Source organism: Amblyomma americanum, chromosome 5 (genome assembly GCF_052857255.1).
Source record: "Amblyomma americanum isolate KBUSLIRL-KWMA chromosome 5, ASM5285725v1, whole genome shotgun sequence".
Taxonomy (NCBI): Eukaryota; Metazoa; Arthropoda; class Arachnida; order Ixodida; family Ixodidae; genus Amblyomma; species Amblyomma americanum.
In genome coordinates this window covers 204,236,956-204,724,275 of record NC_135501.1, presented here as the reverse complement: position 1 = coordinate 204,724,275, position 487,320 = coordinate 204,236,956, and the positions used below count along the sequence as shown (strand labels likewise).

Here is a 487,320-nt window from a genome sequence, read left to right as displayed (position 1 = left end):
TCGCATGAGGTATATAGTAAATTGGTAATGTTTGTTTTGACTACGCAAGGTTTTTTTGCATCAAACTATTGATGCAAAGGCATTTTTATATTTTGTTTCTACTGAAATGCAACTGCACATTGGCGGGATTTGAACTTGAGCTCAGCAGGAGGATGCCTTACTGCCCATGGCAGGTCACGCTGTCCCGTCATTTGGTATGGCATCACCACATATGGTGTGCGTTTTTGATTAATTTCAACAAAATCAGGCAAGTGCACCGTAGCCAAATGTGGTATAAAAAATTGTTGCCGAATTTCACTTCTGTGTGAAATTTGTGGCAGCACGTGCCACCACCGCAAGTCCGTTACCGCTTACCGTGCTGCAAGTGTGCACAGGCTGATTGGCCCCGGCGCTGCACGCGTGCTCGCAGTTCAGCACACAGGGCAGTGTGTGCATTTGCACTAACGTCGTGCAGTAGCGGTGGCGGTACCTGCTATGCTACAAGTCTCTATCAGCACAAGCGAGCACATGTCGTTGGATCCAATGCCATGCTACACGATGTGTTAAGGAGCGGCTGATGATAACAAGCTAATCTAAAATGATTTCGCACCCATATTAACCAACGCCCAGCGACAATAACGTTAGTCCAAACCATGCGCTCGAGCATATGTGTGTTAAGTCTGCAGGTGGCAGTACCTGATCTGTACTACCACTGAATATCATGCCTGGCTTATTTGCACTTAAAGTAAAACCTAGAGCATACTCTTCATCTCCACAAATATTAACCAGAGGCTGTAAGTTTCCTGCAGACTATCAGCTAATAATGCAATATCGTCCGCAAACATTAAATCTGGGAGTCGTTGCTCTACGACCATTCTGCCTGATTAGTGTGAGAAGTTATAGCCTGTTGTAATTGTTTGGTTTGTGCTGACCAGCGAAGGCAGCCGCACGCCCCCCTATGGGCTCCGTGCGCTGGTATGGTGGCGCCAGCATGGATGGATGGATACGGCTGAACCCTTTACATCGGGCGGTGGCTCAAGCCACCTAGCCATGTCTTGTGAAATTTTACTCCTGTCTTGCTTTTAGCCACCAATCAGATAACCTTCGCTTGGTTACTTCTAACCTCTTAAAATCCACTTTCCCTTCACTATCCCTAAACCCCAATGCCTTGGGTAAGTCAGCCCCGCTGCCTTCCACTGTAGGGTGAAGCGACCACATCGCCAGCGCCGCCTCGTGGCACTCGCCGCGTTAACCGGACGCTCAGTCACGGCCGGTCTCTCGAAGGGGGAGCGCGCGCGCCCTCCTCGAGACTGGCCCTGCGCCTTCCTCCATGCCCGATGCGTTCGCGCCAGTCCGGCCCCATTGCAGACGCGCACTGACCGCGATGCCATTCTAAGTCAACGCCTGCTTCTCTGCTGATTTCAACGCATTGAAACCCTTGACGCCACCAATGCTGCATTTCGTTTCAATTGCTTTCAGGTTGGGCTGATCACCGATTCCGAGCAACCATGATTGTGTTTCAGTCCCGGCGGCACTGCAATATCTGGCAGCGCAGTTGAGCTTATTGAGATTAATTAAATACCTTTACAGTTTGAGAAACAAGGCTCTGACCCAAATAATGAAATCAGCTATGTAATTTACATCCACTGTGACATCGACTATGTTAATGGTCGGCTATAAATGCGAAAAACACAACCTTACTACACATATATATCAGATGATAGTGCTCTACATCCTTCAGGATCGACACTTCTTTACTTTGTGTATTCCTCTCAGAGAAGCATAGCTCTAAGCATACAAAAAGACGATGGGTTTCTTGCTAAGTATCTTCCACGGGACTTTAATTTCAGGAATTTCATGAAGACACCAAATACATGAATTATTTTGGTCGTATTTCTCTTTTGGTAAATACTTAACTATAGAAAGGCCGCCGCGGTGGCTCAGTGGTTATGGTGCTCAGGTGCTGACCCAAATGACTCGTGTTCGATCCTGGTTGCGGCGGTCGCATTTCGGTGAAGGCAAAATTCTAGAGGCCCGCGTACTGCGCGATGTCAGTGCACGTTAAAGAACCCCAAAAGGTTGCAATTGTCTGGAACCTCCTACTATGGCGCCTCTTATAGTCTTCCTTGCATTGGGACGATAAACCTAATTAAAATCAAGATTAATTCCCAAAATTAAGGGTTTAGTGATGTTGTGAAATCCAAGAAATATATATAGAGAGAAATTTGAACCACTCTATTTTTCTTTTTATTCGTCTAGAACAGGATTTGAGATCTCATAAATGTAACAAATATAGAAAATTTTAAAGCACTGAAGGAAATAAAATGATGCAAATAAATACACAAAAGCTTAGGTGAAAAAATGTGAAAAACGACATAAGCACTCTCAGAAGTACGATGTCGCTCCCACTGCATACACACACGCACGAAAAAAAAAAACTAGAAACAAAATTGACGCGCTGAACCACAGATGAGCATAACAAACGAAGACCTAAACTTCAGATGCTAGCTCCAAGAACTTCACCGTAGACCATGTCCTGTGACTGACTGAGCGAATTCCTTCCCTCTACATAAAGACATCAAGCAGCTCCTACCAATGATGTCACGTTCGAAACACCCCAGTCGGTGTAAACCCTTCCCCAGTTCACTCTCATGAATTTAATTCCACAGTGCACTCATTTCCAGCATACCCTCTGTGCATGAGCTAGCATGCACGATGTCCAAGAAAAGCGTTTAAATATATTCGGTACCTTGACTGCAGTGTTTTTATAGCTGTTATGACATTGGGTAAACACAGCAGTAGGTAGAGCACCCATAATTATCCAAGTTTGTTTTCGCCTTCGGACGAAACACCTCACCGCTCGCCCCGCTCACTGCAAACTGAACCAGACAGCTGCGTTGGCTGCGTCCGCCTTTCGCCACCGCTGTTAACCAGGTGGCGCCACTCGCGCGCGCCAAACTGCAGCGCACGGAGCCCATTGGCCTGAGTTCCTATCGTTCATGCTTCTCTCCCTCTTCTGTAACCCTCTCAGTACGAGAGGGTATATAATCGCGGTTCTGGGCAATAAACGTTGTTGTTCACTGCCGACCATTGTTCGAGATGCTGCGCGGTTCGCGCTGACTTTACTACAGTGGCGACGAGTGCGGAAACTACCCATGCGGTAAAAGTTGAAGCCGACAGCCTGTCGCAACTTGAAGCACCGACGAGAACTATGACCAGCCTGCAGCTCCCGACCTTCGACGACACGTCAGATAAGTGGAAAGCGTACCTTATAAGGGCAGAAGCATATTTTGAAGCCAATGCTATTACTGACTCAAAGCAGCAGCGAGCCTTGCTTGTGGCAGCACTCAGCACGCAGACGGTGCAAGTGTTAGCGGGACGGATTGCACCCCGGACACCGAATTCCCTCACCTATGATGAAGCAGTCGCAGCTTTAAACAGCTACTACGACCCGAAGCGTCACGAGATAGCGGAGAGCTATAAATTTTTCACCCGTTGCCAGCAAGAGGGTGAGGCAGTGCGCGCATTTCTGGTCGAAATACGGCGCATAGCAGACGGCTGCAACTTTGGGAGTGCGCTAGACCGAATGCTGCGGGATAGAATTGTTTGCGGTGTACGCTCAACTAACCTACGCAAGCAGTTACTGGCGAAGAAAGACTTGACGCTGGAGGAGGCCGAAGCGCTGGCAATAGCAGCAGAAACAGCCGAGAACGATGCAAACGATATCAGTGGAGCACCACCAACGGTGCTAAGAATGCAAGCCAGTCATCGCTCTTCGTCGCGAGATACCAGCGGGGCAGCGCAAGAGTGCGGACGATGTGGAAGCACGAAGCACGATGATAACGCCTGCCGCTGGGCTAACGCACGGTGTTTCCGCTGCAGGCAACGTGGTCATTTGGCGAAGAAATGCTACAGGGCGAGAACAGATGAAAATGCTGCTAGGCGAACCGCGAGTGTCAAGACACTGACAGTTGAAACCGCGTCTAGAAACGAGAACAAGGATGAGGCACACATCTGGACGCTAATTTCTGGTAGGAAAAACGGCCTGGAACCACCGTTACGCCGCACATTTCGGTGGGGGGAAATAGATCTAGACATGGAAGTGGACACAGGATCCCCGGTGTGCGTCATATCACGGAACGTTTACAACCGACACAGAGCGCAGTGGCCACGCTTGAAATCGCCGCATGTGAAGTTGTCATGTTACGCGGGACAACTGCCGGTGCTTGGCGAACTTGAACTTCCGGTGCAATTCAAGAACGTGTCTGTAACCTGTCCACTCGTGGTGCTTGACTGTTCAGGACCGAGTCTATGCGGCCGCGATCTGATTGCGGCACTTGGCAAGACGGGTGTTACGATGGAAGAACTCACTGCGCCGGATTCGACAACAGGAAACACGCCGAGTGACCACATGGTGAACAGACTGCTCGCTGAGTATAAGGATGTTTTTTCGATAGACCAGGGGCTCATCAAGGGACCGCCAGCCAGCCTAAAACTAAAGGAAACGGCGACACCGAAATTCTGTAAGGCCAGATCACTTCCTTACGCTTTCCGTGATAAGGTCTCTCGTGAAATTGATCGGTTATTGTCCCTTGGTGTCTTATCTCCTGTGCAACATTCAGAATGGGCTACGCCCATCGTAGTTGTCTTGAAGAAAGATGGCACCGTAAGAATATGCGGAGACTTCAAAGTCACGCTTAACCCTGCCTGTGATATCGAGCATTACCCTCTTCCAGTGATCGAGGACATGTTCGCAAACTTAAATGGAGGTGAATACTTTAGCACCTTGGATTTGAAGGACGCGTACAACCAAGTGCCCCTTGACGAAGCGTCACGCGGACTTTGTATCATTAACACACATCGCGGACTTTGTCGTTACAACAGACTCCCGTTTGGTATAGCTTCTGCCCCAGCTATATTTCAAAGGAAGATGGACGCTGTACTCGGCGGGCTACCAGGCGTCCAAGCTTACCTTGACGACGTGTTAGTGTCAGAAGGCAAAGGGGACAAGGAAGCGCGGCTCAAGAAAGTGTTGGAACGATTCCGAGAGCATGGTGTCAAGCTTAGGGCCGACAAATGCAAGTTCCGGCAGCCTTCAGTGACTTACCTCGGGCATCGTATCGATCGGCAAGGCCTACACCCTATGGAAAAGAACGTAGACGCCATCATGCAAGCCCCGCGCCCGAGTAACGTGAGCGAGCTACGTTCGTTCCTTGGTATGCTCACGTACTACGCACGGTTTCTGCCGAATATGTCGACTGTGCTCAGCCCGTTATATCGGCTCATGGAAAAAGGAAGCCGTTGGGAGTGGCTACAGCCGCAGCAGTTGGCGTTCGAGCGAGCTAAACAAAGCCTCAAAAATGCACAAATTCTCGTGCATTTTGATCCTAACAAGGAGCTGAAACTAGAGTGTGACGCATCTCCGTATGGTGTGGGCGCAGTGCTGTTTCATTCGATAGGAAATGAGCACAGGCCAATTGGGTTCCGTTCCAGAACACTTACAAAAGCAGAACAAAACTACTCGCAGCTGGAGCGAGAAGCACTAGCCCTCATCTTTGGCGTTTCTCGCTTTCGTTACTATCTTCTAGGTCGGCAGTTTACCCTGGTGACCGACCATCAACCACTGCTGGGACTGCTCAGACCTGACCGCCAGACGCCACCGATGGCTGCCGCGCGAATTCAACGGTGGGCGCTATTCTTGGGTGGCTACCAGTACAAGCTACAGTACGTGCCAGGGAAACAGCTGCTGACAGCAGATGCCCTCAGCAGGCTACCAGCGCCGACTATGGAACCGGGGACCGATGGTGAACCGCCGGAATATGTCCTTTCATTGGAATCCCTGGAAGAAGGTATAGTGACGACGCACGAATTGCTGGAGCTGACGGCCAAGGACCCGATGTTAGCCAGTGTCACGCACTTCATTTTGCATGGATGGCCTCAAACCACTAAAGGAATGGCGCCAGACTTGTTGCCGTTTTTTGATCGTAAGCTGGAGCTATCGTTGGCTCACCGTCTGATCTACTGGGGCAACAGAGTGGTGATACCGCGGAAAGCGCGGGAACGGATGCTGCAGCTGCTACATGAAACGCATCAGGGCTCCTCGTCAATGAAATCAGTCGCGCGGTCATTATTTTGGTGGCCAGGCCTGGACAGGGACATTCAAAACTTGTCTGCGCAGTGCCGCAACTGCGTGCAAAGCCTGCCAATGCCTACGGCAGCCCCACCAGTGAGTTGGCCAAAGACAGCGGTCCGGTGGTCTCGTATACACATCGATTTTGCAGGCCCGTTAGCAGGCAAGATGATACTAATAGTGGTTGATGCCCACACGAAGTGGATTGAAGCAGTACCCTTGCAGCACGCAAATACAGCTAGTACAATCCGATGCTTAAGGAGCATGTTTTGCCGGTTTGGCGTGCCACGCACAATCGTGTCCGATAATGGCACACAATTCACAAGTCAAGAATTCGCCACTTTCATATCGAAAAACAATATCGTGCACCTGCGCACTGCGCCTTTCCATCCCCAATCTAACGGAGCAGCAGAAAGAGCGGTTCGGACCGTGAAGGACGGGTTGCGGAAAATGGGAGACGGACAGCTGGAAGATAACCTCATGCGGTTGTTATTCAATTACAGGCGGACCGCCCAAAGAGAAGGAAGGTCACCTTCCGAGATGCTTCTCGGCTATCAGCTGCGTTCCCGACTAGACACATGTCTCCCACCCAGAGCTGTGGACTCGTCGTCGGACGCTCACGACTGGACCATCTCGCCAGGCAGCAGCGTATACGTGCGAAATTACGGCACCGGCAAAAGATGGGTGCCTGGGAGGGTACAGACCACTTCGGGGGCGAGAATGGTAACAGTGAACACGCCAACCGGAGCAGTGCAGCGCCACGTCGACCAAGTCCGCCGTCGTCAAGAGTTTACGCCAGGGACTGCGTCTGTAGAGGCCACTGCAAGAGCGCAGTTAGAAGGCGGTCCTGACCAGGTGACCAGTGCGGATCTGTCACCTGTGCATACGCCCAGTACCACTGGGTCGGAACAAGAACAAAGCCCTCAGCCGCTAGCAGCCGACCAGAGTGAAGTACCATCTCCAGCAATCACGGAGCGTCCAGTGGTTCCGGCGGGATTGACTGACCCCCTGCAGCCCACGCTCAGACGATCGACCAGAATAAGAAAACCGGTACAGCGGTTTCACTTTTAAGGGAGGAGAAATGTTGTAATTGTTTGGTTTGTGCTGACCAGCGAAGGCAGCCGCACGCCCCCCTATTGGCCTGAGTTCCTATCGTTCATGCTTCTCTCCCTCTTCTGTAACCCTCTCAGTACGAGAGGGTATATAATCGCGGTTCTGGGCAATAAACGTTGTTGTTCACTGCCGACCATTGTTCGAGATGCTGCGCGGTTCGCGCTGACTTTACTACATAGCCTATAGGCTATTCCTGTTGCCTGCTATCCTTATTTATCTCATAAATTTATTTAAAAATACTGTAGCCCTCAATTGAGGGCCATAACAAGAGAAAAATTGTCAAAAAATTTAAAAAAACAAGAATTTCATGCTCTGACAATAGACCATTACAAAACATGGTCAAAGCATCAACATGGACAGAGCAACGATTAAAAAAACATGGGTGAAAGCAACAGTGGAGATACGAGAAATTCTTCTCTCATTGCCTATTGTACAATTCCAAAAAACGTTTGAAACTCTGATATTTTGTGCTGCTACAGCACAGTCCGGAAGGCAATTTCATAAATTCATACAAGACAGAAAAAAGAGTTCTGGAAGTCACCTAGGCATGCATTATTATGCTGCATTGTGTCACTGTATCTGGTTCAAATGCGTACTGCATTTTAGAGGAGGATGAATACACGTTTCTTTGTTGATTTATTTTATCCCTAGTTATCTGATAATTTTAACAATTTCAGTCATTGTTTTTCTCGTCGTGCTTCTGACAGCTCCAGATCGCAACATTTCAGCATCTCTGGTACGGAGTCAGCTCTCCGATAATATGAACAAACAAAATGCACCGTGGTTCTCTGTATTTTTTAATAAGTGTCTCATATAGAGTGTCTCATATAAGGCTCCAGACAGAGGAGCTCTGCTCCAAAACTGCGAATAAATGTCTTGTATGCAATTAGTTCCAAATTCTTCAGTGCATGCTGCATTTTTTTTTTCTAAAAAAAGTTTTCAATATGCTTCAAAGCAGACCTCTTCCACGTGGGTTTGCTAGCATGGATCATGACGAATAATCACTCCTAAATACTTAAAGCTACGCACATTCGACGAAAAATTTTCCCCAGTTTTATAGTCAGAGGAAAGTTTTGTTCTTGTGTTATGAGCAAACTGATTAATTCTGAACAATTAATTTCCATCTCCCACTCAATGCACCTATCTCAAAAGCCTTGCCGACACTGGTTAATTTCATCACGTGTAATGACCACTCTGGAGTGAAACGATCGTCAACGAAAAGTTTATTTTTCAGGCGATTCAAGAAAATTAGTAATAAAATTGATATCAATCAAAAACAATAACAGTCCCTACAATGACCCGATATATTTCTTCTAGAGAATTCAGCATGCAGTTCCCAATATGGATGGGCTGTATACGATCGCTCTAATAGGCTGCAATCCAGTTCACAATGTCTGAATCAATACCTGCATTCCGAAGGTTCATTATGAACGGACAATTCTGCCTACATCCTTTGTGTGACTCAAGTGTTGTCGTGCTCCTTGTCCTGTGCCGTGCAATTTATGCCCTATATATATATATATATATATATATATATATATATATATATATATATATATATATATATATATATATATATATATATATATATATATATATATATATATATATATATATCGCTTAAATTGCTGAAGTATTCATATTATCTCATGACCAATACAAGGCATTGCATTACTTTGCCGATACCTTCATCTACTCCGCAGGAGCTCTGTATTTTTTTCTTATGCAGGGACAAGTTGGTTTTGTTTCTTAGGTTTAACGTCTTGTAGTGGCCCAACAGGGACGCCATACGTGGTGGAGGGCTCGGGATAATTTCGACCACGTGGGGTTCCTTGAAAGCGTCGCACAGTACACGGGCATCTAGCATTTCGTCTCCATTGAAATGCAACTGGCACAACTACTCGTTATCAAACGTCGCTTGGTTCTGCTCACGTGATAACAGCTATATAGTCGGTATATGTTAGGTCACTTGGAGCACAAATGTGGTGGCAACCACTTTGGGGTGCTTTTTTTTTTTGTGCGGCACATGCATGATCTTCGTCAGCTGGCCGGTGTGCTATATTTTTTTCGTTTGCAGTTGTTCATTCCAGACTACCTTTTTTCATGTATTCTTTGCGGTGGTGGGCATGCACGCTCTCCACCGTTTTTTTAGGGTTTGACTTGTGTTCTTTTTTCTTGTATTTTGTTCCTTTCTGCATCCCTCTTTTTCATGTTTTCGTAACTTCGTTCTTACTATTTCATTTTACAAGGAGGCGCAGTGACGCACCTCTTTGCGTTCTTCACTGAGTGTGTCGCTCCTGCAAGTTCGGTAGCGCGTCCCCTTCGTGTCGAAGCACATTTATAATTCAATGTCTTTATAATATTCTTGCTTCGGTCGTTTTCTCATAATGCAGCCCGTACTCATTATGCCCGTACCATATGGGCTACCTTTATGGCAAGTGAGTTTGTGCCACGCTGTCCTTATGGCTGCAGTTCGTTCGTTTAATTTTTTGTCTTCACGAGAAGCAGTGCACAGAGGCATATCATGCATAGTCGAAATTCGGCTCCCCCCTTCCCAATTGCCACCCTGCCTTGAAAATCCTGATGCCCTCCATGCTTTTGACGCGTTTGTCTTCTTGCAATCTTCCCTCATATATATATATATATATATTAGACACATGGGTTATAAACTTCCTGTCTTCTGCTCACCCACATCACTGCTCTCTTTCAGCTTCTGCAAATATTAACCAGTTCGCCTGCCTGGGTATTCCACGTGTACAGGCTCTTTCGCACTTGTAAGGAAACCAGGAGCGTTGCCACCGCGTTTTGAGAACCGCTGCTGCTAAGATCCCGCGAGAATGGGCTGCACCTGCCGCATTCCTGGAATTATTGCACATGCGCATTTGCCGCCGATCCTTGCCAGCTGTCGGCAGCAGCGCTTTGCGAAGCGCGGTGGTCACGCGCTCCCGGTTTCCCTTTAGGCATGAAACAGCTTGCACATCCTGCAGCAGCAGGAGCGGAAGCAACAAGCCTGCAATATTGTAATGCGAAAGCATTATATATCTGCGCTCATCGGCAATGATACCTGGCGCTGTCGTCCAGACGAAATGGTCCGAAAACTCCAATGATGTCATCAGCACAACTGCCACAGCAGCCATGCGAAAGCCAGCACAGGCCTTAATGTCATTCATACAGACCCAATGGCACCTTTACATCAAAGGCCTATGTGGTGAAGGCTTAATTAGGTCCAAGGCATTTAGGGTAAATACCTTTAGAGGCACACACCTTTGGCCTAAAGGACTTCAACGTAAAGGTCTGCAAGCTAAAGGCCTGAGATATAGTACTAGTTACTAACTAGTAAGCAACTATAGTTAAATAGCAGACCATGACGAGACACCTATGCTTTCGCATTCACAGCACGTACGTGGTCTTAAGTGCCCTGCGTAATTTATTCTGTCCTGTGGTGAGTGAAGAAGATGGAATCAAAAAATTGCAAATGGTTGGCCAGAGAGCTATTGAAGGACTAAGGCACGGCTAAGCGTGGAATATCATGCAGCACGTCACTCGATTGTTAGTGCACACAAATGGAAGTTGACTGAGATTGTGAGAGGTCTTTAGAGCGAAAGCTCTGCTGCTCCCGTTCTTCAAGGTCATGTCACTATGCAAAATGACCCTGGGAGGCATGGAGCACGAAATCAAAAAATAATAAAATTAAAAATGAAACAAAATAAAACATTAAAAAGAAACAAAAATAGAAACGTAACCCTAATAAAAATCTAAGAACCTGAATAAAACTAAAGAATTGCTTAAAAGTAGCTTTCGCTCTGCATTGACGGCGGAATTGTGCCCGAATGAATTGTGTTTTCTGTTTTCTGCCTTCGCTTCAGTCGAATCAAATGAGATCATGACATGGCAGCTAGATTAAAAATTAGTTACTCCAACAACTGCCCTGACCCGCATTGCACGGCTTTATCGAAGCTTTTTTGAACTGCGATCGCTTTGATTGTGGAGTTCACTGTTGAAGTGTGTACGAGCGAGCGAGCTACGCTATAGTGAATATCCTCGAAGCGTTGTTTTTCGAATGGCACCTTTTGTCCAATATCATCTGAGCCTTAACGCCGCCAAGAGGAAGTGGAACGACATGCGCTGTGGGTGTGGATATTTAGCGTTTACTTATGTTAGAAACAGACGTGCGGTCTAGGTCTCATATGGACCATTGGTGGTGTAATGCTTTCATGATATATTCTACCTTCAAAGGCGAGTTTGCATGTGCAATCGGTTGTGCTGTTCAGGATGTAGTTGTCCACTTGTCTTAATTTTTATATTTAGTGGAGGAAAGCTTGTGAACTCTTTCAAAGTGACTCTGCCTCGAGTCCATCACAGACTAACGTTGAAATGGTCCAACAGGCATTATTCATGGCATTCACCTGTGCTTGAGCGTAGATTGGCGAGTCTTATGACCCAGTTGCGTACTATTACACAGTTGTCATCAAAATATTTTTGATGGATGAATTGCCTGCTTTGACGGCAACTACTGAAGTCTTTAAACCACTGCTTCGCGCAAAGCTGCAGCACTGCGTGGCTCACTAGAATGATGCTCGTCTGGATAATTGCAATCTTTCTTCAGCACATGCAATAACGGCAGATAAGAGAGCACTGGGTTGAGTCGTGTAATTGTCATTCATAAAAAGCCTGTACTACTGCTGTAAATAAAGTAAGATTTGGTATGGCACAACCTTATCAGAAAAAAAACAGCGTGAATTTTCAAAAATAATTTAAAACGAACGCGCAACTGTCAACTCGTCAGCACGTGGCACGCCGTATATACATAAGCGTAGCAGCTTTCGTCGAACGTTGTAAATGCTCCGGGTCGCTCGCGCGTCCCTGCATGACGGATCCCTTTTACTTGACCACGTTACAAAATTAAATTTCAACCTGCCAGTTTTCCACGCTTATTCGACGGCCGTGATGACGGCCTTCAGCATGTTTGCGACTGTGTTTAACGCAGATCCTGGCTTGCATACTCAAATATTATGCACGCAGATATGACGTATTGAAGAGAGCTGGCGTTACTGTGCCAATTGGTAGACTCGTAACAACCCTGTCGGAACAAATACGTTCAGCACTGGGCTCAACACGAAAGCTAGACCTGCTCCGCGGGCGGCATGAACAGTGTAGGCTGAAATTCTCGGTCGGCTGTTGCACCCATAAGCACAACACAAACTCGACATCGCCGCAACATTGTAAACGTCGTCAGAGCTGGCGAAACGCTTCCCGCCAAAACTCCGTCGCACAAAAACACGAAGCGGTAACTCTTTCTTCCCCGCCGCGGTGGCTCAGTGGACAGGGCGCTCGGCTACTGATTCGGAGTACCCGGGTTCGAACACGACCCCGGCGGCCGCGTTTCGATGGAGGCGAAACGCAAAGGCGCCCGTGTGCTGTGCGATGTCAGTGCACGTTAAACGTCCCCAGGTGGTCGAAGTTATTCCGGAGTCCTTCACTACGGCACCTCTTCCTTCCTTTCTTCTCTCAGTCCCTCCTTTATCCCTTCCCTTACGGCGCGGTTCGGGTGTCCACCGATATATGTGAGACAGATACTGCGCCATTTCCTTTCCCCCAAAACCAATCTTCATTTTGAATACCCGCGAATGGCGCCGGCGTCTTGTGCGGAGTAAAAAAGCGCGCGTTAACACGTGACCACGGCGCCTCGACCAATTGGAGTATCGGATCTCTCGGGGCGAGGCAGGCGAGCGGGAACGCAGCAAAGTTCGAATGAAGTCATTGCTTTTGGTACATTCAGGGCATTCAGTTCGCGGAAGTGACGCGCGCTGCAAGTTCTAGTCACGTGCTCTAGCACTCTACTTCTGCAGCGCTGGGGGAGAAGGCTGAGAGAGTGCAGTCGTCTGCTTCCACGGATGCGTTAACTGAATATGCACGTAGGTTGTAGTTCTAGAACGCTATACATATATGTAGTGAGCGTTGCCGGACTGCATGGACGCCGTCGCAAACACATCATCTGTGACGAAGGTCCACGCGCTGCTCAGCGCCTCGGCGCACGCATTTCTTTTTTTAGAATTTTGTTTTCATTTGCATTTCTTTTCGAAGAGCAACCGCTCCGCTCCAGTAGAAGCGGTTTATTGAAAGAAAAACAAAAAAGGAAAAAAAGCATGTTGCTGGCCGCGGCAGTCTTAAGCACCAGAGGTGCAGCTGGCAGAAATTAAGGGGGCAGGGTGCGAACAGCGAGGAGAAATGCAGTGGGCAGCGATAGCGAGAAATGTTAGGCAAGAGAGCTGTACAAAATACGAAAGCTAAACAAGTTTTTGCCGCTCACGCGCCAGAGTCAAGGCACTGTTCGAAACATAACCGCGCGCGAGTGACCACTGCCTATACTTACACAACATAAAATACACTGTATACAGAGCCACGCGCACGTACCGCCCTGTCGATAATTGACACTTTTTGCATACCGTGTAACGCGTTACCGTTGCCATTATCGAAGTACCGGGAGCCCGTCCACCGCCAGTGAGCACGCGCTGATTGGTCCCGATGCTGCGGGCGCGCGCGCGGCTGCCGGGTACCTGGCGCCATCTGGAGCTGTCAAGGCGATTTGCGCATGCGCATTGGCTGCGCGCAGGCTCCCGGTAACAATAACACTGTATGCTAAATGTGTCTAATTAATCGCGCGCCGGGCACATTGCACAAGCGGCCTGGCTGGGCCGCATATTGTCCGAAGTACCACACGCGAGCACTACCTGACGAAGAGCAAGCAGGACGTCAAGCCCACCTCCCAATGGGCACTGAAACTTCATTGGACGTCCGCAGGACGTCTAAGGAAGTCGCAGTGCCCATTGGGCTGCTTATTGAATGCGCAGAGGCTCACCATTCTTCTGCCATTAGTGTGCGCACTGCAGCGCCGTCACAAGAGTGCTCTGAGGCTGAACGTAATGATGCCCAGCGCCCTGTACGCTGCGAGCATCTCACGATGCGGCTCTGAGAAAATGGTTCTCCATTGTAACAAATGAACTGTAGCGCGACCAAGACGAACACAAGACAGAGGCACACAGGACTAGCGCTAAACTTCATCTAACTTTATTCACTGGCAGCGCAGCAAATATAAAGGAAAAAAAAACCGATCACGTGCAAATACCAGGTCACACACCACTATCAACAGAACCGTTCAAGATATGCCACCTCCGATATGCACCGCAATCACTGCACGCGTCGCTGAGCGGAAGTCTGCGGCGCACCCGTATTTCCCCAGCCACACGCAGCCGACGCGCATTTGAATGATCATCGCGCGCTGGAGGCGCGGTAATGAGCGCGCGCAGACGACGCGTAGATGCGCTCGCCTTGCGCTGCACATGTGCACTCGAACCCATGCACATGTGCATGGGTTCGAGTGTTGTTGACGGGGCTGACCGTGGAACACCACGCAGACATCCTCCAGGGCGAGTGGAACGTCGTTAGAAGGAAGCTGATGTGCGGCGGCAGCGACATCGTCGACCTCCTCGTTGCCTCCGATGCCGCAGAGGCAATTAACGGGCACCCACCGCGCACAAATACTGCATCCGCGCAATCTCGTAATCTCTGACTATCGCGGTTTTTGGCTGCGCTGATTGCGCCGCAAGCTGCGCGCGCGATCTGCAATGACAGTTCTTTTCATCTCGATAGATATATCCTTGCTTGGCAGTCAGTTGATGCCTTCGAAGCCATTCGCGGTGAACGCGGCATCTTTATTGTAGCGGGTGCTTTAGAAGCTGACTAGACGACGCAACCACAATGTCGACAAGGGACATGCAGCCGTGATTATTCGCATGCACGAACTTTTTAGACTCTACGAGCGCTCAGTTCTGAAAGTTATGTTGATGTACGCGAGGTCCCGCTGGAGGCCTACTACGCCTATAGCGAGATGGTGCATGTCCCGTGCGCATGTTTCCTTGCTCCTTTAAATTCAACAAATGTCTTCTAAGAATCTATTCTTCAGATGCCGTTGACACTATAGCGCCCGCCAAGGCGGGGCGCAGTGCTGGTAACGGCCGAAGCTACGAAATCCAGGCGCGGCGCACTGGCGACCATTTTTTAATTTATTCAGTTATTTTGGTTCTGCTTCAGAGGCTTCGTAGACTCATTTATATGTACGATCGAAATACGTAAAGTGCGGCCTGTAGTACTACTGCAATAAAAACGACCCCCCCGCACTCCGCTTGCTGCAAAGGCCATAACGAGTCAGCGAAAGAAGTGAAATATATATATATATATCATGGCACACGTCTCAAACGTCTTCACCCTGCGAACAAGATTACCAGCACAGCGGGGTCGGCCGGAGCGCCACATTTTCTTCCTTGCTGTAAGTATGTTTCGAAACATGGTGCTACATATTTCACGACGCAGCATATTGTGATACTGCACCCAGAGCCTGACTGCATCCCGAAGAATGGGATATCAGCTGGTGGCGCCACTCTGCGGCACTGCCTGCTCTGCCCTTCGCCCGAGAGCAGCATTCTCATTGGCTCTAGATCTGCGCACGGCACCGATTAGGCGAGTACAAATCAGATACGCATTGCACACGACGGTATACGGCGGTCCGAAAGCCTGCTATAAAAGTCGCGGCGCGCTATTTGCAAGCACACTGAGCGGAAGTCAGCTTCGCGCGAAGACAGCGGAAAGAAGACTAACCCCTTCTCCAAGGACCATGGATCACGCCTGCAAGTGTGGAGGTGAGTTACAAATATCTACCTCTGCTCTGGAAGTATATAGATATAATACCACCGAGGCCTCTTGTACCACCAAGACAGGTTCTTGCGTGCTCGAATGAATTTTTGAGCTGGTCTTTTTCGCGGTGTATACTCAATTTATGCATGGGTCGTTCCTAACTGTCGCCCTGCTAGAACGCAAACTATCCCGGCAACCTGTGGCGCCATTTTTTTTTCTTAGGCAGGGAATTTTGAGGGCTCAGTCGAACGCGCCTCTTGCCACGAATGAGAAAAAAATCATAGCCCTGTAATTGCGCAGTGCACCTGTTATGGGCGACAGACTTTATTGGCTCGATTTAAGGAGCAGCATATTTACGGCAATAATACTTCACCGAGTTAGTGAGCTGCAGAGACACCGAGTGACTTCTTTCGCAAAATCGTATGCTATTCGTTTGCGAGTGCCCAGGCTGACTTGTGTCCGGGAAAATACGGTGCACTGTGCAATATCGTCGCACCACTGCTCATGCCTGCCGCTCGTGTACTGCTGATGGGAGCAGCGTACACTTTGAGGTGTTACCGTGCAATGTCCGTATACAGCAGTCGGGCTGTGCTCACAATATAGTGACCGAACGCTCCGCGAGTGCTACCTTGGACGATTAACAGCTGGACGCCCCCCTCCAGCTGTAGTGTACGTAGTGTTGTGCGCGTGTTTTTATCCCTTTTTTATGAACATATCACTCGCGCAACCCCTATATATTTATTATTGTGTAAATAGATTTTGCGTACATTACCTTCCCCCTAACCTGTTTCATTTCATTTCTCCCTTCTGCCTGCTATCCTTTATTTCAGCTGCCCCAGCTCAGGTGCTTCAATATCGACGGCAGATGCCGGGGCTAGCATAAAAATCTTTTCCTTCCTTTTTATTATTATTTTTAATAAAACCACTTACTACTACTACTGTGCTAACAACTTTCCATTGACCCTCCGGGCCGCGACAGCTACGCAGTATATAGATATCCAACTGCTGGATCCAGTGTCTTTTGTCGAGGTTGCATGCTCACCTTTACCTCAAAATTACACGCCTACATTGTTGAACCCATTTTAAATTCATGGCCACGTATACGCATCTGACTGCTTTCCCGCAGACCCCAAGTGCACCTGCACCGCGCAGAGCGAGTGCCAGTGCGCCACCGGCGGATGCCCCTGCGACAAGTGCAGGAAGTAAAGGGCCTTCCCGGAAAGGAATGGAGGTGAGCAGCACACGTGCGGTTTGTTTATTCCAGCGTGACGAGGGTTCGCCTTCAACAACTATATGCGGCAGATGGTGCCTCTCTCGATATCTGTCGCACCTGCCGTATTCGCCGAGAGGTGGTGTTCTGCGCTGCAGTTACTATACTTCATACTTTTCTTAAAGGACTTCACCCTATAGTGGAGAGCAGCGGGGCTGATTTATCCAAGGCATTGGAGTTTAAGGACAGTGAAGGGAAAGTAGATTTTAGGCGGGTAGAAGTAACCAAGCAAAGGTTATCTGATTGGTAGCTAAAATCAAGACAAGAGTAAAATTTCACAAGTCGTGGCTAGATAGCTTGAACCACCATCCGATTTAAAGGGTTCAGCCTCAGCCATCCATCCATCCGTCCGTCCGTCCGTCCGTCCATACTATATTTTCGAAATAGTCAGACGAGCTGCAGTCTGTTTTTTGACGAAGATTGTAATTTCTGCCTATATGGAGACATTAGACGGCACTAACTCTAATGGTATGTTTGTCCCGGCTTCCCTTGACCATCAACTCTTACAAAAATTTCTATAGGTAAACTTCTGTCTAAAAGTCTATGGACTCTCTATATACTAACCCTAGAGAACAGTCTGTATAGGCAACACAAATACTATACACAGTCTATGGACAATCCATAGATTTATGGACATACAGTTTTAGTAGACTTTTGTCTATACACAGTCTATAGACTAAGAATAGATAAAAAGAAATATCTATAGGAGGTATATAGAGTCTATAAGAAGTCGATAGACCATTTTTGTAAGAGAAGACAAGCGTCTTATACTCCTTATACGTATATACTTGCTTTTAACCTTTGCTCAACCGGCCCCAACTCTTGTTGCAATTCTTTCATGCGTGGTATACACACCAAATGCTCCCTGCATGTGCTGCACGGTCAAATGTTCTTGTAGGCAGCAGCTGATTGTGATGTACCCTTATCAATTTGCCTTCATACCCAGCTGTTTATATGTGCTTTTGCTCAATGTCTACTTGTGTGCGACGTAACAGCGGCTTTCTCAGCCTTCTGTATGCAGCTCCCTTCTTGTGTATTATCTGCGTTCTGACTGGCCGTCACTTTGTTTTGTTTGCACTTATAAGCACGAAGCCTGCATCCCAGAGAGGCAGTACCGAATCGCAATATGAACAGCGCTACTGTAACAGTAAACGTTTTCTTTTCCTCGTGGAGTCTGCTGCATGTGCGTACGTCTCTCTTACATTCCAGTGCCCAGGCTGCGCCATGCCTTCACCCACGGACTCTTTGGTGCAAGATGTACCACACCGCAAGCGCGGAGGTCACCGAAGAATATATATGAAGCATAAATTCAAAGACGTTTCGGAACCTCGTACGAGGTTCCGAAACGTCTTTGAATTTCATGACATGGTCAGTGACCGCATTTCTTTTTCTTTATAAATGCCCAATAAACTGAGACTTGAATTAGGCTTTGTCCTCCTTTCTTTTTATAGACAATCCGCACACGCGCTCGCACGCTGGCACCGAACTTCGCCATTTGCGCTGGATAAAATTAATTGGCACGACACACCATTACGCACATGAGCGTATAGCACTTTATGTATTTTCGTGTGGAGCTTCGCTGGTGAACGGTATACAGGACCTCTTTCGCCCTATTGAGGATCCGCTAAATTTAGAAAAAAAAAAATCAGTGCACAGCGCAAGAATGATGTTAGCTAGCACAATGACTTCCTGCACCTACCGAACTGTGATATTGCCAACTGTTGTGCCACCCCACATAGAAGGGAGGGATGGGGGGGAGGTCGCGTGGTTTCTCTTCCCTTTCCGGATGTGTAACTGCGCAGTATGACACGGAGATCGAGAGGCGCTTGGGGCAAACACGTCGCCCGGAGAAAAGTATTCCGCGAATGTTTGCGGTAAAATTGGTTAATATCGTCGTCGTTTCGTGCCTTAATTATCTTGAACACTGCTTGAAATTGCAGCGCTCGATGGGCGCTCTTTTCGGTTCTCGTGACGAAAGTTTTATGGTCTATGGGGGTTTAACGTCCCAAATCGACTTAGGCTGTGAGGGACGCCGTAGTTGAGGGCTCCTGAAATTTCGGCCACCTGGGGTTCTTTAACGTGCACTGACATCGCACAGTACCCGGGCCCCTAGAATTTCGTCTCCATCGAAATGCGAAAGCCGCGACCGGGATCGAACCCGCGTCTTTCGGGTCAGCAGCCGAGCGCCATAACCCCTGAGCCGCCGCGGCGATTGAAAGTTTAAACAGTGCAAAATCTCCATGGGCGCATTGTGACGTATTAGTATCTTAATAGTTTTCTCCATCTCGCGTGCTCGTTACGGGTGTCACTTTGGGCAAGTTGGTGTCACCTAGCGAAGAGTTATATACACTCTGGAGAGGGACGGCACAGCGAAGAGCGTACATGCATCTCTCGCCCCTGCCTCTTCTGCGCTACATCTCTTCGGTACGTTTATACGGGTCTGGTCTTTCGGGAGTCACTCGGTTCTGGTCAGGTGACAACAACGTAGGATCTGCGTCATGGCTACGCGTGTCCTTGCGGTCTCTGGGCGCCGTAGTTTTGATTTGCTTTCTTTGTTTCTTTCCGGCGGCAGAGTGGGATATGCACACAGAGTACATGTAGCCCGGAACACTTGAGCGGCAGCTGCGCGCTCGCGCTTGTTCGTGTATATTTACTATTTTATTTTTGCGTTTACAGGAAGGAAAGGGAGGAGGGGAGTAACGCGTGCCCTCGAGCTCGCTCTGCGCAAGCGCGGCATCTCTGCTAGCTGCACGCGCACTCTAGCTGCACGCGCACTCTGCTCGCTTGTTGCTCTTCGCGCGGGCGACATACCAGTGTATACTTACACGCAGAACACCGAGGCGGGCCAACTGGTTAACGTTCGCAGAAACTGAAAGAGCGCAAAAGACGTGGACGTACGAGCAGGAGACAAGTGCGCTTACTAGCAAAGGACTACATTCCGCATGTGCCAAATGTGGGGGAAGGCGGTGGAGAGAAAAAATAAAAGATAGAAAGCAGGTAGGGCGCCAGGGTTTTCGGAGCAGGGTGGCGCGGAGAAGAAGGGGAGGCGGGGATCCGAATTTCTTGTGCGCATGATATGACTCGTGGGCACTTCCCTTACAAAAATTTCTTGAGACAGTCTATAGACTGGCCGTAGACTTCTGCCTATAAAGTCTGTAGTCTCTCTATAGACAAACCCTAGAGAACCATCTATAGGCAATGCAAATCCTATAGACAGTCTATAGACAATCTGTAGATTTATGACCATAGACTTTTAGTACAGTTTTGTCTATAGACTATGAATAAACAAAAAGAAATACCTATAGGAAGGTAATAGATACTATAAGAAGTTTATAGACTTCCTGTAGACCATTTTCGTAAGGGTTCTCGTGAAGACAATTTTATGAACAAAATGGACAAGCGCTACCTATAGTCTGGAGCGACCCCTACAGTGAAGAGCTCGAAGGGGTGCGCCTGCAAGTGAAATAAAATAGTAACAACCAAATAAAGGAAACACGAAAAGAGAAGGGAGAAGAAAGGAACAAAATACAAGCAAAAAAGAAGACAAGTCAGACCATAGCGAAAGGGCGGAGTGCGTGCGTGTTTACGCAGAGAAAACACCGAAATGGGGATGTTGGAATTAACAGAGTGAAAACGAAAAAAAAAAACCACCCCAGGCAGATGGCGGAGGGCATGCGTCAACCCCCCCGCCCAGGAAAAAAAGAAAAGACTGCACCCCAGCATGAATGCGACCGTTCGCGTGTGCGCGACGCGACCAAATGTCACAACTGCTATCGCGTGACAAGAACCAAGCGACGTCCGATAAACGAGATCCCTACGTTGACGGCGTAAATAGAGAGCTCCTATTTTGAGCATACTTAAAGGTGAAACTATCGGTCATGAGAAAATGCAATAACTAAAAGAACTTTAGAGAGATAATAGAGTACAAACTGCATGGCAAGAGATATCTTTGGACACCTGAACCACGCCGTAAGGGAAGGAATGAAGGAGGGAGTGAAAGAAGAAAGGAAGAAAAGACGGCTATAGGGTGCCGCAGTGGAGGTCTCCGGAATAATTTCGACCACCTGGGGATCCTTAACGTGCACTGACATCGCACAGCACACGGGCGCCTTAGCGTTTTTCCTCCATAAAAACGCAGCCGCCGCGGTCGGGTTCGAACCCGGGAACTCCGGATCAGTAGTCGAGCGCCCTAACCACTGAGCCACCGCGGCGGGGGAGAGATAAAGGGCTCGACAACCATTGAGGTGAACAAAGGATTCGAGCAGGATTGCCCGTTATCACCGTTGCTGTTCACGATTTTTTTTTATTTATTTCATATGATAAATATGGAATGAAGGCGACAAGAAAACTATATAGGTTATAACCTCGTTGGTTGAGCAGCGGCTCCCTGATTTTATGTTTGAAAACGATATTGTGTTATTAATTATCTGATAGCCAGGGAGACTTAGACTCTGCTTAATATTTGTGGAGACGAAGAGGGCGTTCCAGGCTTTACTTTCCGCGCAGATATGCCAGGCTTGATGATATTCAACGATACCACAGATTAGGTATACCACCACCTGCAGACTTAGCACAAGCGCTCGAGCGTTGATCGATGGGCGCGACACCATTTCAGCCATCCGTTATCGTCAGCCGCTGTAAACACGTCGTGCAGCATGGTCTCTGACAAACCTGGCCGTGATCTCAATAAGTTCTCTTTAAATTCTGCTGCCAAGCCTGTGCCTAACTAAAAAACATTAAAAAAACCCTTATAGGTTGTTGCGAAGTAGCTCCAGATGTCTTCCGTCAGGTTGAAAACGGAAGAACTTCGTGTCTCCGAGACGAATTACCAAGAGACACTCCAGAACACGTCCTCATCGCACGAACGCCTATCCAACGACCACTTGGGGGGTTTTCAGGCAAACTACTCAACGGTGCTGAAAAGAGTAGCCTAGTAAAGAAATAAAAGTCGCACGGGTCGCGGGACGTGTTGACAACTCAGCCTATAGGCGGCGCGATCATCTACCAACACGCGAAGTGGCCAGTGGGACTACAGCCGGGTTTCGAAGCTGTTTCCCCGACTAGCATGACCAAAGAGCTGGGTTTTGGTTGGCTCCATGGGTAAATGCAAAGCGCTAGCTCACCCATAGTGTGCGCAATGACATCTTCCGCCGCGCCCTTCAAGTCTCAGCACTTTTCCGCATGCGCCGAGCTTACCTCCGAACCCAATTAACACCTAGAAGAAAAAAAACTCAATATTCCGGAAATGGCTTGAAGCATTGCTGCGGACATCTGCCAAGCCATCCTTGGACACCGCGGGTACACGTGTCCAATGCGTTCATATATATAAAAAAGAAACTAAATTATTTCTACTCTACACACAGTCAAGGTCATAATTAACAAATGGCATAGGGAGAATACAGAAAGTTTTAACAGACATTATCGCCTTTCCGGTACGTGGCAGGGGACGTCTGGCCGCAGTTCGGAGTTTCAGTTCGACAGAAAGGCACGTGATCCATGAGCCACCGTCTGACGTACGTTCGTATGGTTGGGGCTGCGGGAGCTTCTAGGCCACTTGCATAGTTTCGGTTTTAAGCGCCAAAAGAACCTCAATACTTAGCGCCGTAGGCTCGGGCAGTACCCCGTTTCTTTAAATCGAGAAACGCATATGGGTGTTACTAATAACCAGCTAGAAATCCTTTATTGCAATGACGACATGGCTAACTGTAAATGTTATATTAACATGGATACTTGGCTCTACTCCAAGCGCGGTGAGTGGCAGATCAGCTGAGCAAGTCTAGTACAAATAAAGGTTGCATTACCTCCAAAACACCACAGACACTATCGCAAATTTATCAAGTACGCTTAGAATTTCAGTATCTTTATGGCTATATGACTGCCTTACGCAAGCTCTTCGGACAACTAAATAAACAAATCGAAAGGAAGCTAGCGTGAACTACGTCCCATTTTGTTAGCGCGTTTTTCGCTCTTTGTGGAAATACGTGAGGGAGCCAGCTGCGGCATAGCGCATTGTGCGCTTGTGTGTCCCCCTGGACGCCAAGAGACGAACCAAAAAGTCCACAGTTGTGGCTCTGATGCTCGTTCTTTCGCTTTTTTTACAAACTGTTGTTCGGTGTAACAAATTAAGACATTCTAGATGGATTGAAACATAGGTGCGATTAATGTTCAGAGCCATTGTGGAGCCCAGACTTTGCATCACGTCCACCTTTCAGTTCGAGTGCATTCGCAGCGTGAGCGTCTCAGTAGGCACTTTTTGCCGACGCCCGCGCGATGCATGTGACCATGCAGGTAAGCCAGACCAGGAACGGCAGCACGAAGAAGACCACGGGCACGATCAACGCGAGGCGTTCCTCGAGGCTGTAAGGCCGCGTCCTGTGGCGATGCCGTCGCGGCCCCGTCCCTTGCGAGTCGTTTACAAACTTCAACTCAATCCAGGTCACATCTCCCTGCAGCGTCTGCACGGCCACCAGCTCAGCCATGGAAGCGTCAATGTGCCGGCTTCTGACCGGCTGCTGCTGCTTGGACGACGACCCACCGGTGCGGTTACTGCCGTTGTTAGACTGCGACGAGAGGACGACCTGCATGAGCTTGCCGACGTCCAACAAGTGTAGCCGCTGCTTGTGGCTGCTGCTGCTGCTGCTGGCATTGACCTTGGCTTTCCTGCCGCCGCTGTTGACAGCGCTTTCGACGCTCTGGAGGGCAGTGATGGGCCATCCACCGCCGTCGCCTCCGGGCGGCCTAGCGCGCTTGTGGACCTCGCGTCGGCTTCGAGGGTTCGCGTGCAGGCACAGACAGATGGAGGGTGCCAGAAGAAGCAGCAGGAGCGTTGCCTGAGGGAGCCGTACCTTCATGATGGACATACAGTCTCTTGGCGAAACTCCACAGCGTCCTCGTAAAAAGGTGCTCTCCGCTGCTTTTTCCACTACCACACTGGCTTCACCATGTTGCGGACAGGCTGCTTGCCAGTCGGTGGCTAGGGCGCCGCGTCGACATCCTTGTGACCCCCGGCGGCCGTAGGCGCTGATGTGGGCAGGCCGTGCTTTGAAATAGTGATGATGGTGACGATGACGATGACATTTCAATTGCCCCGCTTAGGAGAAAGAAGCTAGAGTATGGGTGTACCGCGAGGACCAGGGATGCCATGAAGACTAATGAATAGAGCGGACGGGCATCTTATTTATTGGGAAGGGGGAGGGGTGCAGTGATCATTGCATTAAGGCATGGAAAACACATTCATGCGATCTTTACCACGTTTTTCATCGCTGACGCATGTCTGCTGCACTACAAGAATTTGAGACGGAAAGAAATAGCTTCCTCTTCTTCTGGTGGCAGGTATCACTGCGGCGGCTAATTGGTTATAAGGTGCTTGGCTACTGCCAGCTGAGGGACCTAAGTCCCGGCCGCGGCGGCCACGTTTCGATGGAGGAGAAACGCATAAAGTCCATGTGCTTTGCGATGTCCGCGCACATTAAAAAACCCCAGGTGATCTAAATTAATCCGGAGCACTCCACTATGGCGTCCCTTTTGGTTTCCAAAGATGTAATAGATATAGCAGCAGCGCAGACGTTTGATATAATGCTCACGCATGATGTCGTTCAAAATATCAACGAGCCTACTGGCGTGCAAGCCTCGCCATCTTCCATGTTAGACCTAGTTTTCATAAACTGTGATTTTTCTGTACATAACTTATTAATTGAGCAAGGCCTTTCAGACCATCATACGTATAGTAGGTGTTACGTTACCCCTTGCCAAAAATACTCCTCGCAATAAAAATGTGTCATTGATGCCCATCGTTGATGCCCTGAGGCAATAAATTTCGCTTTAAAAAATGTGAGTGACTTGCGCACTTTGAAAGATTTCTCTAGGGCTGATGATACTTCAGTTAGAGATTATATGGAAACTTATTTATCCAATTTCAATTAAAGTGATGATATCAGCAAGTTATGGGCGCGGTTAATTGAGATGTGCCGATATTGTTTAAATGCCTTTGGGCCACACAAGCGAGAAAAAAAGTGCATAAACGCACGCCTCGGATGACGACGAAGATCATTCACCTCGCGCGAAAAATAAAACGAGCAAAAAATTTACCGCCAGTCTAGTCGCACCTAAATGTTAAAAAATAATCTTGAGTGCATTATACATGATTCAAAAGACTACTACTTTAACGCGATGTTACCTAGGCTTTTGAATAATGACCTCAGTAAATTTTGGAATTACCTGAGACATAGCAAGGCGTGTGTTGCAGAAATATCAGTTGATATAAACGTCGTTACAGTTTCGGAAGATATTGCGCAAACATCCAATGCATATTTTCACAGTGTAGTCTCTGAAACAAATTTAGGAGTTAGGCGAAACGGAGTACATTTTCAACAGTGAGCAGTTGACTTTATTGTATTTAGATCGTGAAAATCCTCAAAAAGACAAGGACACAAATATACGGACACACAGTGCGCTTACTTCTAATTGAATTGTACTTCATGCGTGGTAGCAATAATGCATTTTAATGCCTTGTTTAACGAAACATATTAAAGCGTCTGGTGGTGTTTAAATTATTATGCACCATAAGCTTTGGGATGCAGTCCTGCTCCTCGTGAACATGTAGTACAAGCATGCGGCATTAGTCGTACGTGATTCCTATGGTTTACCTACGGATACAGAAGAGGGGGTAGTGAGTCTTGTTTTGCTTGCATTTTTCTTTTCTGGTCTTCAAGGTGCAGTATGGAAGTAAGGGCGTGCATGTATTTTTTACTGTTTGTGATGTACATTTCCGATGGCGAAGTGATTCAATCAGGGCCAAGACCAAAGTGACCTTCACCGCGCTGCGACATGAAGGCCAAGCAGTAACAAAACGGTGTCTGAACGTGGCCGATGTTTGAGGGGTCTGAGCGACAGGCAGCGTTCACGAAAGTCTCGGGTGTCCGCCGCATAGCGTATAAAAAGAGGCCCGGCCGTTACTCGCGGCAGTCCGCTCCCCGGGGGTAGAACCGCAGTCGAGCATTCCCGGCGCTCCAAGCCGCCGGCGACACCGAATACCCTTCGACAACCCGCTTGCTGTTCCGGAAGGACCATCACCATCGAGAACCGCTTCGTGTCGTGATGAATGGACATGGGTAAGCCTCCGGTCACTGTATGCTTGTTTTCAACTTCCCTTCAATTTAAACTTTTCGCTTTATTTTATTATATATACATGTCTTATTTAATAGGAATCGCTTGTGTGTAATCTGTATGTACTCCAGCAGCAAAGTGTAAGTACTACCTCCCTGCCACCCTGGGAGGTGGCATGCAGTTAATGGTTGATCTCGAGAGACTTGATCACCAAATGAACGCTGCGGCCTATACTATTGCTGCAGTACCGCATGTCAGCCACAACGCTGTCGGCGCTAATGCATTCAGGCCACATATCTCTCTCACCACCGCCACATGTATCAAATCACCAATGAGGCGCCCGCATATCCAGGGAGCCAGTTATGCGCGCTTGCTCTCCTCAAAGTACTTAGTACTCTGTTAGCAGCTACTTCGTATTCAATGACTAAATGCCGCGGTTGACTTGCCTCTCGTGTGTTTTCCTGAGAATATCTTTGCTGTTGTTACCTGACTTCTCGTCTCTGTCTCATTCATGGCGCTGAACATTCACCGGTTAACGCTGGGCTACAAACTCCACTCCCTTTTGCCTTGGTTTGGGAAGGTGTCTCGCATTTATCTGGGGTCGAGACAGACACACCGTGCGCATGCGCGTATTCGTGGACGCCAGCAAACGAGCAAAAAAGTGCTCCACACAGTGCTTCTGCACCTCAATCATTCGCATTTTTAGTGAGCGTTAACTGGGAAAATAAATTAAACATTCTTGATGGAATTAAACTTAGGTGCGGACTACTCTACACAATATGCCATTGCGGAGCCGTGGCTGCAGGCATCTACACAGTCAGTCGTAGAAGTCACGGCCAAATTATCATACTCACTCGAGTATTTACAGTCCCGGCTTCAACCACGTTCCTGCTACGAAGCACACGCACGCCACGACACACTCGTCGGCTATAGGGTGTGCGGCCTGCGTGCGTCTCAGTACTAGTAGGGACTTCTGGTCGACGCGCGGGCGATGCACATGATCATGCAGGTGAGCCAGACGAGGAACGGCAGCACGAAGAACACGGGCACGATCAACGCGAGGCGTTCCTCGAGGCTGTAAGGTCGCGTCCTGTGGCGATGCCGTCGCGGCCCCGTCCCTTGCGAGTCGTTCACAAACTTCACCTCAATCCAGGACACGTCACCCTGCAAGGTCTGCACGGCCACGAGCTCGGCCATGGAGGCGCCGATGCCCTGGCTTCCGACAGGCTGCTGCTTGGACGACGATCCACCGGTGCGGTCACTGCCGTTGTTGGACTGCGACGACAGGACGACCTGCAGGAGCTTGCCGACGCCCACCAAATGCGGCCGCTGCTTGTGGCTGCTGCTGCTGCTGCTGGCGTTGACTTTGGCTTTGCTGCCGCCGCTGTTGAAAGCGCTGTCGATGCTCTGGAGGGCAGTGATGGGCCGTCCATCGTCGTCGCCTCCGGGTGGCCTAGCGCGCTTGTGGACCTCGCGTCGGCTTCGAGGGTTCGCGTGCAGGCACAGACAGATGGAGGGTGCCAGAAGAAGCAGCAGGAGCGTTGCCTGAGGGAGCCGTACCTTCATGATGGACACACAGTCTCTTGGCGAAACTGCACAGCGTCGTCCTCGTAAGAAGGTGCTCTCCGCTGCTTTTTCCACTATACCACACTGGCGTCTTATGTTTGGGCGCTGCTGGACAGGCGGACAGACTGGCCGCCGCGTCGATGTGTGCTCGTGTTGTTGTTGTTGTCAGCCTATCAAAATATGGCACATACCGTGATCTCCGGTCTTATGAGTTCACGAGGAAGAGGCCGTGCTTTTCTTCCTCCATGTTTAAGGGCTGATGATGATGATGCTGCCATTCCCCTTTGTACAACGTTGCTTTGAACCGCATAACTATACCGTGCTTGTACGACGTCTATAATAACGATGCTGATCGCGATGACTGCAGGCTGTAAACAAGTGTATGGGGGCTAAGGCCTCGTCAGGCTTCCGAGCCTTTAGCCTTACGCCACCCGCACGAATTAACTGTATTAATTCCTGCAACTTGAATAAAGTTACTTACATTTAAATTTACACTCTTGGGAAGGACTTGTGCGCCTTTACCAGGCAAAATGTATCGCATTAACACTGGCTAAACTAAGCAGGAAAGGTTCTATAATGACTAGCGCGGTGCAGACAGCCATCTTGTCTTGCTACTCACATTCAAGCGTTTCTTGTCCGTCCGAGATTGTAAGATGGCGGTCGGAAATATCAGGTCAGCAAGGTGTGACCCCCGTCACGTGACCGAAAGGCCGTCACGGCGGCCGGTTTACCCTTATGCATGGCATTCCGCTATATATGTACCGTCTGAGCGGCTGCCAAGACTGGTACCACTTGGGGTCGTCAGTGGTGACGAAATTGTGGCCCACCCGTTTGGCGCAGAGGGCTCCGAGTGGTGGCACTCCTGCACCGTGAACCAGCGCACTCCTGCACCGTGCATCGCGGTAAAAGAATTTAGCACATCACTGCGACCTAATGCTTGGCAGGTGAAAAGCGCCTGCTTCACATGTACCTGTCAGTACGAAAGATAAAGCATAACTGTGCCAAGCTGGTGCTCGCCATGTGCATGAAGCCGTAGAAGGAGGAATAAAGTTTATTTACTAGAAAAAGAAACGCGGCTCTTACTTCCCGTGGAGGGCTCCTAAATGTCCAGGAGCTCTATAAGGCTCGCAGAAGTATAGTCCCCAGCGTTGTACTCAACTTCTGCATGCCCGCACGACGAACCGCTTCGGCGTGGTGTAGGAGGTGCTGCTTTAGAAGGTAGCTGGCTCCCAGTTTTTGCAACCTTTCTATATTCCTGGGGGCGTATTCTGTAAGGATCCATTTTCATCCCAGTTGGTCTGGCGTCGGTGTGACGGATGCATCAGACGAAAGCAGCCAGCGGCCAATCACGAAAGTCACAAGGTAGAGGGTGCCCACGTCGGCGATCGCATTCGCCTCACACCGCACACGCACCGTCTCACCATTGGCTGCGATATGCAGCCAAGGTCCAGTCGCTAACCAGCCAGTGGATACGGTCGCTTCCCATGCACGGCCGGACGCTTGAAAGCCACGGCTATACGTCACCGAAGAGGAGTGACCAATGTCACAGGACCGAATAAATCAGAAATAGATAATGTATTTTCACATAATACGTCTCCTGATTACTTCTGAATAAAGGTTGACGCGAGCTATATATATATATATATATATATATATATATATATATATATATATATATATATATATATATATATATATATGCTCCCGAGCAAAGCAATGACTATTCGTGTTTTCTCCAATTTGTATCTATTCTCGAGCAGTCACACACAAGCACGCCTTCCTCGGGACTCTTCAGGCGACCATATCTGCGTCTTATTTAGTCGCTGGACCAGTGCGGCTTATTTTGAGGCACAGAAAATTAAATACCACTGTTAACTGTTTCGCTAAGAATGATGGGAAGGAGGTTGCTTTGCGAGCGCAACCCGAAATTAAGATACGCCGTACTTTGGGACACAGTGGGTTAAGCATTACAGCCGCTACATGCAGCGTGTCTATTCATTTGACTAATTCCAGCAACTGGCGTGCGTGGCAAAAGGGTTGCCTCAGATGGCATGATCTGTCAGCGAGAAATGTTCCAAATTAATGCGTGTGTTGTATTCAGCGGTGGAAAATTATTTCAATGCAGGTCTGCATTTAAAGTACTCCTCCTGCTCAAGGATGTCGGAAGGTATATAACGAAATTGTCAGCTTAAATTATATGCGAACCATGAACGGTACGGGAAATCGACGTGAGCCATACGAAAGGTATCATCGAACGCTTGCCAATGGCATGAATTTCGTTTATTTGCAAACTTGCGGCAGTCAGGGCCCGGCCCAGCGCATTTTTAGTAGGCCTGCCGAGCTTGATCGAGGTTGGTTACACCCTCCCTGTTCTATAATCCGTACAAGTACATTAACAAGGTTGCACATTCCTATGGTGCGTCGCATGCTGTGCGCGTGCGTACTCGTGGACTCCAGCTGAAGGACCAAAAAGTTATCCGGCGATGCCCTTTGGTGCTCGTTCTATCATATTTTTCAGTGAATGTTATACGGTGTGCAACAAATTAGACGTTCTTAATGGGACCAAACAGTTGCAAACCACAGTATATAACGCAGAGCCATTTCGGAGCCCAGAGTTTGCACCAGTAGAGTTAGCCGCACAACTGTCCTCACGCACACGAACTTTTCGAGTACCGCGGCTTCTTCCATACTTCCACTACAAAACATTCGTATGCGACGGCACAATCGCAAGCTCGAATTTAACCAGCGCGTACGTCTCAGTAGACACTTTTTGCCGACGCACGCCCGATGCACGTGACCATGCAGGCAAGCCAGACGAGGAACGGCAGCGCGAAAAAGACCAAGGGCACGATCAACATAAGACGCTCCTCGAGGCTATAAGGTCGCGTCCTGTGGCGGTGCCGTCGTGGTCCCGTTCCTTGCGAGTCGTTCACAAACTTTGCCTCGATCCAGGACACGTCACCCTGCAGCGTCTGCAGGGCCACCAGCTCAGCCATGGACGCGCCGATGTTCCCGCTTTCGACCAGCTGCTGCTGCTGCTTCGACGACGACCCGCCGGTGCGGTCACTGCCGTTGTTGGACTGCGACGAGAGGACGACCTGCAGGAGCTTGCCGACGTCCACCAAATGCGGCCGCTGCTTGTGGCTGCTGCTGCTGCTGGCGTTGGCCTTGGCTTTGCTGCCGCCGCTGTCTGCGCTTTGGAGGTCGTCGCCTCCGGGTGGTCTTGCGCGTTTGTGGACCTCGCGCTGCCTTCGAAGGTTCACTTGGAGACACATGCAGACAGAAGGTGCCAGAAGCATCAGCAGGAGCGTTGCCTGAGGGACCCGTGTCGCCATATTGGGCATCCTGTCCCTTGATGAAAATCCACGCCGCAACCAAGACAGGAGTTCACTGCTGCATTTTCCACTGCCTAATTTGCTTGAGCATGTTGCAGAAATGCTGCTGGACTGGCGGTGGCCACGGCGACTAGTCGACGAGCTCGCGACCTCCGGCCAGATGCGCTGATGTGCGACAGGCCGTGCTTTGATAGCGTCTGGAGCCATGATGATGGTGATGATTGTAATGAAGAGGTTTCAGTCGCCCCGTTTGGAGGAGTGGGGGTTGTCACGACGAAACGGAGTGGACTGCCATGAAGTATACTAAGGAAACAAACATGATAATGAGTAGCACATAGATCTGACGGCCATCTTTATTTTCCTTGGCTATGTTTATTGCCTCATGCCTTCTTTTTCTTCTAGTTACAGCCATCTTGTTGTTTTTCTCGCGGTAAAAAGAACACGAGAGCTGCCGTCTGGTTGCTCTCCATTTTAGATCCTCGTCTTGCGTCATGTGCTTTTATTTTGGCAATAGCCATGAGCCAACTAGTCCGGCAGTTTGCTTATTATCTCAGTATTTGATTATTATCTCATATCTCCATTTCCTCTGCTGTCAGTTGAAAAATAATCCGCGAGGTCGAATCGTGTTCGCGTCGGCACGTGTACTGTCCGAGAACACCGCATGGTCCATGGCGGTCGGTTAGAGCTTGCCGCCAACCCTGACTAAACCCTTTTCTGAGAATGCTTCACGCTCTGCGATTTTGTAAACCTTTCTGTGAAGTGAAAAGTACTCAGGACCCGAAAAAAAAACTTTAATTCCCCCTTCCCCTTTGTACAGTCGGGGCCAAAAATCTCTGACCCTCCTCTACGCACCGGTGGTCATATACCCAGCAATTCTGCACAAAAGCATTTTTGAGCTGCAGTAAACCATTTATGAACGAAATTTTTTCCATATAATGTAAGATTTCACTATAACAATCAATATAGCTACAGATCACCCGACGGCAGTCGAGAGAGAGAGAGAAAACTTTTATTTCTTTCCAAGAGGTTCGCGGGGATGAAGACTTCCTGGTCGTCTTGCTTGGGTGCTGGCGACTTGAGTCTTCAAGCAAGAGTGGGCCCTCAGTCCAGGGCTCCACTGAGTTGTGCCGCTTCAGTTGCGTGCTTTACCAAGGCCCTCTGGACCTCAAGCTCGCTGCTGAAGAGACAGCTCTCCCATTGCTCCGCACTCGGTGTTTGTTGATTGTGGAATGCTATGTTTCTCTTGCATTCCCAGGTGATGTGATAGAGTGTGGGCGTACTGCCGCACCAGGGGCAGTCTGGTCTGAATTGCGTTGGTGATATCTTGTTGTATGTGTGTAGGTTAGGGAAGGTGTTCGTCTGTAGCCTACGCCATCCTACAGCCTCTTCCCTATTTAGTGCTTTGTGTGGTGATGGATATCTCTTTCTGATTCCCCTATATAGTTGTAGGGTCTCTGTGTAGCCCCCCTCGCATATGAGTAGCCGTGACTCCGAGACGATCGATAAGCCTGCTCGGTAAGTGAGCCCTCGAGCTAGACTGTCCGCCCTTTCGTTTCCTGCTACGCCTGCGTGGGCTGGCACCCAGATTATATGTTGTATGGGTATTCTTTCAGCTGAGGCTGCCGCCTCGCTGATTATTCTGAGGGCAGTGCCGCTGATATTGCCCTTCGTATAGTTTCTGCATGTTTCTTTCGAGTCCGTTAGGATATTTAGGGAGCGACCTTTTCTGTAGCCTTCGGCTATCGCTAGCGCGACGGCAATTTCTTCGGCCTCTGCTATCCCTGACACCCCTACTGAAGCGCAGGTGATAGTTTCCCCTGTACCGTTGACCACCGCTACCGCGGCTGTGCGTTTCTCTGCTCTTGCGTACATAGAAGCGTCTGTGTATAGTGTGCTTTCGGATTGGCCTAGCCTTCTGTTTATCTGTTCGGCCCTGGCTCTCCGCCTTTCTTCGTGTAGGTTGGGATCCATATTTTTAGGTAAGGGTCCCACGTTGAAAGTTCTTCTGAGGTCGTCTGGAACTTCTGTGTATCTGTCAGCCAGACCACTTGCGTTCCGACCTAGCCTTTTTAGGAGCGCCCTTCCTGTGGGGGAGCCCCTGAGCCTCGTCAATTGCGCACCCATTTGAGCCTCTGCTAGCTCGTCAAAGGTGTTGCTGACTCCGAGCTGGAGTAATTTTTCATTTGACGTGTTCCTGGGTAGGTGCAGAGCGATCTTGTAGGCCTTCCTTAGTATACAGTCGGCTTGCTCTCTTTCCGCTTTTGTTGTTGCGTGGTAGGGCAGCGAGTATGTGACCCTGCTGACGATTAGGCTGTTTACGAGTCTTAGGGTGTCGTCTTCCTTCATTCCGTATCTTCTTTGGGATACTCGGCTGATCATTCTTCCTACTTGTTCCGTGGCTTTCCTGAGCAGGGTGATGGTGTGGCTGCATTTGCGGCTACTCTGTAGCCACATGCCCAGAATGCGGATTATGTTTTTCTCCGGGATCGGTTGTCCCTCGAGGACGACGTCCAGTGGGGCTTGGGTAGGGTGTCTCCCTATTCTGATGAGCTCCGATTTTTCGGTCGAGCATTTCAGGCCCCTCTCCTTCACGTAGTCTTCTACGCAGGTGGCGGCTTCCTGTAGTCGGTCTTGTTTTTCTCCTAGCGATCCTTGGGTGATCCACACGGTTATGTCGTCGGCGTACATGGCGTGTTTGATACCCGGGATCTCTTTGAGCTTTCTTGCCAGTCTTAGCATTGACATGTTGAAGAGCACCGGCGATATGACTGAGCCTTGGGGTGTTCCTTTGCAGGGTGTGGCGAAGACGTCACTTCGCAGCTCGGCTAGCCCTACGGTCGCTGTTCGGTTGCTTAGGAAGGCCCTGATGTAGTTATGGGCTCTCCTTCCGCAGTTCGTGTCGTTTATGCCTTCCATGATGGCGGCGTGGCTTACGTTGTCAAAGGCTCCTTTGATGTCGAGGGCCATGACAACGTTTTCTCCGCTTCTCGGCATTTTTTCAAGTACTTCCTCCTTTAGCTGGAGGAGTACGTCTTGCGTGGACAGGTGGGCTCGAAACCCGTACATGCTATCAGGGTAGAGTTGGTTTCTCTCCAGGTGTGACTGAATTCTCTTCGTTATTATTCGTTCGTACATCTTGCCTAGGCACGATGTGAGGGATATCGGCCTGAGGTTTTCCACTTGTAGTTTTTTACCGGGCTTCGGAATCATCACCACGACCGCGTGTTTCCATTCGGCGGGTACTGTTCCTTCCTGCCATAGTTTATTGAGGTACGCGGTGAGCTGGTCAATAGCTCCGTCGCTTAAGTTTCTGATCAGTGAATTGCGGATTCTGTCTGCTCCTGCTGCCGTGTTTCTTGTTGCCGACCTGATCGCATCGACCACCTCTTCCCTGGTTATGGGCCTGTCCATGACGGGGTTCTCTTCGCCTTGATATTCCTCTTTGTAACACTCGACCTGGTCGTTGCCGTAGCATTTGACCCGGACCTCCTCCAGTAGTTGTTTATCTGTACCGGTGTATTGGTGCACCAGCCTTCGTATTGCTTTGCCGCTCTCCGACTTGTTTTTGCTTGGGTCCATGAGGGACTTGAGGATCTGCCACGTTCTGGCCGTGCTCAGGGTGCCGTTCAGCGCGTTGCTAAACTGCTGCCATCCTTGTCTGGCCAGCTGCGTCGCGTACTCCTCCGCCTGCTTGGTGATTTCAGCTATCTTGGTCTTGAGCTTCCTGTTCAGCTTTTGTCTTTTCCACCGTGCGGTGAGTCCGCGTCTCGCCTCCCATAGCTTGAGGAGTCGCTTATCCACCTCCGGGGCGTGTTCGGTTCGGTCCACTTCTTTGGTGTAGAGTTCCTGGACCTCCTTGAGCTGTTGGCTCCACTCCCCCACAGATACAATGTCGCCTCCTTGCATCTGTCTACAGTGGGCCCTGAAGGCGTCCCAGTCGACGAGACGGGTCTTGCCTATTTTTCGTTTTGTGTCTTCGGCTGTGATGCTGGTTTTCAGTATATAGTGGTCGCTTCCTAGGTTTTCGAGTAGGTTTTCCCACTCGACCTGTCTGGCGCCCCTCACAAAAGTCAGGTCGGGGCAAGTGTCTGGGCTGACGCTGTTACCCTGTCTGGTTGGTTGGGTTTCGTCAGTTAGGAGACCGCAATCCGTTTGCTCTGCAGCGTCGCTGATTGTTCTTCCTTTTTTATCGTCTTTGCTGTAACCCCATTTTGGGTGCTTGGCGTTGAAATCGCCTGCTATTATTAGGGTGTTGTTGCCCGCTAGTTTTCTAGCCTCTGTAAAAAGCCTGCTAAAGTCCCCATCCTTCTGCTTAGGCGGGCTGTATAGGTTGATAATAAAGGTGCTCTTGGATTGTGCTTTCTTTTTAGGTATAATCTCTGTGATCGTGTGGTCGATCCGAGTGTCCGTTATTTCGTCGTGTGCTGTGGCTACCAATTTCTTGCTTACGAGGGTCGCCGTACGGCGAGCTTCCTGACACGTATAGCCCCTCAGCGAAGGTGTGCAGTTGGTTTCCTGTAATATAATTACGTCTGGCGGGGTTCCTTTGGCATAAATGTACTGCTGCAGGAGGCCTTGTTTTTGCCTGTACCCCCTGCAGTTCCATTGCCATATCTCTAATTGTTGGAGGCGTTCTGTCATGATGGTGTACTAGGGTTGGAGTTGAGGGTTTCCGCGCCGAACCTGCGTTCGTTATATAGGCGTTCTCTAGCGTCGTTAGTCGTTCTCTGCGCGTTCTGATTCTTAATGTGTGTTCTAACGTTTTGCTCTAGAAGGGCAAATTTCTGCTGCATAAATTGCATCTGCTCTTGCGTCTGTTTCTGCATGTTCATTATGAGAGCCTCGAGCTGCCCATCTTGTGGCTGTGTTGCTTCCACCATTGGGGGTGGTGGGGTCTGAGTTTTGGGCTGTGTCTGCCCTGTCCTGATTTCGCGGAGTTCTTTAAGGACCTCGCTCAGCTGCTTTCTGAGTTGGCCTAGTTCCTGTCTGAGGGCTTTGTTCTCTTCCATTAACTGTTTCTCGCGAGTGGATTGTGTGTTTGTGTTTGAGTGCGGAGCAAAGAGCGTTTTGGGAGGGCCGTCTCCCCAGCTCACCTTGACACCGCCGGTCTTCTTTTTCTTCTGTTGCTCTTGTCCTTGCTTCTGCTCCTGTTGCTGTTGTCCCAGGGGCGGGAAGGACTCGTCCCGCTCGGATCCTCGACTCCGGCTCCGGTTGCGGCTGCGTCCGCGGCTGCCGCTGCGCCCGGATTCCTGGCTCTCGTCTCGGAACCACCGCGGCCTTCTTCTGCGGCTGCGGTCCCGGCTCTTGCGTTGCTGCTGCAGGGGGCCCCACCGCAGCTCGCACGCTGATTTGAGTCGTTGTTTGCAGTCCCTCGTGCCCGTGATGTGGTCGCCGTCACACACTAGGCACTTGGGTGTACACTGGTGGTCCGTCGTTGGGTTCTGAAGTCCGCATTGTCTGCAGACCTTGGCGTTCGGGTTTGGGCAGACGTCCATGCGATGCCCCTGTTGGCCGCAGGTGTAGCATACCTGCCTTGTTGGCCTGTACGGGTGGCACCGGTATTCGCTGCTGTGGTAGATGACAAACTTCGGAAGAGTAGGGCCGTCGAAAGTGATGAGGGCCGTGCTTGAATTTCCAAGCATTCTTGCCGTTATGACTCTGACGCCCTGGGTGCGAAGTCGTATGTGGGCCTTGAGTTCCTCGGATGTGGTTTTCGGTGCTGGGCCGTGAATAACTCCCCGTAGCGTTCCCTCCGGGGCCGCCGCGTGTGTGTTCACTGCAAAGCTTTTGCCTCCAAAGTTGATCTGCCTGATGTGCAGAACCTTCTTGGCTGCGTCTTCGTTAGCTGTGCTCACGATTATGATGTTCGAGCCGTGGCGAAGTCGGACGAGAAGATCTTCTTCCTTGCATCCTCTTCCGGTGGCCGCAACCACCGCTTCCACCACTTTGTATTGCGGTAGATCCTTGACTGCGAGTCCCCTCGGCCGGAGGACTATCTTGATGTCGTCTTTCGGGAGAGGAGGCAGTCGCAGCCTCGGCCCTCCCTCCCATTGTTTCTTCTCCGGTGCGCCAGCTGCGCTTCTTCCCGCTTCGTCGGAAGATGGCGACCTTCCTGCGCCGTTTCCCGCCAAAATTTGCGGTTTGTCGCCGCCATTTTGGCGTCTCTTCGATTTCTTTGACTGGACGACCGCCCAGCCTTCTGCTTTGTCTGCGTCCATTCCGTTAACTTGTGGCCGTTGTAGAGTCGATGGGGTGCTGCATCCCGGCAGTCGAACTTTTTTTTCTATTAACGTTATTGCTATTGTCAAAAGCATTCCCCACTGATTTTCTATGGGAGTCTTAAATCAAACATGACCTATTATCAAAAGTGAGCTGCGCCAGGACTAAATATTTTACGCACACTTTAGCAGAGTTTCTAAAGACTGATCCGTAGAAATTTTGGCGGCACTTGAGTAAACCCAAAGATGCACCTATTAAATAAAAGTTAGCGACACGAAACACGATTGTCAGGGACGCTGCCGAAATAGCTGAGAATTTTAATCAGTATTTCTACGAGGCGTTCTCAGAATTAGATGAATATGAAATAAAAGCAGCGGCTGCACCAAAGGATAGCAATGAAGTAACTCGTGAGGGTGTCCTGGCGATGCTCTTGAAACTGGACACTAAAAAATCCGCTGGACCCGATGGTCTTCTGAATGTATTTTTGAGGCGATATGCAGAACAAATAGCAGGTTGCCTCACAGACATCTTTAAACTGTCATTAGCAAGTGGAAAAATTCCTTCAGATTGGAAAATAGCACGCGTGGTTCCCGTAGATAAAAAAGGTGATCGATTGTCAGTTTCAAATTATCGGCCTCCATAACATGCAGTTGCTGTAAGATGTTCGAGCATATTGTGGCCGGCTACCTGCGAAAGTTCCTGAGTGATCATAATCTTTTTCTGATAATCAGCACGGGTTTAGGCAGGGGTTATCCACAGTTACTCAGACTGTTTTGTCTGTGCACGAATTTGCGCGGGTGCTTGATATGTCAGGGCAAACAGACGTGGTTTTCTTTGATTTCAGCAAGGCCTTTGATAAGGTGCCACATGGCAAACTTATCTATAAGATGGAATGTATGGGTGTGCATTTTTTAATCATTCGATGGATTCAGGCCTACCTTACAAACAGACGACAATATGTAGAAATTAATAAGACCACTTCTAGTGTTGTTAGTGTGCACTCAAGAGTTCCCCTCGGAAGTGTGATTGGACCATTATTGTTTTTAATATACGTCAATGATTTAGTTACGGTTGTTCCTGAAGATGTATCTGTTAAGTTATTCGCAGACGACTGTGTTGTGTTTAAACAAATTTCATCCGAACATGACCACAGCTCTGAACAAAAAGCAGTTTTTGCCAGTAAAGAATGGTGTCTGAAATGAGCTATGGAACTTAATAGTTAAGAAACTGTTCCCTTGCGTATAACTTGAAAAAAAGTCTGCCAGTTTGCTTCCTTACCTTCTTCGCAATGTGATTTTGGAAGTTGAGAAATAGAAATATTTAGGTGTAACACTTGACAATAAGTTAAAATGGTCGGCACACATTACTAATATTTCTACAGCTGCATTACGAAAGCTGTGGATTTTACGAAGAAAGCTAAAACTGTTCCAGCACATATAAAAAAAATTGGCTCACGAAACTTGTGTGCGGTCTTTACTTGAATATGCTTCAGTAGTGCGGCACCCATACACGAAAAAAGACAATTACCCTTGAAAAAGTCCTTAGGAAAGCGGTTAGGTTTATATACGGAAAATACAAAAGGGAAGATTCTCCCTCGCAGTTAATGATCTCAAATAACATTCATACACTAGAAACCCGCAGAAATATTAATAGGTTGATATTCTTGTTCAATAGTTTAACAGGAAAAAATAAACTCAAGTTTCCAGAGTGCATTAAGCGTCCTCTAGTGAGAAGGACTCTGGGCGTTCATGAGCATTCCCTTGCTCCCCTTTTCGCCAAAACTAACTGTTTTAAATACAGTTTTTTCCCTAGAACAGTGCAAGTTTGGAATTCGTTACCGGCATCTGTTTTTTTTCCTCATAAAATTTTTGTGATGCGTTACATCATCTATTTACCTGCTAGTAATGTTTATATGTATGTTTTGTATCCGTGTGCTGCTAATATTGTATAATTTTATTCTTTTGGTTATGTAACAATGTAAATTCATGCCTGCTTGGGCCAAGCAGTGACCTGCAGTATTCTGAAATAAATAAATATAAATAAATAAATAAAGCATGCAAGACATTGGGCAAGTGCATCGGATTTCACCACCACAAATGAAATTTCAGCGAAGTGGACATGAACGTCAACCTTCTTTATTAGTACTTCTTGCAAAGTTGGAAAGCCAGTGCCTTTCTCCTAGACATACTTGTCGTAGCTCCTCCCTGCAGAGAGCGGAAAGCGTGGTCAGCGCCTCTTTTCGCATTAGTATTAATTCTTGTGCGCATTCCCTCTATAAGCGATGTACCGAGTGTAAATACGCGCAACAATATCAGTCGGCAATACCCACGGCGTTGGTTGTTTAAACCATACTTTGCTCCGATCAACTTGGCATCAAGTTTATGCATTGATGTTCAAATGCAATAAATGTTTTGCGTTGATGGTTTTTTTTTTTGCTTCTTCTCGGTGATAGTTCAGTGAAGGAACTGCTAATGTAACTATCAATATCCCCCGTACCCAGTGTAATTCAAAGCAGGAACATTCTAGCTGTGCGTACACAGTAAGGCTCGGTTCTTGCTTATCAGGTATATTGTCTACTATTATTTCACTTTTACCAAGCAAGGTGACTGATCATGAGCTGTACGTACAAACTGTTCTTTCAAACTTGCAGGAACTGAGAAAAATGTGCATGGCACTCAGTCGAAACCCTGGAGATTTGAGGCAGGCGGGGCGTTTGCTCATTGCTGCCACTGATATATTTTGTTACTCCTGTTGGATAGGAAGCTGTATACCGCAACTTGGGACAGGACTTAGGCAGAGACGTAGACAGTACGAGCGGCAAGCAACGAGGCTGACGCAGAAGCCACACTGATAATAACACAGGAAAGAGCCCAATGTAGGAGAAATAAAGTTCAACAGGATGAAGTTCGTTACTCCTGTACATGTTCCATGAAAATTCTTGAAACCAAAAATTTATACATGAAAATTTTGGGGCTGTACATGTGCGCACAATCTGGCGTCAGATAATTCCCTTTTAAGGGACCCGTTACGCAATAGTTTTATGATATTTCGTTTCGCCTAGCAATGTATTCGAGAAATCAGAAGGACGATTTCATTCAACATAAGTAATAACCAGACAGTCTGAGATGCCCATTCAGTGCTCGTTCAATATATATAGCGCCGGAAAACTCCCGCGTCTTACATGGCTGTTGGCAAAGTGCTGCGCTTATTTCCCTCTGAAAGACAAACTGTAACACTTCCTTTTCTGTCACATGCAGTATCTCGTCGCATAAACGACTACCAAGTCGTCGAACGGGTCCTTATATACTGACCTCCGAGCCCGTCAGAAGTGTGCCAAGCTTGTAGTATGCCAAGCTTGTCTATTGTTTTCATTCAGAACTGCCACTTACTGATAAAGTGGCTGGTTCACTGATTGTTTTATTTAGAGCTTGATCGATCAAAAGCACCTAAAAGTGTCGAACAGTCTGACAAGCAAGGAGAATAGGGGAATGTAGGGAGTCAAGAGCTTTTGTACTCCTCTGTTGGAGAAAATGAAAAATTGACTGATTAGTTTATTGATTGACTATTTGATTAACTGAATGGCTGATTGAATGACCGATTGATTTATTGACTAAATGTCCGATTAATTTATTGACTAACTTACTGACTGACTCATTTATTGGCTTGCTGGTTGATTTATTGATTGATTAACTGATTGGTTGATTGGTCTAGTGATTGGCTGACTGACTGGTTGATGGGCTATCTGAATGAATGGCTGACTGTTCGGCTGACTGGTTGATCCAATCATCGACTGACTGACTGACTGACCGACCGACCGACCGACCGACCGACCGACCGACCGACCGACCGACCGACCGACCGACCGACCGACCGACCGACCGACCGACCGACCGACCGACCGACCGACCGACCGACTGACTGATTCGAGCTTGTCCAGCTTTTGACAGAGAGTCTGAGAAGTGGAGAAACGGGCCTATCAAGTGTTGGAATGGCCTTCCGGATTTCATTGCTACCATACGGGACCCGTTAATATTCAAAAACGAATTGACCACCTTTATGCATCCATGACACAGTATACATAAATTGTGTTCGCAATGTGTACGTTGAATCGATGCAGTGCCGCTATTCGTTTACTGTTGTTTTTTTTTCTGAGTGAATGTAATACGTTTTTTCTTTCATGTACGTTTTAATAATTGTTAGCAGTCCAACGCATTTAATATTGTTTACTTTTGTACTTTTTCACATTGTATCATCTTTTGTCCGCAAAATGTTGTAACCCATCCCCTCAGACAATGTTCCAAGTGTGGAACCTGTGAGGTATTTGTGTAAATATTCCATCCTGGCAATATTTTCGCGGCTATACTCCTCTGCACCGGGCCTTAATTCTGCACGGAACTCTCGCGTGTGTCGCTGTGCGAGCCACTCACGGACGTCGCAGGCGCTGCGGCACTCGGCGAGCGTGTCGAAGCGATTGGCGTTGCCGAAGCGGCCGTTGTAGTGGAACTGGCGGCACTTTCCCGAGCGCCGGTCCCAGTAGAAGCGCTTGATGCCGAACTCGCAGTAGCCAGGGTGGCTGCGGAACGAGCAGTAGCGGGGCACCGCAGCCGAGCCACCTGCGCATGCGCGGCGTCACGTGACTCGGTGACCTTTCATACTCCTCATATGGCATAACGCTGCGTATAACTGGCGCAGGTCAGTGAGAGAGGCCTTGCTGTGGGGACAGCAGCTTTGGTAATCCCCGCTCAGCAGACGACCCGGAGATTCATTTTAGGACACAGTTACACTTCAACCGCTGCAGAGCTTGCGGGCCTTCGGGAAGCGATTCGCCACATCTGCGGTGAACCGCCTCTGGAGGGGTGCATTTTCACAGACTCTAACCCTGCGCTACAAATTTTGGGATGCTGAATTCCTAAGCCACACCGCCTACCAGGCTCTGGCTCTTGATATCACTAGACTCATGTCATCTGCTCAGGAAAAAGGCCACCGTATAGTGTTCCAGTAGATCCCTGTACACGGCGGACTCGATGGAAATGAGACCGCCGACGCTGAAGCAAGGAGCGCATTCAGCAGTGTCCTGCGCACAGCTGTGCCGTTCTCTAGACCGGTCACCACTTGTATCCTTTCGGAATCTGTGAGGATCTATGAGGTTTGGTTAGAGAAATATGTGCGGGGGGATATAGAAGTCTACAAGCGGTGCATGGTCATGTCATGAAATGTAATCATACGATATCTCGCCGTATGCAGGACGGGCGACACCACATTGCAGTCCACGAATCCTCGGGCATAATATCCACAGTAACCTTATCGTTACCCCTCTCCCTGAAAACATGCACCCAGAGTATCATGTCGCTCGCCGCAAGGACAGGGCTGTCTCTGCACAAAAAAAGTATTTAACAAATCGGACAGCGGTCTACGTCGACGCTGCCGAATACTCTGATCGCGATGCTTTTTCGCTCGCGGTTGTAAACTACTGTGGACGGCCGTTGGTTGCGCGCTTTATTCCCGTCAGATCGTCTGAAGAGGCCGAGGAGGGGGCCATAGCCTTGGCGATGGTCTCCCCCTCTGCAAAAACCATCTTCAGCGACTCTAAATCTGCGATTCATAATTTCGCCAAAGGCCAAGTCTCCCTATCGCCCTATCTCTCCTCCACTCCCCCAACCTCCAACTCCGCCCGATCCAATTGATTTGGATCCCTGCGCACTCATCCCATCCAGGGAACGAGGCGGCCCACAATCATGCGGCTCAGGTGGCCGCCGATATGTGAGACATATACTGCGCCATTTCCTTTCCTCCAAAACCAACCAACCAACCTCCATCGAAACGCGGCTGCCGCGGCCGGGTTCAAACCCGGGTACTCTGGATCAGTAGCCGATCGCCCTACTCATCATCATCATCATCATCATCATCAGCCTGACTACACCCACTGCAGGGCAAAGGCCTCTCCCATGTCTCTCCAATTAACCCTGTCCTTTGCCAGCTGCGCCCACCCTATGCATGCAAGCTTCTGAATCTCATCCGCCCACCTAACCTTCTGCCGCCCCCTCCTAATTTCGACCACCAGGAGATCTTTAACGTGCACTGACATCGCACAGCACACAGGCCTTTTGCGTTTAGCCTCCATCGAAACGCTACCGCCGCGGATCGGGTTCGAGCCCGGGCACTCCGGCTCAGTAGCCGAGCGCCCTATTATAACCACTGAGCCAACGCGGTAGGTGCTTTTTTTGTTCAGAAAACTGTTGTGCAGTATAGTTTACAAAAGAATAAGGAAAATCGTATATATCTCTGCTCACCTATATACATAACCAAAAACAAGACAGCTAGGAGTACATGTGTGCCCTTCTTCATGATGGCAACGGTGCAGGCGTACGCTACTTAGACGTATATGTTCAGATGAAATTTCAGTGAATGCGCACAATTCTTGTTCAAGTAGATTTTAAAGCATACGCACCTGCGTTTAACTTGAAACTCCCAAGGGTCGAGTCCAGGTTTTTAAAAAGATTGTGTCTCTACACAGGTGCATTTTAATTGTTAGGCACGGGTAGAATCAGTTTCTGAAAGCTTTCACGCTCGTGTGAGTTCCACAATGCGACCTGTATATTTGTGAATAAAGGCTTCGTTATAATGGTTGGTCCTGGCTTCCCCGCATTCAATATCCGTTCTATGTAGCGTTTGATTAGCCACGGCTTTCTGGGTAGCATGCATGTTCTTCAAAAGCCACTGCGATTGAGATCTGCACGTGTAAGCTAGCTGAGCTCAGAGGGAGTTAGCAAATATGAATGTCTTCATGTCAGCGCATATGTTCTTTGACAAAACAGTGGCAAATCACGCGCGCCACACAGGTGGTTAAATGGATGGACCTTGCTGCTATTAAGGGAAAATGACTCAGATATTGAGTTCGATTATTTCTGGGCAGTATATGAACAGCGCAGCTACACTGAAGTCGCTGGCAAAAAGAAAAAGTTTAAAGAACAAAAAAAAAATCATGCGGTCCGTTTTACTATACTCGTACGCACCACAATCTAACGGGTGGTAGCTTGCCAGAAGCCATGAGTAGTATGCAATAATGGAGCGCCCATGACATCATACTCCATCAATTAACTCAGGCTTGTTTACAGAGTGTAAGTGGAGCACAGATCTGTTATGTACTTGATTAACACACACGTCCGTGCGCGCCCGTGTAATACAGGCCACGTGTCACTTGGCCAAAGGCTGCGCACTAGATCAAATCGCTGCAACCTCGGCCACGCGACTAATGACTGAAAGTCAGTGGAATATCGCTAGCTTGTGAGAGTGTCTTCAGAGAGCTGTGAATAATATTGCGAAACCACGGACGCATTTTACAGTAACTGTATTTTTCCACATCCAAATTTCCCGCGCTATTTCACATGAGTCATTACTAGCCCATATCCAGTCTACGATCTTAGTCATTAAAAAAAAACAACTTCTACAGCCATATTTTGAGCTACGCTATAAGTTTTTTCTGCTGTTTAAGATAGGGTAGAAAATAGAATTACTTTTAAGTGTTGATACCATCTGTCTACCACAGATCCAATCCGATCCAAAATCGAAATCAATATAGAGAGATGGCGGCGAGCGTATTGTCGTCGTTGTTTTGAAGCCAGTCTCTCTCGCTGAAAGTTCGCGTGGATCCTCTGCGAATTGCAGTAAAGGAGCTATGGGTTCTTCCAAGAAACACAAGGACAAGGACCGTGAAAGGGACAAAGAAAAGAGCAAGGAAAAGAAAAAGTCGCGTCGTTCGCGCTCCAAATCGAGGGAGCGCGATGGCACCAAGGAGAAACACCGACACCGCGACCGAAAGCGCGCCCGCGCGCCCGCCGACGATGAGGAGCAGCCCGTAGAGAAGGTCCGGGTCAAAGAGGAACGCGATGTCTCGCCTCGGGTCAAGCAAGAGCAGAGCGGATCCGAGAGTGAGTGCCTGAGTGACTGGCCGCAGTGTCCGTTATTTCCGGATATAAGAGCTGCCTGTGTGAACACCGCGTTTATATTGTCTCAACAAATAGTTTCCGGTTAGTTTCCTGAGAAGCTGCTTCTTGAAAGGCCAAACTTAGCACCCGTTCAGGAAACGAGTGAACATTAGAATCCTGCAGATGGGCAAGTACTTGTGGAAGGAATGCCAGTTGTCAAAGCCTTGCTGCACGTTCGACAGCATTAAGTTATGGCTATATGCACGATTTGTGCACGAAAGCTGGAAGTAGCTGCGGTCAGCGTACGGTGCCCATAGCATCGCTCTTCGTGCTAACTGCTCCCTCCGCACACATTCTTTTCAACAGGTGTCAAGATCTTGCACTCTTTCTCTCAAGTACCTGCTACAAAACGTTTGTCAGGAGGTGCTTTTTTTTTTTCAAGTTTTACAAATATAGGTACTGCCATGTAGTCACCACTGCTCCATAATCGAAGAACTTGCCTGTACATTTTATGAGTAGGGCAGAGTGTGTATATGTTGTCACAGTAGGCAGTGTAGCTAAAACTCTAAGCTAACATGGTCATGACATCGAGTGCTCTAATTTTAGCATCAGTGTGTGCTGAATCGGTTGTTTCTGGATTGTCCACATCGTCCGTGCACATCACTTGTTTTAGTAGTGTTTGACGGTAACCAACTCTGAAGTTCTAGCACACTTACTATGCGTCATATTTTTCTTCAGGTGACAGCGGAAACCAAGAGAGGTCTTCCCTCAGCATTGAGGAAACCAAGTAAGTGGCTTATTTTGGTTTTGACACTACCAACTGTTCCTGACAGGGTTGCGTACCATATCGTCCTTGTCATTTTCTTTTTTTCCTCCTGCCAGCAAGCTACGAGCGAAACTCGGACTGAAGCCACTACAAGTAGATGGAGGTGGAATACCAGGTAAGGTTTCTCACTTCTTTCTTCCTTTGGGTACCGCAGCAGTGGCCTAGTGGTCCAAGCATCTGCCTCTCATGCGGGAGGTGCGGGGTTCGATCCCCAGTGCGCCGGTTGTCCACCGTTGATACAGTGCGTGCAAGCTTCCCCTGACCTGATGCTCGGCTTAAACAGGGTGAAATGCTTAGGAAATGGGTCCTTGACCCCACCTTGAGAAAAACGAAAATACCTTGTGCCATGGCGCTCTTTGGCCACAGATGCCCTTGCGCCTTAAAGAAAATCACTGTCACTGTTTCTTCCTTTGCAACTCTGTTCGCCATGTGGTGAGTGCAAATATGTGAGTCATTAAAAGTTGGGCTGAGTGTTTGAGTCTGTTGCAGTTCAGACTGCCAAGAACGTAGGATACGAACAGCCATGGCACTGCTGAATGTATTATTGGGTTTTTTTTTTCTTTATTTATTGCTACTGTCCTGAAACCAAAATCACAGAAAGAAATGTCTCACAGCAGTGTTGCAGTTCTGTTCCGTCTGTCATTAATTACATTAAAACAATTACATTCCTGTTTTGTGCAGTTGTGATCCATTAATTTTTGTTTGTTGTTTCTGCGTATGTGCTTTTCAGTTGTTTTATTTTGGTTTCAGTTCATTACTGGTAGCTTTTTGTGATTGACATCATTATTACCTGTCACAGTAACTGTTTTATTATTTCCCTATTACTGTCTACCTATGTACTATTCATCTATTATGTTTCTATTCTTTACGCTGCTGCCTTGTAATGGTCTCTTGGGCCTCGTCAAGCTTTTGTGTAGCTTTTAGCCCAAGAGACCATCCAGTTGTCTTCTGGAAATAAAGAAATTATATAATTATTATTATTTCAGCTGTTTTTCATTTGTCTTTGTTTTTGCAGAATCTGGTTTAGGTTTCTGTGAGGCTTGTGCATGAAAATGTGTCTGTGTTGCCAGGTCTTGGAGATGTGCCGCCCGGCGATGCCAATGAAGAGGAAGGCGAGAAGCGGAAAGAGGTGTTTGTCAAGACGGAGAACATGCAGGAAAAAGTGCAAGCACAGAAGCTGAGAGAGAAGATTACTGCTAGTCGGGAGAAGAGGAAAATTACTGAAAAGTACAGGTGAGTGTAATCACCCACATTCAAGTATGGCTTGTATAGCATGTGGTGGAGCATGTTCTTGCTGTTTCAGGGGGAGGCTCCCATGTTAGTTGAGCTGCTGTTTATCACAGCTGGACCACAGTAATTTTCTGATTTGAGGAACAAGCTGTGATTCATCTGTTGAGAGCTGTGCAACCAAGTACTTTCACCACATAATGAAATTATTGCACTTAAAGGGCAACCCCAGTGAATTTTCCAACATTTTAAATTAGTAATTATCGCACGACATTCCATAGAGTCCCCTATCTCTGGCACAAAAAAACGCTTTTCGAAATAACAAGTAGAACAATTTTAAAACAGCAAGAATAGCAAACCAAAACCTGGATCGTGGGCAGGGATGATGCTGGTTGATACAGCGATAATGTCACAGATGTTATTGAAAAAACACTTGTGTGCATATCGAATGGCTTAAGTAAGAACTGGAAATGACTACTCCTTTCATAAAGTGCCTAAGATGCCTTAATACAAGCCTCAAAATTTGCTTTTCATGCATGGAGTGGACAGTAACATGTGAATAATATTTCTGACCTCAGAAACAGTGTGTTGCTCGCAGAAATCACCTGATCTGAAGCCACAGTAACGGCAAACATTAAAATTGATGTGTGCAAGAATGAATTGGCTGCCGAACTTGGTAAAAATGGTCCAGACGGGAAGGAAAACCTGCTGTAAAAGTTTCATTGGAACACGTTTGTCTCGAAAAACCCCTTGAGTTGCCCGTTAAGAAAAATGTACTACTCATTTTCACTTCACTAAATTGAGGTTTAACTACAATGCCTTACCTTCGCTGCATGGCACAGTTTGGTTATTTTTTATGTGTAGATTTTGTCATTAATTTACTTTTCATCTTGTGCCTTGTGTTGTATTTTCTTTCTGATAGATTACATTAAAGGAGGATAGACATTGAATTTTGATTGTGTTTTCTTCTTTATAACATTGCGTAAGACATTTGTATCTATGGATCACCGTGTTGTGTTCACCTAGACCAGTAAATAATTTATAACCTAAATGTGTATAGTAGACTTGAAATTTCAGTCGCATGTCGTCTGCTTTGTAATGGTACGTAAGACATCTCTATAGGTGGATCACCATGTGGCATTTGCCTATGGCTGCTAAATAATTTACAGTTCAGTTTCTCCCTTCACCTGTGCTTGTTTAGGTTTCAACAGCCAACAATAGCTATGACGCCAATGGTCAGCTAAGGCCATGTGAGGCTTGAAAAAAATTGCAGTATAGTCGCCTGATTTCTTCATGCATTCTGGCTTTTTAGCATTGTAGTGAATTAAAATGATGAAGCAACAATTATATTGGAGTATTTTTCTTGCCTCATGTAACTTATACTGACTATCGACTTCATAGCCATCACTCAGCTGTTGAAACAGAAAGAGGTGAAAAATTCAATTGAAAGTTAGTTAACGCTTGTAAGCGAATATCATGTGGTGATCCATGTGCACTAATTTCTTGCACATCATTACAAAGAGGACAGTACTGAATCCAAAATTTGGTGTCTAAACGTGGAGGCTAACGAAAAGAGTTCAGCTTAAGTTAAGGACAACGCAGCGAGCCATGGAAAGAAAAATGATAGGTGTAACGTTAAGAGATCGGAAGCGGGCAGAGTGGGTGAGGGAGCAAACACGGGTTAATGACATCCTAGTAGAAATCAAGAGAAAGAAATGGGCTTGGGCAGGGCATGTAATGCGAAGGCAAGATAACCGCTGGTCCTTAAGGGTAACGGAGTGGATTCCAAGAGAAAGTAAGCGTAGCAGGGGGCGGCAGAAGGTTAGGTGGGCGGATGAGATTGAGAAGTTTGCAGGCAAAGGGTGGATGCAGCTGGCAAAGGATAGGGTTAATTGGAGAGACATGGGAGAGGCCATTGCCCTGCAGTGGGTGTAGTAATGCTGATGATGATGATGATGAAACTTATTCAATGCTTCCTGTCATGCTGCTTTGGTTCCGGTTTCAATAGCTGAGCAATGGCTGTGATGGCAAGGTTAAGTAGATAATGTGAAGAATAAAAACTGCTATATGATCGCTGCTTACAGTGAATTAACAATCTTGCTGTTTTTGATGCCTCACGTAACCTATACTGAACCGTAACGGCATAGCGAGAGAAAGAATTTAGTTATAATTGTTTAGATGTTGGAGGTGAATACGACATGGTGATCCATGTACACTAATGTCTTACATAACATTACAAAGAAGAAAACACACGGGCAAAAATTTGGTGCCTACTCGCAATGTCCTTAGCTCCCGTGTTCAATCTGGTGACCTCATGTCATACATGGGCAGAGCTGGGCCTTGTGCTTTACAGCCAAACACGGTAGGCTTAAAAACACCTTGACAGAGAAAGTACGGGCAGCTCTGATGCTTGCACGTAGCCAATCCATGGTAGTGAAAACTTTCACTCCGTAGCAAATGATGTGACTTGCGCACGGTCAGCAGCTGCTCTCCGCCTTCAGTTAATCATCGAATTCTGGCTTTCTGTGCTCCATTGTGGTTCATTATATCTTCTTAGTTGAATGGGCCAGTAAATGGCAGCGCCATACTGTTGCCTACCAACCTCAACGTTTCAATACTAAAATTCTGGTATGCTGCACATAGAACAACACGATAGCTAGGCGGGCGAGTTGTTGATACATTTTTAAAAATAACAGCATGGAAAACGGGGACTTCAAGAGTAGAAAACACAGGACAAGTGCTTGTCCTGTGTTTTTTACCCTTGAACTCCCCGTTTTCCGTGCTGTTGTTTTTAAAAACATAGAGCAAACAGCAGTACCCTCTTCTAGACAGCCGCCTTGGATTTTGTCATGCCACCTATAGATCGTGAACATTGCACATACTCCTTTAAATCAGTGCTGGAGTCATACTTTTAGCCAAAATGGCAAATGTCAGCGTCCAGGCCTGTTTTTAATTGAGCACGTTGTTTTGTTCAATAGCCACAATGGTTGGGAGCAAAAATGTTAAGACCTTCAGCTTGTTGTTAGTGCGCGGTGTTGTGCGATACCCAGAGCGTGTCTCTTTCCAGAGAGGTCAAGAGCTTGGGTGACGTGGCTGAAGAAGACGATGATGCTCTGGCATGGGTCAGAAAAAGCCGCAAGCTCCAGGAAGAGAAAGAAAAGGCTGAAAAGAGGGTGAGCAGGTCTTCAGCTGGCGACATTGAATGGCTCTTTTTCTATTTTCTCAAACTTTACCAAGTTCTGATCATGGTTGGAGCTTGTTTTGCACAATGCACGTGTATGAGAATGAATGCAAGTCAGATGGCAACATGTTGACTGCACTGTAGTACATGGCTAATGTTCATCTTCAAAACGGCGGGACCATCACCACTGTTTATTTTGAACTACCACTAAAAAAGGGGGCGGGATTCATCTCTTAATATTGCTTATATTTCGTCACACAGTATGTTTTGCTGATATTTTAGACAGCATTAGATACAAGGCTATTGCTTAATGTAAAAGCTTCTAAGTAATAAGCCTTGTGACCTTTGTGGCTTGGAAAAATGGAATGAAAAGCTGAACGTATAAACATGCAATAAAGCAAGCCAAATAGATAGATCTCAGTGCTGCAAAAACGTGGGTCCAGAATGGCTTATTCTTTCATGACAGATGTGTGGTTAAATATTCTTTCTGTGCTTTACTAAGCTTTGCCTAGTGTTGTGCTTGGCTAGGCCACTGATTTATAATGTTCACAGTGGACCGGATGTGATCTTGAATTTAATGGGCATTTGCTGTAGTCTGCACTTTGACATTCACATTGAAATTTGATTCAAATGCAGAATTATAAGTTTTAGTAATTGAGCATCTGTCTTTGTTGTTACTGTAGGCTAAGCTTTTAGAGGAAATGGATGAAGAATTTGGTGTTGGAAAGCTTGTGGAAGAAGAGCTGAGACCAGCAAAGGTAAGTTTGGTTGTTTCTTTATCAATGTTGAACGTGTTCGAACTAAGTGCTTACATTCTCTTCTTCTGTAGGAGTACTCAGCCAAGCACCTCAAAGGTCTTGAAGTTCTTCATGGTGTAGACCGTTTCAAGGAAGGCCAGACGGTCATTTTGACACTGAAGGATCAAGGTAACTGTGGAAGCATCTTTACTGCGAGAGTTTCTCACTGAATAAGGGACAGCCAACAACACAATGTTGCTTGCTGGCACCTACGAATCATGAAGAAGCGTTCAGCTGATAAATGCTCATTTCGTGTTCTTTAGGCGTCCTGGACGAAGGTGGGGATGTGCTTGAAAATGTCAACCTGGTAGACACTGAGAGGGCTGAGCGAAATGTGGAAAACCGCAAGGGCAAGCCAGGCTACCAGCCTTATGATGACTCCGAAGTTGATGAGTTTGGAATTGTGAGTATCCAGTACTTGTGTTTGGTGCTCACAAAGTTGTTTGTGTTCTGTAACAAAGTACAACATTTTAAATTCTCCTTTTATTGCATTAGCACTTATAGTGACCATTCCCTGCCTTTAGCCGGTACGTATGTGTTTGTCTGTTTGTCTGAAGCCTGCTTTGTGGCAGGCTGACCACCTGCCCTGGTATGTATATATATGTATACACCTGGCAGGTTGCCCATTTGCCATTGCCCAAACTTTCCACCATGGCAAGTGGCAGTTCAGTTAATGATTGTTCTTGAGATGTTCGTCATGAAGTAAAACCTGGGTCTCACAAGCCCTATTGATGGCAGCACCTGCCATCACAGGGCAGTGGCGCATCGCGTAACTGCTGCACCATTGTGCCTGGAGGGGTATGAGGACTCGCAAAGATTTGTGAATGTAAAGTAGAGAATGACGAATTCTGCATACATAAGCATTAGCCCATTATCGCTATCTGAACGATTTCCATCCGTGAACAGTGGATCTGAACAACGGAACCAAAGGGCAAGTGCATCCTTGAAATAAATGAGTAGCAACTTGTAGTTGACCACGCAGTTATGCCTTCGAGCTAGTCAGTTTATCTTGCTGAAGTCGTTATTGTTGTCATTGTTAATTTCAATTTTTTTTTTGGTTCTCTTGAACATAATAGCTTTTAAGTTGTACCCATGTGTTGCTGAACATTTTGCTTATTTTTTCTGGCCTCACTCACCTCCTTTCTTTTGTTTAGGTGAAGAAGAAATCTCTTTTGTACAAGTACGACGAAGAAATTGAAGGTGTCAAGCGGGACAAGTTCTGCATTGGTAAGTTCATATGGGTTCTTGAGCTCCATTCTTCTGTCTCCTTTGCTGAGGTTACGAACATGGTGGCTTGTTCACATTCTAGGTGCGGGTCCCACGGAGGCAGATAAGGAACGTGAACTGGAGATGGTGCGAATGAAGCTCAAGCAAAAACAGATGGTATGTACTTATGCATTTTGATCGTCCTACATGGTACCAGACAAATGTTGGCTTAGTTTCAATTGTCGATGACCTGTCTGGAGAAACTCTGAAGTGAATATGAAAATTATTTAACATGTACAGAATGTACATTGCTGCATAGTGAATTGTTGTAATGCATCAGTGATTGTCTGAATCCCTCAAGTAGTGGTACTGATGGCACGATCATGATTGGGATGATCATATGTACAATCTATTTTTTGTGTGATTGGTCCCATTGTCACACATAAAATAAAGTGTAGGCTTTGAATGTAAATGTTTAGTGGCATTGGAAGAAAGTGTGACATTTGTTGAAAGCTGCTGAGATTTCCACTTATAATAAAAAAACGGTATAATTTTTTTTACATTGCACTGCTGCTCCTGCAAGTATAGACAAATGTGTTGAATGCTGAAGACGTAAAGTTATACACTTCTTTTTTCTCTCTGCAGCCTTTCACGCGTTTGAAAATCTTTCGTTTGGTTTTGCTTTGTGTGTTGTAAGACAGAGTCCTTTTTTTTTTTTTGCCTGAGAAGTAATTGCATTTGTTAGTTTTCTTGCTTTACACTTTTTACTGTTATCTTTCTATTAAGACATTTTATTATATTTTATTTATTTATTCGTACATTCAGTAGAGTCTCGGATGTTACGGTCATGGTTGATACAAATCTGAGGATGATACGAATTTGTAAAATTCCCTGGCTGGAGTGCACTGTGTGCAATATGCAGAATTTCAGATGTTCTAAACACTCTCCCACACCACTACAGATGACATGAAAACGCGAGCCGCGATCGCACCCTTTAGCGCTAAGTGTTGCCTGCATATCGCTGACGCCACAATCGCCAGTTGCGCAGTGCGCGCTGGCACATTGGCAATATCGTAAATTAGCTTGGGTAGCGCGCCGCCCGTACATTACTGACGTCGTGATTGTTGGCGCGCATGATACGCATCCGCGCTGTGAGCAGTGGCGTGTGACTATAAATAAATCTTGTCAGGGGTAGACAGATTAACGTGAATGCATTTCCTGTGCTTCTGCATACGGATTTTCTCACTTTGGCAGATGCGACCTTCGGGTGATACGCATATCTTTTGCAGCCCGATGAGATTTGCATAATTGTGAATACACGGTACCTGCCAGCGCCTGGAGGGATTATTACATGGGGGAGGATAATGAATATATAATGCTACAGAACAGTGTATTAACAGAACAATATAACAGAAAAGAAGAACAACAGTCAACGACAGCAAACACAAAAGAGGACAACTGCACATCATATCTCACACTAGATAATTCCAGATCGGCACTCGAATGCCTCATGGCGGCTTAGTGGCGTTGATGTTTGGGTGCTGGTCGCGACAGCTCGGAGTTGAATCATGGCGGCCGTATTTAATCCAGAGCCTTTCACTACCGCATCCCTCATATGCCATATGTTGCTTTGGGACATTAAACCCATCAGGCCAGATTGGCACTCGGCAACTTGTTAATGTAGTCGATTCTAATCGTTTGTGAGAAAAAATAATTCACATTGGAATGTGCTGGTTTTTCATTTCGCTTCCTTTATCTCTCACCCATGGCCATGTCTACTTGACGTGAAATGTGGGAGAAGCAAATAGGTTTTTTTGCTCTTTTTTTGTTTTGCAGTGACAAAATTTACAAAGCATCTCTAACTGAAAGTGCTTTTAAATTGTACTTAATAGGCCCTATCTCAGCAGTACTCTTATTTTTGGTAACTCTGTGAAGTTGTAACCTCAATATACAAATTAAGCAGCACAGTTCTGCACCCGTTCTAGCGTGTTTAACAAATTTGAAGTTCATGGGCTCTAACCAACACATCCATGTTCTAGTATTGGCCTAATGTAAATGTAATGTGAAGGCTACTTTTTGGTTTATTTCAGTGAAGACACAAAATTTACATCTGCATTGATCTTACTGAGAATGCTTTCATTTGTGCCATTTACGTATTATCGTAACTGAAGTTAACAGTAAGTTGCCTTTTGATTGATTTTCTAGGATAGCCTGGTTATGCCTGCTCCTCAGCTTGCTACTGAGTACTTCACTCCTGATGAGATGGTATGTTTTCTTGCTTCGCCTTCTGAGCCTATTGTTCTTTGTTGAATGCATTGGTTACATTGTGGTGTTGATTAAACTGTCTCTGCTGCAATGTAAGCATTTAGTTCAGAATTCTATAGAACTTGTGTCCTGAAAGCTGTAGCTGTCTCTGTTCTCTTAAATATTTCTTTTTGCTGGCATCTTGATTAAGTGGAACTGAATAGTATGTGACAGTGTGTGGTTATTGTAACAGAAATGTGTTTTCCTCTTAATATTTGCAAGCGTAGGAGCAGTCGGAGAGGAAGTGTTCGGAAAATGAAAAGTAATTGCTTCATGACATTATATGTTTCTGAAGAAACGAAATCGACACAAGCAGGTTTTTGCATCGGCTTGATTTTTAAACTATGATGCGCATCTAACAGGAAGGGTTGATGACCTGAAATTGGGTCACAGGTTTAAATTGTTAAATGATCAAAATACGCACACCTGCTCAACCATTTGAAGTGTGTACTTGCACATGTCTGTTGTGTGTTAATGAGAGTTTGCATGAATCTCATGCGTCGCTGCATTTGTCTCTTTTTGCAGACAAAGTTCAAGAAACCCAAGAAGAAAGTGAGGAAAGTGCGGAAGCGCGACGCTTTTAGTGTAGATGACCTCGCTCCACTACCAGGCCATGGAGATGACAAGAGGGACCATGGATCAAGGTAGTAATACATTATTGTCTTCTGTGCCACTGTATACTTTTTTTTTCTCCTTGGATAGGTTCTACATTGTTGCTCTAGCTTTCGGTTTTCGTGTAACTGACAAAGTTCTGCTTGCGGCTTGGCCAAGGTGCCAGCTGAAATGGGCGGGTGTGCTCGCATTGTTCAAACATTATTCTAGTCGTGGATGATTAAACGTTGCATGCCTTCTGGCCTATGCTGGACAAAAAGCAAGTTCCCTGCTGTGCAAGAGATTTTAATTGTTGAGCAGATATGGCCATTATAAAGCAGCTGCTTATTTAGCATTAGTATTGGTATTCATGTCAGAGCAGGTAGTTAGCTGATGCTGTGTCAAATCTGAAGGCAGACTACAGGCTTATTTAATAGAATACTATATGCTCGTGACGTTTATATGTGAACAATAGTGCTGCATCCTTAGACAGGTTTTCAGTGCTACTTCTACTATCAAGAAGCATAGCTTACCATCATAGAACACCTCTTAGAATTTCGTAGTTGTACAGAGTTGTACAGCCAGCATTGTAGGGACTCTGGGGATGGTAACATCTGGTCTGGAAGTTTTGCAGGCAGTGTATTATTGTTTTGAACTATTCAGTGCTCTTTAGTGGGTCTTAAAGAAAAACTGAAGTGGTTCTTTGAGTGTGTTGTTCAGCTAGTTGGCTGTAGTAGTCTTGACGGCAGAGTAGGTATGAACCATCTGTTGTCACATATGGCTTGGATGGTCATGATAACAGGCTTTATCATATTTTGCATGTTTAATATATCAGTGATGACCATGAAAAATTGTTACAAAGTTTTCATCTCTGTTATTTTATTCGAAGTGTTATTTTTGTCTCATTGCCAACTGTTTATTCCTTGCCCTTCTTACCGTTCTTGCTTTTGCTCTTATATTTGTATTATGTGGCCACACGTGCTTAGGCTGATGCATTTGCCTACAGTACTGTGACAGAGCTAAATCTTTTAGGCGATTGGACTAGGCCGCACTGAATGTTGTACTTATCTGTTGTTTGCAGGCGGCGACCCGAGAACAACTTTACCGAGCCTGTCTTTGTAAATCCTCAAAGCCAGCACTTTTTCGAGGACGCTGCAAAACCTCCCGAGGAGGAAGGTGAGCAAACCTGCAAGAGCTGCATGTGAAGGAGGGAAGCTTTAACGTCATCTTGTAGAAGTGTGCGGTTGATTTAATGGTCTAGTTGGGTTGAATTGAGCCCAAATGTTCTGAAAAGACACGGCTGTGGTATCTGGGTTTAATACGAAATAAGGGCATGAGTGCAAACGGATATCCTCCAAAACATGTTAGACTGTTTGCATGTGCTAGTAAAAGATAATGTGTTCAGCTGAGCAACATGCAAGCAAGTGAAGAGATAATGACCACAATTCAGTCGTCATAACAGCAGCGATAATGCAAAAAATGTTATTGAACAGTACTGTATGCATGTTCAGGCTTTGGTAAATTATATGCCATCATAGTACATTGCTGAAAAAGTGAACCAGTTATTCTCTTATGAAATTGCATATACAGTAGGCGACGCGTAATTCGGACTCCAATAATTCGGACCTCGATGAGGCACCGTCAGTCACCTCATAGAAGCACATACATATTCGCAACGGATATTTTGGACTTCAAAAGTCCGAAAGTTCGATTTTTCGGACTAATTTCAGTCGCCTGCGGGCCTAAATCGTCCATCTTATCGGCTTTTCGCTGGCACAAACGGCGCCATCTTGGAGTGAGGTGGATTTACGCTGCAATTGGATTGGCTTGACATACTTTCGGTACCTCATTGTTGCCAGTAGAGGTCCTTGCGACTTCTGACACTTTGAGGTGGCAGACGGATTGTCATCACCGTCAACTTGCTTTTGTCGCCGACGTTGTCGCGGGCAGTTATTGCTTGTCCCATACTTTGAAAATTGGTTGTTGGGGGAAGCAAATTGTACAGAAGCCATCTCACATCTCGGCGGGAAGGGATAAAGAAGGGACTGAGAGAAGAAAGGAAGAAAGAAGTGCAGTAATAGAGGGCTCCGGAATAATTTCGACCACCTGGGGGCCTTTACGTGCACTGGCATCGCACAGCACACGGGCGCCTTTGCGTTTCACCTCCATAAACGCGGCCACCGCGGTCGGGTTCCAACCCGGGTACTCCGGATCAGTAGCCGAGCGCCCTAACCACTGAGCCACCGCGACGGGTCTCATACGTTGGCCATTCGCAGTTTCGTCACTTGGGTTTCTCTGACCGCATCGACCAAGTGGCGCTCAGTCTTCACGAAGTTACATCCGTTCGCCATTTTGTGATTGCGTCCGGCGGTACGACCGCTTTGAGTGTAAAGTGCCTCATCTTTACTTTGCATGTGTTTAACGAGCGGTGTGGTGCACACTCGGGTTGTGGACAACATGGCCTCGCCGGGTCCTTCAAAGAAGCGTGGAAAGTATTCCAACTAAATGCGGTGACCTTGCTGTCTAGCATGTACAGTGAAAGCGCAACTTTGGCGCACATACAGGCGCAAATCGTCGCCAGCAAGAGAGGTTTGCTGCGAGGTAAAATCAGTGACATTTTTAAGCCGATTTCATCCCAATAAAGTGATTTTTTTGTACTTCACGGATTTTTCGGACTGTTCGATTATTTGGGCCATTTTTCGAGTCCCTTCGAGTCCGAAAAATCGGTCGGCGACTGTATCTCAGGCTGGGACAGTAGAATCCCATCCACTTATATTCGCCTAATTTGAACTTCTGGCTTATTCGAACTGGCGCTGTGGCCCAGTCATCATCGCGTGTACTAGGGAAGCCTAATCGAGCTCCCTTTTATTTGAACTCCTAGATCGAACAATTTTTTTAGTGGGCAGTACTGTTTTGTGAATGCCATAGTGAGGTCCCTGAAATGCGAAGCGCAGTTGGGGTGTACAGTGTGTTTATGCTTTGGCGCCCCTTCTTGCGTTAGATGTGATTGGACCTGATGAAGACTTGACTGGCGTGGCTGTTGAAGATGATGATGCTGAGCAATCTTTGGAAGCTGCGCTAACCAAAGCGCGGCGACTGCGTCGGGCTGAGGGCAGCTCCTTCCAGAAGGTGGGTTATGCAGACTAGTTAATGTTGTTATATTCTTGTTATAGTGTTGCATTGTGGTGTTATATTCATCTGCAGCTGATATAACTAGGAAGCACTTAGGATTGGTGTCCGCCTAAGTACAGTTGTAGGGCTGCTACCAATCAAATCTTTACAATTCTTTTTTGGTTTTAAATTGTAGTTGACGGAAAGTTTGTCGCAGTCGGGGGACTGGAGCTACTATACTAAACTGGGACATTTGGTTTTGACTGCTGTTCTTGCTGAGCTGGTGAGGATGGCCATGTAATGGCAGAGCGAGACTGTGTTGGTAGACAACTTCAAGCAGCTGGTTGTTTTAATGTCTCTCCTTAGTGTTAGGAATAATTAGTATGATGAACTGCGGTTGTAAAGAAAAAAAGCTGCACAAACTTCCAGATTTCCTGAATCATTATAAGAGATTTGAAATTTTGTTAGATACAAACAGTATTGTAAAGATTATTCAAATTTATATACTGGGTGGCTGCTCAGGTCTGTGAATGCTTCATTCTTTGTTTCTCACCACAGATAGCTGAGTCTGCTAGACTGGCTCGCGACCAAGGAGAGGGTGAAGGCAACGCAGACTCTTCAAAAGCAATTGTGCTGAACTCTACGGCAGAATTCTGCCGAACTCTTGGTGACATCCCAACGTATGGCATGTCTGGAAACCGTGACGAAGAAGCCGAGGAACTTATGGCACGTGACCCAGATTTATATCCTTCCTTTCTTGTAATCCATGGTACTGGCTCATGAGGATAATGTGCTAAATGTGTGATCTTAATGTAGACTGTGACAGCTGTCATGGAATGTTGTTGCTTGTTGACCAGTACTTACTGTTCTTTTTTTTTCAGGACATGGACATAGAGGAGGAAGCTGAAGATCAGGCTGAACCGGATGCGGCAAATCGTGGTACTTGGAACGAGGTTGACATTGAAGAAAAACCCGTGGAGATCAAGGTTCTGCATTTTGTTCCCATCATTGATCTGTTTTCCATTAGTTTCTACAGAAAGAGAAAGTATTCATGTGGGGGAAACAGGAAAGTGCATGCACCAATATTCTTTAGCGTGGTTTCGTGACACGTACAATAGAACCCAGCTGTTATGGTTTTTGTGGGACTGTGGAAAAAAGAAACGCACCGCCATGGGAAAGGAGTAGCTGAATACTGTTAATGAAAAAATTGTACATCATTATCCACAGTTTATTCCTTCTAAGCGCAACATGCGTCCCTGGAATTTGCAAATGTTTTTGGCTCTCGCGATCATTTGCTTAAGCACGTCCGGCGATGGTTCTTCGTCTGGCTGAGTAGCTGTTGATGGAAAGGAGTCAGCAGCCGGGAGGGAGCGTGTGCTGACTGGGTGAAGTTGTGGAACACATATGCTTTTGCGCCGTTTTTGTAGTGAAGGTGTAATTCTGCACAACCCTCGTCTACTGCAATCTAAAAAGTTGACTCTATAAGCCACGCGCGAAAATAGAAGAGCAGATGACGTAAACAACAGCCTCAGAGTAAGCACGAGCAAACGCACATTGAACAGTGCTGCCTGCGCAGATTTTTCTGCTATGGCATAGTTTCGTTTTGCGCCTTAAGTCAGTTCCACTCATGTTGCAGCGGCTATAGAACTGCATGAACAAGCACTATAGTTATTAATTCATGCTGTCCATAAGTGGGCAGAAAATCGACGTTGGTGCAGCGTGCCGAAAGGTGCTGAACACGGTGCCGGTCACTGATAGAACGTAGAGTCTCGGTTTGGCCAACTTGCAGTCGCTTTTCTGTGAATGCTAACCGCAGGCTGTCAAAATGCCGGCATGGGGCATAAACAACTATCGCGAAATGGCATTCTCGAAGTGCCATGTGGGAACGCTGCCACAATTGCAATATAACAGTGGAGTTTGTATTGCATGGTTGTCTATGGGAGCTAAAGCGGGACTTGCTTACGAAAATGTAGTAATTGGGAAAATGCAGTAGCCGGGAATGTAACAGCGAAGTTCTACTGTATTTCATGTTTTTGCTACGATTCCTACGTGAGGTTGCCAGTGCAGAGGCTTGTGGCTCTCAAGCTATCAGTCTGGCAGCTTTTTTGAGGTCTCTAACATCATGCAATCGTAATGCACATTGTCACGAATACTACAGCGGCCAATTACTAGTGCAGCTTCATGTGCAATGGGCTTGGAGCTCTTGTATATTGAGCTCTGTGTTCTCAGAGTATTGGGCGTGAGGACATACCATGTCTTGGCAGCACCTGCATGGTGCTGATAGGGGGATCATGTGTGTCGTTCTCCTGCTTGCAGTGTGTCTCAGGCCATTTACTTTTCATATCTATGGCTTTGAGGTCCTGTTTACAGTCCATCCAAGGCAGTAAACCGACTTTTTTCGGTAACTAAGCACCTCACTGAGTGAACAGGGTGTTGCAGATTGACATGGTAAGTTTATACACCGCTAAAATGGTGCAGTGTCTAGCATTTCCCAGCCACAATTCCGCTCATATGCATGTTGTTGTGGATAGCACTGGAGCTGCTACGCCACTAGTGAAAAGTGAATGGTCACGAGGTCAGTAAACCTTGGTGAAAAAAGAATTTCTGTATGGCGCATACGGTGCTGTGCAATATGCCAAGCCATATCAATGCAGTACAAATCAAATGTGGGCCGGTCGGTTTTGATTTGTGCCACCAGATGCGGCGCCGCTCAATTGCTCCCTTGAATTATTCTAGAATAAATAAGCTGGGAAGTGTGGATGATACCAGGTCTTGGAGGAAACAGAACAATCTTTAAATGCTTAAACAGTGGCGGTGTGTTTCAACCATTTCCATTGGCATCAGCTGCTACTTATTAAGAAGTTTAGCGACAACTCCAAGAATGAAATCTTGCTCTCTGAAATGCTTGCTGCCACACACGACAGTGTGAAAAAGCGTTTTTGCCAATTCTGAGCTTAAATACCAGATTCTCGCAGCTCCCCACCTTTAAAATCGAAATTGTTGAGCTTGTACTGAACCATGTCGCACACATCTGGCTTTGAGGGACCAATCAACCACTGTGACAGAAGCATAAGTAATGTGCATGTTATTAACAGCGTGAAGACAGGACGAACAGATAGGTATACAACCCATAAGCGATTGTGTTGTGTATTATACCTGTTTGTCCAGTCTTCGTGCTCTACCAGAATGATTATGAACGAGTAAGCCCAACTCACCACCATAGTTCTGAAAGAGCGTGCCACTGTTACCATGACACATGGCCACAGTGTGCAATGCAGGAGCTCGCTAAGAGAGAAAATTGTAACACGACCGATGTCTTTTACTCAAATTCTTTCTGGCGCCCTCTGCTCCTGTAGCAAGAGGAATCACACAATCCCCCCTTGGAGCACAAGATAGACTATACTCCGCGACAGTTTTTCTTGGCAGTGAACTAAACACGACAAGGGTGAAGCATCCTTGAATACACCGCTCCACCAAATAGTATGGGTGCATTATGGTGCGCCTGGCCACCTGGTGTGCTGCTCTCTGTGGCACGTTCATCCGGTCGCTGGGGCAGCTGTCGCCGTGTATGGAGACTTGTAACTGGACATGCCTAGCTAATTCGTTCTATAAATTGATCAAGAAAACTTCTTTTCCTTGGCTTTCAACATTGAAAGTTGGAAGTTCAGCTATAAATATTCCTGAAATAACAAATATTAACTATATACTATGCTTTAAGAGAAAATCAGTAACTGCAAGCAGGGACTAAATTCTGCTGTGTAGGATGAGAGGGCATACTGTGGCTTCGCAGCTTCCACTCAATGGCAGAAAAAGCTGTCGTGGAGTGTAGCGCCATTCGCTTCAGTGGTGGAGCTCGCATTGAATAGGCGAATGAATGTTTTTGTTCCTCTCATCTTACTGTTTGTGTCAGGATCGGGAAAAAGAGCCCATTCTAGAAGAGGAACCTGACCTTTCGGTTGGTGTCTCGGGTGCCCTGAAGCTGGCAGTAAAGAAAGGTGAGGCATTTGTAGAGCTGACGCTTACTTGTTTGTGTGATTCGTACCCGACTCATCCCACCTTTAAAAGGGTTTCGGTGAGAGTTGTGGAAATAATGGAACCTTGTAGTTCTTATAGCACACAAAGAACCGGACATACGAAAAGAGGGAGGAGTACGCAGCTTTGACTCACAACTGAATTTTACAACTGGTACTATTAAACCAAGCAGGCAATGCTGGCATTGAACCAAGGAAAGCAGGAATATATGCAACAAAAATCGATGCAGAAAAAAAATTCAAAAAAAGTTAAAGGAATAAGTGCAGTCTTTAACATTAAACATTTTTTCCCATTGTTTATTTTTGTTTATTTTTTTCTTCCCAAACTAATCTATGTCTGAAAAGAGTTGGGTAAAGCACAAGCATGGACATAAATTGTTTATGGTGTCAATTACATTACCTAAGCTTTGTTCATACAAATGCTCTCCGTGCCATCTGCATGGCAGAGGCACACCTTGGTATCACCTCAAGTACTTCTAGCACCGTGATATGAAGTACCTAACAGCTGTGCAATAAAACTGTGGTTGGCTACTGCAGCCCTGAAGGGAATTGAAAACAACAGGTGGAACACGACACCTGCAAAAATTCTTGTTACCTTACTTTTGGATCATCCTCGTATTATACGTAGAAGGCAGACCATGTTGCACAAGCTGAAGTCAGCCATCAAACAACTGGTGGTAGCAGGTAACCAGAGTAATTGTAAAAACAAAGTTTCCTTTTTAGTTATTTGTTAGTTGTTTTTCTGTTACTCTAATTCAGGCTAGCTAGGTCCAGAAATAGTAAGCCCATTTCACTGTTGTTGATGTGTCCTAGTATAATGTTACAACAGAAGTGGGGCACATTTCTGTTAATCTAAAGTTCACCTTACTGTAGGTGATATGGACTGAATTGATTGATGCAGAGCATCATGCCCATAAAACATTTTAAGGTGCTCATTAGTTATTCTGTAAAGCTCCAAAAATGTACCTTTGAAACATACACTGGCAGACATTTCCTGTTGAGCACAATGCTCAACTGGAAACATTTGCCTGTTTGCATGAATCTCCATGCTTAATGGCAACAAACTATGCTTCTTAGACTGCACATTACAGTCGCTTGGTGAGCGGTACCACATCTGCCATGATTGCTCTGGTAGTGTTGTTTACGAGATGAGCTGTTTGTACAGGCTACATCGAAACGGCAGAGAAGCAAGCTATTACACCCAAGAAGCACAGTGCCCTGAATGCGCAGTCATACACCATCGAGGAAAAGTTCTAGTGAGTACCCGAAATTTTTTTTTGTGCATTTGTGTCTTCAGACTAATTAAATAGCAGGCATGTTTACTGCTGGAGAAATCGTTAAATGTGCTAGACAGTTTCACAAGTATGCTGGCAGTATGGAGAAAGGTGGCCTTTCAGTACCATCAGCAATGAATGAAACACAATTAAGAGAACTGAAGTGCCTACACAAAAGCCCCAACATATTAGGAAATACAAGTGAGGCTGATTAACACTTCTGTAGGGCAGTCTTTGTGCATTTGAAGTGAAATTGCCCTCAGCTTGTATTGAAGTTTTCCCCGCTGAGAGCTTCTCATTTTGCTGTTCATGGTTCAGTTGTCTTGTTTGTGTGCCATTTTCTGCTGACAGTACTACCAGCTCCAACTTGTTGCAAAGCTATCTTGCTGGGGTGTAAGATAGTATTCGCTTTCAAAGCTGCATCCAAGCTGTAGGCTGCACGAAAAAAATCTAGTGTCTTGGATTTTAAAATGGGCATACAGTATACTAGATGAAACAAGCACTGACTAGCCACCGACGACCTTCCACCAGTATTCTTGTTATGATTGGGTTTTCCTATTAACTTCACAGAAATTCCGTATGTGCAGCAGGTTTTGTCATTGATGTGTGCGGGTCTTTCTGTCAATTTTTTTGTGGAATATATTTCGTGCCTTTAGCCTGCTGGGCAAGAGCACGCAGGGTATGTCTGTTAACAGTGTTTCAATGATATGTCAGTCTGCATCTTGTGCATTCTTTCCTCCAGTGCTTCATTTTTTTCTGTGTCATGTCTGCTGCTCCTCTATTGCCTATAGATTATTACTGTGTACTTCTGCAAATAACCTGCAATAGTTGCTAGCCAGTACTTTGTTTGACCTTACATCCTCTGTAGCCCGGTGTGTGCACTGCTATATGTGGGCGCAGCAATGACACCGCTCATTTAGCACCTGAAGCACCTAGCTTATGGTAGGCAAGCTTTCTGCAGCTTCATGAAGGAGATAATCCTGCGAGCATGCCAGCTTTGGCTGGTGGAAATGTTTTCAGGTTGCAAGTGTAGGTCTTTCTTTAAACTACAACTTCAGCATTCGTGTGCACAGCAGTGAGGTGATAGTATTAGTTTGTATTTTTACGTTATGTGAAAATTAAGAAGGGATGATAGTGGAAGTGACTCATCTAAGCAGCATTTTTACTTTGGTACTCAAGTAAGAATAATATTGAGCCTTGACAGCATAAAGTTGGTGTAGAGCAAAAATGAAAGGCAGAGATTTTTATTTTGTAAGTGCCCCAAATGATGTAATTTTGGTGTATATTTTTGTAGTGTTGGAAAAATCTTCAAGCCCTTGATTTCACTAAAGCCTCAAGGATATAAAGGCATACATAAATGTTGTGCCTTTGTTGGTCACTGTAGTACTTCCTTCTCAAATGGATTTTTTTTATTTGGACATCAGTGATTTTTCATGTCAGAGAACCTTATGAGAAAGTTTTTTAAACCATACTCAAAATGGAGAAAAAGAATTGGATATGCTGGAGAGCTGAATAATGTGGTTGTAGTTTAGAAATACATAGAATGCCCACTTGAATCAGGGGAAACTGCCCATTAGCAGCAAACCATAAATAAGGAAAGAGGAAGCAAGCAATTACATTCCTTTTGAAATGAGGTTCCATAGCGGAAAACAAATTCTTTCAATTTGTCATGTCAATTACCCACTAGCGCTCAGCATTTCTTTTGAAATCAGTTTTCAAACAGCACTGCACTGTGGGATGTCATGGCTGATATGCAGAATTTAGTGGGTGGGAAGACAGGTTAAGTCCAGTGGTGAGGACATGTAAGTAAGGCTGTAGTAGAGTGTGTCGCTGTCTGACCCATATGACATTCCCACTCATTCAATGACTCCTCAAGAAAGTTAAAATCTGGGTCCACTGTTTTTCTTGTCAGGTGCAGAATTTCAAGTGCCTCTGGAATATTTAATTTTAGTACATCTTTGAAATTGAGGAAAGGAAATGATGCACTCACTGTCTCACTTATCTTGGTGAACACCTCAACCATGCCATAAGGGAAGGGTTAAAGGAGGGAGTGAAAGAAGAAAGGAAGAAAGAAGTGCCGGAATAATTTCACCACCTGGGGATCTTTTCGTGCACTGACATCGCACAGCACACGGGCGCCTATTGCATTTCGTCTCCATCGAAACGCGGCCGCCGCGGTCGGGTTCGCACCCGGGTACTCCGGATCAGTAGCCGAGCGCCTTAACCACTGAGCCACCGCGGCGGGTACATTCTTAATGCATGGCCCTTTTCAGTGTTGCAGTTTCATGCCTGCAGTTCTATTAGACGTGGTTTTTCTAAAAAATACCTTGTAAATGTGGTAGAGCTCGTCTAAACATACATTTTGGTAGCTTACTCGACGGGTCTAGGATTTTGCACTATCGGTATGCAGCTCGAGATTCGAATATCCGGCCTAATTCAGCGCTATTTTTATTTGTCTAATGTAGTGCTCAGTGCAGTATGGACATCTTATCCCTGTCCTCATTGCCGAGAACGAGAGAAATGCATAAAACCCTCAGCATGTGGCGGAACGGTGCGCGTAGCGATATACATAGCGGACAGGAAAACCGCAAAAAAAAAGATTTAAAAAAAATGAGGTTAAGTGCCGCGAAGTAAGCGGCTGTGCCTTAACCATATGTGTTGTGAGGCCCAGGGGCCGTTCCGTCCTTATCAAGGGGAGTGCTAACCGTCTCTCCTTTTATACAACACAAATTATGTGAAAACGCCCGATGCATATATATCCACTGCGCGTCGGCCCTCATTTAGCATGACCACTTTCATAAACACCAAAAGTAACGGTCAATGGCTTAAACTGAGCGGGCTCTGTGCACTAATTCTTATTTTGTTGACTGCTGCCCATTTGTCTTTTACTTCAAATTCGCATCGTGCGTTTGTTTCGCATAAAAAGTCGGAATTTGGGTTCTCTGCTGAGAGGCCCATCCGCGTGAACTCACCACAGCAGACGCTCGGAGGCCCGTTCGCGTGAACTCGCCAGGCATGTCGAGCCGCGATTGTGATACGTGGAAAATCGCCCACGGTGATAGTGTGCAGTGGCTTGTCACCATAAGTGTCTAGGGATCTTTTAGAATTATTTCCAACTACAAAATACTAGTTTGAATCATATCGATGGGCGACCCACATCAAGAGGACTAAGTGCGTTTCCGAGCATAAACTGACGCGCCATCGTACTGCGTCGTTTGTCTTGACTATGAGTTCGTGTCCTTGCGGCTATTTGATTCATTGACGACTTAATTGACTAATTACGTAATGAACAAATTTGTATTTTAATTGGAGGTGTTTACCCGCCGCGGTGGCTCAGTGGTTAGGGCGCTCGACTACTGATCCGGAGTTCCCGGGTTCGAACCCGACCGCGGCGGCTGCGTTTTTATGGAGGAAAAACGCTAAGGCGCCCGTGTGCTGTGCGATGTCAGTGCACGTTAAAGATCCCCAGGTGGTCGAAATTATTCCGGAGCCCTCCACTACGGACCTATTTGTTCCTCACTTCTTTCACTCCCTCCTTTATCCCTTCCCTTACGGCGCGGTTCAGGTGTCCAACGATATATGAGACAGATACTGTGCCATTTCCTTTCCACCAAAAACCAATTATTATTGGAGGTGCGTGTGCATTTCCTGTTTTCTGTATGGGTACCCCCCTCAAGATAGATTTGACAGCGCAATTTCGAATGTAATCTAGAATTTGCCGAGAATTTTTTTTTGTTTTCAGTCGTCCCGCCAAAAATAAAGCGCGAGTTTTGAATTTTAGAAAACAAGGTGTGCGGCAACTCAAGGTCACGGCTCTCGCTTTGACGTGCGCTCTTCACCAGAGACGCTAATGTCGCGTTCCATTGTCGTTTTTAACTAAAGGCATGACGCTGTTTTCCCGTCCACTACCTCCTTCCTTTCACTATCCAATCAGCGATGACGACAAGGCGAGTCGGCGAGAGCGTTACTCGGGCCCCGTGTCAGACTTCAAGGAGAAGGATGCGTACAAGCCGGACGTGAAGCTGGAGTACATTGACGATGGCGGACGACTGCTCAATGCCAAGGAGGCGTTCCGCTACCTGTCCCACAAATTCCACGGCAAGGGCTCAGGAAAGAACAAGGTCGACAAGCGTGCCAAGAAGCTTGACCAGCATGCGGTATGGCTCTCGTGGCAGAAAAGCCTGATCTGCTGTCTCCTGTTTCTTCCAATCCGAGTTATTTTTTCATAGCCCCAGCTTACAAACTTTATTTTGAATTCTTTAAAGATTTTTTTTTTCCTGTCCCAGTCCTCATTTGTTGACCACCTCCTGTTGAGGAACTCCTTGTAGCAGATCATAGGCTGTCATTTTGCCAGTGCTAATACATCCTTAAGCTTGAGTTAGATCACTCCTACTGTCTAGTTTTAATGTTTGAATGGAGAACGTAGCTTTAAGACAACAATAAAAAAGGCGAGGCCACAACGCGCGGCCTGTCCTGACTACTACTATCTAGTAACAAAGGCGAGGCCACAACGAGGGGCCTGTCCTGACTACTACTATCTAGTAACTGCTATCTAGTTACTTATTTGTGTTTTAGGTTGTATTCCACTTAGTTCCTGAACTTCTCTGTGTGTGTGGGCAGCACTTAACATCCATTCTTTACCAGTTGTGGCAAAGTAAGGACAAGTGGGAAGGCTGCTGCTTTCCTTTTTCATGGGCTTTCATTCTTGACCACTTGTAATGGAGTAAGGACTGTTTTGGTCGTTTCATTTCTTGAGACCTAATTTTACATTTTCTGTGTTATTTTTTTGGTACCTTATTCAGCCATTAAATTTTCAAAGCTTTTTGCTTGGAAAAGCTATTAGCTAAATGTTTTTTTTTTTTTACGTTGATGCCTCCCACAGAAACTGAAGCAGATGAGCTCGACTGACACTCCTCTCAGCACACTGAAGTTGCTTCAAGAGAAACAGAAGGAACTGCAGAGCCCATACATCCTGCTGAGTGGAGGCTCAAAAGCACTCAACCAGTGAGTCACGTCTTATATGCATGGTCGATGTTTTTGACTTAATTTGCCATGCGTAAATAATGCGAATGTTTTCCTTTCTTTTTCAGGAGCTCGCTAATGAAGCCTAAGTAACACCTTGCATCACTTCCTCCTGCACTGTGTAAATAAAGCCCCTCAGACATGGGAAATTTCTGTGTAATCAAATAAACACGGGACGTGTTGTATTCGAGTTGAAACTGGTGAATAGTGACTGTCGCCTGTTGCTGTGATGTCCTTGCTGGTCTTTGATGCATCATTAGCACAACATGCAAGATAAGATTCACTATGCAATTCTTTAGAATTACTCATTAAAGGTCAACTCGGGTAGGTGGGGGGGGTGTGCAAAAAACCAGTTTCAAAATACCAAGCTGAAGCATTTAAGAAAGAGCAAAAACCAGGAAACAGAAACTGGGTTTCGACCAATTGACGGCATTACGACGAACTGTTCTATGACGCCACGGTTACCGTCACAAAACATATCGTGTGCACATTGATTGGCGAAACTGGCGGCTATGAGAGCTTAGGTCACTATTTGTCGAAAATGACCGAAAGCCAGCTCAGAATTTTGTCCTTCAGCAAACGCTGAGCGAGTAACGATGGCCGTGCGTCCAGTTAAGTCACACGTAGAAGGTTGCCTGTAGAAATTTCTGATTGAGGCGACGAAATGGGAAATTTTAAAATTCGTTTTCTCAGCAACAAAACACCGCCCGCTGCAAAATTTGCCTCCCCCCCCCTCCCCCGCTTGCAATAATGCATTCGGGCGGTGCAAGACTGTAATAAGATCACACAAGCCACTGATGGCATGCAGCAGTCCTCTTTCAAGCCTGAAATGGCAGTACTGTGCTGGTGAAGGTTCAGTAACTGGATATTCTGGACAGCGACGTCTGGGCGTTTTAAGTGCTCGAGTGTCAGCAGGAAGAGACGAATGGCATGGGTGTTTTCTCAAAAAGTTTTGGCAGGTCGCTTATTGCACTTCGTTCGACTCTGCTTAATTGACCAAGTTTGCAGCTCTTAAGGCCAGATTCCGAAGCTGACCCGCCACAGCTGACAGTGGCGGCTTGCGATACAACGTCATTTTTGCCCGCGATAAATATGGCTGCTGCTCTTGAACCAACGGCTCCCAGAACGCACGGTGACGAGCACCTTAGCCTCCTCACGACAGTGACTCCAACGAACCTGCAGAAGTGCCACTGCCGACAGGGCCAATGTCCTCCTCTGCTGTGTCTCAACTGTTGTTGGCACGGAGTCCTCTACCTCACCTAAGACACCCACAATTTGCCTAGAATGCTGGCTGGCTTTTACAGAAATATGCCTTCGTTGCTTGTCATGCCAACAAATGTTGCACGAGCTTCAATTTCCCACATTCTCGGTTCTTAAGAGTCTGGAGGGAGCAGAAAGTTTAAGCAATGGCATACGTACCGCCGAAGGCACCGAAAAGGTATGTGTAGTTGCTTTAATAGACACCTCTAGCATACCGTGCACAGCGCTACCGTTAGCGTAGAGTCGTACAGTTAGCGCTACCGGAGTACCGGAAGCCCGCCCACCGCCAATGCACATGCTCAAATCGCCTTGACGGCGCCAGATGGCGCCCAGTACCCGGCAGCTGTAGGGCAGCGCTGGCATCGAGGCACCCTAGGCAGCTGCGTGCGCGCCTGCAGCAACGGTACCAATCGGCGGGTGCTCCGGTAACGGTAGCACGTTATGCTATAGGTGTCTGATGTCTAATACTTGCAGCGTATTTGCCAAATCCCACACCACGGAAAAATGGCATTGGACGGAACCGGAAGAAACTGATAACGGTTCGTTTAGCTTCGTGGACGTAGCGCGAAACTTAAAACGTATTTGCCAATGTGCACCAAACTACCAAAAGCACGGTACAACGGCGCCGAGGAGAACCAGGCGGAACTGAAAGCTTTCCTTAGAAGTTTCGAGAACGAAGATTGCTTCCGCCGCTTGCCACTATGCTGCCATTCTGGTGAGTACTACCCGTATGGGAAACAAACTTACCTCTTAAGGCTCCTTTGGAAAGTTGCGCGAAACTTGTGCCGCTGCCGTCGATTCCGCTACTACCAACGGTCGTGCGACTGCCGCGGCTGCTGGGCACGGATTCCACTTGCTAATGCATAAGAAGAAAAAAAACGATTTCCTCTTATTTGTCTATCTATTTGGATGCAATAAAATAAGCATGCCATGGTATAATAGTTTCATATAATAGGAATACAAACACCAGTTGGAAAAAGGCGGTAGAAATTATTCCAGAGCCCTCCACTAGTATGGCACCCCTTCCTTCTTTCACTCCCTCCTCTATTCCTTTACGGCGCGGTTCAGGTGTCCACCGAGATATGTGAGACAGTTACTGCGCCATTTCCTTTTCTGAAAAACCATAATAATAATAATAATTGGTTTTTGGGGAAAGGAAATGGCGCAATATCTGTCTCATGTATCGTTGGACACCTGAACCGCGCTGTAAGGGAAGGGATAAAAAAAGGAGTGAAGGAAGAAAGAGGTGCCGCAGTGGAGGGCTCCGGAATAATTTCGACCACCTGGGGATCTTTAACGTGCACTGACATCGCACAGCACACGGGCGCCTTAGCGTTTTTCCTCCATAAAAACGCAGCCGCCGCGGTCGGGTTCGAACCCGGGAACTCCGGAACAGTAGTCGAGCGCCCTAACCACTGAGCCAGTTTTCACCAATTTTCAATTTTTTTTTTCAATGCGCGCAAAGTGAGCTTAAATGGCGCTGGTGCGGCCTGCAACCACTGCCGCGCGTTTTAATAGCAGATGCGAAGAGCTGCTCGAGAATGCCGGAACCCGCGCTTTGTTGAAAAAGCGAAACAAGCGGACACGCAGCAGACATCGTGGCATTATGACAGCCGCGAACATCTCCAACGGCAGCTGTGCTGGTCAGACGAGCATGACGATTGTGAACAGCCTCATCAATGCCGAAAACAACCCTAGCTGTGGTGGACGTTCTCCAGACGTCCGCTGTCGTACGTTTGTCGAACCTGCGGTGGATGTCCAAGCTGAGCTCTGGACGTCCGGATCTTGACTGAACGTCCGTCGGACGTTGTGTGCCGTCTGGGATTTTGTGGTTCAGCGCTTCGTTTTCATTGATGTTTTGTGCGCTTTGTGGGAATGTAGCAATCCGCCTACGAAATCTGTTCATTTGAGATCCGAAGCATCCCAAGCTGCAATAACTGCACTGCAACGAATATAGTCGCCGAAAAGACTGCGCTGGTACTTAACTGTTTAATGTTTAAAATCGTATTCATCATCATCAGCCAGACTTTGCCCACTACAGGACAAACGGACAAAGGCCACTCCCATATCTCTGCAATTAACCCTGCCCTGTGCCATCTGCATCCATCTTTGTCCCCGCAAACTCCTTTATTCCATCCGAACCCCTACCTTACTGCCGCCCCCTGCTCCGCTTGCCTTCTCTTGGTATCCAACCGTTACCCTTAACGACCATCGGTTATCTCGCTATCTTGACCATCGGATATCTTGGCGGTTTTTGAAATGTAATTATATAACTCAGCTAATTATTAAATCAGGCGGAACGAAACAAATACTGACTGATACGTTGCATAACTCCTAACAAAATTAACTTGATTCTAGTTCGGAAAAACGCTTTGGTTTTAAAAAAAACTATCTGTTTTAGCTGGGACACCCTGTATATAGGAGCCACCTGCCTCAAAAACGATGGCACATACCCACGGTGGGGGATTGGCCAGGGTTTGGTGCAGATCTAAACAGGAGAAAATTCATCCAGACTTATATCAAGTGGCTGATAAATATAAATAGTGGAATCTGTGAATATATATAACGAATTTTAGGAGATCTTGACGAAATAGGAATGAAAATCGAGAAAACAAATCGGAAATAAATACCTTTTAAAGGAATAGCCATAAATAAATTAATTTTGAGAGAAAAGTTCTGCAGCAAATCCGGCGTCGTCAGTGTCGTCGTCGTCAGCGTTGTAAGCGAAGAAGTAGGCAGCCCACATGCCACCTAGCGTCAAGTGACCTTGTGACGTCATCACAACCTGCCCACCGGATTGCTAGCAAACTACTCACCGTGGCAGGTGGTGGCTAAATTAATTATTAATGCGAAAGCATTATATGGTTATGTCGCGTCAGCAAAAAGTATCCGCGAATTTTGTCCGCTCGATTATGTCGTTCTGTGGAGATAAATGTTCCAAAGCTTGTGTTAGGTAGTGCGTGAGTAGATCTTGAAATGGGAAAGTTTGGTTGATGAATTGTAATTAGTTAATTAATTAAACTGGATCATTGAAAATAAATTCTGTGTTTGAAGCAGGTTTGTGTGATTGATTCGATGAAAAACCATGTAAATGCGTGAGACGGCTTACTTAGTACATGTAAAAAACGGAAATAACAAAATAAAAATAATGAATTGAAAAAATTAAAAAAATAAAAAGGCAAAAATTTCAAATAAGAAAAATGGAGGGAGAAAGAGGGAGAGGCTTTCGCATTCCCGCTTTCAAGCAGATTTAAGTGCAATCCTGTAATTTTTGGTCGAGAGATCGCTCGGGAAGAGTAACCAGGGTGTTACAAACCCCGCCGGTAGCTGTGTTTGAAGCAGCCACATGCCGTGGCAGTGGCGCATCGCTTAACCGCTGCACCATTGCGCCAGGAGTGGTATCTGAAGACTTCCAGTGGTCTTTGAATGTAAACGAGAGAAGGACCAATTCTACGTGTATCGGTATATGTACGCGCAGAAATTAGGCGACAGAGAAAGTGCTAGTGCCTGCGCGGGAGGGATATATCTCTAACGCTACCGCATTGCGTTCTTAAGGAAAGGTTAAGCGTTACGTGATGGTGAAAGAAAGAACAGAATCTGTGTCTTTTAAGTAATACGAAATGAGGATGCCAGGGCCAGGCCGCTGAAGGGACCAAAAACGTTCGCCTTATATAACTCTTCAGGCGGAGCTGAAGTGTCTCCTCAAATGTATTTTTTTTTTTTCATTTTTAGGAAGGGGGCCCGGGGGGGGGGGGGGGGTGTAGTGCAAGAGGGCATCATCACTGCACTTGCCACATTTTCATGACTGTTCGTTTATCTATTTCTTCAAATACCCCTGAAGGCCCTCCGGAAGAGGGTATTACATAGGGGTTTGGCACACGAAACAAATGCAGCAAAAAAATCGACAATATACGCGGACACCAATATCTGAACTAAGATAAAGGTTCGGGTAAAATCAATTTAGCACGTAATTAGAAAAAATCGTGAAAATTCAGAAACCTGGGATTTTGAATACTATAAAAGCCATACAAAAAGGGAAAAAAAATTGAAGAACGAAATCATAAGGACGGCAGAGGTCAGGCACGTATACAAAGCGGGGCCCGAGGCCCCCCCTCCCCGTGAGATAGCAGAAATTACTTTGGGCCCCTCCCGAAAAAAATTCCTGTCTACGTGCCTCGCAAAGGTATTAGAGGAACACAAAATAAAGCTAGTGATTAACCCAAGAAAGTACATTTTAACAGTGTACATAGACGTCGAATAGTAATATAAGTGCGCAGCATTTGTTGAAATTAATCGTTTACGGTGTTGCCGCGGCCACGAACCAAGCAGAGAAGAAGAGGAAGAAGAAAGCGGCGCGCTTCTGCATTCGTGGCTTCTCGCGCTCTGCCAACGGTCGCTTCGTACTCCGCTCTGCTCAGCCATGGTCCACGCACCGGTGCTTCTGCTGCTTGCAGTGTGCGTCCTCACTTGCCAAGGTAGGTGAGCGGCTTTCGCACGTGCGATTTACCGAGTGTTACAGCACTTCGCAGCCGCCCAGTTGAAGGTTCGGCCTACACAGAATTCGTTCGATGTCAGCTCAGTGTTCATTTCTTGGACGATACCACTGTGCTGGCAGCCGGCAAAATAGCTCGAAGTGATCTTTTCCGGCATGCAGTTTGAACCCATTGGCTGATTACGGTCACGTCAAGGCACAAGCCAATGAAACAGCACTACCAGAATCTCAGAGAATGCTACCTAATTCCTAAAGGCGACACACTCCCAGGGGAAACGAATATTTATTTGTCCTGTTTTCTTTTTCCGTTTATAAAAACAAAAATTCCTTTTCGTGGGGGGGGGGGTGAGCTGAGGGAGCGTTCATGTCACGTGACTACAGCGAGCCAATCAATCAACATTGCCGACAGCCTAACCCGACAGCTATTCTGACGACTGACGGCACAGTAGCCACTCCCTTGTTTTCACCCCAAGAGTGCTTGTAATCGGAGAGCCGCTGTCGAGCGGAGAAGCCACCTGCCATCATGGATACCTTCCGCTCTAGCCTCACAGCGGGCACGTATGTGCATACTCCTTAAAGTGCAACCATTGGCAGCTTAGGAAGAAGAGGGAGCTGAAAGACAAAAAAAATCATTTAAAGTAATCTTGTATGCATGCCGCTGAAATGCTGTTATTTGAGACCTCCTCGAATAGTTTGCCTCTCAAGCTCTACAGTGGGATCTCCTAGGCAATTAAGGTCTTCAGTTTAATCGTAAAGAGATGGCAGTTTCATATCGGGGGGCGTAAGTATACATCTATCTGAAGCAACTAAGGTAGTCGCGAACACGTTTTCGTTCCTGCGTTTTTTTTTTCTTTTTTGTGCACACCCCGAAAAGGCCCCCCGTGTGCAACCAATCTAATCTATCGCTGGTAACGTCACATCAGCAAGCCACGATTCTGAGTGCACTGGAGTAGTATCTTGTGTGCCAGTCTGTGCGAGAGCTTTTTGAATGCTGCTCCATGACGCCAGCGTGTAAACTAAGCATGAAGAGTTATTACAATGGTTTTGCAGCATTGACCAACTTCTCGCAACTCTTCGTGGTGTTGCATCACAGAGCACTTCAGCCAAATAGAGTAGGGGAGCAAATAGAACTACTTCATAGAGTGGCATGACACGTGTGGCGTGCTGTTCTGTACCACTGCAGAAGTGCGTGACGTAACGCGTTGCAACACTGGAAGTGCTATCCTCCGTGCTCAGGAGCTCGTCGTGCGGCAAAGCGTTCGTCGGACAGCGGGTACGATGGCCAACCCCTGGGCAGCTTGGACGCCGGCGTTCACGGCGTCCACGGGAAAGTTTACGCGGCCACGGCAGACACGCTGGTGCTGCGGGACTTCAGCTACGACGGACGCGAGCCCGGTACTTGTGCCATTATCATCATCATCACTCTGACTGCGTCCTCTGCGGGACAAAGGCCTCTCTCGTGTGCCTCCAAATAGCCTTGCCTTGCGCCTTCTGCGGCCACCTATCCCCACAGACCTCCTGACCTCATCCACCCCCATGACTCAATACCGCCATGTGCTAACACCCGTGATATAAACGCTTGTCCTCTCACGGAAGCTACTCCACTACTCTTAGGGACCATGAGTTGTCCTGCCTTCGCACCACATGCCCTGCCCATATTTTCTTGATTTCAACTATAGTTACCACTAACTCGTGTTTGTTCCCTGACCCACTCCCCTCTCTTATTGTCTCTATATCTGACATACAATGAGGGTGGATACATGTAATGTCCCCCTATGACGACGTGCGATTGACTTGTGTTGGCCCTGTCATTCGGCATGAAGGATGCCTGCGGATGCAGACTTGGGGAAGCGATTGTTAGGTAGACAGGCACGGAACTCAGCCATGGTGTCGCGCGTGACGATAGGATTTATGTTTTTTGAGCACTTTACAAATACTTTAAAGAATTGTCCGCGACAGGCCACGTCGATTTTGGTTAGCTTCCAAAGTTGATGTCCAGATATTTCACAATGCTAACCAGAGTCTGGGCTTAAGTTCATGTAGAGAGGCGGACGATATTCTCTGGCGTTAAACACGGTAGAAAACCCCCTGGGCAAAATGCGATATTTGACTGATGGTGCCATTCTTTTTTCAATTTCCAGACGCCTACATTATCGTCGGCACAGGACACAAGCCAAACGGAAAAGGCGTGGTGTTGACGAATTATTACAGCAAGTAGGCACTCATATACTTGCTATAAAAAAAATTGTGAGGCGATTCCTTTGAGGCAAGCTCAACTTTGCGAGGTCGTACATTGGCTAATGTTGAACAGGGGTAGTCGTGCAGAGGTGTCTTTACGTGCAATGGGGTCTAGGAGCGGTGAAGAGAGACGCACGAAGGAAACCACCTTGCGACGCTGGCTTTAGCAATGCGTCGCCTATAATGTGCGTGAATTTTAACTGGAGCTTACGGAACACTCTATTGTATTTAAAGATTGGACGGGTTGCCGCCGTTTTGAAGAGAATGGCGGTGTAGCGTAGCCTCTGAGATCCGCGAGAAAACGGTTTCGACGCACGCATTTCGCTTGCGAAATCGGCCGCTAGTGGCGACACCTGTATCACATTTTATTTTTGCTCTTTTCTAGCTTGTAAAAGCGCAGTTTTCGATGAAAGTGGCCTCTTTGTGATTAAAACGCTGTGCCGCATTGATGCAGGTCCAACTCAATATGTCCTTAGAGTTCCTTTAAAGCCATTTTCCGGCTCTTTGTTGAATCCTAAAATAAGAACGATTCAAAGCACGAGGGTGCATTTAAAAAACAAACACTCGTTATTTGGTTTTATTAACGCGACCCTATATCGGAACATCATCTGAGACCCGTTTTTTCGAAACGGTGCGCTTTCTGTGTTTTTGCGTTCTGCTTGAACGCGGGCCCGTATTGTTGAATTTTCCGCCTTATCCGCGCCAATTGTATGGAGCCGCAAATGCGGAGGTGTTGGTCGCGTGACTATTGAGCTCGCCCGATTTTCCTGCTACGTCATCACGGCGGAAACAGCACTTGCTGTTGCATTATTTTCGAAAATTGAATATTTCACAACTCTGGCTATAAATGCTTACGATTAGTATTTAAGCGTTCGAAACCAGAGGCTGCAGTAAGGTGGATTGCTGAGCTAGTTGGTGCATGATCACTTAAAACCAGCAGCAGAGAAGAAACAGACACAAAACACACGGACGTGGACGAGGCTGGTTTTAGGTGATCAGATGACTGTGGATGAATTAAAGGTGATGGGAGCTTGTAAGCACCGAGGCGGCGATGGCGGTAGCGTTTATCGTTTTCTGAGGCCAAAGAGCGCGCCCAATTTATGCCATGTTCATCTGGACATGTCCGCTTTGTGGTCACTTCCGGAATGCGGACCCCTTGTCACAAAATCGGCTTAAAGACAACCAGGGACGTTTCGCTTATATGCTTCGTGCACGCTGCTTTGCAGAGCTCCTAGTTAATTTTGAGCACCACGAGTTGAATCGTTAAGGGACTCTGAGGGCGAACTGAAGTCAGCCTGTTTCGATAGGGTACCCCGTTTTAATCACTAAGAGACGCCTCGATGAAAACTGAGCTTTTAAGCTAGAAAAGACGAAAAAGCGAACTGCATGAAAGCAAAACTTCGCGGCAGGGCGTTAATACTATGGAGCCGAAGAAGAACCTTTTGTCTTTCAGGAGCAAACAGCTGAAGGCCTCTGCCCACGAGAGAATGCTGCTCAGGCTGCCAGCTGGCAAGAAGATTACCGACTTCAAGTGGCTCAGTGTGTACTCCAGGAAAGCCAAGGTAAGCCAACCGAATCAGTTTGGAACCTTCGCCTGTCGTTGCCGCGAGCATCCTACCGGGTCCTTTCCTGTCCGGTCAATGAGGCCATGAAGCGTCCAGCCACGTGACCTCAGCGGCGTGCCTCAGTACAGTGGCGAGAGCAGGTTGCCATGGTAACTTTATCCATGGGCAACACCCTCGTTCCGTGGCTATGGGGGCGCTGCTTTCGCAAGCGTGAATAAATGAGTAGCGGAGTATAGGATTCGATTTGAACGGAACTTCAAGCGTTGAATACTGCAAATCAGATGTCTCCCTCTTGATGTACAGGAAGAAAAAAATATTTTGGGCCCCTTTGAATATACCGGAAGAGACGGAACCAGCTGTACACTGTACTGTACAAGCCTAGTGTTCAAAGTTTACCGAAATGAAGTGAAGCTCTCTCGTCTACACAAACCATAGCCCTCCCTGCACTGGTGACCTCTTATCGTAACCCTATACATGAAGCGTGTGCTGTTTAGATGTTCCTTTTTCTTAGGAAACAACCGAGAATTCCTATAGCGTCAGGCCTGAGCCGTGAGGCAAAGCAGCCATCCTCGTTTTACTACTGTGGTATGCAGGGACCACGGGCTCGGGTGGCAGGAGTGCATCGCCGCTGACGGGGAATGTGCTTAAAAAATTATTTGTCTCTGATACAGAAAAAACTCCAGACTTTCATTTGAATGTAACATCTTTGAGTTTCATTGCGTAATAAAAAAGATATATGGCTGAAAAGGCGGAACGTATTGAATATGTCTTGTGCGTACATAAAAGGCAAAAACTGCACGTGTACTTTGCGAACGCAGAAAAGCTTTGCGCACGTGGACATCCCGGCCGACTTGGACTACCCGCGGTCAGCGACAGTGGCTACCAGGATCGGTGGCAAGCACGCCAACGCCACGGCCGTCATCGTCAAGGACAAGAAGAGCCTGCTGCTGGTGAAATTCAATTACGACGGCTGGGGGCCAGGTTCGTCCAAACACGTGTCTCGCGCTGCCCGCGTATGCTTAGCGGATACATCAGCTCGTGGGCATTTCTCGCAATGCAGACACTTTTTGACCTCGTTTACGGAACTCGTCCCGGAGTATATTTGCTTTACACACGTGACATTGAGCTTGGTGTATCCACCAAGTTTTGTCAGTGCCATGTCATTCTTTTTATATAGGGAGTTCTTAAAAACTTTAAAATCTGAAGGTGTCAATGATGTTCGATCTATATGTATGAAGGAAAACAGACGTGGTGTACCGCGCGCGCGCGCGCGCACGCACGCACGCACGCACGCACGCACGCACGCACGCACGCACGCACGCACGCACACACACACACACACACACACACACACACACACACACACACACACACACACACACACACACACACACACACACACACACACACACACACACACACACACACACACACACACACACACACACACACACACACACACACACACACACACACACACACACACACACACACACACACAGTTTGTGAAAAGTTATGAATGGTGGAGTATGATAATACATTCCGGCGCAGTGCAGAATTGCACTATAGGGAAGGGAGGAAAGACTGGTGGATAAAATCTGCAAATGGAGGTGTATGTTCAGAAACGAAACAGAAGATGCACTGGGCCAGAGTGAAGCGTTCTAGGCTTTCCTCCAATCGATGCTTGTGTTGAAGATGCGAAAGGTCTGCAATCCTTTTAGTTAGATCTTAATTTTACATCAGCTCGTGACAACGTGAGAACAGTAAAAGCGCAGCTTTTGCCGTCATTTGTTGTTTTTTCTATTAATAATGAATAAATAATGATTCGCAAGAAATAATACGTAGCTATTTAAATTGCACGCGGTTTGAAGCTCCACTCCTTACGACGTGCATCTTTTTTCCTCTTCCAGATGCCTACTTCATGGCTGGGAAAGGGGACCGTCCGGGACCCAAGGGGACCAAGGTTCCGGACGAGAAGGGAATGTGCGTGCCATCGAATGTCTTCCAATCGCTGCCCAGAGGAGAGATATGCAGCGTACCGTATTTGTCGAATGTAGCCAGCCAAAGGGGTTTGTTTTTCAGCTGTGAGTTTTGTCCTTACATTTAGAGACATATCGGTCTCTAGGGGAAGGCTCCAGTGCACGGCACAGAAGCAAACCCCGTTGCCTGGTACTTTGGTAAAGACAGTATGCACATAAGCGATGGAAGCTGCAGGGTAATTGCATTCGCCGTGAAATGAGAGCACCCACATCTTTTTAGCGGGCTTCGTCTTAATTCTATAGATCTCGGTCAGATCAGCTCGCTATATGTCTGTATCACAAGATCGCTATCACTAGGTATTGTCACTAATCAGGAGTGACAAGATAAGGTCAGAAGAGGATCGTAATACATCTTATTCTGCTGAGATGATCGGATGATGATACAAGATAACGATCTGATAAGAAGACAAGGGAATGGAAAGAGGTGCTGGTTATGACATTCATGACTGAAGCCAACAGTCACCGAAACCAAAGAGCATAGGGGATGTCTTTTTTTTCATCAATGGGAGATAAATAAAAGCGAATGAAAAAAACCACAAGCCGTCGGTGGGGTCCGAACCCATGACCTCCGACCTCGGAGGTTGTGCGGATAGGTGTCTATGTAATAAACATTAGGTGATGGAGTAAATTCGCGCACTTTATCAGAGGGTTTTAGCATGGCGGGGAACGACTATTGAGGGCGGATACCTTACCAGCCAGTTTGAAGTGGGAAGTATACGCGCTCCCTCCCGGCCGTGCGGGCCAGTGATCTGGCAACGAAAACAAGCTGAGCGTTATGAGGTCAAGAATAGCTCGAAATAGAGAAGAAACGCAACGCTGACGACATCGTCACCAAGACTGAGAAGAGCGGTCCGCTCTTGTTGCACTCAGAGCGGATATCTGGTCTTCTTTGATGGAGTAACAGAATTTTGGCCAACGAAGCCTGGTTGGAATACGAGGGCGGGGCATCCCGTATAGAGTGACGAACGAAGTCATCGGCATGTAGGTCGAGACGGTTGCCGCAAGGGAGATGTGACTAAACATCGCTAGTAGTGGATTTGATTCACCGCCTGATGGTGATGATACTGGGGCGCCTGACAGCGTCCCCTGGAGAACAAACGTCTCTCTCCCTGGATATATTATTCTTACTTGATACTTGAATTTATAAGAGCACCGATAACTGGATTTACGCCCTTGATTTTTAAACACCTGTTTCGTCTTTTTCCCGCAGAATCCGGAAGGTGAAGAAGAGCGCCAGCAAAAACGTGCGACTGTCCCTTCCGGGCAGCATCACCGTGGACGACATCGACTGGTTCTCGCTGTACTGCGCAAACTGCACGGAGCCCCTGATGGAGATAAGGATGCCCAAGAATCTCAACGTGCCTCCCAGCGCCCAGTCACTCAGGAGAAAGGTGAGGACCGGAGGGTATTCCCCCTTGGGACTGGCTGTACTTTCCCGCAATGATCCACCCCAGGACGTTTGGGGGCGAAGAAATACTTAAACGACGCTCAGCCTAAACCATTAAGCGCTGTTCTCTTTCATAGGTTCATCAATATCGGGGAGTCCTCATACTACTACTTGCGCAGTTGCACACAGCGGTTAAGCAATGCGCCCCTGCCCTGGCCGGTGACTATTTCAAACGCAGCCACCGGTAGGGCTTGTGAGAGAAAGGTTACACGTCCCGAGTTCCCGTATGGCTCATTTTAACGCGATAGCGTTAAAGGCCCCGCTCTCCAGAAAATTCGGCGTCGGCATTGTCGGCATCGACGCTGTGAGCGAAAAATCACGAGCATGACTCTGGTAGGTGGTGCCCAGAGAGCAACCTAGGAGGCAGGTGGGCCGCCTGCATAGGTCATGTGACCTTGCGACGTCTTCACAACCTGCACCCGGATATTTAGCAAACTGCCCAACGTGGCAGGTGGCAGTTAGATTAATGACTGGTCGCTCGGGAAGGGCAACATGGGCGGACCACCAGTGGCAGCACCTGCCATAGTAGGGCAGTGGCGCATCGCTTAACCTCTGCACCACTGCGCCAGGAGTGGTATGAGGACTACCAAGAATATATGAATGTAAAGTAGAGAATGTCCTTCTGCATATGTGGGAGTTAACCCATTATGCTATCACGTCATACCCTTGAGGCGTGACTTAAGTGTCCCCTCCATTCTTTGCGCAGATAGTTCTTCGGGAGGCTGTCATCTCTCGATCAATGAGCTGATGGGCACGTGACAACTGTATTCAATTTATTTTAATTAGTTCCATAGGCAGGTTTCCCATAACCGAGTAGGTGGACACATCTCGGTGGACACCTCAACTGCGCCGTGAGGGAAGGGAGGAAGGTGGCAATGAAAGAAGAAAGAAGATGCTAGGCTTAGGTTTATGGGAAGTCCCAAAGCGGCTTAGGCTACGAGGGACGTCGTAGTGAAGGGCTCCGGAAATTTCGATCACCTGGGGCTCTTTAACGTGCACTGGCATCGCACAGTACACTGGCCTCTAGAATTTCGTCACCATCGAAATTCGACCGCCGCGGCCGGGATCGAACCCGCGTCTTTCGGGCCAGCCGCCGAGCGCCATAACCACTCAGCCACCGCGGCGGTGCCGTAGTGGAGGGCTCCGGAATAATTTTGACCACCTGAGGATCTTTAACGTACGTTGACATCGCACAGCACTCGGGCACCTTTTCTGTTTCACCTTTTTTATTTATTTATTTCCTCAAGGGTCCAAAAAGGACATTACATGAGCCCAGCGAAACGCGGCTGCCACGGCAGGCCCGGCGCCATTGACATCAATGTGTGCAGACACAACAAAAACGGAACCTTACAGGCTAATCCGGGCTACGCCTATTGCTCTGCTACTGCATGCCGTAGGGTATTCTTTTATGCTTCAGGTATACCATTTCCTTGAGCTCCTCTTAACGGAGCTTCCATAGGGGTTCATGTATTATTTGACGCTGTCATCTGCGCTTCTAATTAATACATCTCCTGTTATCCAGGTGGTGAGCTGAGCTAGCCATAAGGACAATGGCCCGTTTCACAATATTTAATGGCGACTGTGCAGGTGCACAGTGTGAGTGCAGGTGCAAAGCAAGAGTATTTATTTCCTTACCCTCAGGGCTCGAGGGCATTACAGAGGGGAGTGGGTTACATACGAAAGTTAAACACAGAACTACAACAGTAAATATACATATAAATCTAAATATAAATGAGGCGCACAAATAAAGGCTACATCAAAACAATAACTCAAATTAATAGCAAATAGCACATTATAAAAAATGAAAAAAAGGTAAGCATACAAAGGATAACAATAACTTTAGCAAACATGAAAAAAATTTACGAGATATGACGCTCAAAAAGCAGCAACATGCGCTTGCAGAACAACCATTAAAAAAAATTGGCTGGATCAGGAAATGAACTAGAAACAAACAAAAACGACAGTGATGCAATTTCTTTGGTTTATGACAGCAGCAGGTTAATTAATGCAGACTTGAACGCAAAATTATCAGAAATTTGCACAATAGATGCGGGAATATGACTCCATCTTACTGACTTATACCGATACCGGGGATGAATGAGTTGTAAAAATGGTCGGTTTGGCATGGTAATACCAACCGTATAGACTGGATTTTGCACCGTTGTACACCTGAGTGTAAGGACAGAGTGAGACCGGACAAGGGAAAGTCAAAATGCGATTTGATGATATATGTTACGCATCAAAAGTCGCACCGTTCGGCGATTTAGGCGCGTTCTTCGTTTGATTGTGTGCGTGCGGGTTTTGTGAACAATTAAAAGCCGTAGCGCATGCTTGTGTTTCAGTCTTTTCCTCCTTTCTTCGCCATGCATGCCAGCCGAAAAAAAGCAGGAGGATGGTACACCAGGCCACCCTGGACAACTGCGAGACCATCGTCCCAGATAAAATACAAGTGGCTTGGGCTATCAAAGGAGACACCATCACCATCGAGCTGAAGGCTGATGCGAGTGAGTCCGGCTCGTCATTGCGTCTCTGACGTCACACGAGAGTGTGTGCAGCGGTTCCGCATCGGTGCCACGCGTGTGTTAACCCTTACAAAAATGGCCTATAGAAAGTCTATGGGCTTCTTATAGACTCCACTGCCTTGCTATAGATATTTGTTTTTGTCTATTCATAGTATATAAGCTGTCTAGACAAGTCTACTAAAATTGTATGGCCATAAATCCATAGATTGTCTGGAGGCTGTCTATAGGATTTGTATCGCCTGTAGACTGTTCTCTAGGGTTTGTTCATAGAGAGTCTATAGACTTTATAGACAAAAGTCTATGAACAGTCTATAGACTGTCTAAAAATTTTTATAAGTGTTGAGCGCACCGGTGGTGCGCTTCGTACAATATCGTGCATAATGAAACAGCAGCTGATGGGTCTAATAGCCGTGCCACACGGACAAATTTAATGCCATTAATTGCTTACTATACCTTTAGTTTCAATTGCATTCGCGCGGTGCCACACGCCGATATTTATTTATTTTACAAGTAATGCCAGTCTTGTTACCTGGCCTTAGGGAAGAGTGGGCATTTAAAACAGCAAAAAAAAAGCAAAACAAGATATCAGGCACTGAAGTAGAAACAGAAAACTGCTTCTATCGGAACGGTTCGGCGGGGGAGAGGCCGGAGTCATGGTTTATAATCAAGTGCGCAGATGAATGACGAAACTGTTGGGCAATCACCACTATTGGCGGGCAGTGCGTTCCATTCGGAAACGGTGCGCGGGAATAAAAATTCTCAAATGCGTTGGTCTTGCATCTCTAACCTCTTTGGCGTGATACGAGCGTGTGCAGCGGTATTTAGCCAGCATTACCCTGACTGCCATTCGCGACCTACTGAGTTCGCCACAACTCATGCGCCCGAGCAATGTACACTCTCGCCCCCCTTCTACACGCATGCAACTTTGTTATTAACAACTTTCTATCTCCAGTAGCAAATGGCTTATTCTTAACTTTCATTCAGATCAGGCATCTTTACTGCATTTTTGATGCGAAGGGCGCTGCTTTTACCAGCACTTCGGACAGATACTCTCAGCTTGTGTGCTGACAGGCGAGTTTACGGCTACTTTTTCGATCTGTCAAGCAAAAACAGCGGCAGTTTCTTCAAAATAATTTTACATTACATTTGAACGACTGTGCCGAGATATTGTGATCGTTAGCACTGTTTATGTTCCGGTAAAATTTTGACTTCCTTGGATACGCATCTTCATCGTGACTTTCGTATAATGGCATTAAATATGGACGTGTAGCACCAATTCCGAAAATAATGACATTAACAAACATAAGGCCTTAACTGCCACTTCATGCGTGCGTGCGGCACGGGACAACGCGTAGAGCATGCAATACAGTCCGTATTTTCTGCTGGTGCTCCTAAACAGTATCGAAATCCCACAACGCCCCGGAATATTTATTCATTCCCTCCAGTCACGAATGACTTTCCACAGTGTGCAATGATAAAAATTTCATATTTTGTAGCGAAATCTACATTGGCCACGAACTCGCAGTTGCGCCGTGCTCGCATTCCCACCGTGGTCGCACCGCACCACGTGACCAACCACGTGACTGGCCACGTGACCAACACGTGACAAACCACGTGACAACAACTAGCCAGGCAACCAGACTAACCTTGACTATATTTGGATGTATATAGAGTCCTCACTTACCAAGATCGTGGATGAACACAATTTTTAGGGTCTCAAAAGCGCCTTAACTTTTGTTCTGAAGTCGTCGTGTGTACAAATCAGCGCACGTTTTTAAAACGGTCGTGACTGTAAGACAAGGAAACGAAAACAAACTCGCCAGAGTGGCACCAAAGCTACGGCAAAACGCGGATGCTTCCATCGTGAAAGCATTTTTTTTTATTGCGTTCATTTCGCACACGTTACTTGCGACGGCTCTACATGCCTCATCGTGACGGTTTTCAAGTAGGAGCTTCAGCCATAGACTCCAACAATAACTGATGGGCACGTTGGTCTGACATGATTTCCAGTGAAACAGCGCAACGGCACAAGGCCAGAGGACAAGAAAGGACGATACACAGCGCTGACTAACAACAGAATGTTTTATTCAGTGAGCCATGCTTATAAAGGCGCTAGGGACACTGAAAAAACAGAAAAACAGAAAAAAACACACACAGAACCGTGACAGATATCCCTCCAACCAGGCACGTATATGATAACACAAGGCTAACACGTGTGTGCAAAAATTCATGTTCTTTCTGCAAGATAGCGACAGAAGGGGTGCTTACGCACCTCTGACCCATCTTCAAGATCACAGACGCTTCGATAAGTTCTCTAGTCAGCTGACACAAAGATCAGCTGACTAGAGAACTTATCGAAGCGTCTGTGATCTTGAAGATGGGTCAGAGGTGCGTAAGCACCCCTTCTGTCGCTATCTTGCAGAAAGAACATGAATTTTTGCACACGTGTTAGCCTTGTGTTATCATATACGTGCCTGGTTGGAGGGATACCTGTCATGGTTCTGTGTGTGTGTTTTTTTCTGTTTTTCTGTTTTTTCAGTGTCCCTAGCGCCTTTATAAGCATGGCTCACTGAATAAAACATTCTGTTGTTAGTCAGCGCTGTGTATCGTCCTTTCTTGTCCTCTGGCCTTGTGCCGTTGCGCTGTTTCACTGGAAATCATAGACTCCAGCTGCAGCCAAGGCGAAGGCGAACTGACATATCGCACCCCCGAGGGCTGTGCAATATGCCAGTTCCTGCCTTCTTTTACCCGGGAGATCCTCCATCGTCCTATACCCTCACGGCGCAGTTCAAGCGTCCAAGCGGAGTGAGGCAGTTACTGCGTCTCACGTTTCGTAGCAAAAAAAACTACAGGGACTCTTAATTACATTGCGCTTCGGGGGTGCGATAGCTTCACAATCAGCGAATTTTATACCAGACCGCAACTCCTCGTTTTTTTTCCCCCCGTAGTGAGGCTGCTGTATGCGGCTTTGCATGCAGAGAGAGGGGGCGGGGAGGAAGCTAGCTAGTGTGCAGGTTGAGCGTCACGTGACCCGATGACGTCATAACCGTCTCGACCAATCAGCGAATTTTATGACGAATCACAGCGCAAGGCTTCTTTCCGAATTGTATGACAGCCGATGCACGACACCTGCTTTTTTACGCGACGAGATTTCTAATGCTACCTCATTAAAACATTCGCATTCCGTGTGTAGTTTCGTTGTTTTCCGTCACGCGGAGCTGGCGTGCCTTGTCTGGCGCAGTGCCCGGCATGTGGACTGCGTTTGGAATCAGCGGAAAACCGGACCGGAGCGCGATGGAGGGCGCCGACGTGGCCGTGGTCTTCATCGACCCGAAGAACAGCAAGGTGTCCGTCCTCGACCACTACATCACGGCAAAGTCTCAGGTTGGCACGTGTTACGCATCTGCCTTCTTCAGCGGCGCAATACAACCCGCCCATCGGAATAAGGCTGGAATCGCGGTGTGTAGATACCTGTCGCGCCACCTGCGAGTGGCCGTTGAGAGCCACGGGAACGGTTCGGCTCGCTGAAGCGCTTTCTCTTAGCTCGCGCGCTCACTCAGCTCGACGGTTGGTGTCCCATTCAAGGAATGTTCCCCTTTTACAACAGGAGATCTACTCCACGGCGTACAACTTCCGATTTCGATGTGGACGGAACAGCGACCTTCAACGCCTCACAAGGAACTGCATGGTGGTGTGGCCGAAGCTATGGCAGTATGACCACGTGACTATACGACTATGGCCGTTGGGTACCTGACCTTGACCTTTTACCTTGACCATTGACCTTGACCGTTGACCGTGACCGTTGAATGTGCTGGTATGTCCCAAGCTGTGGTAATATGACCACGTGATCATATGACTGTTACCATTGGGTACCTGACCTTGACATTTGATTTGAGACAGTGGAGGCCATGCTTAACCGAGCTTTTGCTCGTATAACTAGGCTAAAGCCAGGTTAAACCCCAGCGATTTTTTTTTCCGGCTTTCGTTATTGTCATTACCTGTAGGAGGATGAGGAGGAAAGGTCAAATGAGGAGGGCACTGAGAAAGAGAAAGCGCTTCAGAGGAGGAAGTTACAAGAGGCGAAAATAGGTAGACACGAAATTTCGGGCGCAAATAAACGACATGATTTGTTTCGTGGGCGAAACTTGCCGTCTAGCAAGTTTTAGTCGCAAGCGTTGGTTGGAACATAATTTCGCATGGTTTTGAAGATTGTCAGAGGTGCCGGTCGGCATTTCAACCCACTTAAAGTGACGTCACGGTGCACTTGTCCCAAATACGCTGAAGTCATCGAATCCAGTGTTTCTTCGCATGAAGCGCTTGCCGGCGATACCGACGTCATTAGGAATGTGGTAGTCCATGTTGGCTGGTCGTCCGTGACGTCAAGGTACGCTAACCTCAGCGCTGGTGCCGATCGAGACCGTAACTGCCGGTACAAAATTGTTTGCAGATAATTATTAACGCTCATTGTTACTCGAGCTCATTTTTGTGATTACTCAGCCCGTAGGATTCTTACAAGGAAAAAAAAACGGACACTCAAATATTTGTGCCTCTGCCCCTCTAAAATGTTTCGTGGGACGTCACGGGCTCATCCTGTAAGAGAATGAGGGAATCTGCAAGGAGCAAGGCGGGGTGACATGCAGTGAAAGCGCCCTGAAGAACAAGGAGCAGAAGGAAAAGCACGTCAGCGCAGGCGAAAGAAAAGGTTTGTATACTCGCAGATTGCGTGACTATTCACGCGTGTGATTAGTTGAAATACTTGCGCCCAGGTTGGCGCAATGGGTGAAAAGAGGTGCATGCAATGCTGAGCCGGTCAAGCGCATTTGCGAGAAAGCGTAATCGCAGAGCAATATTTTTCAGGAAAATCCCGTCTTAGATTAGATCCAAATGGAATCTTCACGAGATTTGAGGGAATTTAAGAATACGCTTGCAAAAAAGGGAATTTTTTGGGGGCTACAGGTATCTCAGTCTGGCTCGGTAAGTAACTGCTGGTAATGTACTTACGCCATTGTTGCTTATGCGGACGTTTAGGTTGCCTGCCAAACAAACAGAACGGAAACAAGGCGGCTTCTCTCGCGCTCTCCTACATGTTAAAGGGGCCATGACAGCCAATATCTGAGCACAAACCACTTGCAGCATTTTATTCCCCATAGTTCCAACTTAAACAGCTCGAAATTTGAGTTCATTCAGTACGGTAGGTATTTTTAAAATGACATTTTTCCGTTTCTTTTGAAAACAGCAAGCTGGTCTAGAAACCTCCGATCTCTGATGTCACAATGGCATACCTTCCCCTCGTCGTCTGCTCATCGTTGTTGGCTGTGTTGAGGTGCTTGCAAACAATCCGCGGTTGGTGGTCGCTCGGAATTTTTTATTTCTTCGTTTAGCCAAACTCATTTTCATTTCTTTCTTTTCGGACGTCTTCAACACATATATCGTTCGTGAGCCTAGCGATCTAAGGCAGAAAGCTGGGCTAGTTGGTGTTTAGATAGAGAGGACACAGTAGTAGCGCTAAGTAACAGGGACGAAAGGAGAGATGACACTACAAGCGCTAGTGTACTAGCGCTTGTGTTGTATTTTTTTCTTTTCGTCCCTGCTATTTAGCGCTACTACTATGTCCTGAGCTTAGTGAGCTTGGGTTTGTTCGTTGCCTCCGTCTTGAGATAGACGAGCAAGCCGAAATCGGTTGTCTCGTGCTGTGTTATTAAAGCATATACACTTCGAAGCACATTATTCGTACGTCATGGGAGTGGTATCCTTTTAGCGGCCGAGTGAAAAGGGCCCCGTCCCACGTCTGCCTTCGCCGATGTGCGCCGCCAACGGCGAAGTGGTGGCGTTGGCGACTACTGAGTTCTTGTCCGCTACTCCGTCGACTCAATAATTGAATAGGACAAATTGCCGGGCTAGTTGGTAATGATCCATTCTTGTTGACAGCGCGTTAAAGCACAGGGACAGAAGAAACACAGAGGACGACGTCACAGGCGTCACATCAGCGCCTGTGACGTCGTCCTCTGTGTTTCTTCTGTCCCTGTGCTTTAACGCGCTGTCAACAAGAATCAATAATTGAACTCAAGTTAGCATAAGCCAGCAGTAGAGTAAAACTTGCGGCACAAAAGGTGCAGAGAAAACTCGAATGCGGCGGCTTCCTTGTTGCATACATGCTTGAGAAGCTGTTAGTGCGCGCGTGTTACCTGCCAGTTAAGGTTTTTGAGGAAAGGAAGTGGCGCAGTGACTGTCTCTCATATCGGCGGACACCTGAACCGCGCCGTAAGGTAAGTGATAAAGGAGGGAGTGAAAGAAGAAAGGAAGAAAGAGGTGCGGTAGCGAAGGGCTCCGGAATAATTTCGACCACCTGACATCGCACAGAACACGGGTGCGTTTTTTGCGTTTCGCCTACATCGAAACGCTGCCGCCGCGGTCGGGTTCGAACCCGGGTACTCCGGATCATTATCCAAGCGCCCTAACCACGGAGCCACCGCCGCGGGTGGACCATGAAAATGAAACCGGCGTACATTGTGCAATTTGGCATTGACGATGAAAATGTCGAAGACGCGCATAGCTGGCTCCCAGGGTCAGTGGACATCTCAATCGCGCTTTCAGATACGCGGTGGTGGTGTCCACCTGCAGAAAACTATGCATTCGCACAATATTTCGTGTTGAGCAATGCTAAACCGCCAGTCATTTTTTTGCATTAAAAGTGACGTGTAGCTTCACTAGCGCTCTCTTCGAGCATTGGCACCGTATAATAGCACTGCAATGGGAAGCATCCAGACGGATGTCTCGCAGCGAACCGCGGAAGTTTACGGAGATGAAATCAAACTGAAATTGGTTGTTGGGGAAAGAAAATAGCACAGTATCTGTCTCATATCTCGGCGGACACCTGACAGAAGTGTTTTGCTTGAACCGAAGTGTCGCTCCGTTATGCGAAGTGTTTTTCCTCGGAAGGTCGCTGTTTTGTCCTTGTGTAGTTGGGGTGTGAGCTTGTCAAGCTGCCCCTAAGACACTTTATAAGGCGAAAGCGTTACTTGCCTCATGAGTCCGCACGAAGTGTCCGCCTCACCTCTGAATCCAATGGCGTCATCAATAAAATGAAAAATAAAACAGAATAAAAGCAAAAAACACTAAAAATGAGTAACAATTGAATTCCATTAAATCATCACTTGACCTCACTTCCTTAGCTCTCAGACGAAAAGTTGCGCGCCTTTGCTTGTTCCATAAGTTATACTTCAATTTCCTCTATCTCCGTGGTTCCCTCATATCTCCTCCCTTTCGTACATCGCGCCGCCTTTTTAATTCAAATAGCGTCCAACGACTTCATGGCTCCACCAATGCTTTCAACAAGTCCTTCTTTCCGACCGCAATTGAAGAATGGAACCTTCTGCCCGACTCACTAACAAATGTGCACGATGCGACAAGGTTTAAGGCGATGTTGTTAGATCACCTGGGTTGACATGTTTTTTTGTTTTTTTTCCCTAACCTCTCGCCGACGTGTGTGGTGCTTGTGGCCTAAAGGCATTTTTTACATGCACCGTTCTAACTATTCGCGTTCCTTGCTTCTCTTTATGTTCCTATATTGCATTGTTATATTTTTGTGACCTTTGTTTTTCCACATCAACCTTGTATACGCTCCCCCCTTATGTAATACCCCGACAGGGGCCTTTAAGGGACAATAAATGATGATGGTGATGATAAATGATGATGATGATGATAAATGATGATGATGATGATGAAATGGGAAAATGAAAATAAGAATAAAACAAAAATATAAACAAAAACAAACAATCAAAGATAGGAAAATGAAAAATAAAAACAAATCAAAATTAAATATAAAAAACTGCGTCTACTGCCGTCGTGAAAAAAAAATCTTGTTCTAGAATGTTCCATGCTTTCGCATTCCTGCATGTAAGCTGACTTAAGTGCCCTCAGAATTTTTCCTCGCACTTCCTCAAATCCTTCAGAACATGATATAAATGAAATGAAATGATTTGAAATGTGCGAATGTCCTCCGGAGCTCATAAAGTATTTTCACAGAATGAAAGAGCTATAATTGTCTCGAAGAAATTACGTCAGTTTCACGACTGTCTGTTTTCATACTTGCGAACTGAAGCGATGCCCTCACTTAAGGGCACTTATTAAGAACCTTTGCTCAAACACATCGCTCCCTGCCGCCCAAAAGGAGGTCCCTTCATTTACGTTCAGTGGAATCAACGACACACACCTGGTTTGCGTGAGATTCGGGTCACTGGTGACCATGCATAGCTCCGCTTGAATTACACAAACGAAGAAAATGAACATTTTCCAACTCCATCTGGTTGTAGAGAGAGTGCATTGGCAGTTGTACTCTTCGCTCCTTAGGCAATCTGAACGGCGTAAACTGCTGCTATAGAGAGTACAGTATACTCTATCTGATAGAGCGCCAGTTCTTAAGCGTACATACGAGTGGTGTGGTACGGTTTTGTGCAGTGCTCTGGTACCGATGGCGTGTGCACGGACAAGGAAATTGGCGGCAAGGATGATCTGACGCTCAAGAAGTCGACCTACACTGACGGAGTGGTGACGGTCGTCTACGAGCGCAAGTTACAGACCGGTATAACAAGCTTGCTCCTCTCTCTCTCTGTGCGCACAGGTTGTTCCACGGATAAAGCCAACTACCAGTTGTTCGGAACAGTGTTCTCTTGCCGTGAACATAATTTCTCTCATGGCTAAGATGTAGTCATTAGATAACTACTAACCTACATTGTCCATCAGAAATTTCTAGAAAGTGCTGAGGCCGACCCGAATAGTCATTCTTGGATTATTTATTTATTGAGGAGATAACTACACCGCAACTAGGGCCGTATAATGGGCCGGGGGTGGGTGAAGTGTAAACATGTGGCAAGACAACTTTCATAAAATTAAGGAAAAATTATGAAACGTGAAATACACAGCAGAAGAACAGAAGGTTATGACCTATGGCTCTATGATGTTCACTGTACCATGTGCTCAGAGAACACGTTAACAACTTTTGGGAGGAATTATAAAGTATTCGAGACAAGCTTAATACGCTCATAATTCACAGTAAAGTTTGCAATCTCTAGGGTGGCGCTGGCGAAGAATCTGGTGAACAGGTGACAGCCGTGATGTTCGGACGCGTGTTTCGGCGCTCTGAGGATTGCACGTGGCGGCCGGTTAGCAAACGGACTGACGACAGCAGGAGCAACATGACGGCGTCAAATAGATGAATACTTTCCTTTAATATTAAGCAGTTAGTTGTATCCAGGTGTAGGTTTGGGTGGGGTAGGGGTCAGAGGTGTTGCGCACGTTCGTGTGATAGTCATTTTGTTTGTGTGTTAGTTATTACAGAAAGCTAGTTACTACTTTGCAGGTAGCAGAATTCATCGAAACACGTGTTGGCGCGTAAGGTTTTAACCTATACATATTCTGAGCATTTTGTGGTAGCAGTAATCGAGTGGTGATAAGACGGCAACGAAAATGCAGGTTATATGCAGAGACTGTCGGGTGTTCGTGGCCTTGGCCGAAGCGGTAGAAGAGGCGGAAGCAGCAGATTTTGTGCTAGTGCTGCGTGTTGATTGCTCGTCCGGACAGGGTACACTCAGAAAATGGATTCTGGAAAAAGTGTCTCCGGAAAAAACTTCCCCATTTAAGAAAAAATGTCCTCTATAACGGGAGCCTGCTTCCACCTCGCATGCTGGACGGGGTGGGGTGTTCAGTCCGCAGTGCCGCCGGGTGCCCACAGGGTACCCAGCGGTTTTCTAATAGGCACAAGCTTATCCCTAGCCTGGTGCTCAGCTTATCTTACGTTACTTATAGTACCGACGTGCAGTGTGCTCTAAACTGTGTACTAAACCCCTTCAAGCCAACAATGTTCTAAGTGTGCAACCTGTGAAGTACTAAAATAAATAAATAGATGTGTGTCATAACGAGCACCTCATTTCCCCACCTTTGTATACGCAGCAGAGATAAACAGAAGTCATTGCTCCGAGTTTCAACTGAATACGCAGGTAGCAAGTTTTTTTTGCCATCTTCTTTTTTTCCCTCGGGAATGATTGATTATCCCAGCGTATTTGCCTGAAAGGCAAACATTCCTCGAATTGTATACATCTTTGGTCGAGGCATTTCCGTTGTCGCTTTCATTTCTGTAATGATGTCCTGGTACCCCAGGATGCCCCGTAGTGTTCTGGAAAGATGTAGAAAAACTGAAAGGCAACAGCCGTAACCGTAACGAGCAAAAAACGGAGGATTGCCCAGCATATTGATCAAAACTGGGAACATAAGCACACCAGAAGAAATGACCACAGCGCTGCGTCACCACAGAAGCGAACAGAAGAAACAAAAGCCGCATAATAATTGACAATTCCCCAGGCAGCACATGCCATCGGCCCGATATTGTAAACACGTTGGCGATCCGTGGTCCTACGGTGGCCCGTTCTTGCGAATGCGTGACCAATAATGGCGATTCGATTCGAGAACACGTCCTTTAATGGCCCGGCTAGGCTCTTTATTCCCCAACATTGGCATACCCTGGTGAACAACAATCTACGATAGCCAGCCAGAAGCAATGGCCCGCCAATATCGCGTACTACTTGGCATTCGATGGCGAATATCGTCCGGGCAGTTGCGATAGTTAGCCAGTGGTATGCATCATGGCAGTCGTTGGTCGATGTTGTCATGCCAATTTTTATGGTACAGGTTGGTCAATATTGCCCTGGAAGTTGGGATGGCTTCCCAACAATGTATACAAACTGGTCCTGGCTGCCCGATGTTGCCCCACCGGTGGCGACGGATAGCCAGTGTAGCTCACATCTTGTGATGTGTTGGTCAATATTGTCCCACCAGTAACGATCGCTTGTAAGAAATGTGTATATCCTGGCATATGTTGTTCAACATTGTCCTGCCTGTTGCGACTGGCCGCCGAAATTGCATACATCCCCGCATACCGTGGTCAATATTCTCGCAGCAATTTTGATGGCTCGTCGGCATTGGTCATGGTACTACTTGGCCTCTACGTATGATGCCGCGCGAGCCAAGTATTATAGTCTACTTCATAAATCGTGCAAACAAGATTTTGCTGAGGCCGCAGTGCCCAAAAATTAAGAGAGAAAAAAATACAGCTGGAAATGCACCTTTGAATTTTGTCCATATAGCGGTGAGAGCCATCTGCCGCAGCACAGGTAACGGGCCAATATTGCAAATGGATGGTTTTACACTGGTCCAGTATTGTTCCAGCCTTTGCCAACAATTTCCAATATTGGGCCGATTACCAGTGCTGCTTGGGCTCGGACTGCTAGCTGCAGTAGCAGGTATCCGCTATGCTGTGGCTGTGCCGGCATTTGCATATATCACATATTTTGTAGGTTACTCACAACCCGATGGGCAGGGTGTGATACATCACAAGTTCTTTCGACCTCTCTCGACCAATCGGCGAGTTTCGTCTCGGACATCGGCTGGCTTTTGCTATGGCAACTCTAATGTTATTGCATTCAAAACTTTCAAATCTGACTCTTCTTGGATCCAGGTGCAGTCTTTCTCAAAAGTATACAGTCCAAGGGGTCTGCTTGTGAGCCCTGCCGCGCGGCTCTTCTTTCATACTCAGGGACCCTAAACTCACGAAAGCTGGAGAAACCTAAGTTCTCAACCCTCCCAATCTTAGGACTATCATATGTGCCTGAGAGCCCCGCTACAAGGCTTGGAAGCGATCCCCTTGGGCTGTACATTTTTGTCAAAGACTGTGCGTCTCATCATCGTACTCATTACAGCGGGAGGACATCCGTCGGTTTCATTTGTATAGGGACCTCTTTCAGGGTCATCCTTGGTACGGGTTTGACATGAGTGCATCCGCGGTATGACGTTATTACGGAGGTGCTGGTACGCGTACGCCCTAGCTAAAGCTCCTTAAACTGCTACTGCGCAGGTGACAACAGGGACAAGGACATCCCGGCTTCAGGCGAAATAGCCGTCGTAGCGGCCCAGGGTCCGGTAAACCTGAACCAGCCGACCTTGGTGCTGTACCACACCATGGTGGTCACCAGGCGTGAGTATGGCTTGAAAATTCAATTCGGCAGAGCCGCGAGATCAGTGCCGGATTCCACAACTTGGCACTGCCAGTGTTTTTAGTTTCAAGTTCGGACTGTGCAAATATGTCTGCTGGAGGGACACGTCATGCGTTCCGAGGAGTTCGTCGCTAGTTTTTCTTCGTCGGCTGCGAGACGATGAACCATGGCGCTGATTAAAAGAAACGAAAGAAATAATGTGAAATAAAGAGAGAAACAGAAAGGAAGCCTCGCCAGCGTGCCATTTAACTCTCGAACAAAGACTGGGTGGACGTCCAGATGCGCTTGCTTTGCGAAGCGCTTGGTTTAGGTTCTCTGGTGCTTACATATTCAGGACGTCCCATTACGCGGGTCAAGTGTTCAAAATGAGTCTGGTAAATGGTGTGATAGTTTCGGTTTCAACAAACGAAAGATGACAGGGACACCAGAGATGCTTTATTCAGTGCGAGGCATAAAAATAAGCTGCAATATAACCGCTGACACGTGGTTTATTGTCCTTCCAGCTCTCGCATCGGACTGGCATAATTGATATTGTGAATTTATTTCACTTATCAGCGATTATATTGCAGTTTTTTTCATGCCCCACGTAACCTAAAGCCACCTTCGACGGCACAGCTGTTGTTCGTTTGATGAAACCAAAGCAGCATAAAAGAAGAAATCAATTTAGCCTGTTTAGCTGCCGCAGGTTAATATCAGGTGGTGATCCATCTATTCTCATGTCTTATGTATCATTGCAAAGAAGAAATCATGCTACTTATGTTAGGTGCTTGAATTCCTTTAAGGAGGAGCCGTTGTAAAATAGAAGTTTGAACCACTGTCGATACGCAAAAAATTTCAATTCAACAACGTATATATAGTGTAACGAGAAACCACAAGTGGCGCAGTTTGGGTTGCGGCGGCAGGAAAAAGTATCCGCTTCTCCGATTTTGGCGGTGGACGCTGTAGCAGCTAGATTGCTTATTCGCACGTTAGTGGATGGACAACGCAGTCGTTGGAAAACTTTAGTTTTTTTTCGCTAGCCCAAGTGAACTTGAACAGAAAGTAAATCGATGATTTCAAGTTCCGGATTTGAAATTGGAAACGGATTTTGAGGGAAGGAAAAGGCGCAGTAATTGTCTTAGATATCTCGGCGGACACCTGAGCCGCACCGTAAGGGAAGGAATGAAGGAGGGAGTGAAAGAAGAAAGGAAGAAAAGACGGCTATACGGTGCCGTAGTGGAGGGCTCCGGAATAATTTCGACCACCTGGGGATCTTTAACGTGCACTGACATAGCACAGCACACAGGCGCCTTAGCGTTTCGCCTCCTTCGAAACGCGGCCTCCGCGTTCTGGTTCGAACCCGGGAACTCCGGATCAGTAGCCGAGCGCTCTAACCACTGAGCCACCGCGGCGGGTTCCAGATTGAGCAGCGTTCGCATTAAGCAAGTTAGAATTAACGAGGTTCCACTGTATGCTGCTACAAGCGGGTGGAATGCCTTTGGAGCGTGCAGGTTTTTTTTTTCTGTGTTTGACTTTTTCTATTGTCCGCATCAACAGCGAATGAACTTGCCCTTCAAAGTGCAGAAAGAACTTTGCTGCGCTTCAGACCCGCATGATGCAGCGGCCGTTTGCCGCCTGCGCAGAACCAGTCCTGCTGACGTTTAGCAGGCCGGCGGCGCGCAACTGTCCGCCGTTCAGCCGCGAGCCAAAACTGCCCGACAACGTGGACATGAAGGAAGTGGGCGGCCGCGACATCTTCAAGAAGGAGAATGTCGACACCTTCCGTGTTCGCATAGGGCCTACAGCGGGCAGGCACGGCTACGAGAGGATCACCGGTAAGTGCAACTAGAAATAAGGTCACATCCTGTAGCTTTCGGCTCTCGTTTGTAATACTAACGTCTTAGGGCCGTTGTACGATCGTTTCGGAGCGCCTTCCGCCTCGTCCGTTTCGGGAGCGGTCCGCCAGTTTTCGGCCGCCAGGCGGACGTGAGGCGGAAAGGTGTTGTACGATCACTTTGGCGCTTGCGAGCGAGGCGGATGGTCCCAGCATGCCGATTGGCGCGCCGGGCATATCCGTCTGTCCAATAGCCTTCTCCGGCTGGTGGCAACCTAGCCGGCGCGAGCGCACCGCCAGCATCGCTCCACGCGCCGAAACGGGCTCCCGCATCCCAAGGGGCAGATCGGTATGCGCCCGACTACCTTCTCCCTTGCCTCCTTTCCTGCCCCCCTCTCCAAACCCCGATATCCCTGCACACTGCGCTCCCCCGCCCTGCAGGCAAATAATCGTGTTCATAGGCAGTCACAAACAAATGAAGGCAGCATATGAACATGCAAATGTGCATGGATTACATCTCTTGAAGGCTTCGATAATGCCTCATCAAATAAACTAATGCAGCTGATAGCATTAAGCGCTGCTGCTCAACAACTGCTCGGCACTGACAAAATGTTGGCAAACAGGCCTCCAACAAAAGCATAGAGACAGCTTAATTCACTTTGGTACCTTTGTTTGACGTGTGGCACACACACACACACATACAAAATGACGGTGCCCCCGAACTGACATTTGCACTGCGCACCGATTTTTTTCACACAGGCTACATAATTCCGCTGGCACACTGTCTCAACCTGCGCACCCATGATCATAAAACGTACCACTGTATCGTGCACCAAGACGCACAAGACTGGCGACGCTGCTGTTGTCGCAGCAGAAAACACTGCGACGGCCGTGCAGCCAAGATCGTGTCAAGTCGCACACGCAGCAGTTTGTTATGTAGCAGAAACAACGTCGTGGGCTCGCCTCGGTCACGATCACTGCAGCCATCGCAACGGAAGCGACCAGCTGCACAGCTCCAAGTTCATTTCAACATTCAAAAAACGGCGGGCGTCGCGAGTTTTTCGCAGATGAACATATCGCTGACTTGACGGGAAAGCACTCGCACCGACCATAATCACTTTCACTACGCGGACACTTGTCGCTATGCTGTGAAACTTGCGCACGCACAGGAAAATAACTCGCAGCAGAAATTCAAAACGCTTGCCACAACCACAAACAGCTCGAAATAAACACTTCGTGACACCGCCATTGCACAGGTCTTGCGTCGGTTTGCAGAGCCGCAGCAGGAATTACAAACGCATGCAAAAACCAAAAACAGCTCGAAATAAACACTTCGTGACACCGCCACTGCACAGGTTTGCATCGGTTTGAAGAGGCGCTCTGTCAACTCCGTCAACGTAGATGATTACAGAATTCAACTAGTGGAACTATCGCTCGCCACTGCTGAACGCGGCGAAGTTTGTAGTCGCTCTGAACACTGGTAATATCAAGATGTGTACAATATAATATGCTTCGCGACATCGCTGCCACTGCCCAGGCCGCGCTCCCCAGTTCAGTCGACGGATGGCCATCTTGCCCCGGCAGGGCAGAACCGAGGCGGAGGGAGGAGGGGCTCGGACGTCACTGACGTCACGGGAAAAGCAGCCAATAGCTGCAATCCGGTCCCCGGCCGGATGCGCTCGTCCGCCAGAAAGTTGAAGTTCACCAACTTTCCATCCGTTCGCCGAACGAGGCGGATCCGCCAGCTCCGCTCGCGAAACGGACGAGGCGGAAGGCGCTCCGAAACGATCGTACAACGGCCCTTAGCTGCAAGACGGCTTGAATTTGGACCTGTTGACGCGGCAACATTTTGTAAGAGCGAAGTGCGCGACACTTGTGTTGTCTGCCTTGTGCTCGGCCTCAGTCGCCTTGTCATTCATTATTCACATCAACTTTCATTATCACCTACTGGCTGCTGTGAAATGGTGCATAGATCGGCACCCTTCAGGAAGGGTGCATCACATGAAAGTTTAGGGAGTGCGCATCATTCCAGGGCTTTTGATTCACCCATTCCAACGTGCATTCGTAGAGGTGTTATGGAAAAACAGTAGGGTGCAACCATTACGGTGCACCCTTCCTTAATGCGCCCTTTTTTAGCACCCCATAGGTGGCAATGGGTGTTCGTCTGGCGACAAGCTGATTTGCATTCTTATGGGTGCGAAATTTCTTGGTGTTCGCAGGACGTGTGTATAGGAACCATTTGGGAAGGGTTACACAGGCCGTACCCCTTGGCGAAGCATGCATTTTTCACGAGCGCTCTGTGAGCCATTCGCGACAAGCGCGCAATAAAAAATGAATATACCGGCAATGGCCCTATTCCTTTCGAGCCGCCAGGTGTGTTACGCTCAGCGATACATCAGCGATGTCCATGATGTCAAGGCGCAAGAAATATAGTTCTAAAAGCCGTCACTACGCGGCGAAACACCACCGCATAACAGTTCTTTTTAAAAACTATCACCGAAGACAAGCGCCATTCAAGTTTGGTTGCTCGATTATAGGGCTATATACTTTTGGCTATGTTGGTGCTAATCCGTACAAAAAAAGCACTTATTGGCGAGAAAATTGAATTTGATAATTTTTCTCGATGCTGGATTCAGACTGGTGACGTCAATATGAAAAAGGACTAGCTTAACATCGTTTGGAAGTGGATGGCGGTATAGCTTAGGTTAATGAATCAGCGCATAAAAAATCTCTCTTGACGCACACTTTAAACGCGAGAAAGCCTGTACGGGAGGTGAAAGGGAGTATAGCTGTCCTCTATAGTGACCTCCTATTTAGGGGCTGGCTATGCTGCCCAAGTTCCGTGGTAGATTTTTATCACTAAATATGCGAAATGCTTACTCTTGACAACTGAGGCATATTCCCATAGCAAAAATTATTTACTTGATGCAGTTAGCATGGGAGGAGGGTCTTAATGAACCCACCCTGAGTAGAAGAAAAATACCTTGTGGCGTGGTGCTCTTAGGCCACAAATGCCCTTGCGCAATAAAAATCCATCATCATCATCAGGAGTCTTTCAAACGCGGCACCGGAGGTCTTGAGGTCAGCAAGTAGGGGACATAAAAACGCGGGTAAAATTATCGAGACTTCTAGAACTTCGCTGTGTTTTGTTACCAACCATTACTATTCTGTGCTTTTAGAATATCCTGCCCTTAAAAGGGAGCGTGCTAGAGGACAGTTCACTCCCTTTTACCTTCATACAAGCTCATTCTTGTTTCGAATGCACCCCAGTTTGCCTGCGAGTATGGCCAGCTATGGTGACGCCTAATTTCATATTCTATTCCAACCTTTTCCGGTTATAAAAGCACCATATTCAGTATAACCGCTATAGCAAGTTGTAATCTATATTGATACAGGCGAACTTCAATTTGTCCTCGGTCTCCCTTTAATAGCAAATCGCAGGCTTAGTCCGAAAGACTCGCTTAGTTAGAAAGACTCGTTCTATGCGGAGTAGTAGTAAGTGGTTTATTAAAATAATGATAAAAAGGAAGGATAAGATTTTTGCCAGCCCCGGCATCCGCCATCGATAAAGAAGCACCTGAGCTGGGGCAGCGGAAATCAAGAATAGCAGGCAGAATGGAGAAATGAAAGACGAGAGGGTACAGGTAGAAAGGATAGGGGGAGAGGTAATAGACACAAAAACAATTTACACAATAATAAATATGTACAGGTTGCACGCGTGATTAGTTCATGATGAACGCTGTGAGCATTATTTTGTCGGCAGCCTTCACAACGCTTCATGGTCCCTTTAACGCGGTGTGCAGGTGGGGCCGGCTGGGGCCTAGCCTTTTGGATAAACAAGGAGCTGATCCCCGTGCTGCACGTGGAGAGGGGGAAGTCGTACACGTTCATTGTGGAAACCGGCTCCGATGAGACGAGGCCCGCCGAGTACCACCCTTTTTACATCACCGACAGCAGCAAGGGTGGTGCGTCAAAAGAAGATCCCGCCTCGCTAGGCAAGAAGGTGAGTGGCCTGCGGGCGGGTTTTGATAACATGTGGCTGCATGGCCCTCTGTTTACACTGTGTTCACATTTTGCCCATACAAATTTTTTTAGACAGTCTATAGACTTTCCACGGACGTTTTTACAGCCTGTCTATAGGCAAGACCTATAATATGTTATATATATATATATATATATATATATATATATATATATATATATATATATATATATATATATATATATATATATATATATATATATATATATATATATGAGAACGGACAGGCTCTGTCCGAAACGTCGACTCAAAATAAATCTATGGCTAAATGAAGCGTTTTCACTTTGAATTTTTGCCTCTAGCAACCAAATAAGTTTATATATATATATATATATATATATATATATATATATATATATATATATATATATATATATATATATATATATATATATATAATTAAATGGGATTAAATATAAAGCAGAAGAAAAACAACCATGCCGCCGGTGGGGTCCGAACCCACGACCTCTCAATTTCGCGTGCGGTGCTCTACCAACTGCGCTGCGGCGACGGCTGTCCAACCTGCTGCTGTCGGGGTATTCATGTTTTTGCGTGTAAGCGAACCTTCAGAGCGTTCACCAGCGATATACCTATATATGACCGTACACTTTCATAGACTTTTGTAAATAGAGTGTCTCTATACCAACGCCATGTTTACAAAGAGGGAGTTCAGGGCAGTCCGATTCACCCGGGGGTGAAAAGTAGGCTTAGCGCCCTTAGGAATACATGGAAGAAAAAGCTTTAAAAACAGCAGTTTTCCTATTTCACAGTGCACCTATAATGTCCACTTTGTGAAGAACAACCAAGTTCATCCTTTAGAACACTCTGAAAGTATGAAGCGTCATATCTAATGCGATGCATTTTTAGCACCACGTTATACGTACGAATACGGGTAATTACGGGGCGGGACATATCCCCCAAGAAATGGCAGTGCCTTAACTTAGCTAACCCTGGAATTCAGCTAAAACCAAGCACGCTTGATAAGCGTCTGACGCTCGTCCATGGCAGCTCCGCTACAGGCTCGCGACAACTGCTCTATATATATATCCTCACGGCCACGTGGCTATGACGTGGTATCACGTGGTCTTACGACACCCCCATCGGATGTTCTTAAGGTCAAAGGTCAATCCAAAGGTCATCTAATGTAAGAAGTCAAAGTTTAAGAGGTCAGAAATCAATGGTCAACTAAAGATCGTGGATCAAGGTCAGGGGTCAGGGGTTCGACACCATAACTGTACCACATATTGTCATATACGGCTAACGTGGTCGAGCTGAAGGTCGTTCAAGGTCATTCTTCGGCCTACGCGACGACTGCTTTACCTAGCGTAGTGAAGCTTTCCGCTTCAAGAGGTGCTGTATACCGGCTGCGTGTTTCCCCGAATCGCGCAAGCTTCTCGTGCAGTCCGACATGCTGCTGCGTGCGCTGCATTTCCTCACTAACAGAGTCGTTCAAACTATACAGCCTAGACAGAATTACCCGAAAAATGAATGTGGATTAGCCCAGCTAATCCAATATATACAAAGCGAAAGCGAGATTGAGGTCTCCACTGACCCACGGAGCCGGTTGTGCGCCTTTCCTTTCATGAAAATGAACGGCCTTCGCAAAGTTGACAACCCCAATGAACTCTATGAACAACGTCGGCTCACTTATTTTCTTTTGGTTTTTGAGGAAAGGAAATGGCACAGTAACCGTCTCACATACCTCGGTGGACACCCGAACCGCGCCGTAAAGGAAGGGATAAAGGAGGGAGGGAAAGAGAAATAATAATGATAATAATAATTGGTTTTGGGGGAAAGGAAATGGCGCAGTATCTGTCTCATATATCGTTGGACACCTGAACCGCGCCGTAAGGGAAGGGATAAGGAGGGAGTGAAAGAAGAAAGGAAGAAAGAGGTGCCGTAGTGGAGGGCTCCGGAATAATTTCGACCACCTGGGGATCTTTAATGCACTGACATCGCACAGCACACGGGCGCCTTAGCGTTTTTCCTCCATCGAAACATGGCCGTCGTGGTCGGGTTCGAACATTGTCAACGCCAATGAACACAGTGAACGCTGACACCTTTCGCTTTGTATATCCTGGATTAGCTGAGCTAATCTGCATTAATTTTTCCTACAGGTTCTGGTTCGTTTATCATGCTGTTTCAGGGCTATCTTTTATGTAGACCTTGATGTCGTTTGAACTCAGCCGTATTTGTGGGGGTACACAGTGTGTGCGGCAGAAATGTCAGAGAATACACGAGAAGCTTGCACGATTCGGGGAAACGCCCAACGAACATAGCGCCTTTTGAAGGCATGTCCGGCTTCACGTGACAAATTGAACGCCTAGCCAAAAGGCAGCGTTTCTTAGACGTCGCGTACGCGCCTCGGCTGCTGGCGTCGCGGGAGGCGAAACACCGACGCTTGGAGCGAGGTGACGCAAGGAGACACAGATATCTGGCAAGGCGACGCCTAAAATACCTCGTATGTGGGGGTTGTTGGGGGCTACTGACTATATCCGCGCACTGGCGGCGACTTCCGTATTAATCCGCGCCTCTGCGACGGCAGCAGCGGATGACTCTTAGCCACCTAATCCCCTTGCAATGGTCGCCCTCACCGCTGAAGAGGACGGTTACCTACGGAGAGGGGATAATTGATCTGCTTTATCCTCTATCTCTCCACATCTCCGCCTGGAGGCGCCAGTTCTAATGCCCTCATGTGCTTGGTCGCCCTCTACAGCAGGCGCCGAGCGACAGCGCCTGTAGGCGAGACGCTGACGCGACGCCGAAGAAACGCTGCATTGTGGTTCAACCTTTATCGTGGCGTTTTAACAAGACAGGTTCAAAATGGCGTAGCATATTTCGTCACGCTCTTTTTCAAAGCACTCGCCAAGTGGCGACAAACAGCCGCCTCCATGGGCGCTCTGTGAAACGCGAAAAAAAACTCAGGGGGCACTTTAGCGATCTCTAGCGCGTAACAAAAATTGGAGGACGCTTAAGCTTCGCCTTTGAGTGGAACGTGACAGCGTGTTGCAGCACTGCCAGGGAGTCCACGGAACACCATCGCCCGTTCGGCACGACGCCTTGCCCGTTAGACAAATCGCTCTGCTACTACGGCTACGGTGTATGGTGTAATGGACGCGCGGAGCGGCAAACCACGTAGAAGCGCTGCCAGGCGCCTTGCCGAAACGCGCGGGACTCAAGTTGTAGTTCGTCGGCACATCGTTCTCGACAAACCCGATGCCACGAACGCCAGCATAGTTTCCGCGCCGAACGAACGGGCAGCAAGCCGGAAGCTTCGTGGTCAACGCGCTTTGGATGTGCGCTGCGTTGTTCGCCGCTCACCGCGTGATTACTGCATGCCCGCACGGCCCCACTGCGCCCGAACGAGAGATATGTCAGATGCGCCACTTCCATTCCTTAAAATCAATTTTCATTTTATTTTCCTATACTTACGGCGCGGCTAGCGTGTCCACAGAGAGATGTGAGGCAGGCCTGACTTCCTTTCCTTAAAACCAATTTTCATTTTATTTTCTTTCCCTTGCGGCGCGGTCCGGGTTTTCCACCGAAATATGTGACTGGCATCCCTTCCTTTGCCCCGCCGCGGTGGCTCAGTGGTTAGGGCGCTCGACGACTGATCCGGAGTTTCCGGGTTCGAACCCGACCGCGGCGGCTGCGTTTTTATGGAGGAAAAACGCTAAGGCGCCCGTGTGCTGTGCGATGTCAGTGCACGTTAAAGATCCCCAGGTGGTCGAAATTATTCCGGAGCCCTCCAATACGGCACCTCTCTCTTCCTTTCTTCTTTCACCCCCTCCTTTACCCTTCCCTTACGGCGCGGTTCAGGTGTCCAACGATATATGAGACAGATACTGCGCCATTTCCTTTCCCCCAAAACCAATTATTATTATTATTATCCCTTCCTTTCCTTGCGCTGCCGTCGCGCGCTATCTGTTGGGGCAGTGGTGTACATTGGGAGGAGGAGGAGGGATTTTTCGCTCACGGCCGACGCCGACGACACCAGCTTTTCTTCGACTCGAGTTCCTTAATGCTGTCGAGTTAAAAGCCTTTCTGCGCCCACTTTGGCTTCTTTTAATGTTTATTATTTTGAAATTATCGTTTTGTTTTTTACAGTTTTGTTTAGCCAACATATTTTTTAATCTTAGCTTTTTATTATTTTTATTTCTTTTTCATTTTGATTTAGCTGTTTGTTTTTATTTTCGTTTCTTAAGCTTTTCATTTATTTATTTTTATTTTATTTACGTATCTATTTACTAATTAACGACTAATTATCACCCATTACATAGCAATTACTAAGAGTATATGGATTATAGCAGTTATGCCAATGATGACGTCCTAGTGTGACAGATTTCGCGGGCGGACGGACGGCCAACGATGAGCCATTAAAGGCTTTCGCCTTAAACATTTGTCGAAGTTTTCCTTACATTTGTGTCCATGGGCCGCGCTCCTGTCTCGTGCCCCCAGCCGGTAATCGCCCCCACTCGTACATAAAGTGGTGTTAAAAAATAATATGGATTAGCCCAGCCAATCCAGGATATACAAAGCGAAAAGCGAGATTGAGGTCTCCACTGACCCACGGAGCCGGCTGTGCGCCTTTCCTTTCATGAAAATGAAGTGAGTTTGCAAAGTTGTCAACGCCAATGAACTCTATGACGCCGTCGGCTCACTTGTTTTGTTTGGTTTTTGAGGAAAGGAAATGGCACAGCAACCGTCTCACATATATCGGTGGAAACCCGAACCGCGCCGTAAAGGAAGGGATAAAGGAGGGAGGGAAAGAAGAAAGAGAAAACTGAAAATTGGAAGTTGGATTTTGAAGAAAGGCGGGGCGCTGCGCAGCGGCGGAACACCTGTGGCTCGGTGGTACTAGTGGCGCATGCGCAGTTGTGGCTAGGGAGCGAGAGAGAGAGAGACAGCGGAGAAAGGTCAGTCGACGGAGTCGGCGGCGGCCACCTGCGCCGTGTTTGACGTCACTCGTTCTCCGACATACGCCGGCTCGCGCGAAGCGCGGTGTTGACTAGCGTAGTGAAGCTTTTCGCTTCAAAATACATCGCCCTCGAAATGACGCTTCATACTTCCAGAATCTGTTCTAGGCTGAACTTGGTTGTTCTTCACGAAGGGACGACATCATAGAAGCACTAAGCAATAAAAAGAAAACTGCTTTTCAAAGCTTCTGCTTCCGCGTATGTCTATGGGCGCTAAGTCTACTTTTCACCCCAAGTTTTACCCCAGTCGTCCCAGCCGGCGCAAGCAGCTCCACTGAATCTTGCTTACGTCACAGATTGGTGTTAGGCTATAGACTATATGAATAGACAAAAGGAAATATATATAGGAAAACTACAGCGCTTATAAGAAGTAGATAGAAAGACTGTAGACTATTTTTATAAAGGCGATGTGATGAGGTTCGCTGTTTTTTTTCTCCGCAGGGCAACATGCTGTACGCAGGGGTCGTTCTCGACTCTAACGGCCAGGTTGACTTAACAAAAGGTGAGAATTCACCACCCTATAAGAGCGACCATCGCAAGCGCTGTCCAGCCTGTGTCTCCTGTGGTGTTTGCGCATATAGCGTCCACAATTCTTTGCGTACCTAACCCACCATTTCAAAGAAAAGACAAAATAAACAGGCAACGCCAGCATTTGGCTTCCTCCAACCTCTGAGGCAATCTTAGTATGTGCCTTCCACTTGCACCTCGGCGCAGGCGGAGTGGGACGGCTGTGCACTTACAAGGAAGGGATCAAGTTCGACAAGGCCAAGACAGGGAAGGAGTACAAAGAAAAGCTCACAGAGGAGTGCAAACCCGGCGATCCATCGAACTTCACATGGACTCCTGACAGGAACACGCCCAACTTGGTCTACTATCAGGTACGACACGTATGCAGCAGCCACTGGAGTACGCGGCGCAGCAGTGGTCGCTTTTGCAGGCGTGATACAGCTGACTCACGCCAGTGCCAAGTCGTCGGATAATTCGTACTTGAGGCAGGCACGTAGCCAGGATGGTTTCTCGTGTGTGTGTGGGGGGGGGGGGTGGAAGGGGGCGACCCAAGGATATTTTTTTTAATTGTGTAGGGGGGGGGGGGGGGGGAGGGGCATCTGTACTAGTACAGACGGGAAGAACGTCCAGTGGTTGCCTTAGAGGCGCGTAAACCTGAAAAGCGGAATGAAATAAAGTGCATCTCACATGTGCGCCTGTGAGATACACCTCTCCTTCTTTTCGTTCAACAAAAAAGCCAGATCAAATGGAGTCTCCCAGGAAAGAAACGCGGGAAGCACATCGCCAAGAACAAGTAAACCGCAAGCGAAAATGCAAAATAAATTTTTTAGTGTTTTGTTGAATTCCCCGTGAAAGATTTAGAAAGCTATATCTGCGGAATAACTCGTATTGCTCTTTGGGAAGTTGTCTAACAATGTTTGGCCGCGGGTACCGTTAAACCGCGTTGAGCGCAGGACGCTGCGGTCCTAGACGTACTACGCCCAGCGTGAAATGTTAGAAAACACCTACATAAGCGCAGCAGAGAAGCGCCTGCGTCGGGCGTCTCGACTGGTAGATTCTAGTTGTCTAAAGGTCTAGACGACACACAGTGCGCTGACTGACAACTGAACTTGTATAGGAAAAGCGATGCAAGGAAGGGGGGGGGGGGGGGGGGGGGAGATGGCAGAGATTTGCCGGGCGGCAGAGGAGGGCTGTAAAACATTCCCTCTCGAGGAGTTCCTGCGGACTCCGCGTCCCATCGGAGTGCATGTGAATATTAGAACATTATACGAGGTCAATAACTTTAAAAATTTTGGGGAATTGATTGTGAAACATAGAACGTTGAAAAGATCTCACTGAGGCCTTTCCAACGGCAGTACCTTGAGATTTGGAAAGAACCATCGAAAGAAGAGGCATAGAAATAATGAGAAAAGCAAAAACATTCCACCGTTTTTTAGCTGAGAGAATATCAGTCAGTTTCATGTCCTAAGTTCGATGTCATTTACTTTAAAAAGCCCCGTATCTGTCTCTTTCAGCCCGCGACTCTGACGTGCTAATGAACTTTAGTGATCCGATTAATGGTCCCTTCCAAGCCGCGGCCGTAACAAACACTGTAACAGCAGCCCAGTGTTCACCAAGGTTAACGTGGCGGCGCTTAATAAGTGAGTGAGTGAGTGAGTGAGTGAGTGAGTGAGTGAGTGAGTGAGTGAGCGTGCGTGCGTGCGTGCGTGCGTGCGTGCGTGCGTGCGTGCGTGCGTGTGTGTGTGTGTGTGTGTGTGTGTGTGTGTGTGTGTGTGTGTGTGTGTGTGTGTGTGTGTGTGTGCGTGTGCGTGTGCGTGTGTGTGTGTGTGTGTGTGTGTCGAGGGGCGGGGTTGGTTATGGCGCTTAATGGACTACAGACATCTAATTTTATTGCATTTTATCTTCTTTGAAACGATTCATTAGACATTAGAATACACGGATCACCGCGTGGTATTCGCCTATGACTACTAAATAATTTGTAATTGAATTTCTTCTCATGCTGTTTCGGTTTCATCAACTGAACGATGGATGTGACGTGCGGTTGAAATTTAGGTCACATTACGCACAGAAGAACTGCAAAATAAATGCTGATGCTTAGTTTTAACTGAGTATATACACCACGTAAACCTGCCCGCTTCAAGAGATATATTTACAAAACACGGTGTTATTGTCCTATCGTCCGCTTACATTAAACCGGGTAGCTGCTGCTCTACGACCGTTCCACATATGTACCATAGATAGAACCTAGATTGTCTTGTTGTAGCCTTCTTTCTATATTAATTATATAGATCTTGAACAGCAGTGGTGATAGAGGACAACCCTGCCGCAATCCTTACCATACCTCGACAGTTGTGGTACTTCTTATCCTTTCCCATGTAATTACACCTTTATTATATCGGTACATTTCCAGTAGCAAATCAATTATTTCATGACCAATGCCTTCATCTTTTAGTAGGTTTCACAGGTATTCTTTGCGTTGTCGTACGCACCGTTTGCGTGCAGGAAGACTATAACAGAGTCCTGTTTTCCGTTCTACGATTTGTATGCATTGGGTAATCATGAACAGGCTATCATTAAGAGCTTACCGCTTCTGAACCCGTTCTGAAATTCTCCTAGTATCTACTTTCTAGCCTGAAAATGAAAATTGGTTTTGGGGGAACGGAAAATGGCTCAGTATCTGTCTCACATCTCGGCGGACACCTGAACCGCGCCGTGAGGGAAGTGATAAAGGAGGGATTGAGAGAAGGAAAGGAAGAAAGGTGCCGTAGCGGTGGGCTCCGGAATAATTTCGACCACCTGGGGATCTTTAACGTGCACTAATATCGCACAGCACACGGGTGCCTTTGCGTTTCGATCCATCGAAACGCGGCCGCCGCGGTCAGGTTTGAACCCGTGTACACCGGCTCAGTAGACGAGCGCCCTAACCACTGAGCCACCGCGGCGGGTATCCATGCCTGCATTTTTTACTTCCCCGCTTGCATTGCCAGCTTGTATGTAACAGATGTTATCGTAATCAGTCAGAAGGATTTTATGTTCGTCCTATTTCCTTTCCCTTTAAAATCAAATTTATCCTACTCTGTCACCAGCTGTCCGGAAGCTGCTAATCTGTTATGAATGCTTCTAGTAATTTTAAAAACCTTTCCTTGTTGCTTGGACCAAGTTCGTTAATATGCGTGAGTGGAATTTCTTGAAACCCTGCAGTTGTGCATTTGGGAACCTTTGGGCCGCCTCATTACAGTTAAGATTGGTCATATCTAAGCTTCTTTGTGTTATGCTGTCCTGTGCTGCTTCTCTATTCAGAGATTACCCTATCGTCGCTTCCAAAATGACTCGGCTCTAACTGATGTAATGTATTTCACAGCGTCGACTCCCCCTAAACATTTTCTCTCAGAATTTTGAATCCGTTGCTGCTTCCTTTGATTCTTCTTTATCCACACGGATTGTATGCTTCCAGAATTTCCTTGTCCCATCGCAAACTTCAGTCATCCGGCGACCAGCGGTCTGCTTCATTTAAACCTGGACAAGGATCTGTACTTCCAGTTTGTTTTGTCGATAAGATTTCCGTTTTCTGCCTATTTCCTCTTGAGTCCTAATAAATATGCCCTATAGACTGTCCATAGACTTCTTGTAGTCTATAGACTGTCTATGGACAAAAGTCTACTAAAAGTGTATGACCATAAATCTATAGATTGTGTATAGACTGTCTATAGAATGCCCATTGCCTGCAGACTAGACTATGAGATTTGTCTATAAAACGTCTATAGACTTCATAGACAAAAGTCTATAGGCGGTCTATAGACTGTGTAAAGATATTTTTGTAAGGGAGAAAGCTGCGCCACCTTTGTCATTCCGTGTTTTTTCAACGTCACCCGTCGTTGCTCGACGGCCTCCTTAATTTCCTTATTGCACCAGGTTCGTGGCGTTCTGTCCAAATTTTCGACGGTTTTCCACTTATTTTCGTACTTTTGAATCGTTGTAATTTATTATAATCCCACTTTTCCGTTGGGCGCATCTCTACTGCTTCATCAACGCATGCTGCTATTTGGATTAGTTGCGCAGTGGAACAGCAGCGCCACCTAGGAACTGCAGGCTGCTTATGAGAGATGCTTTTGGGTTGCAGTTAGGCTGATGATGATGATTAATCTATTCATCATCATCAGCCTGACTACACCCAATTGCAGGGCAAATTCCTCTCCCATATCTCTCCAATTAACCCAGTCCTTTGCCAGCTGCGCCCACCCTATGCCTGCAGGCTTCTTAACCTCATCCGCCCACCTAACCTTCTGCCGCCCCCTGCTACGCTTGCTTTCTCTTGGAATCCACTCCGTTACCTTTAAGGACCAGCGGTTATGTTGCCTTCGCATTACATGCCCTGCCCAAGCCCACTCCTTCCTCTTGATTTCGACTAGGATGTCGTTAACCCGCGTTTGTTCCCTCACCCACTCTGCCCGCTTCCTGTTTCTTAACGTTGCACCTATCATTTTTCTGTCCATGTCTCGCTGCGCTGTCCTTAACTTAACCAGGGCAGCTGTAATTTCGCCTCGCCGATTTCTCTTCGCATTGCCATACATTGCAGTGCTTCACCCACAACTACCTCGGGTGGAAGATCATGGTGACCAACGCGGGTGAAGTGGACAGACCATCGGATCCTGTTGTTACGAAGAAGCCAAAGAGACCCACGCGACCGAAGCCACCACCGCCACCGCCGCCGCCGCCTCCGCCACCACCTCCTGCGCCAGCGCCAGCGCCAAGCTCGGGCACGGGGGGGTCGTCGAGTACCACCAGTCAGGTGCCGCTGACTCCCTTGCTTCTTCCGCCGCTGCTTTTGCTCGCCTCGGGGCCGAGGCGCCACCCACTGGAGTGAACACCTCGAACGGACCATCCTGTCTGAGCATGGGCGCTTTAGCCAACGGTGCGGTGTGGCTGGTTGAGCTGTGCCTTGTAAGTCTAGCGAGTGCGAGCAGCGGAAGTAGCGCGCAATAAATGCTACGGTGCTGTGGCGTTATGTCATCGCATGGTGTGTATGCCGCTGTGTGTAGCAGGTTGCGACATTTTTTAACTGATTATGATGATGATGATGATGATGATTGCCTTGTATGGCGCAACGCCGTCTAATTAACGGTGGTGAGCGGCAAGCACCAATTTAAATGACCGAATCACGTTTCTGAGAATGTAAGGATATATAGGTACATATGTCGAAAGAAAGCTGCAACAACTCAGTTCAATGCACAGATGCGGTTTCTACAACAGTGTGTACAAGGTGGCTATGACGTATATTCAAGCGTATATGCTATGTATAATATGAACATGTACGAAGCTCTCGTGCTGTAAAAGGGCTGTCTTCCGGACTGAGCTGCTCTTTAACTAGAAGTGAATGCAGGCATCCGAAAAGGGGTGCAATAAATGGTGCTTTGACGTCGTATGATGAGTGTGTGTGTGATTTCGTGCGCTAAGGCGTACGTTGTGTCTAGTATTAAGGTCCAGGAAGCACTAGATACAGGAAGCGCATTGCGGCTTGCTCCGCGCTGATTCTTCTTCTTCTTCATCTTTATCTTCATCTTCTTCACCTTCATCTTCATCTTCTTCTTCATCTTCATCTTCTTCTTCAACTTCTTCATCTTCTTCATCTTCTTCTTCTTCATCTTCTTCTTCATCTTCTTCTTCATCTTCTTCATCTTCTTCATCTTCATCTTCTTCATCTTCATCTTCTTCTTCATCATCTTCTTCATCTTCTTCTTCTTCATCTTCTTCTTCATCTTCTTCTTCATCATCTTCTTCTTCTTCATCTTCTTCATCTTCTTCTTCTTCTTCACTTCATCTTCTTCTTCATCTTCATCTTCTTCTTCTTCATCTTCTTCTTCTTCATCTTCTTCTTCATCTTCTTCTTCTTCATCTTCATCTTCATCTTCTTCTTCTTCTTCATCTTCTTCTTCATCTTCATTTTCATCTTCTTCTTCATCTTCATCTTCTTCACCCCAGGTACATGGCACATACCCACGCGGGGGGATTGGCCATGGAAGATGACAAAATTGTAGCACCAATCGTGAATTTTGAAAAATCAATGAATAAAAACAACAGAACAATATTGACAGTTAAATAACAGACAGCATTTTGGTGAAAAGAGAAGAGCTCATACAACTTTAAAAGGATTAGCACATCAACCTACTAGTTGCAATTATGTAATCGTGGAGAAACCCACAAATAGAACCCAATGCAAATCCCTTGGCGTTCGCACCAAACGATAATAATACTGGCAAAGATAAAGGGAGCCCTAACCTGGAGAGAGGGACCTCCAGGTAAATCTTTCTCTGAAGTGCGAACCTTGGGCAATAGAGGAGAAAATGGTCTAAAGATTCAACTTTCCCACATGCGTCACATAGGTTCGTCGTTGTCAACCCACACCTGCATAGATATAAATTCAAACTTGGAATCCTGCACCGCAACCGCGTCATTGATACCTAACACAGCCTGGATTTACACGAACGGACGTTCCAATTATATGCTAAGTGCTGATAGTCAGTGGTATTTAGTAAGGGATCTCGTAACCTGGCTGATATACGTAGGAACCGCTGAAACCTGGAAATCGCCAGCTGGCTGAAATTCGGGACGGGATGTGTCACTGACCCGTCAAGAGCCGACCTTGCTAAGTAATCAGCCACCTCATTTGAATGAATACCTGCACGGCCAGGGACCCAGACAAAACGGACCACCTTCAAAGTGCATGGGACAAAAAATCGCAGGATACGACTCAAAAAATCTTCTTGCGAAGTGTCAAGGGAGACTAACACTGACAAACAATCAGCGAGAATAATAACATGAGACACATGGCATGGAATTTTGTGAAGGGCCATTCCAAGAGCCAAAAATTCCGCAAAGAATATAGGAATATAATCTGGGATGCGGATGGAATAGCTCCATGCCAAATCCTGCGAGAAGATGCCAACTGCAGCTTTTTGGCGGTTGACGAAGGCATCGGTAGCAAGCACCGTATGATGGGGGCATTTCTCTATGTGATCCGAGAGAATACCATTTAAAATGTTTGCTGGCATGTGTTTCGCATGAGATGGGAAGATGTGGTCGAAATGGAATTCCACTGCTGCCGGCGTGTCATCAACCCACTGCAAAGAACTGAGATCAACGCCAATCGGTGTTAAAAGGTTCTGCGTTAACATAATTTGTGGCATTTGATACCGTGGCCAATGATGAGAAAAGAATAAAGCCGGCTGAGACACAAAAATAGGAGTACTGACATCAGTCACTGGGTCCATCGACCTGAGGAAAGTTCGCACCGTGAGTATTTGAAAACGGGAAGTTAGATCAGGGATACGGGCTTCCAGATAAAGCAGGGCGTTTGAAACTGATTTTGGGAGACCAAGGCATAGGCGGAGAGCGCGCCTTTCCAGTAAGATTAAGGGCTGAATCTTGTAGCTTGCGCTATCAGAGAACAGAATGCAACCAAATCCAAGTATAGGTCTTACGTAGGCTTTGTATAGTAACAATAACGTGTCGCGGCGCATCCCAAACTTTTTATTGGCGATTCTTGTCAGCCGGCCTAGAGCGCGTTCTCCTTTAAACACATTGCTCTTTATATGAAGGCTTCAATCTAATGCTGGGTGATAAGTAACACCTAGATATTTTACGGATTCCACTTGTGGAATCTGGAGAGAGCGATGGACTAATGAAATGTGCAAAGGCCTGTCTGGAGGAAATACCAAAACGCCGCATTTGTCTACATTCAGGGATAAATTAATGATCTGCAACCGTACTCCAAGAGCATCCAGATATCCCTGCAGAATCTGGTAAAGGGAATGAATATCCCTGGGCGAGGCGAAAAAAGCTATGCCATCTGCATACACAAAAACTGTTATAGCAGGACGAATGGTGATGCCACTGACCAAAATATTAAAAAGCACCGATCCTTGCGGCACAGCTCTTGATTGATATGTATTAGAACATAGGGTTCCCTCAGCGCAATAAAAGTATCTGTCCTTCAGAAATTCAGATATCCACGCATAAATGTAGGTTGGAGGATGTAACTGAGCAAGTCTGTTAAGTAAAATAGCATGTTCTACACTGTCATAGGCCTTTGCTACATCAAGAGTGACCAAAGCTGAAACTTCCCTTCTGCGTAGAGAGAGCCGGATTCTGCTCTCTAGATCCACATGCGCGGACTATATAGAGCATCCACGACGAAAGCCAATCTGAGCCGAGCTGAGACCGTTGACATCATGAACATGTTTTGTGAGGCGACTGTGCACTATTCTTTCTAATAATTTGACTAAATTTGAAGTCAGCGCAATTGGTCGAATATTATCTATGACGTATCTTTTTCCTGCATCTTTCACCAATAAAATAATTTTCGCTGTCTTCCAAATGCTTGGAATCCATGCATTTTCCAACGATGCATTGACCATATCTAAGAGGTCGCTTGTAAAATCCTGGTATAAAATTTTAATCATACCGACAGTGACACCATCTGGTCCAGGAGCTGCAGGATGCAACATTGCCAGGACCGAGAGGAGCTCTCATGCGTCAATCTCAGTATAATCCGAAGAGGGTGAAATTGTGCACAAAGGGACGTTTCTCTGCGTCTGGAAGCGTAACGCCAATCCCTAAGCAATACGCTCCAGAGTTTCTTGAGCCTTTTGTGGTGATAACACTGTTGAACTACTGAGGAGAGAGACTGCAGAACTCTTGTTATGTGCCATGAATCTATACAGGGCCTTCCGATTACGAGGATTTGAAAGATAAGTGTTTAAATTTTGGTTATACTCCTCCTTGGCTTTTGCAGTTGTTCTTTTGAAAGATGCAGAAAGGATTTGTAATTTAACCAGTTAGCTGAACTCTGGTTGCAGGATAGCCTCTTCCATGCCGCTTTTCTGCGACGAAAGGCCTTCTCACATTCTTCTGTCCACCATGGAGACGGCTGTTTATTAGAGACTGCTGCGGGCACAACGAATATTGAGTGGTCTACTGCATTTTGCAAAACTGAAACAGTCTGCTGAGCTCTGTCATCCCGGCTTGTACTAACTATAGAGGCATATGAGGCGGACATCAGATTTTTATAAATATTGTGGTTGACAAATTTATGGGTTACACAACTAGTTTTGAGCGGAGATAACCGGATAGTGAATGTTATATGAAGGTGATCACTAGATGTACCCGAATCCTCTGTCGGCCAATCTGTCACCTCTAGCCTACCTGCTGATAATTCAAGTCAATGGCGAGCAACCTCTCGCATAAAGGTTATTTCTCTAGAATTGCAGCAGCGTACAGCATTTGCAGACAGCCACGACCAGAGAAGCTGGCCGCAGGAATCAGTACGACTTCCTCAGTCACTATGGTGAGAATTAAAATCTCCTGCGATGACTGCACTGCTTGTGCCAGTCACCAAGCTGTCTAAACAGTCTGTCACGTGTACACCTAAAGTAATATAGACATTAGCAATTGTAATATCGGCACAATGCGGAAATGAAATTTTGATCGCTAAAAGCTCACAGTCAGGGAGAAGAATTTTCTTAGAGATAATGCCTGATGACATAAATGTTTAGATAGCATGGTTACCAATCCACCTCCCCTGCCAACACTTCGATCTCACCTGAAAACTCGAAAGTTTCTCATTGAAAATGATTTATAAGGTGATAACCAAATTTCTTGTAAAAGCACAATATCAGGTTTATGTTTGTGAATAAGTACTTCTAGATGTGGAAGAGAAGACAATACGGATCGGCAATTCCATTGTAACACTTTGAGACCAGCCATTATTATTTGACCAATTAGAGGCAGAAACCGCCTCTTTAAGGATATCAGCATGGGGAAGAAGTTTGGGTGGTCCTTTTTTAGCTTTCATCTGTGGAGAACTAGAATTAGATGGTGACGAGGAAGCACGGCGCTTCTGCGTAGAGCGCGACATGCACTGCTAAGAACAGAGTGTTAGCTGGGACCTGGGGAGCATCAGGAAGTGATGTCGAGCGGCCAGCACTAGCTGCACAAGTTGAAACAGATGCAGGCGTTGTTGCCAGGACGGATGTTGATGGTGACACAGATTGAACTGCAACAAAGTGAGCCAACGCCTCCGAAAAAGTGTTTAGCATTCGCTCAATCGCAGCGCATTCGCAGCGGCAATCGACTACGTTCACAAGGAAGTCGCCAGTGTCGCCGTAAGGAATTCTGCCCTCTACGGAAGCAGAGGAAAATGCGGTTGCTCTTGAACTAGCCGAATGCAACCCAAGAGAATCCCTAGCAATCATCTTTGACTCGCAGCTAGACGGCCTGTCAGAAGTTCCTGAAAGGCAGAAGCGGCAAGAAAGCCCACCGCGTTCTAAGCCAAGGCAGCTCAAGCCACACTCCATCGTGTGGACACCGGCACACGCCGGCCTGGCCATGAACCACGCAGCGGACTGCATCGCACGAGGACATACTAACCGAGCGACGGCTGATGCTTTGGGACTCGAGCCAGTTACCCAGACGTACGGCGACATCCTGGAACTATCTAAAGAGCAGTGTGTAGGTTGGAGACAGCTCCAAGCAAACAGATATTCGTGCCCATTATCCTCAATAAGATACGGCACACTACATACAGGCCCGCATGTCCACGGTGCGGAGAGATAGCCATGCTCTATCACACCACATGGGGATGCCAACAAAGCCCAGCAGTTCCAGTCATACAAAATTTCATGCCGGAGCAGTGGGAGGCAGAACCATCCAGCTGGGAACCCGGAGGTCAGCTTTCACTGGTCGAACGGGCCCAAGCTGCTGCCGTAGCCGCCGTAGGAGTCTTGGGCTAGCGACTCCGCCCATGAAGACTCTCAAGACCCTATAGGAGCATTGATTAAACGTTTTCTTTCTCTCTCTCTCAGCAGAGGCTAACCGAAAGGGCAATAGCGGCTGCAAGACCCAACTGACTCCCCGGGGAACGGTCACCAACTTGTTGTTGTTATTTGCCTCACAAAATGGCACATGCCCACAATGGGGATTGGCCAAAACCAGGCGGCGACTACTTGCGACCGTGTGCTGTGCGATGTCAGTGTGGTATTGTATTCTGTAGTTATGTTTGTATAAACTAGGTGGCGCTAGGCATGCGCCCTATCTGGTCAGCTGACTCGCACATCTGTATATATATTCATCATTGAACTGGAATAAAAGAGGGAGTTGGTCGAAGTATGTACGTGGCGGGTGCTTGACGTGGTGGTGCTCCGGCAGCTCCGGGCAGTCGGACCGGGCAGTTCCCCAACGGTACGGGATACAACAGTTGGCGACGAGTGGTGAAGTAACCGAACGCGGAAGCAATGAGCCTGCATCAACCGCCCGAGTTCCTGCCGACGCCCGGGAAGCCCGCCATTCCTTGGACGCAGTGGCACCGCCTTTTCAAGAACTATCTCCTGGCGTCCGGGAGCGACGCTCACCCACCTGCGCGCCGTAAAGCTTTACTGCTACACTGTTTGGGTGTGGAAGGCCAACGCTTGTACTACGCGTTGCCGGAGGAGAAATCGTCGACGCCGCCTACAGAAGGAAAGGAAGGAAGCGGTACGAGCGACGAGTACGATGCAGCGGTGGCTACGTTGGACGCTTACTTCACTTCTAAAACGAACGTCGTCGTGGAGCGGCATCGGTTCGGACAACGCACCCAACTGCCCGGGGAGACTGCAACAGCGTTCGTCACGGCGTTGCGTGAGCTGGCATTAAGTTGCGACTTCGGTAAGCAGGCTGACGATTTTATTCGTGACCAACTTGTAGCGAAAACGTGCAACCCTGTTCTTCGGGAACGCTTACTGCTTGAAGGCACTTCGCTCACTCTTGAACGCGCACTGGCTATTGCAAACAGTATCGAAGAAGCCACGAAATACTCACTTGAGCTGCAGTCATCGGCTGCGAGCGTTCAAAAGGTCGAAAAACATCGGATGCCATGCCGCTCAGAAACGCAGTTACCGCGTTCGCAGCAGCCGAAGTCCTGTTTCCGTTGCGGGTCTTCAGGGCATCTTGCAGATTCCAAGACATGCAAGGCGCGGGGTAAAACTTGCAGCAAATGTGGCAAACGAGGACATTTTCAGCGTGTCTGTAGAAGCGGCATGCCTGACGAAAGGGCCCTTGCTGTCCGAGAAGTCGACACCTGCAGTGCATCCGGCGATCTCAACGTGTTGCTTCTCGACCGGCAGTGCAAAGGAGGGATACACACAGAAGTCTTCGTACAAGATGTTCCTATACGTTTCCTCGTAGACACGGGTTCTGCTGTCTCCATTCTGTCGAACGCCACGTATTCAAGGTTGAAACGCTTCCCTTTGCAGCCAACATCAGCGTCACTCTACGATTTCTCTCGCCGCAGAATAACCATCGAGGGGTGTTTCACGGCGCCAGTCATCTTCCAGGATCGGCAGGCCGACATTCTCTTCTACGTCGTCAAGGACGGTACTGACATTCTCGGCATCGACGCTGTCGAAACGCTGCGTCTGCAAATCAACGGTACGTCATTGCAATGCACCCATATTACGCAAGCGCCAGAAGGCCTTGACCGTGAACTGTTTTGCCAGTTTCCGCACTTGTTTGATGGCAAGTTAGGGCTTGCAACAAATTTTGTCCATAAGGTCAAGATAAGAGAAGGAATCACGCCTGTTGTTGCTAAGTTGCGGCGTTTGCCATTTTCAATGCGAGACCGAGTACGCGAAGAGCTGCAGCGCCTTGAGCAAGAAGATGTCATAGAAAAGATTGACACGTCTGAATGGGTGTCTCCAATCGTAGTAGTAGCAAAGAAAAACGGCAAGATAAGAATTTGTGTCGATCTGCGCGAACCAAACAAAGCGATTGTCGTTGACAAATTTCCACTGCCGCACACGGAAGAAATATTGCACAAACTTCATGGCGCAAATTACTTTTCAAAGATTGATTTAGCAGCTGCATATCACCAAGTTCTGCTAAGCCCTGAAAGCAGGGAACTGACTACCTTCATAACCGATAGTGGACTGTACAGATTCAAGCGCGTCTGTTTCGGTCTTGCATCAGCACCGTCTGCGTTTCAGAAAATGATGGCCACTATTTTGCAGAACTGCAAAAACACTTTGTGCTACATAGATGATGTCATTGTGTACGGAAGCACACGTGAAGAGCACTTCAAGAATTTGAAACAAGTTTTGCACTTGATTGCAAAGGCTGGATTGAAGTTGAATGACAAATGCATTTTTAATGTGCAAGAAGTCGACTTCCTTGGTCACAGGATCAGTCACAAGGGAATACGCCCTTTACAAAGTAACATTGACGCCATCAAGGCTGTGCCAGCCCCAACAAATGTCGGTACTCTGCGCTCATTCTTGGGCATGGTAGGCTACTACGCCAAATTTATACCTGACTATGCGGTGGTTGTCGAGCCTCTTCGAGAGTTGCTACGTAAGAATGCCACATTCACATGGAACCCTGCAAGACAAGCTTGTTTCGAGCAACTGAAATGTTCCCTGGCCACAAGATGTTTACAGCTATTTAATCCTGCGGGTGACATTATTGTCACTACGGATGCCTCATCCATTGGCTTGGGAGCAGTGTTGCAACAGACAAGGAATGATGAACTGGTGACGATTGCTTTTGCTTCTCGCAGGCTTACTTCACAGGAACAGAAGTATTCTGTAGGGGAATTGGAAGCCCTTGCTTGCTTGTGGGCATGCGAATATTGGAGAGTGTACCTTTGGGGTCGTTCATTCATATTACGCACCGATCACCAGGCTCTGGTCACACTCCTTAGTACAAAGGGAGTAGGTCGCCGACCGTTCCGGATTGCGAGGTGGCACGCCAGGCTGTTGGCATACAACTTCACGATTGAATTTCACAAGGGTGACAAGAATACTGTTGCTGATGCTCTTTCAAGGATGCCCCTTCCAGGTCGTGTGGAGGAAGAGGAAGAAGAGACTGTTTGTGTTGTCTCAACATGCATTACTCATGAAGAGTTTGTCATTGAAACGATGCAGGACCCGTTGCTGCAGCAGGTTATAAAGTGGGTGACATCGGCATGGCCCGCAGTGAAGATGTTGCCTGCCGAAGCAGTTCCGTTCTACCGGGTGCAAACTGAGCTCTCAGTCGTTGGAGACCTCCTGCTTCGTGGTGACAAATTTGTAGTACCTTCGTCCCTCGTAGCACGGCTTCTTGACGCAGCCCACGAGTCTCATCCGGGAATAACGAGGACAAAGCAGCGACTACGTGAGCAATACTGGTGGCCTGCTATGTGCAAGCAAGTAGAACAATTCATTGCATCCTGCGCGGTATGCCAATCTGTTGACAAGTCTGCAAAACCCGTGACACCACCTCTGCAGCCAGTTGCATTCCCATCTGCACCATGGCAGAAGCTAGGCATCGATGTTGTGGGCCCTTTTTCCGAAGTGCCGGCAGATTGCCGTTTTGCCATTACAGCCATCGATTACTACAGCAAGTGGCCTGAGGTTTGTTTCTCAGCAAGGGTGACAACTGCAACAGTCATCTCCTTTCTGCGAAGCATCTTCAGCAGGGAAGGATATCCAGACGAGATTGTGAGTGATCATGGTGCTCAGTTTACAGCCTTGGAGTTTGACAGTTTCCTCAAAGAACGTGGCATCGCTCATACGTATTCGGCAGTCTATCATCCGCAAGCTAACGGGCAGGTAGAGAGGTTTAATCGAGTACTCAAAGAGTACGTTCAAGTCTGCGCACAAGAACATCGGCCTTTGAAGGAAGCTATCACCGAATACCTGGGAGTCTACCGTTTCACACCGCATGCGACCACAGGAGTGAAGCCTTCCGTCCTTCTTCACGGCCGTCATCCCAGAACAAAGCTTGATCTTGTAGGAGCGCCAGGTAAAGAGTTTTTTCAAGATCCGCAGGCAGCGATGAAGTCCATCCACAGCAGAGTAGCACAAAGGCAACAAGCAAGTAAGACTTACACTGACCGTCGACGAGCTGCAAAGTACTCTCCATTAACAACAGGTCAACCGGTGAGAGTCAAGTTGCCTGGTCACGTGCCTAAGGGCGCTCTGAGCTATTCGAGTCCATTCACCATTGTGGACCAATGTGGTCAAGATACCTACAAGCTCAATGATGGCCGCACATGGAATCGGAGTCGGCTGGTACCTTGCCCCCAACCAGTTCCACCACCTACAGTTCCGAAAAGTTGTTCGCCTGAATCAGCAAAACCACTTGGCGAACCACAGCAGGAGAACCACGACCCACCCCAGCAGCCATCTGTTCAGACGCCAGTTGAAAGGGACGTTCCAGGACTGAGGCATTCGACGAGACAAAGAAGACCACCAGTGTGGTTTAAAGACTATGAAAGACATTGAGTGTTTATTGTGTTTTTCCAGTGTTAGTTGCTAACTCTTTTGAGGGGGAATAATGTGGTATTGTATTCTGTAGTTATGTTTGTATAAACTAGGTGGCGCTAGGCATGCGCCCTATCTGGTCAGCTGACTCGCACATCTGTATATATATTCATCATTGAACTGGAATAAAAGAGGGAGTTGGTCGAAGTATGTACGTGGCGGGTGCTTGACGTGGTGGTGCTCCGGCTGCTCCGGGCAGTCGGACCGGGCAGTTCCCCAACGGTACGGGATACAACAGTCAGTGCACGTTAAAGATCCCCAGGTGTTCGAAATTATTCTGGAGCCCTCCACTACGGCACCTCTTCCTTCCTTTCTTCTTTCACTCACTCCTTTATCCCTTCCCTTACGGCGCGGTTCAGGTGTCCAACGATATACGAGACAGATACTGTGCCGTTTTCCGTTCCCCCAAAACCAATTAATATTATTATTAATTGCATGCGGCAAACATAGGATGACCTATGTAGGATGACCTCAGTTTTCGTGACAGAGGGGGTTGCAGGTATTTAGGGGGCCTAACAAGCTGAAATTTAACCACCAACTTTAGCTCCAATTAAATATTTATTTCCTCCATCATCATCATAGACAGAGGTCATCTTCAATCATCGGAGGTCATCTTCATCGTCTTCCGTTCAATGATCGCAAAGGGACAGGATACATATTAGAGATGATATATCAGCGTGGACGCGATAACCACTCGGCAGCCGTAGCGGATGCCTCGGAGCGTCCGTCTCATATTCGAGAGGTGCACTGGATGCCGGTGGGCTGCCCCGTTGTCTTCAGCTGGTGGCCGGCTGCCCGGTGCCCGGTGGAAGGCTCTGCGGACGTCGCCGACTCCTCAGTTTTGAGCAGCGAGCTAATGACAGTTGACGCTCTAAAATGAAATTTTGTGACAGGAATAAGCGATCAGGCACCCGGTCTAAATGATCAGAGGGCACACATGCCTCGTACAATGGCTGTCGCCGACGTCATCATGATCATCAGCATCACCTCGAAGGCTCACAGTCATGGTTCGGGATCACAAGACGCTGGCAGCGCTGTTACTGTTCGTGGCCCTTTGCTTGCCGCTCGCTCGCCAAGGTGCGTTCCTTCCTGTGTCCCTGTGTCTATAGACTTCTTATAGACTATATTGCCTTCCTATAGATATTTATTTTTGTCTGGTTATAGTGTATAGACTGTCTGTATACATGTCTATTAAAAGTGCACGGCCATAAATGACTATCTATAGGATTTGTATTACCTATAGATTATTCTCTGTGGTTTGTCTAGAGAAAGTCTATAGACTTAATAGACAGAAGTTTAGGGACAGTCTATAGACAGTCTAAAGAAATTTTTTAAGGGCGCAGGCGGCAGCGACAGCATCACCCAGGCGCTCTCGCATTGCACGCGACTGTCATGGCAGGAGAATCGCGAACTTAGCGAGGCGGAATGTAGTCGTGTGTGTTCCAGCTCAGAAGGATGTGGTCAGGAAAGAAATGGCGGCGTTGCAGGCGCTGCCTTTCCGCTGGGCGTTTCCCGAAAAGCAAGGAGATTTCGTGCAGAAAAATGGAAACCCCGGTGAAGAAGCAAAATCGAAGAAGTATACCAGGCTTCGCGTGTGGCAATAACAGCAAATACCAATGCCTCTTAAAAAAGTCTAACTCATCCTTTGCTAACTGTACGAAAGCCTGAATAACAAAGTGATCGGCGTTTTGTGCAATCGGAAAAGTTTCCGTTGTTACGTGGGAGCTGTGATTCATGCATACCTCATAAGGATATAGGAGCAGTATAAAAATGAGGCGCACAACTACAGCAGTTATGATGACAGCTTAAATGTGAATTAGGTGCAAGTTTTAACGAACCAGAATGTTCTTTCTAGGAGACGTTGACAAATCGTCCTGTTCGGTTAGTGCAGCCCCGATAAATTTTTTTTCCAAAAAGACGTTAGGAAGTCTGCTAATTATTTCAACACGGCACTGATTGAAACGGGTGGTGTGCTCGACAAGGCACATGTTAATTCGTCTTCCGCCGCTCTTGCCTCTTCTTTGGACGTACCCAGGGGCATTTTCGAGCTTTGCTTTCAGTAGAGGGACAACGTCGATGCCATACTTTTCAAGACGATGAAGCGTGCGTGCGAGTATATACAGAACGTCGCTGACATTTCCGAACTTGTTGGGCGGGAAAGCGGAGTATTCGGGAATTTTAGGCGTACTTGTGTTTTATTAGTGCGAGAGCATTAGGTAGGTCATGACGGCGAAAACTGTCCGGCGTACGGCGGCCTGCGTCGGCGGTATCTGTATGAAGCCTACACCTGCCAACCATGGCAGGTGGAAGTTGGCGTTTATGGGGAGTGCCCGCTCTACACCTGCCACCTGCTATAACACTGACTAGATTGAAAAACCGGCTATAATCACACAACGGCCACAATGACCAGCTCTAATGGCACACCGGTTATAGCAAACTGGTATGGACATGTACTTCAGTGACAGGTGATAAGGACTGGATTCTAGTGGCGATAGCTGCTTAGTGAAGTTACAAGTACCGGTTGTAGTCTTAGTCATACAGTTCGTGCTCCAGGCTGCAAAACACAGCACAAATTAGGAAGAGAAGCTAGAGAAGAATTCTCTAAGATTTCCTCCGCGTCAATCCAATTGATCGCCCCTCTTCTTTTTTTTTTCCGAAGATGTGCCGGCTGTAAAACTGACCTAAATTGCAGTAGACTTGTCTATCAACTTGTGCCTGAATGCTATGGAACATCGACCTCTTGATGTTATGAGCGAAGTGCGCAGTAGCTGTGAATAACGATGAACTTCGTTTCAGCAATCGGTGGGGTATATTTGTTCATATTACAAAATATATAGCGCAGAAAACGGGGACTTTAGGGTAGAAAACACAGGACAAGCGCTGACTCTCAACTCAACGAATGGCTCCACGAATTTAGTTGATCATTGCTGAGATTGTAAATCATGTTTTCCTGCCTTGTATTACAGTGACATATTGTGCAAACACCCCGATCAATTGACCAGAGAAATCGTAGAAGCATATAAGTTGAGAAAAAAATCTAGATTGTGTGTCAGCAAACCATCCCTGCTCCTGCGTGACAGTGAGGTTGCCTATCTTGATCCAACATAGTGCACCTGCCTTGTGGTTTTAATGTTTGATTGTTGCCTGTTCGCTCATATTTGCCTGTTTGCTGTGATTAAACTTTAGTTGAGAGTCAGCGCTTGTCCTGTGTTTTCTACCCTAAAGTCCCCGTTTTCCGCGCTGTATATTTTGTAATATGTACCACCCACTCGCCCGCCTTGCTATCGTATTGATATTTGTTCAGTATTTCCGAGACTCGTTTTACCACTTCTCCGCTTTTATGGCGACGTGGAAAACCTGTAGGTCTATGAATCTGGCGCTTGCATTTAGTCTGTTGTCCAACGATATATGAGACAGATAATGCGCCATTCCCTTTCCCCAAAAAACAATTATTATTATTATTTCGTCTGTAATATCGCGCCTGCAGAGATCGACGTTTTACTCAGCAGGACTGATCAGGGCTTCATTTTGGGCACTGGATACTTGGTCGGGTGCATCTTTCACTTTGTGGGCGACTGCTTCGTGTTCGTAGAAATCGGGAAAGAGACCCTACGGGCGACGCCTTTGAAGCGATCAGATATCTAAATCACGGCTAACTTCCGCCGCCTGTAAGCACTGCATGCTACAGTTTTCGCACCTCGAACTGACCTTTATCACGACGCGTGCTCCCTTTATGGGTAAGCCACAGACCTGTCAAGCCCTTTTGAATTTAAATTCCGCACGCACCCTGAGGTCGTAAAGAACGGCTTCACCACGTCGTGATTGCTTTCGACTCGTCACCGTCGCTCGTGCATTCGTTCTGTTCCCTAAATAGTTTTTACGCAGGCTTTGAACTTCTGCGGTCTCCGGGATTCTCTTCTGTGCACCGCACCCGCTGCGCTTTGAGCGGCGTCGCGAAAGCTGCAGTGAAGTCAGCCTCTTGTTAGCTCGCCTGTTGTCGGCGTGCACTGTCTGCGTCCACTTGTTCATCAGTCCGCCCTCCCGTAGAAGCGTATCATTCGTCATTCATATCGCTATCAGCCATGCAGCGTCCGCAGTCGTTCTGGACGACGCGTCGTCGTCGGTTCGTGTGCAGGCGTGCGGGCCGAGCCGTACGGCAAGTTCATCGGGCGCCTTTGGATGCCCGAGCACTGCATATCGGGTGCGGTGTACGTGGCCAGCGAGAGTGCCTTCTATCTGGTCGACTTCAGCTACGACGGCAGAGGGACCGGTGAGTGTCAATTTCAATCAATCAATCAATCAATCAATCAATCAATCAATCAATCAATTAATCAATCAATCCCGTTAAGTGCACTCTCTCAGCGAACGGATCAAGCTGGGGATTTCTGCTTCGATTTACTAGGACGCTTGCGAGGACGAGGTTAAAGCCGGATAAAGTTTCAATGCACAACTATCAATGTAAAATTACTAGCGTCCTCAGAAATGCTGACAAATGAAGGAGTTAATAACAGCGGACTAACTGTTCTTTCCGGCGCATATCAGACGCGAACAGGGCGCCAAGATACTCGCGTTTAGCAACCCTGAGCAGATTCGTATTGTTGGCAGTTAGTGCTGTGTGTTCGTAATTTATGTTCTTCCTGCGCGAAACAGAGCGTACTTTATTTTCTCAGTATTAAGAGTTAGCCTATATTGCTGTTAAACCTCTGCGAAACTTCCCCAAGTTCTTCATTATTTTACATTTTAGTTCCTCTAAATTATCCCTTTTAAAAAATAATGCTGTGTCATCGGCATATATTATAGCTTTAAAATATTTCAGCGTTGATGGAATATCATCAATATACAGGAGAAAAAAAACAGCGGCCCGAGCACTTGTGACGACATAACTCATGTCTTTTTTTTTTGCGCATGCTTCCTGCTTTGTTTTCTGCCTCTATTCTTCAAATATACGTGCCTTCCCGAACTACAGAGTGCCGATTTTATTGTGCTTGAGAGGTTTATTTTGTTACCAGAAATTTGCGAAGATCGGGGAACCAACTTGCTGGTCCCAAAAGTGTGGCCATTTGTAGCGCAGAAAAGTGTACAGTGATTTGCCAGGGAAGTTCTAATTTGTTGTTTTTTCGATATCAACAATACTTGAGTAAAGTCTAACTAACTGATATCCTTGTTAAGCAATCCGCCACCTACACGTACTTAAGTTGGGGTTAACAGTTCTTTTGAGCAAGCAATTAACGTGTTGATTTGAAACGCGCCAGCTGAATGTAATAAGGGAGTAATTACTCATTGGCATCCACCCCAGCCCAGCCATACGGCTACAAAGGAAAGCTATACAGCTTCCTCAGAAACTTCGCAGCTAAAGAGAAATTCGTCGTGGTCCGGGGTTCGAGCCCGGGACCACCGCTTTGCCGGAGCAGTCGCTCTACCAACTGAGCTAACCGGGACGGCAAGCTTATGGTAGAGTGAGAGCGAATTGATCAATTACAAATTTACACATTTGTAAATTATTACAAGTTTATTATTAGAAGTTTATTACAAATTATAATTATAAAAGCCGCCGCGGTGGCTGAATGGTTATGGCGCTCGGCTGCTGGCCCGAAATACGCGGGTCCGATCCCGGCCGTGGCGGTCGAATTTCGATGGAGGAGAAATTCTAGAGGCCCGTGTACTGTGTGATGTCAGTGCACGTTAAAGAACCCCAGGTGGTCGAAATTCCCGGAGCCCTTCACTACGGCGTCTCTCATAGCCTGAGTCGCTTTGGGACGTTAAGGGCCCATAAACCCATAAACCCAAACCCTAATTATTAATTAATCAGTTATTACAAATCTACGCGACTTTGGGGGATTCCCCTGAACATTTTTGACCAACCAGCTGAATGCGGCCGTCTTTCTCAGTAGCCGCCGTATTCGGTGGCGTCCTATACAAAGGGGAAGTTTCTTGGTATAGTCCCGAAATGAAGATTCACAGATCCTGATAGATATCTTGCTCAATTTAAACCACGATCCCGTTTAATTCTTGCAAAACAATGCGCCACCCGACAGCACCCACGTAGAAATAGTTATTGGAGAGAGGTTTGTTGTCGTTGGGTGCTTATTTATCCCCTTTGGGTGCAGGGGCTTTCTTCTGGGCTGGCGACACCAGCACTCCTGACGGCCGCGGCGAAGCACTGCCCGACGAGAACGGCACGTGAGTTCCGTGGAAGCTTCGAAGCGATACTGGTGTTTCGTGTAGGAGTGAAAGTTTAATAGCGGTGGTGCAAGAATAGCAGCAGTTGTAGTAGTTACTAGTAGTATCACTACATAAATAGTGGCAGTAGCAGCCGCCGTAAAAGTAGTATTAGTATTAGCAGTACTTGTAGCAGCAGAAATCGAAGGAGAAAGATGTGTAATAGCAATGTAGTAATAGCAGAAGCAGCGGAAATTGTAGTTTTGTTGGTTTTTACGTCGTATGAGCAACCAATGCCACCGTTTGCAACAGTGTGCAAAGTACGTCTATTCTTGGGCTGAAAGGTGCCATAACCTTTAAAATATTAGGCTCAAGAGTTAAAAACCTTCGCTTTTTTCGAGTACTCAGAGACGTACGAAGAATATAGGAGCAACGGGTATGCTCGCTTAGTAGAACCAGAGTCCTTCAATGCTTTTTTTCATTGAAGGACTCTGGTAGAACCGAGAAAAATGCGTTTGCAGCACCAGCTGTTAAGGCCATGCTTCCGTTCATGCGCCGTCGTTGTCGGCGTGACACAGCAGATGAAACTCATCGCGTTGACTGGTCAGAATGAATTGACGTTTCGCATTATGTAATGAATACGCACCACGCTGATTATTCAGAATGAATTGACGTCACGCATGCTGCCTCACAGTCATCCTGGCTACGCGCCACGCTGATTGGGCCAAACAGAATAACGTCAGTCGTGACGTCACGAGAAATTCAGTGGAGCTTTTAATTAGCCCTGGCACTAGTGCGAGTGTAGTGGCATAAACGCAACATACATTCTACGCCCCCACCCAGAGCTATTGAAAACTCCGATTGCAATAAGCATTTCTCTCCCCCTCGGGTTTCGCAGAAGTTCGCATTACCAGATGGTAAACTCCGACGAATTTTTCCATCGCATCTATCTTCTTAGATGACAAAAAAAAAGATTTAGTGTGACCAGCTGTTCACAGTTGTCAAATTAGTGTAATAGCAATAGTCTTACTGATTGTAACAGTAGCTGTAGTGTTCGTATAGTAGTAGTCGTTTTAGTAGTTGTAATAGTAATAGCAGTAGTTGTGGGAGCAGCTGTCATCACTGGTGGTGAATGGTAGCAGTATATTAGTCGACACAACTGAAGTCTGCTGTGAAGCTCCGCCATATTCAAAGCCATCGCGCAAAATTCCTCCGCGACAAAAAGAACACCGCTGTTGAAGCTTTTCTTGTGACCTCAGCAAGAATCGAACCACCGTACAAAAATATAAGCTAAGAATTTGGTTGCCTCTGGCTTGTTTGATTTAACAAGCTGATTTTGTCTTCTGTTATTATTGGTGAGCAGAGCAATATAGCAAGCCGCCGACTATCGCTGTTTTTTCAAGTTGTATCCCACTACAGTAGCAGTAGTAAGGATTTCAACACCGTCACCACTCCTGCATAACGCGCTTACTTTTTGACGAATGACAACGAAAAGGAGGCTTGCCGAGTGTGGATGGGGACGCCACGTGGCGCCGTCTCGACACCAGGAGTGCTTCGTCAGATGGCACCTCCATGTAAGGTTCGGAACACGAAGAGGGGGGGTCTCTTACTTTTGCTCGCGATATTACTGCCTTCCCCGGTCATGTGACTAAGGTACGCCAGCGGTCTGTCGGCCACAACGCAGCCAATATTTACAATGCCCGAGAATCGGCGGGGAGGTCCGGGACATCTTAACAGTCTTTGTGCGGCAATTTTTGCGTCATCCTGCAAGGCTGACCACGCCCATTTACTAACGCCACCTCCACAGTTACCCCCGTCTCTTTGCAGTTATCGACCACTCGCCAGATACGACAAAAAGACGATTATCATCAGGCTTGAGAACAGCAAGACGATACGCGACTACCGCTACCTGGCCGTGTACTGCCCGCAGTCTTCGGTGAGTTGGAATGATACGCGGTTTACATGCCTGTCAGACTGCGGCCAGGCGCCGGTAATACAACAGAAGTTGGGTTAAACGTCTCATACTCTAGAAAAAAGAACTTTTACGAAGTGCATTCGCACATTTCAAACTTACCATCAATGGAGCTGCAGATTCTTTCGTCACGCCAATATTGCCAGGTAGTGGTGACGGCTGTCCGGCGGGCAGGAAGGCAGAGAAAAGGGTTCCAAGCAACACTGGTTATTGGGCAGACTTGCGCGCGCAAAGAACTGAATCACTCGGCGGGGGCGAAAGCAACAAGCGTGCTCGGCGGTCGTCGAACAGAATGCCTGCAGTTCTTGGCTGCGCTCAGTTTAAAGCTGGCTAGGAACTTTCGAGATAACGAACCAAAAGCAACTACAACAATCTACAAAAATGTGCAAGCAGTTGCGCGTGGCCAGGATCAATCGAGATAAGTCCGGTCGCATCTCGCGTCACAAAAAAAAAATGATAAAGCCGCCTGAGGGCGGCTTTGAGCGTGAATGAACAAGCAGTGCAGAGATGCGCGGCAGTGTCTGGAGCATTAATAACACGGGACCACTTGATTAGAACTACACATAATTTGATGAAATCTGCGGTCTCCTTCGATCTATGATTTATGGGGGTTAAATATCCCAAAGCGACTAAGGCTATGAGGAACGCCGTAGTGGAGGGCTCCGGAAATTTCGACGGCACCTGGGGTTATTTAACGTGCACTGACATCGCACAGTACGCGGGCCTCTAGAATTTCACCTCCATCGAAGTTAGGCCGCCGCGGCCGGGATCGAAACCGCGTCTTTCGGGTCAGCAGCCGAACGCCATAACCACTGAGCCACCGCGGCGGTTCCCTTCGATTTCGAGCTATCAATAGTTGACTGAATAAATGCTCGCTGTTTGATAGAAGAATAATGCAGGTCTAAATACTCCGCGCTTATCTATCGTTGCATCGCCTTGTCACTTGATTTGAGAATGTTGTGGAGCGACCCCGGATGCATTGTTTGTGCAGACGACGAGATCATTTTCTGGTCACAGCCTTGGCATCTTGATATTAACTAGTAAAGTGAACTGCCGTACAGGCTGGTCTGTTGCTGACGTTAAAGGAGCCAGCGGAAAGTACAGGCAGGGCGAGAAAAAAGGCGTGACGCACCGATACTGAACTTGAAATCAGAAACTACCTTGCTTTTTCTTTGTCATCATGAAAAGCACAGCACTTGCAGGCACAAAGGCGACATCGCGACCCACACATTGAACTTGTATGTGCGTCGGTGTGTGTGTCGTCCTCGTCTTAGTGTCTTCGTCTGCAAGTGCTGTAGTTTCCCCAACACTATACGCAGATATACATGTCCCTGGTGTAGGGATATTCCTACATTCACAAGCATATTGGAGTCCTGGACTGATGACCCCACCCACCATACGCTCCGGTCTCCTTTTTTGCTATAAAATTTTAGTCTATCTTTCCATGATGACTGAAAGAAATCGGTGAGCCCTGCAACAAACCCTGCTCAGCATTTCAGCTGGTTTCTTATTTGTCATCTTGGTATTCTGTAGGTGTGTATAACGCGGATCTTAAGGCGACTCAGTGACAGGAAAAGACTGCGCGCTGTTGTCTGCTTTCAGGACGCGAGCTTTCTAGGCGGCGTAATGAAACGATGCCAGGAAACAAAACGTAGTTTTCATGCCTCTCGCAGCAACCACATCAGGTTCTATGACTGCTCGATCGACTCTATTGTTCTGAGCATCATGCTAGTGGGCGGCCGCAGGGTGAGAATTTCTTAAAGGGACGCTGAGGACCAACTGAAGTTGTTCCTGCATCGATAGATTATCTCCGTCTAACGAAAAATACGGTATACTTTAACTGAAAACACAGCTTTTATAAGCTAGGTGACAAGTTGCGCAGCGGGAAGCGACACACGCATGAAGATGGCACACAGAACGCCAACTTTCAAATTTATTACAGGAATGACAAGCCGCAGATATATACGAACTTTTCACGAAAGAACAAACCGACAAAAATAAACACGCACAGAAGCCAGGAATGATCAGGGGAAAACAATGACTCCGCACATAAGCACCGACGTGAATGAAAAATATCAGTTCTCAATCAACACTCGTGAAAGAACTCCCTTGAACTGCACCGACAGTCTAAGGAGGGAAGTGACGACAGGGGTACAAAGTCAGCAAAGGCTTGTTTCATTCTCTTTTCTATCTGGCTTCTGCCCGATTTCGGCGACTTCAGCACAATGTTCCACGGCCGGACTCGAGTGGGCGCGTGCTATGCTCCGCACCGACCGGGCGTGCGGCAATTTTGCAGCAGACGACGGCGCTGTCGGGCCATGACGTCACTCATCATCATCATCATCAGCCTGACTACACCCACTGCAGGGCAAAGGCCTCTCCCATGTCCCTCCAATTAACCCTGTACTTTACCAGCTGCGGCCACCCTATCCCCTGGAAACTTCCTAATCTCATCTGCCCACCTAACTATCTGCCGCCCCCTGCTACGCTTGCCTTCTCTTGGAATCCACTCCGTTACCCTTAAGGACCAGCGGTTGTCTTGCCCTTGCATCACATGCCCTGCCCAAGCCCGTTTCTTCCTCCTGATTTCGACTAGGATGTCATTAATACGCATTTGTTCCCTCACCCACTCTGCCCGCTTCCGGTCTCTTAACGTCTTCAACATGGCCGTCGCTTCCAGGGGGGAGGGCTTAAAGCCGATAACTTTTAACTGCTTTTTCTAGCTAAAATGCGCGCTTAGAGCCCTAGCTCTTTTTTAAATGGGCATAACAACGCCGTGGCTATTACCTGCAACGTAAATCCACGATGTTTGTTGACCATGTCAGGAAAACGTGATGCTGCTGTTGTGCTTAGTGCCTCTTCAAAAGGGGAACGGGGCGGGATGAATAGTTGCGCGCTGCGTGCGTCCGCTCTGGATTTGAAGAAATGAAGAAGTCCGTCCAGGCTACGGAACTGGCCGTGCTTGCTCTGCTCTTGCAGACGATCCTCGCGCACGTCAAGATCCCGGCCGGCCTGGACTACCCGAAGCCGGCGATTGTGGCCACCCATGTCTCTGGCGCCCACAACACCAGCGTCAAGGCCATCGTGGTGGAAGACAAGAAAACTCTGGTGCTCAGAAGTTTCTACTACGATGCTTCGGCCTCAGGTTCGAGTCCTTCAGCCTGAATAATTAAGGGACTTTGTTGTCGATACACTACTGCGCTCGACATAAGGCAGTACCTACAGCTTGTGTGGCTATAGCTTGAAGTCTGGTTAGTTGGACAGATAGCATGGCGAGTTGGTATAGCGCGTATACATTGCGGAACGGCAGTGTAAAGGACAAAATCGCAGAAGTAGACAGCACGTATTCTGTGTCTACTCTGTGTGTGTCGCCTTGTACGGTGCAGTTCCAAGACTGACCAGTTCTCTGGACCTCGCAGTTGTACCCTGTGTACCTCGTATCTGTACCGTAGACATTACAGTTGTACATCACTGGCTCATTACTGGCGCACTGCAATTGTACGTTGCTGACAGGTATTCTTGGTATGTGTCCTAGTGTACATTTTTGAAAAAAAAAACTATCTGTGTTTCAGTGCGGTGGCGCCAGAATGTCAGGGAATGTTAAAGGAAACTCACGCCGCTTACATGAACTCTATGTTTGATGCAACTTATCTTGCTGTTTCCTTCACATATTCAGATGCGTATTTCCTCGTCGGAAAAGAGGGCGCGTCTGCAGGACGACGAGGGGCCATCGTACAGAAGCGAACAATAATAAGGTGAGTTTATGTTAAGTGCTTTTTTTCGGAAAGGGGGGGGGGGGCAGTTATAATACAACAGCATTAGAAGCCCCATTGGGCCACAATGCTTCGTCGATCAGAAAAGTCACCCCTTGGCTGGAGGAAAGCGGCGTCACTTGACCGAATTGGAGGGAAGTGATGTCCCCAGACGAGAGCACTCATTGGGTAAAAAGAAGTGACCTCACTTCCGGTGAAGGCACCAACCGCTGCTAACGCTACCGGATTACCAACACACAATGGAATTAGGTGTCCCTACGAATTTTTCCCCTCTACTTTTTGCGTTTATTTCGGCCATAATGAATTACCTCCTACGTGTACACTTGTGGCGTTGCTGTGAATGTCCTTGTTAAACCAAGCGGAGTTAAGCCAAATGTTGCACTTCATAGACTGACCTAACCACGAGCATTACCAGACCTGCCACGTCTTGATGTGATGGACACAGTCACGATGTGATCGACACAGCTTTATATAAATGGCTTCTTTTCGACGTCTTTTGACTCGCACTGGCCTCCGCACTCCTTAGCCCGAACCGCAAAGTTCGAACACTGTTCCCATGGCATGCGAAATGGGATATGAACTTTTGAGAATAACTGTACACTGAGTGAAAACAAATTTCTGTCTCTTCTCGCAGGACCGGAAGGCCGAAAGAATATACGAATGCACACTTGAGCCTCACCCTGCCGGGCAACGCCACTGTGGACGACATCGACTGGTTTTCAGTCCACTGCGCAAACTGCGCGAAGCCCCTCATCTACGTCCGCATCCCGAAAAACCTAAACGTTCCTCCTGGCTCTGTATGGTCGCCCAGAAAGAAGGCGAGCACAATACAGGCATTTTACACGCATTTTTTAAGCATTTTGCAGGCAGGTACTGGCTATGAAGTTAGAATTTCTTGTTGGACTGCATGGTTAGGTGCACAAACCGGCATTGGAAAAAAAATTAGGAACACCCACCGCGGTGGGTAGTCCTCTTTTCGGCGCAATCCTATTCTGAGGACGAGATCGCTGATTCAGCCTTACTTCTCTCATCGGCGTCGGCCGCGTTGTGGGAAAAACTACAGCGACGCTTAAGTCATCTTAAGAGTGGAATGCGATACCATTATATTTCACTCTTGTTGCGGCTTCTATTGCAAGCATACACGCCGGCAATTGCGCTGAGGAGGACTGCAGAAGACCCACGAAAGATAGCAATCGCTGTACATGGGAGTTGCCCTTGGATAAAGCTGTCGCAGTATGGTCATGACTGGAAATTGGTGCATGTTCCTGCCGGTGACACAGATGTTGCTATAGTTTGGTCTGCGTCATGGGAATAACGGGGACCCGGCAGATTGCACTCTCGAGAATGGGCTTCCATCTGTTACCGCGTGTTCCAGGCAGGCCTATGGGTGTGCTCGTATAGTTTCAACGGAATAGTACAGCCGTAAGGAGAGAGCGAAAAGTCTGGGAGCACTTTAGAAGCGATGTCAGGACGTCTGTGTCGTCAAGCCCCAGCTGCCATGTTCTGCACTTCTTGCTTTGTCGTATTTGTCCCGCTGGTATCTGTTCACGTTCCTTTGGCTTAAACTCCCTTTCACATTCTTTGTTTTTTTTTCGTGCCTCAGTCGAGACTAGGCTTCCTAAGCCTGCAGAAGGTGCCGGATGACCCGTCGCAGTTCCTCAACTGCGAAGCAATCATCGCCGACAAGATCCAGGTGGGCTGGCACCTGGAGGCGGACACCATCACCTTCCACGTGCGGGCCCGAGCCAGTGAGTCTGGCGGACGCCGGCCCACGGGCTCGGACATTTATCCGCGTAGCGCCGCAGACCATGTGTTCACAGTCATACAACGCGCAAAATGGAAAGGCACATACGGAGACACAGCGAGACGTGAAGCCCACTTCCCCCAAACAAAGACAAATAGAAACCCCGCGAAAAATCTGCGTGCGTTAGACTTATATCCTGCACTCATTGAATAGATAGAGTTTTCTAACGCGTGCTCGCTGATCATCGCCGTATTCCACACTGGACCTGCGCGTGTAATAAGAGCATCAAATTCAGTAAGCGTTACAAGAGAAATATGCGTAACAATTTTAATAAGCGAAACAAGCGTAACAGAAGTGGTAGGCGCTACAAGCGTAATAAGCGAAGTACTCTTTGTAACAAGGGGGGGCCTTCTCTTCCGTCTCGTGCACACACAGTGCCCGGAACGTGGACGGCCTTCGGCGTCAGCGGCGCCCCAGAAAAGAGCATGATGGAGGGCGCTGACGTGGCCGTGTTATTCATCAAAGCACCCGACAACCAGGTCAACGTGGTCGACTTCCACCTAACGGCCAAGGCGCAGGTGCGATACGGTGCTCAGGGGCCCACCAGTTTCTCTTAGCAACTCCCTGAACTATACAGACATCGTCCATCCAACTCTAGCAAGGGGCCACGTGGGCCTCAGGATCGGGCACTGCCGGAACTTCTCAAAGAAAGAGGCATTTTCCTTTTTCCTTAAGTTGTCACACGTTTTATTAGCGGAAATGAAAAAAAAAACATCCCCAACGCTCACCCTTTCTAGTGTTAAACACTAACCCTTTCAGCGGGAACTTTCAGCGCCATCTTGTGCTAAGACAACTAAACCGGATGGGGCGGTGTGACGCGTGCTCCGGTGCTAAAATGTCCTAGGAACAGCTCTCGCTGTACAACAATCCCAACCGACGGTTCACCTTCGCTTCCGCAGTCGCTGCTCGCGTCTGGCGCATTGACGACGATGGAGAGAGTTTTAGCATAGCGAAGAGGTACTGCTATAGGCGTATGCCGAATCAGCCGAATGCCAGCCGCGCACGCGCAGTGGCATGTGAGCAACCCCATCTGTAGCATACCCGTGCTATTGCGGTGGCCTCAAGAGGGCAGTGCGCGCAGCAGTCGACGTTCCCAAAGCCGTGTGCTTTGATGTTTCCAGCGCATTTTGCTGACGCTGCGTGTCTGTGACTGAAAACACATAGGTTCACTGCTAGTTGTTTTTTTATTTTCTAAGGCGTACACTAGGTATAAACAGGTTCTACTCTCCCTCTGTCCTTTCTGATTTAATTTCCCATATTTTTCTCTCCCTCATTCCTCTGCCCGAACCTTTTTATGTATTCCTGCTCATGTTTTTTCTCTTCTTTACTATTATTGGTTTCATAAAATCACTACCACCACCGTCGTGACCACCGCCACGCTTAGTAATCCGGCGATAAGAGGTGAACAAGTCACCGCTCATGGGATATCGATGGAAAAACTGCGGAATGTATGACGTATGCTATTAAGTCGGAGGTGGCGTCGTGGAGCAGCAATGAAATTTTTAGTCTGAGTACCACACAGGGTGCCAACCCACTTACGTTGAGTACAGAGGTGACTTTAAATCTATACACTAATATATGCTGCGGGCGCAGTGCTCCGGATCCAGTGGCGTGTGCCCGGACACCGTGCAGGGCGGCACCGATGACCTGACGCTCAAGAAGGGCAGCTACGCTAACGGCATCCTCGAGGCCGTCTATTCCCGCAAGCTGACCACTGGTACGCAACTCCCTTCAGCGGGTCACGAATACCATGCACGCTGTGTATAGCGAGCGCCTTGTCTAAGGTACACCGGGCGGAAAAAAAAGAAAAACGCACAGGGTGGTTACGCTTGTTTTAACGCGAATTTAGAGTACAGCTTCTAGTTGTGCAGCTATCATGCATAGCTATAGCAGTTTTGTTTTTCATGACATACGCTTACCTTGGACGTCACTTCCACTGTTCGGCTGCTGAAATCGGAACCGAAACAGCATGAGAGGAGAAATTAAATTTAAAATTATTCAGAAGTCGTAGGCGAATACCACGTGGTGATCCACGTTCAATAAAGTTTTTAGCGTCACTACAAAGAACAAAACACGCAGCCAGCAATTTTGTGTCTGGACTCCTTTAAGGTCAGCCGGTCAGTTCACAGGGAGAGGGAAGGATGGGAAGGCGAAGTCCGAACGGAACGAAGAACCTTGACCTCTCACGCCACCTGAATATATACCGCCAAAAGACATGGACTGCGAGAGCTCGCTGAAATGAGTTGGGTATCGAATATTCGTATCTGGTTTTTATGAGCAGGATGAAGCCCAGACTATTTGCTGCTGGACCTTTGATCCATCAGGCTGGCTTTTTTGGTGCGAAAGCACTTATTCACTAGCAATCCAGAAAAAGACGATGGGTCTCTGAAGCCTTGACCATTGAACCTCGACCTTTGAGATGAAATTACTTGGATAAGGAGTGGCTAGGGAAGGGTCACGTGGTACGAAAGTTTAAAATAAATTGTTTTTGAGGACGATGTAAGGCAATGTCTATGCAGGAGTCACGTGAATTCGAAGGACAAGTTAAGGCAATAGTCAAGCCAATTCAAAACCAAGCGCTTTCGCATGCCATACTCGGTTTAACGGCGTTAAAACTGTTACTTTTTTCTCAGTTCACGTGTTTTTATTTTGTGTGACCCGGCGTGGCTCCGTTTAGCAAGATAGCGCGTGCCCGAGTAAGCAAGCACCCACCTGCATTCGTGTAGTAAGCGGTCTCTCTAGAACGTGAACAAAAATCAGACAGCGTAGCGTGCAATGTTCTTCGAATCGACATTTCCTCTTCGCAACGAATAACACTAGGGTTCGGATAACATATCTACCCCCTATTTCTCTTCCATCATTCTTCGTCTCTGAAAACTGGCTCGAGCGATGCAAGCTATGCCCTCCCTCTTCCTTGGATCCTCCTGCTGCGTGGTGGACTTAAAAATGGCGGAGTTGAATTGGAAGAACGGAACTGAACGGAACGGATTGGAAGAGCGGTTCTGATGCAAGAAGCGGGGTTCTTGGCTTATTCTGAAGCTTGACCTGCTTTGGCGCAGCTGACAGCAAAGACAAGCCAATACCGGCAACGGGCCGGGTGGCTGTAGTTGCGGCCCAGGGCCCCACCAACAAAGACCAGCCGGAAACCGTGCTCTACCATACAATGATATACACCAGCGGTAAGTGCCTGCTGTGAAATATAGGGAGGAAAGAGGGGGGGGGGGGGGGGGGGTGCATAGTTTCGAACCCTGTGATGCTCAGACTTGGAGTGAACCTAACTTGACGGATAAAAACCAAAGATCTGCAGTTATCTCTGGTCTTCCGAATTAGGCTCACCTCCGCCTTCATAGAAGTTTATACTGACATTCTTCTAACACGTATCAATATATTTTGCACCTGTCCACGAAAACTGAATGATTGGTTCAAGAGAACAGCCAAGACAACGTTAATAATATTTCTGTACAACCGCTTTATCGCAACAGTGGCTAAAAAATCGAATGATAATGTGCACATATAACAGTGATGCCCGCACAGTTATGTGAAAGAAACCATAAGCTCTACAACTAATGTTGCATACTGTTGCTACAACAAACATCGGCAAACGTCTCTCTATACGCACCTGAAAGACAGTCACAGAAAATGTATTGTCTACATTAGGTAAGGAAATCGAGCAATTAAATAATCGTCGCAAGAATAAATTTGAAAGGTAGAATATCTGTGACAAGGAAAGGCCACTAGAACTTAGGTCACGAAAAAAGGTGTATTCGGATTTCTTTTTGCTCGACATGAAGCCTAGATGATCACATTGCAAAAACTTTTTATAGCCACTGTACATTTCCTTCACGAACAGTGAAAAAAGTGCAGCATAAGCCGAACGCCGCAAATAATAAACAAAGTTACCGGCGTTGCGCGAGTGAATGCTCGCATCTGTTTTGATAGCCACTTTTATACTTTTTTTCTTAGCCGCCGCGATGGCTGAGTGGTTATGGCGCTCGGATACTGATCGGAAAGACGCGGGTTCGAACCCGGCTGCGGCGGTGGCATTTCGATGCAGGCGAAATGCTAGAGGCCCGTGTACTGTGCGATGTCAGTGCGCGCTAAAGAATCCGAGGTGGTCGAAATTATCTTGAGCCTTCCACTACGGCGCAGTGACAGGGGCCTCAAGCGTGAACTTCCGAGCCGTCTAACTACGGTAACAAGGACAGGAACTCTCCATTAACCTGTTCTCAGTCAATGGCATTATATAAAAAGGGTTTTTGCAAAAATAATCTATGCTTTATTTCTTCCGTGCTAAGAGCCATCTTTATTGGTGTTTCACTTATAGCAAAAGCTATTTACCCCGTGGACCTCCTTTTTTTTCTATCTTCGTATGTTCCTATTGGTTTATTTGAACCACCATGCACCAAATGGCACAACACTCTACACGCATGCGTTATTTGCGCTGCCGATAACCAAATTGCGCCGAAATGTCAATCTGCACGCCTGCTTCTAATGCTAGCATTATCCATTCTCATCGGATGCCTCCTATAGTTGGCCCTGGGTTTCCGTTACGGTAACCCAGGAACCCACTCCATTACGCTATGTTAACCTTGGGGTATAATAGTGTGCATTCTAAGAGAACGCAAAAGTAGCAGGCGGCGGCGGAGGTTTAGGAGGAGGAGGGGATTACGATTGTAAACATTTTATTCAGTAAAGAGCTGTTATTTTCTTTTATTTTACCTGAAAAAACGCTTTTGAGCATCTCTCAGTTGCCGCTTGTGCCTTGGCCAATCACCCGCAATGGGTACGCGCCATTAACTTCTTGAGGACAACAACAACAGCTTTGCGCCCACCGAAATGGGAAGGGCCCTTGGTCCAGGGCTCCCATGGCCTTAGCTCTTTGCTGTGCCGGTGAACCAAGTGTCTTTGGTCTTCTAGGCTTGAGTTGGACATCGCTGCCTCCCGCTCCTTAGCTATAGTGTTCAGGATTTTCGGGCCTGCCTGCATGGTGATACAGTGTGGGGCGTACCCCGCCTAGATTCAGGTGGACGGGCGAGATTAGAAGGCTTACGGTCATAGGGAACTGCATCTGGCGCAGAACAAGCTTGGTTGACTGGAGACCGGGAGGAAATCATATTACTTGCGCGTCTCTTGTTCCCTCTCTTGTAAACGATGGCGGTGACGCTGGTTAGCTTCAAGATCTTTGTGCTGTGCCTTCTAGAGAAAAACGGAACGGCGCCTCCGAGACATGTTACTGCGTACCGCACGCTGCCGCAGCGCCCGTGCTGCTGCAGTTCGACCGGAGCCCCAAGCGCGAGTGTCCGGCGATGGCTGGACACGGGGCTCCACCGCCACCGCCCTCTGGGGGTCCAAAGTTGTTCGGCGGCCGCGACCTCTTCAAGAAGTACAACATCGACACGTTCACAGCCCGCATCGGACCCACGGCGGGCGTCAACGGCTACGAGAAGATCACCGGTACGTGTGCGCGTAGTAGTATAATAGTAGCAAGTGGTTTATTAATGAAATAAAACGGGAGTAAGAGATGTTGCTAGCTGCGGCATCTGCCATCGAAACCTGAAGCACCTGAGCTGCCACTAGAAATAAAAGGGATAAAGCGAAGACGATGATCATTATGGATTTTTATGGCGCAAGGGCTTCTATGGCCAAAGAGCGCCATGGCACAATATATTTTCGACTTCTCAAGGTGGGGTCAAAGACCCAGTTCCCAAGCATTTCACCCTAAATAAGCCGGGCACCATGACTAGGGGAAAGCTTGTACCCACTGTATCACCGGTCGGTACCCAGTGGCACAGGGGATCGAACCCTGCACCTCCCGCATACGAGGCGGATGCTCAAGCATTTGGCCACCGCTGCGGTTTATAAAGAGAAGGCAGTAAGGCGGAAATAAAGGGGAGCGATAGTAAGAAAGAATAGGGGATGGAAGGATATGGAAGCAAAAACCACACACAAAAATAATGCCGCACCCGCCACGTACATTCCCTAAGGGATAACACAGACCGCGGGCGGGCACTTTTGCCGTAAGTCCACGCACGTAGGTCCACAAGCGAAGTTTGCCCCTTCGCATTCTGCTTCAATCTGGTGCGATTCCAAGGTGATCACTTTTGGCTGACCTTGCTGGGAATTAAAAGTTCTAACACTGTTGATATTACAGCGAGACCTATTAACGCCATGTTTCTAGTTTATGTGGTGTCCTTTTTGTTGGCGTTGTAACATACCGAGTGCAATGCGGCACGCTGGCTGATCGGAGTGGAGCGACGTCACGCATGACATTATGAAAAAGCGATGCGCTCACTGGCTAGAATCCCAAAGCGTTGATTGGCCCGAACGATCAGTCATGAGGTCACGAGTTCCCCCTCTCCCTCCTTTTACCCTTCTACTTCGCTGCGTTTCTCCCACAGGTCGCCCGCCCTAATCGCAAATTAACCTGTCCATGCGGCGCCTGGCGGAGAAGGCAAAAAACGAAATATGAAGGTCCAGGTATAGCAGATACCTGTCGCGAGCCTAACCACGAGCCTAGCACAGCGCTAATGGAACCGCGAAAAAGAAAAAAAACGAACAATAGAGCAGTTCTGCATTTTTCCGCACAGTCTGTCAGCTCAGTGATGCAATATTGTTTCATAAAATTCCTTCGTGCTGTAATGATCAGCGCCTAAAATATTATATGCATTTCTAATCTGATCTGGAAGAAAGAGGTTCGCCAACAGTGGCTATCGGTTTTTGGCATCTTACGTGAGGAGAATTGTTTTTTCCCTCCGCCCAAAACTAACCGCGAATCGGTCACTGCCGGTCCTACCACAAATGTGCACAAAAATGTGGTGCTCTTTGTGTTCGTAACTCCAAAAAAAAAAAAACTTCGGGAACACTTAACGCCAGTTAACGGTGAAATGCGGTAGCGTTAGAGGTTCTCATTCTTTCTACTTCGGTGTTTCTGTGTCTCTTTCCTGCTACTCTTCTTCCTTTCGTAGACAGCTTGTGATGACGTCACCAGGTCACGCGACCTGTCTCGACCAATCAGCGAATTATTTGACACACGCCACCGTTTTTGCGGAATGTGGACTCAAATGCTCTCATATTCGTGTGGTGTGCAACGAGGCTTGATTCATGTTCAGGCGGAGCCGGGTGGGGCATCGCCTGGTGGATCAACGAGGAGCTCATCCCCATCCTCCACGTGGAGCGGGGAAAGACGTACAAGTTCATCGTGGAAGGCGGCACGGACCCGAGCCTGCCGTCCAAGTACCACCCCTTCTACATCACTGACAGCAGCACGGGCGGCGGCTCAAAGGAAGAGGCCGCGAAACTCGGCAAGCCGGTACGCCATGTGTATCTCCCTCTATGGCAAAAAGCAATAGAAGCGCAACAGGGGCTAGTTTTTTGGGGTAAATGCGCTGCCACCCCCATAAGTATCTGAAAAGACAAACCATTACTCCCTTAGAGAGAAGTTACAAAGGGATGCCAGCCGAAATAAGTTTCCGCGCGGAGCAACCGTTCGTCTTGGGGATTAAGTCATTGGGGCTATCCGTCCCCTTTAACCCGGGTTTTGCTCAGAGTGCCTGTGGGAAGCAGCTCTTCACGGGAGTGTCAAATAATTTGTCCGTTATCAGATGGAACGTGCACGTACGTGGAAAGAAAATAAACAGAACGTGAAAGGCACCGTCCAATGCGGCACGACATCCTGTCGCATTGTGTGTTGCGTATGTAGCGATTCTTCCTTTTTAAGAGCGATAGCTCTTACTCATAATTAAAAACCTTGCGGAGAATAACACAGGACGGGAGGGAGAAACACGCACACACACACACACACGAAGTTTTTAATTACGTCGCTACACCAACTGGCCCAACGTTCTACCCTATTAAGCTCTCACTCACCACGTTAGGAGATTTCGTGGGGTCTGCCACACCACCCTTAGATAACAGCGCCATCTGTGGCAGCTACTGCTCATCACTTTTCGAGGTTTCGTGGGGTTTCACTATCACCGCGATATCACAGCGCCGTCTGTGGCAGAAACTAGAAAACAGCACATTTCGTTTCGAGACTTGTCGCGCCGTCTACAATACATACATTCGTTCCGATATATATATATATATATATATATATATATATATATATATATATATATATATATATATATATATATATATATATATATATATATATATATATATATATATATATATATATATATATATATATAAGGCTGGTCCTCCAGCCGAAACGTAGTGAATTAAATCCTGTTATGTTTCTTCAATTTTTGGTGATTTTATATTATATTGACCAAATCAGCTGCCAGAAATATATATATATATATATATATATATATATATATATATATATATATATATATATATATATATATATATATATATATATATATATATATATATATATATATATATATATCAACAAGGGGCACTCATCCGGGGACAGGTACCGAATTTGGTAGGCAAATAAAGCCCTACGGGTTGTCGTATAGAAATAAAACCACAATTCGATAATAAACATTGAATACATGCAATTAGTAAATGAAGCGTTACCATTTTGCACCGCAAGCCGAATTATAGGTCCACCTTGATCCCCCAAACGAAGCAAGTTCCGTTTGGGAAGCATCCTGAGGGGGCGCAACCTGTTGGCGCAACTCGACAACGGGTAGACGTGTATCGTAATTTCTCTGATAGATGACACTAGTCGTCAATTGGTCCGCTAGGTGGGAAAATTGCTTTACTTTTCCGAACCGCTTAGGGTTTTCTTCACTGGCCCCGCTAGATGCGGAAAGTCTTTCGTTTTACGCACGGCAAATAATGCTACCGCTCGTTATTTCGTCTTCCAGACAGTGGCGGCGTTTTTTGTCCTTCCGGTGATGGGTTCTCACACACAACACGCACAGAATCTCTTCTGCCAACTGCAGGTCGAAAGGAATCTGTGCAATCAAGAAGTTAAGGGACATTATGCACTCGTACACAATGCGTCTTGGTCTTGACTCCGCTTCGAAACCCTGCGGAGCGCATTTGCTCTTCTATAGAACAACATATATAGAGGCTTGACCGTAAAGGGGTCCATGAAACGGTTTGCACAGAGAGCAATAAAAGCGAAAGACTGATGCAGATTGCAAAGGAAAGAATTTCTTGGCCAGTTGGTTGACGATTAAAGCAATAAAAACGCTGTGTCTTTCTGGCCGTTTTGTTTTTCATTTCTTTGATGGGTGTTGAAATATTTATTATTCGGCTGCAAAAATATCAGGTGGTTCAGGTGTCCGCCGATATGTGAGACAGATACTGCGCCATTTCCTTTACCCAAAAACCAATTTTCAATTTTCAGTTTCGCAAACGAAGGTGCCTTTCATTCAACCAACTTTTTTTTTCACACCAGGGTCACCAGCTGTACGCTGGAGTGGTCCTGGACTCCCAAAACAAGCCAAACGTGTCCAAAGGTAAGCATGCATGCCGTTTAGGGGGACATTCATAATTTTGTTATTTAGGAAAAGTTAAGGAGGGATGATCCGTGAAGGTCAACATCGCACTTGCACCGTTAGAGGCACACTGTGGTCGAGTAAAAGTTGGTCTTTATCGATACAGTACGGCGTTCTAATCGCAGAGACTTGTCGCGCCAAAACGGAGCTTTCATAGGATAGAAAAGATTAAAAAACGAGATACAGATGTCGCCACCACCGGCCAGTTTCGCGAGTAAAATGCCTGCGCCCACACCGATTTCTCGGTTTGTATTCCCGAGGATAGGCTACACAGCCATTCACTTCAAGACGATGGCAACCAAAACTTTTCGCTGTAGGCGTGATGAGTTTTGATCGAGTGGCAGAAGTTTAAACACAACTTTATCGGCGATAAATGCATCATTGGCAAACGTCAACACAGCCGCAGACAGTACCAGAGAATCAATTCTTACTGAGAGAGAGAGAGAAATAACTTTAATTTGCACCCGTGAGAACTGGCGGGGGAGAAGGCTTTAACCTAAACCCCCCTTCATTCCCCTAACCGTCGGCCGGAATCTCTAAAAACTAAACAGATAATTCGATTGACGCGGCAGAGTATGCATTAGCATTAGTGTTCCCCCGCACGAAGCAGCCGCTGCCGGGCATAGACCGTGCGAGCGGCTGACGTTGCACAGTCAGTAAATCACCGTGTGACTCCCTCGCTATACTCTCCCGATCCAAACCAGCAATCACAGTGTGACACATCGTGCCGCCTCTGCACAAACCCCACCCGCCACCTGTCTCTCCCTACGTCCTCTTCCCTCTTGTAAAAGTGGAAGGGGATCTCTCTCTCTCCACTTCGTCACCTGCCAACCGAGGCTTCAAACGGACAGATTTGTCTGACAAGGGGGTTTTGCTAGTCCTTCGTCTTGTGTCCCGTTCGTGTTGCGCTGTGAGCGAAAATGAACACTTACCAACTCGCCCAAATTTCCGCCTTGCTTTAATGCTAACTCCTTAATAACTGGATGTAGTGGTCCTCAGTGGAGCTTGAAGGGTTAACAGCGCGCTGCGCTCCACAGAGCACCAAATTCTCGCCAATCCCCCACCGTGGGTACGTGCCATTCTTTTAGAGGCAACAACGGCAGCAACAACCAATAGGCAGCGCTTTCCCCAACACCGATTCAACTGAACTTTTTCTCTCATCGTGCTCTATCCTTTCTTCTCTCTTCTGCGGATAAAGTTTGGTTTATGGTTACCGAAAGCGACTCAATCTATAGAGAGGCGACGTAGTCAAGGGCTCCGGATAATTTCGACCACCTGGGGTACTTTACCGTGCACTGACATCGCACAGATACACGGGCCTGTATAATTTCGCCTCCATCGAAATTCAGCCGCCGCGGCCGGGACCGAACCCGCGTCTTTCTGGTCAGCTGCCGAGCGTCATAACCACTGAGCCACCACTGCAGCCTAAATTTTATATTAGAGTATCTCTGGTGGAACTATTGATGTCTATGGCTTGTCAAATGTTAGGCAGTATACGCGAGGCACTGATATATGTCCCTGCAAACAGTCGTGGAGTTTTTCGTCCTTCTACGGGCCTAAACATTGATAGCGAAAATTGTGGCGATAGCTCTACACAGGCAATACAGAGGAACTCTTTGTTCCTTGAGCCATTTCCTAGGCCTTTAATGACCTCACTCCAGCCTTCGACATTTCCTTTCCGGGCGAACAAGTGACAGCTATGGGGCATAAGGTGTTTTGTTTCTGGGCTATGCTATGCGACTCGTTGCATATCACCAGCGTTTCAAATCTCTTGAAGGTGAGAACAATTCTCGTCCTTGTCCCTATAGATACGATGTTTAGGACTGCAAGTGCAGCTACAAGAACCCCGCTACGCGGCTTAGAAGCAAATGGAGAAGGCTCTTTAATTCCAATACAGAGGCTGCTCATCGTTTTGACGAGAATAGCATATCAGATCACTTATCTTACCGTGTGCGTAAGTGAAGCCTGCCTTTACGCGATGCAACCCAGGAACGGGTCGCTACTGCAAGTGGGAGGAGGACCTTGCCACCAGCGATAACGCCCAGACGTGGGAGGAGTACAAGAAGACACTGAAGCTCGAATGTGAGCCCGGACAGTCGGGAGAGTTCACCTGGACTCCCGACCAGAACACGCCCAACCTCGTCTACTACCAGGTGTGCAGCGTAGCGTATAGGCGTTGCCGACCGCGCCTATTATGTCACCGCGCAGCTACCTTTGTTAAGCCAATGTAACGTTAAAACACATTTCTTAATTTTATTGCACCACTATTTTATGCATATAATTTCTATAGACCCATAATAAGTCGACAATCGATCACAGTTAAACTTCGTAGCCTTGTCCTCACTATTGTTTAAAAAAGAGTGCAGTGTAAATTGAAAAGAGTATTCGCTCCACCAACACCCTAGAAAAAAGCGCAATTGCGTGAAGGAAATTGAAACACCCCTTTTCATCTCAAAAGGGCGTTAAATCGAGATTTCCGTGTGTGCTGGTGGAGACTCCTGCAGGTGTTGCTGAACACCGCAGGCAGGAAATCGCCCACCCAGTCACCCCTAGAAGCCAATAAAACATCCAAATTGTGAGAGTTCAAGCCTACATGCACTCTTTCGTTTCTTATTTTCGGTTCAAGCGCTCTTTTCATTTCATCATTTATATCCCGTCTCTGCGTCAGTATACAGTTTTAGTGTAGCTGAACAGTCGTGCGGTAAATACGGTAATGCGTTGCCGTTGCAAGGCTTGCCAGCCACATAGTCATACCAGGCAATTCTGGACATAAGCGTTTTTGAGCAGGAAACCATTTATGAATGCAATTTTTCATACAATGTAAGATTTCAGTATAACAATCAATATATCCGCAGATCACCCGATGGCAGTCTTAATTGTAATTTTTTTTCTATTCACGGTCTTGCTGTCGTCAAAAGCTTTCCCCGTTGGTTTTCTAGGGCAGTCTTAACTGTTTGATGCGATCAATGGAAACACTTTAAAAGAAATATTTTGCTACATATTAGAAGAATGGACCATTACCTTCAATTTTTCCATAACAATGTCTTACAATTTTCCAATTTTCAAAATTTTTGCCCGAGAAAGCTGGACTTAATGCAGTACAGTAGCAGTTGCCGTAGTTACCGTGTTTACCGTACGGTGGGGCTAGAACTCTCGATTACCGGCCGAATATGTGGCTACAGTCAGCCTTTTCAACAATTGTTTTCTAAGGCCGCCCATCCTAAAAGAACTCCTTCATTCAAAAGGTGAGAAAAGGAAACAAATGGCTATGATAATCGGTTTTTCGATTCTCTGAAGTAAGTGTTTATGAAGAGATATCGGAACGACGCATGAACGTGACGTGCGACTAAATATCGTAAGGTGCGGCAAGCTTTTGCGCTTGTCTGCATGCTCGACACAACGGCCGAAATTAACCAGTCGCTTCTGTTGCCTTTGCGACGCTTATATAGAGGGTAATGTTTTTTCTATCTTTTTCTGTATTGATCTTGTAAGATTGGTTGCAAGTCATTAAGAGGATGCAAGAGGTCGGTTGAGGTGACGAATGTTTCCGCTACGTTGAGGCCTGTGTCATCAAGTTTGCATGCACAGTATGCCGCAACATTTCTCGTGCGGGTCTATCTGCGCAATTATCACGTGACGTTGTCGATTTCGCCTTACTGCCGCACGCAGTGTTTCACCCACAATTACCTCGGCTGGAAGATCTCGGTGACCAACCCAGGCGAGGAGGACAAGCCGCTCGGCGAGGTGTCCAGCGAAGACGAGGCCAAGGGCATGGCAGCAAGAGGCTCCTCAATGTCTCCGCTGCTCCTGCTGTTTGGGTGCCTCCTCACAGTGATGCCCTGAACCCCGGCCTTATACATGCCTGTTCAGTTTGGGGGGCTTGTTTTGTTTGCAATTCTACGGTGCGTTTCTGTTAGGTTTTTTTTTTTCGCGGCCAGCCACCTTCTTGGTAGTCACGTATGAACCGAAGGAGGTCTGAACACGGCACATATTGTTTAGTTGTGAAGCCGCGGAGCTTTGGCAAATGCTGTCAAATATGCTTAAAAGTGATAGTTTCGAGTTTGTCTGGGGGAGAAAATGTACGAACAGCGATTGACACGATTCTAGGGTGAAATAAATGTGAATGGTCCACGTCGAAGAGTGCGACACGCCCTTGTTTGGTGCTGTTCGGGTAGCACAAAATATTAGAATAACGTTATGAATTGTTTTCTAAGCTGCATTAATGCACTACATGTGCATTGTAACCTTACGTTAGTGTTAAAAATTAGCAAATAACGTCATGTGTTATATCTGAAACGCAAAGCTAATATTCAGAGTAAACAGCATGCTCGTTTGAGCATGCTCATGGCATTCTCAAAATTTATTTACATTGTTACCAGGTGCCACCGACTTCTATGCGAGGCCCTATGCAAGGGTAGGCTTTGAAAAGTAGTTTGAAAGTTAAACAATTTTTTAGTGCTAGAAATCAACGAAAGACGTTAAAAACAAATAAACATGGACTCTGGACTCTGGATTCTGACTGGTCGCTCGCATGTGAAATGCTGCGGCGAACTACCATCTGCAGTACCCTTTCATTGAGAATACGCGACAGGTGATAACCGTGCGGAATAAACTTACCAGAGAGCGAATCGTGTGTTTGACCAATTTATTCCTGCAATATATACACTGTCCTAGAAAAATAACTTCCACTTGCCAGGGTGGCAGGGTGGGCGCACTGCCTATCCAGTATGCGGAACGCAGGGTGGCAGGGTGGGCGCACTGCCTATCGAGTATGCGGAACGCACTCAACGTTACAGACGCCAAGTCGCGTCTAGTTGCCCGATATACCACAGCTTTCGCTCTCTAACCAGGTTTAGCAGTAGTTGAACCGCAGCTAATTTTTTTTTTCTTAGCCAGCTCACTAATTTTTTTAATTGGTTTTTTTTGGGGGGGAAAGGAAATGGCGCAGTATCTGTCTCATATATCGTTGGACACCTGAACCGCGCCGTTAGGGAAGGGATAAGGGAGGGAGTGAAAGAAGAAAGGAAGAAGGAGGTGCCGTAGTGGAGGGCTCCGGAATAATTTCGACCACCTGGGGATCTTTAACGTGCACTGACATCGCACAGCACACGGGCGCCTTAGCGTTTTTCCTCCATAAAAACGCAGCCGCCGCGGTCGGGTTCGAACCCGGGAACTCCGGATCAGTAGTCGAGCGCCCTAACCACTGAGCCACCGCGGCGGGTTCACTAATTTTACGTTTCCTTTTTATATTAATTGTAACCCAGTAACAGCCACCGCTGAGAGTATCAGGGAGTAGAAAAAGGCTGATTTTTACCTAAAGAACCCATTGACAGGTATTACTGTCTCCGTCAGACGCCCGGTAAAATGAAATTTGTTAACGCTTTCGCTTCCTTTGTCATTCCTTATGTAATATTTAAAATCAGGAAAAGTTCAAAATTTGATCCACCATTCGAAATCAGTTTCATTCTAAAAACTATCCGTTTCAACTTTCGAAGCCAGCATTAACTTTACGGCAAGACAAAGAATAGCTGCAAAGTAGTGCCGGCCTGTCACCTGACGCCGTTGGATAACAATGTAGTTGCCGTTACATGCTGTCCATTGCAGCTCCTTGACTCACCTAGTTTTCCTTATCGGCGTGGTCGTTGACGTACATTGCGTTATAGTTAGTTCGCCGATATCGCTTTCTTGGTCGCGAACGATTGAACCTCTATCAGTAGCTCCGCTGATTATGGGATGTCGCGTCTTGTTGCAACTTCGACCTTATCCTGCCGGCTGCGTAGCCAACCACATAGGCCACATAGGCGCCGGCTTGAGTACGTCGTCCATGCGGTGAATATTCTTTCGATCGCCAGTACTTCTTGCATGCCATATTCACCATTGCCCCGGAGATACGCCAAGCCTATACCATACAAAGGTCCGCCTGTACGACAGAGGTACTTTCGATTCTATCAATAACCAACTGCACGCTTTATTTTTTAATTTTTGAAACACGTTTTCATGACTGATCTCTCGATGATAAATGGTTTGCTTTCAAAGCTAAAATGGCCGAACTAATGATGGAATTTATTCCTATCATAACATTATTTGCCGCTCGTCATAAGCCATGGTACTGTAAGGCTTTAAAACGCTCGAAAGCAAGAAAAATACCTTTCTCGCGAGGTCATCATCCTCAGCCTGATTGCATCAGCCGCTGCAGGACAAAGGCCTCTCCCATGTCTCTCCAATTAATCCTTTCTTTTGACAGCTGCGGCCACATATCCACGCAGACTCCTTTATCACATCCGCCCACCTAACTTTTTGACGCCCCCTGCCACGGTTGCCTTCTCTTGGAATGCACTCCGTTACCCTTAAGGACCATCGGATATATCTTGACTTCGCATTACATGGCCTGCCCAAGCCTATTTCGACTAGGGTATCATTAACCCGCGCTTATTCCTTGACCCAATTTTCCCTCTTCCAGTCTCTTTACGTCAGTTATCATTTTTATTTCGATAGCTCTCTGTGTTGCCTTCAATTTAATTTGAACCCTTTTCGTCAGCCTCCATGTTTCTGCCTCATAGGTGAGCACCGGCAAGATACAGCTGTTATATACTTTTTTCTTGAGGGATATTGGTGAACTGATATTCATGAACTGAGACAACCTGCCAAATGCGCTTCACCCCATTCTTATTATTATAGTAATTTCAATGTCGTGTTCCGGACCTGTGGTCATTATCTACCCTGAGTAGACTTACCATAAGTAGACGTAAGTAGACGCTTACAGCGCACGCTACCAATTGTAAACTGCTGTTACATTGCGAGACTATTGAAAATCTATTTGGTTTTCTGCATATCAATTATTAAAACCTGTCCAAGTCATTGATCATGCTTTACAATTCATGCCCTGAGTGACTTAGCAAGGCAATATCATCAGCGAATCGCAAGTTACTAAGGTATTCTCCATTAACTCTTATCCCCAACTGTTCCCAATCCAGGCTTCTGAATGTTTCGTGTAAACATTCGGGGAATAGCTTTGGAGAGATCATCTCTGCCTGCCTGACGCCCTTCCTTATTGGAATTTTATTGCTGACTTTATGGAAAACTATGGTGGCTGTGCAGCCGTTACAGATATCTTCCAGTATTTTTACATAAAGCTCATCTAGACCCCGATTTCTTAATACCTGATTGAGTGCAGAGGTTTAGAGTGAGTCAAATGCTTTCTCGAAATTTATGAATTCTATATATAGGTGCTGGTTATAATCTGCTAACTTCTCTATCGCCTGAATGATAGCGTGAGTAAGGTCTGCTGTCAAAAAGCCTGCCTGATCATTTGGTTGACTGAAGCCTAAGGTTGTTTTGTAGCGTGAGCTACACTGGCCGAGGTTGAGCAGTTTCGCGTGGCTCCTGGAGCAGTTTCGCGTGGCTCCTCGCATGCGCGAGTGCGCGAGGAACAGTGACGTCACACGGCGCACAGCTGGCCTAGCCGGTCATAGCAGCGGCAGACGCACTGGTGCCGTTGCGTGTGCAGCTGTGCGCCTCCGTTGCGCAGTAGCCAAGTCTGACGCTGTGCCGGAGCCGCTTGACAGCAGCCTCATTTTGTGCGCATGCGCAGAGGTATCAGTGGGGGTATACATATAGCGGGGCGTTTGCCAGTGCCATGGAGAAGGAGAGCGAAATTGCTGCTCAGCACGTATATCCTGGAATAGCCGAGCTAAGCCACAGCTAGTTTTTTACTCTATTAGAGATTACCTTGGTAAATACCTTGTAGGCAATTCGGACAGTAAGCTGACCGCGGTCTCTAATTTTAGTCCATGACGTCTCCTTTCTTACGGATTAAGATGATGTTAGCCTTCTTCCTAGCCTCCGTTACGCTCGAGGCTATAAGGCATTGCGTATACAGGGCGCCTAGTTTTTCAAACACAGTCTCCCTACAGTCCTTCAAACTGCAGTGACCTGATCCTTAAGGCCCAGCTGCTTTTCTCTTTGCATTGATCCTAATGCTTTCTTTACTTCCTCTTTCGCTACTGGTGGGATGTTCCATAGCTGGGCTCTAAAGTCTGTCTCATTAACGTCCTGATTATATTGGATGCTGTATAGATTTCTGTAGAACTCTTCAGCTACTCGTTACACGTGCGCGCGGCGTTACCGCTATCGCGTCGCGTAAACTTCTGCCAATTTCTTTACCGACGCGGAGAATAGAGACAGAGCACTACAGCGGAGCTAGAGACACCACGCTTCTATTCCGGAAGGTAATAAGCAAGTAGTCTTGTCTTCCGTTGGCAGATGGCGGGACCGCTCAACGCGCCCGCGCTTTGCTGAGCTTTGACGCTCGGGAACTGGGGCTGCTACGACGGCGATTTTCCCTTTCTACCTCGCAAACCAGGCAAGTAGCGATGCTAGACCCACCATTAAATGTGCCATCATCTGTCAGGCAACAACAACAAATACGACACTTTAGCGAGATTGGAGAGCGAACGAGTGATGCCAGGATAAATAGTTTCCAGCTGTTCCTGATTAAATGCGCTGTTTACTTATCACTAAAAACAGTCACGTACCGGGGCGTGCCGAACACGCATGCATGGTCGACATTTTTCATCTTGTCATAAAAACTTCTATCAACGCCCGTTTCTTGATGCGGCGGATGTGGGCGTTAGCTGGTTGTGTGAAATGCTGAACCGATTTTAGCGAAGGGCATTATCCGATATCACACCTCGGTCTATTTGCGCGCCTCCAGTCGTTGCTGTGCGTCGCAAGCACGAACTTCGAGGTCGTGGCGAGCCTCGCGTTCCCAATCCGTGCCTCGTCGCCTTTTTCTTGCGTTGCCCGCTTTGGCACCATTTCGACAACGGTACTAACGGTACCACGGTACTCACGGCGCCCCGACTGCCATGGTTGCCATACTAAAAGCTGTCTGTTGCCAGACCCGACGCGGCACAGTCCGCTGCTTCTCAGTGTCGGCAGACAAAAATTTGTCTCTCTTATCCTCTTTTTTTTTTTTTTCCCTCCGGCCGGACGCCCTTCCTCTCTCCCGCGGGGACGCTGCTCCTCCAGCAACGTTGTCGGAGCGGCCGTCGCCCTTTACAACAGGCTAAAAACATCATAAAACAAATCCACGGTTGCGCGGTAAACCACTTGTTTTGTTTGTCTAATTTTTTTTATTGGTCAGATCCCATCCTTGTGTGATCGCCCGTTCAAAAGGGTAAGGCCATATCGCCATGGTGAAGTTGTGTCCGTGCCTTTTACGCTGCAAGCCAATAACGTGGTTATGGACGGGTTGTTATGAGCCTTTTTGTGCTTGCCGTTGCTTGCAGTGCTTGCCGTTTATACGCATCGCGTCCCAACCTCAGGTTTCTCCACGACGCCGTTCGCGCGTCAGTCATGGCAGTGCTTTCATCTCGACTGTCCCGGATGGAACGAGAGGTGCCGGAAGTGGTTCCATATTTGCACGATTCCTCCCACAACTTGAAGAAGGTGGCTAATGGGTTTAACGTTCCGATTGTCCTTTCAGCCCCCAGAGAAGCTTCCTTAGCTGAGCAGTCGCATCACTTAATTGCGATAATGGAAAGCAATCGAAGCAAGATAAGCGTTTTGTCGACAATGTCGTGTACGAGATCCCCCTCTCCTGCGGTAAATCGTACATCGGCCAGACGGTACGATGTGTGAATGAGCGAGTCAGGGTGCACGCAAAAGATCTTGCTAATAATGAACTCAAGCACCTTGTGGACCACTGCATTGCTCGCACCGATTGCACACCGCGTTTCCGTTGCGTTAGAATCCTAGGCAGAAGTACTGAGACAAAAAAAAAGCGGCTCGCGGAACATTGGAAGCTTATTTTATCAGAAAAGCGAAACAAAATTGGGTCAGTGATACTTCCCTTGCTCTCTGCGATAGGGAGATAAATTATTTTTCACCCCTCATGTGTTAAATTTCTGCATGCTCGTTTCCAGATCCCTTGTAAGGTGGCGTCTGTGCAGGTCAGTGAACACAAAGGATATACTTTGATCTTTCCTTCAATAAGCGCCCTTGTTTCGTCTTGTGTGTTCCTTTCTTTTGTCTGGTGTGTGTTTTGCGCTAAATGAGATTAATAGAATGGCTGAAAAGCAACAAGCCCATCAGGTAATTCTGAAACTACGAAACGCCACGCCACAAGGAAAATTAAGGTTAATTCACTTTCCTTTTCTGTGTAGCCGTATCGCTGCGCTTGCGTGGATGCTAATCACTCCCTTATTACAAATCTGCTGCACAGTGGGGGGATCCCTTAAACACATTGGAACCAACGCCATTTCCGCTAAGAGATTTTAACCAATGCGACCTCACCCTGCCATCTTAAACTTCCTGGTTATCCCACTTGGCAGAGCGACTGCCCCAGATAGGCGGTGGCCTTAGGTTCGAACCAGGACGTATTTTCTTCAACTGCGAAGCTCCTGTGAAAACTGTATAGTTCTTTGTAGGCCTATTGCTGCGCTTTGATGGATGCTGATGTTTAATTACTCCCTTATACTTAATAACCTGTAGCTGAGGATCGGCACAACTTGTAGAACGCCTCCCGTATCGATAAATGTTTCCATCCACGCCCTTGCGCATGTGCTGGCGGCAGCCTCAGCATGACGGCTGCATTTTGCTCAAGCAAGATAGGCTGTCTCATGCTTACTGCATGGCCATCTGAGGTGCATATTTCATACCCATAATCATATCGCAGCATCCACCCTGCCGTAGCGACGTTTGCCACTGTGAATATTTGGTCGCTCGGACAGCGTGTCGTTTTGCGGCGCGAATTGTTTTGTTTTTGTTTATTTGCAGGTGCCCACAGACTAAAACCAATCTATAAAGATGGACGAACGGAAGCACCACCGCAGGTTGCTCCAGCTCTTGCGTCAAGGGGAACTTCCAACGAGGGACACCAGCGACTATTTCAGCAAGCTAGCGATCCAGATGCACCGCCCGTGTTCGTCTGGAGGGCCGCAAGAATGTTGGATGTGTTTCAAGTTACCTTCATGGAATATCGTATTGAATCCGCTGGGCTTGAACCTGTCCGAAACGGAACCTGGAAAGCTTACGCTGGCCACTTTCAAGCCACATAACCTAGAAAGTATACTTGACCCGGAGTCCCCTTATGCCTCTTGCTCTCTCTTCTTCATGACCTGGCTTCCCAGGAAGCACCGGTGCATCCACTTCCTCGTTGTGGACCGCGACGTGCCCAGCGTCACGCCACCTATACAAGAACTGCTGACGGAGACCAAATTCGGGGCAGGAACCCGCTGTCATCTGCGGCACATAACGTGGGCAACACCCTGTGAGAACTGGCAAGCGCTCGGGTTCTTCCAGGCGGCCGACTCTCTAGAAAAGCTTGACGTGTCTTTCGCTGCAGACGTGAGCGCTGTTCCCGCCCAAGTTTCCCATCTTCTGCAGCAGTCGGCTGGGTGTCTGAATGCATTGAAGCTCTGTATTCCGCTAAAGCGTCACTTTGCTTCCCTGTACACCACCCCAGAACCATGTCCTCCCCTGTCGGAGTTGGACGCCACGGCAGCGTGCACTGAGTGCGTGCCGACAGTCGTTGCGAAACTACTTTCGTCAGGCCTGAGTGCGCTGCGCAAGCTGACACTCTTCTTCCCGAAGAACTGGTGCAGCCATAATGACTTCATTCAGGCTGTGCGTTCGCACAAACAACTGAGAGAAGTGCACTTAGTCAGCGAGTGGTCCGAGGCGTTCGCCGTTGCCTGCGAAGCCCTGCGAGGCCACGCTGGCGTCAGGCGTCTCGCCCTGGCCGCGCCGTTTGCGGAGCGAGAGATGCCGCTTCCAGCGGCAAGCGTGGCTCCCCTGCTGTACGAAAACGTTGCGCTGGTAGAGTTAAAGCTCAGAAACTTTGTGGTGACGAGAAGAGATTCGGAGGTTATCTTCTGGGCTCTCGAACAGAACCGGACGCTCAGATATCTCGACATTCTCGGTATCCCCGTGGACTACGCAGTAGCCGAGGGCATGGTCAGTGCCCTCAGGAAGAATGATTCCCTGAAGCGTTTGAGACTGGAGCGCATAGAAGGCAGCGCTCAGGAAAGGTGGGATTTCCTTTTTCGAATTAGGCTTGCTTTTGACTTTCGCGTCTTAGTTTTTACCGCGTCTGAAAAATTGGCACGAGCTATGGAACAGCTATCACGTAGCATTACTCGAATGCGAGCACGATGACGCTCGAGAAGCATCTTCCAGACACCCCAGCCTGGTCATCATAGTTATGAGATAGCATAAGTGGCTCGTCGGCCCGTGTGGCGTTGACTCGGGTCACACTCGATGAGTGGTGGCAATCATGCCATGCATGGTTACGATGGTGTTTGACTATAGACATGAGATTTGATATATGGCCGTTTGTTCTCGTGACAAATACTAAGCAGAACGTTCAGTTGGATGAGTTGGTACAGATGCATTCTTGTCAAACAGCGCTTGTCCTGTGCCCTTGTTCTAGTGCGTCGTATAGTTCGCGCTGTTTTACAAGAATATACTTACTAATTGTCAGTGATTAATTAGCTTAATACCGCTGTGTCGTGTTTATCGCGACTGCGTATGTGTGTGTGATGTGTGTTGTGAGGTCATGTCATCACTCGCCATGACTGAGCGTCACATGCCGTCACATATCACGTGACTTCACCAAACCGGAGTTGAAGACCGGGAGTGACATCACCGAATCGGAAGTGTTCGGGCAACGCCTCGACGGGCTCTCTGCTATCACGCAACCCAGGCTGAGAATTGTCTAGGCGTCCACTAATTTTTTTTCAGGCAAGGAACTTCCGCTCGCACTGTTGTTTGTACTCGATTTATCCGTGCCCATCTTTTACACTATTCTCATTTCTTCACTTCCTCATTTATGTCCCTCCCTACTTTGCTTTTATGATGTGTTCGATAAACCTTCTGATTTTCTTGGTGCTGAGGACACTGATGAGGTTTATGACAATAACAAGCGCGGCATAAAACGTGTGCACTGCAGTCGTTATTGTGATTTTATCGGGTGAAATCCAAGAACTGTTTCGTTTTTATGAAGTAGCTGAGCTGGGAAGCCTATCATTCTACTGGTCATGTACATGCTGCGGTGTTTTATCAGCATGAAAAGGCCTGTAAAGTTAATGGCAATGGTTGTGTGGTCGTTTGATGTTCCCGGAGTTGACTTGCATTATTGTCGGTTGCGCGCAAAGAATTTTCGTTTAGGGCGAGCTTTTTGGTTAGGGTGCTGCTAATGTTTTGTGCACCTGTATCTCTCGATAAGCGTGGAAGTGCGCTCTATGCGACTAACGACGTTAGTCATTTCGTGGTTTAATACGTGTTATAATTAATTCATTCATTATTTTTCAAAGCACAGATGTAATTACATGCAGACACTCAAGGATCTTTAGCCAGAGGCTAGTCGTGGATCCCAAAATTAATACAAGTAAGTCTACTGACGACTCAGGAAGAAAAAATATACATATTTTTGAGTGCAGAATGAAACAAATGTGATATAAAACATCATTATGCGAACTGAAACACTATTATGCGGCAAACATATTACCAAGGAAGAAAGAAAGGTCATTCTACATTCAGGCTGCCACGTTCAATGGATTAAGAGTAATATGATAACAGAATTAATCAGAATATATTAACAGTAATTAATCATGAGTGCCGTTGTTCATTTTCCGCTCTCTTTCTTTCCCCTGCTAAAACAAGAGTCGCCTTTGCCTCGTTGCTGGGATCCATCGGCTGCACCAGTCGTGTGGAGATGCTCGACTGGCACTGCGACGACCTGGTGGCCGTGTCGACGCCGCTACTGGCAGCTACATCGGCAGTGCCCAAGGATGTTCTGATAGAGATAAACTGCATCCGCGCGCCGGGTGTATCAGTGCTCCTCGGGGCCCTCGCAGGGCCCGGCGGTGCTCCAGTACGCCAGCTGGGGCTGCAGCTGTACCGCCAATGGATGGACGAAACGCGAGACGCAATCTGCTCCGTCCTGGACTCCAACGCTTCCATCCAGGCACTGGAAATCATCGAAGACACCTGCGACGAGGAGTTCCCGGGTGTCTACCGCAGTCTTCTGGACATGTCCGACGTCTTGTGCCGGAGTTCTCGACTAGCTCAGCTAAGCGTTCTCAACGCGGAGCAACTGGACGACGCCTACGCGAAGTGGCTCGGGCCGATACTGGAGAGGAACGAGAGCATCGTGGAGGTCGCACTGTGCCAAAAGAGCGTCAGGTACTTTCCCGAGGACACGTTCGAGACGCTGGCCGAAGCTTTTCTTCGAAACAGGTTTGTCGTGGACGTCAGGATCGAATGCGTGTACCAGGATTCCAAGGAGTACGGCATCTCCAGGGCGATGACCCGCAACCGGACGCTGTTGAACGACGCGGCGCGCTTCGTGCTGGGGACGAACGAGTCGCCGAGGTGCGCCCGAGCGTGTGAGCTGCTCGCCACGAAGCACTCTCTCCTCAAACTGCTCCGGAGGGTGACAGGGAAGAGAGAAGCCGAGGCCCGTGGCGTCATTCGGGCCGCCCTCGGGCGCATCGGCGAGCGGTTTCTGGTCTTCGCCGGTGTGGTCAAGAACTCCGTGTCATGCGGGCCGGCGCACGTCACGCAAGTTGACGCTCTCAACGGGGACTGCTGGCGGGCCATCGGACGCTACCTGAAGCTCTCCGACGTGGTGGGAGGACCATAATACCAAGACTAATTCATCAAAAAATGCGTGGATACGCGGCATCCATTTCACGATAACCACCTACATCGTGTCGTGGAGAAGGCTCGCGAAGAACATACCTCTTTTTACTGAGTGCGTGTCATTTCTCAGTAATCCTTATAATAGTAAAATAAAATGTTGGCTCTGTTAGTTATCAATCTTCCTTCATTAATTGCCTGCTGTTTACTTTTCTCAATATCGTGCGTAGAAATCAACCAATTCGCCCATCTTCGCACTGTGTGTTGAAATTTATTTCTCCGATATCACTTCCTGGTCATCTGGCCCGCACACTACTTGCCTAGGAGCGAAACCTAACGTAATCGTGGTTACTATTCCCATTTATCCACTGGTGGTTACGAGGAAACTAAAACGTTGATGGAAGGACTGTGCTCTGTGCTATAGTATTTCATGATAGCTGTAACAGTTGGGCATCCGCGTACAGGTGAAGCGCTCAGTGCAGAATTTTGTAGTAATGGCTGGCTATGAAGCGAAAAAGGTACGTGATATTTTCATCCTGCTCATTTGAACGAGCCCACGTTTTACAATAGCTTTGAGGCTCTTCTTTCTACGCTATGTGGAAGCAGTGCGCACTGAGACATTCTTCATACCTGGTGTCCCGCGGCTCGCGTTTCGCTTCTGAAAATAGTTTTTCGCGCCTCTCACCCAGTGATTTTTGATGCACCCCAAACTTCTTTTTCAAGCTCAAGTCCAGCAATTTCGGACAAAATTTTGAGAATTGAAAAAATTGTACGATACTTTTGTGAAAATACTGAATGTAATGGTATCTTATTTTGATACTTAACAAAATCTTTCTTCTAAAATGTTTCCATCCAATGGGCAACGCTTTTGACGATAGCAAGAACGTTAATATATATAAAAAAAAATTCAAGACTGCCGCCGGGTGATCTGCGGATATATTGATACCTACAGTGAAATCTTATATTATATGAAAAAAAAATTGCGTTCATAAATGGTTTCTCGCTCAGAAATGCTTTTGTCCAGAATTGTTGGATATGAGTATCGTTTTTTCCTGCCAATACTCTTCTCCGTAATTTTTCTGTTAATAATGACCTTTCCTGGAAGGCACTTTAGAGTAAGCGGTGTCTCCTTCGTATGTAACAAGGGGAAGTTCATTGGTTTACCTGCTGATAATGTTAACCAGGTATACCTTTGTCATAAGTAACTAAGTGTCTTAGGTCATGCGGTCGAGGTGCTGGTGCACTATATACGAGCTTGCTTATACTAGCGCTGTCAGCGCTCGTATGTGTCTTTTCTTTTCTACGTCCCCTTTTATGCTCTCCATGGTTTCTTTCACAACGTTCAGTCACCAACTCGCCCAGGAGCGTACATTTAAAAAAGAATTCCTTGGAGGCACTTAGATATCTCGTAACTGCGGGAAGGCGAAAGCCGTTTGCAATTTTTACCCAAATTATAGATCCTTCGGTGACCTTAAGGTCACGTGACCTTAAGATCACGTGACATCACAACATCAGGTGATCTAGGTGGCGATGTAACGGGCGGACGGTCACCGCGAGTATGAGCCATTAAAGGGTATCGCCTTAAAAACGTTAAAATCAACCAGCAGTGGTAAAGTTTAACAGGGTGAAGTTCTGGGCCAATTGGTCCGACATTTTGAAGAAGAAAAGGAACCGCGACCCGGGCGACTTCGGGCAGGACTTACCGCTTGTGCCGGTAACTTCCCTACTCTAAAGTAGGTTCAGCCTCAAGTCGCGGTTCCGTTCTCTTTTGCGGCAGTGAGATTTCAGTTGGTGTGAAAAAGCTTCAGTGTCTTTGATTTTAATTAATCCAGAGAACTTTATTGCGGCGTGTCTATAGCGAGGTGCTTTGGTGCGTAGAGAATAATAATAATAATTGGTTTTTGGTGGAAAGGAAACGGCGCAGTATCTGTCCCATATATCGTTGGACACCCGAACCGCGCCGCAAGGGAAGAGATAAAGGAGGGAGTGAAAGAAGAGAGGAACAAATAGGTCCGCAGTGGAGGGCTCCGGAATAATTTCGACCACCTGGGGATCTTTAACGTGCACTGACATCGCACAGCACACGGGCGCCTTAGCGTTTTTCCTCCATAAAAACGCAGCCGCCGCGGTCGGGTTCGAACCCGGGAACTTCGGATCAGTAGTCGAGCGCCCTAACCACTGAGCCACCGCGGCGGGGCCGTAGAGAAATGCAGTGATTGATTTAAACTAAGCAGAACTGACATAAAAGAACAGTTACGCAGATTTAATGCAGTGCTTCGCGAGAGAGGGTCCGTTCAGACTGGTTTCTGTCGTCACGGACACCGATGAAGTATCCATCCGTGAACTCCCGCGCTCACGGATTACTTGTGATGACTTTTGTTGTTATTGCTATAGAACTGAGCTCAACTAACATGTGCTTGCGGTGTAAAATTCGCTGTGGGTTGGTGCACAGGCTACAAATAAAGAGATGAAAACCTAAGCTTGCAGGTGTTTTAAAACATCGCTGGAAGTATGCCTGCGGTATTCTTCACATTTTCCCGTTTTTATTTTCGAAATTCAAGATTACCGGTTGCACCCAAAAGCGGTCGTGAATCCTATGGAATCATTTGCCAACGCCCTCAGGCCTGGCCCACATATTTCCCTCCCCCCACCTGCCTTCCCACCGCAGCTTTCACACGCATTGTGCGATCCGTGCCAGATTCCATCGTCCGTCCTCCCACTTCCTTGTTGCGTTTCGATGCTCTTGCGATAGCATGGACGCTCGTTTTACTTGTTTCTGGGCCCGCCCAGCTGGACAGCCTATTTATTTATTTCTCTACTCGATGCTGTTTTATTTATTTATTTATTTATTTATTTATTTATTTATTTATTTAATACTGCAGAGTCGGTTTGACTCCAAGCAGGGGTGAGCGCAAAATATGACAATGAAATACCATAAAATACAAATACACTTCATACACATGATAGCTGCGTCTGCATCTTACAGGTGCAGACACCTGCTTTTACACCTTTTCATTTTTACATTTTTTATGTGCTTTTACATCTCCGCCTTGTTATCTCGCAGTTGCGTTGTCTTGCCCGCTTGCTTGTTCGTTGGGAAGCACTTCGCGCCGCGTCGTTAAGAGAGCGCGAAGCGCGAGAGCTGCTTCATCTCCGTCCCACATCTGGGCCACACACCACTGCCACTCTTTCCCTTTCCTCTCCATCCTCCTCGCCCTCTCTTTTGACAATTAGTCACGCTCCAACAGCGTCGTGGCATGGCGCACGTTCATTGTTCGGCCCAACCAGACGTCTGCGGCCGCGACGACCACGCCGGGTTCCGGCGTCGTTTTTGACGGGCCAGTCTGGTATAACCGAACGCCGTGTCCCTGCTTTGTGCCGGGCCATTGTCCTCACGTGCCTGCGAGTGTGTCCGCTGCCGTATACGAGGAGGAGTTCATTAGCCGTAACCGTTGGAAGCGGCGGCTTATTATACGGTCCCTTTGTTGTCCACGCTCGCCGACAACGCTCCTGTTCGTTGCTCTGATACCCGTTGTTTTGTAGAAGGCGTTGGTGACCCCCTGAAAGGTCCGAAGTGACATACCGATTGTTTGTGTTCACCGCGGTGGCCTCAGGCGCGTAAGGCGCTCTGATGTCGAGTACATAAGGTGTTGCGGGCTGCAAAGCAACAAAGCAAAGAAGGGGACAGTCGAAATTCGTCGGAGATCTAGCCCTCAAACACACCTCCTTTCTGACTGGAGTAGTCCTTGATGTAGTTTGCACGCTGTATGACTTACAACGCCCTGTTAATGGTCGGAGCTGACTATATATAGAGCAGTTGGGGCCCCGACGGCACTGATAAGGAAATTTAACTGCGAATCCGGGAAACAGGGTGCTCTGAAGAGTCCCCGTGTGTTTCATGCTGTGCATCCATACGCATTCATTTGCTGTGAGGCACGAACAGTAGTGCGCTGACTAACGCCTTGTTTAGGCCTCGCTGAACACGAATGTGTATTCTTACCTTTTGGCTTCTTCGGTCCCGAATTATCTCTGCTGGCCTGTGAGACACACGCGTAATAGAGTGCCGCGAATAAGTCGTGGCAGGTGATCGGGATTAAGAGAATATTGACGAGAATCGAATAGAGTTATTGGTCCGTAAGCTAACTCCGAACCGTTGAGGGGTGCAGCGGCAGTGATAGTGAAAAGCGCGAAACGAGCGAAAAAGGCAGTCGTGCAGTATAGTCCAGTTTCAGTCGTGAAAATATGTGCCCGTATACGATAGAAAGCCTATATGTCGTCGCATTTGCGTAAACCACTTTTTCGACCTAGAACCAAACCACAGTCAGAATCACAGCTATGTATGCTGATGAAAACTTCATAATTCTTATAAGTACGAGTGGAAATACTATTATTTTGCTTCTTAAAAAAAGTATTAAATTTTCGGTTGCTGCTTTTGAGGGCAGCTGCTACGAAACCGCGCGACATCCAAGATAAGCGCCGCATCATCTTCCGTGCTTCAGCCAATTGGTGAGCTCGCTTTGAGGGATCAGACTCACGGGGCTTCAAAGTTGGAAAATATGCCGTTGATGCGTAGCCGGAAAGTCGGCGGCCTGGTCCAGCAATGCCGATCAAGCTACGTTGCGCGCGGCGTTCGGGCTGCAAAAGAACCAGCCGCAAGTGGTGACATCTCGGTTTTCAGAGCCAAAGAACGTCGGCTTCATCACCACCATCATCAGCAAAGTTGAGTCCTTATCGGTGACCTCCAACTATTCCTGTTCACCTCTCGCCGTGCACCATGGCTTCGTTGTTCGAGCAACTTTCCGGGGCACTTCGCTTCTCCCTGACTATCCTATAGTCCGCCCGCGCTCCCATTATCCCTTCGGTATACGGTCGAGATTTTCATGAGCCTTCTCTGCTGCGTTGCCTCCTGTCGGGTTAAATGCGTGTGTATTCTGCGTTGTAACCTTTTCTTTCTTCAATTACACAGCAAGAGCTGCATATGCGACTTTCTCCTTCGTAAACAGTGTCGACGTCTTCGTTATCTCCTGTCAATTCAATTCAACTCAATACGATTCACCACCGAATTGAACTCTATCCCCTGCTAGCAAGTGAGGATGTTGTCCATGCACACATGGGCCATAGGCGGTCACGTGATGCCTGTGATCATGTGGTGCTGACAGCCAAGAGGTACAGCTATCACCCTCTGAATTCGTAGTCCTGGGACTCAGAGGAAAAAGTTTTCGGGATATCACTTTTGTTCTTGTTAATTCGGCCGTCTTCGTGTTCGTCTTGATCCTCCATTCAGAGAAAAGAGGGGCATGCACATATTCCCTGTACCCCCCCCCCCCCCCCTTTGTCCTTGCCCTTCCCTGGAACTGCAGGATCACGATGGCTTTAAAGGTGCACTAAGAATGCCCGGAACGTGCAGATAGAATTCCCGCGGTAAAAAGACGAGTTCGGATTCCTCTTTAGCGCACCTTTAAAGGGACACTGAGGACAACACCATCCATTTATTGTTCTTGAGCAAAAATTGCTTCTTTGGCTCTTTCTGGCTGTGCTGACCTCTGTCCGGCCGGAAAAGAAGCAGATATCGCCGAGAAAATTATACTTGAAAGTCTTCCCGCCACTGGATTCGAACTCGTGACGTCCTTACCGATGAGGACGGGTTGCCGTCGGTTTGATGTGAAAGGCAATGCATAGAGTATAGTCTCTGCGGCAGATCTCCCTTGTCATTTTATTCGGGTAGCGCATGTCACGAGACGGACACACGAGCTGGTGAATGCACAGTCCAATGTTTATGAAAAAAAAAATGTCGCATTAAACGAAGGAGCCGAAAGAAAAAAAAACTAGGAATGCTTTTCAGGCCGCTAAGAGGTGCTCGGAGGACGGTCTGCCGTACGTCTCCGGGAAAGCTTGTGTTTCTTAAACACCGGACAGAAAATTATGTAGAATAAATAACATAGAATAAAATGTGTTGCGTACTGCGAGATAGCCGGAGCTGAGCTGTGGAAAGGTAACAGCACCGAAGTACGAGGTGCAGGGCGGATACAGCAACTCACATCATTACGATTCGTGACTCGTTAGCAGTATTTATATCAACGGACTTTCTCTGACCACAGTCGAGTACCTCGGCGGTCGTTCGCCGAAGCGAGCCGACTCCTGGTCGAACTCGATGTGGCGGAACCCGGCGTGACCGTCCGGCGACCGTCTGTGGCCCGGCTCTTTGGTGCCGTCGTGCTGGTGCCGGCAGGCGCTGTGCAACTCTGCGGCGAGGCTATTGGTGCTGGCGTACCTCCTCGGCACGCCGTTCTTGGGCTTGTGGTGGCAAGGCGGCGACAGCGGCCTCTGCTTATTATCCGGCCGCGGCTGCTGCTTCTCGGGGTTCTGCAGGCGGCTGCAGCTGATGGCGCTGACGCGGCTGTAGCCGCACTCTTCCTCCCCCATCGCCTCCTTGGGCTCAAACGCCGGGTTCACGTAGGCGGCGGCGGCGTACCGGGACCCGTAGGTCGGCCGGGGATCCCGGGCGATGTTCCGTTGACTCTCCTTTTTACTGGAACAACGAGAGTATAAGAGAAGGGCCAGCAGATGTGAGAAACGCTTTGAAGACTCCGAGTAAATTAATAATAACAATAATTGGTTTTGCGAGAAAAGAAATGGCGCACTATCTGTCTCGCATACCTCGGTGGACACCTGAGCCGCGCCGTGCAGGAAGGGATAAAGGAGGGACTAAGAGAAGAAAGGAAGAAAGAGGTGCCGTAGTGGAGGGCTCCGGAATAATTTCGACCACCTGGGGATCTTTAAGCTGCATTGACATCGCAGAACACACGGGCGCCTTTTGCATTTTGCCTCCATCGAAACTGCAGACTTTGTTTTTGTTTGCACACTTCATCATCATCACCACCATGCTCACAACGTCCACTCCAGGACAAGGACATATCCCATTGACCTTTAGCTAAACTTTCTTAAGGGTAACAGTGTGCAAAAGACGGAGTCGAAAGAGGAAGCACATGACGCCTAGTTATCTGTGAATAAACTTCAGTTGTAAGTCAGCGCTCTTCCTGTGCTCCCTCCTTCATATTTGCCGAGAATGTATAACCAATGCTTCCGTTTAGCAATTATATTTAACTAAGCCTGTCCTTTGCCTACTGCAGCCACTTTATCTCTTCCTAATTTAGTCTGTTCACATAACCTCTCTGCCGCTCCCTGCTTCGTTTACTTTGTCGTGGAACCCACTCCGTCAACCTGGCTCTGTTTCCTCTGGCTCTTGCCCCTTCCCTCCGCGCACATTCTTTTAACGCTGCATGTTTCTTTTTTGTTTCTTGTGTCAGAAGCTGCGAAAATTCATAGTGATTCCCATTTTGCTACTGTACTTGTGCAGATCAGAAAAGGAAGGTTCAGTGGTTAGAGCACTCGGCTATACTGAGCGGGACCGATTTCAATTCCAGCCGCGTTTAGGTGGAGGCGAAACGCAAAAGGCACCCGTGTGCTGTGCGATGTCAGCGCACGTTAAACAACTCCAGGCGGTGTAAGTAATCCGGAGCCCCCACTAGGCCTCCCTCATAGACCATATGTGTCACTTCAGGGCAATGAACCCCACAATTCACTATTTATAACTGGAAACTCTCAGACCTTTCATCCTCCCGTAGGGGACGAGAACAGGTAGAGGTAGTTGTGGTAAATATAGCAGAGAGAGCCTACTACCACTACCAGGTTCACTGATCACAACCATCGATCACATGACCGCAGGCTGCACATTCCCATTTGACAGGAGGTGGGCATGTCAATGCTATACCCTTATTTTGTCACAAGTTCTAACGAAGTGATGGTGTTTGAGTTTTGCTGCAACTACAAATTCCGGCTATAGGCTTCTAAAAGCCCCCCCCCCCCCCCAGTTCCAGCTGTCATAGATGCTTAAGGGAGATGCCAAGGTAGATGTGACCGTGAGGATCCAGACACAGTGCTTTACTTGCAACGTACACTCCCCGTCAGGGGTCTTCAGGCCACAGGGTTTGCTTTCATCCGTGCATAGTGGAGCATTCAATACAGCCGTCAAGCTGCGAAATCACGTTAGGTGCCTTTCATGGCCCTGTACGTTTCAATGTGCCGCGAGTGCTCCACTATCCGGATCAGAGCAGACCGTGGGGGCCGAGTACTTTTGATCGAGACTGTACCTGTTTCCATCCTCTGCGGGGTACTGGTCGGGCAGCGATTTGAGGATGCGACAGGCGAGCGCCGGCAGCAGCAGCAGGAGGGCGCCGAAGGCGATGAGCGAGACGCCCACCAGGAAGGCGTAGAAGGCGCACACGGTGCCGGCCACCAGACAGAGCAGCCCCGGCACCACCAGTCCCAGCACGGTCTGCCGACCTACGGGGTCCGCCACCCTGGCGCCGTCCTTGCGCGTGACGTCACGGCAGACGTCGGCGAGCGACGTCTATGGAGCCGTGACGTCAGACTTCTGCCTCCTGGGTGGGGCCCTCGGCTTCAGCACCTGCGTCCGGGAAGGTTGAGGTGTCCACCGCGAGTCAGTTACTGTGCTTTTCTTTTCCTCTTAACAACACACAACAGAGTCAGCTCATTTTGGTTCTGCAAGACTGTCGAAGAACAGGCACCGTTTGTTGCCAAAGTAAGAAAGGCAGTCGCGAAAATTGAGCACGTGATGTGTCCCTAACGGTCACCTTGTTAACGGAGCTCATCTGAATGCACAGCGATCTGCGCTTTTTAAGGCGGACTACGAAACCACCCTTAAGAGGTAGAATGTGGCAATATTCATTGCGTCGAAAAATGGCGCATTGTAAAACTTTATATGAAATTGGGAAAGTTGACTGAGCACTGAGCAACTAACAATTCAAGACACATTGGCTGCTAATTAGCCACTGGATAAACAGGGAAACTTTCTTATATACTAGATTGTTCATGAGAATGGCCCTATTGGAGGTCATCAGTCACTATGCAAATGGTCACTGACGACCGACCTGACTGTGTTTAGGGCTATTTATCTTTCCCAAGCCAAAGGAGGTGGCGCAGTGAGCGGACGTAACGGCGGAAAGAAAAGAGCTGGCGATACTCGGATCTCCCTTGACGCTGTTGTGAAAATGTATCATCATACATAGGCGGATGGATCTACAGAAGCTTCACGCACGATTATTGTGAGTTCGTTTCTCGCCGCCCTGCCCACTGCGGCGCCATGAAACAATGGTAAACTAAACAAAGCAGAAACACGAAGTGCAGACCACCCGTATACGATGGTCAGGGCCGAAGTCACTCCGCACGCGGCCGCGTGCACAACTCGATCTACCGCAGTGTGTTCTCTGTCCCGGCTCAGAACGCATACATGCGGGCAGAGAGAGACCGCCCACAGCCAGACACGCAGATAAGCTCAGCGTGCTGCCACTCGTCAGTGTCCATAGCGGGGGCAGGCACAGCTCGTACGCCTCCGCGAGCGAAGCGGCCGCTTTGTTCGCCACTGCTCCGCACACAATGCGACGTCGGCCTGACCGCTGCCGCTGAACGCGGGCCACTTCATTTGAATGTGTGTGCGCGCAGCTCCCGGGCTCGTGCGCTCGCATCCAGTGCAACGTCCCTTGCTCGCCCGTTGAGCTCGAAGAGGAGGGGATGCGCGCGACCATGGCGGCTCTTTTATTTTTTTGACGAGGTGCACAATGACCGTTGTCGTCGACGGCGCTGGCCCCCGACGCGCTGTCGCTCCCGTTTTGTACTTGCCGCGCTCAGTTGATATTTCTTTCCTTTTTGTTGTTGTTGTTGTTGCTTGTTGGTGTCACTGCACGTCCTTGTCGCCGTCAGCAGAATAGGAAGGGACAACATTGGTGCACCTGCCCGCTGGTCTGCTTAATGGCCGGCACGCGAGCTCTATCTAGATGAAGCGCTGCCTCTCTGACAAATCCGTGGTACGCTGTGGAAGCTTACGAGGGTCACCGAGGCCACAACTATAGTGCGCCGCAGAAAGTATGCGCCTTGCCTTGGCAGCTCTTGCAATGGCTGTTTGGTAACGGGACAAAGAGTACCAAAGAGCAGCTTGGCCTCAAGCAGCGCTTTTGTGCTTCTGTTTTAACGAGCTGACGCCGTAATCGCGATGAAGAGACGCTACGAATTGGAACAGGCTGACAGGCGCGGTCTCCTGATTGGGTGACTGTAATCCCTTGTTAGCTGCGCGAGAGAGTAGAGGTGTGTGCCCGAACGTGCCATGCTTAGGGCTAGTATGCGGTCGTCGCCTTCCAAGCAGCATTTGAGAGCCGAGCACGCTGAACTAAGCTTCTTTTTTCATGGCGAACGTACGTATACAGTCGTTATATGAGCATAATAAATGCATAGTACTTACTGGGTGCATGCACTCGTACACACATAATTGTGCATTCTTCACTTGCTGTAATGTTTCTTTAAAGCATTTCGACTCTCAGTCAGCTCCTTCTTTCATCTTACATTTCTAGTTCGTTCTAATGCACTGCAAACTTAGGCTCGCACCGCAGAATGCGTGCAGAACAGATTATAACTAATATTGCCAGTAATGGAGTGGTATGTGTAGATTAATCTGCCAAATGTGCGCATTGACTATGAGAGACGCCGTAGTGGGATTTCAACCACCTGTGGTTATTTAACGTGCACAGACATCCCACAGCACACGGGCGATTTGGCATTACGCCTACATCGAAATGCGGCCGCTTCGGCCGAGATTCGATCCCGCTGCAGGCATATTGCCAATCACAATAATATACGTGATGGTCTTTAAGTCAAAAAGTGTCCAGACATTGAGGAACCTGTGACATGCTACTAAGCCGAAGGCACAAACCCATCCCTTGTTTCTGGCTATCAAATTGGCTCGAGCACTGCTATTATAATAATGTGTTCTTCTATTGCTACCACTTGTTATCTGAAGTTTGAGTGTAATGAAGACGCTCCTAGAATGGCCCGCACTTTGAAAGGCTCCTGATGTACCGTCCGCAGAGCTGTAGCCTCGCTTTAACCTGTGCCTGATAGCTCATCTTCGCTGTTCAATATTCATATGCCTGCCGCACCTCGGACTGTCACTGGCCGCCAAGGACGCGAGGCATCAGAATCGCTCGGAATCGTTGCCTTAATTGTCCGTGCTGGGGCCACGTGCTCGGCGCCATCCGGGAAAAACGCACGTAGCTCACCTTTTGCCTTGCATAATCTTCCCCCCCTACACCGGATGCATGCTCGCTCCGCGCCGTTTATGTCATCTGGCTGTTCTGGCACCGCACACATTCGCACTGCTGCTGCTACACGGCGCCTGAGGATGCCGCGAGGAAAGGACGCGTGCGGGGCCTGCTCCGCCACCGTCGCTTACAGCCAGGAGTTTGTCGTACGCTGCGGCAAGTGCCTGAGGCAGTTCCACTGCGAGTGCGTCGGCATCAAGAACGAGGACTTGGACCTGGTCGTTGTGAACGGAGTGAGCACGTTCAAGTGCTTCGCCTGCACGAGGCGTCATGACCCGGAGAGGGCTGCTGTCCTGGGCAAGGAGATGTCCTCAGGTACCGGTGTGGGCGTGGCCCGCGGTGGGAACCAGCCAGACACACCACCCTCCGAGGACACCCTCGACCTCCGCCAACTGGTACGCCTCCTTTGTCAGAAAGTGGACGGTATAGCCACCGACGTGCGCTCACTGAAGATCGAAAGCGAATCTCTTCGTGAAGACATTGCTAGGGACATTGAACAGCGGCGGTCTGTCCCTAGCGACGTCAGCTTCGACGGTTCCTTTATTGGACAGCGACAAGGGAACCCATCTTCTGACGACCTCGATGATGCCTGTTCAGCGACGCGACGTCAAAACGCGTCTTGCGACGACCTGGACGACTTGCGTCAGGCAGCCGTACTTCTACGTCGTGACGTCGAGGCGCTAACCACAGACGTACGCCTTCTGAAGGGCGAAAGTGATTTCTTCCGAGTGCACCTCGCCGGTGCCACACAGCTGTTAGGAACCATCTGTCTCGGCCCGGACAAAAGAGCCGGCCCGTGTCCGTTCGCGCAGGCGCCGAAGACTTACGCGGACGCATTGCGAGCCAACGCCCGCCATTGTGTTCGAGATGTGGTCGAGGACGCTTCCAGTGAAGAGGCGTGGAACCGGGCGGCCGTTTCGGCTCTGGCTGAGGATGCTAGCAGCAGCAGCACAGCCACTGATCCCTGTCGAAGTGTTTCGCCCTCCACCTCCGGCATGCGGAAGCGCCTGCCTCCACGTCACCTTGAACCTGTCGTGCTTTCTTCGACCACGCTGACCTCTCCGAAACAGAGGCCCGCTGGTGGTCTCTCCGTGGCCCGCCGTAGTCGCAGGCCGCCACCGTCCATGGGAACTTGCGCCGACAGTACTCTGTCGGCCGCTCCCAAGCAGTACAGGCGTCGGGCGCTGTTCGTTTCCCGTCTGCATCCGTCAACCACTGGCAAGAGCGTCTCTGAGTTCGTCGATGGGGTGACAGGGGGCGCCTACCCTTGTGTGTGCACAAGACTGCCGTCGAAGTACGACAGTTACACTTCGTTTCACGTGTCGGTGAGCGAGAAGGACTTTGAAGGGCTTCTACGCGCCGAGCTGTGGCCCGCGGGTTGCCTGTTCCGGCCGTTCCGAGGCGTGCTGAAGCGCGGCTGCGTTGGTTCCTCCGCTGAATAGATTGCGGATGCCGAGAAGTCGCCAGGAGCTTCCCATTTGAACCTTTGAGCCTCTAGGCACTTGCTATCTCGATGTCATTTCCTCGATGTACTTAACTTGGCTGCGGCGAATGTTTAGTTTGCCGAGGAGGTAATTGCCAACAAGCACTAGGTATGCTAAGTAAGTGCTAAGATTTTGCGCGCATAACTTGTTGACGGAGCTGTTTTCATCTCAGAGATATCCTTTGCTTTGTTCCTTGATCAAACAATTTTGTGCATAGTTTCGGGTTCCATTTTTTCAGTGGTAGATAATAAAATATTAAAATTTACACACCATCTGCGGCACTGCTTTACGCCTGTGACTGTTTTGGGTGCCTTGTCTATCGCGTAAGCAAAACTATCGGGTGAGAACGCGCTCAATCCTGGATGAATTACACGACACTTAAAAAGATGTATACATAACATTTCATTGTTTGCGTGCAAAGAAGACGGGTAACGAGAAAGGCAGATTGTTTCATGAAAAAGTCATGTCTCGCTTCAAATATTCGGCGCATAACTTGTGCCGACCCAGGCTGTATTCGTTATAGAGCTGCTGTAGCCTTAATAGTCTAAGCTATGTCTTTCACCGTGGTCTAAGCCGAGCTCAGTACTCAGGAACCATGCTGCAGCAGCTGCGTTAGTAAAAAAATTTTGTCACTGCACTTCAGTGTGTTTCAGAAGCATGCACAATACTCAGTGTAAACCTATATACAACATGGCATGAATGCATTCAACGCGTGCGGAGATTAGTTTTCTTAATTTCATTCAGAGAAGATAATCAGTTGAAACCATTGTGGCGCCTAATTCTATTTATTGTTGAAAATAATTGGCGCTCTACGATCTCGTTCTGTGTATAACTCCTCTATCTTAGCTTACTCCGCTAGGCCGCGTACGGGAAGCCGTGGTCTCCTTTTGACGTCAAAGCCTCGTAAAGAGGACGACCCGACCATGCAGTGCTCACTCACTGAGCCAGCGGGTATATAGGAGACTGGTATTCGAGGAGGCATTTGTTATCCAAAGTTATGAGCACCAGATTGCAACAAGTTTTCTTTCATTGTCCCTGACTTCTCGGAGTCCCTTGGAATGCATGACTTCTTTTTTTATTGCACAGCCTTCGTCAAAACGGCAACTCTCTTAGAATGTTGCTTTCCTTCCCTTACAGAAATTTCTTTAGACAGCCTATAGACTGTCCATATACCTCTGTCTATAATGTCTATAGACTGTCTATAGACGAATCCTAGAGGATAGTCAAGAGGCTATGCAAATCCTATAAGCAGTGTATAAGACAATCTCTGTATTTATGGCCATTCACATTTAGAAGACTTTTTTCTATAGACAGTCTCATAGACTATGAATAGACATAAAGAAATATCTGTAAGAACGCAATAGAGTTTATAAGAAGTCTACAGACTGTCCATAGAACATTTTTATAAGTGTTCCACTCTAGCTGTATTGAGTTCTCCGTGGTCTTTACTACTTGCTTATTCTGTGCCTATTTTCTGAGCTGCGGTTGCCGCTTCATCCCGGAGCTCTTGATACTGATGTAAACACTGTACTTCAATTAATTTCGTGGAATCCCAACTTCAAGAAGGCATTCTGTAAGCATGCTCTTTTCGAACTTTTTGTTAGCTTAAATGTTGTTTCACACCCGTAAATGTAATTCGCTTTGAAGAGGTTCGGGTGTCTCTGCACTAAAATATCCGGCCCTGTCTACAGACGATTATCCAACTCTTCGATGCGGATGCGCGCGCAAGATAGCCTTGATGGGACTTCAAGCAAAGCGACGGCAGTCGCACCCGGATAATGAGGCCAGCGTGTGTGTAGCGACGCTATAATGACAGTCATGACAGTGCAAATGCAGTGTGAAGGCCGTGTGCTAATGATCGGCAACTTTTTTTTTTTCTGTGTGCTTATTATCAGTCAGGCGAAGACAACACAAACAGAAGGCCTGTTTCGTCCTTACGCAAGTTCCACGTGGTGCACCACTTTTATCGCATCTTCCCTTGAAGATGTTTGAATCAAGAGTTTAAACTGCTGACATACATACGCGGTTTACAATCGGGAAGTAGCCGGATTATTTTTTAGAGATAATTAAAATGGAAAGTACGAGGAGAGATGCCTTTCCGCAATAATCATTGTGCGTGCTTCAATGGCATTTTCTGAGGCACCTATCCTTCTATGCCAAGCCTAGGGAAATATTCTTGAATGGTCTTGCTCTACCCCTGTTTATTCTTCGTTAAGATATCAGTGACCACTACGTCAACACCGACGGAAGTTGTCACTGCAAAGCTTACGTACACTGTCATTACTTTAGCAGAGCCACTTTTACGAGACCAACACCTTATCGTTGTCCTATCGTCTTGCAATTAGACGCAGTGGATGCTGGGAAAAATTTTTGCTGAAGCTGATATACATCAATGCCAGCACTGATGTTGCTGGCGGTGCTATATCATAGAAGTTAACGAGAGTGTCTTGATAAGCGGTGTTTGATAATCTTATTTGCCAACTTAGTGAAACTGAATAAACTTGGAACCGTTTTACAAACGCTGCTGAAGTAGTGAACAGCTGACATCTCCTTAGAAGTTGTACAGCTCATACTCCTTAAAGTTTAACTTGTAACATTTCCAGGGTTCGCGGTCACGCCATGTCTGAGGCCCAGAAACAAACTCACCTGCACAGTTCGATCATCCAGTTAGTTACCTCCGGCGCATTTTGACGAACGTGTCATCTACGCGACGGCACAGATGGCCAAGCTCTGTCGCATCTTCGTGGGCTTTTCCAGAGGCCGTCGCAAGCACATCCTTCGGCACAACCATACGCTGAAGCTCCGGGAAAGTTCACTGATCGCAACTTCCAGTGGGTACTCCAGGAGGATGCACGTATGTATGTTTTACCGGAAGGCGATGACGTCTGACACTACCAAACAAGGCGTCCGCAGAGAAGACGTCTCGCCTAGCATCCGCATAAAACCAGAGGATACAGGCGCGATGCTTGAGCGATCCCAGCCTGGACGCCTTGCGCAAGTGTGACTCCTGATGTCGTCGTCCGAATAGCATGCGCGGCGCGCAATTGAATGAGGCGCCTCTGCTGGCGGACGCCCGAGACGCGGGGAGGACCCCGCCTTCTTTCGCTCCGCTCGGCCTGGTACGCACAACGCAGCCAAAGCTGTACGCGAGCGCGCGCACGCTGCCAGCCGAGCGTGACGCTAGCCTAGTCGCTGCTGCGCCGCCCGGACTCGTGCATTCATCCTCCACCCTCCCGTCGTTCGGTCGCTAGTCGTCGTCCAGTTTCGGGCGTCGTCCGCCAGGGAGAGGGACGATGCATTGTCGCTCCCGTTCCCTCTCGGTGCGGAACGCGCGGCCAGCGCAACCTAGCGACACCACCGGATATCCTTCCTCCTCCCGTTGGTGGGCCGCCACGCGTTACACTTGTCGCTTCAGTGTTTGTCGCTTTTCTGGATGCAGTGTGTGACTCCCCTTTTGTTTAGACTGCGTGTCCGCGAGGGTCTTGTCTTGATCCTCCTGCAAGAGACAGCGCTGTAGCTTCCGGCCTGCCCTCCAGCTCTTCCTCTCTTCCTCACCTGACCCCCCCTCCGGCCACCTCGTAGTATTGTTCGGCCCGGTATAACGCTCAAGTCTTCGGCAAAGGAAGGACAATTTGTTGTAGCGCTGGTACGTAGTACGTGCCCTGCTCCGCTTTGAAAACCATCTCGCCCCTCGGCCCCTCCTCTCCCGGCTCTACTACGGCGTGGTTTCTACGACGCTGTCTCCCTCGCTGTCTTTCCTCGACGTCGCGTATTTTTGTTGTTTTTTTGGTACTGTGGGTGTTTTCGTTCGAGAGCGTGTTTTTGTTGTTGTTTTTTTTTCTTTTTACCCGCCTTTATAGTTGCTTACCTGCTTGCGTTCTTCGGAGGCACAGAGCGTGACGACAACGGCGACGTTGGGATACGCTTCCGAAAGGCGGTGTTCTTTTCCTCTCCCCTCGCCCGCTCTTTTTCTTCCTCCTCTTCCTCTCGACGCTTTTCAGCCACTTAAGTCGTTGCGCGCCCGGTCGGCGAAAATTTTGCCGCATTTTACTCCTCGCGCGCAGGTTTATACACTGTCGTCGCCGTGCTCATTGTGCGGGACGTTATTCAGCTCACTAACGAGCTCGTTCATGTTCCACTTGAAGTGCACAAAAGGTAACCTTATTTTCGAGACAGCGTAAGCATTCTCCCTGCATTGTTGATAACGTCTGTTTTATTTATGGGAACCGTAAGCTCTCCTTTTTCAATGCTTTGGGTAGCTGCGGAAAAATTTCAGAAGCGTTTTCAGCAATTGCTTTGGTTGAGCTTAATATAAGGCCAGAATGTTACTATTTTTAATGCCGTATTTTTGCTTCCTGAAATGGAGAGAGGATGATGGGGAGGGGTGTTATCGTCTTTACAGACGTAACTTCAAATAAATAGTCAAACATGAGGGGTACTGGAAATCAAGACGAAGGACAAAGAACAGATACACACAGCACAGGTTTCGCGCTGCCCCTCATGCAATGAATCGCCGTTGCCGAATTGCCCAAGTTTCCACCCTTGTCAAATAGTCAAGCTTTAAATAACAGCGCAGTCAGCCTGCAAACAGACCTCGCTGTTTCTTCGGGAGCCATTCGCGTTTGTATGTACTCTTGTATTTTAAGGGTGTTGGAAGAAAAATATAACCTGAAAGTGAGAGGTATCCATTATATTGTTTTTGGCTTAAGGCTGTTTGATGGTGGTTGTGATAGAGGCACTTGTTATAGCAAGTAGCGAATTTACACTTTTGAAACTCTCATCTACATCCATAACCCAAAAACGCCGAATTGTCAAAAATTGTTCGAAAGTAAATTAACCCATCACCCTGCAAAGTTCTGCTGTTATGCTTTAGCTTTGTGACAACAGGCATTTCAAAAGCTGTGAAGTCTTCAATGTCAAGATGAAAGACGTCTTCAATAGTCTTTGATGTCAAAAGCTCCAGTGTCAAGAGTAAAAACAGATCAGCACCCCGTTTCTCGAGTTGCTGAAATGCAACTATCTTTGAGGACATAGGAGAGGGTTTATTAAACCCCCTCGGAGCAACTATTCAAACCATAATCGTTAGTCTCCTGATGCGACCCGCACAACAGTATTCGCGCATCGCCGATTCGCTGTAATATAAGCGAGGAGATGGTTTGCACTGGCCCGATAAGAAACAACAGTTCTAGTTCACCGACACGTTGGGTGCTGAACAGTGAGTGGCAGTTCCAAATGCAACCTCTGACCGCAGTACTGGCCTGGAGGGCCGTGATGGTCGAGCAGTGGGCTAGTTAGGCCGCGTGTCTTCACCTGCCGCGGCCGGACGACGCGTGAATGAGAGAGCGAACATGGATGACCGCGTCCGCAACCCGCTTTGTCTCTCAGGACAATGGTTCTTCAAAGGGACGACTGCGGAGCTGCCGGGGTGACAAGTTCTTGCGTAACTTTTATTCCGCACCTATATTGACCTTGGTGGCCTGACGTCTTCAGCGTGACTATTAGAACAGTCTGTCTTACTGCGCTCTGTAATCAACTACCGCTGATTACCAAGGGCTTTTGCGCAGCGGCCATAACGCATGCGCAGAAGACACTTCGACCTCTTTGTTGGCTAGCCGAAGCTTTCTGCCTCTACCTTCGTCACCCCTCTGCGGTTGTTCAAATGACCAGGACAAGAGGAATGGCGATCTGTAATTACTTGCTACGCACCGAAAGACGATGATAATGATGATTATGTCCTAAGGCTTAATGGCACATACCCATGGCGGGGGATTGGCCAGGGTGCATTGCGGAAACAAATGCACTCATATGGACACCGAAAGACGATGCTCGAGCGTCTCCATCTTTTTTTTTTCTTTCTTCGTACGCTAGCCCATTCTGGCCGGGAGCTCAGTCAGCCACTTTGGAAGAGGCTTCATCTTTTTGAAGGGTGGACAACGTAAGGTCCGCATTCACTGTTCGCTTTTTGTCGCATTCACCCCCATTGACGGAAAACGAGGAGCCATGACGAGCCGTGACTGGTTTTTGCGAACAGCTTTTCATGCTTCTCCCGCCTTACCACCGCCGGCTTGAAGGAGTCAGAGCACGAACGCCTTCGCTTTGTCATAACCCACGTTCATAGCCTCCCTAGAAGCGCAGTAAAGTCGATAAATACACGCCAACGAGAATGACAACAAAAAACGATGGTTGAATTTTCCGGATATCACTGTTTTAAATCCGATCTTGACATACCACTGTTCACTGTGCTGAATATTCGGTACAGCGAATATTCGGCCCGGCCATTCTTAAGTTGGTTATTCGAAAAGCTTAAATGTTGAAAAAAACCCGTAAAGTGAACATCGGAGGCCTTATTATCCTCCATCCTTCCTGGGATACCATCATATATTTGCTGTTCTCATTCTTGTCTGCGATTTCTCGTGTATGTATGTATGTATGTATGTATGTATGTATGTATGTATGTATGTATGTATGTATGTATGTATGTATGTATGTATGTATGTATGTATGTATGTATGTATGTATGTATGTATGTATGTATGTATGTATGTATGTATGTATGTATGTATGTATGTATGTATGTATGTATGTATGTATGTATGTATGTATGTATGTATGGTTTATGGTTATGGGGATTTAACGTCCTAAAGCGACTCAGGCTGTGAGAGACGCCGTAGTGAAGGGCTCCGGAAATTTCGACCACCTGGGGTTCTTTAACGTGCACTGACATCGCACAGTACACCGGCCCCTAGAATTTCACCTCCATCGAAACCGGCATCGAACCCGCGCCTTTCGGGCCAGCAGCCGAGCGCCATAACCACTTATCCACCGCGGCGGCTGTATGTATGTATGTATGTATGTGTGTGTGTGTGTGTGTGTGTGTGTGTGTGTGTGTGTGTGTGTGTGTGTGTGTGTGTGTGTGTGTGTGTGTGTGTGTGTGTGTGTGTGTGTGTGTGTGTGTGTGTGTGTGTGTGTGTGTGTGTGTGTGTGTGTGTGTGTGTGTGTGTGTGTGTGTGTGCGCGCACCCGTGCGTATGTGTGCATGCATTTTTGCTTAAATTCGTTTCTTTCTCGCTTCCTCGGAATGTACGTAAGGCACGAAAACCGCAGCGACGTTTACCCGGTCACGGACTCCCCAGGATGATGCCGGCGGCATTCCCACCAGGGCGATCAGACACGCTCCGCTAATGGACCGAGCTCGGGTCACAGCGGGCTCTTTCCGGGACTGCGTGTGCGCACGATTCCAGCATCGAGCGTTTATGGTCGGCCGATCGCCGCGGCAGGACCTGGAACAACGCTTACCTCACAGGATTATCGCCACTGTGACCCACTGCGCTCAAGACTCCCATCGCTTGGCATGCGTGGCTGAAAGAAAAAATTAATCCTACCGGAAGCCTCCTTGCTTCTCGGCCTCCACCCTTGGGTCACGAACGGCTAAACCATTACAGGGAGGTCACTATGTTGTGTCGGTCCTTGTAACCAAGGGAGATACATATCCAACTTGCTAGAAACTTCTTAATAGATGCTACACGCGACACGCGCACAAGAGGTTTGAAATTAGTTAACACCCGCCTAAGCGGTATGCGGCTGACAACGGTTATAGCGTAACACAGTGGTGTTACGCAGGGTTAGTCGTAAGCTTAACACAGTGCGGTTAATCGTAAACGAATTCAAACCGGCGGCATGTGTCATTTGCCTTGACTATCGTGAACAAAAACTCGACAAATTCGTACATGGCGACAGCTTGGAGCTGGGCCAGTTGATGCGAGATCATCAGCTTGTCATCAACAACGCAGGAGACTGGATGTAGGGACAGACTCGTGCACATAGTCGCACGTTCGTGTCACGTGAGTTCTGTTAACGTGACATCTTTTAACTTGATGTCGTCAGTATGTTTCTCGTTAATTGTATGGGAACCGTTTGTGCCTGTTTTGATACAGTATAGCGCTTTGACAGTGAACCACTGCATGCTCACCTCGTAAATTCTCTCATGACTGTACAGTCGGGGACAAAAGTCTCTGGACCATGTGTTCCTCAAACGAAGCCGATATCTCTGCTAATGTCAGCCGGCTGGAGACTACGCTTGTTGAGGTGGAAGGGAAAATTTTGGTTCTTCCTTCTGTACAAGTGTGGTCTACAGCCGCCGGCTAATAGCAGATATATCGCCTTCATTTCAGGAACAAGTGGTCCACAGACTTTTGCCTCCGACTGAATAAAGCTAGAAGCTGCGATGCAAAGAAAGAAGAGCCAGGCGGAGACGGGCCCTAGAGGTGGGGGGGGGGGGGGGGAGGGGGGGGGGTATTCGGGGTTGTGCTCTGTTTCTTTAACCTCTTTGCCTCAATCTCGTTATTTTAAACAGTTCGGTTATTTTCAGTGACTGCGCTCAGGAGTGCAGAATTCGCGGGGTCGGCTGAACCACTTTCAGTCACGCGACGCGAATCTCGGCTCCGCGGCATGCACCGAATCGCTCCGTGCGTGAGCCGCATCAGCGCTCCTCAGTCACGTGACACTGGGTCCGCGCACCGTAGCAGCTGCGGTTCGTTCCGTCGGGAAGTTCAACCACTCCTACGGGAAGATGCTGCGATAGGGGTCAGCTGTGTTGATGTCCAGCTGTAGAACAGACAGCGAAGCTGCGCAGGTAAGGGAACAGTTCTGTGATGGCCTCCAGGCACTGTCTTTTCGGCTGTCGACCAGTGCGGAACTGGGAAATAATAAGAAGAGCATTGCTTGCTCAAAAAATGCGATGCACAATTAATGCGAAAAAAACATAGTGCTATTTCTCTTTCAACGTGACACTGAGCGAAGATTCAGCTTTTTCGTCCGCATCAAACAGGTACGCAGTCTGTTTCCTAAGAGGAGCAGTGATGAAACTCCCATACAGTTTTATGCAGCCCTTATTACGGCCAATTAGCACCATGGGGCTGCTGACTAGCTTCCACCTGAATACTAAGTCACTGCAATTGAAAACTAGCGATAAAAAAAAATAATAGCAGGGATGCAGCAAAGACAAAAAGAAGAATGGCGCTCCCTAGCGTATACAAGCACGTCTGGAAGCCAACAAAGAGCCAGCTCATAGCATGCGTAGTGGGGCTGGCTGCTCTTTTTTCGTCTCGTGCATCGTTTCTTAGAGCATCCGATACCATGCTGGTGCTTCTAGCTTTCAGAGAATGCTATACGTCTCGGCTACTGATGAAGGTCCGATGCAGCGCTGTACTTGCATGAACTGTCAGCGCTGAAGAATGAGATGACAGGAACAAGCGGGAATAGCAATAGACATCCCTATATTACTCGAAAAAAAAAGTGCACACAAAAGCGAGCTGATTTTTTTATGTACTCTTGCGGTGTTCATTACGAGAAACACAAAGTGATCACCAGATAGCTCTCAACCAAATGAAGTAGTAACCTAAATGTATTATTCAGAATGCACGTAAGATCCACTGCAAAGGAGCGGATTCCATGGAAACCATTAACAAGCAAGGAATGCATAAACATTTGTTGACTTGAAGTAGTAAGGCAGCCTATGGAGGCCATAAAGAAATAAGGAAATTTAATGTATAGCTAGAATGGGAAATGCTTCGACCAATAAAATTGTGGAACGTAGGCGTTAATGCGCTAAGTATTTGAATTTTATATCGGCATAACTTCAGAAATTCTCCAGTGGACTGTGCCTTAAACAGTCCTGGGAAGGAAAAGCCACATTCAAGAACCGCACAGAGTATTTACGCCAAGGCAGCTCGCAGTGAGCAACACTGTATACTTAAACGTTTGGCACCCGAAAGAGATGTATGAGTGTTCCGTCGATAGACAAAGACAGAAAAACTATAAATTATAATCGATTACATAATCGGCTCTAAGCAGTAATTGTTCTCCAACTAAGTGAATGAAAGTCATCCACTCACCGCAGACATGGACATCCCAGCTCTTCAAGAACAGTGATGGGTATTTCTCAGTGCTAAATTAAACGTATATAGTGGTCGTTATTGGATATTTCTAACCCCTGTTCACTTCACATAATAGCTTTCCATACTAAACACATCAAAGTCTTTTTTTTTCACAACCTGCTCTTGACTCTGCAGACGGAACTGCAGAGCTCTGTACACGCCAAATGGGGCAACTCTTGCAACGCACCGTGCCACTGCAAAACATTGATGGTCAAGAATCCATACCAACGTGTCCATCAAGTACGACCGCGCGCACGTCCGTAGTGCTTGTAGCTTAGTTATTTTACGTATATCAACGATTATCGTTTCCACACTTGCCGAAAATCAGATGTGACAATATTTCTTCTTTGTCTCAAAACTAAATACGCAGCATTTTGCGGCCAGTGTCAGTCAACGTGCTCAGGGCGATGAGTTCTCTATTCTGGCGCGTTAACTGCAGTTGCACTTCTTTAAATATAAGTTTTTTTCCTCGCTTTTTAGTTTAGAAACAAAGTTATCATTCTGCACGCGAAGGCCCGTTCAAGTGTTCAAGCATCCAGTATGGAGAAGTAGTAAAAGGTGAATGTTGTGCATTTTTATCTGCTTTAAACACTGCGGACTTCGGGCTACGCAGCTTGCTGTGCAAGTAATACGCATTTCGCGTCTGTACCAGCATGAAATTCAGTGTTATACAGCGTGCTGGTATGTCTTCAATACATGAACATCAGAATGCACAGCGACTCGCATATTGTAGAACGACGCATCGCAAAATTATTCTAACAACTCGATTTACAACATGTACGATTGTGCGTGCGCTTGGAATTAGGGAATTTCGCCGGTGTCCTTTCTGTACGAACTTGAGGCAGCATGCAAAGCTTGGTTGACATGCACGCTAGCATGGATTCTGTATTCTGCAGTCGCTTCGTCCAACCACTCTTAATTGAGACCACACTACACCCTGGACACATCGTGTTGACAGAGACAAAACTGTTAGTAAAATCGCTTCCAGCCGCAACAAGGGAGGTAATCTATGTTCTACTCTCATTTCTTGCACCTGGACCTCATAGAGGGCTCCTAGCTTCAAAGCAAGAATAGATGTACAGTACCAATACCATTTGTCTAGAAAGCTGCTTTCTAATACTGAAATTCGTCGACCCGCCTCGCAGATGCCTCGGCGTAAAACCCTGTTGTGAGCCTGCTCCAAAAATCCAATCCGACAGACATGCGACGCTTATTTTGAAGAGTATATGTCCCACCAGGACAGATCATCGGCCAAATATTGGAATACGTTGGTCAGAACCGGCCCTAAGAAAAAACCAACATTTACCAACATATATCCAATATTGGGCTGATTGCCTGTGCTGCTAGGGCAAACCTTGGCATGACCGGCGTTACGAATGCTACACCCTCCGTGCGATTCCAGACACGTGGCTTTAGGGGGATACCTCGTCTTTTCGTGTGTCCTACTAAAGAATATCAGCTACGAGGAAGGTTGAGCAAGACTTGAAGAGGAGTCCCGTTGTCCGGACGCTCCGGACGACACACTGTCCTCGCGGTCCGCAGACGAGTCCTCGTCACTGACACTAACTGTGACGAGGCGCGGCACCTTGACTTCTCGGACCGAACCTTTCTTCTGCAGTGGCTTCGGAAACAGGTTCATGGCGTCCACCTCTTGCGGCTTGCACAGGAGCGTGATGACGCCGGCGGCCGTCTGAACGGCCAGTGACGTCCACGGCGCCTGGTCCTTCGCTGCCCTGGTTGGCCTTTTGGAAGGTCCCGAAGACGTCCGTCGGAGCTTCGGCATTTCTTCAGCAGCACGAGTCCGGCTGTTTTCGGCCGCTGAGGAGGAACCTTGTTTCGTATCCTGGCTCACGGAGCCGGCCTTTTCCTTGCTTGGCTTTGTGTTTGACCTCGAAGTGTCCTGCTGCGGTTGAGTCAGGTTTGTCGATGATCGAGACGAAGTCATGGACCTTGTCCTGCATGCGATTACATGGAGCACGTCAAAAAGGTTTCATGACCGTTCCGATTTTGCCAGCGTTCGCAAACAGAAGACCGGTTCGGTTTCTGCCGTCGCACGACTGAGTTAGCTGCGTCCTGTCGTTGAAATGTATGCACTTAATTGTAAGAACCACGCAAAACAAAAATCACAAAAATCACAGGAGCACCTAATTCCACTGTGTGTCAGCAATGGGATAGTATCAGCAGCTGTTATTGCCTTTTGCGGAAGTGACTTTACTTTCTTCTAGCCTATAAGCGAATTTTATGGCTGACGAGCCATTTTGGCCTATGGGGCTTCTCATGCGATCGCTTCAAAATGTGGACGCTTGGTTCAGCCATTCTGTGCGCGTCAGGAAAGCAGGCTCAAACCAGCCTCACATTTGTTGGGGCTGAGACGCACCGCTCTTTTTGGTCTTTTACAGTAGCCTTTTTTCCCACGGTTTTCTTCTGCGTGTTTACTGGTATGCTCATTTACGAGGAACATAAACCACCCTGTGAAATAATCGATACTTCTCGTAGTATACCCCTTTGCAAGGAACATATATCATCAGGTGTAGTAATTTGTGCCTCTTTCCCACACCTACCTTGCTGCATGCCTCTAAAGCAGGGCATGTTGTAAGGGCAAGGCAGAGTGTTCATACACTCGTTGCGTTTATATATGGTGATGCATATTTGTTTTGTGCCGTGCGAAGATAATGCCACTACTTTTTCCAAACAAACGCAAGATACCTACATCTAGGCTGTGCAGAACATTTTTTCCCTCACCTGATCAGCAAGTTCTGTGAGGTCGTCGCCTCCTTCTTGCGGGTCGTGGCTCCCGGAGCACTAGTGGCGGCAGCTTGTTGCTGCAGCTGCTGCTGCTGCGCCGCAGCTCGAATGCGATGGAACCGCGTGTAATTCTCGTTGCTAAGATCCGAGATGGGCGGCCGGGCAGCGGGCGGTTCGTACAGCTGGACGGCCATCGTTGGCACCCTGGAATCGGTTCCCGCGACCGTAGGCTTGACGCTGCAAGTGTGAGTCGGCAAGTATTACTCTTCTGTAGAGACGTACAGTTGAAAGTTCTTTCCAACTGAGGGCGGATTTCGTATATATGTCTTAAATGAAAGATAACCGCGAAATCTGTAAAAAGGTCAAGTATCAGGCCAGAAGTCGGACCTCTGGATTCTGAGAGCTGGTATCTGCTGCAGCTGAAGCTGCTGGACCCTGGCCACCGCCGGTGCTATCGGGCGCTCCTTGAAGGGTGAAGCGTTGGGACTCTGACCCTGGACCGTCCTCAGGGACCTGGTCGGCGAAGACTTGGCCGAAGAGGAGGACGACAGGGAAGCGACCGCCTCGTCGCCGGACAGACTGCCGCGATGCATGACGGCCGACTTGCTCCGGTGGAATGTGGTATGCTCGAAGCTCACGCCTCGGACGAGCGACGGGCCGGATTTCTGCCTCGGTGATTGGTTCCCTCGGGACCTGCCGCCGCTGCCCCCGGGTAAGGACCGGGCGCTGGCGCTGCTGGCTGCAGCTTCATCGGGGTTGGCGCCAACGTTGAAGCGGACGATCTGCGCAATCGAAGGCATATAAAAGCTGCATACACACTGTCCATTTCGTTTACAATAATGCGTGAGGCATCGAAAATTGTCGAAAGTCTCATAACAAAACGCGACTTCAAAACTCGGCTTGGTAAAGCTTGCCCTTACTTGCAAACTCCTTGTTTCCACCAACTAGGCCTGCAACAAGGTCTGCTTAGACACGCCTCCTTCTGACTGACCTGCGGCGACGTGTTCTTGGGAAGGTCCTCGGTGCGGAGCACCGCCGACCGTGCCCGGTGGAACTTGCACGTCGCAGACGTTGGTGGCGTTGCCTCCGTCTTCGCAGCGTCCGGCGACCCGCCGTTCGTCAGCTCGGTTTCAGAGGCGCGGCTTCCCTCGGGTTCGGTGGCCGCGTCCCTTGACGAGCCGGGTCCTCCTCGAAGCACTGCACTCCGGGTCCGATGCAGCTGCACAGTCCTGTACGACGATCCCAACCAGGGCGAAGGAAGAGTGGTAAGAGGCCACACTCCCAATAGCTTGCTCTTCAGAACGTAACTCCTCCATGGTAACCCTTTACCACGCCGTGACATTTGATGTAATAATTGCCCTCCGTGTCTCCTAGTGCATGCACCTGATTTTTTTTCCCATGCCTACTTTCCTCTGAGTCAGAAGAAAGGCAAAGACAGGTTTTCCTCAGTTACGAAGCAGCCAATCAAAACGTTAGAGATCACTGCGGCTACCCGCATTGGAGGAATACGAAAGAATTGACGCTTCTTCGACACTCGTCGCCTCTCTTTGCCCCTCTTTGAGTCCATTGACGTTTGCTTCTAATAAATTAACTAATTATTCTATGCCAATCAATCTTTTTGTTTGATTAATCATCACACATAAAGCGCATTTCAATCCATTTTAAACTTTATTTCCACTTCTTTGCCTATTTTCCCACTATTTTGCCGTCGACAGCTGTTTTCCCGCGCACTACCTATATCGACGTCCGCGCTATTTCGGCATTTTATGACATTATTGGCTCTAATTATTTAAATAATCATACTATTGACATCAAATTTTTTGCGCATCATCCTCACATTGTCTTCTATCGATCACGACCATTGCTTTGATGCTACCTCTTCTGAGGACGTCACAATGGCTGAGGACAGGTTTTGGTGACACGCTTTGGTGGCACGACCTCGTCGACATAGCCTAAAAATGCTTTCGCATTAATGAGCTGCACCTGACGACGGTCGACGTCTGTGTCCAAAACACCACTTCTGATCAGACAGTCGAGAAGGTTAGCAAGGAGGCGTACGTGTCGGTAGGCGAGCTTCTCGCCTGGCATGTGCACCGAGGCGAGGAAGTCCTTCTGCTGTCGCCCGTTGAGGATGAGTTGTCGTCCTGAAGCGGAGCGGCGGCGGCGGCGACGACAGCAGCGCCACTAGCCGCCTCTTCCTGGACCACTTCCGGCGGAAACGCGAAAGCGATGTTCCCGGAAGTGGAGACTGCGGCGCTGCCGTTGCCGTCTTCCTCAATGACCACTTCCGGGGGCTGGCCCTCGGACTTTGTGCTGCCGGTCCGAGAAGACCGGCCATTTTCCTTGTGACCTGCGCGTGCGTGTGGCAGGTGCATCAAGTGGGGCTTGCAAACAACTTTTTAAAGAGTTCGTTGACCATTCCTTAAAAAGCGTGCGGCCAGTGGTCCAACTTATTTTCCTTAAACCAGATAAACAGTGTCTCTAGCAGGGTGATCTCGTCTACGAACAACAAATATCCCTTGGAACGTTGCCGGTTAAGTCGTTAATGTGTTGCAAGAAAACAACAGAACAGAGCGCACTGTTTCGTGGCACGCTGCTAATAGGTCGTTGGAAAAGGAGGAAGCTTATTGTTAGCTTGCACAAACTATTACCGACTAAAGAGAAAGTTTTATCTAATTGAAACGTGGAAGTTAAGGCTTAATGGTCGTGCAAGTCTTAATTGCAGGACTTTGTTTGGGGTTTTAGTACGTTAACATCAACCTTAGTGCGAATTCGGTTACGAAAAAGCAATACAGGGAGGCCCTTACAGTGCATGACTATACCTGATATTCGTGTCGCTATTTAGATAATCAAATAGGTAAAAGATAATCCTCTCTTTGGTGTCTGCATTCCCGGTTATTCGTTTGTTACGGGCGAGCCTCAGACAAGTAAATTTACCAGCTTGCCTAATGCATACCTTATTAATGTGAAAGCATTTTTAGGCTATGTGCCGTGTTTCGTGTCCGCAAAACTTAATTACGCCGTTCTGTTAAGGTAAATTTTCAACACTTTGAGTGATTGTGTTTGATGCTGCGTGATGAGACCTTGCTGTGGGAAAAATTTGGTTGATGAGCTATAATCAATTCAATAATTAAACATGAAAATTACACTTAAACGTCACAATAGCCACGGACGTCGACATAACACCTGGACGTCACCCGATGACGTCATGGAACGCGTACTAGCATCGTGGAAAAAATTAAAATAGAAACAAAAAGAATGAAAATTAACAAAAATAAAAATGAAACGAAAATTTCAAAGGTGAAAAATGGAGAGAGAAAGAGGGGAAAGGGAAAGGCTTTCGCATTTCCGCTCTTAAGCAGACGACATGAGTGCAATCCTGTTACGGACAGTGTTTCCTGGAGGACTTGCATGCAAGGCTGCAGAGCATGTATGCTGCACATTTTGACATGCCTACCCTTGAAGTCTATGCAGAGGCCGAAGAGGAACTCGGCGGGCACGAACACGAGCACGAGGCCGGCGCCGGCCAGCGAGAGGCCCAGCCGGTGGTTCACGTACAGGCTGCTCATGCCGGCGAAGAAGAGCACGATGCCCAGCACCATCTTGATGGTGATGGAGTTGCGCAGCACTCGGGAGAAGCCGCCGCCCAGCAGGCGGCTGGGACGGGTCTGCAGCACCAGCATGGCCGGAGCTGCATGGTGGGAAAGAGAGGGGCAGTGAGGTCAGGATAGGTGCACACGCGCTGCAGTCCAGCCGCAATAGGTGCACGCACATGCATGGGCAGCAATTCTCTCGGAAATGGTGAAGACGCGCAGCTAGCGGGTCTCCAGAAATAGGTGCACTTGTCCAGCAGTTCGGCCGCAAAAATGCATCCACGAAGTTTTGCGGACAAAACTCCGTTCTTGAGCAAAACATGTGTTCCGGCTAACCGGTGTGTTAAAAAAAAAGGCTGTGAAGGTCGGCGCTAACTGAATAACACATTCACACAAAAAGAACTAGGGATGAGCTCACAGGCCTCACGGCATACTCTCGCTTCACGCTTTTTATGTGATCTCTACTTCGCAAAACTTAACTGGCTTAATGAAAACTCCAAAAATATGCCAACGCATCTGCTAAAACATGGCGCGTCAGGAAGATGAGACGTGCAGCATATCATCTGCTATTGGACAAAGAGACCTACATACTAAACAGGAAATTATGCTTGCGAAACAGAAAATAGGGCGGCTTGAAAGCATGAAAAATCTTTTATTCCGGAATCACTTAAGAAGTTTTGGCATTGTGAGGAGAACTGCGTTACAAAAAAAGTATAAAACAAAGGGTTGACGATTATTTCCAAGCTTGCATATCCGCAATTTTCACAAATGCTTTTCACGTTGTTCTCAAGTGCAAGGCGTAGATAGACTGTGTGCTTTTAGTAAGGCTATAGTCACATGTTTAAGCTGTCTACCGCCGAAGAAATCAAACTGCGGTAAGCCCTGAAATGGCAAACATATAGAGCGGAAAATCGAAAACCATCTGTCCGTAACTGCGTTATTGACCGGTGGTAAACCATCTCAGTCGATAAAAGCGCCCTGCAGGGGAGTGTGGTTCGGGTCCTCAGGAGTGAGACGATCTGTCAAGATACCGGCTAATGTTTGACACGCAACCATCTCAATTTATCAAGCTCTCCGCTTCAAAGATTGCCAACCACTACTTTTCGTCCTGCCACGTGACTGCGCTGTGGACGAGAAACCACTCAGTCACCCGTAGCGACCGGCGGTTAACGAAACCTATCTACATCCGAGCGTTGGAAGAGTTCTTTATATTGACTGTTCCGTCTAGGATAATTGCTGGGCGGGGCTGGGAAACCAAATTACGTGCGTCTCAAGAAACAAAAGACTGCAACCTTGTCACGAGATTCTATAGAGAAAAAAAAGTAGAAGACTCAATGACGCGTGTCATTTTCGTGTAAGTTTCCTAACTCATGTGACACAGGTCGTTGAACAAGCAAAAAAAGTTCTCAGCATTTCATGGGCTTAAGTCCACCGAGGCACCGAGCAGCACGGTATAAAGTAGCGAGGACTCTCCCCTGCGCCTCTATTGTGAGGTATGCAAATTAACTCCGAGGAACAATACAGTAAAGGGCAGTTCCGATTGCCCTCCCGTGCCCCTCCTACTTTGACAAGCTGAGACAAATCGCATCGCCATCAGGTTCCTCTTTCTTTCCCTCTTTTTGTTTGCAAATTCACCCATTGTTATCTCTCCAGTGTATTCTATAGGCAGGTTGGTCCAACCTTCTTCAAGGAGAATAATTAACGAGCGTAATTTAAAGATCCTTTCGAAGTTTGGCCACTGTTCCTTCGGAGAGTTTCGCGGCAGTGTAAAAACTCGTTGGCTGAAAACTGCACAGCGGTGATTAATGGCGGGCGCGATAAAAGCGAGTCATTCCGGTCAGTCTCTTTTTCGTGTCACTTGAGTGGCCGGACTCGGAGGTAACGAAGCGGCGGCATATCTTTACTCTGAAAAGAAGCCATTAGCCAAAGGAAGAAATCTCCGAGAAAGCCCCGATTCTTTCGTACGTGCTCCCGGACATGTCTAGGCGACGAAGCTTCTTGCAGCTGCAAATAAGTATAATAAATAAACAGAGGGAGGATTTATGAGCAACTTTCTAAGGTTTAATCGCTTTCCTTCTCTCTCTCTCTGCATGACGAAGGTCCGATTGGGTGGAGGGAGGGTGGTCCCGATACAGAAGGCACTTCCTGGTTCTCTTAGCGATGAACCACCCGTACGTCATAGCTTGACCTAAATTAAGATCCAAAAGAAGCGAGATATTCGTGTGCACTCCCCCCACATGAGGAAGGAACACCATGAAATTATGGAATACCTAAAAGCCTCTCGCTGCTCAAAAAAGACATGTCAAGAACAACACGCACGATGCAAACAGCTCACGTCGAACAATGTTTTGTGGTGGATATGACATCCCAAATACATTTTAACCAACTTCTTTCGCCATTCGAGAAAGTAAAATTCTCAAATTTCTGGATGATTCGCGGTACAACCAAATTTTTACGAAATATTTCGAGTTGTGAAACCAAGGGAGAATTGGGTTTTGCCCGTAACGAAGAGGCCCTGCATGTGAGGCGGGAGGCAACCCTTACACCGATGGTCTATAGACAGTCTATAGGCTTCTTATAGACTCTATTGTCTTCCTTTAGATATTTCTCTTTGTCGACCCATAGTCTATAGACTGTCTATAGAAAAAATATCTACTAAAACTGTATGGCCATAAATCTATAGATTGTCTATAGACTGTCTATATGATTTGTATTGCATATAGACTGTTCTCTAGAGTGTCTATAGATAGGCAATAGACTTTATGGACAGAAGTCTATGGACGGTCTATAGACTGTCTAAAAATTTTTTTATAGGAAGTTTTCCTCCTTTTTTCCTCCCTCCGGAAGAAGCATGTCTTGAAGCCATATCGCCCAACTTGCTCATTCTGTTTTTCCCTCCCTATTGCCTTCCCGTTTTTTTTTTGTTTCCCTCTTTTCCCGCTTGGCCGCCGTCTGCCTACAACCCGGACGTCGGCGCTTCGCGCAGTTGTTCTTGCCGTTCCCTTCGTTCGATCTAAGTGGCTGAGACAGAAGAGCTGTCGTTACTACATCAAGAGGAAAAGGAAAGACAAAACGAAGAGTTAGAAAAGAGTGGAGAGAGGGAGAGACACTGGGGCTCTGTGACATCTTTACGACCGTCTTCCGCCGGCCCCTTTCCTGGCGTAGGCGCTGTGTTCCCACGCGATCGTTCCCTGTGATTAGGTGCAGCAGTGCCGGATGCGCAAGCCTCATCTTTACTACATCCAATCGCTTCAATGAGATCCAAACATCTCTGCGTTAACCGCTCAGTATATGAGTTCGCGAAGTGCGTGGGTATGCCAGGGAGAGTTATCAAAGAAGGGCCAAGAGCTGCCATAGTTTAAAGCCTCCCGAGAGTTATGGTTGTCTTGTGTTCTATGAATGATACCTGCTAGTCGGATACAAATCAAGAACGAGGCGGCTTTTCCCTGTCAAAGGACCCCCTTCCAACCAATGGCGTCGGCCGATTCTCATCACCCTGCTAGCGTGACATTTAACGGAGCGGCAGATGGATGTCCCCTCCCTCTATGGACAGGGATAGCCTCCTCTTTACATTGTCACGCCGCTCCCTGCATTTTCATACTAACAGATTTATGGCAATCAACCGACGCCATTAGCTGGAAGGGAGGTCCTTTGACGTGATAAAGGTGCCTGGTTCTTGAGTTGTATCCGACTATAGTCGCGCGAATTTTCTACCTCGTTGTCTGTTCAGTGGTATGTGGGTGGTTAAGATGCAGGCGGAATCAGTCTTATATTAATCATTTGGGCAACTGCTCCACCTCTGTCTTTGAGGTAATAATGCTTACAGAAACTTGGCTTCATTCAGAGTGTGATAATATCACTGATGACAGGTACAATACATTTTGTCTGAATCGAACTCGGAAAGGTGGTGGCGGTCTGTTGTTGCACGTAAAAAAATGTATCGAGTGTGATGTGCTTGATCAGTTTTCTATTGTTTCCGATGATGTAGAGTGCCTTGCTGCAATAAGTCAAAGGTATCTTATAGTTGTCATGTATCGTCCTCCTAATGGAGTAGTTGACTCTTTTCTTCGTCACCTTGAAGACATCCTAAACTATGCAAGCAATAACAACCTCAACTTGTTTTTGGGTGGTGATTTCAATATTGATCTGATGACTAAATCCAACACTCAGCAGTGCTTACAAACCTTACTCCTATCACACTCCTGCCACAATGTGATCAAAGACGCTACACGTATAACAACAACGTCGTGTACCTTATTGGATGTCTTTGTCACAAACATCCCTGAACACGAAGTTTTTGGTGGCGTTATCACGTCCGGCATAAGTGACCACTTGCCTATTTTCTTACTCGCTAAAAATGCGCTAAGGAAACATGCGGACGGAGCCAATGTAATTAAAGCATTTCAAGAAATTAATGAAAAAACTTTGAACACATTTCGCACAAACCTTTCTGCGGTAAACTGGGAACCAGTGTATAGCTCCTCGAGCGCCGATGGTGCTTATGAACTTTTTTTGAGATTGTTTATTGATGCATACTCAAGTTCATTTCCAATGAAAACATGCAAAAAAAGAAGAAAAATTCGAAAACCTTGGATCAATAACGATTGTTTGAAATTAATAAGAAAAAAAGAAAAGCTATTTACTAGGTTCTTAAACACTCGCAATCTGAAAGACTGGGAAATTTTTAAAAGGCATAGAAACAAAACTAATGCTAAGCTGCAAAAGGCAAAACAGGTTTATTTATGTAACTACTTTGAAGTTGGTAGTGCCCCAAAAGCTGAACATATGTGGAAAAAAATTAATGTGCTGCTAAATAGAGTTCCCGTAAAGGAAAATATTAATGAAATCATATTAAACAATAAAGTCATTAAGGGAGCGATGCTAGCAGAGGAATTTAATACCTTTTTTCTAAACTTGGTCACCAGCACACATTCCTCGGAGGCAATAAATGGAATGATTAGAAACCCACAAAGTTTTTACATTGACCCTACAAGCGAGACTGAGGTCTGTGCTGTGTACCATTCATTGAAAAACAGCTTTGCTTGTGATATTGATAATATCCAGATCAAACCAGTAAAATATGCACTAGACCTCATTTTGTCGCCGCTCACATACTTGTACAATATTTGCCTCTCAACAGGCACTTTCCCCAGGAAGATGCAAATCGCTAAGGTAGTCCCTATATTTAAAAAAGGGGACAAAAATAATCTGACAAACTATCGGCCAATTTCCATCCTGCCAGTCTTCTCAAAAGGTCTAGAAAAACTCATCCACATACGAATTACCAAGTTTGCCACTAAACATAATTTAATTAATCCCAATCAGTTTGGCTTTAGAAAAGGAATGTCCACAGAATATGCTCTTTTGGCTCAAAAAGAAATAATTTTGAAAGCAATCGAAGAAAAATATGTAATTGCAGGTGTATATATAGACTTTTCGAAGGCATTCGATAGCATAAACCATGTTACTTTGTTAAAAAAAACTGGAAGTATATGGAATACGTGGAATACCTCTCGACCTCTTAAAGTCTTACCTCGAAAACAGAATGCAGTGCGTTTCCATACAGGAAATTCTATCCTCTTGCCAGCCAATAAAAGCAGGTGTCCCCCAAGGCAGCATACTTGGTCCCCTATTATTTAACTTGTACACAAATGATATTACGTGCATTAGTAGCAACGCAGAATACGTAACATATGCAGACGACACGACAATATTTTTTCGCAGTCGTTCCTATCATTCTCTTCAATCCGAAATAAACAGCACTCTGGAAAAACTGACCACCTGGAGCGAAATAAACTCTTTACAGATTAATGCTAATAAAACAAAGGCCATTATTTTCACTACCAGACAAGCAGCCAGCGCTCCAGAGATGACGTTCACTTTAGGCGACGCAGATGTAGAAATCGTAGATTCTGTAAAATGTCTTGGTGTCCACTTTCACAAAAATATGTCCTGGGACACGCACATTGACCACGTTACCACACAGATAGCAAAAGCTGCTGGGGTCATAACTAAATATAAATCGTTCTTACCGACGGCCGTTAAATTACACATTTACAATTCACTTTTCCTTTCACATATTAACTACTGTCTCTTAGTGTGGGGTAAAACAACACTTGGTAATTTAAATCGCATACATGTCCTACAGAAAAGAGCGATCCGCAGCATAGCAAATGTTCATTATCGTGAACATACATCCGAACTTTTCACTAAATTTGACATTCTTTCCATCCATCATATGTACTCATTCTACCTTGCAAAGCGATATAAGCATGACTCGCTTGAAATTCTCCGTACACTTGCTAACTTGACCCCTCAAACACGACACTACAATACACGCACTAATCTAATTTGGAAAATTCCTTACTCACGCTTAAGACTATCTGAACAAATGCTCCGTCATGCCCTACCGACCCTATTAAACCACCTTCATTGTCAAGGAATTAACATAAGCACCATTACCAACAATATGCTTAAGTCCTTTGTAACGCGACAGTGAGCGTGTATGAAATTGTTGTTGTATTTTAGAAATTCTCTTGTAGAATTGGTGTGCTACCGTGGCTGCATTCCTTGTACATACTGACCTTTATTTGTGGCTCTAAAATGAGTATATTATTTTTGTATTGCATATTACACATACTGACTTTTAAACTTTCTAATGTATAAAGATGTACGTTTCTTAATGTTCCACTGTATATGCCTCATAAATAGGGGGCCCGAAGCTCGTCAAGTGGAAACTTCCACTTTTTCTTCGAGCCCTCCTCGTCCTCCGCTAATCTTTTTGTGAGGAAGAAATAAAATTATTGATTGATTGATTGATTGATTGATTGATTGATTGATTGATTGAAAGCGGCAGCACAGCCTTGATCAAAAGTCCTCAGGCCACATGGCTTGCTCTTCAACTGTGTAGTAGTGCAGACCATGAGATGGAAATCTATTTAACGTGAAGAGAAACTTGTCCTCACCTTTGAATACCTATTTGCTTTTTAGAGTTTTGTGACTGCTCCGCTATGCGGCGCGAAAAAAAGACCATGTCATGAGAACATTTGACCAAGGGTGTACGTTTTAGTCAAACCGAAACTATAGCTAGTAGTCACGGAAGTGACATCGAAATGTTCGTCAAAACTGTTTTTGAGCTTTTCATAAAAGTCGCTGTTAGATTTACACGTGCCGTTTTAAACCACCGAAGCGTAGAATAGACTGCTCCTGAAGATTTTCATAAAAATCACTACAGTAAGGTCATCATCATCATCAGCCTGACTACAGCCACTGCAGGGCAAAGGCCTCTCTCATATCTCTCCACTCTCCAATTAACCCTGTCCTTTGCCAGCTGCATCCACCCTTTGCCTGAAAACTTCTTAATCTCATCCGCCCATCTAACCTTCTGCCGCCCCCTGCTACGCTTGCCTTCTCTTGGAATCCACTCCGTTACCCTTAAGGACCAGCGGTTATCTTGCCTTCGCATCACATGCCCTGCCCAAGCCCATTTCTTTATCTTGATTTCGACCAGGTTGTTATTAACCCGCGTTTGTTCCCTCACCCACTCTGCCGGCTTCCAGTCTCTCAACTTTAGGTTGCAGCAACGCAACAGTAAGGTACAACTTAAGAAAAAAACAGCAGTTAGAAATAGCGGGCCATGGTCCGAGGCGTCCTGTATTATTATGCTGACCAATCGCAACATCAACAGGTTAATACAGCGCGAAGGAATAAGGCCACGAATAAGAACACACAACACAAGACTGGCGCTGTGTTATAGGTACTTTTTCGTGTCCTCTTTCCTTCTCGCTGGATTATTCCGTTCATATCAATGTACTAACTAGCCCAAACCAAAATCCTTTTTTAATCTCAAGAGACAACGAAATCAGTTTTATATGTTTGCCTATATCAAACAAGCCAGGGGTACCAAACTTCTTGAGCTTATAATTTCGTCTGGCGGTTAGCTTTTTGTTCAAGTAACAAGAGAAGCTTCAACAGAAGACTAATTCTCGTCCCGGAGGACTTCTGTGTGGCGGTTACTGCAGGCTAGTTGTATCCGACTATAGAAGCACCCGATAGCACACCATGCTGACCGGGTCTGAAAACAGTCATGAGAGGAAGCGGAAATTTTCTTAAGCAAAGCTAATTCAAAAAGCTTGCACGTAGCACAGAAGGTGTATACTGGACGGTAGAACATTCCAAGTGTTGCCTAATATAAGAACAGACAAAACACGCAGTTATAAACATATAGAGAATATTTATTTGCAGTCGGAAATGAATTCTTCAAACATTTATTAAATATCAAATTTGGAATTTAAACAAAGCAGAACAAAAATACTGCATGGTTAGTCTATGGCATCAGGAATACGAACAGCGCCAAAAAACAACGATGTTTTCATAATGGTAATTTATCGTATTTTCGTAATACGCCCCTGAATGCTTCGCGCCCACAATGTGCTGGGGGCTGCAAGCGGGGATTTTCCGTCGCCCACGTCGGAGATTCGAACTCCTGAGCTCAGCTCCCGACTGGGCGGGCGCCTCGCGCGTTGGACCCCGCTGCACGCAACTGCGGCAGCGACGGAAGTTATGGTCTCTCTTCTCCCTCTGTCTCCGATTGGGTCGTTGCACGGCGCGGCACCAGCGAAGCGTCGTCGACACATCCGCCCACGCGCACAAAGCTGTCTCGGTCTCAGAGCAGTGCAGAGGAGTTCGGCGCGCCATCTCTAGTACAGATTGCGTGTCGCGACCGGCTGACCACACAGCAAGTGATCGAATCTGCGGCGTGGGTGGCGGCAGTAAATGAGCGATATAAAAAATATATATCCAGAACAGAGTCTTGCAGGGATCACGCGGCAATGTGAAGCATTTTCCGTCATCGTACCGCGAGAAACTCTTGCCACTGATAGAAACACTTCCGTATACAGCAAAGTTACAATGGCGTTTTTTTTTATGATCTTATAGTTTCCTCTTCGCAGACAACCATGATTCAGGAAAAACCCTGAAATTTGTTTAATATTCATGGTAGCGAGCCCGAGCCAGCATCCGGAGACAACTGTAGCGGCATATCATGGGTACAGGCGCCCCCCGACCTGGCAACCGGTTTGTTCAGGGGGTGTAGTGCTGGGAGAGGCCCCTATGCCCTACGGGGACGTACCCTGTTCGGAACAGCCACCTGTAAAGGTGGTCGATGTATGTTACTGTGCCGTCTTGTAGTTGTCTCTGTGCCGTCTAACTGCTATATGTTAACCCTCCCCCATGGCGGCATAGGTGATGCCCAGGCCATCAATGGCGGGCATCTACCTGCCATTGATTGATTGATTGATTGATTGATTGATTGATTGATTGATTGATTGAATGATTGATTGATTGTGGAGAAAAAAATGTGGTTAGTATTTGCCCGTGGCAGTGAATGAGACTGTGGTCGGGAGCTTTGTATTTTAGTCACTACACACAAACCTTTTGTACCCAAAGGATTTGCTGCGTACAATGCAACAACTACGCATAGCATTGAGGACAGAGAAGCCCGAGAGACGAAGGAAAACTGTACGCAGGTCGAAGCTAGGAAACACTAATTTTAGGCGTAATCAACGAAGCCTGGCAAAACTCTTACGAAACTATCAGGCCCAAGAAAGGACCTATACTTGCCACAAAACGCGTTAAACAGTAACTGTTACGGCGCTGAAGCATCCGGCGATGTATTAAACGGGGAACTGGCACGCGCATTACACTTCCTCACACATTTCACCCAGGGCCCAACTACAACGCAATTCATTCGCACATAGGGGGCGCAAGGCGGGCTAACAGCGAAGGAGGGCCGTAAGCTCCACCTAGCCCCGGTTGACTGTCGCAGACCGCTTAGACCAACGGCACAGGAACTGCGTGTCACTCTCTTTGGGCTTGACTTGACTTGATCAAAGGCACCTTCTTTTTTTCGGAGATGCGTTCGTTTTTACAGCGAAAGCTCTATTTCGAGATCAAAACTGCAAAAGCCGGGCCATCGCTGAAACCTTGACTTTGACCTTGAATAAGTAAAGAAATAAATAAATAATTACCGCGACTAGGATTCGAACCCGCGGCGCCGCGAACAGATCAGCTTCGCTGGCTACTGATCAGCACTGGCGACGTGCTGAAGTCGGCAATAAAGAAAAAAAAAATGTGCCATCGCCACAGACCATCACGGCTCGTGTTAAACTGAAACACACTTTCGCACTGTGCATTGCACATTGTCGTCTTCATCACCTTCCCTCTGCGGCGCGAACAGATAAGATAAACTTAACCTCGATCAGATCTTAATCCGAGTATAATATCGTCGCCAGATGTGCCGACGACACAGCAAAGCAAAATCATGAGTCAACCAGGATAAGCAAGCATACTTTAGCACGTCTACTCGGTTTAACTATGTTAAAACCCTACCATTTGTTAGGGACTCCTTTCTTTTAACTTTTGTAATGAAGGAGCTCCTCTTTTTAAAAGGGCTCCGCCAACCGCTTTTTACCAAAGTGTAATCCTCAAAAGGACTCCGCTCCGACAAAAGGCGGTTGGTGGGCGGCATCTGAGCTTCCCTAACTGTATCCGATGTTCGCTGGCTTCACTCCCAAGTGCGCATGCGCGTTGCGGGGAGGTGACCCAAGCAGCGGCAGAGACGTCCTTTCACACTTCCTCGCACATTGCCGAGTTCCGGCCTCAATCCAGTTTCTACGCCTACCGCAGCACGGCTCATTGTGCCTGGCCATTTTCGGCCTGCTAGAAAGGCATTTCTCTCCCCCTTTTCCGCCAACGTCTCTGCAGTCAGAGTAAACCTTGAAAACTAAATAAACGCAATAGGCGTGAAAACAAACACCGAACAGCCTGGAGAATTTCCTTACGGGTTGGGCGGACAGCGGAAATGGCGTAGCTGCTGCTTCGCCTTGCTGCGTTGGGTATTTTCTTCAGATGCCCCTTTTCAGAGTTCCTATAGTTACTATCTTCTTTTCGTTTTCTTGCCTTATTCGGTCGTTCTTTGATGCAGTCCCTACCGGATGTTGCTAGGGTGTATTCTGCGTGGGCGTTTCAAAGCCTGTGAACTGCCCCTGCTCTTTGCAAGCAAGCTCTCGTCCAGTCTTTTTTAATGATCTCTCCTGTGACCTATGCAAGATCTACGCATACTGCAGCTCGAGTCTAGAATGCATATGTAAAAATTTGTTACAAACAAAAAGAAACAAACAAGCAGCTCTCGTTCATGTCTCCTGAGCAACGTCCAGATCAAGGATGTCTAAAGATCCATGCAGCATTTGATGATCCTAGAGCGCTTTATAATGGTCTAGAAGGCGTGATTTGAAAAGGCGTAAACGTTTTCACTGGTTTACTTTCCTTTCAACGAAGAAATAAGCACAAGGTACATTCGAAAAAAGAAAAAAAAACACTTCGGGAAGAGCGTATACGCACATAAAAGCGGGACATTTGATCCGTATATGTCACTGCTGTTGTGGCGGTAATTTCTTGTTTCCGGTACCCACCTTGATTACGAAGTTGATGAAGACGACGTCGGGCAATGCACAGCGCGAGAGGCCTGATCGGTGGCGGTGACAGCATAGTGATCTCGTGCAGTGCATAGGCAGCGAATCTACCTGCTGCGCCGCCGCGGTTTCGAGACCCAGTCGCGGCAGTATTTCTTTCATTAGAGGCTTCGCGTCCCCCTAAAAATTATTGAGTTGATATGGGTCCCGGCTCACTCGGGGAACCCCGATAAAGAAGCGGCACGCATCAAAGCTCGAGTATTCGTCAGCCGAGCAGGAGACGCGGTAGTTACTGAGAGTTTCTCAAACGACGGCCTAGCATCATATCACGACATTACTAATCATTTTAAACCAGAAAGGACGATCTTTCCTCCTCCAGATAAAACCTTAGATAAGGAGCAGGAGACCACCTGGAGGCGACACCAGACGCGATCCTTAATGACTCCTTACTTACTATCAAAATTCTAACCAGGTGATTACGACCCGTAATGTACACTATGTGGCGGAATAGCCACTTACGATCACGTGAATATTGAAGAGCTGTAAAAAGGAGCCGCCACCGGAATCTCTAATAAAAGTTCCTACTCTCGAGCAATAGGAGGCCGTGTTGGCCGGCTCAGACCTCGGTGTTCAAACCGCGGTCATTGAATGGGCTACTCAGGTCGCTGTCAGCCGCGGACTGGTAGCCACCTAGCAGGGATCACCTGCATTTTGCCTTCCAACGAAATAAATGTTTTGCAATCCAATCCCTTTTGATTTTTCGGGCAGGCGGCTAATAGTGTTTGCGCACTAAAAATCGTGGCCTCTACACTACGGCACATTTCCTCTGAAGATGTTCCGACAAGACGTCCTGGACGGTGATCATCTTCAGTTCATTGTCTATAGTGCGTTCAAACTGTTTGGGACAAAGCTTCACTTGGTGGTGGGGAAGTGCATGATTACCGTATATAATAATCAGCCTTTCATGAAATTCATACTTTTTTTATTTTGTAAAGAATTTAGTCACGAAATTAAGTTCGAAGTTCCTTGCTTTCTTTCTAGCGTACATTTTACTGTACTTGCCGTCCCAAGGCTTACAGTTTTAATAGGACTGAACTGCTTGTGTGTTCATGACTGGAAGCGCTTCAATATGCACAGGCAAGCTGGGCTCTCTACCAATAGCGGAATATACAGGGGTAAACGATTTACCCCCCCCCCCCCCCCTAGTGCATTATCTGCCGTACGACATACATAGCCATGCACTGCAAAGAAAGAGAGGGGTGGGGGTGGAGAGAGAGTGCTGCGCTAGCCACCGCACCGGTTGCAGCTGACCCTATGACGCCGTTGCAATCTTGCAAGTCCCGCGGTAAATCCATTCTCTATTGGCAGTCTCTGCAATGGTGGTATTAGCAGCACATAAACAGGCTTGCTTGCAAATCAGCAGGCTCAAATGCCGCTAAGCATGCACCAGTTTCTTGAAGTTTAGCTTTTTTATATCGTCCTCCTCCCCCCCCCCCCCCCCCCATCCTGCCGACCCTGCGTGACTACTCCCCTCTCGCGGCTATGTTCTTCTCAAATTCGAGTGCCTTCTACGGGGCAGTCACCGAGCACCTGTAGCTCCATGTCCTCACATTTTCTTTAGCGCCTCTGCGATATTCGGGATAGCCTTTCCTCTACCCCCCTTTTCCTAATTCGTTCATTTTATTTTTCTCTGGGACTCTATCTGCATTGCATTACTGGGGAAGGACCCTTACGTCTACCCTCCGAAAGACCCATCTGAAAGGCTTCCTTCACTCCAGCCAATCTGCTTCCTTTTCTTCCTCTGTTATTCTCTACAACGACGAGTGTCCAGTGACGCGAACAGAGTCCTTTATAATGGGCCCTGCGTTTCGGGATATTCTTCTGTCCCGTCCCCCCCCCTTTCCCTTTTTTTTTTAACCTACACCGTTATTCGATTTCATGCGTATACGCCGCTGTTTTTGTGATCTCGGGCGAACAGAGCGCACATCCAATGTCCAATGTCTTTCGAGGGCCCCCGCGGCTCATCGCATTTTAAGAGCGACACTTGTTCCCCATTCGGGAGTCGGAAGGTCGCTGTGTCAGCTTTTTAATGCCCTATCTTGTTTTCTTCCGGCTTATATTCCCTTACCCCCGCCTTTCTTTTCCTTCCTTTATTGCTTTTCGTACTTCCAGCACTCGCGACGCCTCCAACCTCGCTCGACGAGATGATCTCGCATTCGAGTAGAAACGGGAGCGACCTGTTGGTTCAAGTGACACTTGTATGTCGCCGACAAGCTGTGCTTGAGCATGTATTCATTTTCTTCTTTTGGAGAAGGAGGAGGAACAAACTTTTATTTGTTATATAACAAAAAAGGGAGGGGTTAGAGATAAGATTTAGACAGGCGCATGGGCCCTCTCGACGGTTCTATAGGTGGCCTGAAGTCCATGCTTCTTGGCGACCTCCAGAAAGCTGCAACGCGCTTGCAAGTGCTTACACTTGAAGACAAGGTGCGTTGATTGCGAGTAGAACGTTTGAAATTCAGGGATGATCCTTTATATTTAAGCCTATAAGAATCAGAAATTTATTGTTTGTAGTCTATGGTTTTAAATTAGTTGTTTTATAAGGAGGGACCACAGAAGTCAGCGCAGGATCTGTGCGAGGGCTTCGTAAGTTAGACGAAGTGAATAAACCGGAAGTTATTCTTACACAGCTGTACAAAGGGAGTGCAAAAAAATCACAGGGACTCCTAGTTACATCATGTGTTGCCATTGCGTTAGCATTAGAAGCTGGTGATGCCTTTTGCCGGAAGTGATGCCCTTTGCCGGATCTCCCTTCCCCTCCCAGCCTATTTAGCTACTTCCTACGACACATTTTTTTTTTCTCGACGAGGTTTCGCGGTGTTTCGCAAGTTATGTCAAAAAAGGGTAAGGGGGCTACAAATATTTTATGCAGTTTGTGAAAAGTTAGGCAATTTAAAAACGATGCGAAAAATTCAAAATCAATAAGAAAATGGTGCTTACCTTTACCTTTATAGGTAGTGCACATCATGCAATCCCCAATCCCCATTCTTTCCCTCATCCCTCCTCCCCAGTGCAGGGTAGCCAACCGGGACACCCTTCTGGTTAACATACCTGCCTTTCCTCTGCCTCTTTATCTCTCTCTTGCATCATGCACTGATTGCTTCTTGCATGGCAAATGCTGCTTCGTTTTTTTGTGTTTGTGCTTTATTTGCACGCATATAATTTGTCAGTGGTCCTAGATGACTCATTTCGAGCTACCCTTGTGATGATAATTTTGTTTATTTGCAATAGAGCAGACGTTTGGGCAGGTTGGTGTAGTCCTGAATCTGCACCAACTTACGCAAATGTCTGCTCTACTGAAGTTAATTTCTCGTAGAGTGGGCTCCTCTTTTTGTTACAACCAGAGAGCACTCTGTGTTTAAGCTCAACAAGAAAAGAAAAAAAAAGAACTCGTGCCAAATGAAGCTGAGTAAAATATTGATTTGATATAATTTGACTTGATGGCACCGAGAGGGATACAGCACGCCCGCAGACCAAAGTTTTTGTTGGGTGCGATGGCGTGCATCTAATCTTTTCCTCTCATTTTTTTTCTTTCTGCTCTCCCTTCCCTGTCTGCACGGAGCAGTGGTAGCATTGGAGCCAGTCGACAGGCCCGTACTCTTTCCTCTTTTTTTTCCCCCTACGGTCACTTACTGCTACTGCTAGGAGGGCGGCTGGTAGTGCAATGGAAAGACAGATGTGACCTGATATTATTGTGGTATATATGAGGTGGCTGTGGCTGGCGTAGCTAGGAGTGTGATAATTTGAGAACATTGGAAGGAGCATTTTCTGTGCAGTGGATGTAATCTGGTTGACGACGACGATGATCATGATTATTATGGCGGTGGCGGTGGTGTGAGCAGTGAACATAATTTTGTTCATGATAATGATGATGACTTTTTATGACTTTATGGGGGTTTAACGCCCCAAAGCGACTCAGGCTATGAGGGACGCCGAAGTGAAGGGCTCCAGAAACTTCAACCACCTGTGGTTCTTTAACGTGCACTGAAATCGCACAGCACACAATGATGATGGTTAATGTAATGGTGATGAAACATAATTTGAGTGAACGCAGGAACACAGCAAGGCGCTGTCGTTAGCACTGCGGATCTCTGCTACGTCCTGGCGTAATGGCATCGTAAGGCAGGAGTATAGCATGCGCAGTACGTGCAGCAGTAACGATGCCAGCGCTGTCCTGAAGGAGCCGCCCCTTGCACGATGTCTTCCTCGTGCCGGCGCTGGCCGCTCGGCGGACCGTGGTGCGGTGCGCTGCATGCACCGACCGTGCGTGCGTGTACACCAACCACCACCACCGTCGCCAGAGGGCGGGGCCGGCAGATGTCTGCCACTTGGCGCCGTTTCAAGGACCGTTTTTCCTCGGCAATCCTCGGCCCCCTCCCTGTCGCGCGGCTTTCCATTTTTCTCCCTCGTGCCTTGCGCGGCGGCATTGCGCGGTATCGATCCCTTGTGCGCGCGACGCGAGAGGCGCTATCCGGACCCCCGCTTAGCCGCCCCCCTCCCCCCGCTCTTCTGCTGCCTCTGCCCGTGTCTTGCTTTTTCGGGATAGACGCGTGGAATCGCTCCGAGGCGTTAAGACCAGTGCACGGCTAGGGAGTCTGCACAAGAACGTTTCGTGGCGTTTAACACACTTTCAACAGCCATCTGAATACCTCTACTGAAGGCCAAAAAACGTTTTGGAACCGGGCACATTCGACCTCATCTTCGCGCCCTTCGTTCTTAACTCCCTAATATTTCCTCCTTTCCCTTTTATACCTTTTGTATCCCTTCCCAGTTCAAAGTAATCACTCGTTAAACTGACCGCCTTTCATTCCTCGATTTCTTTCTTCTATAACCCCCCCCCCCCCCCCTATTCTGATAGCTTTTTACAATTCACACTTCTCGTTTGCAATTCAATCATTCCCACGAAGTTCCAATTCTTCCCAGAGAGCAGTGATAATACAACGAATTTGTGGCTTGTTTTACGAACGGAATCTATAAAATATCCACAACAAAAGTGACACCTTTTGCAATTATGCCTTGTTTTGTGCTGCATCACCTGTAACATCGTGTACTGAACCGTTTTTCTACTTTTCACATAATAGTGCCGCTTAGCCCCACTGCACCTTATTGCCTTGTGGCTCAAGTCCTCTTCTACTGCTGCATAATCTTTCAGCCACTTCCTTCTGTTATGCCCTTTCAAACGCTGAGCGCCGCGCTGGTCTTCCGTCAGTTCGCGTAGCGACGAGTCATTTTGGAAGAGTGAAAATTCTGTCTAGCACCTCGGCAGACACACAGCGTAAATGTTGCCGGACGCGTTCAGCGAACGAAACAAATGTCGAGCCAGGGCACAGCAATCAGAAAGCGTACTAGCTCGGTTCATTTTATACGGGAAATGACGTCGGACGCACAAAGAGGTCACGCTGACCTGTGTGCATCCGACGTCACTGCGCGTGCAAAATGAACAGAGCGTCGTCAAGACCTCCAACACTATTCAGCGTTATGGAGACATCGCACTCGTATATATATACACCGTAGCACATGCATGACAGATGGTCCCATCAGTGGATACTGCAACACTATAATCACTTTAATAATAATTGGTTTTTGGGGGAAAGGAAATGGCGCAGTATCTGTCTCATATATCGTTGGACACCCGAACCGCGCCGTAAGGGAAGGGTAAAGGAGGGAGTGAAAGAAGAAAGGAAGAAGAGGTGCCGTTGTGGAGGGCTCCGGAATAATTTCGACCACCTGGGGATCTTTAACGTGCACTGACATCGCACAGCACACGGGCGCCTTAGCGTTTTGCCTCCATAAAAACGCAGCCGCCGCGATCGGGTTCGAACCCGGGAACTCCGGATCGGTAGTCGAGCGCCCTAACCACTGAGCCACCGCGGCGGGGCAATCACTTTAAAATCACATTTGGACCTAAGTATGTCCATGCAACCGTGAACCGCATCGAAAGAGGTATGAAGTCAGTTAGCGATGCATGTTTACAGTTTTAATTAGCAAATTCCGAGACCGTTTGACTTGCAAAAGCGTCATGTCTCTGGGTGCGCCGACCTCTGTCTATGCTTTTCACTCATTGTTGGCGAAGAACCCAATATGATTCGATGTTGAATTTATTTATTTATTTATTTATTGTCAGACTGATTGATTGATTAATTTGAGTAACCTGTTGGATCAATCAGTTTATTCAACATAGAATCATATTGGGTTCTTCGCCAACATATGTCGGCGCACCCAGAAACAAGGCGCTTTAAATAGAGCATAATCAACGCCCTAAATGCCAGATTAAGTAATTAATTAATTTATCGATTGATCGGCTGATTGACACCGGCCAACTGACACATAACTATAAGACAGCGGTTTGGATGAACTGGCGAGACCAAGTGAACGTAACAGGACAAAATCTGATTGGCACGCATGTCAGGACAACTTCACTCATTGAATGTTGTATACGAGAAGCTTTTCTGTCTTGCTTGCCGGTTTAGCGCTCTTTCTATTGCAGAGATGCATGAACACACGAACGCATGCATATAAGAGCCCAAATCGCACGTGTCGCCCCCTGCGCAATATCCACCACGGCGCAAATGCGTGCTGGGCGCGGTTTCTGTCGCCGCCCTGCATGGGTGATCCAACGAGGCGATATGTGCTTGGCCGCCGACGACGCAAGCGCGCAGTCCTATTCAGGCACGCACATCCTGTTGCCTATATTTCCCCATCGCGCTGGCTTGCATAACAGCCGGGCAAATTGTGTTTACATCGAGCGGCCCCGAGACACTTTCCCTTCCAAAAGATGCCCGCCCGTCGCGCATACGCTTATGCCAATGAGATGGGTTTCACTCAGCTGCCACCTATATGCGTATTATTTTTTTTTCCTCTACTGTATAGAAGCCTTGCTCGAACCTTTCCCGCGATAGTCGTTGTTCTTTCTTTCTTTCTTTCCTTCTTTCTTTCTTTCCTTCTTTCTTTCTTTTTTCTTTCTTTCTTTACTTTTCCTCCCGTTCCGTCACTGCGTCCCCTGCATCGACTGCTCAGCGCCACTTGCAGCACGTCGTAATCGCAGCGTCTCTCCGACCCTTTTCTGAATTTGAATTTCGTACGTAAAGAGGTACATGACCGCTTATGCAAGCGAAACATTTGCGTTCAGTTTTGTCACGAACATCTTCGTAAAGGGTGCGACAGAAATCCCGGTCATCATTCACTATGCGCGCCTCGAAGTATGGGGTACTAAGCGGAAGATTTAAGGCTGGGCGTCGTATTAACAAGCAGAAGCCGCCTTCCGTCCGGTTTCCCACCCACCACCCTGACGCTTGGCGCCCCCTCTGGGCACACACACGCACCTCCCTACGTGCGACAGGATTCTTGGAACGCGGAAAACGAGGAAACAGAGGAACACCCGTTACACAAAAGAAAACTATGCATAAAAACTCGCTTCGTCAACAAAGAAAAGAGCTTCTAGTCTTTTCTTCTCTTGTAAACAAAGCAACACTTGTTTTTTTTTCTCATTTCTGGAAAAATTAATAGCCTCTAACTGCCAAGCCTGTCGAGGATAATAAGAATAATAATAATTGGTTTTTGGGGAAAGGAAATGGCGCAGTATCTGTCTCATATATCGTTGGACACCTGAACCGCGCCGTTAGGTAGGGGATAAAGGTGGGAGTGAAAGAAGAAAGGGGTGCCGTAGTGGAGGGCTCCGGAATGATTTCGACCACCTGGGGATCTTTAACGTGCACTGACATCGCACAGCACACGGGCGCCTTAGCGTTTTTCCTCCATAAAAACGCAGCCGCCGCGGTCGGGTTCGAACCCGGGAACTCCGGATCAGTAGCCGAGCGCCCTAACCACTGAGCCACCGCGGCGGGTCGAGGATAGAGAAGAAAGTGCAATTGCATCCGAATGCTGTCCTGCGCTGCATTTGGAACACACGCGTCTTGAGATCTACTTCATCTTGGCACATTTCTACTTCTTCCAGCGCCATCGCCCTAAATCACATCAGAAGAGAGCAAGCTATGTACAGTACTCACGGATTGAAATAGGACATTCGGAGCGCTAGCCTTGCAGTGCCACGCAGGCATGTGGTAAGCCACAGGCCGGCTCATTGGCTACTGGAAGGAACAATTCTGCTTTGTAGATGTTCTCCCTCTCGCGCCATACCACAATGCACCACCTTGGTTCCATGAGCGTCTACGGGCGGCGCTCCATGAAGCGACGGCCACGCGCTCCGAATGTCCTATTTCAATCCGTGAGTACTGTACGTGGGGGGACACGAAAGAACCGCACACGTCAAAACAGCATGCGTCAAAACAGCGCAGAAACAAAACAGCACAGGGGAAAAACGGCACAGCGACAAAACAGCACAGGGAAAAACGGCACAGCGACAAAACAGCGTATTTTCCGAATGTTTCCGATATTTTTGAAAAAAAAAAACTTGTTTTTGGCTGAAGCTGAAACTACTGGATAGCTCATTTAGGTGCGTACAACCTATACGAAGCAAGTTTATCGACCACATGTCAACATCGTTGCGTCTATTCTCGCTTGATTATAGTGTTTACTAAATCGCGCTTCTTGTCTTCGATGGAGGCTAGCAGGAGTGCCCATTTGTTGTCTGGTGCGTGCGATGGCATGTACTACTCTCTTCCTTAGCATGTTGTTAGGCCTGGTCAATCGTGCAACAATTTTATGTTAAGAGGAAGATGTGCTATTTTAATTTTTTATTTAGAAAGAATAAGACTTTGTCAGTCAGCTTTTCAATGAGCATGTCACCAAGTTAGTTTGTTAGTTACGTAGCTGCGTGATTACTTAGACTGTCAGTTAGTTAATAAGTTAGTCAGCTAGGGAGTCGGTCGGTCAGTTAGCTAGCCCATGTTCGCACTTCGTCACAATCCTAACTGTATCGAAAAAAGGGTGCGGAAGGTGCATGCCAGCAACGAAGCGTTATCTGACACGTAAATCCGCCACTCACTCAATCAGAAGGGGCCCTTCTTTAGAAAGCAATGAATTCTATGCGATAATAAAAATAAAGTCAGACAAAGTAAAAATAGATATAGAATTAAAAACGCCGAAAAGCCAGAACCGCTAGCCTTCGGGGAGGCATAGCATACATAGTTTGGTGTTTGTTGCGGGTCTAAAAGAAAAAAGGAAACAAAACTGGTACGCACGTACTGAACAAGCATCTCAGCAGAGTTGTTTATCGTTTATCGCACACAGTGACACCTATTTTGCATTCAGTGTGCCTACTGTATGGGAGAGAACGTTGCGCCATTTGTGTGTCGTGGACGCTTCTCTCGGCTCTGAAAATGTGCATTTGTTTTTAAAAATTTCCGCTCTCATTTTTTTCTCCCCGCTTTCAAATCAGCGTATTAAGCTGAAGCTTCGGCCACGTCCATTCGAGCGCCGCGCATGCCACTTGATCAGCCTGTCTGCTCACAGGGGCCAGTGTGAAAAAATGTGACGACTGAAGCGGAGCAAAAAATCTGAGATGGGAGCAGAACGCGACGACCACATAGGTCACTGAATAATATATACGCGCAAAAAGAAATTCGCAGTGTAAGTGCTATCCGTCACGAACTTGGAGGCTGCTCAAAAAGCACTGAACCGAAACGGCGCGCACTCAAAACAAGCCATTCAGCATAACAGTCAGACTGGCAAAAAAATGGCGGTGGTTTAGCTCTGCTTAAACCTGGAGTGACGCAATAGCTACAGCTGGCCGAGTGGAACTTGGTCACGTGACCAACCACGTGATCAGCCACGGCCCCGAGCCGCCGGCAGCTGCTCCGCACCCCGTGACCAACCACGTGACAACGTGGCGGCGCAGCCACAGGGTGGTGGCGCAGCCTAGTGTTCCTGTATATAGTGTTCCTGTATAGTGTTCCTGTACAGGAACACTAGCGCAGCCACCGCCACGGCGCCGCCACGCTGAAGGCTCGAAATCGAAATGCTACCGTAATGTAGCTATCGATACAAAATTAAGTGTAATAGTTTTTTTGTAGCGATAGCTACATTATGGTAGCATTTCGAGCCTTCAGCGTGGCGGCGCCGCCACGCTGTCACGTGGTTGGTCACGTGGTTCGGAGCAGCTGCCGGCGCCGTGGCTGATCACGTGGTTCTTCACTTGGTTGGTCACGTGACCAAGTTCCACTCGGCCAGCTGTAGCTATCGCGCCACTCCAGGTTTAACCAGAGCTATACCACGGCCAATTTTTTTTACCTTTTCATGAATGGCGCTAATGTGTTAAATCATCTCTGAGTAACGCTGATGTTGCTGTGCGAAAACACTCCCATTTGTGGGTAGAGAAGGGAAGGGAAATGAGGGGCTCGTTAGGAAATACATACGAACAAAGCTAACAGTTACTGAAACCAAGAAAACCATAAGAGAGTTATTTTTTTAATTTGTGGTGCTGATCAATTCTAAATTAGCAGTGTAATCATTATGTTGTTGAAAGGTAATTTATTAGAAAGAGAACAAAAAGCAACCATATGCCGCCCATGGGATGTGGCAAGTAGTTGTTTTTTCTTCTTGGTGGCATGTGGTTGTTGTTTTTTTTGTGCGTACTAATCAGTTATATTTCAGCCATAAAATGATTACACTGCTAATTTCCTATTGGTCAGCATCCCAACTAGTTAAAATAGAAACAATTCTCAATGCTTTCCTTAATTTCGGTGACTGTTGGCTTCCTTGATATTCCTTTGTTTTTGTATTTTAGGGAATATATGTCTTTTTTATCTTTTATGTAAGTGTGAGTTGTATACAACGGGAAAAAATGTGACTTAATGAATAAAAACTTATGGGATACTCTTACCTTTGCTCCTATATTATTTTACTTCCGAGAGGCAACCTTCACTTGCTCATCTTGCATCGTACGCTCGGGAACTTCGTCTGAAAAAGTTCCTTTGGACCGAAATCGTAACTAAGGAGGGTGCGGACTTGGTTGTGGCTCAACTCCGTGCCGTGCAAATATGGAAGTGAGCGAAGCCCAACCGCTTCGAGCATGGCTGCTGAGCGACATTTCCACGAGCTTACTTCTACATTGTTTCAGAGCAGAAAAAGAAAGGGGTATACAATTTATTATTTTTATCACCTAGAAGATGCGCCTGTATGCACGAAAGCGCGTGTAAGGCTTCTGAAAGCAGCGATTTCTATGAATTCATCGTCTCTGCTTCTTAGTGGATTACCGCTCAAATAAATTAAATAAAACGGAAGAAAAATATGTTGCCGGCCGCGGAAATTGCTTTATAATATCTTAAGCACGAGAGCTGCGGCCGGCTGGATTAAAAGAGACAGAAAATAGTTTTTTTTTTTTCGGAAGGGGATAGCGAGGTGAAGTACACAGAGGAGCTATAACGAGAAAGGACAAGGAATAGCTATGTATCCAGTCATAGACAAAAGTTTACGGGATGCGGTTTTTACGAAAAGGTATTCCTCCGTGCGTTTTCTCGCTAGGTACTCAGTTGTTATTTGTTCCAGAGGATGGATGACGCATTTCCTCACATTCTTCTGTGCGTTTCATTGAGTTGTTCTGCCTGACTGCGCAGAATTTTTTTTCGCGGTGCTACATCTCGTAAATTTTTATCCACGACTTTATACTATTTACAGATATACAAGCATAAACAATGAGTGCCATCCTTCTAGATTTTTCATGTAATCTTGATAGCGAGGGGATCAGCTTTTCAGTTCGAGTTTCACTTCGTATTTCCCGCTACCATTTCCTTCCCTATCTTGAAACGAAAAGAAAGAAAAAATAAAAGAATGCCCTTTATTAAAGTCAGGCAGTCTTAGCTACATGCGTACCATTCTTCTAGCGCGCCTCCAAAATAAGATCCCAAGTTCAAGTATGCTCAATCCACCACGCGATCGTAGTCTCCCCCCCCCCCCCCCCCTCTTTGTCAAAGGAGAAACGCAGGTCAAGGACCCCACTGCCTCTTTCTCCTCTCTCTCTCAATCAATCTAACTCTTGCTCTTTATTTTTCGCATTTACACAAGCGTGAGCTTCTTTATCATGGGTAGAATGTGAAAAATGTGTTGTCGCTCACACACACACGCACTCACAAATGCAAACACTGACACACACTGTCACGCGACATGACACATAGGAAACACATAGAAACAAAGTATATAGCGTGCGAAATTTCACGCGGAAAGCCCGTAAGCGACTCGGGGCGATAACGGGCAGATTCTATGAAGCAGAGAAAACTGTGAACCGGTGGCGCTGTTTATAGTCGAATTGTATTCAAGACGCAGGCCACTTATCTACGTTATCTCGCTCGTGTTTTGTATACATGTGATAAATACATATGTACGGCGGGACGATCGGCGAACGTCTTTGTCCTTCCGGCGTTCACAAATGTCTCGGGGGGGGGGGGGGGGGGGGGGGGAACAAATTGCTCCGCACAGCAACGAAGAACGACGCATACAAAAGTCTGAAAGCGATGGCTTGTCCCATCTCGGGAAGGAACAAACATGTATTACCCGCCAACGCCCGCCGCATTGGCCAGTGTGTGTATACAAGTGCTTCACAGTTGTCTCGGACCTAAATCTTCCCCGATGACAGTTCCTTTCAACGTTGCTTCTTCCCCTTCTTTCCTTTTTTTTTCCTCTTTATAACGGGCAATGCATACGACCCTTGCCCATTATACTTGGCGTCTCAGCGCTTTGTTTTATGCCCTCTAGCGCAAGGGTATGAATGATGGAGAAGAGCTTCGCGAGGAACTTCCGACTACGTCACATATGTTTGCGCTTCACATCAACCGTTCAGGCACCACCCAGCACTCACCCTTCCGAAAAGTGAGCTGTCTGCAAACGGTTCGTGCATCACGTAGTCAAACAATGACATAGCTCGAACCGCCCCCCCCCCCCCCCCCCCCCCCGCTTCGTCCCGCGCCACTCTCGATCGCCCTACCCTAAAGAATTAGCAATGCAGCTGTGTGGAGGCTGCAGCCGGCGTCTACCAAATAGTTTGGGGCTACTAAATAGCTCCCGTCCTGTGTTTCTTTGTGATGTGTTCTATTCCGTTCTTTCGTGCTGCCCTCTAATGTTTCAGATATGAACCAACTAGCCCAAACTCAAATTGTGGTCCTAAAAACACTGAAAAATAATAATAAGCACCGCCGACGCATATATTCAAGGGAAGACAACTGTAGGGGTATAGTGTGCTGACTGGGACATATTTTTCTTGTCTCTGTTTTTTTTTAGTCCCAATATAATCTATCCAGGGACATACTGTGGTTTTTGGGGAGATACTTTGCTATCTCCCTAAAAACCACGCCGGCATAATTGGTGAAGCCCGAGCTATAGAGCCGCCAATAAGGGATCGAGCGTCTCCTGATTCCAAGGCGCCATTGTACTGGCCAATCAGAACCTCTTTCAAAGTCATGCAGCGTCGTTTTGCCAGCCGCCGCTTGAGTCGGTCGACTGAGATTCGAATTCAAACATACGAGGATCCCGAAACTCTGTTCGCAATTGGTCAGCCCTTTGCAGTGTTTAATCATAAGCACAGACGAATCTTCCTGAAAACTATAAAATCCAAAAGAGCAAACTGCATACAGTGTATATACTCAGTAGCTAGGTCGGTGCCATTTTGTGCTGATTCGTTTGACTGAAGCGCCGTATACCAACAACCGTATCTACCTAAAACCGCGCAATGTTGGAGACTGTGCAAATGAATTCAACTAATCATGGCTATAACTCAATTCACACGCACAAGATCGGCTCGTGATCGGCCGGCACCCGTGCACTAGCCAGTCAGAATTGCATCATACGCGGCGGTTTAGGCGCCAGCCACGAAGAAGTGCTCTAGCGCGCGAATTCTACTCCTGATTGTCTGACAATGAAGGGGGCTTCCACAGAGCTGCATCGTATTAATGATACCGAATATGCAGACGACCATGCACCACGGTATAGCTTGTTCGTTCGCTTGATTCTCGTTTTTTTTCTCGCTTCAATTCTCCTGGGGAAAGCGAAGCAACGATCAGAAGGCTCTGTTGAAAACGCTTCACTCTGTTATCTATGAAGTGTAGCTAACATGGTGCATAAATAACAATGCATGATGACCTTCTGCCATTAAGCTCCTTTATGCTAGCTGCAGCGAACAACTGCTTTAATGCATCGGTTGCCAGAAATACTTACGTTCTAATGCTAATAGAGTTTCACGGCACTCTCATTTGGAGCTCTGTATACCCACAGAAGTAAAAGCAGCACGAAATTTTTCCGGTTCCGGGAAGCGCTTCTTGTCCAGTGGAAAATCAGTATAATTGGACAAATTTCCACCTTTGACTTGCTGTTATCCTTAGTGAAATTGGTATACGGATGTTAGAATGTGTGTAATAGTTTTAACGCAGTAGCATTAACGCGACAGGGTTAAAACTAAACACAGACTCCGGCGTCGGCATCGTTGCGCGTGGCCGAAAAATCCATGAAGAATCCCCAGAGAGCAACATCGGTGGCAGGTGGGCCACCTATGTCACGTGACCTTGTGACGTCATCAGAGCCTGCCGACCGGATTGTCAGCAAATTTCCCACCGTGGCAGGTGGCAGTTAAATTAATTATTGGTCGCAAGAGATTGCTCGGGAAGAGCAGCAACTTATGACCCACCGGTTGCAGCACCTGCCATCGCAGGGCAGTGGCGCATCACTTAACCGCTGCACCATTACGCCAGGAGTAGTATGAGAACTCCCAGGGATCTATGAATGCTAAGTAGTAAATGACCAATTCTGCACATATGGGCATTAAAGCTATCGCATTAAAGCTACTCTTAAGGCGGATCTTAAGTGCGCACTACAAGTTTGTATTTTCTTCTGTATTATTTTGGTACTTCGCTCAGTTGGTTCGGCTACGAGCCAGCGCAGTGATGCTATGGGACCAAACAAGTTTCGCGTAGCATGAAGATGAGTGTGTCCGTCTTCGCTGGGCGGCAATCTTGTGTGTGCCCCGTCGACATGTCAGCCGTCAATTTCTTATTTTGCGCATATCCTCCCTACTCGAAGCTTGTTTCGATCGCCAGCCCTTACGACGCACTCGTCCCAATTCACTTGATAGCGCCGTTGTTTCCTGTTCGACACTCGCTTTGTTTAACAACTGGTTTCCGGTGTCGTTTCTCATTGTGTTTTTTTCTTTGTATGCTTTCTTTGTGCGCTTCACAGGCGTTAGCGAGACGCATCTGTATGGTGGCTTGCCCGCCATTGTCTTCGATCGTAGATAGGGGAACACGCGTTCGTTACAAACCGTATAGTATTACCGCCGGCATAAGTGGAAGATAGCCAGCAGACGTTGACAAAATTGGCATGGTTAGGTTAGGAAATGTGCACGTAGAAGAGTGGGTGAAGTGGCGCAGAACGGTGGACCAGTCTACCACAGGACCGGAATATTTGACCTGCGCCCACCCCTCTATTCACGCGGCAACTATAGAAGAGATTCTTCTTGTGGAGTTGACATCGTTCGGATTTTCATGATGATGATTATGATGATTATTATTACAATGAAAACCTATGGGGATGCTTAAGTCACCTTAAGAGTGGAGTGCCATAGCATTAGCTTTCGCATTTGTGACAGCTTAATTCTGCAACTTCTGTGTGTGTGTTTCGTCAGTTGATTTGTAATTGACTGTCCATCAACTTTCCTATTCGGACCGCTAGCTGCTGTAGCACGTATCAGGTATCCTGCGACGATTCTCTATCTAGGTTGCTCTCTATAAACTAGGTTGCTAACAACCCGGTGGGCAGGTTGTTATGACGTCACAAGGGCACGTGACCTCTCTCGCCCGATCTGCATATTTCTCTTCGGACATCGGCTGTGTTTTGGTGTGCAGACAACTATAATGCCATCGCATTAAAAATGCAAATTAGTGCGCTGTATGCCATGCTCCGCAAATTAGTTATCTTCCATCACTCGCCTCTAGATTTCTGCACGTGTATATCTTTTTTGTCTGTGAAATCGTGAAATAACCTAGGCGGAACTTTTTGACCTCAGTGACGTAGTACTGTCTTTCTAAGCTTTTGAACCACCTGGGTGCGCTGAGCACCAGGCATAGAGGCACCCGTGCGCTCACCTGAAAAGCCGCGGTCGGCTCCGGGCAGGCAACACACTATATATGTTAGAACTTAGCACCACCTATTAGGATTACCTCAGCTGTTCCTCAGCTGCAAGGTTTCGCTTCTTATTGACAAGAAGATTCAATTACTCTTGCCACTTACGCTATTCTTCGCGCCCCCCCCCCCCCCCTGCCCCCTTTCCCTCTGCACGGTCCGGAGCAAGGCCTGAAGGATGATCAAATGACGATGACAACGGTAATGATTATGATAATAATAAGAATAGTAATAACCCGAGAGAGAATTATCGGAGACCGATGTACAACGAACGCGATCAACAATATTGCTCGTCGCAACAAGCGCGCCGAAAAAAAAAAAATGAACGCCACCAGCACTCCCTTTCGACGCCGCGAAGGCCTCTCGCAAGCGGACATTGACTAATCCGACGACCGACGACGTGTGTACGGTTGATCATCTGAACAAGCTCCGTCCTTTTCTGTCTTCTTGCCTCGTAATCTCTCCGAGTGCCAAATTCAGCCAACGGAGGCTGTTTTCGTTATGCAATCGGCGGCGCGCGTTCAGACTTGAAAGGTCGCTGCTTCGACCCGCTCGCCTGTAGCCGCTAACTCGCAGCGAATGCGAGGGAAGCGCGCTGTTGCTGAGGGGATTGAGAAGCGGTATAAATATCCGCCCTGCGGAGCTTGCACCCTTTGGCGACCCCCCCTCTGCAGGATTTAATTTTTGTTGTCTTCACGCCCCGTATACTCTCCGCACTGCACTATGGAGTACGTGGGTGCGTGCCGTGTTAATCAAGGTGTACACATTTCGATTTCTCCAAATTTCCCAACTTTTGCAGTGTGTTTTCTTTCGACTTACGCTGCTGTTTATACAAGGAACCAATGATTATCGCTGTCATGACTCGAAGTTGCCCTCACCATCATTCATATCCTATAGGGGTTTTTTGAACGTGTCCTTTACGCCGACAGGCGCAAAGATAATAAAAGTGAATTTTTATGGCGATAGTGCAGTTATAGCCAAAGAGCACCAAGAACAGATCAAGCTCGAAAGATCGTCCTCAGAGTTGTACGCGTAACGCAAGGCCCGCTTTTTTTTTTAATAAGAAAGCATGGCTGGGGCAGAGAAAATTTATTTCTCCTTCAATGCTATAGCAGGGCACTGTTCTTTCGTAGCCTTTTAGTCTTTTCTAGGTTTTTCTTTCTAATGTGCTTGAAACTATATGAGTGCAAAAAGGTGTATATACAGGTATCATCTGAAGGGTCAAACAACAACAGTAAGGACATATTTGCTTTGGTGGTTTTGCAATGAAGTCCTATTTCAACAGCTCATTCTAATTCAATAGTACTACAAAGGACGGTGGTGTAAAAGGGTTCTGCCCGAAGCATTTGTTGGCGTCCAAAAGGTCGTGGCCATTAGCCCTTGAAAAGTAATCATCTCGCCCTAATTTGGCTAAAGTCCTGACGGGCAGGCCTCAGAAAAACTGTGAATGCTGTATATTCCAAAAGCAGTCTAAGACTGAACGGACTAAAAAGACGCAACATCATTCATACTTGGACACAAAATTATCCAATTACCCCATTCCTTGCCCATGAGGACGTTCGTATACACCCTGGCCAATCCCCCGCCGTCGGTATGTGCCATTAAGCCTGAGGTCATCATCGTGATCATCATTATACCAGTCCAGTGGGTTCGTTACATCCTGTAGTATAGCAAAATCGGAAGAAAAAAAAAGAGATAGTTATGCCCAAGATACGACAAAGCGTTTCGTTGTTTTGTTGTAACGAGAGACTTTGCTGTAGTGTCGCAGTATTTTTTTTTTGCAGTATTATTCTGCAGGTATGTCGCTACGGCAAGGAACTGCACAATGCCACAGAAAATTCTTTTGTTGTTATATAAATTCATGGCCGAGAACACTGCAACAATATTGTGGGAACAGAAAATTAACCTTTTTGTTTCTCAATAGGGGGGACTTTAATTTCCAATTAAAGTGGAGAGTGCCGAGAAGAAATTCTAACCCGTCGCGTTTTCTAAGATCAGCAACAGGAGTTGTCAAGCAGCAAAGAAGCAATACGCCGACGGCATATTGCGAGTGAGGCCATCACCAGCATGAAAAACGCCGAGTCTAATTCGTCGAGATTGATTCCGGTCCCGTTTCTGTTGGATATATCATTCTCTAAATGGATTCTCTGTGCTGTGATGAAGACATATGCTCCCCTGTGGGCCTCCCTCCTCAAACTTTCTTACCAGTTTTCTAGAAAAGCAGCGCTGAACAGACGAGGACAGAGACGAGGCGACAAGGACCCGTCCTTGTCGCCTCGTCTCTGTCCTCGTCTGTTCAGCGCTGCTTTTCTAGAAAACTATGTACCAACACGCCCAACTCGCCGCATTAACCAATTTCTTACCAGTGTTTTCTTCCTGCCTTTTCCAAAACGAGGCAAGTGAAACAGACGTTGCTTACAATTCACGGGCTTCGGCTATTTGAGTTGATAGCATTAGTTACAAGAGCTGCTAGAGACAAATGACAGCAAAGAAAACGACACGAAACTGCATGCGCCGGGTGCCCTGATTGACCTCGCGTTCTCAGTAAGTGTGTTGTCTTTCACGCTGCTCAGTTACTTAGTAGCAAGCTTTGAGTCTTCCAGAGAATACAAATTAGCCAGGATATACAAATATACAACTTGGCTACACTAATTAGTTATTAATACTAGTGCAATTCTTATTAATTACATTAGCAGGAACTATTCGGCCCCTCTATGTCGGTCATTCCTCGGAGTAATTGTCCATACGAATAATTTAAGTGTACTTATGCCAAGATCATTCCTCTTCCCTCCACATCTTCTCCCTCTGCCCGGCGTACCCTCCCCTGCGCGGCCTAGAGGACCTCAAGACCTGGGAGGACTGGGAGACCCTGCTGCGCTCGGAGGACACGGCCGTGCAGACAATCGCCACCGGCCGGGCTGCCAGTGTTATGGACCTTAGGGACAAACACTTGAGTGCAGTGGGGTCGTGCGGAGACCCAGGGGCGTGCGCCGACTTCCTCTCCAATAATAAAGTTTCTCTCTCTCTTCTATTTAAATTCTATTCTGTCATGAATAACTTCGCCGTTCAGCATCAGCTGAAGTGATGCCAGACAGCCGCTGTCGTCTGGATATGACAGTTGCCCAATACACAGGATAATGATAAGAGGGTATGATATGAGGACCCTTGTTTATATTCTATTATATTTATATTTTTTATATTCTATATTCTAGAATATAAAAAGGGTCCTCATATCATACCCGCTTATCATATAGTGTACACTAGCATATAATGAGGATTATGGCAGCGCAGCTAAGCGACGGGAGCAATTTAAAGAGCACGCAGAGAGCGCTGGTTTCTTACTGAAAGAATGCTCGAACTCTACTTCAAGTACTAAATGAGAGAACAAGGAACAACAATACTAGTAGAATAAGAGACTTCTGGCATGCATGGTGTGAGCAGCCGGGCGTTTTACCCTATCGCCGTACTGTCGTATACTATAACCGTATACTGCCTAGCCAGAGGCGAGACCCGCACGGTAGTAAAAATGCCAAACGAGGCTCATTTTTCATTTCGCTCATTGTTCCGCGACTACAGCGTGCAGGACGTTGTTTACGAGGATGAATCGAGCCGGTTGTGCGGTATATTATGTACTCACGCATTTTGGCGCTTCTCTCGAGGTCCTTCTCGGCAACGAAGGCGACGCCGACGACGGCGGCAGAGAAGTTCGGGCGGCAGCGACAGCACTACTCCGGGAACGGTGTCCGGGGCCAGGACGCGCGGTCCCAGCGACAGAGGGTTCCCTACACCCCGCCTGTTCGGCGCGGCACATAGCTCCTCGGATCGAGGGCTCGGGGCTCCGAACCACGGGGCCGCGGTCCGTGCGGCCGCGTTTTTTTTTCTTCAAAACGCCAGGGCTTCTAAGCGGGTAGGACGTCTCCCGAAGTTCCGAGGCTGTGTGTGGAGCCCCGACGCTGTCGCTGTAGGAACACCCGCGTTCGCGGTCACAGAGCCTTTTCTTCCTTTTTAAACCCCTCGCTCCCTGAAGTGACGAAAGCCGGCAGTTATCGCCACGCGGGTTCTTCGATCTTTCCCACTGCCTGGAAGTTCACATGCACGGACACTCGTGCACGCACGCACAGACGCACGGAGTCAGCTGCGGAACGCGTGTACGGTCCGAGGCGAAGCACCGCTGGAACTAAAACGACGGCCGAAGGAAGGCTCCCCTATACGCCACGAGCGAAGCGACGGCCGTTACAGGACCGATATTCGAAATGACCAAAAGAATCCTGCAGCAGACGTCGCATCGAGCAGAGGGACGGCGGAGAACGGCGGAAAAAAAAATAAGTGGGCGATAAAAAGAAGAGGCGGTGATCGTCCCGCGGAGACGTCCCGTCTCGGGATTGCGCACCCCGGCTGGAGGAGCGCGCGTGCCCCTTCTCTTCTCTCTCGCGCTCCCGTTGTTCCCGTTCCCCCCGGCGCCTTCCCTACCCTCCCAACACTTCCCTTCTCCACCACTGCTTTCCGGTGGTTCTCCTCCCTAATTTTCCTTCCCTCCTCCTCCTCCTCAGCCATTCTCCGCTCCCCATCTTCCCGAGAAAAAAAAAAAGCTTGATCCGACACTCTCTCCTCTATTTCCCTCGCGGCACGCGTCTCCTTCTGTCATTCCCCTCGTTCTTCTGTCTTTCCTGCGGTGCGCGCCGGGTTTCGAGACACCACGGCTGGTCGCCAGGGGAAGACGCGGTACAAGTGACGGCTGCAGTGAGCCACGTGACTTGTGCGTGCAGTCTAAACATGGCGGTGTGCGCAGAGTTGTCCGGTCTACGGACAGAAACCTTCTGTAATTATACCAGCGCTAATGAACGATGTCATTTGCGAAATTGTGTGTTCGAAATCCGGGATATGCCTGAAGGCTCTTTTTTGCAGACGACCAGATGGAGTCGCCGCCTGTAGACGTCGGCATAGAGTTAACATACTGACGCCAATGAACATCGGTGCCACCTATCGATGTCTCTCCACAACTCATCGGCCAGTGTTCTCATAAGTTTATCTAAATGCTATGGGTGGCGCCACAATCGCTCCGTTGGACCAAAAATCAGCGTGCCGAATTTCGAAGCATGGAATATGTGGAGGTTCGCAAGCGGCCGTTAATTTCGGAAGAGTTTCTTACAGTCTACCGTGCTACTCTGGGTCATGTGCGCTTTCTTCAAGGGGCGGCTACACTTTATCGCTTTTAGAACTGTGTAGAGTCTCTTCGCTGAGCCTAAACGGATGCGCTATTCTAAAAACGAGTTGTGGCCAGAACTTGCTACTGGGCTAGTTGGTAACTCATTCTTTGAAAATTGGATGTAGCGCTATTAGGAAGTCCACAGACAGGACGACACGACAATGAAGAACGCTACTAACAAAATGGAAATGTACAGCGCAAATACAGACACGAGCGCTCGTGTGTTCCATGTCATTCTTTCTTGTGTCCTTGTCTGTATTTGCGCTGTACATTTCCATTATGAATCACCAACATGCCCAGTCTGCCACCTTAGCTACTAACAACTGTTTTTTTGCTGCCTTTGCAGAAGAAAGCTATGCAATTGTAACAAAAAACAAAAGTGCCGAAGTTAAACATTGGGCCGTGAGAGAAAAACGTAATTGGAAGTTTATGTCCTAAAAACCTGTCACATTCTTGTTGCACTCCGCGCTAGACGAGAGGACCGCGCCCCCTATGCTCCGCGCGCTGAGGAGCGATGGAACTTCCCAAGTCGGTGATAATTCTAGATGGCGCTACGCTAGCCAGTACCGCTTTAACCAAGTGGTCGGACCTTCCTATCTGCAATGGCGTGTCTGAGTTCGCAAATAAATGCCTCATAACTCGGGTCACTGTACTAAATTCCTAAGATACCTTTGTCTCACCGTGTTCCTGTGTTCAGCACATTCTTAATTTTCTGCTGTGACTTGTAACTGGCATTGGATAGCCAGTTAGATGCTATAATGGTTTTATCTGGAAGTTGTGTATTTTTCGAAGTGCGCACATCCCTGTAAAAACCCCGGTTGGGGCTGACAGTATCTGGAAATAAAAAAAAAATAAGCATGCCAGAAATACTGACCTTCTTCGATTGAAACCGAATTTAAAAAAAAATTAATTCGGCGCACTTTTATCGGTGTTTTTTGGTTTTAACCGAAAAGTCCAACCCTAGCTATATGCAACGAGAAATCGTATGGGATGTAAACCATAAACCAAACCATGACACCACCAGGAACGCTGTACGACAAACGGTTGCTCACAGTTCTGGTACGAATGTAGTCGGGAAAACTAGCGCCACATGGAGGTCTGCCAGTGGGGTACATAGACTAATGAACATGCATATGAATGATTGGTTTGATTTATGCAGGTTTAACGTCCCAAAGCGACTCAGGTTATGAGGGACGCCGTAGTGAAGGGCTCCGGAAATTTCGCCCACCTGGTGTTCTTTAACATGCACTGACATCGCACAGTACACGGGCCTCTACAATTTCGCCTCCATCGAAATTCGACCGCCACGGCCGGGATCGAACCCACGTCTTTCGTGTCAGCAGCCGAGACCAATAATCACTTCGCCAGCGCGGCGGCTCTCCCTCTTCCTCTAAAGGAACTCTGGGGACACGTAATCCATTACGTGTGGGGAATGCGATAGTATTCCTTTTGCCAAATTTTATGACAGTACAACGCCAGATTTTTTCGCTGTCTGTTCGGGGTGATGCAGGTGGAGAGAGCGGGCGTGAGGGAGTGAGAGGCGGCGGGGGGGGGGGGGGGGGGGGGAAGGTTGGTGGTGGCACGTCATGTCACTTGATAACGCCATGCTTGTCTCGACCAATTAGCGAATTTTATTACAGACCGCAACGCCTGATATTTTCCGTGATAAAGCTTCTGTTTTCGGCGATGCAGGGGGAGAGAGGGGCGGGGAGGAGCTGGCAAGTGCGGCAGATGGCACATCACGTGATCTGGTTACGTCATAACTGTGTAGACAGTCAGCTAATATTACGACAGTCCACAACTTCGGCTCGACCAGTCAGCGAATTTTATGACATACCACAGCGCTTTTTTTTTTCGGGTGAAGAGAGGGGGGCGGGATAGAGATATGACATGTATGGGCAGGTGACGCATCACGTGACCTGATAACGTCATAAGTGCCTCGACCAATCAGCGAATGTTATGACAGACTTCAACGCTGTGCTTCTTCTGTGATGAAGCTTCTAATGCCACGGCATAGGGAAAGCTGGCGCCGACGTCTGTATCAGTTTCTTGTGGCACCTTCAATAAACTTGCACAGGAAATGCCCTAAACAAATGTGGTGCTGTAGGAAGAAAGCGGAGTCATATGTCAGTACGCAGCCGTAATCATCTCGTGTGGGTCGGGCCCCAACCAATAGGCGTGTGTCGAAGTGGACATGTTCCTTTCGAGGGCAATTCCAGCATACAGGACCCAGGGGTCATATTTCGATGGAAGTGAAATACTGGAACTCCAGTTTACTGAGTTTTTGAGTGCATATCAGAGGACACTGTGCCAGATGGTCGAAATTAACTCGGAGCTGTCCTGCACGACGTATCTTCGCACGTAAAAAATCCATTGAACAGCATATAATCAACCAGCATGAGACCTCCCGAATTTATTTTGCCCATTCGCATAGATATCATGAATGATGACTTGATGCTCTTTTAATCTGGACGAGTTGTAGTGCATGTAGCTATACTTATCATTGACCAGTCGACGATCAGTAAAATGAAAGGACTTTTAAAAAGCGTCTGCTCGGCGGACTGCTGCTTCAGTCAGCGCTCGCAACTGCAAACCGCCTGTTTTTGGATGGATTGGGTAAGGCTGAACCCTTTAAATCGGGCGGTGGCTGAAGACACCTAGCCATGACTTATGAAATTTTATTCTTGTCTTGATTTTAGCCACCAATCAGATAACCTTCTCTTGGTTACTTCTACCCGCTTAAAATCTACTTTCCCTTCACTGTCCTTAAACCCCAATGCCTTGGATAAATCAGCCCCGCTGCTTTCCACTGTAGTGTAATGATGGATGGATGGATGGAAGGTAGGAGCGTCCCCTTTGAAACGGGGCAGTGGTAGTTGCCACCATGCTCAGTTTTTTCCCTTTATTTTTGTTTAACTCTGCTGTAAGCTGTTAATAAAATTCGCCATTTCCTTTAAAATACGGCTTCCTACACTTTAAAACTTATGTCACCTCTCTGCTTTTGAGCCAAAAATCCTCCAATCGCTTTTTGCTAATTTCCACCACAGATTTCTTTTTACATGACTATTGTTATCTCTAAACGTGCACTGACATCGCACAGCACAAACGCTAAGGCACCCGTGTGCTGTGCGATGTCAGTGCACGTTAAAGATCCCCAGGTGGCCGTAATTAATCCGGAGCCCTCCACTACGGCACCTCTTTCTTCCTTTGTTCTTTCACTCCCTCCTTTATCCCTTCCCTTACGGCGCGGTTCAGGTGTCCAACGATATATGAGACAGATACTGCGCCATTTCCTTTCCCCCAAAACCAAGTATTATTATTATTATTATTATTATTATTATTATTATTATTATTATTATTATTATTATTATTATAAACCCTAAGACCTCAGGAAGACTGACTGTGCCTGCATCGACAACGGGATGGATACCATCACATTTTAGAATGAGGTGTTCTATTGTTCCTACAGATTTACCACACACAGCACATGTGTCATCTTCTTTGTTAAATTTATTTTTGTAGCTGCGCGTTCTAAGACACCCTGGCCTAGCTTCAAAGAGGAGGGAACTGCCTCTTGAGTTATCATAAAACGTTTCCTTCCTGATCTGCCTTTTCCAGCATCGTTATAGTTCTACACTATGCTTCTTTTCCATTGAATCTATCCAATTTTTACCTTCGACGTTTTTAACCTGTCGTTTAATGCTCTTTCTTTCTCCTTCCTCGTCTCTGGCAAACTTACTGGCCAGCTTTCTAGTTCGTAGTGTCAACGCTCTTTCTCTAAAGGTATTTAAATACCTTAGCTGCCCACCTGTCATCGTCCAATTTCCTCAGGCGTTATTCGTATAGTACTTTACTCTGAGCTTCCCGTGCTTCGAACGCTCATTATGAAAAAACCTGGCGCTATCAAACGACGACACAGAGGGGACAACAGGGCAGAAAGTTGAGCTAGTTGGTACACATTCATTATGAAAAAACCTGGCGCTATCAAACGACGACACAGCCCATATCTCCCTGTACTGCCTCGTTTGTGGTTTTCCCGTGGGCGCCTAGTGCTAATCTTCCAACAGTTCTCTGATTTACTTCTAATCGTGACTGAACTTCAGCCCTTAAGCATAGAATCACCTTCCCGAAAGTAAGCCCCGGCGCCATTATTCCTTTCCAAATACCTCTGAGGACTTCATACCTGTTGTACCTTCACAATGCCCTACGTTTCATTATCCCGGCATCTCTTCGCCCTTTTGCTATAAGAGACTGTTCGTGCTTTTCCGTGTAAATATGCCCTTTGTTTACCCATACCCCGAGATATTTGTATTCGGCTACTCGGGGTATTTCATGGCCTTGTATTGTAAGCTCCTGATCAGTTGTACCGTTGAAAACCATCACGGAAAATTATAATGCCTTTGAAAGGTAACGCCATCTAGTGGAGATCAGTGGAGAACACCTTTAAGACAACTATGCAGAATTTTGTTGCTTTTTAATAATATTGCGCTTTACATACGCAAAGCGTAGCATTGTAATTTGTAAATGCTTGCTCAATAAAACAAAAGAAGTTTTATTTTGACATAAATTGTTACAGTAGTGATGTAATGTAAAAGTTTTGCACTGTTACGAACAAAAAGGTGTCACACTGATCACAAACTTCTAAATTAAAAGTTTTTGAATTAGAATATAAGTTTTTAAAAAACATAAATTATTATTTTTAATTTTATACATATAGTAACTATTGCTAAGTGGTTTATTTTTGCTATTAAAAAAATAAAGCCTAAAGTGTTTCTTGTACTTGTGTTGCACTGGTGTAGGTGGTGCAGTGTTTTCAAACAAACTTTTGTGCACCCACGCTATTTTTGCGACACTTCCGGAAGTTCCGGTTTGTTGTGCTAGCCGACATGGCGAACGGTTGTGTTGTCGAAGCTGGCCTGCTTTTGCCGCAGAACCGCGAAATGTAGATCCGTTCGCGCTTAATCGCCCCTACAATTTTTTCTCCATTCCTCTGCAGTGTGTAGACCATCTCTACAGTGCGACATGGCGACCAAGAAAAAGGCTCTTGAACTTCGCCGTAGCACAGCGGCGCAGTTTTTTATGGACGAAGAACAACAAGTCGAACAGAAGTCCACCACCGATCGGGTTATTACATTTCTCACTTACTTCACATGCCATTCAAGTTCGATCAGGGGTCTATGGACTGGAGCCTCGCATTATTACATATGCGCTTTGATGAGGACATGTTGCTTAACACATTATTTACACCAGCCAGCTTCGCAGGCGCTCGTGTGTACAGTTGCGCGGTTAGCGTGTCGAATTTGACACCAATGGTTCAGGATGAAAAGCAGAAAATTGGGCTATCGAAAACTGACGTAGTACTGTTTTGGATGTCGCGCTGTAATTGAGCGCACACCCTTCTTGTTCAAGGTGAAAAACGTAGCGCAAAGAAACGAGGACACAGAAAGACGGACAACACACGGCGCTTGTGTGTGTTGTGTTGTCCGTCTTTCTGTGTCCTCGTTTCTTTGCGCTACGTTTTTCACCTTGAAGTTATGAACCAACAAGCCCAAGCATATACCCTTCTTGTACCGTTACATTACGAAAGTCCCTTTTGTAGCTTCACTTTCAGCTGACGTCGCAAATCAAGTGCCGTGCGAGTTTGTTTAATCGTTCAGGAAGTGCCGCGCTTTCATCTGCGGACAACTCGAAAGAGTCATGTTCGCGCGATGTATATGGAATCTATATTAAAAGCGTCAGGACTACTCGACCGATGAATGCTGAGAACCTCGCGCGGCTGTCGCGTGGTAAATTTACTCGGTTTAATTAGATTGTCAGCGCGCTGGTGCATCGTGAAATCTCGTGGATTCCCCCTTTCAGGTTGTCGAATTGATCAACCATTCTGCGTTGCACCAAAGCATTAAAGATCATCAGAAAGTAAACAACCTGCGTCAAGTCCTGGAGCTCATCGTGTTCAAAGAGCCGGACCTCCTCGACAACTTTCTCGATGTGAGTGTTTTCAAATTTTCCTTGGTGCTTGGCGGAACGACAGAGTAGATTCGTAGGCAGGCACAGGTGCTTGCGCTCACTCGTTTTTTGGTGTGCGAGGTTCATTTGTACTAAGTGTTTGGAAGAACAAGTAGTCGAGAAGCTTCATGATGTCCACTGTCATCCTTCTGTCTTTCAAGTGGTGGTTTTCACACTTCCGTGTGGTCACTACCACCACTTGCACAACAAAAAAGTGTGGGATATCTTTAACAAAGTCTGCGACAAACGTTCCTCATAAAGGTTCAGCATTCACCAGTGTGCCAGTATCATAGTGATGTCGAAGGCTGCCAAACCGAAGAACATATGTGCAGCATGTAGCCTGATAAAATGTAGTTCCTCAATACAGTTCTTGTTCCACACTCATACAAAGCATTAAAATTGGATACTGTAAGTGAAGCAAATGTGATTGCAATAACTGGTACCATTCCTTCTGTTTGTAACTTCCAGGAAATGCTTGCATTCCAAAATGACAGGTCCTCAGAGGTCCGAAAGTTCATTGTTGGTTTTATAGAGGAGGCATGGTAAGTCTGTCGTTTACTACCTTAGTGGTTTTTAAAAAATTGGTAGATGTTGTCACTCATTACTATTGTAACAAATTTTTTCAGCAAAAGAGATCCTGATATCTTCCCAAAGGTCTTGGCCAATCTTCGCATGATGTTTCGTGATGAAGCTGTTGCAGTGCAAAAGAGAGTTATCCAGGCCACAACTCAGCTGTACAAAGTATGCTGCGTTTTTGAACTGACTTATGTCGTGCCTCACTGACATGTATAACAGTAGAATTTGTGCAATGCTAGCACCTATAGTTTTGCAGATATCGCACTGAAATTTGTCAGTAGTTAAAGCAGCTGAACATTTTTTTTTACTGGAAGCGCATTTTTTGCAGTGCTGCTGGCAGAGGACCTCGAAGCGGCCTCACTGCAGTACAATTGTGTGTCTTTGTAGAATTACACTAATTAAAATGGAAAGGTAAATATTACTGCTAAGAATAACTATGTCATGATAGTTACTATAATTGAGTACAACTCAAGAACGAAGGAGCCAATGCCCTCCAAAGGAAGCTGTCCAGTCAGTGACATCGCTATTAATCCCCTTGGACTTGTTAGCATGAAATCTAGGGGATGTGGAAGAGGAAAACCGTTTTAGCCACGGCTTAATCGGATTACCCACCGCGGCATGAAAATCGGTCGTCGCCTTTGACTGGAGGGCATCCTTTGAAAGGCATCTACTGCTTCGTTTTTGAGTTGTATTCACCTATATACATTTACGTCTAAATATTTATATTCATTTTGTGTATTTAATGCAAACATATAGGAACTAGGAATGTTTACAACATACACTAGCAGAATTCGTGTTCTTTGCCCCTGTATGGTTTGCGCCGCACAGTCAGGACGAGCATAGTAGATCATCTGGCATGAACTTGACTTCTGTGACTGAGATGTTAATATACTTTGGTGAAAAAGCTGTCGCGCAGTTATTTGAAGGAATACCATGCTTATTATCTGCCAGGTGGCGCTCAGGTGGATATGCCAAGCTAAGGAGGTTGATGATCTCATGGAAACCTCTTGGGAGTACATTCGAAGCCTCAAGAATGACATTGTGGCTCTTTTAGATTGCGATAATGATGGGTGAGCCTTTACTCTCTCATTTGATTGAGAATTTGTTTGGCTGAATTCTTAATTCAGATTTGTGTGTGAATGGAGAGGAACAAATAAAGACAGACAAAGTGCACGTTACATCTTACAGTAGACAACTGCATCTTTGATGCATTCTCGATTTTACCTGATAATGTGTTGAGTTGTGGGGTGAAATCTAAGTAAGATTTAATGACAAGATAATTTGTTTGTGTGAAAATGACTTTCTTACTTTGAGAAGTGAAAAATTTCTGGTGAGCATGTTTAAAAGGCGTTTTTCTCATCTCAAGGTCACTTACTACTATTTTCATTGCTTCAGTAATTTTTTTCATGGCATTTTCATCTTGTTGAGCAGTTAGTATTCGAAATTTGCGCGGACGAACATAATTGTGCATGACGTCACCTATGTGAGGCAGTGCTGTGCCATTAGCAAAATAAGATGTCATGTTATGAACATCCTCTAGGTGTCGGTGCTTTCAAACATGTTACAATGTGGAATCTGTTCGGACGTTTGCGCTAGTTGGTGAATGATCATGATGGAAACCTGTGCAAAAAAGAACAAAACGCGAAGGCAAGAGGGGAGACACCACCACTGTGCTTGTGGTCTCTCCCCTCTTGCCTTTGTGTTTTGTTCTTTTTTGCGCTGGTTTCCATCATGATCGTGGGTGATTTACTTGCAGGGAGGCCTCGACCCCTTTTACTTGTGTCCATGCTCCACCAGCCGGGTTTTTGTGCAACTTTTATTATGAACACTGCAACTTCTTTTCTTCTGACTTACGTAGTCCGGGTTGTGCCGGAAAATTCTGCTAGTACCATGCTGTTTATTGGAAACCTTTAAAAAAAAAAACAGCAGAAGTGCATCTTGGCACCCATTCCTGCCTTTTGCACATGCAAATATTTTAAAAAAGAAGGCAATTTTTTTTTCATGCTGTCATTTGTCATCTCCATTTCAGTATCCGCACTCACACAATCAAGTTTATGGAAATGCTAGTCATCCTGCAAACATACCCGGTGAGTGTTTCACCATCAACTAAATGTGTGCTCAAAAAAACTGCCTTGATGTCACCGCCACAATTTGCTTGTGAAAATGGGTGGCATTGGTGGTGACACCTGTATTAAATTTTTTTAACCCTTTCTGGCTTATAAAAGCTCAGTTTTCAGTGAAAGTGTGTTCTTTTACACCTGTCTAGGTGTATTTCACACACTTGCAACAGGAATTATTTCATATCCTTTTTCTCTTTTGGCAATTACTTGAAATGCAGGATGGTGACAGTCCAAAGAAGGCTGCAAATGATTTCGCTTTGGACGATGTGCCGTTGACACTGAAGTTCATTAAGCCACGCAAGCTGGAGGAAGAAGCGAAGCAGGTCTTCGATGCACTTGTTGTCTTTCACGGTACACCACACATCTCAAGGTAATCTTTTAGATCATCTCAGAACACTCTATGGGCAGTTATGAATTTGGTTTAGGCTTTTTGCTGTCTAACTTGAGGCGTGCATTCGATAGTACTAACCGTATCAGTGTTAGTGACATGCCTAGTGAGAAATTAGCAAACTACTCATTAAGATGAGTGCCTCCACACACAGCATATGGTTGTTACCAAAAAACTGTCAGCTGCTAGTGACGATTCTCTTGTGTTCGCACATTCTGGGTGCATGCCGTGGAACTTCACAAACCGTGGTAGTCTGATTAAAGTTTTGCTCTGGAGTATTGTCATTACCTTACTACTTGCAAATGCGTTTCACCATTCAAGTGCAGTGTGCAGTGCTGACAGTAATGATTTAATAGCTTTTGCCATTTGCTATTTTAGAGGAGAATCTGAAGTGTAAGCCTTCTGTGAGCATTGTATATGTTGAACTTATCATAACCCTCTTCTCCGTGTGCGCTTTTTTCTTTTCACTTATTCAGCATCAACTTGATGACGTGCATGCAAGCTCTAGTGCTTATTGCAAAGCACCGGTCAGAGTTCATGTCAAGGGTCATCCAGGCACTGGAATCCCTTCATGGTGAGTGGAATCTGTGCACTGAGAACTTCTGCCACCAAACCCACACTTTCAGGATTAAAATCGTGCAGTCATTAACACCTTCTCTATTGTAAATAAGATATACTGACTTGTGCAAGGTGCATTGATATATCTGGACAGGGTTTCGTTTTTCATGGATTAAAACACAGAGTACAAACAAGGGGGAAGGCTGAAAAATTAGACTTACTGGCTGACTGTGCATTGCACTTAATAACTTGAGAAGACAGCAGTTGTTTTGATTAGTAGCATTTTGCTTGTTTTTATTTAGCATTGTGTTGGTCATGATTACGGTCATGTGAAAGAAGGAAAAGGGCCAGTAATTTTGTTACAACTGTTGGTAAAATTGCCCTTGCAAGGAAAGTAGTAATAGGCTTCCAACCCTGTGATTTTAAAATGCAACCCCATTTAATCCCATGCTATACAGCATGTTGCAACAGTGTATTGACTTTGTCTAGGTTAGTGTAGTCTAGACCTAGCTGTAGGTCACTGATGTTTTTGCCGACTTTCAGCTAATCTTCCTCCGACTTTGGCCAAGTCCCAAGTGAGCAGCGTACGAAAGCACCTCAAGGTATGAACATCTTTTTGTTACTCTGACAGAAATACTATCATTTTAACGTTGTCTCTTAGAGATTCCATGCTTAATGCCAAACAGTTGTGGGTAATGTTTTCTATTTTAATGTTGACTAACTGAAGGGTCTAGGCAAAAGCGGGTCTGACTGGTATCCTCTATGCTTTTTGTGCACAGCTCCAGCTCCTAATCCTCATGAAGCACCCGGCCGCAGTTGACTATCACACCCAGATCAGCACTCTTCTCACTGACTTGGGGGCGACACCACAGGAGGTATGGTGCCTGTTGTCTACTATAAAACATACTTATAAAATATAATACTCTGTAAAAAAGCATCTCGTACCAGAATGTAGTCTGCCTTGTGCCACTTGTACTTATCTTAGTTGTACTATTTTTTTTAATTTTGCCTTTTAAAATGTATTTAGATCATCATCATATCTGCTTGCTTTGTGTGTGAAGCCACACACTGGTTCAGCATTCACAATGGCAGCATGTAGAGATGTGTCATTAAATGAAGTGGCACGCATCAAAAACACGATTTCAGTTCAACCAAGTTTAAGCTTGAGACAGGAAACAATAGCGCCTTCAAAGGCGAACGTGACGGAACAGTGACGCACGACAGGCGCTCATTGTCTTTGAAGGCACTATTGTTTCCCATCTCAAGTGGTATGCACCATCTAGCCCAAATGGTAGCTTTTCTAAACCAGTTTAAGTTGTTTTGCTTCAGCTGTGGGGATTAACTGCTCTGTTGCCTCAGTAGAGTTTGTCCACTTCGATCGTCTGCGCCTTGATACAAAGTCGTGTGAATATGTCTGTACATATCTTGTTGGCATCTTGTATATTAGAACTCATTTAACATGTTCACTGCGTCATGGATCACCGATAGGCCATGTTGTGTATTTATGCTATGCGGCTACAAATATTGTCACGCAATGAAGCCTTGGGACAACTCAGATTTTAATGTGATAACAATAAGAGGCTAGTGTCGCAGAAAAGCTGGCATCGTCAGCATCTGTTGTTGGTATCAGCTTTGGCATTATTGATTATGAGTGAAAAATTCCACGAAAAATTTCCTGAAAAGCAACCTAGGTGCAGGTGACCCACCTTGGTCATGTGACCTTGTGGCGTCATCGCAGCCTGCCCACCGGATTGTGAGCAAACTGCCAACCGTGCCAGGTGGCAGCTAAATTGATAATCGGTTGCGAGAGGTTGCTCGGGAAGAGCAGCAGCCTGGGTCTCGCATACCCCACCAGTGGCAGCACCTGCCATCGTAGGGCAGTGGCGCATTGCTTAACTGCTGTACCACTGCGCCAAGAGCGGTATGAGGACTCCCAAGGAACTATGAATGTTAAGTATAGAATGACCAATTCCACATAACGCTGTTGCATCATACTGTTCAGGCGAAGTTTAAGTTTGCCTTCCAATTTTTTCAAACAGCTGTCGAAACGCACACATGCAAAGCTGCTATTGCCATGTGTTGGTGGTGCAAGGAAACTGTCTTAGTCAGTGGCTCACTGATGGGTCATGCCACACCCAAGGAAATTTAAGGATGGCCCAGCGGATGCAAAGGGATCAGGACTCCAAAAATCAGTGCTGCAGTGGACTTATCAGTATTATAATTATTCAGCAGCCGTAAGCGTCATTTGAAAGGTATTTTTTGGAATAATATGGTGAGCACATTATCATCAATGGAAAGATGCGTTTCTCGGCAGAGTAGTAAATAATTTCAAGAGCTTAAATGGAGGACCTTTGAAGACGGAGTGAGTTTTAGATAAGCATGTCGAGACATGCTCGCTGCACTGAATTTTGCTTCAAAAATTATTAATTTTTAATTCATTCTGTTCGGCATGGCTATGGTGTTGCAGATATCAAGGAGCATGCCCAAACCTGAGGAGCTTAAGAAGCGGGCACGTCTTATTGAGGAGGGCACGGTAGCTGCAGCTGGAAATTCGGTGGCTCCGCCGAGTGTCAAGCGTATCAAACTTGAGGTGAGCCTTTTCTTCCTTTATTCTCTAGTGTACCTGTGTTTCATAGATTGCACCGCATTTGTGTGCTTGGCTGCTGTTGGGTAACTTTGATCTTGCCATATGGTTAAATGATTGCATGTTATGCAAGAACTAGATTGAAATTAGTATGACAATTTGTTGAGCTGTGTTGCATTCACTGTATCTTAGTTTGAAATTAAGTGCAAGTTTTTTTTAGATTTAAGTTCAGTGTCTGAATAGCGAGAGCTCTTATGATATCTGTCTAGTATACCCTGTAGCTCCGGTAATATAAATGCTGACTAATTATTGAAAATGTTGCAGCATAGCATGCACATCATCAAGTAGTAATTGCCTCGGTTTATTCTCACCATACCCTTGTGCCAGGTGCTTCAAACTTTAACTGGTGTTTTGTCTCGTCTCTGAGCGGCTTGTTTCCATTGAAGGCTGAAGAAGAAGAGGAAGAAAAGGAAGAGGAAGACACCGCCTTGCCCATATCAAAGGCAGCTACAAACACAGCCATTGACATCACCGCTGAAGATTTGGTGCCGCGTCTGACGACTGTGAATGTCACAGACATAGTTCTTGTGAGCATGGTGAGTGGTTGCGTCATTGCTCTGAGTGAAAAGTTTGTCTTTATCTGCCACTGCATCTCCCCGTGTCGCCGAGATGAATCGTATTTATGCTACAGCGACCTCTACCACCATACTCACAACCTTCTAGGAGAACCCAACTTTTCGATGACCTTTTGGGCCATGCACACAAGAGGCAGAGAATGCGGCGGCAGTGAACGTAGAGAAAGCACTCAAAGAGCGGAGTGGAGTTAGGAAAGGAAAGGAAAGAAGGGTGAACAGGCACAGGACTGGACAGCACGAAATGCGTTGCAGCATTAGAATAGCAATGACAGCAGCTGCTGTTGCTGCTTGAGAGACTGCGTGCGTTAGTGCGTTCGATGTTGTCAACGCTTGAAAATGCCAGGATCGTGACTCCTTAGTAGTGTGGGCTTGTCTTTAAACTCGCAGAAATGCTAAACAGCCTAGGTTTGCAGTCGAATAATTGGTGCCCCTGGGGGTACAGTAGACTTCTTCAGTTGCCCCCTTGAATTTATTTTATTGTTCACTCACTGTGACATTGACTGCCAAATGACTGTTTAACTCCACTGGTAACTTTGTGCAGGCATGTAGTATACTGAACTGTGTGTAGTCACTTACATTTCATTCCTCTCTTTAGCTTTCGCTGCCAGAAACAATGCCAGCACACTTCCAAGCATCGTACACTCCTATCGCCGTGGCTGGCACGGAGACCCAAATCAAGCATTTGGCAAGGCTTATCTCGACACAGATGACTGCAGCAGGCCTTGGGAAGGGAGTCGAGGAGATGATGGTCAAGGCCAAGGTGAGAGCGTTGGCATAAAAAAAAAAAAATGTGCATTAATAAACGTACACTTGAAAGAAAGTGCAGGTAATTCTAAAATAGCCAGACATTTAAATTATTTTCTTCTCTTTGAAATGCCAATTCTTGTCTGTGTATTAATGTGTGCTTAGTTGATCATGATATCAATGAACCAGATAGAACCAGATAGGGGGGGGGGGGGGGAATGGTTAGGAAGGGAGGGAGTGAAAGAAGAAAGGAAGAATTAGGTGCCGTAGTGGAGGTCATGGAATAATTTCGATCACCTGGGGATCTTTAACCTGCACTGATATCGCTCAGCACAGGGGTGCCTTTTGCGTTTCGCCTCCATCAAAACATGGCCGTCGTGGTCGGGTTCGAACCCGGGTACTCCGGCTCAGTAGCCGAATGCCCTAACCGCTGAGCCACCGCGGCGGGCCGTGCCATGGTCCAGCACCCTTTTCTTTCTTTGCTGTTACACCGCAGATAATGTTCAGACATTTGCATTACTTACTCGTAATTGTCCTGTTGTTTATTTTATTTTCTAGCTATAAACAGTTTAGCACGGCACTACAACACAACTGCTAACATGCTGCGACTGGTCTTCTGTTTGTTTACTTTTTTTAATTTTTAGGAGCAACAACAGCAAGACGAAGAGTCGATGCAGATAGAGGAAGCAGCGCAGCCGAAGCAGACAATTCAGACTCTCCTAGGTAGGCCACGTTTGGCATTCTATTCACTCTCAAAACTTTGCGTCATAGGAGAAGTTTTGCAAGCTGGTGATGTTAGCAGTGGATATACTGATAAATGTTGCTGTGAAGCATTGTTGTGTTTGTTTCTCATTTCCTTTGTTTTTGGGACTCCAATCAGGCACTAAGCAAAGACCAAAAATAAAGTAATGCTACAGAGCTTTGCAGCAGTGTGTTCAAAGTTTTTTTTTGTGTTTGTGTGCTTTGAAATAGTGTTTAAGAACATCCTCAGGTGCGACCATGATCAGCCCTAATCTTGCACTGCTCTGCTGCATTAAAAAATGCAGTCAGCTGCTGTAAAACATTTCTAAAGCTCACAATAAGTGTTGCAAGTTCAGCTTGTTGCAGTGCTTGTAGCACTTTCTGCACATTTTGGCGTATGATAATTTATTATAGTGATATCACTGCAGCAAATGCTTTTGCATCGTTTAAGAAAGACCTCATCTCAATTTTTTAGCTGCGAGGTAAACAAAAAAAAAGAAACAAGTGGTTTGAGAATTCGTGAACACTGTTGACCTTTTGCCAAGTAGTGCTGTGCTGCCAAAATGACACATCACAGAACAAAATGCACTTGTTAAAAGCGAAACAAATCACTTTTAACAAGTGTTTTGTGAATAGATACCAGCACATTTCACATTTGTTTGTCAGAAGTTTTTTTTGCAATTTGTTTCTAGTTTTTCTTCTCGCATGTATTTGTAGGTGGTACGACGACAGATATCAAGAAGAAAGAGGCAAAGAACACGGTCCTTTTCCCCACTGGCTTCGAGGTAGTTTTTATTTTTTGCTTATATTCTTGTGCTTTTATGTTCTTTTTCTTGCCTTGGCTGAAAGTGTTTTTCAAAGGCATGCTTTATGAGCATTTTTTTTAGCTTTTCTCTTTTCTTTCTTTAACTTATCTTCACTGTCAGGCAAAGAGCCGAAGGCCCCGACAGATGAACTTGTTGGACATCACAAGGCCTCTGACGGAGGAAGAAACCACACAGATGCTTGTCTTTACAGTCCGGAGAATTCTTGTTGTTGGTCGTGATTCGAGTAGGTGCATGGCATTGGCTTGCATTACCGTATTTTTCCGCCGCCCCTCTAGCATATTTCTGCTTGCTTACCACGTTTTATTTTTCTTACAGAGGCACACAATACCAGCATATCACCGGTAAGCTGGTTTCTTGTCTGCTGTTCATGAATAAGTCAGGTCTTGCAATAATGCAAGAGAAAATAGTTGCTGCACACGCACAGCTGCTGGACCTTCAAAATATGGTTACTGTGTCTTGTACTGCGCGCATTTATTTTCATTGCTGTGTCAGTTTTGAATTTGTTAAGAAGGGTCTTGCGCGTTCTTTTTTCAATTTGAAAAGAGAGTGGCCCTCGGTGTTAACATGACTGCTTTTGGAATATGTACCTCCATAATTCATCGCTGAAAAATCTGTATCGCCTTGCATTTTGCCATGACAAGAATTATGATAAGAACAACCAGTAATGGGAATTATGTGTAGAAGGAGGCTGAGACCTAATGAAATGGTCATTTTCATATGGAGGTGTTTTGTGCCTAATCTGGTGTTTTTGTTTAAAAGATGCTACATTTGGTTACAGTAAAGTGGAAGTAAGGTTTTTGGCTTTCACTTATTGATCTGGGAGCATTCTTTTCAATGTTGTTTCTCTTAGTCATATTTAATTAAGGCTAGCCAACTAACATTAGAATTGCTGGCGAGAAGTGAAAGGCTTGTATCGGAAAGTTTAGAAACTGCTGGTAACTTCATCTATGTAACAGCAGCTTTGTTCTGAACATTTCAGTTCGCACTCGGACCAATGTTTGCGAAACTTATTTTCGCTACTGGGGGGGTGCCTGTTTTAAATGTTGTCTACCTTGCGGCACACACGTGCTGGTTGTCGGCACAGCATGCTCCGATTGGTGTAGCTACAGCAGTCGCTGTAAACGCAGTCTTTTTCACCTTCAGAGTTTTTAGGGCTTTCACGAGGCCGTCGAAGGCACATTTAATCTTTCACTATGGCTTAGTGGGTATGAGCTCAAGGATGCAGACTCGAATCCCGTCATCGATGGCCGTAATTTGATGGAGACAAAATGCAAAAACGTCTGTGGGCTGTGCAGTGTCAGAGTGCGTTAATTAAGGAACCATAGGAAGCCAAAATTAATCCAGAGCCCTCAACTACGGTGCAGCTCTGGGACATTGAAATCATGATGCCACGTATCTATTATGAAAGCCCATTTAGAATTAAGATGCGACTTTGCAGGTTGTGCTGTTCGGTGCTTGCTTCGTGGAAACGGAGTACTCCTGGTGCACTAAGTGACTGCCAGCGGTACTGCTGGAATTTTAGTCTTACTAACATGGTTGAACGTGGTTCTTAACTTGTTTGCACTTCTGCTGTACTAATTAACGTATGTAACATTTGCTTTAAAGGTCTAACCTTAACGTTGCACTTTAGGACCTTGTTCTGTATTTTTCTCATAGGCTTGTTATGCCCACTGTTAATAAAGATGAACGTTGAAGTGCAGCAATGTAGTAATAGTAAATCTTGGCTCTTGTCGTGCGGAACGCCCTGTTAAAATTATTAGCTTTCAATCTTAACACATGTTTTGTGGGCTTGATTACATTTAATTTGACTTGTCACCTGGTTTGTGTTACTTTGCTCTTTAGGTCCAAGTCAAGATTCTTGCTGGCCTTGCTACACAGTTTGGAGGAGAAATCAGTGCCAGTAAGTTAAGCCCCCTCCTTTGCGTGCATTGAAACCCGCATCAAGTGGACTTGAGTGTGCATGAACATTTGAGTCACTGAAATATCCATTCGAGCTGTTAATTTAGTGTGGAGCTGGTTTATGAAACACAGGCTCTTGAATTTTGTTGTTATGAGAAAGTTTAGTTCCCAGCTTTATACCACTGAGTATATAATGCATATTTTATTTATGAACTGTATCTTCCATATGAATCTGAGTTCCTAATTTGTTTTTTGTTTTTTGTGGACTTGCAGAAAAATGAAAATTAAGAAAAAGATTAGAAAAGATTCTGTAGCTTTTATTCATCCCAGGATGAAGAAATGACATCAGGAATAATAACTGGTTCTACAGAATTCACCCTTCAAAGCAGAAACTTTATGCATTGGGTAGCTGAGCGACAGAAAAGCAGCGATTGACACAGCAACATTTCTTTTTGCATGCTACAGAGGAGCACGAAGTTGCATGCTGCTATGAGTTCATGCTTAGTTTACTGGGATGCTGCGATGCAGTGGCATATTTGCAGTCAGCTTTCTGCACTTGGGAATCGCAGTGTAAGACACTTCGGTTCTTTATACATAGAATGGTGTGTGGTCTCTTCTTCCGCAGTGTTGAAGGAGTACATCTTGGAAGACCTGCGCGCCCATGTCGACATTGCCCTGGCCTGGCTGTATGAGGAGTATGCGCAGTTGCAGGGCTTTCTGCAAGGGGGTGCCGTGGGCCCGATGGAGAAGAGCGCCAGCAGTGACTCGTACGTCCACTGCCTCAACGGCCTGCTCATGGACATCTTGCACAAGTGTGAGCCGCGGGACCGAGACGCGTGAGTTTTGTTGGCTGCTCCTTATGACACTTACAAAGGGCTCTTCTTAGCCTAGCTCAGGTGTTCTCAAAGGGACACTGAGGACGAGAAGAAGTTGGCCTGCATTGATAAGCTACCGCATTCTGATCGCAAAAAAGACCGTTTGAGCTCAAAACAGGGCCATTATAAGCTAAAAAATACTAGAAAATACAAAAAATCTAAACAAATTACAGGTGTCACCATGACCGACCAATTTTGGAAGTAAAATGCATGCGTCAACAGTTTAGATTGGCTGGTGGGAAGATTTTTAAATCCAATTCTTTAGCCAATAAGTGTGTCTTTTGCTGCCGAACATACATCAGCATAGCCAGAAAGAAGCTGTAGGCTGTAGTAATTACAAGTGTTTTACATCAATGAGGCTACACATTTGAGGCTTGAAGAAAGGTTGCTTTTGATGACTTTGTCAGACCTATACAGGGCTGTTCTAACTTTTGGTCCCATTCATTGCATTGGACTGCCACGTCAAATTAGCACTGAAAGAAAATGGGCCATTCCAGAAATTGGTTGCACTGCACCTGGTTCCACTATTCTATGTAATCAGTTGGTATACTGCGGACTGTTTCCAAAACTAATCATGCCAGAATACAACCTATGTTCAACCGTTTAGCACTCTAGATCATGGGCTCTGTACCCACAGGTGAACTGGGCACATGTTGAATGCAGCGTGGAGATGTAGCACATGTGAGCAAAAATTTCAGCGCACCTTTAATATATCCAGGGCCATCTATACATGCAGTTAATGCTTCTCTTTATGAGACAGACGCTGAAGCAAGAAACAAAGAAGTTTTGTATATTTGATACAGCTTCTCCTAGTGCTGTGTAAATCCTTTTCTTTCTCTTTTTCTTTTTTTTCAGATTGTTCAGCCGCTTCTTCTTGGAGATACCATCCATCACATCAGATGCGCTCATAATCCTGAAGCAGTACTGCCAGAACGAGGTAAGGAGAAGCACTGTACATCCATCCGTGTTCTTTGGCATGAACGGATGCCATTTGTCGAGCAAGCCATATTGGAGCACATATAATTGCAGGTTGTTGGGATGGTAATGTATGTGCAAAAACATTTCAGAAGTGTCGGGGAAATTCAACGTGTGGTAAAAGTGTTTAATACCTACAGTGTACTGGTCTGTACTGAGCAGAAACGTTGGGTAATTTAACTTGTTAAGGGCACTGTGTTGCATTAACTCGGTCACAGACTAGGCCATGGCTCGTGTTATGTTTAGTCTTAAGCCTCATTTCAAATTCATCGCATGGTATTTTGGTCTTCTAGTTGTCTTGGTAAATCCACATGTTACACTGAGGGATGCCAGCTATCATGTGTGAGAAAATTTGTTCTGGAAACCAGCAAGGCACTAGAATGTTAACTCTCAGGTGCAGGTGGAAGCAAACAACCAGGCTGTACTATTTCACTTCACTAGAGTAGAGCAGTTTTCCTTCTGTGTAATGAGTATCACTGCACAACTTGTGAAATGTGTTTTCATCTGAAATTTATTCAGTCGGTGATCAGTTAAGGCTTTCCTTCGGGTTACCACATTCCCAGGTGACAGTGACCAATGGCTTGTCAATCCTGCGGTCTTTGGTGGACTACCGACCTCCGGGTCAGCTGGAGTACCTGCAGAAACTGCTTGAACTGACAGTATCACCAATCCAGGAAGTGCGTCTCCAATCTGCCAAGCACGCCAAGCAGCTCCATGAGCGTGGCAACTTCCGGCCTATCATCGAGGTAAAAACCCATATCTTCCTTTCTTCAGAGTGTTTATTTTTTCTTTTTCGGCCATGAAACTCTCAGTTGTGGCACCTTGCATGTTTCAAGAAGCGGATTGTTTTAGGCAAAATTGAACACCTGAGTAAACAAGAGAAATCTATAGAGGATAAGGCTGGCTTTAGAACAGCAGCCATTAAAGCTGGCACCTTATATATTGTACGAATGAGCTGCAGTGAAATTCAGCTGAGTATTTCTATCAGCAATATACAGTAAACGCTCGTCAAATCAGAAATCCAAATAACTCGAACTACAGTCGCCGACCGATTTTTCAGACTCGGCGGGACCCAGAAAATGGCTCGAATAATCGAACAGTCCAAAAAATTCATGAACTTAAAAAAAAAAACTTTTGTGCAAAAAAGCCAGCTTTCAAAATCGCAAAATTCGCCTCTCACCATGTTTCATTCTTAAGCGATTATATTAGACTGTATCTGAGCCATAGTCATGCTTTCGTCTTGTCCGCACCAGCTCACGTCACGCTACCAGACAGTGTGACGCGGCTGCCAACAAAGTCATGCCGCAGGCGATTCACGCGTTGCACGAAGCAAGAACAGCCGGTTTACATGGGCAGCGGTGCACGCGAAGACTGAGAGGTAGCCCACGGGAAGACTGCTCGCGCCTCCGAATGCACTCCCCCCCATTCCCGCATCTGCTGTCCCGCTGTTTCGTTTTCAATGTATTGATGCACTTCTTATAGGCCATCGGGATGGCGTTGAAGAACAAATTCAAGCCTATCCAAGGCAGTCTAATTCACTCCGTCAGCACCTGCTGACTCCCTTTAAATCCAAGATGGCGCCTTTCACAGCAGCAAAGAACAGGCTGGCTGTGACAGTGATGCTCACTTGCATCTATATTCAGCCGAAATAACACACTTTCATTTGAAGAACGATCTCCTGCACAGTATTGTTGGCACCTATTTTAGTCCGAAAAATCGGAACTTTTGGACCCCACACAGTCCGAAATATCAGTTGTGAAAATATACAACCTCCTCACATGTGACAGGGCCGCCTATGATAGGCATGATGTGGTAGCGCTAGAGCTCCATGTGTTGCACTGTGAAGGATGCGAGATGCCCTTACGATTCAGGAGCACTTCTGCTTCGCCACTTCCAACAGTAGTCATTATGCATGCAATAAAGCATTGATGGAAACATGGAATTTCAACCGTCATTGCTGCGCTGTTCTCAGCTAAAAAGCAGACGCCCTTTGCCCAGATTTTCATCGAATGAATTTGCCATGATGCAAGCAATTCTTGGCAGTTTTTCCTGGCTTTGTCGATAATTCGAACATTTTTCCGGTACTTGCAGTTTGAAGTAACGAGCTTTTACTGTACAACATTGCCATCGGAAATAACAGAGCTATATTTCTTTACTTAGTGCCAGGTGGTGCTTATTTACCAACTGCACATATATTCTTCTTACACATCCTCTTAATGATGCATAGGCAAGTTTTTTTAATGTTTTTAAATTCTCATTTGAATTGTTTTGTCGGCCGCACGTTTGGAGCGTGGTCTTGTGTCATGATTGGCCCAGGAGTTTTTTTTTTTTTTTTTTCGAGACGATGCCAAGGTTATATTTTGTAAAAAGGCCAGATTAGCCTTTTGTGGTTGTGCCTTGGGAGTCTAGAGTTAAAAACCTTTTTTCTATTTTTAAGACCTTTGTTCTTGGCTCTTCCCTGAAGTTGGTTTGTAAAAAACTACTGGTTTACAAGCTTAAAGGAGCAAAGAAGTGTTTTTAGTGCCTTAAAGCAGCCACCAGAAGGCATAACTGACATGAATTGTTGGCACCATTGCATAGGCAAAGCACTCCCTGGCGGCCAGACCTTTCTCTCATTTGTCCTCAATGTAGAAAGGCGGGCTGTTGGCCTTGGTAAATAGAAGAGGTAGTATAGGGCTTGTTGTACGAGAAAGCAGACTTGTTAGAGTAGAAAGGTGGTCTAGTTGGTCCTTTTTTGCTTGTCCTTCGTGTGTCTCCTTCTTACGTCCCATCTAATTATGCACTGAAAAAATGCCTTCGAAATGCCCTCTGAACCACATTGGCAGGACTTCGCCTTGATGTACCTGAGGTATCTTCTAGAACCTGCACCACCACAGCACTTGTTCCACAGCTGTCCAGGTGAGTTTTTCGGTCCATATCCACACTAGAATATACGTGCTTGCTTCTTGAAGACATTGCAGCATGTTCGTTTTGTTTAGCAAATAAATTTTGTCAGGCATTTGCGCTCGTTACAGTCTGTGTGTGACGGACGTGCTTGTGGTACGGCTGTGAACTAGCATTTAAGGAACCCTGAGGGCAAGTTGCAGTTCGTCCTTATCGATAAAACTAAATGGCATAGGTATCGGCAAGACTGGACGTTATTCACAAGTGAACTGCAGTGATGTTAATACAGTTCTTTTTTTTTGCAAGAGATCTTCGAGTCTAACTTACGCTGCTGTTTACTCTGAAACGGTGATCATGGAGCCCTTTTCTTATTGAAATCACAAGATTGAATTCAGTAGAGGGAAACAAAAAAAAATGTTTTATTTTTAAATTCAGTTTTCTCAGCAATAAATATGTCATTTACTAGGAACAAACGTCAACAGAGCCACAAAAACCCAGGCAATCGATTTTTACTAAAACAAAAATTTGGTTATCTTATCTTCAGTGTCCCTTTAATGTGTGACCTCTAACATTTATGACCAGCAAGAAACAACACAGTGTTATTTTTACTTTCATAGCAGTGCAAGCTGTTGTGTTAAGTTCGACTTGCCAGGTTTTTTTTTTTTACTTCGTTTTTGTGTGGTGAAACCCAGCATCATGTTAAGCTGTGGGCAGGCCGACAAGTGGTATGATACAGTTATTCTATTTTTTTTTATATATTTCTTGTTCACAAATGTGTACCTTAAGTTTTGCTCTATTCTTGTTTCCCAAAAACTCTCACTTTGGCTGTGATAACAACTTATTGATGAACTCGCCATAATATTGTGCGTATTCTCCATGGGTTTCCACCAAGTACACCAGTGTGCTGAGATAATGGTACACATCAAAGAACCCTGGGTGGACAAAATTAAGCATGGCCCATGTACCGCAGTGTTGCTTTGACATCTCCACTGCTGAATCAGCTATTCAATCAGCCAATTTGTTTAGAAGTTCCACACCACAGCATCTGTTTGTACCTGATGGGATGTAGCTATGTGGCTGGCTTACTGGGCTCATTTACATCGAGCTGTGCTATTTTGAAACAATATCAAATTCAAAATAAATGAAAGCTGCTTCTCAGGTCTCCTGTTGAAAAAAACTATCACAGGAGGATGAGACAGCAGGAAGGCAGAAGTGAAAAGTGTGCTCACTATCATCGGCAGAGATTGCGTGGAACAAGCCCACCACCACATATGTGTAAACTTATTTCTGTTTGGGCGCTGCTAGCTCGTGCTGTGGCTGTTGAATTGGCTCACGTTTCCTTTCGGTATCATTCCATTTGATTCATGTCAGCTGAAGTGCCCGATGCTTCACTTTCAAGTTTTGGTCTGTGCGCAGTTTGGATGGAGGACCAGACCAAGATCTGTATGCAACTGTACATAAACCTTCTGCCCGTCAACCACAAGCTCATCCACGAGTGAGTATCTCCACCCATGCGTCTGTGCAATGCTCTGGTCACTTGAACTCAAGTTGTTATAGACTCCCATATGGTCCCGTATACTTTGCATGGGTGAAGCAAGTTGTAAAGTTTGGTCCTTCAGTTTGCTAGTTGCTTGACTAAAAAATCAAGCTTACATTTAGTTAAAGCAGTATTTTTTTGCCTCCTTTCTTGTACTCAAAAATGCTTGTGACACCCCTCCACATCTGTTTAGTGCTCAACTGCCTGGGCCATATTCTGGAATGGTCACTTTGGTGGCACTTTCTGATTCCACGTCACTAAATGCATCGCCTCGTTCCATTGGTGTTGGCTTGAAATTGTCATGTTTCATGTTCAGCACATCAAAGGCAGTTCTTTGTATGGCGAGGGTGGCACACAGTCACTGACTGTGTGCCAGACACTGCCAGTAATAGTTTGCCAGTTTGTAGTGGCCAACTTGGCTGACAATGCTTTTTATTTCTTTGTTTTTTCCATGTAGCCTTGCGGTTGTCTACGTTGGTGCCATTGCTGAAATCAAGAGGACCATTCTGCGTGGCCTTGAAGGACCGGTACAGTTTTTTTTTGTTGACTGTCGTTTCTGTCCTTCAGCGATTAACTTAGGTGTCCAAACTTTTTTGTGCCATGTGTGCTGACCAGTGTTCTAGTTGTCTTCCTTTCATTATATTGTTCTTTGTTTTCCTGTCATAATGTTATCATGTGAGCATTCTTGTTTTGCACATGTAAATGCAGGTCAAAGGCATGGGCATGTCATCTCCCGAGTTACTGCTCCTGGTGGAGAATTGCCCGAAAGGAGCTGAGACTCTCGTCACTCGCATCATCCACATTCTCACTGACAAAAGTGAGGCTACACAAATTTTTATATATCCTATTTATTATACCCACATTTTATTCTCACTGCCTGGATATCTGATTGGCAACGTACTCAAGGGAACAGCACATAGTTCATTTCATATATTCAAGTGCTAGTGATGAATGCTGTGAAATTAGGCAGTGCTAATCTAATTACTTTTAAGCTAACTTTTTAAAACATATCAGGAGTACTGAACATACTTTTTATTGGTGAAAAAGAAATATATTGTTTGTATGTTAGTTGTGAACGTTATACCGTTTACTGCTTCTATTTTTCAGCTCCACCATCATCTGAATTAGTTGCCAGGGTCAGAGACCTTTACCACAAGCGTGTGTCCGATGTGCGGTTCCTCATTCCAGTGCTGAATGGTCTTTCTAAGGTACGGTTTTGTTTGGTACCTGTGACGTGAAATAGATCTTCTTGCATCGTGCTATATTTCGCTAGAATCGGCTTGTGTTAGACAGTTGTTTGAAGAAGTGGCTAAAAATGACATGAGAGGAATATTCATCTGTCCTTTGTTGAGGAACCTCTATCAGCTTGCTGGGATGTGTGCTTACTTGGGAAAAAAATGTGATTATTTACCTTTCTGCAAGCCCCATTTGTTTAAGAAACTAATTTACCGGGCAGCACCAAATGTGGTATGCATTGGTGGCTTATTTTGAGAAAGAGTAGTGAGGTATTAAAGGAGTAAGGGGGTGGGGACTAGCATAGCATCATATGTCTTAGAGCTTGCTGTGCAATGTCAGGACTCTCATTAGCTCAAACTTCAAGGGACCAGTGACTTTTATTTGAATTATCAGAAGTGGGCCTTACTTAATGTGATTGAAGACTCTGTGTGATTTGCTGCATAGATATCTATGCAAATAGTTATAAGCATTAACCCAAAGTAAACTATTGGTGAAAGGCTGTGATATCTTTACTTAGCCAGCAGTGTCTAACTGGTTCTAGCTGGTCGTGTGGTTAAAAAAAAAAGTTATACCTATTTTGCACTTGTTTCCCGGTGGAATAAACGCATGTAAATTTGGATTGCATGGAACTGGGAAGAATGCCGAAATTATCAAAAGTTGAATTATCAAATTGCCCCTAAAAACATTGCCAAAAATCGCCTTGCATTATAGCAAATTTAATAGGTGAAAAATGGGCAGTGGTCGTGTGCTTCTGGCTAGTAGCGGTGGGGGGGGGGGGCACTGATCAGAACAATGATTTTTTGTAGTTCTGTCAATGCACACTGTCGGGAGTGCTAAAGCAGAAACATTCCAAAATGACAAGGGCTTTCGCGGCCTTTTTCAAGATGTGACATGGTATTGTGTAGCCTCTCACAAGTGGCGGCTGCATCCATGTGAGGATTTCACATCACAAAAATCATGCAGCTCATAATGCATGCGCAGTTTTAACAGTTTTAACATACGAGAAGAACCATGGGGATGGAACCAAAAGGAACTCACATAAGTGCCAGAAAGGCAAGATGCCTTCTAAAAAGAAAAAAAATTTTGAATGAAACAAAAGTGGGAGTTTTCAGAGTTTGATTTATCACAGGTCTACTGTGTAATGTCAGTTGAGCAAGTGTGGTACAAATATGAATGGCTAGCTGAATAAATTGTGAGCAGGTGGAGCCTCATGTCCTTGTTTAATGTTTACAGAAAGAAGTCATAGCAGCCCTACCCAAGCTCATCAAGCTCAACCCCATTGTTGTGAAGGAAGTTTTCAACCGGCTCCTCGGAAGCCATGGTACAGAACATCTTCCTTTCTCTCTTTTTGTTTTTATTCCTTCTTTCGTTACACACGTGCAACGTCATGGGCCGTGCTTGCGCAGTGTTGCTTTCTTGGAACTAATGGTGCTTTTGTGTCGATTTTCTACAGCCCGTCCAGCAAGATACCGTAAGGAATCCCTGTCATATGACAGGTGGTTAGCTATGTTAGCAAAGCCAGGACAACTTGAAGTCAGGGGGAAATTTGTGCATGCTTTTATGCCGCTCCTCTCTTCCTGTTTCCAGTGGAGTCGGCATCCAACTTCACAAGCCCAGTGTCTCCTGCTGAGCTGCTTGTGGCCCTGCATAACATTGATCCTTCCAAGTGCGATGTCAAAACAGTCATCAAAGGTGTGCCTTTTCTGTTCAAATTTGTTAACTGGAAATCAAAGCCTGGTGTAATCGCCGAGACAGCTTTCATCTTAACTCCCAGCACGTTGTAGATTTAAGTGTGCATGTGCAGAGGTACCTTACAGAAATGACGTTGTTGACATCTTTGCTTTTGGTGTTGTTTTTCATTTTGGTCACAGTACTGTGTCTCGTCACAACAGCACAGCCACAAATTCATATTGCATACCGTATAAACGCATGTAAGGGCGGCACCCGCGTATGGGCCGCACCCAAACTTTCCACACGACCCACGCAGCAATAGCCTTCGAAATGCACACGCCGTGGCCTCCGAGATCACGAGATCAGCTCTGGCTGTGAGCAATGGCGCGCTTGATCGCGGAGGCGACACATGGGCACAGGAGCTTCCAGGTGTGGCCCATGGATGGCGCTAGAGGCCGGGCTCATTATCATCATCGTCAACTTTTTCCTCCACCGTGAGCTCCCACCAGCTCTCGGTCTGTGCACCGCACTCAAGCGAGAGATTGTGCAGGAACGCTTCTATGACAACTCCCTTGTCAGTGCACTACTCTTCGAGGCTCAAGCGAGGGTGCTGCGCACGAAGTGGCAAGCCCGGATTACCGGCCAGGTCAATGCGGACATCACGTGCACAATATGTGGGCAGGAAGAAGATACGATCGAACATGTTGTTCTGTTATGTCGACCACTCCACCCTTGCCATCTGAGTGGATGTACCGTTCCGCAAGCGCTAGGTTTCGACTCAGGTCAGCCGACAGAGGGCAGAGCGACCGATAGCGCGGTGAACGAGCAAGAAGCCATATCTAAGGCCAGGGCGGTCAAAACAACAGAACGCTGCCTTGAAAATTGGAATAGGCTCAAATGATAGGTGGTGGTGACGACACGGCAGCACAGACTTTGGTGTAACGTTTGCCCGTTATAAAGGGATAAGCCCCAAAATCCAATTCAATACAATCCGTTTTGTGGCTGTCAAAGGCATGGGATTTGTGGTTCACCATAATTGTGGCTTTCGTGTGCTGCCGCCGAGTGTTGTAGTTTTAGCAGTTTTAGCAGTTTTAGCACGATGGGCAAGCACCTTAATAGCTACACACGGCAAGCGTGCAGCGGGCAGGAAATTTGACGTGGCCGAGAAGTGCGTCCGACAGTGGTGGAACCAAAAAGGGTGCATTGAGGAACACAAGCTGCAAAAAGTGCGCTTTTCGAGGCAAGCCGTGCAAGTTTCCCGAACTGGAAGAAGAGCTGCTCAACGGCTACACGTTGACAGTGGACGTGCCACACGACTTCTTGTGGAATGAGCGTACACCAGAGCAACCAGAGCACAGCTAGGGTGGCTAGAACTTTTTAGCGCAGCACCAGCTCGGAGTCAGAATACACTATGAGTAGTGATTGAATGTAGAATAAATGCCGCTGATTTCGTAATTGGTGTGCTTTTACTTAAAAAAGAAAAAGACTTTTTTTTAGAAAATCGCGTGTATGGGTCACACCCCATATCTGGAAAAAAAAGTGCGGCCCTTACACGCATTTATACGGTAGTTATCATTAGCTGCCTGGTTGCACTCACAATGTGCGAGAGGACGTCAAGAGAGGACGTCAAAAATTACTCATGGTCACCATTGGGAAGTGAATGGCAGTGTACCCTAGCCTTCGTGGCTCTGTGGAGGAAATTGCCTTTACTTCACCACCAAAATTTGCTTGTGAAAATGGTCAGTGTTGGAGACCCCAGCATTTCTATTTGTTTTTTACTTTTACAATTATAACGGCTCCGTTTTGAATGAAGGTAGTCTCTTTGTCATTAAAATGCAGTGATCTGTCAATACAGGCCACCTTCAGTAATGTCCTCCGTATCCGTTTAATTGTGTGGACACTTCAAATTTTCATCTAATGTATGCGACGTGAAATTCATGGTGCTTCATTATCTGGTGGTCTCTTGAGTAGTCGTTGAGAATCGCCGTTGCCATCCTTTTCAGCGACATCTCTCTGCTTTGCGGAGAAGCATGTCTACACGCAAGAGGTCCTGGCCGTGGTGATGCAGCAGCTGATGGAGCAGAGCCCCCTACCCACACTGCTCATGCGAACGGTCATCCAGTCACTGAGCCTTTACCCAAAGCTCATGGGCTTCGTCATGAACATCCTGCAACGGCTGATCATCAAGCAGGTGCGCTATGTGCTCTTTTTATACAGTAAAAGCTCGTTAATTCGAACCCCGATTATTTAAAAAATCCGGATAATTCGAACTGCTGACACAGTCCCGGCCAATGCCCATATAAGTTTGTGGCTTCTCATGCTTGCTAATTCAGACGCTACGGATCTCGCACCAGTTGAATCAAACGGGCTCCTGCAAGGAGGCCGTGTCTAGGTATGACCGGCACGGCACACAGTCGTCCAAATAGCCCTACTCAAGGCTGAATTCCATGCAGCAGAGTCAATCAATATCAGTATTTTATTTCTTCGTCAGGAAAAGATTAACGGAGGACGAGGAGGGCTCTAAGAAAAAGTGGAAGTTTCCACTTGATGAGCTTCGAGCCCGGTACCTCCGACAAGCTTGTGCACCTCCGACGTGTGCACAATGGCAGGCATGATGACAAATAGACGGCTCCGTCTCCAAAGCCATAACACTTAGTTTTGGTTTCATTTTCCTGAGCTTGCGACAGCCCACAGCAGCCAGTCAGTTGAGCCGAGCTGCGCACAAGTTCAGGCGCTGATTGGTGTGTCTCGCTAGTCTTTTTCTACCTCCATTTTTTTTTCCCTCGCATCGGCGCTGCTGAGCGTTTCCATCCACATGTTTCTTCCGTTCATCGAGTGTGCTGAAACTGCATGCTCATTGCGTGCCGTTCACAGTTTGTGGGGTGAAGCCTCCCCACACACGGCGCTGCCACTTGTGAGATGTGCGACGTAGTAGCGGTGGGAGCTCCATCAATAAAAATGGTCATTGTCATGCCGTTGTCCTCTCAAAAGTAAATATCCATTGTCCAGTCATTCACCAAATAAATTTACTGTGATGCAAGTGGTACTTGTGGTTCTTGTTAGTTTTTTTCAGTGTCATGCGATAATTCGAACATTTTTTCTGGTCCCTTGAGGTACAATTTAACGTGCTTTTACTGTACAATGGACTGTTGTCATCTGACACTGTTAATTCAAACTTCAGGTGTATTTCAGTATAAGGTTTGGTCCTGGGAACATCAACCGTGTTAAAATTGATCCACCATGCGATTTGAATGAATTAATCAATCTCCTTCAGTTATCGAGAATCAACTGTTCTTGCTTTTTGTGGGAAGGCACTACTCCACGGGGTCTATCCAGCTCATCGAGTTTGTGTGAGGCTTGACCTTCAGGGACACCTTGGCCATACAATGAATAAATAAAATAAATAAATATTGCCACGGCTTGGATTTGAACCCGCAGCGGCGCGAACAGATCGGCTTCGCTGGCCACTGCACGAGGGCACTATGCTATCACCGCAAAAGATCACGCCTTGTGTTGAACTGCAACACACACTCGCACTGTGCATTGCACATCATCATCTTCATCAACCAATACTACTATCAAACTAACATACACATTCTCGTGCTCTGCATTGCACATTGTCGTCTTCATCAGCTAATACTACTATCAATCTAATATCGCCAGATGTGCCGATGACCCAGCAAAGCAAAACCATGAGCCAGCCATGCTAAGCACATGCTTTTGCACATCTGCTCAGTATAGCTACATTAAAACCCTACCACGTTTTTTGATAGCTTTGCGTGCCATGGGCTGTTGCTGATGGTCCAGTGCCTGCACAGCTTCCACTTGCTTTAGAAAGTTTTATTTTCTTTTCCACATGTGGCATTACCTACCAGTTGTCTTGTACTCATGTCAATAGGGAGTTTTTCATTGTACCATACTTTTTTTGCATACTGCTGATGCAGGTGTGGAAGCAGAAGAAGGTGTGGGAGGGCTTCATCAAGTGCTGCCAGCGCACCAAGCCTCAGTCACTGCAGGTGCTGCTGCAGCTGCCCGCTGAGCAGCTGCGCAATGTGTTCCAGGTCAGCCCCGACCTGCAGCAGCCCCTGGTGCAGCATGTCAGCGCTTTTACCGACCACCAGGTATGAGTTTTATACAGACCGCTTCCTAGAGTTGTCAAAAATGACATCCATCTTGGATGCATAATAGTTTAATGGTAGTCCAACACACGTAGCATGCCATAATTTCTCGTGTATTTTGGGTCCTCGCGTACTTTGCACACACCCGATTCATTGCCTGGGTATATAAAAAAAATTTTTTATTCGCATATTTTATGCTCGTTGCTGTGCCATACCACCAGCATACATGCACGGTGCATGCAAGGCAAGCTTGGGAAGACTGGCGCTTCCACTAAAGTTGTTAATTCATTTGTAAATTGGTTCAGAAAAAAATGTTCGAATTGCGCGCTGTTTACCCAGCTTGCTCATGCTGGAGGTTGCATTCTCGGATCAACAGTTGTAAGGGCAAACTCCTAGTAATCTCCAGCACATGCCAGAATCCAAAAGTACTGAACTATATTCGCTGCTCGGTTTGCCACCACTCAGCTAGGCCGCACATGAGGATGCCATTTGATCGCCTTTTATCTCCCATTTGCCTCCAATTGCCAGTTCTGCAATTGTGTTGCTGAGCACGTTGCTTTGAGCTGCGCATGCACCGTTTTGCCATCCAGCGGGAAACTGCACACCAAAGGCGGGGGGGGGGGGGGGGGGGGGGGGGGCGAGTCAGCTTTTGGAGCTAACATTTTTTTCTTTTTGCCAGTAAAGGGTATGAGTTTATGGGGTTCGACATATCGGCTGCAATACGTATACGGTATAATATTGCGTGTTATGACCTTCGTAGGAGTTTTTTTAGGAGGTGTTTGCAAAATCTCATAATTGGCGAGCCCTTTTTTGTAGGCTTAATTTAAAGAAAAAGTGCATAAATTACACAGTTAAATGCTGTATTCAAAATTACCAAATATAATTGGAATCGACATGTGCCTCAGCACGAATGAATGGCTGGGTGAGGCAGATACTGCTTGCTATTATTCTTGTGTTTGGAGCATTATGTTACTGTGTAAACTTGTGAAATCATGTTATGGGTTTGTAGCAAGGAACTGCCAAAATTGTCACATGTTGAGTGACCTGCTTGACTAATCAGCCGTGTTCTCTATCTCATAAGTGAACATTTCATTCATAGCATCATTTTATGTTGTTTATGCAAGCCGAATTCCTGCATTTCCAGCCACAAACTGTTCGCTTCAATTTGAAAAATTTGCTTCAGTTTGGAACTATTCTAACAAGACAACTATTTGCCTAATATTCACTATTCGCACATGCCTAATATTTACTTATTGTGGCTCTCTGGCGCAGCTGTTCGAACATGATGTGTTCCAACATGTTGTATGAATTTTTCCTTTTGCCTTTAAATTCACATCCCCTTTTCAGAGAGCACACATACCCGAGTCGATCTTGGAGGTTCTCAACTTAAATCGACCAAAGGCAGACGATGTAAGTGGTGTTCTGGTTTCTCATTTCTTTCTGAGCTGAAGCAAAGTTGCTTTGTGCACTCATCTAGCAGCCAGTCAAGAGAGTCAAAAGAGTTTATTTACAGAAGTGGTGTAGTCATTGCACCCTTTTCCCCTATGCATAACCTTTGCGATAAATGTAAATAAATAAATAAAAGGAAATATGAAGTTGAGAACTTGCCATTGCAGCAAATGTTTGCTAGCACTGCAGGTTACTGACGCTAGCTTCACTGAGGGTAGTGAATGATGGCATAACAGTGATCGATGGTATGTAGCGAATGGTGACGCATACACCACACGGCACATGATTGCATGCGAGCTCGCATTTCTGTCCTTGGAAAGACTGCGAGCAAAATATCTATATTTCCTTTGATAAATGCTTGCTAGCAGGCACTACATGCTGCCTTAACTCAGCTGGTTTTTCTGTGTTAGCAGTACAGGGGTTTGTGCTTAATCAAGTCAGTTTCTTTGTCTTGAGCAGTTAAACAGACTTAACCATCTGAAAACTGATTTCTAAATCTTTGTCTTGTGCTGCTTCTAATGCGGCAGGGTAACGTTAACTTTGGATGTCTTGCTAAAAACAGAAGTATCTGTTTTGCTACTATTATGTCCAGTGTGCATGTGTGTAGGCATCTGGTTAATTTAGACTGATGCCTGCTAATGTATGCTTATTAGTTTGGGCTCTTTGGTTTTTACAAATAGTGTGCAGTACATGCATGGTAGAACTTGGATTTCGGATTTCTGTTCTCGAAACCCCGTAATTTCGTTATTTTTTTGTGTGTGTTACAATTTAATTGATTGCATGACAGAATACTAGAGCATGCTTTTTGTGGTTTTTGTTTCATTTTTCTTCCTCAGAAGTCAAAGTCGTCAGAAAAAGACGTGAGTATTGACAAAGCACAACCAATAAATAAAAGGACTAGTAAGCTTAATACTTACAACTAGTAAGCTTAATTTGAAAGAACAGTAGCTCTTGTTGTTTGATATTGAAAAGAAAAAGTTAACAACCTTGGTAATTACTTGTTTCATTGATATGCAGGAAGTTTACGTTTGTTGCTGTTTTGAAAATGATCTGACTGTAGATAAGGTAGCATCCGTTAACTTTACAGCCATTGGCTTTACTCCTTATTCGGCACCCTTAATCAGGATTTACGCAGTATCTTGCACCTGTCTTTGTTTAGTTTGCATCATGTGTTGTTGTATTGGGAAAAAGATAGTTAAATATGGTGCTTAAAGACAAGTTAAAATTCCATATCTTTAAATTATTTATTTTATTACCCCAATGGCTTATGTGGGCTATATTGCCACGTAGTGGTGACGGCAGTCGAAGCAGCGATGAAGACGGACGAAAGGGTCTTCTAAAAGAAAACTGTTTATTGGGTTGATTTGCACCCAAAATGGACTGAATCACTCGGCGGCGGCGAAGTGACAAGCGTGCTCGGCGGTCGTCGAACAGAATGCCCGCCGCTGTCGGCCGTGCTCAATTTAAAGCTGATAGCGAACTTTCGAGATAAAGCGTGCAAAGTTGCTAGAATATTCCGGAACAATGTAGAATCAGCGCTGCCAGACTGCGATCAATCGAGATAAATCTAATCGCGTCTTGCGTCGCAAACAAGGCGATAAAGATGTGTGGCGGCAGATTTGAAAAACGAACACTGCAAATATTCACGGCAATATATATATTACGGCAATGAATAAAATCCATCAGTTGCAAAATGACCAATGAGAAATTTGCAGTTGTTAACAAGTTACAAGTTATTCCAGCTTACAAATGCAGGAAACAGAGTATTCATAAGCCGAACATGCACAGGTAAGGCTTAGTGAACAAGCTGGAAAAAGAGCATTACGTTAATAAAAAGCCAACTTCACCGTTATTTACTGTAATTGAAATATGTTGAAAGTTCTGCTCGAATGTTCTATTTGAATTAAGCGCCATTGGCTGTTTACGGTTTATTATGCAGGTATTATACTGAGTGCCGGCATTTAAGGCATTTGCTCTCTGTTAAGGATACTGCATTCTTATCTGCATCTACTGTAACTTGATGCGCGGATGCTTTGAGTGCAACTCATCTGCATGTGCCATTCTTCTTTTGCATGTTGCAGCTTGTTGCCATTACACACAGTGCCCAGATGAAACTGCACGGATGTATGTTTCTGCATGATGCATCCTCGATGCTTTAGTGGCAACACACCCAAACAAGTTGATTCACATTGTTGCATTAATGCTACTCACACTCAAGGTTATCTGCTCATCACATAAAGGTTGCCACCCAAACATTCAACACTTCTGTTCCTGTTTAAACTGCTCCGCTTCTGTTCACTACATGTCACTTGCTTGGATGTACAGTAAAACCTTGTTGATAGTTCCCGGTTCATACGATTTCTCGGTTCGTACGCTCAAAATCACAGACATTAAAAATGTCCCACTATATTTTTCCCGGTTAATACGTTCCCGAAAAACACGATTTCCCGGCTACTACGTTTAAAATTTTGACAAATTGTCGTCGTATAATACGTTTATTGACCAACCGCACATGTGCAAACATACGAGAGGGCACGCGACACGTTTTTTGTGGCAGTCACCCGCTGCGTTGGCTTCTGTGCAGTGCCTCGATGCGACGAGGCGAAGCACCATTACCAAAAAGAAAAAAATAACGGCGCGCTAGCATTTGCGACGGCCGTTTCTGCTGGGACACGATATGAAGAGGAGAAACGCTGAGGTTTCTTCGCGGTGCATAAGGGAAAGGAGGCGAAGCTTGTACGAACTACAGCGATGCGCTTATACACGAACGGGCCCGGTCTGGGAAACGCAGCTTAAAGAGCACGAACACTGCGAAAAATCAGCCGCCGCGGTCGCTTTCCCACGGTACTTGGATGCAAAGAGGCGAAGCATCCAAAATTGACAAGGAAGAGGTTTTAGTCACTTTCATCACTGCCGTCGACGTACCGGATGCGTTACGAATTTCCTTCCGCGCTAAAGACAGCGCGAACGCGAACTGGATTCAGCGAGCGCTGGAATAGGATCTGTTCAGCTCTTGTGGCAAGAAATGCCAATCGACATTTTTATAGAGTGAAATTGTCAGTAAATGTCTTTTTACCTCTTTCAACAGTTACATTTCTCAAAATCAGACGGTTTGGATGATACTTTTCTCGGGTAATAACTTTTTACCGCAATTTAAAAAAAACATATCAACGAGGTTTTTACTGTATTTGGAAAGGGCTATCTTAATGCTGAGCACCAGGCAATATTTTTTAAGGTAGTTGAGCACATTTTCCAAGGCAGAGAGAGCACTTGTGCTGCACCTCTTTTTCATGTGCCACCTGGCAACACCAGTATTGTGAGCATGCAGTCAAAATCTGTACTGCGGTTAACGTTTTTTTTTTCCCTTTACATGACTTGCACGTCACGTTATGCTTTCACGTAGCCCCCTTGAAGCAGTGTTTATATTTCAAAGCATTATTCTTTTGTTTGAACTTGAAGTTGAATCTAGTTTTTTATAGGTTACCGTTGATGTTTGGTGTGGGAGGTACCTTTTAGCTTTCTAGTGCCAAGTGTGGAGCTTGCAGTAAAAGCACCTGCGCAGAGCAAGTACTAGCATACTACTTATGGCCATCTGAGGTCACAGTCACAAAAGAGAAATAGTAAAGAATGCATTGCACAGTGGCAAAGATAGGACAGCAACAGATTGACATTTTCTCAGACAAATACTAATGCCCTGCCTATTCTCATGCAAACAACCATACTTTTCTTATTTTTCTTTCCCAAACACAGAAAGATTCTAGCAAGGCTGTAAGTATGCTTGCATGACAGTGGGTTGCCCTCTTGGTTTTGGTTATTCCTCTGCATGCCACTGAAAGTTGTCATTTTTACTAACACCTTGTTTTGCAGTTACAAGGACTTTCTGGGTGTGGTCTGTGAAACTGAAAACTCCTTTTGAGTGCTCTTTTCATGTTTTTGGGGTAAAAAAAAACCATTGGCAGAAAAGCTTTTGCATTTTGAGGGGAGACACGATGTCTGCTTTCAGAGTTTCGGGATCTCTCTTTTCTTTCTATTTTGTAAGTAAGTGTGATGTCGGGAGCCACTGGTTAATTTAAGAAAATCGCAGTATGCTGAATGTACCCGCAGAAGACAAGAACGGTTAATCGCTTACTAATTGCATTGCACTCACTTCTGTATCAAAACGTTTGACACTGACTCAAAGCTATAAGCAGTGTTAAAGCTACTGCATTCGTCTTGCCCGTGACTTATCGCAGCTAACGAAAACTTCTTACTAACAGAGTTGCATTTTGTCTTGTGCTTCTTCCCTCCCCTTCTTCTTCCGTTTGCAGATTGCCCTTAAAATAAAAGTTAGTATGCCTGTTCTTTCTTACCAAACACTAGCTTTGGCATTTTGGTGCCAGTTGTTCTGCTCTGGATATGTAATTGAGCACTGATCCCACCTGTTTCTTTTATTTTTTTCTTTCTCCTTCTCTCGCACACACATCTGACTGTAGAGAGACCAATCTAGAGATTCTAGGGACTCTTCGAGGGACTACAGCAGTGGCCGGTCTGAGAGAGACAGCTGGCGGTCATCTTCGAGCAACACTAAAATAAGGTTGTCAACAGTGGAAGACAATGTGGGGTCTCAAGACCACGACGCGTAAGCCTTGGTGAGTTTGCTCATGGCCTGTGGTTGACCTCATGTCATTGTGCTGTAGATTTATTTCCCTAGTTAGAATTCCGTCCTGGTTCGAGTAGTTAGATAAGCTTTGAAAAAAGTAGAAAGTAGTCTTATTCTCCCTGCATTAATAAATTTTCATGGCCCAGTGCAACACTGAGGGTGCCATAGTGGAAGGCTCCAGATTAGTTATGGCCACATGGGGTTCTTTAATATTCATATGTTAAACGGGCTCTGAAGCACCTTTTGAGGAGAGTACATAACTCGTTCAGTCAGTACACTTTGTTTTCATGAACATCTGAGCCAGAAAATACCTACACTTCTACACGTAGCAGAGAGCCCGCTATAGCGCGCAAAAGTTGACAAGCTCTTTCCGGTGACTTTTTCATACTCTCGCCCTCCTCCGTCTCACACGCCTGCATATTTCAGTTAAGAGGTGGCTATGGGTTAGATTCTTTCAGACGTCACGCAGCTACCATGGCCGTGGCCAGTCAGCTGCGTTGTTCTGGTGGGTAAGGAAGCTCTGCCCTCCGGGGAATTCCCACACGCATCGGCAGCCGGTGGTGGGGCCAGCAGAAGACATTGAAATTCAAAGTGTGACTGCAGATAAATCGGTTTTTTACAAGCACACTTAAAAATCCTTGCTGAAGGATATTCATTGAGTGGTGTCCTTTAACATCGCAGGCATACAGCAAATTTATTGAGAGCCCCTTTCTGAGCTCCTTTAAAGGAATGCCGACACCAAATTTTGCTTCTGCGTTTTCTTGTAGTGGTGCGATTTGTGGTCATTCAGGCTCTTGAGGCGGTGGCAAAGTAGCAATTCTAGTGCAGTTTTTTGATGCGATGGAGGCGAAATTCTAGAGGCCCATGTGCTGTGCGATGTCAGTGCACGTTAAAGTACACCAGGTGATCAAAATTTCCAGAGCCTATCAATACGGTGGTCCTCATAGCCTGAGTAGCTTTGGAATGTTGAACCCCCTTAAGGCAAACTATGGTTTATGGGGGTTTAACGTCCCAAAGCGACTCAGGCTATGAGTTTGGTTTATGGGGGTTCAACGCCCCAAAGTGACTCAGGCTATGAGGACCACCGTAGTGAAAGTTTCTGGAAATTTTGATCGCCTGAGGTTCTTTAACATGCACCGACATCACACAGTACACGGGCCTGTAGAATTTTGGAATTTTGGTGAAACCAAAAAGGTGCCTGTGTGCATGCTAAAGATCCCCAGGTGAGCAAAATTATTCCGGAGCCCTCCACTACAGCACATCTTTCTCCTTTTTTCTTTCCCTCTCACCTTTTTCCCTTCACTCTGTGGGCTATGAAGGTGCCCGCCAAGAGTGAGACAGTTACTGTGCCATTTCCTTTCCTCAAACTGCTCATTGCAGGTCATTACAAACTAGAAAATATGTAACCAAGAACTGGTTGTCTATACTCCTCTTGAGCACATTGATATATGCCTGACTGCATAAAAATAGCACAGTTAAGCATGGCTAAACGTGGATTATTATTCACATCACTGAGGTGTCCGTCATATCTGCTGACTGTGTGATAGGGGCCACATGCATTATCAAGACCTGCTACATGGATTGTAGGTAGCAGTCTTATTAGGAGGGGGGGGGGGAAGAGGCTCTTAAGATAAAAATTTTATTAATGAAGTCATAATTATGGAATCTTTAGAAAAGATATTCTTGCATGCTGATTGAAGATAATTGGGGGTGTGCTAATATTAAAATTTTTGTAACATGAATCAAATATCAGTTCAGTATGAAAAAGTATTTCAGGAAATGATAAGTAGGCAAATTCTATCACTTTTTTTTTCAAAAATAGTATATGGTCTTTTGCAACTGAGATAAACAAAACTAGACTGACTTAGCACCATTAAAGAAAAAAAATGCGATGGGCTCAGAAATGTATGCTATTTGATTAGCCAGCATGCCAAAAATGCAAAATTGCAATGAAGCCTTATTGGCCGTGAAAGCGACCACCAGCATGAGCGAGCTGGTTAAACAGCGTGCAGTTCATCCCCTTGCCACTCGCACCATTCGCAGCTGCACACGGAGACGTGGTTGCACTGATCTTCCCAAGCCTGCCTCGCTTGCACCCACATGTATGCTGGTGGTCTGCCGCAGCAGGGAACATAAAATATACTAGTAAAAGTTTTTTCATAAAAATATGCCTAATAAATAAGGGGTGCGCAAATTATGCAAAGGCACAAATTACAAGAGTACGGTAATAATGGTAAGTCACAAGGCTTGTTTTACACAAAATTGATTGCATGTTTAGAATCGGCACACAATAGTATGCTTCATTATTGCAACTTCATTAATAAAAATTTGTTTCTTAGACCCTCTTCCCCCTTAAAATAATGTTAGAATTCTGGGTACAAAGCTGATAAAGTGCAGGAAGGGCACTACAGTGCCCTTTTTGTTTAGTTTTTGTTTTGTTTTTACAAAAGCGTGCACTCTTATGCTCCCATTGGAACATGTTTTGTCTGCGTCTCCTTTTGCTGCCATAAAGAAAAGCGCGTCCTTTTTTGTGTTTAACTGAGAACAAATAGAGGGAGGCTTGCAAATTTTCACTTATGTTTCTTTTCTTTTTTCAGGATGGAATCCGTGTTAATTGTGAATGTAATAATAGTAAAAAAATAAAAGTGTGTTGATAAGATGGCACATGTTGCTGGATAGCAAGCTGTAAGTGCTTCTTTGTGCGAAACACCTGAATGACCCTGTGTGCTATGTTTTAATGACCCTGCAGTTGCTTCAGCAAAGGAAAACACTTCACACACGTGTGCATGTACATATATACTTTAATGTGGACTCCACAACACCAACAGACACTTTGCTGTCCAACAAGCTGCTGAGCTACTATACAGAAAAGCATTAATTACATCATATAAAGAAAATTATCTGTACAATAATAATTTCATACATGCCCACGCTGTCTTCACTAGCTCTGTCGTCACCACTAGATGGATGTTAGATGCTGGTGCTGCTTACACAACCTGCAGATTTCTTAATCATATGCAAGAGACAAAAGCACCTTATCAGGCTGTTGCATCTGGCTCTGCACCTTTAATGCAAAGCAGCTGGTTCATTAATTTAGTGTTACGGCAGCAAGTATGTGTGGCAGTCTTAATGTGGACACGACGCATAACAGATTAGAAGCCCGGGTCCCAGTCTGTCTCTTGAGGCACCTGTTTTATGGTGTAGCAGATGAGAACATCACCGTGCTCAAACCGAACACTCGCATCTTGAAACATGAGTCCGCACTCGACGTCTTTCTTGGTGGAGTCCACTTCATTCTTGAGATGCCTCATGGATGCCAGCCGCCCTTAGAGAAGACGAAAGCAAAGCTATGATGTTTCTCTTGTACTTGTAATCTAAACAGCACAGCTTAGACAATAGTGCTTAAACGGAAACTGCACCACTTTTTGAGAATTCCACAATATTCAATTTTTTCAAATCTACTATATAGGCTGTAACTAAAGCATGGCAAGTTTTTTCCCTAGCAATTAAAATGGTGACGCAATCGGCGATTAAATTTTAGGCTTCTCCTCACAGCATGGGAGGAGTGCGGAGAAGCTTGATGTATCATCACGGACGGGTAAGATTTCAAAATTCCACTGCCGTCAACCACACCCTGCAATGCAACGCTCAGTTGGTCTTGCCTTCAGTGGCATTGGTTTTCTTTTTTCAAAGCATTGAAAATGTTCCGGTACCATAGACGACATCATCATGTGCCCTCACAATTGATGAGGTGCACTGTGGAGAAGCTTGAAGGTCATCATGATTTTAATCGGCGATTACGTCACCATTTCATACGCTAGCCCAAAATGACCTCGCATGCTTGCAAGTTTCATACATTCGACCTCTTTAAACTCGTTGAATTCTAAAACCTCTGCAGTTGTCCTTTAATGTCCGCAAATAAAGAGTACTGGTACCACACCACAACTAGCTTGAAAATGACGAAAGGGGTTAGTGCTTCCTACAGATCGTGCAGTTATGTTAGCACACAATAGCAACTGTGGTGAGCTAGCCAGGGGTTACAGCTGAGTTGATGACTCCTGCAAAAACACTGCAACACTGTGGTTTTCTCCAAATGAACACAAGCTTGCTTCCAATTGTTCTGCCCAGATGAAAATGTAAAGAAAAGGCAGGCACATTGTCGGAAAAGCTGGCCGCTTACCACTGTGTACGGTCTTCTCGCCTCGAACTACTTTGTAGAGCGCATTCTTGCGCAGTATGCCCTTGGTGCACTTGCAGCCTGCCACCGGGATCTTCTTTCTGCCTTCGGTGACCAGGAATTCCTGCTGCACAAGAGCTTCTCCTGAGAGGAAAAAAAGAAATGAACATGGCAGAGGTCTTGCTACCAGTGCTTCACACTCCATCTGAAGCCAAATGTCATTTAGGAAATTTACAAAAAAAAAATGTCATTAAAGGTGCCCCCCCCCCCCCCCCCCCCACACACACACACACACACACACCATGCATCACATACACTAGGTACCCCATGCACACCGTGCCACAGTGAACACCTCGATAGTACACTCCTTCACCTGTGCTCTCCTTACTCTTACAGTTAGTTGCTCTATGACGTAACAGCGCAGCATTTACGGAAAAAGTCTTTCAAGGAAACATTGTAAGGCGCCCGCAGCATCCAAGGCACTTCTCATAACCGAAAAAGGCGAAACTTCAGTTTTCCTACTGAAACACATTAGAACTCAGAAATGTATTTAATAAATAAACGCTGCACGTTAGTTCCAGCGCCCTTGGGTGGCATTTTTGCCAACCAGCAACAACGGCAACAAAAAAAAACGAACAAGCATTGATGTCTGCCATGTTCATGTTGCTGACTTGTGTCCACATCGCTAAACAGCATACACAAACAAAAAACAGTAACATGATTGGTTTTGCATGTGTGCCTCCATTTCTGATTAATTTATGTTAGGATTTTATGGACCATATGGGCCCTTTACATTTGACAATTATAGTCAAGTGAATTGGGAGACTGCCGCAAGTACTGAAGTCTGCTGTGTAGGTTACGCTTTCGGGACTTCGTGTCAAGCACGCCCACACAAAACTGCAGCAGCCCTAGCGGTCGCGTCACAAACCACCGAGCGAGGACACCACAGACTGCCATAACACCCCTATTCCTGGTCACGCAGTCTGCTAGTTGAGCTCTGGGACTAATATTGCTCATTGCAATCCAGGCCGGAAGAAGCCAAAGTGATGCTGACCATGAACCTCTTCCACATCAAGAAGTGGTAACCGTTTGCCGAGTTCCTTCTTGATGTCATCTATCAGGTGGTAGATGACGTTATAAGTGCGTATGTCGACATCTCCTTCCTCCGCTGCTTCTTTTGCTGCGCCCAGGACAGGCACGTGAAAGGCATAGACGATGCCTGGAAAAGTGGAAAATCTATATATAGAAACGCATTATTGAAATGTTTTGTGGCAGATTTATTGCAGTAATGTTCCATGCCGTAACCGAAAATTCCTTCGAATAGACCCAGAATTCTCAATCTCGGGCACTTTTTCCTGTAGCAGCTTGAAAACTCCATCAATTTGAAGAAAAGAAGAGACAATATTGGTTCTCAAAATTCTTTTTTGCCAAATTTTAACCCTCAAATTCTCCGAAAAAGGAAAAATTCCCTGAATTGAGCATTATTGGTTCCTTGTTCAATACTTGTCAAGTGGCAGAGGTGGCTTGAGTCTTCAGTGTGGTTTATTATTTCAGATGTTTCAGTGCAGCAGCACTAATCTGCATTCTCGCAAAAACCAGGTGTCTGAAGCCAGTTGTCTTTTTTTTTCTGCCATGCAAATCTGCATAACTACACAATAAGAGGCTTTACGTCTTTACCAAATAACGTTACATTTTCAATGCAATTACTACAATTAATGTGACAATGACAATTTATGATAAGTGAAATCAGCATTTCAGCTTGCCTTCTTCAAGGAGACAGTTCCATTTAATATAGTCGAAACTGCAAGCTTGCTTGTTATGGTGAAGCATCAAAAACATTTGAATGGCATATATTGGAGTTTCTTTGAAAGAATTTCTTAAATTTTGCACAAGGTAACTTCTCACGTGGTGAACATTCACCATGGCATTGCAATGTGCCAAGCAGGGTACGTAGTTCTTCGTTACCATTGAAGGGTTGCGCCAGCTCCACATCGGATTCCGACACGGGACCTACTCCATAGTGAATGATGTCTAGACGGCAGTTTTGGTGTGAGTGGTAAGTGTCGAGTAGATCCAAAACAGCTTCCACAGAGCCGTCAACATCTCCTATGGAGGGAGCCAATAAGAACTTGTCAGTTTTTGAGCAGTGAACAGGTACCTTGCCTCCAAACAAGTGCTCAAAGTTGGGTGCATGTATAGAATAATAAAAGGTATTCAAACGGGAGTCCAATACTAACACAAAAGTATTGAGTGGTAGTCGATATTATGTATCGACCACGGAATGTTGCCAGGCCAGTTGGTACATTATTTCGACAAAACTGTGCAAAAGACGGGACCGAGAATAGGGGACACACACAGCAATGTGTGTGTCTCCAATGTAGTTTACCAGTCAACCTGGTTGCCCAATTCAACGGGTTCAAAAATAAAATGGTCCAATACCAATGCAAAATGTGACTTATTTGTAATGGTAACCAATAAATATGGTCAATATGCCACAGCAATACACATATGCCTGAAGGCCTCATCTTGCATGCAGATGAGTTATGACAGTCCATCTGCACTGCATGTCATAGCACATAACACAATGAAATTAAGTAGGTCGAGCACTGCTATATTTTATCATCTATCTGACAAGCTCTTGATTCTGTACAACCTGCAAGAATGCATCTGTATTTGTGCCAAGAACAAAAATTAAAGGTTGCAAATCATGTGGATTGTTGGAGTCTGCCGCACCTTTGACAACGATGGGCAGACAAGGAGTGTCGTCGACAGTAAACTCCTTTTGGCGGTTGGTGAGACGCTTGCGCTTTTTACGAAGACCCATGGCTCGCCGCTGCTCGAGCTCTGACCGGTATTGCTCCAAATGCTGCTGCACCTTCTGTTGAATTGCTTTGTACTCTTCCACGTCTTTCTCTGCCCTCACCCGGGACTCCCGCCACTCGACGACCTGATGCGCACGTTTCTGCGAGAAATTTCAGCTCAAGGTCAGTTGAGCTGTGAGCAGTTTACTACAGTCTGAATTAGCTTGTTCTTTGGCTATATAGATAGCACATTCACTGCATGGGCCTACATGGATCCACTTTCTAAACTCTCTGGCTGATTCATAAAAATTTTGCTTCCATGTTTTTCCTAGTCTGTTTCAACTACCTTTTTGTAGTAACGTAGCTGGAGGATGCATGAGAATATTTAAAATTTTTGAATATCGAATCAAATATTCTATTCGATTCTCCAAATGAATCAAATAGTGCATATTCAAAATTATTCAGAAATGTCCAGAAGTTCTTGAATAAGTTTCGAATAACCGACATAAAGCTCGAATTGGGCACGTCGTAGTTTTCTTCAGAGTATTTCAGAAATGGGGACCACCTCTACGTCGCGCAGCATGCTGCCGCAATTGGTCTGCATTTTAGTGCCACAACGCGCTCCATTCGTGCGGCAACGTTCATGATGCCTCCAAGACTGGGTGACACGGCAGGGTTCAGCCATGCTCAGCTAACCCTGCCTTCATGCCCGATATCTGAGGCCACTGCTCACCTCTTGTCCCTCCCATCAACTAAGATGTGGGGCTAGTTTGTGCGCCGGCATCGTCAGCAGAAAAAAATTTTTTGAGGCACATAAAATGACGGTCACAGATTTAATATACAGACTTCTTTGTAGTTTCCCACAAATATTTGTTTTGTACGAATATTCCCACAAGTAGTGAATAATCATGCAGATATTCTATTCATATTCGATTCTATTCATATTCGGTTTGGTTTTTTCATTACTCGTTCCGTTTTTAGCCACACTATTCGTATTCAGTTCGGTACTGAAGCTAGATTATTCACTTTTGATTAGATTTCGAAAAGCACTATTTTCACACCTGTAGACACGGCTAATGGAGCACTTTGGGGCAGCAAGTAAAAACAAAATAGTCACCTCAGATTCAACTTCAATGATGACGTCGCCGGCAGATGGAAGTGACTTCCAGCCAATCACCTGAACTGGCGTTCCAGGCGGTGCGTTCTGTACTGGCTTACCCCACTCATCAAACATGCCACGCACCTTTGAAGAGAGGAACGAATATGCTGTCACATTGATTAAAAATGCTAGGTAACAAGGGCCATCATCTAACCCGAGAAGAAGCAGCCTGGGAAATAGCTTACCTTTGCCCACGACTGTCCTGCCACTAAGTACGCTCCCTTCCTTAACGTTCCACGCTGCACTAGAGCTGTGGACAGCTTCCTGGAAATGTTTGTCTCATAAATGACAACAATCACCCATAAAATTAATGGAAAAATAGATGCTTAGGATAAAAATATATTAAGTAATACTACCTCAGGCCGCAGAGTGTGAAAACACATAGGGAACTCTGCACTGTGTTACAATGCACTAGAGTCTGCAATGGCCTGCAGTCACTTGCATGCTGCTGGCATCTAGTGGCTGGAGGGAGAACTGTTATACAAAGCGGTTTGTATTTTGCGCAACAAGATGCTGCCTCTGCCTGTAACTCCATTAGAAGACATTACATTACCTCATTTTATGACAATATCCTGTCGCATGCTCACATATGCCAAGAGAAACTTTCCATCCCATACATTCTTGCTCCAAGACTGACTTGGAGCAATACAATCATCTGCACAACCTGCCTTTTTTGTGCAAAAGCACTACTTTTCAGCAGCAAAGCTGAAAAACTCGGGTTGTGTGTGTGTCAAGCCTCAACCTTTGATTTTTTACCTTGAACTTAACCTTGATCTTGCATGTGGTTGCGTTTGAAGCAGTGTTGGATCAAGCGTTTTTGCACATCCTACTCGGTTTAACTATGTTAAAACTAGCATTTTTTTCCTTTCTCCTACCCTAAAAATATTTAACCAAATGCCATATAGCTAGCCTTAGTGAAATCATTTATGTACACTAGGCACAATGCTTCTCTTCATGCATTCTAAATCATTCCTTTACCCTCGATGTTGGTCTGTCGTGGATTCGATGACCACACCTTCAACAAGGCCCTTGGGGTCCGCCTTGATCTCCATGAGTGCAGCTTGAGTCATAATAGTTTCAACTAACTTGTCCAAGTTTGTGCCCTGTGCAGTTAACATGGGAAGTTAAAGGTGAACCATTTTGTTTAGCTTCCAATTCTTTGCCCTACGAACAACAAAGATGTGCAAGTTTTCCACTGCAGAGACATTTTCAGCTACGGGCTAAGTTCTCATTCTGGTGTTTCCATGGTACTGATAAATTAGAAATTCAAGTTGCAACTTCAGCGCTAGTAATGCAAAAAACTAGCCACAGCCTCAGTAGTGCAAGTGTGTGAAGTAGTGCCTATATATGAAACTTGGTTCATCTCTGCACCTTCTGTTCCTCAAAATATTTGGTAAACAAAATAAATGACAGAAGATTTTTCGTACCGATAAAGGAACTGTCATATTTGTTCACCCAAAATCAGGTTCATCAAAAACAAGCTCACAAATTCAAAATCAACACTACAATTCAATTAAAAGTTCTTGGCATGTAAGCTATTTTTGGTTTCCCCTGTGCAACAGACCTTCAACGCTGAGATGCACACATACTGTGTGTCTCCTCCTTCATCGTCCATTTGTATTCCGTATGCCATCAAGCCCCTTTTAACATGTTCCTGTGAAGGAAAAAAAGGCACAATAATGTGCACTCGCACACCCAAAAAGTGGCACATCAGAGCTGTTTTCTCAGTAGGTACCTGTAGCAAGAATTACTTACAATGTCAACTCCAGGCTTGTCTACCTTGTTAATGGCAACAATTATTGGCACTGGAATAGAACACAAGAAGTAGCTCTGACATGGTGCATTGGCACCACACGTGTTTTTGAGCACTTATCAAGTGTTTATCATAAAATAATGCATGACCGCTGCCTGACATAACAAAACAGTTCAGGATTTCAGTAGTTGTATAGTCATTAATTAGCAGAAATTAGTAAGCACTTCCTGTAAAAAGAAAGCAGAATGTTTGTTAAACATATAGCACAGAAACAATTTGTAATTGATATTTTAGCTGAAGTGGCAACAGTACTCACTGCTAAAGCTAAGCTCATACTTCAGGCCAAGCGACAAGGCATAGCCATAAAGACGCAAATTTTGGCTCAAGAATAGCTTTCAGCAGTTTCAAACAAGCTGTTGTATTTACTTTAAAATGGGAAGAGGAAGCAAATTCCTGGTGCGAGTACCATTGGCTTCACGAGCGTATCGAATAGATTCGACCGTCTGCTCCATCACACCATCGTCAGCAGCAACGACTAAGATGACGATATCCGTTGCCATGGCTCCCCTTTCACGCATTGCCGAGAAAGCTGCGTGCCCGGGTGTGTCCAGGAATGTGATGCTCTCTTTGCTTGGCAGCTTCACTGAAAGTACAAGCGACACTTTTCTGCAGCACACTATGCTGACTTAGCCGCATTTGAACTCCAGACACAAAATTTAGGGGAAAAAAAGCACCTTCCGTGCACCGAGAAGAGTGGTACAGCTGATTCCATCTAGAGCAATCATGTAAAGACACAAAAGCAGAAGTTAGCTCTGGTTACACTCCTGCAGGTGCAATGCAATTCGTAATTTTGTTAATCACAGAGGATTCAGACAAATTGCAACAGCCTTTGTGAGCCCCTTCAAAATCTCAAATGATATTCCGTTCAATGCACCAGCAAGCGCTTATGCCACTGATGAGCCGGTATGCTCTTGGAGTGCTGGTATGGGAGCGGTTATCTTTTTATTATGCCAAGAGTGCACGTCAGTTTTTTTTCTCTCTCACTTCGGATCCCATTCATCATTTTTTAACCCCCCCAGCGGACTTGGACGAGCCAGGCTTGTCATAAGCTGAATGTCATTTCTGGCTTATGACAAGTCCAGCTTGTCGCACGTTTTCTAACATTCCGTGTCTAGTTTAAGGTGAACAGGATCATCCAAAGCATTTTTTTGGCTTGCAACAGACAGCAGCACAGGTACTAAATGACCATCTTGGTACCATCAAAAAAAAAAATGTGTGCATTAAGGGGTTAACCTGTAAAACAGACCAATTTAGGCCTGACAGTCCCTGAAGTACTTACAGAAGGGTGCTGTTCCCAAAGTCCCAGAAAGTTAAGGCTCCTAATCACATTCACACATTCTTTTATTCAGCGCTCATGCCATCTTTGTTCATTCAATAACCAGCAATACTATTGCTTTACATTCAGAGTGAATGAAGGTTTTCACTAGTTTGCAGTCTAGCGATAAAAGATTATCCCAGTGCAACAAATTGAAACAAAAGGGGGTCGTATTTTTAGAACAAACATGACCTGTTTGGAAGACAAGACCGGTCACAAAATTGCAAGCACCAAACTAATGTCAGCCTTGCCTTCCATACAATCTTTCTATAGCAATCCTTCGAATCGCTATATAGTTGCTGTAGAACTGTGATTGCAATTTTTTGGCCTGCCACAAATTCTGAAAGTGCTTGTCAGCAAACGAACACTTTGGTAATGGTTCAAACTAATGAACATAATTTTTTTCCAACCCATGAGCAGATATCATGCCACCCACCAGTGAAGGCACCAATGTGTTGCGTGATGCCACCAAACTCTTGGTCAACCACATTGGTATCGCGTAGCGAATCCAGAAGTGTCGTCTTTCCGTGATCCACGTGTCCCATGATAGTAATGACTGGTGGCCGTGGCACAAGCATGCTTGGGTCAGGGGGTGGCCTAAAGAATAACCGAAAATACCAAGCTTAGCGGAATACAAGCTTTATTTTTTTTTCCTTTTATGCAAATTTGAAGCAGAAGTAGTGTGAATGAATAGAGCAAATCCAAGGACAAACAAAGATACAAGTCGGCACAGAAACCATTTCACACCTTCTGCCTGCATCTTGAAATTCCTTTTTTGGTGATGGTTGCTCTGGAGGAGCCACAATCTGACCTCGATAGCCGAGTCTCTTGAGGATCTTGAGGAGAATGTCTATGTCATCAATTCCTAAAATGAAAGAATAGACAACAATGGCACCAAGAGAGCGCTCACAGTGCTGCTGATAACAGGAGAAAGGAAAATTCATGGTCGGTGGCAGAGTACTGGTCTCTCGCACACTCACCACAGTCATCATGGTCATACTGTGCAGCATTCTCGACGTAGAGAATCGCCTCATAGATGTCATCTGAAAGACAAAGTACGATGAACATCAAAGATGTGGATTGTTCCTTTTTCTTTAACAACACTGGAATGGTGATAGCACGTCAATCATTTTACCTATTGGTCGCTGCACCACATTGGCAAGCTCGGCAAGAGTTATGTTTTTCCAAACTTGGAAGACAGGACTCTTGGGCTTCGTCTTCGATGGCACCTGGGACAAATGAAGGTGGAATATAGCATACCAGAAATTGCCATTCACTGAGCAACAAAGGATCAGTTTTCCAACAAGAAGAGCTACTGATTTCCACTGAATATTGTGTGGAACATGCAAGGCACTTGCGTAATACTAAGTGCAACAGAGGCCTGTTTGTTTGCACAGAGCTAACGACACAGAAGTGTCCTACACTAACAGCATCGTGCTTCTGCACGCTGCATGGATAAGGATCAACACTTTAAATCAGGCGGTAGCTCACGTTACCTAGCCTTAACTTGTAATATATTTCGTACTTAAACTGGAGACTGAGAACGCTCCTCTTTGCCTTTAGCATTAGCCATTCCACGACCTCCTTCAGAGTGCGGATGATATTTCACTCTTGCCTTGAATTTAGCCGCCAATCAGATAACCTTTGCTTGGTTACTCCTACCCGTCTAAAGTTTATTTTTCCTCCACTGTCCTTCAAATCTAAAGCTTTGAATAAATCAGCCTAGTTGCTTTCAAATGTAGGATGAAGCCCTTTACAGAACAGTATGAAGTATCCAGCCATTTCTTCCTCCTCTCCACGCACAGTGCACAACGTGTCTATCTCTTAATGGTACTTGACTCTATAGGTATGTCTTTGTCCACAGAACTGCCATCCTGACCTCGAACAGCAAAGAGCTTCCCCTAGCATTATAAGATTTTTTTTTTTTTGGCAATTTCCTGCCTGAGCGTTCTTTATGATCCCAGTGCTGATTTCGCCTGAATCCCTTTCTTCCACAGACCCGTCTCTGTTCCTTTGAGTTTTTTCTTAACCCATAATTTGTGCGTTTTGTGTTAACATTTTTCAAGTACTTGAAAGCTTTCCTAAGAGCCCACTGCTTTAGCACGCAGGAATGCTTGTTAGGAAAGTCTTGTGGCTTTTTTATTTTATTCGAACCACCCTTGTTGTACTTGTTCTTAAAATTCGAAACAACCTCCGTGCAAGTGCGGGGGGGGGGGGGGGGAGGGGGGGGAGGGGCGTGGGCGTGCTTTCGTTATTTAGAGCAGTCAGAACTGCGCGGCCGGCCTGCATCGTTCGCGCGTTCCCTTTCAGATTACTTTCGCCTGTAACGTTTCAAACAGAAAAAAGCTACAGCTCACGCAAGACATTTTTTGGTCAACTTTTTAACATCTTACACATTCTAAATGTGTAGCAGACGAAATCAAGCACGTACGCAATGCAGAGTACACTTACGAACGGCTTCTCCATTTTCTTCGCCCAGCGCCAGTGAGACGTGCTGAATAAACGTGACCCGCACAACGAACAGCCATGGCTGCTTTTGTGCTCGTCGGGGTAGTTCACAGCCAACACACGCACCGCGTCGCAAACGCTTGTAGACCGCAATCTGCAAAGAAGTTCATTCAATGATTAAGCACCGTGAAGGTTACCGAACTTGGACACAGAATCAGTCAGTACGAAAACGTGACAACAAAGAATCAGGCAACTAGAAATTACTGAAAACACGGGGCGGTCCAAGTTTGTGTGTCATATAAAGCAAACGAAAAATCCGATCGTCTCACGAGACAAAAACACAGACCGAAAGCTCCGGAGATGCCTCACAGCAGTAACTCCTATGGACGCCGCCATTAATCTAGCCATGCATGTCGATTTAGCGCAGCGTCGTTTTCGTACTGTGCTAAACAGTGTAAATAAAGTTTAGTATTAATAATAAAAATAATGTGAGTGTTTTTAACTCAACAACTTTTTATTGTTGTTGGTTGCGGAAAGACATTTTATTTTTAAGTACTTTTTATACGATAAAGCGCGGCTAAACCAACGTTGGCTAAACTGTGTCATTGCCATGTGGTTTGTGTTTTGGTCGCGCTTCGCGGCAGGGCACTTCTCATGAAATTTTGAATGTAAATTTAGAGAACAAAATTAGAGCGCTCTTACCATGGGGGTTACAGAGATAAACTCCTGTCTCAATCACCTGCACAAACTTTTTGTTTGTACAGCAAGCGGCGAGGAAAACCTTCAAGTGAGAATCCGGGTATGTGTATGTAGCGAAGTGCTCAAACGAAGCGCTCGTTTTGACACAAGCTCTTGATTAGCTGGAAAATAGCGGCTGCGGTAAATTTCTTGTGGTTTTGCTCTGACAGACGCTCGCATATCAACTTGTCGCAGACGATCATCAACGAAACGGCAAAGCAGCCCAAGCTGAACCTTGTGTCGCTGCCACTTTCGTCGCTTCTTGTGGAGATTCTGGAGCATATCACAGACCAAGTATGTTATTGAAGAAATGCGGTTTTGTGCGCAGTGTTTGAGGAAATGGTGGAAAGATGAAAAGTTTGAGTGTCTCGTTCTTGAACGTCGCCAAATTCGAGATCTCATAGATCCTTTCATTGCGCCGTTTATAAGCGTTCGCGGTGCGTGGGTCTATACGACTGACAGCACAAATACTACCTCTGATTGAAAGCCCAGAGGGGCATACATAACGACAGTAAATTTAAGGTCCTATAAAAAAAAATCAGCTGCGGTTTAACTACTGCTGAACCTGGTTAGAGCTATGGTTTATCGGGTAAAAAGAAAAAAAAAACATTGGAACCAATTGGACATTCCAACTGGTTCTAATTGGATAATCCAATTGGAACCAATCGGTTCCAGCTGGGTTTTGAGCTACCCGACCAATTGGACCCAACTGGACCAATCAATCGGGCCCATTACGCCAGGCAGTTACTGCACCCATGCAGTAATATTAAGAAAATAGAACTCACAGTTAAGTTTCGCAAAATACGCAGTGTGAGAAATATTGCTACAATTTAACATATTAATATGCAAAAGGAAAACTGATTTGTGAGAACTGCAGGGAGACACTGTCTGGTGCCAATGAATATTTTTACTGCAGAATTGAAATTAGCATTCTTTTATGGAAATCAAAGCCAACAGACACGCATGCATCACACACGAGAAACACTACACATTCAGACTCTAGTAGCATTTATTAGCTCAATATGTACAGTACTCACGGATTGAAATAGGACATTCGGAGCGCGTGGCCGTCGCTTCATGGAGCGCCGCCCGTAGACGCTCATGGAACCAAGGTGGTGCATTGTGGTATGGCGTGAGAGGGAGAACATCTACAAAGCAGAATTGTTCCTTCCAGTAGCCAATCAGCCGGCCTGTGGTTTACCACATGCCTGCGTGGCACTGCAAGGCTAGCGCTCCGAATGTCCTATTTCAATCCGTGAGTACTGTACATCCAGAGAACACAGTTCTGCTCCAACTTATATACCCCATTTATGAGGCTCTCATTCTGGGGCTAGGGGCACTTGCCCACTGAGTGCAGTTATTTAATTTAATTTTTCACACAGTGGTGGTGGAGATGATGAATACAATTTAGTAGGTTAAGCTGCTGATAGCTCTTATTACAAGAACCAGATTAGTTCTGCCTTGTATATCAAATATGCAAACATTCATATGAATACAGTGGGTGCAGCTGGGCAGACCGATTGAATGCAATGGGTAAGACCAAACTAGCTGGAATCCCAGTTGGTCCATTTGGTTAGTCCACTTAGACTGTCCAATTGGAGCACCATTCCAATTGGAACCAGTTTGAAATCCAGTTGGCTCCAATGGTTTTTTTTTTATCGGGGCGGCTTGGTGTCTGTGAGGTTGAGTGCGTTCCGCACAGTGTATAGGCAGCGCGCCCACCCTGGCAGATGGCAGCTATGTTAATGGTTGATCACAAGAGGTTGGTCACCTAATGAACGCTGCGGCCTATTGCTGCAGTGCCGTGTGTCTGCCACAAAGTTGTCAGTGCTAATGCATACAGCCTACATCTCTCTCTCTCACCGCCGCCGTGCCACCATGTACCTCAGAGTGCAATTGAGGCGTCCACTCACCCAGGGAGCCAGTTATGCCCCCTTCCTTTCCTCAGAAATCGTCCGAGTCTAGAACATTGCCAACACCAATGCCAATGAACACAATGAACGCAAGCGCTCGGTTTCGGCGGCGGCGGCTGAGTGACGTCATAGCTGTCACGTGGTTCAAGGTCAGTTCAAGGTCAAACTTGCGCATATGGCGAAGAAGCCACGGAAGGGAGTAGTAAAGCTTTTGCTTTAAAAGCATTTAGTGCTCACCTACATATGCATGAAGTGAACGGCATACCAGCGGACAAAAGTGAACGGAACACATTACGCTCATCTAATTCTGTATTGAACACTTTTCCTAGCTCAGATTAGGAGGCATGAAGTTCAGGCATAAGCGTGTGAGTTATAATGCCACTTATGTGCATTGCTATAAATACATCAATTAATTTGGCCAGTGGCTTGGGCAGTATCTGTGTTCTTCATTCACCTGGCCGTGAAAGCTAAAGCAGGTGTAACAGGATTTACAGTTTTTTTTTTATCATGGTACTTGCTTCATTGCAGGGTGCAAAACCGGACACACTTCTGCTCGCCGGGACATGTGTTGTTCGCCTGCTTTGCCGTTTCCTAACCCCAAGAGCTGCTTCTGATGCCCTGCAACAGCTCTTGCTCGTATCTTCATGTCCGACATCATGGAAGTCACAGCGTGGTGCATTCCTGCCATCACCAGAGCCTGTGGCACACACCTCAGACAGCTTGAGTCATCCTACTTTCTACCACCTTTGCCTCATCCACGGTGCACTGAGTACCGGCACGGACTCCCATTTTCTCCTAACGTGCCAAAGTGACGACACTGCTCCTCCCTTGATCATACACATCTTAAGGCCTCTCATCTACCTCGTGCTTGATGACACTGTCTCGCGGTACCACACTGTGAGCACTCTGCTTCTGTGGTTCAGAACACTAGAGCACTTGCAGAGGGAGCCAGAAGCAGTAGAAGATAGCGCCACAATTGCTACGCACTCTTTGACAGAAAGCTTGTTCACGCCTGAATCGAGTGAGACTGCACTCGTTCTCTCCGCAGTTGATGCCAACTGGGAGTCGTCCGTGAATGGCGTGTCTGAACTTACCAAGAAAGTGTACCAGTCTCTTGTCCATGTGACTTTCCCCAGCCGCTTGGCCGAAAATGATTGCGAGAAGTTTGGAATAAATGGACGGGATGTTTTGCCAAGATTTCATCAATTTCTACTGGAGAAGGCAATGCGACTGGACTGGAAAGCAAAACCCAAGCTCCTGAGTCTTGCGTGCTTAATGCAGTTTGTACCATTTGAGATGGTGAGTATTTCTTTTCTTAGTGAGCTGCTCGTCTGGTAGGCAAGGTTGTCACATCAGTTTCAGTGTGCACCTTCTCAGTCCTGTACACTTCTGTCCTTATGCTGAATGTCTACTTAGCTAACTCTCAACTGAACTGCTGTCATGTATAATGTATACCTGTGAAGTTCTTCATGTGGGTGCTCTGTTCGTCACATACTCGTTCTAGCCCAAGATTAACTTACAATATAATTTTTTCTGGCCAAAATGCTTGTGCACTTTTCTCAAATTATTCTAATAAACAATTCAGCTAGGATGTAGGATGATGCTTTCAAGTAGACGACTCCTGTACACTACAAAATTCTCTTGAAGACGAATCGTCCTACCACTCACTGTCGCCTGTCCCAGATATTATCTTTTGTGTGTGAAGGTTCATCCTTTAAACAGCTTGCTTTGTGTCATCTGGCTGCACGCTACCACTGCAACTTGACACTGTCATCAGTATCTCATTGCATGTCTCGAACAGTGTAATAAAGATGTACCAAGTGTACCATGTACCAAGGTTAGTAAAAGTGTAACAGTCTTTTTATGTAACTTTGAAGCCTCAAAAACATTTTTGTCGAAATTTTGGAGGTACCTTCCAGAGAGAGTTTTGGTCACATTAGTAATATAACTTCTGCAAACATGATGGAAGAACAGTGCCATCCAAAAAGCTTTTAGCAAGTTGTAGAGTGAAGCCATGAGGCGTAGGATGCCTTACACATGTTTACATATGATTGTCACTTACAGTTCATGTGCATTCAAAATATGCTATTAATCCAGAAAAACTTCACCTTGGTAAATATTTTGTGTTGTTTTCAACACCATAATTGAATAAGTACCTTCAACAATTCAGTGAGCTTTCCTGTTGCATAAATAGTTACTGCATCATCTTGTTTTCCTTTCAGTGTTTGAAAATAGATGCCAATTTTGCTAAGCACTGCATTCATTGCTTGTTGGCCAATCACCTCGTGTCAGCGACAGTGGATGTCTACAAAGCATCACTGACATTTGGGTAGTTCCGGCACCTCTGCCTTTCACTTTCTGTTTGCTAAGGCTGAACACACTAAGGTATCATCCCACCTTGTGTATGGATATGTTACCTGAGTTTATAAAAGAAAAAGCTATGTTGTGAAAAGAAAAAAAAATGTTTTTTTGTCAGCGTGTAGAAACCACCAACATTCTGACATTCTGCTCTACTTATGTAGCAGGCTCGGAAGAAAAAAGGAAATACAAAAAAAAAGTGCAGAAAATGAGGAAATGGAAGTGTGTACAAGAAATAACGAGGTCATGGAGTGTAAGCTTTGAAGGCTAGGGTTTTTGCTTTGCATGCACTTTCAAATTCCTTGTTCTTTGATGAACCAGCACAAAAGGACAGCGGACAAGTAGAAGAAAGATGACTTGTCCTTCTTGTCCACTGTCCTTCAGCTCCACCATACTATATGTCCTTCTGTGCTGGTTCATCAAAGATCATGAAAGACCAACTAGCCCAACAGCAAGTGTTAGTCAAATTCCTTGTGTAACACAAAATTGTGGCAGCATGTTTGATACTTAATAATTATCGTCATTTTTCTTTTGTCTTCTGCCAGTAGGTAAATCTCAAGATTTAGTGTTGTCTTTCTTTTGCAGTTCAGCTCAAATGGCAAGCAAAGAAATATGGTCTGAATACTGGAAAACGCCTATTATTGATATCATAAAGGCCGATGATGGGTTAGTATTTGTCCCCAATTTTGTCCATTGTGGAACATCACACTAGACAATCTAGCTGCTCCTGCAAGCCTCCCTTCAGGTTATTCATGTTGGCAGTGTTCAGAAGTAACATTCAGAGGCAACCATATTTACAGTCTAGCATAATCTGGTTTAGAGTTCTTTTCTATAAATGGTCAAATTAGTAATAAGCTATATGCAAATAACATTGTGCAACGATGCAGCTTTTTCTTATGTAAAGACTTTTTTTTAATTTGAACGACTGCTTAGCTCATTTTATCAGGCTAGCTTTGGAAAGAGGTGCCCCCAGCTGATGTTAAGGGAGGCTTCCCACAAGTGCTAAAATGAGCAGTTATAAGCTTGAAATGAACAGGGTTTAATTGGCTATGAATACATACCACGCTTATAGAAATCAGAACACAAGCAAAAATAATAGGCCTAATATGTGACTGCATACGTAGATAAAAAGTCTTAATAGGCTAATTAGAACATATTCCTTATGACAATAAAAATATAGATTGAATTAAATTTTTTCGTTAATTAGTTTCTGCTGAGAGATCCCTAAGTGTCTGTCATGCGTTGCACCTACCGGTTGACTATAGAAAACAGCTGACACAGAGCATGCAGTTTTTTAATGAATTAGAACCCCGATGTCACAAGAATCTGCATGTCCGAAGCCTGGGTTGGCTGGTGGCAAAATGGAGGGAGTGAAAAAACCCTCCACTTGCACAGGAGGGGGCATACAGAGGTGGTGGGGAGGGGGGTACGCATGTCACACATTGGCAAGCAGATTGGATCCAAACTCCACCTGTTCACATAATCTCAACCCAGCAGTGGCTGCTCTGTCTAAGGGAGAACACTAAGGCTAACGCATACTCTGCCGCATCAGTCGCATTGACCGTCTATACCTTTTTACTTTTAACACATCTGACATTTTGATTCAGTTTATACTAGAGGTGTTAATCATTGTTGCACTTTATTTCACTGCTGCTGTTTGTTTCCAGAACGTGTCTGCAGAACATGACAACTCACTTGCTTCCCTGGACACTCAAGAATGTGTCGTGCAGCTTAGAAGAGCTTGCGAAAAGCTTTGAGACGTGCAAGACCGATGAAGTGTCTCTGTCTTTTCTTGTCACTCTGGGTCGCATTGCTATGCAAGTAGGGCTTGCATCGAAGGTGTTGGAGGCAAGTTTGTTATTTATTACAGCTAGCTGCTTTTACATTTGATGAGGCTAAAGGAATATCGCAATGCCAATGATCCTCGATGCTAGTTTATTGAGCACCTCATGTGTATGTGGCTATTTACAGGATTTTTGTCTTATTATTATTGCTACCTTTCTGTTGATGAGTGTTATTCATATTAATGCAGTGCATATCATTTGGTCTTCAATGGCAGTGTCTGCATTTTTTACATGAGTTCCTGATTTCACTTTCAAGAAGGTGTTATTCATGCGCTGCTAATGAAAGAACCAGGTTGTCAACAGTTTAGTGGTTCAGATGCTATGGTTGAAACTGTAGTTTGTACATATGTTATATCATCAGGAAAAAATGAAGAAAAAAAGTTTTTTTTTCTTACACCAGGACTTAGTATGTCAGAGCATTTCTTCGAATGTTTTGACACCCTTACGGACATATTATTTTTTTCCAAAAGGGTCATTTAGTGCCAATGCTCCCATCTGTTGGCAAAACAAAAAAATGCTTTGGACTAGCCCCACTCACCTTAAACCGGACATAGAGTGTGAGAAAACACGTGACCAGGTGGACTTGTCATGAGCCATAAATGATGCCTGGCTTGTCCTCAAGTCCGCTAGGTGGTTAAAAGGAAACTGAGGATAAAGTAAACTTGGCCTCTATCTATAGATTACCACTTTCTAATGACAAAAACGGTAGTTTCACCAAAAATGAAGCCTTTATAAGCTAGAAGAGGTCGAAAAATGAAATGCAGCTTTTTTTGCAAGTGAACTGTAGTTCATCAAGACAACTTTTTGTGCATGGATCCCCAACGTTAGCCTACATTGATGTTCACTTCCAAATTACGAGTCCAGGTTTTTTTTTTTCCCTTAACGTGACGAGTTTGAATTGAGTGGCACAAAAACATTTTGTTTCAATCATTCCGGCAGTGAATGTGTCTTTGCTGCTGAACAAGCATCTGCATAGCTAGAACGAGCCACAGAATTGATTTTCAGCTAGAACAAAAGTTAAATGGAGGGGTCCTCTGTGTCTCTTAAATATTAATGTTCTTGGCCTTTATGATGATAGTGATTTTTAATGGCGCAAGGGCATCTGCGGCCAAATATCGCCATGGCACAAGCCTATTTTCGTTTGCTCAAGGTGGGGTCACAGACCCATTTCCCAAACATTTCACCCTGTTTAAGCTGAGCACCATTTGTTCTTGGCCTTTAGACGGCCATTCTAAACATATTTGAACTATGTTGCCATGTTTGTTTCTTCAGCTTTATTACATTATTTTGAAGCGTTACAAGTAAAATCTTAAAAAGTGTTGATGCTGTTTGTCTCCTTGACACTTCAATTCATCTAATGCTTAGCGATAGTGTTTAGCACTTTTACATTGGGCGTTTGCAGTGAGCATTGTTTTTTTTTATGCTTAGTTAATTTCTTCTTCATGCAGGACTCGCTGCTGGTGCAGTGTCTTGTACACCAGTCTAATGGGATACGGATAGAAGCATTCAGCCTATGTTGCTCATCGTACATACATCGTCCAGGTGTGATACCGATTTTGCCTTTGAGTTTTGTGTGAAATTATTTAAAATTGAAAGTAGTGTTGCTCTTGGTATGATTGTCCAATTAGTCAGCAGACAGGTGCAGCAGGCACACACACTTCAGTGGTGCTTCTAAAATGAGTACAACCATAGAAACCCCACCAAATGTGTTTTGCAGGTCCTTTATGTAGGCTTCGGCAGAGTAGGAGAAATCTCCTCGAACGCCACCAACAACTCGGCATCAAACGCGAGCATTCCACAGAAAGTTCATTGGCATTGCAAGGAATGCTCATCGGCGTGGTGCCGAACGCACAGATCTCAATGCGCAGATGCGTCAAGTAGGACCTGCTGTTACATTTTCTACTGGTGTGCGGTATATTAAAAAAAAGCGCATTTGGAGTGAAACGTAGCAGCCAAATACAGCGTGTGAAAAAAATTGTGCATCTTTATCTGCCACTTTATTATTATTGCTTGTAAGCACAGAATGTTTCTCTAGAATTTGCGAGGCTTTGTGACTCGCAATCGATCGTTCTGCACTTGCAGAACGCCCGAAACTCCTTGCGATGTCTCTCCGTCAGCCTGAACAGCTGTTTGTGGAGGGGAGGCAGCAGTGAAGAGGGAGTGTGCGGAGCAGGCGAAGTTGCGGCACGCGTGGTTTTGTGCGCTGTTTCACAGCGGGCGCTTTAATACTGTACAATCCTCATCAGTTGAAATCTAGAAATTACATCGTTTAAGCTGCAGACCATAAGAAAAAAAACTGACGACAGAAACAAAAAGCAAAGGAGCAAACCGCACAATAGCATCTGTGACAGTGCTGCCCACGTGCCGACTTCCATGGCATAGTTTTGTTTTGCTGCTTTTGGTCGTTTGCATTTGCATCACAGCGGCAATGGAACTGCACCAACAGCTGCATCGAAATTCATGCTGCCCATAAGCGTGCATGGAGCTGGCGCAGCATGACGAAAGCTGCCGAACAGGGTGGCTGTCAAACGCCAATGGAGGGCAGAGTCCCGCTTTGGGCGCCAAAATGTAGGCTATCAAAATGCAGGCCCGGGCTACAGCACTACTGTGAGGTGACATTCACGATGTGTCATCCGGGAACGCTGTCACGATTGCGATGTAGCAGCTGAGTTTGTATTGCATGGGTTCTTATGGGAGGTTGAGTGGGACTGGTGCAAGAAAGCGTGGCACAAAGGCATCTGTGGCCAGAGAGCACCATAGAACAATGTGTTTTTCTCCATTCAAGGTGTGTCTAAGACCTTTTTCCCAGGCATTTCATCCTAAATAAGCCTAGCACTGGGCCACGGGAAAGCTTGTAGACATTATATCACTGGTGGGTGCCTGGCTGCACTGGGATTCGAACCCCGCACCTCCCGCATGCAAGGCAGATGCTCAAACCACTAGGTTATTGCTACGATCGTTGGTTACTATTTATTTGTTGCTTAGTACAAGCAATGCTTGATCAGATCAACATTTGGTGACTTTGCACAGAATTTTCTTGAACTGGTGGCAATGTTGTTATGACAAAGAGCTGGCCTCTCCTTCAACTTGCTGACTTAGTAGTGGAAATGCACATTCAGCTGCAAAATAAACTGGAATTTTTTGTGATAGGAAAAAAAAACATTTTTTCCAGACGTGTTCGAAAAGCTAGTTGAGCTGAAGGACCTTTGATATTTTTTTGTGCCGTTTATGACAGCTGTTTATTTGTGAACAGATTCAGACAACCAACCCTAGACTGTGTACGTCTGAAATGTGACAGTTGCTGTTTTTGTCTCCAGGAACGACTGAGACTGACCTTCCACGCATACTGCAATTCACAAGGGCCAACCTGAATGTAGATGACTCCTGGTTTCGATCAAGGCTCATGGTGCAGCTGGAGAATGTCTTTGTGGCTCTGCGAGAGTGCATGGTGTCAGAATTCAGTAAAGCAACACGACAGAAACGCAAACACGAGGATGCCAGGGCCCCGGGCAACCATGATGCCTCAGCATTTTGTAAGTTTGCATTTGCACTAGCCGTTGCATCGCTTTCAGGGCCAGGTTAGTATGGTCTCCCTGGCCAAACAAAATTGGCATTTGGCAGCTATGTTTTGTTTGTTTGTTTGTTCGTTTGTTTTCTGTGTTGTCAGCCTTTTCAAGGCCACTACAGGTGTTAGAAAAGAAGAACAGTAAGATATCACTTGATTGCTGTACTTGTCTCTCATGGCTGAAATCAATGGGAAGTGGGTCATTACCCCATTTATGCACAATCTGACCCCTTCCTGCCCCAAAAGAAAAAAAAATTAAAATTGAAAATTGGTTTTTTGAGGAAAGGAAATGGCGCAGTAGTTGACTCCTATATCTCAGCGGACACCCGAATGGCACCTAAGGAAGGGATAAAGGAGGGAGTGAAAGAATAAAGAAAGAGGTGCAGCAGTGGAGGGCTCCAGAATAATTTAGACCACCTGGGGATCTTTAACCTGCACTGACATTGCACAGCACATGGGCACCTTTTGCGTTTCTCCATGGAATTACAGCTGTGGTCGTAAGCGGGGTACTCCTTCAGGGCTCAGCAGAAGAGTGCCTTAACCACTGAGACACTGTGGCAGGTCAAAAAAAAAAAAAGTCACAAAAAAAACAATAAAACGAAGTTACATAAAAATAAAAATAAATAACAAGCACAAGTTGACACGGCTGTTGATGCCATATGAGATATGGAAATGAAACAAGGCAATCAACAGATACTGAGAGGTCTTAGAACAGGAACTCTGAAGAAAAATAGTCTAACAGTAACTGTTTAAAATTTTAAAAATTGCATAAGAAGCAAATTAAAAAAAAATTTAAACAGTTATTATACTATTTCGCTTCAGAGTTCCTGTTCAGAGTCCTCTTATTACTGGTTTATTGCCTTGTTTCATATCCATATCTCGTGTTGTCAACAACTGTGTCAACTTGTGCTTGCTATTCATTTTTATTATTATGTAACTTATATTTATTGTTTTTTATGGCCCGTTATTACCATCTGTCCTCCCCCTTATGAATGCCCCTGCGGTGCCCTTAAAGGGGCCCCGAAACACATTTTCAGTGCATTGTTTTGCCTGTTGGTTGCATAGAATGAGTTATAGTGATGCTATTAGCATCGGTCGTACCGCATATACTGTGATTTTTAATATTTTAATTAGCTCGCAAAAACAAATTCGTGGTGCTGACGGTGTCACCATACAGTGGCGGTTTTCAGCAGCGGACATGACATCACTTTGTGCGAGCTTGATGATTGGACAAAGAGTAAATATACTGCAAATTGCGTTAATAACTAGAGGTACGTTTTGTCAAGTTTTTGTGTTTTATATTACAATTACAAAACCAACTTGTCTGCCCTAGATAAAAGCACTCGAAATCAAGTAAAACAAAAGCACGCCACCGGAGGCACTGTCTACTTTTTGCATCGAAGGACTTTGCGCCTCTCTGTAAACATCCTACGACCTAGCACTAAACACTTATGGCTACTCTCTGTGTATCTGAGAGCGGCTTTGCGGAATCGATCCGATCGAGCCATTGCACTCTATAAGCGTTCGTTTCGGTCCCATGGAAGGATGCGTTCATTTCACATTTAGCAGGCAGTGCGCATCGTCAGTTTGTGGAGAATCACCGGGTGGTGGCGCCAGATGGCGCCACGTTCCCGTCAACAGCACACGCTCCTTGCTCACCGTGGCCAACCAGCGCGCTAGGAGCGACTATAGAGCGACGGGCGATGGTTGGCGGTAAGCAGTAGCGGTACGCGTTATGCTAAATGTGTCTGATATCTTGCGCAGGCTGTCACACCGTCGCAGTATCTCGCGCTCGAGTTCGGATCCATAAGTAAGGGAACGTCACTGCTCAATGTTTCCTTCTGCGCCATCGACGTGACGGTGAAGCATCGCTGGGTCAGCTGGGCATTCACATGGTTGTTGTAACCGTGCAAACGGCGCTGCCAGCCTTGGCATGAACGAGTTACAGAGAACAGGCAACCATGGAGTGCAAAGTTCTGCCACGTGCTCAGATAGGCTGTTTTGATTGATCGCCCCCCCCAAGTGTCGTCATTGGTGGCTCTCACAGAACAGAAATTGGTGGTCACCAGTACTTTAGTTGCAGTACCGTGTGGGTGTCAATGTATTGTGATAAGGAGAGTTTCAGTAGAAACTGAAAAGAAGCATATTATGGGCTACCGGTGCAAGGCAAAGCCATTACTTGGCACTCGCTGCAGCACATCCCGTCAACAACCGCCACCTGTCAAGTGCTCTGATGAATGGATCTTCACCACAGAAGACCAGGCAGACACCTTCACCAGCCTGCAGAACTTCGCATCAGAGTGCAACCTTCATCTCCTCACATAAGTGCCGTATGTCCGTGCATATGTGTGATGTGTCACGATAAGTGATGTGTGACAGGATGAGGCAACTCGCTGCCTAAAATGGCCTTGTACGTTAACAAAACTGCCCTTATCATGACATCCTAACCTTGGGCCCTCTTGCCTCGCCACAGGCTTCAAGCCTTCCCCTTTTGATAAATTTATTCATTTATTCATTCATGCTTTAGAAAAAATTATTTCATGAATGTAATTGTGATCTTTGTGCCCATAAGCTCAATCACTGATATGTATCTGGGAAAGTGCTTTCCGTCTTGTCTGCAGACAACACTGACAGCATAGCTGTGATCAGACAGCGTTTATAAGTGACAGGTTCACCATATCGACATGTACTCCTTATGCGTTGAGAAGAAATCTGAAATTTTTTTTCATGCTTTCATCACAGAAAAAGCAACTCATGTGAAAGACCTCTACAATTGGTTTTCCAAGGTCAGAAAGGCAGCTAACCAAACAAGTGTGCCTAACCTTGTCATGCCGGCCAGTTGTAGTTCCTGATGCATGCACATGAGTTATGTATTTTTGGTTGGGCATTCTGTATATCTTGCTCTTTTTTTGCGATTTGAGTGCATGTGTGTTCAATTTTCAGTTTGGTCTGCGCTTAGACAAAGACTGTTGACAGCTTGTGTCCACCGTGAGTTTCTGTTTAGGCAGCTTTTGGGCAAATATTTCAGTGTTGTCATGCTTTGTAGAAGCCAGCTGACTGCAAATTTAAACTAAGACAGCATATGAGTCTCATTTTATTTTTTTGTGCTTCTTCAGGCTTCGTCAAAGACATGATAGTACTCGCAATTGAAAACTTGTTTCCTGGTTCCAACTACCAGAGAGCCATAACTTCGCTGGGGATCCTCGAATCTCTTGCGAACGTTTTTCGTGTGGACTCGTCTGGGAAACAAAGAACAACTCATAAGAGAGGCAAGTCCATTTCTAATTACCTGAAATTTTATTTTGTTCAGCATAATTGTTTGCAGAAACCCTGAGTGCTCGGGTATCCTCAAGCTGGTCAATTGTTGGACTAGTCATTTCATGGCTTCCAGAAGTCAACAGTACTACCACCTGCTTCTGTTTTCTTGCATTTTGTATTGGTTACATTCAGCGTGCAAGGAGGCCTCACACAAAAAAATTCATTAGGAGTCAAGAACATCACAGAGCTAATAATGCTTTTCAATACTGATGCCATTAGCCTTTTCCCTCAAATTCTTTTTTGCAGTTTGTTAGCTGCAAAACAACCATATTCAGCAAGAACCTGTAAGTATGTGACATACCTGTTGGGCCTTTGGACTAAAGTTATTGGGAAAATATGCCCTGAGCATCACAGCTTCCACTTCACAGTCTGTAAATAAATGGGGTCGCCGGGTATTTGCTGGGCTGATGTGCATTGTGGCTTGATATATAATATTGGACAAAAGCTTGTGAGATGCAGAATCACAGAAATAAATTTATCTATGCGTTGCCTCGCTAGTCATTCGGCTAGTATTCCAGTACACATGTCCATATCCCCTTATGCTTCAATGCTTTTAACTGACCTGCTTTGCCTGACTTTGCCTGCTTTGATATTTCACGGAATTAAATTTTTTTCAGCAAACCCATGTGCTGTAAACTTTCGTCCATGACTGTACGCTGATACACTGCTCACACCCTGGATAAATACTTCCCTTACGTAGTGTCAGGGTTGATGCAAAGAAAAGTTGCGGCAGCAGTCAGAAATTTGGGGATAGTTTTTAATCACTGAATGTACCTCTGAGGGACAACTCTGGTCAGTTTAAAAGGGCCCATACATTTGATTGATTTTCATTCTTTTTCACTCATAGATGTGCTTTAAAATGTGGTCATAATTTCAGCAGATGTTTGCTCAATGCTCTTTGCAGCATGTTTTCATTGATAAGTTAATGATGAGCAGTTTTGTTGATTCATGACTTGAACTGCATACTTGTGTTTCTCTCTCCCTTTTTCTTTCTTCTTTTTAACTGCTGGAGGGTTTTGAGGAATACAGTAAAATCTCATGGGGCCCCGAAAAATATTCGTATCATCTGAAATCTGTACCACCCAAAAATGAATGAAATCTGTATGCTGAAGCATAGGATATGTGTTCACGCTTGTATTCTTACACTCAATGGATTTATTTATGGTCACGCCCCACCACTCACTGTTAGTAGTGGGCACCATGTGACTTGCAATCATGATGTTGGCGATGTGCAGGCCGTGCGCTGCGTGCTGCGCGACTGGCGGTTGTGTGTCGGCTATGTGAGGGCAGCTGCTTGTGCTTGAGGGTGCAATCACGACTCCTGCATTCGTATCATCCGTGGTGGCACGTGAGAGTGTCTAAAATACCTGAAATTCTGCACATTGTACGCAATGCATTCCAGCCAGGGAATTTTACGAATTCGTATCATCCTGAAATTTTTCTCGGCCATGATCATATCATCAGGATTTTACTCCAGCAGAGTTTAATTCCGTTCTAACAATGCTTGGTTGTTTGTAAGTACAGAAGTATGCAACTTTACTCAAAACCAGAAGACTGTATCAGTCAACCTATTTGGCTAACCCATGCAGTCTGATTTTATGTTTCATTGAACTTATGTCAGCATACCATAAGTGAATTTTGGCATTCTTACACTGTCAATGAAATCTTGCCACTTAAGTCTGAAAATAAGTTTTGGGAAACCATTTTCTTTTGTCTCCTTTAGAAACCTTGGAGAAGTTCTTTGCCTCTGAGACAAACCAGTTTGGATTGGAACCCATGCAAAAGACAATCAGGGCAGCCTGCCTTACAGCTCTTTTTCATAATGTAGTAGAGGTAAGTAGTAGTTTTTGAAAGAAACATACAGAAAGGAAGGATGCCATATTCATAGATTTTGAAAAAGCATCTGATAAAGTCCCTCATGCACGCCTCATTCTTAAAATTTCATGCCTAAACCTTCATCCTTTGGTTCTGGATTGGATTCGTGCTTTCTTAAGGGACCGTTATCAATTCATTCACGCTAATTCTCATTCGTCATCACTTTGTCCTGTTCTGTCTGGCGTTCCGCAAGGATCTGTCTTAGGCCCCCTTCTATTTCTTATTTATATAAATGATTTGCCCTCTAACATCACTTCTAACATACGACTATTTGCTGACGATTGTGTCATCTATCGCCCAATAGTCAACCAGTCCGACATTACCATCCTCCAAGAAGACCTGCTACGCGTACAAGAGTGGTGTAAAACCTGGCTAATGTCATTAAATTCTGCTAAAACTTGCCTTGTTTCATTCCACCGCCTTCGCAACCACCAGGATGCAATTTATAGAATTAACAACCTTCCCATTAAATCAGTAGATTCTTATAAATATCTCGGTATTCATTTAAGTAAAAATCTAACCTGGTCGCAACACGTTCACCATGTAACAAATTCAGCTAATCAAGTTTTAGGGTACCTGTGCCGTAACCTTGCCTTAGCACCGCATTCATAAAATTGCTTGCTTACTTAGCATTTGTACGGTCGAAATTGGAGTTTTCATGCTCCGCCTATGATCCTAACTTTGCTAACCTGATTGACACACTCGAATCAGTCCAGAATCGCGCTGCAAGATTTGTTTGTTCTAATTTTTCATACCACACTAGCGTTTCCGCACTAAAGTCTCAGCTTAATCTCCCCACATTGGCCTGTCGTCACAAGGTCGCCCGTCTTTCCTTATATCATAAATTTTTCCATACCTTTAATCACGAAGTTATTCCTATCACACGCGCTCATCGTATTTCCCGTAATTGTCACCCTAACGCCGTCTATCCTTTGAAAGCCCGCACCGAAACATATCACGTCTTTTTTTCTGAAAACAGCCAGAGACTGGAATGACCTTCCATCCGAAGTGGCAGCCATCATCGACTACAGCAGGTTCAAAACCGCCCGCGAACATCATCTGTATTCATGCTAATTGTCTTCTCAGCCCACCCCTCATGTAATGTCCCTCGTGGACCTTTGAGGAACAAATAAATAGATAAATAAACGAGTGTTTCTGGCCATGGCAATCACTATCTAATATATTAAGCACTGAAGCTGTGTGCAGCAGGCAGAAATAAATGGCACATGAAGAGAATAGCAAGAAGTACAGAGGGGAGCGATAAGGAGAGAGAATAGGGGAGAGCTTTTATGCACTATTACAAAATACAAAAAGTAAAATAAGTTCGTGCTATAGCTCGTCCTGGCTAGGCACTAAAACGTAGCTTTTGAAGTCGGATGCCTCCATTGCCTTAGCTGTGGACATTGTTCCAGGCGGTGCTTGTTTAAAGGAGTAGAGATGTTGAAATTGTCATTGAATCACACAGTCACCAATTCTGGGTATAGTGTTTCCATCAGTGAGCTATTGTCACTATAGTAGCAGTTCGTGCTGGTTGGTGAAACATAAATAAGGGTTTTGTTTTTTATTTTGTGTTACCTTATTGGCTAACTAATAGAAGTAACGAATGTAATGTAGATAGAAGGACAGACTACAAAGTACAGCTAAGAATATTGAAGTTTAATACATACACAATATACAATGCCCCGATTACACACAACTTAGCAATATCATTCTGTACAATGCACTGCTCGAGAACATGCTCAGGCTGGCATTCCAACACACGCTGCTCTCGCCTGTTTCACGCTCCTCTGGCCGCAGAAAGGGTGTCTTGGTTTGTGTCAAAGTTGACACCGTCACAGATAGAAACACACAAATATGCTCAGAAGACACGCAAACACACACATAAGGGATGAACACATGCAAAAGCCTCCCTTCCAAGAAACGTCAAGGAGGAGCCGTCTCGCGTCCGAGCCTCGGCCGCTCTGTCAAAATCGGGTGCACTGCATCGGGGCTCAGTGCACCCGCCACAGATCTCGCCCACCGAATCTTGCCCAGGAGTACAGACCACCACCTCCTCGCTCATAAAAACAAAGATGGATGTTCATCATGGAAACAAATACACAAAATGAAAATTGTCATCTTGTTTTGTTATTTCACTGGCCTATTGCTTTGTTCATGTAACCTCCTTCTCTCCACCCTTCCCCCCTGCAATAATGCCTGCGGGTGCCGTTGGTATATATAATAAACAATACCGTATTTACACAATTGTAAGTCGATTTGTTTTTTTAAATTTGAAAATCAGAAGTGAGGGGTCGACTTACAATCGAAAGGAAAACATCGCACAAAGGCGAGACAAACGAGATATCAGACATGCTACAGCGTGGTTGCATTTTTGCTGCGTGGCTCCGTCGCGTCGCTCTTGGTGCTGGCCTTGAGCAGCTGCTATGTCAACGCACAAAACTGGCATCCCCTCCCCGCGCGTGCGGGCTGCGGCCGATGGTGGCTATCGATAAACAGCTAACTGGCACCCCACACTCCCCACATGTGGCTGCTGACTGCGGTTGCTAATAATCGGCGGCGGCCCGATAACGCAATCGCGTTCTAAGGGTAGCTCAAGCATCCAACAAGTTTTCTTTTTACTTTCAATTGCGCGCTCAGCGCTTAAGGGAGCGTTGATAGTTGATGGAAGGGCCGCTGTTCCAATCAAGGCGGCACCCCCACTCGGAACGGCTGCGGTGCCGGGGAGTGTCGATAGGTGATGGAAGAGCCAAAGCCATTCATGCGTAGTTTCTCTTTGGCTTTGACGCATTTGACTACTGCCGGCCGCGTTTCACAAGTTTTTAATGTAGTGCTTCGTCAGTCATCGTTTGTGCTCCAGGTCCAGCAAGCGACCGGCGCTCATTCACAGCTACATTCAAGATGGCTGCCATTTTTTACGCGGAAGAAACAAACAGCTGCGTGCCGGGCCCCAAGTTCAACGTTCGCAACGGGTGATACAGGTGTGGCAGCTGCAGCGAGGAAAATTTTCAGCTGTTCCGCGCAATTTCGTGATGTGGCTGTTTGCGAAGTGCGGGATTTTGCTGGACGACGGCGTTAGAACGACATGCTGTGGGACCGCAGCAGCGATCGCGAAGGCAGCGCTAGTGAGGACGATGGCGCAAGTGTGGACGAGTAGTCCAGTGACTAATACATTTTCGTTTTGGAATGTGCCCATGGGCACGCCCGCGCACGGCAGCCGATAGCAGCTGGCGATAAACAGCGGCCGCTGGAAAATGCTATCGCATTCAACTATTCAAGGCCAAGCTTTAACAACCTCGGAAGTTTTTTCTTTGTTTTTCGGAAATTCGATTTGGGGGTCGACTTACAATCCTGTAAATATAGTACGCTTAATCACTGATTTCATCTGCCAATGCAATAGCATCGCATTGCGTCCACCATCGAGCTTGTGGTACAGGGCCAACCCACTCTCGTAGACACCCTTGCACTTGATGGTCGACAGTTCGACTCCTGTTTTACTGCTGACGAGCGTTATGACTAGCAGTTCTGTGCTACATCTCACACAGATTCGAACGCAACCAGCCCCGTACTTGTGCAAAAATTTGGGGAGTCGCAATCTTTGACCTGAAACCACATCACTGGGCAAGCAGCTGTGTCATTCTAGGGGTGCAAATATATAGAAAGAGATGCTGTGTAATGTCTGAACAGCAACAGCCTTGGTTGTGGTTGAAGTCGTGTAACGACATTCAAATGCATTCTAGTCTAATTCTGTTCTATTGCTTTGTAGTTTATGCAGTTGTAAGAACATGTACTGATGTTATAGTTTTTAACATTTCGTATTTTCCCGCCTTTGCTGACATCACACCATTTCGACCAATTGCAAGTCTTGTAACGTCATTTTTTTGGGTGAAGCTGGGTTTTTGTGTCAATGAGTGATCTAATACTTTCACATTAATAGGAATAAACATAGCACATGAGGAAACAATTCTTTTTCCCTTTTCTCATGTCTCACCCTCCCTGTACATGCTCTTCTTTTTGTGAGCAATAGTCAACTTAGTCCTTTTTATTTTTCAGAGCATTATTGCGGTTTTGCAGTTTTTGAAATGAAGCTTAGTTGACAGCAAAATGACAACTAAAAGTAGATGCTCAAACATATTGACATTTGAAAACCACTGCAAAGTAGAACCCACTGTTATGCTAATTAATACAAGTCTTGCAGACATCCGTCCTGCACTTACCGTCTCTTGCAACTGCAGTTTCTGATAGCTTGAAGGCTTCCAACTTGGAACATGATCTCAGTGCCAGCATTGCGGCACTAAATTTTTTCAGGTCTTCACATTGGCAAACAAATATTTGCATGTCATAATTTGGAGGGCTAAACTTTCGTATGCCTGATCGTTGAAGAAAGGTTATTTAAGAACGTTACTGGGGTCCACAAGGTTCAAACTCTCATGCTGACAGATATCTGCCACTAGAGAGAGGCAGGGAGTTAAATTTTAATATCTCACCACCCTCTCTGTTATTTCTCAAGTTCAAATTGCTGTTTAATATAAATCTTTTTGCCATTTATTTAAAAAAATTGCAATGAATACCCTCAAGTGCATTCATAAAATTGTCATGGACATTAGATTTGTCTGTAAAAGCTTTCTTGATATCAGAGATGAAATCAGATGAAAGATTTCTGTACCAGTTTCTGAAAGTGTCAAAACTGCAACCCAGTACTAAAAGGCAGAGGGAAGAGATGAAAACTTGCAAAAAGCAGGATGTCCATCCACCTTAAAGTCTGCATGCCAGCACAAGAAGGCAGCAGCTTGATGTGCATTGCTTCTTGCAATATTTGGACTTGCCTTGTCATTGCCAAACTGAGCATACTTAAATGCAACCTATAAAAGTTTTGCAGAATCAAATCTAGTGAAACTGAAGCGAACGTTATGGCGGAACTCAGCATATTGTTGCACCACTTCAATTTTAGCTGGATCGGGACGTGCACCGGATCAGGACATACACTTACCCCGCATTTCCACCAAGGATGTTACGGGGGAAATACTATTTACGTTTATTTACAAACATTATGGGTGAAGACTGAATATAGTTCCGAGCAGGGAGCACCAATGCGAACAGGGAGCCACGTCAACCTCTTCTTTTCCATTCGTCCTTTTCACGCAACAGGTCACTTCGTCTTCGTTTTCTATGGTAACAATATGTTCATTCATGAAGACCCCAAGTTTGCCTCCAAAGAGATTTCAAGCAGTAATGTTAAATTAATATGCACAGGCCAGAAGTTAGAGCACCTAACTCATAGCAGGCCACAGCTGCAAGGGTTCTGCTAGCACCGTGACGATGGCGTTAGAAGCAGTGAGGTGAAGCTGCTTTGTTTCTGGTAGATGGCGTCAAGCCACACATATCATACATCTCTCATGCCCACTGTAGCTGTCAAGGTAGATCTGCATTTTTAATAATTTCTATCAATTTCATGTTGCTTTCTCCAAGCCAAGCTTTTTCTTGCACTCAGGTTCGTCTGTCAGCATTCCGGCTCCTGACCACTGAAGGCTGTCCACTTTTTAAAAATGGCAGTGATCTTCAGGATGTGGTGGAGGCCACTGCAGATAAGTACCTGTCTAGTCCAAGGCCCCAGGACAATGCAATTGGTGCACTGCTTGTTCGACTCTACCTTGCCAAGTAGGCATCCTGTTCTGACTTCTTACCCTTTCATATCGCTTTGTTAAGTTGAAGTTGTGGGATCGTTGTGTTCAGGCTGAAATTAAGAGTTCTGGAATGGTGGTCTGCGAGAAGTAATATCTAACCCTCTAGCAAAACCCGGCTCATTATTGAAAGTATTTATGGTTTACGGCTGAGTAACAAGGCCACATGCAATAACCCACTCTCATTCAAGTCCAAAATATGGTTCAAATTGCAACTTTGCAGGGCTTGTGTATTGAAAGAGCAGTTGTTTGAACATTTAATGTCGCTCTGTATGAGTATCACGCTCGTATGAGCTAGTGAAATCAAGCGCTCATGTACTGCAACTTTTCTCTGCTGTTTGGTGCCTACTAGTGAATCACGTACCTTGAGTGTCAAATGAAGAAGCACAGACAAGACTACTGATATTGGAAGAGCAAAATGAGAAGATTTTTGTTGATGGGCACTGAATACTACCGTACTTCAATTTCACCTAGCTGATGTGAAGATCGCTGCATGGGAGTGTTGATGAGTGTCACCTGTATTTATTCTCCTGCAGCTAACAGTTTTCTATTTTCGTGTTTGCGTTACACTTATCCTGTGCACATTTTATTTGATGCTGAGTAAAAATCATGCTAGTCCAGTGTTTAGGGGAATCCCATGCTAGTAGTTAGTTGCACCTTTTCCTCTTTTTAATACATGTGAGGTTCATTGGGTGGACTGCTTGCAAAAACAGCTTGCATGGGTTTAATCTGCCTCCATGAGAACTTGAAAGGAAAATTAAAGTTGAGAATTTGAAGTGTGTTTTTGTTTGTCTTTTCCTCACAGCTTGAGAAAGGAGCCAAGCCGTCTAGCTGCCAAGCTTGAGGAGGTTTGCAGCTTGGGGGAAAGGGCTTTTGCAGCATTTCAGCAAGATCTCGTATCTGCATCTGCAAGCTGTCCACTTCATGGTAGGCACATGTGTTTTTTCCACGTGCAAAGTTTTTCTAAGCTTGAAACATTGTTTTGTGTAAAAAGTTTTGAACTTGCTTAATTAGAAATGAACCTGAATAATGGAGGTAGGCTTAGCTTACTTCATCTCACATCTGTTTGCTGTGCCTGTTCATTGATTTTGTTTGCTGTTTGCAAAGGTTTCAATGTAGGCAGCTTTTAATCCTCAAGTTGAGTTTGAGAAACGTGCCTTTTGTGTTCTGTTTTTTTCTTGCTCTGTGCTTGTTACGCCATTTAAGATAGAAGCAATTGGTGTTACTATTAATCAAGCTCCTTTAAAACATATATCATTGAAGCATATAATGCAAGTGAGTGACAATACCTTAACAAGTTTAGGGCTTCACAGACAGTCGGCAGAAAATATAACAGCATTGGGTGGATTTCCAAGATGTGCCATTTATATGCAGTGCTGTGAAGTTTCGCTGGTCACTACACTGAACAGGAAGTTGTATCACACCTGTCACTAATTGTGTGCAACGGTGGTTTAAAAAGTGCAGCTGTGTTTGCATCTGTGACGAAAGGAAATATGTTAACTTAAGTATATATGCTAAACATTCCAGCAAAATTGCAGCAAATATCTGCAGCCAATTCAATGCTTAAATAGATACTTGGAGGGGCTTTTTATTTTCAGTTTAATTATAGCAATAATTGGTTAAATGATCAGGCTTCTAGCTTTATACACATCATTATAAGCGTACCATACTACAGCCGAAGCTCGATATATCAAACACGGATATATTGAATTATTGAGATAATCGAACACTTCTAAAATATTTTTAACAAACACATGCAATTTTACTTCATATACAGAACACAGTTTGATGTAAAATGCATATATTGAACTCCACAGCGTCAAGCTGTGCACATCCTATGGCAGGTGGCAAGCTTCGTCTCAGTACACAGGGGGCTGGTCGTAATGCGGCAAGCGTTCGTGCCGTGGTTCGTGTTTTTGTCGCCAATAGCTCCATGAAAGATATGGAAGATATAGCGATTGATCTTGGAGATTGATGTCCAGGTGGTTGGAAAGCATTTGCACCTTTCGCACCTGTCGAGAGCGCTGTGGAAGCAGCGGCATGGATGGTTGTAGCCTTGCAGCAACCATCCTACAGGCCGTGCACCACACTGCTGTGATGCAGGGAAGCCACCCTTGTTAGCGTTTACCCTGCCGTCGTGGTGTTAGCGATGCTGCGCGGAGAAGCCGACCCAACTGGCGTCAGGTGCTCTTTTTGCGCTCTTCGGAATTGCCGCGGGCGTCTTTAAAGCGGCGCCCAAGTTGCCCAAGTTGCTGACCCTTCAGTGACTAAATTGCTCCGTTTTTTCAATTTTGCTTTTGCTCCGCTCTTTTTAAAGAAATTTTTTATATTGCTAATTTCGGCTATATCGAACTATTTTACCGTTTTTTTTAATTGTTTACGTAGTGAGGTTGGACTGTTACATATTCCTCCTCGTTGGAGCAATCATAACTTGACTTCATTCTGTGCATCACTGCACTGGTTGAGAAAAACAAATTATTTTAACCATACTGATGGATTTCATCATTAATGCTTCTGTCTTTATTACAGGAATCTTGTTCACACTGACGACCTGCCTGGGTGATGTGAAGTGCATACTAGCAGCGATACAGGCTTATAGCACAGAGAAAGGCAGCAGCCTACTCAGCTCCATTCTCAACAGAGCTATGTGTCTCGCAAAGAGCTCTCTCTTGCATGCACTTCAGGTCATGGTGCCAAGGAGCAAGCAGCCGGCCTTTGGTTAGTATGCACTAAAGCTCTGAGTTATGCCTGACATGTGATCATAGTCATGCGCAGGGTTCTCCATAAAGGGGAGCCAAGTTTCACTGCAGCGCACCCCTCCCCTCCCCAACCCCTTCGCACCAAGGCCCCTACGGTCAGAACGCAGCACAAAGATGAGGAATGGTTATAGAACATTTATTGATGGAATTACAAAATATACAAAGTATTACTGAGCAGTAGCTTTTACTTTCATGTTTAACATTGGCAAAGGCAGGCACCCCCGCACCGCTGAGGCATCAATGTAACGACATGCTTCTCAAGGAATTTCCGTTCTGTATAAACGAGAGAAAATATACAACACATCTGTCTTTTGTTAACAGCAAAAAAGAATGTGAAAAGACCACCTCAAAAAGACCCGGCAAGTAAAAAGTTCTTGGAATGCATTGCGGCTCCGTGGCTTCCAGTATCGTCAAAAACGTGCACGGCCATAACACTGCATTATAAATAATAACTGAACAGGTCCAGCAGAATAAAAGTATGGGGCAGACTTGGCGCCCCCTTAGATAATTAAGGGGGGGCACCTCCTGCCCCCCCCCCCCCCCCTCCCCCTATGCGCACCCCTATGCATATGATTGTTTATGCTGTTTTTTTTTGTATCTTGTTACCTCTTGAATAGCTGTCCTACATCTGTCTTGTAATTGCCTTGTGACAGCCTTGCTTTGTCTTTCTTCTGCTGTGTATTGCATTTCTACTTGTATTCTGCTTGCACATGGTGAATTTTCAGTGGAACCCTTACAAAAATATGTCGCCAGGTATTTGTGTTTGCTGTACTATGGGAAACACGGCTGTTACATATCTTTTTTTCTCCTTGTTTTTGACTGCAAAATTGTGAAATACAGTAAAACCTCACTAATTCGACCTCAGATAATTTGAAATCCCGGATAATTCGAAGAATTTCTGCAGTCCCGTATTTTCTAATGGAAATGTCACCGGATAATGCGAAGTGGCGGCAGGCACCAGCCCGGTTAATTCGAAGATCTGAGGTGCTATGCGAGGTTTTTCCGAACCTTATTTTGCCGCAGGCCAATGTTGCAACGGCCCCTCGGAGCCGTGAGGCAGTGCTACAGAGCGATTCCGATTAGTAATGCCGATGCTCGATATGCAAAGCGCCTCAGTCCCTGTACTCTCAGCACGAAAACCAATCCGGTATGGCTTGCGTACCGCCGAAGCATGCGCGTACAGAGGAGAAGACGTACTTTGCTGTAACGCAGGCGTGGATACCAATTTCAGAGTAACGTGCTCTTGGTGTGCCAGCAAGACACGGCCAGACTAGGGCAAACTTCCTAGGTCGCTAGGGCAAACTTCCGTGGACAAGCGTCGCAGCGCAATCCGAAACTACAGGACCGTTTGCAGTTCAGTTTGCTGCTAGTGAGTGTGGAGGAATGCTGGAATGCCGCTTTTTCACTTTTTATCTCCACTGCCTTCTGACTGCTGTCCTTGTGATTGCATCGTGTGCTGCTTTGAGTTGCACGCATGCACCCTTGGTGCCATCTTGTGGGAGACTACAAAACAAAGTGTGGTGGTGGTACGAAGCACGCAAGGTCGGGGGGTAGGGGTGGGGATATGCGTCAACTGATGTTTGGAATCAACTTTTTTTTTTGGCCAGCAAGCGCTACGAGCTGACGGTTGACATTTACACGCCAATATATGGTAATTGCTAAGTTCATCCAATAAAAGTAGCACATTCCCACTATGCCATTTTTTTTTGCTGTGTTCGGTTAATTGGAAAACCCGGTTAATTTTTTTTGGCATAATTTGATCCATGTTTTTTGTGGTGACAGCTAAACAGTGTGTGGTGAAGTAGCCATCATTGATTTGCAACTGCTGGTTTGTGTGACTTTTCAGGCACACTGTCAGCTAGCTCAGCAAACAGGGTGGCACCTTCTTTTGAAGATACAAACCTAGCATTTGCGGAACTCATTAGAGACCACGAGCTAGCCAAAGACATCAAGTTCACGCCAGAACAATGTCACCAAGTCGAAGAAAGGATGACGTCGTTCTGTTGGCATTGCATCAAGGTGAAGACTGTGAAGGATAAGCTGTTGGTTCCAGTGAGGAGCATGTCGTTGCAATGATGTCTGTGCCATTTGGAGAGGAAATTTTGGCTTATACTCTAAACCGTGCTGCTTCCTTCAAGTAATATTCTTTGGTATCTCACCATTGCTACATGCAACACGTCTTCTCTCATGCGTGATAGAATATACCATCAGAATTTCAGAGGCTTCATGCTAGCTGGTCGGAACATTTGTATTGAAATGGCATCCTTGTTTTTCCAGTAGTGAGCAGTCGGGTTTGAACCCGGGAACTCTGGCTCAGTAGCGCTCGGCTACTGAGCCGGAGTTCCAAGGACTCGAACCCGACTGCGGCGGCCGTGTTTGAATAGGGGCGAAAGGCAAAGGCGCCCGTGTGCTGTGCAATGCCACCAGGTAGTCGAAATTATTGGGAGCCCACCACTACCACACCTCTTTCTTCCTTTCTTCTTTAACTCCCTCTTTTATTCCTTCCCTTAAGGGGCAGTTCAGGTGTCCACTGGGACCGATACTGCGCCATTTCCTTTCCTCAAAAACCAATTTTTATTTCATTACTTACAAAGGATTCTAACTGAAATATATGGTACTTGAGCTTATTCTGTTGCTCTATTTATGCACTACTCACTTTTGTTTTATCAAACTACTAGCTAGCTCGGGTCAACACTGCTAAACTGTCCTAGCATTCAGCATGAGCATCAACTCTAAGCAGTGCTTAGATCCTGTGTGAAGGGCTTAGCTTTTGTGGCGTTCTCGGAATGTTTATTGGGAGCTGCTTCTTCACTGTTTTTTGCAGAACTCTTGCTCTCTCTTGGAGCTTGTCGCAGCTGTTTCACTCAAGGACAATGGCATCTCTTACCCTATTGATGCTGCAGCACTGCATGATATTGCAGACACTCTGGTTGCAGTCATGACTGGCTGCAGGCATCGTGTGAGTGGCTTTTTGCCACTGGCAGCATCATTTTGTCAACAAGCTTCACTGGACGTCTACTGTTGTGGTCATATACCTTGGGTACCTTAAAGGATTATAGTATAACCAAATTTCGGATGTGTGTTTTCATCTTTATAATGATAGGTAAGACATTAGTATACATGGATCAGCACATGGTATTCTCCTACGACCACTGAATAATTTACAATAGGATTTCTTCCCTCACCTGTTTCAGTTTCACTAGCTAAGTGAGGGCTACGGCATCATAGGTCATGTGAGACATGAGGAAAGCTGTAGTGTACCATATTTACTTGATTGTAAGTCGACCCCCACATCACATTTCTGAAAAAAATACTTGGAGGTCGTTTATGCTTGGGCTTTAATAATAGGACATGATAGCACTACCCTGTGGCCTCCGCTTATCGCCAGCCGCTATCGGCTGCAGCACGCGGGAGCGCCTGTAAGCACATTCCAAAAGGAAAATGTATTAATCATTGGAATACTCGTCCACACTTGTGCCATCGTCTTGACTAGCGCTGCCATCGTGATCGCTGCTGCGGTCCCACAGCTCATCGTTCTAACATCGTCGTGCAGCGAAATCCTGCACTTCGCAAACCGCCACATCACGACATCGCGTGAAACAGCTGAAAATTTTGCCTCGCTGCAGCTGCTACACCTGTATCACCTGTTGCGAATGTGGAACTTGCGGCCCGGCACGCAGTTCATTTCTTTGGCGTAAAGAATGACAGCCATCTTGAATGTAGCCGTGAACGAGCGCCGGTCGCTTACCGGACTCGAAGCACAAATAAGGAATGACGATGCACTACATAAAAACTTGTGAAACACGGCCGGCAGTAGTCAAATACATCAGAGCCAAAGAGAAACTACGTGTGAGCAGCGTCGGCTCTTCTGTTGGCTATCGGCCCTCCCTGGCGCTGCTGCTATTCCGAGTGGCAATGCCAACGCTATTGGAACAGTGGCCCTTCCATCAACTATCGATACTCCCTTGAGCGCCGAGTGCACGGTTAAAAGTAACAAAAAAAAAGAAACTTGGACAACGCTTATTAAAGGTAGAGCGCGAATGCGTTATCGGGCCGCCGCCGCTTATCAGCAGACACAATCTGCGGCCACGTGTGGGGAGTGGGCTGGTGCCGGTTTGCTGCTTATCGACAGCTACCATTGGCCACCTCGCTTGGGGTGGGGATGCTGGTTCTGCACGTTGACATAGCAGCTGCTCAAGGCCAGCACCATGAGCCATGAGCGATGCGACGAAGCGACGCAGCAAAAATGCTACCACGTTGTAGCATGCTTGATATTTCGTTTGTCTCGCCTTTATTTATGGCGCGATGCTTTGGTTTTGATTTTAAGTCAACCCCCCTACTTCAGATTTTCAAATTTTGAAAAATAGGTCGACTTACAATCGTGTAAATACTGTAATCACTGGCTCTTCATTCATTGCGATTCCGGCTCTTGAAGCAGTTGAACTTTAGCTTTGCAGTCAATTAAAACGACGAAGCAACAACAATATCGCAGTTTTTTTTTCATGACCTATACTGACCTTTGACATCATAGCCATTGCTGAGCTGTTGGAACCGAAACGTAACAGATGAAAGAAGAAATTAGACTATAAATTATTTAGCTGTCATAGGCAAATATCACGGGGTGATCTATGTATGCTAATGTCTTGCGCTTCATTACGAAAAAGAAAACACGCAATGAAAATTTAATGGAAACGACTGAACAGCGCTAACAGACAGGATGGAAGAGAAGTACACAGACACATGTGCTCTGTTCTTCTCTTCTATCCTGTCCGTTAACGCTGATCAGTCATTTCTATCAACATGCACAAACCAACCCGACTAAGCCCTTTTCTTAGATGAAAATTTTGATGTCTATACTCCTTTAAGGCGGGCCTGAAGGGGCAACTAGTGAGCCGCTGTGCTGATTTTGCTGAAATTTTCAGGGATGATGTGTCTCTATACCATTAGGACATAGCCGAAACTTCAATATTTTTTCAATGTCAAAAAGTTTTTAGCCGCACAGTGAGTGAGTGTATAGTTTAGGAATACTATAATTTTAAAAATACTTGTATAATTTCTTCTCTTTTTTGATGCAGAAGCCCTCAAAAGAGGGTAAGGGGAAGAGATTGTTGTTTTATAACTGCTTCTGAAAATTGGCCGCTTGAAGCAACTTGGGATTTTCTGCTGTCACTGCATGCTGTTTCAAAATGTAACTTTTTTTGGGCCACACAAACCTGACGGCTGACTTAACAGATTAATTTTCTTAGCTGAGCATGATAGGTACCTTATCTAGTTCCCCAAAAATGTTTGTCTGGAAAGTGCCTTCAAAGTCAATTTTGGCTGAGCAGTATAAGAACAATAGTTTCCTTCATTTGGCAATATGGTCCAAAAATGTGACCTGAGAAAAATGACTTCAAAGATTTGAACATATGTAACTTTCTTCGACAAGCTTTTTTTCTCAAATAAAACCACTTGCTCCATAGGTTGGACTTCCTTCTTCAAATAGTTTTGTTCAGTGGCCATTGCTTGCAGTTTTTCTCTCTATTCTTCTGTTTCTGGACTGAGTATTGAGCTTGTTTGTGCTTAGAAACTCGCATAAGTAAGCTGAACTTTAAAGATAGGCAGCATAGGCACAATCAAACCGAGTGTCTAATAAAGGATAAACGCTAGAAACTTGTTTTCAAAGGTTACCTGATGCATTTCTGCTAATCATTTAGTTATTGTTTAAGCTAGGGTTATATTACCTTTGCTTGTGATTTTAAAGTGATTCTGCTGCATTCTTGACAGAGTGCCTGAACAGTTCAGAAAGGGCAATACAAACTGCAGTGTGCCTGTTTGCCACTGTGCTCTGCTTTGGAATTATGATTTTGAGCAATGACGATGACACCTCGTTCCAACTTCACGGGAAAGCACTTCATTTTCTGCACTTCTACTGCATAGATCTTGAACGAATTTAGAAGGCACATTCATTTAGTTCATGAAACTTGTGTAACTAAAATTCAGGTATCCTTTTTTTGGTCAGTCAATTTTTAAAAGTTTCTTTGAACTGCATATTCTGACTTCATGTTATGTAGTGTGAATATTGTCCCATATTCATGCTTGCATCATCTGATATGCATTTTTCTGAACTGCTTTGCAATTGAGTGCACAGCTAATAAATGCATTCAGTAGAACAATGGAGTGTAAAGCAAGCCACAGAAGAGGAAATTGCTGGGAGAATTACGTTCACACAGGGCTTAGTTCAGGAAATGTTGCAAGCAGTCATTCTTGCTATGCTGATTAGTATTAACCTTCACCGATTCATTGTATTAGGGAGCCATCGAAAGCTGTTGTGAGTCACTTCGGAGCCTGTGCCACGGCTTGTCCAGCAACGGGAACAAGGCAATTTCTGGTATCCCATTCAACCTTTTGAAAAATGTACGTGTTGACCTTTTGTTTGCTTTTGCCATCTCTCTTTTTGTTCTTATGGCAAGTACTTCAATGAACTCTTCAGGGACATACCTGCAGTCTTGCCTTCATGGTATTGTCATGATGTTGATAGGTTTCTTTTATAGATATCATTTGAACACTGCTGTAAGCTCCATTTTTTTTTTTCTTTCTGGCTTCCTGACCATTGCGAAGGGTAATTATGGTTTGAGTGTTTCCCAGGTGAAAATAGAGACTTGGCAGACTTCCATCAGTGGTAGCCATTTCGGCTGTGAAAGTGCTTTTTGAGCTGAATTTGCAGTTCGAGTGACATTTGCCAGCTGGAGCTGACTGGAAGTGTTAATTTTCTAGCTGGGTGCAAGGACTGTTACAGCATGACACGATTTCCGGCTCAATAATCCAGCTGGAAACAGATGTCATTATGTCCCAGGATTGTTATTATGTCGCTCATTTGTTATCCTTGAACATTGCGTTGTTAAAAATCAAGTGTCTCGGGCAAGTGTGTCCTATTCAGCGTAGGGTTAACTTTTTAAATCAGCTTTTTACAGAGAGGTTATGTTTATTTGTTTTATAAGTCGACCAGCACGTGAACATTACGGTAAACACTTGTAAAACGTAAATATCCATCTAGGGAAATAGAAGCGAAGATTCCTTTTAGGCTTCATCAAGCTGCAAAAGTAGCTTTTTGCCCAGAAGCTCTTTCAGTTCCTTTGGTTAAATAAAATTTAATTCAGTCCAAACTAGCTACCTCATTTTGCCGGCTGAGATGCAGGTATTTTTTTTATTTTGCTGCCATCAATTTGTTAGAGGAAGGATCGTTGGCACCGGTGGCTGAGAATTTATTGCAAGCAATCCTCTTTATATATATGGGTCCTTCCAATGTAAAAGAGAACAACAAATGTGCAAAACTTTTGCTAAACTAAAGTTTAAAATGACTTTGAGATAATAAGCACCAAGAGAAAAGCTAGTTAAAACACAGGAAAAAGTGTGTTTGTCACACATATTTAAGTAGTTATCATTAACTGAATGCTCAAACTTTGTTCCTTTCATATTAGAAGGACCTGTACTATCATACAAAAGTTAAAGTCTTTCATCGAGGCTAAGAAGATGGTAAAAGTGCGAGAAGTGGGCCTAGTTGGTTGCTCGTGATGGTGGCAACATGCTAAACCTTTTACAGACAAAACAGAACGAAGACACACCACAAAGAGTGCAAATTGAGAATTGATTCTAATGGGTGATGAACGTTTTTCTTTTATACAAAGGGACACAAGTGCCACCCGTTGGACACATAACATGATGAAAGAATGATGCCAAAATCGCCACGAGCACATTAATACATTGATATACACACTCATCGAGATAGCCTCAGCAGGTTGCTGATGCACTTCTCAGCACCAGCAGATTTGATTTTAAGTGCTTCTATGATTTCCTTTCTGTTTTTTTGCTTGAATGGGATAGGAGTGCACCTCTCTTGAAAAAAGGCTTGCATTCTTCGCAGAAATGGCATTGATTGGCCAACTTGCCTGGATGAGTGACAGAACTGTAGCTGTTGGCATGCTCACCTAACCTTTTGTTGAGGCAACAGCCGATTTGTCCCATGTGCCCCATACTGCAGGAAAGCAGTAGGCAGTAGGCTGCACCTGTGTCACATTCGACGTGTTTTGTCTGATGCTTGATAGTGCTTGGGGAGGGGGGCTTTGGTGACCCCATCATGTTCATTCATTTTTGCGCTTAAACCAGACAGCTTTTTTGGGGCTTTGACTACCACTGGCATACTGTGCCTACCTTTTTTAAGGCCATGCGATGCTGTCTGTGTGTATGGCCTAACGACAGGTCACATCTTTTTCTTAGCTTTTCCAGGCCACTGCACCTAGCACTTTTTCTATACCAATGCTAAGAGGATACCAGAGTAACCGCTATCCCTTTACCTCGTAGTTTGCTTGTTATAACCTTGCACTGCTTCATGCACATAATTTCCTGATGCTTCGGCTCATGCGCGCATGCGCGATAAATCAGTTTTTTAACATGTAGTGTCCAGAATCACATCCTCCTTTCCTTTCTCCCCTTTTGTCTTGTAAACCTAGCACGTGTGGTTCTTGCTCTTATGAATTTCAGTGTTAAATCTGATGACCAATTGCTCTGGATATTCAAAAGTGAAGTTTAATCCCTTGAACACCGCTTTAAACATTTTAACGGAACCGCAATCCTATCCCATTCATACAAAAAACAGGAAGGGAAATCATAGAAGCATTTGAAATCAAATTTGTGGGTGCTGTGAAGTGCATTAGCAATATGTTGTCATTAGAAGGAAGTGAAACTGCTGACGCTATCTCGATGAGTGTGTATCGATGTATGGATCTGCTTGCGGCGAATGTGGCATCATTCTATCTTCATGTTATGTGTCCAACAGTTGTCTTGTTTTGTCCGCAAAATGTTTAGCATGTTGCTACCGTCTTAAAAAGGTGGCCAAGACATGCAAGGCATCTTGGCAGTGGCTTGTACTTGCTGGAACAAGAAATGTGTTTTTTTTTTGTTTTGTTTTCCTCCTGCGCAATACAAGCTGGATAAAATGAATGTTGCAGGAAATTGATACTAAAATTGAGCATAAATGGCATCGTTTTTTATTTTCGCATGTCTTGGCAAGTTTGGTGTCTTACACCCGCATACTCAATTTCCAGGTGCTGTTGTCTTTGACCTTGAGATCGAAGTCTTCCTCTGTAACGAGGCGCTCAGCAGGACTACCTTTACTCATCAGAGCGCTGCTCGAGGGTGAAGCAAAAAATGTGAAGGTAAATGTTTTTTGGAAATTTTGCACTACTCGGACAAATCCTTTGAGAGTTTACTCTGTATATGTTCAGTGAACTTTCTTTGAAAAAATGAAGGCACTGGAGAAGAGACGTTTGCCTTTCTTCTACTGGCTACCATCTCAGGAAGAATAAATTCACTTGCTCACCCACCCACCCACTCACACTCGCTTTATTAACTCACTCAATCGCTCACATACCCATCTCACTCACTCACTCTCAGTCACTCATTTCACTCGCTCATCTCTCTCACACACACACACACGCACGCACGCACACAGCCTTGTGCTACAGAGCCACGTAGTGTAAAACAAGCTTTATGCTGTAGTAGGATGGCAAGTTGGGCTAGTTGGGTTACGTTCATTTCTTTTAAAGCTGTGCATTTATAATGGCTTGCAACAAAAAGTACAGTGTAGAGTTTTCTTGATCTTATTGTACACTTCATTCTTCCGGTCTTGCTTTTGTCAGTATTCCTGGCATGTATGAAGGTTCGAAAATAGACTGGTTACTGCACATGCAGCTGCCGTTATGCCTGGCAAGCTGTGTGTCATCTTGCTTACACTTTTTTTTTTTTATCTGGTTATTGCACATGCAGCTGCCGTTATGCCTGGCAAGCTGTGTGTCATCTTGCTTACACTCTTTTTTTTTTATCTGCTGATTACTTTAAATGCTTTTTTCTCCTCCTGTTATGTCAGCCAAAGGTGATCTTTGGTGTAACTAACTCTTCAATGATAGAGCCAAAAGCTGTGCTGTCACTATATAAGCTGCAAAAAATGGCAAGAGATTAGAGGAAATGCAGATAAAAGCCACCAAACAGTATTTTGGAGCTATTTGAATGTCTCCTGGTATTGCCCAACATGGGCCTTACTCGTGTCAGGCCTTCGTGTGTCACTGAATACCTGTGGAAACAATGTAGCATTGCTATGGCTTCTGCACAGAAAAATGCAACAGCTGGTGACGTTACAAACACTTTTGTTCTCTATTCTTCACTGTTATGCTCTCATTACTGTCTGATGACTTCATTGCATCAGCATGCTCCCAGAGAGGATCATTTTCCATGCCGTATGTGGCATTAGAAATGCCCGTCACCTCAAAGCTCTTTGAGGCCATATCATAACACCACGTGTTCAAAATGCACATGCAGACTTATGGAAGAGATGCCCTCTTCAGTCACCTAGCCAGCGTCATTTCATGGCTCCCTTGACCATCGACTCGGCGTAGGAGCTTCACTTTAAATGGACGGTTGATGCACATGTTCGGTGGCTGCACCATGCTCGTCATGCCTCCAGGCATTATAACTAAGCAACAGTTCCAGCAATGATGACAGATGGTGGGAAAGCGGCTATCACCATCCAGTAGCGCATTGAGTAACTAGGTTGTGACGGTTTCGGTTTTCTTTTTCCTTTTTTTTTCCCCCTCGACTTCTGTGTCTCAGAATGGGAGTTGGGGCCTTACATGGGGGCAGGCCTTACACGAGTAAATATTGTATGGCGTGCTGTTGTAACTTGATGCACATTTTTGTCATTTCTGCTTTCCCCTATCATTCCAGCAAAGCATGGCTTGGACCGTGGACCTTTTAAGCCGCGTCATCAGAGAGTGCTCCGAACAGCCCAGTGGTTCGGTGACCACAGTGGATCTGCCCCAAGCTGAGGCACTGCACGTTCTTTGTGCCATCGTTAGCTCAGCATCCCTGGGCCCCGTGGGGTTGATGCATCTTGGACGCGTTCTGCAGTTTTGCTTTGAAGCCTTGGCGTCGCCATTTTGGATTGTGAGGAATGCAGCCCATCAACTTTATGGTATGTTTTTTGCATTGAGTTATGTTGTGGCATCTTATCACTCATACTGTACAGGTTATTGCACTACAATTTATTAGGGGCAAAAGGACACAAAGTATGCATGTTTTGCCCATTGCATTCATTTGTCCTTCATAACCTACAGTGCAATAACTTGTACACTATGCCGTGCCAACTAGCCCGAGCTGAAGCCTGATTAAGCACAGTACATACTTTAAAAGAGTATACAGCCACATTTTCTGTGGCTGCTGTGTTGACACTATAGGAATATGTTGTCTACATTGGACATTAACAGTTGTTTTGCAGCTACTGCACTTTTCACTCGGTTACCATTTTGTTCAAGGGTCTAGACTGTTGATTCTGAGGATTTTGATGTCAGGTTCGTTATCGTGCTCATTAAGGGAAAAAAAAAATCTCAACTGCTGCATCATTTGTTTGTTTGCTTTAGAGGAATATTATCTGTTTCTGATATGGTAGGAATCTTGTGCCTAATATAATCCTCGCACATAGCAGGTTCTAGAGAATCCTGTTGCTGAGCCTTTGTGGATGCTTTACACTAATAGAATTTTGTTGGTAAATTTGAATCAATACCTTCATTTTATTACGCATTTCCTGTTTTTGTTGTAACTTGAATGTAATGAAGCTTGACCGATTCCTAAGGAGTAGAAAAATTCATCGTTTTGTTGCATATTACTGTATTATTTTACATTTGGAATCGTGGACAGTGAATTTTGACCACTTTTTATCATCAGGCTGCTTTTCTCCCGATTTTTAGGTGTGACAGCACCCCGGGTGTTGGGACTAAAGAAGACCAGAGAAGAGTTTGTCGGCCATGATGCTCTGAGTGCTTTGGACCTATTTGCAAGGTTTCCTGACCTTCGGGCGTTTTTTCTGGACAAGCTTGATGGCTCGAATGTGGACAGCCATGACCTGTACTTTGTCTTGGATTTTCTCTCAAGACTGAAGCCTCCTGCTAGCAACCAGCAGCACATGTGAGTAGCCTTTCTTTTCTTGCGCTACCTCGATTAGAAAGCAGCTCACATTAACTGTTCTCTGTTTTCCAACCCTCATTATTTTCAGTTAAAGGAACACACACATCAAATTTTATTTGCGTGTTCTTTGTTTATAGTGATGCATATCACATTTGTAAACATAAATTGCCACATGGAATTCACCTATGCCCCGTAAATGATTGATATTAATTCAATTTCTTTTGTTTTATTTCGGCTTCAGTTTCAATAGCCAAGTGATGGCTGTCATGTCGAAGTTTTGTAAAAGTCATGTCAGGCGTTATAATATTGCATTATTGTCACTGTTTTTTCATGCATTGACACTCTGGCTCTTGGGGCAGACTGACTTAAATGTTGTAGTGAATCAAACCGACAGAGCTGTGATCTTATTGCTTTGTTAGAGTTGATGTCTCTAATTTTCTGTGGTGAAAATTTTGAATTCTGCCAAGTGAGAACAAAAAGTATGGTGGGGCAGCCAGAAAAAGAATGTAAACCAATATGCCCCTGCCTCTGTGGATCTGCAGTGTTCTGTAGGAAGTCTCTCACACATTAATGCATGCACTCTTTCGCACAGACGCTGCCGCCTGCTTTGCCTGGCCGTCAAAAACTTGGCTTTTTCTCACAGCTCATTAACTTAGTGGGCGAGCTGAAGGTCGGTTTGTAAAAAAAAAACAACGTAAAAGAAATTCGTGCTATATTCGCAATTTGGTCCTATAATGCGTGATGCTTTCTGAAGCAAATGATTTAAAAAAAAAAAGTGTATTATATTTTGGCAAATACTGTAATATTGCTTTCAACAGCGGTCAGTATCGTGACTCAGGCTCATTACTACCAGTGCCACTGTGCTTGACCTGCTAGCCTGTTCCAGATGGGTAACAAGCAATCAAGGCAGCTGGAAAACTTCGGTCGTTACCAGAATCTGTGTTTCAAAAGAATTCAGGCGATGAAGTTTACCACATTCCCATCATTCTGTGATATACCTATTGATGTCCACTAGCACAATAATGAAAATATTGTCAAAAAAAGAGAATGCAGCTGCTAACACACAATTCTGTGAAAAATGTCAAAATCCACAATTTTTTGCAGAATCGCAGGAAACTAAGGGGTTAGTTTTCTCTTGTTTGAACACTGTGTCAAAACCAGAAGCTAAGACTCAAATGAAGTATTGACAAGCCAACACACTTTGCTTAAGTCATGTACAACTTTGTGGATTGGCTGCGCTTTTAACGTGAGAGTGTTAAGGGCCCCGTTGTCCAGAAAATCCTGCGTCGATGTTGTGAACAAACAATCATGAGAATGACTCTGGCAGGTGGTAGCCCGAAAGCAACTTAGAGGGCAGGTGGGCCCCCTAGGTCACGTTATCTTGCGGCATCATCACAGCTTGCCCACCGAATAGCGAGCGAATGCCCACCTTGGCAGGTGGCAGTTAAATCAATGATTGGTCTCTCGGAAAGAGAAACCTGGGCTACACAAGACTAACCGCTGGGAGTACCTGCCATCGCAGGGCAGTGGTGGACCGCTTAACCGCTGCACCACTGCGCCAGGAGGGCTATGACGACTCCCAGAAACCTATGAATGTACTGTAGTGGAGAATGATCTCCTGCATATATGGGAATTAACCCAATACGCTGTCACGTCATACCCTTAAGGCAGAGCTTAAGTGTCCCCTCGAATTTTTGCTGCTAATATGCAGTTGTACTCTCTCTTCAAAAGTAAGAAAAGAGACCGATATGAGTATACCTAGTACTGCACTTATGTTTATAAAGCACAGCAGACAAGAGATGAGCGCACTTATTATTGATTTCAGGGAGTCACTGGAGCCCTTTCAGCAGTGCATACGCAACCACCTAGGTTGCCGCTCTTGGAATCTGCGTCTGCTCGCCGCCAAGTGCATCTCTTCGTTTTGCCTGTCAGCCTTTGACGAAGTTGTGGTGTTGCTCACAAATGTTGCAGAATCAAAAGGTGCTCACTCGCATAACAGAACCCACGCTCAGCTTCATGCTGCCAACCGTCTCCTGAGGAACAACCAAAACTGGTTCGTATAATTTAACCACCTCCTTGACAGCGAAGCTTAAGGTGCCAACAGCTAATTTTAAAAACCTCTTTTTCTTTTGAATTTAATGCTTACCGTGCCGTTTAACTACAGTGGTTGGATTGGAAATGGCTTGAAAATTTCTTAAATAACAGTTTCTTTATTAGATTTGTTGCTTCTGTTTCTTGGGCTGTAGTCTGTGATAAAAGTTCTGATATTTGAGAGTGATGATGTTTACTTGCCTTTGGAAGTTAACAACAGAAAAAAAAAGGATGCTGCTCAAAGAGCTGCCTTAATTAAAATTAATTTTTGAAATTATTGGGTTAGAGCTTAGTAAATAGTAATAGTATATTTCAATCAGCAATACGCAGCAGCTCTCCAGATCTACGAAAAAGCAAGTTATCCGCTGTTCGGTTTCGCGCAGCAAGAAAATATGCTGGATCACCGATTGGAATACGCCATGAGGTATGAATTATGGTTTGTTCAAGGGTCTAAAAACAAGGTTTGTAACCTTAAAACATTGCCTAGGACTCATGTGGTGCAGCCCATTTCAAGTGCACCACACATTTTCGTTCTTGTGTTATTTTCTTTTACTCCTTTATGCAGCATTCAGGATGTGGCCAAGTGGTTCCAGGAAACCACTGGTTACAACAGGTTGTCCTGGGCCCTGTCATCCAACTTTTTTGTGAGAGTGGAGGTTGTGAACCTGTTCGACCAGTTGTTCAGCGAAGGTGATAGTAGTGAGTGGCTAGGTAGCCTGCACGCGTCATACATGTTGGCCATCGCAAAGAGCCCCGTTCATAAGGAGGTAAGGTCCTCATAAATGTGTGTAGTAACGATTGTGTCATGTGAAATTCAAGCGCTTTTTTTTTTCTAGAACACAGGCACTATATCCTTCGATGCTGAAGCTTCAGTCCCTTAATCGCAATTCAATTTAAACTTAATTTTGTTTTAGAAAATGGCTTACGGAATTTCCTACAATTACAGCAGCAGAACCCCAGCAAGCAAAACTGCACGTGAAACATTCCTTGTTTCATCATCTCATTCTTTGAGATGATGAAGAAAGTCTGAGCAAGCACACAGAAAAGGAAAACTAGGCACAGTGCAACTTAGGCATTAATGCACAAAATTTTTGAAATATTGATAGATCATGCCTTGACCTCATGACTCCCTAAACCAAAATTACTACAACTTACAGCCTGTCTGTACTCTCAGGAGATGGTATTTTAGTTGTGTGGTTATCTACTTATCAACCAAGGTATTTTGGCATGGCCCCTCAGCTGTTGTGTGGTCAGTATTTTTCTTGGTGAGGAGACGCAACTGCAGCTTATTCCCAGTGTTTTCATTTGCCATGGAGTTGCATAATGTGGTCAACTCACAGTCACATGCATCAGCACATTGTGCTTTGGATTTAGTAGCAGTTGCTATGCTGCGTCTGTACTGGCGTTTGTGAACCACTCTGCAGCTTTTGATTTATTTTTTTTTTACTGACAGCATGCCTCTGTGAACCATGGCTTGTGGGAAATGACCTTTGGCTGCTTAGCACGGAGGCATAGGTTCAATTCTGGCTTCAGTGACCACCTTTTGACGGAGAATGAACACATAAATGCTCAAATACTGAGTTTTCATCGCATAATGTTAAAAAGCCTCAGATATTGAAAAGTGATTATGAGCCCGCTACTACGGCATGTCTCATGATTTATTTACTGTGTTGCTTTGGCACATAAAACAAAGAAAACATACGAACAGCAAGTCAAACAGTCAGTTCTAAAAGCTATTTTCTATGTATTGCAACATCTTGTATGACAAGGATGATGGATGTGATAGTGATATAAGTACCTGTGTGCACTGTGCCCAACTCTAGCTGCCCGGAGATGTGATGTGGAGACAGCGGCAGACCAGATGGTTGCTGAGACGAGCAGAGCATCTGTGTCCTTCGGAAGTTGTCACAATAGTACGAGCCGGAACAGAGTGTGCGGCTGTCATGGAACCTGCTCTTGACTTTCTGCTGCATGAAGCATGTCGACCAGACTCGGGAGTTACATCTGAAGTGTGGTGCCAAGTCGCGGTGAGTTTAACCACAGTTTAATCTTCCATTTGTACCTGTTCACTTTTTTTCCTGGCTTATTTGATGACGTGCTAGCTTACTACAGGCTGCTGCGGTAGCTCAGCTATCAATCAATCACAACATTTGCCAGATAAGTGCGTTTGCAGTTCATTTAAAATATATTGCTTGTTTGAAGGAAGCCTTTTGGCTAGAAGGCCCGCTACTTTAGCATTTCCGTGTTGTTTTGTTTCGTGAGTGGAATGTTTATAATCGCTGTTGATCCATTTAACAGTTCGCTGCTCACTTCTTCTCACTGGCCATTGGGCTATACAATTTGCAAAATGGTTTAAGGGTTTGTTTGTTTTTCTTCTTCATCAGGTTGAATTTGTTGTATGGTATGACTTGTTCTGTAGTGCAGATGTTTCATTAAACTATCACTTACAGGTTAGTGCATGTCCATTGCCTGTTTATACTAAATGGCTGATAGCTTGCATATTTTGCAGAACTGTCACTTTATATGCAGTCTCTTATGCACTGTGTTCTTCACCTGCATATGAGTATACCTAATGCATCAGACATACATTATTTTTACTACTGCATTGTGGTTAGTTGCCTCGTAAACCTTTTTTCTTCACCAGTTTGTAACAGCGTACGTAGTAGCTTTCTAATGTTGACATCAGTGAGCTGTGTGGCCACAGTAACTTATTTATTTATTTAAACAGATAAACAACTAAATTTAAATAAATTTCATGCAATTTCTTGGACTGTGGTTCAATTAACACAGTAGCTCGCCTGGGCAGTGGCAGCCTGCAAAATCAGTCATTCAACGCATTACATATGTCATATTACATTTTTGCCGCATTTCAGGTAACACTGGTAGCTTACCTGAACACTGGCCCAGAGCTGCCAGTGCACTCAGCAGAAGTGTTGGAGCTGTTGGAAGCGCTCTTGCGCAAGCCTGAAGTGGCCAGCCCATCTGTTGACACCACTTGGCTTGCAAAGTTTAAGTGCATTGCTCTCAACCAATCCTTTTCAGCGGGCACAACAGTCAGAGCCCTGTCTCTGGTGGTATGGTCACTCTCATTGAAACACTGCCTAGAAAATGTTGAGAGGTGAGTGCTAGTCTTTTTTTTTGCATTATGGCCCATAAAAGGAGCTAAATTAGTAGCCCTCCTGGAACTCACTCTGCAGACCTTTTGTTGTCGCTGTAACTTTCATCATGACCTGTCCTGAACTAATTTTTAGAAAGCTTTGTTGTGCTCCTCGGTCACATTTTTTTTACAATATTGCCACGTGCCTAGCACAGTGTGGCCTCCATACTTAGTCGAAACGACGACGAAGCGACAGTTGGCTCGAGAAGCGCGCTCGGGCTAGACTTGGCTCTAGGATTCAAAGGATCAACCTCATTCTCAGGTTCTCCCCTATACCTACCTGCACAATTCTCGTTTGGTCGTGACAATATGCTAAAACCCTTTCAAGCAAACAACTTGTTTTTTCATGTGGATAACATGTCTGATCTTGTGTGTACTATTTCTAGCAAGTGTTGTATGTTAGTCTGTATGTATTGTTTTGGGGGCAGTTGAACTATGAAAAAACTGCGAAGACTAGAGGTCTTATCAACCATCTTGTTTGCTCTCTATGGTCCATCATTGTCATCAGCGACTAGTTTTTTCACAATCTGCTTTTTCTTATTGCTGCCGGATACCCTTACCAAGCAGTTTCTTCCTTTTCCTGCACATATGTTTTCAGAGAAGAAACTATGTAGTACTACTAAACAGGTGTTTGTTATGGCACTTATTATGTACAACAACTTGCACCTCTGAGAAATTCTTGTGTAAATGGCCGTGGTCTATTTGTACTAGTTTCTCAAAAAAGGATCATACTCTTCCATCTACTCTGTTTAAAATTTGTTGAGGTAGGAACCATTTTTGTTTTAATGAAAAATTGCTCTCTGCTAGAGTAGTCAGCATGAGCAACCATACTGCAATTCTCTGTCATAGCCTTCCTTGTTCAGCTTTAAGCCTGCCAGATCATTCACAGCACAACAAAAAGGTGTCATCAATCATGTTGTGCAACAACATTTCCACCACCAACTATTTCCACCCCATAACTTCGTGAAAAGTCTTGTTTATTTCCAGAAGAGTACTGATTACTCTTTACGTCAACTCCTGGGGCTCTTGGACAACAGCAGAGACTTGGGCTGTTTCTACGCTCGCCTAAGATGCACTATTTTGCTTGAGTGAGGCCTCTGAAGACAAGGCAGCATTCAGGTTGTGTTTTGGAAGGTGCAGAAGAGTATAAAGGAGGTTACGCCACTTTGCTTCTTGATAGGAAATGGCGTTGCCAGTTTTATTGGCCACCTGAGCTTGGTCTTGTACTGATGAGTTCGAAAATGATGGCCATTTTCCATCTTTACCAAAAAGACAAGGTGAGCAGCTGCGGCCGATGCATTTCAAAACTAAACTGAATCTACTGCAAGTTGTGATCTGTTTAAGTCAGTAAGTCAGGAGAGTATGTACTGTATGTGGCATCATTATGTTAAAGCTGCTAGGAGAAAAGATCACTCTTTTTCTTCTGGCCTTAACAGTATCACAGAAAAATATGTAAAAACCGCTGTCACCCACGCACTTTCAGTCGTGATTGAGTTGATTGAGATTGAATTCAGTGCAGATAGTATAGTGCGGCTACATGATCAATTCAGTTGCTATCGAGCTTGATCCTGCATGACCCCAAGCATGTCCCTGAAAAACGCAATCAAGATTTTTCCCTCGCGCCTAGGAAACAATGAGATGTAGAGTAAAATTAAACGTGCAGAAGGATGTTCTATAAATGCTAAAAAATTTTTTAAATATACCTCTTTATTTTATTCAGTGCCGCTTGATTTCCAAAATTGTTTAAACACTCTTGTTGCCCCCCACCTACCCGGGCCGTAGTAAAAAATTGTAACATTCACATGTGTGGGCCAGTAGTACAGGGTTTGCCATGTGTTTGTGATGGAATCTACTGTAGCGGCATTAAAGCCATGGTTTAGCAGGCCAACTCATCGGTCAGGATCAAGTGGAAATGTGCAGCAATATTGCATGTCAAGTGCAAATTTCAGTCAGGATCGGACTTGATCAGGACCTGAGGTGCTGTGTTACAGCAGCATAACGCGCTGCCTAAGGATGCAGGCACTTACATGACACTTTGTTTTGTTCGTTTAGGGACTCGCCAGATATAGCAGCAAACATTGATTCATGGCTTCTTGCCATCACGTCTGCTGTGGGTAATGAAGCCAAACTGGCAGCAACCGCAGATATCCATCGACTGCATGCAGCACGCTCACTTCGCATCGTAGGCAGCACAGTTTTTGATTGGGCTGCCCACAAGTGTGGACCGCAGAAACTAAAACATCTTCAAAGGTGATTCTTCTTGTAATTCCCCAAACCCCACTACTAACTCATCATGACATGCGCACGGGCATCTGGGATAAAATACTGTTTTGATAAATTTGAAGCCATGTTGTAATTTCTTGTCTTGACGGCATCAGTTTTTCTTAATTCCTTCAGTTTTGTTGTATTCATTTTTTTTTTCAAAATTTGTTTTTAACCATTATTTGTTGCATGTTTCTGTGTGTAAATGCATCGTATAGTTCTTTGTAACATTCTCCCTTTGAAAACTGCCCTGAGTTTCTTAGCGCATCTCAGCATGAACATCACTATTGAGCCTGTTCAGTTGTATTTGGACATAAGGATGTTAAACCCTAGACATCATTAACATGTGCAAAACTTTTGGCGTAGTGTGAACGACACAGTCAAGTGCATATTCAAGTGCCCCACCTGTATGAACCCGTTGTGAACGTCGAACTTGCGACCTGGCGCGCAGCTGTTCGTTTCTTCGGTGTAAAGAATAGCAGCCATCTTGAATGTAGCCATGAACGAGCGCCGGTCGCTTGCCGGACCTGGAGCACAAATGACGACTGACGAAGCACCACATTGAAAACTTGTGAAATGCGGCCGGCAGTAGTCAAATGCGTCAGGGCCTAAGAGAAACTATACGCGTGAATGGCGTCTGCTCTTCCGTCGGCTACCGACACTCCCCAGCACTGCAGCTGTTCCGAGTGGGGGTGCCAGCTCGATTGGAACAGCGGCCCTTCCATCAACTATCAACGCTCTCCTGAGCTCCGAGCGCGCATTTGAAAGTAAAAAGAAAACTTATTGGACGCTTGAGCTCCCATAGAACGCGATTGCTGTCGCCACTTATCAGCAACCGCAGTCTGCAGCCACAGGTGGGTAGTGTGGGGCGCCAGTTTGCTGTATATCGATAGCCGCCATCGGCCGCCACCTGCATGTGGAGGGGATGCCAGCTCTGCGCGTTGACATAGCAGCTGCTCAAGGCCAGCACCAAGAGCGATGCGACGGAGCCGCGCAGCAAAAATGCAACCTTGCTGTAGCATGCCCGATATCTCGTTTATCTCGTCTTTACATTTAGTGCCATGTTTTCATTTCAGTTTTAAGTCCATCCCCCATTCCGGATTTTCAAATTTTGAAAAATAGGTCGACTTACAATCGTGTAAATGTGGTATATAAATTGCAATGACAACCACCATTTTTCTTTACTATTGCCCAGCCAATCAGAATTATAGCTGCGAGTCGGTGAAATTGAGAGAGCATAGCCAGTATTATAGTTCCCAAGAACATTTTATAACTGCCGTAATGTATATTTATTTTCTTTTTTTTTTCTGGCTCTTATAATATAATAAAACTGCATGAGTGTGACCTTTCTGCAAAGAGTGCAGTACGAAGAAATTCAGTAATTTTTGGTCTCGATTCACAGCTTGTTCCGCACAGTACTCCAGCTCCTTCAAGACGAAGATCCACAAATCCGCTCCGAAGCCGCTGGTGCATTGCCACTGCAAGAAGCAGAATTGCAGGTGCTGTCGCTATAATAAGCAGAACTAATAGATTCTGTTAAATGTGATAAATGAGCATCTTGCGTTAAATTGGGTCTTAAGTGCATGAATAGAATCACTTGTTGCATTGGTCAGCCATATCCCAATGCTCTGTTCAAACTGCCCGAGAGTTCTCCATGAGATACTATAATATTTGTGAAAACTCAAGTGATGGTTGTTACAGCCAAGTGTGACCATCTCGGATGACTGCACGGCTTGAAATTTTTAATAAATATCTGTGATGCTCATGATGACAGAAAGAAGAAAGCTCCATTACAGGTCTTCCTGTATAGACCAACAGTGATCTGTAATGTAGGCAACGTTTCGTGGTGCCATTGTCACTGGGTGGGTACAGCTAGGGGTAGCAGTTGAGGTTATGCCTCATAGAGATACATCTAAACAAAAGTTTTCAAAGCAGTTGCTTGATTTCAGATTGCACCTGTCACGTCGTCCCTTTGTGAACGAGAGCTGAGTGAACCGTAATTTCAAAGGCGATGTAGTATTCTTGAAATACCGCAATAGGTGCTTGAGGGAATCAGTCCTTGCTGGAGGAACTGGGGGGAAATGTAGCCCATAGAAATACACATGAACAAAACTTTCCAAAATATATTTCCTCGTTTGACAGGGTACCCGTGGAGGCGGCCATTTTTAGCAGTTAGCAAAGAATTCGAAGAAAGGTGTGATTATGTCTGATTAAATGTGCATTGTCATTTTGAAGCTGATATCTTTTTAAAACGTCACAGTAAATGTTTGTCACGATGCAGGGCATACTCCATGAAACATGCATAGTTAGCACTGCTTTAGAAACAATATCAGTATTTACTTACCGTGATGTGGTGCTTCAAGATATTAGTGCATACCAGTCACTATTGCTATAACCGTTTATGAAAGTTTCTGGCTTGGGCAGAAAATGAATACAGTATTTAAATTTAGGGCTTTAGGAGTTGGTTCAAGAACATGATGAGAAAACAGTACGTTGATGGGGTATGCAAGAGGCAGCTCATCATGTTCTCAAATCTGCAAAAACTAACCAAACTGCAAGCTGCTGTTAGAAGCAGAATTCTTAAGACTACGTTTTTGTTGCAGTAAATGTGCCTGAACATTTTAATCCTTACCCCTTCCTTTGAGCTTTGTAGTTATTTTCTTTTTTCTGGTGCCTTCCGTGAAACAGCAGTTGCTTCCTGTCCAGGCGAACGTGGCAGCAGATGTAAGTATGACAGATTTGCATTTACTTTTTATCAGCTGGGGGTATCATTTGCAGCCATTATTAATTGCACATTTATTTATTTATTTATTTATTTATTTATTTATTTATTTATTTATTTATTTATTTATTTATTTATTTATTTATACTGCTGTCTCATAAGGGAATTTAGGAGGATGGGTTGCATGAATGCAAAAAAAAAGGAAAATTACAAGTACAAGTGTCTAAAGTTCAGGCAAAAAGTCACAATAATGAACAACCGCTCATCGGCAATAAACAGTACTTATATATGAATACTGCAATCCCACAAGGGATTTGTTAGAAACGAGACTGTCTCAATGCTTTCATACTGGAATGGTGGATGAAAGCAAGTCAGCTTATCTCAGAATGGAAATTGCACTTTTCTTGTGCCATTCATTAACTAAGGAAGTTTGCTTGACTCCAGGAGTTACATAACTAGTTCGTTTCTTTGTGGCATAGTATTTTTTATTTCAGTTTTGAGACATTATAGTTTATCTGGGCCAGAGCTTCACTGCTTGGTTGAGAAGGCTGTCACTGTTCTGGTTGAAGGTGATATTGAATCCGAAATATATTTTTCCCGAGTGGTCTTATCACGCACATTCCAAAAGAAACAGACTCTCTTAAAGCTGAGTCTGGCTTGAGTGATAGGTACTGTGCTAGCCTTAACACAAGTAACATTGTTCTGCTGGTGCAGAATCTTTTCAGGAAGATGTTGCTAGCCACTGGAGATGAAGCAGAGTTGGTCAAGTTTCTGTGGGGTGAGCTTTGTCGGAGTAGCCCGTCCATAGGCAGCGAGCTCAAGCAGCTTTTGCATCCTACGTGAGTCTGCACTTGCCCTTGTGATGCCTGCTGTCTCCTTGCAGCATGTGCATTCTAATTTGATTGCTGTTAGTGTACATTGCTGCACCGAGTGTTGCCCGGTTACGTTGATACATAAGGCATCTTTATGACCCATAACATACTCTTTGTCATGTTTTTGTGTTAGCCGATGCGAGCACAAAGTACAGTTTATGTTTCAGTCCAAAGGGCCACACCTAATGCATGATCTGAAAGAAGTCTGTAATATACGAAAGGAACTCGGAGAGTGACTCTGTTTCAGTAGTGCCTTTTTTCATTCCCCAGTGTTCAAAATGTTCATTGTTAGGCTCATTTTATGCAGGCGCAATGGCAGTTGTAATTGGCAGTGAATGTCTGTGGCATATGACAATGCACCTGCGAAGTGCATATTCGCATTCAATTTCTGTGAAAATTTAGCTAGCTCTGTGGCTCATTGTCAGCCAATGATCTTACACACAAAGGCAGAATTGTTCAGCTACTGTTTTGGCCTTGATATATTCGCTGCTTACATTTTGCTTAGATGGTTGTCGGATTTAGCTCACATCGTCTTTCTTCTCAACTTCTCAGCAGCTCATTCAGTCGGTCACATTCGCGTAAACCATTTATTGCGGTTCAAAAAGCAGAAGCACTGAGTATGCCTGTGGATTTTCCTCCACATATATGCTCTCTTTAATGCCTCTAACATAAGCTGTACAGTTAAAAATAAACTTTCTGTGATCCAAAAGAGAGACTTGCTTATGCTTTTATGGACAGAATCAATAACTAATGTATCTTTAGTGGGGTTCCTAGTTGAGATGAGTTGCAGATGCTGCTTTAAAAAATTAGCACATAAAGGTGCACTAAAGAGGATTTCGAGTTCGTCTTTATATCATGGGAACTCGATCTACACACTCTGAGCATTCCTGGAAACTTCAAATGATTGCAATTTTTGGCCGATTTCCTAAGTAAATTGGATTAAACGTCCTGGCTCCCGCCTTTTTTTTTTCTCACTCGCCACGGCGAGTAAGAGAAGTCAACCAATATGGTTGCCATGGTGAAACGCACGCACGGAGTGCTTGTCAGCCAGTTGTGTGGCAGCTTGCCGCTCTGCAGTTGGCGGAGCAATATGCGGAGTGATCTTCGAAAACGTGTGGGTTGCTGGTTGAACTATGATCAGCCGGAGCAGACGGTCAGGTGCATAGCCCCTGCGGCAGCAGACGAGGAGGAAACATAGTCCGCTTGCTTCCGGCTTGTTATTTCGATGATGTGTTCTCTGTACCACAAATATTTTGCGATTTTATCAAACTATTACCTACATCGCGTCCATAAAGAATAATGAATATTACTGGGTGTGTTCATGGATTGCAGTATTTTCATTGGCCATTGCAGGGTGGTGAGGTTGAGTGTCGCGAAACTAGAGAATGGCCAGTATATGGGCATTAACCCATTAATGCTATTGCATCATCCATCATACCCTTAAGGCGGAGCTTAAGTGTCCCCCTGGAGTTTTTTTTTTTATTTCTGTAAGCTTTATTGCAGCCTTGTTGTCAGCGACTGAAGCTATTTATTCCCACAAAACCTAAAAACAGAATAAATTCAAAAACGAATTTTTTGCCAGAACACTCTTTAGTGCAGTTATAGATGGGATGCCCATATATGTTGTGCAGATGCTTCAAAGACATTCATGCTCTTCTGTTGCCTCATGCTTAAGCCCTATTCATCCAGTGGTTGAAACTGCACTCAAAAAGCATTAGAGCCTTTCTTTGCTATGGCTCGAGTCTTGCAACTCATGTGGCTGAACTGCTGCTTAATTGTTCATGTGTGGTGGTTGTCGCAGCGTGGGAAGTCTCTTTGAACAGGATGAAAGTGGCGTCTTCATGGAACCAGCGATAGTGTCCCTGTTGCTACGTCGAGGCACTGAGGTAAGAATGAGGCACTGTGTGAAATATTTTTGAGCTTTCATAGTGTACATGCTACAGTTGACTGTGCTAAGTCATTGTCACTTTGCTGCCTTGTACCTTGGCTTCAATTGTGTGTTCTTATGAACCAGACGCTGTTGACTACTTTTGACACAGATGGCTCTGGAGGCAGCAATGCAGAGAGAGGAAAGCATGACAAGCTTCCTTTTGCGCGAAGCCACAATACTAGTGGATGAGCTTAAAGTGACATCCCAAGCTCTTAACAAGTTCGTCATGTGCACTGGCCAACATCCTGGTAAGTTTTTCGCACTGCAGCCATCAGTCATTCTACTAGTTATAAATATACAGGGAGGTTTGAAAGCTTCATTTTACAACAGCTCTGGAAATCTATGGCCACAACGTTTGCGAGTGCTACGTAATGCTGACCTATTTGTCATGTTCGATTTTCTATTCCGTATTGGTTTTTGGTCCATTGAGTATGTACAGTCAAGAGTAACTGGTTAGACTGTAGATTTGGCAAGAGCTCAAGGGAGCAAAAAAAAGCGGTGTCATCTACAAGCACAGAATCCTGTACCAATCCTGGCTGGTGCCGGCCAAATGCAGAATGAGACACCACCACATTATTGAGAGTTAGTGCATCAACAGTGCGCTGCAAGATCAGTGCTGCTGCTATGTTATTGGTCTGTCTTACCACCGACTTCCTTGCTTTCTCTCTTTCACAGTTAGGCAAATGAGTGCAGCTCTTGAGAAAAGGAAATTAGATTTTAGCTGGATGTACTCAACTAAAACTGCAGGAGCTTAGTATGATTCCTTTAAATGAATATTTTATCATCTGTGAAGGTCATTTGTAGCAGGTACAGCTATTTCCTGGCATTGCTAATTGACTGCTCCTAGGGCCACCCATGTTTTCTAGTCACCTAAGTGTTACTTTATTCAAAGCTTTAAGAACCAAGATCAACTTTCTTTTCATAAATATGTCACACAAGAAATGTATAGCAAGGCTTTTTAAAAAGAATGCAGTTATGGAAGATATAAATGTCTCTTGCAGCACCAAGGTTTGTTGTACTATACTACTAGCTGCTTGCTTTCGAGGTTGTTCCAAAACTGGGAATTAAGCGACTTCTCCACATCTGCTTTAAGTTGTTAATTTGCAAGGCTTTAGCTCACTTTTTAGGCTCATTATGCCAAAACAAGTGGGAACATGTCAGCTTCGCATGATGGGGCAGATGAAAAACAACTTTCTTGGCAAGTTGACATCAGCACTTATGCGGTACCTTTGTCTGAATCCACACTTGCAGGCTCAGATCTTCAGATTCTAGGTAGTCCGAAGCTGTATCATGCCATCACCTTATTACAAGCCCGTGTGGACCTAATTGAACGGGCTTACCTACATGTCAGTAAGTTACAAAGTCCCAGTGCTTTCAGCAGAGTATCATCAAGTTTTAACATCCGTGAGCTGTTGTCATTGCATGGAGCTGCCACTGAGCTCTCCCTTGCAAAAGTTTGTGTTGCAGAGCTGTGGGCTCAGCTTACTTTCACAAAATAAACTAGCATACTCTGACCTTTGTTGTTGATTTTGTTCCTAAAAACTGTTGTGAAATCAGAACTCGGAAAGTCGCAGAATGCAAGGCCTTATGGCAGTAATGTATATGTGCATGTATATTTGACATGTCTGCATAACTGGAGTACTTATTACACAAATTATGCTTGTCTTAAATCTTGTTAGATAGGCTTCACTTTGGCCTAGGTACACGGGAGTAATTTGAACTGAAACAGACTTGATGTTCTTCTCATGTGGCAGGAATAGTAGAAGGTTTATAGCTCCTTTCTAGAAAAGCTTCCTATTTAGGAGGAATTTATATGCTTGTGCCCATAAACACACTGAAAAAAAAAAGGCCTAGTTTGCTGTGAGCTACAAAAGCTCACAGAATACAGTAGCTGCAGAAAGGCTTACAACACAGTCAGCTGCTGCCAGGCTAATCATTCAATATGCATGCATTCAATATGCATATGATCCATGCATAAAAGGCAATCCAGTCAATATGGTGTGCAAAGCTTCAGGACATACGCAATTAGCAACAGCCTGGATGAATCTTTGACAGCGGTGACAAGGCCTTGAAAGATGGCAGAGATAACGATAGTTGAATGCAGCAAATGGAGTACTGCATCAAGTTTCTTGAAGTAAACCCTTTTGGACTATGAAATGATCACTGTCTGTTATATAAATCGATTTTGTTTTCTATTGTGGGCGTTGAAATTAGAGCTGCAGGTTATATGCAGGGGCGGGGTTATATACACAAAAATACGGTTTGTATTGTGAAATTTTACTACCACCTGTATGCTATCACAGCAGGGGCTCTCCCACCAGGGCACTAGAATTTGAAGCACTTGTGGAGGTTGCCCAGGGAGGCGACTGCGGCCATATTTATTGAGGGCTGCCAGAGAAGAGATTGCAGCGGAGCGGTGGCGGCAGCGTCCGGCCCTGGCCAAGGTCACGAGCGTTCTCTCTAGCGCGTGCTGGGAACACTTCGTCCTTTTCGGCATCACACGCACTGCCAGCCGCGCGGGTCGCTACACACTTAACTGGTATATAAGCAATGCTTTCAGAACATGTGCATGCACATAAGCATAGGTAGAGTGAATACTCTCTACTTGCTGGTACAAGCAGTGAAAGCACCTTTTATTGCCTGCCACGCTGTACAAAAATAGTGTTTGCACAACATGCATGGGACGGGTAGGCCTCTAGACAAAAGAAACACATGCTGCAAACAGGCGTCACCTGTGACAGGCTCAAGTGCGTCAAACATTTCACAGATATTAAACCCTCAAATGGCTGATGAGGGGGTGAATCTAACATAACCACTACAGGAACACAAGGAACTGCAGGACAGTTCTGACACTACGATTTATGACACTAGGTTAAAATTAAATAAATCAGTGCACCAGGCTAAGTTAGAGCGTGATAATCCAAACAGCTATTGAATTAAATGCATACCTAAAGGCATTTCTAATATACCCTGATCACATATGAAAACAAACGATAGAGCTTGTGCGAGGACACTAAGCTAAGAGGCTTGTCTTTTTTTCTCTCCCTCTCTCTCTCTACAACACTGAAAGGCAGGTTGCAGGAAAAGTAGCATTATGAGGGTCGGCAATAGCATGAGGCCTGAATTTACAGCACAAATTGCTCCCATCTGCCTTGCTGTTACTGCATATTATCACAACCAAGCAAAGGAAGTTCCTTTTCTGTGACAGCTCTAATTATAGTAGCCTTATAATGAGCACAGCAGTTTAATTTGGCCAAAAATTACTTTAATACACTACATGAAGCACAGAATGCATGTAGTGATCATTAAAACTCACCATACACCAAAAAATCTGCCAAAATCATTGAAGCAACACCTTTAGAAATTAATGTATCTGACTACATATGCACAGTACCTGGGTCCTAATTTAAGTGCGCACTGTAACGTCATGCAACAAGCAAATGAAAAGACTGATTGAAAGAAAGCTTGGGCATAAATCTTGTAGAGAGACCGCAAACATTCTGTGTGATCGTGGTTTATCACAGCCAAACACTCAAAGAAATGAAAATGTTAAAACCTCAGCTGCACACAAAGTCTGCAAGGTGTACATTCATGTTCCCATGTCTCCTGTCAGCACAATGCCTCACTTTGCTCTTGCCAGTTTATTAAAGAAAATTCTCTGCTAAAATAAATTCTCCACAAGTCCGCTTGCACATTAAATGCACACTAAATGTTATGCAGTGTCACATGCAGCCCACAAGCGCCAGCCCAATTGCAGTTATGCATTGAGACAACCATGATTGTGTTTGACAAACACCCAACATACAAAAACAAAACTTGATATAACAGGGCCGTTTTATAACGACTTAAAAATGGATTACTAAAATCAGCCTTGGAACAAAACATTTTCTCAAATTCACCACATACCTGATCTGCAGAGAATTTGCAAGTGCTTAGCACTTAATTACATCAGATGCAACCATACAACAAGAATATATGCTACAAGTAAACCTAACTTCTCACATCAAACACTCATACCCTTTATGCATTTGCTCCTTCAGGTGGTTAGCTTCAGAGAACTCCTCGAAAAATATGCTTACTAAAAAGACAAGATATCGGAAAGTGTAAAGGCAGTAAAAAACAAAACTTCATAACACCAGATCTCGGTAAGATGCCGCAGCAACTACTGACTGTGGCAGCTGAGCTGTCCGAAATGGATGGTGCATATGCTTGCATATATAAGGAACCTCTGCTTCTTCATAGGTGCTCATGTACAGAGATATGCATATATTAAACATCTCTATTTTACATATGCGAAGCCAAGCAGCAAGGCCGCTGCTGCTGCTGAGACTCGATTTCTGAGACTCCCAAGAAGCCAGCTTCACTGCAGGACACATCCGCTCTCTGTCTTTGGGTCTGCAGTGGAGTGAGACGTGGTCTTCTCTTGTACCGGAGGGAGGTCCCCTTCAGCCTTGACGGCTGCCTTCTGTTTACATTCATTTAAGAAAGGAGAAAACAAAAGCACTCTTCAGCAAACAAGCAACAAACAGCACAGCTCATCAAATATTACTGACGTTTCTTAAAAGCTCATGCTGAAATGTGAAATGATGAGCATGTGACAAATAGTTTTACTACATGGCAGTGTTCTATCTTGATTGGTCTGAGGGTGATCACATGTCATCAAGTTTTCCAGCATGACAGATGCAATACTATGGTGCTACCACTGCCGTGAGCCTCGGAAAGTGTTCCTAAATTATTTCCTCACTCCTTCCCACTTAAACATTTTCTCCACCCATTTACCTACAAAATCAATTGGACTGGCACTGGGCAGGTGACTTGGGTGTGGTCAATTAGGGAGTAACTGCCCATTAACATTCACCTCTAAAGGAAAGTTAAGCTTTCGCAGACACTCCACAGTTTAAGAAAAAATTGTCCTCCTTACTGCCAAGTAATTACTCCAGGAAGTTACTATACTCCACAAAGTCCAAGGATTATGTCCAGCTTGGGGGATTCGCCTGGATACATTGGATTAACTGCAGTGTGTCTGCTGCATCACCTTGTCATGTGGCAAGGCGAAGGCTACTCCCCTACATGTGAAAGAAATAAACCCACAGTTATGGCGACTCTGCACTGGTTTAGGCCTAACACCCTTTTGGCTCCCAGTTGTACTCGCAATGAATCTTTGACACAAGCGCAGCCACTTGTCCCCCACCATGCCACTGGCGTCAATGAGTGAACAAGCAAAACTTGCCGAGTTGGCAGGGTCCCCAGTACCGCCCGGCTGCACGTAGAAAGCGGCATAGACAACCGGGGTCCAGCCCTTGTCATGAGGGGGCATCTGGAATTCCTCGGGGCTCACCAGGCCATAGGTGGCACGCAGCTCCAGTTCCGGTACGTCCTGAGGCACCTTTTGGTGGAATCTGTACAGGCAGTGGTTGCGTTGCAAGCAAAAATGTACTTAACTGCTTCACAGCAAAAGCGAGTGGCAAATTTTTCAGCAATGCTGCATGCCTGTACAATAGAGAGGCTAACATTCCTAATCAATCAGTTAGCTACAGCAATAAGGTGACTCCCTGACTGTACATTATGTATGACCAGAGACTCCCTGCTCCAAGTCATTCAAAATAAAGTTTTATTTTCCTTCGTGCCAAGCATAAGCAGCTGCAAAAAGCCACTGCTACCAGCAGCTTGGCAAGGCGACAACACCAACTCATGACAGTATGGGAGATGCCATGTCAGCAGTCTCGTTCACAAAACAAAGAAAACTACAGATATTTGTTTAAAATAAAATTATCAATTTTCACATGGCAAGAAAGAAAAGCATCACATTGCTTACTAGTATTGACACACTAAGTTCTCTGTTATATAATAAAATCACAAAAAATAACTGACACGCAGTCATCTGAATTGATGCCGCATAGCTGCGACAGCAGTGGGTTTGCCTTTTCCGTTTTAGGACACCTTTAGCCTCTGAGCAAGCCTGCACGCCATGCACCGAGCATTAGTATCTCTCCACTCCGCTTTGAGTGCCCCGCTCTTCTGACGTCACTACATTCAAGAGTCAGCTTGTGCACCAGGTACCAGAACTACACCACTCTACTTGGGGTGCAGCGACCCCCTCGTAGCTTTTCCCTTGCCTTACGCGCTACACCTCTCGCTCTTGTGATGTCACCTTATTCACACAAGTTAGCCTGCGCTGTAAGTACTTACATTGCATTTTCTGCAGCTTGTGTTCCTCAATGCGTTCTTTTGGTTGCACCATCGTTGAATACACTTATCGTCCATGTCGAATTTCCTGCCTGCCGCATGCTTGCCATGTTCGAGAACCCTCCTACTTTCAATTTAAAGCCAGCCGTGTAATTATTATGCTGGCCCATCACGCTAAAATTCCAACACTCAGCGGCAGTTCATGAAAAAAAAAAAAAGCAAACAGCACACGAAACCTACAACGCACGTTCGGTTGACAATTACAAAGAGCTGTAGCTGATGATACTGATGCCGATATGGATAGCGGGAGTTCACGGAGAAGAAAGAAAAGGTTGACAACGTTCATGACCTGCAGCCTCGTGCGCCAACCGTGGGCAGCATCTGGAAGCTTCTGTGCACACGCGTTTCGGAGACTATTCTCGCATGAGTCGTGGATAGGTTGGGTACGGCCCTTACAAGGATCCTTTTTTTTTTTAATATTTCCTTCGGGAAAACGGTTGCAGCCCACACGTTTATATGTATAATGACATGTCCTGCAATGCATAATGCACAAGATGAAAAAGAAAGAACGAAGTCTCACAAGCCTCATTATTGTGGTAAAGTGGAGAGGTCAGCTGAGCAGCTTAAATAGAAGGCAAAAGTTAGCAAGACACTCACATGAAGCCGTTCTCTCGCTCGCACTTGTCGAGCGTCCGCTTCACCAGGGGTGCAAGCTTGCGGAAAAACAGGTGTTGGTCAATCTTAGCTGCCGAACCAGGCCCCTTCATGCTGCTGTACTGCTTGCAGATCTGCACGGCATCCTGGTAGCCTGTGATTAGTGTCGCATAATCAAGGCAGTGCTACCAGCTATTACTCTGGTGGTTACGTCAGTACACTCTATAAAAAGCCAATGTGGTATAAACAAAGAAAAAAATTTACAATGTCATTATGGCATCTCTGTCACATTTTGCAACACCTAAGCCTTTGTACCCAGAAAAACATGTATCAAGGGACACACCTCAAAGCTGACCTTGGGGTTTTTTTTTTTTTTCCCATGTTTGTGGGTGTCACTAAATTTTGCTTCCCCACTTTACTTGAATCATGCATTTGGCCACTCCTTTATTTTCTCACCATAAAATTTTGAGCGAACTGCACAGCCGAGAACTGCAACATTCAGGATATAGAGTACATAAAGGACATGCAAATGAACCACAGTTGACGGCATAAAACATAACAAAAGGTGGAACGAAGAAATAATTTTGTTTTATACTCTAAACTGGACACGGCCTTATACTGTTTTTTTCAGTACTGTGTCGGCACATTTTTTCGGCATTTCCTCGTCAGTGCATTTCATACACTTCAAATTTCATGCAGCTGGTAGTGCATGAAAATCTTTGGCTTGGATGCAACTTATACAACAGGATACATGGTAACTGAACGTTCCATATCCCCAGCACCCCAAGACTGGTTCAAGGGACAATCGTACTTCCTTACACTTGTGGCTTTCTTGCAAGGCTCTGATAGCTTCTCCGCACTTCTCCTGAGCAAGCAGGTTTTCTCCCGCGTAGCAGTAGGCCTGAAAGACAGGAATGCAGCATACAATGCAGTGTAAGCATTTTTGTATGCAGTGAAGCATATGTCTTGACCTCATACAAAAAGGGCACAGCCCACTGAGTTGTTTTCCTTGCCCTCAATGAAAAAAGTCATCTAACATGATTAACTTGGCAAATGACTGATATTGGAAACAATTCACAATTTACTGCACAGCAGAAACAAACCGAAAGAAAACAGGGAACAGAAACCAACTAAGCCAAGAAAAATTGATGAAGTTAGGCATCTGGCTTAGTGCACCACTTACGTAAGAGAGATAGAAAACAGCCTTGAGAATGAGAAACTTCCTCCAACGCCCAAACTTGGATGCCTCCAGGCTGGCAAGCGAGTCCGCTGAAAATAGTGAGCCCTTCAATTAAGGGTTGAACAAATTCAAATCTGGAAGCTTTCTACCACTGTCTGTCTGTACAATGACTATGGTTAGGTTAACATGTTGAGGTTAGCACATGAGAACAAAACTTAAAAACAGCACTGCTAACGCTATCTGTCAAATCCCTGCACTAATGACCAGTTCGAAGTGCATGCCAATCACAGTTCATGTACAGCCTGTTGTGTACTACAACAGTTGGCAGAAAGCAAATGGTGACTAGAGTGTTGTCTATGGCCAAGGCCTTACCTGCTGATGTGTACATCTTGGACGTTTCATGGGCAAGAGCCGAGATGAGACCTGGAGCATGCTTCATCTCAATGGCCCTGCCAATTGTCACTGAAATGGCAGTGTTGTGAAAAGATATCAGCACAAGCATCAAGTCAGCAATCCAACATAACTGAAAAATCACTCATTTAGCTCTTATACTCAGTACTGCGTCACAAAGCTTGCAGAAAATGAATATCAGCATTCCACACGATAAACGTCAACCAAGTGGCCCACTCTGCAAACCTAATTCCACAGGATTCGGCTCTAATTCTGACATTTTGGTTGGCACAGACGAAGTGATTTGAGAGAATTCCTCCGTGGTAAGAACGGTCATACTTGAGCATATCACAAAACAGTAGAAAGAAAATGTTGTTAAAAAGAAATGCAATTGATCGATTATACCAGTCGTAATAAACTAATGCTTGTAAAGACAGCATAATTAGAACAGCGCAGGGAAACATTAGCAGTTGTGAGCACACCATACTGTTTCTGCCCGCATGGACAGCTGCATTCAGGCCAAAGAATGCCATAATGGAACGAAAAAAAAAAAAAATGACTGCCAGTTACTATGCCTGTGTAGCACGAGATTCAATGACAGCTATTGGAGAGTCTTGGCACCATCATACAGCAAGCGTGCTAACCCCCCATGTAAAGCCCTCACCCGAGGGCCCTTGAGGTATCTTAACTAAACTGTGAATGTATACCAAATGCGGCTAGGCAAGCACAGCAATGGCAGCAACAGCAACCTATTACCGCATTGACCGTGCTAGCTGTATGGCTGTGCTAAAACTCTCTAATAGCGGTGCTGCATTCACCGTTCGCTTTGCCATTGTGGTGCCCTCTATGCACGCAGACACAGAGAGCACCACAAATCCAAAGTGCAGCAAGTGGTGTCACTCCCCTTCGTTCCTCATTTCTCCTTTATGTTACCTCAAAGACTGCAGGACCAGGAAACTTGCTCTTAATTGCTGTCACTGAAAAATGTTAGGCTGACGGAACAGAGAGTATGCCTATAGGTCACAAGTGTTATGAACAGTGCTCATACCTTCCTGCGCTTCAGCAGTACACTGATTGATGTAAGCAGTTGCCACTCGTGAGTCCAGGTCTGATCCTGGTACTGGTTGCTCTCTGAGCTGTCCCACATACTTGTCCTGGTGAAAATAAAAGAAATGAGATGAAGCACACGTAAGCTTCCATTAGCACATATGCTGAACAGTCATTTTTCTGAAGTATTGGCCGCCAGACATTTTGAGGCTCTCTAATGTTAAAAATGACCTGCACATTTCTATGAGCTTGCAGGCTTGTTTAACAAGATCCATGCAGATCCAGGCAGCCTCAGCTGCGTCACATCAACAAGCAGTAGCAAGAGAGCACAGTAATTTGAGATACTGCATCTACTAGTAGCACTTTATAGCTTAAAAGGGACCATGAAATGGAATATACTGAGGCTAGGAAAAGTGTACGAGCGATCAATATTCCACCACCGCGCCGCAAAATTTTTTAACCTAGCTTAACAGCACAGATATTGGCGATTAAAAATGATGGTTCTCCTTGCTCCCCTCAACTAATACATGCCGATGCGCCATAAAAGAATTTAGAAAACAGGTGATGACTGCACCCCTCTGTGCCCCATTTAGCCTCACACTGCCCATGTCATCTCGGCATGCCCAATGAGAAGGCTCATTGAGACTGCCCGCTCACATCATTGGAGTAGAATATTACGTTATGCGTAGTGAGGTGTTGCTTTGATCAGTGGTTTTTAAAAATTATTCGTAAACTGCAGAGCTTTAAAATTTGGTTCAAAGAGTCACAAAAACCACCTCTACAGATCTGCTGTGCTAGAATGTGACCATCAAAATCATTTCAGGGTCCCTTTGAAGTATCTCAATTGTTGACTGTGATGCAAAAAAGTTTATCAATAACCTAACAATCGCAATGAGAAAGGTTGTGATCAACTGAAAACATGACTGTAGCTTTGAATTTGAATGTGCTGCTCGAACAGAATACCGAAGTATCTCCTGCAGACAGCAGTAGCACATGCGGTTATGATTATTATGACAATGTAATTATCCAAGTCCCTCCAGGAGCAAGCCTATGCTAAAAGGAAAAAGTTAGCTCGTGTAGCTGCATAAATGCTGGTCCTTTATAACAGCACAGAAGTAAAACGGCCCATCACCTTCATTGCACTGAAGTAGCCTGCGGCTTTTCTGAGACACTTGTGGACATCTTTCGCTTCATCCATGTTGATGCTGAAATGAGTGAATTTGGAGTCCACAGGTGTCAAAACGCTGAGAAGTAATTCAACACTCAACAACAATTCAACACCAATGCAGTGTTCATACGAGGAGTAAACAAGAAGTGTCTCATTTAGTGCAAGAAAACATGTGAACAGTAAAAAAAGGATAACAGGCTTACTCCTCCTTGGCAGCAATGGTCGACGCATGCTTCATGTACCAGATCCCGACATTCTGGCATATTGACACCAGCTCAAAGACTGCGTCTGACTGCACCCTGCATGGTGAAAACATTCCACGAATGTAAGCGCAGCACTCTTTTATTGAATCCACCACTGTTGTGCAGAGGCTACAGATACATGCTACTCAGTGTAAAGAGTCAGCTGTGTTTAGCAAAAACACAACAATAACATTCTTCAAAGGTTTACATAGCATGCACAGTGTCAAACGCTGCAACACAAAGTACAAAAGTGGTGTCTCCCCCCTTCAACACTTCAATCAACACAATGTTTTAGAGCTATTTCGAAACCATATCTGAGCTGGGGATGAACTTTTGTTACCTGCAATTTTAAGCAGACTGATCCTATAAGGTCATCGACCATGACGAAAGTATGCCGCTCTTTTCTGTTCACGCTTATGCATATATACTTCGGTAATCAGCCATTCTGTCACTACACACGCCTGCTTCTCCACTCTGTTCAATACAGCCATTTTGCAGAAATCATGGGTACACTTAATAGATGCAAAAAACTCACATCGGTGAATGTCCCAGCATAGACTGGGTCCAGCGAAAGCGTACGGAGTGCCTGAGTTTGCTCTCGCCTCCCTTCTCATCAGGAGCCAGGATCATGCCAGAAAAAAGGGCCAGGTAAGTGTTGAGGGCTGTGTCAATCGTGCTTATGTCATTTGCCGGGTCTGTGAGCAAGTCGAGCAGATGGTTTCTTGCCAGCCGCAGGTCACTGCAAACAGATAGCAGCAAGGAGCGGTCACCTTGCCACCTTTGTGGACGAGTTTCACGCATTTGCTTAGAGGTAACACCTGTGTTGTGCCTGCTGACCCATCACGATAGTAGCAGGAAATGTGAACTCTGTATTTGCCCAGTGGGCATCAGAACTCCCTTGGGACATTTGGAATGTCCATGGGAGTTCTAATAATGTCCATTGGGTGGCATTAGCTTGGCTAATGTTCGGCCTAAAGCATGTATCTAGATGCAGAAATGTGGCTTTTTCCGCCCCGAGATAAAACCACCGAAATGTGTTCTCTCATTATTTCAGAACACATATGGTACCAAGCATTTACTTTCAAGAAATGTATTAAAGTGAAAAGCGTATGAACTTCAAAGATCTAACTTGCTCACACTGGGAACACAGCAAATCACCTTTCAGCCTAATTCAAAAGCCTGCACTTTACCTTTGAAGCTTTGCGATTGTAGAAATGTCATTTTTGCTTGTTATGGCATGCATGACGGAGGCTAACGGTCACCTACATCAAGGACCATAGGGGATGCCTTTTTATTTTTAATTTGTAGTTTTTCATCAATAGGACATTAATCAAAACAGAAGAAAAAACAAGCACAATCCACCAGTGGGATCCGAACCCATGACCTCCGAACTTCTCGTCCGGTGCTCTACCAACTGAGCTACGGCGAGGGCTGTCCAATCTTCTGGTTTCAGGGGTGCTTATGTGTACTGTATTTATGTGTGCTGACTGTTGGCTTTCATCATTCACATCTCCAGGTAGTCGACACCAATGCGGAGCTCTGTTTCAATGTGCCTCACAGGTTGGGTAGTTTTGTGACATAGAAGTCCAGTTACCTTTAACCACCAACCCCGAGCTGTACTCATCATGGGAGATTGTACAAGTATCACCAACGAGGAGTCACACTTGTCCAGCCGCTGCTCCTGCCGCCAAAGACCAGTTACGGCCAGCAATAGCGTTGCTTGCAATTTTCAACACTAGAGGGTAGACATTGTCTTTTAAATCTCTCGGCTTGTGCCTGCTATATATTGCTGAGTGCCAAAATTTGGTAGGGAAACTTTGCTCATTAACCATTCCTCACTGACCTCTGGTATACACCGTTAACAGAGAGCATATATAAGTATGAGCCCATGGTATTAGTTTGAATGTAAGTGTATGAGTTCTACATGCAAGTTGCGTGTTTTGCAGTTTGTTGTTGCTCTTGTAGCGGCTTGACGAGTGGGGTTTGAGGCTGTACATATGCTCTCACTATAGGCAATCTATGTGGTCCTGCAGAGTGAATGACATTTTGGCATAGGTCGCGAGCATTGTCCATAGTTTTTGTGTGTGCTTGCATTATAGAAACTGTTCCTTTAGCACTTAAATGAAATATTTCAGAAAGGTAGAAAACAAAACATCATTATACAAATTGTTTATCCAAACACCTACTAGCACCAGCCGCTGTTGAGCTGTTGGGAAAGCGCTAATAAACCGGCACTGTTGGAACCAGCAGATTCCCAGATGGAAATTTTTACCGGGGGGTGCCATAGGCATAACACTGGTAACTCATTGCAGTATTGTATAGCAACATGCGCACTGCATCAGTCACACTTTTGTGTTCTTCACACCTCCCACGTTGATCTCCCTCGCCCAATTCGTAATGCTTCTTGTCCCCGCTTCAAAAACAACCAACTTTTGTATTTCTTTAGGCAATATTTAATTCTAAATTGCCTTTTTACTGAAATAAATATATTTTTAGTACTTCTTTGTGTCACGCCTCTCAAAAACAACCAACTTTTGTATTTCTTTAGGCAATATTTAATTCTAAATTGCCTTTTTACTGAAATAAATATAATATATTTTTAGTACTTCTTTGTGTCACGCCTCCACTACGATGTGCGGCAAGTTTCGGTTACAGAATACAATGGACATTTTGGCATTCGGCTCTGGTGGGCATCTCCGGAACGAAACACTACTGCGCCAAGCGGTACAGGGGCGTACGCACATACAAGTAATACACAGGCGGAGTCTTTTTTTTTTTCTTTCGCCGTAACTACTACGGGACACTAACGAAAAAAAAAACGCGGCGGCGGCCGCGCAGGGTGCTAGGCACCCTACAGGGCCCAAGAACGGTCTGCCACGCGTAGATGACGGTAACAACCTGAACTAAATTTGGAAAGCGACACGAGTTTCCGCGCGGCCACCTCGATCGGTTATCAATGAGCGTGTGTTCCGATTGGCCCATTATGCAGTCGTCGAGCTTTTTTCTTTACGTATTGCAGATAACGGCCTTACCGAGCTTAAAACTCCACTAAAGCTTCTAGTTAACTCAGGAACGCGAAGCAAGTTAGTGCGCTGTCAAGGTTGTATGCGATGCCACAACCGTCGATCGTCATCTTGCCGAAGCGTGGGCTCGCATCGACCAGCTTCTAGCACGTCTAGCGCTGTGCTCTGGTGTCCAGTAGAGTTCAGCTTTCGTGGATTAAACGGTTATACGAGAGGCCCGTGATCGCTAAACTTTTCGACGTCAGTCGGGCGCTCTGGAAGTAACACCCAACCGCTGAATGCACTGCCGACCCAAGCTGACCTGCAAATCTTCAGAGCCTGGCTGTCCATGGCAAGCATTTTGAGGTCGAAGTTGACAAGCCCGGTGGCTTTTAAAGGGTTTCGATGAAACCAGAACGCCATGGTGGTTCTCGAAAGGTGTTGCGAAGGTATCGGACAGGATTCACACGAGCGACAGCATCCACAGCACCACAGCACACAAACCAAAACAACCGACTAGCGCGTCGCCACTCGTCTAGCTAAGAAATAGAAAATGCTACTTGTGTTTATTACGCAAGTAATTAATTTTTTTTATGCTAAAGTAACAAAAATAGGTTTGAATATTACAAAAAACAAGTTAGTAAGTTTATATTTCTTAAAACTTATATAAAAATAAATTAATTAGTACATCTGCGTCCTCTAGCGGTGACATTAAAGTGGTGCGGTAACTTTCCGTCCTTCCATTCAATGTTTTTAGTAGCGTTATGGTGGTGTAGCGTTCGTGTCGCCCACAGATTTTTTTTTGCGTTTAAGTTACGAAAATTTTGCGTACATGGCGTATAATTAAGCAGAAGTCCCGATTAACTACTTTCTGACGTCTTTGTCTGAAAGGTGCGGCCAATCGCGCGCCTTTTTTCTTCCGTTATCGTTGATGTTGCTAAAGCGTTTGCCTTAGCACCTGTATCTTGAATTTTTTACCGTTGTTGCTTATCTGGGGCTTTGATGATGCTTTTAATTTGTTTGAGGTGTACAACGTGCATATTCCAGGAATAAATTGATAATAATCAGCGTACTAAATGCTAGTGCGCAGCATCGCGTAGGTTCGCTGCTGGCAATAATGCACCGGGCAGCACCATTTTGCTTCCTCGTTTTGTAGGTTTTTATCGCGCGTCTCATCCCACTGTCTCCGAAAGCTTAGCGATGCGAAATTCAAGCGGGGTGTGACGCAAAACTCGAATTGTCTTTGATTTCATGTCAGCGATGGAATGTAAACAATAAAACGTGCCCGCAAGTCGCAAAAGAAATGAATCAGCTGTTGTGCCATTTGCGCTCCAGTGACGTCAAAGGCTTTGAATTTCGCGCCGCGCCCTGGCTCCACAAGGAAGACCCCGTAGTGCTTTGGCAATTTCAAAATGGCGTTGTATTCACCCTGTAGGTGAGGTGAGCAATTGGTAAGTTTTTTCCTCATCACTGGACTCCCCGGACGCGTTCGGCGACGATTGTTTGGCTTCGTGAACGTTTTCCGGATTGCGTGCAGCGTCACGCCTCCCAAGACAGCCGTTGGCTGCGCTGTGCAAAATTTCGATGCATTTTCCGCCGTGGTTTTGTTACTCTTTCGAAGCCTAAATCCAGACTAGCACAGTGGCATCTTTCCGAGATACGTGCTAAGCCTAAAAGCTGTGCATACTTAACCCTAAAACAATTTAAAATCTTCGCCTGGCGGCCTGCATCCCCGTCGGCGGAGCAGCCGGACGGACCGGCGGGCACCGTGCTTCCGCGCCGTGCCGTGCAAAAGTGGCGGCCCTACGGGCCCCGTGGGCGCTGTGTACTGAGCCGTGGTCGGTGCCGCCGCAGGGGCCCAGCGATCGGGATGTGATCGGCGGCGCGACAGTCAAGCGAAGAGCGGAGTAGCAGCGCCCGACGTCGTTGGGCCAACGACGAGTATGGCGGATACGAGAAGACGCGTCAAGTTGTACGCCTTGAACGCCGATCGCCAGTGGGATGACCGCGGCACGGGCCATGTGTCGTCGTCGTACGTCGAGCGGCTCAAGGCTATGTCGCTTCTCGTGCGAGCCGAGTCTGACGGTGAGTAACCTGGCTCCCCTTCCTCCGTGACCCCCGCGTACTCCGGCCAAACGTCACTCGGTGGCCGACCTGCATGTTTGAGCCGTGTTTCCGCGACGTCCTCGCGCGCTTTGCCCAGGCCCGTCGTCGAGGGACGCGCTCGAGCCGAGACCGCCTAAAAATGGGGCTTCTCTATTGTTTACATTCCTCACGGGATCGTCTGCAACCTCTCGCTCTGCGGCGAGTTTGCGAGACGGCGGAAATAACGCGTTGTTGAGGCCTTCTGCCCGTCTACTCGAACTGCCAGCTGCGTTTTGCTTGCTTTAGTGGGGCATTCCACCTATGTGCGCGTTGTGGCCGGCGCTGAACTGGGCTGGATGGAGTGAATCGAGCGACGTTGGTGAGCGTGATGTCGATTTTTCTCCTCCCCCTTCAGCTCCCCATCTTTCCCATTTTTACTTATTGATTCGTTTGGGCCATGGAGCATGCCGAAATCCGGGCGCCGATGCAATATTCGAGTTTTGGCGCGACCCGAGCGCAGTGAAAGCCATCGGACGCGCAGCCGGACGCCGGGCCCGAAGGCCGCCGATCTCTACCCGCAAGACGCGTCGTGTTGCGTAGTGCTTGGAATGTGGCTCGTAATATCCACTTACGCTCTCTTCCCACCAGGCTCGTTACTCTTGGAATCAAAAATCCAGCAGGACACCGCCTACCAGAAGCAACAGGTAGGGACCATTCATAGTGCAACTCGTTTGAAGAGCCTTCACAATCCGAGGCAGAAGAGCACAGTATGTCTAATGCATGCAAGCACAACGGTCTTTCGCTTCGTGTCACAGGCTTGTTTGTGCTGTTGCAACTCCTAGCATTAATGTGAAATTGTGCAAGGCAGTTCTGTGTTGTTGAATAGGGTAGCAGTTCATTCCCTTCATTTTTGTACAAGTTTGCTGCAGCTTTTGTCTCCGAAGATCTTGAGTTACATTGTCAGCCTCTGTGGCCAAGACACCGTACAGTAGGAAGAGGAGCTGCTGGTTTCACAACCTGCTTTTTCATGGCATGTCCCGTGTCATGGCCGATGCAGTGATGAAGAGGGGTTATGTTTTTGTTCCTGTTCACTGTGGCCTGATGTGCTAGACAGCTTGACGCCACTGTCCTTGCTTCCATTGAGGAGGTGTTTTGTGATGTAGTGGTCTACAGGCAGTGCTGATAACAGCCTTCATTGCTGCAGTTGCCGCAACACTGGCCATGATAGCCGGGTCTGCTATTCAGGTAGATAAGAGGGGTGGGGATTTCCAGCCTATATATGCGCATTGCCTGTTCTTGCTGCAGGTCTGTTATCTTTCGTTTCTTGGGCACTCTGTTTTTGTAGGGCCTCTTGCGTCTGCAGAGCTGCTGGTGCTTGCTTGTCCGTGACACATTTTTTTGTTTGTTATCCCATTTGTTAAACAACTGTGGATGCCAAAGTTGTTTAGTAGCAAACACTGGCCTCTTGTAGCCTTTTGACTCTATTGTATGCGCTCTTTCAATTTTTACTGCAGCCTTATCCATAACTCTTCACTAATTTCACTCTGTGACTTTACACATTTCAATACCAGTAGTTAGTAGTAGTCTAGTGACCTCAGTAGGTCCACATTGTTGTTTAAAGAAAAACATGCCTTGTTTTTGTTAAAAATCGTGCTAATGCATGAGAAATAGGGATTCGCCAAACTTGATCGTGCCTTTTGGACGCCTTTGGGAAAGCTCTATGTATATTGATGGACGGTTTGGTTTTTCCTCCTTGTTTATACTTTCCTGAATTGTGTGGGCAATTTTTGTTATTATTAGGCTTAGTTCTTTGGAAAGAAGGAACAAGCTCATTGGCTCCTTGATCTTAGCGTTGAAACGCGGAGCAAAGCTCCTCCGAGAGATCAGTACCTAGTCATTGGCGGTACTCACCTCGTGAAAAATTAACGGTTGTGAAAGTCCAGTGTGTATGTAGGGGTTTTGCAGAGCTCAAAGCGGTAAAGCAAGTCGGTGTGAAATTGTGAATTTAGCATAAGAGGATGCTTAAGTCGTATACTGAGGACGGGAATAATGTTGGCTTGTATCGATATTTTACTGCATTCTAATGACAAGGATACTGTTCTCGCTGAAAACGGAGCCTTAATAATCTAGAGAAGGCAAAAATATAGGTATCGTCACCACTGGATGTTCTCGAAAGCACTCTACAGGGATGTCAAAACATCTGTGACGTATATCTCTGAGGCTAGGCTACATAAATATTAAACTCTAAACAGGGACCATGGAGTGTATACTCCATCTTGCAAGTCATTTGCAGTGCTGCGAAGGCTGCGGCGATCTGAGACAATCAGAATGGCGTGTGCTGCGAACTATACCTTTTGCCCCCCCCCCCCCACACACACACACACACACACAACTGGTGGCTCAATCCATGGGAAAGAGAGAGCACCAGTGGCCAGCTGGCTACGCACAGGAGACTCGGCCTACTCGGTAGACGGCATGTTTATGAATGGCAACGCAGCAGGCCTCCCCACTGCCGTGTTCGTGCGGACTTTCTCTGCTAATGTAACCAGTGAATGGGAATGAAACGCTCCCTGTACTTTCAAAACACTATTCTGAACTACCTCTTCAGTTGGTTGAAAAATAGTTGCAACATTGCTCAAATATTTGAGAGGCTATTTGTTGTCTTCGTTGGCCCTTATTGGACAAGAGAACTCTCATCTTTCACAGAGCTGCAAACTGCTTGTGAGATAAAGTGTACACTATATAACTGTTCAATTCTAAATGGTGATAAAGGAGTCTTTTTTCATGTCTCGGGTTTGAATTCGAGTGCTAGGGGAAAGTTACATTTTTAGTCCATTTTGTTCAGCGATAAAGGTATGTTTGCTGCCGAACAAATGTCAAGGTAAGGTATGTAGGTACAGAATCAGGTTTTTCAAGGGATAAAAATTAAGAGGAGTTGTCCTGAGCGTCCCTTCGAGATAAGGTTCATCAGGGTGTGAGGCCGCTTTCCAGAAAAATTTTTAAAGCAGATAAAACCTGAAAATTCTTTTTTCTGTTTTAGGAAGGATGCTGTTTTATCCTAATCAAGATGTCAAAAGAAGAAAGGGGTATTTTATTTTTAATGCACTAAATATAAATCTGACGCCAGCAGTCGTAACTTTAGTTCACCGCATGTCAAATTGCTTTCCAGAGTTGTGAAGTGAACCGAGATAATTATGATGCCATCAGTTGGCATTGTGTCATGGGGGAATGGCCAAAAACAATGGTTTTCATATAGGCATCTGTCGCAAAAAAAAATGATGCAGAAAAAAAATAGCACGATTTTATTGTGATTTATTGCACAGCTTGATATATAATAAGTGTACATGGTTTCAGTAACAAAATTACAGGCATAAGTTAGGATTTCTTGCTTAAGAGGGAATGGCAAAAAAGTGTTTAGAGAAAGAAAACAAGAAAGAAGATTAGGAGTAACTACAAATGCAATAAACTGATTTCTAGAACGGTTATAATCCCCCTCTTTGTTGCACAGCTCCTCCTTAGTCTTAGGTTTTCTTGATTTTGCTCATGTGGGAGCTAAATATTTTTGTGTCTGTTTTTGTGGCATCTGTAGACCAAAAGGAATATTTCCAGAAACACTGTTGTTTGGTGGCCAGATGTTTAGGGGAATCACTCATGGTGGAGTAAATTGCTCCCTTATTACAAATCTATTCCACCATGGGGGATTCCCATAAACATAGGACCTACACTGTTCCCACTTCGAGTTATTGATCAATTCGCTCTCGCCCTACCATAAGCTTGCCGTCCCGGTTAGCTCAGTTGGTAGAGGGACTGCTCCAGTGAAGCGGTGGTCCCGGGTTCGGAGCCCGGACCAGGACGAATTTTTTTTTAACTACGAAGTTTCTGAGAAAGCTGTATAGCTTTCCTTTATAGCCGTGTGGCTGTGCTTAGGTGGATGGCAATGAGTAATTGCTTCCTTATTACTGTTGGTTGGCCACCTGTCGGGCAAGCTTTGTATATGTGTAGACCAGACTTGATCCCAATGTGCTTCAAAACGTCTATCCCACCTCTGTGACCATTGTTGACACATGCTATGATACAAACAAAAATTCAGTGTTGGTATCTTGACACAACCGTCCAGTGTGTTCCAAACATCTTGCATCGCTTTTGTGAGTGTTTTAGTTGCTATGTGCGAAAAAAAAGCAGACATAGATAATAAGAAATAGGTATAACAAGTTTAAACTCAAAAATGAACAGAAAATAACTAGTGATGAAAATGAAAAAAAAATCAGGTTATTTGATTGGAAAACTTTCAGTATCATTTTGCGAGATGCACAGGGGTTACAACTTTGGCCGTATGTTTGTAAAGGTGTTAAATACGAACATAATTTTTGTGCATTTCATTCAGGAATGAAACAACATTTTGATGAAACAAAATTGTGAAAGTTGAATTTTATAAAAATAACGGCTTTTTAAAAGTGGCCTCATAACTTAATCTACTCTAGGAAGGTCTTGTTTCATATGGAGTCAAGTGTCTGCCATGCCACTTATGGCAGGCAGAAGCAGGCCAGTAGAGAAAGAACTGCTAAGCCCACCCCCGACTACAGAAATGATGTCAGACGTGTAAAAACTCGGAAGGTAAAAATATTTGAGCACTGCTTGTGGCTGGCTTCTTAATTTCACATGATGCCTATCGCAGACGGAAAGATGGTAGATTTCTCGGTTTTATATTTTATCGTAATGGGATGTTTTCTGCGCCATGACCAAGAAGGCACCCTTGTCTGTGTGTGGCTGAGTTCTTGGGAGCTGCCTTTCGGTATTGGTCTGGTCACCGTGCTGATTTCTTTTCCTGCTTCTTTTCATTTCAGGAGACATTAATCGTTTGGTCGGAAGGTGACAATTATGATCTAGCCCTGAGCTTTCAGGAGAAGGCTGGATGTGACGAGATATGGGAGAAGATCTGCCAGGTATGTTGCCATCCACTCGGCGCATGTTAAAGTACCCCAGGTGGTTGGAATTAATCCAGAGCCCTCTCTCATAGCCCACGTGTAGCATAGGGAGAACCTTACCATGTGCTGCCTTCCTGTGCACAGGTGCAGGGCAAGGACCCATCGGTGGACATCACCCAGGACGTGGTGGAGTCGGAGGACGAGCACCTGGAGGAGGCAAGCGACGGCCTTCCCCCTGTGGAGCTGCCCCCGTGCGAGACCCAGCGGCTGGGAGAGCTGGCTGCGCTGGTGCAGAGCTGCCTGCCTTCGCCCGTGCGGCGGGACAAGCTGGCCACCGCCCTCGAGGAGCAGGACTACATCCGACGATTGCTGCCCGTCTTCCACACCTGCGAGGACCTCGACTACCGGGAGGTATGCTCTCTCTCTGGTGCACCAATTGGCATAGTTCAGGGATAACAGGTGGAAGGGTTCCATTGCAGGTCTGTTTTGCAACATCCCTAGACTGGATGTGTCGAAAGGGATTGTTAGCCTAGGTTAGGTCAGGGGATGGAGCAGCTGTACTTCCCTCCGCCTGCCATAAATGCTGTTGCTTTGGGCTCTTCCTTGTATTATTTTTTTAAATAACATGTGCCTTGCTGTCTATGTGGCGCCCACAAAATGTTCCACCGCATGGAATAATTGAAAACTCGGCCGTTTTGCATGCCTGTGCTTACATGCAAAAGGCTTGCACATCATGCAAACATTTCAGCAGGACTGTTGTCACATTATCTCATTCCCTGCTGCAGCAGACGCAGCAAAAATTTGTACATATTTGTTAGGCAGCATTGCAGATAGGGCATTTCTTCCAGACAGTGCAATTTTTTTTTTTTTTGCATTTGTCGTGTGTGGCAAGGTTGACTTCGGTCATGCTTGTTTTCCAGGGTTTGTACCAGTTGTATGACATCTTCAAGGGGATCTTCTTATTGAACAAGAATGCATTGTTCGATGCCATGTTTGCTGAGGATGCCATATTGGACGTTGTGGGCATCTTGGAGTATGAACCAGGCTGCCCGCCGGGTCAGAGACGGCGGCATCGGGATTACCTTAGACAGGTTGGTGTCTGGTTCGACTGCACAACTGTGTATTCTTTTCTTCCTGCACCCCAACAGCTTCAGCCCTTTTCATTAGAACTTAAAGCTCAGAAACATGATGTATGCTGTAGAGTCTGCAGTGGTAGTCTAATTGGTGACGATATGTGATGTGTTTATGCTGTTCTACGATAAATGATGAGGCAGGACAGATGAACAGCTAGTGCATGTGTGTTCTTATCAGTCTCTTGTTGGTCGTTGTGCTGTAAAAGCCTATTTTGCATGTGCAGCTTAATAATGAATAAGGTGCAGGCAGTTCCAGCAGCTGTGTTGCACGTCTACTAGAAGCTTGAGGGTTAGGCAAGTGTATCACCAACGTTTTTTTAGCTTATCTTCAAATAGTGAATTTTCATTATTGTTTCACAGGTTTTATTGCAACTTCGAGGCACTTTTCTTATGTGCTCAATCTTGTCCATACTCCGTTTTATATGTAATGGTCAATGCTGCCAAAGCTAGAGCGCCCGCTTGCTCAGGCTAAGTCCGTGCCCAAAAAGTACCACATATATTCATGTAAGTGCTCCACCCCCAGCTTGGCGGAAAATAATTTGAAGGGGGGGGGGGGGGGGGGGGGGGGGGTTAGCAAAAAAAAATTGTTTTATGTGTGCATAATTTTGCCCGCTCTGTACGTTCCACCGGGAGCTAATAGATGGTGATGGCTACCTGTGACGCTCAGTACGACCACGAACGCGTCTTGCGGCGTGCCGGACTCCGCCTGGAACTGCAAACCGTGGTGCCTCAGCGCAGCTAACTGTCTTGTGTGCTCAGCATTCGCACCAGAAAGGACAAAATGTTTCGCTCTGCAAAAGCTAGAGCGGGCAGCACCCGCACTAGTGATACATTTCCTTGCGGCGATGTGCCAGCCGCCAGGCTCAATGCACCGGAGGAATGTTTTCTAGGCCTATGTGCTTCGCAACGAAAGTGCTGCGAATCTAGTTGCAGGAAAGCCACTGGAATCTTGGACTGAGGACCCCACCCACAGTCCGCTCCGGTCTTCTTTTTACAATTGAATGTTTGTTCTCTCTCTCTCTCTCTAGTTGCAGCTTATCATTAAAGGTCTAGGTTTGTAGCTGGTTTACCATTATACAATACCCTCCCTTTAAAATGAACGTACAATTTATTTTCGTGAGGCCTTCGACGGTACAGCATTGCTGAAAAGCCGCCCAGGCGAAGACCACCTCACGCTCACGGCAACGGGTCGAGTGTGTGTGGAGCGGCGCTCCGAACCGTCGGCCTAGGCATCATTACTGTCACTCGAGCGCAGGTTCTTTAAAGGATCTTAGTAACTTAGAATCACATGACATTTGCTGGTATACCGATCTAGCAACCTGCTTTACTTCGAATGGTTTGTGCCGGTTGTCAGGCGTATGTCCTATCATCTATGCTTTCAATGCATTATGTATTTTAAGTATTCTCCAGGGTTGGGCTAATTCGTCATAAAAATGCATGTCTCAGCATAAAAGGGGGACACGCAATCGGGACGAAAAATTGTATGGAAAAATGCCTGTCCCATGTAAGGGCCACACCCTGTCAAAGCCTTGCAAAAAAAAAAAAAAAGTGCGGCTCTTACATGAGTATATACGGCAGTTCATCGCACATCCAAAGTAAGCACAGGCATATTTTTTTGCGAAAAATTTTTAGTACTGTGGCTGGCAACCTCCTGCACTTTGTGTTGCCTCTTGCCATTTCATCCTGCGACTCACTGAGACTTTGAGAAGAACGACATGTGGTGGTATGATGCATGGCTGCTAGGACAAATCGCACAGATTCCATTCGCGCCTACAACGTAGTTCACACTCGGTGAAAATTGTAGCCAGAGGGCCCGAACAGTGACCACCTCACAGCTTCAACCTTGATTCCCAAAGATAGTGCTTCATTTTATACTGCTCTTTGTTTTCGTCTAAACACTCGCCGACGCTTTGAGAAGAATAAATTATGCATGGCAGAGTTACAGTAATCCCTTGTTATAACGAAATCGCTTTATTTGAAATTTCTTCCGGTCCCGACCCAAACGCATGCATTTTAAGCCGCATTACTCGAAGAGCTTGGCCCGCTTGGAGCGAAGTGGCGGGCGGAGGCATCGCCGCCACGGATGCAACTCATTTGCGCATCCAGTGACAAATTAATACTGCCGACAAATTAGTCTCAGGCAGGCACAGAACAGGCCACAAAAGTACCAAACCTACGACCGATGACCTGCCTAGTGACGGGTACCAAGCGGGTGCCGAGTGCCCCCAGCGGTTTACAGCGGATGCGAACGGAAGCGCGCCCGAATCAGTCGCAGTCGCATCGCTGGTGTCCCACGTGATAGAATCCAAACGAAAATACAATTTTCGTGACGCTTTGCAATGCCAGAAAACAGCGGTCTCTTGCGCAGGCAGACTTGCGCCATAGCATTTCAAGGGGTGCGCTCTGTGAGCAAAATTTTACAGCTCTCAAGAACATTTCTGGCACTAAAACGTGCAAAAAAAGCACAAAAGAAGTGTCCCTTCGATTATGAGCCCATTCACGCTTGTGAGTCGCAAGCGAGGTGAGCTTTTGGCAACGAACTGAGCTGCTCCCTGGCTGCCGTAGCCATTGCTAAGCCTAACCGTTTCACATTGCCAAAGCAGACGAAACTCTCGAAAGCCCGCGAACGTCATTCCCGGGAGTTTTCGCTTCAAACAAGAAGGCGACCCGCAGGTCACGCTTGCAAGCGTGAACAACGGTGTTGTCGAGCTGCTGCCTGGTCGCACGACCTTTGCCGTGTTCGACGCGAGGAGCTACGTTAACAAATCGGGAAGACGACTTTGGGGAAGCTGGCCTAGAAATTTGCTTGCTGCTCGTCATAATCACCTTGCATCGCAATAAAACACCGCCCCTAGCTTCGTTGCACTTTTAACGGTGCAAATCGACCGATAACTTACCAAAAACACGAAAAATCCAAGCGTCGCCACCGGCGAGTCAGGCTGTCAACATGGCGGGTCATGCAACCACGATGTCTCCCCAGCAATTTTCTCGAGCCAGTCATGGTTTCACGATCGCGCTGCGTACCTACAATGTTTTTTGAGCACAACAAACACAACCTCAGACCACGGCATTTCTGTGACCCCCCCCCCCCCCCCCCCCCCCCCCCCCCCCCCCCCCCCGCATGAAAGCGGCCACTGTCTTCGCGTTTCGAAATACCCCGAAGCACCCGGTAAGAACTTGAAACAGCTAAAGCTCAATGCCTTTTTTGCACATGAATAAAGTTTTGCTTCACTGAATACATTGTATTTTGACTTCCTCGCCGTTACGGCGCAATTAAAACTCGACCGCTTTAGATTTTCTCGGGTGGTCGCTTATAACGAATTTTTTCGCTGTCCCGCTGACTTCATTATAACGAGGGATTACTGTATGTGGTTTTGTGGGCGCACTTCAGCAGCCTCTGCAGCGTTGAGTGCTATGTATGAAACGGAGTATGCTTTTGTACGGGAAACGGGTCCCTATTGGGATGCATCACTCATTGATTGCAGTCATGGTGATGTGTATTTGTTCTGGGCCACTGACTGTTTTTTTTTTCATGATGTGAAACAATTCCAAGTCTGATAGCATGGATACAAGAGAGTGGGACATGTGCAGTGATAGTTCAAAAGGATAGGCATTGACTTGCAATTCCCTACAAAAGTTGCTTTTCAAGTAAATAAGACTTGGTCCTTGCAGTCAAAGCTTGTTCTAACCTGTGCTTACTCACACCTAATGTTTGCACACTGAGCAATAGCTTTCATTTTTTTTAATCCCGAACAAGTTAAACTGAGCAGGGATACCTGTGCTGTGGTGGTGTTGGGGTGTGCAGGTGTCGAGATTTAGGGAGGTGATACCGCTGGGTAACCCCGAGCTGCTTGCCAAGATCCACCAGACGTACCGGGTGCAGTACATCCAGGATGTGGTGCTCCCGACGCCCTCGGTCTTCGAGGAGAACATGCTCTCCACCCTCTCATCGTTCATCTTCTTCAACAAGGCTGACATCGTCTCCATGCTCCAGGTGGCTGAACACAATCCATGTTAACTGCAACTTTTTCGGGCGTGGGGTGACTTGTATCGCTTTGCGAATGGCGTGTGCGATAAACATCAAGTACATATTTAGGCTGTGGTGCACACGCTGCTGATACCAAGGAAGTTCAGCTTTTTGTAGACAAAGGAAACACTAGCATGAAATTTCAGGCATGTTGCTTGGTTATTGCGTGGTGTCGATTGTAGTCGGGAAGTGTGGCGGTCTCTGTCTAGGTGTTTTTGAGGGCTTGCAGTTGTGTCGCACTGCAATGCTGTTCACTGTACTCATTTTAATGTTGCATTTATTTTGCTCGCACTTTGCAGGAGGATGAGAAGTTTCTGAGCGAACTGTTTGCCCAGCTGACAGATGAGGCAACAGACGACGACAAGCGACGAGACCTCGTGCTTTTCCTCAAGGAGTTTTGTACATTTTCACAAACGCTACAGCCACAGTGTAGAGAATCATTTTTTAAGGTGGGTCTTCATCTCCATGAGGTGGCTATTTCATGCAATGTGGTTGGAAGGTACCGAGAATGTTGCATGTACATGGAGCTTGGAAAGTAACCATGTAAAGCTTATAAGAATCAACCAGCATGCCATGTTTGTCCTTAGTTATGCTTGTTGCTTACTTTTGTTTAATTGCACTCTTGGGGATAATGCGTTCTGCCAGAATTTCTGTCTCATGCAACACTGCGAGTCTGTGGATCACCATTGAAGCACACTCCATCCTCTGTGGAAAGTGTTGTCAAGTTACTGTCATTGTGCATTTTTCTTGGTCTAGATTATGGATTTCCTATTAATGCTGCTTCTCTTGGGTTGTGTAGGAAGATTTTTGTGGATTTTCTTGTTGGTGCATTGTTTTTCATTAAATATTTTATTTTTTATTGCAGACACTATCAAGTTTAGGTATTCTACAAGCGTTGGAAATTACTTTGGTAAGTGCTTCAATTTCTTGGTGTGTTGCACTTAATTTTAATTTTTCAGAAATGGCATATTACGGTTCAATACACTTTATAATACTTATGTATATAGTTTCAAGTTCTAATTTTACCTTTGATTACTAAAATGTCTTCAGCTACAGCTTCATTTCAGTTGAAGCCAAAGAATGTGGGAAAGTGTCTTAACGACTGGTAAGAGATTACCTAATTAGGATTCAGTTATTTTTTATAACACGGGAACTATTTCAGATGTACTGAAAATAATTGCATTTTTGAAAACAGGAGGTAGAAATTTTTAAGACAAGCACCCTCCCCTTTAGGGGGGATGCAGGTCTATGGGACCTGTATTTTTTTACCTCCTGCGATTTTCCTACTTAAACTTCCACAGTACGTTCTCCACAGTTCTGTGGTCCTTTGTGCCAAATTTCGCAGCAGGGTGGTGGTGTGGTGCTGCACTAACGAATTTTAAAATTTCTCAATTCGAGGTCTCGGTTCGGGAGATTTCTGCTGGCAACCTTGGGTGTGTGACGTCTCTGAACACTTGGTGGTCGATATTCACTCTACGTTTGCTGAAGGACAAAATTTCGAGCTTGCTTTTGGTCATTTCAGACAAATAATGAACCAAGCTCTCATTTACAGAAGCAAATTTGATTAATCACGCTTGCACGATAGGTTTTGTGACGGTACCTGTGTCATAGGATGGTCAGTCATGGTATCATTGTTTGGTAGAAACCCAGTGATGATTTGGGTTTCCTGGTTTTTGCTCTTTTTAAATGCTCTTGGTGTTTTGAAAAAAGCTTTTTTGTACTGGGGCAAGGGGACTCTAAAGAGCGTGATGAGATTACCAATTAAATATGTTGAAAAACCCCCCAGAGTTGGCCTTTACGACCGTCTAGTATGTGAAGCACAATTAGCTGTTTCATTATTCTTATCCCCCCCCCCTCCATTGTACACTATGCTTGCTGCCTGCTCTCAGGTGCAAGCTCATTGCATTCATTGTTTTGAAAAATGATATCTGCTTTTACATGCTGCACAAACTGACCTCTCTGTGGTGCAGGGCATGGAGGACACGGTGATCAAGACGGCCTCCATCGACATCCTCTCCTACTTAGTGGACTACAGTCCGTCCATGGTGCGCGAGTACGCATTCCAGCAGTCCAACGTGCAGGACGACGTGAGTTGCATTGCTGTTCCCTTTACCCTAGAGTGGTAGTTTTTAGCCATGCTCAACATGCTGCGGGCCTGAGAGAAAGCGTACCCAGCTTTTTCACTTTGCTGCTCTGAAAACTGTTCCACTCTTCTCATGGTGCAAAACGGCAGGCACTTTTATATTTATACCTTCCAACTTGCTGTTTGCTTGTTGTGTAACTAGGGTGCTTGCTGCATGCGTGTGAAACGGTCAGTTTCGTTATCTGTGCAACACTCTTCGAGGATTGAGCAAGACATCTATGCCCATAACAGTTCTACCCTTCTTGAAATTAGACTGTCCTTTTCTGAAATGATTGAATGAATTCATTCACCTATTCATCTTTGCAGTTGCGGCATTGGGAGGATAGCACATTTGCTCTTTCTAAATGATGTCACCCCTTTGTATCAGTCAGCTGGCCGTGTAGTGACATTGTAGTGGAAATTCGCATGATAATGCACATTCGCTAGTTATGGAAATTGTAATAGCTGGTTTTTTTTTTTCATATCTTTTCCTTTAACCGGTGTTGAATCTATTCAATAGACTGCACGACATCACGTGTGCAGAGTCGTGTATTCTGTGTTCATTTCAGCTGAACGTAGCGCTGATGTATTTGTGACAGAAGCGGTAGCATTGTTCAGAGCCATACATGCCTGTGATCATACACGTAAAGCACGAATGAGGCCACAAATGCCCTTGTGCACATCTTTCCGGTTGAAAATGACTATGCCAAGGTTTACAGTCATCCTGTCCTTCGATAGGTACTTTGTGAGTCCTAGAGGCAGTGCCCACCATAGGTGCATTGTGTTGAGGGCAAGATTCTGATCTTGTCGATTTTTACTCCATGCAGGATCAACTCCTGATCAACATCATCATTGAGCAGATGATCTGTGATCCAGACCCAGGTGTGTGTGAGTTCTACTATGGTTTTTTTTTTAGCAACACCTTGAACTTGGGCACTTGCAACTAAGCTGTTGTGTGATTCTTTGGAAACGAAGCATTCAGTTTTGTTTTCCACCTTTTCCTTTGCCCAGACCTAGGTGGAGCGGTGCAGCTTTCGGGCATCTTGCGGTTACTGCTGGACCCTGAGAACATGCTTTCTCTCGACACTGTGAGTTTCTGTCTTGCTTGCTGGTCGGTCTTTCGTTTGCTGGGCGACTGTTTTTGGTGCACCCATTGTTATTGAACTGGCCATCAGTACAGCCAGGAGCTTGCTTGACTTTTGTCGTAAAAAGGGGCGCTCGGCAACCTTTCCTCAAAGCTGCCATTTCTTTGTTTCTTGCGACCTTCTTGTTAGCATTGATGGCAGTGTTGTAGGAGGGGGCATAGCTGCAGGTGGTCAGTGTAGCGCGTGTCCTTGCACTGCCCATTTCGTACCATCTTGTATCAACAGTGCACTTACAGTTGCACTCTTCTTGTTACTCTTGCAAGGAAGCTCAACACTGGTGGCATTTGAGTCGCGGTGATGGCAGCCGTCCTGATCCTAATGCTACTGAAGACGAAAAGGTTAGTGGGAGGGTTGAATTGAGTTGCAGAGAGGGTGGGGCAGCTGTTTTGGACTTCATTATTCGGCCAGTAAATGTATGTGTACTTGTGGAGTTCCTTAAGATGGGGGCTGGGTTTCTCCTTTTTTTTTTTCCCCTGGCATTTGTGGCCATTAAAAGCATGCATCACTCTAGAGTGCGGCAAGTGACTTACCATATTTACTCGAATGTAATGCGAGTTTCTTTTTTTACTGATATACCGTAAAAACCGGAATATAGGTCAAACTTTTTTTCAAAAAACCATGGGGAAAAGTCGACCCCCGTCTTATATATACCGGTCATTGGCAGGAAAACTACGGCAGTCTTGCAACAATGGGTGGCTGAACTCAACAGTGTCCCTCCATCGCCATCAGCAGCAGTGCCGCCATTTTACGTTTCCGTAGTTGCAAAGCTATTTTGGTAAGAGGCTGCTTTTTCACATTTTGTTTCAAAATGAGCGGAAGCCGTCGGCAATTCACTGTCGCCTTCAAGAAAAACGCGATTAATACGTGGAAGCTCACGGCGACCTGGCGGCATAGCGCGAATTTGGAGTATCCGCAAAGAGCATTTAGTACTGGCGAAGGCAGAAGCTGCGTATTACAACTTGCAGCAAGCAGAAGAAAACATCATTTCGTGGGCTAACCGCAGCATATCCAGAATTGGAAGGAAAGGTCACGCTGCGTGCAAGATCGCTGCCTGTGACTACCGAATGCATCCGCGTGAAAGCGGTAGAGATCGCGCGTGCCTCTAGACTCACGAGGGCACAAATCAAGGGCTCGCCATCCTGGGTGCGGCGATTCATGAAGAGGAACGGCTTTGCACTACGGCGGCGTACCTCTGTGTGCCAGAAAAAAAACATGTGGGTCGATGGGCGCGGGATACTGTTAAAAAATTGGCCGGGTGTACATACGAGCAGCATTTAAATGAAAATAAATACTGTCACCATTGTGCAACCTGTCGAGTCGCATTTGTTTCAAGGTAAGGGTGTCTTTCGGCACCTTTTCTATTGAAAAACTTTTTTTTTTTTCATTTTAGTTAGTTGTGGGGGTGTCGACCTATAATCCATTTTTTATGGTAATAGAAGTGAAAACTCGTCCCCCCTTGTGTTGTAATTTAATCTTATAAAAAGGCAGTGATGAAGGTCATACCATAATTACCTATTTACTCGAATATTGTTCAATAAGTACTCTGTTGTCTAGGGGGGGGCTAAATTGGAATGTCATAGGTCAACCAACAGAAGCTCTAAGCTGCCATCTTTCACCTGAGGCGATCAGCACAGCACGTCTAGGAGCAGCAGCAACACAGTGAGAAACTCGGCGGCTGAGATGGCGCACTTGTGCACACAGTGTGAATTGCACGTTTTGGCCTGAGCAATGCTTCATAGAAAACTTGAGACATAAAGGCCTGCATTTTGTGGCATTAAAGGGACACTGAGGAGAAACCTAGGTTGATCTGTATCGATAGATTAGTGCATTGTAACGGCGGAGACCATTTTCACCAAGAACTGAGCTTATATAAGGTAAAAAACTCCAAAAAAAAACTAAGTACAAGTGTTGCTATCGTCTGCTGATCTCACAAATAAAGTTCAGTGCGTTGTCGATTAATATAATGTAAATTCAGGGATCAGTGTCCAAAATTCGATGTTGACACACGCAATTTATTTGAAAAATTAGCTGGTGATGACAACAGCTCTATTGCGGTCTTTGGACTTATCTGGCTTTTAAAACCTCTGTTTTCAGTGAGAGTGGTTTCTATGTCTCTAAGTGCCGTAGTCTATTGATACTGGCCAATTTAAGTTTTTCCGTAGTGCCGCTGATGTGTTACATTATAGCGCAATTCCGGGCAATTTTCTAACATTTTGATTTGCCGATTGCATTATATTGTTTTACCTTCCTCATCTAGTTTTAACTTTCTCAAAATAATGAGCAAAAAAAATAAAACTAGTAAAACCCAGGAAACCAGAAACGCGTTTTGAACCAACACGTGATGTTTTGATTGACCAACAAATTGTATCATGAATACTGCCATGAAATCTCTCAAATGCACATTGAATGGCTAAGCTGGTGACTGTAGGTGATAACCTCAATCAGTACTTGTCTTACCAAAAAAAGCTCGTTGTTTTTCCCTTGGCAAAACAGAGCGAATATCAATACGCGGGCAGCTCACGATGTCGCATATGGAAAGTTGCTTGTAGAAATCGTCCCGAGGCGATTTAGTTTTCGAAATGGGAAAACAATCATTTGCACTTACACAAAAAGCTACCCGACTGTGAAATTCGGAGCAAAGGATCTGAACACTGAGGAGAAACTACTGTAAAATTTTCAGTGAAACGCAAAGACATCAAAGCCCCTGGAGCAGCCCTGAAAATGGCAGTACAGTTAAACCTGGATGTAACGAACATCTATACAGCGAATTCCTCTATATTACGAAGTTTCTCAATTCCCCAACGCCGCCCCCATTGAAGTGTGTATTTGAGACCTCCATGTAACGAAGGTGTTGCGATGGTTGACCTTCATATAACGAACTGGCTACTCCGTCTTATCTGTTAGCTAGTGCTGAGTTACTCGAAATTTGGCAGAACAACGCGAAAGTTTCGTGACGATAAAGCACGAACTGACACGAGAGGAATGCCGATCGCAACGAGCGACCGCAGTCGACACAACGCACCGTACTCCAGCGCCGTCGGCGCTTTCTCTTTTCGAACGTCATATCACATGGCATTACACCAGTTCATGTTCAAAAGCAGCGCAAAATAATAGGGCATAGCAAAATAAGAAACGACACGCAGTGTGCGGCCATTGTTACGACAAGGGCTCTGGTGAACATGGTGACTGTGTAGCAGGGATCTGTGCTCATTTTCATAGCAGTCGCAGAAATCGCTGCAAGGTTTTTCGCGGTGGCATTGTTGCAATGATGACAAGGAAGGGAAGACACAGAGACACCAGTTTTTGAGGTACTTTGGTTCACAAATGCCAACTTGCATTATACTGTTACGTGGCGGCCAGCCGAAGAAAGAGACACGATGATCGATGGCAATGAGATGATTTAATGGCTGCTGGCCTAGCGCAAGCACCCCTGCCTGCGCCACTGCATAGTTCGTCGTCTTCTTTGTCACACTACCCAGGGCCACCGAGCGATCGTCCCTATCGGTGACAAAAAGACGCGCGAAGTGGTTACAGGCTTAAGAGGATGGTTGGACAGGAACGAGAAAGCGGTGAGGTGCTGGCCCCCGCGATGAATGAGATGGCTGAATGATTCCTGGTCTTGAAGCATCTGGGCCGCAGGTAGCCAAGAGCCGACGGTCGAGGCCCCAGGACGCGCCGAGCGGCCTAGGCAGGGGAATGGTGTCTTCAGATGTAAGCGGCGTGTCTCGGGGTCGGTGGGGTCGATAGGTCAGGTCCTTGCGTCGGGTTCAGTTCGTCGCGTTGAGTGGTCTGAAAGGGCTGGGCTGGGGCACGGCCGAGCGACGCGTGCCAAGAACTCACGGCCGACGACCACGGCTGACGCAGGACGCCGAAGCTCACCGGACCAGGATGACGATGGTACCCCGCAACTCCACCAAATGTTACGTGGCGGCCAGCCAAAGAAAGACACGATCGATGGCAATGAGATGATTTAATGGCTGCTGGCCTAGCGCGAGCACTCCTGCCCGTGCCACTGCACAGTTCGTCGTCTTCTTCGTCACAATACTGCAGTTTCGTGCCTTGCGTTACTATCTTGGTCGCACTACATTGGGGTAAATACGGTAATTTTCACAAATTTTCTTCGGTCCATAGTAGTTTGTCCCAAAAACACTCTGTGCTTGTGGCACACTGCTGAACACATAGCTTCCTGTGTCCTGAATTTTCTTGTCTCATGAAATTTAGCACAGTAGAACCCCGCTGTAGTACACTCAGATATGGTAAAGTGAAACTGCTGTCTCATTTCACCTTCCATAAACAACGGTACTTTTTTTTTCGTTTAAGTAAAGACACCTTTAATGAAGAGACGGTTATAGTAAAGAGCATCTCTGGCCTTGTCGACGCACTTTGTGCAGAATGATGACATTGCAGCGTGCGCACAGTCTGCGATGTTTCAGAGCTACAGACACAACAGTAGCCGCTATGATGATAAAACGGCTCTCCTTGAGGTGGCTTAACTGCCAGGCTCATGAGCTGCGAGGAGAAGCCAACTTTTGAAAAACCTTGGGTTCGTGAGACGAAGTGTACAGCCCACACGAAAAAAAAAAATTAATGCTGGCTATTGGCGTAGAAAGAAGGCGACGCAGACCACTTAGAAAAGAGGGAGTAAAAGTGCAGTGGGGAAGGGAAGAAAGTTGTGAACGTTCGCAGCACAAGGCAGTGGCTATACTGCTCGGGCGGTTTTGCTGGTCTCGATTTTGACGCGCATGCATTTCTTAACTATTGCTATCACCTACTGATGAAGTAAAGATTTTCTTTTGGTCTGAGTGACTTTACTGTAGGGGGTTCTACTGTACTTGTGCATTTCGCAGTTGCAATTTGAAAAACTTTTTGTTGAAGTGTTGAGTCTTTAGAGAGGGGAAAGAAAAGTTGTTTGTCGTGTTTTTGTAATGCAGTGAAACCTCATTGATTTGGAAATCCTCATGCTGTGGTTCTTACACCGGTTAATTTGGGCAAGCTCACAAAGGGAGGCTGTGTCCAGGTACAGTGAACACAGCAAGCAACCAACCAGACATATCCCTCAAGCTCAAACTCTCAAGATTGTGCACCGCTGAGGAGTGTGCAACAGCTGGTGTGACAACGATGGAATGCCACACCGCCAAAAAAAAAAAAAAATTGTCCATCCGAATAGTTTTGGTTTCACTTTCTTGAGCTTCACACCAGCCTACCACAATGACAACTACTATTAACTTTGCATTAATCAGTCAAGTGAGCTTAGCTGCGCTTTCTTTTGATTGCTGATTAGTGTATGGATGGGTGCTTGCCTTTTCATCAAATTTTTTTCCTTGCCACCACCAGTGCGTGTTTTCCCGTTTTTCATCTGCTGTAACTGCTCGGTCGTCGCACGCCTTTGGCTGCTTGTGCGATGAAGCCTCCTCACGCATGATGCTGCTGCTTGTTGGGGAGGATAATTAGAGCTTTTGTATAGTTCAAGTTGGCTCATTGAAGCCTGAATTAACTAGTTTTACTGTAGCCTGCCTTTTCTGCAGGCAAAAAAATTAATGTACCATATTTATTCGAGTCCATGCCGATACTTTTTTCTTCAAATAATCATATTCCAAACTTCATGGTCAGCTTAGATTCGAGGATTTTAAAAAACGCACCAGTTTTTCATCAAAACTGCTAAATATGGTGCATAGCTAGCGCCATATAGAAAAGTCGGTATCGCAGCCGCTACTAGCCGTGCCAGTAGCCAACCATACACAAGCGAGGTCGACATTTTGACCTGTGTCATGTCGGCCGTATCGGTGTGCAGCGTGGTGTTATCGCGATGGCACCAAACAGGAGATGCCACTACAGTGCCGCTTTCCGGCGAAAAGTTGTGATAGCTGCAGAGGCATCGTCGAACCTTTAAGCCGGGCGGGACTTCGGCGTCGACGAGAAAAACGTCCGTCTTTGGAGGGGATGACAGCAGCGCTGCTTCTCGTAGCTCTGCGGGCTACGAGAAGCAGCGCGCAACTGTGATGCTGTGCTGCACAGCTGATGGACATAAACTCCCTCCTTATATGATATTTAAAAGGAAGACACTGCCTGCTCGAGAAACTTTCCCAAGAAATGTCACTGTGCTGGCAAATGAGAACGGGTGGATGACGGGTGCTATAATGGAAGAGTGGGTTAAGATTGTGTGGCGACGGCGTCCAGGAGCTCTTTTGACTGACAACGTAAAGGCTGTGCTCGCCCAAGCGAACACGGACCTCGCTGTCATACCGAGCGGCATGATGGGCCAGTTGCAGCCACTTGATGTCTGCATCAACAAACCTTTCAAGGATCGTCTGCGGAAATATTACACACACTGGTTGACTGACAAAGACCACATGCTAACGGCAACGGGCCGCATGAAACATGCATTGTTATCGCAGCTGGCGGGCTGGGTGGCTGCAGCGTGGGACGACATCCCAGGTACTTTGATCGTGCGCGCCCTTAAAAAGTGCAGCATATCTAATGCGCTTGACGGTACCGAAGATAGTGCACTGTTTGAAGGTGACAGTGACAAGGAACACAGCGACGAGTCTAGGCGACGACGACGTTGAATGAGCTCTGCACGTTCAGATTCAATAAATGCTGTTTGCATTTTGTGAACGCTGTCCTTGCTTTTTTTTTTGTTGGCTTCGGACTTTAGGGGGTTGGCATAGAATCGGGGTCGGCCTAGATTCGAGTAAATATGGTATTATGCTTGCAACCATCGTGCATTGTGTGTTGAGAAATTGTGGTTAGGGACAAGTGTGCATTTTTTTTTTTTCTGATACAGCATGGAAATATGTAAGCTACTCTTCCTTTCTTACCTGATCATCAAAAGCCTTGGTTGCCTAGAGCAAACATACTGATATAGTTATAGGGAGCAATTAAATATTAGCATCCACCTAAATGTAGTCATATGGCTGCATTTGTGTGGATGTGTGGAGTAATTGCTTCCTATAATCAGAAACTGTGTTGAACCTTGAAGTTCTTGCATGTACTATTTGAGGTCCTGCTTAATGAGTTGAATCATGCTTGTTCAAGAAATCGTACATTTGAACAGCAATTACTTTTAAGCATAAATCTGTTAACATAGCAGCTCATCACTAAGATGACCTGGGAAAATTGGCTAGGTTAATGTTGCTTAGCTGGTTCTTTAACCTATGGCTTACAAAATGTGCAGAATCTATGGCCCCATTTAGTTGCCTGACCCATCTTTTGTCACTAGTGCCTCTACAGTTCTTTATACAGTTTTATACGGGTTTATACAGTTCTTTTGTTGGTGACCAAGGGGTGCATAACGTGTTATTTACGATCGAGAGTGGCTGGCCCATTTTGATTGCCCCTGCTAAGTGCGTGAAAGTAATGCAGGAACTGTGTGTGATGGTATTTGAAGACTGTGTGGTGGAAGGTGTTTATTGAAAAGATGTCAGCTATCTTCATGGGGTTTCTTTTTCCTCCTCCCACCCCTTGCATTCTTAACCCTCTCTTCCAGAAGTCCGAGTTTCTCAACTTCTTCTACAAGCACTGCATGCACGTACTCATAGCCCCAGTACTTGCCAACACCACTGGTGATGCACCCAGCAAAGGTGTGTACTCTTGTCTGAGTCTGTGTGTGATCTTTTAAGTCCTTTGAGGTCTTGGTTTGTTCTGTTTTCTTTTGCTGACTTTAGTGAACAATACAGTAAAAGCTCATTAATTTGAACTTACGCCTGGGACCCGGCACACCCTCTGTATTTCAGTGGGGGAAAACTCCCGGTAATTCGAACAAGTCGGCATCCGCTGCGTTTAATTCAAACAAGGAGCAACTGGCTGACACCGCTCCTCGTAGATAGAAGTTGACCCATAGCAAGTAAAACACGCTCCAAATTTACCAGAGAAGTAAAGCAATGGAAAAGAAAAGAAAGCCGAGTATACGAGACTCACGGAGCCCATGTTCCAGTGCATGCCGTAGGAGGCTCTCACTGCCAGAGCACCCGCCCGCGCCACTGATGCTTCGGCGCGAGCCGTTCCAGGTTTTCGTTGTGCCGCGATCACATGGTGTAAACAACGTAATATGGCGGTTCGGGCGATGGTGGCTTTTGTTGGTGCCGCGAGCGCGAGCTACGTGGACAGCATCATGGCGACGGAGCCCTTGAGTGATGCCGATATAATTGAGGCTGCATGCTCCCAGCAGACTGTCAGCGCTCGCGAGCGGTGAACACAGGGGATAGTGATGAGTTCGACGGCGACGACGAGACTGTGCCACCACCAAGTGCACATGAAGTAGCGTCGGTGCTCGATGTTGCAGCAGGCCACTTCTCTGTCAGTGAGAACTCTGGCGTTGCGCAGGTGTTTGGGCAAGCTGCAGATGATGCTGATAGAGTCTCGGCAGAAGGAACGCAAGCAAATAAATGCACTTCACCGATTGCTTTTGACAACCCTACCTTGTAAATAAACATGTTTTGGATCATAAATAGCGTCATATATTCCAGGACTAAAGGTCGCTGCTCACGCGAATGCATTCCAGTACTTGTTTCTAGCGCATAACTGGCTGATCAATTTATTTCATTTTCTATTAGGACCGGATGAATTAAATTCTCAGAGTATGCCCACCACAAACGTGTAGTAGCGGCTACCTCGCGATAACGAGTCTAGCTGTGACTGCTTCGGGTTCTGCCCGCGCGGCGGGGCGTTATGACCCGCTGATTCTAGCGCCCATTCGATAATTCAAACTTTGCTTAAGTTGAGTTCGAATTAACGAGCTTTTACTGTAACGGCATTGACAGTTTTTGGAGCTGCTCATGCAGTTGAGTCTATATATCTGAAAAGTTTCTGAAAATGAATCGTGTTGGGAAATTGGTCAGCATGTGTGATGTGGGCTCTTAATGCCAGCCGTGGTGGGACAGCGTGGTGGTGTTTGTTGAGAAGGTTCTCAAATGACTCTTCAATTTGAGGGGCTTTTGTTGCTTTCATCTGCAGTCCACGAGTGTTTCATATGGTTGCACTGTTTCGTTGCTTGCACTTCCTTGAGCAAATATTGGAATCATTTACCAGATAACATCGCTTCTCTGTCTTATCCAGATATATTTCATCACCAACTGACTGCACATTTTAATGAAGCCATTTCTTAACATGCCTTCAGTTACATCTTTCTTAATATTGTTCTTGCTTTGTTGTTGCTGTTAAATGCCATTTTGATTTAATTTTTGTACCTAGGTTTTTCTTTTATGATTTTTACCTTTTTTTCATGTCTGTTTGTCGTATTTTACTCAGAATATCATGAATTGTACTGTATCACAGCTTTTTTATTATGCGTTGATAATAACACGAGCATTTTATACTATTTTGATCTCTTTCTTATTTCCGTGTCATTAGGTTTAATACTCTGTTCTTTTTCCATGTGTGTGTGTAATTTTGTTGTCTACTGCATTTTTCTTTTCATTCCGTCCTGCTTATTCTATTAGAAATTGTTTGAAATTTAATGCCCTCCTTACATAATGCCCTAGGACCTGTAACGTATTTTCAAATAAATAAAAAAATTTTCTCACAGTTTTCACTTACCACGGTGATTAGAGTGGCGTAAGTGAGCGCTGGCATTTTGGAGGTGTTTTTATTGCACTATTCATGTTGCTACTACTCTTACTAGTGTGCAAACAGTAATTTCAGCAGAAGTATGCTGCAGCTGTTCAACAACAAGCTGTTGGTGAAACGGTGTTGACCAGAGAGGTTGGCATTGCTGGTCAGGGACACAGGCACTTTGTGCGGCAACATATTCTGAGAGGTAGAACATTGTTATGGCTCAATTTAGGCTGCGTGAGACGCCTGCTTTGACATAATCTTATGAGTGCAGTGCCAGCAATCCATCACACATATGTGCTGTATGTTGCTGTGCAAACTTTGCCAGATACTGTGAATTTGCCATCGGAAGAAGCAGCTGCGTAAGGATCACTTGTGTGCAGTTGTCATTGGGATCGGGGAGGGGGGCATGCCTTTGCCATTGTGTGCACTCTTGACTACGGCTTCTCGTGTCGCGCCTGCTTGCAGAGACGAGTCAGACAGCTCAGCTGCTGGGCCTAATAGTGGAGCTGCTGTCGTTCTGTGTGGAGCACCACTCGTACCACATCAAGAACTACGTGCTGCACAAGGACCTGCTGCGGAGGGTGCTCGTCCTCATGCGCTCCAAGTGGGTCGCCCCTTCTCTTCATGTTGAAGTCTGCTCATGGCTGCGCTGTTTTCACGGAGCAATCTTAGCTAAGCAAAGCATAGCATGTGGTAGACTTTTGAAATTGCTCTTTTCAAGGTGCCCTTGCCAGTTTGCATAGGCTCGCTGCATGGTTTGGCAGTGCAGGCTATTTCGGGTTGTACGGCTTCAGAAACAGAGTTGCTAGCAGTGTGGGCTGGAGGCTCAGCACAATGGTTGGGCAGATGTGGCATTTGGCTTGTTGCATGCTGATAAAGAAGATTTCCGTATCCTAGCTGCAGGCTAAATAAGTCACTCTCTCTACTTAGCTGTAGCCTTGGTACATAAAAAAAAAATCAAGATGTTTAGTTTGCCAAATGCTTCATAAACTTGAGGTTACACCATAGTGCTGTCACTGCAGCATTTCCTTCAGTTTTGAGACGACTGTAGTGTGAAGTATAACATGCGTTGCCTGAAGGTGTGCTTAAGTCACAGCCTTTGCTTTGGCCCTCCCTCGGTGCAGGTTCACGTTCCTGGTGCTCTGTGCGCTGCGGTTCATGCGGCGCATTGTGGGCCTCAAGGACGAGTTCTACAACCGGTACATCATCAATGGGAACCTGTTTGGGCCCGTCGTGGATGCCTTTCGGCAAAACAATGGCCGCTACAACCTGCTTGACTCGGCTGTGCTTGAGCTCTTCGAATTCATCCGGGTGGTGAGTGTATACCACTGTACCACATTGGATGACTGTGCACTTGCTGCAGTGTTTACCGGGGCTGCATGTCTTTCTATCATGTCTATCTTGGACTAACGATGCTTGACATACTCCATACTCAAGGTCTCATTTGCTGCTTGTAAGCTCATGCTCTTGCACATTGCTGCAGTGTTCTGTTCCTCGTTTTCTTGCGTTCTGTTCGCTCGCACTGTTTCACTGACAGGTCCTTGAACATTGTGAGGTTAAGATGTCGAGCATCAAGCTTCATCTCATGTTTGTCACAAAAAAGAAGGGGGCAGGGAGTTTGTCCTTCACATGTATAATATTTGAACTATGCTGTATTTGTGTTATGTTGTACAGTACTCCATACACCTGTCTAGGGTATTCAAGCAAGGCACTCGTATAGGACATTGCTTTTGTTTGCTACCACCCTTTGGGCATGATGTAGCTTTCTAAGGCATGAGAAATGAACCCTGTTCCATATGAAAGCGTGTCCTCAGTGAGATATTATTTTAAGCCCAACACCACTCGTAAACTATTTACCTAAGAATTCCGTCGTGCGGTGTTTGCATGCCATAGCTGAAGTTTGTGGAGGGAAGGCTGTGCTATATTTGAACACTACTTGTTTGTCAAAACGCCAACTCTTATTGCTCGAAATTTTGCAGCGCCTGTTTGCATGGGTGATAATGGCACACTAGTTAGTGTTGCTGCGCACAGGGGGCATCACTGATTCATGATGCGGTGAACGGTGCGAGCATTAGTTCGCGTTGCTGCACACAAAGGGCCCCACAAATCCGCAATGCTCGGTGCAAGTGCTGGTAATCTTATTTTTCTTTTCTCCTCATGCCTTTCCATGTTACGCCAACGATGTCCCTGAACCAGCAAACATGCCCTTATATGCTGTCGCATCAAAGCTGTTGTATGTCTTGTGCACAGGACGATGTGAAGTCCCTCTGCCTGCACGTGGTGGAGCGCTACGGCAAGGTCCTGGACAAGGTGGACTACGTGCAGACGTTCAAGTCCCTCCGGCTTCGCTACGAGCAGCACCAGGAGCGGCTTCGCGAGCGGCCCTCGCTTGAAGGCAGCATCCTGCGGGGGGCCGGGGCAGGCGGGGGTGGAGGAGTGCCAGGAGCGACTCTGGGCCCCACCGTTGGGGGTGCAGGAGCCTTGGCGGCGGCGCGCTTTCGGCGTGACCCCCGCCAGCTCGAGGAAGACGAGGAAATGTGGTTCAATGAAGAGGAAGAAGAGGAGGAGGAGCTGGAGGGCTCCCCGGGTGCTGTGGCACCAACGGACAGCTTTAGTCGGCGCCTGGATGCCGAGTTTGACCAGCTCGGCAAGATCCTCGATAAGAAAGGTGAGGCCACCTGTGTGAAAGTTGAGTGATTTATGTGCAGTGTGTGGCAAACCTTAACAAACAAGAGAGCAACAGATATGCAAGCACTTTTCAGACTTGTAAGCTGGCAATTATTGATTGTTAATTCTTACAGTAAATCCCGTAGCGTCTATTTCCGGTGCCTTTTTTCTGAGTCATAATGCAGTACTTTTTTCTGAGTCATAATGCAGTTCTTTGTTTAACCTTAAACTGTAACCATCTGCTGCTGCCTTGTAAAACAGCTGCATGACCTAGTGAAGTTGCTAACTGCAGCTTATGGGAGAGAGACAGGGTGGTACGCTCCGCAGAGGGGAAAAAAATGCCGTCAAACAAACTGCTAGCTAGAACAGGCCGTAAAGACTGCATATTGTAGTAGGTTGCACTGTGGTCATCTCGCTGAGTCTTATCTAAAGTTGCATTGTGCAAAGAAACTGGAGCGGTCTGGCTGCATCAGGTGGGAGTTCCTGTAGAGTGCTCAGTCAAGGCCCAAAGGATGGTCCAGCAGCCAAAAAGGCTTAAGAAACCTAGCCTTGGCAACTTTAGACAACATCCGCTGCAGGGAAATGTCATAATCTCATGCAATGTATAATGGGTTGTATGTCAGCAACGAGCACCACATGCGTTTCCTGGGTAATCCTTGCACTTACAAGAATTTTAAATCTGCTCTTTTCGAGGTCCCCCTATTCATGCATGACAGGGGTTTTCAAACTGTGTTTCACCAGAAATGGAAGGTTCCTTGAGTACCTTTCGTTGCACTCGCTCCACTATTGTGGTAAACTTCCGCGGCGATGCCGAGAGAATGTAGTGCCAGTGCAGGCAGTGCAGCTTGGCGCTGGCTGCATGCTTCCAAAACTAATACAGTAGAATCTCGGTGATACGAACACGGTTGATACGAATTTAGCGATGATACGAATTCGTAAAATTCCCCTGCCGGAATGCATTGGGCACAACGTGCGGAATTCCGGATGATACGAATACGCGACCTGCGATCACACCCTCGAGCGCCAAGCGCGGCCCTCACATCGCCGAAATCACTAATCTCGCGGTACGCACGCAATCAGTGAGCGGCGGTGCGCGGCCTTCACGTCGCCGAAATTGCGCGGTACGCACCACGAGCAGTGAGCGGCCGTGCGCGGCCCTCACGTCGCCGAAATCGTGCTTTGCGCATCGTGAATAGTGAGTGGCAGTGCGTGGGCCTCGCATCACTGAAATCGCAGTCACTAATCGTGCAGTACGCACCGCAAGTAGCGTGTCCGCACAGCCATGAATAAATCCCATCAGCCGTAAACAGATGTGCGTGCATGCATTTCTATGCTTCAGCATATGAATTTTGTTCGTTTCAATGGTACAAAATTTTGAATGGTAAGAATAATTTCACGGCCCCGTGAGATTCGTAGCATCGAGATTCTGCTGTACAGTCGAACATGGATATATCGAACTCGAAGGAGATCGCGAATTAATTCGATATACTAAAAATTCGATATAAAAAAATACAGGCCCAGAGACTTTACCTGTGGCGGACGATGACCTACCGATCGGAGCATTCAAGAATGACAACTATTTCCGCACACACGACGCAACGTAATGCTTTATTTGCGTGAAAAAAAATCGCTTATGTTGGTCTGCTTCTTCGCCTTGCAAATGAAATTAAAGACTCCAACCTCGATCTTATCGAGGCTGTTCAGGTGCGAAAGCCCAGTTCCTTCCATGTCGCCGCAACAACGGCGAATCAAGCTGAACGCGGCCGCCACTTAGCGGTGGAGTACGAGCGTGTAGCCGCCCCCTCGTCCGGACGATCTTCGTCACCACTCGAGCTGTCGGCCTGGGTCCCTGCGACTGCAGCTACAATGTCCTCGTCGGCGAGTCTCGCAACAGCCTGAACATTGCTGTCAACGTTCACAAAATCGTCAGCAGAGACTTCGGCTGGAACGGCAGCCGGGAAAAGGGACAACAACTCGCGAAACGCGTCGTCCATGCGCTCGTTGTCGCCGTCGCCGTCTTCGCAGGTTTCGGGAAGTTTGGCCGTCACGAGGCCTGCCTTCCGGAAGCAGTTGGCCACGGTATCCTGCTTCACGTCTCTCCAGGCGCCCGTCATTTGAATGGCCCCCAGCAGGTCAACCTTAAGCTCGGTGCCCATGCGGAGGTTCACCAAAAGCCTATCAATGAGTCGCCTCCTGTAGCCGCCTCCTGTAGCCCTGGTCGAGCGGCTTCAACTTCGCTGTCGTGTTCGCCGGCAGAAACTTGAGCGCGATGTTTTCGAGCTCGCAGGTGGTGTGATGGGCCGAGCAATTATCGACGAGAAGGCAAGCGTGACGCCCCGACTTGCCCAGTTCAGCGTCCCACGCTTGCAGCCATTCTGTAAACAGCTGACGCGTCATCCACGCCTTCTTGTTGAAGGCGTAGCGAACGGGGAGCTGCTTACAGTTTTTGAAGCAGCGCGGTGCCCTTGCTTTGCCGATCACAAAGGGCTGGAGCTTTTGAGAGCCATCCATGTTAGCAGCGAGCAGAACGCTCACGCGGACTTTGCTCATCTTGCCCCCGTGACACGTGCTGCCCCGGACGTCGAGCGTCTTGCTGGGCAGCATCTGCCAAAACAACCCGGTCTCGTCGGCGTTGAAGATTTGCGCGGGTGAAAACTTCGCGCAAATTTCCGGCCATTCCTTCGAAATCCACTGCTGGATATCCTGGCTGATGACGGTTCCGCTTTCCCCAGAAATGGTTTTGCCAACTATCTTATGGCGGTTCTTAAACCTCTGCAGCCACCCTGTGTTGTCGGCGAAGTTGTGATCACCGAGTGCAGCGGCAAACCATTTGGCTTTAGCCATTAGCATTGGGCCATCCACCGGAATGTTCTTAGCCCGCACCTCTAAAAACCACGCATAGAGAGCCTTTTCAACTTTCTCGTGGGCAGGAGCGCGCACACGACAAGCTCCCGACGTTCGTTGCTCCGCCGCTTTCGACTTTATGTCCGCCTTGTTTTTTAACAAAGTGCTTAGAGTGCTCCGAGGAATCCCGAATTCGTCTGCCACTGTCGCACTTTTCTCGCCTGCCTCAACACGCTGAATGGCTTTCAGCTTTGTCGCAAAGTCCAGGTTCTTGCACTTCTTGACGCTGCTTGTGCTTGCTGCGGCCATTGCTTCCGCGTCAGCTCACCACGATCCAGTCACACGTGTCGTGAGACACACGCAAAACAATAATGAACACGAAACACAAGAACGCGCACAAAACACAAGAATTCACGTGCGCAGCCTCCGCCAACAAAGCGCTCGCGATGGCGACAGCGAAGGTGACAGCGACCTCCGAGGGCGACAGCGACGTACGAAAGGCACGAGCTGTGGTTGGCTGAGAAAAACTCGTGAAAAAGCAACAAGAAAAAAAAAAGGCAAAAGGAGGAGGCCACCGGCGCCTTCGTTCCTGGCTACCTTTTCCGAGCCGATCACTATGGTTACGGGGGGGAAGGATGAGAGACATTGGGAGAGAGAAAAAAAAAAGCTGTTCCGCAAGTCGGAGAGCGTGCGCAGCGGGAGTACAGTCCGAACCTCCCTCCCCCTCGCTCTCACATTTTCCGAGCCTTTCAAGGGAGGCGCGGAGCTCGCGGGTGCAGCGAGTGCCGAGATCGCGCGGCGTTCTATATATCCAATGGCGGATAAAAATATCGTTCGATATAAACGTACAAATTTCTATACTTTTACACAGAATTTTCAAGGGGATAATTGACGAGTTCGATACAGACAATAATTCGATATATGTGGGTTCGATATATCCGTGTTCGACTGTAGTCAAGTGCAGGCCTCGTTGTCTGCTTGCCTTGGCGTTGCTACCAAATTGCAGCCAATCGCATGCCGCCCTAATCAATGGCCTCCATCATCCTAAACCCTGCAAAATTTTCGAACAGCGAATTACAATGAAGATTTGCCATGAACCGGCTGCATGTACAGTGATCCCAGATATATCGAATTCAGACATATTTAATTATTGTAGGGGTGTGCGAATATTCGAAATTTCGAATACGAATCGAATATATTTGATATTCGACTTGTATTCGAGAAATTAATAGTCGAGAATTTCCGAATACTCGAAAATTGCATTTCGATGCCGCTAGGCTTGACCTCGTGTGAGAAATTCCGCAAGTGGGCTTTCCCACATACCACACGTGCTGCAAACAAGATGGACGGCGGCCGGTTCGAACAATCTCAACGCGAAATTGCGCTTTCTTTTTTTTAATCCTTTCGTAATGTGCAACATATTTAATGCCCACATCCGAAGAATGCGTCCTGTCGCCCTCACAACTTCTGCCATCCCGTTTTGTAGACTACGCTACGCGGGAAAGCCTACTTGCGGAATGCCGCGGGAGCCTCCTGAAGGGGCAGTCGAGTTGTCAGAGTGGGGCAAGCAATCCTGTAAACATCTCGCCTATTGCACGGTGCATTCTAACCTGCTTACCTCTTTAGTGGGCATAACATAACGGCAGGTGTGACAACGCTCGGAAGGCCCCTGTTGCTAGGTCAAAAAAATAACTTGGCCGCGTAGTTTCGGTTTCTGAGCTTCGTCGCTGCCCCACGGCAACTACAACTGTCGGCCCGTGCATCCGCCGGTAGTCCATTCCCAGTTCCGCGTGGCTTTCGGGCGCCGACTGGCGCGCGCAAGTTATTTCTTTTTCCTTTTTGAGAAGCCGTCTCGCCGTTTCGACGCCAGTGTGTGTTCCCCGGCCCCTTGCTTGCATTTGTGTTGTTCTTCCAGCACTCCAAAACGGGTGGCTCGTCACAGGTTTACACGTGTTAGCGCGATGGAGCCGCCTCATAGGGCCTTACTGCGTGTCTGCATTTTTGGCAGGATTTTGGGGGAGGGGGGGGAGGGGGGGGGGGGGGGTATATAAACCGAAGCCTTCGGATGAACCGGGCATTTCTTCGACTTGAACTCCATTTCTTCCCTTGAACTCCAAATGAAATGTTATTTTTTGTTGCCAGTCTTGTCACTTTATGGATTTTGTTTTGCATCACCTCATTATAGTTTGGATATTGTTTATGCTGTCTAATCAAGTAGTATACTGTATTTACTCGAATCTAGGCCGACCACCTAAAGCCTGAAGCCAACAAAAAAAATATATTACCTCGAATGTAGGCCGAGCAAAAAAACCGAGGACAGCGTTCACAAAATGCAAACTGAATTTATTGAATCTAAACGTGCAGAGTTCATTCAACGTCGTCATCGCTGCTAGATTCGTTGCTGTGTTCCTTGTCACTGTCACCTTCAAACAGTGCACTATCTTCGGTACCGTCAAGCGCATTAGATATGCTGCAATTTTTAAAGGCGCACAGGATCAAAGTACCTGCAGCTACCCAGCCCGCCAGCTGCGATAGTGATGCACGTTGGATGCGGACCGTTGCCGTTAGCATGTGGTATTCGTCAGTCAACCAGTGTGTGTAATATTTCCGCAGACGATCCTTGAAAGGTTTGTTGATGCAGACATCAAGTGGCTGCAACTGGCCCATCATGCCGCTCGGTATGACAGTGAGGTCCGTGTTCGCTTGGGCGAGCGCAGCCTTCACGTTGTCGGTCAAGTGCCCACGGTAAGAGTCGACGACAAGGAGCGAGTTCTTTGTCAAAAGGGCTCCTGGACGCCGTCGCCACACAGTCTTAACCCACTCTTCCATCATCGCACCCGTCATCCACCCGTTCTCATTTGCCCGCACAGTGATTTCTTGGGAAAGTTTCTCGAGCAGGCAGTGTCTTCCTTTTAAATATCATATAAGGAGGGAGTTTATGTCCATCAGCTGTGCAGCACAGCATCACAGTTGCGCGCTGCTTCTCGTAGCCCGCAGAGCGCACCTTCACCTCCTTGGCACCCTTTTCATTCACGGTGTACGCCACTGGCATATCAAAATACATAGCCGTCCGGTCAGCGTTGCTGATTTGCCCAAGGTTGTAGCCTGCAGCTTCTCCCTTTCGCAGCACGTAGCGCTGAAATGTTATCAGATTTCCTTCGAAATCGCTTGGCAGCTTTTGGGTGATTGAAGCGCGACGTCGGAGGCTGAAGCCGAAGCGCTTCATGAATTTCTGAAGCCAGCCCCTGCTGGCTTTGAAATTCTTTGGCGTTAGGCCTTGCTTCCTCGAAAGTTCCCTAGCTTTCACTTGGGGCACTTCTGTTGTCACTGGAAGGGCAGCTGCTCTCTGCGTCCGAACAAAGTTGGCCAAAACTGTCTCCACTTCGTGGTGATGGCCTTTCTTTGATCCGCTAAATGCCATCCTCGTTGCGGCGCACGCAAAATGCTGCTGTCATCCCCTCCAACGACGGACGTTTTCTCGCCGACGCCGAAGTCCCGCCCGGCTTAAAGGTTCGACAGTGTCTCTGCAGCTATCGCAACTTTTCACTTGAAAGCGGCACTGTAGTGGCATCTCCTGCTTGGTGCCATCGCTATAACACCATGACGCACACCGATACGGCCAACATGACACAGGTCAAAATGTCGACCTCGCTTGTGTACGGTTGGCTACTGGCACGGCTAGTGGTGGCTGCGATACTGACTTTTCTAGATGGCGCTAGCTATGCACTATACATTTAGCAGTTTCAATGAAAAACTGGCGCTTCTTTTAAAATTCTCGAATCTAAGCCGACCCTCGAGTTTGGAATATGATTATTTGAAAAAAAAAAACTATCGGCCTAGATTCGAATAAATATGGTACATATCTGTGCACATCACATTTTTTATACTTACAATCGACTTACAATCAAAACCAAAGCATGCCACCATAAATAAAGGCGAGAAAAATGAGAAATCAAGGATGCTACAGCATGGTTATGTTTGCTTTATGGCTATGCCTGCCCCCCCTACCCCCCCTCCCGACAGGCCGTATGGGGGGGGGGGGGGGTTGACTTACAATCATGTAAACACTGTAGGTGGGAAGGGACAGAAGCCAGGACATGTTTGCTTCCTCAAGACCTATGAAAGCCATTGGGGTTTTCCGGGACTAACACTATTGAGGGCCCCTGGTGCTTCACACACCTTCACAACCGCGTTTCCTTTCTGTCTGCAGCGCAAGAGAGAGAAGGCAAGGAGAATGTGCGCACCCTGAACAGGTCAGGGTCTCCAGTCCTGAACAACAGTCCTGGCCGGCGGAGTCCGTCAAACCCGGCAGGAGGACCACTGAGCCCTACAACGGTGGTGGAGGTGAAGTCCCCAACCGGACCCCTTCAGCAGCGAAAGGTCAGGCGTCACCCCATTCCCATGAATGCAGATCTGCCCACTATATATGAAAGAGATGCTGCGGCTCTTTCTGGCTATGTTGACATTTGTTTAGCAGCAAAGGGTGCTTTTATTGCTGAAAAGAATTGGATTTGACTGGAGATGCGGGTCTCTCATGTTAGTTATGGCGGGATTCTCATTAAATTCACTCTGTAAGTGTGTATTTTTATGTGAAGCCCAAATATGAAATTAGAGTTTCAATAGCACAATTAGAATGTCAGTTATAAGCAATTTTTGTGATTGCATAAATAATGCATAAATGCGTGTAAGGGCCGCACTTTTTTTCCCAGATTCGGGGGGAAAATTTCAAGGTGCGGCCCATACACGCGATTTTCGAAAAAAAAAAAAATTTTTTTTCAAGTGAAAGCAAACCAATCTGGAATGCGCGGCATTTATTTACCGTTCAGGCATCACTCACGGAGTCTTCAGACTCCGAGCTGGTGCTGTGTTCAGGTAAATGTGCAGCCCACAGAAAGTTGTCTTTGGTCCCGTCTAAACTGTTTGAAATTCCGTTCACTTTGAAACTCCGGGTTACAATGTCGGTCGACACGGAATTCCACGCGGACAAAATCCATCCAAGCACAGTCACGAGCGGTGCCCTCTTAAGCCGCCCTGTCGGCGTCTCGTCGTGATTGCCATTGGCCATCCATTCCGAATACTGCCTTCGAAATTCAACCTTAAAAGGCCGATCGACGCTTACATCCAGGGGTTGCAGCATGCCGGTGAGGCCGCCCGGTATCACGGCCATGTCTGTGCGGATACCGCGCAGGCGTTCCTTAACCCTACCCGTCAAGTGACCGCAGAAGCTATCCAAGACGAGGAGCAATCGTCGGGCCAGCATAGTGCCTGGGCGCTTCTCCCAAACGCTTTTTACCCAGTCGAGCACAAGCTCATCGTCCATCCAGCCCTTTTCTTGGGCGCAAACTACAATTTCCTTGGGGAAAACGCCCTTAGGAATCGTTTTTCTTTTCAGGATGACATGGGGGGGGGGGGGGGGGGGCAGCTTCCGCCCGTCCGCAGTGACGCACAGCATAACGGTACACCGTTGGCGCTCCGTGCCGGTTGTCCGCACGAAAACTCTCTTCTTTCCTTTCAGTTCAACTCTGCAGCTCTCGGGACAGTCGAACCACACGGGGGTCTGGTCGGCGTTCGCTATCTGCGAAAATATATAGTTGTGCTCACGGCGCAGACCGATGACATACTTCTGAAAGCTGAGCACCTTGTCGGTGTAGTCGGGGGGGCAGCCGCTGGCACAGCGTGGTCCTTCGCCAAAATGATAGGCCCTTCCTCTTCAGAAATCTTTGTACCCAGCCAGCACTAGCCTTGAAGTCCTCGTGCGGTATGCTTTTAGCACGCGCCAAGGCTTGTGCCCTCACGCGCAGCATGTCCGTTGTCAACGCGTAGCCGTTGTTCCGCACTTCCATTGAATAGCATAGCAGCTCTTCTTCTAGCTCAGGAAATTTGCATGGCTTGCCTCAGAAAGCGCGCTTTTTGGAGCTGGTATTCTTCAACGCATCCCTTTGTCCGCACCACCGTCGGACACACTTCTCGTCCACGTCAAATTTTCTGCCCGCGGCACGCTTGCCGTGTTCGAGAGCGAACTCCACTACTTTCAGTTTAAAGCCCGCCGTGTAGCTGTTGAGGTGCTTGCCCATCGTGCAACAGTGACAATGCTCGGAGGCAGTTCGTGAAAAAGTGAAGAACGACAGTGCACGAGAGCAACAACTATGCCGAGCGACCACGCTAACACAACCACCAAAAAAACGCATGCTTTGACAGCCAGAACAGAACAAAGTTAGACCTGGCGATACCGATGCCGATACGGATAGCGGAAGTACAGTAGCAGAAGCTCGCGGCAGAAGAAAAGATGATGATGATGACCCGCGGCCTCGGGCGCCATCCATGGGCGGCACCTCGAAGCTCCTGTGCGCATGTATTTCAGAGGCTATTCTTGCGTGTTTCCTGGAAAGTTTGGGTGCGGCCCTTACACGGATTTTTCTTTTTTTCAAATATTTCCTTTGGGAATACGGAGTGCGGCCCTTACACGCGTTTATACGGTATAGCTCTACTCTTCCTGAGTAAATTGATACCAAGCTCATTTCAGTTGCCCATTGCAAGTCGGAAGGAAAAGCCCGTAAGGCAGAGGCTGTATTTGTAAAGTCACAGATGGAGATAGAGGCTTGAAGTCTGTGTGCCCTTAATGAGCCGCAGGAAAATGCCTGTAGCTTTGGCTGAACTAATATGATACCATATGTAAATATGTTGACCGAAAGGATACGAAGCTAGCTTTCAAGCGATAGTGAAATGGTGGCAATTGGAGAGTGTTTTCAGAATTGGTTGCGTTAACCACATGGACCTTGGATGTATACAAAAATAACCAGAGTAGAGCCTTGGTGCTAGCCAATTCAGTTCTAGTCGCCCAACTGCATCTCGTATCGGTTTAATTAGACCGACAGGCATGAGCAGGCCACATACGTTCTCTCCTTGTCGAAAGAAGGGCAAACGCCTCTCGTTCTTTGCAGGGTGGCTTGGTCGATTACCCCGATGAGGATTCCGACGAGGAAGAAGAGGAGGAAGATGACGGCAGCCTGACAACGGCTGGTCTTCCGTCAGCCAAGCGGCCGCGACTGTCATCTTAGCGCCTGCCATTAACAGTGCCCCTTCCCTGGTGCACACGCGAACACACGCTGTCGTCCCCTCTCGTCCATCCATCCCCTCACCACCAGGCGCCCTGTTCCCATCCCGTTCGGGTGGCAGCACATTCTTTGCAACCGGCAGAGGACCTGACAGTCATTCTGACCGCCCAGACAAGTGATGCAGGGGCAGCTTCACCCCCTCCCTCTGACCAGCACACTCACGCTTCCCTCCGTGAGTCTCCTCCATCACTGCTCCGTGCCATGGCCGAACGTAGCAAATAAGGCGGCAAAGCTCTTCCCGACATCGGCCGAAGTTCCAGCGGCGATGACGACAAACCCGGAAGCATGGAAACACGGCGTTAGTTTTTTTTTTCTCTCTCTCTCTGCTTCGTTTGGTTTCTGCCACTGCGTCATTCTTTTTTCTTTCTTTTTTTTTCTCTGTAGACCTCGCACAAGAAGACGAGTTTTAGGGGAAACTGTGTATGTAACGGACATCGCCTTCTTTTGCTGCACCATGCTGTTGCCGCATTCAAAGATCTCTTTCTGCCTTCTTTCCCTGTTTTTTGTTTGTTCAACCAAGCCCAGTCTGTCCTCCCTCCACCACTGTTGCCCTCTCGACCACTTCTTGGCATCTGCCGTCTCGCATTCTTATCTTCTCTGTACATAGTTATACATAAACAATAGATATATATATATATGTGTACACATACGCACCGTACATGCATATATATATATATATATGTATACATACACAAATTTATATATATATTATAAATATATATAATGGGAGTGTATCGAGCATCAACAGAACCTTAAACTTTGGGGAAATGTCAAAGATGCAACGACCGTCGTGTGCTATGGCAGCCTGGAAGGAAAAGAAGTGGCAAATGGACTTTGTGGGCTCATGAATCTTGGATTTTTTTTTATATATATATATATATAATGCTGAGGTGCAAAGCCGGTCCTTTTGTAAGTCATTATTTTTTTTTTATGGAGAATGTGGTACACCAGTAGTTAGCATCTTCCAATTCATTGTCGTCATGATCTTTAACCTTCCACACTTGTGATGCTGGTCTTTTAGCTGACTTCACTTTCTTTAACTGCATGTCAACTGGCACTTGGGCGTTTTTCATGTTTTTGTTAAGCTTCGCCTTGAACATTTCCTGCCTGTGTTTTCCTTTGTGGCCCTGACTTCTCGAGCTATGTTTCAACGACATTGCCTTTGTATACTTCATTCTAGATCATTCCCTGTCGTTTCTTTCATTCGGTTGTTTTCCATTCTCACGTCCTCCTTGTGCCTCTACACAGGATAGCACAAATGCATTTGTTTCTCTCCGGGGATTAAAGAAATTTTGTTGTTCTGATTTGCTTAAACTTGGGAAGGATTTTCTGTGGCTTTGGTTGCATTGGGGAAGAAGGAAGCTTCGTCATCTTTGCCCAAAGGACCATCTCGCTTCTTTTTTTTTTTTTTTTTTTTGCGAAGAACACATTGTGTGAACAAGTGTCTCTTGTCTTCAGCAAAGAAAGAGCAAGTTTGTGCGGGTGTGCTAGAACAGCACAGCTGATCTTCTTTTCATCAACTTTGCCTCTCGTCGGGGGATGTGTGCAAAACAGCTAAGGCAGCGGTGACGATGTAGCCGCATTGCTAGAAGAAGAAAAAAGGGAAGAGAAAGTAACGAAATGGAACCACAGAAGCATCTACAGGCATGCAAGCCTCCCATCTCACAGTGGTGCGCGTGTGAGACGCTGTTGTTTTCACAATGCCAGTGCAAGTTTTTTTTTTTAATTATTATTATTTGTGACAGAAGTGACTGCCAAGTGACTGCCGCAGCTGGCAACGACCGACTGACCAACTTGACAACGGTGCGTTGGTTCCTTTTTTTTTTTCTGACTGCCCCTCCCCCTCCCTTTATTTTTTATTTTTTTTTTGAGCTTGTGCTCCCCCCACCCCCCACTGTTTACATAAAAGGCAACTTTCTGCCGAAGGCAGGCAGAGAAGTTGTGTCACTGTAGAGTATATTCCCTCCCCTGGTGTTGTTTTTCTTTTTATTATAATAAAAACCAGTTGTTTCAGCTGTGACTGCATCAAAAGTTGCCATTCGTGTGAGCCTCTTGTGCCTTCTCTTGTGTTCTTTCGCAAGCGTGGTTATCTTGCTTCAACAGGTGAAGTAAGGTTTGGCCAGCAAAAGTGGGGCAGGGGAACGTTGCAATCCTCCTTATTTCTCTGTTGGTGTTTCTGCAGTCTTGAACCATTCTTTGCTCTGAATAAGACAAAAGTATGTGCATTCACCTGAAACAGGTTTGTGTGTTCAGTGAAGTGAGCTAAATTTTTTAATTTTATTTTATTCAATACTGCCAGTTGCCCTTTGGTAGCCAAGGCAGGAGTGAACACCCGAGAAGAGGAGAGCACATAATCTCGCTCAATCACTGCATTGTATTGTCATTAATACCTGAGCCAAATAATACACTTCCAGATGCAGCAGAGAACCCACAATTGCGCGCAAAATTTGGAGAGCCCTTTGCAAGGTATAGACGCCCACAAAATTTGAACGTTCATGCAAGCTCTGCAGCGCAGATGCTGAATGAGGAGCGGCCTGACATGGAAACCTAGAATGAGTTTCTGCATTAAAAAGTGATCCTTCCCTTTAGCACATCTGATAATTGGCTACAACCATGAAGTATCAATTGGCATTCATGGAAAAGTGGCACTGGTGGTGGATGTGATATCAGCAGGTGGCCATAATCATTTAAAGGTTTAGCTCCTGCATTTTTAGAACGGTGGGGAGAACAAATTTCTTGTATGGTGGTATATAGGCCTGCAGAGCAGAATGGTCGGGAACAAATGCAGTGGTGCTCAAGCTGCTCCAATAGTGGCAAATTGATGAATATTGCACCTTAGCTGCGCCAAAAAGAATACGAGGTCATGGGAAAATGACTACATTTTGTAACCATTCAGGCTTTCAGTTGGCAATCCAGGGTGGGCCTGCTTGTGGTGGAATTCAGCAGCCTGTTCATTCGCGCACATGGAGGAAGGAGAGAACTCTGGAGAGGCGGTTAAAAGGGATTTTTTGAGGCCAGCTCCCCCCTCCCCCCCCCCTACTTGGCTGCTGTCTCAGCGCGCATGCGCAGCAGGCACCGCCACTGCGCCTAGTGTTACTATTGGCTGCGCCTTCGGCCAAAGCCTCCCAATAGTCCTTGCGAAAGCGCATAACTTCCGGCACACTTTTTAGCGTGCAACTTGGATAGCAAGGGTCTCTCCCGATTTTAGCCTGGACTTCATGTACGCGAAAACTCACGCGAAGGCGGCTGGCGTTCGCTCTGTCGCTTGTGGGCAACCTCCATGCAAGCGAAGGCGGCAGGCGACGCGAACCCGCGACGTGCGCAGCGGATTCCGTGCTTTGCGCACTGAAGCTTAGAAACGCGCCCGTAACCTGTTCTCTCTCTTAAAATTTTGTGAGTGTGCCTCATAGTCAGGGCCAAAGGAATATTTCCTCTACGGCAGCGGTGTAGCGGCAGTGGAGATAGCCAAAGGCGTGCTTGCGGAGACGAAGTCACATCACGGGTTCACGGGGGAGGTGTGCTTTCGTTCGGTGCCTGTGCACTCCGGCTTAGTAAAAACACTCCCATAAACTGTCACCGCAACCTGACTGTAAGTGAGCAATCTATAATATACCACTGAGAATGCGCGCCGCGAGTGTTTCTGCACAGTTGGAGCGCAGCGGCACGGTGGATCGAGCGCCGGTACCCGCGGCTCGACACGCATCTCTCCCTGCAGTACGCCCGCTCCAAATGCTGTTAGCCCTCCGCACCCAACAAGTAGATTGTTTTAATTATTTAAATCGTGCGGGTCTGCCTCTCAGCTACAAAACCAAATATTTTCTCGACAGTGGCGATGACCCAAGACTACGGGCTGATTTCGTGAGATGTGCCCTTGAGAAACTGTGGACAAACCGGAAACGGCTTTGGGGGGCTCTGATTGGCCAGTCGCGTGGGGGACTTCCGGGCGACGAGCGAAATTTTCTGTGGGTGCCGATCCGAGCGACATGGCAAGCGACACGTGCATTTTGCTTCGCGCGACGGCGTCGCTTGCCGCCGTCGCCTTCGCGTGAGTTTTCGCGTACATGGAGTCCAGGCTTTTTCCTTCTTCCATGTTCGTGCATCATGTCGTTTGTGTCAAAAGGTTGCATCACATCAGTCAACCCTGAAGCAGTTTGGAGAAGTCATATCCTTTGGGTTGAAGAACAGAAGCTTGGAACAGGTCCAACGAGGTCAAACTCTGTTGGAACAAGGGAATTTCACTTGGTGATTCACTTTGCGAGCTTGATGAATTTGTAAAAAATTCCAAGAAGCATTGAGAGAGCGCCAACATGAAAAAAAAATGGTTCAAGGACGTGTCCTTTGGACTTCAGTCAAGCATGCTTGGCTCAACTTGCGTGGAAGACAGTGCCAGCATTAATAAAACCTCTTGTCACTGCTTTTGTGAGCACCTTTTCTAGATCTGTTTTTTTTTTTCTAGCTACACATGGCTGAACTTGATCTCGTTAGTAACAAACTTTTCTGGGTGACTCCTCTGTTACGTTCGTGCCGCTCACGGGTTGCTCCAGAATTATCATTCTGATACAAAGGTGCTCCAAAATCAATATTTTTCTGCTCCAAAAATTGCTCCAGAACTTGAAATGGCTGGACCGCCACTGCAAATGTGAGTTACTGACATTCTAGCTAAAATAAAAAAAAAAAGAATGGGCATTGGCAGGTCACATATTGCGAGGGAAAGATAACCGACTGTCCCTTGGGGCAACAGTGTGGATTTTGAGAGAGGACGAGCACAGCACACGATGCCAAAAGAGTAGCGGGCGGATGAGATTAGTCTGTGGGGATAAGTCTCGGGACAATTGGCACAGGACAGGGTTATTGGAGGGATATGGGGGAGGCCTCAATCTTGCAGTGGATATAGGCTGATGATTATAAAATTGGTGTGACCTCAGGATGACAATCTTTCCAAGAGCTTTGGGCAGTGGGAATATTGGCAACATATAGCATTTATTAAGCCTGTCTTACATAGCATACAAGTTTAAAATACTTTTGATGAAGTGCAGTCTTCTATGCATGGACTCCTTGGCTTGGGTTCTGCGAGGCAAAAAGAAAATTGGCAAACATTTTTTTTGCAAACATTTCTCAAAGGCCTCTTCCTAAAAACTTACAGAGCGTTGCAAGCTTTGTTCTCAACATTGCTGCTTCCACATTGTTATCACAGGAAAGGGCAAGGCACAAGCTCTATGAATCTGGAAAAAAATGGGGTTTTAAAATATCAGTCCTGACTGCAGTGCTCTATTATGGCTTCATGGATGTGGCGGGAAGAGCTCATTTTAACTAAAGGATATGTTGCAAATGCAGTTCATCCATAGTTCTGGTGCTTAAAAAACCTCTGTGGCAACAGTGCTATATAGATCTTTCCCTTTTGAAGATGGCATTAGTCTCACTCAGCCATGCTCTGTGCGAAAAATTTTGCCAATGCCATCACTTTCCATGACACCATGTATTATTGCCCGGTGCACTACAGTGAGAAAATGCGCATCGCATCTGCTGGCATGTGCATTGAAGTGCAATGCATCCAACTCATTTGGCTTCGTGTGTGGAGATTGAATTGAGCCTTGGAAATTGTGTTAAACCGCCACTCTGGGCAACTTAAAAAAGAGCTGCAAAAGTAACTATGGTGCCTTTGTCGGCTGGGGAGCACTGAAGCCTTGTAGAAGAACAGCCTTTTGCTTCTTTCTAAGGGAACATACTGGAGGCCATTCCGTTTTTTTATGCACACTGTATCGCCTGGCAGTTGCAAAGTGTGCCAGGCCACATATGTTTTCTTTCTTGACGCATGTGATCATGCTGTCCAAGGAAGTGATGTTCCATGTGACAACTGCAATCCCTATTTCAGGCAGTTTCTCCCTGCAGCAGCTTGAAAACTCCGGCAATTTGGAAAAAGAGAATTTTGGTTCTTAAAAAAAGTTTTCAAACTTTATAGCAATTCTATTTTTGCCAAATTTTATAACTAATTTTCTGAAAAGGGGAAAATTGTCCAAAATGGAACGTTGCTCGTTCAAGCAAATAAGCATGTGCTGTTGCTTCCCAGAAAGAATTGCTGCTCTCATTATATTCTCGGCACAAGCAACAGGTTGCTTATTAACGTGACCATTAACATGGTATTGTTGTGAATGATAACTCTCAAAACCTCTTAGCTGAGGTGTTTTACCTATGACTTCAGCCTTGAGACGAGCAGCGAGTGACTTGCGGAAGGCAAGGTTCCCTTGGTCAGGTGTGCTGGGCGTCTCGAGTGTTACGTTGCCTCCGAGAGCAGCTCTGGCGGCCCGAGCAGAGCGTGGGCGTTGTGGCTCGTCTCGCTCGAGTGTGTTGTTCAGCTGCTTTTCGCGCTCGGCACGTTTCAGTGCCACCAGCTTGTCTCGCTGACTGCGCAGATACTCTCGGCGCTGATTAACTTCTTCAGTGGTCGCCCGGTGCCGCCAGGCAAGCTCTTCATCCTGAAGAGAAAAGCGTCACAAAGCATAGTATAGAATATTGTTAAGTTGAAGCCAAATACAACTAAGGCTACTCGCAGGTCACTGTGTGTGACTGAAGCAGTCTTCTTACTTCGCTAAAAGCTTTAGAATACCAGAAGTGCCTCTCGCAGCTTGGCAACCGGACACACGTGAAGTTGTCTTCCTACTTTTCTAGCAGCTTATGTGAATTGCAACATTCACACACGCATTTAGAAGTTCACTCCCATAAGCAACTGGTGTGATTTATATGGAGAGTCATGCATGGTCACTCATTAGTGTCGCAGCATGGACTTTGGCGACCGAGATGTTTTCTGATGTTTGTGTGGGCAATGCCCCCAAAAAAAACGTGAGCACCCAGACTAGGTCATTTGAACAAAGTATGAAATCTTGAAGTACACTTTCTGGCATTAGGTAAAGGTTCAGAATAAGCACAACTGCATCCATTGTAGCAGACCCACATTCAGTGTGTTTGCGCATGGTTCTACGCGGTTACAATTGTTCATTTGGCCATGCATTGTGGACCCTAAGCTTAAGTTTGCATTTATACTAGTCTTGTAAACTTGTGTATAAGTGGAAAACAGGAAAAAAAAACTGCAGAAAAAAAGCAAGATTTTAAACAGCACCTGCACTGGAAATGAGCTTACAAACAGCACTTACACCAACAAAACAACAAACAGACTTACGATTGATGTGACATTTCTTGATGTTGCCATTAAACTGGAAAACTATATGGCATATCCTTGCAGGTATAATTGGAACCATCGACTGTCTACTGGTCACACTTAGCTGCATAAATAAATAAATGCACAGCACATAGCTGGCCCATTTGGCTGTAATGCTCATGTGAATATTGATATGAAGCTCAAAACAGTAGCAAGTAGTGTTCAGTACCTCGACAGCAGGTGCATGCTCTTCACTGGGTACTTCGTTGTTTGGCTGTTCTTTGGGCACAGTCTCGTGACTTTCAGTCTGAGTTGGTGTTGGCGACTCAGCAAGGGACAGCTTAAGTGCCTGCAAGGTTTTGCAGCTCTCAGTATTTCACTCCACACAGCTCAGAATTTGCTCCCTGTATACCTTGTCCAAAAGTTCTTTTTCCTTGGTCTTCTCTGCTTCAAGCCGCTGCTTCTCTAAGAGAGTTGTCTGAATGGCCTCTTGAAGAAGCTTCTCTTCCATAGTCTCTCGTTCCTTAGCTGTTGTCTCTTCTTCCAGTGATTTCCTGAAAAGGTGGTACCAGCATTTCAACTGTTTGAAGGTAACTAGACTGACTTGCTAGGCGTTAAGTGCTTAGCATGGCGACTTATGTGAATGACGGGATGCTCATTACAAATACTGTGGAAGTGTTTCGCCCATTGTGGACAACATATTAGAGCTGGTGAATGTCACTCGAGGGTGGTAATATGGGGAGGATAAGAGGCACTGAAATGGTTTTCAGGTTGTTAAAGTGTAATTATTCTTAGTCCTGTATGCTGAAAGACAACTGAGAATTCTTGTCATAGTCCTTCTCGTGTGCAGAAGTGCTAGTAGTTAACCTGCCACTGTTTTCTTTCTTGGCTGTAGTGTACGTTTGGAAGGGGACTTCAGAAAAGCACAAAGGCAGTACTTTGGTGGGCTCAGGATAACTTAGCCCATCAGTGTCTACTCAGCTAACCAAGTGATAATTAAGGTGAACTGGATTTATCCGGGGACCTTCCATTAATGGTTAACTCTGCTTCAGGCTATGTCTGCTGGCTGAAACTATCTAAGCACTCCTAATGTTGCAGTCCTGTGGGCACGTCTAATATGCGGAATCAGTATCAAGAGAACAGGAATGGTAATTGCCAGAAATGGCCAATTTAGTTGCCACTGGTGAAAAGTGTCAACACATACTTGATGACATGAGCCATGAGAGCCTCTTCATCATCTCTGCTGTTTTTCTCATCTGTCTTCTCTGTGTCTTCTGTCGCACCCTGTGGTTCACCCTGAAATGAGTCTGGCACCAGGCCGTACCGTTGGGCCATGATCTCCAGTGCCTGCAGCTGAAGGTCTATGTTCTTCTGGGTCATCATGCGCTTGAAGATTTCATAATCATCCGCAGCCCAGACCTGCTCAAAAAGACCCTGGAAAGGAACACAATAAAGGCCTTTTATTAGTATATATTTGCACCATTATTAGGCTGGAGCAATCATAGTGTGTCAGTATATACCTGATGAAATTTGGCAGCTATGCCCCTGTTTGGTTTGCCGCAGACTTTTTCAAACTGTTCAGGAGTAATTCCCATGTCCTCCATGTGACTTCCAAGCATAAAGTCAACCTGAAATGTTTAAAAAAGGAGAAATTAATCTTTATGTATAGGGATGGCTCAAGGCCACATATGGGGTTAAGGGTTGCTGTGAAACAGTAGAGTTAAACTTGATTTAGATTTACACAGGTCGCCACTGCCTTACAAATACGAAGACGTGACCAGGAGCACAGCGACAGCAATGGCATCATGTGAAGTTTAAAGTGAATGGTAGAATTGTTATTGTCATGTGCACATATTCATTCCATCTCTGCGTCCAAAACTTCTGCATTATCATGATTCTAACAGAATCGTGTCTGTCAAAGAACACTTGACAGCTCGCACCATGTTGACTGCTTTCGGCATAGATTGGTCAAGCCCAGCTTCAAAAGATGTTATACAATTTGAGCATGCACCCCACTCGGCCAGTTTTGTCTTGTGTTTAAGCACACACATTGGGCCTCACCAGGTTCTTGTACTCATTGTGGATCTTGTGGTACTCCTCGTTGTCGGATCCTGGCTCGAATACTGCAACACGTCAATGTAGGGTAGCGTTGGCATTGGGACAGTCTTCGACTGTAGTGAGTGCAGAAAGTGCAGGGACCTTACCGATGGACTTCTGCTCAACAAAAGTTATGATGGGAATGTTCCAAGCAGGACCCCGCAGGTAACCAACCAAGGACTCAAAAACCCAGGACGAGTCATCGTCGTCCGAGGAGGACATTGCGGTGCAGGTGCGTCAGCAGTTAGCACCGCAAGTACTACTACAGTGTGTACAAACATTGCGTTGCCATGACAACGTCGCTAGCCAGTTGCTTGGTAATCGCCTGGCCTTGATGTGTGGAACTATGCGGCCAGCGTCAGCAAAGGAGGTGTTTGGCGTGAGCGTAGCGTGGAGCAACACTTATCAGGCAGGAATATTTCGAGCGCATTCCGTTTGAAAAGCTATTAATGTCGTTTTTCTCATAATCCAATTAATTTTTCGCACCATCTGGTCCTTTACATAAAGTTGTCAGATCTCAAAATCAACATGAAAGGGCCGCATTGTAGTTTCTTTAACTTCATTTTTTAAAGTTTTAGATGAAAAAAAAAACGATAGAGACCACATAAGACCAATAAGATATTTTTTTTTAATACGAAACTAACGCCAATGGGCACCGCTCTACATTCATCTAACATGGCGGCTTCCTGCAGCGGCAGCGACCTTGCCTTATTACATGGGCCTTATTAATATAACCTCTTAGTGATGCTTTGCTTGTCGCCTTCACCCTGGCGAATGTAGTAATCTGCGGCAATGACTCGAAGCAGGAGCGGCAAATTGGACTCTGACAGAAAATCCACATCGCCGGGGATGGCTTTCAATGGCGCGGTCGCGCCGCCGCCGTCGAAGCTCCTGTGCGAGAATGTCCGAGGGGAACCTTTGGACTTCTGTGCCATCAGCTACGGCAAAAACTTAGTCCAGGAATACATATTCCGACACCGAGCCTTCAACACCAAGCGGTGGCTCGTCTTAACTCCTCTTTTCCTTCTCTGCTTTCTCCACTGTGGGCTTCATACGCGGGTGAGTCCCTGATGGCACGCCCCCACTTTTAGGTTGATTTACATTACTGTTACTTACTTCTTTCTTCGCCAGGGAGTCGACATCCTCGGTGTGTCCCTCGTCGTATTGTGCGTACTCTTGGTTGTGAAGCTCCGACGTCGCGTGAAGGAAGGTGTGTTCGCACCTTGACTAGTGCTTTGACCGGCTCGTGGTGTGACCTGTTTGCTGTGCGCTGTTATCTTGAGTCGTTGATATTCGCTTATTCCTCTCACAGAGTCACTCCTAGTGATGAGATCGCTAGGTTTGCAGACGACGACGACATTCGTGACCGGAAGGCAGGAGTCGCGGTTCTTCAACAGGGAAAACATCGAGGACGTCGTCATCTCGGAAGCCATATCCATGGTACCGTAGTGTTTAGCTACGACTCTCGGGGCACACTTACTACAACAGTGTCTTTACGAGCGAAAAGTCGATGGCCAGACGTAGTGGTTAGATTATAGAAACGGTGTGCTTGTTCTATCTCTGCTTGTTCCTCTCAAGGCGCATGGCGTAATGTTTCTTGAAGGATGAGCAATGCACTAGTGTAGCCTAGGAGTCATACCTCGGCAAAATCATAACTGCTCCCTCAGGCTCACGCTCAAAAGTTTGGTCAACCTGTGGGCTCACTCAAACTCCTACTCTCATGGCCCAGGCTGAAACGAACACATGAACTCGCGCTCATTTAAGCTCACAACTCACGACTTACTTAGATTTGTGACCCATCAGGGCTCACTCACGTCTTTCGACTCACGCGACTCATCTGGGCTCAGTCATTTTGACTCAAGACTCATTTGGGTTCACTCGTTTCGTCTCAAGAAGCACACATGCTCGCTAAGCACCCATGTGACACGCCCCTAAGCCAACCGAGACATGCGACAACGGACCCCGCCACGCAACACTGCCCACTCCTGGCTCATTACCGCACCCACATAAACTAACGAAGAAGAAAGGACAAAAAGGCTGTCTTCTATGCATCTTTTTTGGTTGCCCACAGACGTCGCCAAGCCACCTCACCCTTAAGTGTCCTCAGTCGCAGTAGTAAATCTTTCCTCCCCTGTGCTGTCAGCAAACGAGGCGGGGAAAAACGCTAAGCATGCACCATCATCCCGAAAACACAGATCCTGACCTGAACGTGAGTCCAGACTCTCGACCCAGATCATGATTTCAATGCAAGTCCAAACTCACTCATGACTCAGATCAGGATCTGAATGCGAGCTTGAGTGAGCCCTAGCGAGTCTGCCGACCTATGCTGGTAGTTGATGCTAAAGCCTTTCCATTTATGTTTACCATAATGCATAGCATTTTTTTATGCATATTCGTTTACAACAAGTTAATATGTTCAAAATGTGTAGGCTGTACAAAATTCATATCTGTACGTTAGGAACCATCTTTCCTTTTCTTGTTAAGCAGTCTGTCTGCAGTGCCCGTCACTGCGAGTAATGTCATGTAGAATGGTATGTATTAAACTTCAAAACAGCCTTTAGAAAGCTTGCACCCCTATGAGGAGTGCTCAAGCTTGGCATCTCGCATCAGTTTAAACTATATTTGTTCAGCGGTTATAAGGGATTTGTTTCTAATCCTAATGAAATTGAATGTAGCTTGAAGACCGCTTCCTTTTTAATGCGTGCAGCATAGTGTCATCTTCTACCTGGTGATCCTGCTGCACAATGTGGACTCCAAGGTCCCGAGCCTGGTTCCTTTATTTCAAGTGAGTTCTGAAACTGCATCATTTTCTGAACTTGTAATTTTGGGCAGAATGATACCAGAAGTATTGTGTGTATATTGCTATCACTAGATCAATTTAATGATTTGTCAGATCCTTATCATTACCTCTGGTTTGATTTATATGCTCACTATAAGCATGATAGCCGAGATTTTATTGGTGGCTCTGAATGGCTCACATGCTTTGGTGAAGACTGGATATACTTATATTGAATAATCGCCCTATAGTAGCAGAAGACAGAAGGTAAAAAGGTTGGAATGGGAACGTTGAATTTGAATGCTAGGCCCGCTTCAGGTTTCCTGGTGGTTCTTCTTTTGTTATTTTCTGCTCGAAAGAACATGGTACAGGTGCAATGGCTATCAGTATGCTCAACGTCTTCATAAAGTGTTGTCAACTGAAAACAGTGAGAAGCTCTTCAGTTTTTCAAACTTTAGTTGCTGCTCGTATTGCCAGTTGAAATTAGCGTACAGAACAAAAATCTATAGATAATTTCGGTGCATGTATGCCTAATGTGGTAAAAAAATCATGGTAAAAAAGTAACCATGGCACCAAACCTCATTCAAGGTTTGATGCCATGGTAAAGTGCCTGCATTAGCTGCTAAACAATTGCTTTTTACTACAGAACACCATGCCAAGGCTGGATGCTCTGAAGATGGTCTACCGTGGCATTCACGACACCTCTTGGAGCCTACAGCAGTGAGGCCTTGTCCATGTCCTCCAATCGCAACCCCCTGTGTCAACTTTTGCCAACTGGTTTACAACGAAGTCTGTTGGCATGTTCAAAGGACAGGCCATGTTGACTTTGTATTATTTCGTATATATTTTTTATGCTATTTTGCAAATCCTTCCTGAGTGGCACTCATTATAATTGATGCCCCCATTTTTATTTATTAAACCCTAATCCAGTAGAGTTGTGAAACTTGCCAAGTTTTTACCCGTCTTTGTATATAGTGAAGTGCACACATTTTTAGGTTTCATATTTGGACCAATGTGCAACATATCAATTGTGTGTGTTCTGTATGAATCATAGGAAGGACGGCTGGTTTAGTGTGGAACACCCGCATGTCTTCAGAATGAGTTGAGGGGTATACAGTTCTGATGACCGTGTCGTTTTTTCATGTATTATTGTTCTTTGAAACAAAGCGTTTGTCAAAGAACTTGCATCACCAAAATGTCATCATGCACATGGCATTCACTTGCTTATGTCTGTTGCTAAATCAATACCTCTGAAATCTTACTCATCAATTTCATTATCAAGCATACCTTCTCTAGGACTTACGGTGTACTACAATGTCTGTACTTCCAGTCTGTAACAATGGTTGACTTAAGCCTCTGCTCATCATAGTTTTTCATTTTAAGTGCTCCAAAATTTTCAAAAATTGCATTGTAAGTTTCACACCTTCATGTGTTATGAGGTAAGAAACAAAGATTGCATTGCCTTCTTTTGCCAACCAACTTGAAGGCACTGAACTCAAACCTTTATTGTTGTGTTTTCCAATGTGTTTTATGAAATCCAGTTTGATATCTTGCCAAGAACGGCCAAAATACACCTGAAAAAAAAAAGTAGATCATGTTACTCGCTGCACTGGCCAGAGATCTTAAAAGGCGAGCATGTATCACTTAACAGACTGGGGTGAAGAAACCGCCAACTTAAAGAGATACTGAGGCCAACGCCATTCAGTTAATGTTCTCTACAAATATTCATTCTTAGGCTCTTTCTGGATATGTTGACTTTGTCTGGCAGCAAGACACATTTATTGGTGAGAAAATTGTATTTAAGAACTTGTAGAGCTAAGCTTACTGTGAAAGCTGTTATAGCTTTGGTTTAGCCATTTAGCCCTGCATTTGGCCATGGAATCAACATCGTCGACCTTAAAGGGACTATGCAATGAATAAAAAGTCGCTTGTAAATGTGTTCATTGCTTAGAAATGATGCTAAGAAGCATTCACACCAAGTATGAGTCTTCGGAACTGAGCCGGCAATTTATTATGAATTTTTAAAAACCATGTTTTTTAAAATTCGCGGGCCGATTGGTGTGCTCGTAGTGACCGATTTTCGTGAAAAAAGATGTCACTGTACCCATGACGTCGCCAGGCCACTACACGCTCTCATTCGCTGGGGCCACGGCAGCCACGACGTCACGGCCACACTTCCGGTAGCCGTGAAAATCGTCTGCTCATGCCGCCGCGCGACCTTCTCTGGCAAGCGCGAGCCAGGGCATTGCCTTCGCGCATATGGTTTCAATTTTCCTCTGCCGCCTCCTTCTGTAGGGAGTTCCGGAGCCACTCGCAGTGGCTCGCTGAGTCGCTACTGTCGTCGCTGGCGTTCAGCCGGTACGGCGTGAACGCATAGGGCTCGATGCCCATCACGGCCGTAAGAGCGAGCAGTCGCGCCTTGAGGTCCGGGTCCATTACTGCTAACTACAACAGACGACAAGCAAAAAAACCCGACGCGCGCCGCAATCACACCGCCGACACTGCTGCTGGGGTGCTAGGAGTGACAACCGAAAGTTGCAAAAGGAACGTCAGCGGATGACGTATTCATGGGTGAGGCCCAGTCCCAGAGCTGTTTTCTTTATTTTTGTCTGGTGCCCCGCTTGAACGAGTTGAGGGGGGAGAGGAGGAGTGTAATTGTTAATTGTCTATATCTTCGTTGTTATTGATGCTAGCTTAAAAATTCTTGCGTTGAGGTGACAAGTGATGAAATGCCTATCTCTCGCCTGCTTTACGTAATCTCAATTAATTTATTGCATAGTCCGTTTAAGAGAAAGCCTAGCTGTGCTAATGCGAATTAGCGAAATATGATCTGGCCACCCATTGCTTCTCACCCTCTCTCTATCTTCCCTCTCACAATTTCCCTCCTCTCTCCTAAGCATGGAGAAGTGGGTTTCCCTTTCTTTACTTTGCCACTGTTGGCAGGTGGCCATTGAACTCAATTAATTTCACTCAATAATTAAAGCCTTACAGCTGACGCTGTAGATTCTGTGGTAAATGCAGGGTTATATGGCTAAACCAAAGCTATAACAGCTTTCAATATAAATATCTTCCTGCCAGTCAATTCAGACTCGTAATGCCCGTACCGAAAAGGATGGGCTGCCACTGTTTTGAAGTGAATGGCTGTGTAGCACAGCGTCTGGGATCCCAATCGAAAGAACGGTGTCCACGCATGAATTTTACTTGAGAAATCGACCGGTAATGGCGACGCATGCATCTAGTCTTTTCTAGCTTATAAAAGTGCCATTTCTGGTGATAGCGGTCTCTTTGTAGAACTTGGTATCTTGTCAATACAGCCAACTTCTAGTTGTCCTCAGTGTCCCTTTAAGTTTGTGGCTATTTGTACAAGACATGGCAAAACAAGACATGTGTGCAAGGTTCTCCGATAGCCTAACACCCTGACTCATTTGTCTGCAAAAGAAAAATTAGTCGGTCATAAACGTGGTAGAAACAGTGTCGAGATTTACTGGTGTCAATGCCAGCCAACTACCTTTTGTGCTTAAATTACCTTCCAAGCCATCTGGTGTCCACTTCTAATAGCTTCTACACTTAATGCTATGAAGCAGCATCCAGCAATGTATTGTGAATTCCGGTATACAGTACACAGACTGTACATGTTTAAAAGTTAAAATTTTGGGCCTTGTGGACAATTTGTAGGCGTGGACTATACAGCATTTTCAGTAAAGTCCAATACAGCTCAATGCGAATCTATGTACCGCTTGGAGGTTATATAACGAGTACGGATTATCTAGTCAAAAAAAAAAATTACACCTGATGCAGGCTGTATGCCGGAAATTACAGTAACATGCCTTGGGAAAGATGAGATCACACTTAAGACTGCTTTTCCAGTTAAGTGTTAGAGTGTTCTGTAGAACTGGTGAATGTTTAAAAATATGCTGCCTAGTAAGTGGCCCAGTCTGACGGCTTTGGAAGTTGACTTATTCTCATTAATCTTAAGGCTCATTAAAGGCCACACTTAACATTTGAGATGAAAAGTGAGCTTGTTTTCCTTCTTTTTCGTTAAGTGTGCAACATTTGGGAACTTTTCAAGTAAGTGAGCTTGTCGTGAAGCTTTACTAATAATGCTGTCATGTTTTATGGTAACACACTTTTGGAGAAATACTTTGAGGCAACGTTTTATCAGTAGACAGTAAAGGAGTAATTTCAGAGTTACATTTAAGTTGCATTACACTTTATTGGTGTCTTTTGGCCTAGGAATGCTATGGGTGCTCATTTTTGTTATTTGTGCTTGAGTTTTCATTCTTCTGTCCTGTTGACAAAACAAAATGTGGCTTGTTGCTGATTTTGTCTTTTTTACCAGACGTAATGAGTAGTCCAATTATTGTGTTACAGAGTTGACAGAATATGAGTATTAATACTGATGATGATTATTTTATACTTCATATATGTGCTGTTTTCAGTTTCAGGGCTGATATATTAGATCATCAGTGTTGTGAGTACCTGTAACTAATGTTGTTCTGTAGATTCGTGATTAAATCATGTTGTTTATGAGAAACTTTCTGCAGTCTTATTGTTTTTTAATTGGAATATGTGTGTGCCTTATTTTGGCATTTTATGCATTCTTTAGCATAGTTATTGCTTAGCTTTTGGATATTCATAGTGAATATACAGTGACAACTACTGCTCCCTGAGCTAAAAAAGAAAGCAGCACTGTGTCCTGGTTGTACATGTAAGTATACTATTTCACTGGGTTTATCCAAAGAACCTCAGGTGGTTGAAATTAATCCATGGTCCTCCACTGTGGTGTCTCTCATAGCCGACATGAAGATTTGCAATGTCGTGCCAACTATACCATGCCGCCATGACAGAATACTTCCCGCTGCAATTACCTTTTCAATGTGTGCAGTATTCCACTGCCTTCTGTGGATGCTGGAGCAAGACAGCGGCCGGACTGAATGGCCCTAGGCCCCATACCATTTCGGAGCATGGTATTGTCGAGGATGATGATGGTGCCATCTTGCCGTTGTTCCGAGGCGTTCACAGCTTGATGAAGCACTCTGTAGATTGTGTTGGGTATGTTGTATCGCCTCATGGTGAGTTTGCGCCTGGAATAACTTGGCCTCTGAAAATGGTTTTCATGTACATCAAAATCACTGCTCCAAGTGCCCCCTACTAGTTCTACAAGGCCTTACCACTTGACGGAAGCTGCTCTGCACTTCGTACGGCGTTGTGCGCAGCGGGTCACGCTTGGACTGTCCGCGTAAAACTGCGCGTGTATCCGAAAGCTTTTTCTGGCGGTTGTGTGCAGGCAGCCTGATTTTGCGTCTCTCCTCACTCAGCGGCGGTTCCTGCTCCCTTGGCGTCGGCGTGGGGCTGTCAGTTGACAGTCCTGTGGGAAGATGTCCTCATGCTTTTGAAGCTGTTTTTTCGAGAGGAAAAAATGAGAACAGTTCACTGAAACGAGATCGCTAACCTTCACTACGCGAGACGCTGGGGGTCATCTGTGCTGTGGGTGGCAGATCGACGTGCTTTTTCTGGACGCGCAGGAGAAACTGGTGTTGGTAGGGTTCGTACGTCACTCCGTCTTTCTCGAAGACCGTTAGCCCACTCATCTTCCACTCGGACAGTTCTTCGCGGTACCTGTTAAGGCTTAACTAGTGTGAAGCGGACGCGCACTTGAGTGCGAAATGTAGCACAGGCAAGAAAAGGATACGAATGTTTACGGAAAATTCTGCCGTGGAAAGACTCGAAGGGCATTGTCCCTCGCGTGACATCTGTACTATGGACTCAATAATACCCTGTGTAGCAAAAGAAAAATGTTAGGAAGTGAACCAATGAAACCGGTAGATGAGGACCTGACCTGTTCGTGGTGCAGTATGTCGGCGCTGTCAGGCGGCCTGTATAAGAAGAAAAAAAAACCTCTGGTTAGAGTTGTACATAATAAGAGGATTCCTTTCGACGACCTTGATTTCTCACCATTCAAGTTTGAACTTATACACGATCTCTTCATGCCAACAAAGTTTGCTGTGAACGCTCATTGTTTCGCTTGTTGACCGTCGTCTGCTTGCAGAGCTCAGCCGGCTCAGCGGCTGGTCATAGCGTTTGAAAAAATATATATATGTATAAAAAGTTGCAGATTGTGCATTATCTGGACCTGCTAAACAAAATACTTAACATTTTACCAATTGAAAAAGAATATTTACCGACTCTTCTCAAACACGCAGAAAATACCAGTTTGAGAAAAGCCAACAGGAGCCAAGAAAAGGCGGCTGCGAATGTCAGTGGCGCTCGTAAAGCAGCGCTCGGAGTCCGTCGGGCTCGGGAGTGATGTCTCGTTTTCTGAAACATAGCAAAGTTTTCGACGACTCGAAGGGCCGTTTCTTTCTCGTCTTATTAACCGAGGCGTCTGACGCAAGACTTTCTAAACTTAGCTTGTCGATAACAGATGGCAACAGCGTATGGAAAGCGGCTACGAGCTTCGAAGAGTCGTGTGGGTCACTCAAATCTCGTCGCGAAGAAAACGTTAAGCATTTAATGTGAGTGTAAAAGGTTTGGCCATAGTCAGTATCTGGGCATTTTGCGATGTTTGGGCTAAGGCGGCCTCTTTGCAGGAAGCGCATCAGCAACTGTCGACTGGAATCCATTGACGACGCCGAAGAGCTGACTGTCACGCTTGTTCCGCCCGGAAAAACGTACGAGCTGAAGTTCAAGAAGTCTGCCGACGTGAGTGCTGCGTTGCAACGATTTGACCTGCTAGTCGCTGTGGCTGAGGCCGGTGATCTTAAGACGCTCGTGGACACTGTGGACGAGGATATACTGGCTGTCTCTCCGTCTAAGAGGGCCAAGTCTCGCAAGCAAGAAGCTGTCCCCGTGGAGAAGGAAGGCATGAGTCTCCTGAACCCTAGGAGCAGAAAGATCACGATGAGCAAAGGCGTCGATTTTGACTGAACCGTCTGTGTATATATGCCATCAAGCACAACGATTTTTTCAAATGATTTTTATGGTGCACAAAAAAAAAAGAAACGCATATGATAAGCTCAAGACTGCTCTTCATAGGCTGTCTTCATGTATAGGAGGGCACTAAATCAACGTTTTCTTTGATGCCACGTAAAATTGCTAATTTCATGTTTACTATTAAAAAAACAAACACAGGCTTGAACATTGCTCGAAAGTAAATAAAGTGCCTGCACTGAAGCCTTAGTTATTCAGTTAATGCTCCATAATCATCAATTATTGAGATGTAAAGTTTCGATGGTTTCTCTAGTCAGTAGCTACTATATGTACTTTTTTGAGGCCCCGAGGCATCACAGAAAGAACTCAAGTAATGAGGAATGGGACCAAAAGGTATTCCGGATGGCAGTTTTGAATTTAGTGGCTTTCTGGGATGGAGACTGTGGAAAATGCCAACTGCGGATTTTGGTTCAAGTTTGTAACGACCGAACTAAACCCATTTGCAGATGCTTGCTCGGATTCTGGTTTGTCGGCATAGGCATGCAAAGGATGGTCCTTAGGAACTGAAAGGGGGAATTAGCTACCCTTCATTCAGCAGCACAGCTGCAATAATGCCTGTAAGGTAACGCTTCTAACAACAACATTGTATATACAAGAAACCACAAGAGATACCATCTTACATTTTGTTTTATTCTCATGTTGCGATTACAAAAATGAGTGCAAAACATATATTTAAGCAAAGAGTAACTTTACAGTATGCCAACATGAAAGCAGAGAATGGAAAAAGTGATATCATACAAGCTTGATAGGCAGCATAGGAGAGCCATATAGTACCCACACCGTACCAGCTGGACTGGCCATGTATCATTTTTGAATACTTGTATGTTATTTCAATGCATTTTTTTATGTGTTCAAGGTGTAAAAATTCCACAAAACACATTGAACTGGTCAGGTCAAAGAAGATAATTTCAAACAATTCTTGAGTAGTTTTGTTAGTTTTATTCGCAATTATCTAACACAATATATTGCAAGAAAGCTAACCTCTTGCTGGTTTATTCATGAAGGCAGCTGTGATGCTGGTTTTGAGAATTCTCTTTGGTGAACACAACATTGAATGGCGCATTGTATATCTGATTATATATTTGCTGCTGTACATGGTGTAATCATGTTTTCAAACAGTAAGCTGTGAATTCTTTGCATATAGATGTATGCCAAGAGCATTGAGGAGAGCTGATTGGAAGACGGAAAGCCTGTATTCCCAGTTGGCAGAGTGAATTTAAGTTACACACAGCTTTAGTGAAAAAAATGCTAACCTGCAAGTTAGCTGCAGCAGCATGCCTTAATTAGCACTGGCACAGCAGCATGCTAAGGAAGCCTGGCACGGTTATGTATATATTTGGGCTTAGGCCGGAAAAGTGGGCTGATGCAGAGCAGTCTGTGCCCTAGGACAGTTGGTTGCCTCTTCTTTCGGGAAGCACGCCTGTAACGAAGCAATAGGACTTGAATATGTTCCATGACACTTTTGTTATATGATGTATTTGCTCTACTAACATGCTGGCTGCCAAACAATGGCTAGTGAAGCTGCAGAAAGTCAAAAACTAGGTAGAGGTATATATGAGATGAGAGAATTCAGAGGCAAAGAACAAATGAGGTGCAGTTTTAAGATAATTGGGCGCGGTCTTATTCTTGCGATGTACATGATGACTAGGGAGGTGTTTACTGATGACGATGATTACAATGCTTTCTGTTTCCATTTTTTCTCTTTTCATATTGATCACTTATACAGGAAATTTTATTTTAATGTGTATTTGGCCTAAAATTAATTAAAAAGTTGGCAAGAGTGTGTTTGGTGAATAATATTTACGAATATATCTTAATGTTTGTAGATAATTTTTACAAATAGCCAGACAACCCAGCTTCAGAAGCTATGTTATCCAGCTATTGTAGCTTGCTAAAAATGATCTGCTTTGAATAAAATGAAATGCTGTGTATAAACTGTGGCTTGTGTATGAAAGCATGCCATGCAATCAAGGGACATGGCATGAATGCATGTAATAGAATGCCATAGCATCCATTATTTGTGTAATGTCAGCAATTTACATACTCTAAAATAGTTTTGCATGATTGGGCAGCTTCAGTCTATTATCATTATGAATCTTTCTACTAGGCTGTTAGGTCAACCAACATGTCAACTCTGCTGCCTGTCTCTTACTGAAAAGGAGTGTGAACTGTATGCTAATACCATATGCTCAAATTTTCCACCACAGATTGTGCCATCATAACTGTCGCAGTCTTACCTCTTGCTGTATGTAGAGTGGCACCTGGTATTGCGCACTGCTTGCAATTGTGGAAGGATATGACATACCTGGCACTGGCTGCTCTGATGAACCTGGAAGTGCAATTTAAGGTCAGGGCAGTGAACAATTGTGTACATTGTTGTAGTACTAAACGTGCCTCTTTCCATGCGACATTTCTTGAAGTGCAGCTAAGCTCCACTGGTTTCTAAAATTTCTTAAATTTCTTGCTCCTTTTTCTTTTTCTCTGAAGGAATTTTTGAGCTAGTAAGAATGATGCAAACCACGTCTGTTTCTTGCACATAAACTGAGTGCTTTCCATCGGGAGCTTGTTTGCGAAAAACCTGTGCCTTTGCATGCATTTTGTCCTTCCTGCCCAAGGTTCATACGTCAGCCGATCTTGGTTAATAACCTACTCTCCTGAAAAGTTACATTTTCTCTGCATCTTTAATTTTTGTAGCACTGGTGCATTAAGGCAGAGAGGTGTAACATTGATGCATTTCATGGGAAATGCTTCTCTGTTTTATTCGTTCACACTCGTAGTGAAGCAGCGTTTCTAAATTACGCCTTCAATAGAAGAGTGTATGCTGATGATTTTATAGCATTTTGTAGGAGCACATCAATGGACCACATTGGTTCTGACACAGAATTTATACAGTCATGCTAGGGGTCCTTGGATACTGTTTCTATATTTAATTGAATCCTACTTGGCTTACTAGGCTTGGTGGGTGGGCTGTAGATTTCGCCAGGTGTGTACTCTTGCTGGCTGACCATTTGGTTGCATGAGAAGCACATCACCCTGAAACATATGTCGATGACACAGAGCTGCATGTGCTTGCTTTGAAGGAAATGCTGGCTAGGAGGTTTACTGGAAACAGCAGCTACCAATAACAATTGTCCCTGTTGTAAATCTTTTCATGGTGAACCTATGCTTAGAAATTGCATTGTTAAAACAGTTTCATAACAGGACAGCTGTTGCTGGTGACTGTTATTTATTTAAGTATTACTGTACGGTGTACAACAACGATGATGTGCCCTTTTGCACAATCAAACTGTTTAAGTTGAAAACATTAACATGAACGATGAAAATAATGCAAGCATGGCTGTATACACATATAAGAATGTAATAAAAATAATTATTGCTTTCATTATTTTGTTGTTGTAAGCTTTATCAAACTTTGCCATACTTTATTGCCTGTAGCCTCATGGATAGACTTTTTAGTGGATTGCATGAATCACTGCATGGCAAGCCATCTGTATTTCAAAGTTTGCAGACTGTTTTTATTTGTTTTTTTGCCCAAATTGTCATTTCATTTCCAGTTTGCACTTCTGAAATTTATTACACATGGTTTTAAACTTACTAGCCCCACCATTCTTGTGGTGCAGGGTTAACCATCTCACTGGTGGAAACGTGACTCATATTTGTAACAGGGTGGTGATAGCTTGTTTTTCTCTCGTGTACACTTCACAAAAAGGAGGTCCTGTATTCTGTGAGCTGAATAGTAGTTCATGCACCCAGTATGCTTACTTTGCAAGCAGGTAGAAGAGCGAAACCTTCAGGGCAATTATTCCAAGCCCCTTAAGTATGACGACGAGCAAGTTAGGCTGCTCCTGTGGAAACTCCATGAACCGTTCTGTGTCTGCAACAGTTGAGGCACATATGCACTGATCCTTGTTGTTCCCATCACTTCAACACAGGCATGTAATTTCACTTGCACACTGTGAGCAACTTCATTAATCGCTTGCCCATGACAAAATTGCTGAACCTAGCCACTGCAATGGATGACTGGCTACTTAATCAGATATTGAGCCCATAACTACAGGTTTGAACATGGTCGCAATGGTCACATATCGTCAGAAGCGAAATGCAAAAGTGTTTTGTATGCTGAGATTTCGGTGCATGTCGGGGAAACTTCAAGTGGTCTAAATTAATCTGGAGCCCATTCTCTGGTGCGTTTCATAGCGAACCCCTTTGTTTCGGCATGCAAAAATTTGTTGTTTTTTGCCAACATTGTGGAATTGCCAAGAATCTCTTTTAAAGACTGCAGCTGAGTTACTGCAGTCTTTCAGAGGTGGAACTGCCGCTCTAACTGCATATGTGTGAACCAGTCACAATGACTATTCTGTACTTCTTTGAGGACAAATATTTCATCCAATTTCTTTGTAGTGAATGAAGTGAGGAATAAAGTCGTTTTACGTAGAGCAGAATGTTGGGCCAGTTGGTGCACCGACGTATTCAGGAAAACCTTGCGCAGATTAACACAAGACGGGAGGAGAAACGTGCTCGTGTGTGTGTGTTTCTCCCTTCCGTCTTGTGTTAATCTGCGCAAAGTTTTCCTGAATATGTAGTTTTATGTAACCAGACACTTGCTTCCACTAGCCACCATAGACTATGCTTAGCTCATTTAAGCTGCTGAGAGGTTTCCTTATTTCCTTTGCGAAGTTTCCTGTGGCAAAATGTAGTTGATGTGCATTACGGCTGGAATATGAATACAATTAGCTCTTTTTGTGGTTTTCTCTCATCTTGGTGATGAATGTCTAGTTTGAGTGGCATGTTTTTCTTTCAGCAGTATTTTGTGTATGTGCTAAAAAAACAAATTTTCTCCTTGAGATTATTTGTCAACATCAAAAATTGCTAAAAACTTAATTTTTATATCCCAAAATTAACTTTCTCCTGAGCAGCTCGAGGGCACTGAAGGTTGCCTCTACGCTGAAATTATCGATCTGATTTCACCTTTGCTCTAGAATAATGCAATTTATGCTAACAAAGACACTCAAGATCTTCATCATGGCTCCTATATTCAGTGGTAGAGAGCTTATATGGAAAATAAATTGATGCAGCATGTCACTCACAAATCTTTTGAAATCTACACGCTTATCGGAAATATCTTGCTGTATATCTTTCCTGTGCTCAGTACATCTTTGCGGTTATGATTCAAGATTTTGGAAAAAGGACTTCAAACTGAAAAGCAAATGCAGACATGTAGAAACTAGTATGTTGCATATTCCATTAACGATTCCTACCACAGATATGGTTGTGCCATCAGTAATCAAGCTACACAAATTTCAAGTGATCATAATATGTTGCAGGATGTAGGCCTCTCTGTTGTGGCATCATTTGTTCATTATGCGCACGCATATGTAACTGAAGGGTTGTGTATATACCGTCCTCCATCTCCATCGGCTCGCACCAGTCTTTGACCTGCCTGTACCCTGGCATGCAGGCACATGTCTGAGCGCTGCACATGAGGTGCGAGCTGCACTCGTTGTCGTGGCTGCAGTTTTCACCGAGGAGCATCACTTCGCCGACGAGACACGTCCAGACCGAGAAGAAAGAAGGAGAAGTTAAAGTAGGATCTTTATGCACACAGCTACAGATAAGAGAGCTTAATGCAAATCTCCAGCGCTTGTGAATGACTTCAAAACCTGTGATATGTCTGTACATGCCTAAAAAAAGCTGAGTGTGACTCCATGGTCCTGTGGCACACAGGTTTAACCTCAGTATAACGAAGTTCATGGAAGTAGTGTATCATTTTGTTAAATAGGAGATTTCATTAAGTTGGACAAGTGTGCACGTGGCCGATGTGGCTCTGCATCTGTCCATGATAAATAACAATTTGCTTGTTGAGCTGTAATCTTGGAATAAGCAATTTTTATTTGTCTTTTCATTTAAATTATTTTAAATTATGTGTATAAATGAGTGTGGAAGAATGGGATACATTGCCAAGAGCAGATTTGCATGCTTGGAGGGGGGTTGGTGCTATTTGAGCAGTATATTTTCACCTTTTTCATATAAAAAATGGGATTCAGCATGTTTTTCGTACGTAATACTCGCTTGGGGGGTTTAATAACCCCCTTTAATAACCCCCTGCCCCCATAAATCCTTCCCGTTTGTCGCTCACTGAAACGTCATTTGAGGTGGTATACAATCTGAGTGCAGTTTGCAGCAGTTAAATATAAGGCTGCGCATGGCTCCGCAGCAGTAAGCTAATCGTTGAGGCACCTAGCTTACTTATATACAAAAAGTAAACCGGTTAATTAGTTTACATTTCTACGTTAGGTTTCATTATAAACATAATGAGAGCATGCCTCCATGTGCTGTCGTTATGTTGATTAAAAACGAACACTCATAGACTGACTGTTTAAGCAAAGCGATTGTGCACTTATACGACAAAATATTAAAAAAAAAAGTAGCCTCATTGCAAGCTATTCTACGATTGAGTTTTAGCGCCTATATGTCCTTGCTAAACATAAATCGGAGGGTTTAAGACTCACGCGGAATGCAACTGTTGTTCTTCCAGTTGTAATAGTGGCCCCGGATGCAGAAACAACTGGAGTACATGCACTGGCTCTTGGGCAGTAGATTTTGGCACTGTGACGTTGTGTTGCAGGCGGTCCCGATCAGACGCTTCTCTGTGTATAACAGCAGGAACGAACAATTGACAAACTGTGGAGATGATGTCTCTTTGAGAGGCAAGAAATTGGTGGGAAGTATCTCACGGATTATAGCGGAGTCGACCGTCATCGCGAAACAGATAACTTCCAGCACGGCGGTAGTAAGCAACAACCAGGGCATCTTGGTCTGGAAACGAAGGAATTTGAAAATAGATGACTTCACACAGCTCATTGCGGATTAGGTTTTGAGCGAGCTCCTGAAAGCTAGGCGGGAACTTTCTATTTACTTGCTATTTAATATATGTCCTCGTTACTGTATCTAGCATCTCGTGCTACTTTCTGGCGCACTGAACGCCGAACGAACGTACTGTAAACTACGCCTGCCTGGAACTCTGGCTTCTTTGCATGATTACCCAAGTTGAGGTGAAGCCCACCTTGTCAAGTTTGACAACTGGCTTCACTGCATTAAGAGCTTTAGTGCAGTGAAGCCACCTTGCCGTCAGCGCGACGTTTTTTGTTTTTTCTTCCTCTTGCATAGCAACGTATTTTATGTAAAACTCTTGCTTTCAAAACTAAGCACATTTAAAAAAAACAACTTTCTGGCACTTTTATCTCGTGTTCTCCCAAAAGAGACTGGACATGTACCGTATAATTGTACGCATATATGCGTATACTGCTAGAGCTTTATACGCACCATACGAGGCTGTAAAAAAGAAAGAGTCCAAATTATTCACCTTTGTGTGTCGCTACGGTGAAGGTTCTGGCCTCATGTGATCGTGTTTGATGCCTGTCATTCCATCTGCCATTCTGTTCAACTGCTCAGATGCGCTCTAGAAGAAAAATCAATAGAGCGCTCCCCTCTAAATGGGAGCTAGCTCGCGTCGGTTAACATATCTCTTTTTTTTTAGTAAGACCCTCAGCGCCAACGCAGACAAATTTTTGTGCAGGCTATGCGAGTTAAAAACGGCAGCGACGTGATTTATTTCTAGAATGTGCGATACCACTTTGGTTAATTAGTAAAAATCATCTTCGAATTCATTTTTTTCTTGAGTTATTATATTTGTGAGATGCGTGTAATATAAAGCGAGATGTATGCACATTTATTAATCATCTTGTCTATCTTATTGTTAAATACATGTAGATTTCACCCGTCCAGCTAAATCGTCGGCCATGTGCGCATATGTTTGATGCATTCACACTGTTTGTTTTCACACATCGTAAAAGTTAGGTGAAAGCTGATTAACGCTTTTATACCTCTATAGATAATCTTATAGCCATGTGATGAGCTTTGTTAGGTCGTTTACTTACGAATCCTTGCAACAATTAAAAGTTAATTTTACTCATTCGTAAACATCCCTTACTATTTGTTTGATTCGTGCGTGGAGTTGAGCGTTTCTAAAGCGCTTTCTGCGTGCTCGCCAAAAGTCATTCTGCTCTAAAGAGCAAACGGAAATGCTCAGGGAAATCGCAGTCGCTTAGGTCCCGCAAAAAGCCCAAGCCCAGAAGCGCGCTGAACAGTGCTGCCGCCTCTCTCTGGGCGCGGCCTAGTAATTCGATTACACAAGCGGACATGCCTAGAGACACGCAGCAGGCAGCCGAAGCCGGAAGCCAAGCACGAATGCCAGCGAGCAGCTGTAGCGCCCTGAGGTCCAGGCTAGGCCTGGTATGTGTGGTGGTGAAGTTCGCTGTGCGGGGTTGGTTGTTGCGGGGTGCCCATGCTGGAGCTGTTGTCGGATGCTGGTGCGGTCTGCCCTTGCTAGCGGGACGATGTGCGCCTGTTCGGACCGTTCTAGTGCAGTGTCGGCAGCGTCTGCGAGTGCGGTGAACAATGTTCATTAAGAAACAGCACGTCGACGTCAGGAAGTCGGCGCAAAAGGTGCTCGAAGCCAAGCGAGACTCCCTGAGTCGACTGAAACACCTTCGGGTCTACCTAGGTAACCGTGGCCCTCCTCTGTATATATTGTATTTTTTAGTTCTCTGTCTTGTGCAGTCGCATTTTGCGCAGCGGACGCTTTTGCCAGGAGGCGTGATTCTGGCGCACGTAGTGGGACCAGCCCCTTCATTTTATTTTATTTTTTTACCCCGTAGTCGATCGGCGTTGCAGCGCGATCGAGTCGACGGCGCTAGCCAACGTAGTTTCGCCGTCCCCGAGGCGACGTGCGGTCAGGCTTAAAATCGGCCGTATGGCTGTCAAACTCGGCACGCAAAACGACCGTATTTCGGCCCGTTCGTTGACCAGACCTGATTTTTTCGATGGCTGAACAACGAAGGTTCCAAGTTTCGCAACCCGTTGGGGATGCCACCTTGGCGCGTCTGTCGTTTTTATCGGCTGACGACTGAGTGCCGATCTCGCGGTGGGCGGATTCGCTGTATACCTCTCCTGGCGTGCCGACCGCATCGGCTGGCGCAGAATTGTTTGAAAATCGACCACGCTGCCGCGGGCAAAGTTTCCAAACCGTTGACTGTTGCTTGCTCTAGGGCCACGCGTCGTCGGAGCTAGGCTGGGTTTTAATTTGTCTTCCGAGAAAAAAAAGGAGGTGTATCGCACTTGGATCGGAAGGGGAGGTTAGTAACCTGGATTGTGCGGTTTTCCTCGTCGCTGCACTAGTGCGGTTTCGCTTCGCTTCTTTTATTTTCTTTCCGCTGTCGGATCTCGTGTTTTGCGTCTTTTTTCGGCCGCGAGACTTGCAGTGGCTACGTGTAATTGCGGCATCGCGACAGCGTCGACAGGATCGTTGTCGACGAGCCAACAGGTTACTCGCGGGAATGTGGAACGGCGGCGGCCGCTCCGTGCTTCTCGCGTTGCATATGATTAAAAATTCTTCGCACGGGTCGAGGAGCTAGCCCCCTCTCACGCGATTCCTGTTTGGATGGTGCGTGCGCGCGTGTGCTTTGCGAGAAATCGCCCCGTAGGCGTGTCCCGTTATATACTAATGCGGCAAGCAGCGACGGAAGTGTGGCCCCATGCGCTTCGTGATAGTCGCCTGCTGCTGCACACCTTGCGTTATATTCGCGCTTGCGCTGTGTGCGAGTTTGCTTGTTTACGTCGTCGCGTCGAGGCTCCGCCTCCACTCCGGTGCCGATCGTATCTGAACGAAAGAGCCGAGGTGCTGGTTTTGCGAGATGTTCTTTCCTCGCCGTCACATTCTCGCAGTAAATGTTTTGCTGTGTTTTGAGTTATTGTTACTTTGTTACGCTGCAGACGTCCGGTTGCGTTGCAATCCTGTTGTAGGACCCTCACTTCGAAGCCTTAATAATGACTGTATAGTTGCTAGCTGTGACCCTTGGGGGCATACTGCCAATTCACTGGTACAGCTGTTGGTGCAAGAGCATTAAGATTGGAAGCTTGGCACTGACATAAATGCATTGTGAAATGCCAATCCTTGTATGCTGGGTTTGAGCTCATTATATATGCCCTTCGTTCATGTTTTACCCAATTCTTGCACCCTGAACATATTTCTTCCCGAGAATGAGCCTTCTAGACAATATGTTGATTTTTCAGTTCACTGAGCCGAAGGCACCGAAAGAAAATTTGTGGATATCGAGGGCCATCTTTCAATATCGAACACCGTCGAACTCCTGAGCTTTCAATGAAGAACGGGAAAGGGTCCAATTTGCCCTTACATTGTGGCACATGCTCTTTGGCTCTGCCTGGCAAGCCATGCCAGCCTTTGCTGGCTAGAACCAAAATCTTGAGGTGCAGTCGTGACCAGACGGCATGTGAGCTGGCAGAGGCTTTTTTTATTGTGGATTCAGGGGATAACTGCATAAGCGATATGTCAAACTGTACAAAAAAGAAAGGTTGCTGGCATGTGCACTTTAGGCAATGAAAGTCAGTTGCGAGTATGCGCCCATCCTTGTGCACTTCTAGTCCATGTCTTTCTTTAGCGCATTTCTCTTGCTTAAGCTGGCGTTCCTGACAACTGAGTTCCTGACCAGAGCAGAATTTGGCCACCCTGGTGTAGCACTTGGCCACAACTTTCTATGAACAAACCAATTAAGGACATAAGGACAGGGTTAATTGGAGAGACATGGGAGAGGCCTTTGCACTGCACTGGGCGTACTCAGGCTGATGTTGGTGATGATGGGGAAGTGATAACAGCAAAAGGGTGTTTTCTAAACATGCTTTGTAAGGTCGATTGTGTCCTGTAGGTGACTTGATTGCATGCAAGACAGTCATTATGCAGCAGGTTCTTGACCTAAAAGTGGGTTCTGATATGAAAGATGCAACCATATTTAAAGTGACACTGAAAGCAACTTTATCCAGTCTTTGTTCTTAGTAAAAAATTGATTCTGTGGCTCTTCCTGGCTGGATTGATGTTTGGCAGTGAAGGACAAATTTGTTGCTGAGAGAATTGCATTTAAAAATAAAAAATTTTCCTTACCACAGTTTGATTCAGACTTATAGTATCAAGACCCCTCACAAAAAATAGACTGCATGATCTCCTGACGGAAAGTGGATGATGGTGTAGTCTTGCTGCAGGTACCCGCACGCAAAAAGTGTCTTAGCCTCACCTCAGTTTTCTCGCAAAAACTGCTGATGCGGCAGCAAACGTTTTGTTACATGGATGCCTCTCTGGACTGACACCGAAAGTTAACAGCGGAAGTAAATTGGCAAGAAATGTATAGGAATGTCCTATATCAGCATGTGTAACTAATTGCAAATTGAGCCACAGTGCAAGGCAAACATGTTTTCATCACCACCTGTAACATTTCAAACATGAAGGACTGAATAACAAGTGCAATGTCACTGCAACAATCACCCCCCCCTCCCCCCTATGAGTGCATGCACACGCATGCGTGCACATACACATACACGCGCATGCAGACACCAGAACTACAACCCCTCGCAGCGCTACTATCTGCACCGCTCACTATTGCACTATTGAAAAAGGCTCCCAATTTTAACCTGCATTCTTTTTTTAAAGCAAAAAGAAAAGTACACTTGCATGGTTTCATCTTTTTCTCTGCTCTGAAATTAAGAGAGATTAGTGGAATTTGAGCTGTGCAATATGCCAAGGTGTCAACAAACTTGGCAGAGCACCATGCTGTGCATGATCTCCTGACGGAAAGTGAATGATGGTGTAGTCTTGCTGCAGGTACCCGCATGAAAAAACTGTCTTGGCCTCACCACAGTTTTCTCGCAAAAACTGCTGATGCGGCAGCAAACGTTTTTTACATGGATGCCTCTCTGGACTGACACCGAAAATTAACAGCACAAGTAAATTGGCAAGAAATGTATAGAAATGTCCTGTATCAACATGTTTAGGATATTCTAATTGAAAATTGAGCCACAGAGCAGGGCAAACATGTTTTCATCACCACCTGTAACATTTCAAACATGAAGGATTGAATAACAAGTGCAATGTCACTGCAACAGTCGCCCCCCCCCCCCTATACCCCCTCCCCCTATGAGTGCACGCACACGCATTTACGCAGCCACATTTACTGCATCTTTCATGATGTCTTCACCTCACTGGAGGGAATGCTTAGGCAAAGATGTTTGTAGCGCACTCCTTTTGATTCATAATGTATTCTCAATAGGGTTTCAGAACTGTAGCTTTGATAAAGATAAGGAGTGTCACTAACGAAATGTAAGTTCCATACAGCCTGTCAGATTTCTATTGTTTTGACTACCGTGAAATATTTAGGTAAATAGGAAATTATTTGCTTTCATTGGTAGGTATTTATGGGCAATAACTGTTTGCTCCATATTCAGTTCTAAGTGAAAAGAACATTAATGAATGCTTATACTTGTTGCGAAGCTCATGGCTTGACAGTCAGTGATAATGCTGCATGGCTAATTGAAACCATTGCATTATAACCCAAGCGTATGCAGGATGGGCCAAAATAACTAGCTTGCTCAAGGGGAGCACAAATTGTGCAGAGAATGGTGCAGAATCCTCTGCTGTGAGCCCTATTCATGGCAATGGCTATAACTCGTTACAAAAAGTTTGCACATCACGTTTCGTTATGCAGTCGTCGTTTGCTCAGCATCTTGTTTATGCTTTAATTAATATCCAAGCCTTCTCACAACACGAATTTGCCACTTCTCGGTTTTTTATGTCCGTGCTTTCTGGATATCCGTTTGCAGACAATGTGGAAATTGCGGAGGCAAAGGCATTCTTTGAGATCAACTACAGCCACATTTACTGCATCTTTCATGATGTCTTCACCTCACTGGAGGGAATGCTTAGGCAAAGAGGTTCGTAGTGCACTCCTTTTGATTCATAATGTATTCTCAATAGGGTTTCAGTTGCTTCTCAATGGATTCTCAACAGATTCTCAGTGCTTAACCATTGTGCAGAATTTTGACCTTATTCTTTTCTCTCTCTCATTCCCTTTGCTTTTCAGTGCACAAGACTCAAAAAGAAGAGTTGGACAATGTAAAGTACATATTTGAGGTACGGCTGCTGGAAATCCATGTGTCCTTTAAGAAGGGTTGAGTCCAAACACTGAATTTTGCTCCTATATGTGCCCTTTCTGGTGTCGTTTTCTTGTTTATCGAAAACAATTATTTTTCCACTTAAATAGTATATTCAGGCCTTAAGAAAGGCAAACGTGAAAGACCAGCGGGTCACTTTTTACAAGGATTTGCGTGATTTCACTCAAATTGTGACAATTATCAATATGCCATGATTTGCCAGATAAATGCCTGAAAGATCATAGAATCACTTTGTTTCGAATATGTGCATTAGGCATAAAATTGAGCAAAAACAATCAATGTTAACACTGGCTCCTACATAAAAATGGCGGACAACATCGTACTCAGTTCACTGTTTTGTGAAACATTTACTGCGTTCACTAGGTGCCACAAAAAATAAACTTATTTGCAACAGGTAGGATGCGAAATTCTACTGAAAGTGTAAAATCGCTTCTAGGGGCAGCACACTCTCAGAAAAATGTAGTCGAGGGTTTGACGGCATACCGTCTGGTCAGGAATCATGGTGATGCAGATTGCTGGTCACTGGCCAAAGTCAAAAGATGAAAAGACGTTTCGGGAGCACTACGGCTCCCTTGTTCACTATCATGAACAAGGGAGCCGTGCAGAATTCCACTGTGCAGAATTCCTCCACAACAAAAATGTAATTCGTTGCGTAAACTTTTCTTGTTACCTAAACAAGAAGCTAATCACAAGAAAAAAAATACAATTTTTATAACTGGCTTGTCTAACAAAGTGAAACATTAAAAAGCTGATTTTGTTTACTGTTGTGGCTGGCTAGCAGAGTATTACAGGATGCCACAGACCTTGGCCCTGTGTTACCAACTGCTGTTTTTTTTTGTTGTTGCATCCTACTATAGTAGAACTTTTGACAGAGGCTGTCAGAGAATGACTTGTGCAGGAAATGAAAAATTCCTGTTGAATGTACTCAATAGCTTTGTGTACACCAGGAATTCGAGCATTTGAAAGTTGCTGTGAGCCAACATGGCTTTTGATGAAGTAGCAGCTTTCTAATTTTAGAAGTGAATGACATACAAATAAGTGTCATGCAAACACACTGTTTGTACTGGCAGTGCCCTAACATGAATTTTTTTTTTTGCTGCGTTCCTCCTTATGTGAGACGAATTTGCAAGCCATGCTGCCAGGTCTAGAACCTTTAGATACTAAGGGCAGGTTTGCTGATACCATAGGTTTGCTAGTGAAGGTCGGGAAAGGTTTTTGGCTTTGCTGTCATGGGCATTTGTTCCGTTCAACAAATATTTTTAATGTACTTATTTCAGAGGATTCTGGTGTTGCTTCCTGAACTGCTGGCACAGCGATGGCAGTGGCACAGTGTCCGAATCATCCTTCGAAAGTTCTTGCACCCAGGAAACTCTCTAAGGGTATGGGCATCTCCGTGCACCTTTTACTAACAGCTTGCATCACAAATTGAAGTACTTGGCATTTGCTGATTGTCATATAGTCAAGTTAGATGCATGTAGAATCTAGAGACCTGTAAGTTTCTCAATCTTGTAATCCCTTGTTCTGTTACTCTGAAGAGTCCTGTGAGCTATTGGCCTACAACTACCGCTGCAGCTGGACATCTGTGTTGGAAAAATTAAAGGCTGTGTTTCAGGATTGTGTAAACATCATTGCCACTCGCCAGTATAGTGCAAACAGGGTAGTTATGCCAGAATTTCTATTTTCTACCTGATCAGACTGTATCAGCATTGATTATGCTATTCACTGGCTGAATACCCTTATTTTTTCTTATATTTGGGCTAACTGCTTTTTATGGACTGCGTGCTACTCCCCAAGCCACTGTACTGCAAGTATACCAGGTTTCAATTTCTTATGAAAAAGCACACTAAAGAGCTGTGAAAAGCTACCTCTGGCCATTATAGTGCCTATATAGAGTTTATAGAGCTCTAAGCTCATGGAGAGTGAGATGGGTTTTTCTACTCACCCTTGAGGGCTTTGGAGTGCTAGGAGTGCTACTGAGGCCTTACCACATGGCCCAGAGCCAGCTTCTGTAATGCATATTGTGACAACGGGATATATGTTACCTGGCAGAGGACACCTCATTTTTCGACATTTGCTGTTCAAAACCCACTTTTGCATTTGGTCTCCTCCTTTTTCTGCTGTTCAAAATTCTATTCTTGATCATTTTGAAATATATATATACCTCCACGATTATGCCTTCTCATTAATGCTTTTGACCAGTGCAGCTGTATGTGCTTTTTCTGTTTACGATAAAATTAAGACTCCACCAGCAGCTGTGCAGAGTGCACCCGAATGGCTCCTTTCTGCTGGTGACGTCAAGGTCATGTGACGATGCTATGGTCCCAAGGTTTGTTATGCCAACTATGCTGCTCATGCCACAAATTAGCTAATAACAGCTTTGGTGTAAAATTTATATGAACTAAAAGAGGGAAGTCTGAAAAATACGATGTCATCATGAGCCCCAAGTGCAAAAGTCAACTAGAGTTGTGCTTTGAGGCTCGTCGCCTGTTAGATTCTTGACCTCAGGGCTCGGGTGTGGCTCCCTATCATCTCACATGCAGCTTCGACGGGAGGGTGTGAGGCTGTTCTTGCTGTGGTACCAGATATTGGGTGACAGTGCCCCCACCGATGTCCATGCCATGTTTCTGCACCTTGTGCCTGGCCTGCTTCCGGGCTCCCCACCACCAGTGCCTACCAGCTCCGGCAGGTTTCCAGAACTCTATCAGGTGGGAACACAGGTCTTGCTATGTATGCTAGTTTTGAGCATGCTGTGCTTCAAGAAAATATTTTGCACGTTTTTTTCAGGACAAACAAGACAACATTATAGACAGGGGGGGGCCGACTCCAGTGCACCGCAACATATTTTGACACACGGCGATAATGCCATGCTGACGTCCTACGCTCTGCGTTCCTCTGTGCTTTCTCTCTGTATTCCTTTCTTCTGGCTGACTTATGTTTGTACAAGTTTTTTCCTTTCCATAGCCTGCCTCACAGTCACAGTTAGGTTGATGCACCATGTTTCAGCAATGCTGCAAAATGAAATGCTGATGCGAGCAACACTTGCAACGTGTGCAACGAAACTGTAGCCTAATCAGTGACCCTATTAGAACGGTCCCCCTCACTGGCTGTGTTCTGGCTGGTTGGGAACATGACCAGCAAGAAAGCAGTATTCTAGCAAGGCTGCTGATAAAGTCACGCTGTCATCCATCAGATGTGCCACAAAGTTGCACCTCAAGGAAGCAACAGTAGCTTGCTTTTGTCAGCATGTCTATTTTGCTCTGTGGGCTGGAATTTTATGGAACCAGGGTGTACCTTGGAGAGAAGTTTAAAACCTGTCCTTGCCCAAGAGGACCACAGCAGTGGCTCGGTCACTAAGGGAATACATTTTCTTGCATTTAGAAAGAGGAGCTGGATTTTAATTATGCCACTGCTTGAAACCTGTGGGCTTTTCTAACGAGTAGAGGTGTCACTCAGTTTTTGGGTGCTAGTATCTGTACAGGCAAGCTAAAGTGTTCATTTGGGTGAAGAGAATGGGTGGCTTGTAGAGATGTTATGTGCTGCTGCTTAAGAAATGAACGTCTTGGTTGTTGTGTGTTTGTTGTGGTCGCAGAATGCTGGGTATTTCTTGGTAGATGTGACGCACACTCCTGGCCTGGCACTTCTGTGCTGTGGGACTTCATTGCTTAGGGAGTGGAGCCATGTTTTAAAAATTGCTTCTATGTAAGAGGCAAGCTCAACACGTGGGAAGGACACCTTTCTGTTTTCTATGTGTTTTTTGAAAATCTAATGAGAAAAGAGTTAGTCTGACCAGAGGGCCTGAGGCTGCCTTGGTAAGGTGTAATACAGAACCGGAAAAGGTTGCCTGTAGAGCAGGAACTTATGCATTGGAGCGATGGACATGGTTCTAAGGAGCTTGAATGGAACTACTGCAGTGACATATATTATGTGAGTGGTGTGCAAACATCTGAAGCTTCAAATAGTCTGCAAATATTATTTACTGTTTGATTTGATTCGCACCGCACTTTCACTGTTTGGACTAGATGAACCTCCTGAACATTCAGAAATTATGAATTTCCTGTTCATCTAAACTCGCGGCAATACATTGCAAGATTTCCGAACGGCAGTATCTTGTACTTGTAACACGAGTTAAATTTCTCTTTCTTTGTATAATTGACTGCCAGCATGCGGCAGAAGCCTTAGCGCAGTAAATATGCTAGGTCTTGCATAAAATAAATATGCGCTTACAGCATTCGAGAGCCACAGCAGCTGCTCGCGGGTTGTAAAACTAAGTACAGCACCATGTGGCACATATTGCACCTTGTCACGATGCAGTTGACAGCTGGCTGTGAACCTAAGTGGCAGCGATACTCCCGTTTTAGGTCACTATGATAAGAGTTACGGCGTGTGCAGAAGCGGCCCGGCTTGTGGAGGATAGAGGAACGAGTGAAGTTGCGGCCCATGTGCACTGCTGTGTTTGGTTCGTGGTGATGGCGTCTATCTTTCTCAGTTTTCCTCAATTAGAGTCTACAAGCTGAGTATATTGTAGGCCACAAGGGACGAAAAAAAGCGTACGACAGAACCCAAGCCGCTTACAGCAAGTTTTGCAAAGTTTCGTTTTTGCGCCTTAAATTTGGGCCCATCACGGGGCTCGCAGTCCGGCAAAAACAATACGTGAAGGCTAAGTGGGCTGCGTGCAATTGTGAACGCTGTGTTTGGGGTGGCACTCCACAACCAGTGCTTTGCCTCAAAGCATCACAAGGGAGCATGTGAGGGATGGTCCCACTCATGTTGAAGCTCAGGTTGCTGCTCTTATGTCCATCTTGCGAGCCATCTTGTTGCGGTTTCCCTTTGATAATAGACCGCTGAGGTCACTCCTCTAGTAAAGAGATATCTGCAGATACCTCATGGCCACCTAACAATGCTTGTTCGCAGCATTTGGCATATGCCCTGTCATTTGAGAATTTTGTCGAAACGGTGAAACGAGCCTTTTTCATTGAATGCAGTTCTTATCCAAAGAATTGTAAACAAGGTATCAGTCAGTGCTACATGATTTGCCTTCCCTTATATAATGCCTGACAGTCCTTTTGGTGATGATGAATGAAAACAAAATGTATTTTGAATACCTGTGCTTCTTTTCTTAGCTGTGTTTTGTGAAAAATCATTTTTTAGTTCGAACTATGTACATGTACTGATATTTTAAAGAATTTTAAAAAATACTCGATTCGATTCACAACTAATTTTTGTTGTTTGTATTTGCTTCAGAATAAATAATTTGATATTTGCGCATCACTACATTATATATCTTTTTTTTTTAGCATCGCACCAAAAGGCTGTGAGATGTCCTTGGCCATTGTTTTGTGCACACATGCAGATCAGTGTTAATTTACTCTCTCTGCGTTACTTTTATAATGTTGCTCATGCATTGTTACTAGTCAACATTTATGACAGTATAAGAAATCGATTGTAGTTTTCTAATGCTCCTGTTTTGCATCTGTAGAGCTTAATTTATTTTCATTTTCCTTCAGTTGTTTTTTTGTGTGTGCATTAGCCTTCATACATTGTACAACAATGCTTTCCAGTGAATGTGCTATTTTAAGCATCTTGCCCCACCTTGCTATAACAATTGCCAGGAGACACGTGCCAGCCAGGGGGCAAATCACAGCCTGGCATTGTGACAGGCACGCTACAGTCTTTGTAGTGCAGCGTCTTTTTCTGGCTTCAGCATCCTTTCTCAACAGCGAAATCAATTCTAGCAGCATGACAGAGATGGAGTGTCAAAGTGTGCGGTGCTGTAAAAGGGCTGAGAAGATTTATTTATGGACCTTTATAGAACTTGTCACTGTGACTCGGGGTGTTTGTTCACTGTGGTTACAAACAAAGATCACAGTCTGTGTGCATTCATTCAGAGTTCTTGGGGCTACAGATCTTTGAATTATTAGAAGTTTTTGTTACTTAGAAGTGTCTAAAATGTAAAGCAGAATATTACTGTCATTTATTGCATCTCTTACGTATGGGTTCACTTAATAAACACATGTGCAGCAAAGATTTTGGATAACAGAAACTTATATGAGGTCTATAAATGAGCTGCATGGCAAAAAATGTCTTCATCCTATGCTGTGAATGTTTGCTTTTTGCCTATAAGTGCAAGGCCACGTTGTTGGATGGCCAACGTGCAGGGATTTGAATGGACTCAGCTGGTATATTTGCTGCAGTTAATACTAAGGCTTCATCCAAACAATACCATCAACTCACAATTTTTTATAGAGCAGCTGACACAGTAAAAAGTTCTTTTTTTTTTTTATTCGTTAGCATCAGGACCACCGTGTCGTAAAAGCCGTGCCTGTCCATCCATCTGTCTGTCTGGGTTAGCAGGTGGAAATTCGGAGGGGGAAATCGCCTTCCAGGGGAGATGAGGGAGAGGGAGTGTAAAGGGGTACGGCGTGTTACATGGTGATTGACGAAATGAATTGCACCTCCTGCTTGCACTGTCTGAACGTATCAGTGACAGTGGCTGCTCCGTCCATGGGGAACACTAACACTAATATGTACCCTTCCACATCAGTTGCATTGATTGCCTATACTTTTTCTACTTGTGTTTTGCTTGCAGGATTCTACGTTCTACACGTCTGTGGAGGTTGATTCCGGACCAATCGTTCCTTGCGATTCGGGGCCTCTGATGCCCCCACAGAGTGGCGAAGTGCAGCCAGAGAATCCGACCGTAACATTTCTGGAGTTCCTTATGGACTACATGGTCACACAGGTAAGCTTTCTCGCAGGTCATTGTATGTGTCCAAGACTCTGTCAGGTGATGTGCTCTGCTCATGTACGTACCACTTTTGCTTTGCAACACTGAAAGGAGTTGGACGCCAAATTTTGGTTGCATGTTTCTTGTTTGCAATGATGTGCAAGATATTGTTAAAGGCTGCATGAAATTTATCTGTGGCCATTAAATAATTTGTAATTAATATTTTTTCTCTCATGTCGTCGTGTTGTACATCCAGCTTGGAATTTTAGTGCGTCATATGGCCTGGCAGAAAGGGCTACTGCTATTGTAGGGAAAAAACACTGCATTGTGAGCTTTTGAAAGGCAACATTTATTGTTTCATTGTAGACTTACTTCATTACTATGTAGTTCATCTATACTACAGAATATATGGAATGCAACACTTTGTTTGCATACTGTATTGTTCGGTTCAGTTTTTGAAAGAGATGAGCATTTGCGCAATCCTAGAAATTAATACTGACTCTCACTGATTTTTTACTTTGTGCTGTGGTGTCACCATTTTACTTCATCCGCTGTAGCCTTTGAAGTTTTCATTTCCTATGAGATACCAATTGCCACTAGTTAATTGTAAATACTAGCTTTGCTTACACCTGTATATCTGTTTGTTTGCTGCACTAGGTGACGAAAATACAGTGGGCCGAGGCCCTGGATGAGAACCACCACCGGTGCTTTGAGTTTCTGTTTGAGAAATTCAAGAAGCATTTTCTGCCCCACATCTTCCCAGACTTCTGCTACACAAACAGCCTCTACAAGCCCAATCTTGGTGAGATCATGGCAGCCAAATCGTCAGCCAGCTACATTTTGGCCGTGAAGGCAAACTGTGTCAGCATCTGAACAGACACGAAAAATGACACTTTCATTTAGTTTCGCTGATGTCTCAGATTGATTTGTTTTCTGGGTGGGTTCCATTATATGTATGTGCATTTTATTATAGTGAAATCTTAAAATAATAGGGTATAGATGTTGTTTTTAAAATATTGAAAATTCTTCTCGGTACTTCAGCAACTTTGCTGATACCAAACTCTGCCTGGCATAGTAGAAAACTCTATGAAAAAAGTCAACATGCAAGAACCTTCATTGTGCACGTGTATATCAAGTGGCTGCCCACGCCGTTCAGACTAGGCACTGAAGGTTCAATTTATTTTTACTTGCATTAGAGTGGATAATTTTCGTTAAATATGTTGTCATGCTTTTAATTCAATTTCTTTGTAGTCATTGAACTAAGTGCAGAAAAAAAATCGAGTGCAGGCACTAAAATGAAATATAAACTGCTTTGCCTGAACAAATATTGCTTACATTGGAAAATGAACATGTTTCCTTCTGGTATGTACTTGTGCAGTGCACATACAAGGTGCAATACCCTCCAGAGAATAGGGAAGCTGCCACCGATCGCCTTGAGTTCGAAACTTCTGGTTTAAGCTTTGTTTAATAAAGAATTTAAGCTGTGCTCTTTGTTGAGGTAAAGGAATTCTGTTTATATTGACTGTTCTTTTGCTAGTAGTCGCAGCACATGTCACAGCATCACAATGCAAAGTGTAGTGCTTTGTTATAAGTAGAAAGGACAATCCTATATTTAATAATTCATTGTGCGTAATCTACACGAAACAGCTTGCATTTTGTGCAGTGTCTCCCATCGTTTTTAGATTTTAGCCCAGTTGAAAATGTGTGTAGCCAGCTTAGCCTAACTGCTGCCTGTGATGGCCTTTGAAGCTTCTTAAGGTGCAAAACCAGGAAAATATGGTCCCCATAAATGAACAAAAATTTCACTTCTTTTATGTGCGGAGCCTATAGCGCCTTTTGCTCTGTTGCCAGCGGAGTTCTGCATGCATGTGCATGTTTTGAACCTGCTGCTTTGCTCAGTTCAGTGAACAGGAGACAGTCATAGTATAGAGCACAGCACTTACTTGTGTGTTTTCACGCAAAGCCATGACAGCACATTATCATACATCTTATTGACAACAGTTTTTGTGAATCGTGATGACCGCTGCATCCGACATACATGGATGTGGCGTCATCTAGTGACAGTGACTCAATGCACAGCAACATTGAGTGTGGAAGCTTGTTGAGCAATTATTGATAGCAGTTCTTTGTGCATGAACTGTCTTTGCTTTTGTAGAAGGAAAATTATGTTAAGCAGAGAAAAATTTTAAAGCTGACTCAAAGCTGGAAAACTGTCTTTGCATCACTGCTATGACAACAAAGTGCACTGTGCTTAACATCTTGAAAATCAACTGTTTGTCTCATAAATGTCTGTTTAATGTAACTTGACACAAACTGCTCCATGTATCATTGCTGTGATGACAAAGTACACTTTATGCTAGGCTCAACAGCTTGAATATCGCAGTCCATGAAGTGCTACCATTTAGAGCCAGTTCTCAAAACAGCGGATGCAGTGACAGCTTTGTTCAATCCAAAGCAGGCATGCAGGGTGCTGCCCTGTCGCTGCGATCCTCATAATATGCATATTATGAGCATAACATAAGCGTAATATGCCTGCATGCTGCAGACCCACAAAATAGTTTACGTATCTTGTGCTGAAACTTCCTAATTTTGCACTTTTGGTCGCTGATGTTTGTTTCTTGCACACCTCGCTTCTTGTATGCCTTCCTTCCCTATAGCCTTTTTTGCGTTTTTTTCTTCTCCCCCGTCCTGCACACTGCACATGTGACTTGCACCCTGAAACAACGCCCCCTGCACCTGTCCACACCCTGACCATGCCACCGGCGCACTCACCCTTGGCCCACGTGCACCATGCCCCGTGAAATGGATGCACACTGCTGCACATGAATGTTTGTGTCCTCCTTCGTATTTCACTGAATGCTGGTTTTCTGCTGTAAATGAACACCTGTGTTGTCAACTTGCGGTACATGTCCCGTGCCTCATTTCTACACCCCCCACTTCAACCACTGCACATGAATGTCCACGGCATGTGCTTTGATGTGTGTGCCCACCCCACTTCTGCACCCAAATATTTGTTCCACACAACTTTGTGTTTGGGCTGCACCAAAACTTCATATTGATTTTCATCACTGCACATATACATGTTTGGTAACATAATGTGCGTGTCTGCCTCTTTGTTGATGGCCTGACACACAAATGTCCCTACCATGTTGGCATGTGTGCGTGTATGTGCCTTGTCTGCTGGTGCATCCTTATACGGCATTGTTTCTCAAATGTTTGTGTCGTGCACTCACACGTGTACATTACCCCAGTGTCTGAAGGGTACCATTGGGTGTGCACTTCCCTAGAGTTGCCCTCTCTCCGCAAGGACAAGAAACCCATCTCTGCTGATGCCACGGCCACTGCTGTTGCGGCACAGTGCCGCAGTGTTGTGGTGCAGTGGGTGGTCAGCCACACACAGCCAGCGAAGCTGCGGAAAGAAGACGTGGCTGCAGCCAGCAAGTCGAATGACCTGCACCAAGCTAGGTATGGGTGTCTCTGAAAACAAGCGGTGCTTGTTTGGTGTGCAGTGGTGAATGGGAGACCAAGCGCTCATTGCTGACTGGTATAGGGTTTAACGACAAGGAAACTGAAATAAGTGTTTGAGGAGGGGCAAACACTAGGATAGAAAAGGTTGCAGATGAAAAAAAAAAAAAAGCTTCACATATACATTTGCTGTAAAATTTGGCTTCGAGTAATGTGCATAATTGTCATATTCATGTGTCTGAATGTGCTGGGTCATTCAGGAATGTAAATAACAAGTTGCATAGCCTGTGTACTGCCAAGTGAAGGGGTATGATGAGATATATAGCCGCTCTATTGTCTACCTGAAGTTAGTGGTGCATGCATGAATGTGATTTTTTTTTTAGTGGCATATCCTGGCACTTCATGGCCATTAATAAAGAGATCAAATGTGTTCTAGCACTTAGGTAGGCTGGTTACAAATTGTAAATTGTAAATGACAAGAAACTTCATATCAAGGAACTCGGCTCATTTAAAGAGGCCGCTGCCATGGTGGCTCGGTGGTTATGATGCTCGGCTGCTGACCCGAAAGATGCAGGTTTGATCCCAACCACAGCAGTCACATTTCAATGGAGGTGAATTGCTAGGGGCCTGTGCACTGTGCAATGTCAGTGCACATTAAAGAACCCCACATGGTCGAAATTTTACGGTGGCCTCCACTGCGGCATCCCTCATAGCCCGAGTCTCTTTGGGACATTAAACCTCATAGGCCAAACCAAACCAAGTCATTTAAAGAAATTGAGCCTAAGAGGTGAGTTTAAGATAAATTCTTCATAAGTGAAAAAGAATTGCAAAGAAGCACTGTTCTCTTTGCACTTTCTGCTCAGCACTTCGCACAGAAATAATGAACAATTTCTCTGCCAGAGCCCAGTATAATATTTCATTGGTCTTAAAGTTGGCAACAACTGTCTTTTATTTCTGGTTGCCAATGTATTGTTTGTTTAATGCTCAGAAAACAAGAACAGAATGAGTCCAGCATGGAGAGGGCTTCCATATCACCGGGGAGCGTCATCGGCTCGCCGCAGGGTGCCCATGAAAGCCACTCAAACACTGCGTCCTCCGGGTCATCCTCAGCGCCTTCCTTGTCGATCGGCAGCCTCACGGAGCGAGACTCCGAAGGCCAGGTCCAGCAGACGCAACAGTCACCACCAGAAAGTGGCCACCGAAGTTTGCGGCAGGTGCGGACCTTTCATTGGTCACATGGCTGTCATGCGACTTATTGTCAGTGGGTCATGTGACCGTATGTGACCACTTAATCATCATGCAATTAACTGTACCCTTTTACATATTACCCTCTCAATAGTGCCCGTGGACTTGTGCGACATGTGAATACAGGAGTGCTGTCACTGGTAAATGGCTTTACTGAGTAGAATGCAGTTTCTTACATTCGAAAGGTTAAGCTTTAGTGACTGGATTGAAGCAGTGTTTCAGTTCAGCCCCTAGTTTTTATCCAGAAGATTATCCAAAATTTCAGAATCCAGTTTTACATTTTTTCGAACTTTGCCATGTAAACATTCTGATGGCATTGCGAATTTGAATCACACTTCTTTTGATTAAGCATGCAACATTTTTTTTTAAGCGCAACAGATTGTATGCAAATCAGTGCTGTGGCTGTTGATTGAAAACATTCGTTTGTCCCACCTGTATTTTAGCAGGAAAATTGGAGTTGGGCTGGCACCAAGCTTCTCTCGACCACTTGTGGAGCTGATCACAGCATTATTATAATTCTTTTTTGAATTCTTAGCAAATAGAGATACTTTTTAGATTATGGGCACGTAGTAGTAGTAGTGGTTTATTAAAATAATAATAAAAAGGAAGGGAAAGATTGTTTGCTAGCCCCGGCATCTGCCATCAACACTGAAGCACCTGAGCTGGGGCAGCGGAAATAAAGGACAGCAGGCAGAATGGAGAAATGAAATGAAAGAGTCACGTGAGGGGATAGGAAGAGAGGATAGGGGGAGAGGTAATATGCACAAACTATTTACACAGTACAATGCAGTTTTATGCATTTCCCAGATGAATTGTTAGCACTTGTAAGCATGATATTGTTGCAAGTCGCAAGAACGTCTAACCAGGTGTGCTATAAATTTTAATGCCCAATTACCATTCCGTGTGTGTTCAGGTGGGCCACTGGGTACTTTGTTTCTGCTATAATATGGAGAATTTTTTTTATATATGTTGACTGTTGAATATGTCAGCTTCTTCAAAAGCTAGGCTACAAAAATGTAGTCTCTCTGTTTTCAGGTTACTGATGTCACAGTACCGAAGCATAAATGTTGACTCAAGGTTAAGCTGACTGCTGCTTTAAACCCTTTACTGAATTCTTCACTAAATTGGCACTGAAGGTTCTCACGTGTACTATTTCAGTGGCTGACATAGCTTAAAAATACTAGGCCATTTGGTGCTCACGCTCAGAATGCTCAGAATTGATGACTGCATATGAACTTCCATAGGAGCCAGCTCTCTGATGGCCTCTTCCTACCCTTCAGGTCCAAGTGGTTCGGGACGTGCTGTACTCAAAGCGCGAAAACGTGAACCTGATCCACGAGGTCCTGCGGCAAGCCTTCCTGGCTCCCTTCTCGCAGGCACACACCACCAAGAGTGTCATCTGCACCTACAGGGACTGGATACAGATGGCTGTATGTCACCCTTTACCCACTTCACTTTGCATCCTAACAAACCATGCCTCTAGGTTAACACATAAGGGGCAGGGTGGTTAGTACTGTCTCAGAAATAGTTATCTAAAACAGTCAAGAAATATTGATGGGTAGGTGAGATGAGGAGGTGAAGGCCAGGTGATTTGAGCAGGTGCTGGGCAGGTGCTGGACACATGCTGGGCAGGTGATGGCGATGAGAAACGCTGTTTCCAGTCTGGAAGTTATTTACCCAGGGTACCTTATAGGCTGCCATTCGAAGCATTGAGTAGTAAGGGAGTTTCAGAAATATAAACACTGCCATCGCGGTGGCTGAGCGGTTATGGCAATCGGCTGCTGGCCCGAAAGATGCGGGTTCGATCCCGGCCGCGGCGGTCGAATTTCAATGGAGGCGAAATTTTAGAGGCCCGTGTACTGTGCGATGTCTGTGCACGTTAAAGAACCCCAGGTGGTCGAAATTTCCGGAGCCCTTCACTTCGGTGTCTCTCATAGCCTGAGTCGCTTTGGGACGTTAAACTTCCATGAATCATGACCCAGAAATATATTACAGAAACATTTGGAAGCTTAAAATAAAGTCATGAAGTTTTTATTCGCAGTTGCTGCAGTATGAGGGAAAAATGGAGTGGAATAAGTGACGGTATATAAGCACAATGGCAAGAAATACGCAGTGTGCTAACATATGTTTGCAGGTTGGGCAGCGTAGGGCAGCTAAGCAGAACTGCAGTAAAACTTATGAAACGTACAGGTAGAGATAGTGTGGTGAGAATGGGAATGGCCCCTCAGATAACCTTGTTGTCTTAACAAAAATACTGATGTCTTTGGTGTCTGTGACCAACCAAACAGCCAGTCTTGTTGGTATCATTTTGTGATGTTGGAATGACATTTTATTCTTGTTGCTTGTGCCTGCAGTGCCATGTTGATCTATTTACTGTTCTATCAAGAGCCATCTTGGGTTATTGGTTTTTTTGTTGTTATCAGATGTGTGATTTTCTTATTGGATGCTGCGGACCTCACTTAAATGATTCTGATACCGAGCATTATTTTGCATTGCTTGGTCATGTATTGCTGGATTGATCATTGAAATTTGTTTTTGTTTTTTAATTACATCACAGTCGCCAGACATGCCACCATTCTTGGTTGATGCTGAAGGGAAAGACGGCAGGGAAGAGAGCCGCTCTGATGCAACGGAGGTATGTCATTTGTGCATCTTGCTTCTTTCATCTGTATCATTTCAGGCTGTGCATATCACATCCCTTGCTTAAGCCTTTTTCTCCCTGTTTTATTGTCATTTTGCTCATAAGCAGTTTACGGTTTGTGTAATATGGACAGGTTCTAAATGGCATGCTTTGAAATACAGAAGTACCGAGTGTGCAGTAAGAAAGCCTAATGCTGTGAATGCGTGATGTGGAGTGGAGGCCGTGTGAAAGTCTAATGAGATGACATTAATGTTTTTTTTCTGCTTCGCTTGGCAGTTGTGCATTTCTCTACTTCTGCAGTAACTTTTTGTTCGTTGAACTAGAGGTATGACACTGTTTCTGGCTGTTTTGAAACTGAGACCTTGATAACCTGCAAAACTTGGCTGTCTACTTAGGTGGGAAACTACACTGCTTGCTATTCCAGGATGAATTGGAACACATCCCAAGTCTTTTTGTTCATCCTGTCATGCCATTTTTTGGCTTCATCTTGCTTTATTTTGCTTGCAGTATCTAGATGTAGCTCAGTCGTGCAGCTTGAAAGATGTTCCTTTGGCTACAACTGCAAGTTTGACTCTGCATGTGTTTTGTTCCCAGGCATCTTCGAACATGGGTGGAACAACTCCAGTGAAGAAAGAGAATGTTTTCGCTGGCATACAGAACATGTTCCAAGTCTTCATCACCAATGCTGCCAATGTGTTCCTTCTTGAAGTCGAACCTGATGAGAAGAATTACCTCGATGAACAGGTTGGTGCACCTCACTGTTAGCTGCTGTGAATGGGGGGAGGAGCTGTTTTTTGCAGTTTTCGCTATAATTGTTGTAGTAATTAGTTGCCTTATCTTTTTCTCTTGCCTTGTACAGGTGATGATGTGATGTGATGTTTCGGTTATAATACAAAGTGTGCCCTTGGGGTCAGGTTGAAGCATTTTCTTGAACTGCAATGACAACTGCCGAGGGAGTTAGAGTGTCTAGACCCTCTGTACCCCTTGAGCCTCTGTACCTCTTGAAACTGAACCTCTGTGAATGTTGAGCTGCACACATCTTCTTGCTTCCATCAGGTTGAACTGTGCAAGCGAGTCATGAATATTTACCGATACATGGTCATGAAACGGCACATGGAGAAGGCAACATGGTAAGTACTGGTTGTAAGCCTTCTTCCTCTTTTTTTTTCTTTTATGTGTGTCATTTAGCATAATGAACAGGAAAAAATTATAAGCAAAACCAACATTGAACATTGCCAAGCGAAACACAAGTGATGTGTAGTTTTGTATCGTGAGGACAAGGTTGCGAAAGAGGCATTTTACAAGTGGCAGCTGAATCCGCTGGCTCTGTATTTTCCCCATATTGTTGTGCTTGCTGCCTACTACATGTGAATCAGGGGTGCACCTGGCATGTGGTTCTCGCTATAATGAGTTGAATTCTGCAAATTCCGGATGTTTCAGTTTTTGTTGTGTAGCAGTCCTCAAAGTTTCTGTGATCAAAATTATTTTGTCGCAGTTTTTATAAATTGCAAGTTTATCACAAACACATTGCATCCGATCCCATCTGCTAGCATGATCCTTCCGTAAGTATGAGTTTTCTCACAAAAGTAGCACAGGCTGCAATTTTGCCGACGTTGACAACCCACTTTGAGCAGCACGGAATGAATGCCCTGTGTTCGGATGATATTATTCTCCATCTGCATGTCAGGAGCAGGTCAACTTATAATTATTGCAGCTTGAGAAAATTTTACCTATATATGTCATAGACCTGAGTTGACTTATAGCATATGCAATGGACCCTGCTTGGCCAGTAACCTTGTGTTTGACATTCTTTGGCTGGAGATGCCCTTGTTCCAAAAGAATTCATTATTATCATCATAAGATCGCATTACAAATTGGGACATTTTCTTTTTTTTTTTCTGTCACCTCATATTTGGGACAGTGTCTATGTGGGTAAATAAAGTACCCTGGCTACCAGTGCCTACTTTATACCTTTTACCCATTTACATATAAGTTTTATGGTTTGTGGAACACTATATTTTGCAGCCACCATGGTGGCTCGGCGGTTATGGCACTCGGCTGCTGACCCGAAAGACATGGGTTCGATCCCGGCCGCGGAAGTCGAATTTTGATGGTGGTGAAGTTTTAGAGGCTCGTGTACTATGCGATGTCAAAGCGTGTTAAAGAACCCACGGTGGTCGGAATTTCCGGAGCCTTTATAGCCTGAGTCGCTTTGTGATGTTAAACCCCCATAAACCATAAAGTTTTAATTAGTAACTTAGTGCTAGAAGTGTATCGTCACTCTTATTCAGGATTGCATATGGTTTATAAAGGATGCTGCAGTTCAGACAGGTGTTCGCTGTAGGTTGGCAGCATTCTTTTCCACTATTCTGTGCCTTTTTCTCACATTGTTAGGGAACAGTTATTGGTGGTTCTTCTGCGCGTCACCTCGCTTGTGCTCAAGACAACCCCGCCGGCACGCAAGGAAGATGTCTTGGGAGGCAGGCTGGCTCCTGCGCTCTTCCAGGTAAGATGCTTGCTTGTTGTGGTTTCAGGAAGTGCCCTCAGACATCAGCTACACACATGCAGGCACGCACGCACACACATTGTTGTGTGTGGCGTGTATTCATGGTCACATATTGTACCCAGCAAAAAGTCCTAATCGGGCCAATGTAATAACCTATAACTTGCACTTGCAGAAGCTTAGTTTTATGTATAGCCTGACCAGTATGTTTTCTTAGTGCTACTGCAGCTTTGTGAGTGATCTGCAGAGCTTGCATGCGTTGAGGATTTGGGTTTCACAGTTTTACAGATTGTGCCGAATCTGTGTGCGATAATGCTAAGGTGCAATGTGTAATTCACACAGATTGTGCCGAATCTGTGTGCGATAATGCTAAGGTGCAATGTGTAATTCACACCCTAGTTATACACACTGTGTGCATCTGTTGCAGACCCTGATTGTCACGTGGATCAAAGCAAACCTTCATGCCACCATCTCGCTAGATCTCTGGGATGGATTTCTCGGAGTTTTGTCTTCGTTGACGCAATGGGAAGAACTGATCCACGAATGGGCGGTGAGTTCTTCTCCACTGGTTATGCATCACTGAGTTTTTTTCATGCCGGTTATGCTTGAGCAGCTGTAAAATCGGATGGTTTTCTTGTCGTGTTTTTTTCCTTTCAGAATCTGAGGAGCAGATGAGTGTGACATCCTGTGACGCTTAAGGGGGGACATGGCTTTGAAATCCGCAAAAATTGACCAAAAATGTTGATTTATTTTTATAATTGTTGTACCACTTATGTGCCTCGTTTTGTATGCTGTCCCGAAGTTTCATTGCTGAAATCAACCAAGACGTGCTCGAAAAAAATTATTCCATGAACCGTGGCAGCTGTGCATTGCGAGGAAACATTTGAACAATGGGCATTTTCTTCGGTACGGTTTTCTGCCAAGATACCCACCTTGGGGAGCAGATTTCTTCACGACTGTTCTAGTATCTATTTTGACCCCATTTCTTTTCTTGCACTACTAGGCCCATAGTGCAGGTCAACACATTCCTTGCTTTTCGAATTTGTGAATTTGAAATTTCTTGTATGAAATTTCATTCTCACTCTGCATATGTCAACAGACACTGCATCGCAGGAATTCAAAAACCAAAAATTTGTACTTTGCAAAAAAAAAAAAAGAATTCTACAAATGTCTTGACCCGTAGCACGCCAGTAGGAACGCAGTGAATGTTGAACCAGCCTTCTGCCTTATTTTCTTAACTCTGCAACCTTTTCACAATATTCAGAGGAAAAATGCATATTAGAAAACAACTTTCTTGAGGCATAACAGAAATTTTATGACAGTAGAAAGAAAATGATTTCTGATATGCTAAAAAAATTGCATGTATATGCATCAAGAAATAAAAAATTTTTGCTGAAAGTCATGTCCCCCATTAACACTTAAAATGTACCGCTTAACAGTGTTAACACACAATGCAAAGCCTTCATATGTTCTCAGCTCTTTTAATATGCCTGGTTGTTATTTGTCGGTTTAGGAAGTTTAAATAGGAATGTTTCATGGCATAACGCTAAACTGACTAAAAATGCAGTGATACGAAAGGATTGAAATCAACTTGATGTGTGTGATCTGTGCAGCATCTTTTTGCTTGGTTGTATCTCAGATGTTCAAAACCATTAAAACTCCTATTATTATCACTGAGGAGGTTGTTTAAAAGGTAGACAGAGCAGTCCAGAAAAGGGGACAGAAGCTGTTTTTATTGTATCAGCTTGCACTCTGGGTCAAAAAGCTTCGAGTCATCCCATCATGTGTTAAGGTTATTTTCCAGTGATTAGTCACAGCAGTGTATCATTCTATTAAGTTCAAGGTGTAGTAATATAGGAAAACAGTGAGCAAATTCAGTTCTGTTTTATGCTATGTGGTTTTAGGTGTATACTAGTATTAGGAGCCAGCAAGAGCTAGGCTGCTCTGACTACTAATAGGTACAATCACAGTCCACTATCAAATGATGGTGATAGGCCACCCAGCACATTGTGAACTACAATAATATGAACTATTTGCTATTAGCTCAGTTCAAGAACAGGTTGCGATGTAAAAGCATAGTGTTTAGGGTGGTGCTAGTCTGCAACAGGTAACTGCCTTAAGCCTTGAATCCAAAATCAGAATCGGGGGCCATTTGCAGAAGAGCTGCGATAAGTTTCGGAAAAGTCTACTGCACTGCCCAACATGGTTTCGTCTTGAGCAGATAGGATGTAATGGAGTGGCAGTGAGCTTATGTGTTTTAAAAAGTATGCAACCATAGCAGATCAGTTTTTGGACTGCTCAAGCCTGGTTTTGATGCCGTGCTTGATCACTAACATTTTTCTGCTTGGTTCTGGCTTCTTGTTCAGTTACGCTTGTTTCAGCACCATTTAATTACTTTCAGTCATGCTCAAGTTTGTTGATTCTGTTCTCCTACCCTTATATACAGCTTCATTTAGTTGTGATGAGTTAGCGCCTCGGTTTTGTTTAACTCTGCCAATATTTAACTCCCTCCATTTTTGCTCTGATCTGGTCACTTGTTGTTTAGTGTCACCTGTCTCTTTCCTGTTTGGTTCAGTTTTTCTCATTTGTTCAGTTCGTTTTTTAACTGTGGCAGTTTTACTTTACGGCATGCAGGGGCAAGTGGAAAGCTATTGCACCTTGTTGCTGACCAGTAGTTGCCTTGCCTGCCTCTCTTTTTCACTCTTTGCCAAAACAGAAAACGATGGAGACGCTCACCAGGATTCTGGCACAGCACGTGTACCGGCTGAACCTCTCAGACCTGCCGCTGCAGAGGGAGCAGCAGAACAAGAGGCGACGGGGCCTCAAGCACAATGCGGGCACGGGGACCACGCGGGGTGCTGCCACAGGCACCAGGAACGAGGCGGGCAGAGGGGATGACTCAGTGAGTGGCAGGGCAGCAAACGAAGTGATGTCATCGACGGGCACCGCAAACGGCTCCATTGCAACTGGCACGGTAGGGCCGTCGCTTCACGCCTCGCCTAGCCTGGCGGAATCGCGGGATGGAAGCCGGGAGTCGGGTGTGCCCCTCTCTCCCCGACTGCGCACTGCAAGCATGGGACGGCAGAACAGCAGGATAGAAGGTGAGGAGTGAGTAGTAGAATCATTGAGCATGTAAGGTTTTCTGAACGATAGCTCCCGTCATTGTGCATTTTTAAGTCATTCTTTGCGTTAGTAATTAAGCGCAGGAGATGGGGCTAAGCTTCCCACTGCCCAGCATTTCATGCTTGCATTTGTTCACAGGTATGAACTAAGAGAGAGAGTGGTTTATTTAGGGAGAATTGTGCAGAGGTCGACTTAAGGAATCATTAGCTAGAATTATCTCTTATTCATGGTTGAAACGCTCTTTATAGCCATGACCACTTTTGTTGTCACAATGAGTGTAACGGTAAGTGTGACAGTGAGAACTGAATTGCGGCATCATTTTGATTAAATGTGGGGTGAGGCAGCTAGTGCAAGCTAATATTTTTAAATAATCACATCCCCATGGTTTTAGTGCTGAGCATCGAAATGCACTCACCACTTCCATTGAGTCACCCAACATTTGAGTTTTTGTTGCGCAATAGCACAGTTGTAAATTGCCCAACTTAGGCTCAGTACGCTTAGGATTAGGTATTTCGGGTAGCTCGAGTGCACCTTGCATGTCAGGCGCCTAGCTCATTTGCTTGCTTCCTGTTTGGAAAGCCCACTTCCTCCTTTTCCTCTGCTCACACAGATGACGACAGGAATTCTGATCGAGCTCGATGTAACAGCGGTGATAGTTCCCTACCAAGCCACCATGGTGACAGGGCATCAGAAAAGCCACCACTAGTGGTGCGGTGTTACTCGGACGGACACCTTCTCGTGCATAAAGGTTGGTCGGTCCCTCACTTCCATCACTTTTTTCCTGATGTGCATTGCAACGCGTGAGTGAATTTGTCATTATCTGCAAAACTTGATGCGCCTAATGTAGGGGGAAAACAAAGATTCAGAGACCTCTTTTTACCTCCTCCTGCTTGCGACAAGCTGGCTGGATGTAAATGTCAGTGTTGGGGATTCGTTTATTGTTCCGACATTGGTTGTGAAGAGCATGTTAAGTACGTGAAGAGAAGCCCAGCCTTGAACAAACTGTCTGTTATATACAATTAACAACTCTTATTCTCTCGCAGTTCTCTGCTTCACAAGTCAGCAAAAATTGGCTCTGCATATTTGTTCACCGAGCTGAAGGCTGTTTCATTCCGCAGTGTGATCACTGTTGTATTAAGAATACATTTAGAGCGACTTATGTTTTTTTTTTATGCAGCTTTTCTGCTGCATAAAGCAGTGATGTTGTTAAGAAGTCAGTGTGTCCGCTCAAGTACAAGCACTTAAGTGCAAAGAAAAGCTTTGCATTTTTCTCAAATCTTTGTGTAAACTTATCTTCTTCGGGCACTGCTGTTGGGGCTGATTGCAATATTCCCTTTGATATGAAAATCCTTGCAGCTAGAACAGTTTCCACATATTGCATTAGACTAAGCAAGGCAGTTAATGTCCCCCTTCCTTTGGTGAACACTCTGGTCGCATTTAGCCAAATGGCTTATTGGAAGTGGCGTCATGTGCTCATTTCTTATTTGGCATCTGTGTTTCAGTCGAACGACTGCGACGTATGAGAAGGGCACACGCGGCCCCCGCCGCCGCTCAGGACAGGTTTGACATCACATCAGGTAGGAACATTCATCCCATCACGTTATTCTGCATTGCACTGTCATTCAGTTCAAGCTGGTAGTTGTAGCACCTTGTACTTCAGGCTCTTGCTCTGCCTATCGCACTGGTCACCACTGCTCACTGTCCAACGTTGCAAACACTGGCACTACCCTTGGACTTCACTGTTGTACTAGTTGCTGTTCATGTGTAACATGTACGTGCTCCGGAATTTTGCGGCATTTCTTTTTGTCGTTTCAATGCCTTTATTTTTTCGTGTTTGTTTAGTTTGCTCTTTAGTGTTTTGTTCTCAGCTGTCCTTTCTTTGTTTGCTCTCTTCTTTCTTTTTCTTCTCTCTCTTTCTCTGCTCTTTTCTTTCTTTTTTCTCCCCCCCCCCCCCCCCCCACCACCATAGTGTCTTCCGACACAAACATTCAGTCGGACGGCCGGTCGTGCCCTCTCGGCCGGAGCAAGTCGGTGGATTACTTGTCCCTGAGAGGTGAGGTGTTCTGTAAGCTCGGTGTTATCGGTGTCGTGCAAACGTGACATTGCCTGGTGTGTTATCATGTGCTCTAATGCACATTCACAATGCATCCATCAATTTATGTGCGAAAGTTTTTATTTGTGGATTTGTTACTGGCCTAAATTCTTCAGAATTTTTAGCATTTGTAATGGCAGTAATGCTATTGTAATGCAGAAATCATGAACTGGTGAAAGTAAATGGAAATGCTATATTGCGTACCTTTTGCTGACCTAAAAACTATGTTCTTGTTCCTATAAAAGTTTCATAGCATATATTCCTTCTGTTCATACTTGATTTCAGCATACATCCAAGTTAATTATACAAGATTAAAAAAGTTGATCATCAGCGCTTAAAAGTAGCAAGCAGTACGTGCAAGCTTTGACTGGTGTCGGGTTCTCAGCACCACCATAGCTGATACAACAGGCTGATACACCAGGCAATTTGTGCTGATACACCAGGCAATGTCACAGCACTCTGTGATGTTTCCATACTTATAGCAAAACCCCTTCATTTAACCACTAGACCTACTAGTTTATCTTTTGTGACAACCAGAGTGTAGCTGACCTAATTTTAGCACTTTCAGCATATGGCTAGACTAGCATTTGCTGCCCCTTTTTGTTGTGTTCCTGAAGCTTATGCACCCAAGTAGCACAGCACCCGGGTGTACTGCTTAACCTGCATGGCTTTGTAACACTGGTTGTGGACCTTTTTTTGTTTGTTCTCTTACTTTGCTTGTACTAATTTTATTTTCCTTTGTCTGACTCATCCCTGTGGTGCTTGCTTGTACACTTATCAGATATTTACATCTTCTCATGTCAAAGTTCTTGATGGTTAATCCGCACGTTAGTTGTCTTGTCTTGAGTCCAAGTTCACGTGCTAATCCTTGGCTTTTCTTGGTGCCATTTTAAACTTGGTCGCTTGGGCAATGCTCACTGTTTACTAAGTGAAGAACAAGAGCGTCATTTCTGTCTGGAGTTCTACTGCCAGGCTTGCTAGTTGAAGCTTGCTATGTTTACATTGCCTACTTTATCTTAATCTTTTGCTTTTCACCATATGACATGATTTCTAACGTACTAAAAGTTTTAGTTGTACCACTAATTGCCTTTGTCTTGCAATGAACAAACCAGGCTGATGGTCATGGTGATGCACGACTAATTGTTACTAACCATTAAAAATCACAAATGACACATGGTAGTATTAGCTGCTGTTAGTCTTCTCCATCATGTATGTGGAGTTCATTCACCCCATACTGCATGGAAAAGTTGGGAAGCTAGCTGAGCTTTGTTTCCTTTACTGTCACAATCACTAATTTTTGTATGGACCAGTTATTAATGTTGCCTTAGGCCACGTTAACATTGAAAATTTCTGATTCACACTAGGTGGGTGATTTAGATTTAATGTTGTAAATGTGTATTCTAATTAGCTTTTGATTAGAAGTTGCAGCTGTGGGTCAGATAGCAAAGGATTTTGTTGTATTTAACAGTTTATATTCTTGCTACTGGATGTCCTCAGTTTATATTAAGCGAAGCAAGTAATGCAAAGCAAAGTAAATTGGCAGGCTTTTATTTGCCATGAAAGAGAAGAAATGGATCCCCCTGACGGTAAATCCACTGACACCATGTCATGTCATGCAGTTGAGTCGCCGTGCATGTCGCACACGTCTGAGTACCGAAGTCGTTCACCTTCACCCACGCCATCTAGTGGTTTGGAGAGCACTAGCATCAAGGACTCTCCCATCCAGATTGAGGTCATCGTGACGAGCAGCGAGAACGCCTGCAGTGCGTCTGGTACGTGCCTAAATTTACTGCTGTTTTGAACACTGCCTTGAATGTTAATTTCACATTCTGTCAGTGAATGTGACAATTCTGTCTGTATGAGGTGTATATGTTTGTACGTTTGGTGAGTTGAACCAGGAACCGGTTTTTATTGCCAAGCAGGTCTGACAGAAAGGAAGAGAAGAGGTGAGCTTCCCCCCCTCGACACATGCTTTTTTTTGTGCAATTTCATCTTTCGATCAGTGGGCTGCAATTGTTAAATTTGCTGTGAGGCAGTTGAGAATGCTGCACAGGCTTCTCTCATTCTCTCAAAGGTGTACTGACATTAGCCCTTGGTTTCATTTTTTCTGCTAGAAATAATAACTTGCTTGTTGCAGAATGTAGTATTCAATTCCTTAACTTACGATAGGCTTTCATTTTTTATTTATGTTGAACCTCATCCTAATGAGTGTCTTAGTTTTGATTTTGCTATGACCGGCTGTAATGTCACTAACTACATAGTGGTAACCTCTTTGGAGACCCATGGGAGCACTGCATAATTTTGTAACTTGTTTTCTAGGTGTTGCCCAGTAACATGCCAGTTTAACCTGCAATGCAGGCTGCAGTGGACCAGCGTCTAAAACCTTGTGCTGCTGTTAGTTAAGCACCATGTGGCAGGTTCTTTCCACAGAAGCTGCATTTCAACAAAATCAGAAAAGTGAAATGCATGTGCATTCCTTAGATCCCACAATGCGGCATCAAGAAACGAAAGTTGGTTGCATTAGGTTAGCATTGATTCAGATGCAATTAGACGAGCGGGCCTCAATCTAACTGCCGGAAGCTGCTCGGTGGACTGCAGACGTGGGTCCTGGGACAGACCGGCGCAGCGTGCTAGCTGGCGGCAGTGTCAAGGGCTGGCTCCCCGAGGTGGCTGTAGTTCTGTGGCGGCGAATGCTGGGTGCCCTGGGCAACGTCAATGCGATTCGTGACCCCGTCATCCATGCCCATGTCATGGAGCACCTCATCGATCTCTCAGAGACACTCATCAAGGTGAGCTCTTTTAATGCCTTTTACAGCGACAGCTGTTGTGGACCCGTTCTTTGGGTTTAGCATAGTAGTAGTAGTAGTAGTAGTAGTAGTAGTAGTAGTAGTAGTAGTAGTAGTAGTAGTAGTAGTGGTCCATGTAACCAGAGGGTGGCAACCGCAGAGAAGGAAGTGGCAAAGAGGAATGCGTAATCTGAAGATGGTTACCATGGGAGCTATCTGGAGGATGGTGGTTGTGGAAGGAGTAAAAGGAGCGTTAAGAGCAATGCATTACTGGAAGATAGCTACCACGGGACCGTCTTCCGGAAGGTGGTAGAGGATGGTCGCCATGGCTTGAATGACCCGGACGGTGATTACCGGAGAAGGAGTAGGGAGAGAGTGGCAAGGGTGGAGGAATGTGTCGCGCTCTGTTGTGGCTGCTGCTGTGCCAGTGGCATTGCGTGACAGGAGTGGCGGACTAGGACTGAAGAGGAGTGCTAGCCAAAGAATGAATATGTGTCTAACGCTAGAAACAGTGCCCTATAACTACACATGTATGCATGTCGCTCTCACATGATTTATCCCTGTATACCGCCAAATGAAAATACCACCACTGTTGTCACTGAATCTCACTTTAAACAGTGGTAACCATCCTGTGAGGTTTACAGTCAAATTATTGTTTAGATAGAACACGATTTCAGATGCAGGCGGTGTTTAGATCAACTCGTGTGTGTGGAGATGAACAGCACGAGTGGTGCAATGCTGCAAATCATTTTGCCCCATGATCATCTGAACCGTGCAACCTTCCTTTGGGAATATAACTACCACTGTTACTTTGTAACAAAAGCAAAACGGTTCTTTTTCGATCTTGCTCTTTTTCCTTTACCAGATGCGTGACAATCTTGGTATCACAGAAGACAACATGACCACACCGCCTCCTCCGACGCTAATTCCTCCTCTTCTGCTGATTGCACCCTGGCTTTTTGAGGTGAGGGCGCATGTTCAACGTGATATCAGTCTGTGTATTGCAGATGTTGTCACCTTTGTGCAGTGTAAAATTGGGTAAGACCTCTTCCTTTGCACAGGGATAGAGTGCAAAGAAAGGCTTCCTGGAGCTCGTCTTCCGTGCAATATAACCTAAGTTGCATGTGTGTTTTTACCTTTTTGCAATAATGTTGCTGTTTATAAGCAGGGCTGGAAAAGGTAGTACCTTGAACCCTAGTTAAGATGTACCTCACAAGACAGCAGAAAAACTATGTGAAAAAGCGGCAGTACGCCCTAGTCGAAAACAGCTAAAATATATCCACTGACCTAATAAAGACGGATGCTTGAGGTATTCCATGAAGGAAAGCACTTGCAACAGCTTTTTTTTTATTTTTCACTCAGTACCACAGAAATCCATTATTTATGCATGCCACTGGGGTGGCCTTGTAGCTATTAGTGCAACCTCAAGGGCGCTCAAACTGGGTCCCGACTGCTCTGTTAGGCCTCGTATTTGGGCAAACATGTGAGACATGTCTAATGCGCACGCAGCTTCTCCAACGGTAGGGCCCAGGCTTTCTTTAGCTTCCTCATTGGCATCGCTTGCATTTCACAGGTGCTAGAGGTAACAATGTCCTATCCAACCATGCTGGAGAAGCCTCAACTGCACTGCCCATATCTCTTAAACATGCAAAAGGCGACAGCGTCCACAGCGCTGTCTCACTGCAAAACTTTTGTGAGGAGCCCTTCACATATGTTGCTGTTGATGGGGGTTGACCCCCGCCAACAGCAATATATGTGAAGGGCTCTTCACTCTGAGCTTTGCCTCGACACCTGGGGAGTGATTTCACTCAGAAGCACTACATGTGGGACATGCGGGATCCATAACAACACCAATTATGTGCAACAAGATAGAGCCAAATCACACCTGTGCAGTTGCGCCGGTAAGCCAATGGCAGCTGTGGCACAAGTGGCTGCAACACATGGAGGAAAATAAAGGTTTGCTGCGGCCAGCCTTAGGCCTGCCTGAACTGTGGAGCCACCCTTCTGCAGAAAAGACAGGTCATGCGGCAGTGATAAGCGATAGCTATGGCGATGGTCTCTGCGGCTTGGCCCGTGATTGCTCGTACACCGGCACCTGCAAATGGGGTGGTGAAAGTAGCATGGCTGGTGAAATTATGCTGATGCTCTCGGCGATAGAAGGGGAGAGTGCTCTTTCTCTGGACATGTCAGCAGCTACAATACACCCATTGCGTACTGTTCCATATCAGTAGAGTAGTCGGCCGATTTTTCGGACTCCAATAATTCGGACTTCCTATTTCGGACCTCGCTGAGGAACCGTGACACACCTCATAGGAACATGGTACATTTTCGCGACCAATATTTTGATCTCTGTGGAGTCCAGAAGTTCGATTTTTCGGACTAAAATAGACTCCAGTAATAATGTGCAGATCATTTTTTGACCAGAAATTCATTTTTTCGGCTTAATATAGATGCGAGCATGCATCACTGTTACAGCCAACCAGTTCTCCGCTGCTTTGAGAGGCACGATCTTGGATGTAAACGGAGTCAGTGGGATGGGCTGGCTTAGATAGGCTTGGCTAATTGCCCTTCTTGGCTGCCACTTGAGATAATGGCATGATCTTTGTTGCTATCGAGACAGCCTACAAAAGGCGTGCGATCGCCTTGAAAACGGGACAGCTGCAGCGTCCCCCGGGGCTTGTACGGTGCAGCCCACAGTGCAGGGCTGATGTGGGATTGATGTGCATTTGGAGGCGCGAGCAGATTGCCTCTCTTGGTCTTCGTGAGTATCATTGCCTGTAAGAACTGGCTTCTCATGATTAGTGCAGCTTGTGCATTCATTCGCGGTATGACCTGCGGCCACGTCACTGTCTGTTGTCATGACGAAAGCATGACTGGCTCAGATAAAGTCTAATATTATCGCTAGAATGTGGAGAGCGGCAAAGTCGCGATTTTCAAGGCCGGTTTTTTGCAGAAACATTGTTTTTTGAAGTTCACGGATTTTTCTTACTGTTCTGTTATTCGGACCATTTTCAGAAATACCGATTGGTGATGGTATCTATGTGTCGCCATAATCTACGTGTTAGGAGCAGCGGCAAAATTGTCTTGCATGCGTGGCATAGTTCATGGCTGCTTTACAATAGAACCATTCAGCCTCATACACAATGATACGTACATACTAACCGAGATGGTTGTGATAAGCCACTATGTTGTAAGCAGGCACTAAATGCATTAGGTTTAATGGAAGGTGATTTGGGCATTTCATGTGACTACGTCCTACGCGGAAATACTGCTAAGTGAGTATGCCTGAATGAGGTTCTACCGCATAATGAATGCTAGCTAGTTATTGCACGTTGTCCGCTCTCAAGACATGTTTGCTGCGTTTGTGAAGTTTGAGCAGTGCATTCTATGAGACCGTGTTGCTTTACAGTGAGTTACACTGATGCTATGGAGCTACCGTGGTGGCTCAGTGGTTACGGTGGTCGGCTGCTGACACAAAAGCCGCGGGTTCTATCCTGGCTGTGGTGGTCAAATTTCGGTGGAGGTGAAATTCTAGAGGCCGGTGTACTGTGCGATGTCAGTGCACATTAAAGAACCCCAGGTGGTTGAAATTTCTTTAGCCCTTCACTACGTCGTCCCTCATAGCTTGAGTCCCTTAGGGACGTTAAACCCCCATAAACCATTAACCAAATTGATGCTATGGTGCTGCACTAGTGTGCTACAATGTGCCGCTTTGGTTTGCCACACCGATAACTATGGCATCAAAGCTGCTTACCCCTGGGTTTACTGGAGCCAGTTGCGATGAGGGTCCTGTGTACTTTCCCGAGCCTAGCTCTTGACCTGGCTTTCTTTTTTTGAGCAGTGTGCACAAAAGACGCAGAAGGAAGACAGCTGACTGCACTGCCTCTGAATTTCTTGCAAAGGCCTAACTAGCGGTTCTCAATCTTATTAACCTTGGGGGAACCCCAGCAGCATTCAACAGGTGCGGATGAACACTGTGTGATACGGCTTCCATCCTTTCCTGCCTGACATGCATGCAGAAATGGAGCATAGCAGACACATGCCACATCCAAAACTCCCCAATTCAATTATAATGACGGGCTGTACAGTAAAACAGTCTGAAGTGACCAGTTACACTGTGATTGGTCCCAAAATAGAGTGGGTGAAGGGAAGGTTGGGGTTGAGGCATGTGTAGATTTGGGTGCTCAGGGAACCCCGAAACTCACTCCAAGAAACCCCAGGCCTAAACAGCAGTGCCCTGTGCGCATTCTCGCTCCAGGCGACGGGTCTGCCTGAGGGCTTCGAGAAGGGAAAGCTGTTGGCGCTGCGACTGCTCTGCTGGCTGACAGTGCGGCGCCACGACATTCCTCTCTCCTTCGACTACCTCGCTCGCTTCTACCGGGTGCTGCATGCAGGTCTGCTTGGGGAGGACCAGGTGAGTGCCGGTGTGGTCGCCGTTCAACTTCACTGGGGTGTCAAGCAAGTGGAGAAGTAGCCAGCTGTTTGTGTGTGATGACCGTGTTGGGCCTTATTCTGTTTTGGTGAGCGTTTGTGACGTGATGTGGGGTGCATTGACAGGCAGGGAGGGAGCAAGGCGAGTTAATGATGTCCTAGCTGAAACGATGAAGTGAACCGGTGGGCTCTTAAGGTAACTAAGTGGATTCCAAGATAAGTCAAACGTGCAGCAGAGAATCTGATGGGTGGATGAGATTAAGTTCGTGGAGAAAAGGTGGTCTCGGCTGGGCTATTTGGAGACAGTGGGAGAGGCCTGTAGTGGACCTAATGGGAAGGGGGGGAGGGGGGGGGGGATAAGGTTGCCTTGGCTGGCACAGGACTGGGCTATTTGGAGACAGTGGAAGATGCCTGTAGTTGACCTAATGGGAGGGGGGGATAAGGTGGCCTCAGCTGGCACAGGACTGGGCCATTTGGAGACAGTGGGAGGGGCCTGTAGTGGACCTAATGGGAAGGGGTGGGGGGATTAGGCGGCCTCGTCTGGCACAGGACTGGGCTATTTGGAGACAGGGGGAGAGGCCTGTAGTGGACCTAATGGGAATTGGGGGGGGGGGGGGGGGGGGGGGGGGGGTAAATGACATGATACACTTGTATATTCAGGTCAGCACTGGCTTTGCATTTGTGCGCACATATACTTGTGTGATAATTGTGCTGGTATTTGCGGGGTGAAATGGAATGCCTAGTTAACACATGAGCAGTGAATTTGCTTTTACTTTTACATTATAGTTGAATCATATGGAATCATTAAGATCATTTCTGTACGTTTGTTCATATGTCAGGCATCTATGTCAACTTCCATGACATTTGAGGCAAAAATAGCCAAAATAGTTATGTAATTGCCACATCTGCTTCTTAAATCTTTGCTTTTCAAGGTGTGTTGTGATTCAGTGTACTAGGAGCTTGCTTGGAAATGCACATATTTCTGCAGGCTTCCTAAATCAGGGGTTGCCTTTGCAAACTTATTATTACCCAGCGGAATGCCACCAGTTCTCTCTAAATGCACTCCTGTGTTCATTGCAGAAGGTGATCAACGCCATAGTCAAGTACTGTGGGACCAAATTTTTCGCAAGTAGGCTACCTGGCCACACTGTGCTTCTGCTCAATTTCATCCATGGTGCCAGCACCGTTGTCAGTTCCAACGCCATCAAAGGGGTGAGCGAGTTTTCACGCTGAATACCAGCTTTACGATGATAACTGTGCATTTCTCGGTTTATACCTAACTGTTTTGCAAGTACAAAAGCTGCACAGTACCTCAGTGTAGAAGTGTCATGCAGCTGGCACAGCTGCGGTGACTTGTGAAAACCATTGTTCAGAAAAATGTGATCTTCAAATGAAGGTCAGGTGTTTGCGAACACTCACATTCAAGTTTCGCACCCTTCCTTCATTTGCAAAAGCAATTCCTCTGTTAGTTTGAGTATGGCAGGAGTGTGCTACTTTGACTTTTCATTTAATTCACTGATGCAGGTGACCTGGGTGCCATCAGTATGTTTTCTGAAATTTAAAAATTTAATTATTCTTGTAGTTAAGGCAGTATTAAGCTTGTTAACCCTTTGCGGTCCAAAATACTAACCCATTTTGCAACTGCTCTGTTTCAAAACTATCTCGGAAGTTTTGGTCACCCCGAAGAAAAAAACTGTGCAAGAACAACTCATGGAATGTTTGTTTTCGGTGTTTATTTATGTGCCCAGGTCTATACTTAAGTCTTTCAATGATATTTGGAGAGTGTGTCGATTAAGAGATGGCGCATCATGTGTAGTGAGGAAAACGCATGCATTTCAGCCCCGGAAAACCTTGCTGGGCAGTGCCCGACAGCAGAGTGGAACGGCTGTGTCGTGTTATTGGGAGGGACCCGGCTAGGAACTGCAATGGGTCAATGGAGAATGCTTGTTTTTGTTTGGCGCCACAAAGTGACAGTGATTGTTGAAAACATAAATTAGTAGTCTTTTAAAACACTTGCTGTAAAAATGCTGTGGAACTGAATTTAACTTTTTTTTTTCACCTATTCATGCTGGTTAGGCCGTAAGCATGGTTTTGGTCACTATGGAACAGTGTTACATGCATTTACAATCTGGGCTGTCCTGTTTCTCTCCTCTTTTTTAAAAATTTTTTGCTGTTATTATGGTTGCAGATGCCACGTGTCGAAGCTGTGACATTGCTGGGCAGCCTCGTTTGCTTCCCGAATGTGTACAGGGAGCTGCATGTGTTGCAGTGCACTGGTTCAGAGCCTCCGACACTGGCTCCCCTCGCTGATGTCAAGGTATGTCAGCACCTTTCTTCACTTATTCACATCATCTTCTTCTTTCTTTTGTGTTTTGTCATCATTCTTTTCGTCATGGAGAGGCACAGCTTGGAGTTAACTTCTGCCTGTCATAAGGCTTTACCTCCAGCCTTGCGGTAGCTGCTTTTGCTTGCCTTTTGGGGCAGAATGTAAAAGTTGACTGTTCCGTAAGCTGTGCCATTGATTTCATGTTGTCGATGGCACAATAAAAAAACGCAAAGGTACAGGATTGTTGAACACACGAGCACATGGCCATGCACCACAAAGCGCCATTGAGTCTGAAGCGGCTGCATATTGAAGCAAAGCGCAGAAGGACCTGGATGTGGTGCTTTGCGTCGCCCGCCACCTTGCATCAGTACATGGCCAGGTAGGACACAAAGGTTCTCGCGCTTTCACTCTAAGAGTGAACGACCCTGTACAGGAGGAGATACAATTGTGTCCTGTGAGTTGGGAGTTGGCACCGTGTGTCTGAAAAATTTTTTCCTTACTAATGGTTGTTCTGCTCCAGATGTCGTCATGAATGTTTTGTCTAGTCTAGCTCTCATGGCTTATTTGAATCGCTACATACCATTCGTCTTTTTATTCAAATCAGATCTACTCATGCACATCTCTTAAGTTGGTTGCTGCCGCAATAAGTCCATAGACATGCCATTTTTTTCTTATCAATAAAAACTTCTGTATAAGAGACATTGGCTCAGCGAATCTCATTTGATTTGCAGTGTGCTGTAAGGTATAACATTTTGGTGTGTTATGTCGTTTTCCTATTTTCCTAGGATCTTATCGTAGACCTGCTCTTGAAAGCTGGGAAGACAGATCCGGATGGAGTGGCAAGGTTAGTAAAAACCTTTGATTTGCTATCACCCAATAGTTTGAGTAGTTTGAAGGATAAGCCTTCAGTAGAAAAATAGTAATATTTCTTGACTAAATGACACCTTTTCCAAATGTACACCAGTTTTGCTGCAACTGCACTGCTTTTGACTGCTTGTAAAATGATTAATGCCCTAGGGGACACTAATTTTAAAGAGTAGTTTTGAAGATTGCTTTTTTTTTTTTTTCATTTTGCTGTCAGGCATGGCACAGATAGCGCAAAACAAATACCGTAATTGAGGCCACTGGCAGAGACCTTTGTTTCACTTGCACATGTCATGCTTTTCTTGTGGCAGGTAGAAACGAGCTTGCTAGCAATGTGTACAATCCCTTTTCCTCTGCAGAATCGACTTTCAACTGCTGCATTTTGTAAGCATAGTGTCCCATCATTTTTTTAGATTGCAGCAAGGGAAATTTTTTTTTGTCTCATTGTAGTTGTATAATTGACTCAATTTATCTCAATGTACTGTCAGGAGGTACCATTACATTACGGGAGTGAATGTTCGTCTAAATGTTTACTCAAGTGAGGTTTGTCGTTTGCTTGAAATCTTGATGGTTGGCATTTTGTGGCTGCACTATTATGCAAGCCTTGCCAATCTCTGTGACTGCACATGTGTAGAAAACATATCTAATGTGATCCCAGGTGCACGGCACTCAGTGCCTTGGGCATCTTTGCCTATGAAGAACTGACCCACCGAATAGGACATCCCAAGGTTCGAGAGGCTATTGGCGTCCTGCTTTTGTCCATCAGGGTAAGCTGTCTCTCAACGGTTTTCCTAACACGATTGGCATTTGTGGGATCGGTTGGTTCAGCCTCACATCAAGGACAACAAATATTAATTCATGAGGAATGAGAGGGAATCAGATAGAGCATCAGTATATGGCACTTTTGCTCAGTCAGTGCTGTAGGGTTGTGTTGAACCACTTTCAAACGTGTATTTTAAATGCTCCAGACTTGTGTAAAATGACTTTTGCAGTGTTTCTACAATTTTCACATGATGGCATATGGGAAAAAAAAGAAATAGCAGACAGTTTAGCATGGCTGAGCGTGGAATGTCGTGCAGTAGCACTAGTTACGGTGGGCACTTGAGGTCTTTATGTGCTCGGATCTAGATTCCAGATGGTGACACCATGAGTTGACTGTTGACTTTTATGGGTGATTGTGTATATAGCGATGTAGTTTAGCCAGGTCTCAGGTGCGCGCCTGATTTGTGAACCTTGTGTCGCTACGGTAAAGCAAGGCTAATCACACCTGTAGCTTGCAACAACCTCAGCTCAACTCAACTTTATGTGGTAAAGGCATTTGACCTAAAGGCCTTTACACTGAGGGCATTTACCTTAAAGACCTTCATCCAGGTGAAGGCCTGCCAGGTGTCTACACCTGGGGGGGGGTTCACCCTCAAATTTGGTGCCTCCTCACAGCTCTCTGAGTAGCTTTGGGATACTAAAGTTTCTTAAAACATTTTCTTCCTCTACTGTGTTCTCTGTGCAGCATCAGAACCATGCGATTGCGCAAGTTGCCGGTGACATGCTGCGATTGTTGTGCGACCATGCTGCCTACCTCAGCGACCACACAGATCGGGTCGCCAGTATTGTTGTCGAGGTGAGTGGCCTGTAACTGTTTCCTCCTTACTGTGCTATGTGGCTAGCTATTTCAGAGCGGGACAGCTATTTAAGTACATGGTTGATTTTTTGTATGCCAACGTTTTTTGAGGATATATAAGTTTGCTTCTCCAGAATTCGAAAAGTCATTTAAAACCCTCGCAAACTAGCCAGCATTTGTTTTTTTTTATTCAAAAGCATGTGAGGGTGGACAATTAGTATGTTCTTTTAATTCGTGGGGCGGTCACTATAAGCAACTGCCCTGGAAGACAGTCTTCCATAGCAACTGCAAGCAGGTGATGCCAGTACGTGGTTCCACGATACGTAAAGCAATTAAGTCACAGCTCACACAAATTTAGATGAAGTAGGAAAATGTAGAACACGTTAGAAACATGTTTATTACCCAGAGACATAGGCAAAGGTAGGACATGTTAGAAACATGTTTATTATTCAAAACACCTACATACAGGCGCCCAGCGGATTAATGTTTATCCACCATTAAACTATTGGCTTGCTTTGCCATTGGGGGTCTTATGACTGTATCCAGCAGCAGTTGAACGGGGGCAGTTGAAGGGTCTGTGGCGAGAAAGTGTCTTCTCGTGCAAGCGTCCTATTTAAAACTTCCCCAGTCGCTCTTCTGGGGAGCAGTCATTAGCTCTATGGAGAAACAAGGCTTTTCCCCTTTCCCTGGCATGAAGTCAACTGTGTGTTTTCTCTCTCTTCACTTAGGTGATAGCATCTACCATTCACAACCTGCTCCCCACTGATGATTCTGATGTCAAAGATGAGAACAAAAAGGTGATTATTTTATTCCTTGAGGCTTTTAGCTGCTGTTCTGTTAAATGAATGTGGCGAATTAGGTGCTGCTGTAAATCATTTAGCCAAACCTACCTCGTTTACTGTAACCAATTGGTCAGTGCTCGAACGTAAATTCATCTAATGTAGACTTGCCATCTGAGGTTCAGTTCAGAACTGTATAAATTAGGCTGCGTTTGTGGCACTTCCTGAGCAGGAGTATTAGGGACCACAGAAGTTCATGCATGTTCAGCAGTGCTGCTGTTTCTCATTTTCGATGTGCAAGAAGTGAAGTGTTGTGAATTTGAAGGAGTTTGTTGTAGAATCATGAAAAATAGCAAAATGTTGTGGATGCGGTCCTTGTTTCAGCTGGTGCTGTCACTTCTCTTCTGCCTGGCCGACTGGTGTATGAACATCCCACTGCGTGCCTTGACAACTCCGCAGTCTGAAGGCTGCTCTCCACTTCTGTCCACCTTGAATGTGAGCCCTTGAGTCAAACTTACCTTTCTCCTCGTACAGTCCTCGCTCTTGCATTTCAGCCCCAGTGGAGGGCAAGATGCCCGAGAAATTTTCATCTCGTCATTGCTATTTTAATGGAGACCACCTGATCAACCAGAACTGTTCTCTTCCTTTTGCTGTGGTAGCTTCATAGGAAGGTCTCCCGGTGTTCACAGTGCAGTACTGCAGTACAGTAAAACTTTGTCCAGGTCACATTGCATGCTGTTGTACACGTGCAGGGACAGCAAAGCTGCCGATAGGTCACCCTAGCAAGGCCTCAGGCTCCCCTTTGGAGGCCTAATAGCGCAAACAGAAATTAAGCAAGCGTTTTGTTAGGTTACGAAAAAACTCCGCTTGTAATGTCAAATGCACTGCATAGTTAAAGTAAAATATCAAGTAATCTTTATATTGGAAACAAGATTTCAATTTTGAAAGTAGCACAATAGCACATAGCAATGTGTGTGTGTTGTGAAAACAATTTCAGCTTAGTCAGCGCTGCTATTCATTCTTGTTTCTTCCTCTCCTTCTGCTTTTGCAATGGTTTCCACTGTGGAATTGACACCGCCTTGATTTCAGTGTCAGCCAGATCAGTCTGTTTCGGCAAATCAGGCCCTCTCCTGCTACTCTTTCTTTTGCTCTCCTGTTCATTAGCCTTCATGCATGTTCTCCACATTCAATGAGGTGAGCGAGTAACCCATAACTAGTGACATCTTGCGGGAAATAGGCAAACAAATTGTTCTCAGAGCACTCAACAAACATGCCAGTAACTCTCACTAAGACGTAAGCCTCTGATGATGATGATGGTGATGATGATGATGTGGGCTGTACCATTTGGAGCTGATGGTTATTGTCGCTGGGCACTTGAAAAAGCACGCAACGCTTAAAAAACAGTATGCGCATGATGCACAGCAACTGCTCCACTACAGTGATGCCATATCGTGACGACGCATCCAAACTAGACGCATTGTGATGTGAGCCTTGTGCCATGTTGCTGGCATTGATATAGGGGGAGGTGTTTGCAGAATGGAGTGATTTATTCATATTGCCACTTTCGACTTTGTTCATATCCCTTTTTGTCGCAGGTGTTGGATCACATCCTGACTGGCAAGAGCCCACTGCTGCGGCCGGATGTCTTGTCACTGCTTCAGATGCTGTGCCCAACTATCGTCCTTGCTGACCTCGAGGCACAGCCGGGTGAAATCCCAGCCAAGCCCCCTCACTCGGGTCATTCTACAGGGGGTGGCAAGATTGCCCGTTCCATAGCAAGCTTTGTGCCACCCGCCATCCTCCAGAACGACTTCCGAAAAAGCGGAAACGTGAAGCTTGCAGCCAGAATGGTTTGTTTGCAAGCCTTTTTGAGCACAAAGTGCTTAGAGGCAGTGTTTTCAAAGCTGTTTAGAAACAATTTGTTGAACAATTCCCTGTAGAAAGAAAGTTCATTTTCGAGCCATCAGAGCCACACTAAAGCATCGGGAGGGAGGACTGCAAAGTTGAAACTTGGGGCACTAGATGGGCTGATGTCTCAGAAGGTGTTCTGAGTGTATTTATTGGTTAAAATGCCTTTTGCCCGGATCTGTATGAATTTTCTTGAAGTTCTTGAAATCCTCTCGAAGTTGCAGGCTCAAGTTTGCACGTTCAGTGGGGTCCTACTGACGCACTACAGGTCAAGAAATTTGTGGAATATTTTTTTTTTCATAAAGCACAAATTTTGGTTTTTAATTTTTGCGATGCGGTGGACATTGATATATCTTGAGTGAGAAGAAAATCTCATACAGGAATTTTAAAAGTTTACAAATTTGAAAACCAAAGAGTGTCTTGACCTGCACTGTGTTCCTAAGAGTGCGACCAAACAAATGAAGTCGAAATCGATAAAAGAAGAGATCTGCTCCACAAGGTGCTTATCTATGCAGAAAACTGTAATGGAGAAAGTCTCCCATTGCTCGAGCGTTACCCCATGATGCAGACCCACCACGGTTCACAAAACAATTTTTTTCGAGTACTACCCAGGCTCGAATGCAGTAGCACTAATAAATCAAGAGCACTAATGAAACAAGAGCACAAATGAAACTTTGGGATAGCATAAAAAACAAGGCACACAAGCAGATGCAAAAATTTTTTTTAAAAATCACTTTTTTGGCCATTTTTTGGGATTTCAAAGCAGTGTCTCCCCTTCATATTGGAATGAAAGGTGAAAACACTCACATGCAATGATTTTGTCACTCATTTTAAGACCCTAGACTAACCTGGAGTACATCTCCGCTACAGTGTAGTGTCTATCATAGTCCATTGTGTAGCCATGAGGCACGAAATCTATATTTCTCTCTCTTTCCTTCCTTCAGGTCCTGAGTCACCTGCTTCATCAGCTTGGTCACTTCCCAATGGGACTGGGTGCGGCACAACTCACCAGCCTGGTGACAGAACAGGACGACGTGCCCGCACTGCGTGACAGTGAGCTCTCGAAGGAAGTCTTCTCAGCGCCCAACATTCAGCTCTTCGTCCTCAACAACATGGCCATTGTGTCGCTTGTCGAGATTCCTGCTGAGGTATGTGAAGGTCTTGACGTGGAGAGTTGGATAAAGAAATGCATAATATGTTTGAGTTTGAGGATTATGAAGTGAAGAAGCAGCTGCGCAAGGCCTCTATCGTTGGCGCACCATCAGAGTTTGAGGCTTCACATATACCTCGGGTTTTTCAGCTTTGCTCTAAAAGCATGGAGACATAGAGTGATGCTTGTCGACCTTTGTCCTTTCTGTGCCCAGGAGACCTCAGGGGGTGCAGCGAGTGTAGGCTTAACCACGGGCAAGTCGCAGGTGCGGGCCATCGTGCGCGACCTGAGCGGCAAGTTTTCCTGGGACTGCCTGACGCTCTATGGCCCTCAGGGTTGCCGGGCAGGTTCTTATCCACCTGGTGAGATTTTTGCCTTCCTCGAACTGTGAGATAATATGGTGCAATAAAGAGGAACCTTACTTACAATCCTGCTACAACTAGGAGCAGTTATTTCATCGAGGCTTCATTGATTCAGAATACACAAGTGTGGACACTCTAATCTAGTAGGTGTCCACTGGTCATGTGTCTCCATTGATAACTGATCTGGATGTGTTCTCATTGTTGTGCTTGCAGAGAATTTTTTACATGCTTGCACATCATTCCTGCACATAATTGCTCCTGCTTTTGCTCCTGCTTTCTGACAGGCGTGTGTCCGCATTGTGACATGCTTCTTTTATTGTTCTCAGTCGATTGCTGCAAATGGACGGTGAAGAAGGGCTTTGTAGCAGAGGCAGAGCAGATGAGAAGTCGTTGAAAAAATGAGGTAGAACAGCCATTAGCCCTGTGTCTGCTGAGTGCCATACGATATTGTAATTGCTGAGCAACATTTGTGTTGTTAATAGCTGAATGAAATTAGTGCAGTTAGCAAAGCTTGGTTTTTCTCTTCGCAAAGCTTGTCTTGGTTCTGGCATCAGTGACAGTGAGGGGTGTTGGCCACCTCCCATAAATTTGCTGGACCACACCAAAATTACCAGCCACACCACAGCCACGAAGGCTACATGCTTGTCAGAATGGTCAAGCAGGCTTCGGACAAAGATAGGCCAAATTGCTGAGTGCAGGCTTAAGTGCTAATGCACTGAACAGCTATATTCCCAGGCATCTACAAGATGTCAGTCAAGCCTATAAGGAGCGAATGGTGCTTATGATCACGGCTTCATTGCCAGCTGAGAGGGATGCATGAGGCCTGCAACAAGGTTCTGGCAAGGCCGAGTGGAGAGTGCATCACTCTACTGCAATTACAAATTGCTAGTTGCCTCGTCTTCTGCATCGCACAGGTCCTGTCCCTGACCCATGCCTCCATTACACAACACATCGGGGTCGACTCCTCGACCACATGGAGCAGCAGCGCTGTCAGGCTGATGCAGCAGCTCGGGAATCGGGGCGGCGGAGCCCCCTGCATCGGCCACCTGACCAGCTGCCACTGCTGGAGAACACCCAGGACAACTATGACAATCTCGATGATGTGAGTGCCGCAAGGAGTTTCTTCTGCATCATCCATATGAGAAAAAATTGTAACTTGTGGGGTTTAACATCTCAAAGCGACACAGTGGCTATGAGGGATGTCGTAGTGGAGGGCTCTAGATATTTTAAGCCACCTGGTGTTCTTTAAATTAACATTGCACAGCACGTGGGCATTTTTGTATTTCACCTTCATTGAAATATGGCCGCTGCAGCCGTGTTGAGCCTATGGCCCTGGTATCAGCAGCCGCATGCCAAAGCCGCTGAGCCACTGCAACAGGTTCATCCACATGAGATAACGTTATCGCATAGCAGTGTCACATGATTCATTGGGCTATGGGGGCCCATTAATGTGACTGGCGAGCCTCATTTATGTATCTTTCTTCCTCTTTTTCATAGACATACAAGTTATGGTAAACCATGCGTCGCTTTATATAAAGACTCCTTCATCTTTTTGCTTTTTTGAAGCGGTGTTCTCTAGGGGTGGCAAAAACAGAGTGGAATGCTACCTCCACTTAGTTTTCGTTACATGCATCTTTGCTTCCAAGTCTCACACGTACCTTTCTCTCTGTATTATCCACGCCTTCCAGGTACTTTTTCTACTGTTTGCTGATGCCATCTGGTGCTGTTGGCATGTTGCCATTGAGCAGTAATGGCTATGGTACTTGCAGAAATTTTAGCTCCAGCTAACTAGGCTTTTGGGAAATTTGGGAAAAAGTTTTCGCAAATGCCAAAAAAAAAAAGGTACAAGGATCGTGGGGTTGTGAGTGTTGCACAAAGTCTGTGTACGTTCCTGCCTACAGCTGCTGCAGTACATAGGCCACACGAGCCCTGAGTGCGTGCAACTGCCTTGCCAGCGGCTCAACTCTGCCCCTAAGGCGACCGATGAAGTTGCGGGCATCCGTGAGGCTGAGACCGTCCACCTGCTGCTCAACCAGCATGCCCAAGAGGGCCAGCACACAGCACAGGGTGCCTACAGTCCAGAGTGAGTGGGCCACATGCCAGTAGTGCAATGCATGACCTCCAGATGGCACTGTGTAACCTGCTTCGAACGCGATGGTATCCATTCGGATGGCGACGCAGGCACAGTCACTCTGCCCGAGACCCTAGGCTTTAGAGATAATGGTTATGTGAATGAATCTGCGGTGAAAATAAACAAAAAGTGATTGGAAGATTGGTGGCTCAAAAAGGTGGCATAAGGATAGGAGTCTAGGATTAAAAATGTATGTAATGAAAATGGCGAATTTATAGACAGATTTATAACACCGTTAAAGAAGGATAAAGAAAAAGAGCCGAGCATGGTGGCAACTGCCACCACCCCATTTCAAAATTTCAAAGGGGACACTCCTATCTTCCAACCATCCATCCATCCATCCGTCCTGAGTGTTTTCCGTGCTTCCTTCTTTGTTCCTGTACTTATGCACAGTGCGGCATGCGGCAGCCTATGCCAGCTTCTGCAAATCGACTTCCCATCCCGGGGCATGGTATGGTCACACAGGCAAAAAGAAATAGTGATTACACTCAGAGGAACCACTTTGGGCCTATGACATGAAATACAATGTTGCACAAGGATAAGAGATAAATGCTGATACAACATCTTCAGTCAACATGTGCCATTTCGTGAAACTTGTAAATATGTTGAGAGACCTTGTCATAGGCAATGCAAAATGTTATTGTCTTGTGACAGAATGCTGGCAAGGGCCTCTACGCCGCCCAACCCAACCGAGCCACTGTCACCGTTCCAGTACTCGCGGCTGCTTCTGGAAAACTTCAACTTCTTCTCGTGGGAAAAGAGGTCAGCGGCTCTGTCATGGATATATTTGACTCGCCAGTGTACTTATATGAGTTTAGTTAGTGTTCTCATTAATTTTTTTTTCTTGAAGTGTGTAACTTTCTGGTGATCTTTCCTTGATTTTATGTATCTGCTCACGTAATGAACCAACTTTTTTTTTCAGAAACGTTTACATGAATTTAGGGCAAGGGTTCGTTGCATGGCAAAAAAAAAAAGTTTTGACAGATTTTTTTTTGCGAGAGTTGAAATTTCATATCATACCCCTGCCCGTTGGCCCATCCATCCATCAACAAAAGCGCGCAATCAGTCGCGTTCGTGTCGCCGGTGTTTAGCATTGCTTCACAAGGTGTTTGCTGTATCACAGCTCAATCTGACGATTTTGTTATAGTCGACGGTACCAGCAAATCTCGGGGAGATAAAGCAAACATGATGGACACTAGCCCTGAACGTCAGGTGTGCATATTTTTCGCAAGGTTAAGAAAACTCTCAGGACGGTTACGAGTGTGTAATGAGGTGTGGTGTGAGAGGGATTAAACATTTTCACTCCTTTTCTTTAGCTCACAAAATCTCTTGGCTGTCTGAAGGTCCTGCGCTTCCTCCTTAGCATTTCAGTGTAGAGGGTGTTTTATAATACTCTGGTTTAAACTGCTGCGCTTCTCTCCAATGCTCGAGCGTACGCAGACTTTCTAAGCTTACACTGGCGCAACCGCACATGCAGCAGCGCACCGAGTGAGCCACCGCCACCGGTGCCTCCTGTCAAAGGTGCACGTGTCTCGGCGCTCTGCTATGTTCTCCAAGCGCTTCACCCCCACAGGAGCTCTCATTTAAAGATAAACACACTGTGACGATATCACCACATATCATCTTGGCAGGCTACCAAGGTCTGCACTGTGAACGGCGCGGAACTCTCGAGCACGCTAAGAAACGGAAACGCTTTAAAAACATGTAATTTCTCAACGACAAAAGTGGGGTTGAGTTCATTACACAAGTAAATGCGGTAGTTCATTTGCTCCATAAAATTTTTAACCCTGTACAATCTGGTCCTGTCTGTGCATTGTTTCATACTCCTGTCATGTCAGTGTATATCGTCACTTTTCTTAGTGTCCCCAACAGTTCTCCCAGTTTTTCCATCCTGCATATTATGTTCTATATCCCTGTTCTATTTTGGCGTTTTCTGGCAAATGAGGTTCCATCAGCTTGCTAATTTAATTGCTGCTTTTAAGCTGCTGCCTATTTTCACATTAACCGTTCTCTTTGACAGCTTCCTCCTCTTCTAATTCAGTGCACCCTCCCTACCTCTCTGATCATTCCTGCCATTTTCTTGCAGTGGTGTTGTCAGTACTTAGCTTGAAATTTGCTGTTGCCCAATACCTCGCAGAACAATAACATTCATGATGTGAATCTCTCCAAGGTAGATTCAGTAGCGGCTGGTGACCAGTTTTCTTGTTGAAGTATGAGCTTCACTAGCCGATGCACATGCTAATGATTGTTGAGGCTGCTTTAGGTTGGCAACTGCTGCCAACCATTGCCAGCTGGCACCGAACTGCCACAAAATGCCACCACAGGAATTGTTGTCTGCCGTATCCTCTACAGCCTCTGGAGAATAGACAGACATGTTTCCATGCGACATTACACGAAACATCTGGTTACCATTAACGATTTGTAATCTTTAATTCTTTAAAGGCACCCGTGTGCTGTGCAATATCAGCGCTTTTTAAAAGGCACCTAGGTGGTCTAAATTAACCATTATGGTGTTCCTCGTAGCCCATGAGTTGCTTTGAGATGTAAAACCCCACAATTTACAATTTTCTTTAATACGGTAACCAGATGTTTCCTGTTGCATGGCACCATGTCCGTCTGCTCTCCAGGGGTTGTAGAAGAGAGAGCAAACAATTTCTATGGCAGCAGTTAGTGGCAGTTTGGTCTTAGTTGGCAATGGTTGGCATTGGCTGCCAACCCAAAGCAGGGTTCTTTTCAGGAAGCCTGTGTGCTGGTGAATGTAATCCTAATGTGTAATACCCATGTATTCAAGATTGGTATGCTCGATGCTTGAAAAATTTCCTTTTTCCTGTACGAATTAAATTTCACACTGACATCTGGAATTGTACTTTGTTCCCTGCGCTGGGTGAAAAAGTCTTAGATTAGGCTTTGTCTTTTGTTATGGTCTTTATCCTCATGCTTTTGTCTTCGTTATGTTTTTATTTCGCATTCCGTATTTTTGTTACGGTTTTATATTATGAGATCACTGTTGCAACTGGATGCATATGCTTACTTACTGCAGGCCAAAGTTTGACCTTGTCAAGAAGAACGAGAAGCTGCTGCGAGAGCTGCGGAACCTTGACAACCAAATCTGGTGCGGCACCATTTATTTATTCATTTAGTTGCTCGCTTAATTATGCTACTAGCAGTGCTAAGAAGGCATGTTGGGTACAGAAATACATGGAGCGGATTTGTTTCATGAAGAGAAAAAAGAAAGCTACCTGCCTACCTCTTTTTGTTTTCTTCTAACTGTTGCTCTTGCTGCAATCTTGGCACAAAGCTTGATGTATTTAGTGTCTTCATATGTATTACCGTTGTTTTTTTGCATTTAGTATTACTTTTACAGCCTTGGCATAAGAGTGCAATATAACAGTTAGTCACATTTAATAACATACCATGATACAAACATGATTACACATACTTCACAGGATGGGTGGCGAGGGACTAGTCAGTGTACCTAGTCGCAACTGTGCACTTCTTTTATAGGTACTTGAAGAAACAGCTCATGACAAAATTAATGTCCAGGGATCATTTTCATCCTGAGAGCGATTGCCATTGCTCAGCACATATAAAAAAGATGTGCCTCTTGTACTCGAAGCGATGTACGGGCCCCGTGCTGCTGCTCAGCGCTTGCAATGCGTACTGCTTGACTGGCAATCGCAGCATTTGCGATGTGAGGGCAGCACTTACTGCTTGCAGGTGCGGTCGTGGCACCCATGTTAAAATCATCTGTAATGGTGCTGGAGAGCAGTGGGAACATCCAAATTTCTTCCCATTGTGCACAATGCACTTTGGCGACGGAGTTTTACAAATTTTTATCATACCAAAATTCGTATAATTCGTATGATCATGTGGACAGGATTTTACTGTTAAAACTCTTTCATTTCATGGTGTTTATTGTGTCAGTGTTATTTTTTTACTCTGCATAAATGTTTCTTGTGAGATGTGCAGTTCTCAGTTGTTATTTGTGAATTTGTGGACTCATTTCTGTGTAGCTTATGCATCCTGATGTGGCTGCTTACTGTCATTACAGCCGTGAGACACACAAAATAGCTGTGATCTACGTGGCGGAGGGCCAGGAGGACAAGAACTCCATATTCATGAACAGCAGTGGAAGCCGTGCCTTTGAAGAGTTCGTCGCAGGCCTGGGCTGGGAGGTGAGGTGTTGCTTTGATGTTGCACGTCAGAATTTCTCTCTAGATTTTTAGTTGGCTTCGCTCTCAGTGAACATGCTCATTAAATCAAGTTCCTTGATAAGTTGTCACTGCGCCTTTTTTGTGACAGTTTTGACAGGTTTGATCAAGTGCTCCAACTTCAACCCATGTTTTTTTTGTGTGTGTTTGAAACTTTGTCTTTGAATTCTTTTCTTAATAATAAGGGGGTGTTTGCTCATTAGCGTCCACCCAAGCGCCGCTATACGGCTTACAAAGGAACGCTATACAGCTTTCTCAGAAACTTCGCAGTTAAAGAAAAATTCGTGCTGGTTCGGGGATCGAACCTGGGACCACTGCTTCACCTCATAGCCCATTCTTTTCTTGTCTATTTAAGCATGCTGTCTTCCGTGTGCTTTGAGCAGCAAATAGAGTTTTCAGGTTGGAAGGATGGATGCTTTGCTTTTAGTTGACAGCGAACGCGGGGCATTGTTTATGTTCTGTTGCAGCGGAACTGTGGCCCCCATTAGCATTGTCCATTGTGGTTTTCCCATCAGCAGCCACTGTCTATTCTTATACAGTAAAAGCTTCAGACATGTATTCAGTGGGGCCCACTCCCTCCCCGACGCTACGCTGTGCCCCCCCTCCTTCCCACCAATACTTTTGCAAGGCCAAGAGGGCTCGATCCCGGCCACAGCGGTCGCATTTCAATAAAGGCGAAATTCTAGAGGCCCGTGTACTGTGCGATGTCAATGGTTTCCAGAGCCCTTCATTACGGTGTCCCCCGTGTCCCCCTCATAGCCCAAGTCGCTTTGGGACGTTGAACCCCCATAAACCAACTTTTGCAGTGCTGTTGGACATGTACTGCCGAGTACCCCAACCCATACGTAAAATTACCTTGGGCCCCTCCTGAAAAAAATTTCTGGCTTCTTGCCTGAAAAAGCTTGTTAATTCAAACTGCACAGGGAAGCCAACGCAGTTCGAATTAGCCCAAGTTCAAACTAACGGAAGCCAACAGAAAAGGCAGTATGCTGTGATCAAAAAATAGTAGGGTAGTGAGATTGCCCTATTTTTTTGTTTAAAAAAGTCTGTGATCACATTCTGCTTCTTTTTAGTGTGTTAGCAATTATAGTGAGCATTCCCCGCATTTAGCAGTTGGGTGTCCGTCTGTCTGAGGTGTGTGTGTGCGCATGCGTGTGCGTGCAGCAGTACTGTTTACTGAAAATTTGATTTAACGAAGTTTGGATTAACGAGCTTTCATTGTATTGCATATTACCTAGAAATTGTGATCCTATTCATTTTTGTTTGACAGACAAGGGTGAGCTTCTGTGCAATTACGGGTTCCATATATTTTGTCAGCTTGGAAGCATCAGCTTGATCCACTGACTTGTTGCGATGTGTGACTCGTTTCGTCGCTTAGGTGGATCTGGAGTTGCACACGGGTTACAATGGTGGCCTCGAAACCAACAAGAGCACAGGCAGTACAGCACCATACTATGCCACTTCGTTCATGGAGGTGCTCTTCCACGTGTCCACCCGAATTCCTGCCATTGAGAAGGACTCCATCACGAAAAAGGTGCTCCTCACAGTTTTTCTTCCTTTTTTTCTTTCGTACCATGAAATAGATCAAAGCGGTAGTTTGCTTGTTTATAAAAGCAAGTTTAGTGAAACTGGAGCAGTTATTTAAGCAGAACTAGGAATTTCATTTCCAGTGTTGTCAGCAGTGAAGAAATGTTGTGGCTGGTAGTGTTGAAAAATTGACCTGTAGAGAGACACGGTTCGGCTGCTAGAGGGCACTGTAATCATAAATGCTACTCTTACCTGCTTTTGAAAAATTCGGTCAGCTTCCAATTAGGCCTAGCACAGCTTCGAAATAGGCCTAGGGCTGTAGCATCTGTGGTTGTCTTTACTAGCATTCAAAAATGAAATTGCATGTGTTGTTGCCGTCGGCTTCACCTGTTAATGCTGGTGTTAATGCTATGCAGCTACGCCACCTGGGCAACGATGAAGTGCACATTGTGTGGTCAGAGCACACGCGGGACTACAGGCGCGGCATCATCCCAACCGAGTTCTGCGACGTTCTCATCGTTATCTACCCCCTGGGCAACTGGCTCTATCGCGTCCAAATCAACCCCAAGCCAGAGGTGGGAAATTCCTTTTCTGTCTTTCCCATTGGTCCTCGTGAACTATCTTGCTGGGCCATCTTGATTTGCATGCGATGTTCAAGCTACAAAGTACACTGGCTTTTAAGTGTAAATGCTGGTGAATGTGAATGGTCCATAAGATTTGCAGTGCTGAAAAAAGATGTTCGCTTTTTCTTGTTCTTTTCCCTCCAAATCGGCATTTGGCTATGATGTGTGGGACCTGTAGCCTGATGTGTCAGTTATGCTAGAACCTAAAAAAATTTACTTTTTCATATTCTGGTGACGACTGTTTCTTTATTAATGTGACAGCGTTAAGGGGGGAAGACGGCCTTAGAATAAATATGTTATTGACGAAATCACAATCATGAAATCTTCAGGAAACCTTTATTTTTGCGTGCTGATTCCAGATATGTCATTTAATTTTATGTACAACACGTCCTTTTGCACTTGTGCAATATGTTAATGAGGTAATCCGGACCAGCAACATTTCCCGGCCAAGAGTAAAGAACAACATGCTTGTCGGGAACATACAACACAACTGACCAGCCCAGCCATGCTTGCCTTTTATTTACCCACGCGGTGGCACCCCCAAGTGAACAACAAACATCACAGTGGTGTAACTTTTAGCCTTGAGGTTTAAAGAAATCCTACTGTGGGGAACTTGTTAGGTTGCATACCATTGGTTTCTCTTGACGTCAAGCTATGCAATAAGGGTAAAATTATCATCCTGCCTGTCATAGAAGTTGGGTTACAGGGTTTTGAAGTTGTCACTTCGGAAACAGGAATACAAATTTTTTTTTTTCTATTTGTGAAATGGCAAATTCAAAACCCTCGTAACTTAACTTCTAGGACAGGCAGGATAATATTTTTACCTTTTTTGCATAGCTTGATGTCAAGGAAAGCCAATGGCATGTATTCTAGCAAGTTCCCTGCAGCAAAAGTGCTTGGAGCCTCTTGGCAAAAAGCTATATAAGTACTTAAGGACTTGTTTTACATAAAATAAGATTAAATATTTGGAATCAGCATGGAAAAATACTTGTTCTTTTAACAAAGATTCCTTAACTGCAACTTCATTAACAAAATTTTTTTTAAAGACCACCTTCCCACTTAATGGTCTCGTCACGCAGAAAAACCGGTGTCGTCATCGTCATCATTGCCCACGAGCGAAAAATCCCAACGGAAGCAAAGAATCAATAAAATTGAGCTGAAAAGAAAACTGGTAGTCACACAGCAGCTTTCTGCAGGGGCCTTTTTGGAAAACAGGTTGAATGTAGTATTTCAAGTTTACATCAGATATATAGGTTTTACTGAAAAGGTCCCAGTGCTTCCATGAAATAAAATGTTTAGCTTGCGCTTGTTAGATATCATTGCATTCATGTCTGAGCTTGAAGTGAACATTTTCAACAGACTGGTTGGGATTGTAACAGAGGAGCATCTGGCACCACCAGACTCTCCTCTAAGCTTGAGCGTGTTCTAATTTTCATGCGCTGTCCATTTGTACTCATTCTCAGGTGCCATTCTTTGGCCCGTTGTTTGATGGTGCCATCGTGGACCACCTGGTTCTACCTCGGCTGGTTCGAGCAACAGCCATCAATGCTGGAAGGGCTATCAATTCGCTCAAGCCCATGTTCCGCACATAGTATCCTTTCTTAATTTTTCTCTTGATTTTGAATGCCACTAGTAATGCTGATTTTTTTCTCACATTTGCCACAATTTCATCTGGTCTTGTATTAACAGCACATAGCTTCATCAAGCATGCAACATCTCTGTTACCCACTCTTTTTTGCAGTTTATGTTTATCAAGGAAAGTAAAAGGGGAAAATTAGTCGGCACGGAGCTTATGCAAAAATGTCTTTAGAAGGTTGTCATGTATGTAAGCTGTCTATCACACCGCTGTGAATAGAAGTGTGTGAAAGGCCGAAAAGCACTGCACAACTGCAAGCCTTATGGCATGCCTCTTCAGGAAGCAGAGTTTTTTTGTAAGACATCTTATAAACAGTCAGCGGGACTTCACGCTGGAGTTGCTTTTGAATATTATTTTTGGTTTCTGTGAGATAACACCAAGAGCCAGGTGACCTGGTGTGCAAGGTCAGCATATCGATGTAGTACAAGGCTATTCTTTGAGTGGCCATCAAAGCCGGCTTTAGTGTCTTGTAATGGTGTTTGAGTCTTCTCTTCTTGTGTTTTGGAAATGTGTGCTGAGCATCTCCTGCAGGCAGAGTTGGGATCTGCGCTTTCATTTTCCTGACGTGCTCTTCAGCTATGAGCAGCGCGCGCAAGCACTGGAGACAATTGTGCAAAACTACAAGGAACTCACCACATTTGAAGATTTCGCTGCCAAGGTCATGGCCCCGGCACCTGCCAAGAGCCCCCTAGTGCTCCGTCGATCGGGTAAGGGTGTCCTGCTGCATTACACTAGGCTGAGCCATGGAACCCTCCTCTTCGTCGTTCCATGCTCTCCTGCATGCTTTTTGGAAAGCATAGCATGCTGCAGCACTATGCATGCCCCACAGCGGTGCATGCCTCAGAGCTGTGCATGCTTTGGAACATGCGGTGTGTCTGGAATGGTGACCAAAGAGGGTGAGATACGCTGGCATAAGCTTGAAATGGGTTCTGCTTTTGCAGTGGGCGCATTCCTTTGACACAAATAGCTGCTGTTGTCCATGTTCTTCAAAGCCGTAGCCAATAACTGCAAAGTTTAGTGGGAAGAGAAACGTGTTGTTCCTGGACTAGGTTGAAGAATGAGAGTGGAAAGCTTGGAAAAAAACGTTGAGGAAGAATGGTTGGTGGTACCTAACGTGACCTGCGGTTAATGCTGCAGAGTGAGCTTTAGCAAGCCAGGTGTTTTCAGTCAACTATGGTAAGCTTTGTTGAGGACGTCCTCAGAATAAGTGCTTTCCATTCATGGCAGTTTCAGCTGACTAAGGAGAGGGAGGGAAAAACGGAAGAGGAAAAAAAGACTACACGGAGCAATACATAGGTGGTTGAAGATGATGTATAGGCATGTTCATGATAACAAACACGGAGCAGTGTCACCTCATGTAGCATGTTGTTTGTGCCACTATCATAAGTAGCGCACTGAACATGATGTGAAGCAAAGAAAGTTGCCTTGGCAAAGCTTATTTGTGTGCATGTAGACGGGAGAAAGGCGCAAATAAAACATTGTTGAACAAACTAAGCAAACAAACAAGACCAGGAGGGCTCAGGCAGACGTGCATTGGTATTGCACATGTGTGCTTTGTTGTGTTATGTGTTCATCCCTCAGTTTTCAGGAATCCTTTTCCAGCCTATCTGCTTGATAGTGAACAGATTTCCTCGTTAAATAATTTTCGCTCCCAGTACTGCATGCCTAATTCTAGAAATAATGCTTTACACAGATGTAATGCTAGTTTTTTTTCCTCAGTTCATTTATTTTAGAGGGCATCTCTCATTATATTCGGAACCATGATACAAATATGCGATTTTTTTTTTGTTGTTGCCCTTCACACTAGCTGCAGCTACCTTTACCACTAGGCTTTTAAGTTGCGAGAAGAAGCCAACTTCTTTAACGATCTTGGGGCCACATGGCACAGGGGGCAAAGGAGAGTGACTATGCACGTGACAAGAAGCTCTACTTTTGAGAGATGGAAGGCTCTGAAAATAAAGAAAGAAGGGCGAACAGGCGCAGGATTGAGCAGCGCGAAACAAAGCAGTGATTAGGCTGCATGCATTAACGCACCGGAGGCTTACTTGGCTGTGCCCGCTGGTGTTTTGCACATTTCGGAAGTATTGCCTCTCAGATTTCAACATATCCGCTGCCTCCTTATTTTTGCGTGCAGTCTCCTTTCCTTTGAACCCTCAGCTGTACTTGGCTTGATGAGATTGTCTTATAATCCTCTCTCTTGCACATACGCATACGCACGCACGGCAAATTGCTTTCTTTGCAGCTTTAATATTTTGAATCTGTTTTCAGCTAACATTGAAACCTCATGGTAGTTCCTCCTGCATGTTCACTGACTGCACCGGCGACCAAATAAAGATTGTTCTTCTAATTTTGGTACTCTCCCATGACTTTGGTGCAGCTGGCCCGTCCGGATCGGAGGGGGGCTCACCTCAGCTGGGGTCAACGTTGGCCGCTGCGCTGCTGGACAGCGACAGCGGTTCCACACCAATGCAACACCACCACCCGCGCCCGCGACCGGCCACCGTGTCCAGTTCGGCCGGCGAGCAGGGCTCTTTCTCCTTCCGAGGTGGGAATCCCTACTACTTCACGTGCATTCGAAACTTCTTTGCTTTTTGGTTGGTGTCTGTGATGCTTACCACATAAATGTGAACAATATAAAAATTCATTTATAATTTTTCCCACATCTTTTTTTAATGTATCCGCTTTTCGTTGTTTGTTTACCATTATTTGTAGTTTATAATTTGTGTTTTGATTCGTTGATTTGCGTAATACTGCTGCACTGTGATAACGTGTTGTATTGTTGCACAATTTTTTCTATATCCCATACTCAGCTTTGTTTTGTAGCTAAAATTTGCTTTATCTCCGCTGCCAAATAATTGAGTGATCCTTCATGTATTTACTATAATAGGAGCTTCCTCTGTCAGTGCTAACTGTGGGACCTCTTTCTGTAACATGTACTATGTTACATGATTGGAGATAATAAACTTAAACTGGAATTGGGCTAGCTTAAACTGAAATGACAACAGCTGTCTAGTTAATGTCATCATTATCAGCCTAGCTATGCCCACTGCAAGAGAAAGGCCACTTCCTCGCCCATCTCTATTTAACAGAGTACTGCGAATAGTAGCTCCAAGTAAGGGAAACATAGCTGGGGATGGCAGCAAGTAGAGAAGGCGCCTGCATGAAACGAACAGCATGAAGAACCTGGCCAGAAGAGGCATGTGTCCTCTACAGTTTCTTTCTCAGTCCCAGTCAATGCCTTTCTTGTTTCAAAGCAATGACTGAACTGGCTCGGACAGCTGTTTCGAGTTCACTCAACATGAATGTGCATATGGTGTGTTATATAAAGTGTTACCAGTATCTGCTGTTGTCGCCTCATGACCGCACCTCATTTTTCTTGTCTAGGTGTTCCAGAGCACCACGCCATTCCAGCTCCGCAGAGCCACAGTTCATCACCGGTGCCCAACTGATGCGGGTCTCAGCTACAGTTTCTTGTTTTCCTGCCAGCTGCCTGGTGGTTTCAGTTGCACTTGACCAGCTCTCTTCTGTTACTGTTATAATTATTATTATTATTACTGCTATTATATGTTTTATATCCCTGACGCAAGTGGCTTATTGTTCTGACAAGCATTGCTGTGTCCTCGACGGGACTCTGTGTTCGTGTCATTGCCAACCACGCGATTTTGTTGCAATCTTGTGAGGCATGTGCAACAGTAATTGTGAAAGGGAAAGAAGGAAGGTGTTATAACTCGAGGTCGGCAGTCATGGAGCGGGACACAGAAAAGCCAGCGTGTATGGCTCGCTATCATTTGGTGATCGGTTTTTGCTAAGATTGAAGAGGATGGTAGCACAGTCGGCCACTTCAGCTGTTGTTGACCATACAATTTGAGACCTGTATGCGAAACGTTGCCTTGGGTTGTCACATCGTTGCTAGCACCATGGTGAACTTCTTGGGGCTGTAAAAAGTTTGAAATGCAGTTGCTCAACACACAAATATCCAGCACATTTGTGGAGATTTTTGTCAGCCAGAAGTGTGCACTGCCTTCGTGAGCATTCTACTCCTAATGATAATGTCTGAAAGTGTGCAGATTTTTTATTATTTTGCACCATCTTACTGTTGTAGTCTGGGCTTAGTGAGTGTGCTTATTGGTAAAGCAGCCGGGTGAGGCACCTTCGCACATTGGACCGCAAGGTGCTATAATTGGTTATGTCACTAGCTTGCATATTTTCCTGTCCATCTAATTTTGGATTACGTTTTATTTGGGTGCTTTGCTTTGTTTAAACAATGTCAGCTGTACTGTAACACTGCTGCCTTTGTGCAGTACGACTGTGTGCTCTTGGATTCTAGCATTTTTTTTTTTCATTTTTTCAGTAATATGTTTTACTGTTATAGAGTCCACAAATGTCATGACAAGACACTGGATTTGGGCACGTGCTATGCACTCGCCAAATTGGTGTTAACATTTGAAGGTAATCTGTAAGGAAGAATGACTGGAAAAAAAATATTGTAGCTGTGTGTACTACTGGCACCAAATGAAGCGTGAACAGAAAGATTCAAAGATTAATGCAAAAGCGAGGTTATTATATTTATATTAAGTTTGCCCTCAGGTTACAAAACACAACCACTGAATCATCAAACTGAAAATGACTGCACAGGTAATTAACCTTCCTCAGCGAAGTGTTCAACTTTTCTATTCCCGTTGCATTTTGTGGCAGTGGTACACCTTGCTGAAAGCAAAGTTCAATGTTGATGCATAGTTGCACATCCTGTTATTGTATTGTTTTTTTTTTAAGCTAGTTTAGAAAGTTTATTTATTCAGGTAAAAAGTGTGCCGTACAGTACTTTCAGTTTGTGAAGGCTTTGTTATACTGGAACTAACAGCAGCACTTACTTTGCATTTGCCAGTGCTTGAGAGAGGACTTGTTTACTGACTTAGCTTCAGTTCACATGTTATCTGGTTTGCTTGAGGTGGCGGTTCATTGAATGGCGTGTTTGGGGCACTGTGTGGAGCTCACATTCTCACCTACAGCACTGTTGGCACTGTTCGTGTGTTCAGTGCCATGTAAATAAGTGCATGTGTATTCAGTGGCAGTGTTTTGTACATGCACGGTTTCACGTGGGCTGTAGTATATATGTAAAAACACACAACACACTACTCAAGATGAAACAGGGGCCAATCTCACACACACACACACACATGCACACGTGAACACACAGAATGATAGCACCTCAAACATTTTTTCATCACTGAAGGCAGATGACTATGAGAAACTGCACACATAATACGAGATGAATTATCCACCCTTCGGTCTTCGAGTGAAGCTGAGCTTTTGCTGCACATGAACCGTACACGGAGGACACCAGCACTTCACATTGCACCCCCTCAATCGCTGTACTTAACAATCGTTGCGTCACAACCCCACTTGGAATGCGTGCGCCATTGAAACACCGAGTTGGCGCGGTGTTATTGTACATATTGTAAATGCACCTGTGGTGGTCACTGTCCTGTTCTTGCCTGTTTCTCCTTGTTGCACCCAGGGTGTCTAAACCGTGACTTGAGCATACTGGTACAGTAGTGTCGTCTCTGCTGCATCTTGCTGTTCCTGTGTCTACTTGAGTCATAATCAGCTTGCTGCTTTAGAACATGTATTTCTGATGGAATGATTGAGGCAGGGACAGGCAGTTAACTTGCGTTTTGCGTTTGTGGTCTGTCGGCTAGCGCCACTTTGCTTTGGGCATAGCATGTAATGCAACCAGGTGCTGTTTTTAGTCGCGAATGTACATAGATTTCAGCAGCAAGGGCATCGACTTAGACAGGTTTCAGTGAGTGTTGAGGTAAATGATTGGGGTTTTTGTTAAATAGAAGCATATACTTTGGGAAAGCCTTGACATGATTTTGAAATGTCGCTTTCGTGGACATTTTTTGAGGGAGGCGTAGAAAAATCATCGAACATGGTTTGCAACTCGTTTACCAGTGCTTTATAAAAGCAATTAGCTACACTGCTTGTACTGTGAAAGCGAATGCTGATTGCATTTACTTTCGAGGCATACGAAATGGATTTTCCTCCTATATATAGATATATATATACATACAGCAAAAATAAGCAGAGGAGGTGGAATATTTGTATGTTCCCAAGCTGGTCCTGCTGGAAAGTTTAGGACAGTTTTTATCAGTGTTTCACCTTTTGTGACACTATAGAAGCTTAGAGAAAGCTGATCACTTTACTTTTTGCTAGTACCTGGACATGTTTGCAATTTTTTGTATGTCAGTTTTTTCAAGGTTCAAATTGCATGGCAGACATTGGAGGAATGGTCTCTGTGCCCCACGACCCGTTTGTTCTCTCAGGCCCCTTGACAGCATGAAAGAAATCGGGTGTGTATTTTGTCTGTTTACAGAGATGGGTGACGATACAGCTTATGCATGAAATCAAGAGTTGTATATATATTATGCATGCTTGCGCAGGTCGCCTGTTTTGCCCCGGCCGTTTCACTCCACTTGTTTTTTTGACTTGCCAGGGCGGCTTGCTCTATGGTGTTTGTGTGCCACACACTAAAATTAAATAAGGAAAATGGAAAAAAAGTGACAAAATTAACAAGTGCTTTGGAAGCAAGCTACGATTGTCTTGTATGTGTGGTTCAGCGTGCAATAAAAAAATTAATGCACAGACTGTCACATTTTGGTGGAATTTCAATTCTCTGTGTAAATTTTTTAAAATTAGAAACTTGTCTTTTGTTGCTAGTGCAGCTTTGCTATGTAGCACCTTTAAAGGGATCAAACACTTGACTTTAAGCGCCCAATTTTTCTTAGCACAACAGAAAGCTTGCTGCATAAGGTGCTCGATTCTGCAACGGTTTTGCTGAAAACTCTGTAGAAGAGCTTTTACTGATAGTTTTTAAATCAGTGCATGAACCCATTTTTATTTATCCTGATGATGGAAACCATGACCAGCAAGCGTGCAGGTGATTGCACATCAGCAAAAGTGCTGTACCAAAAACTAACACAAATCTCAGGCCAGAGAGTAAAGATATTCTTAGTACAGAGTAACGTCCATTTTAGTTTCTCTACGCTGAGCTCTTTCGGCACAGTGATGTATGCCTCGTCGCCTAAAGTTTAGTGGACCGTGGTTGTCGCTACAGCTAAGAAATTCAAAACGTTGTGATGCTTATCTAGTGACAACAGCTGAAAACACATGGTCAGTGATAGGAAGGGAGTGTAAACTGTAATAAAACAATGAATATTTCTCTAAGAAAAAATACACCACGCACTTAAAAACAAATATGCGAAACTTTACAGAGATGTGGTCACTTGCTGGGCTACACTGATAATGTTGGGTTTCACAACAGGATGGCTTTTTATGCGGTTTTCATTGTCAAATCAAGATTATAAATCCTCATTTCTTTGACATTGCAGTACTCTGTTCTCACAATACAAAGCGCAATCTTTTAATTCCCGCCATAATCTCTTGACACATTTGGTCACTGGTGGGTCCCTTAAGCTTGCAAAGGCATGTGCAAGAAAAGCAAAATGGGAGAGTGCTCAGTAACGCAAAATCTGTTTGTAGCTGGTGGTTCATCTTCTTTTGCTGGGCATGATGAGTGTTCTGTTTGGTATTGCATAACACAGCTGCTATTAAAAGAATTTACATTAATCTGTATGCCTCTGCTTAGTAGACTTTGCCAGAAAGATCTAAATTTTATACGTACATGGCAGCCCATCTACAGCTCCAACCTAAAGAAAAACCTATCAGAAACTGGATTCGTGATGATGCAGTGCTCACAACAGATAGCTTAGGGAACTGCATAGCCAAGCTTAGAGTATGGGTGATCAATCATGAATGCACCAGTGTGTGTAATATGCACGAAGTCCAGAACACGTGGCTTCTCGTTATTACCGAGCTACACACAAATATAATGTCATGAAATGATTGCTGCCTTGAGTTTTAATGCCGTTTGCATGGTACCACACACTGATTGAATGGCATTAGCCTTGCTGCCATTTGCGACCTACTGAGTGCACCGCAACTTATTCGCCCCAGCAATGCGTACTCACATCCCCATTCCTCACTCAGAAAAGCATGAAGCTTTTTTAGTAACAGCTTCCTATCCAGTAACAAAAGTTTATTCATAACTTTCAGTCGGATGGGTCGCCTCTACTGCATTTTCGATGCAAAGGGCACCATTTTTACCGGCGCTTCTGACTGGTACTCTTGGCTTGTGTGCTCGCACGAATTTATGGCTACTTTTTCGACTCATCATGCAAGAATAGCATCATTTGCCCCAAAATAATTTCTACATTACATTTGACCAACCTTCCAGAGATACTGTGCGCATTAAGACTGTTTATGTTCAGGTAACATTTCTGTGTGCCTTGCAGGTGTTATCGTGACTTTCGTATAATTACATTAAATCTGGACATATAGCACAAACTCCAAAAATAACGCCATTAACAAACTTAAGGCCTTAAGCATTTACTATTTCTTGTGCACGTGTGGCATGGGTATTAATTTGAGCTTAAGGTGCTCTACAAATAGGCTCTTGCTGGACGGAGTATGTGAAAAATTTTATTTTGCCACTTTGTTGCTGTCCGACATCTTGGCCATAAGACAGCAGTTAAAAGCTACGGAGTCGGCACATGATCAGGTGACCGCTTTGAAACCACCGCGGGCATCACGAGCGTCTACGAAAACGATTGTCGGCTTCCCAGCAGCCCTCCTAGAAGTAGAATGGTAGCATGCCTATGTAATGGCATCTTGCACAACTTGACCATCCAAGTCACAGCACTAAAATTGTGCACTGCGACACAATGTTCCAGGTGCAAGCAGACTGGCCAGCAGCACTGTGGTACTTCAAACTAAAATTGGAAAAAATTGGAATGTGCTGGTACTTCTAACTAGCTTTTTATGATTGCAAGATAGTACAAAAATGTACAGCAATTTAAATCCTCACTCCATTCGCCTGGAGGCCAGACTTCAAAAAGGTCAAACCAACTATTGGCACAATTTAGCTCTTGCTATGTCCCTTTGCTTGGGTAGAAACCAGGGGGACAAAAAAAAGAAAAAACAAAGACACCGATGCACCTTGGGGGAGTTTCTTAACGGGTTTCAATCTATTCCCCTTTAGGGGGGGTGTTTCAAATATACTCCATACTGGGTGTTGCTCCCTAAAGCACACTGGACTGACACAAAGTGAATGCTGCATTTGGCTACTAAGGTAGGCTATTCGGGTCCAGGATCTATAAGCCAGCTGCATGAAATGCTTCGCAGGTTTACTACTCATACAGCACAACATGCAACAAACACCAAAACAGGCTGATTAGAAGAGCAGGCACCATAAGTCACTTTACCTTTTCTTCGTATGTCCAGTTGCTTCAGCTTACTTGAACGCACTGGCGCAGATGAAGAACAAGCCTTTACAACCAAGCTGCAATGCTGACACAGTTCTCAGTTCCTCTTACTTAGGGCAACAGCTGCAGCTCTAGTGCTCCGCTTGTAGAACAGGGCTTGGCTGCCTTACTATTACTACTGCTCCTTACTAAACACAAGCATGCAGATGAGTATTTGCGAGTTGTTGCATTTGTTCTGATGCAGCAGGAATTACTGCATGGTGACATGTACAAATGAGCCCCAGAGAAGTGCTTTATTAAGACACAGATGACACTTCAGCCAAACAAGCAAACACACACACATGCGAACATCTATGAATGCTCATGCCACATCTTGCGTTCTACTCTCATCATACTAATGGTATAAGCACTGATTAGGATGCTAGCACAGTAGCAATGAATTTCAGTTGCAATGCATCCTTATAACCAGGGCTCTACTAAGTGCTCTGCTAGGCTTGCCATCAACATGACAACAGTGTTAATGATCCGATGTGACAGACCACACCTGTATGGGTTGAATAGCCCTTGGACTTGGTCAAAATGTATTAACAGTGTGTCTATTCACAAAATATCGCGCGTCTCAGCTTTTTGCCCTGGCCTTGGGATCATCAAGTGGCTCGTACCCATCATTCTCAATCTTGTCCTTGAACTTCAGGTATTCCCTCTTGCGATCGAAGTGCTTCACCTAGTAGCCAGAGAGAAGAAAAAGACCATGCCAACTCATTCCTCACAATAAAGGCTTGCAAGCTCTGATCTGTGGTTCATCCGACGAGCTTATTCGTCCAGCCTCTTAGATATAAAACATCTTGCACGCATAAATCTTCAATAAATTCATCTGTAGTAGTGCAAACAAGATTTTCTAAGCATTTCTTCGTTATGAGGTTATTTCGCAAGGGTTTGATTATCAGCACGTGGCGGCAAAACTTCATGACAACACTTTTCGGGGCTGCCAGCGGCTGGTCCGCTGTCGTTAATGCGCCACAAAATAAACAAGTAAATTTAACACAGAAAGTGAATTCACAGCTCACTTACCCACTGGCTCGGGCAACGGGACTCGTAAAAGGACCTCGTTTCTGTGCAGCGACTCGCATCGTCGGCGTTACGGTCAAGGCACTCCCAGTAGCGATCTCTCGAATCCCAACACTTCTGACGCTGCTCTTTGTTGGGGAAGGACATTGCGGCTATTCCGTGCACTACGAGGTAGGAGAAAAGACATTGGGGTGAGACATCATCGCTCCTCCGAGGACTGCACGATGAAAGACAAAACAGCAGTGACGACGAAGAGAGCCGGCCTGGCGTGCGATTATTACATAAGCCGCGCAAACGATATTTCGCCGTTGTACCGTCGTTTTGCTGGCGTTATTCCCACAATGACTGACAGATACGAGTCAAAGCCGAACAAAACAGACGCATTTATCGTCAACAGCACCATGCACCACACAGCACGCCCGTTGCAGCGGTCACACTTGCCTCGATATGACGCTCAAGCCAAGGAAGACGTCGGCAAATGGGAGAGTCGGGCAGCGTGCTATATGCCAGCAACACCGAGAATACCACTTGGCAGCATTTGAGCTAGCTGCTCGCTCCGGGTTGTAATCCTTCGGAGTCGAAGGTCGTGAAATGATGGAGCACGCAGCACATCGGCCGCCCGAATTGGTTTCGAAAACCGTGGCCCTCTGGCGGCTAGCGGAACCGGAAACCGCACGCAACCCGTTAACGCCAACAACAAAAGAAAACGTCCGCGACAAAAGTGAACGTGGGTGGCTGCGGTTGTTTTGCGACCTCGCGGCCTCTCGACGGGTGAACTTTAAACAGAGTCGTAGGTGGAGCCAGATCGGAGGGGCAGGCGCATCTAAAGTTGTTTGTTTCCTTCGCCTCCCGATTTTCCTAACTCATGCGGTTTCGTCACAGCCCGTGCGCCTAGCGCGGAGCGTTACATTAACACATCGCTGTAATGAGCATGCGTCACGGGCCTCTCGACAATCGTGCTGAAATGAGCAAACTCGCGGTGCTCGTGCCGTTCGATTAAAAGGCCAGAGATACAGTTGGACCTATATTTCCCTTACGTACGCCAGCGGCACGTCGTGCGATGGAGAAGTAGTGAGCGTCGATCGTTGGATGGAGTGCGCGGTCGTCGGGCGGTGCAGAGCGTCGAAGTATGAGCCGGAGCTGCCTCCGAGCTCGTGTCCATGAGCGATGGAAGATCCCGACCGTGCGGACCATTCGCCAGTAGGCTTAGAAGGTTACGGCGATCACACGGCAGGATGCCACCACCTCGGCTCCGAAGCAGCTGACCGACTCGCCGACGGGCTGACCCAAGATGCCGACCACGATTTCTGGAAGGTGTCCGACGAACTGCTCGCGGCGCACCTCAAGAAGACGCTGAGCCTGAGCCGCCGCGATGCGGCTCCCAACGGGTGCTCCGTCGTCGGCGTCGCTTCGTCGGACAAGCTCAACGGTGTCGTGCACTGGCACGACGGCGACCACCACGGCGGCGAGTGTGCGCCCGAGTCGGCCGCCCTCCAACGACCCCCAAGCCCGTCCAGTGATGCCGACGGCAGTGTGCGCGCGCCGCCGAGCCCATGCGCCGACGAAGGCATCTCGTACGTCGCGTACGAGTCCGAGCGGCAGATGCCAGACATTATGCGCCTGTTTCAGAAGGACCTCTCCGAACCTTACTCCATATACACGTACCGGTACTTCATACACAATTGGCCACGATTGTGCTTTCTGGTAAGGATGTAACACCGTGCCGTTTCTCTCGCGCGTTCGGTTGCGTCTACTGCCGTGGTCAGTGCTCGCTGCCCCAGCGTGCCTCATATATTTCTTCCTGCGCACCCTAGTCGTGCTGCAAAGTGTAGCGCCAATGTGGTCTGGCTTGGGAGTCAACCCTCACGCTGTGTGCCGAGCTCAGGGTCAAAAGCGCAGACGACGCGCAAATGCTTTTTCTGTTGCCGCGCGGGTTGTGTGTGTGTGTGCGTGAGTGTTTGTGCGTGCAGGCGCGCTGGACGACATCCAAAGTTTTTCAGGGAGCGACGCACCATGGCTTGTGCGCTCAGCCTTCGCGGCTGGGAGGGCCGATAGCGAGCGGTGCTTTCGGAGGGAAGCCACGTGACGTGCGAGCGATAGAGAGAGAGAAAAGAAAACGCAAAAATCAAGGACGCCACCGTTGAGCCCCGTGCTACTATCAGCCGGAAGGCCGACAGCTTTCGGTCGGGCACACTGTTACGGTGCTCAGCACGCGGGTTAAGGTCAGCCGTAGACAAGGAATTGGCAGCCGCTTTCCTATGCACGGTTGCCTTGACTGTCGCGTAATGATAACTCAACGTCGCCTCAGGGTGCACTTATGCATTCAGACGCTATCATTGCAGTGCTGAGCGGGAGGGGGGTTAAGGTCTGCCGCAGTGCAATGTGAAGGCCGTGTTTACTGGCAACTGTTTAAGCCTTTGAAATGGCCAGTTGTGGTGAAAGAATCCATGTATTTCTAGCAGTGTGATTGTGGAAGGAAGTCTAAACAGTGCACAGTACCAGAAGGTTTGCTGCAGAAGAGCATCGCCTATTTGACATGCAGTAGGCAAACCTCGTTCAGAGTGCGTGTAGTTTTGACAAGGGTCCTACCAGCATCCACAAGACTTTGAGGACTTTCCATTGCTAAATGCAACTCAGGCACATTGATAATCTGGTTCACATAGGTGATCACATGCATGCTGTTGTAAGTATGCGTTAAGAAATAGTTTTGGAAGGCTCCCATAGATGCTATTTAACTTGCAGTGTCGCTCTTGACTTCCATCGAACGTGAATAATGGGGTAGTTGTTTTGCACTGTTTTTCATGTTGCACATCTTGTTCTATCTGTGTTAAAAACATGCAGAGAGCCCCTAATGTGAAATGGTGACTGAAGCACAAATTCCTTATCATATAGTAACTCTGTTAACACTTCTTCTTGTGCCAGTTGAGGTCTTGTCACATAAGCAGTCTGTCAGCTGCTGCCAGTCACTAATTTTTTAAGGACTATTAGTATTGGGCATTCACATGTGCATTTAAGGAACCAAAAACTGAATTTTAAGGATACTTATTTTTTTACAGAAGTTAAAACTTAGTGTCCCAGGTGCATGATTCTGCTACGGTTTTGTTACAAGTGCTGTAAAAACAAAGTTCTTACTGAGAATCTTCAATCAGCAGGTGAGCCTGTTCTTATGCATCCCAATGCTGGAAACCATGATCAGTGAGTGCTATAGTGTTGCACGCTGTCAAATGTGATGAACTAAAAACTAATGTAGTCCCAGCTGCCAGAGAGTAATTGGATGTCTTTAGTACAGCGTAGCATACATTCTGAATTTCCACATCCGAAGCTGTTATGGCCCAGTGACGTGCGCCTCATCAACAAAAGTTTTAGTGGACCTTGGTTAGCACTTCCAGCAAGAACTACAGAACACTGGATATAAGCCTGTATAGGGACCAGTTCTGGATAAAAGTTGTCATTCGGGAGATGAACTGCAAAGCATGATCAATGAGTTAGACAGGCAGGGCGGAATGGTGGGTCTAAAAATTAACATGCAAAAAACCAAATTAATGTTCAACAGTCTTGCAAGGGAACAGCAGTTCACAAATGGTAGCCAGGTGCTTGTAGTGGTAAGGGAATAAGTCTACTTAAGGCAGGTAGTGACTGCTTATCTGGATCAGGAGAGTGGGGTGGAACCATATGGCAGGTTTTTTCAGATCATGAACGGCAGTTTACCAATATCGCTCAAGAGAAAAGTATACAACAGCTGTATGTCACCAGTACTCACCTATTGGGCAGAAATGTGGAGGCTAACGAAAAGTGTTCAGCTTAAGTTAAGGACAACGCAGAGAGCTATGGAAAGAAAAATTATAGGTATAATGTTAAGCAAACGCGGGTGAATGACATCCTAGTCAGAATCAGGAGGAAGAAATGGGCTAGGACAGGGCACATAATGCGAAGGCAAGATAACCGCTGGTCCATAAGGGTAACGGAATGGATTCCAAGAGAAGGCAAGCATAGCAGGGGGCAGCAGAAAGTTTAGGTGGGCGGATGAGATTAAGAAGTTTGCGGGGATACGGTGGCCGCAGCTGGCAAAGGACAGGGTTAGTTGGAGAGACATGGGAGAGGCCTTTGCCCATCAGTGGGCGTAGTCAGGCTGATGATGATGATAAAACAGATTGCCTGTGGTTACCAGCACCAGCACTCAAACTGCACTAAAAGCAGCCAACTTGGCCTGGCCGTTCTGGGAGTGGCAGCATCTCATCCTTGGTGTTCTGGTGAAATCTGTCTTTGCTTGGCGATTATGAACTCCTGAAGATAAGCTTAAAAAAGTAAGGAGTAGGCATTTCATGTATGTACGCATTGATTATAACATTATTTACAAAAGGTCGTCATGCCTGCGCACTGTGGGTTGCAGGATTTGAATGCACATGCCTAGCTTGCGGCACACGGAGCATGTCAGAGGAGGCACTTCGTTGTGTGTGGTCTAGCACCCGACGTGTTTGTAGCACAGAGAACTCTGGAAGGTTGTTAAACTGTTGCTTATTCTCATCCATGAGCAGGGAAGCATGGAGTGAGGGTTCAGTGCAAAGTAGCGGATGCATGAGAAGCCTTGGTGAAGAAATTGTTTGGAAGAAATTCACGGTTTGAGTAGAAGGACATTGGAAGCAGCTTTCATTGAGTTGAGTGCTTCAGGATAGAATGCAGAAGCTACTAATGACCTGACATCTGGATGGGTCACGGGCCAGTTTGAGAAAAAAGGAAGCTGAGTTTGTGTGAAAGCCATGACTGAAAAGCAGTTTCACTTTTGTTTCTTTGCTGGTAGAAGTTTCTTGTGCAGTGGAAGTTGCATTTTTGATGTGTAGAAAATGCTTCTTTGATAAGCCACTGTGTTAGTCCTTGACAGCCCTTAAAACCATTGGATTTTGGAGCTCGAGGCCAGCATGAATCCTGAGAACCATGTCTAATCAGTGCAGTTGGTATTGGCGAAGAACTGTGAAACTGCCACAGAGTGGTGCAGAAGAATGTTTGCACCTCCTCTGTTTCTCTTCTGTTCTTTCTCTTCCTGCATATTTATCTCTAAAAGCTCACCATATCATGAAAAATCTACCTGCAACAACCACCTACCTGCATTTGCTACCATCTGATATGCGATATTTATTCAGATAATGCAGTTTTTCCAAAAATAGTTTACAAAACTATGGTAGGTATGTCATATCGCAGTATAATATATTAGTAGAAATTTATGTGAAAACAAAAATGACAGGTGTGTTCACTCTGCGTGTGCTATAATTATGTGAGTAAATGCAGTATGTATGTATGTATGCGTGAGTTTTTTTGCAGACAGTTCACTTTTCACAGGAGAGATTGACTTGTTGGTGCACCGTTATTTGGTGCGTGGCTAACTCTTAGATTTAGGCCCTTGTTGAGCGCTGAGCCCAAAGTCCTTTGTCAAAAACATCAGACACATTTCGTGACGCACAGAGATCACGGTCGGTCGGTGGCACTCTTCTATAGTGGCTTTGGCATTGGGAGCAGCGATGCGATGCGGACAAGCTGGTCGACAGACAGGGCGCCAAACACACTCCTCGTTCCTCCAAAAATAGCTGCCACAGAGTGGGGTCAGTGGGGAGCTATTTCTGCGCATTCGTAGACGTTCCAGCTGTGACAGGCATCCCGTGACGTCGTTGCAACGTCACCTTCCAGTCCCTTGTTAATTGTGGAGCAACATAGCGCTGTTTTAAGGGGTTTCTTTGTTTTTATTTTCTCTTTCTGGCAGCTTCTTTGTTTGCTTTTCTAGGATACTGTGGTTCCTTTTTGGTTGGCCTCCAACTACCAAGTGTGTGCTGTGTTGTTTCAGTAGGTTGCAGGATTTTCCTGAAATAAGCTGACTTCCTTCACAAAGTTTATTTTCATTGTGCTGCCAATGTTGGTGGTTAAAAAGAGTACCGTTTGCAAGAAAGCGTGTGCTTCGGAAAGGAGCTGTTAAGTGGCTTTGGAAAAGGGCTGTGAAGCGATTCCTTGTACCCAATTTTAGTTCCATGTTGCTTGTTGATTAACACCTATATATAAGACTGAACAGTTTGTCCTGCACTTTTCGAGCTTGCTCTTTAAGGTGGTTGGAGTGTTGCTTGCAGGCTGTGGGTTGAGTGGGACAGAGCAGCCACCATTCGCCGTTCTGATATCACACTTGTGACTTTCAGCATTCCATTCACTTTCACGTTATGAATTAATATCAGGCAGTAAAACATTTAAGAGACCTTGCATATGTTAAAGGCCTGTTCTGGCCACCTACAGAGCTTTCATTTATCAATCTGAATCATAATTCGTGAATCACTTGTGAACTTTCTCTGTTATGCTAGGCACTTAAATCGCACTAAAATTCTCTTTGTTACCAAAGTTATTTTCCCACTTATAGTGTAATAATTGTGTAATAAGTGTAATAATTGATGAAAATAGCAACATCGAAACAGCCATGAATTGTCAAGTGAAGACCTATAGGATCATGGAAATAGTTAATTTTTCCAATTTCGAAGGTGCACATTCGGATTGAAATTGCAAAAAAAAAATTATGGGACTACTGTTAGCAAAATATGATGGTGCTGCTCTGCACACTGTTTCACAAAATATTAGTTACTGCATTTGCTATGTGGCATAAATATCAAGCTTATTTGCAAGATGTAGGATGCGAAATTTGCCTGGAACAAAGAAAAAGCTGCGAGTTCGCTTTGTACACAATTGCGTACATGACGTGTGAAAGGGTTAATGATAGGGTGGATAAATGAGCAGGATGTGATTATTAATTTCAGAGCTTTTAGGGCTGATGTCAATATCTCAAGGTTGAATGTGTTGATCTTTTGTGTTGCTTTTTTAAAAAAAATAGCCAATCTGAGCTCGCATAAAGACATGCTTTCTCATATCATAGTCATTTTCCTTGTCAAAAGCGCAAGGCTGCCCCCTCGTCGTATAAGTATGTCTGTGCCACTCTCACTTAATCCACATTTAGCTATGACTGTTCGGTCTGTCATGTCACAGGTGTGTCTTTTCGCACACAAAACTTTTCACTCGGATTTTGTTTGCAGTGTCTTGTGGTGTCACAGGTATGCAGTTGCAAGCAAAGTACAACAGCTTTCGCGCTTTGCAGGCAATGGATGGGGAGACGTGTGTCGGTGCCATTGTTTGCAAGTTGGATGTTCACAAGAAGTTGGTCAAACGTGGCTACATTGCAATGCTGGCCGTAGACTCCAAGTACCGCAAGAGGAAGATAGGTGAGTTCTCATTATCTAGTTGTTTTTTTTTCGGCCTCTTAAATGAAGTAGGGGGGCCATAGGTTATATTTTCTGCCTTAGTGTACTAGCACTAGATAGGTCAGTAACGAAAAAGCCATAACCCATCATGTTGAAGCCTCAGAGTGACTCTGGTAAGCTCGGGAGAGCTCAGAGGTACAATGCGCCAGCTGCAGCGAGTGGAAGGAGGCTCGGGTAAGCTCGGAGGAGCATCGCGCTAGGTGAAACAAATGGGAGAAGGGCATCACACGTGCATAGAAAATGAAAAGTGAGAAAAATGGTTGCGTGCACATGCAGGTGCCAGAAAGAAGAGGAAAAGGATGAAGTTGCTAGAGGAATGTGCAGTGCAGCAAATGGTAAATCGTAGATGAAGCCAGCGCTGCAACAGATTCTGAAGCCAAACGATGTGTACGGTGAACTGAACTGCAATGCGAAAGTAGAGAGTGTCAACGTGAGTCAACTGGTTCAGTGGATATAGTGAGGCAACAGGCTGAAGCAGAACGGGATACGGAAAAAGATGAAGAGTGAGAAAGGAGAGGCAAATGATGAAGTCATTGGAGGAATGTGCAGTCGAGAGGGGCGTGTACAAGTGGCTTCATAGATCGCCGAACAGAGAGAATGGCGACTCAAATCGCAGCGAGCTGCTCGGGCAGCAAGAGGAAGGCCAAAGAGTGACTGCAAGAAGGTTTGGGTGCAACTCGAATTTTTAAGCTTATAAAAAGCTAAACAAAGATAAAAGAAGGCAAACGTGCTAGTGCACCAAAGTTTCATTTAGCTTAACCAGGTAAATTGGTGGCAATTTTTTATTTTTCGATGACAATGTGCATGGACTTACTAATAACAAAGTTAAAGAATATAGACTCCGGTATGCTTCAGATAATTTTTGACGGCACTGTTTATTGCATAGAGCTTCGGTTTTGATGTCCATGGACTGTGACTTTACAGGCCAACGCACAGAAGTGCCGCAACTCGCGCATGTTCGCAGAACTTGCTGTTTATTGCCAATTATAAGTTGACCCTCTAACTCACGTCCCCCCCCCCCCCCTACCCGGAAAAAAAAAAATTGTTTGACTTTGACTTCGAATATAGGTCGACATTGCCTCACCCTGTGGTGCTAGCTTGCCAGTAAATTTTTCAGAAGACCGAATCACTCAAAAAACATGACTCGTCGCAGCAGCTGAGGACGACACAGTTGTGGCCGTTGCCATCTTGTGAGCCACTGCTGCTGCTGGTCGTCGGAAACGGTGTAGAGATGCCATTGCACCACTTGATCAGAGAAGCGTGCTTCAGCTGCCCTGCCGGTGTCTTGCTATTTATTGTAAAACGCACCGATGCAGTCTTTGAACGGCTTGTTCAGTGCCATGTCCAGTGGCTGAAGAACAGGTGTCAATCTGCCCGGAGTGATGACCAGATCACACCCAGAGTTCGCTACAGCTTTTTCACACATTCGGTGATATGGCCGCAAAAGGAGTCCAGGATGATCGTGCTGCTGGGCTTTAGCAGTGCACCCGCACGCCTGCACCACATGAGACGAAACCATTCGAAGACAGTTTTGTCATTAAAAAGAACCCTTTTCATTAACCAGCCTGATAGCTTTAAGCGGAAACTTCACCTTGGTTGGTATCCTTCTAGTCTTGAACAGGTGAAAGGGTGGTAGCTTGTGCCCATCTGCAGTACGGCACAACATGACCGTGAAACAGTTTTTCTCGTGTTCTGCAGGCGAACCTGGTGCTCCCCTTCCCCGGACACTGTCCTCTTATTGGGCATGTCAAATCAGACCAGAGTCTGGTCGGCATTGCTGAATTGACCAAGCAGGAACTAATCTCGGATCACTCGTGTAGTGCAAAAGCTTGCGTTGTTTTTTTTTTTCATATGCTTCGGGCAACCTTTGGCATATGGTCGTGCGTTGCCTCAGGCTCGGGCCATTCCAATTCATGAAATTTGTCGCCCATTTCTTTGACACCTTAAACTCAGTGCATGGGATGCACATCTCCTTCGCAACATTGCATGCCTTCGCTCCAGTGTCATTGTAGCAAACACTAAGGCTCCTACTTATTTGGTCATGAACCCAATTTTGAACCGCCTCCTCAACAGCAGGGTATCGTCCTGACTTAAGTCAGCGAAAGGAACGGCGTGTAGCAGTGCACACAAAGGTCTTTGTTTTCTCCATCCCCTCGTGCACTTTTCTGACACATCAGGCTTGCGCCCTACGGCGACGTTGTTTTCCAGTTCGGCGTAGAGGATTGTTTGTCACTTGAAAGCCACGCTGTATTGTTGCTGAGGTTGCGGTGGCATGTTGGCGTCCTTAGAGCAGAGACACAAACTGCACACAACACCCCTAGTGACCGTCATCTCGGCAAAGTGAAATGCGGAAATGGCAAAAAGGCATGCAAAAATGTGCAAAAACACTCCTGGATGCATGTGACTGGTAACATGGTTGCCATATTTACTGGCGTAATTTGCACCCTCGCATATTTTGCGCACCCTTAATTTATTTTCCAGGTTTTTATATTAAAAAAAAACTTTTGCTCGCATATTTTATGCTCCCTGCTGTGCCAGACCACCGGCATTTATGTGGGTGAGCACAAGGCAGGATTGGGAATATTGGCCTGGCCGCATCGTTGTATACTTCCGATGACTTCTGACACCTGAACCGGAAACTGCCACACCATTGGCTGTTCTGTTTGCTGCTGGTCAGCGGGCCCGCACATGACAGTGCCTTTTTCTTGCCTGTTATCTCTGTCTCTGACTGCTGGTTTCTTTAAGCTGTATAATCCTGTTCAAATTCCTCTTTTTTTAAGCAGACTCGCTTTTGCAATGTGTCTAACAACTATTACATAAGTATGCATGCATAGAGCACGATATTATCTGCAGCTTGGTCGAAACTAGTTTTGACTCCGCACATAGGTCTACTTTACGAGTCCACATATAGGTTGTCTCCGATTGTAAGTTGACCCCCCACTTTTGGAAGATCATTTTTTGAAAAAACGTCGACTTATAATCGGCAATATATAGTAGCAATAGACTGGAAAGTGGTAAATACATCGTTGTTCTGTGAGCACATGGGACTTCTCACAGTCCTGCTTGCTGACCTTGTTTTCCAGCCCACAGGAACCGTGGAGCAAAAAGGTTTCCGTAATAAACTGTTTAAACTATAAAACCATACTATGGCATATCTTCCAGTTAGGGTATTTATTCGACTCTTTGCACCATTAGCAACAAAAAACAGACTGGAAATTTAGTGCCTCTAATCTTTTCAAATCAGCTTGACACCGTGATAACCTCGTCATATTCATGTAAATCACTCTTGACGGCCATTTCACTCTTCTTTATAGTTGTGATCACAATGTAAGCTTTCTTGTTAAAAGAATGCATTAAGCATGAGAAATGAAATTAACTTGTATCTCATTTCCTTTCCATTTTGATGCGGCACACAGTAGCCCATTGGAGTGGTTGACCCTTGGTTTGAGTTATGAAATTGCCTAAATTTTCTACCAGCAGAGTACAAAAAGAAAGGAAAGAAATGTGCTAATGTGAAATCTACACATGTTGCTTGCACTTGCAATTGCAGCTTTTAAAAGTGATGCGGCTTTTTAATGCACAATGTTGGCTACAGTTGCAATACGACCAAAGGATATGAAAAGTCCTTGAACGCATCACTAGTGTATGGTACCTCTGCTGGTTATAGCAGGAAAAACTGCATTTACAGGTACAGGTATGCGCTTGCATGCCTGCTGTCACCTTGTGCGTTTATCGTAAATAGGCAGCATGCTGTGTGTGTCCCATCTGCAGCTGCTATGCGCTTTGAAAGCTTGCTGCAGAACAGGTGGTAAGAGAATGGGCTCAACATTTGGTCAGAATTTACTGAGGGGATTGATCAGAACAAGCTGTAAAGCGAAGTGTTTTGAAGGAGTAGGGTCACCAAATTTTTCATTGCATGTTTTGTTTTTAATGGTGCATAAGTCATTAGCAAATACTTATTTCTACATAGAACTTGCCTGCACATAGCGGTTATGTTGCAGCTTTCATGTGGCATCGGTCGCAGCTTTGACATCAATAGCTACAGTATGGTTGTTAAAACAAATTAAATCTACAGGGGCGGGGGGAGGGGGGGGGGGGTGAGTGGAATCAAATTATTTACTAGATGCCAGCCAATTCCATGCGATGAGCCACATATACTACTATTGTCTTGCTCATCATTTCCAAAGCAAGGACATAAATATTTGTTCTCCCTGTTTGTCTCTTTTCTTTTGTTTTTAATCTTTATAACTGCATATTGATGCAAAATGGTTTGGGCTTCCTTTGTCATCAAATTTCTAATAAGCTTTAGCAGAAGTGCAGCGGGAATAGTTCAGAGGCTTTCAAAAAAGCACTGTGCACAATTATTCACTTGTTCTGTGAAGTGCAGTAAAACCCCGGAGAAAGCGTCCTAATTTATCAAATGTCTGATTATTGAAGGCACCAAAAAGAACAGCAACAAAGTGTCCTACTTCAACTTACCTTTCTTTATTTTAAAAATTCTGTACTTTTTGATTTCTTCGTGCGAGAAATTTGTGCGACGTTATCCATTTTTCTCAATTCTGTCGAATGGTGCAGTTCGCACACGCTGTCGGATGAAGCAATATGCCCACTAGGGCGCCCAGAACAGCCTCCTCTCCCCCTCCCCAATACACACACACAGAACATAATGCAAAAAAATTACAGGCCCTACGAAGAGGGCTGACAGCGCAGTCCATGACGCGCATGCAACGACAACAAATGGTGGAGCATAACTCGTAACAAAAGTGCCTTCCGCTCTACTGTCTTTACTTATGACCACAGAGATACAGCTCATTTGCGTATCACTAGGTACATAAAGTATGGCGGCTTTACGTTTCAGTCGGACACCACTGCTACTTGTGCTTTAGTGGCCAGACTTCTGAGTCAGTAACTCGCCATCATCACCACCTGTCTACATCACCCTGCACATGCGAGCTGCACCACCTGTCAGAATTAGCTGAAGCATGGCCAAATTCCTCCTAACTAAAGAGAGTTTTATGGCATAGTATAGTACATACGCTTGATGGTATTGTGGGAAGTGTCTGAATGATCCACTGGTACTAGGTTAATGGGACTAAAAGTAACGCTGCTTGGACACCGCAGTTCTCAAGACAGGAAGGCCTTTTGCCTGCTGCAGACTGGTTAGCCTCGGTGGCTTGGTTATGTCACTGGCAGCTCTTGAACACCACGGGAAAGGGAGGCACTGGTTTCGCTCATTTTGTTCCCTTCTCTCCCTGGCAGGTTCTACACTGGTGCTAAAAGCGATACGGGCCATGATCAGTGATGATGCTGATGAAGTAAGTGCATGCCTTGTGACATTTGCTTTTGTGTGTAGTTATGAAGAAAACATGTAGAGATAAATGCCTCTTGCTGTTCATACTACTGTATTTGAGTTTCCCAACTTGCACCATCTATTTATTCCACAAAGCAGTGTATTGATTTCTGCAGGTTTTGTAGGGCAGATTCTCATTGTGCAAAATCTGTGAAGGAGCGTGTTTTAAGTGTGTGTGTGTGTGTGTGTGTGTCTCCTTTTCGAGAGCTTGACCCTTTGCTGGACGGCGGGACACATGTTGTCCCATTTGTTTCACGTGCCAGCAGGCAGACAACAGTGCACCTATGTACCATATTTTTGCATGCTGAATGCTACCCAACAATCAAACACACGATTCAATGCGTTTTTTTCTTTCGCTGATAGGCGTCGTTGATGTTCTGAGTGCTTTTACAAGCGCAGGTGTACAGTTTGACGTGACCCATATTGGCGGGAAAAAGAATTTGAAAAATTGTTTGGCTTTCGAGCCTTTTCCATCAGTCAGCTGCCTCATAATAATTCTTGAAATAATTTTCAGTTCAAATTACAAGTTTTCTTATACGTCTATAAGACTGAGGAACAGATACGTTCCACATATGGGGTGTTTTTACGAAGTTATTGGTGCAAATATGTGACCCCTTTTTTTTTACAAAAGCAATGGTTGAAATGGCTTGAAAGTGATGTCATTGAATTTCTGGAGTCATTCTAGGTGCAATTTTACCATTTGTATGCATGTTAGACAATCGTAGAGCTTGCGCCTTACAAAAGGCTAACCTCACTGGCTGTTGCTCACTGTTGCATAATGTTCCAGTCCTACTGGGATAGAGAAGCTCGCGTCATGTGCACTGCTGTGGGACGGGTCGGGTGCTGGTGGGTGTGACTGCATTCATACTCTGGCCGTGTGGTTTTGCCTTGATATGCCAGGAGGGTCAGAATTCTTTGTGACACAGCAGTGAGCAAATTCATGTTTTCGAAATTCTAAAATATGGTAGGCTATCATTTATCTCCACCTACAGATCTGTAATTACAGCCATTCAACCAAGTGTAATTCAGTTGACCTCACTTACAACGAACCTGATGGTCACGCAAATTGCGTTCATTGTATCCTAAGTTCATAGTAAGTGGACTTCAGATATAACAGCCAAATATACAGTCACACAAAAGCAGCATTTATTGTGTAAGAAAGTCGGACACGCGTAAGTGGACCTTATCACGGCGCACTCCAAACTCTCCAGTGGAGTCGTGCTCCTCGCCAACACCATTACTGGCGACAAGCTATATTAGGGGCACTATATTACTTATCGCGATTGAAGCTTTCATGGCAGCTAGTGGTAGGTCGGCATCCTCGTATCCGATCCTCTACAGGGTTTTATGGATGCAGCGTTGAAGCTGGCACAGGGCACATGTACTCGGGAGACCATGGCAGAATGTTCTGTCTGCCGCTAAGCACTGCTGCAGCGGTGAAGGTGGAGAGCAGATTTGGCAGGTGGCAATGTCACGTCACCAGCTGAGCCTACAAGGCATCCTACATGATTGGCATTCAAATTTTTCAATTCGCTACCATTGGTTGATCACCCACCACTTACAGTAGTTTTTCTTTCAGTGCTGCCCCCGTCTCCCTGCATCACTTCATATGCAGCTGGCACACACACACACACACTAATTGACTCTGTAGCCCTTTGGCACATGCTTAGCTGCTGGTTAATTACAGTTTCACTGCCTTTTTAGAGCCTCCGCAGAGGGGATTACGGAGCTGGAAGACGAAAAGTGCATGTTTTTCGATTGTGGGGGAGAGTTCGCTGCGCTTCCTCGTTTGCTCTAACAGAGTCGTGCAGCCACGAATGTTCGTTTTATCTTAAGCACAGTGCCGTTGTCCTAATACATTTTGTGACCATTGCACCGCTGTCCTTCACAGTAAGCAAGCGTTCATTATTATTGTGCCCTTTATAAATGGGCTCGACTGTAGTTACAAAGTTAACTATTAGAATTGTTGGTTCCTGTCGCAGCAGCTTAGTGGCTTTGGCGTTCAGCTGGTGATCCCAAGGTCGTGGGGTCAATCCTGGCTGCTGTGGCCATATTTCAATGGAGGCGGAATACAAAAAATCCATGTGCTGTACGATGTCAGGACACTTTAAAGAACCTCAGGTGGTCTAAATTAATATGGAGCCCTCTACTGTGGCATCCCTCATAGCCAGTGTATCATTTCGGGATGTTAAACTCTAAATTCACAATTTAACCAACTTGCTAGTTAATTTGAATGACTTGCTTTCTGACATTTGCCATTACTGGTATTACTGTTCCACAAAAGCAGCCTTTATGCCTCAAAAAGCCTGTTTTTAAACATTATTGGTGAGCTTAGCTGCAGCATCTCATATAGATACGGTTGGTCTGTGTAAGTGTTCCACAAATGTCCCTCACTTTGAAGACTATTGCAACAGCGCCCCTCTTTTAGCTGGTGCAGCCAATTACAACCTGCTGCTGCTATGTACTTATCTTCTCCACAGGTGGTGCTCGAAACTGAAATAACCAACAAGCCGGCGCTCCGGTTGTACGAGAACCTTGGCTTTGTGCGTGACAAGAGGCTCTTCCGATACTACCTGAATGGGGTTGACGCCCTGAGGCTCAAGCTCTGGCTGCTATGATGTGTGACTGGCGCAGCAGCGGCAGCAACGGTGATCAGGCGAAAGCGGGAAAGGGTTAAGAAGACTGCTTCAATGGATCTTTGTGCGGAACTGTCAGTCTCTCCACCGTCTGTTTTCTGCAGTTGGGGCAGCACTGTTTTCTTCCTTCACGCTTGTGTTTTTTTTTTTCTCCATCTGCCCCCTCCCCTTTTTTAGCTTTGTGCTCCTGGACAAGCTGGCTGCCAAATTTTTTTTTTCAGGGTGGTTAAAGAGGTTTTATGTGTGGGGCTGTTAAGGTAAACATGCATTGTGCATGTTTCATCACTCTCGGCAACCACCAAATGAGTTTCCAGCAGTCTCTTGTTCATAGTTTTCTCTCTTAAACACTGGTACTTTCATTTAATGTTTTAGTTAACAGAATGTGTGACATTGCACTTGTAAAAATTTTCTCTATTAGGGCAAAACAGCTGCACTTCCAAGGAAATTCAACTTCAAATCTCTGATGGGCTTTCTGTGAAAAACCATTTGGTGCTGAGATTTGTCATGGGGGAAAAGAGTGCACAGAAGAGGACATAGTTCTCATTTTGCACATCATATTGGAAATTGTGGGGAAGGATTCTTTTTTTTTTATGACAGAATCAACGACAAATTCATGGAACAAGAGCAAGAACATGATTTTTGTGCAGTCTGTGAGCACTACATTTTAATGGTGGTTGCCAATGCACTTTTTTGTTAATTCGATTGGTGCCTTTGTTTTCGTCCAATTTGTTGCAAGCCCTTTTTTATATTGCATGCATAAATAAAATAAGGATGTCATCGCGAGTTTGTGATAACAGGATTGCTTCATGTCTCATCATGCTGTCATTGGGGCACTCCTTGTTTGTAAGGTGCAACGTTGACATGGCTGGTGCGGGGGTTGTAGGTGGCGCCAGGTCTGCCAATGACACTGTTGTGCTGCTTTGAGCTGCGTCACTTGTACCAGCAGGTATTGTTTGCCGAGGCTTCAAATATTTGTTGGTAAGCCATCGTCTGGAAAGCTGGTAGCCTACAGTGTCCCGATTTGAGCCTGTCATGACTGGGCATGTTTGCACTCTGTTTTTGTATTCATTTGGCTAATGTCATCTCGTAGGAAGGAAGCAAACCATGTATATTGTGTCTTGGGGACCTGTGTTAATGAGGAATGCTAGTTTTTCAATGTGCACTGTTGTTTTGCTGGGTCTTCGATTCACATAAAGGCCATACTATGGCATAATAACTGATTTTATGGCAGTTGTTTTTTCATGATTTCGTCTTGTTGGACTGGAAATTATGGATAGGGTATAGCAAAGAAAAACTTGCAGTGTTTTGCGAATTAGCAGTTTAGTGAAAGCCCACAAGGGGGTGCTGTTGGAAGCCACATGTGGCTTAAAATGATGTAGGCTGTTGCTGAAAGGAGCTTCTTCCTTCCCTTTTTCTCTTGCTTGAAAAAGACCAGGCATTCCTTTCCTTATACTCCGGTATGGCCCTTTTTGTTTTGTAGCACATTTCGCGCATGTGCAATGTGAATGGTCATGACTACACAGGACGGTTTGCTCTTCTCATCCTTCCTCATTTACTGCCTGCGCTGCAGCAGAACATTGCATAAAAGGCCGCCGCACTTGCCAAGACAGCGTTTTCTGGTCCTAACAGTCGCCCCTGAGTGATCCTTTTTGCTGGTGCGGAATAGAAGTTATAAGCCTGTTTCCTGGAAGTTTAATAAAAATTTAAGTATGTAAACGCTGCTGTCTCATTCTTTTTGCTAGGCTCTTGGTGCTGCTAGCCACCTCAATAAAAATGTCTTTCAGTAAAAGTGACTGAAACGCAGCTACGACCGGTTGGCCAGTCACTTTTCGTGTCGCTTTTTCATTTTATGGATGCTTCTTGGGTACCGCACTTGGTGAGATAGCCAGATAACCGAACCACTTGACCCTTTTTAGCTGGGCATTATTGAAGAGAGAAAAGATCGACCAAGGGGACTTTTTCACTCCTTTGAGAACCTGTTGCTGCTCTGGTTCCCCTCTCCAGACTTAAGTGAATTAGGCCAATACCTTGTTTTAACCCATGCATGGCCCATCAAATGAAGCAACACTTCTGGTGAAGTACCAGCGTAATAGCTTATTGTAATTTACAATAGCTTAGTGCTTGTTTCATAGCAACTTGTGCTTCATTAGCTATCTTCTTCAGGTTATCGCATTTGCCATTTCACACACACCAGCTGCCTTGGTTGCAGGGTGTCTGCCAACCGGGAATTCTGGGGGAATTCGGACAAGCTGGAAAAACTTGGGGGATTTGTGTTTTTATCAGGGAAAATTAGCTGTAGTTCTACTTAAAAGGAACTAAAGTCGCGATAATGCTGCCTCGTGTAAACAATGCGGACTTGCTTTGCACGGATTGTCCAGTGCGGCGTTACGCATCCTCTCCTCAGCCACTGCCGGCCTCCAACATGCTGGCAAGTGGAGCATCCTAGCAAAACAGCAAAAAGCTTTGCCAGTGGCGCTTCGAATTTCGAAGCGTACGTCGAAAGCGGACACTTTCCCGTGCTTCCCTGGTGCTGTGGCTGATGGCAGAGAGCACGCTTCCTGCGTTTCGCACGTACGCTGTTCGATGGCCAGCGGCCTCCCCTTGTTTTCCTGTGTTTCCGAGTAGACAGCTCCGACAAGGCTGCAGAAAACGTGAGAACTTGCGATGCATCTGATTTCCAATGGGAGCATTGCAAGTCCCAAATGAACTCTTCCTCCCTGCGCATTGCCTTGATGGACGCGTCCATTTCTGCCGCCGTGGGTGCACGCACGCGATGCAGGCGGCGCAGTTTTGGAAGAAGGGGAAATAGTTTCACGCCTTATTGCGATCTGCCGACGCTGGCACAGCAACGAATTTTGTTCGTACCTAGCTGCACCGTTTTGAACCGACTTAGTTTTAATAAAGACTGCTGTTGTGCCGCAGGCAAGCTGTGTGCGACGTGTCAAGCATGACGGCCTTCATGTGCAGTTTCGTCCAAGACTGCACGAATGCGAAACATTGCGAGTTTGCAGCCTGGATTAGGCCCGTCGAAAGTAACGCGAACGCAGCATACTGTGCACTATGCAGAAAGCAGTTTTCGCTCAGCAACATGGGAAGAAGAGCGGTGACAAGTCACGCTGAAACTGAGAAGCACCGATTGGCCATTACTGGAGTCGGGACACCCTCAGTGGCCTCATTTTGGCACCGTCGGCCACCGTTGCGACCAATGCCGGACCAGTGCCGTCAGTTTCTGAGCATCCTTCAAGTGCTTCAAACTACGGAGACGGATATCCAACCCGATCGTACAGCAAAGGATATCTTTCAGCGTGACTTAGAGGTCATAAATACTGAAGTGATGTGGTTTCTCAATTTTATTATGGCGCACACATCACTCCGTGCTGCCAGTACATCGGCCTCTCTGTTCCTTTTGATGTTCCCACAAAAAGCTACAGTCAAGAAAGGGCAGCTTGGCAAAGAAGGTAGGATATACTATTGTCTGTGGCATTGCACCTTTCTTCAAGGAGAACCTCGTGTCGGAAGTGAGCCAAGGACGAGGTGGTGTTTGACGAATCGTCAAACAAAGTGGCACAAAAAGAGCAAATGGACGTGTTGGTTCGGTTCTGGTCGGATGCAGAGCAGAACGTGAAAATCCATTACTTGACGTCATGCTTTCTGGGGCGCACACGGGCGGAAGAATCGGTGTCCGTTTTTAAAACTTCCACAGATGGACTGTCCAGATCAAAAACTCTTCAGATCTCAATGGATGGCGAAATATAAACAAAATTTCTCCGTGAGATCAAACAAAAGCTTTGTGAATCCAGCAACGGCCGTCGTCTTGTAGAAGTTGGTAGCTGTGGAATGAATGAATGAATGAAGGGGGTCATTGGAGCAGCTAGGGGTAGACACAATGGCGAACAGGAATAAGAGCGGGAAAGCTGCTGGCTGCGTCGTCTGGCAGTGGAACTGTCGGGGATACCCGGGCAAGAATGGGGTCTTGCAACACATCCTTACTTCACACGCAGCTCCCCCATTAGTGATTGCTCTCCAGGAGACCAACACGCAAAAGGCTGGTCTCAAAGTCTGCAGATGCTCCCCGAGTTCCAAAGGGGAGAAAGCCAGAGTTGCCACTCTTGTCGAGCATAATACTGCTGTCAAGCAACATCCCATGGACGGGGAGATAGAGGCGGTTCTAACTGAAACCCACGCCGGCAACCAGGAACGGGAGAACCTTTTTGTACTTAACGTCTATAGCTCCCCTAGGCACAGGAGGCATCCTTCACCACCCTCTTCAAAAAGGCACTTAAAATTGCGGGAAATAGCAAGCTCCTCATATGGGGGGATCTTAATGCAAGGCATCCGGAATGAGGCTATAACACTCACTGCACCAAAGGAAAAAGACTCCTAGAGGCCATCCTATCAATGGGATGTCTTATCTTAACGGACCCGACGGCTCCCACTAGATCTGGCAATAGCATCAATAATGACACGCCACGAGATCTTACTCAAGCACATAGATGTGGCAATGTGCAAAAGAGGAACACTGGGGAGAATTTCGGGAGTGATCATTATGTGCTGGAGATCACCATTGTCTTCAACCGAAGGGCTCCCAAAATCAGCAGAAATATCACTGACTGGGATAAATTCCGAGAAATTAGACAATCCCTGGAAGTTTAAAGCTTGGCCTACTCTGAGCCATGGCAGAGGTAGCTGTGACCTTCATGTTGTGAATGGTACTCTCAAAACCGGACACGCGGCAACAGGTTGGGGTTTGCAACTCGTGGAATTTCTTCGGAGTTTGTACAACTTCCTCAAATGCGTACCTGCCCGACGCGCTAAATACGCACGCATAACCGGGAGCAGCATTTACCCTATGAAGTTTTGCGCTGTGCGATGGCTCGAAAATGTTCGTGTAATTTCAAGAGCTTTTCATATTCTGCCTTACCTAAAACTGTATGCCGAGTCGTGAAGAAACGAGGACAACTGACCGACCACCGCCAGTGAATGCGTGATCGAAACATCCATTCGTGATCTTCTGCCGTCTGTAAAGCTAACATTTATGCTTGGCATCGCGGAGGAACTGCAGCCGTTCCTGGCTCACTTCCAGACCGATTCGCCTATGGGTCCATTTCTTGGCGCAGTATTGAATTTGAAGAACCTTCTACGATAACTAATAAGTAGAATAGTAAAGAAGTAAGTAATGATGGCGGCGGACAGTCCATTGAAGTTGATCAAGGTGAACAAGGACCTGACTACGATCGTGTAGTTGCGGCGCTTAAGGTTGACCTTGGGTTTGCTACGAAGAATGCGCTCCGAAAGGCCCCGAAACTTTAAGATTTGGCTATCCTTGGGTTCAGAAGGGACTGCGCCACTTTCGTGAACTGCGCCCGAAGGATCGCGGAGAGGTCACAATTGAAGTTCAAGCTGGCGAGTGTATCGTCATCTCTGGATCCCGCGTGCACGCTGATTCCCAATCTCGGGGAACGGCATCTAAATGATGCACTCGAAGAAATAAACACTACTCCTAGCTTACTATTCAAATATGGTTAAATCAATTTTATTTTCTAACATGCTTACTGGAGAGTGGTAGCACCAGGCGGCATTGTTGCAGCCTGTTTTCGCTAAAAACAGACTGTGCTACTCAAGAAATTTTACAAATGCACTCAGGGAAAACCTGGAAAACTCGGGAAATTTGGAAGCGTCGACTTGGTAGACACTGTGGGTTGACACTTATTGAATGAGTTCAGCCGCAAATCCAAACAGCGCCTTTTCTTTTTTTTTTTTGGCATGGCACCAATTCGCTGCCTGCCATGTGCCTAACAAAAGTTGCGCGATTAGCCTGAAAGGAACAGTGTCTCTGCTTAATAACGAAGGTGCTGGTTGGAGCGGCAGCACTATTTGTTCCTTGTGATCACCAGCTGTTTCACTGAGAAATATCAGCAGTGCCTAGTACATCACCTGCAAGTAGAGGACACTCTGCCATGTTTATTGTGGCAAGACATGCAAACATGCTTATTCACAGAGCAGTGATGAAGGATTCAGGACGACACACATGGAACACTCAAGAGTGTCCCCTGCTTGCTAGTGATGGAGACACGCGTTCATATCATGACCCAAGTTTTTTTTTTTCTTGCACACTTGCCATAAAAGCTTACTTTGGGTCGCTGTATACTAATTGACGGCAGTCATGAGACGGATTGTCAGCTGGAGTGCTCTTTACCATTCTTTATGGTCTCGGTAGGGAATAGCTTACAATAGGCAGCAAAGCATGATGCATTCCTTTACCACTGTTTATCGAAAATGCTTTTTCCTTCCAACACTTGAACACTGCTTTGGGTATAAAATTAACATGAAATCAAAATGTAATGTTCACTAGTCTCGGAAATAAACAAGAGTTTACGATATGCAGGGAATCATTGGAAGTGATACATACTTGAAGCGAAAGTCACGCTATTTAATTGGGAAATGTTTAATCGGTAAATATAAGGTTTATTACTGGCTTTATATAATAAGGTTTAAACACACACACACACACACTTTCGCGATGACACATATATGACAACATGAAAAAAGAAACTGAGCGAACAGCTCAGTTTCTATAAATTTACGTACCCTCTGACTAATTGGTAGCCGATAAACAGCAAGCAACGGGATTACAAACGAGATAGGCAGGCCAACACCGTGGGCCGGTCTCACGAGCATGTGAATATTCGTGACAACCTAAGTTACCTAACTGTTATGTCAGTTGGTCATTTCAGCTAATCAAATACATCAGTTATACTAAGATGTCACTAATGAAATGTAGCGTATTACAGTGTCTTCGGATATTCCCAATATTTACGTGTGAAAACGTAAAGGCGTCATCACTTGTAGCCAAGAAAGCTAGTTTTGAAGTTCGCGCGTTTCAGGACAAGTTGGCCACAGTTGGCTCACTGCAGCTCCGTGAAACAAAAACAGTTCCCCAATCCTCCGAAAACTGTAATAGGCGTAGAGCAAATAACAAAAAATGTTTTTATTATACAAATGCGCTAGAAACAAAAGAGCTTTGTGACCGATGTGATCTGTATCACGGTGTAAGAATAGAAAGGTGTCTCAACCAGTGCACCGCAGGTGGCACAGAACCCCTCGCAGTTCTCAGCGCTCTGCCAGATGGCGTCACACAACTGCGACCGCCTTTGAAGTTAGAAACGGCGAAGTAAATTGGGCAGCAATGGGTCAGCTACGTTTCCCATAGAGTTCATACTGTTATAAGCATCATGGGATGGAGAACTACCGACTGCAGAACCACAACTTTTGGGCAAAAAATAATGAAAAAACAAACGTTGTTAGATAATCAAGAATGTCCTAACATTCAATATCCTGTCTATAAATTGCAACAAACGAGCAAAAAAGTATGTAAATCTAAAGTTTGCCCAAAATAAGTGATGGCTTGCTCTCCTATTGACCAACCACAAAATTTCATATTTCGTTCTTAACAAGAACATTTTTAAAACGAAATATGTTTTAAAAAAATGTTGCCGCTTAAACACTTTAAGAGGTTTTTTTAATGGCATTTCAGAAAACAAAAAAATTTTATTGGCGTCATATGCTGTTGCGTTTTCGCTGCTGTGGCGTTTGCACACTACGTTTGCGCCAAAGTCGTCTGCGCGCGGAGCGCGCCGTGGACGGAATTAGAAACATTAGTAACGCCACTGTGTTCTCGAAAAAAATTCGACTGTCCCGCACCAAGTAGCTCACCGGCCCATGATGCTTTGAGCGTCTATGGTGGCTGCAGCAGCGCCAGCTTTAAAAGTACGAATTTTTTTCTTCCTCCACGAGTACGAAACTCTGTGCTCATAAATGAATTCACCTAAAAGTTAACAGTACTGCACTCGCGATATCCTTTTTCTGTGCTTATTGACAGGTATAACCACTAGGCCTAAAAGTGGCGCTTAAGATAGTAAATCTATCACGCTATAATACAAAAAATTTAAAACTTAAGTTCCAAATAAATAATTTACTTT

The 487,320-nt window shown here is 45.8% G+C and overlaps 25 protein-coding genes, 1 long non-coding RNA gene and 1 other non-coding gene across 55 annotated transcripts; 14 read left to right on the top strand and 13 right to left on the bottom strand.

The window, feature by feature from the left end:
• Positions 1–2,971: 2,971 nt before the first annotated feature.
• LOC144133503 (uncharacterized) lies at positions 2,972–6,829 on the top strand. 2 transcript variants are annotated; one of them, XM_077666644.1, is made up of 3 exons: positions 2,972–4,502; positions 5,568–5,828; positions 6,613–6,829. In XM_077666644.1, exons 1-3 carry the CDS (start codon positions 3,191–3,193, stop codon positions 6,681–6,683), a joined length of 1,644 nt encoding a protein of 547 aa, XP_077522770.1. In that variant the 5' UTR covers positions 2,972–3,190; the 3' UTR covers positions 6,684–6,829. The 2 variants fall into 2 exon arrangements, with proteins under 2 accessions (XP_077522770.1, XP_077522771.1); XM_077666645.1 differs by lacking the exon at positions 5,568–5,828 and having other exon boundaries at positions 2,974–4,502.
• An 8,933-nt stretch (positions 6,830–15,762) lies between these two features.
• Positions 15,763–18,510, top strand: LOC144135528 (uncharacterized). The gene is made up of 3 exons (XR_013315523.1): positions 15,763–15,918; positions 17,040–17,144; positions 18,393–18,510. It is a non-coding gene; the product is annotated as an uncharacterized LOC144135528 (long non-coding RNA).
• Positions 18,511–22,718: 4,208 nt separating this feature from the next.
• On the bottom strand, positions 22,719–24,416 carry LOC144135527 (uncharacterized). Its single transcript, XM_077668172.1, has one exon. It carries the CDS (start codon positions 24,041–24,043, stop codon positions 23,423–23,425), a length of 621 nt encoding a protein of 206 aa, XP_077524298.1. The 5' UTR covers positions 24,044–24,416; the 3' UTR covers positions 22,719–23,422.
• An 83-nt stretch (positions 24,417–24,499) lies between these two features.
• On the bottom strand, positions 24,500–28,345 carry LOC144133502 (uncharacterized). Its single transcript, XM_077666643.1, has one exon. It carries the CDS (start codon positions 27,852–27,854, stop codon positions 27,249–27,251), a length of 606 nt encoding a protein of 201 aa, XP_077522769.1. The 5' UTR covers positions 27,855–28,345; the 3' UTR covers positions 24,500–27,248.
• A 1,809-nt stretch (positions 28,346–30,154) lies between these two features.
• On the bottom strand, positions 30,155–31,373 carry LOC144135526 (uncharacterized). Its single transcript, XM_077668171.1, has one exon. The coding sequence runs from the start codon at positions 31,196–31,198 to the stop codon at positions 30,611–30,613; it is 588 nt and encodes a 195-aa protein (XP_077524297.1). The 5' UTR covers positions 31,199–31,373; the 3' UTR covers positions 30,155–30,610.
• Positions 31,374–39,521: 8,148 nt separating this feature from the next.
• Positions 39,522–131,528, bottom strand: LOC144133501 (kunitz-type serine protease inhibitor dendrotoxin DaE1-like). Of its 2 annotated transcripts, XM_077666641.1 has the most exons (4): positions 131,411–131,528; positions 70,911–71,019; positions 41,836–42,021; positions 39,522–39,612 (listed from the first exon to the last, which is right to left on the bottom strand). In XM_077666641.1, exons 1-4 carry the CDS (start codon positions 131,411–131,413, stop codon positions 39,587–39,589), a joined length of 324 nt encoding a protein of 107 aa, XP_077522767.1. In that variant the 5' UTR covers positions 131,414–131,528; the 3' UTR covers positions 39,522–39,586. The 2 variants fall into 2 exon arrangements, with proteins under 2 accessions (XP_077522767.1, XP_077522768.1); XM_077666642.1 differs by lacking the exons at positions 70,911–71,019; positions 131,411–131,528 and adding an exon at positions 43,699–43,921.
• On the top strand, positions 44,979–69,100 carry LOC144133499 (U4/U6.U5 tri-snRNP-associated protein 1). The gene is made up of 21 exons (XM_077666639.1): positions 44,979–45,336; positions 46,072–46,120; positions 46,216–46,274; positions 47,230–47,392; positions 50,454–50,559; positions 51,251–51,325; positions 51,397–51,493; positions 51,628–51,767; positions 52,519–52,591; positions 52,674–52,747; positions 54,776–54,835; positions 55,400–55,518; positions 56,547–56,641; positions 58,467–58,594; positions 59,135–59,302; positions 59,458–59,562; positions 62,487–62,571; positions 63,773–63,863; positions 67,816–68,038; positions 68,764–68,885; positions 68,972–69,100. Exons 1-21 carry the CDS (start codon positions 45,084–45,086, stop codon positions 68,994–68,996), a joined length of 2,310 nt encoding a protein of 769 aa, XP_077522765.1. The 5' UTR covers positions 44,979–45,083; the 3' UTR covers positions 68,997–69,100.
• Positions 66,486–66,608, bottom strand: LOC144135590 (U6atac minor spliceosomal RNA). The gene has a single exon (XR_013315536.1). It is a non-coding gene; the product is annotated as a U6atac minor spliceosomal RNA (small nuclear RNA).
• On the top strand, positions 74,520–112,863 carry LOC144133498 (protein Skeletor, isoforms B/C-like). The gene is made up of 16 exons (XM_077666638.1): positions 74,520–74,638; positions 75,892–76,050; positions 76,797–76,869; positions 78,347–78,455; positions 79,277–79,439; positions 80,369–80,441; positions 81,708–81,888; positions 84,319–84,448; positions 87,708–87,850; positions 92,924–93,047; positions 96,372–96,491; positions 98,133–98,324; positions 102,127–102,326; positions 107,783–107,843; positions 108,056–108,219; positions 112,425–112,863. Exons 1-16 carry the CDS (start codon positions 74,584–74,586, stop codon positions 112,710–112,712), a joined length of 2,235 nt encoding a protein of 744 aa, XP_077522764.1. The 5' UTR covers positions 74,520–74,583; the 3' UTR covers positions 112,713–112,863.
• On the top strand, positions 124,194–150,977 carry LOC144133500 (protein Skeletor, isoforms B/C-like). Its single transcript, XM_077666640.1, has 16 exons — positions 124,194–124,254; positions 127,313–127,447; positions 129,285–129,357; positions 131,164–131,272; positions 134,288–134,453; positions 134,985–135,063; positions 135,716–135,899; positions 136,685–136,829; positions 137,261–137,403; positions 138,479–138,602; positions 139,945–140,064; positions 142,142–142,339; positions 143,995–144,194; positions 146,250–146,310; positions 148,339–148,502; positions 150,019–150,977. Exons 2-16 carry the CDS (start codon positions 127,357–127,359, stop codon positions 150,190–150,192), a joined length of 2,031 nt encoding a protein of 676 aa, XP_077522766.1. The 5' UTR covers positions 124,194–124,254; positions 127,313–127,356; the 3' UTR covers positions 150,193–150,977.
• A 1,160-nt stretch (positions 150,978–152,137) lies between these two features.
• LOC144133497 (uncharacterized) lies at positions 152,138–161,168 on the top strand. Of its 3 annotated transcripts, XM_077666635.1 has the most exons (4): positions 152,158–152,282; positions 154,612–154,711; positions 157,129–158,381; positions 160,015–161,168. In XM_077666635.1, exons 3-4 carry the CDS (start codon positions 157,159–157,161, stop codon positions 160,994–160,996), a joined length of 2,205 nt encoding a protein of 734 aa, XP_077522761.1. In that variant the 5' UTR covers positions 152,158–152,282; positions 154,612–154,711; positions 157,129–157,158; the 3' UTR covers positions 160,997–161,168. The 3 variants fall into 3 exon arrangements, with proteins under 3 accessions (XP_077522762.1, XP_077522761.1, XP_077522763.1); XM_077666636.1 differs by lacking the exon at positions 154,612–154,711 and having other exon boundaries at positions 152,138–152,282; XM_077666637.1 differs by lacking the exons at positions 152,158–152,282; positions 154,612–154,711 and adding an exon at positions 156,276–156,302.
• Positions 161,169–167,040: 5,872 nt separating this feature from the next.
• Positions 167,041–176,652, bottom strand: LOC144133496 (uncharacterized). Its single transcript, XM_077666634.1, has 3 exons — positions 176,294–176,652; positions 169,143–169,459; positions 167,041–167,521 (listed from the first exon to the last, which is right to left on the bottom strand). The coding sequence occupies exon 3, from the start codon at positions 167,413–167,415 to the stop codon at positions 167,062–167,064; it is 354 nt and encodes a 117-aa protein (XP_077522760.1). The 5' UTR covers positions 167,416–167,521; positions 169,143–169,459; positions 176,294–176,652; the 3' UTR covers positions 167,041–167,061.
• On the top strand, positions 171,948–173,747 carry LOC144133495 (uncharacterized). Its single transcript, XM_077666633.1, has one exon. The coding sequence runs from the start codon at positions 171,989–171,991 to the stop codon at positions 173,603–173,605; it is 1,617 nt and encodes a 538-aa protein (XP_077522759.1). The 5' UTR covers positions 171,948–171,988; the 3' UTR covers positions 173,606–173,747.
• Positions 176,653–182,903: 6,251 nt separating the features above from the next.
• On the bottom strand, positions 182,904–221,887 carry LOC144133491 (uncharacterized). Its single transcript, XM_077666626.1, has 7 exons — positions 221,147–221,887; positions 189,784–190,017; positions 188,385–188,676; positions 187,318–187,555; positions 186,714–187,108; positions 186,324–186,563; positions 182,904–185,536 (listed from the first exon to the last, which is right to left on the bottom strand). The coding sequence occupies exons 1-7, from the start codon at positions 221,148–221,150 to the stop codon at positions 185,041–185,043; spliced, it is 1,899 nt and encodes a 632-aa protein (XP_077522752.1). The 5' UTR covers positions 221,151–221,887; the 3' UTR covers positions 182,904–185,040.
• Positions 221,888–227,566: 5,679 nt separating this feature from the next.
• On the top strand, positions 227,567–261,858 carry Sym (symplekin scaffold protein). 2 transcript variants are annotated; one of them, XM_077666613.1, is made up of 36 exons: positions 227,567–227,839; positions 228,575–228,703; positions 229,190–229,263; positions 229,348–229,462; positions 230,249–230,367; positions 231,327–231,384; positions 231,636–231,787; positions 232,282–232,379; positions 232,907–232,965; positions 233,143–233,238; positions 234,831–234,953; positions 235,394–235,543; positions 236,178–236,342; positions 236,971–237,049; positions 237,785–237,852; positions 237,994–238,117; positions 238,210–238,235; positions 239,737–239,794; positions 240,419–240,629; positions 241,524–241,605; positions 242,207–242,389; positions 244,469–244,541; positions 245,943–246,021; positions 246,521–246,590; positions 246,772–246,880; positions 247,171–247,271; positions 248,533–248,620; positions 248,887–248,991; positions 250,974–251,161; positions 252,915–253,091; positions 254,436–254,498; positions 255,374–255,397; positions 258,288–258,305; positions 258,845–258,862; positions 259,010–259,166; positions 261,774–261,858. In XM_077666613.1, the coding sequence occupies exons 1-35, from the start codon at positions 227,738–227,740 to the stop codon at positions 259,157–259,159; spliced, it is 3,534 nt and encodes a 1,177-aa protein (XP_077522739.1). In that variant the 5' UTR covers positions 227,567–227,737; the 3' UTR covers positions 259,160–259,166; positions 261,774–261,858. The 2 variants fall into 2 exon arrangements, with proteins under 2 accessions (XP_077522739.1, XP_077522740.1); XM_077666614.1 differs by lacking the exon at positions 261,774–261,858 and adding an exon at positions 259,635–259,676 and having other exon boundaries at positions 259,010–259,165.
• A 100-nt stretch (positions 261,859–261,958) lies between these two features.
• On the bottom strand, positions 261,959–273,306 carry mIF2 (mitochondrial translation initiation factor 2). Its single transcript, XM_077666615.1, has 17 exons — positions 273,236–273,306; positions 272,893–273,043; positions 271,577–271,670; positions 271,422–271,484; positions 271,189–271,306; positions 270,878–271,038; positions 269,533–269,709; positions 269,069–269,118; positions 268,878–268,967; positions 268,292–268,416; positions 267,499–267,577; positions 267,272–267,397; positions 266,087–266,315; positions 265,319–265,459; positions 264,408–264,572; positions 263,357–263,497; positions 261,959–262,501 (listed from the first exon to the last, which is right to left on the bottom strand). The coding sequence occupies exons 1-17, from the start codon at positions 273,295–273,297 to the stop codon at positions 262,329–262,331; spliced, it is 2,145 nt and encodes a 714-aa protein (XP_077522741.1). The 5' UTR covers positions 273,298–273,306; the 3' UTR covers positions 261,959–262,328.
• Positions 273,307–273,492: 186 nt separating this feature from the next.
• LOC144133486 (tRNA (32-2'-O)-methyltransferase regulator THADA) lies at positions 273,493–323,497 on the top strand. 4 transcript variants are annotated; one of them, XM_077666610.1, is made up of 30 exons: positions 273,493–273,688; positions 273,823–273,921; positions 276,069–276,839; positions 277,763–277,869; positions 278,484–278,564; positions 279,566–279,746; positions 281,191–281,284; positions 283,060–283,275; positions 286,424–286,576; positions 288,349–288,458; positions 293,989–294,155; positions 294,984–295,105; positions 296,708–296,896; positions 298,784–298,956; positions 299,762–299,896; positions 303,229–303,333; positions 306,021–306,131; positions 307,696–307,942; positions 308,715–308,931; positions 310,757–310,984; positions 311,588–311,789; positions 312,846–313,049; positions 313,896–314,140; positions 316,232–316,429; positions 317,844–317,940; positions 319,133–319,165; positions 319,878–320,002; positions 321,837–321,921; positions 322,075–322,213; positions 323,217–323,497. In XM_077666610.1, the coding sequence occupies exons 1-30, from the start codon at positions 273,593–273,595 to the stop codon at positions 323,462–323,464; spliced, it is 5,178 nt and encodes a 1,725-aa protein (XP_077522736.1). In that variant the 5' UTR covers positions 273,493–273,592; the 3' UTR covers positions 323,465–323,497. The 4 variants fall into 4 exon arrangements, with proteins under 4 accessions (XP_077522736.1, XP_077522735.1, XP_077522738.1 ...); XM_077666609.1 differs by having other exon boundaries at positions 319,130–319,165; XM_077666612.1 differs by having other exon boundaries at positions 273,494–273,688; positions 276,589–276,839.
• A 1,513-nt stretch (positions 323,498–325,010) lies between these two features.
• LOC144133485 (BRO1 domain-containing protein BROX-like) lies at positions 325,011–336,365 on the bottom strand. The gene is made up of 11 exons (XM_077666608.1): positions 336,157–336,365; positions 333,368–333,571; positions 332,794–332,889; positions 332,555–332,627; positions 331,424–331,529; positions 330,358–330,447; positions 329,989–330,074; positions 329,625–329,706; positions 328,809–328,959; positions 327,196–327,364; positions 325,011–326,430 (listed from the first exon to the last, which is right to left on the bottom strand). Exons 1-11 carry the CDS (start codon positions 336,255–336,257, stop codon positions 326,326–326,328), a joined length of 1,263 nt encoding a protein of 420 aa, XP_077522734.1. The 5' UTR covers positions 336,258–336,365; the 3' UTR covers positions 325,011–326,325.
• A 341-nt stretch (positions 336,366–336,706) lies between these two features.
• Positions 336,707–375,483, top strand: flfl (serine/threonine-protein phosphatase 4 regulatory subunit 3 flfl). Of its 7 annotated transcripts, none has more exons than XM_077666601.1 (19): positions 336,707–336,725; positions 337,689–337,919; positions 338,568–338,623; positions 342,764–342,862; positions 342,989–343,255; positions 343,765–343,935; positions 347,783–347,974; positions 348,304–348,453; positions 348,870–348,914; positions 349,975–350,091; positions 350,954–351,008; positions 351,138–351,214; positions 351,535–351,609; positions 358,758–358,851; positions 361,289–361,427; positions 361,948–362,137; positions 363,074–363,491; positions 370,545–370,714; positions 373,276–373,526. In XM_077666601.1, exons 2-19 carry the CDS (start codon positions 337,778–337,780, stop codon positions 373,390–373,392), a joined length of 2,574 nt encoding a protein of 857 aa, XP_077522727.1. In that variant the 5' UTR covers positions 336,707–336,725; positions 337,689–337,777; the 3' UTR covers positions 373,393–373,526. The 7 variants fall into 7 exon arrangements, with proteins under 7 accessions (XP_077522727.1, XP_077522728.1, XP_077522726.1 ...); XM_077666602.1 differs by lacking the exon at positions 336,707–336,725 and adding an exon at positions 337,167–337,285 and having other exon boundaries at positions 347,783–347,971; XM_077666600.1 differs by lacking the exon at positions 336,707–336,725 and adding an exon at positions 337,167–337,285.
• A 2,914-nt stretch (positions 375,484–378,397) lies between these two features.
• LOC144133481 (cilia- and flagella-associated protein 36) lies at positions 378,398–383,055 on the bottom strand. Of its 2 annotated transcripts, XR_013315059.1 has the most exons (9): positions 382,807–383,055; positions 382,664–382,725; positions 382,123–382,230; positions 381,807–382,036; positions 381,015–381,156; positions 380,832–380,951; positions 379,637–379,922; positions 378,591–378,671; positions 378,399–378,516 (listed from the first exon to the last, which is right to left on the bottom strand). XR_013315059.1 is itself a non-coding variant. In XM_077666598.1 (8 exons), the coding sequence occupies exons 1-8, from the start codon at positions 382,919–382,921 to the stop codon at positions 378,461–378,463; spliced, it is 1,119 nt and encodes a 372-aa protein (XP_077522724.1). In that variant the 5' UTR covers positions 382,922–383,055; the 3' UTR covers positions 378,398–378,460. The 2 variants fall into 2 exon arrangements, 1 of the variants encoding a protein (XP_077522724.1); XM_077666598.1 differs by lacking the exon at positions 378,591–378,671 and having other exon boundaries at positions 378,398–378,516.
• A 305-nt stretch (positions 383,056–383,360) lies between these two features.
• On the top strand, positions 383,361–390,009 carry LOC144133482 (uncharacterized). The gene is made up of 5 exons (XM_077666599.1): positions 383,361–383,758; positions 383,831–383,909; positions 384,012–384,139; positions 385,407–385,484; positions 386,122–390,009. Exons 1-5 carry the CDS (start codon positions 383,492–383,494, stop codon positions 386,197–386,199), a joined length of 630 nt encoding a protein of 209 aa, XP_077522725.1. The 5' UTR covers positions 383,361–383,491; the 3' UTR covers positions 386,200–390,009.
• A 330-nt stretch (positions 390,010–390,339) lies between these two features.
• On the bottom strand, positions 390,340–391,539 carry LOC144134538 (uncharacterized). The gene is made up of 6 exons (XM_077667445.1): positions 391,431–391,539; positions 391,315–391,351; positions 391,168–391,252; positions 390,928–391,083; positions 390,647–390,843; positions 390,340–390,576 (listed from the first exon to the last, which is right to left on the bottom strand). Exons 1-6 carry the CDS (start codon positions 391,490–391,492, stop codon positions 390,340–390,342), a joined length of 774 nt encoding a protein of 257 aa, XP_077523571.1. The 5' UTR covers positions 391,493–391,539.
• Positions 391,540–391,717: 178 nt separating this feature from the next.
• Positions 391,718–395,850, top strand: LOC144133480 (uncharacterized). The gene is made up of 2 exons (XM_077666597.1): positions 391,718–391,990; positions 392,066–395,850. The coding sequence occupies exons 1-2, from the start codon at positions 391,782–391,784 to the stop codon at positions 392,400–392,402; spliced, it is 546 nt and encodes a 181-aa protein (XP_077522723.1). The 5' UTR covers positions 391,718–391,781; the 3' UTR covers positions 392,403–395,850.
• Positions 393,751–399,961, bottom strand: LOC144133479 (uncharacterized). Of its 2 annotated transcripts, none has more exons than XM_077666595.1 (8): positions 399,829–399,961; positions 399,200–399,281; positions 398,975–399,112; positions 397,865–397,999; positions 396,228–396,339; positions 395,416–395,498; positions 394,703–394,794; positions 393,751–393,885 (listed from the first exon to the last, which is right to left on the bottom strand). In XM_077666595.1, the coding sequence occupies exons 2-8, from the start codon at positions 399,273–399,275 to the stop codon at positions 393,808–393,810; spliced, it is 714 nt and encodes a 237-aa protein (XP_077522721.1). In that variant the 5' UTR covers positions 399,276–399,281; positions 399,829–399,961; the 3' UTR covers positions 393,751–393,807. The 2 variants fall into 2 exon arrangements, with proteins under 2 accessions (XP_077522721.1, XP_077522722.1); XM_077666596.1 differs by lacking the exon at positions 399,829–399,961 and adding an exon at positions 399,529–399,589.
• A 749-nt stretch (positions 399,962–400,710) lies between these two features.
• On the top strand, positions 400,711–460,337 carry LOC144133490 (ral GTPase-activating protein subunit alpha-1). 9 transcript variants are annotated; one of them, XM_077666618.1, is made up of 45 exons: positions 400,746–401,028; positions 405,189–405,299; positions 405,449–405,498; positions 406,817–406,918; positions 408,080–408,244; positions 412,126–412,278; positions 412,921–413,065; positions 415,551–415,728; positions 416,717–416,942; positions 418,254–418,403; positions 419,531–419,608; positions 420,209–420,358; positions 420,671–420,744; positions 422,009–422,120; positions 422,545–422,667; positions 424,834–425,218; positions 425,851–425,988; positions 426,743–426,817; positions 427,210–427,293; positions 428,952–429,104; positions 429,255–429,278; positions 429,913–430,121; positions 430,984–431,082; positions 434,377–434,532; positions 435,630–435,761; positions 436,738–436,866; positions 437,661–437,719; positions 438,398–438,506; positions 439,247–439,357; positions 440,086–440,154; positions 440,521–440,631; positions 441,732–441,986; positions 442,989–443,192; positions 443,409–443,556; positions 444,471–444,658; positions 445,458–445,639; positions 446,342–446,449; positions 448,728–448,799; positions 449,739–449,862; positions 451,277–451,432; positions 451,842–452,000; positions 453,512–453,639; positions 454,261–454,391; positions 456,062–456,229; positions 457,069–460,337. In XM_077666618.1, exons 1-45 carry the CDS (start codon positions 400,923–400,925, stop codon positions 457,131–457,133), a joined length of 6,054 nt encoding a protein of 2,017 aa, XP_077522744.1. In that variant the 5' UTR covers positions 400,746–400,922; the 3' UTR covers positions 457,134–460,337. The 9 variants fall into 9 exon arrangements, with proteins under 9 accessions (XP_077522749.1, XP_077522744.1, XP_077522747.1 ...); XM_077666616.1 differs by having other exon boundaries at positions 400,788–401,028; positions 415,515–415,728; XM_077666623.1 differs by lacking the exon at positions 427,210–427,293 and having other exon boundaries at positions 400,711–401,028.
• A 1,868-nt stretch (positions 460,338–462,205) lies between these two features.
• LOC144133493 (cytochrome c oxidase assembly factor 6 homolog) lies at positions 462,206–464,724 on the bottom strand. Of its 5 annotated transcripts, none has more exons than XM_077666631.1 (4): positions 464,517–464,656; positions 464,079–464,239; positions 463,670–463,731; positions 462,206–462,376 (listed from the first exon to the last, which is right to left on the bottom strand). In XM_077666631.1, the coding sequence occupies exons 2-4, from the start codon at positions 464,220–464,222 to the stop codon at positions 462,301–462,303; spliced, it is 282 nt and encodes a 93-aa protein (XP_077522757.1). In that variant the 5' UTR covers positions 464,223–464,239; positions 464,517–464,656; the 3' UTR covers positions 462,206–462,300. The 5 variants fall into 5 exon arrangements, with proteins under 5 accessions (XP_077522757.1, XP_077522756.1, XP_077522755.1 ...); XM_077666630.1 differs by lacking the exon at positions 462,206–462,376 and adding an exon at positions 462,422–462,515; XM_077666629.1 differs by lacking the exon at positions 462,206–462,376 and adding an exon at positions 462,827–463,084 and having other exon boundaries at positions 464,483–464,612.
• Positions 464,725–464,802: 78 nt separating this feature from the next.
• On the top strand, positions 464,803–481,057 carry LOC144133492 (uncharacterized). Its single transcript, XM_077666627.1, has 4 exons — positions 464,803–465,779; positions 471,193–471,316; positions 476,615–476,670; positions 479,186–481,057. The coding sequence occupies exons 1-4, from the start codon at positions 465,243–465,245 to the stop codon at positions 479,321–479,323; spliced, it is 855 nt and encodes a 284-aa protein (XP_077522753.1). The 5' UTR covers positions 464,803–465,242; the 3' UTR covers positions 479,324–481,057.
• Positions 481,058–487,320: the final 6,263 nt, after the last annotated feature.

What these genes read in the sequence shown, in the direction of transcription:
- LOC144133493 (XM_077666628.1), bottom strand. Translation starts at nt 464,222, where the DNA reads ATGTCCTTCCCCAACAAAGAGCAGCGTCAGAAGTGTTGGGATTCGAGA. An exon ending in CCCGTTGCCCGAGCCAGTGG is followed by an intron (nt 463,732 to 464,078) that starts GTAAGTGAGCTG and finishes TCTGGCTACTAG; the next exon opens with GTGAAGCACTTCGATCGCAA. An exon ending in GACAAGATTGAGAATGATGG is followed by an intron (nt 463,085 to 463,669) that starts GTACGAGCCACT and finishes TCAGCATTGCAG; the next exon opens with CTTGGTTGTAAAGGCTTGTT.
- LOC144133503 (XM_077666644.1), top strand. Translation starts at nt 3,191, where the DNA reads ATGACCAGCCTGCAGCTCCCGACCTTCGACGACACGTCAGATAAGTGG. An exon ending in AACGGCGACACCGAAATTCT is followed by an intron (nt 4,503 to 5,567) that starts GTAAGGCCAGAT and finishes ACTATCTTCTAG; the next exon opens with GTCGGCAGTTTACCCTGGTG. An exon ending in ATTGGAATCCCTGGAAGAAG is followed by an intron (nt 5,829 to 6,612) that starts GTATAGTGACGA and finishes ATTCAATTACAG; the next exon opens with GCGGACCGCCCAAAGAGAAG.
- mIF2 (XM_077666615.1), bottom strand. Translation starts at nt 273,297, where the DNA reads ATGGCTAGATTAATGGCGGCGTCCATAGGAGTTACTGCTGTGAGGCAT. An exon ending in ACACATTGGTGCCTTCACTG is followed by an intron (nt 269,710 to 270,877) that starts GTGGGTGGCATG and finishes TTGTACTTTCAG; the next exon opens with TGAAGCTGCCAAGCAAAGAG. An exon ending in TGTGCATCTCAGCGTTGAAG is followed by an intron (nt 268,417 to 268,877) that starts GTCTGTTGCACA and finishes TTAACTGCACAG; the next exon opens with GGCACAAACTTGGACAAGTT.
- flfl (XM_077666601.1), top strand. Translation starts at nt 337,778, where the DNA reads ATGGCGGATACGAGAAGACGCGTCAAGTTGTACGCCTTGAACGCCGAT. An exon ending in AGTCCAACGTGCAGGACGAC is followed by an intron (nt 350,092 to 350,953) that starts GTGAGTTGCATT and finishes TACTCCATGCAG; the next exon opens with GATCAACTCCTGATCAACAT. An exon ending in CTCGTCCTCATGCGCTCCAA is followed by an intron (nt 361,428 to 361,947) that starts GTGGGTCGCCCC and finishes CCCTCGGTGCAG; the next exon opens with GTTCACGTTCCTGGTGCTCT.
- LOC144133497 (XM_077666636.1), top strand. Translation starts at nt 157,159, where the DNA reads ATGGACGAACGGAAGCACCACCGCAGGTTGCTCCAGCTCTTGCGTCAA. An exon ending in GAAGGCAGCGCTCAGGAAAG is followed by an intron (nt 158,382 to 160,014) that starts GTGGGATTTCCT and finishes TGCTAAAACAAG; the next exon opens with AGTCGCCTTTGCCTCGTTGC.
- LOC144133496 (XM_077666634.1), bottom strand. Translation starts at nt 167,415, where the DNA reads ATGGGGGAGGAAGAGTGCGGCTACAGCCGCGTCAGCGCCATCAGCTGC.
- LOC144133479 (XM_077666595.1), bottom strand. Translation starts at nt 399,275, where the DNA reads ATGCCCTGGTTGTTGCTTACTACCGCCGTGCTGGAAGTTATCTGTTTC. An exon ending in CTCTTCTACCTGCTTGCAAA is followed by an intron (nt 395,499 to 396,227) that starts GTAAGCATACTG and finishes CATATGTTTCAG; the next exon opens with GGTGATGTGCTTCTCATGCA. An exon ending in CACTCTACATACAGCAAGAG is followed by an intron (nt 393,886 to 394,702) that starts GTAAGACTGCGA and finishes GCTTCGTTACAG; the next exon opens with GCGTGCTTCCCGAAAGAAGA.
- LOC144133498 (XM_077666638.1), top strand. Translation starts at nt 74,584, where the DNA reads ATGGTCCACGCACCGGTGCTTCTGCTGCTTGCAGTGTGCGTCCTCACT. An exon ending in TTACGACGGCTGGGGGCCAG is followed by an intron (nt 79,440 to 80,368) that starts GTTCGTCCAAAC and finishes TTCCTCTTCCAG; the next exon opens with ATGCCTACTTCATGGCTGGG. An exon ending in GTTCCGGACGAGAAGGGAAT is followed by an intron (nt 80,442 to 81,707) that starts GTGCGTGCCATC and finishes TTTTTCCCGCAG; the next exon opens with AATCCGGAAGGTGAAGAAGA.
- LOC144133490 (XM_077666616.1), top strand. Translation starts at nt 400,923, where the DNA reads ATGTTCATTAAGAAACAGCACGTCGACGTCAGGAAGTCGGCGCAAAAG. An exon ending in GGGACTGGATACAGATGGCT is followed by an intron (nt 418,404 to 419,530) that starts GTATGTCACCCT and finishes ATTACATCACAG; the next exon opens with TCGCCAGACATGCCACCATT. An exon ending in CACATGGAGAAGGCAACATG is followed by an intron (nt 420,745 to 422,008) that starts GTAAGTACTGGT and finishes TCACATTGTTAG; the next exon opens with GGAACAGTTATTGGTGGTTC.
- Sym (XM_077666613.1), top strand. Translation starts at nt 227,738, where the DNA reads ATGGCGACCAAGAAAAAGGCTCTTGAACTTCGCCGTAGCACAGCGGCG. An exon ending in GGTACACCACACATCTCAAG is followed by an intron (nt 231,788 to 232,281) that starts GTAATCTTTTAG and finishes TCACTTATTCAG; the next exon opens with CATCAACTTGATGACGTGCA. An exon ending in AACCACAAGCTCATCCACGA is followed by an intron (nt 246,022 to 246,520) that starts GTGAGTATCTCC and finishes TTTTCCATGTAG; the next exon opens with CCTTGCGGTTGTCTACGTTG.
- LOC144133499 (XM_077666639.1), top strand. Translation starts at nt 45,084, where the DNA reads ATGGGTTCTTCCAAGAAACACAAGGACAAGGACCGTGAAAGGGACAAA. An exon ending in AAGAGCTGAGACCAGCAAAG is followed by an intron (nt 51,326 to 51,396) that starts GTAAGTTTGGTT and finishes CTTCTTCTGTAG; the next exon opens with GAGTACTCAGCCAAGCACCT. An exon ending in AAAACCTCCCGAGGAGGAAG is followed by an intron (nt 56,642 to 58,466) that starts GTGAGCAAACCT and finishes TTCTTGCGTTAG; the next exon opens with ATGTGATTGGACCTGATGAA.
- LOC144133492 (XM_077666627.1), top strand. Translation starts at nt 465,243, where the DNA reads ATGGAAGATCCCGACCGTGCGGACCATTCGCCAGTAGGCTTAGAAGGT. An exon ending in GGCCACGATTGTGCTTTCTG is followed by an intron (nt 465,780 to 471,192) that starts GTAAGGATGTAA and finishes CGCGCTTTGCAG; the next exon opens with GCAATGGATGGGGAGACGTG. An exon ending in GTACCGCAAGAGGAAGATAG is followed by an intron (nt 471,317 to 476,614) that starts GTGAGTTCTCAT and finishes TCTCCCTGGCAG; the next exon opens with GTTCTACACTGGTGCTAAAA.
- LOC144134538 (XM_077667445.1), bottom strand. Translation starts at nt 391,492, where the DNA reads ATGAGCGTTCACAGCAAACTTTGTTGGCATGAAGAGATCGTGTATAAG. An exon ending in AGAATTTTCCGTAAACATTC is followed by an intron (nt 391,084 to 391,167) that starts GTATCCTTTTCT and finishes GGTACCGCGAAG; the next exon opens with AACTGTCCGAGTGGAAGATG. An exon ending in AGAGCAGCTTCCGTCAAGTG is followed by an intron (nt 390,577 to 390,646) that starts GTAAGGCCTTGT and finishes AACCATTTTCAG; the next exon opens with AGGCCAAGTTATTCCAGGCG.
- LOC144133502 (XM_077666643.1), bottom strand. Translation starts at nt 27,854, where the DNA reads ATGAAGGTACGGCTCCCTCAGGCAACGCTCCTGCTGCTTCTTCTGGCA.
- LOC144133482 (XM_077666599.1), top strand. Translation starts at nt 383,492, where the DNA reads ATGACTCGAAGCAGGAGCGGCAAATTGGACTCTGACAGAAAATCCACA. An exon ending in CCGACGTCGCGTGAAGGAAG is followed by an intron (nt 383,910 to 384,011) that starts GTGTGTTCGCAC and finishes TTCCTCTCACAG; the next exon opens with AGTCACTCCTAGTGATGAGA. An exon ending in TCTCGGAAGCCATATCCATG is followed by an intron (nt 384,140 to 385,406) that starts GTACCGTAGTGT and finishes TAATGCGTGCAG; the next exon opens with CATAGTGTCATCTTCTACCT.
- LOC144133500 (XM_077666640.1), top strand. Translation starts at nt 127,357, where the DNA reads ATGCCCGAGCACTGCATATCGGGTGCGGTGTACGTGGCCAGCGAGAGT. An exon ending in ACCTAACGGCCAAGGCGCAG is followed by an intron (nt 137,404 to 138,478) that starts GTGCGATACGGT and finishes CTGCGGGCGCAG; the next exon opens with TGCTCCGGATCCAGTGGCGT. An exon ending in TTCCCGCAAGCTGACCACTG is followed by an intron (nt 138,603 to 139,944) that starts GTACGCAACTCC and finishes GCTTTGGCGCAG; the next exon opens with CTGACAGCAAAGACAAGCCA.
- LOC144133495 (XM_077666633.1), top strand. Translation starts at nt 171,989, where the DNA reads ATGCCTGCCGCACCTCGGACTGTCACTGGCCGCCAAGGACGCGAGGCA.
- LOC144135526 (XM_077668171.1), bottom strand. Translation starts at nt 31,198, where the DNA reads ATGCCCAATATGGCGACACGGGTCCCTCAGGCAACGCTCCTGCTGATG.
- LOC144133480 (XM_077666597.1), top strand. Translation starts at nt 391,782, where the DNA reads ATGTCTCGTTTTCTGAAACATAGCAAAGTTTTCGACGACTCGAAGGGC. An exon ending in GAAAACGTTAAGCATTTAAT is followed by an intron (nt 391,991 to 392,065) that starts GTGAGTGTAAAA and finishes GCCTCTTTGCAG; the next exon opens with GAAGCGCATCAGCAACTGTC.
- LOC144133485 (XM_077666608.1), bottom strand. Translation starts at nt 336,257, where the DNA reads ATGGCGTTCTGGTTTCATCGAAACCCTTTAAAAGCCACCGGGCTTGTC. An exon ending in CAGGCTCTGAAGATTTGCAG is followed by an intron (nt 333,572 to 336,156) that starts GTCAGCTTGGGT and finishes ATCTGTTTGCAG; the next exon opens with TGACCTGCGGCTGGCAAGAA. An exon ending in CTGGGGACCCTGCCAACTCG is followed by an intron (nt 326,431 to 327,195) that starts GCAAGTTTTGCT and finishes GAATGTAAACAG; the next exon opens with AAGGCAGCCGTCAAGGCTGA.
- LOC144133501 (XM_077666641.1), bottom strand. An exon ending in TTCCAAAGGAGCCTTAAGAG is followed by an intron (nt 42,022 to 70,910) that starts GTAAGTTTGTTT and finishes GCGCATGCGCAG; the next exon opens with GTGGCTCGGCTGCGGTGCCC. An exon ending in CCGCAGCGCCTGCGACGTCC is followed by an intron (nt 39,613 to 41,835) that starts GTGAGTGGCTCG and finishes CGCTCTCTGCAG; the next exon opens with GGAGGAGCTACGACAAGTAT.
- LOC144135527 (XM_077668172.1), bottom strand. Translation starts at nt 24,043, where the DNA reads ATGTCCATCATGAAGGTACGGCTCCCTCAGGCAACGCTCCTGCTGCTT.
- LOC144133486 (XM_077666609.1), top strand. Translation starts at nt 273,593, where the DNA reads ATGGGGGTTACAGAGATAAACTCCTGTCTCAATCACCTGCACAAACTT. An exon ending in AAGAACAACTCATAAGAGAG is followed by an intron (nt 286,577 to 288,348) that starts GCAAGTCCATTT and finishes TGTCTCCTTTAG; the next exon opens with AAACCTTGGAGAAGTTCTTT. An exon ending in GTGAAGCAAAAAATGTGAAG is followed by an intron (nt 306,132 to 307,695) that starts GTAAATGTTTTT and finishes CTATCATTCCAG; the next exon opens with CAAAGCATGGCTTGGACCGT.
- LOC144133481 (XM_077666598.1), bottom strand. Translation starts at nt 382,921, where the DNA reads ATGTCCTCCTCGGACGACGATGACTCGTCCTGGGTTTTTGAGTCCTTG. An exon ending in CTCATGGCTCATGTCATCAA is followed by an intron (nt 381,157 to 381,806) that starts GTATGTGTTGAC and finishes CCACCTTTTCAG; the next exon opens with GAAATCACTGGAAGAAGAGA. An exon ending in AGCATGCACCTGCTGTCGAG is followed by an intron (nt 379,923 to 380,831) that starts GTACTGAACACT and finishes TTTTCTCTTCAG; the next exon opens with GATGAAGAGCTTGCCTGGCG.
- LOC144133491 (XM_077666626.1), bottom strand. An exon ending in AGAAGCTCGCCTACCGACAC is followed by an intron (nt 187,556 to 188,384) that starts GTACGCCTCCTT and finishes ATCGTCGTACAG; the next exon opens with GACTGTGCAGCTGCATCGGA. An exon ending in CCAAGAACACGTCGCCGCAG is followed by an intron (nt 187,109 to 187,317) that starts GTCAGTCAGAAG and finishes TCGATTGCGCAG; the next exon opens with ATCGTCCGCTTCAACGTTGG.